The 576,341-nt window shown below is 45.5% G+C and overlaps 2 protein-coding genes across 5 annotated transcripts in view; one reads left to right on the top strand and one right to left on the bottom strand.

Annotated features, from left to right (window-relative positions):
• Window positions 1–25,828, top strand: part of NOL7 (nucleolar protein 7) — a 130,821-nt gene extending 104,993 nt beyond the window's left edge. Inside the window, exon 8 of the mRNA XM_078687995.1 lies at window positions 25,514–25,828. Within this exon, the coding sequence (XP_078544121.1) occupies window positions 25,514–25,584 (71 nt within the window). The 3' untranslated portion in view covers window positions 25,585–25,828. The remainder of the gene's footprint in view (window positions 1–25,513) is intronic.
• A 69,627-nt stretch (window positions 25,829–95,455) lies between these two features.
• Window positions 95,456–411,310, bottom strand: RANBP9 (RAN binding protein 9). 4 transcript variants are annotated; one of them, XM_078687988.1, is made up of 15 exons: window positions 409,619–411,310; window positions 393,858–393,893; window positions 392,122–392,233; window positions 299,040–299,092; window positions 279,120–279,287; window positions 224,214–224,236; window positions 173,662–173,846; window positions 171,548–171,660; window positions 166,326–166,434; window positions 162,234–162,424; window positions 145,357–145,507; window positions 140,101–140,222; window positions 119,290–119,441; window positions 97,929–98,040; window positions 95,456–96,949 (listed from the first exon to the last, which is right to left on the bottom strand). In XM_078687988.1, exons 1-15 carry the CDS (start codon window positions 409,989–409,991, stop codon window positions 96,819–96,821), a joined length of 2,031 nt encoding a protein of 676 aa, XP_078544114.1. In that variant the 5' UTR covers window positions 409,992–411,310; the 3' UTR covers window positions 95,456–96,818. The 4 variants fall into 4 exon arrangements, with proteins under 4 accessions (XP_078544114.1, XP_078544115.1, XP_078544116.1 ...); XM_078687989.1 differs by having other exon boundaries at window positions 95,794–96,949; window positions 140,101–140,219; window positions 409,619–411,110; XM_078687990.1 differs by lacking the exon at window positions 393,858–393,893 and having other exon boundaries at window positions 95,794–96,949.
• Between the last annotated feature and the right edge of the window lie 165,031 nt (window positions 411,311–576,341).

Here is a 576,341-nt window from a genome sequence, read left to right as displayed (position 1 = left end):
GAAGCCCCCCACTTTCTCATATCAGCGTAATTCATTTTGGAGGGAGGCTATTGGGGACTGGGGGGGGGGGGGTATTTTAGTGTTAAAAGCACATCATCTGCAAATAATGAAATGTTATGCTCTACGGAGCCTAAAGTGAGGCTTTTGATGGATGGTGTTGAACGTTTCATGGCCGCTAGGGGCTCAATACTGTGGGCAAATGGAGCACCCCTGCCTCTTCCCCCTCCCCAGATGAAAGCGCTTTGAGCTTACCCCACTAATCAGGACTCTAGACCACAGAGTTTTGTAACTACCTCGGATCATTGCTATGAAGGAGTCACAGAACCCAAAGCTCTTCAGTATGTGAAATAAAAAGGCCCAGTCCACCCGGTCGAATGCCTTCTCGGCGTCGAGACCTAATAAAACAAGAGGTATCTGTTTATTAGTAGCTTTTTCGTTTCGTTGAAGCACCCGCCTCACATTGTCATGCGTTTACCTACCCTTAATGAACCCAGACTGATCTTAGTGGATCTTAGTGGATCAGGTCAGGCATCATATTGTTCAATCTCAAGGCCAGAATATTTCAGTAGAGTTTGGCATCCAGATTAGGCAGAGCGATGGGCCTGTATGAGCCACTGGAACAGGGGTCCTTTCCCGACTTTGGGATGACAGATATACGTGCTTTGCTAATAGAGGGTGTAACTGTCCCGGCCTCAGCTATGTGATTTAACAGAGAAGTGAGGCACTAAGTGAGAACTGAATGTCTTATATAATTGAGCTGTAAGACCGTCTGGTCCAGGTGATTTATGAAGTTTCAGGGATGTAATTGCTTTCTAGACCTCTTCTTCATTAATGGGGTCACCTAATATCCTATTTTGGGGGAGGGGCGGGGGGTAGGCCGTGGAAGCTCCATGCCCTTGAGGTAGTCTAGTTGGGTTGGAGTGTGGACTAGGTCAGCTATCTAAAGTCTTTCGTAAAAGTTGCCGAAGATTCAGACTTTCTCTGCATTGGAGCTCTCTAGTTTGCCCAAATCTCAAAGCATATCTCCAATGTATTCTCTTTATCACTTTGCCCTATGTTGCCTTGCTGAGTGCAAACCCACCTTATTGCCCTGCTCATATGACATATGCTTGAGGCATAGGAGCTTGACTTCCACCCTATTAGTATAAATAGCATTTAATTTTCCCCATAGCACAGTGAATTTCGCTATAGGGCTAAGGTCGGGCCGCTTTGTGAGTTTGTTCCAGCTGTTGTAGTTCAATTTCAAGTGCCAGGCAATCTGCAGCCCTTTGTTAAGTATTGAGACTGGGGCAATGCATTTCCCTCTCGGAACTGCCTTTAATGTGCCCCAGTTGTTAGGGAGAGTAGTATTGCGGGGGTCATTTTCCCTAATGGTTTTCTGCAGATCATCCCTAAAAAGGCAATCCCTTGGTGGTGGATTTAGGCACTTAATATTCGATGTAAGTGTTCTGATCACCATAGTGTAGATAGTTTCCTGACTGTCTGCCAAGTGTTTCCTTAAGAAACTTCCCTTCAAATCCTCTCCAGTGTCCTGTGGTCTCTACCTCTCCATGCTCCCACTCTCCCTAAAAATTGCCATCCATGCACCCAAACTAATAAAAAAACAAAAATCCAATACCATTAACCGGTGGGACAGCAGGTCCAAAATTGCAAACATCATGTAGATGGTAATCTATCACAGTAGGCGAATAGGTCCGAAACTGCTAGTGCAGCATATTTAGTGAAGGCATTATGCAAAAATTCAAAAGACAAAACCTGAATATAACGGCTTTTGCTTCGTGCAGGTCATATGTCCATACCTCTGCAGTGTCTGTCCCTCTTCCCATGAGGGGACCATCCTCGAAAGAAGCCCAGCATCGCCCAGGTCTCATAGAGTCAGCTACCTGCCATCTGTGGTCCTGTAAAGCCACTGAGAGGAAGGCAGTCTCAAAATGCGAAGGGTGAATCACAGGCTCAACATTTTCTGTGGGAGCAGGGCTAACGTTTGGTAAGCAGGGGCCCTTATGTTGAGTCACCAGTGCTGCCTTGTAGGGTCCTGGGGTCATCCTCCGATGCTGGAGACTTCAAGGGGGGAGGTGGGGGAATATGAATGTCCAGAAGAGTCCTCGCTTCAGTTAGTTCCATGACATGGTGTGGTTTGTTGTGCAAGTCAAAGGGCAGTATGAAGAGGTAGGTCCAGCAATCTGTGTTGCCTCTTCTCAGTTTATCAGTCACAGGACGGATCTGCTGACATCAGGCCAACATTGGCGGAGTAACATCTTGAAAGAGGCAGCAAGTTGAAATGCGATTGTGTCCGTCTTCCGGGCATCTTGTAGGATTGCCTCCTTGACTTTAAAGGAGTGTAGCTTAGTGGGAACATCTCTCGTGCGCGTGGGCCCACACAATGGGCCCTTGCCCATTTAACATTCAGTGGTGCACCTCTGAGTAGCTCTGATAATAAGCCTGTTACAAAAGTTTCCAAGTCAGGGCCCTCTTCCAGTCCCCGGATTTGTATGTTTTTGCATTGCAATCTGTTTTCAAGATCTTCGCACTTCAGCAGAGACACCTGTAGTTGGGAACGTCTAGAGTGATTGAAGTCATTCATCTGGCTAGCGTGACGTTGCAGGTCCAGCGTGTTTGTAGCAAGATCCACTACCCAGATGCCCACAGAGTCTACATTCTGTTTTCGAGGGGTAAGGTTACTGTTAAGGTCAGATTTAAGAGTTTCTAGGGATGAAGCTGGTCCGCTTAAGCTCTTCTCAGAGTTCCCGTTTGAATTCTTGCAGAGAAGCAAGCAAGTCTTTTTTAATGAGAGACATGGTGTGACCATTGGTGGCACTGTTGAAGAGTCTCGTGTCTCTGCTGGCGTGAAGTAGCTGGAAACTCTGTTGGCCTGTTGCCTCTTTGGAGGCATAAAGACAAAAGGTTCAGCCAGGTGATACAGCCATGCCCCCTTGCCTTTTGAGGACGGACGGACGCTATTTCGGTTGTCGTCATTTTTATTTGTGACAGTTGATTATACATGCAATTTGAATTAAAAGGATTACAGGCCCACTTATATTTACACAATTTTTGGATTACCCGAGGCCTAACACGAAACATATTGCCTTTCCAAGTGTTTTCTTGAATATAGAGGCACTTGTGCCAAGACTATGGGCCACTAGGACCTCCTCTGATGCTGGAGGAATGAGTTTGCCAGTTTTTTATATACAAAGACTGCGCAATAGGTACGCGAACAAGAAATGTGGGCAGCTAGAACATGATCTGAACTCTGAGAACCATTTTCTCTTCTCTTTTGAATAAAAGGATACTTATGAGAACGAGAATTGAAAACGCTTGGAATACCCCTTTTTTTTATCTTTGTTCTGTAACCACAAGAGATTTCTGAGCCCTGATGACGTTCCAATGGAACGAAAAGCGTTGGTTGAGGCTTTTTAAAGATTGAAAAAGAATAAAGGACTTAATTTTAACAAAACTGGAAGCTCTATGAATTTTGTTACTTGGTGCACCCTCCTTGTCTTCAAAAAGTTTGGAATCTGTTTTTACAGTGGAGCATACGTGTGGTGACCTCCGGACGTATTGTGCACAAACCAAGGACTTATTTATTTATTTTTTTATTTTTTTTATTGTGCAAAGCAAATACGATACAAGTATGGGCCTACAACCAAAGGGGCTGGCCGCTAGATTATCTTAAGCATGTTAGAACATCAGAAAGTATCGGTCGGTGGCCCAGAGGCCTGGTTACATACAGTATGGAAGGCTGCGAAACACAGGATGAACTAAGGATATCATAATTTTGCTTTTTAGAAAAACACAAAAGAAACAAACAAACAAACAAAACTCAAGGCGGGAGCCACGGTAGATGAAGCCTGCTCCAACGGGGGGGGGACCCACAATAAGGATAAATGACCAGGAAATAGACAGAAACCGCTGGGGGGGCTGGTCAGTGGGGAAGTTGGTGAATCAGGAGAGAAATAGAGTCATCCAGGAATGCCGGATCAGGGGGACAGAGAAAGATCAAGAGTGTCATCCAGTGGGGGCGTGCAAATGTTTCCTCGATAAGCATTCCATTGACTCCAGATTCTATTCCATGCCTTAGGTTTGCCCCTAGCCAAATCCACGGTCTTTTCCCGAAACATACACCAGTCCATATTCTCCTTCCACACTGACACGGTGGGGGCCCGTCGGGAACCCCACCGCTGTGCAATGTCTCTCTTCGCAATCATGTTCCCGAGGGCTGCCCACCGGGCCTGAGCAACGCTGTAATCATTCGGCTCCCACACATTCAACAAACATCTCCGAGCCTCAGGCAGCAGAGCAACCTCGGTAACACACTCCATTACTGCATGCACACAAGTCCAATATGCAGCCACATCCCGGCACTCCCAAATGATATGAAGGAAAGTGGCACTCGAACCACACCCGCGTTTACACAACCCATCCGAGGAAAAGCCCATGGCAACCAATCGAGGACCAGTAACATAAACCCGATGAAGAATTTTAAGTTAGACGGAGACGGGCCGGAATGGCGACCTCCTTCGGGGACGACACAGCCGTCCGCCAGTCTTCGTCATCCAATTCCAGCCCGTCCCCAGTCCAGGCCACCCTGAGACGCACAAGAAGATCAGCCCGAACATTATTCAGCTTCTTATATATTAGCGATATCGTACTATCGGGCAGGTGACCATCAAGTATACGGTCCTCAAGCGGGGAGGACTCTGGGACATCAGTGCCGGCGGCAAAGACCGACGTTAGGGCATGGCGGATCTGTGCGTACCTAAAGAACTCTCTATCACTCAAATCATACTCCTTCTGAAGGACCGCAAAGGACTTAACCGCGCCCTTCACCCAGAGGTCGCCCACTCTGCTTATCCTATCATGTCCCACTTCTCAAAACCCTTCGAAGTCCAGAGGCCTCCCAGCCTTTCGGACGCATACGAAGGGGTAGCTCGTGTCAATCGATCGGACCATCCCATGGCCGCATTCGCATCCTTCCACACATGCACCGCAATCCTAGTTGGTCCAGTCAAATCACTCCCTGCCGCTCGAGAGTAGAGTGCCCTATTGTAGTCACCGCCCGGCAATTGATACCTGTCCATCTCGAAAGCAGGGTTCGGACTGGGGGCATACAATGCGAGATTGATGGCGGACAGCTGGGAGGCCCAATAATACCGCCTGATATCCGGAAGCGCTATGCCCCCGTTGTACCAGGGGAGAGTCAGTTTTACGAGGGCAATTCGCGCACGGCCGTCCCAAACGAGCCGTCTCTGCAAGCCCTCCACCTCCCGAAAGTAGCTTGCTGGAATGACGTCAAACGAATTCTGGAGAGCATACAGAAATCGAGGCAGAGACATCATTTTTAGGTCTCGCCTGTCGATGCGCATGCGCATCGAGCTTGCGAGACTATGGGGGCTTATCCACTCTTTGTCCAACTTGCAAGGAATCGTGGCGATTCCTTGCAGTGCCCGTGACTTTTAAGCTCAATGCGCATGAGCATTGAGCTTAAAAGCGCGTGCACATGCCCCCAGCCGCCTGCCTTGCCTACTCTCCCGCCCCCTCACTTCTTGATTGCACGGCCGCTAGGCCGTGCCTCCCCTACTCTCCTCCCCCCTCCTCCTCCTACTCTCCTCCCCTGTCTGCCTGCCGTGTCGCACCTCTCCCCTCTCCGCCCCCTCCCCTGCCCGCCGTGCTCTCCCCTCCTCTCCTTTCCCACGCTCGCCTCCTGAAAGTCGTCTTCGTTTTGTCTCACCGCTCTCCGTTTACTTTCCTGCCTCCCCCTCTTTCACCCCTTTCTATTTTATATCCCCAATTTTCTCCTTTTTAGTTTTTATTTATTCCACTTCCCCAGCAGCACCGCACACACGCCCCTCCCCCGCTGTCCCCTGGAGCAGCGCGCAGACACCCGCTCCCTCCCCCGGTGACATGTCTCTCGCTGCCTCTGTTTGTGTTGGTGCAGCGAGAAATGTTCTGTCACAATCCCGTCCGTCAAATCCGGCTTCGTATCCTCACTCACAATGTCACGGGCACCGCGGCCTGTGCCCTCACACCTCCGACGACCACTCGGTGCAAATACGGACTCTCTCCCTCAGTACTGCGTCATCAGTGCCTCCCACGGCGACCCCCTCTTCCAACAGACCACCCTCCCAGACCAGCAGCCCTCCTCTCCCTTTCACCCCACAGAAACCGTGCCCGCACTCATGACGTACACGCCGTCCTTTCCTACCCACACACCTGCACTCACACTGCCTCTCATCTTCTGCATCTCACAGCGACAGTCTCTCCTATCCCAGGCGTCCCACGCTGAGTCTATTTCAACTCCGGCTTCCCACAATGACCGTTTCTCCCGCCTCATTGACAGTCTCTCGTTTCCAGTGTCTCTATCTCCTGCATCCCACACTGACAGTCTCTCTCGTATCCTGCACGCCACACTGACAATCTCTCTCATTTGCTGCACCCACCCTACATGACTGTCTCCCACGCCTCGTACACCCAGCAATTACAATATCTTACGTCCCCTGCACGCCACACCGACGGTCTCTCTCGCCTCCTGCACTCCATACTGACAAGTCTCTCTCTCATCCTGCACGCCACACTGACGGTCTCTCTCGCCTCCTGCACTCCACACTGACAAGTCTCTCTCGAATCCTGCACGCCACACTGACGCTCTCTCTCATTCCTATACTCCACACTGACAGTCTCTCTCGAATACTGCATGCCACACTGACGCTCTCTCATTCCTATACTCCACACTGACAGTCTCTCTCGAATACTGCACGCCACACTGACGCTCTCTCTCATTCCTATACTCCACACTGACAGTCTCTCTCGAATCCTGCACTCCACACTGACGGTCTTTCTCGCCTCCTGGATCTTAGGCTGGCAGTCCCTCTCATCTCCAGCATTCTACAGTGACACTCCTCTTTCATCCTGCATGTCTCAGCTGCCTTTTAAATCATCTACGCTCCGCGCTCCACCAGACAAAGGCACCACGAAGCTTTGCTGAGCGGCTATAACTGTCAATGCCTAGAGCGTGGAAACAAATGTCTGGAGATCGTGTTACAAACACCCTACAGTTGTAGCTAACATGGCATAGCCTCGGGCAACTAATGGTATAATATTGTGCTCTCCATAGCTACACAGTCCTGGACGGCTGCATTGCCAATTGTTGCTCCACCGGGGCAAGAGCTGTGCCACCCTTTGAAGATCCCCGCTGGCTTTGTAAATAAGCCCCGTCTGGGTTATATATATGCCATTTGGCTATCATTAACATCGAGCAGAAGACCTTTCTGTGCCTCCCCTACTCTCCTCCCCCCTCCTCCTCCTACTCTCCTCCCCTGCCTGCCGTGTCGCACCTCTCCCCTCTCCGCCCCCTCCCCTGCCCGCCGTGCTCTCCCCTCCTCTCCTTTCCCGCGCTCGCCTCCTGAAAGTCGTCTTCGTTTTGTCTCACCGCTCTCCGTTTACTTTCCTGCCTCCCCCTCTTTCACCCCTTTCTATTTAATATCCCCAATTTTCTACTTTTTAGTTTTATTTATTCCAGTTCGTGTGTCACCTCTTTCTTCCTTTGCCCATCCAACCTCCGTTTTTGTTCTGCCTTTGTCCCTGCTCAGCAGCCCCGCATGCCTTCCCCAGCAGCACCGCACACACGCCCCTCCCCCGCTGTCCCTGGAGCAGCGCGCAGACACCCGCCCCCTCCCCCGGTGACATGTCTCTCGCTGCCTCTGTTTGTGTTGGTGCAGCGAGAAATGTTCTGTCACAATCCCGGGAAATATCACCACCTCCGGGGATTATTTATTAACAAGCGGGCTCCTGCCCCGCCTCTCTCCTCATTCGATCTCTCTCATTCGGCTTCTTCTGCTGCTCTCCCCTCCTCTCCTTTCCCACGCTCGCCTGGGAGCCCTAATGAAATGTATTGACGCGGGGCTTAAAAAGTTTGAAGACTAGGGCTCTAGGGCCTATTGGCTTAGCCTGTGGCCAATGTTAAGCTCCAAACTCCTACGAAAGGTGATGTCACCCATCAAATACAGGTAGCCCCGCCCACACTCCACAAACACCCTCTGCCTAACAGCTGAACAAAGCCACACTTGCGTCGAAGTGGAAAGTCCCCGACGATCTCTGTTCGATCTTTAGTCTGCTTTGCTTTCACTTTCTTTTAAGACAGTAAAGTTAGCATTTCCAGGAAAGGAAGGACACCCACGCGCAGTACATGTGAATGCCCTCACCCTCACTCACCCTCAACCCCTCACCCTCACTCACCCTCAACCCCTCACCCTCAAACCCTCACTCACCCTCACCCTCACTCACCCTCACCCTCACTCCCCCTCACTCACCCTCAACCCCTCACTCACCCTCACTCACCCTCACTCACCCTCACCCCTCACCCTCAACCCCTCACTCTCACTCATCCTCACTCACCCTCACCCTCACCCTCACCCTCACTCACCCTCACCCACCCTCAACCCCTCACCCTCACCCTCAACCCCTCACCCTCACTCACCCTCACCCACCCTCACCCTCAACCCCTCACCCTCAATCACCCTCAACCCCTCACCCTCACCCTCACTCACCCTCACTCACACTCACCCTCACTCACCCTCACCCTCACTCACCCTCACCCACCCTCAACACCTCATCCTCACTCACCCTCACCCTCACTCACCCTCAACCCCTCACCCTCACTCACCCTCACTCACCCTCACCCTCACTCACCCTCAACCCCTCACCCTCAATCCCTCACCCTCACTCACCCTCAACCCCTCACCCTCACTCACACTCAACCCCTCACCCTCACTCACCCTCACCCACCCTCACCCTCACTCACCCTCAACCCCTCACCCTCACTCACCCTCACTCACCCTCACTCACCCTTACTCACCTCAACCCCTCACCCACCCTCACTCACCCTCAACCCCTCACCCTCACTCACCCTCAACCCCTCACTCACACTCACCCTCACCCACCCTCACGCTCACCCTCACTCACCCTCAACACCTCACCCTCACACAGTGCAATAGCTCTCAGACCATTTCAGTTACAGCTTTTATAAATATTTATGGCTTTTTTTATTTGTAATTCTTTAGCATTGGCTACAGGAAACAAAAATGCTAAACATTTACAAAAAAAACCCATAAACAATTCTAAAAGCACTAACTCTAATGGTGCGAGACCTATTGCATTTCCAATGCTTGTTAAAAAGTGCGGCGCGGCGACAACGGCAATTTACACCACCGCGCCACGTCTAGTCTCAACCGACGGAGAGGAGGAAGGAGATTATGTTCATAGCGGGCAGCCCGATCCAGTGATATCAAAATTCCTAAGTACCTGAAACCGGAACGAGAAATCTGAATGGGGAATCTGCTTGGCAACGAGGGAAGGTCACCCGAGATGGCGTAGACACAGGATTTCAACCAATTTATTATTAATCCGGAATTCTTACCGAACGAAGAAAGGACGTCAAACAAGACGTTGAGAGACTTACAAGGAGAGGTGAGATACAGAAGAATATCGTCTGCGTACAACGAAACTCAGTCTTCAAATTCGGGGGTCCACCGGATGCCCTTGATCGACGGCTCCCATCGGAGCCAGGCCGCGAGCGGTTCTAATGCCGGAGCAAAAAGAAAGGGGGACAGCGGGCAACCAAGGACTTATTAATTGATTTTGAAACTGAGGTGCATAACCATGGTCAGCCACACGGTCTGTCTTTAACAACTATTACCAGACTATATGCTAGTAGTCATCCAGTTTCTTTACTTGGAAAACCTTTCCGCAGTTGCCGCAAGGCGACACTATACTCGCACCAATCAGGTAGAAGACGCCGTCTTTGTTATTGTTGGTTATATATATATGTCCATCCTTGGATGGAAGCAAGGTTTCCCCCAGTAGAGTTCAAAGTCCTCCAAATGTGGGGTTCCCTTTATACTGGCAAGTGCCTGACTGACCGTTTCGTTGTGTACTGCACTGTGTTGGCTCATTTTGCTCTGTGGGGTAACAGTTGGGCATTCCCATGGCAGTTGTCCACTCATATAGGTCCTACTTGCTGAATGCTAGCCAAGGGATATTCTCATTCAGGCCTTTATCAAAGGTTCTGAGACGGTAGACCCACCAGTGTTCTTTTGAAATAGAATGTGTTCTGCTTATTGCGTCTAGTGTCTCGAGGACCACTCACTCCAGTTCCTTTTTTGTGTGTTTTGTTGACAAAGAGTGGTTGCTCAAGTGTGTAGTTATTTTTTTGCTCCTTATATTGAAACAGCGCTCTCCTAAACGTGTTTTTATTTTTCTGCATGTCATTGCAATGTATCTGAGTTGGCAGGGACATGTGATCATGGGTATTGGATTGCAGTTTGTATGCCTTCTCAGTCCATCTGAGGTTGTCATTGAGGTCTAGTGTCCTGGTTGCCTTGGTTAGGTGGCACACAGCATGAGCCACGTAATAGTGACCCACTATAGGTTGGAGACCGCAGGCGGATAACACGGTATTAGAGGTTTTTTGCACTTTCTGCGGTTGAGTATGGTGATAGTCTTGGATGTTTACTCTTTTTTTGGGGGCAAATCTAGGTCAGGCCATTTTAAGGTGCCTAATGTTATGCTCCAGTGTTTATTAATTGCCTTCTTGACTTGTTTGGAGGCTGTACAGTGGTTGGTGACGCACGTAAGAACTTCGTCGTTGGCAGACTTATCTGAACGTTCCAAAAGGCTTGGAAGGCAGAAGATTGCCGAAACACTTCAACCAGACTACTAGATGTCAAGAACCAATAACTTCTCCAATCAATATCTCTATTTTTAGTCTAACCCACCTTTTTAAATAAATCATGTGCACAGGTATAGTAGGTAATTTTATGTTGTATCACACAAATCCCGTCACTGTCTTTACATAGACAGTCTCCCTCCTGGTGGAAATTTCTCTCATTTGGAGAACCGATCATACTACTTACTACATCAATCCAATGGTGTTGATATACACTGTTGGTTGCAACAAACTTGGTGTGGGTCTCCAAGGCAATTTCCTTTGAGACTCTGACATACAGACTGGCGTGGTTTACCCGCCTCTCTGATTTAAATTGGATTATACTTAGAAGCTGAGTCAACACATTTTCCTTCTCCCTCCTTGATTTAGAATACATATAATTAATATTCAGCACACCGCAAACTGTCTCATTGCGCAGAGAAAGCAATAAGTAAATTAGAAAGGGTAATCAAAGACTTTACTTTTTAGAGTATTTTCTGTCATTAGTGAGTGCAATATAAATGAACCCGGCATCACCTTTGGTGATTGTGCGCAATGAAGACGGTGAAATCCTGCTGTCTTCTTTTTTCAATTAACCTATTCATGGCCTACTGACAAGTGGGGGAAGCCAATGTGTCATTGGCCATGGTACAAGGAAGGAAATGGGCCACCTGGACACTGAACTGTGAAAGTCTGCAATATTAAGGGTTCAGTATGCCCTTCAGACCTCTGGGCTCAGTGCCACTGCACCTGCTGCACCAATGGAACTTACGCCGCCGCTACTGAAATGTTTTCTTTTCTCTTTTGTTTTAAATCGCTGCATATGTTGTAGTTCTGGCTGCGGTACATACCGATAAAAGCAACCGAGGTGTGGCAGGGTGATGTGGATGCTGGGCACACTGAGGCCTCTCTGATGTTTATTTTTTGAGCATACACACTCGCAAAAAGAGCTTTTGTCTGGTAATGCAATTGCATTTAAAGCTCTTACTATCCTTGATGAGGTTTTGAAGCACTTAATGCACACTGAAACTACTCCACTATGCTCTGCTTATCACAGAAAGGAGCTGACGAAGAAGGCTGGTGGCATAAGAAGGTCCAGTGCAGATCCAGGTCCGCTGTATGCACATTCACAGGTTGCCACAATCTCAATAGCCATCTGACTCTACCCTCAAGTAATGTGATGGTGCATAAAAGCATAAAGCCCTGAACCGGCGCACTTATGCATTAATTCGGAGTGTAGTTTGACTGACACACATAGGGTGCCCTGTGTGTGACCTATATGGAGGCTAATGCCGCTGCTTAGAGGGACTGCTGAGCTCTCTGAGCTTATAAACATCTGGTGTTCACACACCCAGGACGAGAAGATGGCAAAAAGGTCAGGACAGAAGTCACTGGCATATGTGGAGGCAAGAGTCCGGGTTGCAAGAAGTAGATACACAACAAATGGAAGGGCTAAAAAAACTATTTTTTTAAGTAAATACCTAAGGGTCAGGGGTGAGCCTCCCTTCATTTCCTTCCGTCCTGTCTCTTACCACACACTCTAGAGCGCCACGTTTTTGCACTCACCCTTGCAGCAACTCTGTGGCTGTTGGGGACCAGCATACTTACGTTGTCCTGATTCTGTAGAAAGTCAGGAACAAATTGCTATTTCTGCATCAGTGCAAGTCCTACAACGAATAGCAGCTCAGTTTTGTTCATCCTGGCGGTGGGTTCAGATTTTTTCCACCCTGTTCGGGCCTAGGGTTCAGTCTCTCAATCATAGGCTGTTACAGTTGTCCCATGCTTATGAGAATTGTTAAAGCTACCCTAATTGACTGTGAGCACCAAAGTACCTCCGCCCGATACCTTATTAGTCTTGATTTAATGTCTAGTTGTCCAATGGACACACAAGCCATTAGAACTTCTTGTCCCCCAGGAAAATCCACTTTGTTCAGGCATCGGGAGATATAAGTTTCCCTCCCCTGTAATGCACAAGGCTAGTTTACAGCATCTTCCAGAGAAGGTTGCTTTCTCCACAAAAGTTGTTTCTGGTTTTCATATTAATCAGCTCTGTCCTTGCCTCCTTTTTTTCCTAGTTCCAAAGTCTCCAGCAGGGCTATTACATAGCCTTGATCGCAAGAGGACCTGGTTATTATTTGGATAAGACTAACAAGATTCATAAGGTCAAACAGATTGTTGCAGGGATTCTGCTCATACACAGAACTGTGCACAGAGACCCAGGACCTCAGTGAATTGTGGTGGAGCAAAAAACTCACCTTAGTACCTAGAACTCCTAACCGACTAGCATCAGTGTCTCATTGGCTCTTCGTCCTCTAGCAAAGGTACCAATGATTAGACAACCCAGAGCATGCGACTTAGGTTACTCTCAGGAATGGTGGGAATCAAGAAAACTCTTTTGTTTTATTCTCATACCAGTTCACAAAGTGAGTAAATAGGGACACAGAAAAGTTTAAAATGTTTATTTTAACAACGTGCTCTAAGATGCAGTATTTTTCCTAACATAAGCAGCCATATGATAAAAAATAATACGATCAGCATTGTTAAAATTCCATAAAACACAAAGGGAGAAATCATATTATAATGATAGTGGAAACAGGTCCTATGGTGCCTTATACACCACCCTCCCTAGCTAGGAACTATGTTTTATGTAATAATAGAAGGTCTCTTATGCTTGAATGGGGAACCCCATACCTCCTAGATCAGCAGAGGTGAATCACATCAGGATCTGCAAAAGCTCTCTCTCTCTCTCTCTGGAAACGGATTTTCTCCAAGTACCCAAATCATGCATGCAGTGCAATATTGAAGGCGCCAGAATTTCAGTTAGCTGCAGCTGCATGCATGTTGTATAAGCGTGGGCCGATCAGCCCGAATAACAGCTAACATTGTTATGAAAACCTTGGAGGCTTCAGCCATCACTGATCAGACTTGTTCTCCACCTTCTCACTGACCAGGTCACCAACTCTGGGTAGCCAGCCAAATACTGGAATCTGAAGTGTAGCCTCAGTTGTGGAGGGAAAATGTTCCTTTGCAAGACTGTCACTGGTCTTTTGTAGATTCTATAACACAGCAGAATGGTCATCTACGTCAAAGGGTGCGGCAGACGCTGCCATGTCTAGACCCTCAAGGTCCAGAACAAACATTTTGATGCCAAAGAGCCTTTTGTATGGGGTCTGCCCACCCACGGATTTTCTAGGAAGATTATTAAGTGCACATTGGACGCTATAGTGATGGGCCAGCCAGTTCCTGCCAGTACCTAAAACCCTAGCTGTCAAGGATTGGTTTTAGTCACGGTTCATTAGCTCCACAATACTATTGCCCTCAGGCTGGTATGGAGACGAACATTTTTCTTGGACCCCAATGAATGCAAGGCATCCTTGTACGCCTTTGAGGCGAACGCTGGACCCTGGTCCGAATGAAGGGTGCCACATGCAAAAATTCCCACAAAGACATGCAAATCCCTTATGACAGTGCGGGCATCAGCACTCCGTTGTTGCCACGCCCAAACAAAGCGTGTGCACGAATCTACTGCAACTAAGATGTACTTATATAAAGTATCTGAGCAGACAGGACTGCAGTGATCTAAATAAACGCACCCAAGTGGTTTATTAGATATGTACAACTGTGTCTGGGGCGGGCGCACAGCAGTTGAAGGTTTATTTGCTGGCAAATGTCACAATGAAGGACATATTCACACGTTTGCTTGTACAATCCGCACCACCAGTAGCGCTGTTGTAAAAGAGATACCGTCGCAGAAACCCCGACATGAGCCGAGGCCATACCCTCGTGAGCGGCAGTTATCAAGGATGACCTGCGGTCCGCGTTGGGAATCAATCTGTCACCAACATCGTTAATTCTCACATAGGGAACTTTATCAGGACTTAAATGATAAGAGTATCCTGAAGGGAAACCTCTAGGGTAATTGCCTCCCTTTTCTGTTGCAGCAATAGCTGCCAAGATGTCATCATCAATCTTACTTTTGGAACTTGTAAATGCTGGTACTGCATATGTCGCTACTGCTATCTTTGCTGCTTCGTCAGCAAGACTGTTACCAACAGCGTGTACCCCTATGTGCTGATAACCAACAGTATGAATTATAAACACGTGTGGCAGCCCTTCTCTAAGCTCAGCCACTCGAACCCATAGCATTTTGTGTTTGATTGTGCTACATTTGAAATCACGAAATTAATTTTGAGTCCCCAAAACAAATTGTCATTGTAAGACTAAACACAGTAGTAAGAGTCACTAACAATAAGAGTAGTCACGCTAGGATCAGCATACTCCAGTGCAAGCACCAGAGCACGGAGCTCTGACAATTGGGCGGGACAGTACCCTAATGTCTGTGTAAGCACGACATCGGACTTGAAATCTCCCTCCACCATTGTACCCACCACTATTGCGAAGGCCGCTGAATAAAAAATGGAAATCCTCTAGCGGGCGCATGGTCAGAGGAGCCGGATGAACGAATTCATACTGTAAGTACTCCTGAGGTTGCAAAGAGGAATCAAAAATGAAAGTGACATCTGGAGATGTCAAAGATGTTGCCCATTGTATCCACCTAGGATGCAAAGCCTTTGAATTAGGTACACTGGCTTTCGTCACTGCCACAAGGGCAGGATATAGGGTAACAACAAACATGCGTTTGCCCTGCGACAGCGCACGCTCTTTAAGAATCGCCATCTGAACTGCAGTCAGTACTTTTCGGCTATGGAAAAACGGATTTCAGCCGAAGTGTACAAGTGTGACTTGTAAGCAGTGGGGACAGTCAGGTATGTCAGGTATGTGAAACCCACCTCCCCAGGCACAATTCTTATTACCAGGTTGGTGTGGTTGTCATGAGTCCGTAAGAACTTAGATTCAAGAAGATCAGCTTGCAAGGATTGCAAGATGGCTGAATGTTCAAGCTGCCAGCAAGATTTGGTGAAATTAGGTTGTATCAAGGCATAAAGAGGTTTGGTACGCTGGGCATAATCGGGAATGTAAATACGTCCGAAATTTAAAAAAACCAGCAATGATTGGAGCTTTTTCAGTGTTGTAGGAGCGCGCAACTGTGCGCATTTCTCCAGGAAGTGAGGTGCTAAACCCCGACCTTCATTGTTGAGCTCATAGCCCAGGAACAACACTGTGTACTCCGCAGTGTGTGATTTTGCAAAGTTAAATTTGTAACCGAAGTCCGCAAACATGCAAATGATGTGGTCAACGCGACACAGACGCGGCCATAATTCATCGTCTTTGAGATAAATGTCATCAACATACGAGCACGCATGAGGGTCGTGCCTCTCTAAAAGAGAGACTATGCGGGCGGCAATGGCGCCTGGGCTGTTTTTATAGCCCATAGCTAATCTTTTGAAATGTTTCTGTTTACTGTCACAGGTGAAAGCTGTCCATTGACTACTAATAGAGGACAGGTTATGGCCATTGGATATGTCAAGCGTGGACTTAAACCGTTCACGCAAGAGACTATCCACAAGGGCAGAACTGTGTGTACTCTGCACCGCACAGGTCCGACAATGAGAGTTCATATGCCTGTAATCCAATACCAAACGGTACTTGCCATCAGACTTGGACACAGTACAAAGAGGATTATTCATCGGCGGCACACGTTTCAATCACACCTTAATATTCCAATTGTTCAAGGATCTCGGCAACGGGAGCTTTCGCCTCACGTCGCATGGAATATTGGGGTTGTGGCTGTGGCATAGACCGCAATGGTATCTCATGTCTGGGGGAAAGTTTGTCCCATCCACACTGAGTACGGTACAACTTCGGTGCAAGCACCGTAGCCCACTCTTCTGCAAAATGCAAGGCCTGCTCCTTCGGCACTGTATGTGCGAAAGCAGGGAGGATTACCTACTCCCCCCTTGGAGCGGCGAGAACGAAGGGTGGGGGCCAATAGGCCTCCGCCAACAAAATGTCATAGATAGAGGTCAGATTTTCCCAAAATACCCCTTTTATCGTACGCTGTATGTCACCTTCCATCAAAAGAACTATTTCATAAAGTCTGTCAGGGGGAGCCACTGTAGTGTCGGCTATCTCAACAGCAACGAACGTGTCAGTTGTTGTCTCCTTCAGATATGGATGCAATGCTTCCAGCACTACTGTAATTTCTAACACGCTGTCTAGCAGCGTCAGCGGCCACGTCCGGTTCCGAAGCTGTGTTCTCACTATCCGTGGCATACCTCGCTGTTGAAGCGGCAACTTTCTTCTTCTGAAACTGGGGTCGTTGACGCAAAAAGTCATCTTGCTTGCCTTTACCTTCTGTCTTGCGGGGCTGCTCGCGGCTTTGCTGGGCACCCCGACCTCTGCCGCGTTCTCCACCGGTTGGTGAGACCAATTTATCCTGAAAAGAGCTAGGAGAATGTTGGTCAGGAACCTGAAGACGATCAGGTGACTTAATATTAGCGCGGTCACGCAAATCATATTTGCGCTCAGGAGACGCAGATATTGATGATGCAGGACGTGACCCCTGTTTCTGCTACGGTTTCCCCTGTTTTTTATTCTTATTCCAATTCTGCTTTGGAGAATTGGGGCATTCATCTTTATTAGAACTCGCCCCCTGCATTTGCCTTTGTGCTGTTGTTGTTTTAGCAAAAGTCTTCACACCCAAACTATTGCGGCCAATGGCCTTATAAGCCTCTGCAATGATTTTCGGTAACTGACTGGGTTTATCGGCATCGGGGACATTGCGTAAAGCATTAGACAACTGGAAGTTCACCGCATCTCCCTTAACAGTAGCAAGGACGAGATCGGAAACAACCTCAAACACTCCAACAAGTCTCATTTCCAATTCAACCGCCGCTTCCGCTCTGTGTTCATCTTATACACGCTTAATGACGGAGGGTAGGACAGCCATGGCCGGAGTGCCGAAGCACTTAGCATGGACTGTCACAAATATCTTACTCCAGGTCTCACAAATGGGCACCTCAGGAATTAAGTCTTTCTGCAAACTAATGGTCAGAATTCTGTGTTTCTCAACAGGAGTCGTGTTAGGAAACACTGCTTCCAGTTTGTCAAATTTCCCAGCAAGCCAAAAAGGTATATCATCCTTATCTTGGTGGCGTTTGCCGAATTCACCATGACGGGATTAATTTTCATCCTGGCCGGTCCAACTGGTTGCGCCGCAGCACCAGGTGCCCCCACCTGGACGTTGCGTGATACATATTGCACTAAAGCCCGGTGCACACCCACCAAGGAGGTGTAGAGTACACGTAACTCAGCTATAGCGACAGTTAGATAACGTGGATACGGCTTGTAACCGGCCAAAACCGGCCACGTGGCCCCAGGAATAGACAAAGGGACCCAACCGAACCGCCATTAACGATTGGGGAAGGGCGCCATCAAACCAAACTCAATGCTGCATAGCCATAATAGGAACCTCTAGTGTCCTATATGGAGTGTATACCAGAGGCACGGCTGTGTGAGTATAAATGTGAAACGTACCAGTACCCGCATTAACTGCGGGAAAGGTAACCCGTGAGTGGAAAAGCTCAAACGGGTACGCCGCTTCAGCACTCACCACAAAAACTACTGCCATGCCATCCATAGTGACGCCATACATCTGCAAGTGATTGCGGACGGCCACCCTACTATGCGGTGGGATCTCAACATCAGCCATAGGGACACAGAAGAGAAGTGCAATGCAAAATTTAAATGATCAAGCTTGAACAAACCTATGTGTATATATAGGAAGGTTAAACCGTCACCACCGTCAACTGGAAACAATAGTGAGGGTGTCGTGGACTGATATAAGCACTACTCGAGAGTCTCAAAATAAGACCACATCGTTAGGTGCGCCATGTTGCAGGGATTCTGCTCATACACCGAACTGTGCACAGAGACCCAGGACCTCAGTGAATTGTGGTGGACCAAAAAACTCACCGTAGTACCTAGAACCCCTAACCATCTAGCATCAGTGTCTCATTGGCTCTTCATCCTATAGCAAAGGTACCAATGATTAGACAACCTAGAACATGCAACTTAGGTTACTCTCAGGAATGGTGGGAATCAAGAACACTCTTTCGTTTTATTCTCATACCAGTCCACAACGTGAGTAAATAGAGACACAGAAAAGTTTAAAATGTTTATTTTAACGACGTGCTCTAAGATGCAATATTTTTGCTAACATAAGCAGGCATATTATTAAAAATTAATACGATCAGCATTGTTACAATTCCATAAAACAAAGGGAGAAATCATATTATAATGATAGTGGAAACAGGTCCTGTAGTGCGAGAGGTCCCGGGTTCATATCCCGGACGAGCCCCCGAATGATTAGGATACTTTTAAGGCTGGGGTTCGTGGTGAGACTCTTAGTTTTAGTCGAGCTAAACAGAAAAAAGAGAAGGCGAGGACAGATCAGCTAAGCACTGCCCTGCTGGATGCGGCGCAGAGGTTAGCACAAGCCACTCTAGGGAGTCGCGAGGTGGAACAGCGACAATTGGAGGTTATGGTGGCCAAAGCAGCTCCAGAGGAAAGTTTAGCAACAAAGGCGGGCAAACTCTTTACTGCCCAGAGGGAGAAATGCTATGAATACAGTGAAAGGGTGGGTCGCACGCTAGCAGTACGAACAAGACAGAGGGAAGCCTAAGGGGAAATTAAAGAAATACAAGATAGCAATGGTAATTTGATTTCAGACAGGGGGGAATTATGGAAGTCTTCAGGGAGTTTTACTGTAAGCTGTATGAGGAGGAGCAGGATAGAGATCATGAAGAAATACAGAGGTATTTACAGGATACACCAAGTAAAGTATTAGAGGAGGAAGACAGAGATTCATTGGATGCCTATCTAGGGGTAGAGGAGATTAAGGAGGCTATGCTGAGCTTACCATCAGGCAAAGCGGCCGGGCCAGATTTGATTCCGGGGGAAATTTATAAAGTCTTCTTTACATCTATCAATCTGGACCTAGTTAGAACAATCAGGGAGGCACAGACAGGGTTGTCCATCCCAGCCAGCTGGGTAGGGGCGGACATTATAATAATTCTTAAAAAAGGAAAACTCCCAACGGAGCCAGGATCATATCGCCCTATAACCCCTATAAATGCTGACTTAAAATTTTTCTCAAAACACTAGCTGCTAGATTCTCCAAGGTAATAGGGAAGTTGGTGAGTGTAAACCAACATGGTTTTATTCCGCAAACACTACATGTTAGGAAGATGATCACTTTATTTGATGCACAAGGGGTAGAGGGGAAGCCAATGGCAGCTATGCTATTGGACGCCGAAAAGGCCTTTGATCGCGTCTCGTGGGAGTTTCTGTGGGCCGTACTAAGGAGAGGGGGTTTTGGGGCAGGATTTGTGAAGGCGATCCAGACATTGTATAAAAGTCCCACCGCTTGTGTCAGGGTGAATACAGGTCGTACTGCTCCCTTTGCAATCAAGCGTGGTACACGGCAAGGGTGCCCATGTTCCCCCCTACTTTTTGCGATGTATATAGACCCACTGATTTATAAACTAGAGCAAAATAATCGAATTCGGCCATTAGACACCAAAATGGGTTTCATTAAAGTTCTCGCGTATGCCGATGACATCGCGGTCATTACACCTTCACCCTCAGAGGCTATTAGAGCAATAGAACAGGAGGCGGAGCAGTTTGGACGGGTGGCAGGATACGCATTGAAAAAAGCAAAGACGCAAATTATAAAGAATACGCATGCAGTATGTACAGATTCACGGGTGGTGGTGGAGGGGGTTTACTTGGGTGTGGTTATTACAGCGGATCTGGATAAGTTGGTGGAAATAAACATATGCCCAATTATTAAGAAAGTAAAGAAAGATCTGGATAGGGTGCACAATCTGCATATGTCAATAGTAGGTAGGGTAAACTTTGTTAAAATGAACCTATTGCCAAAATTCCTGTATCTGTTTAGAACGATTCCTCTGTTTTTTAGTTCCATATGGTTTAGCACGATAGAGCACATGATTAAACGTTTTGTTTGGTCACAGGGTAAAACAAGAAGAGCGATAAGATTTATGTCATTACCAAGAGATAGGGGGGGGGTGGTTGGGCGCTACCAGATCTGAGACTATATTACTGGGCAGCAGCGATACAGCAAATGATAGGTCCCATGGGTGGAGCCGAGATGGAAATAGAGACGCACGCAGGATCAACAGTGATATACGGATTGGTTCTAGGGGTGGAAGCAGAGAACGTATTTTTGAGATATACGGAACCAAGTTATTTCAAGAGAACCAGATTTAAAACAATAGAGGCGGCGTATCAGGTATGGAAGGCGTTTAAAACAAGCATTTGCAATGCAATAGGTCTCGCATTTACGCGAGTTTGAGCTATTGGCATTGTAAATGACAATGCCTTTTAATTCATGTTTTCGTTTTTGAAACATAAATAAAACGCATTGTCATTTACAATGCCAATAGTTTAAACTCGTGTAAATGCGAGACCTATCGCATTGCAAATGCTTGTTCTATATTGTCTTCCCAGGGTCTAGACATTGACAAAAAAATACCCACCTTCCTAGACCAGCACAAATTATTTAGGTCCAACACGTACCTTTTTTTTAATCCAACTGCTCTGTCCTTACTCGGTGCTCTCATCTGCCCCCTTAAACTGTTCAAAGTGATTGGCAAAGTGATTGGCATGGTATGGGGCGGCTGTGTTTTATCCTCTGATAAAAGGAGATGCAGTAAGTGTGGCCCATAGTCCGGGTCCCGTTTCAATGGGGAATCCGCCAGCCAAGCGGCGTCATCGTTACAAACCCGGGCTGGCCAGGCGGGAGGGAGGAGAGCGCGAGAGAGAGAGGGAGAGAGAGAGGGAGAGAGAGATCATGAGAGGGAGGGAGAGAGAGGGGGCCAAAGTGTGCGAGGAGAGAAAGTACAAAATGTAGGGCCAGGGAGAAAGGGGTGAAGTTTGAGGGATGAAAAAATACGGATATGGGATTGGTGGGTACGAGGGGTGAGAGAGTGTAGAGTGAAATTAGAATGGAGCATGTGGAGTGGGGAAGAAAGAAGACTGAAGTCATGGAAGTGGAAGAGGGTTAGGGAGGCAGTAATACTAGTGAAAGGGAAGATTGCACATGTGGAGCGACTGGTATGGGGATTAGAGGAATAGAATCGAAGAGACCACTTTCCAACCCGGGAAGGATGGCGGGCGAGTGGTCCCTGCCAGGATTCAAACTCTTGACCTGCAGATCACCACCTCGCAGAGGCCAGCGTTTGACTCACGAGCCATCCCCGTCAGTAAGTGGATTCACAGTCAATAATATGCTAATATGAAAATACATCCACACCTGTCCGCAGGAAAAACGCAAGTGCTCAAACTAATAGTTGGGTAAGTACAGGGACTAGTGCAGCGTTTGGAGAACGGCTTCAGGGAGCTGCAACGGGTAACACATGACCCCTGTAATGGCTCCTTTGGAGAGGGTCCACCGAGGCTGCTGAAACGGCGGAAGAGTGATTCTGCATTTGGTAATTACACAAGCCTACGGTCATGATACTGCAATTCGGTATTTTGTTGCAAAATAACGGTTCCGTGATTATAGAGAATGCGTCAGGCAATCACAGCCACACCAGAATGCAATCACACCTATCAAACAAACTGGAAAACCATGCCGCCTTCTTACTTTGATTCAGCTTCCACAGCACAAACCTGAAAAGCCAAGACAAAATATAAACTGTGTTTTACACGTCGAGCCAGACTTAACCAAGTGTTTTTCAAGTTAAACAGATGCGCAATGAGCACTTTTGTTTTGTAAAACCTACACCGAGAGCCCATTAAAGAGAAATGTAAGAATCTAGTATCAAGTCATGGTGGCATTGGTTTAAAGTTTGCCGTTTTGGGACAGATTCTCGGAGTCGGAACAAAAAACAAGTGAAAGCGGGATGTAAGTAGGGGGGAGGAGAAGTCTGGGCAGGCAGGATGACTCAGGGGAGGGGGCGGAGCGGGGCAGAGCGGCATGTGGGTGTGAAGAAGCCGGGCCTTTGAAGTGAAGCTAAGCTTCACTTCAAAGGTGTCGGAGGAATGCGGGCGGCTGTGCACGCGCTTTTAAGCTCAATGCACATGCGCATTGAGCTTAAAAGTCACGGGCACTGCAAGGAATCGCCACGATTCCTTGCAAGTTAGATAAAGAGTCGATGAGCCCCTATAGTCTCGCTTGCTCGATGCGCATGCGCATCGACAGGCGAGACCTAAAAAGCTTTGGCCTGGGAAGATTTAATGCTTACACTAGACTAGGTAATAATCCTACACTACCGCAAGAGATCTTTGCGGATTCGATATTTAAGGAATGGGGTCGACTTGGAGTGAAAAAAATTGTAGATTTGATTGGATCGACAGGGGTGCGCCAATTCTCGGAAATACAATGGGAATTTGGTATTAGCACAAGGAGCTTCTTCAAGTATTTGCAGACGAGAAGTTTCCTAGCTAGTAAGAAAGGAGGACCACAAGGGTTTGAGGATAATGTAATACTACGAGTTATTGAGGGGGGACGCGGGTGTACGATAAAAAGATTGTATGCCGAGCTCATAGTGAATAGAGGGGATGATTTAGGAAATTTTGAATTAAAATGGATGGTTAAACTAGGGGTACCACAGGGGGTGTTTGGTAAGTCATTACAGCTAGGGCAGGAGGTTCTTTGTTCGTCAGCTCTACAAGCTCAACACTATAAAGCCCTCTACAAGCTATATTATACGCCAGCTAGAACTGCGCAGTGGGGAGGTGCGCAGGGGATTACTTGCCCAAGGTGTGATAGCACAGAAGGAGATATAACGCACATTTTTGCTGAGTGCCCGAATCTGCTGTCCTTGATAGGAGATATCGAAGCTTTCTTTGATAGATCTCTGGACTGCAAACTAAGACTAATGCCGGATGTGATACTATTAGGACTGGGGCAGGGCATAATACAGCTGCAATTCGAATACTTCGTGTTTGTGGCTATGGCTGTGCTTCGTTTATGTATAGCCTCTGCCTGGCGGGACAGACTCCCACCTACTATCCAGCAATGGATGGCAAGGTTGTTACACATTCATAATTTGGAAAATGCGATATACGCTAGAAAGGGGAAAAAGGGAAGAACATTAGGTTTGTGTGTATGGAACCAGATAGAGTGGAAAAATAGGACTGAGAGGACATAGGTTTATTCTCCTATTTTGAGCCTTATTACCTCTGTTGCGCCTTTTGGGTTATTTTTCCGTTTGTGTAGCTCTGGATGTTCTGATAGCTCCGGTAGGTTTGTTCACACTCTTTCTTTTTGCGGTGGGGGGGCTGGGGGGGGGGCAAATAATGTTGTAAAAATTGCTGAATAAAAATATTTAAGAAAAAAAACCAAAGGAAACCGGTCCTATAGTGCCTTATACACCACCCTCCCTAGCTAGAAACTATGTTCAATGTATTAATAGAAGGACTCTTAGGCTTGAATGTGTAACCCCATACCTCCAAGATCAGCAGAGGCAAATCACATCCGGAGCTGCAAAAGCTTTCAGTCTCTCAGAACGGATTTTCTCCAAGTGCCCAAATTATGCATGGAGTGCAATATTAAAGGCGCCAGAATTTCAGTTAGCTGCAGCTGCGTGCATGTTGTGTCTAAGCATGAGCCGATCAGCCCGAATAACAGCTTACATTGTTATGATAACCTTGGAGGCTTCAGCACTCACTGTGCAGACTAAGGTCGCGATGTACCTCTAGGGATGCCATTCTCATGTAAAGAAATTCACCCAGCCTAACTTACAACAACAGTTATATACAGTGTTGTGTGCAAAAGCAGCAAAAAGGTCAAATGGTGTTTAAACATCGAATACGCCTATGCTAACATAGCAATGTGCGTCAGCAGGGCCCTGCCTTTACTACAAGATCTTTGCAGTTATATTGCTGTATGGATAGGCCTGTTATATTTAAGCAGATGGATATTTTCATTTACCTGATATATCTGGTGCCCATTTCCCAAGGGGGAATGAGGCTACTGCTCACCTGATGAGAATTGTTCCTGTTACTGACTTTAGTAAGTCTGCTCCTTGGAGATCAGGCCATACTTTTGCTGAGCATTATTGTCTGTACTCTGACTTCAAAGTTGGTGTTTTAGTGGTCAAGGCTTCTGTTTGTAACATATTCACCCTAGAGTTTGCACATTTAGGGTTGAGTTGGCTTGCTACTCTTTTCTGTCTTTCGTGATCATTGAGAGAATCGCGTGGTGAAGAACGAAAAGTTACTAGTGTGTAAATATAATTCTTCACCATGGGTATTCTCTCTGAATTCATAAAAGCCTTACCGAGCTCCTCTCTTTTGAGGCCAGTGGTTTTGAACTGGATACTGTAAGTAGATATATTCTCTTTGTCCCAAATAAGAGCGGCCTAACCTACCTCCTGCTTTGCATGATGGAATAGCTCAGTCTTCCAAGATTCTTAAAGGAGTAGAGTTTAATTCCTAAGATGTGTATTCTTTGCATTGTGGCACTGTTTTCTCCTTAGTTCTAGTCACACTGTGTCTACAGAGGTTTAATCAGCCAAGTGTACTGTTGTAACTTTTATTTTGGCTTAATGGTAAGCAACAAAGTAAATGTTGCTTTTTATATACATATTTTCTGTTTACTTGGTTACATTGAAACATTTTAAACTATACAGGATCTTGTATAAGAGCAAACGTCTTTATAAAACGTATAATTTTATGAATGCAGAGAACATACCTTCTCTAAGTTGATTGTCTGTTTTAATTTTGCATCCTACACCACTTGATCATATGCAGAAGACGCTAACGCAGAACTCCTGTGTAGGCCAGTACATGCATTCTGCAATCATGCTTTTTTGTTAAGAAAAAATCGTTTTGTACATCCAGAGGAGTCCTCTGAAAGTGATGATGTTTGTTATCTTTCAGGGGCAGAAAAGAAACGGAAAGCTAAACACTTTAAATCACGTTGGGTTCACAAGCAAGGAATACCAACTTGAGATTTGAACACTGGTTCTCAGATGGTATAAAATGCAGATTGAATAGTCCTTGTTGCTAAGACTGTACTATTTATTCGAACTGTCTCAAATGAAATATGTATGGATGTTTTATAAAAAAAACTTACGCTTTATATAACATTCCTTTTGAATACTGTTTAAAGGTATAGTTTCTACTAACACTTTTTAAGTATGGAATGTATTTTTGTTAATTTGGTTCATTAAACATATATATATCACCTTTAAAGTGTTTGCTCTTTGTTCCACTTAATTGTATTATCAATGGGGTAACAACTAACACTTAAAAATCTATTTTAAATTGCTTGTTTTATTTAAGTTTTATATAGCGCGAACTAGACCCCAGAGGGTATCAGAGCGCTTTACATTTAGGATCGTTGCATTACAGGTTACATCATTTACAAGAGCAAGGTAGGCGACAGTAAACAAAACAATGTTGCGAGAATTAGTACGAGGGAGACAGGGAGGAACTGTGTCCCAATGTCCGGCTGAGTAGGTGACGGTCAAGGGGGAATACCAGGGCCAATCTCCTCTTTAGCTGTCTAGCAGCTCTACCGGGCAGCATCAGCCAAGTTGCACAAGACTCAGCTTTCAGAAAAGAAAGTATTGAATTGATATATATAGCGCTGGCTAGACCGGGAGGTATCAAAGCGCTTTACCAGAGGATTGTTGCATTAAAGTTACATCCGTTACAATAGCATAGTAAGGTACTGTAAACTAAAACAATGTTGCGAGAATTTGTAGGGGGAGGGGAGGAAGGAGCCATAACTGGAGACGAGGAAGAACTGTGCCCAATGTCCGGCTGGATAGGTGACGGTCAAGGGGAGAACCAGGGCCAATCTCCTCTTTAGCTGTCTTGCAGCTCCACCAGGCATCAGCCATGTTGCTCAAGTCGCAGCGTTGAGGAGAAACAGTTAAGAATAGATAAATACGCCACAGTTGCACAGTCAAGAAGCGGAAGAACATGCCCCCACTAGAGGGCAGAGGTAAGAGATGGGGGGGGGGGGGGGGCGAGCCAAGGAAGGAGCTGGGGGCTGCCATTTAGGCCGCCACAGCAGATGGGGCCGCCATTATATGGTCCGGCTCGACATGACCAGGCCTCTGTAGATCCGTGTGTAGGCCATGGTAAAGTTCCGCTCTATTTCACCACGGATCAGATGTGGCGGCTTCCTGAACCCACAGCAGCTGGCGACAGGGACAGATCCCACAGGGACAGAAGGCTGCGGGGTTTAGGCAGCGGCAGGCAAGTCTGGTGGGCGTCAGCGATGGCGAGGCTGCAGCGGGCCGAGCCAGATTCGTCCCCATGTCTCAAACCCCGGATTACGGAGATACAAGCAGAGAAACCGCCCATGTTGGGCGCGTACCAGCGGCCGTCCCCGGTCAGCTAGTGGAAGACTGAGTGCCTGAGGTCGCGGGGGTGAGGCTGCTGGGGCCAAGACCAGTGGACGTCCGCGGAGACGCAGCTGCAGCTGGACGGGCCAAGTGAGGCTGGGGCCTGCATCAGTCCCAAGGAAATGTCGGCAGAAGACAAGCCGGGGCCAAGCGGGAGTCGGGTGCGCACCAGCCCTGAAAGGAGTGGTGATGCCCCGCTCCATGGTCCTTGCAGCCAATCCAGTGGATTCCGCCGAAGGCAGCCCAACATCCAGTAATCCAGCCAGGCAGTGAGCGGGGAGAGGAGGGAAGGACTCACCAGCACTGTTCTCTGATGATACGAGGAGGTCGCAGCAAGGAGCCTCAGCATCCCGGGTTCTTCGGTGGCAACCGGGGTCTCGATCCTCCCACGACAGGCAGGCCCTGGGTCGGACGATCCCACAGCGGGTAGCCGCGGTCCAGGCAGATCTAGGTGCTCTGGCGCAGAGTGCTGCAAGATGGCGCTGGTAAAACAAATGGCGTCAAAAGGCTGCGCCCACCCTAATGGCCACTGGTGAGATGTCTGTCCTCCAGGGCGGAGGGGACGGAACTCTCCAGCAGCGTGTTGGCCTCCGGACTCCACGGGTCACCGGCCACAGGCAGGCGCTCGTCGCCCTCCAAGCTGGCAAGCGGGAGTGGCCCACCGTAGGGAAAATCGCCGGCATCACAGATCCGATGGCATCGGGACACCTCCATCCTCCGGAAGCGGCCGGCACAGGATTAGAGGGCCAACAGCGGGGAGCAGCACCAAAGGCCTTCAGCAGATTATCCCTGGAGCAAGAGGTGAGCCGTGTCGCGGTCGATCCAGCAGGTAAGTTGAGAGTCAAAAACTGATTCTGGGGAATGCTTCTGAGGGGGTGTGCAGTCGGGTCCAAGGGTCGTAGTGCAGAGGGTCACTTGTATTTTTACAAAGAGATAGCAGTGCATATTATAGGGTTTGGGAATAAAATAACATCTTACAAACCGAGAGAATTTTCTTAAAATCAATATGCCTATGTAACTTCTAAAATACTTTTATAAGAATTGCATGAAGAAAGGTCAAAGAAATGTGAGACCCTAAAAATCATTCTAAGAAATTAAGCAAAGACTACAAAACATGGAGGCAGGAGCTTTAGCAGGTAGTGCAGAGATTTGAAAAGACAGTTTCTAAAAATGTGTGAGTGCAAGCAATTCACATACTAGACCGGACACTGATACCCCCACCCTAGCTTTGATGGTGAGCTCACTGCTTACATTGGTGTCCGTGCTGAGGACTTCTTGCAGGAAGGAATCTATTGCTCAAGACAGAATGGTGGCAGAAATGTATGTGTCTCTAGGAGACAATAACAACAAGCAGGACAAGGTAATGATCAGAATGAAAAATGTAGCTGAATTTTAAACTTTTGGGTGATAAAGTAAGAAGTAGTACGTCGGAGAATACTTTTGAGGTGGAAAAGATAACCTAGAAACGTGAGCATGGACTGCTTAAATGAATTTCTCCAAGACCTGAACATGCAAGCAGTTATTTAAATCAAGTATGTAACACACCCCTTGCTTTCGTAAAGGAACATATACAATTGTAATAAGGATACAGTATTTAAATCAAGAATGTAACAAATCCCTTGCTTTCGTAAAGGAACATATACAATTGTAATAAGGACAGAGATGTGAGGAGTTTGCTTTTTCTCCTTTTACTTCTAGAGCTAAACTAACACCATACTAAACAGAACCATCTATCACGCAGACTTGAGAAAAAGGAACATAAATCCTACACAATCCAACTCCCCAAAGTCTCTAAAATCCTCCGTTCTGACCTTTCTTCGGAATATTCAAGCACTGTCCATTGTCTTGAAACTGCTCAGTGTTAGTGTTCTCCTCTGGCTTAGACTGCTACTGTTCCACCCCTTTGAATGAAGTGTACCTCTGCCAAATCAAAGTCATTAAGAAACCAGTCGTCTATGTCAAATGCACTTACAATGGTCAGGCATGCTGAAGCCATACACGAATATCACATAAGCAGTAAGTGAACTCTGGGAGGGAGGGATCATTCTTACCTCTGGGTTTGTGATACAAGTGTATCATTACTTAACAAAAGCTGAGAATATTCACATTCTATCTCCATTCTCGGGCTCTTCATTATGTTTCTTCAAATCTTGCTACTAACGAGGCGGCAGTCGCTATTGGTTTAAAGTAAAACTTATTTTAGAAGTCTGCTTTATTGTTTTATGCAAACCTTAAATAAAAGGCATTCACTACAATCAATTATTCTTATTACAAGTGCTTTGCTAGACCACTCAGCAGTTGGTCTGATTAGCATCCCCAGTAAATCAATATTCCCACCAGCTCACATTCCCCCATATTTTACTATGCTTGTGAGGGCAACCCATGGCTATTTTGATGGATTTTTCTTGCTATGAACACCAGTCCACTATTGTAGGTGGCGTCGAGGACTTCCGGTTGAGTGCTACATCCCTTTTACTGTGGCTTTGCTATCCATGCTCATTCCCTCACCAATCCCCGGGTGTATCGTGATTGTTCAAATTTCACAATAGTGCTACTCAGTGTTAATTCCACCTGTTTCCCTAGTACTCAAGTCAACACGCTTATTGTTTGCCAATATTGTGTTAGCTTTGGAACACTGGTAGTTGACGTGAAAGTTGTCAGTGGACAGATCAGCACATTGGAAACATGAAGAGGCCAGGAGCCTTCCTGCATGCTATATGTGGGGTGGTCTGAAGTATGCAGTAAGTAGGTATTTCAATTATACCAGCCTCAATTGGGTTGAGATAGCAATTTCTCAGGCAGCCAATCTAGCTTCTCTCCAGTCGGTATCGTAGTGCGTGCCAATCCTTCCACCTATTTTGCTTTGAGGACTCCAAATATATCTTGGGCATTAATCAATCAGGAGCGATAACTTTGCGATATATCCCGCACCCCTTCCCCAGGGTTCCAGTAGTGCCGTGGTCTCCAGTGGACTATATTCCTGAAGATTTGTATAATGTGTCTATATAACTGGTTAGGGCTTGCCGGAGTTATAGATGCTTCTAAAAGTAAAGTACAATTTCTTAATTGCAACGTTTGCTGACTATTCAGCCTTCTTTATAATATCTTCCATTCCACTCCTCAGTTAAAAAAAATATATTTTAGAAGCCCTTTAACCTTGCAATGGGTCCACACCAAAATAAGAAACATTCACACCTGCCTTCTTCATAATCACCTAACAAGCAAACTTTGCTGAGGAACCGGAAGCAAATGTTTTTCTCAAGGAAATGAATAACTGTTTGGCCTCTGTTGGAATAAATTCTGACTGTTTGTTCACAAAGCTTCAGACACTTCACCACACTTAATAAGGGCTAAAACATGGAACTTCGATAAGAAACTTAGGTTGTTCTCAATTCCCAAAATGTTTCCCTGTTGGTGTTAAATACATTTCCTTGCAAATCTATTGCTTGTTCGTCTGAGACCCTTTTCTACAACATCAAACCTAGGGTGGGTAACTTGTTTGTGTTTAATAGCTCTGTATTGTCTTGTATAACAGTGCATAATCATGTATGACACCAGAGAATACATTTAGGACAGAAAATAGCACTCATTTCTACAACCATCAAATATGAGGGTAATTTGTGGAACAAAAACACAAAATTAACTGTAACATCAAACAAATAGTTTGCTGCTTCACCCTACCTTATTTACCTGAAATCTTGAACCTACAACTCCCCTCTCTGGAGGCTAAAAAGAATGTATTTACAGATGTGTTTCAGCCTGGGCAGGCCACATCTGAGCCCTTAGTTCCATTTAATGAAGCCCTGACAAATTAATGGGTACCTGAGCTAAGCCCTATTGTTACCTAACCCTAAACAGGCAGGTAGCCAGATGCCACTGATTGGTGCCAGGCCACCCTGATATTTTGACTCCCAATCATACTCCAGAGAGTCTGGTGGTAGAGGCTTCCACCAGCAAGGCGAACCCCATTCCTTTCATTGCAATTCTCTCGGACAGGGAATCAAAAAAGATCGAGGCATTTGTGAAATGGATGTTCTCGTAGCCCAATGTGGCCTTAAGGTTGCTTGTTCGGTCATTACATATGCCCTCTGGGACATGGTCCACAACATCTATCCACAGGGAGTTTGAGCTTCACTGGCTGAAACCAGTCACGATGCAGCTACATTTGTAATCTGTTCTGTTCTAGACACCACTGATTGCTTGGGTCTAGCTGTTGACACTAATGTGGTCCTCCTTCACGATGTATGGATCAGGTCTACGGATTTCTCTGGAGATGTCCAGGCAGCCCTTAAGGACTGCCTTTCGACAGATCTCGTTTGTTTGTTGTGAAGGCTGATTGTGCCCTGGAACGCTTCAGGGAGTGCTGGGCCACAGTGCATTCTTTGGGCCCTATGATCCCTGCGAGACAGTTCCGTCAACAATTTCGGCCCTTTCGGGCCTACTCGCTAGATTTGGTGTACAAGTTATGCCAGGGGTCCCCACAATAGTCAACCCATTGTTTCGGAGGTGTGGATCGGGCCGTCAATGTGCAGATACCCAGGGTCACAGATCTTCCTAGTTCAGGGAGAAGGAAAGGAGCTGTGATATCCCTACGAATGCTGAACACCCTCGCATGGTAACCACTGGCATCCACGAGGCCCCAGAGGTTAAAATTGAGGTTCTGTTGGGGAACTTTCTTGTGAAAGTTACAGAGGAATTGGAGAGGAGACTGAGGAATATGAATGAAGGATTGACAGCGAAAGAGGCTGCCCTGGGAAGCTGTAAGTTTTCAGTGATGTCTAACCAAGCGACCAAGATTTATCACCCAACCACCTCCACAGTGTCAATCGGCCACCCACATCATCGCAGTAAAACCCCCCACTCAGAACACCCCAAAAAACTCCCCAAACCCCATCCCCCAGAACAGGACCTAACATGTCATCAGCCCCCATCCAAACTCGTAACACAACACACAGTTCACTACTCTGTGTCGTCACTACAGAAGGCCTTAAGGGCAACGGGAGGGTGAATCAGAGCCAACCGGGGGCAGGCAGGGTCCCCGCCCCGAGCCCTTGATCCCATACGACACTGCAACACAATACCTGCTAGTGCGCAGAGCACCAGGGCATCCTGCTCCAACAGGAGTAGCTGCTACAGGCCCCGCTCAGAGTGTCATTCGTTAAATAGTCCATCCGCCGTCTGTGGGGTGACCGCCGGTCCGCCAGAGCTATCCACTTCTGAAACTTCTCCTCCAGACTTTCCTCCGTCCTCATCAGATTCCGAGCCCACCGATAGTCTGTCAGGTTGTGATCCCGTAATGGACGCCGTCGCGGCCAACGCCCCTTTCCTGTCCGCCGCCATCTGGTCGTCCTGCAGCGCCCTCTTGAGTTTATTCCGGTTGCGGATGCGTTTCGACTTTCGCATCTGGATCGGTTTCTGTCTCTCCCGTTCACCTTTACCTCTGCGATCTGTACCGGCACGATACAGCTCAAGCCATGACCATGCCTCGTCAGGGGTCTGAAAGAATTGGGTCTTGCCGTCCATAATCACTCGCAGTCTGGCCGGAAAAAGCAAGGAATATTGTATGCCCTCATCCCTCAGTTCTTTTTTCACGGATAGATAGGAGGCCCTGCTCTTCTGGACCTCTTGTGTGTAATCAGGGAACACCGTGACTGAGCTGTTGTCCACCTGAAAGGGGCCCACGGAGCGTGCCCTCTGTATCAGTAGGTCCCGGTCCTTGAAATGCAATAACCTGACCACCATAGGCCTGGGAGGGCAGCCCTGCATAGGCGGGCGGGCCGGGACCCGGTGCGCCCGCTCCAGGGAGAAGAAGGGGGACAGACCCTCCGGGGCCACGACCGTTTTAAACCAGTTCTCCATGTAGGCCACTGCGTCATCCCCCTCAACTTTTTCCGGAAGGCCCACCACCCTCACGTTATTCCGCCTATTGCGGCTTTCGGAGTCCTCCTCACGTTTCTCCAGCGCCGCCAATCGACCGTGGATATCAGACAGTTTGTGTTCCGCGGTCACCACCGCTGGTTTGAGCTCCTGGAGCAGTAACTCATTTTCTTTCACTCTGTCAGTAAGTTTAGCATGGTCCGCTCTCAAGAGACCCAGTCCTGTGGCGACCTGCGCTATATCCGTATGCAGGGACTCCTTGGTCGCGTGTATTGCCTCTAGTATCCCATCCAGCCGGGTCAGTATGGGTCCCGCCATCCGCGTCCGGTACATTCGCCTGGTTCAGTGTCACGCCACCACCTTCAGCGGCCATCTTGTGCCCCGTGAGCGCCATTACCGGTTCGCCTCTAGGGGACGGTCCAGCCCTCACCCCCTTCTGCTGAGCAAGGGTGGCCCCCGATCTTCCTGGTAGCCCAATAGGTTCAGCGGTCTCCCCAAGAAATGATCTCCAATCCCAGGTGCCAAGTCACCCGCAGCTTGTGGGCGCACTCCCGTGCCCAAAATGGCCGCTCACTCCCCATCACATCCTGCTCCGGGCAGGCAGCGTTCACACCCAACACGACTCCAGCAAGCACCTGGGGCCTCTCCCTACACAGTCTCTCGTTGCCCCCAGTGCGGTTATACCATGTCCTCAGGCAGAGTTGAGGAAGGCCCAATCCAAAGGTGCGGAGATGCCAATTGCGTGCTCCAGGACATGCAGGGAAACGGTATGCAGGGCCGGGCGCGCAGTCTGCAGGGGGTTGTTGCTCTTTAATGGCCGGCGCTCCGTGTCCCAGCGCCGTCTTCTCACCTCCCAGCCACCACCCGCGTGATCATGCTGTGCCAGCGCGCCGCTACCAATGGAGAACCTCCAACTGCCCCGGCCAATCTATTGAACCTGTCCGGGACCACTCCTCATGTAGCCCAGTGATCGCCTCCGTGGGCCGTCGCTTCGTTCAGGGAGCGACGTCTAGCCGGGGCACCCGGTCGGGGCGGCCAATCGTGCATGGGATCGGGTGCAGGATCCACCAGTTTGCAGTCCCGACCCGTCTCCGGTATGCCCCCTCTCTCCAGATCCCCACTGTGCGGCGCCGCCAGGCTCTTAGCGGCCGCAGGTCATAGGCGGGGAGCGATGCCTTCCTCACTCGGCCGCCATCTCCGGTGACGGGGGAGCGACGCCCAAACTGCAGAACGTCAATGCAGCAGCAAGGGCTCTGCACCGCCACTCCAGCCGAGAAGCCACTTGCTGCAGCAGCCGCACTCCGCCTGCTCCCCCAGGCTTCGGTCCGCACTATGCTCCAGCTGCGGCCCGTCATATCTCAGAATTCAGCCTCCGTAGTTCGGGGTCGCCGCCATCTTGCTTTGCTCTACGCGGTTCCTCCGAGCACCGAGATCGGGTCTTGGCGCACTTCTCGGCCTCCCGCTGGTCCGTAGCAATGCTCAGCCGCTACCCCGGTGCTCCGCACAAGATGCCCGCGCTACAAACAGCGCGTGTGTGGTGATTCTCAGGATAAGATGCGGGATCGGGCACAGAGCTGCAGGCTCACGCCGCCATCCCGATCGGCGCCCAAACCACGCCCCCTGATCATGGGTGATATTAAGAACCACAAGGGTTTAAACCCAAAATATGTAGAAAAATAATGAATGGCCTACATCAGTGGTTCTTAACCTTTTGGCTTCTATGGACCCCCACTTAATCATTACTGGAATCCAGAGACCCCACTGAGTCATTATTGGAAGCCGGGGACATCGGCTTAAGCAATTTAAATGATTTTAACCTCAAAACAATACACAAAAAACAAAGTATGTATCAAACAAATACACAAATAATTAAATATTTTATGTAATTCACAAATGTGTGAAATTGTAATGCCTATGTGATTTCAATTCAAGCACTGCTCAAAAGATCGCTTTAATGAATTCGGAGAAGGCAGCCCCGGATCCTCTCTGTGGTGTTAGCACCCCAAGACCCTTTGCACTGAAAGGTATACGAAGGTAAAACGCATTTCAATTAACTGGACTACACGCTCGTGTAATCAACACTTGTGTTCCTTGTCTTTTGAAAATGAATGTTTTTCTACATTGTACTGTAAAGAAATAGGTGCTTTGAATTACTAATGTGTCTTCCTTGGAGTAGTGCTGCATACATTCAGGACCGGACCGGCCGTTGAAGGCAACAGGCAATCCCCCGGTGGGCCGCATGGGCGGGGGCCGTTTTTGTTACAGGGCCAAAACGGCCCTGTAACAAAATCAGCAGAAACCCGGCCCTGGAAAAGAGCGCGGTCGCACCCCACACGCCCCCTCGGGAAGTGGGGGGGCGGCCGAGCACTTTGCCAGGGCCGGTTTTGGTTCCCAGTCCGGCCCTGCATACATTGCTATCATTTGTTTTGGGACAAAGCAATTTAGGACACTTTCTGCTAGGACCTCCTTTCCAGCAACTCTCTGAATATGCCAAGCTGAAGCTAACCCATCCTCTTCTCATTTTTTGACTTCCTATATAATTGGAATTCTACCCCCTTGCATCATGACATGTGCAGAGTGGGCCCACCAGCCCTTCAGTACCATCACTTTAGTCCATTGCTGAAAATATAGCGCGGTGTGTCTGCATCAAGCATGGTATCTTCCATGAAGCGGGAGGAGCAAAGAAAATAGTGGGAAGAGGGAATGGGTGGAATGCAGATTCCAAGCACAACAGATTGTATGCCAATGTTTGGGAGAAAATGTGTACCAGAGAGGGAATCATACATGTATATGTGAAATACACGTTCATCCAAGGGTTTGTTGGCGCTATATTACAAATGCTTTTTACCTAACTCAGTCGTACACATACTCTAGTCACTGTATTTTCCTTAGGGGTCTTATTTTTAGCTACAGCTTGGATTTACTTCTGCTTCCATTCAGCCTTCATGGTCTTGCTAACTGTCTTTTGACTGTTTGTTTTGTGATTTTTTCTCCCGAAGTGTGTGTAGTAACCACTGCTGCACGCCTGGCAGTTCCAGACAGGAACTGTAATTATTAAGAGCAATTTGGAGAAATCACATGTGTGTGTGTAAGAGGACAGGAGAGCAGCTTTCAAATGTGCGCACAGAGAAGAATGTAATATCTTAACTTGTGCGACAATGTTTGTTTATTCAATTTACCTTAAAAATGTAAGTAGGGAAATGTCCCTCCTAGAGGTGGATAACAGCATGTCTGAGATGTAGATTATTTGATGGCAGCAATTTTCAACCTGGCTCAGTATTCTTCCAGCCCTGCATTTCGCTACCTCCCTAATTAAATTAAGTTGAACATCACACTATTTACTTGGAACAGCTGGGGCTTTTGCAGTAGCAATATCTCTCAAATACAAGCATCTAAATAAAACCGCTTGTGCTTTTATTAAAAAAATTGTTGTACCCGCACAACCATGTTCCTTATTTTCACACTTGCAAAGTGTGTAAATCTTGTGTCTGCTATTGCAGTTTCAAAAACAATTTGTTTTCTTCTGAGAATGGTGATAATGGGCGAGGGAGTCGCACCTTTAACAATTCAGAGTCAGGAAGAAAAATATCAATATTACTCCACGTTCATTTGTAAGCCATCGAGAGCGCTTCTCCTGTCAGCACGAGATTCCTTTGTTTTGTGCGTTCCTTAAGGCCTCCTGCGTGGTGAAAATGCCACTGTGCGGCCGCCCAGGTGTGCAGCTTAGAGGGAACATAGCACAGGAGGCTGACACAAGGCCATCAGGAAAGACAAATAGGCCTACTATTCCAAAAGCATTAATGGGGCACAGAACCAAACCAAGGAAATCTTTACCATCTCTCAGGAACTCCCCCGAAAATGCAACTGCACGTGCTCCTCTCCAGCCCATCTACAATCTGTATTCGCTATGTTTCCACCGGTAAACATCCTTTACGACTGCGTTACAACGCATTCCAATACCCCGCATTTTTTACTCCGCAAAATCTTTTACAACGTAGGGCTTTACACCGCAAACATTGCAACGCATTCCCCATTACAACGCCCCGATGGAGTTAGAATAGTCAATTGCATGGTAATTTTATTTTTATTTATTTATTTAAGAAGTTTTATATAGCGCTAGCCTGACCGGAGGGTATCGAAGCACTTCACATCAGTTACAACAGCAGAGGAAAAGAGAGCAGAACAAAATACAATAAGGCAAGACAGTCCAGATAATAATCATCATAGTGACAGTGACGTAAGAGTTCCATTTCAAGGACATGTTAACACCGAATCTGGGATGGGGGATGTGTCAATCTCAAAGCTCCAGCTGCTCCTATCTGTTCGCTAGGGATCGGTTGAGTAAAAGGGTTTTGATCTGACTTTTGAATTTAGCGAAAGAAGTAGTAGTTCTGATGTGTGGGGGAATAGAGTTCCAGATTTTGGGCGCGGTGCCGGCGAAGGACCTGGCCGCGGTTTTCTGTTTTCGTGATTTTTGCGGGATGAGGAGTAGGGTGTTGGAGTTTCTGAGGGTCCTGTTCTGGCCTGCATTTTAATGGATTGCATTGGAAAAGATTTTGCGGAGTAAAAAGTGCTGGGTAATGGCACATGTTATAAACACTTGCGGAGTAAAGTGTCATTCGTTTCCACCCTTTGCAGCTAATGAGGTCCTCAACTTTGCCCTCCAAGCATAAAGCTTTCCATGTCCCAGCTCTCTCAAACATGCTATCACCACCCCTCTCATGGAAAATATCTGTTGACCCAACAGCACTGGCTCACTACCGGTATATTTCTAATCTCGCCTTGCTCAGCATAAATATGCAAATAGAATTGAGGAACAAGCAATTTCAAAACCACTAGGTCCGGTCTATGAGAACTATTCGCTTTGTTAATGTTTTTGTCATGTTGAACAGCCTCACGGCTGCTGTGCACCAGGGCAGAAAAAAGAGGGCCTGATGAGACGGCTGTCCCATCATTTTGTAGGCATGCCCATGCCGTCAACACACATGCACGCACCAAGGGCACTGCTTTGACTTTTTATTTACTGATCTGAGATTAACCTGTACATTTTTTTTAAAGTAACAGGAAAAGGCAGTTTTATAACTGAGCTATAACGCTTTAAAGAATAATAATAATAATGGATGAGCCGGTTACAGGAGTGGGGCAACACAGCCGGCAGGTGGGGAGAAGGAACAAGTGGGAGAGACATGGCGACGGAGAGCACTGTGGAGTGCTGAAGCACACAATGAAATAGAGTACAGTGGAGTGCATGGGGCACAACCACAAGTGTGAGAGAGCAACAAAAGTGTGGGTGGTTGGAGAGACAGCAGTAAATGACATGCACTCTCATGGAGTGCCTAAACAAGAAAAAAAAGTAGAAGACATGACGAAAGATGCTGTGTGGGGGCGCGGACAAGATGGCAACAGAGGAGTAAGTAGCACCTCTCCTCTGCGTCCTGTATTGACCTGCGGGTCACTGTTCTAGTCTTCCCTTGTACCAGCCACTCCCCGAGGGCTGGCTCACACTCACCCATCCAACACAGGCGTCACAGGACATGTGACCCTGATAATAAAAGGGGCCGGGCGCACGTGACCACATAGAGAAGACCTGCCAGAAAGCAGCAGCCAAACTGGCTGCATTATACCCACTCCTGAAGACCAAGCGATGCCCATGCAGAGCAAGGTGCGAGCAATCACCGCAATAATTCGACCAACTATGACATACGCTTCACCAGTTTGGAGTGGCTGCCGCCCGCAGCTTCGGGAAGACCTACAGAGACTACAGAGCAAGGCCTTACGGATTGCAGCAGGTGCACCTATGTTCACACGAACAGCAGACCTCCACAGAGACCTGGGCATTGAGATGTTGGACGACCATCTCCTCAAACTCAACAGGAAATTCTACAAAGGATTAGAGCAAAAGGAAAACCCACTGATCAGGAAACTCGCAGACATCTCTACAAACCCATTTGACCGATACCCGCGTCCCATTGAAGCGCTAAACTTGCGAAACTGAAACAGCAACGCAGCACCCAAAATCTCATCACTGCCTGAAGGCAAACGCCGGCAGATATGCAAAACTCACCGCTGCCTGATGGCATAATCGCCTCGGCAAGCAACCAAAACCCTTTCACTGTCTGATGGCATAATCGCCGTGGCAGGCACCCAAAACTCAACACTATCAGAAGGTACTTGATAGACAAAGACGAGACTCTCTGAGGAAACATGCGGACAATTCTGCAAACTCAATTGACCGCTACCCGCGACCCATCACTGAGCTGACCATGTGATACAACTCAACAGTGACAAAGCGTCACACATCAATAAGACAACCTAAACAGCGACTAAAAAATTCGAAATGAATGTGGAGTAATGAGGCTACTGCTTCGGTATCCAAAAACTCACCACTGTCAGAAGGAATCTGACAGACGAAAACAAGACAGAGCTTCACCTGGGGCCAGTTCCACAAACTATAACCTAGTGTCTGTGGCCTGATTTTATATGCACCGGGGCCTAGGGCCCCTCCACATTACACGTCCTGCCTTTCTTATCTACGCTTTCTTTGCCCTGCTCAATCCCCAGGTAGCAGCAGAAAGTTGACCCAGCACATAAAGGCTACAAAACACACTAGTTTCAAGGTCCTCCTGAAGCCAATCTCCAGCATGGGCCGCGTCCCCTGGACGAATGTGGTTCTTTGACTGGGGTGGAGCCGCAACACAGCAGAAACATGCGGTGCCCCTCACTGCACAAAGGCTCCTTGACCAGCCCTGGAAAGGCTGTATTTGGTTCAGTAGAGCCCCACATCAAAGTTGCCAGGCTGTAGCAAAAGCGGACAAGCTCTGCCGAACTTGTACACTGAAGCCTCAGGCGGTGTGGGATCATCTCGCAGCGAGGCACCCTTACCCTTACTAATTGATATAGTGACTCTGTTGAGGGCCTGCAGATTGACGCAGGAGAATCCTAGCTTTCGAGACACTGATGACACGGAAGTGGGTGCCTTGCCCTGCTGAGCGATAACATCCGGGAACTGGCTGCAGGCCCAGGCCAAGTGATCAGGATTTTGGCCAGCAGGCCAGGGTTCCTTTTGACGGACTCCCCTGTGGCAGACAAAGTGAGTGGAGAGCCAGGAATCCACAAATAAGCGACTATCTGGGGGCTGAACAGCACCTACCCCTCTTGGGCTGATGCTATCAGTGGGGGAGGCATGGAATGGACATTGCCGCGCACTGGGGCTCAGGGCTTTCACCATCATGAGGACACATGAATGCACAAAGGACTCTACCCTCAAAGATATGCTCACTAAGGTAGGAAAGCTGAGGCGCACCTCAAACGAAGCATGCATAGTGCGGAGGTCAGGGAGCCCTGTCTGCAGAGATCTTTTCCCTCATGAGTTGAACACCTCCCTCGCCCCCGACTCGGGCCTTGATAGAGGACCTATTTGGAAAGCCCCACCAGGACATCTCCTCACAGAGGAAGTCTCAAAAGACATGGGGGCATATTACCAAGCGGCAGCGATAATTATCGCTGTCCGCCCTCAGCGTTAAAATGTTAATTATCGCCACCTATCGCAGATAATTATCGCCATGCTAGCGCTGTATTAACAACGCTTAGCACAATGGCGATAATTATCCCAGCGATAGCAATGTTTTCCAGCGATGTTCCATGGAAAACGGCGATATTGATGATAGGGCCTGTAGTCTCAGCCACACAATCCACCCCCCATGTTAGGTATGCCTTAGTCATGAATTTAACAGACGTTAAATTCCTGCGTTAAGGCATAACTAATGCGGTTTCAAATATCGCTACCCCTCGTTGTGATATTTTCCCATGGGGTTTTGTCAGGCACGCCTCCTTTGCATCTCATTAACGATGCAATGCAAGACGTGCTGACGACAGGCGCTAAGGCAAGGAAACACGCGCTAGCGTGTCCTTGCTGATAAAGCGATATTATCATCAACGCTTTTTGCCGAAAACGGGCTCTAAAGCGGCAATAATATTATCGACGCCCCTTAATAATATGCCCCAAGGAGAACAGGTGTGGTGAGCTAAAAAAGCTAGGACAGCAAATGTTCACTTTTGAGAACAGCAGCAACATGAAAGAGGAGGAAATGGACTTGTTCAGGCGCGAACTGGTGAACCTGCAGAATCAAAACTCCACATTGCAGGCCCAGCTCCTGCAAGACTTAACAGATTTCGGAGATCAAAATTTGCATCCGGGGGGGCCGAGAGAAGGGATTTTGAGAACTATGTAAGAACATGTTTTTAACCATATCCTCGCTGACCTGCCTATTGCAGACTTACAGCTGAACAGTACACCTTCCCAAACAACATGTCGAGCCTGCACTACTTTCATCAGACGGAGGCTATAATGGACATGGCCCACCAAGTGAGCTCCCTTCAATTTGAGGGGGCCATAATATGGCTCTATCAAGACCTACCACTCGTCACCTTACAGCAACACAGTCAATCTAATCACCGCATTCTTGTAGAGCAAAGATGTGAAATTCCACTGGGTGCACCGCTTATGCCCGCTTTTCAACTGGAACGGAGACGCCCACACTCGTCACTCCCTTACGGAGGCAGCATTGATCCTAGACCTCCCGGAGATGGCATCCCAGCCAGAGCCTTCCCCCCCCCCACCCAACCTCCCCGCTTCCCCCCCCCCCCCACCCCCCACACTGCCCACCCATTGCAGCAGAAGCCTCCACGGTGATCGGGGAAGAAGCAGAAGGTGAGACCACCCAATGAAGAAATACAATGCGAAAGAAAGGTGGTCCTAGATATGCTGCACATGGATGATCTAGAGTCATGAGACTGAGCTTATATTGAGCAATCCACTTTGAGTCAGGGATCTGCTTTGCGGAGCAGACGAGACACAGCTTAGGGGTGGGCGGGCTAAAGGGAAGACTCTGGGTCAACATCGGATTGGTAAAATGGATTACGGACCCAATGGGCAGTCAATTGGCCCTGACTCTCTATTGTATACTCCAGTTGAGGGAAAGGGTAGCTCAGTTGATTGGTTCAAAGGGTAGGAATCAGGAACCACTCCTACTCACAACACTGCTTTTTCCATTCTACACCATCTCACATACTCAATCCACTGGGGAAGCTCCAACACCACTGCAGGCCCACCTGAGGCTACTTGGCAACACTAGACTTGATAACCATTAAAGGTACTTATCCTTAATACCCAACGCACCAGCAAATTGCTGCTCATTGCTTAGGATGCTCAGGGACTCTGAGTGTGACATTTACCTCTTACAAGAAACCCATCTCTAGAAGAAAGACTGAGGGTGACTAAGCTCCTGCTGGTTTACTTGGCAGCTTTTGGCATCCAGTCCAAACAAGAAGGGAGGGGTAGCTATATTGTTGGCTAATACGTTTAAGCGCAAGATCCTATCCACTTTTGCTGAAATCCCAGGCAGGAGGCTTGCGATGTGACTAGAGCAGTGAACACACATTTACACTTGGCAATTTATATACCCTTAACAACTATCAAGAAAGCTATCTGAGGGACGCAGTCTTTCAAATCATTAAGGCCCCAGACACAGAGATACTTACTGGGGAGACTTGGTGATGGACTCCAGTGTCTGCCGCTAAGTGTAGAGAGCAGGACAAACAGGGTCTTAGTTGAGAACGGGGCGTGACTGGCTTAAAGACTGAGGTCAGCCGATATAGGGCGCTCCCACCACCAGACTAAACGTTCTTTTCAGCCTCTCATCAGACATATGATTGATTAGATTATTTGGGTGCCACACAGCTCCTAATGAGGGATCCTCAGGTACATATAGGACTCATTGCAATCTCGGACCATGCCCCAGTACTACTTACACTATAAGACCCTGGCATGCCACCTTGACAGAGGCACCGGCGACTAGACGAACCCTTCTTGAAATAGGAGAAAATGATGGGGTCCATTCGTGGACGCAACACTACATTTATGAAAAAGAGCGAAGGGTCAGTTTCACAGATTGGCACATTCTGGAATGCCTTTTAATAAGTCCAAAAGGGGGGAATTTATCCATTTTGTGACTTAACTCAATGAAGGAGAATGACAGAGAGACTGGAGGACAGGGTGGGCGACCTAGAGCGACAGCACAAGATCTCACGGTCTCGGAAAAACTGGGGCCGACTCGGCAGCACGGCAACAACTTAAAGTGCTTGACTAGGATGCTGCAGAGTACCCATTACTACACACTAAACATAGATACTAAGCACTATACAAGGCTGGCAAACTGCTGTCCTGTAAACTTAGAGCAAAACAGAGGGAAAGTGCTGCTCAAATAAATCCCCACAAGGAAGAGACGGTTTACACCCTGAAGGGGATTACAGAGGCATTCTGGCACTTTTAGTCTGAGTTATATACCTCAGTACCACCCTCCATCAATGCCATACAGACTTACCTTAAGGCAATCCCACTGCTGAACTTCAACGCACAACAGTCAGCTAAAGGGACACTGGCTAAAGGGATTATGATGCAGAAAGTCATATCTAGCATTTCTAAGCTCCACATCGGTAAAGCCCCTGGCCTAGATGGGGTTGCGAGAGATGTGCACTGTCCCCTGATGGGGGAGTGTCTCCTGATCACACTCTGATTGTTAATTGAATAAATTCAATTGATACAATTTCAAACGTATCGATTGAATTTTTTGAATTAACAATCAGAGTGAGATCAGGAGATATTCCCCCATCAACAGACAGTGCACATCACTCATTAACCCATCCTCACACTCAGGATGATTTACCTAATCAGCACCAATAAAAATATTCAATTTAAGGTTCACATTATTACCTAGGATATACCGAGGAGTGCGCGGGTTAATTTTCCATTTGGAAAAACCTAGATGGGTTTACAGCAGACTTCTATAAGCCGCTGTGTCCACAGCTTGCCCTCAGGGGGTTGCTTCTTGGCCCATTTGTAGGAGAATGTAATGCAGAGCACAATCCTCTAAGAGATGGTATGTTTCTGCATGACCTTTCCTTTGTTCCTTCAAACATACCCACCGAAGAGTTGATCATCTACATGGAACTCTCTGGTACGTTCAATGTAAAATGAAAACCCTCTTTTTGGGTCCACACGGAGCGCCTCCTCTTCTTTGGAAGGATGAGGAGGAGCAAGAAAATGAAGATTATCAATGTTTACTGTCTAACATGACAATGTGCCTCCTTTTACTGTTGAGATTCCAAGTGTGATTTGCCATTTTCTCTGGAAACCAATTTCCTTTTTTCCAACCGTATATGCCACCTTATGGAGCCTGGATGAACCCTTTCAATCAAGACATGTCCCAAATACCTCACATGATAACCCTACAAATGTCAGGAACTGAGAATGCAAACCAGCAGCCTTCTTTAAGAAGGGGCCAGCAACAAAGAGGGCGCCGCAAAACCTTAACCTGGCAAGACCAACAGAGGAATATATTGATTTGCAGCATGACAACAGAAAAACCAGGGACAAGCAAGAACAGTCATTAATTGTAAATTTGACAGACTTAGTCCTTTCTGAAGATCAATCAAAAGTCTTAAATAAAGGACTAGGATTTGTGCCCACTCCAACCCTAGACACTTTCAAAGTTAAATGTGAGCTGGCTGAATTCTGTCGGATTCTGAAACTGAAAGCATACTTTTCGGGAACTGAACAGAGGACAGAGGAGGGAGATACCAACCTAAAAAGGAAATCCACCTTTAATCCTCCCAACGCTCGGATACCTGTGGAGATCCAAACCTTCGAGCAAGCCATCATGAAGGGCATAGACGAAATAAACATCGATAAGAATCAGATTTTCCAAAACCTGACAAAGAAGGAACGTCAAGCTCTTGAAGCACTACGTGGTAATGACGAAATTGTCATAAAGCCCGCAGATAAGGGTGGAGGAAAAGAAGGTTATAAACAACAATGTCTAACTCTACTGGCAGATGAAAGATTCTACACAAAAATAATCTCAGATCCAACACCGAGACTGCAGAATTCAATTGCGATGATGGTTTATAAGGCAGAGACTAATGCATGGATATCAAAAAAAGAGGCAGATTATCTGATCACAAAGGAACCCAAGATCCCTTTTTTCTATTCTTTGCCGAAAACGCACTAGAACAAATTCCCTCCACCAGGACGCCCGATAGTATCGGGGATAGGCTCGGTACTAGAGCCTTTGTCTCTATTTGCGGACCAATTCTTGAAGCCTCTAGTCCAAAGCACTCCAACGTATTTAAAAGATACGAGGGATCTTCTTAATCAAATACTGGAGATGCCATTTGACCAAACTGCCATGCTATTGGTAGGACTAGACGTTGAATCGTTATACACAAGTTTACCTCAAAGAGAGACACTACAAATGCTTGAAGACACACTATTTATGGAAGAGTGGGACCATCACACACCTCGCCACTTAGTCCTCGAATGTTGCCGGCTGGCATTAACTGAAAATTATTTCGAATTTGATGGAGACCTATACTTACAGAGACATGGAACTTCCATGGGAAGTGCGTTCGCTCCTCCGGTGGCAGGCCTGTATGTTAGTCATTTTGAAGCTAACAATGTATTTGCTGACATTAATCTCTTCGTTACCAGTATCCTTTACTGGAAACGATATATAGATGATGTCCTGATGATTTGGAAGAAAGAAACAGATCTGAGCCTCTTTATGGACTGGTTGAACACAAGAGATGGGTGTCTGAAGTTCACGTTCACATCAGATGATACCAGCATAGATTTTTTAGACCTGACAATCTTTGTTAAAGATGGACAGATCGAAACAAAAACCTTCACGAAACCCACAACAAAGAACAGCTTGCTGTCATATAAAAGTTTCCACCCAAAACCTCTCCGAGACAATCTGCCTTACAGTCAATTTTTAAGACTTAAAAGAAACTGTAGGCAAAATAATGACTATAAGAAACAAGCCCAAGAACTAGTCCTCAAACTTCAAAACCGGGATTACAAACAAGCTACGATTTCAAAATGCCGCCAAAGAGCTAATAATCAACCAAGGTTGTCCTTACTCGAAACTAACAGAAAAGAACCAGTTCCAAACTTGGTAACTTGTGTTACAACATACTGCCCAGCGACCTACATGGTCCAGAAAATAGTAAACAAGAACTGGCGAATATTGACTTCAGGGAACCTGGATTGGCCAAAATCAAGATTCGCTAATCGTCGAACGCGTAACTTAAAGGACCTACTTGTCACACACGTCCTAAAAAACAGTTACCGAGTGGACGGTTAAGGAACATTGATATGACAATCATAACAGGACACTATCCTTGTGGAACATGTCTAGCCTGTAACTTAACAACCACGACTAAAACATTACAACTAACAGAGACATTACTTTGGACCCAGAGACAACATACAAACTGTAATTCATCTCATGTGATCTACATGATTACATGTCCCTGTGGAAAACAGTACATAGGAATGACTTGCAGAAAGGTAAAGTTAAGAATTGGAGAGCACAAAAGCAACATTAGATTAAAGAAAAACAATACAAAACTCTGCACTCACTTTGTTGAATCAGGCCATGCAGTAGAAGATATGAAATGGACTGTCACTGAGATGTTGAAGGATAAGACTGGAAATGCCGAAAAAATTCTATATGAAAGAGAACAGAGGTGGGTCAATCGTCTCAAAACTCATCAAACTGGACTCAACGACATTGTCCCATGGCACCAATTTGCTTAAATGTATGTATACGTTACTTCAACATTTTCTTGGATACATACGAAAATTCTGACTATTTGAGAATTAACCTAGAGTTTTCTTTTCCAATCGAGATTTTTTGTATGTATAGTTCAAAAATGACTCCGTAATACAGAACCTAATGATTGACTATAAGCAAAACTCCATAACCAGAAGACTAGAGTTTGTTTTCCATGTCTATCCACTCAAACAAAACTACATGTAGTACACTTTCTATTACTATGACACATGAAGTAAAGAAAAACGATAAAACTGACTCCAATTTAGTTTTAAACTGACATACATGTTACCTAAATACAAAGTAAATAACATAAGATTTTGAAGCGATAATCTCGCATGTGGAGATGGTTACAATGAATAATGATAATTCCAAAGTAATACATAAGTAATAACGTCTGTTTTCCATGTCGTTTAAGAAAAGCAACATCGCGTGTGGTCCGTTTTCTATTGTCATGAGATCTGTAGAATAGAAAAACGAGAAACTGACGCGTTTCCGTGTCCGGGGGCAGCGCCAGCACCAGATGCGGAATACGCTTCATATTTCGGGGAAGAGAATCTTGAGGCCGATACGAAATCCCAATTAGTCTTCGTATTGCTGCCTAAAAATGATTTAGAATGTAACAAAGTAACAATAGATCTGTTATCATGAAAATGAAGATTATCCATGTTTACTGTCTAACAAGACAATGTGCCTCCTTTTACTGTTGAGATTCCAAGTGTAATTCGCCATTTTGTTTTCCTATCCAATGCCTACATTGTAAAGAATATGCCATGGGCAACTACTGCCCTCGATACAGTACTTACAATAGAAAAGTGTTGCAAATATTGCGGCAGAATATATACATGCCTAGGTAATCATACACAATAATATCATAAATTGATTCTGTGATTTCCATTACAGGTAAATTAAACCTTGTATTTACAAAATGGTGGGTATAATTACAACCACTCCCATACTGCACAAGAGGTGTGAGTATATTTTAATCTGTTTTGTCCTGACGAATGCTCCACAGACCCGGCTGGGCAATAAGGAGCTGAAACATGTTGACTGTATGTTTTAAGTGAAAGACAAAGATCCAGTTGCTTGATCTAACAGTATACCCAAATACCACCTTTTAATAACAAATCACACACTTTGGAATAAAATAGTAATTTGGGTGATGGTTTGTCTTTTAGAATAACTAAACCTTCTGTGTGGTGATACCTAAAGACATCTCTGGACACTGCTACGCTACTCCAGAGTGGACCTCAGGCTTGAGGCTGGCATGTAGCACAATAGATCACCCGATGACAAATGCCACGAACGTCTATGTGGGGCGGAGAATCAAGATACACCGCACTTTCAAAAAACATAGCGTTTATGAGGGTTATCTATACTATCTTGTGTAACGTAGTTACAAGTGTCCTAGTCTACTTTTGATATAAAAAAACAAACAAACATCTTTAATACCCAATGCCCCAGTGCCCCAGCAAAGTGCTGCTCAGTGCTTAGGATGTTCAGGGACTCTTCGTGTGACATTTACCTCTTACAAGAAACCCATCTCTAGAAGAAAGACTGAGGGTGACTATGCTCCTGCTGGTTTACTTGGCAGCTTTTGGCATCCAGCCCAAACAAGAAGGGAGGGGGTAGCTATATTGTTGGCTATTACATTTAAGGGCAAGATCCTATCCACTTTTGCTGAAATCCCAGGCAGGAGGCTTGCGATGTGACTAGAGCAGTGAACACACACATTTACACTTGGCAATGTATATACCCTTAACAACTATCAAAAAAGCTATCTGAGGGACGCAGTCTTTCAAACCATTAAGGCCCTAGACACAGAGATACTTACTGGGGAGACTTGGTGATGGACTCCAGTGTCTGCCGCTAAGTGCAGAGAGCAGGACAAACAGGGTCTTAGTTGAGAACGGGGCGTGACTAGCTTAAAGACTGAGGTCAGCCGATATAGGGCGCTCCCACCACCAGACTAAACGTTCTTTTCAGCCTCTCATCAGACATATGATTAATTAGATTATTTGGGTGCCACACAGCTCCTAATGAGGGATCCTCAGGTACATATAGGAGTCATTGCAATCTCGGACCATGCCCCAGTACTACTTACACTATAAGACCCTGGCATGCCACCTTGACAGAGGCACCGGCGCCTAAACTAACACTTCTTGAAATAGGAGAAAATGATGGAGTCCATTCGTGGACGCATCACTACATTTATGAAAAAGAGCGAAGGGTCAGTTTCACAGATTGGCACAATCTGGAATGCCTTTTAATAAGTCCAAAAGGGGGGAATTTATCCATTTTGTGACTTAACTCAATGAAGGAGAATGACAGAGAGACTGGAGGACAGGGTGGGCGACCTAGAGCGACAGCACAAGATCTCGCGGTCTCGGAAAAACTGGGGTCAACTCGGCAGCACGGCAACAACTTAAAGCGCTTGACTAGGATGCTGCAGAGTACCCAATACTACACACTAAACATAGATACTAAGCACTATACAAGGCTGGCAAACTGCTTTCCTGTAAACTTCGAGCAAAACAGAGGGAAAGTGCTGCTCTAATAAATCCCCACAAGGAAGAGACAGTTTACACCCTGAAGGGGATTACAGAGGCATTCTGGCACTTTTAGTCTGAGTTATATACCTCAGTACCACCCTCCATCAATGCCATACAGACTTACCTTAATGCAATCCCACTGCTGAACTTCAACGCAGAACAGTCAGCTAAAGGGACACTGGCTAAAGGGATTATGATGCAGAAAGTCATATTTAGCATTTCTAAGCTCCACATCGGTAAAGCCCCTGGCCTAGATGGGTTTGCGAGAGATGTGCACTGTCCTGTGATGGGGGAGTGTCTCCTGATCACACTCTGATTGTTAATTGAATAAATTCAATTGATACAATTTCAAACGTATCGATTGAATTTATTGAATTAACAATCAGAGTGCGTTCAGGAGACACTCCCCCATCAAGGGACAGTGCACATCACTCATTAACCCATCCTCACACTCCGGATGATTTACCTAATCAGCACCAATAAAAATATTCAATTTAAGGTTCACATTATTACCTAGGATATACCCGAGGAGTGCGCGGGTTAATTTTCCATTTGGAAAAACCTAGATGGGTTTACAGCAGACTTCTATAAGCCGCTGTGTCCACAGCTTGCCCTCAGGGGGTTGCTTATTGGCCCATTTGTAGGAGAATGTAATGCAGAGCACAATCCTCTAAGAGATGGTATGTTTCTGCATGACCTTTCCTTTGTTCCTTCAAACGTACCCACCGAAGAGTTGATCATCTACGTGGAACTCTCTGGTACGTTCAATGTAAAATGAAAACCCTCTTTTTGGGTCCACACGGAGCCTCTCCTCTTCTTTGGAAGGATGAGGAGGAGCTAGAAAAGTAGGTAAGGTGATGGTCTGGCCTACGTGAAAAGGTGTCACCACTTTTGGAAGAAAGGAGGCACTGGTCCTCAACACCAGTCCGTCTGCGGAGCATGTTCTATAAGGAGTGTGTACCGAAAGTGTTTGCAATTCACTTACCCTCCTGGGCGATGTAATGGCCACTAGAAAAGCAGTTTTAATAGTCAAGGGCGTACACATCAGGAAAGTTAGAACCAGGTTCACTTCCTGTTGCAGGGATTCTGCTCCTACACAGAACTATGCACAGAGACCCAGGACCTCAGTGAATTGTGGACCAAAAAACTCACCTCAGTACCTAGAAACCCTAACCGACTAGCATTAGTGTCACATTAGCTCTTCGTCCTATAGCAAAGAACCAATGATTAGCCAACCCAGAACATGCGACTTAAGTTATACTCAGGAATGGTGGGAAGCAAGAACACCCTTTGTTTGTTATTCTCATACCAGTCCACAACAGGAGTAAAAAAGAGACACAGGAAAGGTTAAAATATTTAATTTAACAACGTGCTCTAAGATGCAGTATCTTTGCTAACATAAGCAGACATATGATTAGAAATAATATGATCAGCATCGTTACAATTCCATAAAACACAAAAGGAGAAATCATATTACAATGATGGTGAAAACAGGTCTTATAGCGCCAAGTATATCACCCTCCCCATCTAGGAGCTATGTTTTATAAAATATAGAAGGTCTCTTAGGCTTGTGTGGGGGACCCCATACCTCTAAGATCAGCAGGAGTGTATCACATCAAGATCTGCAAAAGCTCTTTGTCTCTCTGGAAACGGAATTCTTCCAAGTGCCTGAAATGATGCCTAACGTGCAATATTAAGGGCGCCAGAATCTCTGTTGTCTCGCAGCTGCATGTATGTTGTGTCTAAAACGTGAGCTGATCAGCCCGAACAACAGCTATCTTGTTATGATAACCTTGGAGGCTTTAGCACTCACTGTGCAGACTAGGGTCGCAATGTAAGTCTAGGGATGCCGAAAACATGCCCTTCTCATGTGAAGTAATTCACGCAGCCTAACTTACAACAACAGCTATATGCAGTGCCATGTGCAAAAGCAGAAAAAGGTAAAATGGCATTTAAACTTCTAATAAGCCTATGCTAACATAGCAATGTGCGCAACAAGGCCCAGCCCTCACTACACCCTCCCTTGATCGGGGAACGCACAAGAAGTGGGGACAATATTTGGAAAGCAGAGTTCAAGTTCGAATGAGACAGAACAAGATAAAAATTTCGCCAAACTGTATAATTGCGAGTAAAATCCGAATTAGTAACCTCCAAAAATTCAAAACCCAATGTGGGGGTATAGTGTCAAACACATGTAATGCATAGAAAAAAATGAAGGAAAAAATTCATGAGTCCAGGATGGGTCTATGAAGCAGAAAAAAAATCGTCACTTCAATCCGACAGCGTATAGGCACAGTATGTTGCAACCGCCTCCAATAGGAAGTCGTTGTTATCGTCAGTGAACATTTCAGCCATCCAATTTAGTCAAGGAAAAGAACACACATGTTCCTCAACAACCGGAGCCTCTAGCACTATCAGAGGATAACTCGGGTGTTCTTCGAGATAACTGCGTGCCAGAAAGTCACGGGCTGCAGTCCATATATTCCAATTGCCAAGGACTCCATGTGCTGCTGTGCTGGCCATAATCGCGACACCAGAACAGTCTAGTTCATGAGCAACTAAGGGACTCATTAGTAGATCATAATCCGGGTTAGGAGACACCGTATTGCAGAGACACAAATCCAGAGCCCAGGGCCGTTTCTACCATTAGGCAAGCCTAGGCAGCCGCCTAGGGCGGCTAAAGGGGAGGGCGGCAAAAAACATGAATTTGGCCCTTGACTCCAGAGGGTCTGGGGTCACAGAGACATTTCTGATTTCTGCCGTGACTGCTTGTTGTGTGATCTTCCTCCAAGAGAGTGTAAAACAAAGCAGCACCTTCTTTGAATGGCCCAAATGAGGGACTTAATTGGGGGCCAGTGACGTTCGTGCCAGAATGAAACACAGCAGCAGATCCCAGTGCATGGGGTTCACGGCTGAGACGCCCCCACACTGCTCCTATGAGACAGTCAGTGATTTATCACCTGGAGGAAGAGATGGGCATGAATAGGAGCCCTGGATCAGGGGAGGGAGAATGAAGGGTGGCAGAGCAGCTTGTCACCGCATGCTTCTTCCCAGCGCCCAGAGGGGCCAAGCTGTTCCCAGAAGGGTGTGCGCTGCCCAGGCCTCTCTTACAGCCGGCACAAAGGCTGGCAAAGCGCCTCGGCCTGTGTGCCTCTGTCCAACAGCTATAAAATATTGGTGCCTGAAAGGGCCTGTGCATGAAGCCTGTGCGCAGGAGCAGGGGGAGGATGTTCATTGGCAAAAGCGGTATTCAAATCTGCCGTATTGGACCAGCTGACATTTAATAAAAGACCGCAAGGCCAGCTGCCTTTTCCTGCACTCGTAAATCCTAACATGCAGTTCAGGCACACAGTAGGCGGCAAACTTTGTCATTGTCGTGATATTGATGTAATATTTGCAGTGGATGCTTAATTTAGGCAACCGTCTCATAACTGTGCCAACCTCCCCATCCCCCTGCTCCTTCTTCACCGCTTCACTCTTTACTCCCCTCACTCTTCGCCTCTGACATTACTATTGCCATCTAAACATCAGTTCACTCACTCCTTCGCAAGTCATGACAACACGACACCACAGACTTCTTCAGCCTTCTGGTTTATTTTTCTCAGCTTCACAGCAGCTCTCAAGCCACCAAGATAGATCTCACTTACTGACTGAGCTCCTCTTCGGGCACTCATCCTAACTTGCAGTCAGTCCCATCATTCTCTCAGTGCCCCCAAGCCCCCACCCCCCACAATGAGCCAGAGTCTAATTCACATAATCAGAAACAAATTATTCTGGCTTCTCTTTAAAGTTAAAATCCTTCACCACTACTACCCCCCTCGTTAGCATAATTTATTCTCTTCTGTCGAGTCTTCAGAATCATTTCTCCCCTTTCAACTCACACAACCTTTGTCATTGTCAGTCTCCCTCGTTTCCCTACAATCTCTAATCCTCCTGAGATGCGAGCCCTACATAGCAGCCCAGCAGAGTTTCACTCAATCATCCACTTCGCCAAAGCCTTACCTTGAATCACAGATAGTCCCCACCCTACTTAAGAAAGCAAGCATTGGTAACGCCAATAGGTGTGGCTTGCATTTTGAAACCTGACTGATGTATTTTTAAAATGCCTATAGTAGTGCAAAACAAAGATAAAACGATTGCTTTTCCTATACAATGCATTTAGGAGTAAAAAAATGTAATGCAACATGATTCAGAGGTCTGAAATAGTCCCTTATGGATTGCCAAGCAAACATGACATAGGGGGGGAAAGGATAGAGCCAATAGCATGAGTTGAGAGAAAGACTTCTCTGACTGAAGCTTACTGTATGGGTAATTTAAAGAATGACTATCAATGGTTGCGGAGACAGCTGTGTCGACAAGCCAGAACTAAACACGGACCCCCTGGTAATTATTTTATTGTCACCGTCCTATTTCCCCCAAAGTTAGTGGTAGGATTTTAAAAGTCTGATCCTATCTCTCTTCAATAACATTTGTCACCCTCTAGTTGAATTTGCCATGAATGTTTGCTACAGAAGGGGTGCTCGCGCACACCTCCCGCCCCTTCACCACGGCCATCTGTGCCTATGTCCTGCCTCCTTGGCCTGTGCTCTGGGTTTCATATCTACCCCTTACCTTTCCTGAGTGTCCCTGACTGTTACCCCATCAGTTCGCCTTTTGCTTATTTACCAGTTTCTTTTTGTTTTTCTACTGCCCACATATTCCTCACACACAGTCACCCACATTGCCCTCAGCTGAACTCCCAGCTCTCATACACACATCCTTAGTTAACAGATACCACAAAACATGCTTAAAATGACATGTTTTATTAACACTCCAGACAAGAATGTTTGTTTACCTTTGTAACATTACGAAGCAGAAATGCTAACTTTGGTCGCCGAGGAAACCTTTGCACATTCTTATAGAAGGAATATTGTCCCCCTTCGTTCTTTAACTCTCTTTAGTAATAGAATTCCAGTTCTCTGCAGGTCTCCTACTACCTTAAAACCTGAGTTACCTCCAACATTGATATATGACGTTCTATAATATATAATTACATTCTTTATCATCTGTAAAACACCACCAATTCTTTCGAGTCAGTGAACTTTAACTGTAACCTTTTATGTAGGAGCTTCATGAATTTTTCAGACAAAGACAGGTTTTGCTTCCTACTGTTGTTGTTTCAGATAGGGTAGGGTTGTCAAAAAGCACAGTCCCCGTCGCATGGAGTGCGCTCTGTGTGATCTGGGCCCAGTCGGTGGGCCGAGGAGGAGGGAGGGAGTTGGGCGAGTGAAAGCATGCCAGTGGGATGTGGCTTCGGATGTTGTAGGTACACACACTCTTTGCCACCTAAGGTAACAACTGCAAAAAGAACAGAAGATGGACGGACTGCTGAGCCAATCAAACATTGCCCCAGTCAGTCACAGATCTGGGTTAAATTCATCATTTTTTTGCGTGCCACGCCATTCCAATTTAGACACAGCCACATGCAAATCAGTCTTGACCCTGTGCCTCATGGGAACAGTCCAGCCCGAACTGTCTGGCCAGGTCCTCCCTGGACCAGAAGCAAGCATCCTGGGACCTGTTTCGGGGCATCACCCCTCATTAGCCAGGATAGCTTAAATCTGGTGGCGTAGCGAGCATGCGACCCACGTCTGGGCATACCCTTCCCACTTAGGGTGACAATTGCAAAAAGAACATGATGGATTGAATGCTGGACAATGCAAACATTCACCCCAGTCACAGATCAGGATTCAAGCTAGCCTGGCTGATGAGGGGTGAAACCCCGAAACCGGTCCCAGGGTTCACGTTTCTGGTCCATAGAGGACCTGGCCTGGCAGTTCTGGCTGGACTGCTCCCAACAGGGGCAAGACAGATTTGCATATGGGTGGGTCTAAAGTGGGGTGGCACGGTGACCCAAGGAACGTCAAATTTTATCCAGATCTCTTGACTGGGTTGAATGTTTTAATTTATTCAGCATTCCGTCCATTATCTCGGCAGTAGGGCCTTGAAGGTAGGGACAGGTTCCTTGGAGAACAAGCACTCTCAAAACCATAACAGGGCTTAGGCCACACTGAGAGTTCAAATCTCAGCCCATGGGAGGCAGAGACACAGTACATTTGGAGACTCTCCTTAACACCCAGCCTGTGTTCTCAGACCTCCCATCGCCTCGTGGATCTGGCCTTCTAGGAGCTCGCTGCCTCTAGTAGCCTCTTGCACTTTGGACAATCCAGTGCCCCAGGGGAGTCTCTTGGAGCTACCACCAGCACTCTCACAGACCCCTTCCTCTAGCTGCTGCGCCCCCCAGTCCTCCCAGAGCCTATGTCTCCTTGCAGCCCGTCCTCTTAGTTTCCGTCCTCAAGCAGTCCTGGTCTTCTCTAGACCCTTATTGTCTGTACAGCTCCTGTCCTGGCCGTTAAAGGTCCCACACTCTAACAGCTCCAGTTGTATCAGAACTCCCTACCCTCTGGCAGCCCGGGCCTTCCCCGGAACCCTCGGCATTCTTAGCTCCTGTCCCAGAGCTTCCGGTCCCTCAGACCTCTCATCCACTAGCAGCCTCGGAACCTTCAACTCTCTTTCTCTAGCAGTCAGAGCCCCGTTCCCTTGCAGCCTCAGTCCTCACAGAGCTCCAGCCCTGAGCTCCCAGGCCATCATCAGCTCTGTGTTAATTCATTTTCACCCCAAAATATGCTATTTAAATATTTACTTTTATATTGAATAGCCTGGATGACAGGGGGAGAGAGTGATGGTAGTAAAAGGGAGGGGGCGACATTTTTCAATTCTCGCCTAGGGTGGCAAAACACCTAGAAACGGCCCTGCCAGAGCCCATTCAAAACTGCATCCCAGGCAGTGAAAAACTTGCTGCAAGCATGTAAAGTATGAAAACTGGAAAGATAAACCATACGCCACACTTAAAGTAGCCAGAGTCAGCGGTCCATAGTATTCAAGCATCCGGTCACAAAGTTGGAGAATTGTCCTAAAATTGTTCGCTTTTCCCCCTAGCCTTTTACCATGTGTGAGAAAATGCCTGCTGCGCAATGGCGTGCATAGATTTATTTGTGCTGTTGTGAAGAAGTGCTACTTTTTAAATGGATGCCATGGCTATGTGTTGTGCCGCCTGACTGAGGTGGGTTACCAGTCTAGTTGTTTGTTTCCCAGCAACCCCAGCTTTTGGAGGGAAGCCTGGCACCCAGGGTGCGCTACACCTCCCCCTAAACCAGTTGGGACCGGTTTCCCAGGGAACCTTCCAGAAGCTTCCATCCCTTTCTGGTAGGTGGGGTGAGGGGTGTATAAATAGCAGAGCTGGGGTTCCATGTGCTCAGACGGAGCATGGACCTGAATGAGAAGGGACACTCTGCCAGGAGGTACCGCCGCATGGGACTGTGTGCTGGCCCCTGTGCCCAACTGTACCCCTCTGCTGTCCACAGGGCCAGTTAGAGCCTTTGCTGGAGTGAAGACTGCTATGTCAGGAGGAATGCCACTTTATGGGAGATGACTGCTTCTAGGAGCTGCTGTTCTGCACTGATGAGTGCCCACTGTCTGCGGATCTTGCCCAGCCTTGCCTGCCTGCTCTGCTACCCTAGTGCCTCATGAGCGCTGTACTTTGACTGCCTATATTCCAAGGAGGTGAGGAGTGTGGGCACTACTTCCTTGTGTGGGACTTTGGATCCTCACCAGTCCCCTAGCACCCTGTGAGGCCTGCAGCTTTATTTGGTGGGACCTGCTGCGCGTGCTGTCAGAGCGCTACTTTATTCTGGGGGACCCTGGGACTGTGAGCCATCTAGCGCCTCGTGAGTACCGCCTCCAGCCCCTGCCCAGGAGAAGAAGGTGCGTGGGTCCTGCAGTGCTGTGCTGCCAGAGTGCTATATTCACATTGACTGTGCTCTGCTTGCTGTCTAGCGCCTCGTTAAGCGCTACACCTGTTTTCCAGCCCCCAGGACTCTTAGTCCTGCATTCCTGGACTTAGCGCTGCAACTTTACTCCTGCATGAGGAGAGCACTTTATCTATACTGCTCACCTGAGAGACAGCTACTTCCAGGGAGGGGTGACAATCTTTGCAACGTGTGTGCATGCATGAGGTTCACCCTTCTGACTTGAGGTCTATTGCACTTCCAGGCGCAGTGTAATCCTGCCATGATGTCCATGCTCCTATGCTAATGAGAAGTGCCCTAATGATGCCTAATGTACCTGCAAAGATTCATGCTCAAGGTGTTTATACCCCAGGATTGGTGCCTATTGTATTTGATGATGCCTAATGCTATGATGTATGCCTAACGTGTCTTTACACTAATGATATTGCATTTATGCCTCATCTGTTTTACTAAATAAGGTGGCTGCAGGTTGTTATGCGTAATGTGTTTCAAAACTTAAGGTTGAGGACTGATGTTCTTTTTCCCCCAAGGCTTATACTGTTTGTGTTCTGCCTAATGATTATGCTCCATGCTCATGACTCATGCCTGTTTCCGTTTTTGGGCCTAAGCTTGATGTCAGGTTATGATGCCTCATGATTTATGCCTAATGACTGCACTTATGCTAATGAGGTTTTTATGCACACTGTCATGCATAATGTGTTTCCCGGTCAATGTGATGCTGAGGTTATGTATAAGATGGTTTATTTTACATGCTCATGCGCCTATTGACATGCCTTGTGTGTTATGCCTAATGCATGTGTTTATAATGCTAATGGCTTCTTTTCCCCTAACGCTTACCAGGTTGGTGTTCCACATAATGTGTCATGTCCCAGGCTGCTGATGAGGTTTATGCCTATTGTTGTGCCCGAGGTGCTTTTATGCCTATTGAGATGTCACATGCATATGTTTAGGTCTAATGAGGACACATAATATGTTTTATGCCTAATGAGGTGCTGAGATATTCTAGAGTCATGCCTGATCTCATGTGGTTATGTGAATGTGCTGTGATTCATGACCTAATGTGTTATGCTAAAGGGATTTATGCAAATCCGATGTTGCTCAGTGCATGATTGTGCCGTTAGCTACTGGCCATCACACTCTTATTGCTAATGTACTTACATTTATTCTTAGTGCTTAGCGGTGGTTCTGGCAGCGGCCCGATTGGCCCTGCCCTGTAAATAGTTCCCCCTGTATATGGCTACCTGGTGCCAGTTGGCACAGTGTTACAACTGTGATTCCCTTCTGACGTGTTTATTTTACAATACGCATACTGTTTTTCACTTAACCTGGTGTGGAGTCTCCTTTTGTAGTGTGCCTTGTGTGTCGCCTGTGTGTGCTGCGTGGATGCTTTACACATTTCTTCCGGAGTTTGGCCCGCCCGCTCTGCACCACGCTACCCATTTCTAACAGGGACAGTTTCCAAACTTCGCTGAAAAACAGCATAAATCCAGCTTTTGGACCTGCCTGCTGCAGGACCTTTCACAAAGTCATTGAAATCAACATCACCAGTCAATTTAGACAAATGAAGATTAACTGACGCTAAAGTGGAGTGTTTGAGCCAGTTCTGACATAGCTTGCCTACAGAATAGGTAGTGACAGAATGGTCACTTTTAAAATGGGGATCCACCCTAACTTGTGTAAAGCCAGGGGCTAAACCCAGAAAACGATGCTGGCATGAATCTGCACTTTTTTGCCATAATAACCAGCCTTGAGGATCCAAACTGGAAATGTTAAAGGACAAATTTTGTAACAATGTCTGTAAATCACTAAGGGACCTACTGGTGTGATTATTCCTTTTAGAGTATTCTCCCAAATCAGGAATAGAAGGAGCAGTTCATTTTTTTTAGACATAGCCAATCCAAAGCTGGTGGTTTGTGAAATAGTCGCATATAAAAACAACATATGGCACGGGATGAGACATGCATGATGTAAAGTATCAGTGCCTTGCACTTGCCAATATTTACAATCCCAAACAGATTTAAGATCAATAGTATCTTTTCGCAGCGTACAGCTCCCAATAGCTAATTGGTCAATAAAGGACTTAGAATACAATATTTTGTGTGGGTGAGTCTAACTTTGGAAGAGGACTTCTCGGTCATCTTAAAATAAAATGCATCAGGATTGGATTGATTAAAATCAGTAAAGTGAGAAAACTTTTTCAAAAGAGTTTTGGAGCTGCCTTCAAAAGGAGTGGGACAATGTTCCCATCGTGTCTAATTAACCACATTCCTAAATGTGTTTGCTTTGTGCGGAAAAGGATTGCCATACTGTTGGTAACAAAACAAGTCCGCATAATTGGCAGAATCTAAATACAAATCTTCAGCATCAAAGGCAGCATAATATTTTAATTCAGAAAACAGAGCCTCTACAGCTTGGACATCCCAATCATCTGAGCGTATATTCTGTTTAACCACATCCCCCATTGAAACACGAAGTACATTAGGGATGTTTATAACCTCTGTGGGATCATGTACATGAAATTTAACAGCATCCTATACAATCCCATCTAAGACTGGCCAAGCAGTGATATTCACAAAAGTCTGGTCCCTTCTGTGTGATGAGCAGTGGGGTGCCAAAGTTCCATCAATTTGTCTAATTGTAGTTCTTTCTTTAACACAGTGTCCATTCACAAGATGGAAAAAATACACCACAAATCCAATGGACATAAATAAAATAATTGAAAAAGCACAGCCAATTGTAAGTCCAAGTGAAATTAAAAAATGTTTTTAAACCAAACAGCAAAAATTGAAACTTTTGAGGGAGACTTTGATGTGGTAGAGTCAGTGTCAAATAAAAAAGTGATCGATTAGCAACACAGGTCTCTAAATTGGGCATAGATAAGTCTGTGGGATAAGTGTACTCAGTATCATCAAGAGGATCACCAGCCGGTGGATTTAATAAAAGATTCGTAACTGTATTCATCTCAAAGGCAACATCAGGCCTGGTGGTAGGTGCCGGAGCCAAAATAGAGTTTCTCAGCATCACTGTACAAGAGACCGCAGGTGTCCTACTAAGAAGAATCGGCCACTCTGTGTAGTTTGACATTGTCAATGGGGATGTACCTGTTTTCCTTTCCACCAGGAAGTTGAGGTAAAATGACTGCTCTTGTACCCTGCACATCAAGCACAGGAACTGGAGCACGATACGAGGGGCCGAATTCCTGCTTGTTCTCGACCTTCTCTCGGACCAGTTCACCAACTCGGTGTAGCCAGCCAACTACCTGAATCTACAACTGATCATCAGATGTGGAGGGCAAGTGTTCCTTTGCAAGACTGTCACAGGTCTTTTGTAGATTCTGGAAAAAAGAACAATGTTCATGTACGTCAAAGGGAGCGGCAGATGCCGCCTGGTCTAGACCCTCATGGTCTGGAACAAACATTTTGATACCAAAGAGCATTTCGTATGGGGTCAGCCCACCCAGAGACCTTCTAGGGAGATTATTAAGTGCACGCTGAACGCTATTGAGGTGGGCTAGCCAGTTCTGGCCTATACCTAAAACCCTAGCTGTCAAGGATTGCTTTAAGTCACGGTTCATCCGCTCCACAACACTATTGCCCTCAGGCCGGTATGGAGACGAAAATTTGACTTGGACCCCCAATGAACGCATGGCATCCTTTTACGCCTTAGAGGCGAACGATGGACCATGGTCCGAGTGAAAGGTACCACATGCAAGAATTCCCACAAAGACACGCAAATCCCTTATGACAGTTTGAGAATCAGCACTCCTTTGGGGCCACACCCACACAAAGCGCGTGCAAGAATCAACTGCAACGAAGATGTACTTATACGCAGGAGAAAGGACCGCAGTGATCTAAATAAACACAACCCAGTGGTTTATTAGATATATACAACTGTGTGTGGGGCAGGCATGCAGCAGTTGAAGGTTTAATCTTCTGGAAAATGTCACAATGAAGGACATAATAACACATTTGTTTGCACAATCTGCACCACCAGTAACGCTGTTGTAAAAGTGATACAGTCGCAGAGACGCCGGCATGAGCGGATGCCATACCCTCATGAGCGGCTGTTATCAGTGTGGACCCGCGGTCCGCGTTGGGAATCAATTGTCGCCAACATCGTTAATTCTCACATAAGGAACTTTTCCAGGACTTAAGTGATAAGATTTCTTTGAAGGGAAACCTCTAGGGTAATTACTTCCCTTCTCTGTTGCGGCAATAGCTGCCAAGATATCATCATGAATCTTACTTTTGGAACGTGTAAATGCTGCAACTGCATATGTCGCTTCTGCGGTCTTTGCTGCTTCATCAGCAAGACTATTGACAACAGCGTGAACTCCGGCACGCTGGTGACCAAGAGTATGAATCACAAGCACGAGTGGCAGCCAATCTTTAAGCTCAGCCACTCGAACCGAGATCGTTTTATGTTTTATTGTGCTACCTTTGGAATCACTATAGTCATTTTGAGTCCAAAAGAACAAATTGTTATTGTAAGACTTCACACTGTAGTAAGAGTCACAATAAGAGTAGTCACACTAGGATCAGCGTACTACAATGCAAGTATTAGAGCACAAAGCTCTGCCAACTGGGAGGTACAGTCCCTTAAATGTTTGTGTATGCACATAATAGGACTTGAACTCTTCATTCACCATGGTACCAACCACTATTGCGCATGCCGAAGAATATGCATGCTTTTTACCTCGTCACAGGTTGTGCCACACCGTTAGTGTAAATGATGCAATGGAAATCCTCCAGCGGGCGCATGGTCAGAGGAGCCGGATGAACAAATTCATACTGCAAATACTCTTGAGTCTGCAAAGAGGAGTCGAAAATGAATGTGACATCTGGAGATGTCAAGGACGTAGCCCATTGTATCCACCGTGGGTGCAAAGCTTTTGAATTCGGCACATTGGATTTCGTCACTGCCTCCAGGGCAGAATACAGAGTAACAACCAAAATGCGTTTTCCCTGCGACAGTGCACATTCTTTCAGAATCCCCATTTGCATGCTGTCAAAACGTTTTCCACAGTAGAAAACCGCAGCTCAGCCGAAGTGTACAAGTGTGACTTGTAAGCGATAGGGACTGTGTCACCCTCATTAAAAGTCAGGTACGTGAAACCCACCGCCCCAGGCACGATCCTTATCACCAGGTTGGTGTGGTTATCACGAGTCGATAAGAATTTAGGGGCATATTATCAAGTAAGGGCGTTACATTATCGCCGCTTTTATCGTCAGGAAACTGCCGATAAAGCGGCGATAATGGGCTTGATAATATGCTCTATGAATTCCAATCGAAGCCAATGTGAAGAGGCGAGATGAAATGTGAGTCCTGGGTTTGAGCAGGAAGACCAGCCGTGCAGCTGCGTTCTGAACCACCTGTAAGCAGTTAAGCAGATATTCAGGAAGACCTAGGTACAAGACGTTGACATAGTCCAGTCTGGAGACAATCAGAGCTTGAACAACGGTCTTCCTATGATCAAGAGGCAGGAGGGGGAGGAATTTCCTCATCATCCGTAAGAGGCCAAAACAGGAACCAGCAATTGACTGGACCTGCTCTTTCATTGACAAGGCGTTATCTATCTTGATGCCCAGATTTTTTACCATGCTAACAGAGGAGAGGGGTGGTGACATATCTGATGGCCACCACCGTTTCCACTTATCCGTGGATGGAGAGCCGAACAAGATGACCGCAGATTTCTCAGGGTTAACATTTAAGCTGGTTCAACCTCAGCCAGGAAAAAACCTTTGAATGACATAGGTTGATCTTTTCACCTTCGAAGTCTGTTCCCTTGTCGCAGGTGAACAGAAGCTGCGTGTCATCTGCGTAAGAGATCACTTTAGCGCCGCACGCTTCTGCGAGAGCCAGGGGAGACATTTAAAGGTTGAAAAGAGTGGAACTCAGTATGGAGCCTTGAGGGACTCCCACTTTCAGGGCAGAGATGTGAGCAGCGAAAAGGGGAGTCCAAACTTCCTGGCGTCTGTCCTCCAGGTAGGGAGGAGAACCACTTCAGAACCGTGCCGCCTAGACCACCGTCCTATAACCTGTTAAGCAGTCCATCATGCAGCATGTTATCGAAAGCTGCAGAGAGGTCCAATAAAATAAGAGTTTTCCCTCAACACCTTTGGGTTCATGGCACAGCAGTCCTCACAAGTCTTGGAGTTGTGGTGTGACTCCAAGCACCAAAGTCACACCAGATAGGAGTCTGTCACAAACATCTGTCTGTGACTGGAGTCACAGGTTTAAACCCTGATGGCTTCTTGGGGGAGACCCCTAGCACACTGGGACACAAGGGTCTTGAAAAACGATTCAACATAATGTTGAAAAAAGGTCAGTTAATAAATGACTCCGGGTAGCTCTCCCTGGATTAGTGCTGATTGGCATGAAAATAACTGATGTGAGAGTGCTGGGGCGGCACCTATATAGGCACTGGGCATATCACTTACCGTGCCAATGTTGCCCAGCCGAAAAAAGCCATCTACCGGTTAGTAGAGATACTGCTCGAAAAGTTTCCGGATCCAGTCCTATGCTTGGGGAATATTCTACGGTAAGGACTCATGGGCTAGAAGTCTCTATCAGATTATATATATAATATATATACATTCACTGGGGGAAAAAAAGGTTACAGGGACATTATAGCTAGGCTCAGATTTCACTTTTGCAAAACCAGTGAAATTCAACAGTTACCTTAGCTAACTATAACTTACGCCCCCACAATGCACTGCTTAAGACCTCACATATTACAGCACTCATGACATGGTTTGTGACATCACTCATGACATCTCAGATGACATCACTGATGATATCATCCACAGAACCAGTCACAGTCCCCATACAACCTCATGTATGCCCAGTCACCCACCCGCTAAACAGACCCATACCAGTACTCACATACCCACTCACTCCGCCATAGAGGAAGTGGCAGTCCCCAGGGCCCCGCGCATAATTATAAACCACTGCCTCGGGATTTGGCCCACTTGCGGCTTCCTGAAACAAATGCGCGTGAACCAGCACGTCTCCCCCCCCCCCCCCCCATTTTTGCCACAGATCCACCTGCAAATTCGGGGCAAAATTGATTTTAAAAAAAAAGCTTTTAACCCCTGGCAGAGTTCCTTTGGGACTCCCCCACCATATCTAACAAAACATAGCGTGTATTTGTAAAGCACACGTTCACCTGAAGGCATCTTGGCGTTGAATAACAGATGTTTATTGTTTCCAAACTCAATGATACTCATTTTCTTGACCGCAGATGGATCTAAGTCCGAGTGGACCTGCTGTGATTTGAACCTGTGCCATGAGATCGAACAAAACTGAATCAGGAAAGGAAGGAGGCGCTGCTAAGCCTCAGAGACAACTTTTAAAAATTGCACTGAAATATTTTATTCGCACCATCTGTTTTTAAACTGCTGAGAGCATTTCATGATCGACGACAGCGTCGCAACGGAAACCGCTAGGAAAACGGGTTAATTGTAATTGTACACTGCATTGGGGGCATAGCATTGTGAGAAGCCAAATTGTGTTTTTGCTCGCCTGTACACTCCCGGCTACCACCGGTTAGCGGTCTAGCTTGATCGGCGCGAGGTCCCGCCCACCACACTTCAAAAGTGAGTGCGCAGAGTGGACACGCGCAGCGGCGCGCGTGCGGCGCGTCTAAGTCGCGTCAAAGTCAAGGCCTGTCCTCGCCTGTCACCGCCTGAGAACCGACGCACGACGCCTCGTTCGTCCGTCCCCCAGGTACTATAGCCAATACTATAAAATGATCACCTATACGAAGGACCAGATACTAGCTCTAAACACCAGCCCCCCAAAACCTCCCCAAATAACCACACCCCCTGCTCTAACCTGCATTTATGGCAATGTGCGTTCCCTCCCAAAGCACGCCTTACAAATCTGGGCAGTGCTCGATCAAGAAGCTCCTGATCTGTTCTTCATGACAGAGACATGGATTCAAGACCATTCCACCCCAGACATAGCCACAGCTTTACCTGAGGGCTATAAGATCATTAGACTGGATAGAAAATCTAAAAGAGGTGGTGGAACCGCCATCATATTTAAAGAGCACATAAAAATCACTACCATAGAGACTCATCTGGCGCCCTGGGGCAAATTCTTACTTTTTTCCTTACTACTCAATAACACTGAATCCTGGAAGGGTGCTCTGGTCTATAGACCTCCCACCACTAAAGCGAATTTCGCCGCCCAAATGCTAGATATTCTTACACCCCATGTCCTTGCATGTAAAAATTTCTTGCTATTGGGAGACATAAACTACCACCTAGAATGTCAAACTGATCACCATACTGCTGAGTTGAGCAACAGTATACCTGCATTAGATCTGAAAATACTAGAGACAGGCCCGACGCACATTGCGGGACACTGCCTCGATATCATCTGCTCTAACTCGCAACAAGTATCCATTAATGATCTCATTCCTGTACTATGGACCGATCACTCACTTATAAAATTCTCCATCAAGCTAAACTCACAGCACCCCAGACCCCCTAAACAATCGAGCCTGACCAGATCATGGACAAAAATACAGATAGAGACTTTCCAGAGGCATTTCATTCCTCCCCCTGCCACCCAATCGGCGGATCAGATGGCAGTGGACTTAGACAAAGCCATTGTGAAAACTCTCGACATAATAGCTCCCAAGCGCCCAACTAAACGCCCCACAAAAAGCAGTCCCTGGTTTACCCCAGAACTGAAGAGATTAAAAGTAGCTACTAGGGCTCTAGAAAGGCGCTGGAGAAAAACCAAAAACTCAGACGACAAAGCCAAATACAAAACCTCACACCATGAATATATGGCGAATATAGCAACAGCAAAAAAAACCTATCTTGCCGACAAAATAAATCAAGCAGGGAGCTGCCAAAAAACACTATATAAAATAGTGAAAGACTTCACGAACCCCTTACCTTGCCATGCAAACGCACTTGAATCCCAGGAATGGGCCAACCAGCTATCCGTATATTTTAAGGACAAAATAAATAATATATATATGACCTTCCCTAATTCCACCCCCAACACTGATGCTCCACATTCCCTGTATCCTCCACATATGGAGAATCCGATACCCACCATGCAACTACTAGAATTCAACCCCTTTACTATAGACATGGTAATAAAGAATCTAGGGAAGATTAAATCAGGATCCCCAAAAGACTCAGCATCATCACAAATTCTAGCCAAAATAGGACCAGCTATAGCGACTGAACTTACCACTCTTTTTAATACCTCTCTCGCACAAAGTACATTTCCAAGCAGCTGGAAGGAAGCAACGATCAGGCCCATTATCAAAAAAACCAATGCTGACCACACAACTCCCTCTAATTATCGCCCAATAGCCCTCCTCCCCCTGTTTGGCAAAATGATGGAGGCAACTATAAACTCCCAACTAATGAAACATCTAGAAGACAACAAGATACTGGACGCCACCCAATCAGGCTTTAGAGCCCACCACAGTATGGAAACAGCTCTACTCGAAATAGTAGATAACATCCGCCTTGCCATTGATTCAAAGAAATCAGCAATCCTGATTCTGTTGGATCTCTCCGCAGCGTTCGACACCATCTCCCACACAGTACTAATACAGAGACTGGTGGGGGTTGGTGTCGGGGGCAAGGCGCTGGGCTGGCTACAAAGCTACCTGACAGACAGGAAATCTAGAGTTAAAACCGGTCCCTTCCTGTCTGATACCACAGATAACAACATTGGCGTCCCCCAGGGCTCAATCCTGAGCCCAACGTTGTTTAACGTTTATATGTCCCCCCTAGCCAAGATAATCAGGGAACATGGCTTCCAAACAGTCTCATACGCTGACGATACACAGATCCTGGTCACCATGGGCCCCGACCCAGGCGACACCAAAATCAGATTCCGGTCCTGCATGGTGGCCATCAAAAAATGGATGACCGAGAATTTTTTGATGCTTAATGCAGAAAAATCCGAAATAATGCTGTTCGGAAAGGCACACCAAATATGGGAACAGGACTGGTGGCCCATTGAACTTGGTCAATGCCCCCCCCCTAAAAGTACAGTCCGAAACCTAGGAATTACAATGGATGACCAACTCACAATGCAACCACACGTTAACAAAGTGGTACACACCTGTATAGGCCTTATGAGAAGCCTTAGAAAAATATTCAAATGGCTTCCTTTAACTAGCAGAAGACCACTAATCCAAAGCTTAATAACCAGCCGGCTGGATTATGGCAATGCATTGTTTGCGGACATAAATGCTTCTAATTTAGCTAAATTACAGACCATTCAGAACAGCGCGGCTAGGCTAGCACTGGACCTTCCACCAAGAACCCTGTCTGCCCCCTGTCTGAATCAACTACACTGGTTACCAGTTAACAGACGCATAAAGTTCAAGGTCTGCTGCCTAGTCCACAAATCTTTAAACGGACAAGGACCGGCATATATCAGAGACAAATTGCACCGATACAGCCCAGCGAGAAATCTTCGCTCCTCCAACCAACTACTGCTAAAGACGCCTAGAGTCCGTACAGTGAAGAACGGGGACAGATGTTTCTCAAAAATTGGTCCTTCTTTCTGGAACTCACTTCCCCTAGATCTGAGAGCAGAACCCAATCTGATTATGTTCCGCAAGAACCTAAAAACTCCGCTCTTCAAACCTTAGTCATCCATCTTCCATACATACTGTTTCTGTTTTTATCCATCTGTCAGCGCTACGAGACCTAATGGGTGAGCTATGCGCGATACAAAAACAAACACAAATACAAATACAAAAAAACTGCAGTGGACGCATTAATCCACTGAGCCACCAGACCCAGGGGATCCGTTTTTTCTACCCTGCCTCCTTTACTTTCTTTTTTTTTTTTTTTATTGTGAGACTCCGCTTCAAGCCGAGTCCCAAAATAGCTGCCAACCCTTCCTGGTTGAAGTGTTGGCACCCAATCAAAGTTCAGCATGGAGACTGTGGATCTGCGAATCCACTGCAAGGATCCGCGTCCCCAGATATCTATAATGTTTAACCTTAAATAGCTCTAAAACTACTGAATGAATTTACACCAAATCACAAAAAGCACGCTTTCTGCCTAATTTGGTTTAATTCCGTTCAGCGGTTCGGGCTGTAGTTGTGTTCAAAATCCCTATGGGAAAATGCATGGGGCAAACGCATTTTGGGACCTCCCTTTTTTCTTGGCCCCCAGTTGACGGATCACCCCAAAACTTTCAACACGCAGTTGAACTCACTGAAGTAATAGTTTTGCAAAAATTTGGTGAAGATTCGTCAAGTGGTGTTAAAATTATTGGCAAAACAAAAAAATGCTCTTCCTATAGGGGAAAAACAACACCAACAAAAAAATATATTGAGAGAGATTTGTTGCTCAGCACTATTGGAAGTGTGAGTAAATAAAGGATCGTGACATTGAACTTCAGTGGCGTAGCTAGGGGGGTGCGGTGCGGGCGGTCCACCCCAGGCGGCACTATTTTGGGGGCGGACAAGGTGGTTTCTGTAGCTGGGCAGAAGGGCTGCGCCTTTTTAGATACCAGCGTTATAGAAGCACTTATAATCCATCCATTTTCCTTTAATACTGGCATACCTTGCCTTGGCTTGCCTCGTCCATCCGCTTAAACAGACGTCAGGCAGCCAAGGAATTTTAATCAGGCGCATGGTGGTGTATTTCAAGCAGCCTACGAGCTGAGGCATGTACAGTATCAGCCTCGTACTCCTGGGGCTGCTTGTGAATTACAAAGCCGCCTTTTAACACCTTCGCTGCGGCGGCTATTCCGCCGCAGCGCTAAGGGGGCGGGGCGGCCACGCGGCGGGCGCATGCTGGTGACGGAACCGCTCCGTCACCAGCCTCAGTTGAGCTGTGCTGATGACGGAGCGGTTCTGTCATGGCCCCGCCCGCTCAATACAACGCCCAGCGCAGGCGCGGAATCCGCGCCGCGCAGGCGCGGCGAGCCTGCCATGACGGACCCGCTCCGTCATCAGCACAGTGCCACCGCAGCTGATGACGGAGTGATTCAGTCATCAGCATCGAAGGAGTTAAAAACCCCTCCCTTTCCCAACTTGTCAACGTGACGAGTTGGGAAAGGGAGGGGTTACAACCTTTGTAAGAGGGCCTGACATACATCACAAAGTCATGAGACTCGACTCATGACTCGGTGAGGCTGGGTCACGTGATGTAAACAGATACACTTTGCGCATGCTTCTGCGCCTCGTGTATCTGTTTTAGCAGTGAAGCCGGCGAGCAGCTTATTTCAGAGAAGTGGCCTACTGGTGTACAGTAGCCCCTCTGCAACACCAACTGAACTGACCTGAGTACAAGAAGATAGATAGGTAAGTACCCCTGTAGCTGTACATCCTTCAAAGTTCACCCCTCGGCTCTTTCCTTAACTTGCTCTTTTCCTTCTCTTTACATCCTTTCTGTTTTCCCTTTCCCGGCGGTATTTCCCATTCTGTAGCAGTAGCAGTTGGCACGCATTTCTCAGCATTCCAATTCCGCCTACCTGACCAATGCTTCTGTAAAGTGGCAGTGTATCCAGCACGTATGTTCTGTGTCAGGAAACCAAATTGCCTAATTAGAAGGTATGCGCTAGGTAAATGGTCACTTTCAGAAACATCACACTTTTGAACCAAAACATGCAAACTTGCTTGCAAAGGTTTTACTTTCTCATACTCAGAGGTGTGCATACTGTTAATTAGTTTATTAAGTTGCTTGCTTTTTTTACATGTACACCATGACATATTAACCCAGCACATTACTAGTAATGCTGAGAGGTTCTGGAAGTGCCTCGCACAAGATGCAGTGGCTGAGTTGTAAAGTTCTGATAATGTGTGATTGCAGCTATAGCAGTCCTTCTACAAAATAATGGTGCACTCCCATTTAAGGAATGATAGCTTCCACTTTGGTAAAGGTTGAAAAGATGACAATTTTTTTTGTGGCAGTAAAGTGGCAGGTTAGATCTACAGACTGAAATTCAAATCCTGGTCACAAATGCTTGTCTGGTGTATTGTTTGCGTGTGAAGGTGCCACTCCTGTATTCCATGGTCTTACCATTTATGCAGATACTTGTTCAGTGATTTGTGACACCTAGCTGATGCTCTTCAGTAAGTGGCATGGGTGTGGGCCATGCATACCAGCATCCACTAGAGGCATGATTGACCAGGCATTCAATAACGCTAGCAGAGAATGTGTTAGGCCATAGCTGCAGAATTTGGGACTAGGGAACTAGGTGTGAGTCTTTGCATCGGCCTAGTATCCTGTGATTATGGACAAATCACTTAATCTTGCTGTGCCTAAAAACGGATTTGTGCAATGTAACTTGTTAGGCACGATCCTGTCAAACTCTCGTCTTCCGTTGGTTGGAACAATATTGCTTTGAAGCATTAGCATTTATCCAACCCTTTGCCTTTTGTGACAAATCTAAAGCTGCGTCTGTGGGGAGCCAGAAATACTAGAATAAACTTGAAGTAACAGCCTGAATTTCACACACTTTTTATGTTTGCTGCCTTGTCTCAGAATATCCCAACTGCTGGAAATAGTGGCACAAATATGGTAACATTTCAATTCTACACATTTTAATATTTTGCATTGATTACTTGAATCTCTCCAAGTTTACAATGAGGTTCAAAGCACAGACACACAGCCTTATAAACAAATAATTATATTTCACTAAGTTCAGTTCACTGTAGGAGCAACACAGGCCCATTTATGACAAAAATAGTGCGGAAAGCTGCACTGAAATGCACCAATAAAAAAAAAAAATTGGGGAGAACCCCTAAATCTCCCCTTGTAACCATCACGCTCCCTTGCTATGCTCATAAAAACTCAATTATGCTTACACCTCACCACTTTCAAATTCCACCAGTCCCCCCCACCGGTTCCAACTGCTATTCCATGTTCTCCCATGCGATAAAACAAAAGACCAAAACCATAAACCTTCACATTTTGTCTCCAATAATGCAGAGTGGGAACAAACATAGGATATGCAAATACATTACAAAAATCTGTGGGTGAACACCTTGAGATGTGTGTGCACTAAGTGAATTGCAAAATTAGAATTTGGGGTAGGGCCTGAGTGTGGCAGAAGCAGATCTGTGGACATCCCATTGTTAATAAGTTGAAAACGGATCTGCAGGTGTTGCAGACTTCCCCTTCCTGCATGAGGCCTGAACTGGCACAGGGATTTTGAAAGAGAAGCCACTGTGCAGGCAGGTAACACATATTACACGTAGCTGCGTTGTAGAACCATTTAGGCATTGGGTGTCGGTGGTCTTTTCGAACCCATTTTGAGAGGTAAATATTAAATAATTTCTATTTTTTTGCACCAGCCCCTTATAGCCATTCAGGGAGAGGAACACCAAGACCTCCTTGGGTGGCAGAGCACAATGCCTGCAGTGCTGATATGAGCAGTCTCTGATGTGTTACAGTTAGAAAACACTTTGAGGGCATGTTTCCATTGGATGTGTGTGCTTGGCTTGGGGGTAGCTTTGCAAGCAGACCAGTTAGAGCATTGGGCAACTTTTTGATATGTTTCTAATGTTTTCTTCTCATTTGTGCTTTAAAATGCTATATTTGGACCCCATGTTTTTTTAGGCAGCATATTACTCTTATCAAGTGCATAATTTGAATTGAGCCACATCCAAGTGTTTATAGCGGGCACAATTAGGTTGTAGCGGAAGGCAGTGCGGGTTTCTCTCACTGGGGTATTATGGTGTTCAGTGGGGGAGAGGGTGTGGCACTCTGGCCAGAGCTGTCGAATTTGGAACGAGGGAAACGGGTTCAGCCTTCATGAGCAGTCCACCAGACCACTCTACTGAGGGAGCATATTCCCATGCTGGGCCTTAGAAGGCCCCACTAGACCTTAGAAGGCCTGATGTCTTAGCTCATGTAGATGTACCCTAGTGGTGCCATTTGTGGGTTAACCTTGAAGGCCTGCCCACCACAATCCATACTGAAGTTCATCTCCAGTCTTGCGGGCAGGCCTACGAAGCAGCACACCCTAGAGCAACAGTGATCTAATCACTGTGACTCTGTCACTGAGGTCACATGAACCTTGAGCAGGTTAGGGCAGTGCGAACGGTGTGACCGTACTGGGTACCTATTTCGGATGGGTGCGTAGTGTTTGCAAGTATATTATGGCTTATAAAAAAACTTGCTGCCTCCTTCCTGGCCTCCAGCAATTTTCAGAAACAATAAAAATGTCATGATAACTTCGGTGATTAATGTTCTTCCTAGAGAGAGTTTGGAGTTTTGTGTAGTGGAAGGGTTGACTCCTGGGAAGGTAGCGCAGAGAGTTGATGTGCCTGCTGCATAGAACATGCACCATGCAGATCACGAAGTGCACTGCTTTAATGGGGGGACCATGATGAATGGTCATTTTAGGTCAGCTGTAGATGATGGATCCCTGAACAGTGTCATATATGTGCATGTTTGCATTGTGCTGAGGGGGTTACCAGGTAATTGTTCACGCAGCTCTCTGATGGATGTCACATGCGGCTTTTCTGAGTCCCCAGATAGATCATGCAGTCTGTGTGTTCTCTTTTGTACTGCAAGTCACCAGTGTATTCAACTGTGTAACCTTGGACCGTGTCATGTATGTGCATGTAACTTGCATGATCGAGGAAACTATTAGCCGCGATGCTACGTGTCTCTCGGACCTCTTTTAAGTGCTCGCCATCATTTTTCCCCAGCACCCCCTCCTCCCCCCAGGGGCGGCAATCTGAGGGATAGCCCCGGGCGCCACAAGCTCTAGCTACGCCCCTGCATTGAACTGATGTATACATTTATGATGGCAGAAAAAAGAGTTCAGTGGGAGAAAGCAGCCTTGGACGTATTTTGTGGTGCAACAGTGAATGTGAGAGCACGCCAATAAAGAACAGGAGCTGTAAGAACAACACAGGTGGTCATTAGAGAAAGCTCAAATTGCGGAATTCATAAAATGGTGGAGATGACATCGCTGACGAGATATATTGAATTCAAAAGGATACCACGTGGTTGCGTATTTTTGTGATGCCCACATATGAAAATATGGATGCTGATCTGTTTGAGGAATGGAAATCTAATAGGGAAGGTTGCTCCTTTAGGCTCATGGAAAGACGTTTAGCTCATGCAAGGCGTTGTATGTAAGAGCAAACAGCAATTGTAGATCTCCTCATGAAAGTAGAAGAGACCGCTAAAGAACAGGAGGGAGTTAAGACACTCCTCAAGTAAATGGAGGACCGTATTGAGAAACATGAGGAGGAGGTGTGTATGCGCAAGGCTCACAAATTCAACAGGAATAATTTGGATTACCAATTTGGGTGGATCTATGCTTTTAGAAAAAAAAAATACAAGCCTTTCAGAGCCAAAGAGAGATTAAATACAATGGGTTGGTTGCAAAACAATGAATGTCAGTGATACAGAAAAGAGCTCGAACCAGGTTCCTCTGCGGATGAAGGACCTAGAGAGAAACTGGATTTTTAGGGAGGAGATGAGGTGTCTGAGGGTGACTTCCCAGCGAGGCAGGGGGCAGAATTGAGACGAGGTAATGGAATGAATATGCTACTTACCAGTATGCATTTGTTCTTGGCATGTAGGGCTGCTGACATTCATATGTATAGCATAGATCGCCGCCTAGTGTTGGGTCCGGATGATTGCACATTGTTGTCCTGGAAGAGTCTTCGAAGTATCACGAGATAGGTGGCTCCTCCCCTGGACTACAGTGCGCATGGGCATCGACTCCATCTCCAGATTGTTTTTAGCCATTGTGGCGAAGATGGAGTGTAACAGTGTGAGCGATGACCATGCTAAGAGTAAGTGTAAATTCTGCAGCCGCTACAGGCACCGGGGGGAGGGCGGGCGATATGAATGTCAGCAGCCCTACATGCCAAGAACAGATGTATACTGGTAAGTAGCATATTCAGTTTGAAGCATGTGGGCTGCTGAATTCATATCTATAGCATAGAATAAATAGCAGTCCCTCCATTAACGGCGGCCGCCTGTGCCAGCTGCAGACGTCTGAAAAAGTGTCTCAAGAACAGCCTGCCCCACAGCTGCTTGCTGCTTGGAGTGCACATCTACACAGTAGTGTTTAGTAAATGTGTGTGGTGTAGACCATGTGGCTGCTCTACAAATATCTTCCAAAGGGATATTACCAAGGAAAGCCATGGAGGCCCCCAACTTGCGAGTGGAGTGGGCTCTGGGGACCGTTAAAGTGCACTTAGCCTTGTGATAGCAAATCTGAATACACTTAACGATCCACCTGGCTATACCCGCTTTGGAAATGGGGTTACCTTTGTGCTGGGCTGAAAAGGCAACAAAGAGTTGTGTCTTCCTAAAGTCTTTGGTCCTATCGATGTAGTACATCAAAGCTCGTTTGACATCAAGAGTGTGGAGCATTCTTTCGGCTACTGTCTCTGGGTTTGGAAAGAACGCGGGCAGTTCAATGGTCTGATTGACATGGAACTGCGAAACCACTTTAGGAAGAAATTTAGGGTTAGTGCGCAGCACCACCCTGTTGGAGTGAATTTGAATGAATGGCTCTTGTACAGTGAGCGCGTGTAGCTCACTAACACGTCGTAGAGACGTAATGGCAATGAGAAAAGCCACCTTCCAAGTTAAGAACTGAATCTCACATGAATGTAGAGGCTCAAAAGGTGGGGCCATCAACCTGGTGAGGACCACATTGAGGTTCATACAGGAGCCGGCGGGGTCCTGGGAGGGATGACCCGCTTCAGGCCTCCTAGGAAGGCATTAATGGCAGACACTCTGAAAACGGAGAGATGCTGCCTGTTTTGGAGATAAGCCGATATGGCGGATAAGTGTATCCGGATGGAAGCGTATGCTAGATTGCATTTGTAGAGATGTAACAAATAACAGATGATGTTGGGAGTGGATGCATCTAGCGGGTTGATGTCGTGTTCAGTACAGTAAATGACAAACCGCTTCCATTTCGCTGCATAGCAAGCTCTGGTAGTGGGCTTTCTTGCCTCCCGTATGATATCCATGCATTCAGGAGGCAAGGCAAGGTAGCCAAACTCTAAGACTTCAGGAGCCAGATCGCCAGGTTGAGCTGTTGCGGATCTGGATGCTGAATGTCGCCATGGCTCTGCGTCAAAAGCCTGGGCATGAGGAGGAGCCTTTGATGCGGTACCACGGAGAGTTCTAGAAACGTGGTGTACCATGGTTGGCGTGCCCACGTTGGAGCAACCAGGATGAGCGTCATCGAGTGTTGCTTTAGCTTTCGTGCCACCAGCGGTATCAGAGGTGCTGGGGGAAAAGCGTACGCAAATCTGCCTGACCAGTTCATCCATATCGCATTGCCTTGCGACTGTGGGTGAGGAAACCTGGCGGCAATGCTTTGGCATTTTGCGTTTTCCTTTGTGGCAAACAGTTCTATCTCTGGATGACCCCACTGCTGGAAGTACAGGCGGAGAACCGATGGGTGTAACTCCCACTCATGCATTTGGTGGCTGTATCTGCTGAGCAGATCCGCCATCTGATTGTCCGTGCCCGGGAGGTGTTCCGCCATGAGGAAGATGTTCCTCTGAATGGCCCACTTCCACATGCTCTGAGCCAGATGAGAAAACTGTGGGGAGTGCGTTCCTCCCTGCTTTTGAATGTAGTACATGGCCATCATGTTGTTCGTCCGGATCAACACAACTTTGTTGCACAGATGTACTTTGAAAGACTTTAATGCCATGAAGATTGCCATCAGTTCTAGGTAGTTGATGTGCATCTTCCTCTGCTGCGTAGTCCATAGTCCCTGCACCGTGTAGTGGAGTACATGAGCTCCCCATCCCTGGAGAGATGCGTCCGTCGTCAGGGTAATCTGTGTCACAGGCTCCTGAAACGGTCGGCCCTTGCAAAGGTTGTGTGGATTCCACCAATGCAGGGAGTCGTATGCCGGACCGGTCACCAACACTAGGTCGTTCAACTGTCCCTGAGCCTGAGTCCACTGATGAGCCAAGCATTCTTGGAGCGGACGCATATGTAGCCTTGCGTGCGGGACTATGAAGATGCAAGAGGCCATCATGCCTATCAACTGCATGAACACTCTCGCTGGAAGCGAGTGTTGCGGTCTGAACTTCCGGATCAGCAACATAATGCTGTCGATTCTCACAGGATTCGGCTGAGCAGTGGCTGCCAGAGTATTTATAGTGGCGCCCAGGTACTGCCGCACATGGGCTGGCTGAAGGTGCGATTTCGGGTAATTTAGTGAGAATCCCAGATCGTGAAGAAGGTGAATGGTGTGGGACATGTTGGCGGCGCACTGCTGGGCCAACTTTGCTTGGACAAGCCAGTCGTCCAGATAAGGGTAAACGTGAACGTTCTGCCTTCTGAGGTGTGCCGCCACTGTCGCCAGGCATTTCGTGAACACCCTGGGCGCAGTGGTCACTCCGAAAGGGAGGACCTTGAACTGATAATGGTGACCCTGAATGGTGAACCTGAGGTATTTTCTGTGTGATGGATGCAGTGGAATGTGGAAATAGGCATCCTTGAGATCCAAGGTTGCGAGGAAGTCCCCCTGATATGAGCAACGGGAGGACCTGCTGCAGTGTGAGCATATGAAAGTGTTCTGATAGAATGTACTAATTTAGGGGTCTGAGGTCCAGTATGGGTCTGAGGGATCCTTCCTTTTTCAGGATTAAGAAGTACAGGGAGTACACTCCTGTGCCTTCTTCCTCCACCGGCACGAGCTCGATTGCCCCTTTTTGCAGCATGACGAGTACCTCCTGCTGCAATAAGTGCAAATGCTCTATGGACATAGGACGGTGTTTCGGTGGCATGCCGGGTGGAGTGGATGTTAACTCCAGACAATAACCGAACTGGATAAGTGTTCTAACCCACCTGTCTGTGGTGATGGATTTCCAGACTGGCAGGAACCGCTGGAGCCTCCCCCCGACAGGTGTAGTATGGTCGGGGGGCAGCGACAGGGCGTCACTGTTTGTTGGTGGCGGAGGAGCGGGAGTTGTTGTTTCCTCGACCTCTGCCCTTGGCGCTGTTGCTCCGGTATCCTCCCCTATTTTGCTTGGTGTAAGAGGATTGCGCCCCACCTTTATTGAATTGCATTTGCTGGGACATTTGGCCCCTGGAAACACCTCTATTGCCTGAGCGACGAAAAGTGCTCCCTCTAAACTGGTGGGACTGGAGAGCTCCCATGGACTTAGCAGTCTCGGTATCCTTCTTTATTTTTTCCAGGGTGGTATCCATCTCAGGACCAAATAATCTGTCAGGGTTTACCGGCTGGTTGAGGATGGTAGTCTGTATCTCCGGTTTAAATCCGGAGCCATGCCTGACGTCTCAACATCACACTGGTGTTAATTGCCCTGGCCGTAGTGTCCGCAACGTCTAGTGCACACTTAATGGAAGCGTTGGAGATGAGTTTCCCTTCCTGGATAAGCATCTCCGCTGCCTCTTTATATTGATCATTGAGATGTTGCAACAGGGTCTCTAGCGTGTCGTAGTGTGCCCTGTCGTATCTAGCCAAGAGTGCCTGCGTGTTAGAGATACGCCAGATATTGGCCGCCTGAGCTGCTACTCTCTTTCCTGATGCCTCCAATACTTTGGACTCCTTGTCCGGGGGAGGAGCTTCACCAGTGGTTTGCGAAATCACCCTTTTGCGGGCATTAGAAACGACCAGAGAGTCCAATGGCAACTGGCCCTTGATGTAGGTAGGATCGCCAGGTGCCGGCCTGTATTTTTTTTCAATTCTTGGGTTGACCACCCTAGACCACGTGGGTTCCTTAAAAATGTCCGCAGCATGTTTGAGGACCCCCTTCAGCATTGGGAGAGTCTTTACAGTCTTTTCAGCTGTTGAAAAAGTGTCAAAGAGGAAGTCCACCTCCACAGGGTCAGCGTGGAGCTCCACATCGTGTTTTTTGGCCGCCCTTTCAATTAAGGCATTAAATGCCGCAGAATCCTCAGTGGGAGAGGTCTTGACATGGTACACCTGAGGGTCATGGGCGGTGTGCTGATCCCCCTGGTCTCCTGCCCCCACCCAGGAGTCCTGTTGTTCATCAGGATTCGTGTTGGCAGGAAAGGTGTATTCCTCGTTCTCATCCCCAGCATCCTCCACATCAGAATAAGTGGGTGAGGGTGAGGCAAGACGTGCAGTCCGAGGAACTAGTGGCTTGACCAACACTGGTGAATCGGAATCAGGCTTCTGCGCTTTAGAGGAATTGTGTATGCCTCCAAAAGCTGTGTCGCCGTGATCTTTCTTTTGTAAAGCGTAAGCTTCCCGGTGTCGGCATCGATGAAATGCTCCGACTGCTCCTCCACCAAGGGTGGTCGATGCTTCAAGCCCCCAGCCGGGCGAGCTGGCTTCGACCCCGCAGATCCCTGCAAGTGCGGTTCGGGCACCGATCGTGGTGGGAAGGCCTTCGGTGCCACTTTCGGCGGCAACGTGAAGAGTATTGGCGTCGAAGACTTTGGCGTTGGGACCGATTGCTTCTGGGTGGAAGGTGTCTTTGGTTCTTCCGCTGAAGCCTTGTCCCTGATGCGCTTCAGGGAGTCCAAGACCTGCTTCGTAAAGGAAAGAACTAGTTACTTACCTGTACACTATGGTTCTCCAGTATTATCTTTCATAGATTCACATGCTTGTATCTTCCCCGTCGTCATGGTGGGAGTCTCCCGGTAAATGATAACCATAGCAGTAGAAGAAAAAACTGCCTGGAAGCCATAGAGTAGTGAAACCACAAGGTAACCTCTCCTCCTCATTATGTGACCCAAACTACAGCCAATAAGCAGCCAGCACCAGCCTACACCATTCCCAGCAGAGCCACCATACCTCAGATTTCCTACCGCCCAAGAGTGAGCTATGCAGGAAACCAGAAATAAAAAGGTGGTCTACCTAATGGAAACGGGGAGGCGGGCGGGCACATGTGAATCTATGAAAGATAATACTGGAGAACCATAGTGTACAGGTAAGTAACTAGTTCTTTTTCCAGTATTCAATCTTTCATAGATTCACATGCTTGTGTCAGAGTAGATAGCAGTCCTTGTAGTTAGAGCGTTTCTAGGCTAGACCCCTTTCTTTTCTCGGGGCTGCGTGCCATAAATTCCTTTCGGAAACAAGAACTCATTACAAATTAAAAGGTACTAACAATCAAACTTTGCAATTTCAGATATTAGCATAAAGGGAAAAAACCACTTTATATAGACAAAACAGTAGAATAAAATTCATAAACATGTACCTTATTTAAATAGATGTCGCAGAACTGCCTGTCCCACTGCCGCATCTGCTTTCCATTCCGTGTCCAGACAGTAATGTTTGGTGAATGTATGAACATTCGACCAAGTCGCTGCTCTGCATATGTCTGGAAGGGGTACTCCTGCTAGCAATGCAGAAGACGTCGCCATCTTCGGTGTATCATGGGCACGGACTTTCATGTCGAGAGGCCTTCCTGCTTTCTCTTGACAAAAAACAATGGCGGATGCAATCCATCTGGCGATGGAGGAACGTTAAAAGGGCCAGACCTTTTCTGGGCCCCGAGTAGGAGACAAACAGTTGGTTTGATTTGCGAAAGCTTTTAGTCTTTTCAATGTAGAACTTTAGGCATCTGCCAATGTCTAAAGTATGTAGAGCTTTTTCAGCCGCTGTAGAAGGATTTTTAAAATATGTAGGCAGGATCACCGGTTCATTTAGATGAAAAGACGAAGGTATTTTAGGCACAAATTTCGGATTAGTCCTTAGCATCACCATATCTGGCCTGAATTGTATGAAGGGATCCTGTATAGAAAAAGCTTGGATCTCGCTGACGCTCCTGGCTGATGTGAGCGCCAGCAGTAATGCTACTTTCCATGACAGGAATTGCAGTTCAGATTTGTGGATCGGCTCGAACTGAGCTTTCATAAGTTGTGACAAGACTGTGTTAAGTTGCCATGTGGGTGGAGGACGCTTAATTGGAGGAAACCTTCTGAATAGTCCTTTTAAGAACTCCTTGATTAGTCTGTTAGACCACAGAGATGGGCATCCTGGAGATCTTCTGTATCTAGATATTGCTGCTAAATGGACTTTAATAGATGAGTGTGCAAGCCCTGATCTGGCTAAATGCAGCAAGTAAGGAAGAATTTGCTCAGGAGAAGACGTCAAAGGATGCACTGTATGAGCAAGGCACCAAATACAGAATCGTTTCCATTTAGCAGAATATGTCTTGTTGGTAGACAGCGCTGCGGAACTTTGCAAAATTTCACGACATTCCGGAGTGATATCTAATGACTGGAATTCGTGCTCAAAAGGTTCCAAGCCGACAATTTTAGAGATGTCAATTGCGGATTAAGTACTTGGCCTCTGTTCATGGAAATCAAATCCCTGGTTGTTGGGAGCTGAATTCTTGGCTCCACTAACAATTGAAGAAGCTCTGTATACCAAAACTGCCTCGGCCAGGCTGGGGCTATCAGTATTATTTGGCAAGGTTCTGATCTCATTTTCCTCAGTAATCTGGGAATTAGGGGAAAAGGAGGGAAGGCATAAGCAAACATCCCTGTCCATCGGAGGTGAAGAGCATTCCCTCTCGAACCCTGTTGGGGGAACCTGCTGGCATAATGTCTGCACTTTTTGTTGCTCTGAGTTGCAAACAGGTCCAGACTTGGCTTGCCCCACACATTGAAAATCCGATTCAGCTGGACTTGACATAGTTCCCACTCGTGGCAAATGTCGGATGACCTGCTTAACAGATCCGCTTTTGTGTTGTCTACCCCTGGAACATGTTCCACTTGCAGCGTTATGTTCTGACACAATAGCCATTTCCAGATCCTTTGTGCCTGAATCGACAGGGGTTTTGATCTCGTTCCACCCTGCTTGCGCAGGTAAAACATTGTTGTTGTGCTGTCCGTACGCACTAAGACCGATGAACCTTGGATCCTGGGAAGGAAGGCCTGAAGTCCCAGGAAGACGGCTTTCAATTCCAAGAGATTGATGTGAAGTTTTGTCTCTTGAGGAGACCAAAGGCCTTGAATCTCCAGGTCTTGTAGATGAGCCCCCCAACCTCGTAATGAAGCATCTGATGTCATGACGTAGCTTGGAGATTGAGGTTCGAATACCAGGCCCTTTGTTAGATTGCTCCTGATACCCCACCATGACAGTGCACCCATGATCTGATGGGTTATGACCAGCTTGTCGTCGAAGGAACCCAGGGCTTGGACCCATTGTTTGTCCAGGGCTTCTTGCAGCGGTCTCATCTGTAAACGGCAATTGGGAATCAATGGGATACAAGAGGACATCATTCCCAGTAATGACTTGAATATTCTGATGGAAGTGAACTTTTTTGTTGCCAGAGATGCAGTCAGATTCAGGATTTTTGTTACCCGTTCTTCTGATGGGTAAACTTTAATTTCCTGCGTTTTCAAGATTGCTCCTAGGAATTGTAGAGTACAAGTCGGAAGAAAAAATGATTTTTCTTTGTTTATCCGAAGGCCTAATCTTTGGAAGAGATCCGTGCACATCCGTAGAGATCTCTGTGTTGCCTGGAACGATGGTCCTTTTATTAACCAGTCGTCCAGGTATGGGAAAACCTGGAGACTTTGCTGCCTTAAATGCGCCGCTATTGGAGCCATGCATTTTGTGAATAATCTCAGGGCAGACTTCAGGCCGAAAGGCAAAACTCTGAACTGGTAATGGCGCCCCGCCACCATAAATCGCAGATACTTCTTGTGTTTTTTGTGTATCGGAATGTGGAAGTATGCATTCAACAGGTCTAGAGAGACTATGTAGTCTCCCTTGCGGAGCAGTAGAAGAATTTCCTGTAAGAACAGCATACGGAAAGAAATTTTCTTTATGTATGTGTTCAGATCTCTGAGGTCCAGTACCTGCCTCCATTTTGATGATTGATTTTTCCTTATAAGGAAGAAGTGTGAATAAAAACCTGTTCCTCACTGGTCTGATGGGACTTCCTCTATCGCTCCTTTCAGTATGAGTGATAAGATCTCTGCTTTGAGAGCTGCTATATGTTGATGAACTCTGCAGAGAGGTGGACGATTTGGAGGCCTTTGTGAAAATTCCAGGGTGTGACCCTGTGTAATGATGTTTAATACCCATCTGTCCGATGTTATGGACTGCCAATGCAGGAGAAACTGAGAGAGGTAGTGGAACTGGTCGATCTGAAGTGGAATTGGAGGCGCCTGAGAAATATCACTGTCTGCGACCAGAGCTTTGCTTCCCTCTGGCGGCGGACTTTCTTCTTCCTTGTTGGTGGAAGGAAGTGTTCGAAGACCGGTATTGCTGGTAGGAGGAGTACTGATGGTATCCCTGTTGGTTGTAAGGTTGGTACCGATTAGATTGGAAAGAGGAACGTTGCTTTGAGCCATCCTTGCCTCCGTAGGGTTACCGCCCTAGCCATCTGGCGGAAAGCTATAGACGCTATGTCCATTGCCACGTCTATGGACTCCGACGCTGCTCTGGCTCCATCCTGCAGGATGGTAGTCGCCTCCTCTTTCTTATCCTCCGGAAGGTGCGACAGGAATGGTGCGATGTCAGACCACACCTGTCTATTGCACCGGCTCAGAAGGTCCATCGCGTTGGTTGCTTTGATGGAAGCTGCTGCCATGACTGCAAAACGTTTACCTATGCCGTCCATCTTCTTGCCCTCCTTATCGGGGGGCGCCACACATGTAGCCATAGGGTTCTTGGAGCGCTTCTGCGCTGCTTGAGTCACAACCGAGTCCAGTCGAGGATGACCAATAAGACATGCAGGAGCCGTCTCTATAGCGCAATACTTTTTGTCCAGCTTGGGTACGGATGCTGGGACTGAGGCTGGATTCTTCATCAGTTTGAGTCCTTCATCCCAGATATGATCAATAATAGGAATGGCTCTTACCGACTTCCTGGAGGACTCCTTGAAATCGTAAAGGAAACATTCGCTTTCCTTGATTGGCATATCAAGCTTAAATCTTTTAGCCGCTTTTCCCATCAAATCGTGAAAACTGGCTATGTCCTTTGGATGAGAGCTTGATTGAGGCAAAGGTGACACCGGGGACGTTGGAGCAATATATTGGTCCCATTCATCTCCAACCCCCTCATCCTGAGGAAGTTCCCCTTCCTCCTCTTGATCGTCCTGATCGGAATCATTTAAGTCATCACGAATTGTAACATTTTGGACCTCCGTCCGAGAAGGAGGAGGCGGCGGCTGAGCCAGGGGTGTCTCCTTTGCAGGTTGAGAGACTTTCCGCAGCAGCATTATCTTCCGGTAAGCGACGATAATAGCTATCGATCATGCTTCTTAGGTCTGATATTAAAGAAGTAGGCACCGACATGGCCTCTTCCCGCACAGGCGTATCCACTTCCTCTTCATCATCATAGTGGTAGGCCTGGTGAAATGACTCGTATCTCATCTGGCCTTTGACCGGCCGATCCGTAAAAGAGAAGTGCTCCTGGGCCTCTTGTTGGTCTTCCTCATCGGAATCCTGATATTTAATATGGAGTTGCGAAGGACTGTAAGCAACACCAAAGGATCCTTCCTCCTCTGATTCCTGGCAATCCAGAATGGTAGAGGGCAGTAAAGCTGAAATCTTCGGCGTGGAAAACTCCCCTTTTTTGCTCGTCAACGCTCCAGTCGACGGAGCAATCCTCTTTATGGAAATATAGGTTGAAGTTATCTTTGTTGGAGATGGCATCATCGACGATTTTTTCATCCTTCGACGGGACCGTTGACGGGGCCGTTGACGGGACAATCATCCGCATCGTCGACGGGATACTCGTCGACGAAGATCTTGCCGTCGACGAAGGTCTGGCACTCACCGCGACGGAGTCGTCGTCGAAGCTGTCGTCGTCCAGATTGTCGTCGACGAGATGGTCGTCGTCGAGGTCGTCGACGGCCTCGTCGGCGATCTGACTGGAAGTAGAAGGTTCACCTTCCTTAGATTTTCCTGCTTTTTGTTTCTTCACATCTCCCTTTTCCTCAGAGGACCCTCTTTTTAATTTCTTAGAGGTGTGTCCCTTGGCTTCTCCCTCAGACTCACAGTCATGAGTTTTCCTTTTCTGAAGCCATAATAAGAGGCGCGCTTCTCTATCCTTCAGTGTTTTGGCAGAGAAGGTCCGGCAATACTTGCAGTCCTTAGGAATATGCTTAGGGTACAAACAGTACAAGCACTCCTTGTGAGGATCCTCAGAAAACAGCCTGGCCTTGCCACAGGACCTGCAAGCTCTGAAAAGACTCTTCTTGGAGCTTTCAGACATATTGAATGAAATGATGCTTGAAAATAAAAGAACAGTACCTGTCTTCCAACTGTGAAAGGTCAAAAGTTCAGTGACAAGAGAATAAACTGATCAGAGCTCAGGGAGACTCCTTCTCACACGAAGGCGGTTGGAAATCTGAGGTATGGTGGCTCTGCTGGGAATGGTGTAGGCTGGTGCTGGCTGCTGATTGGCTGTAGTTTGGGCCACATAATGAGGAGGAGAGGTTACCTAGTGGTTTCACTACTCTATGGCTTCCAGGCAGTTTTTTCTTCTACTGCTATGGTTATCATTTACCGGGAGACTCCCACCATGACGACGGGGAAGATACAAGCATGTGAATCTATGAAAGATTGAATACTGGAGAAGCGGATGGCTTCGTCGACCCGACAGACGATCTCGACCCACTCACATGTGAAGGCTCGAGTGTCGATGACTTGGGCTTTTCCGGCCGAGGCGCAGGAGCATCCTTCTTAGGGGCGCTACGCTCTCCTTCCGTGGCAGCAGACGTCGACGCCGGCTGTTTCGGATCGACGGCCTGGATTACTGTTTCCGGGGCCCCAGTCGTCGGCCCGACGCTTTTGCTTGACTTAGGATAGACGCCCTTTTTGGACTTCGGCTCGACGCTCTTGCTTGACTCCGGCTCGATGCCCTTCTTGGACTTCGTCTCGATGCCCTTGCCCACCTTCGGGTCGTCGCTCTTGCCCGACTTTACCGGGTCGATAGCTTTCTTTGGCTTGGGTTGACCCGACACCTCGGAAGACGAGGGTGTCGACAGAGGAGCAGACGTCTTCGGTTTCGATTGCGTCTCAACCACTTTCGGTCCTGTTGACACCGATGGTTTCACTTTCGGTTTCAACAATGGCGGCTCCGCCGAAGTGTCCGTAGCCGGGCCTAGAGGCAGGGCCGTGGATCCTGGAACAGAACTGGGCACCGAACGCAAACTACCGACGGTTCGAAAAAAGGCCTTCGGGCCTCGAAAAAGTTTGTTGATTCCGAACTGGAGATAACGAAAGTACATCCGAACCCAATGGCGGAAAAAAACAATCTGGGGATGGAGTCGAGGCCCATGCGCACTGTAGTCAGGGGAGGAGCCACCTATCTCGTGATACTTCGAAGACTCTTCCAGGACAACAATGTGCAATCATCCGGACCCAACACTAGGCGGCGATCTATGCTATAGATATGAATTCAGCAGCCCACATGCCTCGAACAACAAGGTATGGTCAAGTGAGAAGGAAAGGTGAAAGAGACGAAAGAACCACAGGATTGACGTCTCAATGGAATAGAAGGGGATGGGACTAACACTTAACATCTCAGGCATTCCCCTCACACCAGGCCAACTAAAATTCTGAATTATTATCTGAGTTTCTGCCCCTCAGTAGGACCAGATTGTGTCAATCTGAGGATAGAGGCCAACCAATTTGTCAGGAAACTAAAATTGCATAAACATTTTGTAATGAAAGGCCCAGAGAAAACGTCAACACTGGATGTCATGCATCAACCTCTGTGCGGGATGCATTCCAGATATATTAGAGATGAATAGCCTGGATATGGGAGGCTTGACCAGTGGCCCTGGGGGGTGGTGGGTGGTGTTGGGTGGTGTAGGGGGCGCGGTCATCAAATGTTGGTTATATTCCCATACTCAATCAGATGAGGTTCACAACAGATTGTACTATTGATAGTGGACTGAAACCTGGAAGTAGATTGATACCGCGACTGCCAATTGGGAATCTGGTAGATGTGTTCCATGAACTTTTAATAGATCACATCAACAAATTCCGAGTAGTAGAACGACGTAGGGACCAGATTAACTTTATGGCACAAAATTGCCAGGAGTTACATGCATTGAGGAATAATAAATCTATAATCCTCAAGTCCTCAGATAAAGGTGGCAATATTATTTTAAACACCAGCCAATACACTAGAGAGATGTACAGGCAGCTGAGGGTGAAGGAACACCATCAAGAACTGAGAAGTAACCCTAGCCATGATCATCAGAGGGAATATCATGCCTAGCTCAGTGGATGGGCTGAACAGGAGATATCACGTGAAGAACATCTATACTTAAAGATTGATCATCCCAGGACACCTGTCATCTACTGAAGGTGCACAAGGACCTTTGAAATCCTCCGGGAAGGGAGATTGTGATAATGATGGGGTCTTTATTAGAGAGCAGTTCCAGGTTCTTGGATCTATTTCTACGCCATTATGTCATCAAAATTGCATCGTACATACAGGAAACCAATGATTTTTTATGTAAAGTCAACAATATTCCCTGGCGGAGTGGGTACATAATTGTAACTATGGATGTGTGGTCTTTGTATACATCCATCTCCCATTATTATGGCATAGAGGCATGCCATTAATTTTTTAGATCTAAATTGCTGGCACTTCTACAACATACCACAAAGCTCCTCATGATGCTCTCGTTTGGTCTAACCCACAAAGTCTTTCTTTTTGATAAAAAAAAAATACTCCGTCCATCATACCCTTTTGTATTGCTTTGTTCGCCCTAGGTTGGCAGGGTATGCTCAGACGTGAGTCCCTTGCTCACTTTGCCACTGGATTCAAGCTAGCCTGGCTGATGACGGCTATAATGCCAGAAACCGGTCCCAGGATGCTTGTTTCTGGACCAGGGAAGACATGGCTTTGGCATTTCGGGCTGGACTGTTCCCATGAGGCACAGGGTCAGACTGATTTGCATATGGCCATGTCTGAACTGGGGTGGCTGAGTGAGCTAAAGAATGGTGATGGAATAAACCCAGATCAGTTGACTGGGGGGTGAGTGTTTGATTTGCCCAAACACTCCGTCCATCATCCCCTTTTGTATCCCTCCAGAAGCAAGGCACAGCAATGGGGGCAGCATTGGCCCCCACGTATGTGAACATCTATATGGGCTGGAGGAAGAAAGAAGTTACATGGATGGAGTGTACTGCGCACCACACCAGTAAGATCTCGGTGTGGGTGCGCTTCCTTGACAATCAGTTTATCCTGTGGGATGGAGATGAGGCATCGTTGATTTAATATGTTGCAACTCTAAATACTAATCCTTACAACATACAGTTGACTGTTATGGGAGCACAGGTGCAATTTATTTTCTGCATGTTAAACTACAAGTGGTAGGTGATTTCATCCTAACTAATGATTTTTGGAAAAAAGACGGCTGTAATTCCATTCTGCATGGCAACGGTGGCCATCCGCGCTCCTTGAAATTCAGTATACTCTACAGTCAGCTGCTTAGGGTACATAGGATTTGCTCTTTGGATGAATCATTTGAAACAGAAGCCAGGTTGATGATTGCATGGTTCTCCGATAGAGGTTATCCAGCCAGTGTGCCCAAAGAAGCTAAACAGAGGGTTCTGAAGAAAAATATGGAGCAATTGCTGTTCATGAACTCTCAGGTTATATCCACAACTACACCGGAGGTCACGAGTAACCAGGATCAAATGATGCGTTTTTTTTCACGGGCTACAACATGTAATATAGGTCTATTTGTTCCCTGATCAAGCGTAACTGGCACATCTTGAAACATGACGAACATTTGGAAGATGCTATAGGACAGTGCCCCAAGATTATGTATCATAAGGCACCTTCCTTGGGAGATATGTTAAAAAGATATATGTTATCAGGAACCAGAGTGGCTGACCAGGCCAACTTATGGGTTTAAGAAATGTGCCGTTTGCAAAGCCTGCCAATTTTGAACCAATTGTACAGAGTATAAGACATTTGAAGGCAGGCTATGCAAGATCAAGGAAACAATTACGTGTGATATAGAGTTTGTTTGTCTGTGTACTGGAATGTGGTTGGGGAATGTGTTATGTTGGGAGTACCATTAACAGGCTGAGATCAAGGATTTTGCCACACAATAGGGCCATCAAGCATCAGGACCAAGCATATTCCATCGATAAACACTTTTGGGCGTGCACCAAGGCAATTTAACATCTTTGCAATATTATGGTATTAGGCATATTAAGATCCACTCACAGAGGCAACAGGGAATTGGAGCTACGTCAATGCAAATCACGAATGATTATTTTCTTGGGAAGCTGAAAACCTTGGGGACATAACTTTGATGCTAAGCTGCATGTCGATTTAAGAACAAACCTATATGGGCACATTACAATCTCGGTTTATTTTTTGCAGGAGTATTTTATTGGAAGAGCATTGTTTGACCCTCTGTGATTTGGGCACATGGAGATAATGGTCTAGTATAAACCATTTTTAATTTTCACATTTCCTAGTATTGAGCGACATTTGCACATAAATAATTTGGTATGTATGTTGGGACACTTACAAGCCTGTGACCGTATCTTGCAATATAACTTCAGACATGACCAATTCAGCAACAGTGTTTAGTTGCAAGCACTGCGATATATGATTATTTTGATTCTTCTCTTACCACTAGTATGTGCAACATGGATTTTTATGCAATATTGACTTATTAATTGAGAGTAATATACTTCGAAGCATGTGCGCATGCACTTTAGTAACATCTGAATGTCTTTATGATTAAGGGTGGGTGTAGTTCGCGAAGTAGCGCTACGCGTAGCTACGCAAAGTGAACTTCGCACTACGCGAGCTACGTGTAGCACTACGCGAACTGCGTAGTAGTATGTTCGCACTGTGCAAGATGTCGTTTTCAATTATTGCACAGTGCGGACAAGCATTAGGCACTGTGCAATCACTGAAAATGGCATCTTGCACAGTGCGAGCTGTACTTTTCTGCCGCTGGAGTAGATTTTTACTCGAGCTGCAGCTTTCTCATAGCGGACTGGTAGTTTCTCATCGAAAGCAGTCGCGAGCACGCGCGACCACTCGCAATGAGAAACCTGACCTCCCCGCGTTGAAAATCTCGCCGGGAGGCTTATTTTCCATGCTCGCGATCGCCAACTTGATGTTGCTGATCGCGAACAAGGAAAAAGTCTCGCGAGGATGTCATGTTGCTTGCTCGCGGGCGCCAACTTGATGTTGAGGACCGCGAGCAAAGAAAAAATTACAGTTCACGTAGTGCGAAGTTGCGCAAACTTCGCAAACTACACGAGCTTATCGTAGTGCTTTGGCCAGGGATACGTATGATTATAAAAATGTACAGTGGTTTTGTACTTCCATTTTATATGTATATATGAGTGTGAGAAGTTTACATCTACTTGCTCATGCAATACTGATGAATTGAGAGGAACGCACTTGCATTGGCACTTTAGTAACAATTAAAGAGAAACGAAATAGTATTGGGTTTACAAATGGCATTTGCACTTAATAACTGTGGTTCAGTAGAGAGACAGGTATGAGACAGGTATGAGCATCATCTGACAAGTATATGATTATCATGGTAAGCAGGGTTTGATGCATTTGCACTTTATACACGTGATTGCACCATATTTATGTCTTAGATTGTGGGAATGTGAATATAAGAACAGTATCTGACAAGCATCAGCAGTTTATGCGTAGTACTAAGAGATATTGTGGTATATCACTCTTGGACAAGCATTTGAAATGTAGGAGGTTCAGTGCAATAATATTGTGATGTTATTATGTGGTTCAGTGCAATAATATTGTGATGTTATTATGAGAGTTGCTGGTTATCACAGAGATACGCGAAATTGGTCGTACCAGCGTTTTGAGCGCCTGTGCTGAAGACACACGTTTTACACCATCAATATTGAAATTGAGAAACAATAATTGTGATATTGATATATTGGTATGTGCAATCAAATAAGTGTGTACAAGCCTGCAGAAATAGTGATATGTCTGATCAACAAAATTGGTGCCTACAAAGATGTGCATTTGTCCAACATACTGAATATGCAGATGCAAAATTTAAATGTACATTGAAATTTGAAAATAAGTGTTTAATACATTTGAAATGGTCACGAATACCTTAGTTGAAAACAGGATTTGACTATGGAGATTTTGCCACTGCATGCAACAAGTAACATTTTCAATATGGCTGCTTATGTGAGATATTCGGTTAAGATAGGTGGTCTAGATGCTGTGGACAGGAAGTGAGTAAGGAGGATGTGACGGTCCTCTTTTCCTTTTTAAACATAATGATAGTGGGTAATGGGGATACCTGGTTGAAGGCGTAAGCCGAAACGTGTTGCCGGTCCATACTCGGTGTTGCTACTAAATGAAAATTGCAAAATAAATATTGAATGAGCACCTGAACTTCGAGTGGCACCTCTGTTGGAGTTGTAATTACGGGGGAAGTGCGGGCGAATCATCCGAAAGAGGTGGTTTCATGAAGGAATATATTTGTGTGTGTATCTATATAAAAATATTTATATATACACTAAATAACTAAAGGGTGGTAAGGTGGGTTTAGGGGTGGTTGGTGGTAAAGAGTAGTAAGGGTAATTTTAGGGTTTAGGGTGGAGAAGCGTGGCTCAGTGGTTAGAGGCGGCAGACCCGGAAGCTGAGATCAGCCGTGGACCAGGGTTCGATTCCCCGCCTCGGCGGGTCTCGGGCTCAAAAATTCCACAGACTCGACAATTCTCGCTCCGGTGCCTATTCGACTCACGTGGTCACACTCTGCGACTCTGGGCAATAGCTTGCTTAATCTCCACTACGGCCCCTCGCGGCGGGATGCCTGACTTGCACCTTGTGAATACCCTGCCGGGGTATCTCACAGGGGAATACCAGGACGGGTTCCCTAAGCAAGCGCCTTGAGACCCCTGGGTGATTAGTGCGCTATATAAATCGAAATACATTTACATTTACATTTAATAGTGGAGTGGAAAAAAGGTTGGTAAGGATAATTTAGGGTTTAGGAGTGGGTAGTCGTGAAGGGTGGTATGGGTAATTTCATGGTTATGGGGTGGGTACTGGTAAGGGTAATTTTAGGGTTTAGGGATGGGCAATGGTAAAGGCAATTTGAGGGTTTAGGGGTGGGTAGTGGAAAGACAGGTTAGTAGTAAAATGTAAGTATATTTAGGGTAAATATATTTTGCAATTTCACCCCGAGTGGGCTGGGTATGCTCAGACGTGAGTCCCAGGCTCTCCACACCACTGGAGTCCAGCTATCCAGGCTGAAGAAGGCTGATAGCCAGAAACCGGTCCTTGGATGCTTGATTCCGGTCTGGGAAAGACATGGCTTGGTAGTTCGGACTGGACTGTTCCCATGAGGCACAGGGTCAGAGCTGATTTGCATATAGCCAGTGTTTAACCCAGGGTGGTGTGGAGTGCAAACAAATGATGGATTTAGGCCCAGATCCTTGTACTGGGGTGAATGTATGACATTGTTCTACATTCTGTCCATCAACTGTGTGTTTTTTGCAATTTCACCCCGAGTGGGCTGGGGATGTTCAGACGTGAGTCCCAGGCTCTCCACACCACTGGAGTCAAGCTATCCAGGCTGAAGAAGGCTGATAGCCAGAAACCGGTCCTTGGATGCTTGATTCCGGTCTGGGAAAGACATGGCTTGGTAGTTCGGACTGGACTGTTCCCATGAGGCACAGGGTCAGAGCTGATTTGCATATAGCCAGTGTCTAACCGCGGGTGGTGTGGAGTGCAAAAAAATGATGGATTTAGGCCCAGATCCTTGTACTGGGGTGAATGTATGACATTGTTCTACATTCTGTCCATCAACTGTGTGTTTTTTGCAATTTCACCCCGAGTGGGCTGGGGATGCTCAGACGTGAGTCCCAGGCTCTCCACACCACTGGAGTCAAGCTATCCAGGCTGAAGAAGGCTGATAGCCAGAAACCGGTCCTTGGATGCTTGATTCCGGTCTGGGAAAGACATGGCTTGGTAGTTCGGACTGGACTGTTCCCATGAGGCACAGGGTCAGAGCTGATTTGCATATAGCCAGTGTCTAACCCAGGGTGGTGTGGAGTGCAAAAAAATGATGGATTTAGGCCCAGATCCTTGTACTGGGGTGAATGTATGACATTGTTCTACATTCTGTCCATCAACTGTGTGTTTTTTGCTAGTAGTAAAATGTAAACAAAAAAGAAAAGGGGGTTACGCTCAATAAAATAACTGTGTGTGTATGTGTGTATATATATATATATATATATATATATATATATTCAATTGAACAACATGGCTTAGATGCTGATTTTAAATTCAGGTAATAGAAAAATGTTTTCTAGAGTGCATTCTCTTTTAGCAATTTAATGTACATCATGAATTTTATCACCATTTTTAAGAATTGAAAGTATGCACTTTTTATCTAGCCTCTTTGCACACTAGGCAGGGTTGCCTTAGATGTTTGGTCGTTAGCACTGTAGCACTTTTTTTGCCCCCTTTGCACAATTTTGCACGCCCTTCTTGTGTCCATATAAACATACAGCAAATTGGAATCATTATTTTGCTACCATGTACAATCATTTATGTTGGTCTTTTCTTTATGATTTAATGGATTCAACCAGTTACTACAATAATATGAAATCAGAAACTGTTTCAGTCATAGGTCTCTACGAAAAGACAAAAACAGACATTATGATTTGTACTTAATGCATTTATGCAAAGTATTGTTAATATGATAAATTTCGAATTGTAGTTGTCAATGCACAATTGCTTTAAAAATTATTCAGAATTTAGTCTGTCTTTGTAATAATGGACACTTATAACCATAGTCTGTTGTTTATACAGCTTGGTCACATGACTATCATTGAAGGTGGGAGGTAGGCGGGGCACTAAATGCACTTTAAATGTCACAAAAAATCAGCTATTCCCTGCATGTGAACAAGGGCTACAAAGCCCGAAACGCGTCATGGTTGGTTGGACCACGAAAAACTGAAAATAATTCTACCTGAAAGAACTTGTGGTCTGTCTCCTGCTTCGCCGGTCCTGGGTGATCGGAGGTGGTAATGCGGAGTTCCAGTTCATATATATATCTCCAATCGTCGTTATATCAAAATAAAAGCACCGAGCCCAAATCAATAGTCCGTGGTGAAATTTATTTATTTTAGTCATCTGCAAATCCTTGCCCGACGTGTTTCGGAGCTAGGCTCCTTTGTCACGGGTCAACTCCGTTTGTTTCAATAAAGTATAAATACACATGAAAAAAGTGAATATATATATATATATATATATATATATATATATATATATATATATATATACCCTAAATATACTTACCACGAATGCTTGGTAAAGGAATATGCGTGGTAAAGTCATTTAGGCCACATTACCCACTAAACATCCATAGAGACATGAGGCAGATGTGACATTGAGATGCTGTTTATACAGGCTCTAGCGCCAACATCTACAACATGTATTATTTTCTATTGGGTTCCTAATGATCCAGTTCATGAGGGGTTTATTAAGAACATGGGTGTTTGAAAAAAACAATACATGGTCTTCCTTACAGGACAGGTCCAAAGCAAATTAGGAAAGATAGATTTTTATTTTGTTTTTCTTACAAAAAAATCACATTTAGCTTTCTGTTCCTTGTGAAAGAAGCACATATTATGAAAACAAAACAATATGCAGACCCCTATTCAAGCAGCAAATTGGCCAGGAATGTTTGTTGGCATGCTATAAAGTTAACAGCATGCTCTCGACTGGATAATTGACCTACAAATCTTAGTAGTTTTTAAAACGCAACAGCTTCTGGCATCCCAATGGAAGAAATGCTGTGGCAGCTAGTGAAGCACACCCTGAAAAGGCAACCACTAAACAAAATATACACTTTCAAGCATAAAAATGTGTCTCAAAAACAGGCAAAACCAAAATGGCTTCTAGAAAAAGTGACTGAAGAATTCACAAAACGTCTTACAGAAGCCATAGAGAGAACGGTGGGTTGGGGGAATGCCAGGAGAGACCGCTTTAAAACATGCACTCTCATTAAGTGCTTCACAACAAACGATAAAAAGTTCCCAAAAAGTGAGCAGTCATGGAAGAATAAAAGGAGCCAATCAGGGAGGTGGGTAAAAGGCTATGCTTCATGGGAGGGACTTACTCAAGCTAGACAGCCTTAAACAAATAAAGTCAGTGAGCAGAAAGCATGTAAATGTGAGTGACGAAAAGCAAAGCCAATGGTAAGCAATGGGCGGAATGCATTTCCAGGTCAGCTTTCAGCATGCCCCCAATATGTCTCTGCAACCAGACGGCTGTGCTGTCTGGTAGGCGTCAGCCTATAAAGCTATGAGAATATGTTCAACCCAACCACAATCACCAGTTTTGATTCAAACTGGCCAGAAACACCAAAACTGCACTCACCAACAAGTGAGAGAAAAGCTACTTCTCTCCTTGGATAAAGACTACAAAACAGTCATGATCCTCCTAGACTTGTCACACTGCATCAAACCACTCCACATTAGCCACAGCCAAAAAGTCAGTTGAATATTCTACTGCCCTAATCCCTTGCCTCAAAGATATATCCCTTCTCGTGGCCCACATTCATCCTTTGGCAGACCTCCTTGAGCAGCACCATGCAAACTTAAAAAAACTCCCACTTTGAAAATGGACTGTAGAATCCAAAAAATACTTTTATTTATCTGGACCCGTCTTCCACTGTTTAATGAATGGAAATCTTGAGTACAATGAGCAACTGCTTACCTGGCCAACAGTCTGCTGAACAGCCACACAACCCCACCAAAAATGAGGAACTTAGGAATTCTCTTCAATACCAACTTTGCCATTGCTATACTACATCAACGCTTTGACAAACATTGTGAACATTCAGCTCTCACTTCTCTTAAAGTGTCTCCCACTTCTCAAAACTGTACAATGAATTGAGCAGACTAGATGCCTCATCATCGAAAGTATCAACTGCTGTGAACTAATTTACTTTTATCTCCCCACAAAATGTATTGCCATGCACTACAAAATCTAGCAGCGAGTATGTATTGTATCACCTTTTCAAAAGTTATGTTAAAAGTTAGGAAAGCATCATCCGGCGATGGTTATCTGGTTTGCACATCATCTTTATATATTGGAGTTATCTTTGCTAAAGTGAAGACAACACTGCCAAATACTGTGTCCCTTTGTATCTTCGCTTTATGAAAAGTTGGCCATATGCTACACTATACTGATGTTAAACCCTTGTACGTAGATCTACTGCCATTTCCCTTTCATATACTGTAGGAATAAGAATGTATAGTTTGTACGCCTTATTTCCTTTCATCAATTGGTGGCACTGCTCTCAATACTAGAACTTCACTATCTGAAACGTTTAGATGTCAATGCCTTAAAAGAGCAAAATTGTGAATGCTGATTTATTATCTGACTTGTCATGTGATGAAGAGTCAAGCAAATGCTTCGTCTTGTTTGGCCTACGGCTTTATAGTCTAATGCTTTTTCAAAGGTGAGGGAAATAAGTTATATGTTATTTCACAAAACTATTGTTTCAGTGTCTGAAGCACCACAAACTCCTATTTTGATCTGTTGTGGATACAACATCCAGAGTTTCAGAAATTGTAAAATATTGTCTTATAGCCTTGTATAATGTGCAAACCAGACTTTATTGTTATCCCCAGGTAAACACAGAGTTGAGCTATCCAATGTAATTGCCAATCTAAGGAGAATGTCAAGGAACTACTTTAATATCGTAAAATACCCAAATGGACTAAATATCCGAAAATAAGGATTTTCACATAACTTGAAATGAGGTACTTACTCTAGAACACAAAGCTGCAACAAGAGAATAACAGAACTGTATTATGCTTGGAACCTTGACACAACCAACAACATGACACTGAGTAAACATTTATGCTTTTCATAATAACAAATATCTGTTTTAAGGACAATGGGGATAACAACAAACTTTTCATCAGGCTTCAGTGCCGCTAGAAGTAAATCTTTAATGGCTGGTTAATTATGGTATCATTACATTTTTATTGCAATATAGTACTCATTGAAGCACTTTTAAAAATGCAAGGTGTACAAAGATTAAATTAAGACACTGTAAATTGACTAAATATTTGGTTTTTATATAAATAAAGGTCATAAATCACACATTGTGTTGACATGTAATACTGTTATAATACAACAGTCAAACTGACAGGTACAACAGACGTAGTCTGCTGTTTAACAGGAAACAATAGTTGAAAAGACCATGTTAAAAACATAACTAGTGTGAATGACAGGTATGGGGATTGTAAGTAGCAATGAACGTTGTCACTCAGCTCCTGAGTAGTTCAAGTTTTACAGTACACATTTAGAAAAAAAGATTTCTTCCCAGCAACAATACATATCCAAATTGTCTGATGTTTTGTTTATACGGGTATGCAAATTACACTGACTGAACAATGTAATAATGATAGGATGGAAACTTGTCCAGCTTGAAGTTTACGTCACCCACATGCTAACAGAACACTTACACACACTTTTTATATACCACTTCCAGATCATGGAAGGGTTGTTTTGCTTGCTTTTTGTACTGTTTTTGTTTCCTGCAAGACTACAAGGTATGTTTTGGTTGTTTCAGTAATTTAGTTCACCTCTTCTACTAGGAACAATGTTCAGAGGGAAATGGTTTCAAATATTCAGATCAATAAAGGCAGTTTATTTCCATTCATATGTGCTAAATTCACAAAACAAATGCCTTCTTTTGCCCGCCATAACAATTTGCATTACTTTCTAGGTATCAAACAATTCCTCCTATCATTGGAAAGGTGGAAAATCATTTGCATCATGCTGTAAACTAGGAAGCAGTAGTAAAGTGACTGCAAAGACCTGCCAACCCCAGTACATAACAAATAATTAAAATAAAAAAAAATCCAAATTCCAATCAGCAGAGCTGGTCTACGTGTTCAATCTCTGTACTGAAAATCCAATGCCACAAGCTGAGCTTTCTGGATGCATAGCTAGTGCAGATAGTCGTCTACTGTGGCAAAAGCACAGGAACCACTGCCAGATCGGGCCATCAGTCCAAGACATTGTGTGGCTTGTCCCATTGCCAGGGCAAGAGGAGGCTGCTTTGGCAGATTGTGGGTCTCTGCAAAAAATGATACAGAAAAACACCAAAATCGGTTACACAGTGGTGTGCATAAAACTATGAAAATACGCATTTATGGGAAAACAATCACTATACTTAGCCAATTTACACGAAGTACGATAACAAACATGTTTAAAGGATTAACTGACTTAAGAACCATTTAATAGGAGTGTGGCCATCCGTTTGACAAAGCCAAGAAATATTATACAAATGGAGGAGAAAGCGTAGGCTCGAATTATAAAGTACAAGTGCTGTAAAAATGTAGAGCGCGCTTAAAGCATAGCCATAACGTGCTGTTAAAGTAGAAGATAGATTCAAAGTAGAACAATATTAGGTAGCCTATTTTGGAAACTGAATTCTAACATAAAATAATGTCAGAAAGATATGGATTGGACTACATCGTAACATGGACAGACTGCCTAATGTGAGATGTCAACTTAAAAAATAAAATTTCACTAAACTGTCCCCAGCAGAGAACAATATGTGGCAATATTTATAAATAATTATAACATTTATCAACTTGTAGCTAACGAATAGCAGTATCAAGTACTTTACTGCAATCTTTTAAAAACAAAGTTCTAGCGGTTTGAGAAAGATGCTTCATATTTGGTTTATATATTTTTTGGGGGGTGGGCGGGAGGCAAAATAACGTTGTCAAATATATTATGACATCAGCTGTACCAAAGACAAATGAAAGTAGACTGTGAAGTTTAAGACACATAGTAGAAAAACCATTAGCTGCTGCGACCAGAAGAAAGGTCTTTTGAGGGAAGGTCACTGGAATTAAAGACACACTATCCATACGGACGTTATTTGTGATTGAAGCAGTGTGTACTATTTGAAAGTGTTTAATGTTTTTCTTGTAGGTAATAACTTTACTGAGCAAATAATATTTTACCACTGGAAATGTGTGTCCTATAGATCAATCAACAGCAAGAAAATCAGCATGATGGGCAGCAAAGTACACTGGGCAACTTACCTAGTATTGCACTGTTCAGTGTTGAGCACACAGGCTCTCTCTGTATTGCATCAAGCTGGAATCCAACAGGGCTGTTCCAAGGATCAGAGTACGCAAGTAAACTGAATGCATCCTTTTTGGCAGAGATTTGAGAAAAAAGAGAAGGAGGCAAGAATGAGAAAATGTAAAATGTTAAGGATCTAAAATATTTCAGATTTGACTTAAAGTCTTTAAAATACATACATAGCATTGGGCTTAAACAAGCTTCAATTACGGTTTAGGAAACAGCATAGATCATAAATGTATGTAACTACCGTATAGTCACATGCGTAAATTGCAAGTAACACATAGAGCATACATATACCCGGGGCTTTCGTAAATTTACTAAACAATTGTAAATATCGGCAATACCTGTTCATCACAGATTAATCTATGAACTGAGCTAAAAGAAGAAAGATGGCTCAGGACCTCAGACAGCACTTAAAAAGTAGTCACTACTCAAGTTTTCAGGCTGATTTCAACGAGAAATAGATGCAATGAAGTAGACAGAGCCTGAAACGCACACCTTGACCACACTCACTAACCACTCCTCCTTTGATATACTGAAGGCCAGAAACGGTTTCTCTCTTGTCACAGCAACGTATGTAAATATAACAAGAGGTCAGTACAGCTGCCAAAGAGCATGTTAAAACTGATACATCTGTTTTCCTCAGCATGTGCTTTTAACCTCTTCGAGGCTCATGACGAGACGGCGCTCCGGTGCTCATGACGAGCTCAGCTCGTCATGAGCCGTGGAACGCTCAGGTGTGGGGAGAATTCTCCTCCTGTGCTGAGCGTTCCACGGGAGGTAATACACCTGTGACGAGCTGAGCTCGTCATGAGCACCGGAGCGCCGTAGCTCATGACGAGCTCAGCTCGTCATGAGCATGGGGGCGCTGTGCGCGCCCACCTCCCCCCCAGCACAGCAGGCGATCCCCCGCAGCGAAGGGTTAATGCACTTAGAATCCGATTTGACCCTTAAGTTTACATTTAAGAAAATGCTTGTTAATTTTGATACAGCATTAAAAGAGCGGAATGGGACACAACCCACGGCAGTGTATGGGGTCTCTTCACCAAACCATGCATTTTTGGTGAGAAAAAAAAAATGGCATGAAAGATATGGGCAGATTGTTTAGGTTGAACCTAGGCAGCGTGCATGCACAGCTCTGTGAGGCATGGTGTATTCCCTCTTGCTTGTAATTGGTTCCTTGTATTGCCCATCATAAAATCTTTCTTCTCTATGGTCCCTTTGCCCCGCCTTTTGGCTGTTTGTTTCCACCCTGGCGACTGACCCAGTTAGATGGATCAGTTCACTTTTAACCACTTACGCACGTTTTCTACACAACTTTTTATTTTGCCTCAACTCGCGTGCCTTCTCTCCGCCACCTCCAGCACGTTGCTGCCTTTCATGATTGTGTCAGCACCCAATGTCTGTGAGTGCGCATCTGTGGGACTAATGAGGGGAAAGAGTAACCAGTGCCACTTGTTTCTTTCTTTGAATTGCTCTCACCCAGTTTGCGATCCTGTACACATTCACTGCCAGCGTCCTCTAACACGGTTGTGGACGGACGTTTTGAAAGGGGCCTCCATTACGGTAAGCGGTGTGCTGTATGTGCTAGGAGCATGCGGCGCTCTGCTCCTTTATTCCACAGTTGTTTCAGTTTACACGCACATTTGTCTTTGAAACCTTGTAAGGTTATAGCAACGCGCACTAAACGTATGCAGCCCCTCTCGTCCCCTGCCCCTCAGAATCTATTTCTCTGTCTTTGTTTCTCACACACCGTCTGTCCTGCGTGGCACTTAAAGTATGTGCATAATACAATTCACAGGAACCCCTGAAGGTCCACAGTGCCAAGAACCATCGGGACATATTGCCCCAAACTAACCCCCGAGCACACAGGCCGCAGTATGGCCCGTCTTGTATTCTGCTGGCTCGGGCTGCAACACGCATGCTTTTCACCCAACCAATTTCTGGGACTTTAATTGTAGTCCAATACCGTAATGGTTGCCCCTGCCCATTTCGCTTTCCCAATGCGGTTTACATCCCCATGCCCTCCCTCGTTGCTGCTTCACTCATCCTCCCCCATGTCCATCCCTCTTCCCACCAGGCCCGGCTCCAGGAATTTTTATTTGGGTGGGCCAATGGTGTATTTGGGTGGGCCACTGAGTTAGTCGCGTCCGGCATGACTCGCGGGGGAAGGGAGAGGGGGCAGGGGGGTCACGCGGGCGGGGTTGGGGGGGTAATTTAATAATATCTTTTTTTTAAATGTAGCTTACCAGGTGCCACGGCTTCGCAGCTCCTGCCCAGGATGCAAGCAGCCAGGCTCCCTGCCCAATGGTGCATAATTCCAGTGGCCCTGGTTATATCAATACACCCCAGCAGGCAGCAGTTAATGACTGTGCTGTCTGAACAAATAACTATGGCGTAAACATGTTCAGTTTCGCTGGTTTTGATTGAAAGGGCTTTATTTTTTTTTCCAAGGAAGGAGTACATGATCAACCATTTGGTCTCTCAGAAAAACCATAACACTTTTTGTGGTGGCCCTCCTTTGACTGAGGTAACTTAAAAGTTACACTGCGGTGGCCCTAGGGCCCAGGAAACTCGCTGCCAAGGGCATCTGCTGACAAAGCCCATACATTAAATGCCACATCTCAAAGAGATAGGTATGGTGGGGGTTGGTTTCTGGTTAAATCCTGAGTTTGAGATGGGAGGTTGGTAGAGCAGTGAGCAGGGGCGGCTGGTGACATTTGAAAGTGGTGAGGCGTAAACTAATTTGCATATTGCACCGCAGCGAGCGAGCGCAGCGAGCGAGCGCAGCGAGCGAGCCCGAACCACCTTGCATCCATCCATACATCATTCATGCATCCACCCACCCACCCATCCTGCATCCACACATCATTCATGCATCCACCCATCCATCCATCATGCATCCACCCATCATGCATGCATCCATGCATCCATCCATACATCATTCATGCATCCACCCATCCATCCCCCCACCCATCCTGTATCCATATATCATTCATTCATGCATCCACCCATCCATCCACCCACCCATCCAACCTGCATCCATCATTCATGCATCCATCCACCCATCATGCATGCATCCATGCATCCATCCATACATCATTCATGCATCCATCCACCCATCCATCCACCCACCCTACATCCATACATCATTCATTCATGCATCCACCCATCCATCAGTCCATCCACCCACCCATCCAACCTGCATCCATCATTAATGCATCCATCCACCCATCTTGCATGCATCCATGTATCCATGCATCCATCATTCAGGCATCCACCCATCCATCCACCCACCCATCCTGCATCCATACATCATTCATTCATGCATCCACCATCCATCCATCCATCCATCCATCCACCCACCCACCCATCCAACCTGCATCCAACATTCATGCATCCATCCACCCATCATGCATGCATCCATGCATCCATCCATACATCATTCATGCATCCATCCACCCATCCATCCACCCACCCTACATCCATACATCATTCATTCATGCACCCACCCATCCATCCATCCATCCATCCACCCACCCATCCAACCTGCATCCATCATTCATCATTCATGCATCCATCCACCCATCATGCATGCATCCATCCATACATCATTCATGCATCCACCCATCCATCCATCCACCCACCCATCCTGCATCCATACATCATTCATTCATGCATCCACCCATCCATCCATCCATCCACCCATCCAACCTGCATCCATCATACATGCATCCATCCACCCGTCATGCATGCATCCATGCATCCATCATTCATGCATCCACCCACCCATCCTGCATCCATACATCATTCATTCATGCATCCATCCACCCATCCATCCATCCACCCACCCACCCATCCAACCTGCATCCATCATTCATGCATCCATCCACCCATCATGCATGCATCCATGCATCCATCCATCCATACATCATTCATGCATCCACCCATCCATCCACCCACCCATCCTGCATCCATACATCATTCATTCATGCATGCATCCATCCACCCACCCATCCAACCTGCATCCATCATTCATGCATCTATCCACCCATCATGCATTCATCCATGCATCCATCCATATATCATTCATGCATCCACCCATCCATCCACCCACCCATCCTGCATCCATACATCATTCATGCATCCACCCACCCACCCACCCATCCATCCATCCACCCACCCATCCAACCTGCATCCATCATTCATGCATCCATCCACCCATCATGCATGCATCCATGCATCCATCCATACATCATTCATGCATCCACTCATCCATCCACCCACCCATCCTGCATCCATACATCATTCATTCATGCATCCACCCACCCATCCATCCATCCATCCACCCACCCATCCAACCTGCATCCATCATTCATGCATCCATCCACCCATCATGCATGCATCCATGCATCCATCCATACATCATTCATGCATCCACCCATCCATCCACCCACCCATCCTGCATCCATACATCATTCATTCATGCATGCATCCATCCATCCACCCACCCATCGAACCTGCATCCATCATTCATGCATCTATCCACCCATCATGCATGCATCCATGCATCCATTCATATATCATTCATGCATCCACCCATCCATCCATCCACCCACCCATCCTGCATCCATACATCATTCATTCATGCATCCACCCACCCATTCATCCATCCATCCATACATCCATACATCCACCCACCCATCCAACCTGCATCCATCATTCATGCATCCATCCACCCATCATTCATGCATCCATGCATCCATCCATACATCATTCATGCATCCACTCATCCATCCACCCACCCATCCTGCATCCATACATCATTCATTCATGCATCCACCCACCCACCCACCCATCCATCCACCCACCCATCCAACCTGCATCCATCATTCATGCATCCATCCACCCATCATGCATGCATCCATGCATCCATCCATACATCATTCATGCATCCACCCATCCACCCACCCATCCTGCATCCATACATCATTCATTCATGCATCCACCCATCCATCCACCCACCCATCCAACCTGCATCCATCATTCATGCATCCATCCATCCATCATGCATGCATCCATCCATGCACCCACTCTCCCTGTTCAATTTCCTTTGCTGCGGCTCTTAGAAACTGGCCAATCACGTTTAAGCTGGGTCCCTCAGCTCCACCATCTAATATATTCACATTCATTTTACCCTTACTGTAAACATCCGTGGTCTCTTTGGAGGAAAACTGACCTGACAGGAGTCTGCGAGAAACTGGCTATAAGTTTTTGATTTACATCCCCACTGAACTTTTTTCACACTGTCTACGGTTGATTAATAGCCACATTGCACACATCCGTACAGGGTGCACCCTTTACTTAAGACTGCACGCTTTTCTTCTTTCAGCACTGCAGTGCTGTCGGGCATCTTAAACAAAGAAAACACGTCAAAACACTTTTTTCCTCCTTACTTGCGTGTGGTCACTCTTTTGCACAGCTCGTGTCAAAAGGCTGCCATGTCCGCACTAATTGTTTCCATATTTCAGACAATCCTGGTGGCTGCAGGGGCACAGGTTACTCTACGCCCAGCGCACGCCCATTAGGAGACCGAAGGGCTCCTAATGGGCATGCGCAAAAAAGCACGAACACAAGTGCGCATGCGTGGGCACGGGTAAAAACTTCACCCTCCGTCCCCACGCATGCGCACTCGTGTTGCTGCCTGCCTGGTGACAATCATGTCAATCAACATGACACCTCCCGACGTCATGCTGACTGGCATGCATTGTCAGTTCTCCCTCGGTGTCTCCTGCGGGCAGCTGCGGGCGGGGGGGCTACGCCCCCCACGCCCCCATGGACGCACCGCGCCTGGCAGTGAGGATGCCTTGCCTGGCCAGAATGAGTTGGAGTCGGGTCAGCCATCCACTGCGAGGAGGGAGGGAGCAAAACCCTGTTTATTGCCCTCATCACTTCCTGCTCCAAGGGGAGTGAAAACTCTGGCCCGTTGTAGCAGCATCTCCCGTGGTGAGGCCTCACTGTCATACCCTAAGGCAGTGGTCTTCAAACTTTTTTGCATGAGGCCCCAAAGCAAAATGTTTTGAAATTGGGGACCCCTGCAAAACTTTATTCCAAGGATCGTAAAACAGGAGAGGCAGGGCTGAGAGCAAAGGCAGAACTTTTGATGTCATATCATGGACACTTTTTTGTAGCTCATAATCCACAGTAAATGTGAAACATATGATAGGGAAAATCATCAAGCAATAACAGAAATTGACAAAAAAACTGTTCTCTCAATAAATTGGTTCTTGTGAGCCCCTCGCACTCCTGGGCCCCAATGAAATTTTATTTTCTGCACTAATTATAGCTGAGGCCCTAATTAGCCCCCTACCTCCTCTGCCTCTTTCACAACTTACCGACCATGGCTATCACTCCAATCTTGAAACAGGTTATCCATCACTTTTTTGGATTTACGTAAGGAAGACCCGGCCCAAGGGCATTGGGAAACTTTAATAAGCACCATTTACATTACACAAATACAAGTTCATAAAATGTATTATATATATTTGTTTATTTTAGGCACTGGACTATTAAGTGATTTGAGTTGAGCTGACAGGAGGACCTGAATTAGGTTCCAAAGTAGGAAGCTCTTGACATTAGGACACAACTCCTCTATTTTAGAAATAATGAGCTCTAATGTGCTGTCCCCACCTTTTCGCAGTGAAGGAGCTCTCATCTCTCTGTGAAACGCCCTTCGCAAAGCTTGACTGGTCACCTTTCTTTTGCTTTTTGCTATATTTGGGTATTAAACCAGCATTAATGAGGTAAAATCAATGCCCAGATAGTTTTTACCAAATGTAAAAATGACAAAGTAGATGCATGACAAAATGTTCTGCATAACCCCACATAATTTTCCTTTTCTTGCCACATAATTTAGTCAACCCTGCCACATGATTTGGTCCTCCCCTGCGGCATGATTCCAGTGACCCTGGCTTTAATAGGCCTCTCATGACTGGACCCTATGCAACTGGTTAAGCAACACACATAAAAGCAGCCGAGGAGCTAATATATTCTTTATGTGATACCATAGTGCTTTTTACCACAGGCATGGAACGTGTAGCTCTATAAATACACTAGTTACTATTTCCCACTGTGAAAACCAGGATTCAAATCTGCGACTCTCTGGTCAGACACAGAAATCTGCAGTGATTGCTTTAGATAACTGAGGTTTATAAGTAAGAGACAGTATATTTTTGCAAAATTCGTTTCATTTGCTTTGTGTTTTCATTTACTGTGTGTGCGCTTTTTTTTAAATATGCAATTATATGAAGATGAAAAAATTACATAGTTATTAGCATGTTGTGTTTTCCCTTGAGCCCAGTCTACCTACTCACTGACAGCGCCCCAGGAAAAACTCAGGATTACAGGTGCAAACTTTTTATGCTGTTTAACTTCTGCATATAAAAGAAGACAGCCTGTGAACTCACCAGATACACGTCGACGCTTGCAGGCGATCTTTATTCACAATTCCTTCCTTGCAGACGCAGTTGTGCCCCCCTGGGAATGCAATCACGGACCCCCAGGGAGGTGTGCACCACCGTTTGAAGACCTGTGCCCTAAGGCCAGGGCCGGAGCTCCAACCACATGCTGTGCCTGCTGGGTTTGGCCCATTGTTATTCTCTATGTGACAATGGGCCGCGATAATCTGTGCTTGCCTGCACAGAGGCTGCAGCAGCCTCTTGACTTTGAATCAGGAGAGCCAGCCCGAACACTTGATGGGGGAGGAACGGCTCACATCAGGCCTCAGGCCAAGGCTCCTGTTTGGGTGGGCCAGGCTCATGTTTGGGTGGGCCCGGCCCACCTGGCCCACCCTCTAGAACCGGGCCTGCTTCCCACCCCCCTATCCCCCCTTGCCCCTCAAGTCATTGCTTGTTTTGGTTACGTCTAATTTGATCCAGAACAGTTTCTGTGCATGTGTCTGTTACCTGGCTCTTGCCAGCTGGGTACTGTTCCTCCATGCAGGCGAACGGTATCTTGGCAGTCAGGAATGGAAAGTGAGGAGTTGGAATCGCCACTTGTGAATTATGAAAACAAGGAACGGCCATGTGGGATGAGCAGAATACAACGTGTCCTGGCCGATACCTGTCCAGGCCCGTTCAGCTAAGCCACTGATTCAATTAGTTAAGAGGACAGACCTGCGAATCTCTGAATAACCAATGGGGAGTGCTTTCTGAGCGCTGGCCTCTGTGTTTTACAATTGTGAGTATGTTCGTAAGACCTTAACATCGGAACAAGATAATTTAAAAGGCACACACAGATCTATGTATTTTTGTTTTGCTCAGACTCATGGGTTTCCCATATTTAATTCATAAACCGGTCTGTCCTCATTCGGATAAGATCAACTTCACAGAGAGATTATGCGCTGCCTGAGATCCAGTGTTTGGTGGGCTTGACCCTTTGACTGCTGCTTGTGGGGGATTCGCAAAGTAGTGGAGTCCCTGCAGAGGTCCTAAAGGAAATAAACATTTATCATACAATACCACATGGTATCTTTCATGATTGTAGTATGGGCCATCTTCTTCGGAGGTCGCTAGCATTATCTCTTCAGAGGAAAAAGCTGCCACAAATGGTGCTGAAGCAGACCTTACATAACTCTTCTTGCCTCATAAGCATATCATAGGTCAAAGGATTGAGTTTGCCTCCCTACTTACAACCTTCACTCCTACATCAGTTAGCCTCCTTCTGAGTTCACGAGGTGACTGACAGATCTCCATGTTGAAACGACAATTGAATACTGGGGCCACGGGTGTTACCAACCACGCGACAACTACATGATACATTTATTTCGTGTGTGTGGTTGGCTAGAAACCCTTAGTATCACACTCCATTGGTCATGTGTTCCACCCAGTATTCAATTGTCGTTTCTAAGTCCTGTGTGCCTGTGTCTGTTTTCTCTATATAAGTGATGTGCACACAGCGGTGGCACATGATGTGGCATCAAGTTGTTACTGATGTTCATACCTGTGGTTTATTATGTTTTTCTTTCCTAGGTATCGATCAGGAGCGGCATCCACCATGCAACTGTAGCCAGACTATAGGTATACAGGTTCACTGCCCGCCCTGATTGATTTAGAGGGTTTTTAGCGTTTATTTCACGTGCACTCCAATTTTATTTCTTTGTTCCTGATGAAGCGCAGACGACCTTTAAGGCAACGCAGATGCGAAACATGTAGACCCATGACTTTCTTGATACTTGGGGAAAGTATGCAGCAGGGAAAAGATATTTTTAATAGTAAATCTGCTAAGGGTATACAAATAAGACATCCGTTGCATGTCTACCCTTTTTAACTCAATCATCACTTGGCATGCACTCCTTCACCCTCATTGGACCCCGACCCCACACACCCGCATGCACCATCCAGCTTTCCTAAAAGATCTCCAATAAAGAGACCCTTCGGGGGACCTGTAGGGATTTGCAGCGCCGGCCTATGAGGAGCACACGCCCGATGATGAAGCATGACACCCCTTGGGGTGTGTGAGGGCAACATAGGACAACATTTTTCTTTTTCACTTCTTTGGTGGGTCCCTTTCCCCTAGGATACCTTTTTTTTTTAATTCTCTTTCAGTTTCTTTTTAAATATACGAGTGACTATTTGCACCCTTATGCATGGGTGACTATTTGCACCCTGCATTTAGGAACAGTGTCCTTCGTTGGTTTAGATATTGACACAAGGAGTATGGACACTGGACCTTAATTAGCTCCTGGGTCCGCCCTCGCTCTTCTTTTTGATAATTATGCACAGCGGTTCAGCCGAGGACCCTAATAGTTCCTCTTTTCTTCTTTCTTCTGCTTTCTATGCTCATACGAGACACGATTCTATTAACAGTGGATATTGTTTTTGGAGTCTGCCTCAGTAATTTGCTGTAGCGGTACTTTGTCATTTAACTCCACTTGTCTTTGACTAGATGTATGAGGAAGGAGGCATTAGGGAATGCACAGTTTGCAACCCTAGTGATAAATTATCTTAGCCCCGCTCTAACACTCTTTAGTGACTATATATAGTGTCTTTTAGTAACAGGATCAATGTACTCCTTTAAATCACGCACTAACATTATCCACATATTCTGTATAAACAATACAGGGCTTTGCCTAGGAAAAGTTTATAGTGAATTGCTTTTACGAATCCCCGTTTATGGAGCCATGTATATTGGCGCGCGAGCAAGGCTAACAATGTTGTGCCTGTTAATCTATTTTGTGGCCATCACTGATGACATAGTGGTGAACTTAAGATTTGGCCACAATGATACGAGGCCATACCATTACCCGTAGCGAAGGCCATAGGGAATAGTTTCCCTACAATTGCACATGCACATTGTAGCCCTGCTCTCGCACATGCGCTCCAACATTCCGGAAAGAGGTTATGCCCAGGCTTGTGACAAAACTATTAATACCAGTGTCCGTGTCAATTTTTACTTACTACTGGCTGACACATGGACGGGGTAGGTGAAGAGGAGGCAGCACCCCGGGGATAACGTGAGTTTCTTCAAATCCCTGAGCAGGGACTGGGATAGTGCGGAACAGATACTCCGTGCTCTGTTTTTATAGTTGTACTTTTCAGTGTTCTTCTGCCTGGTATTGTGCGGGAGTCCACTGCTCTCGCCAGATGAGATACCCCTCAGCAATGCGAGGTCAGCACTCTGGAAGACCCAATTGTCTTTTTGGCACAAATTGATTGATGATGCCCACCTTACACTACAGTATCAGCGGCGCTAGTTTTGTGGACATCTATGGAGCCACGGGTGTTACCGACCATGCAACAACTACATGATACATTCATTTCGTAGTTGTGGTTGGCTAGGAACCCTTAAGTGTCACACTCCATTGGTCATGTGTTCCACCCAGTATTAAATTGTCGTTTCTAAGTCTCGTGTGCCTGTTTCTGTTTTCTATATATAAGTGATGTGCACACAGCGGTGGCACATGATGTGGCATCAAGTTGTTACTGATGTTCATACCTGTGGTTTATTAGGTTTTTCTTTCCTAGGTATCGATCAGGAGCGGCATCCACCATGCAACTGTAGCCAGACTATAGGTATACAGGTTCACTGCCCGCCCTGATTGATTTAGAGGCTTTTCAGCGTTTATTTCATGTGCACTCCAATTGCATTTCTTTGTTCCTGATGAAGCTCAGACGACCTTCAAGGCGACGCACATGCGAAACATGTAGACCCATGACTTTCTTGATACCTGGGGAAAGTATGCCGCAGGGACAAGATATTTTTAATAGTAAATCTGCTAAGGGTATACAAATAAGACATCCGCTGCTTGTCTACCCTTTTTAAATCAATCATCACTTGGCACGCACTTCTTCACCCTCATTGGACCCCGACCCCACACACTAGCATGCACCATCCGGCTGTCCCAAAAGATCTCCGATAAAGAGATCCTTCGGGGGACCCGTAGGGAATTGCAGCGCCGGCCCTACGAGGAGCACACACCCGATGATGAAGCATGACATCCCTTGGGGTGTGTGAGGGCAAAAGAGGACAAAATGTGGCTTTTTTGCTTCTTTGGTGGGTCCCTTTCACCTAGGATTCCTTTTTGTTTTTTATTCTCTTTCTGTTTCTTTTTAAATATACGGGTGACTATTTGCACCCTTATGCATGGGTGACTGTTTGCACACTGCATTTAGGAACAGTGTCCTTTGTTGGTTTAGATATTGACACAAGGAGCATGGACACTGGACCTTAATTAGTTCCTGCCCCCCCACCCTCTTCTTTTTGAGACAAAATCACAGTCATTGTCTTTGGTCTAAAATTCAAGCAGCAGTCATGATTTTTTGTGAGTAATCACTTAAAACAAAAAATATCATTTATTTGGAAGTATAAACTCCTACAACGTAAGCAGCAAAATCCAACAAGCACAGTCAAAACCAATAGGTCTGGCAAGCATATGCACCAAAAAGTAAAATAAGTAAACATGCTGCCACTTAAATATGGCCATTGTATGCTTGCAATAAGAAAATGCATGTAAAAAAACAATAACTTGTGCAGCTGTTTTACTAATGGTGTTTTCTTTAGCAGTCCTTTCAGTTGTGCCATGCATTTTACAATTTTTTTTTTTTAAGGATACAAGAATAAATCACCACCCAAACAAGTCCTCAGTTCGCAAGCAGCTGAGCTACAGAGTTAGTGTCGCTTAAACACTTAATAACAAACTTTAAAAAGGAGTGTAGGCAAAATAAATAACCAGTACCTAAAGTGAATATAAAAAATAAATAAAATAATAGCAATGCACATTTGAACTAGCTTTGTCATTGAAAAAAAGGAATGACTTTCAACAGGGTGTGATGTGGACAGGCTTTGAGAAGTTACTGAAAGTGAAGGGAGGCACGGGGTAATGTGGGCTGACCCATGGCCAATGCTTACTACAGATTGTTTTTTGTTTTAAAAAAAATATATATAGGACGGCGTTGCAGCAAATGCGGATTTGAAGGGCAGACCTAACAAAAACAAGCGACCAAAGAAAGTGAATATTGTGACATCTACAATCGAAAATGAACTAATATTTTAATGAGCTTAACAATATTGCTATTTCTGAAGTTAGTGACAATTAAGTTGTTACCCAAACTGCTTTATGGAGTTACGGCCTATTGGTATCAATTAAAACGATTCTAAGATCAGGTACAGTGTAAATGTATTAAAACTATATTCCGTTTTAGTCAGTCAATACACTTGGAACACCTCTGGAACTGGGTTTTCCCTGAATATCCCTGTTGGCAGATAAAGCCTTTATCGTGAATAAGGCAAATAGTACCAATGGCAAATCTTTGAAGAGACTCAGTCTACGAAACAGAGCTAATGGAAAGAAGCTCCACTGGCAAACATTTGATCACTTGTTAGAGGAATGAAGCATTCGCAAACATACGGCCCAGATGTAAATATATTGGGATGATCATGTTAGTCTTGAATAGAAGTGTGCCATCTATGATGGCAAATCATTAAAATGATTCAATGCACAAACCAATAAATGAACCCCACTGGGCCAGAACAAAAGGGATGTGTTTCTGCATATCCATTTTATAGAACTATACACAAGAGATTCTAGACTTTTATGGAGAAGGTATAACTTATTCACTAATGTAGAATTCTTAGATTTTAAAAATAAAATCTTCACATCTAATGGTTAAAGATCTGCGGATTGAATGCAAAAAATGGTTAACTAATATAATTTTCTGCCCTTAAAAAAATACAGCCCTGAGTTGTGTCATATGCCCTCGATATGCAAGTTGTGTTTTGGCACCTGACATTTTGAACTGAAAGGCAACCTAGCTTGATAGGACAGTATGAGAGGGGTACGCAATGGGCAAACTAAACAAAGAAAGAAGGAATAGATCACTTTGTTAGGCTGTAATACATTCTAATAACAATAAGGATTCCTTTTGGAAGATTCGAGATAAGATACAGACTTAGTGAGCAGCAGATTTAGTTTTTTGGATCGATAGAGTCTGAGATGGCACTTAACAGATTTTTGGAATAACTGAATCACGTGATTCTTCCAAATAATTATTTTAAAATAAGTGGCTGTCTCAGTGAGGAACAGTGTTTGAGTTCTCTGCATTGACAGTTCTTGACTGTCCCTGAGAAAATGTGTGCTCTTTGTAATATAGTAACTGAGATTAGTAACTCTCAGGTTGGTGGAATTAGATTCACAAGTATATTTTAAGAATGTTTTTTTTTACATTCCATTAGTTTGTATTAACGTTTGCAAGTCAAACCTTATGAGACTACTTGGGCTATTAAATTAAAAACAAATTACTAAAATAGCTTTCTCAATGTAATGCCAAATGACAACAAGCATTTACAATGCAATGGTCTCTGCATTATTAAAAGTAGAGCTATTGGCATTGCTCATGATTTTTTTTTTTTAAATCATAAATAAATGGCATTGTCATTTATATTGCCAATAGCTTAATCGTTAAATAAATGGCAGTCATTTACATTGCCAATAGCTTAATCGTTAAATAAATGGCATTGTCATTTACAATGCCAATAGCTTAATCGCTCGCAAATGCATGACCTATTGCATTTACACCCACACAGAGCCACACGCACAAAGCCATCCACACACACACACACACATACAGAGCCACCCACACAGTCATTTACATAGACCCCCCTATACAGAGCCACCTACACAGAGCCACCATCACACAGACCGAGTCACCTACAAAAAAAGCTATCCACACAGAGCCACACACACACAGAGCCACACACAGAGCCACACACACAGCACCCACACAGAGCCACCCCCACACACAGAGCCCCCGCACACACACAGAGCCCGCACACACACAGAGCCCCCCCCACACACTGCCCCCCCACACACAGAGCCCCCCACACACAGAGCCCCCCACACACAGAGTCCCACACACACAGAGCCCCACACACAGAGCCCCCACACACAGAGCCCCCACACACAGAGCCCCCCACACACACACGGAGCCCCCCACACACACACGGAGCCCCCCCCACACACACAGAGCCCCCACACACACACAGAGCCCCCCCACACACACAGAGCCCCCCCCACACACACAGAGCCCCCCCCACACACACAGAGCCCCCCTCACACACACACAGCCCCCCTCACACACACACAGCCCCCCCACACACACACAGCCCCCCCCACACACACACAGCCCCCCCCACACACACACAGCCCCCCACACACACACAGCCCCCCACACACACACAGCCCCCCACACACACACAGCCCCCCACACACACACAGCCCCCCACACACACACAGCCCCCCCACACACACAGCCCCCCCCACACACACAGCCCCCCCACACACACACAGCCCCCCACACACACACAGCCCCCCACACACACACAGCCCCCCACACACACACAGCCCCCCACACACACACAGCCCCCCACACACACACAGCCCCCCACACACACACAGCCCCCCACACACACACAGCCCCCCACACACACACAGCCCCCCACACACACACAGCCCCTCACACACACACACACAGCCCCCCCCACACACACACAGCCCCCCCCCACACACACACACAGCGCCCCCCCCACACACACAGAGCCCCACACACACACACAGCGCCCCCCCACACACAGCGCCCCCCCACACACAGCGCCCCCCCACACACAGCGCCCCCACACACACACAGCGCCCCCCACACACACAGCGCCCCCCACACACACAGCGCCCCCCACACACACAGCGCCCCCCACACACACAGCGCCCCCCACACACACACAGTGCCCCCCACACACACACAGCGCCCCCCACACACACACAGCGCCCCCCACACACACACAGCGCCCCCCACACACACACACACAGCGCCCCTCACACACAGCGCCCCCCCACAAACACACAGCCCCACACACACACAGCCCCCCACACACACACAGAGCCCCCCCAAACACACACAGCCCCACACACACACAGCCCCCCACACACACAGAGCCCCCCCAAACACACAGAGCCCCACACACACACACAGAGCCGCCACCCACACAGAGCCACATACACAGAGCCCCACACACAGAGCCCCACACACAGAGCCCCACACACAGAGCCCCACACACAGAGCCCCACACACAGAGCCCCACACACAGAGCCCCACACACAGAGCCCCACACACAGAGCCCCACACACAGAGCCCCACACACAGAGCCCCACACACAGAGCCCCACACACAGAGCCCCACACACAGAGCCCCACACACAGAGCCCCACACACAGAGCCCCACACACAGAGCCCCACACACAGAGCCCCACACACACACACACAGAGCCCCACACACAGAGCCCCACACACAGAGCCCCACACACACACACACAGAGCCCCACATACACACAGAGCCCCCCACACACAGAGCCCCCCACACACAGAGCCCCCCACACACAGAGCCCCCCACACACACAGAGCCCCCCCCACACACAGAGCCCCCCCCACACACACAGAGCCCCACACACACAGAGCCCCACACACACACAGAGCCCCCCCCACACACACAGAGCCCCACACACACACAGAGCCCCACACACACACAGAGCCCCCACACACACACAGAGCCCCCACACACACACAGAGCCCCACACACACAGCCCCCCACACACACAGAGCCCCCCCACACACAGAGCCCCCCCACACAGAGCCCCACACACACACAGAGCTCCCCCACCACAGAACCCCCCCCCACACACAGAGCCCCCCCACACACAGAGCCCCCCCACACACAGAGCCCCCCCCACACACAGAGCCCCCCCCACACACAGAGCCCCCCCCCCACACACACACAGCTAGGCCCTCTCCTATTCTAGACTCCTCTGTTTGAGGCCCGCCTTTGGTCTAACCCGCCCTCCATTCTTGCCCTATTCCAGGCCTTTGTTGTCTGTAATGCTTCCTAAAGCTGTTGTAAGATCTTTAAGCCCCTGCACGTCCAGTTTATCACAGATCGACGCGGAGCCTTTTACCACATGGCAGGCGCCTCGGTCACATCGCCTCCTGCCTCCCTGACCCCCCCCCCATCCTCCTATCCCCTCCCCGCACACACACGTCTGATGTGCCCCAGTGCCTTCACCACCTTTAATGCTGGTTTTAAACCTTCGTCTCAAGAGAGACAAACTCAGCAGAGCTTGGGATGATAAGCCCAGGCAGCAGATGAGGCGTCTGTACTTACATACCCGAGGGGTCCCAGAGAGCTCCCGGGAGTACAGTGAATAGAAAGGCGCTGCTGCGTGGGGCACCGAGGGCCCTTGGATGTAGGAGACTGGGAGCCCCTCTCTCAGGAACCCCCAGCCCTCCAACATCAGTTCACACATCTACAGCTCCGACGGTCTGCTCCGTCCCACGTCTTGGGACCGCTCAGGTTTACTATCCCTTCCCTGCTGTGTGATCCTGGGCAGGGATTGGTGGGGCCGCTGGGCTGTTGATAGGGTGACCAACTGGCATGGGTGCAAATTCAGGACAGCAAGGGGAACAAGAGCGAAAGCAAAACGAGCTCGGAGAGGGACTTCGAAAACGTTTATTTCTTATATAGAAACACGGCTATATGTAGCGAAACATATTAAAACAAGAAAAAAATCAAAACTTACCTGGAGTGGCAGCGGGGCTGTTCCTGACAACAACAACAAAAACAAGCATTGAAAATGCAATAGGTCTCGCAATAGAAGAGTTTGACCTTTTGGTGTTGCAAATGTAAAACTTTTTTTTGGGTTTATATTTTTTCAAATGATAAAAGTATTAATTTTGTTTTTTGTAAAGTGAATAGTTATAAATCTACCAAATGTTAAATTTATAGCATTAGTAAAGTTACATGTTTATTTTTGTCCTTGTTTACATGTATTTGATGTGCAAACTTACAATTTTGTGTAAAATGTTATAAATAAAGGATAGTGACCTAATGTTGTTTCTAATTTTTAATGCTAAAACTTTTTACATGTAAAAAAGTACAAAACTAAACATGTAAATTGCCTAAAGCTATAAACTTAACATTTGGTTGAATTATAACTATTCATTTTACAAAAAACAAAAGTAAGTCAGTTAAATAAAATGCACGGCTAGGATGGGATACGATTACAATGTATGTATGAGCATAAACATCTTTGCTATGCAGCAGCACAAGTGGGCAAATATCGGTATGCAACCATACTAAGCGCGCTGAGACGTGCACCTACACTCCAACGTGCACACTGGGTAACATAGGCCTGGAATGTCAGTGTGGCATATCCTAACACCAGCACACACATTGTGAAAGAGGAGACGTATTATCTTTGCACTGGTGAAAGTACATAAAGTGCATAAAGCGCAATGAAGAAGGTGGTACGGATGTCAAAACGGGAAGATGGACAAGAGAAAACCATGGTACTGTGCATGCATCTTCTATACTTTAACTGCACGATAATGCACACACCGGGACAGGTCTCATGGAAATGTTGTTTTTTTTTTTGCGTTTTATATAGCGCAAACTTGACTCAAAGGTATAGAGTATCAGAGCGCTTTACATAGCACCAGTAATGTTACAAATGGCACATTCATTTTTATTAGGCGCGGGGAGATTAAGTGATTTGCCCAGAATCAGCGGGTGTTGCGCGTCCTTGCCGAGATGTGTTCATTCCTGCAGATGTGTATTCTGTAAACACGGCTCATTCTGTGAGGCCGAGGCTGCTGCAGAGAAGTCTGGATTTGTTGATCGCGCCAAGACACACACATGAATGAACCGATGAGCTTACGGGTTGACAGACACACCACCGGCACAAGCTAGATCCTCAAAGAGCTGAACACACACACACAGATGAAGACAGGTAATCAGCGTGAAGGTGCGACTCACGGAAACAGACACAATAAACAGACCATTCTCTAGACGTGAAAAGGAAACAGAGGCACATGGCGACACGCACAGCACATGGGCAAACAGGTAAGTGTGAGTGACAGAGAAATGACGCTGCAAACGGACCCAGCGACACAGAGATATACTTTAAGCACACAGCAGACAATATAAGTAAAAGCCAGTGCGCACTGACAGATACATTAAAACAGACACAGTGACTCACAGCGATACACACAGACACCAAGACTGGGGAAGCATGGCTACTGATGAGATTGCTTAAGGGTGGTCGTTAATTAAAGTCGCTGTCACTTGCGTTTGCTCTGCATGTGATGCACACACACCACTTGTTACACACAAGGCGCAGCTCTACCAAGAGTGGAGGGTGAGGAGAACGTAGTGTAATACAGCTGTAGCAGCGTCACATCAGCATGTACATGTGTGCTGAGAACCCCAAAGCTGCGTGTGGAGGGCTCCTAACGTGCAGCGGAAAGAGGGAAAGACCAAATTAAAAAGAAACAGCGACGGAAGGGAAACGTTGCATGCGTACTATTTGTACTTGCAACAGTTATAAATGTTTTTAGATACGCTCGCTGATGCCCCATGGCGATGTCTGTGCTGTAGGATATTAGAACCCACATCCGTCGGTAAGCAACCCAGTGGGCAACTGAGCACCGTGAATGTGATCTGAGGCGGAGTGGGTGCCCGGACCTCTTCCTGCCTAACTTGATGCACTCGGAAAAGGTGGGGGAAGGGAACCAATGCATTTGTGCTCGAAAGGTGGGAGGGTGAAAGCAACAAATAAAACAAAGGACTGCGTTTGTGCTTGAGTGTCGGAGGAGGGCTCCTAACGTAAAGCAGAAAGAGGGAAAGCCAAAATGAACAAGAAGAAAATGGAACGATAATTATTTAGAGAAGACATGTCTAAATTGAATGAAAAATATCTTAAGGCTTTTCGAAATCGCTGGATTTGCCGTGGCCACGGGCGGAGGTGGAAGGCGAGCCATGGGCAATCAGGAAAATTAACCCAGTCCGCTTATTACCTGCATAGAGCCGCCCAGTGCAACGTATGACTGCACGGCCATCACCACAAAAAAAAGTGTCAAGCAAAAAAATACTTATTTTATGGTGGAAAATGGGCTAAAAAGAAAAGGAGACACGGCCTGTCGTGAAACTGAAAGCACGGCCGGCTGGCCGTGAAATAGCCTTTGATGCAGCAGTGGGTAATTAGGGGAGGAGAATGGCTGGGCTGAGGCGGAGCGGGAAGAGCTGCTGGCGGCACCAAGCTGACAATTTGATGCTGTGCACGCGCATTTTAACTCATTGCGCTTGCGCATTGAGTTAAAAGTGCACATGCACTTCATCAAAACGCCAGTGAATCGCCAGTGTAGGTAAGCTCTGTTTAAGCCTCTATAGTCTCGCTCTGCTCAATGCGCATGCGCATTGACAGGCGAGACCTAAAAATGGCTGCCGCAAAGCTCTGAAATTTTCGGAATCGGGCGTGTTTTTTTGCTGAGTGACGGATGACGTCACAGATAGAAAGAACGCAAAAAACATGCCCCCGAATCCGAAAAAGACGGGGCTTGAACCGAGTGACGCCCCTCTCCTCCAATGGCTGACCAGCATTTACTAGGCCAGCCAATGGAGAAGAGGGGCGGGTTCCAAGCCCCCTCTAAGAAACATAAAATCTTCGGGCTCCGCCCCCACTGCTCACGCAGTGCAACGGAGTCCTCGACCTAAAAATGTCTCAAGAGTACTGCCAAACATGTAGCACCTGTTTTCTTAAAATTGACTTAATTAAGTCTCAGGTTATTATAAAAATGAGTTGATATATTTAGAGACAAGGATTTCTCTATTGAGGTAAGCGAAGCACCCCTGACAGATCATATTTACATTTTGTGAATTATAAATAACCGATTACCCAATTTTTTTTTTACAGTTTAAAAGAATACTTGTGAAAGCAGTATTTAAATTCTGCCTAGAGTGTTAGGATAACTATGAGTGAGAAAAAATATATTTTTATTTAACTATAGTGCACCATACTACAGAAGGAGAGACATGATGGAAATGTGTCTTGCTGTTTTTAAATTCACACTAACACTTTTGATTTATGGCCATCGTTTCCATCAGTCAGCCGGGTGTTCAGCATGGAGCCAAGCGGGTGGGATCTATTATAGACTTTAAGGACAAATTCAGACAACATAAATTAATCCCTCGAAGATTGTTATTATATTTGTTTTGAGTGTGGTAACTCTCAATATCTACAATGATCCAACATTGCTGGACCTATTTTGGTCACCCCTGTATTAGAACGTAAGTTTACTTTTTAGCTTTAGGCACAACAATCCATATACCAGGCAAAAACACAGCCAAGAAACAAAACATGGGCAGCACAATTTGCTTTCAAACTACTATGATGAATTCCAACAACCACTGGAGAAAGCAGAAGATCTGTGATCTTGGTCAATTTTAAGGCTATGTTTGGGAAGATAAAACACACATTTGTGACATACAACAGAAAAAATTAATACCTGGCCAAAACATGTAACCACGCTAGATTGCAACAATATAGTAGGTGTGGAAGGGTCAGTTTGGAGTTTTTTAAAATCCTTTTTGACAAGGCACTTCTCTGTCATAGCTAAATTAGTTGGGCTACGTTGCAAGAATATTATAAATATGCACATGAATAGTGAAAAAATGGGCATGTAATCATTAATTATTTGTGTTAACACAGCTCTTCTGCGGCTCTGAGGCCCTTTTCCACCTTTTCAAAAACTGCTGTAGCAGAGGTTTTTGGGCTATCCTTTGCTAAAACCAGAATACACCACTCTGAAATAAATCTGAACTTATCTTATCAATCCACAGAGGACACAGTGATCATTTTAAGGCCATTCTGGTTTACTGAATGGCATTCATCAGAAACAGTGCAAATATCTCATTAATGTATCTAGAAACATTTAAGCACCTTTAGCATTTTTTTATTGGCAGAGTTTTTGCCACACTCTTTTCTTAGCTGTTCACTCATGGCCTGTAGCTCTCTTCCATAGTGGATCATTCTTTCGATCGCCGCTTGGCTTCCTCCACAAAGCTGGCGTCTCAACTGGCTGGAGTCAACTTCTGCAAAAGTAACATTTTTTTCATCAGTAATAAAACTTTTAATAAAGAGTAAAACGGTATGATGCATTTGCAACCCATCGTCACCAACCCAATGAGCTACCCTACAGAACTTTTTGTTTAAACGTAAGTTACATAATTTCCAGAAGTCACATAACAATATAAACTAGCAATGTGTTGAGAATAAATATCACTTTATTTTCTTTTTCAAAGCAACTAACAGCTATTTGTAGGTGTGGTTTTGCCCATCTTTATACCAGTGAGTAATGGCACTCATTGCAGTATGGCAAAAAAGAAAAGAGTTCTATCCAATACTTTGGTACTCGTACTCCATCCAACAATGGTGTAAAGCTACATTTACCTTTGCTCGTGGTGCTTTGACCCACCTCCCATCTAATAATTGTGCTGATATTTCAGCTCCCAGCTGCAAGATGGCATTCTTTGCTGCCCCCTACTGGTGGTGGTGTATGTACTTACCTTATATTCCAATCAGAAACTCAGGAAAATGCTAATTTGTGGCGGGTCTGGGAATCCTGCCTTCTCCTCCTATGATTTGAGAGGCCAGAGAACACACATCGTACTTTTCCTGCCCTTCCTTAGGTCATCCCCAAATGTTCTATGTACAGATCAAATCAGATCGGAAGTAACCAAATGGCCAGAAAAAAATATGGCCCCATTTACCAGCATTGGTATAAAATGCACAAATTGGACATACATAAAAAAAACAATTGTGGATGCAGGGTCACTTGTGATTGAATAGCTAGAGATTGAAAAAAAACAAAAATGCAAGGACAGGGTACAATCAAAGCTGCAAATGGAAATCAGCAGTTGCAAAAAAAAGTAGAGTAGTGCAAAACACATGGTAAAGAAATTAAAATTTCAGGTCCGGGAGGCAGTCAATCCGCACCTTGCGGAGATGGAGGCAGTCCATAAGAAGGCAATGAAGGTAGAAAGCAATTGAAATGACAACGCTTTTCCTAAGGTAATTTACTGATATGCTGTCTTCTGAAGGATAAATGAGCAGAACGACTATTTGCGATATTTCAAACTGAACTTAAGTGAGATAAGCATGATGTAGTAACGACAGGACTCAGAGTTGGGTGTTACTACGACGTTTGTTCATGTAGAACACATGTAGAACACAAGCTCATCCCACAGACCAGCCGTTGGTTGCACCTGCTTTCCACACAGTGCCAACTGTTCAATTCCACCATTTGTAAACATGATGTAGTAACGACAGGACTCATTTGAGTTGGGTGTTACTACGACGTTTGTACATGTAGAACACAAGCTCATACCACAGTCCAGCCGTCGGTTGCACCTGCTTTCCACACAGTGCCAACTGTCCGATTCCACCATTTGTTCCCTACATGTCATGGCGCGAGCCATGACCTCAGTGCCCACACGCAACATACCCACGTGGACAAGATACTACATATCTCTTCTCCTTACAAATGACAGCACAAATGCAGAACAATGGAAATTAAATATATAAAGAAAGGAAAGAGTAAAAAGGGAACAGAATCAGGAAACAATAACACCTGAAATACCTGCAAGTGAGCAAATGAACTATATAAAATATAAAACATTCCTTAAGTTGCTAAAAGGAAAAGAAAATATGAACTACCTGAATCTAGCGAGCAGCCTTATATCATTCCACTTTTCCTGAGAGGAACGTGAGGCATGCCATCTTGTCCAGAATTGGATTGTTTGTCACTTAACACTTTTCTAATATCTGTTCTTGAACAATGTGGATAATAATTCAACTCATGGGAATCAACCTTTACAATTTTGTTCATATTCCACCGGTTGCATCCATTGAAACGTACAGCACTACCACAGATCTTGTCAATGTGCACTGGTTCGGTTAACATGGATTATCCTTTCTTAACAAAGACTGTCTTTTTGATCTTTACAAAATCACCCACAGCAATATTCTTTGAAGAAACCCTTTTTCACTTTTGTTTGGCTAGGGTAGTTTCAACCTTGTTTCTTACCACTTCATCTACTTCCTGAACAGACATACTCTGTTTGAGCCATTTAGTCATTCATGCTGGCCTGGTTTCAGTGCATGGTTTTCTGCCCTTTATCAGTTCAAACTGTGAAAAACCTGTTGTGGAGTGTGGTGTCATTCTATAGAACCATAACATGGTCATCACTGCAACAGGCATAACCTTACTGTGGCTAATAGCCCACCGTATGCAATCACCAATCATCCTGTTTAAGTGATCCACCAAACCATTGGTTTATGTGTGGTAGAGGGAACTCTTTTTTTCATTTTATTTTTTGCTGTAAACAAAGAATTCATGACAAAGAAGACTATAATACAAAGTATAGCAACCCTAACCCACCCCCTCCAGGGACTGAGAAGGTCCGGCGAGTGCCAGTTCTTTAACAAGCATTGGCATAGCCAATAGGTCTTGCTTTTGGGACCTTATAAGTATTTAGTTATGCAGCACAATATCCTTGGTGCAACAACAACTGTTGCATGGCTAAACACCTCTAAGGTCCCCCAAGGCTAGACCAATTGGCTATGCTAGGGGGATGGACAGCCTGCATTATCATGTTATGAAATTCTCCCAAAAAAAAAAAAAATAGGAGGACAGGCAATCCACAAAAGTACACACTTTAACTGTCTTTTAAGGTGTGCGCGTCACCGTGCTGTGACATGTGACTGAAACGTCCTAAAATACACGTGACACGTGAAAAACAAAGCCCAATCTGAAATGATATGAAGAAAAAAAAGAAAGTACGGTCACCCAAATGGATGCTGCCATCTGATAGTGAAAGTCACCTCAGAAAACGTTCCTAAGTCACACTGAAACTTTGCTGTGCCTCGTGGGTCACTTGAAATTCATGATGAGGAGTTATCAAATACAAGCCTTTTTATACTCATGTCAATTTTCCGAAACGCAGCTCCTCCCGCGTCGTTGCTTTCTGATGAGAAACACACTTGACGTAAAAAAATGTTAAAAAATGTTACGGGCACACCTCCTCATGCTGACGCTCGTCAATTACTTTCCAGTCGCACTGCGCTGACTCCTCTTCCTGGAGCTTAAGGAATGCACTGCAGAGCACAAAAACGACATCCACCACGAGGATAGACAACACTGCTCCGCATGGTGCTCAAAATCAAACGACTGTACCCTCAGTAGCGTTAACACTGCCAGGATATCCTCCTTAAATCATCCGGCATGGGAAAAAATACGAGGAGGTGAGCAACTCAAGGACCTGCTTACCGTGGATGCATGGGTTCTGTGTGGGATGAAGATCGTCGCCACATTTGTATGTAGTAACAACAAGACTTACTCGAGTTGGATGTTACTACGACGTTTATTCCTGTAGAATACAAGCTCATCCCACAGACCAGCCGTCCATTGCATCTGCTTTCCACACAGTGCCAACTGTCTGATTCCAATGTTCGTTACCTATATGTCACAGCACGAGCCATGACATCACAGAGGTTCCACGTGCTACACACAGGCCTGAACAAGATACTACACATGAGACTAGAATTGATGCAAACTTTGACACTACGTTGATACTATTGAACTGTTCAAATTAGAGGCTGATTAACACTGTAAAAAGAGCTAGGATTTCTAGATCCAGAAATACAATTATTTTTTATTACCAAGTAAAAAGTTCCGTACAATATGTAAATAATAAATAATTCATCAATAATATACAATGTTTTAAAACAGACATACTGTTGTTGCACTTGAAGGGAATACATGTTAAATTGTTGGAGCTCTTACGAGCATCGTTCCCTAATAGCAACTTTGTTTGTGGAAGGCCTAAGTGTACAACTTGGGAAGAAAAGACTATTAAGGCTATTGTACACTTATGCAATTTTAAAAACACAAAAGTATGTTTTTCCAGTTGATCAAGTAGGAATAGATCTATTAATATTAATGTTGACTTATTTTGAGTAAACGGAAAAATAGTTCTGACTCCCCTTCCACCTTTTCACACCCTGCATTTAAAAAAAAAAATGGTTTAACATTAATGCCAGACCCTATTCATGGGGACAAAAGGGCAGACCGGGGCTTCATGGTATCAACTATGGAGCTTAAGGTTGTTTGCCACTGGTGTCCTGTGTCTGCCCTAATATGGGCCTGCAAACTGCTGCAAGTGCAACACTTTAAACACCCGATTCTCAAGGAAGTGATCATATGGCTTTCAGAGAGATAGCATGGGTGACACGAGGACTAACGCTGCAGGTTAGCACAGCAGGCACTTATCTTCAGCAGCTGCGTCATCAAAGGCTTGATGCAGATGGGCGCTCAGCAGCGGCATTTGCAGACTCCGTATGTTATTCAGTAGGTGTGAGTCTTCTGCACTTGCGGCTTTTGGCCTAACCATAACTTCTGCGACAAGAGACTTTCCATTCCTGCATTGGGCAGTATTAATACCTGTCTCTGGGGTACACAGTGGGATGCAGGACAACATGCTGATGCTTTGGTCCAGTTCACAACAAGAACTGCTCAGGAGTTCAGTGGACTCCACAACACAAGTCACTCCTGGCTTTCCTACTTCTCTAAGTAAGCTTCTTCTGGGTGTTCCTCATTCCAGAAACACACTGGGATTCTCATCCTAGGCAGTTTCTCTTCCTGTAAGGCCATGCACCCTTTTTACCTCTCTCAGCAGACAGCCTGGCTTCAATGTGATGCACAGAATCTCAACTCCTTCAGCAAGAAGGGAAGACTTCATGTGATGCCCCCATACCTCAGGAAAACTGGTTGTCATGCAGACATCAGTCCTGTTCACACAGCAGTCCTACGAATACTCTGCAGAACACTCATTACCTTGGCCATGAATAACAAAGTGGGATGGTTTGGAACCAACTGTTATACTCATTATCCTGACAGGGAATGCAAAGTTTTTGTCTAAGATTTTAGAATGGCTTGGGTTGGATCTCTTTCAAATTAATTTTCTGGCTCTAGCTCAGATGAACAAGTTGCTTACCTTTGGTAAAACTCTTTCTGGTGGAGGATACATTATCTCACCGCAGATTCCTCACCATAGAATTCTCCCAGGGCACGAAACGTGATCCGGAAAGCTTTCGAGAGCAATGCCTCTGTTCACTGCCTCCATACCACCCCAAAAGTGACTATGCTGAGACATATATACGCGCCACCCCTACATCAGTTTCATGATTCTCCCTTACTTCACCCTTTGACACAGAAAGTGAACAAATGGTAGCAATAGTATGCAGTTTCCTAACGAGGGACCTTTTCAGATGTTAAAAAAAGAGAACAGGGAGGTAGGAAGGCAGTGAGGAATCTATGGTTACAGTATCCACCAAAAAGAGTGTAACAGAAGGAAAGTAACTCATTCTTTTGATGGATACTTCTAACCTAAGATTCCTCACCATACAATAGATACCAAAGCAGTACCTCCCGAGGTAGAAGCTCTGGAGTGGACTCCGGTCAGAAAGTCGAGCAGGATGAGTAGGTGAAATGCCCTTCCCACCAGGCACATGTTGCAGCCTGGCAGATATTAAGGACAGGCACTCCACATGCCAAAGAAGTGGTAACGGTCTTAGCACTGGTAGAATGGGTAGTCAGACCTTCCAGCAGCTGCTTCTTGGCCTGTGCATAGGAAACCTTAATGCAGATAGCAGATGTGCATAGCAGATCTTAATCCAGCTCAACAGGTTCCTCTTTTGCACAAACTTCCCTTTCTTTGCCCCCCAGAACCCAACAAAAAGCTGGTCATCCACACAGTGTTCCCTGGTATGATCAATTTAAAAAAAAGCTTAATCCCCTTTTGGGGACAGCCAACGAAGACTCCTTCTCTTTCGAGTGTTTGACAGCAATGACTGCCACTGTGAAGGTGACGTGTTTCCTGTTTGCTTACGTCTGTGATTCCTGGACAGGGAGAGAAGCAGTTCGGAATGAGGAGAAAGGCAGGGAAGCTGAGCCAGGGATATTCAGCAGCTGGCTGCGGAGGCAGAGGATGAAAGATAGATGAGAGGAGGAAAGGGCTGGCAGATGCTGGCAAGTTTGAGCGCGCCCTGATGCTAACCCTCCATCATTCCACCAGCAGCTGACCAAAGCCTGGCTCAACATTTTTCCCTTGCTCCCCTCCTGCCGCAGAAGGAAACAGAGTGTTCCGCGCTCTCATGGAGCAAGTGCGGCAGCCAGAGCCAGTCGCCGCTAAGTCAGTGCCCAGGCCCTGCAGAAGCGCCTGGCGAGACAGCCTGGTGTGCCCCGCTCACATGGTTACAATAAAGACACTTCCAAGAAAGAACCACAATCGCTCTAATCCTGTTAACCCCTCTGCAACAATCACAGACATCCCTTGTGATCAGTTCCCACTTAGTCCCTGGCAGCCGGCAGCAGGCACCAGCCATACAACTTCTGAGAAATCCTGACTAGGTGACCGGCCAAAAGTCTCGGGTGCTCTGGCAAGACCCACGTGTGTGTAAGGAACCAGGGTGTGGCCGTGGGTGGCAAACACGGGGAAGCAGCAAGCAATCACTGCGGACCGGCTAATCAAGAGCTGGTGGGACCAATCAGAGGGCACCCCTGGAGGAGTAGGCATTTGGGCGAGTCCACCCAGATCAGCAGACCCTCTGCATTCTTCTCCCTGGGTGGACACACAGCGGGACAACAGTCTATTGGTTACAGACCATAGTCAACACCCTGTTCAGACTTTCTTTTCACTGCTAGAACTTGCACAAGTTATCACACTCTTAATTGTAGCATTAACAAAAGGAAGCCAGTTACTCAGTCAAAATTAGCCACCGATGGGAGTGAAGGGAAAGGTCAACCATCCCAGGAGCCCCCCAGAACTGCCCAGAGTGACTGGAAGATAGGCCAGGCCGACTTACCTCCACCCTCAAAAGACTCCCAAAGTCCCTGAAGCAGGCTGCATCACTAACATCTCTGAGAAGCAATCCCACAAAAGTGAAGGCCAACTCACTAGTGGAGGTAGATGAAGATGTGAAAAAACAACATGGCGGACAACAGAAAGTCCGCAACTATAATGTATAACTGCGAAGGACAACAAGTCCGGAACATAGGAGCAAGGACAATTCACCCCAAGACGTCACCAGAAAGTCGTCGTAACCCCAAAAAGAGACCTATAGAATGTGGCAGAGCCAATAGATTTGAACCAATGGGTCGCAAGGGTGGTAAGAGACCCCAGGGTGACGGAGAAGGGGAGAGCGGGGGGTGGAAAAAAACATGACTAGATCCCACACCGTACCCAGGCTCAGGGTTGGAAAGGATACATGACATACAAGCAGACAAATACAGAGAATGGGCGGAGTAGAGCAATGAAAACAGAATTCAGCATTCTGTGTTGGAGTGAAGTGAAAATGTCACCCTGCAGAAGGGTCAAGCCACCCGGAGGGAGGAGAGTATAGAAAGCCCAACCTGAAAAGGTCCTCGCAGAACGGGGAGGACGGGCGGGCATTACGGAATCTGCGGCTAGACTGTGTCTCTACCAGATACATCGTTAGCGAAGGTAAGTAACTCGTTCATCTGATAGAGACATCTAGCCGCAGAGTCCTTAACTTAGACTAGCTACCAAAGCCATACCCATAGAGGAGGCGGGTCTGCGACTGACCCCCATGAAGTTCCCGAGGGAACGTAGCCGCCAAAAAGGGGACGAAACACGGTGGGGACCGCAAGCCAGAGCAGCCACACCAGACCATGAAGCTCAGAAAAGAGCGGAAAACCTTGGGAGGCAAAGGCACCACAAGCCGTCCAATAACAGCATGAAAATCCCGGAGGTAAACTGGGTGGGAGAACTAAAACATATATATCAGTGTAAAAAGGAAAGGTCATGACTTCGGAAAGAATTGGAACTGAACCTAGGGTCTGATGGATCCGCAGGATCCAGTGTGCTGACCGCAAGCAAAACCCCAAGAGAGGGCAATTGGTATGACAGAGTCAGCACATACCGGCCAGTTTGCACAACAGTGGAAGCAGCACTGTAGAAACCTGCACCATCTAAAATACGTGGGACAGCATTGGCAGGATGCCAACCCATGGCCAGAAAGTGCCGGCAGGACTAGAAAAAGAAGACACGCCAGTACATAGTCAGTCTGTGACCAGACATGTGAAAGGGCTGACGGCAACCATCAGAAGTGCCCAAAACAGGAATACAGTAAGAACGATAGTCAAGTGGAAGACCGGAACATACATACGAATACTGTGTGCGTGCTAGAACCACACAAATTATAGGAAAGACCCTCCTGTAGGGTAGCGCGAGCAGCCTAGATGCGAGAGACGGAATAGCAAGAAGGTAACCGGCAAAAAGGGGCACCAGGCAAGCTGGACATCCACATAAGAGCTCATAGTACGAGCAGACCGGGTCAAAGATCATGGACACCGCATGAAGGATGTTGCCTGCACGAGTCTGCTGTGTAAGAGCACAGAGCAGATATATAGAAAGAAGAAAAACGCTAAAAAAATCAAGTGTAACCCAATAAAAGACAAGGGCACACGAAAAATGGCAACAGTTATGTGGAAGCAGAACTGGACAGGACAACGTCCAGGCCCGTAAGCGACATCAGCCCCTCGCCTGGGAAGAGCAATGGACCCCCGCAAGACAGATGAGGAGATGTAATCACACACAATAGTGTAAACAGTCAGGACCAACCAAATGGTCCAGGGACCCTAAAAGCGAGTATCCTGAAGAGAACACTCCCCTTGAGAATGTTACAGTATGAACCCAAAGCAGAAGTGTGGGAAACACCTGTGCGGAAGCAGCAAGGAATGCAGAAAAACTCCAGTTGGGAAAGTGCCCAGAAAACGAGGGTATAAGGCAATGTACAGCAGAGATGTACATGGCAAAGCAGCGACCATGAAAGACAAGCCCAGTAAGGGCTGACCATAGAAGCAACAACGCAAACAACCTATGATAGCAAAGATACCAAGGTTCACTCCATGTTTGCGCCAACAGTAAAAAGCGTGCTGTACAGCAGCTTTTCCCTGGCTCAAAACGAGGACAGGGAGTCAGTCGTGAAAGAACTGCGCCTGAACTGAACAGAACAAGTGCCCCAAGAGACAGTGGCTGGCAAACTAAGGGCACCCATCACGGTCAAGAGGATCACTGCGGTGCTAGAAAAAGACCCATCAAGGCAGGCGAGGCAGAGGCCGCACGGTAAGGAACCCATACCGAGGCTTAGATGTACTACAGACAACTGGAACCAACTGTAACGGAAAGTGCAGTAGAGCGATGCGAACGTTAGAATCGCAGAACAGCAGAAAAAGAGGACATCCTGACCCACAGAAGGATGTCTGTGAGAAAGACTCCATTGGAGTGCACCAAAGCTAAGGCAGCTACCCAATAGCCAGCAAATACCCCACATAGGGTAAGCCTCTTGGGCAAAGCACACATTCAGAGGACTGAAAGGAAGACAGAATCAGCCATCTGGCGGTACTGAACAAATACTGAAATGGTGGACAAACCGCCTACACTATCCGGGTACTATGCAAGAACACAGGATATTTTTGAAAATTAAACCAACAAGGCAACATCGCCTATGCAGAAGAAAAAGATACAATGAATCAAAGTCGTGCCGCAAGAGTTACGGTAGTCCAGATATGAGGCGGGAGACCGCTGAATCTGCATGGCTGTCAAAAAGGTCCACGCCATTGAATGGCAGATCTCTAAGAGCATCCCAAATATTGTCTGGGAAATGACTGGCAAAGCCACCGACCCAGCAAGAGCCCTACCCACAGAGTAAGTTGCATCAAGGGAAGATCGAAGGTAAAATTGTGCCATTCCCCTGCCATCAAGAAGAAGGCGATGTAATTCTGCCCGTGACCCTTCTGGAAGAGGAGGAAGAAGGATCTTGACTAAGTCCCAAAGGGAACCACGTGCGAAAAAGCAAGACTTATTTAATGCGCGGATGCCTGCACTGGCAGAGGCAAACACCTAGACGTGTTGACGCCTAGTGGTTGTTAAATTTGGGAATACAGTTTCACATTTCCTAATAGAAATTGAACTCTATGGTTTGTTACTTATATTGTGTCCTACAAATTAACAACAGTTAATGACAAATGTGAATGTCTTGTGTTATCTCTCATTTCTCTTTTCCTATGTATTAAATCCTAGATGAACTTTTTATATTTTGTAGTTTATTGATTTTTTTGGTGTAAGATTTAATTTATTATTAAGATTTGGGATTTGAAGTGGTTTCTCAACTTTTGGCTATTTCAAGACTGGATGTATGGGAGTGTAGCGATTGAACTTGTTTGTGACAAATTGGGGTTGATTGGTGATCTCCAAGGGAAATGGAGACTTAGAAGACTAGAGCCCAGAAGAACAAGTTACTTACCTTCGGTAACGATATATCTGTAAGAAACAGTAGTTAGTATTAGATTCCTTACCTTAGAATATCCCCAGGCGTCAGTCTGGATCCGGAAACTTTTGCATAGCAGTACCCCTGCACGTCGGTAGGCGTCGTCTGCAGGCGTTCCCTGCGGCTCCGCGTCCGTCGTCGTGATGACGTCGCTGGAGTATATAGACGCCGCCTCCGCGCGCTGACGTCAGTTCTTTGCACACAGCTTTTCCGCGCCAGAACACGCAGAGCCATGTGAGAACTAATACTGGTGCCATTTGAAACTAGGGCCCTGAAAGGGATGTCCTTAACCCTAGGTATCAGTTCGCAGAACGGGGAGGATGGGTGGGGCGGTAAGGAATCTAATACTAACTACTGTTTCTTACAGATATATCGTTACCGAAGGTAAGTAACTTGTTCATCTGAAAGAAACAGGTTAGTATTAGATTCCTTACCTTAGAATAGATACCCCAGCAATACCAACCCCGGTGGTGGGTCTGCGAACCAATACAAACCTACACCAGAAAGTCCTGGAGGACCGAACGGCCAAAGAAGCCATCCCTCCGGACTTGACTGTCCAAGCAGTAGTGCCTCGCAAAGGTGTGCAGCGAGGCCCACGTAGCCGCCTGGCAAATGTCCTGCAAAGGGACTCCCCGGCCCAGGGCAGTAGTAGCCGCCGTGGCCCGAGTGGAATGGGCCCTCAGCCCAACAGGAGGCTCCTTCCGAGCCAAAGAGTAGCATGCTTTGATGCACAGGACGACCCACCGAGAGATGGTTCGTTTCTGTACCGCCCTTCCCTTCTTCTCACCCACGTAGCCAACAAACAGTTGGTCATCCACCCGGAACTGGCGTGTGCGATCCATATAAAATGAAAGCTCACGTTTTGGGTCCAGACGATGGAGCCGCTCTTCATCTTTTGAAGGATGCGGAGGCGGGAAGAAGGAGGGTAAGGTGATGGACTGCCCGATGTGAAAAGCAGAAACTACTTTGGGCAGGAAAGAAGGCCTAGTCCTAAGAACCACCTTGTCAGGATGGACGGACAAGAAAGGAGGTTTTACAGAAAGGGCCTGGAGCTCACTCACTCTCCTGGCAGAGGTGATGGCAACCAGGAAGGCCGTCTTTAAAGTGAGAAGACGGAGAGGACAGGAATGAAGCGGCTCAAAGGGAGCACACATCAAGAATGTCAGAACCAGGTTCAAGTCCCACTGAGGCATCACAAACGGAACAGGAGGATACATGTGCGTGATGCCTTTCAAGAATCTCAGTACAATAGGGGACTTGAATAAAGATGGCTGATCAGGTAGCCTTAAGAAGGCGGAAAGGGCAGAAAGGTAGCCCTTGATAGTGCCCAGAGCAGAGCCCTGCTGGGCAAGAGAAAGAAGGAAGAGGAGAACCTCGGAAAGAGGGGCAGAAAGGGGATCCACAGCCTTTGCTGTGCACCATGCCACAAATCTGTTCCACCGGCAGGCGTATACCGACTTTGTGGAGGGACGCCTGGCTGCCAGAATCACATCACAGACTTCAGGAGGCAAGTCGAATGGCCTCAACTGTCGCCGCTCAATCTCCACGCATGGAGGTGGAGGCTGGACAGGTTCGGGTGGAGGACCGTCCCCTGCTGCTGCGACAGAAGGTCCTCCTGAAGGGGCAGGCGGATCGAGGGACCGACTGACATGCTGAGTAGCTCGGGATACCAGTATCTTCGAGCCCAGTCCGGAGCCACAAGGATAACTTGGGCCCGGTCGCGCCTGATCTTCTTCAGCACTCTGGGCAGAAGTGGTATAGGCGGAAAGGGGTACAACAGACCGCAACTCCACTCGCGCCGAAAGGCGTCGCCGAGCGAGTGCCGTCTTGGAAACTCCAACGCGCAGAACTGATGACATTGCGCGTTCTCTTCTGTGGCGAATAGATCTAACCAAGGCTCTCCCCATTGCTGAAAGAGGCCGTTCGCCACGTCCGAGTTCAGACGCCATTCGTGATCCACCGAGCACCGACGGCTGAGTTCGTCCGCCCTGGCGTTCAGAGAACCTGCCAGGTGTTGAACCGTCAGAGTCACGCCCTGACGTTCCAGCCATTGCCAGAGGCGCAGAGCCTCCTGGCAAAGGGTCCACGACCCCACACCGCCCTGTTTGTTGCAGTACCACATGGCGGTGGTGTTGTCCGTGAACACCTGCACTACACTCCCGTTGACAAAGGGGAGGAATGCCTTCAGTGCTAGGCGAATCGCCCGCAGCTCCAACAGGTTGATATGGAGCCGGGACTCCGCCGGAGACCAGATGCCTCTGATCTCCGCCTCTCCCAAGTGGCCACCCCAGCCCTGGAGGGACGCGTCCGTCACAACGACGTGCTCCGGTTGGGGAAGGGAGAGGGATCTGCCTCTGACCCAATCGCGGTCCGTAAGCCACCACTGCAACTGTCTCGCAGTGCCCTCCGAGATCAGGACATGGTCGGATAGGTTGCCCTGATGCTGGGCCCACTGAAACTTCAGGTCCCACTGCAGAGCCCGCATCCGCCACCTGGCGTGATGCACCAGTAGGATGCAGGAGGCCATCAGCCCCAGAAGCCGTAGCGTCAACCTGACCGAAACCCGGGATAACGGCTGAAAGATGGGAATCAGAGCCTGAATATCCCGGACCCGCCGTTCCGGAGGATAAACCCGAAACTGCGCCGAGTCGAGAACCGCTCCGATGAAAAGGAGCTTTTGAGAGGGACACAGGTGTGATTTCGGCACATTGATGGAAAACCCCAGCTCGTGCAGGAGGTCTGCCGTCATCTCAAGGTGGTGGACGACTGTTTGGGGCGAGCCCGCCTTCAACAACCAGTCGTCGAGGTAGGGGAAGACTGAAACCCCTAACCGGCGCAGATGAGCTGCGACCACCGCCATCACTTTCGTGAACACCCGTGGGGCGCTGGTAAGGCCGAATGGGAGCACGATAAACTGAAAGTGCTCCTGGCCTACCGTGAACCGCAGGTAACGCCGGTGGGCCGGCAGGACGGGGATGTGAAAATACGCATCCTGCAAGTCCAACGCTACCATCCAGTCTTGTGGGTCTAGAGCAGCCAAGACCTGAGCCAAAGTCAACATCTTGAACTTCTCCTTCCGGAGGAAGCCGTTGACGTTCCTTAGGTCCAAGATAGGACGGAGGCCTCCTTTGTCCTTCTTGGGCACCAGAAAGTAGTGGGAGTAGCAACCACACCCTACTTCTGGCCCAGGAACGTGCTCGATGGCCCCCTTGGCCAAGAGGGCCGTAACTTCCTCCTGCAGAAGTGTCAAGTGGTCCCCCCGACACACGGTGGTTCTGCGGTGGCATGGCTGGAGGAGTGGACTCTAAGGGGAGGGAGTAGCCCCTTCGGACGAGCTGCAGCACCCACCTGTCCGATGTAATCGCGCGCCAGCGGGAGTGGTGATGGCGAACCCTGCCACCCACTGGCGTCACGTGAGCCCGAAAGCTCGGACTAGGAAGATTTGGAGGCTGCTGCGGGGGGAGGTGTGGACTGACCTCGCCGCTGCCCTCTACCGCCACCACGGCGGAATCCACGGCCGCCACCGCGCTGGGGAGCGTTCTGCGGCGCGTGGCTGGCAGCACGTGTGGGACCGCCCCTTCCTTGGCCACGAAAGGGGCGAAACGAACCCGTTTGCTGGCGCTGGGTCGAAAGACCCAAGGACTTGGCCGTGACCCTGGAGTCCTTGAAGCGCTCAAGCGCGTTGTCCGCCTTGTCACCGAACAGGCGACTGCCATCAAATGGCATGTCCATGAGGGCAGTTTGGACGTCCGGCGAGAAGTTGGCGGATCTCAGCCAAGCATGGCGACGAATCGCCACCGTCGTGGACATAGCCCGTCCCAGCGAGTCGGTCGTGTCAAGACCACACCTGATCGAATACCTCGCCGCGTCCCGGCCTTCAACCAAGGCCTGGTTGAGCTTGTCCCGCACCTCCTGCGGGCATTGCGGCAAACACTCCGCGACCGTATCCCACAGGGAGTGGGTGTAGCGGCCCAAGAGGCACGCGGTATTGCAAGACCGCAGTCCAGCGCTCAAAGACGAAAATACCTTTTTGCCAAATTGGTCATATCGCTTCGATTCCCGATCGGGCGGGGCCGACGGGAATGCGGACTGTGAAGTGGAGGCCTGGATCACCAGACTCTCCAGGGAGGGATGGGTGGAGAGGAAGGCAGGGTCGTCCGAACACGGACGGTGACGCCTGGCAACGTTCCGGTCAACCGGTGCACCGGAAGCGGGCCTGGAGCAGGTGCCCAAAAGGACATCCGTCAGGGCCTCATTAAACGGCAGCAGAGGCTCCTGAGGGCATGACTGCGGTTTAAACACTTCGGTGAGAATGTTAGGTTTGACCTTAGCGACGGGGAGCTCAAGGCGCAAGGCCTTGGCAGCCCTCATCAGGACCACCGAATAGGCAGCCCCCGCCTCCAACGCCACAGGGGAAGGCGAGACAAACCCAGGGTTGGGCGACTCGTCCAGACCACTGGCATCACCTAAGTCACCTACCCAGTCCACATCATACTGGCAGGCTCGTGATAAAGGGTCCTCAGACCCCTCCCAACCCTCTCCATACTCGTCCTCATCGCCGTAGTCCGGGTCGACGATATAGACCGGCTCCTCGGAGCCAATGGGGCCCAACGGCGCCGGACTCGGCGTCGGACGATGCCGGTCCGACTCCGCGTCAGGAGTCAGAGAGGGAATGGGGGTGGCGCCGCGCGGCGCCGGGGACCCGACGCCGGCCGGAACCGACGGCGGAGCCACGGCGTCGCGCGGAGGCGGCACCACGGGTTGGCCCAATGGAATCGGCGCCGGAGAGGCCGGTGGACCAGCCGGCGACGACCCTGAGGGGCCCAGCGGCGCCGGGACCGGAGCCGCCGGCGGCGTCGGGGCAGGAGCACCCGAACCGCTCGGGCCCCCAGACGGGACCGATGGGCCCGCAGGCGCCGTAGGCCCCGCCGGAGGAGACATCGCCCTCATAGCCATGAGGAACTCCTCAATCTCCTCGCACGACGCGCCTTCCCCAGGGACCGACGGGTATGGGGCAGACGGTGTCGGCGACCCACGCGGGGCCGCGGGGGTGGGGCCACCCGAACCCCCGGCCGCATCACGCGGGCGTCGGGTGGAGTCAGGGGTACGATGACGATGCCCCGACTTCTTGTGACGCTTACCTGACGAACCGGAGGAATGGCGGCGACTCCCGGAGCGCTCATGGCGGCTCCGCGATCGCTCCCTCGACCGCTCCCTCGACCTCCGACCGGACTGGGACCGCTCTCGACGCGGGGCCGACACTCGGAGCTCGAGCAGCTTGCGGGACCGCTCCCGTCTAGCTTTACTAGTCAAGGCCCGGCAGTCGACGCAGGACTCCACGTCGTGGTCCGCGCCCAGACACCGGAGGCAGAGTCGATGGTGGTCGGTGACCGACATCAGGCGGTCGCACCCGTCGCAACTCTTGAAACCGGGCATCCTACCGGCACCGTAGAAAGATTTAGAATTATCAAAAAACTTGGTCAAAAGACCGGAGTCCGGCTCTTCGGATCTGTGCGAACTGGCACGGAAAAAAGAAGAACTGACGTCAGCGCGCGAAGGCGGCGTCTATATACTCCAGCGACGTCATCACGGCGCCGACGACGGACGCGGAGCCGCAGGGGACGCCTGCAGACGACGCCTACCGACGCGCAGGGGTACTGCTACGCAAACGTTTCCGGATCCAGACTGACGCCTGGGGATATTCTAAGGTAAGGAATCTAATACTAACCTGTTTCTTTCAGATCTACAGAACTGTTTAAGGGAAAAAATCCTTTTCATCGTCAATTTTATGCATTTCTAAGAACATATTTTTGTATCATTTATTTAACCACTCCTTTAAGTTATATACAATTAATGATTTTAAGTAAATCGAACATAAATAAACTTATGCCTCATTGAAAAGGGGCAAGGGCTCAGCCCAGACTGTAAGATTTCTGTAAGGACACTTGGCTTAACCTCAACAGATTTAAGTTGTAGGTCCAAGACGACAGCTGCTCATCAGATTACCATTGAAAATTATGCATTCTTTTCCACTGGAAGATCAAATGGCCAGTTCAACTGTTTTAAAAGGGAAGTACCAACCCCTTTGATCTTTTGTAAGTCCATGTATGCATTTTCCTCCAATGAGTTGTTAAATTGTTAGGGCGGCTCCTCCCAAATGGTGGAGGAGCGTCACCCCACTGCCAGCAGATGATAAATAAAACGAGAATAAAACATTGTTATTATCATTTTATTTATCTCTGTCCGAGCTGCTTACGTCGACCGCAGATGGAGTGTGAGGGGCCTGGCCATGGTAGGGAGGAGAACTGTGCACTTATAAGTGTTCATGTTAGTATGGCCGGCCAAACAGACATTTGTGCTTATGTTTTTCCAACCCAGCTGTGTTCCATAGCCAGTTTGGAGAAACGACCCAGGCCGCCAGGCACTGCCTCAGTGGCAAACCAGGCCACTCAGACCAATCCTTGCGCTGCTCTCATGCTAGAGAGCAGCATCTGGATTGGGTTGGGAGCCTAAGCCTTCAGGCCCATCCACTTCCAGGGCGAGAGAAGCAGGAGCAACAAGGCGGTCGGCAGTGGGAGCAGAGTGGCAGGTAAGTGCTAATTAATTTTGTTTTTATTCCCCCGCCACCCTACCAGTTTCGATTGGTGGCAGCCGCCACTGTAAATTATCTCCATCATCACCTCTAGGTGGTAGCAAGCTTTGGTCAGAATCGAAGCCAAGAAGACAACTGAGCCTTTGATCTTGCATTCACTCTGGTAAAGACAAAGGGTTAGATTTAGGCTGAATGGCGACCAGTTACGCTTTTGTCATTTTGTAGCGTAACATCAGTCAGGAGTGGGCGGACGTTGGTTTGGGGTGAAACTCAACACATACACAAAATATTATTGCTAATGTCCGAGATCACATAAAATCAGAAGAGAATCAAAACTGCCCATGGTCTCCTTTGACATAGGAATAAAGGCTGAATTATGGAGAGTAGGTCAATGTCCTTCATGAGTGCATGCTTGGTGCGCCTCTCTAAATCACAGACAAGGTGCTAGCTCTCGTATTACCTTGCAGAGGCCAGACGTCTGCACACGTGACTTATTAGCAGGATACTAGTTTGACATGCTTTCAGGCTCTCAGGCAGGGGGTACAAGCATGTTTACAAAACTCCTTTTCAGATCAGTTAAATGAACAAATAGTATATTTTTTATGCTTAAGGCCAGATGTGAAATCCATCACTGCCAAATTGGTACCCGTTATACAAGGAATCGCACCTTTAACCACATTACCTACAGAAAAGGGTAATTTATGCTATTTGGAAAAACCAGGTACACAACATTTAAAAATACCAATAATGAAAGACATAGAAAATGTAAAAGGATTGTACATTAAACGTGGTCATGAAATAAATGCTGGTTGTGTTGTTGAAGTAGTACCAGTTATGACCTCTCTAGGGACTCAGTTTAAACATAAACTTCATTTGGAGCAGGAAGGATATTTTACACATAAGACATATTTGAAGACCTGCACCCGAGAAAAACTGTGGATGGATATTGACAGATTGTGTGGTAATATTGTTAATGAGTGGCTGCTTTAGCGTGCCGGGAAATACTTCAAACCATCCTTGGCTACTTACAAACTTAGCTTCCTGCTAGTAGCAAAATGTATGGAGGAGATTCACTCACTGCTCAATAAGAAAGCACACTATTCGTGGAATTTGCAGAGGCAATGCAGGGCTGCAAGCCTGGATGATGTGCTGGAATAATATATAGCATGGCCTACGTTTGCACTTTCGTTAAACGAGCCAGGAAAATGCATTTCCGCACATGTGTCCTTTAAATGAATTGGGATTAGAAAAACATCTATAAAAATTCTGCTACATTTTCTTTGAGGTCTTTAGCTAGGCATGGGAAAGGATTATATTTTCCAAATGCGAATTCTATGATACAATGTGGCAACATTTTTTAAAATAATGTGGGAATAGTCAAATAAAATGCATGCTTCGCAATTAATTAGTTACTGGCACTTATTTTGTTATACATTGAGCACTGAATTTAAGAAAAGGTTAACCACACATTTGGTGAATTAATAATTACACGAATGGCGACCTGCTTTGGGAGCAGATAATTATTGATCTGCACTTTAAATTTGGTGACATGTAATAAAATAATGAGAGAATGTAATAACGTTCTATTGTGATGTTATTTGTTTCAAAAGTAAATTGGAGGGACTCTCTGTGGCTTGGCTTTGGAATGTTATGGCTTCTGTGTTCTTAAAGGAGTAATATCACTAAAAGATAGCGATATTACCCTGAAAAACATAAATGACAAGATAGAATGACAGTAAAATCACCTGTAAATCGTGATTAAAAAGGTCATGAAAATTGTGCTTGAAATTCTAGTCAGAACTTTGACTGTGCATGAGAACTGAGTGGACCTGGAAAAAGGAGCCGAAATAAACACATTTGACTAAGCTGATAAGTTTCACTTTGTACAGTTGGTACTCGAAGAAAAGTACACCTCAAAACGTACTTTGGATTGAGTGTAAAGGTCTGGGAGTTATCTATCCAGAGAACACAATGCATGCATAAGTAGCCGTGCGAATTTTAGGCCCCAATTATTCTCCCAGGTATGCAATCCCTTTTGCCAAGTTTTTAAGGTATGAATGTCAGCAGCCCTCCATGCCAAGAACAGATGCATACTGGTAAGTAGCATTTTCCGTTCGAGGCATGTGGGCTGCTGAATTCATATCTTAGTATAGACTGTATAGCAGTTTCTCCTCTAGCAGTGGTTATCTGTACCAGCTGCAATGGTTTGAAAAAGAGTTTAAAGGACAGCTTGGCCTACAGCAGCTTGTTGCTTAGCTTGCACGTCAACACAGTAGTGTTTAGTGAAAGTGTGTATGGTAGACCATGTAGCTGCCCTACATATGTCTTCTAAGGGAATATTTCCTAGGAAAGCCATGGATGCCCCCATTTTGGGCATGGAGTGTGCTCTTGGGGGAACTGTTAAAGTGTGCTTTGCTTTTTGATAGCATATTTGAATGCATTTAACGATCCATCTGGCTATTCCCGTCTTGTAAATGGGATTACCCTTATGTTGTGGTGAAAAGGCAACAAATAGTTGCTTTGTCTTTCTGCGGAGTAGATCGGCTGCCGGGGACGGCCCTCACCAGGTCAGAGCACCAGAGGTAAGGACACCAGATTTGAACCCTCAGCAAGTTTCATCTACGTGCCGCTGTATGAGGCAGACAGCAGCTCATGGGCAGCAAACTGTGCAGCTGCTGCCTGGTGCCTACCAAAATTGCAAAGAAGAGGTGCAGCGGGGGACCGCTGCCCACTCCAGCAGGCAGTTACTGCCAGGGTGCAGAATGTAGGTCACCAGGGGGATGCAGTGTGTAGGTTAACCTCCAGCAGTCAAGGATGCAGGGATCCCCTCTCACCGCTGACAGGTAACCCCCGTGTCAGTTTCACACATGGCACTCCACACAAAGCGGCTATGTCCCATAACATGAAGGACATCAATGACATAAAAACATGTCATTTGTTGTGCTGTTTCTTGCATTTTGCAAGCCATGCCCCTTTGCTGGAGTAAGGCACAGAGCATAATCCATACCAAAACACCCTTAAAATATACTGCCTCCTAGTATCTGTGACATGTGACTCCAACACCTTGTAATCCTCATTGTTGTATTCATTTAACATTTCCTAGACTGCTTTACACATGTATGATTCACTGTCTCTATGCAATGCGTCTGTGACATTAAGTGCTCTGACACGGTGTACTAGTAGGAGCAGCACTATAAAATACATGAATATTTGTGACAGAGAATGGAGAGATGAGGGGCACTGTTGTTCAGTGGTTCTGAAGGAAGCCGTGGAGAACGAGGTCATGGGGCACAAAAAAAAATGTTGCACTGGGTGCTATCTGCTGGTCCAGAGAAAGTGAGTAAGTAATGTCTCTCACTGTGTTTTTTGAGATTGATAGTTTGTCCAGTTGGGAAGGTGTTATTGGTCTTGACTGAATGTAGGTATGATCTTTAGCAGCACAATGCTTATTTTATAATGCAAGTCACAATCTGTAATATTATTTTAAGTAGGAGTTAAATCATGCTAATTATGTGGGCGGAGCTTTGGGGTAGTGGGTGTGGTAAATTTTTAAGTAAGTAAGTGATAGCTGTGATGCAACGTGTCCCTGGACATTAATTTCAAAAGTTGGCAACTTTGATGCTACCCAACATAATAACCTTAATCTGTAGGTACTCCCCACATTTTTATGCACTTTGATGTAAGAAATATGCAACATATTTGCTTTAAAACAAATTAGGAAAAAATATAAAATAGTTAACAGTACAGACCCATTTCTGTGTCACATTCTTCCATTTCGTGGTCGTGCTTGGAGCTCCCGTTCAAGAATCCATGGGAGGTGGGCTCAGCCACACCATTGGAGTAATGATCGGTTTCCATATCTACGTCACTGCTGAGAAAGAAAGCATTGTAATGTTACTTAGGAGGTCAGTTTCCCGTTCATCCGCACACCAGCGAACGTTCCCATTAAACCTCATCCTCATTTGAATAGCCGCTCCCACTCCCGATACAATATGAAACAGGATGATGGTAGCTTCAAAGTTTGGGTAAAGGTTCTGTACACAAATTTAAATATATACTTTGGATAAAAAGGCATAAATACCCAACTGAAAGAGTAAAGTACTAGCATTTGAGATTTCTGCACTTCACAAATTACAATTCCAGCAAGGCCAAACCAGCCTTTTAGCCTTCAGCAGGTGGTAAACGGGTTAGTAGTGACTAGGGTAACATTAACACCTTTTTTCTTAAAGCACTTAGGAATGGCAAAAACTGTGGTACTAAGTGCCATTTCAAAACAAACTAATATTTTGATAGTGCTTGCAGGTAAAGAAACATTTTCCTTCCTGCAGTAGTGTCTTTATGAAAGTGGGAGGAGAACCTCTACAAACAAAAAAGCAGAGGGTGGTGGGACCAATGTGCGAAAAGTCCAATATCTTCCTAACCTGGTTTAAACTTTATTTACAATCCTATTACATCAGGCACAGCATATATTGCTAAGTGTATCAAACCCGAAGCATGTGTAGAGTTGCTGGAGAAGTTTAACCTGGTATCAGGACTAGTAGTTAACAGTCAAAGTCCCCTTTCCTCCAACACAATACTGATGCAATGGCTATATTTCCTATTAGGGTTGCTATTTACTACTTCCAAAGCTTAATGTATCACGGTCAAAACAATACTATTGCTACTATGTTTTTCACGTCATGTTGATGAGCATTTCCAAATCTTTATCCACACCAAAGGATTTCCTTCTTAGACTCTTTGACTGGCATGGATGCACTCTCAAGGCTTCAGCATAGAAATTGAAATTATCATACGAGGAAGGCAGAGTGGAGGTGCCATTCCATGACTAGTTATGAGGTAGACAGTCTTTCACTGACTGATGAGGTCTCAGGTAGGTCCACTGACACAAGTTGTCTAGAAGATCAGAACTGCCATTGGCAGTAGAACCTTCTGACTGTGATAACTGTAGTCAGTACGAGAGGTCTTCCTGCTCCAATATTAAATATACATGTACTTTGAAGAAAACTAACCATTACATGGGCTGATAAGCTATATCAGTGGTTCCCAAACTGGAAGGTGGGGACCCCCCCAGCAATTTGTACGATTAAAATTTAAAACATTAAAAGAGTAATGCGAAAAAAAGAAACCCATGCACACAAAACAAATACTCGAATTACTAAGGATTTTAGTATTTTACATTGAAAGAGTATGCCAAAAACGGAAAGTTTTAATGGGAAGGTTGGTGCTGCATCTGAGATTACCTTTTAAATGGTTACTTTTATTTTGCAGTACAAGGCTTCTGCTCCTGTCAGGGCCAGACCAGAGTGGAAACCCAAAGCAGCCCTGGCAAATGTTTTCCGACCAGTTCCCATACAGTGCACACCAAGTGCAGTGAGTGAGGGTGACCACTACAAAGCGGGCTTTGGGAGGCTCTCCCCCAAAAACATTTAGGATACAATAGTGCATTCTACAGCACATTTATCATTATATATTGAATTGCATTAGCTTTTTAGAGAATAGTAAATGATGACCTTACTATGCACCAGGATACAACAATCTTTGTTGGGGTTCTTCAATGATTCCCTTATTATCACCCTACAACAGTGCTTCTCATCTCTCCTTAGACCCTCTGTCACATGTATTTCATTTGTTTTATTGCATCTCTAATACCATTGTAGATGTCAGAGCACTTTATATCACATACATAAAGAGACAATGAATCATACTTGTAAATCAGTGTAGAGAAAATGTTACATAAGGCAAAGGGGACTACAAGGTGTAGGATTCACATGTTATTCATACTGGTAGGCATTTTTAAAGAGTGCTTGGTCTGGAAAAGCACAAACTCAGGATTCAGAACCTAACACAGTAGTTAGCATTGACTTTAACAATAAAAATGTATTTCCACCCAAATAAACCCCTTAGCAGCATCAGGATAATGAAAGACTGGGAAAAAAATATGTTACTAATTTGTACCAGGCAATGTGTAAGAAGCTCTTTGATGACAGTTTGTAGGTCACCGTGCTAGATTAGGATTGTCTCTTATGAGCTGAAGAGTAACAAAAGAATCTCGGTCACAAAAGAAGTAATGCACGGACCTATGCACATAAAATATTGGTTTTTCAAATGCACGGTACGCGTTCTTTGCAGCAGGCATATTAACCCTCTGTGCTACATTAGATAAGTCAAACCTGCCACTGGACAAAACTCTCATCTCTCTCCAGCAGGTACACTAATCACTGGTGTTATCTTGACACTTATTGTTGCTCGAAAACTGCTAATTCTATGAGGAATTTTGGAGTGCTTTTAAAACTGCAGCCTGAGGACCCCTTGGGAATGTGTCGCGGACCCCAGTTTGGGAAACACTGAGTTATACTACACACCTTAATTGCCTGGGTTACACCTCAACATTTTTCTACGGGAAAGTAGGGTTGGTTTACCAAGTCTTAGAGGTCCAGCAGGTTCTGTCAGGGTGGGTAAAGTGCGTATTGACTGGAAATTCAAACCCTATAGATCTTTTCTGAAACAGTTTGGCTATAATAGCTATTACTTTCTGAGATCTGCAGTTCAGCAGGTAACGCTCAGGAGGCCTACAGGGACTTCTACGTTTCTCTGAAGTTCCATGAAGCGAACTAGATACTTAATGCCCTAACACTAGAAGCAAGCCTGCTTCGACTGCATGCTGAGATATAGCCTGGCTCTGCTATCCTTAAAGCTGGAAGCAGTGGGAAGAGAACATAGGAAGGTGTATCTAAGATGGTGAGTGGAATGAGGCATAAACGTACCCAAGACTACCTGCACATAATATCCATTGCATTATAAATGTCTGATGATAGACCACCTGTTAGCTGTACACTGTAGACTTCCCAATAAATCAGCACAATGTCGTAGATGTGTCTTTAACGCACAGGATTCTTGGCATTTGTGGAGGGAGTGCAGTGTTCTGTTTTTATTTTGAAGGGAAATCCCAGAGTGGGCAGTATTTTAAACTACCTCCTTCGAGCATTTAATAAATGGAGTTTAGGAACAATCCTGCCTGTTATAACAAAAGCTACGTTTCAGTGACGCTTACTGGAGGATGCCTCTTAGCTTCTTTTTAGCCCAATTACTGGTACAACGATATGACAATCTTCTGTTAAAGACTGTAGGTGAAACCTGCACAAAATACTGATCATTCAAAAGTAGGCAGCTCTAGGGGATGTTTATGAATTGCAGGAAAATGTAGGGATGACAGATCATAAATTGATAATGACAGGCACCTTCTAGTAAGAGGCTTAACCCTGGGTATCTGAATAAACATCCTTACCTTACTCAATGCCATTATCAGGATGGTATTCACACTACTGACAACAGAAAGGCACAGTATGTGCAGTCTTATGACTTGTGATTCTCACCTAAACAGGTGAGGCAAAAGGTATAAAATGACTAATAATTAATTCCTCCAAACAAATTCTCAAATTGCTCAAATGTGCTATTAGGTGAGTTTTGTAACAAACCAGACCAGAGGCAACTATAAGATGAATTTCAAATTCATAACAAAATAAACAGAAAGGAGACACAAAACAAAAATAAAGAGGAGAAATAGGAGGCAGCTAACGTAAAAAAAATAAATAAAAAAAAACACAATTAAAAAAATAATAAAAATAATTTCATTAGCCGCTTTGCTGCGGCCGGAATTCCCCCGCTGTGCTAAGGAATTAGACGCGTGCGCGGTTCGGATGGCAACTGCCCATCCTCCTCACACGTCCACTGTGACGTCAGACGGTCGGGGGCCGTCTGACGCACGGAAGAGGTTAATGCAAGTTTGGTTAGCAAAATAAAGCAAATGAAAATATTTAAAAAAAGAATAACGACCGACTGGTGGGACAATGAACATGTGGTGGTGATCAGGAAGATCAACAGCATTAATTATTAGTTAATGAAGAGATGTGGGTCATTTAGCCTGATAACGAAATTCATGATTACGAATTGGTGAATTTTGAATCTTTAAAAAAATTGGTAAATAAAAGGATTGAAAAAGCATTTGATGCTCTTAAAAGTGGTATACAACCTTTACATTTTAAATTTGTTTAAATACATAAATCGCCGAGTTTTGGAAGGATTAATGTGATGCTGGAATTAAAAGAGCGCATAAGCAGCTTTTTGTAGGATATTATTGTGGTATTAGCTCGTGAGGATATTCGATTAAGCCATGAAGAAGCATCAGTTCACTTTAAGCTGCGAAAAGTGTTGGCGTCACAACATCAAAGAAATCAATTATTGCACTTGATATGAATGGAAAGAGACTCAAATGAAATACGGGTTGTTTTTCCAAGGTTTTGTCAACCAAGTGGGTTGAGTCCAGAGGGCCATTATTATTAAAAAAAAAAAAAAACATTTTACTAGTTAAAAGAATAACAATTACAAATACAATTTAGCGCGCATATATAAGGCAAAAATAGCCTCAGGGTACCACTCTGATATCAAAAAGCTAAATAGCCACTAGTGATCATGTGGGCGCATTCTGAGCAGGTGCAAAAGATTATCAAACATGAGGACATGTCCTAGAAAAGACTTTTTACAGATATCTGGATTTTTCTAGAATAAGAAACCCTGGAGTAGAAAATAAAATGAAGATTAAAATTAATGCATCTTTTATTTAACCAATTTACCATCTGTTTATCTTCTACAAGTACAAGTTACTCTTAAGAATTTACAATTAGAATGTACGAAAGACTCCTCACTGTTGACCTTTTAACTTCATATCACAAACATCAAAGGTATGCTGCGGTCCAACATTTTGGCTTCCGTCATGAAGTAATAAAAAAAAAGACAACAGGGATTCTGTTGTAATTATACAATTTCTTTAAGTAATTTATTGGCAGGAGAAACACAGGACGATCCCTACCAGACGCAGCTGATTTAAACAGTAACAGTCTACAGTATGATGACCTCACATGTGGAATGTGAGTACATCATAAATACGATGACACAGCTAGAATAAAGCAAGCTGGTACATTATAACAGATTCATTGCACACTACCCACCTGGTGAAGCTGTTGGTGGCTTGCTGAGATCGTGTTACGTTTATGCTGTTGAGCTCCGGCACATTTAGAATGGTAGATTGGTGTTTAATATGACAGTAAGACTGGTGTGCTTTGTTTGATAGCACACCATTACTGCAAGTGCTTTCAAAACCTGGGGAGAGAGAAAGTGAGGCAGTCTCTTAGATACTGAAGTGGATGTATTAAAGAGCAATTCAATATTTCTTTCCAACTGTGCAAAACATTTTTTTAAATGGGGGTAAATAATACAAAAAAAAAACCAAAGATGCTTTTAAGTTGCAGGATATTTATCAAAATGTTTCAATTCATGCCTGTGTACTTGTTTCATCATGCCAGAAATTTTAATTTTGTTTTCAAAGTTTCCTATATATCATTGGTGTTGTACTCTTTAAACTGACGGCAGCAAAGGCTGAAATGTGGCTAGCAGTCGTGGGGGACTAAAGGTCTTAAGCCGTTTCATAAATGTTCAAGATATTTTAGAATATAAAAAAATTCCACCATCGTAAGTAGTTACTTTAACCAGGAAGTATTACAGACACGAAAAAAAACTACGTTTGCAGTCATAGTTCTTATTAGATGCAATCATAAAGATAGTGTGATTTATGCAATATGCCTTTCTTATTAGGGCATTATGGTTAGGGAATTTACACAGGATTACCACATTTGACCACATAGCACATTTCCCAGCATGTTTATATTTCAGAAAGCTATTGTTGGTGTCCAACAGTTTAAGCTTCCCAAAGATGATTTTGAAAGGTATACAGCAACGGATGCAGCACAAGCCATACTTATCCCAGCCACATGTCAATCCACATCTGGGATACCGTATACCACAAATTGATGGTGAGAATATAGATAGATTTGACCCTAGCTCTTTACAGTGTACGTTTTCAGATACATGTGAGGAAACAGCTTGTTTTATGCTAAGCATTCTACAGCCTGAGGCATAATAGGCAGAAAAAGAACATATTTGAGGGGCCAATAAAAATGAACTAAGGAAATCAGGGATAACTCTTGATAAGTTTAGGGTTCTAACAAGGGACAAACAGAACCTCTGATACTAATTTAAAGTGTGTGCTTAAAAATAAACATAACTTTGTGCACTAATATACAAGTTACCATGTCAACTTCAGTAAAACCATAGGTGTAGTTTAGTTGTATCCAGGAGGATGTTGAGATTGTAACAAAGGCAGCACATCCCCTCTGATGTGCGTTATTTTTGGATGCTTTAGATGTTTTGAAATTGTGAGAATCTGCAAATCCACAAACCTTCATTAGGGTTTCAAAGAATTGCTGGTACTTGTGTAATTAGAATAAGTGTAAGAGACCAATTCCTAAACAATTGTCCAGCCATCTATATTTCCAGAAATATGCTACAATCTTTAAGGTTTGCTACTGTCTTTAAGGCAAAATAGCTATTGCTTTCCTTATGCCAAGGGAATAATGGGACAGAAGCAATAAAAAGTTAGTCACTAGGTACAGAACTCAGGTGTACCTTCAATTGGGGTAGCAGGAGAATATATACATTCTGTACTATTATTTTGAGCCTCAATGATGTTGCCTGTTGTTTACTACAGTTGTAGCATGACTAGCAGTTTTATTTTATCACCATTATTATTTTTAGAAAATGGGTATTTTGATTTTCAAGTGAATGAACAATAACATCGCTTTCGGAACAAATATACACGTGTAACATATAGGGATTCAGAGTAGTGTTTAGGTTTTGGAAAGGCACAGCGTAGGTTTATCTAAGTGCTCATGATTATTATTTATACCCGTTTAATATCAGGGGTGAACAAGGACAAGTTACAAAAGAACTTCTGTTGGTGAAAGAGGGCAAATGTTTTTTTGAGAAACCTCAATCATTTCAGAAATGTAAATATGTTGGTAGTGCCATTTACAGATACAAATTCCTCATTGGCCCCTTTCATTGAAATGTCTTAAAAGAAAAAATCACATCTTGCATCAGATTTAAAAAAACTAAGTTAATGAGAAACCCCCACACCATTTATTTTTAAAATTACAATGGCATGAAGAAAAAGAACATGCATGTATCTGTAACTTGGCACAGATTATAGTCTATAGATTAACATATTTTTATTGTCCCATAGGGGTTGAACCCTCCTGAGACTACTAGAGACTCTGAGATCTTTTCAGATTCAAATCCTTTGTAATATTTTGTCTGGTTTGAAATTGGAGACAATTGCCAGCCGTACTTTAGCAGCACCTCCAATTGTGTTTGCTGCCAATTCACATCCATCATTTTTGCTGTGGCACCCTTTCACTGCGTGAACTTCATATCCAACAATACTTCTGTTTCATCAACATAATAGTCATAATTGACCCATGACTTCTTATAAGGATACTTATCGGTACAGAAGACCGAGCTGGTGCAGAGGAGAGGGCTGCATTTACAAATGGTTGGACAAGAAAAGCATCACAATGATCTCATGTTCTCTGTTGGTCACATAAAATATTGGGAACAGATCTATTTTTGAGAAGCAACATTGTGCTTGTAATCTCTACAATAAGATGGGTGTGAGTACTTTTATAAAGAGACAGATTCAATAAGACCAATACTAGTAATTTGTTGTACCACCATCACTACAAAACATGGTATTTTACGAGGCAGCTGTTAACTGGATTGTCTACAGCAAAAACACACAGTGCAGCATACCCACCAGTGTTCTCTGCATAAAGCTGGCTCTGGTCAGAGCCAAAAAGCTTATGTAATGTCTGTGCGTGACTGCACAGCAGTGGAATTGTGTCCAAGTCAGACGGGGTCAGCAAGGGATTCAGTACATCAAGATCTGGGGATTTACTCCAGCACCAGTGTTGATGTTTCAGGAGCCGGCACAGCTTTTCAGCAACAGTCCAACATGCAACCCGAAAAAGGACTGAAGCAATTCAGATGGCAGGACGGTGAACCAATCAGAGGTAACTGAAGTGGAGATACTTGGGGCAAGAAGTTGAATCTGAGGGAGGCAGAAGTGTTCCAAAGGAGTGTAGCATGGCTTCACGGAAGGCCTACACCTGCTACAACATCGCCAATGAACCTGAAAACTCTAGGTGCATAGGGACCAGAGATTTAATCGACTTCCTGGTGGAATGGGAGTGAGAACTGGATGCACAGAGAAACCCTCACACCTTCTCTGAAGATCAAGTGTCCCATTTGGTCTTCTTGTATTTTTTCTTTGACCAACCTGAAGACTTCAACCACGAGGAAGATTTGCCTCAGGAACGATTTTAGATATGGGTGCTCGCTTTTAGCCTGGAGCAACACTGGTGCAGAGATTTCTGGTGTTTCACAATGCTGAACTTTGCTTCATGCTCACAGATGGCCTTAGGGTTCACCTGAGCACAGTCACAGGCCATGGGGTGGAGTGAAGAACCTAAACATCAGAGTAACCGCTCATCGGAATTGGTCACAGATATGTTTGAGACAGTCCCAAAAAGTTTTAATTCTGCAGTTTTAGGGGGTCCCTTGCAAAATTCTCTTTGACGAGATCTGCGTTTGAAGGCACGGAAAGAAGGGAACTGTGTTCAGCTTGCATAGCTGGCACTTATATGCAGCTCGGTTTGTCACTTCTGGAGTCTCACAGCACCATAAACCAGCACGCAGGAGCCCTAATTTTGAGCTTTCCAGATCCAGTCTGGCGCCTGGGGTAAATTCACAAGGCAAGGAATCTACGGTTAGAAGTATCCATTAGAATACAACACTGTGGAATTTTTACAAGTGTTTGAGGCCTTGCAATGGGTGTGGGAAGTGCTAATTACCAATACAATACAGCATCAAGAGAAGTGAATGTATCTAGAGTTAAGGGCCTAAGATGCCTGGGCCGAAAGCCCCAAGATCTGTACGGAGCGAGTTACATGGGAGATGACAGCTGTATATCATTAAAAAAAAAACACTAAAAAACGTAGACTTAAAGTGAAGTTATGGATAAAATAAACACATTAAAAAAAAAACTCTCAAATTAACCAGCCACAGCTGCCTGGATGCTGCCTGTGCCCTAATTAGCACGTGCTCTAGATGCCGAATGTGACCTGTCCATGAACTGCCGAAAACAGTATCATCATCCAAGTAAGCCACACAGAACGTGTCCAGACTTTTATACATGTAGTTGACAAGGCTTTGAGAGGTGTCAGTATTCTTCAAATAGAACGGCACCGGTAGAGGCCTTCTGGGGTCCAGAATCCCACCATTCTTAGAACATGTTGTCATGTTGTTTCCTACTGCCCCTACACTGTCTTTGTGAAGCGCTCTGATATCTGTAAGGATCCTGTTCGCGCTATATAAAACTTTGAATAAATAAATAAGGCAATTTGGCTGTAGCCACTGGTGAGACTGAAATTACTGGCGTACTTAGCTGTGCAAGTCTTGAACACTAGCTGACTCACTTTGGGCGGTAAGAGGAGGTGGATGGCAGTGAGATGGGGCAAATGGGCATCAGTCATGGTATTACAGCCTGGTAGTCCACAAGGAAGTGGGGACCTCCAACTCTTTGACAGAGGTGGGAAAAAGAGATGTGGGTGTCCCTGCGTGTGGTCTGAGAATGTGCCTTGATGCTACTCTGCAAAGCGGCAACAGGGCGAGGTTTCATCTAATCCAATATAAAATTCTGCACAGAGTGTACTTGGACACTGCCAAGTTATTCGAAATGGGTAAAGTCCAAACTCCTATGTGTCTGTGACCTATTGATACAGAAGGCTCCTTCTATCACAAAATGTGGGAATCCCCCAAAATTCAAACATTTTAGTCCAGGAGTGTACAAGTGCGGAGTGAAGTCTTAGAAAAGGTAATCCTACATAATTCCCAGTTTGTGCTGCTGGGTGTTCCTGGGGACATAGCCCTCCCCAGGAAGAAGTTGCTATTTGGTTTGCTAGGCCTAGTGGCTGCCAAAGGGATACTTCATATCTATGGGGGCCACACGTGTTGCCTACGAAGAAAAACTGGAGATGGATGCATAAATGGGAGCTGAGAAAGTGATATTTAAGAACAGAGGCTGTCCTCAAATTTCAGAAACTATGAAGATAAATAATGTTATGACCTGGACACGAGGATGCCCCTGGGCATCATGAGTCAGACAATGAACAGAGATGGACAAAAGGTCCAGACCCAACTGAGAGCTGAAGGGATCGATGGAGTATCCAGATCATCTCAGGCATGTGTTATATGGTTGAAGGGGGTGTGTGCACGTGTGTTCGCTCAACAGGGGCACCCAAAGAATAGCCGGACAAGCACCACTATTTAGTATATTCGCTATGTTGCATGCAGATTATATGCCAGATGAATATGTATGCATCTCGTCAACCATTTATTGTATAAATGTAAAATTACATAAAAACAGATGTAAAAATAAAAGAAAGGACAATGAAAGGACCAGAAGCGTAACCTGTTGTGATGAACGTGGCCATGTGTGAATGTAACTAAGTATGCTAGTGATGGCTCTAAAATCTACTCAGGTGGTTTGTGCATGCCGGCCATGACATGACATGACATGACATGACAGAAAATCTGTCAGAGTCCACATGGGAATGAGTCAGAAGATGTGGATGAAATCTTTGCGCCTTTCATGTGTCAAGTGAAGGAAGAAACTGGGTTGGAAAAAGAGCATACATTAATACAGAGCTGACCCTTGCTCCAATAGCGCCTGGGCGGACAGAAATGTGCTACTCTTGCTAGTGCTGTTAAATAAAAGGAGATGGCAGCCCTTTTCACAGGTTAGCCCCTAGTTGGCTACATCAAGGCTTTGACTTGCCTCTGAACTAGCAGTCGAAGTGCATTTAAAAAAGTATGAGAAATGTGATCCTAATTCCAATGGGGTGTGGCCATTGAATGTGGGGGTGGGAACAAAGGCATGGCTAAAAAGAACAAAATGTTCTTGAACTATTTTGTTGGCCTTTCACCTTCAAGTGAATGCATGAGAAATAACATACACCTTAAATGAAAGACAAATGCAAGTTAAACTATTCAGTTAGATAGCAGATATTTTATGTTGTGAAACCTCTATTGGTTAATGCGATCACTGCAGATATCTGTGCGTGTAAACAGAGAGCCGCATAATGGAATTGTGTTTGGTACAGTGGGGAATAGTGATGTGTGTTTTTACCAGCACTGTGAATATGCACATCATTTTATTAAACTTGTATTACATAGAGTATAAGATAGGCTTCCACATAGTGCACAAAAAGATTTAGGTTTAAGGCAAAAAAAGTGCTTCCAAAATATGGATCTGAGTAACACGCAGACCTAGTGCAAACGTTTCTTATGACTGTCCATACAAAGCATGCCCTCCACAGTTCATCAGTTCACCTTTGAATACCTCTCAAAGAATACTCTTCAAGTGACTTAATCAATTAAAGCCAATGCCGGCTTCCAAGCAGCCTTAACACTTACAGATTAACCAAATACGCACATTTACATTTTTTAAGGCTGCAGACACCCTGACGTAAAGGCTTGCTTCTTGTTCAGCCGTCTGTCCTTTCCTCAGTTCCGCAGCACTGGAAACTCTCAACCCTTCCAATTCAGCTGAGGCATCTCAAATGTCTGAATTTGGTTGCCTTTTAACATACAGTAGTGGGAACTGTTTTTGTCAAATTAAAAAAGTATGGTCAAGTTGTGACCCTCAGATAGGGTGACCAGAATTTTAAAGCAAGAAACCGGGACATTTCCCAAATATAGAAGGACTACAATTTTACTTCAACACAGTGGACAGAATGGCAGTGATCCTTAGCAGAAAATTACAGAAAAGGCAGTAGGAAAATACATAAAATGTCATTTTTAAAGCCAGTTGCATGCCTGTTAATTAAATTGCGTTCCTATACAAGCTGCTAACTATCCCTGCTTTGCGAAACATAAAAAAATACCTCCCACTCTTTTCAGCCGACCCTCTCAAACAAGCATTTGCAATGCAATAGGTCTCGCATTAGGAAAGTGTGAGCTATTGGTATTGTAAATGACACATTTTTTTAATATGTGTTGGCTTTTAAAATATATAAATGAATAGCATCGTTATTCACAAAGCCAATAGCTTACACTTTCCTAATGGGAGTCTTATTGGCTATGGCAATGCTTGTTGGTAGCAAGCAAGGACAGTGCTGACTGATGATGTGGTTGGGCTGAGTGATGTGGTGGTGTTCCCCGAGTGATGTGGTGGTGTTCCCCAGTGATGTGATGGTGTTCCCCCGAGTGATGTGGTGGTGTTCCCCGAGTGATGTGGTGGTGTTCCCCGAGTGATGTGGTGGTGTCCCCCGAGTGATGTGGTGGTGTCCCCCGAGTGATGTGGTGGTGTCCCCCGAGTGATGTGGTGGTGTCCCCCGAGTGATGTGGTGGTGTCCCCCGAGTGACGTGGTGGTGTCCCCCGAGTGATGTGGTGGTGTCCCCCGAGTGACGTGGTGGTGTCCCCCGAGTGACGTGGTGGTGTCCCCCGAGTGATGTGGTGGTGTCCCCGAGTGACGTGGTGGTGTCCCCGAGTGTTGGAGGGTGGAGTTGAAGTTGGAGGGTGGAGTTGGAAGCTGAAGTTGGAGGGTGGAGTTGGAAGCTGAAGTTGGAGGGTGGAGTTGGAAGTTGGAGGGTGGAGTTGGAAGTTGGAGTTGGAGAGTGGAGGGTGGAGTTGGAAGTTGGAAGTTGGAGGGTGGAGTTGGAAGTTGGAGGGTGGAGTTGGAAGTTGGAGGGTGGAGTTTGAGGTTGGAGGGTGGAGTTGGAGGTTGGAGGGTAGAGTTGGAGGTTTTACTTTAAAGTGTCTTATGTATACAAACTTTCTGAAAAGCAAGCCACAAAAAAGACGGGGTATCGGCGAGATTTGTGTAAGTAAATGGAATGGGAGGGAGAGAGTTGGAAGCGAGAGTGAAAGAGGCAGAAACATGGAGAGGAAAAGAAAGAGCGAGCGTGCAAAAGGAGACTGGGTCGAGAAAAGGATAGGAAAGAGGGGGTGTCAAGTAAGAGCAGAAAAGAGGCGAGACAAGAGGAAAGAAGAAGAAAGGAGGGCATCTAAAAGGAAACAAATATGGAGGAAATGGCTGGAAAAGAAGATAAGGGATAGGAGCTAAAATTAAGGAAAAGCGGGTGGGGAGAAAAGCGTATGAGAGAAAAGAGATAGAGACCAAGGGAAAGAAAGGGAAGCAATTGAGTTTGTCAAAGAAAAAAGTGGAAAAGTGAGGTGTTAAAAGCCTGTTAATGAGGGGAAAGAGAAGGATGTAAGCGCTAGTGTTACATCGCGTTTTTTACGTATATAAAAAAAAAAAAAATCCACGATGAATATGTTTACAATGTTGGAGGTGACAGTTGGGGAAAATGTTCTACAATGTTTTTAAGACAAACTTAAAGAGAGGGCTAAGCGTCCCAGCAGACAGCGCCCTAATTTAAGCTCTGACACTGTTATAGAAGCAGCCGAGGGTAAGAGACTGCCCGCTGGTAAAAATAAAAAAAAAAGCCTGTTAATGAGGGGAAAGAGAAGGATTTAAGCGCGAGCCTTTGAAGTCTGATGTAAGGCAAATGGTGTTTTGTGACGTGGCTGGTGTGGTGGGGGAGCGGGAGGCATTCCTTTTAAGTGTGATGCCGAGGCTCGGGGAGCAAATGGCAAGCAAAAAGCGTATGAAAGAAAAGAGCTAGAGACCAACGGAAAGAAAGGAAAGCAACAGAGTTTGTCAAAGAAAAAAGTGGAAAAGTGAGGTGTTAAAAGCCTGTTAATGAGGGGAAAGAAGGATGTAAGCGCGAGTGTTACATCCGTTTTTTACATATAAAAAAAAGAGAATAATCCATGATGAAAATGTTTACAATGTTGGAGGTGACAGTTGGAGAAAATGTTCTACAATGTTTTTAAGACAAACTTAAAGAGAGGGCTAAGCGTCCCGGCAGACAGCGCCCTAATTTAAGCTCAGACACTGTTATAGAAGCAGCCGAGGGCAAGAGACTGCCCGCTGGTAAAAAAAAAAAAAAAGCCTGTTAATGAGGGGAAAGAGAAGGATGTAAGCGCGAACCTTTGAAGTCTGAAGCGAGGCAAATGGTGGTTTGTGACGTGGCTGGTGTGGCGGGGGGCAGGAGGCATTCCTTTGAAGTGTGATGCCGAGGCTCGGGGAGCAAATGGAAAGCGTGCGCACGTCGCACATGCACTGTCGATAATCCGCATTCAAAAGCCCCTTGGTAGGATTTGCTGGTGGCCCTCTATATGTCTCGCCAGCAATGCGCATTGACACGTCAAGATATAAAAACCCGGACATGAGCTTAATTTCCTGAAATCTGCCGGGACAGCTGCGGAAAAACCGGGACTGTCCGGGCAAATCCGGGACGCCTGGTCACCCTACCCTCAGATCCCTCCCACTTCTACCTATGCTCTAAACACACATCTCAGCACTTCCCCAGGTCACCTGAGTCAGCCACAACTTCGCTCCGCCAGAATGGTTCCAAGTTGTTTGTTGGGGAGGGGGTGCTGATGTGTGGTGGAAGGAAACGAGAGGTAGATGGAAGGTCAAGATAAGGGGGCTAATGGGGTACTAAAAAAACCCAACTACTGCATGTTAAGCTCTAAAAGCACTTTAAAAGGAATTGCTGGAGCAGAGGTAGGTGGTGTTGCGGTTTGCAGGACCTGTATGCAGACCATGCTTTTCACCCCTCTGAAGATTGGCGCCCTGAGCCTGGGCCCAGCTCACCCATGCCAAAAGCTGGCCCGGCATTAATGGATAATAGGAAATTTGGGAGTACCCGACTGCAATGTAGGAAGCCGTAAATACCACCACAACTACTACAGGTGCAACCTGACCCAGGAAAAATGCATGCTGCACCCCATATTTGCAACTTTGATGAGGGAGGAGCCTGCATCCAGCACAATGGTGGTCCTATTCGTGCATATTCAAATATGGAACTGAGGATATAATGGCTAAGACAAATAACACTGAGTAGAATGAAATATTTACGGTCCTACTAAAACTTGGAAATAAACTGAGGTGCGATTATTTTCTAACCTTCTTCAAAGCAGGGGCGGACTGGAGACCAACATCAGTCCTGGAAAAAAGTTGGAAACTGCTCTGCACAAGATGAGGCTGCCAGTAAAATATGGCCATAGGGGCATGGATGTCTAGGAAATGACATCTCATCCTACTCTGAAAGCAGCCCGAGCCCGCAGCCCACCAGGAAAATGCCAGAATGAGCCCCGTTTCAAAAGATTCCAGGAATCTGTCAGAGGAGAACAGTAGTTTAAAACATGTGAATCGAGGTATAGTCGCACATGATAAATAAATAATTTGTGTACCTGAAACAAGATTAGGAGCAAAATAATACCTCAATATTTCTCTTTGCCTTTGCCACCTTTCGAAAAAAAGGCACTCTTTTGTGATAGAAACATATTTCTCCATCACCTTAACATTGCAAATTGAATATGCTACTTACCAGTATGCATCTGTTCTTGGCATGTAGGGCTGCTAACATTCATATCTTAGCATTAGATCGCCGCCTAGTGTTGGGCTCGGATGATTGCACATTGTTGTCCTGGAAGAGTCTTCGAAGTATCCTGAGATAGGTGGCTCCTCCCCTGGACTACAGTGCGCATGGGCATCGGCTCCATCCCCAGATTGTTTTTCGCCATTGTGGCAGAAGATGGAGTGAAAAGTGTAAAGGATGTCCATGCTAATGAATAAATACAATAGTATATCTGCAGCTGCGACAGGCACCGGGGAGGAGGGCGGGCGATATGAATGTTAGCAGCCCTACATGCCAAGAACAGATGCATACTGGTAAGTAGCATATTCAGTTCGAGGCATGTGGGCTGCTAAATTCATATCTTAGCATAGAATACATAGCAGTCCCTCCATCAGCTGCAGCTGCAGAAACCTGAAAAAGTGTCTTCAGAACAGCCTGTCCTACAGCAGCTTGCTGCTTGGAATGCACATCAACACAGTAGTGTTTAGTAAAGGTGTGTGGTGTAACCCACGTGGCTGCTCTGCAAATATCCTCTAAAGGAATGTTCCCTAGGAAAGCCATGGATGCCCCCAGTTTGCGTGTGGAGTGCGCTCTGGGGGGTATTGTTAAAGTGCGCTTGGCTTTTTGATAACATATCTGGATGCATTTAACAATCCATCTGGCTATCCCTGCTTTGGAAATCGGGTTGCCTTTGTGTTGTGGTGCGAAGGCACCAAAGAGTTGTTTTGTTTTTCTAAAGGGTTGTGTTCTGTCTATGTAGTACATCAACGCCCTCCGTACATCTAAGGTATGGAGCATTCTTTCCGCCACCGTTTGCGGGTTTTGAAAGAATGCTGGTAAGTCAATAGTTTGGTTTAGGTGAAACTGTGACACCACCTTCGGAAGGAATTTGGGGTTAGTGCGTAGCACTACCCTATTTGGATGGATTTGAATGAATGGCTCTTGGATTGTGAGCGCCTGCAGCTCACTGACACGCCTCAGAGACGTAATAGCAACAAGGAAAGCTACTTTCCACGTAAGGAACTGGAGTTCACACGAGTGCAGTGGCTCAAATGGCGGTCCCATCAGTCTGGTGAGAACGACATTGAGGTTCCACACCGGAGCTGGCGGTGTTCTTGGGGGAATGACTCGTTTCAGACCTTCAAGGAAGGCTTTAATGGCAGGCACTCTGAAGACAGAGAGGTGCTGCCTGTTCTGGAGATAAGCCGCTACGGCGGATAGATGTATCCGAATGGAAGTGTACGCTAGATTGCACTTGTAAAGATGCAACAGATAGCAGATGATGTTGGGGATAGATGCATCTAGCGGGTTGATGTCATTGGCTGTACAGTAAACGACAAAACGCTTCCACTTTGCAGCATAGCATGCTCTAGTAGTTGGTTTCCTCGCCTCCTTGATGATGTGCATGCACTCCGGAGGTAGGTTAAGGTATCCAAACTCTAGGACTTCAGGAGCCAGATCGCCAGGTTGAGCTGTTGTGGATCTGGATGCTGAATGTCTCAATGGTTCTGCGTCAAAAGACTTGGCGTGAGGCGCAGTCTTTGATGCGGCACCACTGAGAGTTCGAGGAACGTGGTGTACCAAGCCTGGCGCGCCCACGTTGGAGCAACCAGGATGAGAGTCATCTCGTGCTGCTTTAGCTTTCTTGCGACCAGCGGTATTAGAGGGGCTGGCGGAAAAGCGTACGCAAATTTGCCTGACCAGTTCATCCATATCGCATTCCCCTGCGACTGTGGGTGAGGGAACCTGGCGGCAAAGAGTTGGCATTTTGCGTTCTCCTTTGTGGCAAACAGGTCTATCTCCGGATGACCCCACTGCTGGAAGTACGGGTGGAGAACAGATGGGTGTATCTCCCACTCGTGCATTTGATGGCTGTATCTGCTGAGCAGATCCGCCATCTGATTGTCCTTTCCTGGGAGGTGTTCTGCCATGAGGAAAATGTTCCTCTGAATGGCCCACTTCCACATGCTCTGAGCCAGATGAGACAGCTGTGCCGAGTGGGTGCCTCCCTGCTTTTGAATGTAGTACATCGCGGTCATGTTGTCCGTCCGGACTAGCACGACTTTGTTGCACAGATGTACAATGAAGGACTTGAGCGCCATGAAGATTGCCATCAGTTCCAGATAGTTGATGTGCATCTTTTGTTGCTGCGTCGTCCATAGTCCCTGCACTGTGTAAGTGAGCACATGAGCTCCCCATCCCTGGAGAGATGCGTCCGTTGTCAGGACAATCTGCGGCACGGGCTCTTGGAACAGTCGGCCCTTGCAAAGGTTGTGTGGAGTCCACCAATGCAGAGAGTCGTATGCCCGACTGGTAACCAACACTAGGTCTGTCAATTGCCCACGAGCCTGTGTCCACTGATTCGCTAAGCACTCCTGGAGCGGGCGCATATGTAGCCGTGCGTGAGGGACTATGAAGATGCAGGAGGCCATCATGCCTATCAACTGCATGAACACTCTCGCTGGAAGCGAGTGTTGTGGCCTGAACTTTTGGATCAGAGCCTGCATGCTGTCTATCCTGACTTGGTTTGGCTGAGCCATGGCAGTCAGGGTGTTGATCGTTGCACCTAGGAACTGCCGGACATGCGCCGGCTGAAGATGCGATTTTGGGTAGTTCAGGGAGAAACCCAGATCGTGAAGAAGGTGAATTGTAGTCGACATGTCTGCGGCGCACTGTTGCTCCGACTTGGCTTGCACGGGCCAGTCGTCTAGGTAGGGGTAGACATGGATGTTCTGCCTCCTGAGGTGCGCCGCTACTGTCGCTAGACACTTGGTGAACACCCTCGGGGCTGTTGTGACTCCGAAGGGTAGGACTTTGAACTGGTAGTGCCTGCCTTGAATAGTGAACCTGAGGTATTTCCTGTGTGACGGGTGTAGTGGAATGTGGAAATAAGCATCCTTGAGATCTAAGGTTGCTAAGAAGTCTCCCTGGTTTAGCAAGGGAAGAATCTGCTGCAGTGTAAGCATGTGGAAATGTTCTGATAGTATGTACAGGTTGAGGGGACGTAGATCTAGAATGGGCCTGAGAGATCCGTCCTTCTTTGGAATAAGGAAGTACAGGGAATATACCCCTGTGCCTTCCTCCCCCACCGGCACGAGCTCGATGGCTCCCTTTTGCAGCATCACCACTACTTCCTGCTGCAATAAGAGCAAGTGCTCTGCGGACATAGGCCGTTGCCTTGGCGGGATGTTGGGTGGAGTGGACTTCAACTCTAGGCAATAACCATACTGGACTAGTTGTCGCACCCACCTGTCTGTGGTGATGTTTCTCCAGACGGGCAGGAACTGCTGCAGTCTCCCCCCGACAGGTGTTAGGTGGTCGGGGGGCAGTGACAGAGAGTCACTGTTTGCTTGGAGTAGAGGTGCGGGAGCTGTTGTTTCCTCTGCCGCGACCTCTGTTGCTGTTATTCCTGTAACCTCCCTTGTTCTGTTTAGTGAACGAGGATTGTGCCCCACCTTTTGAGAACTGGGATTGTTGACCCATTTGTCCTCTGGTGACTCCACGTGCACCTGAGCGACGAAAATTGCTGCCACGAAACTGTTGTGACTGTAGGGCCCCCATAGACTTAGCAGTTTCTGTGTCTTTCTTTATTTTCTCTAGGGTGGTGTCAACATCCGGACCAAACAGACTTTCAGGATTGACTGGCTGATTAAGAATTGTTGTCTGAATATCCGGTTTAAACCCTGAGATGCGGAGCCACGCTTGTCGTCTCAGCATAACGCTAGTGTTGATAGCTCTAGCAGCTGTGTCCGCAGCGTCAAGTGCACACTTGATGGCTGCGTTTGAGATTAGCTTTCCCTCCTCAATAAGCAGTTTGGTGCCCTCTTGGAACTGTGGAGGCAGGTGTTGTACAATCTGTTCTAGGGTGTCGTAGTGCGCCCTATCGTAACGCGCCAAGAGTGCCTGTGTATTGGCGATGCGCCAAAAGTTTGATGCCTGTGCAGCTACTCTTTTGCCCCCTGCCTCTAGCACTTTGGATTCCTTATCCGGGGGAGGAGCTTCACCCGTAGTCTGGGAGTTGGCACGTTTCCTGGCATTGGCGACCACAAGAGAGTCCAGTGGCAATTGTCCCCGAATGTATGCGGGGTCTCCAGGAGCAGGTCTGTACTTTTTTTCAATGCGAGGGTTGACCACTCTCGCTCTCGTGGGCTCCTTAAATATGTCCCCAGCATGCTTGAGGACTCCTTTAAGCATAGGCAGTGTCTTTACTGTCCTTTCAGAGACTGAAAAAGTGTCGAAAAGGAAGTCTTCTTCAACAGGGTCGGCATGCATGTCCACATCGTGATTGGCTGCCGCCCTTTCGAGTAGTGCATGAAAGCCTGCTGAATCCTCAGTCGGGGATGCCCGTGCATTAAAAGGCTGCGGGTCCTGCCCCGCACCTTGGGTGTTCTGGTCACCAGTGTCATCATATGAATCCGGTTGCACATCAGGTTCATTGATTGGGAAATTGTACTGCTCGTCCTCATCATACCCCTCACCCGCAGAGTGTTCTGGGGAGGGAGTAGGGCTCCGTCTCGGAGGAGGCTGGATTGGTTCCGTGAGGCCTGAGGCGTCAAGGGGCACCCTCTTCTTCTTTAGTGGGATGACATAGGGGTCCACTGGCTCTGAAGTGATTTTCCTCTTATAGAGGGTCAGTTTGCCTGTGTCAGCGTCGATGAAATGCTCCGAATCGTCCTCGGATTCGAGTACCTGACGTGGAAGTGGGCCAGTCGGTGAAGAAATCACCTGTTTCGGTGCCGATTTGGTTGAAAATGCTTTTGGCGCCTCCTTCGGCGGCAAAATAAAGAGAAGTTTCCCAGACGGCTTCTCTGGAGTGTCTTTTCGCGGCTGCGTTGACGGCATCGGAGCCGACGGGGCAAAGGCCTTCTCCCTGATTCTTTTCAGTGATTCGGCTATGGGGGACGGCACACTCACAGTTTGTGTCGGCGCTGACGAGGATGGTCTGATTTTCCCCTCGGATCCGACGTCCTTGTGGGCCTTGTGCGCTTTGGGCGCGGATCCTGTCTTTACCGCCTCCGATTCCTGCGTTCGGGGCACAGACTTCTTTCCGTGTGCCTGCGTAGCCTCCTTGGAGCCGACTTTGGCGGGTTTTGACGGCGTCGTAGCCGCTGACCCGTGCCGACCATCTTTCTTGGAGGACCCCTCCTCTGGCGTCGGTTTCGATTTCGCAGCATCGGAATCGACGGACTTCTTCGACTTCTGCGGACCGGAGGTCGACGGAGTCAATGGGGTAGCGGGCACGGTCGCTTTCACCGGCACGGTAGCCATCTTAGGGACACTCGAGTCCTTAACTTTCGGTTTCGTTTTCGGGTCGGCCATTGTAGGTGTTGTCGATCCCGATGGTTTCGGTTTCGGTTTCGAAACAGTCTGCCCAGCAAGTAAGTCCGTGGCCGGGCCCGAAGGCGGGGCTGTGGCTTGCGGCAACGGGTCCTGGGTAAGGCCGACAGGCGATCCCGTGTCCCGGTCGGTATCCTCGTAACCTTCGGGGCAGAGCTCGTCCCCTGAGCTGTCTGCCGCGGCCCCATAAATCTCATCGTCGTCTCCTACCTCGTCGACGTATTCAAGGCCTTGACCCGCGACTCAGTCGTCGTCTCCCGGATCCGCCTCGACCTCCGTCTCGGGTGGGGAGATTTGGAGATGATGACCCTGGTCCTCTTCGTCTTGGTCGCCGAAGATGTTCTCCGGATCCGGGGCCGCTTGTTTAGCTTCCATGCGCATCGCGCGCCGAAGCTTGAGAGTCTTCTTTGAGCGGAATTGTGCACACAACTTGCACTTGCCGTCGTCGTGGTCAGGCGAAAGGCATTTGTTACACACGGGGTGTAGATCGATGTGTGGGTACTTGGACCCACAGAGCGGGCAGTACTTAAACGGGCTCCGCTCCATGGCCGAAAAGGCTTGCAGTCGTGTCGCGATGAGAAGGCCTCAAAGTTCCGAGAGCGAAGAAAACTCCGCTTATTCCGGCTCCAAGAGACGGAAGACTCGAGACCGTGCGCAGACAATACCGACGCAAGAAAATCGAGGCCTTTTGGCCGCTAAAAGTTAGTTTTTCTTGGTTCCGACAGTAAGACGTCGAGACCACATCCGAACCCAATGGCGGAAAAAAACAATCTGGGGATGGAGCCGATGCCCATGCGCACTGTAGTCCAGGGGAGGAGCCACCTATCTCAGGATACTTCGAAGACTCTTCCAGGACAACAATGTGCAATCATCCGAGCCCAACACTAGGCGGCGATCTAATGCTAAGATATGAATTTAGCAGCCCACATGCCTCGAACATAACATTTTAATTGGCTGTGTATAAACTTTGCAGCATTTTTCTACTACGCAGTATATTTTAAGACATACTCCTCTCCCATGGTTATTCATATATCTATCCAACCTCTCTATCAAAAGAAGAAGAAAAAAAGATTACAACATGCAGACTCTTTTAGTGAGATCATACCAGGAAAGTGAGTGTTGCTTCCTTTGCTGGTTGCTAGACAGTGGATGTTTATGCCGTGGCTTGGGCTCATACTGGGACTATTGAAGGGCCGCGGACTGCCCGGGTAACTATCTTGAGATTTAGGACTGCGGCCTCCTAGACATCTTACTTCGCTGTCAGTGCCATTCACCATTTCTATGAACTGTCGAACTCTAGAAGGAGTGAAAAGGTAGAATTACAGACAAACAGTTCATTCACATGGACCATAAGTACGTACATGATACATATTTTGTTCTCAATTAACAAGAATAAGCCTTTTTCTCATTGTAAAGTCAGACAAGGTAGTGTTCAGAATGGAAAATCTTGGCTACTAAACAGTGGGATTCTACAGTATTAATCTTAGCATGAATGTTCCTCAGAGCTTCGCAAAACAGTGGACAAACTACACAAACATGCCCACCCACCTCAAAGGAGTGCTAGCAATTCTGCAAATAAAAAATGAAAGGATCTTAACCACCATCTGCATATCCATTGCCCTGATTTTGCCACAGAGCATGATTGGCAGTAAATGAACTAGCATCAAGAGTAAGTAACCGTGCATTCACAATCATGCTTCTTCCTTAAATTATGATAGAACTGCACATTTATTCACAGCACATACTAACTGGAAAGCCAGGAGAACTGGGAACACAATAGTGAGTCAAAAAAGGTGATTAGATACCAAGTGAAGAGGCTCTACATCAATGGCTGATCCACTTCTGTGTCTGTTGCTTATTGAGTGCAACAAATCACCCTGACAGAGTTTCCCTCTAGACCCAAGACTCCTAGTGGGGGCATACCATTTGAGTTTTTCTATAGATGTTGTGGTACATTCCCATTGAAGGAGTTGTGGTCCAAACAAAGAAGTTTAAAATGTGATTGCTTTTTTATGGGCAGCCAGTGGAGGCCTCCGAGGATGGGTTCATAGGAAGACTGATGTGGAAGGTGACAGACTAACAGTGCCACTGCATTGTGGACCACCTAAAGTTTTGCGAACAGTCCTTCATTCATAGAAGCCATTAGCGCATTCCCATAGTCCAGGTGAATAATTATAAGGGCCTGGACTAGGGATTTTCTCGATTAGAGCGATAGACACTGAAATATTTTTCTAAAAGGGCGCATAATTCTAAAACAAGAGCCAGTGATGTATTTTGCATGTTCCTTCATGGAAAGGTTCTCTTTCACCCACCATGATTTCCAGGTTTCTCACCACTACCTTTGGAGTTAGGCCTACACCTAAGCTATGAGGCCACTAGTCCTCAGACCATATCGAGTGCAGCCAGACTGGAAACAATAGTCACTGGTAAATGTGCTGAAGCAACTCCATGTGACCTCTCTGCAAATTTGATCAACTGGGACATTTGAAAGAGAGCAGCAGTAGCTACTTTAGTTTGTGTGGAATGGGCTCAAGGAGTTTAACTATTGCCAAAACTATTTTTTATAGCACTATAGCTGTCCTCATCTTTTCACGTGGTAATCTTTCTGTTGGAATGGGTTTGGAAGAAAAGATGGGACAATGATTTGGTTTGAATAGAAATCTGACAATCTTTGCGAAGAGAGGGAAAGCTGTATTGGTAAGCAGGAGTGGAAGACTGGATTGGTTGTGGTCATTTATTTATGACACGTAAAAGAATACGTTGTAAGTGGATGACAAATTATGAAGATTGTTGATAAGAATCTACTGAAGTACTTTGGAAGTGAAGGGCGCATTAAGTTCTGAAGACGAGTTGCTAATGAAAGGCAGTTTTGTAGTACCACACTGAGTTCAGAAAAAAAGTTTTAGGTTGGGTTAGTAAAAACCAAAAGGATATTCAAGGATTAGCATTGGAAGTCGGAAGTAAAAAAGGGGTGTGAAGAAGGTGCTAGGAGATTGTGTAATTTGGGAAAACTCAGATAAATCACACCTGACATTCAGACCTCGGCTTGGTCTCATCAATAGCCCAAATATGTCTTAAGAGAAAGTAGAAATAGATATTATAGGTCTTGTTTTGTATGAAGCAAAATGAACACGCACATCTCTACTATGGTTGATTATTTTAAATATCCAGGGGTTGAAATTGCAGAACGGGTTGATGAAAGGGTGGCTGCAAAGATCATGGACAGATTCTCCCTTAGGGAAGGTTTGCCCAAAAATAAATGAGGAGCCGTAATAAGCAACAATTTATTTCAGAAATTGTACAAAGGAATGGCATTACACATAAGACCATCTTGGTTTATTATCCCAAAAACTGGGAGTGCGGAGAGGAGAGGGGTTGGAAAAGAGAAACAATTTATAGTGGAAATGCGAGGTGTTCAAGATGCTTTGGACTTTTAGTTTTTAGCTAAATTGTGTCACAGGGTTCAGTCCTTTTGTGCTCATGAAAGACATATTGCATTTTCCGGAGGGTAATTTAGGTTGGGTGCCAAGGATGAGGTAAGGGAAGTGGTCATACCTGAAAGGGGAGTATATTGCGAGTTCTTGAGAGGTTTATAAAAAGGGATATGATACTGAACATGATGCGAAAGAAGTTGACCTCAATGTATGAAAATGGGTTAGGGTCAAAATGAGTAATATGATGAAAAGAAAGCCTAGGTTTTTAGAACCCTTGAGGGTAGAAAAATGAAACACTGCAATTCCGCATTGTTGAGTGATAGTAAAACGTGGCACTTGGGATGGTTGTTTAGGTGTAGTAAATTATAGTTACCATACATCCAGGCATGAGTCTGTACAATTGGCTGGATGAGGAGGACAAATGTGAAAAAGGAAAACAAGTGTCCATGTAAAGGTTGAAATTCCAAGTACAGGAAAAGGAGAGAAAAAAATCAACTTTGTCATGTGATCAATCAGCCAAAGATCTGCCGAATTATATTTGTGATTGAAGATACACCTTACGTGTATAATCCTTACTGCTTTTTTATTTTATTTTTTATTTTATTAAATATGTACTCCACTGACAGTCTTAATATTTCTCCAGAATAGATTTTTTTTTTGATTGGCCAGGCAATTATTCGATTCTTGTTTTTTTTGTTTATTATAAGAAAGGAAAATACGTGTAGAGTTGGGTTAGGTATGGCTAACGACACTTCCAATATAATAATTTTCTATGTTCTAAGCAGTGGCTCGGGGAAGTCAGTCGAAGCCATTGTTTGGTGACGGCAACATCACGATCCATCAGTGCTGCAATACAGCTTTTAAGAGCAACTATATTTGAAGTGTATTGGCTATCACTACACTGATGAAGGAATGAATTATTCCAAAACTCGTGGAACACTGGGTATTGGAAAAACACTTTCAAGTACATTTCTGTAACATATTGGTGAAAATTCACAATTAAATTGGATTTGAAAATAATGCTCATGGGTGTGTGCCCTTTTATTATGACAGGGAAGTACAGACATAGGGATCTATTACGATGTCAGGAGGATGCAACCGTATCGGTATGGTAACTGCCCGACCATTGTTCGGCAGTTCCGCATATTTAGTTATAATTTGAGCAGCTCCTATTTCCCTGTGGGAGCTTGTGCGGCGGCGTAAACCGGCCGTAGCACAAGCTCCCATTGAGAAATGGGAGTTTGTGTGAATCCCTGAACCATGTGGCAGAGGCACCATGACACGGTGCACGGATTCACAGGGGGGCACCATGGGTGCCCCCTCGGCCCCCAACCAGAGGCCGAAGGGATGAAGGGGCCCCAAAGTCACTTTCTGACAGGCTTTCCATGCTGGAAAGCACAGCATGGAAAGCCTGTGGGAAACTGATATCGTAATCCAACTGCAGAAAATCCCTCCATAGGGATTTCGTGCAGGTCTCAGACTGGCCGACGGGCTCCTTGAAACCGTTGGAATCCAGCCAGAATGATTGGCTGGTTTCACTTTTTACCGCCACAATCCTAATACAGCAGTCGAAAGTGAAAATGACGATGAGACTTGGAAAGCCTCCAACCTGACGTCAGAGGCTTTCCGAGTCTCACCGTAATCGGGCTCATAATATTGAATACAAAGGTTGATAAAAATGGATTAGTTGCTTAGGGGTAAAAAAGAACGAAATACAAATATCCTTTTTACAAATAGGTGCAGTTGACAAGCCCATTACTTACTTTAGTGTGAAGAAAAGATTAGGGTTTCTTTCTAGTAAGGTTGGGTACAACTGCTGTGTCGTTTCAATGGCTTCTCCCATTCTTCCTGCTAACACCAGTTTCTGAATTCCTGTTGGTCAGCACATTAGAAAATAAGCTTAATGATCAAATCAAAAGGGCACCACTTGCATAAAAAACACCCTATTAATGTTAACCTTACCTGACATATACAGCACATAAACCTTACACACTGTATCAAAAAAGTTGAAATCAAACAAACTGTACTTGAAACTTGACCTTCAAAATGATTTTTAGCAAAGTTTGGGTGAACGTTTTCTCTTCAAGACAAGCTTATTAAAATCAGATTTTTGGAAAGCTTTTTTGTAATATAGATGTGGGTTAAAATATAATGTGAAAAGATAAAACAGAAAAAGGGGCAATTTCACAAGACTGAACTAATGAAAAGCAAGTTTCAATATTTATTTTGAGAAAATCTAATTTTGGAGTACATTTTCTGTGACCAAAGTTCCAGGCAAACATACTTACTACAGTTAGTATACGTACATTTAGTATACCTATAGGGACTGTAAATGTATGTACATTAAAAATATATTATGAATTAAATATCAATAGCGTTATAATCCACATACATGTATATGGCTGGCTTGGAAGTTGTGCAGCTGCTAGAAATGTCGAGGAAGATTCTTTTATGCTCCAAACTATTGTATTCCAAACCATCTTTTTGCTTTCTACCTTTTCACAGCAACTATGTAATACCAGGCTTGTCATTCTGGAACTTTAGTCTTAAACAACTGTCTTTGTAACTATGATCATGCTCAACTGGATAGATTTCAATGATTTGCAAAATAGCTTCCTCATTCCTATCGACATGAGTAAGGCAGACAACAAGGGGAGGGTCTTCTTTATCCACCACAAGAGTTTAATCAGGCACCATTCATTCTAAATTGTATGTTGCATTTCCATTTGATTCCCTTTTTATGGCTCTAAGATGGAGACAAGACTAATGGAAGGCAGACAACTGAAACATGGATAAATACATGCTCTTTACAGTGATACATCCTTCCTCTATGTTGTCAAAATAAGATTTTGGCGCAACCATACTAGCAGTCTGTAGAGAAATGACATATTTTAATTATCATAACAACTAAATATGCTTCCCTTTATCTATTGAAAAAAAAATGGAAAAATACAAACACTATACATCTTTTGGGTTTTTCCATGCTGTTAATCATGACCACCTGGGCACTAGCTGTGCAGATTCTGAGCATGAGAATTGCAGTTAATATGTGATACGTTTGCCTAATGAAGATCAAATAGCTGTTTAGGCTACAATGCAATTCCTTTCTGGTGAGCGTATTGTTTTAATGTCTAAGAGTCCTTAGGCAGACTAAACTCTTCAAGATATCCAAGTGTGAGTGCATATTCATCAGTGTAATGAATTTCCAAAAATTATGATTTGGAACTTCTTTTCCTTAGCACACTAAAATCCTAAAAATATGAAACTGAGAGTATACATTCATCAGTTAATAATTGTGAAATAATGAAAGTTGCTACATACATTTCCTAATCAAAGAAAAATTAACACTGATACATATCTATAAGATGTGAAAAACGAACTATGGGAAAATAAACACAGAATGTAAAAAATAAATCATTAAACAACAAGCCCTATTCGTAATCAATGTTTATGCATGTTATGTCCTTAGAACTAACACCAAATATGTGTGAGTGTAAATGTACAGGAAACTTCCACATCTTCAGATGTAAACGTGAAAGGATGAGGAGTTACGAACTGGGGAACCACGTTTGTTTCTCAGCATCGACTCAACATCCTGTGATTTAGGGCACATCACAATCTAATTTTACCTAACAAAATGTGGATTTGACCTTTTGTAATGTAACTGGTGCTTATGTAATGTGCACCAATACCTTAGGATCCACGATACATAAAACTGCAATTCAATTGCCCTCTCTATAGCACCTAGACAGGTGACATATTCAAGGGAAACACATTTCTATATTCAAGTTTAACCAGGAACATTTATATAAAGGCAACATTAAAACAGGACATGCTCATCACAAAGTCATCCAAAAAGAACAGGTTCCCCTTTTCCTTCACCCTCCTCAATGAGCTCACAACTGAAAGAAGAGTACTCTTTCATTGTAATTCAGCAAAATAATTTTAATATCTTAATCAACTTGAAACAATAAGTTTCAAAGTTTAGCCTTATAGCTCTTACTTACCCAAGGCTCATACAAAGTACAAATATGAAATGATTAACACACAGAAAATAAACAGTATTGCCTGCACCTCAGTCACTAAGTTTTCTGTAGGAATCTGCACAACTTATATTTTAGTTGTTGACAAAGATGATTACTAAAATGTAACCCGAAAATTAGGATCTAGTGTCCCCACTCAAGGAGAAATTCCATTGCAAGGGCACTCCTGTCGGTCAACCGAATTAATATCTAGAGGAAAGAAATAAAACATTTTGTGTAGCATTCCGAGGATCAGAAAGCAAGTGACGCTGAATAGACTGACTTGGTTCTCCACACAGAGTTCTTGGTCTAAAAAGACTTCTAGGTTTCTTGCATATTTGGCGGGTATTGGCATAATAATAATCCACATTTGTAAAGCGCACAATCGCCCATAAGGGTCTCTAGGCGTTGGGGGCCGTCGGGAAGATTAAGCATTGCCCAGAGTCACATGGTGCTGGGCTAATCTGGTGCCGGGGATCGAACCGTGATCCCCAGATTCCGGAGTCAGTCACCCTAGCCGCGGCGCCAGACAGCTCACCTGAGGCCCAGATCAGCTCAATACCACAAGAGAGGACCAGGTGGAAGACAACCTCCTAAACAGGAGGACTTCAGGTTTTTTGCAGTTTAGTTTCAAATAGTGAGATTACATTCAGGTGGAACTAGACAGTATACAGGAACGAAATTTTACTTGGGTTTCAGCATTGTTATTGGAGATAGAAATTATGATTTGGGAAAATACCAGTCTATTAAAACCAACGGATTTGATCAACGTGGCAAAAAGAGCAACTTAAATGGTAAAAAGTATCAGACTTGGGGAGCACCCATGAGGGATAACGTAAGAGGTGCAGACAGATGAAGGTCAATATCCCACAAAAATTCATAATGCTCAAGGTTCGCTCGGAATGGGAGGCAGATCTAGGACACCCTATAACAGAAGATCAGTGGGGTAAATTCTGCGCAGTAACAAAGGACGTCTCTCTCAACAGCAGGCACACACTGATGTATTTTAAGTTCTTACGCAGAATCTATATTACCTCTGCTAGAACTCACAGACTAGATCCGACCAGACCACATACTTGTCGCAAGTGCGCTGCCTCACATGCCGATTTTGCACAGCTCACATGGACCTGTCCAAAACTCCGAACATATTGGGAAGATGTACACAGCACACTAGGGGCCATGATTAAGCCGACCCTTCCCCCATACCAGAAGTGGTGCTATTCGGATACACAGTGAACTATCCCAAAACAATTAGATGTTTTACATCCCTCTGTGTGCTCCTTGACAAAATATAAATTGGTCTATTGCGGGGCCGCAAATCAGCTCTTACCCCTCAGGGCTCGCTGCGCAGCCTGGCGTACTGTAATACCAACTGCGAGGTGTATGCCCGTATTCTGCCAAGCTCTTACCGACCTAAAGACATTTGGGGTCCCTACAGATCATATGTTTAAACCACTCAGCAAGCTTCTATTTCTCAATTAGAGCAGGGTATAGTCCCAGAGGGTGTGGGATGAGGGGCTCCTCTCCCTATAATGCCTGTACTTCACATTCTTCGTACTCTTGCAAGGTGTGGTTTTAGCCAACAGTTGCTGTTGCCACGATATACAGATGGGGGTGGACCTGTGGGACTTTGTATTCTTTACACCGCGTTTCTACATCATCGATCTCATGCAACTTATGTCATGTTTGTTTTGTAATGATAATATTGTGTACCTTCTCAGTAGTCTTTCTGATGTAAAATCACTGACAGTGAATTTGCACTCCTGAACTGCCTTGCTCCCTGCCGAAACTATAAATAAAGTTTAAAAAATGTTTTTTCATAATGCTGGAAAAACTACAACCCAAACATCAAACTCCTCTATTAAATAAAGTCACTGGTGCTCTTGAAAGTCCGGTATTGAAGCCAATAACCAAGAGTGACACAAATGCCTGATTAGGGGAAGACATAGCCATGGTTTGAATTTCTTTCAATGGTACAGATGTAACTGAGCCAGAACTCACTTTGGAGACCATATGTATCTAAAACTTCAGGACTTTGGTCCCTGGGTTTACCAGCCACTTCCAAGATATACTAGTAGCTGGGGGAATCCATTGCACACACTGGCATCAGCAATTCCTGCTAGAACTTGACAGTCAAATTCAGTGTCAACAGACTGTAGACCAAGAAAGATCATTAACATGTTTCTGGTGATCTTCCTTAGTCAACGGAAGTGAACCATTGTCAGGGTTGTGAAAGTAAACCTTCCCTTGGCCCTTCTAGTGCTAGAGTTAAGGGATCTCCAGTCAACTTTCCTTATCTGTATATTCCTTGTACCAGGTAGACTTCTCCTGCCAAATTCAGAGCAGCACCTTTTTATTCAAGCAAAAACATTCTCTTAATCTTGGAGCCGGGCATCTTCCCATTGTAGCCCAGATTGTGATTTGCAAACTGAGACTTCGAAAGAAATTCATGTTTCTCTATATTATTTGTATTGCTCTTCTATTTATAGTTGGTTTGTAATGCATTCAATATATTGAAATAAAACCCATTAAAAAAAAACAATTAAAATGAAATCGTGATTTCCAACTAGGTAATACCATAGCATCAAGATGACGATAAGATGTGTACTTCAGAAGTAAGCAAGCAAAAGTTAGACATGCAAAGAACCTTTATCTTGCCTTATAAACTCAAATACATGGGTTCTCATGCAAATGCTTGACTATTATCAAAGTAAAAAGAAAAAAGGGTGTAAAAAAACTATTGGACGAGATCCAGTTTTTGGAAGTATCTGCAACCTCAAACATTACCTTATCACTTATACAGCAACCGCTAGTTAAAGTTTTCCACTTTACTCAGATGAAGAACAGATATAAAGGAAATGGCTTGTGTCTCGAACATCGGATAGAGGCTCAATATCCCAAAAAATCAACATATTAATAAAACTCACATCACTTGGAAATTTGAACATTGACTCCAGACTTACTTTGTCTATTTTTTATGGAAGCTAATTCTTCTTGCACAGTCTGGTCTGTAGATCTGGCAAAGGCTTCTGCTGTTGCACAGTATCCATGATGAACTAAATATGACGAAACCATCCTAAAAAACACAAAATTGCTTATTAAGTGGCAACATATACACAATAGAAATATAAAAATGTTATCACAGCAAAAAAAAAAAAAAGGAAAAAAAAGTGCAATTTAGAAGGCATATGAAGACTGGCTTCCAGAGACTTATATGGGCAGGGCTGGAGGCTCCGATAATGCGACATTCCCCTGACGTCTTTGTCAGATTAGACCACGGTGATTTGCAGAGTGCGTGCCGATTTTCTCAGCATTCATGCTTATGCCTTTGGTTAAAAAAGTGCAATTCTTTTCTCATTTGTATCTCTGTGTTTTTATTTGACTTTCAGGGCATTTTCCTTACTTTTAAATATGACTTGCGTGTGTGACTGAATTTCATTTGCTTTTTAGACTACTTTTGCATTGCTTCAAGGTGTACTGACGTGGCTTGGAAGTCGTCTGGTTTGTCTTCGGAGAGACAGCAGAGCCTCGTTTGGGGAATTGCAGCAGCCAGAGACGCCTAGAAATAGATACTATGCTCAACAATTCGTTTGTAGCAGAGCACTGCCAGCTGGCCGGCTTACATTCGGACTGAGGCTGCAGCAACCAGAGCAACTACAGTCTCACGTACCAGCTTAAGGCTGCAGTTGGTTACTTTCCCACACATGGTCCTTGATGTGATAAAAGAAGAATCGAGTGAGAGACAGCTTGTCTTTCGAAAAAACTGTAAACGGTCAGTATTTTAGGGGAATTTCCATGCCACCATTCTTCTTTCATTTATTCGAATCCCATCCTTCTTGGAAATGGTCCCGCTATTTTTAAAGTGAGGGCAGATGAAACCACTACAGTTGACAAGGGCATGCTCAACATTGATTGAGTCAACAAGGATAATAACTCCAGTATTCCAACTACTTCACATATAGATGGGGGATGTAAGGAAAGACTGACGTCAGCAGGGTAGCTGTAGAGACCACCAGGTAAGCTCTGATGGTTTATTTGCTGTGCTGCAATTTCACATATATGCTGGCAGTTAGGTACTATAACATGACAGCCCACCATAATCTAACCATCTCTGGTGGGGACAGAGGGGGACAAAAGAAAAATATAAAAAAGAAAAAACATTTTCTGTTAATAAAATGCTACATTATGAGGCAGAAGCACACAGCATGCATGGAAAGGAGCTTCCTTCAATAGAGTGCACCAAGGAATACAGAGAACAGAAAGAAATCACTGAAAGAAATTCCTTAATTTCTCACTAAGATCAGAAATAAAGATCTACAAATGTTCTTAGGTAATAAAATATCACCAGGTAGTAGCCAATGGTGTCAAAATATGCACAAATGGTGGCAATATCTAGATACTAGACAATGGCACTTGTGCTGGAAACTGCTACGGTATGGATACCACCGGAACCTCTGATTTGAATGCCTTTTTTAACAGGGTGAATTCTTGGGTGATAACACTGGAGAGCTGCGTAGAGAAATTAAAACTCCTTAAAGAAAATAATTTCATGGTGATTTTTTCTTAAGGCTGTGTTTAAATCAATCACAACTTCTAGCCACTCGTACGTAATATAAGCAGAGATAGTGGTACACCTCTAAAACACATTTAGGAGAAGAGTTTAAAAAAAAAGTTGTTAAAAAAGAATCGTGAAACTTTCATTAGATTTCCCTTAATTTTGGTTACTCTAAATGATCGAGAAGAGGAACAGGCAGGTTTAATGAAATTACATACAAGGTGTCTCAGTACAGACTCTGTATGAAGTCATTACTTCTAGTACAAACGTCTGGAATGTTTGGCAGGTAGTCCCTGAATACCCTGGGGCAAGCAGTTCCTCTTAAAGCTCACATTCCAACAAAGAAGATAGTGAAAATTGTTGCAAATATTTATCTGACAGCTAATTTATACACAAGTACCCTCAAAGTAACATTAAAATAACCCCGATGTTCGTGCATTTTGAAAAGATATTTTGTTTAACTAAAACCCACTTTCCCTGTCACACTTTAGCCATCCATCCACCTAAAAACAAGAGTCTCACTTTTGTATCATTGTCTGCCATTCGCCTTCACGATCCCCGAGAGGAAATCTGTCAATCTGGGCCTGGATTTTGGTTCTCCATTCTCGCATGTAGTCTTCAATGTCAAATACAAATGGATGTTGACCAAAGTTTGCATCTACCACTTCACCTGGAGTCTGAAGCCCCACGGTGGGATACAGATTTGGCTGCAAGAAAGATTGGATGTTGGTTACTAGCGGTCCGCAAAGGATTACACAACTGCAGTAAAGAATTATAGAAAAAGGACTGCCAGGCCAGATACTGCGAGATCACAAACTAAAGTCAGCATATATTTGAAGCAAGCGAATAACGGTAAAAGATGAGCATTTTACACACCTCTGTACTGAGTAATGAAAAACCATGGACAAGAAACACGCTTGTCTTTTGTACACCGATGTATTTGCTCACTTTTGGAGTAACAGAAGCTGGCACCTCCTTCGTATTTATTATCTATGGAGCTTCTCTAGGGAATGTAAAATAAATCTCAAGCAGAAGCTTAAACTGTACAAGTGTAAACCCTGCATTCAAAAACAAGGTACTTACCGTTGGTAACACTCTTCCTGGTGGATAATCAATCTAATTGTAGATTCCTAATCTTTTGAATATCTCCCAAATGTCAAATTAGTGGCAGAGATTTTTTTTGCCGTGCTTCCTTGAGCCGCTTTATGCAGCTCCACACTGGCTCCATACCAGGCCTGGAAATGGCGGAGAAGCCCTGCGTATAAGCACCACCCCAGCGTCTTTATTTTGTCTTCTTCCTTTCTGCACCCTTAGACAGCAGTGTAAAACAATTACTCGTGACAGTGTGCTGATCTCTAACTTGGAAACTTTTTAGATGCTGAAGAAGCCGTTCCACAGAACAAGGAGGCTTGAGGGCAGTAAGGAATCTGTGGTTACATAGAGTATCCACCAGAAACAGTGTTACCGAAGAGAACTAACTAGTTCTTATGATCTCAGATTCCTCACTTTTTGAACAGCTAGCAAAGGTGCACTGTCCACAGAGTGGACTCAGACCCAAAAGTTCTGCAGATACAAGCACGGATATCCATGTCATACCTTGGCTGAGGACAAGGCAGGCACCCATTGGACCAAAGGAATCGCAACAGCCTTGGAAGAATGGGTTATTAGACCCTCAGAGTACTGTTCCTGGGCCACTGCACAGGAGATCTTTATGCAGGACTATCCACCTCAACAGAACATCTTCCGCACAGTCTTCTCGGTCGTCACTCCAGAAAACCCACACAAAGAGTTGATTGTTGACTCGATTGGCCTCGCTACGATCAATATAAAAAACCAAAGACCTCTTGGGGTCCAGCCAAAGGAGCCTCCCCTCCACTTTCAGGTGGGTGTGGGAGTGAAAAAAGCTGGTAGAGGAATCGATTGCCCATTATGGAAAAGAGTCACAACCTTTAATAAGAAGGTAAACATCACACTGAAGAGATATGTTGACTATTAGGAGAGTTGGTTCCATATGTAAAGTAATTGTTACATGCACTCTGTGTGACAATAAATAGTGTTTTCCTGATGTTACTTTTGCTGTACTGGGGTAAGAAACTCGAATTTGACCTTCACACTCTAGTAAAACATGTGCGAATACGCCTTTATCAGTTGTTGGAACCCCTTTCAGAGGGCCATAGGGCACTCAGGGGCCCAATCGTAGGGGTTGAAGACTTTTACTCCTGATGACCCAGGTCCCACTCCGGGCCTACTGTGGATCTTGTATATACTTAATAAGGACAACCCTATATGCCCATGGGATTGGTGTCATCATATTTTATCCAAACAGAAGGGAAAACACCTGGTCTGTACGTTAGAGGAATACACAATCGAAATAACATGATTTCATTTCAACTTAATTTTATGGCAAGACCGGAGGCTCCTATTATGCTTTTTTTTTTTTTTTTTTTTTTTTTTTTTTTAAAACCTTTATTGAACAAGGAAAGCTCACAAATACTGGCCTACAACCCCACGGGCTGGCCAGAACAGAATGGTCAAATAACCAGCATACAAAAAGAAGATCTGCACAGGATATAACATCAGGAGCACTGGTGAAGCAATAAAAACCATCGAGCGTTCAGCAAGAGCAGGATAATAAAGGTTAATTTTCTAGCACGGGGAGGGGACCAAAGGAATAACGGGCCGTATATGAGAGTACAAGGGAGGGACCGTGGCAAGCCGCCATTTTATAGACACAACGTAAGAAAATGAAACCATATAATCAAATCTAGCAAAGGACAGAAACAGAATCAGACCATCAAATAGCGACAGTGGCAACAGTCAATCGAGCTCACTCACCTCCGCCCCTACCCGAACAAAGAAGACGTGGTCAAAAAGCCCCATCACAAAGACTACGCAATACGCACCCCAACGGAAAAAGGGAACCTCCATAAAGGAGGAAGGGAAAGAGGGAGAAAAAGACAACAAAAGGAACACCCGCCAGACCATGCACCCCCAGGGGGAAAAACAGGACAATAAGACCGGCATGCGATGTAACAGAAACACGATACCAGAATAGGCAGCGAACCACAATCAGCCACACACCGGAAGAAGGACAGAAAACCCCCGGGGGAGATACAAGGTGACAGAGTCCCGAAAAAGTGAATACACAAGAGCCATAGAACAAAAAAAGGGGAAAATAAGGGGGGAAAAAGACCCCCCCGACACAAACAGACCCCCCCCACCCACCCTTAAGCCCACCCTGCACCCCTGCAGAAGGCTACGGCCTACCCCCCCCGCAGCGTGCCTGTCGCCCTAAGTAGAACCCGAAATATAGTGGAGCAAGAAAAGTCGGAATTAAAAGACAAAAAAAGGGGGGGGGGGAAGGAAGGGAAGGAAAGAAGGGAGTAAAGACATACAAACATACACACGGGGGAGGGCCAAAGACAGGAGTAAACGCACCCATCCACCCGCCCGGGTTAAAGGTCCAAGTCCTCGGGAAGCCAAAGAGTATCAGGCCAAAGTCCAGGAGCACTAACCAGTTACACAGAACCATATCAGGACACAGAGATCATCCAAGCCGTTCATGAGCTACCGCATATAAGAGTCAGTTTACATCAGCCCTGACCCGTTTTATCCAAAGCAATAAGGGTCCGATCCAACGAGGACCCTGCCAGAAAGAACAGAAGGCAGGCAGCAGGAGAGTCCAACGGCAGTCCAAAAAAGTCACAGGAAGAAAAGCACGGAAGATCCAGGAAAATCACAGAATGTAGCAAACGATGCAGGCACAGTTCCAAGGATATATCCATAAAAACCGACCCATCCGGGCCGGCACAGGAGACGTCATCGGGCAGTGGTGATTGAGAGGGACCAGGAGAATCATGAAAGTCCGGCAAAACAAAATCCAGCTCCCGGGCCAAGGGCAGAGGAGGCAGTACAGGAGGAGAAGGCGCTATCAGGTTACGCACCTCCGGGGCGGCAGCCGGGACCGAGTCCGCCAGGAGAGTACCAGCCACACCCCGCGATATCAATGCCTCATCCGGTCGTGGGGGCCCGGGAGGCCCGCAGTGAGGAACCGTATCCAGAGCCAGGAGTGGCGCGGCCACCGAGAGCCGCCAGGATAGCAGGATGTGGAAGATCCCCTTAAGTGCAGGAAAACCTTCACAGTATCCGACACCCGGGCCTTGCGGCGGGCCCCCAGTGCTCGTCCGGGCCCGGCCAAAACAAATGGGGTTGGTCGCCATCTTGAGAGCCCGAACAGGCCGCGCGGCCAACAACCTCCGCCGGGGCGGCAGTCAAGCAGATGAAGTCCCGCCGACAGGCAGAAGAACACCCCGGACAGGAAGGGGGGCCACCAGAAGAAGGGGATTCGCCGGCCCCCCAATGTCGCCAGTCCCGATCTCCGGGTCCGGGCGGCAAAGAACAAAATGGCCGGACCGGAGAACAAAGGGGGAGGAAGCTGAACACACGAGGAACCCCAATACTGAGGGGCAGCGTCACCATCCAAGGCTGCCGCCAACCAGGAGTCTCTCAGCCAGGAACCTCCGGCTCACACGAACAGCGGCCCTCCAATCACCTCCAGTGCGCCCCGAAGGGCAAGCCCGCAGGCTGCATCCGGCCCAGGAGCCGGGACGAAGAACCAGGCCAGTCCGCTCTCGAGTCCCGGGAATGGTCGGGGGCACTGCACCGGACCCACAGCAGCCAGGACAACCGGAACAAGTGGTAAGTGCCTGCAGTGCGTCGTAGTAGTACCACACAGCAAGGAGGGCTTCCCGGGGCAGGATAAATGCAGGATAAATGTGAAAAACACAGGCGGGCGAACGGAGCCGAGCTAAAGCGCGGCCATCTCGGTCGCGAGCTAGGCTCCTCCTCCCTATTATGCTTTCTTATCTTGCATTTATTCCTATAGCAGCCAAGATAAGTGCAAGAACTACAGTTCCCAGAGGGCCAGACAACCACTGGGCCATGGGAACGAGAAAAAACGAGAGTATAGTAACCAATCAGCAGTCACAACATAGATAAGAGTACACACTGACTGCGCAGCTTCCTCTTTTCTTGCTGCTCGCAGTCAGATAAGTGTTCTTTTATCTATGCTCACTGTATTTCTTCATAATCTTGCTTGTTCATTGTTATTGCTTGTACATTATTTTCAGGTTTCATTCCTCTTTCATTCACGCGCTTTTGCGCCGCTTTGACTGGCGCTTTGCGCGCTTCAGGACTTTCTCGGCTTTCTCGGGTGTCTCCGCTCGTTCCCCCCCCCCCCCCCGCCCCTTGCAGTGGTTTCCTCCGCTCCGCGGTCCTCGCGCTTGTTCGCGAACCTTCTTACCGCGTTTGGAGCTGTTTCTGCCTCACCGGAGCCGGAGCCTGTTTTCGACTTTCTCCAGGCTCTCAACCCGATTGTGCCCTGCATTCCGCTTCCCACTTCCAGCGTGTAGTGCATGGTTCTCGGAGCCGGCTGCCTGTCTGCCTCTAGCCCGGTCTCCTCGCTCTGTTTCAGAGTCGGCCCGCCCTTCCTCACTCCCCGGTTCACACCCCTTCCTTTTCTCTCACATTAACCCTTACCTGCCTTGCTTGGCTGACATGGAGATAGAGAGCTCTTCTGAGGAAAATTCCTCTACTATGGATAATGGGTCACTCAAACAGGACCTGCACAGATTTATTAACAATTCTGTTGAACAGGCAATGGAAGTTTCTATGCAGAGACTGTCAAAAAATATGGAGAATTTAATGGTCAGCATGTTGTCCAAGGTTTTGGCCCATTCTGCGGGGGATAGCAGAAAAAGAAAGGTGGAACACTCTGCTTCTGTGCAAAAGCCTAAAAAGTTGTCAGCAATGGTCAGCGAGTCTCACTCGCCTATGGACGAGGACGTAGTGCCTCCCAGGCCTCCTGCTAAGGAGGGGTTTGTAGGTTCAGAGGGCAAAAAGAAGCAAAAATCCAAACACGCAGAGTCTCCTAATAAGAAATTAGTGATTTCCACCATCTTGGACACGGATGACGATATGCCTGATGCTGACGATTTGTTCGATATCTTTGACGTCACAGACCCCCCTCCCCCCAAACTTCCCAAAAATGATTCCTTTAACTTTGATCCAGTGTATGACTCGGAGGGTCTCCCAATGTTTGACCCGTCCTCCATCCGTCATCCCAACTCGACTGAATGGGTACCCTCGCACCACGTTGGTGAATACATTTCTGCCCGCCTTCGTCCCCCTCTTGAGGCAGCTGTGCGTTCCAGGTTGAAGTCCGAGTGTCCCAAACCTGCCCTCCCTGATAAAATCACCCTCGTCCCTTCCATCGACCAACCTCTTCTTACCTTCTTTTCAAAATTTGGAAAAGACCCTCGGCGCTGGGTTGACAAGGTATGGTCCACATGCCAAGACAAATTGTTGGACATTGTGGGTCCCTTAGCGCGTATCTTCGACATGGCAGAGTCTGCCCGTCTTGAAGGTTCTGATCTTTCAGCCGATGACATTTCCATGTGGGTCCAGCGTGCCTTTTGCCTCCTGGGCAATGCCAATGCAGCCATTACCCACGAAAGACGTAAGGGTCTTTTGATCAAATTGGACCCCAAGTTAGCCAACCTTGCTCCTATGGACCCCGGCTCAAAGGCAAATGGCCTCCTCTTTGGAGAGAATTTGGTTCGCGACATCAGCCGCTTTGTCTCTACCTTCGCCTCTCTTGACAAGGCTCAACAATCTATAAAAAAGACTTTCGCCCCTCGGGTTTTTGGCCGGGCCGGACGAGGCAGGGGTCGCTCTTCCGGCCGTCCCTACAATCAAGGCTCCAAAGGTTCTTACGACAACACCCAAGAATACAAGCCGCGGTTCTATCCACAGCGAGGCCGTGGTTTCCGCGGCCGAGGGCGTCAAGGTTATCGCAACTCCAACTCCAATCAACAAGGTAAGCCTTTCTTCTTTCCCTCCTGTAGGGGGTCGATTAAAACAGTTTCTACCAAAATGGCATTCCATAAGTGCAGACCCGTGGGTCCTCAACACGGTTCAAGGCTATCTTATAGAGTTTTACTCTCCTCCTGTCCAGACCTCTTTCCCTCCTCCTCTCGTGTTCTCTCTGCACATGGCAAATCTCATATCAACCGAGATAAAGTCCTTATTACAAAAACAAGCCATTCAAATTTTTCCTTACGACTCTACAGGCTTTTTAAGCTCCATTTTTCTGGTCCAAAAGAAGAACAAGAAATTACGCACAGTCATAAACCTGAAATGGTTCAACCACTTTGTGGTGTATCGTCATTTCAAAATGGAGACGATCCTTCATCTGAGGGATACCCTTCGGCCAAACGATTGGATGGTTCGCTTGGATCTCCAAGATGCCTATCTTACAGTTCCTATCCACCAGTCTCACTGGAAGTTCCTCCAATTCCAGTGGTCAGGAGTGACCTACTGTTTCACCTCTCTTCCCTTTGGTCTCTCCTCTGCACCATGGTGCTTCACAAAACTTCTCAAGCCAGTGGTCGCTTTTCTTCGCTCTCTTGGTATCAGACTCATAATCTACTTAGACGATATTCTAATCCTGAATTCAGACAAACAGGGTCTCCTTGCAGATCTTCAGACCACTCAGTGTCTTCTTCTGGACTTGGGTTTCCTTGTAAACCTCGAGAAATCTTCTCTGGTCCCTTCTCAGAGCATGGAATTTCTGGGCTTCCTTGTTGACTCGGTAGCGGCGTCTTTACGCCTTCCCCTTTCAAAGATTTCCAAAATCAAAGCGGAGATTGCCTCTGTGCTCCATCTTTCTGTCATCTGCCTCAGATCTCAGGCCAGGATTGTCGGTCTTCTTTCCTCTTCAATTCAGGCAATATTTCCGGGCCCCCTGCACTACCGGGCCCTTCAACGCCTGAAGATCAGACACCTTCGCCAAGGTCTAGCTTATGCAGACGTCGTCGCGCTGGACCAAGAGTCTCGCACAGAACTGCAATGGTGGATAGACCATTTAGATGCGTGGAACGGGCGCACTATCTTCGCCACATCCCCAGATCTTGTTTTAGAATCCGATGCCAGTCTATCGGGTTGGGGCGCCCGCTGTGGTCCAATCTCAACTGGAGGAGCATGGTCGAGAGAGGAGTCCAGACTGCACATAAATTGTTTAGAGATGCTTGCTGGCTCCTTTGCGATCAAAAGTCTTTCCAAAGACAGGATCCGCTGTTCCATACTCTTACGCATGGACAATGTTTCTGCGGTTCGCTACATAAATCATCTCGGTGGAACCAAGTCCAAACCTCTAGCAGACTTAGCGAAAAGTCTGTGGGAATATTGCCTAGCCCATCATCTCTCCTTGACAGCGGAGTATCTTCCAGGCGACCTCAATTTGGTAGCGGATTGGCACTCGAGGTTCCTGCGCGACTCCAGCGACTGGAGGCTTTGTCCCTCCGTCTTCCTTTCTCTTTCACATTTGTGGGGTCCCTTTTCTATCGACCTCTTTGCTTCTCGCCTCAATTCCCAATTGCCCAAGTTTTTCAGCTGGCGACCAGACCCCTTAGCTCTTGCCACGGATGCCTTCCTCCAGGATTGGTATTGTCAACTCAATTATGCCTTTCCTCCTTTCCTTATGATCAACAGAGTGCTGGCGCAAGTCCGCCGTCAGGAAACCTCTCTAGTACTGATAGTTCCTTTCTGGCAAGCTCAAATCTGGTTCCCTGTTCTTCTAGAAATGGCGATGGATTTTCCTGTACTTCTGCCGTCCTTCGACGATCTTCTTCTCAACCCTCAAGGCGATCGTCACAGTCTGATCCTGGACCGCTCCCTCACTCTGTCGGCCTGGAAAGTTTCCGGCCTTCCCCTCCTAACATCTTCATTTCACAAGAGGCTGCTCACTTTATCAGCCAGGCCTGGGCCCCAGGCACTTCCAAAGCCTACAACTCCGTCTTTGGGCAAGCTGGTGTCTGGAAAGGTCTCTCGATCCCTTTTCAGCCTCTCTAAGTTCTGTTATCAATTTCTTAGCTTCTCAGGCCAGCGCTGGGAAGGCCTATCGAACTGTCAACCTTTACCGCTCTGCCATTTCCCTCAAACACACCCACATTGATGGTAAGCCTGTTGGGGCTCATCCTCTGATTTGTCGCCTCCTCAAGGGTGTTCGATGCTCTAAACCACCGTTGGCTAAGTATACCTTTTGTGGGATGTTTCTGTTGTACTTAAATTGTTCTTGAATTGGCCCTCTAGTTCTGCTTTGTCTCTTAAAATGTTATCGGCCAAACTTACTATGTTGCTTTGCTTGGTGTCTATCAAAAGGGTTTCTGATGTTAAAGCCTTGGATGTTTCTTCTCGTCAATTTTCCCCTACAGGTGTGCTGTTCCAGATTCGCAGACGCACGAAGACTAACTTAGACTCTGTTTTTTATCCCTATTTTCCCGATCCGCCCCAGCTTTGTGTGGGACAGTGTTTGAAAATGTATGAACAAAAGACCGGTGATCTCAGAACGCCCTCTTGTTCTCAACTCCTCATTTCCTTTCGTAAACCCCACCTTCCTGTTTCCTCCCCTACCCTTGCCAGGTGGGTTTGCTGGGTTATGTCCCTTGCCGGTATTGATGTCTCTGTTTTCGGAGCACATTCGGCTAGAGGAGCCATGGCTTCTAAGGCCTTTTGGGCTGGCTCCCGCTTAGAGGACATACTGAGATCAGCAGATTGGTCCAATGACAGTATTTTCCGCATGTTTTATTGTAAGCCTATTCATTCTGTTGCTTCTGATGTTGTTGATTTGCTTTAAACAAGCATAATAGGAGCCTCCGGTCTTGCCATAAAATGTAGATTTTCCTAGTTATTATGACGGAAAGTCTTAATTTTATTAAAGACACGGAGGCGAGTATTATCCCGCCGCTACACTATTAACATGTGTTCTCCCTCCCAACAGCGAATCCAGCCTTACCGCCTGCCTCATCATAGAAGATCTTCCCTCCAGCGGCTCCGTTCATCTCCTGCTTGGATTTCCCCTCCGGTCCTTCCTGCTCCTCCTACAGACACTATCGTTGGACTTTGGTTCTGGATTCCAGTTCTTAAGGATTTATGCTCCTGGATTTTGGCGTTCCTTCTGGTTATGACTATTTTTCCTTTATTTTCAAATGTTATCTGACTGGCTCTCAGCGAAAAGAGGAAGCTGCGCAGTCAGTGTGTACTCTTATCTATGTTGTGACTGCTGATTGGTTACTATACTCTTTTTTCTCGTTCCCATGGCCCAGTGGTTGTCTGGCCCTCTGGGAACTGTAGTTCTTGCAGTTTTCTTGGCTGCTATAGGAATAAATGCAAGATAAGAAAGCATAATACTCGCCTCCGTGTCTTTAATAAAATTAAGACTTTCCGTCATAATAACTAGGAAAATCTACATTACACAGAAGAAACATTCTCAGAACAGCAATTGACAAAGTTAGTTTCTGCCACAAAGGTATTAAGTCAATACATATACAGTACAATAAAATACAATATAACACAATGTCATATAGGTGAGTATGATGCAGACGAAGCAGTGCTCATATAGTGACTGTATTTACAAAAAAACACTCGAACACCCACTTAAGGGGTAGCAAGAGCTATATAAATTCAAACCTTTCTTCCCTTCTCTATCCCTTCACTATCCTTCTCAATCCAAATAATCTGACTAACATATCCACCACTCAAATTGCTTTCATATTTTTAATATACTAATTCACCACTAATCCTTTATGGGTTCCGAAATATCGTTTCACTCACCGAAAAAGCGCTTTAACACCACATCAGGGGTTGCAAGCGCTATATAAATACAAATCTGTTCCCCTTCTTTATCCCTCCACTATCCTTCTCAATCCAAATAACTGACTAACATATGCACCACTCAAATTACTTTCATATTTTCACTATACTAATTCACCACTATAAGTAGAGTGTTACTCGCCGAAAAAGCGCTTCAACGCCCCATCAAGGGTAGCAAGTGTATATAAATGCAAACCATTTTCCCTTCTCTATCCCTCCACTATCCTTCTCAATCCAAATAATCTGACTAACATATCCACTGTAGGAGAGTAGGATCTACTTACTATGGTTACCCCCACGTTTTGCTGGTGTTTCACTGTTTTTCGACTTTAGTCTGGCTGGGGCCCTGCTATTCAGGAACCCATCCTAGCTGCTTCCTCTCTAAAATTATTGCATGTACTTTAGATTGGTTACTGGGTTACCCTTGTGAGTCCCTAGTATATGGTACCTTAGGTACTAAGGGCATAGGTACCCCAGAGGCCTACCAGGGGCTAAAGCATATATTATGCCACCCCTGGAAAGCCTTTCAAAATGGCACCACAGGTCTGCTACTGCAGCCTGGGGAAGGTGGTGCATGCACCCTTTACTAAGATATAGGCTACCAATATCTACCTTTAATCACTGCCATATAAACCTTTAAGTCACTCCTATGGCAGGCCTTATCAATCCTGAAGGCAGAGTGCTTGGTTTTGTGTGAGAGAGCCCCTCTGCAGCTTCCAGAGCCTATTCTCTAAGGCTGCTCTGTGATGCAGCCAGACCAAATACTCTTAAGTGCATTATAACCTCGCGGTAAATGGTAACTGTGGAATGGCTGGATGGAAACATGTCATTGTTTGGTGTCAAACACTTTGAAATCCTACCCCCCCCCCCCCCCCCCGCCAGTTCTGGCGGTGGGGGTAGAACTTCACCCTTCTAGAGGGAGAGACATGTACACACTGGTCTAACCGGTAATAGTTTAAAAGAGCCCTGGCATCACAAAACGGATGCCACAAACATGGGTTTGACCTCCTGCTGCTGGACGAAATTCCGGCAGGGGAGGCCTGGACAATAGGTTTCCTGACACAAGGAAGTGTAACCACCTCCCAGACAGGCTTTAGTGTATTGGGGCTGGGTGGGTGCATTCATAGAATGCTTTTCAGACAGTGCAGGGGGGGCACACTTGGTGTCCCCAGTTCAAACCGTTTGCAGGGGCACTCAGCCCCTGCTCTGGCATGAAACTGGACAAAGACACAGACCCTCCCATAGGTGGGTCCCCAGAGTATGTCCAACCCCCTAAATTAGTATAAGTATGGGACCCCAGTCCTTAGGACTTCAGATTACACCTGGATGAAACTCTGCAACATATATCCTGGAACTTCGACATTCTACATGACTAGAAGACGGAAGAATCTCCCTTGGGGTCAAGGAGTGATTCCCCTGTTCAAACAGGCACTAAAGCAGCATCTTGCCGGTCTGCATTTCCAAAGCTCCTGCCGGACTCCAAAGTATTTGCGACTCAGGACACAGACTTCCAGATTCCTCAGAAGCAGACACGAGATTCCAGCAAAGCTGAGGCCCGCAGCCCTCAAGAGTGACGTGGAACCGGAACTCCTGGACACCGTGCACATTTGCAAGTGCATCGACTTCTGGGCTTTCCCGAAGTTGTGCATTGGGCTACTTGTAGTCCAAGCCCCGAGCACCATCTGCACCGAAGATAGTGGGCCTACACTCCATAAGTGTTCCGTAAGCCTGCTTCTAGCATTTCCGCTCGAGGCCCATTCGCGACCCCTGGTCAGTCGACTGGTGGGTCACCACAAAGTTAACTCTTCTTTCCTTTGGGCTTCCCTGGTTGCTCCAAACGTGCCCTGACTCCCCACCGAGTGGTGAGTCCCTCAGACCTTGCTGGTCTGCACCGAAGTCAATCTTTACTTTCTGCGTGGGTTGCTGTTGCCCAGGCTGCTTGGGTACAATCCGGATATCGACACCGCAGCACTCGACATCCTTCGTGGAACAGCTCGAATCCAGCTCCTGGTCGTCGTCGACAACTCCTGGTCCTCGTGGCTGAAGGGTCAAGCTTCACCTTCTTCATCTGAAAGCACCCGACATCGGTGGGCATCCGCTTATCTCCTCACTGGTCACTGGCAAGTGACCCAGACTGTCCCCTCTGCTTTCAGGTTCTTCAGATCTCCGATCCACCCTTGGATCCACCCGGACACTTTCGACTTGGTCGCCAGCAGCACTTTGCAGCAGATCGCCATTGAAATCGACGAAACCCGACACGAAAAGACACGTATGCACCCGGCTTCCCTGGGTGAGGTAACTAGCGTAATCTGCTGCTCCTGTGGATATTAACTCTAGAACAGCCTAGTTCTAAAGGGGTTTGCTCCAAGTCCTCTGCTAAGTGTCCTTAATCTTTAAAAATTCCAACCGCGACTTTCCCCATAGAAGTTAATGGTGATTCGCAGCGGTGTTTAGACACTGCACACGTTCCCCGTGGGTCCCCTGTGTCACTACATTGGGGGTTCCTGGTGGCCCCAGCGGTTCTAAAGAATCTAGGCCATGTCTCTCTGTCAGTCGTGGTTCTTATACCACTTTCTAAATATATGGTTTAGTACGCCGCTAGGGCTGAACGTATATTGTGCTAATTTACTGTGTGCAGAATAAGTTTACTGAATGTACTTTTGCTTCTAGCCACATAAAGAGACTAAAGGGATGCGTTTAGAATAAATACATATATATATATATATATATATATATATATATATATATATATATATATATATATATATATATATATATATATATATATATAACTGGTGTGGTTCTCCTTTCATTTGGTCATTCATGAGATTATAGACTGGTAAAACAAGCTGTTTTACATACCTTCAAGACTTAGCCTGAAGGCTGCTCTCCACAGCTACTACTAGGATAGCTTTCTATATAGGTGGTCTTTAAACCTAAGGGTCGTTTGGACTGGTGCAAGGTGCCCACTAGAATAGTGGACAGCATTTGCCAGGCCAACTTGTCACATACACCACTCAAATTACTTTCATATTTTCACTATACTAATTCACCACTAATCGATTATGGGATCAAGAGTAGCGTGCTACTTGCAGACAAAGCGCTCCGATGCCTCGCCAGGGGTAGTAAGTGCTATATAAATGCAATTGCAATACAATATAAAATACGTAAGACACTGTACAATTCCCAATGGTTGATTAAATTAATCAAAGCTAAAGAAGTAAGGATAGTTCAAGCGAATTAACATTCCCTTCCTCTTACTCGACAGTCAACAAAATGGGAGAGTTTGTCGATGTTTTGACCCCAAATCATTTGTAGGATCCTCTCAGAACGTAGTCATCCGACTAACACACCTGCACATGTAAGAGACCGAAACCAGAGAAATCCTAAGTCTCAGTGCTGTACCATATTATGCTAAAAGATGATTTACCACAGCTATTAAATTACTCATCACCTCAGTGTGAAATTTAGATTACATAATTTGTATGTCTCCAACTAACCTGTGACCAAATCAAACCATCGCGATTAGTCCTAGTAACTGATATACACTGCCACCACCTATATTCAGCATGTATACAGTGCCCAAATCTCTCGCCATGCTGTCCCAGAAGTCACAAAAAAAAAAGTCACAATATGTAAACCATGAAACATTCCAATTATGTTCCTGCTGCTATGGTAAGGAATTCCACGGTGTGTGAACATCCAAAACATAATGTCCCCCCATATCGTGAGCAATCAACATGCTGGTGATCAACTACCAGACACACTGACGTTCATTATTGTGTGAACCAGTGACAAGGAGAACAGTGCATCTGGAAACTTTGCTTATGGCTCTATTAATCCTTTAGATGCTCAATGTTTCATCTCAGGCGCCCTCAATGACACAGCCTAAAGTGTAATTTTGGCTCATAAGGTTTCCTAAATTCTGATACTTTTCTATATAAAAGGAAGAACAAGCTTCAAAACATGAGTCAATCACAGAACCAGACTTGTAACAAAGCTGCTGTGTGCTATTAGTTCCACTTATTACAAGGTGGAGAATGCTCCCCTCGCAGTCTGTGCGCTCAGAAGGAAGACCTTTCTGTAAAGTGGTACACTATACCCCTAACCTCGGGTCCGCCATCTTAGGGGGGTAGAAGTATTCACTGAATATACTGCCCAATATGCTGTAAGTGGGTGACTGGCAAAACCACGGTCATCATAGCGCTTGTCAACAGTTAATCATTTAGTTATAGCTCATACATTTTGCTGCTATACAACTAGCCACACTGACCCAAAACATTCTTGTTCATAATAAATAGCTATTACTGCAACAAAAATAGGCATAACGCTACAAATACCAGCGCACGCCGCCTGTGGACCACTGGATTACAATTAAGCACTAATGCTGCAACCCAACTGGCTGCAATGCTGTAGATGGACACCACTCCTACTGCCACAGAGAGCATGTCATCACAGTATTGCTCCTTTCATGGCCACCCTCATTGTGAATCCAAACAAATATTAGGATGTGCACAGGGGCAGCCTCGCTCTTCCTCTCCTAGAATGCCCCACCCAGCTCACAGGAATGCAGCAATACTCAATCTGTGTAAGGTGATTCCTCTACCTGTTGGCCCCATTTCTTGTGCCACCACAGACACAAATACCATTCGCACACACATTCACTCTGCAATCACTACTCAGTATTGTAGCCATTCAGTGCTGCCACTTGCAGGCACACACATGCAGCTAGCACACATTCACCATATGCACTGCACAACATTACACCCTTTATGCACTGTACTCCTCGCAGGTACACATACTCACCATGCATGCACTGCACAGCACTGTTCTATCTTGTATTGTACCCTTCCCAGGCATACATACAACAAGTGCAGAGTCAGCACCACTGCAAAGTATAGCACTTCACATCTAACTGATGAAGGCCAAGGGCAAGTTTAACACACAGCAGCGGAACTATAAAAAGGGAGTGAGCTTGTAGGCCTCACAAGATTAACAGGTTAAAAAGGGCCTGTTCACTCCTACTGATCACTACACAGACAACACATTAACCCCTTTATGTAGGGGCTCTAGTGTTTCATTGGCAAGTCCCTGTCCCACCCATTCCTTGCAATGTGATTGGGGTTATTCCCTAATTTAATGAAATCCACATCCAGGGAATGCTCACTAGCAGGCCTTTAACTCAAGAGTCAAATCTGACACTCTGACTCTTCGATTACAGTCAAAAGTGTCTTAGCTCTGCATCACTCCTAGACAGTCACCCGAGGCTCAGTAGGTCCCTCACAAGTCTTACCGACTCTTGGCAGGGAGGAAGCGTGCAGCGTCTTAAAGGGTGCCCAGTCTGCATGCACTATCAACAGCTCCGGTCCTGTTCAGGTGAGTCTGATGCACGCAATACGTGGCAGCTGTCCTCTAAAACTACGTGGTTGTGGTCCCGCAACGATCAGAGGTGTTTCCGCGTTCCTCCTGCAGGGTAAATGTCAACGCCCGCAAGGGGCGGGGTGGGTGTGTGGGTAAGTGAGTCTGATGCTCTGGATCTCAATCCCGTTGAGGCAGTGATACCTCCTCAGCTTCACCGCTTGATCCACGGGGCCAGGTTGGATGCCGTACTAGTTGCTTCTGGTGACCTCCGGATCACCACAGCTCTCACACAGTTTGAGGGCTCTGGTCCACATGACACCCCTGGCAGCCATTCCTGGCTTTTGGGGTTTCCTACCACCACGGCACAAGTTTCGGTTTTACGGCACAGCAGACCTTCCTGGCATACAGGATTACGGCTACAGCATTACAGAGGCTTCAGCCACTCTCCGCAAGTCAGTCTTTTCCACGGCGGCCGCTCCTGGCATATGGGGTCGCCGCAACGGTGCCGCACAGGCTTTCTGCCCTTACCGCACTGCAATCTTTACCATGGTTATCTTCACAGTGTCCCTCTTCTGCCACACAGAGGTTGCTGACTCATGTCTGCACACAGGCAATAATACAATCAATGCAGCAGCCAACAATTCATACAGAGTCCACTTGACAGGGCTCCCAACTGGCAACTGGACCTCACTCCGTTCAACGCTCTCCTCTTCCTCACAGGGAAGACTGATCTTGGCAAGCTGGTAGGCTGGTGCTCCAGGCTCCTTGGCAGGTGTGCTTGGTTTCCCTGGATGATGTCCCCTCACCCAACAGGTAGACTAGCAGGCCTTGAAGGCCCCCCCACCCCCTCCCCCCCTAGCCCCAAAGTACTAGTCACAGGCAGGCATCTCGCTGAGCTTCCTCTACTCACACAGCCAGTCCGTTTGCTTAGCAGAAGACAATTATTGGGGTTTCAACCTCCCATTCTTTTAGTCCGTTTCTGGACACCAAATGTGATTTAGGGACTGGGTCTTTGAAGTTTTATGTTGGGGTTCTGCTTCTTTTGAAGTACATACTTCTCTCCCTCTTCCTCTTGAAAAGCTTTTTTTCATAGCAGGAGAGACTTCGAAGCCGACAGTCCCATAGCACAGGTCATGTGAGTGACTAGACGTCACACCTGGATGTTAGCCACAGTTATATGTAAATCTAAAGATTAATCTCAGGTTCCCAGCACCACGCCACTCTTTAGGATTCCCTTATCAGCTCCATCTCCTTTCTGAGATGTGACAAGGCCTCCTCCTTGTGACCTCTCAATGAATCAAAGAACACCGTCTAAGGTGTACAGGGGGAGCATCGCTGTCCCCCCTACAGCGTGTCCCACCCAGCTCACATGAATGCAGCAATACACAAATTTGACTGGGGGCATTTCTCTACTTCCTCATGTGTTCACCGACAGGTCTGGGCTTCTCAAAATAGAACCCAGGGTCCTGCATGTAGTGTACCATTAAAGGCACACTTGCACTCAAGTGTATGGACACAGCCACCACACTATCCAGCACTGTTACCTCCATATATTGTGCCACCACATACACATATACAATCAGCACACACATTCACTCTACAGACACTTATCAGCACTGTAACCTTTCTGTGCTCCCACTTGTAGGCACACATGCAGCTAGCACATACATTCACCATCCACACACTGAACACTACACCCTTCATGTACTGTACTCCTTGCTAGTGTACATAAATCCAGTACATGCACTCACTGCCTAGCGCTACATCTCATGTACATTACTCCTCAAAAGGCACACATACACCCACTACATGCGCTCACCAATGCACAAAAGGTACAGCACTGCTTTATCCTTGTATTGTACCCTTCCTGGGCACACATAAGACTAGAGCACAGTCACCACTCGTGCACTGTGCAGTACTTCACATCTACCAGATGTAGGCCAAGGATGGGATAAGCACACAGCAACAAAACTTTAAAAAGTGAGTGAGCTGATAGGCCTTGCTCCAGTGACAAAAAGGGCCTGTTCACTCCTACTGATCACTACACACTATGCTTCCACCACTGCGCTCGTGCTGCTTAGGGCCCGGTGAAGGCGGTAGCCATCCACCACAATGAGGGTAGTGCTTTGGGAGACCAACCCGGTAATGTAACGTTAGGTGGATTTGTAGAGTGCTGCTCCCTTTAAAAAGCAGCCTTTTTTATTCCATTCAATACAGAATGACATACAGATAAACCTGACAACTTTGGTTGTGGGTCAGGTCAACAAGAATCGAGAACTAAGAAGTTAGTAGGGGGGGGGGGGGCGCTAGAGAGCCCGGAGCAAGATGGTCGCACTTTAGTTCTACTTCGCTGGCCGAGATTTCAATCCGCCTATCATCCTTATCAACTGGCGTCATCCGGAGCCCTCCTGCGCAGATTCCTCACCCTCATCATTTAAGGCTGCATTTGATACCTCTTAGCTGAGGATTGGTGGCTAGCAACAGCGCTCTTACCTTCTGCGAGGTTTTGTCGCGAAATGGCGGCTCCGCAAGGTAATCACTGACAGCCTGTCTCCGGTCCTGTTACTGCCCCAGGACCGTGTGTAGAGAATCTGTGGCTATAAGGCGAGGTGCACCCAGAGTCGCTGGGGCGTTGCGACCTGGCCGCTTTGGTTGCTGCAGACTCCCGTGTTGCTGGCGGATCACTCCTGACTGCAGCCTGGAGAAGTGAAGGTGGGCTGCCCGCCCCGCGGCTTTGTGCCCACTCGGCTGCGGAGATAGAACATTGTCCCCGGCCGAGGACTGAGTGGCTGAGCTGGGGTCTGGAAGGCCCCGCCTGTTTCGTGCTGTGACTGATTTGCGGCATCGGCCGCTGTCTCTCTCCCCCTCCGGCCACGGCTGCAGCTCCCATTCCCTGGCCCGCCGCTGCTTGCTGATCAGTGAATGTCCCCCGGTGCTGCGGGCGCTAGTTTTCATTAGTAATATACCCGCTGCTGCCTAGGATTTCTGCGGGCCTCTGGGACTGTCATCTGCGGAGCCGGCGCCTACAAAGCATTCACAGTGGATTGGCCCGCAATATATTACTGGGTTTGGAACCTGCGAGTCGGCCGCCCGCCGCGGCCCTTCGTGCGCATCTAGAGCATCAAACAAACTACTTTTTTTATTTTATTTATTTATTTAAAGTTTTATATAGCGCTGGCTAGACCCGGAGGTATCAGAGCGCTTTACATGAGCATCAGATCATAGTTACAGGTGACATTGTTACAAAGGTTAGACAGTTCTTAGAGCATGGTAACATAGTTACATGTAAGGTCAAGATAAACAATAAGCACAAATACGAAAGGGGAAAAGCAGGCAAGGTGAGAGATTCAGGGGAGGGGGGGGTTGGAGCACGGGAAGTAGACAGATAATGAGGGCAGGGGAGGGTGAGAGACACAGCATGGGAAGAGGAGGGGAAGGGTGATGGGGACACAAACCTGTAGACGAGTCAAGGCAACATCCAAAGTCCAGTAAGCTGTGATCCCAGGGCAGACAAGGGGAGAGATTCAGGGGAGAGAGGATAGGAGCTAGGGAAGAGACAATAAGGAGAGACGAAAAGAACTCTGCCTAAAGACCGACTGGGTAGGTGACGACCAAAGAGGGAATCCACGGCCCATCTACCCTATAGCTAAACCAAGTAGCTCCATCGGGCGTCAGACAAAATAGTTCAGTCTCAATACATTGAGAGGAGAGAAGGAGAGACATAAATAGAGGGAGGATGTGGTAGGAGACGACAGGAGAGACGAAAGGAAGTGTAACAATGTGGATCAACAATATACCAGAAAAGATCAACAGGTAAACATGATGTCAAACAATCAGCAATACAATTAGGGGAGGAGAGAAAGGAGAGAGAAAGTAGTGGGGGGTAGAGGAGGATGGAAAGGGAGGATAAGGGAAGAGACAACCGCAGAGACGAGAGGAAGTCTGTCTAAAGACCGACTGGGTAGGTGACGACCAAGAAGGGAATCCACGGCCCATCTCCCCTATAGCTAAACCAGGTAGCTCCATCGGGCATCAAACAAAATAGTTCGGTCTCAATACATTGAGAGAGGAGGGAAGGAGAGACATAAATAGAGGGAGGATGCGGGAGGAGACGACAGGAGAGACGAAAGGAAGTGCAACAATGTGGTTCGACAATATACCAGAAAAAGAACAACAAGTAAACATTAAATAGAACAGTCAGCAATACATTAGGGGAGGAGAGAAAGGATAGATAAAGTAGTGGGGGGTAGGGGAGGAGAGAGAGTGAGGATAAGGGAAGAGACAACCGTACAGACGAAAGGAGGTCTGTCTAAAAACCGACTGGGTAGGTGACGACCAAGGAGGGAATCCATGGCCCATCTCCCCTATAGCTAAAACCAGGTAGCTCCATCGGGCATCATACAAAATAGTTCAGTCTCAAGTGGCGAGGGAAGAGGTTCACAGAAAAACAGGGTGGGGACAAAGGGCAGGGGCATGCGAGGGCAGAGGACAGAAGCTGGACAGAGTAGGAGAGGAGGGGGGGGAGGGTTGGGGAAGTGGGAGCGGGAAAGTAAGGTCAGGAGAGACGCGGGTGCGTTAGTCCGAAGTCCGGCTGGGTAGGTGATAGTCAAAGGAGGGAGCCCAAAGTCAATCTCCCCCATAGCTAACGAGGTAGCTCAACCGGGCATCATACAAAAGTATGCAGGTGGCACCTCAATTTGTATGCCCCAAGTCCTGCAGTAGAGCTCCAGTCGCGGTGTCATACCATGGATCATACATATGGGTAGTGGCGCGTGCTATAAAGTCTGGACACAGCCTCCAAAGCACCATGCAGCGCGATCATCAGTGCCGTCAGATCCAACAGCAGTGATTTTGGAAAGGAGTATAAAAATAGAACTCTTCACTAGCAGGCAAGGTTTCCACAAATTCCAGTGTGGTTATATCAATTGGCTGGGCATATTAAGGGCGATCATCATCCCCGGCACTGGCATGCATGACCCACGATGGAACCATCTCATGTCCCCCATTTGCGCCGGAGCCGCCATTTTGATGAAGGGAACCATTATCCTGCTGCTCACAATGAACTCCACACCACTTTCCCCATGCCTTAAGCAGCAAAAGCTCTTTCAGATGCCGCAAAATGTCACACTTATAGGTGGGGGCGGACACATTAATCAACAGTCTACACGCCATATATACGTGCGCGGATGTGCCTCTGCCATAGTGTTTACCCAGGGCCAGCCCACATTAGCATCAATGTTTTCTTCCACAGCGCGGTCGCAGCCTCCAGGAAGTCCGAGCCGCTACTTACAGCATCCAAATCCCCGCTGGGTTCAACATCGCAGTCCGCTGCCGTCTGCCCCAGCGCGCCCCGACTCTACTCTCTCCTATTGCGCCGCCATTTTCGGCACGTCTCGCCGGCCGTACCTCCAGTGCAGTCCGCACACTCTGATATCGTCCCCTCCGGCAACACCGCCTCTCCGCACCCGCACCAACAAGTGTGCGATATACTTGAGCGCCCGAGCAGCCAGGTCTGAAGGTTTAAGGCAGCACCGGAGCGCAACAGGATACCGCGATTCCGACCGCCGCCATCTTACAGCACTGTGGGCTCTGGATGCCGGACCGGTCTCCGCTATTTCTCCGATCCAGGGAGTCCTGCAGTGTTTTACCGTCCCGCAACTGAAAGGCCAGACATTCCGATGTGCATATCTGCAATGGTTGATCGGATCCCCGTCTAGAAACCCGATCGTAAGCTAAGAATTGTTCCTGTCCCGCGGAGCTGTCTCGAGGCAGCCATCTTCTCCTTGACTCAACCTAAAAAAAAGTCTACGTTCCTCTCCTTCACCCTGTTGGAGGCACTAACCCTAGGGCCTGACCTGTGTGGATATTGGAGTTGGCGCTGGGCATGCACAGTCTATTCCTATGATAAATTGCTGTGCAGGGCACGTCCTTGATGGTGGTGGGGATGGGATCCTCCATGTGTTGTAGGCCTCACGGACGGTGTGTTTCTTGTAGGCTGCCTATAATTCACCGTCAGTCATTCCAAGGTGTGCAAATCCCTGTCGCCTATATTGCGCTGCACTCGCGGGGCTGCCCGTACGCCATTGCAGCTCTGGGAGGGTCCAATCTTGTGCACCTGGGAGTACTGGGCCTGACACTGCTGCGGTGAAGAGAGGACAGGTTGACGGCCAGCCGTTTAAGCCTCTTTCACCTGAAATACTATTCTGCTATCGCTGGGTCCTGGTCAGGAGAGCTGCCATCTCTATAGTCACTCTCAACTGCTGTTTGGTGGCACCCGACGTCGCAGTCTGCACTCGCTAGTCTTTCCACCTAATTATGGGGCGCACAGACAAAGTCAAGGCAAATTGAACTTTGAATCAAAATACCCCAAACGCATCTGACACTGAAATGGATCCTGAATCTGGTTCTGGCGCGAAGCTGGCGCGTTTGATGATGAAAATGCAACAGAGCCTACAAACCATTGACGCAAAAATTGATCATCTGAACTTGCGCATGGACACAATGGCATCGAAGCTGGATAAACATGGCGCACAACTTGCAGAGGCTGAGCAACGCATTTCCACAGCAGCGGACCGAGTTGAAGCAGTCAGCACCTCCCACGCAAGTATGGAAAAGCTCTTGGAAATCATCAAAGCCAAAAACGAGGACATTGAAGCCCGGTCCCGAAGGAACAATCTACGAATAACGGGCATTTCGGAGACAACCAACTCCGGGCCTATGGAGCTCTATGTGGAGACGCTTCTTACCTCTCTTTTGGGGGCGGAACACTTTTCGAAAGTACTCATTGTGGATAGAGCTCACTGCTCCTTAGCGGCCAGGCCCGTTCCAGGTGCGCCGCCCCGACCCATTATAGCCAGACTGCTAAACTATCGTGATCGGGACACTGCACTACGTCTGGCTAGAGAGAAGAGCAACCTGAACGATCAGGGAATGAAAGTGGAGGTGTTTCCCGATTTTACAATGGCGGTGCAGCAGGCACGCTGGGAATTTCATGTTGTGAAGAAAAAATTGCAAGCTTTGCACATCCAATATGCAATGCTCTACCCTGCTCGCCTGCGAATCCAACATGATGGGAAGGCTCATGTCTTCTCAATACCCAAGGAGGCACTGCAGTATTATCAGTCAACTGGAGCGGCGCTCGCCGAGACGAGATAAAGTTGGAGACTGACTCCGATGGGCGATTATGTGGACCCGAGATTCTTTTGTGTCATATATTGTTGTTTGTTCCGCAACTGATGGCGGCCAGGTTGCCCTGTGTGACACTCTGTAGGCCTTGTTTGATTTGATGTGTATCTCATGTATACTAATGTGCCCTATTGCTGATGCCTTGCTCTTTACACCAAAATGCTCTTGTAGACTCTGATCTGGAAAGTGCTGGGCTCGTAGCCGTTATATGAGGGCGATTACTACGTTTTTTGATTTTGGAGCCGCTTTATTAATTGTGAGATTGTGTTTGTCTAGCCTATCAATCTGAATCTCGCCCCGCCCCGTTCTTCGTGGGGCGCCATCGGCTGCTAGCGCTTCACTGTATGGGAAATCCCCACAAAGTTGTTTCTACTGTTAGGGCACACTTTTGTGTTCAGGTTGCAGATACTCTCTGCTTGCTTCATCAGCTATGCAACATGTTATGGGGTTGTTTCTTTTCTGTTGTACAAGGGATTATCACAGCAGGTATCCACTACTGGTGTGGGTGGGGGGGGTTGTTGGGGGACAATACGTTGTGGATTGTACATTGGCAGAATCATGTGGTTATGGTACGGCAGTTACAGGGACACTGTACGGGTGCTATCATGGGCACCTTTGCTACAGGGATAAATCATGACTAACTCCAATGGTAAGACGCTATCCTGGCTTAGTTGGAATGTAAGGGGACTTAACAATCCGAAAAAAGTACGTCAGGTACTATACTATCTCGATTGTCACCAGATTCAGGTGGCCCTACTGCAGGAGACACATCTCAATAAGCAGGTGGTGTCTACTATTGAAACCAGATGGGCGGGGGTAAAGTTAGCCGCATCTTATTCGTCTTATGCACGGGGGTAATGAGTCCGTTTAATAAAGGGACCCCCTTTGTACCAATATCTGTAGAGGAAGATGATGGTGGAAGATATATAATAGTCCAGGGGACACTGCACGGTACGTTAATGGTAATAGTAAATGTATATGGACCTAATATTGATAACCCCGCTTTTTATGACACTATGGGGGAAACTTTTTAAGTTGCCCCTTCCCATTGTTGTGTGTGGGGGTGATTTCAATGTGACTCTAGACCCCACTATGGACAGAATGCCATGACAGATCCAACTCCCAAGAAGGCAGCTGCAACACTACATGACGGTATGTTGACATTAGGTCTTATAGACATCTGGCGATTAAGGCATCCTTGTCAGAAAGAGGGTTCATGCCACTCCTATGCCCGTCACGCCTGGTCCCGCATTGACTTTTGGTTAGTCACGCAAGACACTAATAATTGGGTAGTGCAGATCGAACACCTACCTAGAACCTTGTCGGATTACTCCCCTGTGCTTCTTCGTATGGCCTTACTGGCTCATACTCCCCCCCCCCTCCTTTCCAATGGCGGTTGCAGCCCTCCTCCCTACTAGACCTGGTGTTTTGTGAGGGTGTTCGGGAGGCCATTACTGACTATTGTTCTCACAATACCGGGTCAGTTGACTCTGTGGTGACTCTATGGGAGGCTTTTAAGGTGACCATACATGGAGCTTGTATCGGCCTCCAGGCTGGGGTTCTTAAGTCTCTCCGGGGCACCATGGCTACACTGGAACGCGACTTGAAAGGGCTGGAACACAGGTACGAAAACACACCCAAGCCCTCAGTGCTTGCACTCATAAAAGAAAAAGTTGCAGAGTACAACGAGGTGGCTGACCAGGAAATAAGACACATGTACCGTAGAAGTAGGGCCAGATACTACGGTGAGGGTGGTAGGCCTGGTAGGGCACTTGCTGCCCGTATTATAGAGCCTCAGGGCAGGGTGTATACGGTTAGCTGTACACTGTTGATGACATCACTCATTATGACACTCGCAGCATATTACAGGCTTTTGCCAACTACTACACAGACATGTACGCTCATCGCCCGGCTGCAGAGGAAGCAGAGTTGCAACAATATTTGGATGATATAGCGCTAGTGTGGCTCTCTAGAGGACAGCAGGAGTTTTTAATGCATCCTATCACCTTGGGTGAGATACGGGACGCCATTGCAGCCCTCCCCAATGGTAAATCTGCTGGTACCGATGGCCTGCCAGCGGAATTTTACAAAACCTATATTGACGTCCTTGCTCCTTGTCTACACCAGGTATACGAGGAAGCGTACAAGACCCAATGCCTACCTCAAACGCTGTGTGAAGCACTGGTGGTCACACTCCTCAAGCCTGACAAGCCGCCGGACAGGTGTGACGCCTACCGCCCATTATCTCTAATTAATACAGATGTCAAAATATTAGCTAAAGTTCTGGTGACCAAATTGCAGCTGCTCCTTCCGGTTATGGTATTACCGGATCAATCTTGTTTTATTCCCACCCGCTCCACCTCCCATAACTTGCGGGCGCTTTTCGCAGTTATGCACGTCCTAAAACCCACGTTGCTAGTGGTGGCAGTATTCCTTGACGCCGCCAAGGCTTTTGATTCTGTTTCCTGGTCTTACATGTTTGCAATTCTGCATCGTATGGGGGTACCCTTCATTTTTACAAATTGGATAAAACTGCTCTACACACGCCCTACTGCGTGGGTGAGGGTGAACGGTAGCTTATCCGAGATTGTCCATATTCATTGGGGCACACGTCAGGGTTGCCCGCTCTACCCATTGCTTTTTACACTTCCAATTGAACCACTGGCGTGCATCCTACGGCAGGGCCATGCCCAGGCAGCTCTCCGGTTCTTTCAATGCCCCTTGGAGGTGTGCATGTACGCAGAGGACATGGTGCTGTACGTGCGTGAACCTGCCCTTTACCTGGCACCCCACCTCAGAGAATATGTCCGCTTTGAGTGGTTCTCGGGCCTTGGAATAAATTGGTCCAAATCAATGATCCTATCCCTCACTGATTGCACAGCCCCTCTAGACCTAGACTTTCCCTTGGTATGGAGTACTGACAGTAAAATATTTGGGTGTATGGCTCCATCGAGACCCAAAAGTCGTGGTTCGAGCTAATTACGGCACGGCTATTACGCGACTTGAAGAGGAAATAACCCGCTGGATTAAGCTGCCACTGTCCGTTGAGGACCGCCTAGCATTAATGAAAATGGTAATACTCCCTCGATTCCTGTATCTATTTTTAAGCATTCCTGTTCCCCTGACGCGCCATTTTTTTTACTCACTCCGCTCCCTTCTGATTACGCTAGCATGGGGGGGTAGGAAGCCTCGTCTGAAGTGGGAAACACTTACACTCCCTTATGAGCAGGGTGGTTTTACAGTGCCAGACTTTCATCTATATTACTTGTGTGCGCTGGCCCACTTAGCAAATTTTTGGCAGCAGGACCCAGCCTACATCCCCCATGTTGCGGTCGAGGCAGGCACCGTTCATCCCATACCCCTCAAGGCCATGATAGTGAACACTCACACCGTTTTTGAAAAGGGGGAGTTTGATACAGTCCAAACCACAGTTAGGGCATGTCAGGACCTGGGTAGGCAAGCGCAGGCACTGCCACTTTATGCGCCCAGTATGCCTCTCTTGCACCACACAAGCCTCTCGGTTACTACTGAGGTGGGTGCCCTGAGAGCCCTGAAGGACATGAATATGGTGAAAATGGGGGATGTGTTCCCTGGAGGCCAATTCATTACCTCGGCTTTACTGGCTGTGGGCAGCGATATCAATACTATGCATCTTTTCATTTACACTAGACTGCGTTCAGCCATGCGCGCGTTGTACCCACAATTCTCTGCTGAGCCATCTACACTAGATGCACTGCAACTCTTATATACTACTACCTCTAGAGAGAGGCTGGTCGCTAGATCGTATCAAACATCGCAGAGGGAGGTAGCCACCTCGGGAGTAGCTGCATTGCATAAATGGAATGCAGTATTGCCATATCCCCTGTCTGATGATGAATTGGCGGATTACTGCCGTCTGACAGGGCACCTAACAGCTAATGGTAACTTAAGGATGGTCCACTTTAAATATCTACATCAGCTGTACTATAAGCCTGCCCAATTGTACAGATATGGTCTGCGGGCTCAGATGCATGTAGGCGCTGTGGTATGCTCGGAGCAGGTTTTTATCACTTGGCATGGGCCTGTCCTAATGTTTTCTCCTATTGGTAATCTGTTGTAACGATTATACACTTGATGGTTGAACTTCCTCTGGCCTGTACCCCTCAACTGTGTCTCTTGGGCCTGGTTGCTTGTGTTAAATCATCCCACAGAAGGTTTGTAGCCATTGCATTATTGATGGCCAAACGGAGGGTATCCATGAGCTGGGAGAGTAGACAGGCCCCCCACTACCAAATTATGGCTACAAGATTTGAGCCACTGTCGTGCCCAGTTTGTCTGCTATGCTGAAGAACTGCCTACCTCATCGCAGCCGCATGACATTTGGTCACCCCTCACAACTTATCTACTGTCTGTATCCACTGTCTGAGTTCCCACTATCCATTGGAGAAGTGTGGCTCAAATGGTTAGAGCGGCAGACCCTGATGCAGAGGTCTGGCCCGGGACCAGGGTTCAATACCCGCCTTGGTGGGTCTTGGGCTCAATTTCCTCGGACCTGATAATTCTCGCCTCGGTGCCTATTCTAACCATGGGTCCCACTCTGTGACTCTGGGCAATAGCCTGCTTAATCTCCACAACGACCCCAAAAGCGCTGGGATGCCTGGTTTCACCCTGGGGGTGCCCAGGAGTGGACACTCACAGGGAAAACCAGGAACGGTTCCTAAGCGGTATACGGACAGCGCCGGGACACTACCTCAGGGAAGTAGCTGTGCGCTCTATAAATACCGGTACATGGTAAGATGACCGATATGATTTATGTATGACTGTATTGCGATGTACTCTTGTCCCTTTCTTACTTTTTCCTTAACAAATGATTTGCCCCTCTTGTGAATGTGTATGTGGCCCTGACTTGTCCCAATCGGAAACATCAACGTATTATAATGTACTGTAGCTGACATGCCTGCCTTGTACTGTACCCCTTTATATTATTTGTTGTACTGGTTGAAAAATGACCAATACTTAAAATTAATTAAAAAAAATAAAAAAACAACTATAAAACTAAGAAGTTAGTAAACATGATCTCACTAATTGCAAAATTCAAATTCTCAGAAATGCGAACGTGTCCTAACTCACTTTACTACTTACAATGTGTTAAGCATGGAAAGGTGCGGTCTGGTAAATTGAATACATTTCTTTAAGAACAAATTCTCAAAAAAAACAAAATGAATAGATGATAAAAGTCGATGGAATACAGTTTGAGGGAGAAAGCTCCAAAAGCAACGTGGTCCTGTTAGAAACCTTATTACTAGAATGCTGTAAGAAACTGGATTATTATTTGGGGTGACTACCGACCTCGAGGAATAATAACAGCCACTGTCAGGGTGAACACTCAAGTCACTAAATAAACTTGAGCTCAACCCCCTGCTAGCTATGGCACAGAGCAGACAGGCTCAATTTAGGCCAACGTTTAAAGTATGAATGCAGTACGAAAACAGTAATAAAGTCAAAATGCAGGACAATAAAAATCTCAAACTGAATTAGAAAAATAGAGTAAAATTTGATAAACAAAATAACACCAAAGAGACAAAAATCCAATTAGGGAGTACCAATCGGTATATATATTTTTTGTTTTAAATAGAAATAGCACTAAAAACCACAAAGTGGCTGTGATAGTCAATGGTTCTGTTAGACCTAGGGGCAATTTGAGGTTAATCATAATGGAGTGTGGGTCTGATACACCAACCAGGTTTATCCTGGTCAAGGATGTTACCTTCTGATTTTATCCTTTAAGTCCCAATCCACCACAATAGTACACTTATAAAGCACCGCAGGTCCTCAGGAGGGCAGTCTAGTCCATGCCTAGGTGCCACTGGTCAGCTGAGCTATTGCAGGAAAGATCTCTGGTAGCTTACTGTATTCCTGTAGCTTTAGCAGGAGGTCAGCCTTTCGACCCTTGGAGTCCAAGTCTTTGTTGTGGGTACACATGAGAGCAGTTCCAGTCCATCAGGGCTCCTCTCTGGTCACAGAGAGCAGGTCCAATCCTCTTCTGTTCATCCTCAGGTCCAAGAGTGTTCTGAAGTGGATGCCTAGAAAACCACATTTATGCCTGGCACGAGCAAGTGGTTGGGGTACTTCATGGAGAGCTTAAGCAAAAAGTAAAACGTAGTTCCCTAAAGTGTGAGCTCTGGAAGACTATCAGAGGAATGGCGAAGAGGCTATGTCCTAGAGAAGGGACAAACACAAGCTAGGACAAAGATCCAGCCATCAAAAAATAAGCAAGCAGATGGGAGTGGAAATGAAGCCAACCTATAGCGAGCAGCAATAGGTGGGCTAGAAACCCCTGTCTGTCTTGGTAAGCCCATAATAGGTATTTTGCAACCAAACAGCTCTGCTGACTGGTACACTCGACTTAACAAGAGGTTACTCTGTAGTGATGGCCAAGAACTTAAATACTACAGACAATACATTTCTTGTCATTCCAATATACACATTGAAGCCTAGCTCACTAGTCACCACTTCTCAAAGAGTTCTGGCAGGGCGCTGCCTCCTCTAAAGCTCGCTGCCACCATCCTATCAACATTAGCAGACTGAAACACCACCTTTTGGGGCGCCATTCTGAAAGATTTTAAAACGTAATTTCGATTTTTTTATGAGTGCAATAGGCAGCATTTTAATTTTAACCACACCTTAAATGTCTCGATCAAGCTAGTGAGCTGTAGAGCGGAAGTCTATCTCTTTAGAAGTACCAATACACTGAGTAACTTTTGAAACAGATAATTCTTCGGAATAGATTGTTGGCAAATCCCAAAACATAAATTTTACCGCATTCACAGCCTTATTTGGGACACCCCAGTTGTGCATATATGCCTCTACACTACAAGGTATGCAATTACTGTGCAGTCAATTTTTGACTTGACAAACTTAATAGAACATCCTGGAAAAATGACGACTTCAGTAAGTATTGTATTTCTCTGAAAACACCCAACTTGGTAATCAGCCTTCTGGCACCACTCCCCAGACTAACTGACTGCCAAGCAGTTGCACTTACAAATATTACACAGAACCTTTGTCATCAGAAAGACAGGGCGAACCATCTAACATTTGCAAGGTGAATATTTGTTTTGTGAACCTTTTTCATTCTCCTTTCCTGGCCGTTTTTGGTTGGATTATGCAACACGGTGCATTTGTGTCCAAATAATCTCTCTTCAATAACTCACTCATTGATATTCCACAGAATTGCAGCCCATTATCCATAACAATTTCCACAGGGAAACCTTCTTGCTACAAATAACCTCCAATAAATTAATGTTCTTGGTTCCAACAGCATCACCCAGACTCAATCTCCACACACTTCGAATAATAATCTAGAAGGACTAACACAAACAGACGTTTTCCAATAATGTTCATTTTAATCACGGATACTCACCCACCATTGACACACACACATTTTGTATAGGTTCCAGAATAGTTATCTCTAACTTCTGGTACAGTTAATCTAGTAAGCTCATCACTGACTGAAGTGCCACAATATATTTCTGCTGTTTCTTACCCACTTCTATACCACCCATCAGGCTTTGACCAGCATCTCAACTTCAAAATACATCTTTGGACAGTCCCACAAACTAGGTTGGTCACGCTATTACCCAAGTTGCCAATGTGAGGCAAACTTATTCATTTGCCCTAACAGCAGAAACAGTTGACCTCATCCCTTCACCTCCATGACAACAGCACCATCACTAGGTCAACCCTGTAACACAAAATGTATGACTGTTTTCAATTCCAAACTCATTGGAACCTTTTTCTACTACTGCTCAGTGACAATACTTAACAGTCCCTATGCTGTACTGCAGCAAGTCAGACCCCTCCCACAAGTCTTTCAAATAATCTTTCCCATTAATGTTCTACCAGCCAAGACAAATCAAAATACCTAAGCAGAACAGTTTAAGTGGCACTATTATTATTCCCAGCTTCACCATACAAATACACTTTGAGAATGGCCTATTTGTGTCCTGTCAATTCAGTTATTAATTCATTGCTTTTTTCGCAATTTGAGTACTTGTCTCCCAACTTCACACAAGGCTGGTTCATGATTTAATAAAAAAGTCTCAATGTGTTAAAGAAGCGGCCCATTTTTGCCACTAATAGTGAAATAGTTACAAAGAACCACTAGTCTCTCCCTTGCAGTCCCGTTGAGGTTTCACAAAGCGTGCACTGTGAGGAATACTTATCTGCGCTCTCTGGAGCTCTAATTACCTGTCCTATAGGCCAGCGGTGATAGCAGATTTGTTTTCAATCCCCTTTACTCCATGAAAAGCACCCCATGCAACCGTTACTAGTCTGATGCTTTTTTGTCGTCTTAATAAGGAACCAATCACGTCCATTCAGATAGGTATTTCTAACAGGTCATAAGAGACTAATGGAAAGTTATTTCACAAACATAAAAATACGTTTTGGCTGGCACCCTTAGCTTTCTTCAGAGAAAGTCGTGACCAGGAATCTTTCTAGTACGCTTCAAACCCGGATTTGCTTTTCTTAGCCTCACGCTTTCATTATTTGCAGACTGCTACTTTTGGCAGGATTAGGCACTGGTGAACGAACCCCTCTGCTAATTTGTTTTCTCGCTCTTTATCTGCAGCTGTCTTGTTTCTTTGGTTTTTGGCGATAGGAAACAAAATACTTTAAGGGAAACCTATCTCTACAAACCTTGCTGTGAAATAACTGTGCAATGGAAATGTCAACTAGCTTATGTCAGCGTATTCTGGAAAAGAATGTGAATAACAAATTAACACAAGCGGTGTCACTTATATAATTTCAGTGCAGGAAATATGGCACTGAATAAATATTTAAGTAATTAAAGGGGAACACACAGAAAAGAAAAAAAATGTTATTGCTGCAATGCGCTTGCAGAGTGGCTGACAGATTACTGCACTAGAGGCGTATGGGGTCATAGATGGGAGGTTTTACTTTCCAACTCGGCGGCAAAGAGCACATGCTTGTTGCAGTGCCTAACAGTAAAAGAATGGAGTGTCTATCTAGCTTGATGAAAGCTAATTGTGGCTCCTTGTAATGGGTGTATTAGCAGTGGCGGATCCTCCGCTAACGCGGTGGAGCACTGCCCCACTGCTCTGGGAGCAGTGTAAAAGGAAAAATAAAATGATTTTATTTTTAGTATCAGCCAGGTTAGGAGCAGGCGGGACTGGGCCCCCATGACGTCGAGGGAGGAGTGGTTGATGCTCCTCAAGTGCGCATGAAGGTTTGTCCAGCCGCCTTGGTACGGCCAAACAGTCATGCACACTTAGCATATTCTCCACCGGGCTGTCGAGCACAGCCTGGGTGGAAAACATACACAGGCTGTTATGTTAGTCTCCGACTGAGGGCTGAACCACAGCGCTCAGACCAATTACAAGGCTGCTGTTGTGGTGACAGCAGCATCGTGATTGGCTTAGGGGAGCCTGTGTGCTTCCTGGAAGGGGAGCGGAGGAGAGAAGACGTGGGAGACAGCGTGCGGAGGTATGTGACTTTCTCTCTTTTTTACGCCTCTTCAGACAGTTTTAGGCACTTCCTTAAGCACCGTCACTTTCCTTAGTGGTGTAGCCAATGTTCACTTCCCCTGCCAGCCCACAGCTTTGTTAGTATTTTCCCATGCTTTCAGTGCGGCCTGCATTGGCACCGGTAAGCGTTTTCAGTCTTTGTTATGTATGTAAATGTTGGGTTCTATGAGCGCTCTTTTCCAGTCTTTTTGCTGGCTTAGTGTGTGGGCTGAACCCCACTCTTTAATGACGTGAAGTTGTCAGGGCCAGTAGCATGCCCTTACATCTGGGAGACTAATCCCCCCTCTTTGTAACATGATCGCTAGTGAGTCCACAGGGCTATAAGAGTCTAATTACTATGGTTAGTGAGAGAACATATACGTTAGTTTTCCAAATTGTGGGTAACCGTGGACTAAGCAGTGGCCTTAGAGCATTATGGACATCCAAATATAATTGAATTTTTAATTTAAAAAAAACAAAAAAAACGGATTCTGCTTTTGAGTACTACAGGCTGTTTTAAATGGTGTGTAACATAGGGTCCACACGGGGTAGTATAATTTAAGATGCTTTTTTCCGGTTAGAACGCCAAATATGACACAAGCAATAAAGGCTGCATCCTGTCTTGATCCATCAAGGAACTCCTCTCAAAGTTCCACGACCCGCATGGATCTAGAACAGCAAGAGGTGCCTGCCCTCTAACATCACGCCCTGGACTTTATCCTGAACTCTGGTCGTCGAGACAGTAAGCTGTTACCTGTCTGACTATTAATCCTTTTGTCATATGTCTATCACAGTTTCGGGACTCATTATTTAATTTAATGAAATTGATCACATTTGATTAATTCTCAAACTGATATTGATCTGAGGTTCCGGGATGTCTACATGTGCACCGAATTCCTTACCCTCTACTGTAGGGGTTTCTATACTTGGACCCCTAAATAAGTATTTTGCCAGGGCCAGGGCTACTCGAGAAATAGATAGAGATATCGCACTGGCTGAGAGACGTGCTGAGCGTCGTTTTCCCTTCGAACTTCTCAAACACAAGTCCTCATCCCTGGCCCAGAAGGACGTAGCCACTTCACAACCAAATAACAACACGTCAGTAAATGCAGACGCAGAGCTATTTAGCACTGAAAGTATCCCCCTAATTTTCCAAGATAGATCACCACCAATACCTATCATTGAGATAAATAATGATACTACTACCAATGAGCCACCTCCTATACCCAACTCCTTAATAGACTTAAACTCCCCAATGGAGTTAGACGAAGCTTCACAGTCTAATATAAATGCCTCACTTCTTTTATCTAATTCACTAGTAGAGTCGGTAGTAGTCTCGGAGATGCATTCTCCGATAGCAGTTAGTGTACCAAAAGAAAAGACACAAACCAAGAGGCACCAGGGAGCTCAACGTTCACCACCCAAAAAAAGAAGGAAGAAGGGAGGGGACAGAAAAGGGGGTAAATGCTCAAATATACCTTTACCATCTGTGGATTTAACGAATAAGGTAGCTAAGGACTTAGTGAAGGACGCACCAACAGGGCTTATACCAACAACAAGTTCGCTTCCAGAAGCCTTGTCCTTAAAAGGGATAATGGAGGCTATGGAACGCCTTCTAAAATCTCTTTTGTTGCCGCTTACAGAGAGAGTCAAAAGGCTTGGTGAAAAAATAGATTGTATATTGGCAGCTTCCAATTCAAATGAAGCCCCAAAACAAACCAAACCTCAGGTAAACGGGCCAATAATTAAACACCCATTACAGAGAACAATTAGGCCCCAAGTGGACAACCCCATACCTAAACCAGCGACTCCTCACACCATCCCTCCCAGACCGGTGGCGCCTCAAGATCTATACAGAGAGAAGGCTAAATTAGGTCCCCCGAAACTCCCTACCACTAAAAATGTTCCTTTAACCAAGGCACCCAAAACGAATACAGCAAAATCTAATAGCAGAAATGACGTAGATTTACCTCCAGAAGCATCTAACTACGTCATTATTCTGACTGGAGTTCCGGCTGTGCCAGAAGGAATCACAGAATCCTATATTAGCCTTAAAAATAAAGTCATTTATTGGCTATGTAATAACAGACCTTTACCACCACACTTAAATGGAGATATAATATCTGTTAGACGGTGTAACTGGGTGGGTCCTCGACCTAAAGATATTGAGGGGGATGTGGTGATAGTTAACTTTAGGGATCACAGAGTTATAACGCACATCAGTGATTGGTTTCCAGGGAGAAGTGAGGGAAGTGTCTCATCTCGTAACCTGAGCTATTTTTACCCTGAAGCTCTGATGACGCCTCTCAATTATCCACCAACCCTGGGTCGTTATAATCCTCCACAATTTCCCTATCGTAACTCTCACTCTACTGTCTCAAGAAATCAAACAAACAGTTTTCCCCCTTTTTTCCCACCCCAACGTCCAAATAGGTTCTTCCTACCTCCTGGTAACAGTTATCACCCCATAAATCCAAATGAGTATTGGAATATTCCATTACATAATCTATTTGATCCCCTCTCTGGTTTAGATGAAAATGAATGATTCATTTCATCCGCTCTCCAATTAGGATGCACTCATGAGTACTCGAGCAATTGTAAAACATCAAATAAACTCTTTATTGTTACTCCTATTCCCACTAGTAGACCACCTGAGCCCCTACAAGTCACGACAGGGGATTATTGTCCTTCACAATCAGATCTGAATGTAAGCTTAGGGGTTGGCCCTGAGCTCTCGACTTCTACTAAAATGGGAAATACAGTGTTAAATACATCTCACTATGAAGAGAAAAATGATTGCTCTGCAGGGTGTAACTTATCACATAATAGTTCTGCTAGCTCGACTACAACTGGTGAGCTTATTTCTGGAAAATTTTCTACCCCGTCTGCTAAGCAATTAGAAACTAACTTAGTGGGGGATGCTGGGAACTATGATACTGTATTATCTCCTAAACCATGTTCTACTATCCATGGGAAAAAAGGGGTTGTGTCCATGCATCCCATACACATACCGGTTTCTTCCCCCAACTTGGTTCTTAATTGGAATGTGGCAGGCCTTGAAACTAAAATTGGCTTCCAATCATGGTTGGATTTAGTGAATAGCTATACCATCCTATGTTTCCAGGAAACATGGGCATTAAACCCTGTCCACCTTCTTGGGTTTCAGACCTTCCATTCACCAGCTCTAGTAAGTAACCAGGGAAGAAACAGGGGCGGTTTATGTGTCTATGTTAGTATCTCTAGTGGACTTACTGTGTTGAAACACATTCCTACGGAATTTTACCAGGTTGTTGTGATTAGATGGGGTAACTCACTTAATCTGATCCTAATGAATTTTTATAATAATGTGGCCTCAGAAAATTTGTCACGTATTTTAAATGAACTAAGTCACACAATTGTCATACTAAAAGAATCTATAGGCAGGGAGTGTGTCCTCGCTTGGCTGGGTGATTTCAACTGTAATATCTGCCAGTATGGCCCGAAGGGAATCTGTGGTCTTGGGTGCCCTCTGGATGACACTCCGAACCATTTTACCCATTCCAAAACAGGGGATATCTTAAATAATTTTTTCTTCTATTTTAATTTGTCTTACATCGACGATTTATGCTCACCGCCCATAATTCACCCAACTTTTCATGGGAGAGGTTTTAATACCGTGATAGATTTCACGCTTTTTTCTAAAACACATGCTCATTTACTCATCATGGAAAACGTTGGATGATATTTATGACGACCATTATGCAATTGTAAAAACAACAAGTGATGGACTGAATGTGGATCAATGTCTCACACTCCCCCAGTCAAAAGATCTGGGCCTAAATCCATCGTTTTTTTGCACTCCACACCACCCTGGGTTAGACAATGGCGATATGCAAATCAGCTCTGACCCTGTTGCCCCATGGGAACAGTCCAGTCCGAACTACAAAAGCCATGTCCTTCCCAGAACGGAATCAAGCATCCGAGGACCGGACCGGTTTCGAGGTAACACCTCTCTTCAGCCCGGCTAGCTTGATTCCAGTGGTGTGGAGTGCCTGGGACTCACGTCTGAGCATCCCCAGTACACTTAGGGCGGCAATTGCAAAAACAACAAGTGATGGACTGAATGTGGATCAATGTCACACACTCCCCCAGTCAAAAGATCTGGGCCCAAATCCATCGTTTTTTTGCACTCCACACCACCCTGGGTTAGACAATGGCGATATGCAAATCAGCTCTGACCCTGTTGCCCCATGGGAACAGTCCAGTCCGAACTACAAAAGCCATGTCCTTCCCAGAACGGAATCAAGCATCCGAGGACCGGACCGGTTTCGAGGTAACACCTCTCTTCAGCCCGGCTAGCTTGACTCCAAGTGGTGTGGAGTGCCTGGGACCCACGTCTGGGCATCCCCAGCGCACTTAGGGCGGGGTGAATGTGTGACATTGATCCACATTCTGTCCATCATTGTTGTGTTTGCGGTTACCGCTCTAAGTGTACTGGGGATGCTCAGACGTGAGTCCCAGGCACTCCACACCACTGGAATCAAGCTAGCCGGGCTGAAGAGAGGTGTTACCTCGAAACCGGGCCGGTCCTCGGATGCTTGTTTCCGTTCTGGGAAGGACATGGCTTTTGTAGTTCGGACTGGACTGTTCCCATGGGGCACAGGGTCAGCGCTGATTTGCATATCGCCATTGTCTAACCCAGGGTGGTGTGGAGTGGAAAAACGATGGATTTGGGCCCAGATCTTTGGACTGGGGTGAATGTGTGACATTGATCCACATTCTGTCCATCATTGTTGTGTTTGCAGTGACCATTATGCAATAGCATTTAATATTAACAAGTCCTCACATAAGCAGGCACTTAGGGAAAATTCTACCATCTATCAACAACCTATTTCCGTTGGGCGTACCATGACAATTTATTTACTGTAAGAAAGGAAGAGATTGACACTTGTTTATCTCCCTCAGAACACCCTTTAAAAATCTTGGATTCTTTTTCAAAGATACAAGAGTCGCTAAAACTTCTACTCTCCCGCCAGTTCAAAACAGGACCTTATAAACCCAAAGGGTGGTTTGATAAGAACTGTACATCTGCACTAAAATCCCTAAAAAAGGCCTTACATGCTACGCCTAGATGCCCAGGTGAGATCCGCCAGGCCAGACACCAGTATCGCTGTGCGATTAAGTTTAGGGAGAAAACCCTGAAACACGAGGCTTGGCAAGCTTTAATTTTTTCTTCTGAAAACAGAGATCCAACTGCCTTTAGGAAGGCTGTAAATGCCCCCTTTGTTCGGGGAAAAAAACCCGAGATGATAGATAAAGCAATAAATGGGGATACCTGGGTGGCCCATTTTCAAAATCTGTATGGTAACTCATTCCCCTCCCATCTATCTCTCCCGGCTCTTACTTCATCCTCCGATAATATTGGATCCTGTCTGGGAACCCTCCCGTTGGATATTGTTTTCACTTGCGAGGAGGTCACTCTGGCCATAAGAGAAAGTCCATCAGGCAAGGCACCGAGCCCGGATGCGATACCAATTGATGTTTTTAAAGCTGAAATCGATCTTTGGGCCCCTTTATTAACCATCGTGATGAATTGTGCTAACACCCATGGACTTATTGCAACGTGGTCAGAAGCGATAGTAGTCCCTATATTTAAAAAGGGGGACAGACATGATCCATCCTGCTATCGCCCAATCTCCCTCCTCGACGCCTTAATGAAGGTAGCTGGCCGTATCATCTTAAAGCGTGTGCAACAATGGATTGAGGATGCCAACATTCTATTGATTTTTCAGTATGGCTTTCGCCCTGGCATGGGAACGGCTGAGCAGAGCCTAAATTTATATTTTTTAATTTCTAAGTACACCGAAGCTAAGAAAGGGAACCTTTTTATTACTTTTATTGATTTGAGTTCAGCTTTCGATTGTGTTGATCACAATCAGTTATGGTCCACACTAGAGGACCTGGGTTTGGGCCTCTCAATCCTTAATTTCATCAAGGAAATATACAGGGATGCTGGGGCAAGGGTTGCGCTTTGGACAACGAGTGGAGTGTTCGTCAAGATTCTCCATCAAGGGGGTGGTGAGACAGGGGTGCATTTTAGCCCCCCTTCTCTTCTCCCTCTACATAAACGCGATTGGCGACCACCTTAAGAGTTTCCAAAATGATTACCCCTTAGCCCAGGGCCACCCCGTCCCCATCCTCTTGTATGCGGACGACGCCGCAATTATGTCTCAAACCAGGCTGGGCCTACAAAGGGCTGTCTCAAAGTTTACACTTTTTATGAGGGAAAAGGGACTTAAGGTTAATATATCAAAAACCTTTTCCATGTCTTGTCTACAAGGAACAAAGAAAACACCTTGTCCCATTTTTATAGAGGGTAGAAAGATTGAGACTATAGATCAATTTCTCTATCTTGGGATCTCTTTTTACAGGAAGTATTCTTGGCATACAGCAATTAAAGCCAGAAGGTTAGCGTTTTCTAGGGCGATCAGAGCTTTGCAGAATTTTGCGTCTAAAATTGGGGGTAGACCGTTAAGGAGTTGATTGTAATATATAAGGCGAAATGTGTAGCTACGGCCACCTACGGTTCTGGTATCTGGGGGATTGATACTTCAATTTCAATTCAACAAACCGAAAACTGCTTTCTCAGATACCTCCTTGGGGTCCCCAAATCGACAGCTAGTTATTTTGCAGACAAAAAACTGGGTCTCCCCTATATCTCCGATATAATAATGACTGAGCCCATCTTGTCATGGCATAAGTTGTGGCTAACCCCAGAGACAGTCTTTAAACGTAATATAATATCCGATTGCCTACACCTTGATGGTGTAAAGCAAATTAAATGGCTGTCTTTTGTGGAAAAGATGTTGACAGAGATTGGCCACCCTGAGTTTTTTAAGAACCCATCTAGTATGGAAATAATGCCAAGGAAAGTGCTACGTAAATTGGCTATGGACCACCTAGCGAATAAAAGATGGTCCACTGAAAAACTTAAAAAATCAGTGTTAGCCTACCAACAAATTACAAAGGAACAGGGCCTACAATTGTACCTTGCAAGTGACACTAACTGCTATACTAGAATGCTTTTTGCAAGGTTTAGACTGGGATCTTTTTATCGTTTAATTACTTTCCCAGCCTGTAATGACTGGTCGAGAGAAATGTCGCCCTGCCCCTGTGATGATCTTGCCCCTTAATCTAATTTGCATTGTATTTTATTTTGTAAGTTTTATCAGGTTCCAAGAAAGATCCTACTTAAACCAATTCTCAAGGAGTGGGGCTTCCGGTCTTGTAGAAATGCTTTTCTTAAGACTACAACGGCTGGAAAATATGGAAAGTGGTCCACACTCTAGCCAAATTTTTGAAACTTTTGGTAAAGTTTAGGAACTCGAAGTAATATGTTAAATGTATATATGTATTTTAGACATTTTTTAAATGTATAATATTTTAAAGACCATATGATTCTTAAATCTAACCTTGTTTTTATAAAAACGCACTTGTCACTTTTTGATAATACCCCTGTTCTTTTTAAAATGTTTGTTCCTTCTAAAATGGAAATGCACCGGCATCTTGTGACTTATATCGGTTTTTAGCGAAATATGCTTTTTAAAAAATGTATGCTTTTATGATACTACAGTGTATATCGAAATAAAGCTTTTTTGAATTGGAATTTGAGACCATTATAGAAATTTTGAATGCGATAATCTTGTCTGTTAACAAGCGTTTAGACTTTACTGAAAAAAATATTTGTAATATAAGATCTGAAAGGGTTAATAATGGACCAACGTTTCCCGATAATTCCCAGTTAGTTTGTGCTTCTGCGACCCTTTTAGCTCCAAACTCTGCGGTAGGTTGTAGTACCACTTTGTCTCCAATATTGTGATACCTTCTACTTCTGTCCCTGAATTTTCTTCTATGACATCTATGCACATAGGAGGGCAACCACGGACCCAAATATTGGCTCCAGTAACAAAGGTGAAACCGACTTACTGCGACCCTGTAACAATTAATCTACCCCCAGCCTGCTGCCCTTATGTAGCAGTAGTGGTTAACGTAGCATTGTTGAAGGCAGGGGAGCATGAACCTTCTGAATCCCTAAAGAATAAAGTCGTGAATTGGCTCGATAAGAATCATGTTTTACCAGGAAAGTGGGGTGGGTAGGGCCTTTATGGAAGACCTTTCAAGATGATTGTATTATCATTAGCTTACAACACCCAGACCTCGCAGGAGAAGCCTAATTCCCACTTCTCCAGGAATATTGAACTACTTCCATTGGGTTTCTTCTATCGCCATTCACGTCATCTAGCAACAGGGCCTAATGACAATGAATAGCTAACAGGTGGACAGAGAGGTTTACCAGATTCATCCCCCACTAGCCACATCGAACAGGTTCCAAGCAGTGGCTTCACTACATGACAACGACTGACTCAAATAAGGTATGGTTTAACAAGATCGAGACTGTGGCCGGGCTGCTGGAACCCAATGCAATCTGTCTAAATGACTTGGAGGATATTACTGGGGTAAAGTACCTATGTACCAGTCCAGCCACAGATGTTGAACCCTGTAGTTCCAATGTCCCATCTTACCTCGAAGGTCCAATGGTTAGCACTAATAAGGGATCTGAGGATTGCTATTTATTTGCTAATTCGAATATATGTGGGCTGCAGAACACGGTGGACAAGTTAGAAAGGTCTACTTTTACAAGTGGGCAGACTAATATACGACACCAAGAAACATAGGTTTGTGACTCCATTACATGTCGAGGGGTCTCGTCCCATTTTTTGGGTTCTATTGCTTCCTCTATGGGAAGGGCAAAAGGAGGTTTACAATTCTCAATAACTTCCCTGTAATGGTTAAATGATTTTCATCAGCTGGACCGCATACCCAGATGCTCTGGTTAACTACTAAAAGGGGACCTGATGTGGGATTGGTCAATTTTTAAAGCAACATTGCGGGCTCTACCCGTAGCTCTTTGGTCCGTACTTTAGATGCTGCCCTGGAATCTTTTATACTTCCAGTGTTGCTCTTTACCTGCATCACGTTTGTGGATATTCAAACTGGAATGGAGATAATTTGTTGCATTTCTGTCAATGATTATGACAATACGTTTAACGTACTAATTTTTAAACATGATTTCCTTCTGCTTGAGAGCAAAAGTGGTTGGAATGGGGTACGGATCCCCTGGTAGCAGTCTATGGCCGCTAGAAACAAATTTGGTTCCCCCTTGTGTTATTACATCTATACTTAGCAACCATAACCCAATTGTAATACCTCTCTCGTTCTGGGGCCATAAAGGAGTAGATCCAATAACAGCTACTTACATCATTCCAGTTAGGTCAACTGGGACCAGAATTAAATAGGCGGGAGTTACCCTAACAGGTTTTTAGAGGAAATTATAAGGAGAGACCCAACAGAGATTAGTTATTGCCTGGGGGAGGTGATAATCCAGGGACATATGCTAAATAGTTTTAAAAGCACTCTCGGTTGTGCGAATATACTCCTGACAAGAAACCCTAGACATGCACCGGCTAAACGTGGGGGATGGTTTGTACTCAGACCACTCAACAACTGCGAGAGGCTTAACACTGCTCTCCTAGAGATACTGTGTTTATTAAGACTTTCCGCAATAATTATAAGCAGGTACCTGCTTAGAGGAAAAGGTTTTTACAATAAGAGGCATGGTCCAACTTGAGACGAGGTGCAGAGACAAGGGATAGTAAGTACGCTGTTTTGGGATACGATTAACTCACCATTTGTTGAATCTGATAAGATTCCAGAGCTTGACTCTTTTGCAGCCTGTGATGCATGGGCGGGACATTTTTCAAAAAATTATAATGATAATTTAAACGTGGGCAGAGAAATGGGGACTGAATGAACTTGTACCTGGCATTCAATCCCACTTAACATTTCTATAGACAAAGTCATTTGCACTATAAATTCTAGTGCTAGTGGAAGGGCCCCTGGACCCGATGGGTCCTAGATGTTTTTAAGGCATCCAAAGAACTATGGGGGCCTATTTTAATTAGGGTATACAATGCAGCTGCCAAAAGTTCCCCAGTCAGGGTCAGTGTCAATAATCATCCCCATTTTTTTAAATGGATCCCAAATGCTACAGCTCGATTTCCCTTCAGGACTCATCTCCAAAATTGATGAGTAGGTTTTTGTTACAGAGGCTGGAGGAATGGGCCCGGGAGAATTCTATTCTTTCCCTAGCAAAATATGGGTTTAGGAGGGGCCTCGGGACAACGGAACAATGTGTTAATTTAGGTCTGGTAATAGGGAAATATACCGGGGCTAAGCCAGGGTCTTTATATCTCTGCTTTGTAGATATTAGCATAGCATTCGACCTAGTCAATAATTCTATTCTGTGGTCAACCCTGACTAGACAATGTGCTCCCAATGTGATTGATTATTTCATGCCACGCTTTTTTGAGAATCTATTGAGCAAAGTCTGTTATCGTCCACTGGGTGAATGTTCACTTGATTTTAGTGTAGGAAAGGGTATTTAACCGGTATCCGTACTATTGCAATTACTGTTTTCCCTTTTTATCAATGGAGTCGACAAAGCCTTGCAGGTGCTTCAGGCAGATGTTCTCCTCATTTCGGTGCGCCCTATTTCGGTGGTGTTATACGCCGATGATGCCATATTAATATCTAGGACCCCCAATGGATTGTAGAAATTGATAGAAGTCTTCTGGGGTTTAGGGAATCTAAAAATATGCTATTCAATAAATCAAAGACTTTCACAATGATATGTGGGAAACAACCAAATAAATGTAGGCACTTTTATATCGAAGGCTCCTTAATAAACTGAGTGAACACATTTTGTTATCTGGGGATTCAGTTCCCAAGAAAATGGGTGCAACAGACTGCAAATGCTACAACTTAAAATGAGCAGGGATTGTGAGGGGATTTTTTATTTTTTTAATCTAAACTGGGTCAGCGCCCTATTAAAGAAATTATTGAGATATATAAGGCTAAAGTATTACCTGCTCCCATATTTGGGGCTGGACTGTTGGGGTACACTTATAGCAATTCCCTTCAAGTCGAAAACAATACCTTTTTAAAACGGCTGCTCTGTCTGCCCGTTTCAGCCCCATCCTTGGTTGTGCATAAAGAGGTGGGGCTGTTTTATTTGGAGGATTTTGTTTTAATGAAACCATTGTCGCATTGGCTCTCCATCTGGATGCAAGAAGAAACTTGTTTCCCCAAATGGATTATCCTTGATTTTTTTAATTGGAATATGCTTTTCGCATTCTCTGGCTGGCCTATTCAGTTTACACGTTTAAGTCGATAATTTGGCAGTGGGGGAGAAGTCATCCCAGGTATTATCATTAACCAAGAATCACATTAAGGCTGCTTTTTTTCTGCATAGGTCTGAAGCTAGACTTCGTGTAGAGACAAAGAAAATGATGGTTGCTATGTATATGTACTTGGAGAAAAGGGATGGATGTCAGGAGTATTTGATGTGTGTTAAAAACAATCAACATCGGTATGTCCTAACTAGACTTCGATGTGGTATGGTGCATCATTTGGCTGCATTTCTGAAGATGAATACTTATATCTCTGACAAAACCCCATTGTCCCTGTGATGGAATGAGTAAGCAGAGCACACAGCACTTTATTTTATTCTGTACATTTTATAAGGAGTTGCAATGTCAATATTTGAAACATCTTTATATTATGCAGAATATAAGAAACTATAAAGATGCACTGAGTTTTCTGCTGGCACAAAATGATCAATTTGCGTGATTTAGTGTTGCCCTTTTTATTTTAAAAGCTATTTATTTAAGGATATTAATGTTCTAGATTCTGTCCAGGACTTATGATTGTATATGTTATGTGAGGATTTTACTGTTTTATGAATTATACTGCTTGAATGGTTTTCTAATTGTATTTACCTTAATGGTAGTTTCTACTCGCCAAATAAAGTTCTTGAAATGAAATGGATAGGTTCTATTATATCACCATTTACTATATTTTGCAACTCTTTTTCTACCTACACCCTGAGTAATATTGGAATGTTTCTCACCTTATGCACCTTGGGACAGGCAACAGTTCTTAAAACAATGCAATGTTCAAAATCCATTACCTTGCCAATTTTCCTACTGAAAACCCTGTGGAACCTTCTTAACAATTGAGTCCCCATAGATTCACTCTCATACACTATCATAACAGGGTTACTGGGATTCAAAATAAAACGTAAATCACCCTGATTCTGCCACCCTCACACCGAGGCACCTTTTTCGCATTGTGTACTTTCCCCACACGGTTTCCTGTTCTTAAACCTTAAAACCAAAGGTCTGTAGCATATCTATTTTTCCCCTGAAATATCGGATTCTAATAACTTGTCCCCCAGCCTCTTAGCAAACTTAGTATTCTATACTTCCTCATTCACAATAGTATACGGAGATCCCGAATCAGAGTACATCTGTACAGTTATGCCCCTGATGGTCATTAAATGTAAGGGTTTCCTTTAGTTGCTTCCTAGTCTTTCATTAATATTTAAAATGAATGACTACTTCGACCAAAAACATTGTTCAACATCATTGTTAATTTCTTTATTCAAATACTTTCTTGACTTTGCCCTCTTCATCGCTAAATCTTCCTTCATCTACATATTTTACTTTTCTTTTTCTTGCACACTTTGGCGAAGTGACAAATTACCTCACATGCCAAACATTTCTGTCTGGCAACAGGGCAAAATTTACTTGAGGCTAAATGTGCTCCACTATCACAATGATAACACCTTAGGCCCTCCTTAGTAATAGACTCATGCCTAATTTAATACTCTCTTTAGTTTACTGAATACCTTGGCCTTACTTATAACCTCCTCTTGGGAATATTTTAACTGTGCTTTCAAAAACTAAGCACTGCGGCTGGATAATTCCGCTTTCCTTACCATCGCTATTTTTTCCTTAAGGTCAAAAGGTCATCATCTCCAATGATTCACAACCTGCCCTGAATGGCTGGATCACGAGTGTGCATAGCTAGCTGATCTCTGAAGTCATTCTTGCAAATGTTCAAACTTGCAATCCCCAGTTAGTTTCTTCAGTGCGGCATCATATTCATCAATTGTCTCACTCCCTTCCGGTTATATACATATCTTACAATCCCAATAAAAACATTTGGTGCAAAGTAGCTCTCAAAATATTTCAAAGCTTCATCAAAAACATTTACATCCCCAACCCAACACTTTGGTCACCTGTTCATAAACTGTTAACCCTTCCGGTCCAACTGAATGTAAGAAAATACTTTTTTTGCATTCCGGAAGCATTTTACCCTCTTCTTCAATTGTTTCTAGTACATTGACAAAATAAGCTTTCCATTCATCCCGTTTCATGCACGGGTGTCCTCCTGAAGGCCAAAATGCTTGTGAGGGTTGGAGCGAATAATTTTGTGTTCAAATGTTGTTAACATTTGAATGCAACTGCCACTACACCCACAGGATACACAGTGTCCCCTCTTCACCCCTGGTAATGGGACTAGTTCAATAAATCCTGACATAATTGCCCCTACAATAACAGGATGCAGTGTCCATTCTTGACCCCTGGCAGTGGGATTAGTTCACTGATCCCCATTTTGCAATTTCCCACAAAAAACAGCAATAAACGATGAAAGTGGCATCATACTGTTACTAGTTACTTGAGGTACTGCCCAAAACTGCCTGTCTCGAAGTACTAACCATAAATGCCAACGATGTAAATCACATAGCTTAAATCGTCAGTCATACTTCCTGAGGAAAATACCCGACAAGATTAATTCAAAATGGCGGCACACTAATCACGTAGCATGACCTTGCCCCTTGACCTTTTTCTGAAACATGTAGTTCGCACTGCGTTCAAATGCTGTGTTACAAAGCGTGATGTGGCTGCCTCCTTATAGCCCTAACGTAGATCCAGATTGTTTGCAGCGCATAAAAGAGTTTGTGCAGTGTAGAACATCTGAAGAATGCAGATTCGGAAAATGCACTCAACCGCGACCAACTGCCATGAAGAATTGACAGCGGTAAGGCAATGTATATTTGATTAAGCATACACTTCCTCACAAGTGAGTTTACCAGATACCGGCCACTGGTTCCATAGCTGCCAAGTGCCATTATGTACAATTACAGTTTGTATGCAAAATCCACAGGAAAGAAAATTTTCGTCCTTTCTCTCGTAACAGTAGAATCATTTTTTTTTACGTGGGTTTTCTAGTGTTCCAGCAAACTCGTCACCAAATTATAACACGTTGAAGTATAATTTAAGATGCTTTATTCCGGTTGGAACACCAAATATAACAGAAGCAGTAAAGTCTGCATCCTGCCTTGATCCTCCCTTCAAGCAATGCCTCCCTAAAGTTCCACGACGCACAATGATTTAAAGCATCATGAGGAGCGCGCTCCAAGGAATGTCCCATACTGATATAATATAAACAAAAACAATAAAATGCAAAAGAAAACATAAGCAAATTCATTTCAGAAACATAACATGATGACATCCCCAAAAAATACTCTCTATAGTAATTTAGTTGCTCGAGCATTAAAAAGATATCCTGTAAGAAACATTTTAGTAAGTACGTTATTCTCTTGGCAATCACATTCTAGTGACTAAAACCTTTCTGTATTCAGCGATTTCATTTAGTCCAACAGCTGGGAGGCCACTCCTTTTCCGTGCCAGCTGCTTTGCTGTGGACATTTTACTCATTGCCCTCCAGCGGAGTGAGAATATCTGTCAGCAAAGCCAAAAAACCTGCCCATTTCTTCAATTATCTTACTGAGAGGTCAGTCCGGGGTTGGGCCCTTCCCCCATTTTGCCGCCATGAAAATTAATGTTCGATAACAGTAGTATAACATAACATAATTTGCATCAAGCCATAATGTCAGAATCAAAATAGACTTCTAGCCTGTGACTATAGAGACACATTACAAACAACTGTATAAAATTAACCCAAAATAACTACCAGTGGAAACAGATTAATCTAAGCATTTCCTTCAATCTAAAATAAAATATAGCATCCTTGCTGAGAAGTGTGGTCACTGAGTAAGTAAAACTACAACAGTCATGTATAAAACTGCTGGCAATATCCCTCTAAAAGCACAGGATCTTACTGAAAAGTGGCGGTGCTGGTACATAACATGTAGAGCAAACCAGTTTACAAGCAGGCCTTGTCAAAACTAAAATTACACAGGAGGAATTAGTGTAATTTTTGTAATTTCATGTTATGCTGGTTAAGAAATTCCCCAAATTATGCCATTCTGCCACTTTACGTAATTATGCACCGTTCTCTATAAACTTTTATTTCTAAATATGGCATTTGTGGTAACAATTTATCACAAACGCACAGAGCAGCCGTTTGTGGTGCTTTCGGTTTTTTTTACACTATTTTTTTGCGCTAAGTGTATTCTTGTGTCAAAAATTGACTCGAGGATCAGTTTTGAGCTAAAATATAGAGCGAAATGACAGATTTGCAGCTGGCATGTAAATATGACAAAAAAACTAATTACGCAAATTTGACGTACCCCTGCTTACAAAAACTTTTTACTTATCAAACAATCCACCAGTAAAAGGAAAGGTTCTAAACCTCAAGTCATTCTATCAAGGATATTCTACGCATATGTACCTATAAAACTATATAGACAACACATGTTCATTGTCAAATGCACAAAAGCATTTTCTACTTAAAAAGAAAAAAAGAAAAACTATTGGCTTCATCAATGCGTATTTTAAACGCTCGAGTCACCAAGGAGAACTCTACCTCTGAAATACCCTACGAACAGCCCACACGGTTCCAGCAGCTCTGTTTTACTGGTAGGCCTCCATTAAGCCAGAGTAAAGTCAGCACTGTTGAGGTACGCTCCCCAGTGATATCATAACAGGATAGGGATAAATGTACACCTAAATGCGGCCAGACATTCAGTTGCCATGCAGACTGTATTCTTTTCATGGGCTGGCGATGATCCTGCATTAATTGAGGGACTCCTACCACAAGCTACAAAAAAGTGGTTTGGAAAAACACAAAATATTTTCAAAACACTGAAGCAGTGCAGATGGCAACATCATATCGCCTCCAGCACACGGTTGGCATAGCTCATACTTGGAGAATTTTAAGGGAAGACTACAAACTTTCCAGTCAAGGCAAGTAACAATGGGGTAAACAGAAATTGCAAGGTCTTAGGCCGCTGTGGGAAGACCATTTAAATAACTGGTTGTTGGAATGTTGTATTTCAAGTGCACATAAAGACATGCTGTGATTTTGGCCTGACGGTCTGGCAGCAACGTCTTAAACAAAGCGCTAACTATACCCAATAAGTTGGTAGGGCGAAAACATATTTATTGATGCCATCTGCTGGCAAAGAAATTACCACTATAAGTGTTTTCATTTATTAAATGTTTATTATTACCCTTCACTTCGACGCTCATAGCAATAAATACACAACATAGATTTCTAAGGGAACAATTAGTAAATAACAAACCTGACATGTCAAAATAAAAGAAAGGCTCATCAAAAATATACTCTAAATACCTAAAAGTAGCATCTATGCAAGCCACACAAGAAACGTGTGGAACAAATTGTAAACAACAAACCGTAAGCGGACTAAGAATACTGGGAAAAAACATAAGGTCATGCGTAAATTGATCAAATAACAGGTTATTTTGGAGTTGTTTTGAGTTTTCCATTGTGAGACCATAGGAGTTGAGACCCAAACCTTTGGACTACATCAAAGACCTATGTACACACACACATAAATAAAAACTCAAGACTATATTAAAAAGTTATATATATATATATATATATATATATATATATATATCTTTAAGAATGATGGTCACGGGTGCTCCAAAAACATGGGTAACTAGCGGGCGCAGTGCCCAACTGATAGTTCTATGTAAAAAATAATAAAGTAACAAGGGAACATGATAATAACAACAACCATCCAATGGCTTCTACATCTTAATGAGCAGTGGTAAGTAGGGAATTGCCCTAAACCAATGGACTCCTTAACGTTTAGGTTGCAGGTCGAATTGGTTTTATAGGTCGACGTTTCAACACCAGTAGGATATTTAAGGTGTCATCATCAGGACGAGAACATGCTAGCAACCTTGTTGAGACAAGAATGTGAACCCTAAATGGAAGTGGGTGGTTGTTTTGAGGACTGCTAAAATCAGCAGATGCATACCTTAAAGAAATGAGGAACTCTAGATCGGAAAACTTGATTTAAGTAATCTTCCGATCATGTGAAGTAAACTCTGTGGCATCTAAAATATTCAGTATAAAGGCTGTGTAAGATCGTGCGAGAAACCAAAATGCCTAATAATGCATCTTACTAAGAATTAAATAACAGTAGTAGTTTGAAGTGCGTGAGTAAGCTAGCAGGCTGGAAAAATGTCTTTCTGAAGAAATACATTGCATCTGGAAAGCAACTCTGGTTCTGCAAGGAATACCTTCAAGATAGAGGTCTAATAATCTTTCATTAATGATTGGTAAGAACCGTATGCTTAATACTCGGGGACAAAGAGGTTGTACATCCCTGGTGGAGTATATGTACACACCATGGCACAAGTCTGTTTTCCATAACTCTGTTTATGAATTTGTGTTTACGTTGCAGAAATTCTGAATGCATATAGTTTAGGAAATAATCAAGGTGAGTTTTTTTCCTACATTCATGGGGTAAGAATTGAATGAAACATCAGTATTTCAAATGACCCTCTACTCCAAATCCTGAACAGCTGCATATAATGGTACATTATCCCATATTTTCGGCGCCAGTCATGCTAGACTTATTCAAGAGTTAGATAAGTGTAGAAAATACACTGCAAATGTCCAGAAATATCCACAAATCAATTACTGATAGTGTTCACGCATTTGAGATTTATTTCTCTAACCACTAAAATATCATCTTCAAGAAAGAAAACTAGGTATTGCACTAAGGTCACAGAGACAAAGAAGCCATTCATTTTACATTAAAACGGGCAAAAAACTAGAAAGGTAGATAACAAATTCCAGCGAAAATCTAAGGACAAAGCAAACAGCTAACTTTCGGTTAAACTGAATGACCCTATTTCTCTTAACAATCACTTGTAACAGAAAGCTTCACATGAAGGCAAAATATATGGGTCTTCTCAGCTGAAATCATCTGCTTCGGGCACCATCAAACACCACCTTATGTAATACATGGTTGGACATCGGTCACACATCAAATATGGCAATAATGTGCTTAATACCACTCTAGATCAACGCATTTGTTTGCCACAAACCAGCATTCATCAGAACGGAAGGGGAAAGCTTGAACGGTGTGAAGACATAACCATTAAAAACACAGTTCACAATTTAGAAAAAATAAACAGTTCTTACCGGTAGGTCAGTGAAAGCGATTCCTGCAATGAAGGGAAAAAAGTGTTAATGTGCAGATCCGTTTTTCACTAAGTAGAGAAACATTACAGTAAGCAGCCTTCACGGACTTCTGTACCCTAATTGGATTTATATAAAGACTACGAGCTTTAGCATTCCAACATCTTTATTTACAAAGGACACAGCAGGAAGTGCAAATAACATTGAAAAGTAGAAAGTAAATCCCAATGAGGACATGCAAATAAATATCCGCGTGGACTGTTTTTCTCAGCATGCCAATCATAGTTTCTTTGCTGCTGGCTGCAGCTGTGAGTTAAGCACGAATCAATGTTATCATTTAAAACAGTTTCTACGTTTATTTGTTGGATTGGTCTAGTACTTTATCTTAAGTTATTAGTTCCTTCTAGCTCATCTAACTATATGTTTATGCCACACAAACGCCCACCAGACAAGGACACGATGTTTACGGTTTTAGAAATCTGATGTACAACTGCGTTTTCTACAAAGGAGATACACTTCTTCCTTTCTAAAAACAAGCATTTGCAATGCAATAGGTCTTGCATTTACGAAAGTCTTGTAAATGCGAGACCTATTGCATTGCAAATGATTGGTTGCAAAAGCGCCCATGCGGCGGCGCTTTACATTTAATGTCAGACGCGCACCTTGCCTTAGATGAGCCGCGTCTAAAGAAAGGGGTGCGGCCGGCATTAAAGTGAAAAAGCGGTAGGAGGTGATTTTACAAAACAAAAGCCTTTGTCAAGTTGTCAAACAAATGTTTCTTTTTTGTATGTTGCGGTTTCACTTTAATGGCGGCCACGCCCCTTTCCTTAGACGCGGCTCATCTAAGGAATGTTTGTGACCGCCATTAAAATAAAAGTGCAGCTTGGGCAGTTTAAAATTTTTTTTTGTAATAAGTAAAAAAAAAAAAAATACATGCGGCCGCATTCGGTGTTGCAAATAAACCAAAGGCACAGCCGCCACTGTATGAGCATGGCGTGCCGTGCTATGGAGAAAAAAAAATTTAAGCGTTGCGGGAGAGCATTTCCTGCCTGCAATAGCAGAAAATCATTTAAGCAAATAGTGCTCGGAGGCTGTAATTAAAGCCTAAAAGTAACAACACATGTAACAGGGTGTGTCCTCATGGGAGATTACAAAATGAGACAAGGCGGTACTAAGGAGGGACTACTAAGCCTATTGACCAATGAAAAGCCACAGTTTACAAAGGGCAATGACACAAGCAAATTAAAAATATGGGTGGAGAGGGGGAAGAGCTGCAAGTCCATACCTGAATACAGCATGCCTCGCAGAGCACCGCATGCGCTACCCAGGCTCGACCTAATAATTAGCTTAACTCTGTTGTCTTATTTTTAGATAGCATTTTTGGCCAAGACTAAAACTCCAAAATGTTACGTCCTGAAGCAAATGAGGAAACAAGTGATTGCCTCAGAGCATCCTCCACCTCTACAAAAACTCCAAAATTGAATGTCATTGCACGTCATATAGCAGATGAGGAAACAACTGTGCGACTTAGCATCATTCACATCCGAAAACCTGATTTCAAATCCAATACATCATTCCTCCATTTCTTCTCCCACCTTTGTGAGATTGATTAGGTAGGTGGCGCAATGGGCAGAATAGCTCTGCTTTTGGAGCCCTCTCAGTAAAAAAAGCTGAAGTCTCTCGATCAAAAGACTTGAAGAAATTCTCAGATTTGCTAAGTGGAAATTGGAAAAAAAGCTGCAACAAATCCTTAAAACACATGAAACAAGAATAGCAGAACTTGAAGTTCAGACAAGCTCTTGATTTTCCAACCTTTTTCAAAGTAAATTGTGCCGCAAACAAACATTTCTTTACCATCAGTACCACTCTGGGCCTCATTATTATTGCATATATTTTAAAGCGGTCATAATATGACTCGCTTGAGCAAGTGTTCCCCATAATTGTTTTGTATTAGGAGAAACCGTGACAGCTTAAAACTAGATGTATTAAATCAGCAGCCTAAGCTATACCAGATATTGAAAAATATCACCCACTGCCAAATAAATCAATGCTATAGACGCAGGTAAATGAAAAATGGTTTAATCTAGACAAACAGTTCTACGAATCCTGTCTAGAGAAAAATAACAATGTTTCCTGCTAAACAGTGATCTAAGCATCTGTTCAAGTATTTTTTTAAATTAATCACCATGAAAAGGTGGGATGAAGATAACTGGGGATGTTGGTTGACATTTACCTCTCTCCTAATCAAAAATATTCAACCAATATTTCAGCCAAATTATACAGTTTGAGAAGGAGAAAGAGAAATCTCTATTCAGATGCATCATTTTTAGAAAGAGGAGATGGCCAGAGCATAAAACATCCTTCCTTCTAGGAGTTTGGGAAAGAGAGAGATTGCCAGGCAAGAGACTAGGCCAAACCAAGAACGTGCCTTTAGTAAAATGAAGGCTTCTAGTTAATTTTTGATTTTGACTCTACAAGAAATCTGACTTTGAATTTATGTTGATGTATTTTCTAGGACAGTGATGAGTAACGTCTTGTTTATGAATTCTTGTGAAGAGTTGCGTTAAGAAATCTGGGCCCCAACTTGCTTGGATAGAGATTTGGTTTAGAGTGTCTAAAGCATTAAAAAAGCTTTCATTTTCTCTTTATTAAAGAATGCAATCGTGTAATATAATGCTCAAAAGCACTTGTTAAACAGATTGAGAATATTCATATTTTATGGGGGTTGGTTTAAAAAAAATAAAAAAACGAACATAGAAGAAAAGAAAAATTTGTCAACCATCACATTAAATGCATTATTACATGATAACAAGAACTAAGCATGATACGCATGACACATACACACACACAATCCTTTTGTAATGGGTCAGAAGGTAAACAAATGGCAAAAAAGCTATGTCAATAAATGTCCATTCAGAACCTTCTTAAAAGCATAGCTTCCATTTTATGCAATGTCACATGCAAATAATAGTTTTATGACAAAACAGAGAAGGATAAGGAGGAGTCAGAGCAGGCATGAACAAGGTGTATGGGAATGACTTTTTTAGAACACAACCAATCATCTGGGACTTGAAAGAGAAGAAAGAGTATCGATGAATGTATCTGGCTAAAGCAGAATATTCAATTTAGAGGACGATTTTCCTCACTCACCGAAGGTGGCATGCTTCAACATCGGGAACCTCCTCGCACTGTGATGCCTAGTCAGGGTGGGGTCTACAACCAACTCACTAGAGGGAGGAGCACAGGGATGTTTTCAGAGGTAATAAATACCTTTCTAAGGAGCAATGAATGATGAGGGAAGTAGAACATATATGGAAAATGTGATAATTAAAACTGGCTACAGGGTATGCAAAACCCCTTTATTCAAGCAACCCTGGGTCAGGATTAAAACAAGCAAGGTCAGCTAGGTATAAGGTTACCATCAACGTAGGTCAACATGTTTCTGCCTATGATGCGAGGTGTCACGGCATTCTTCACGACCTATAAAAGTGGTGCTTCTTCTCAAGGAAGTGCTCAAAATAATGTGTGGTAAGTGTGCAATAGAAAACCATCCAGTGGTCTAATCTGAATATAAGGAGGGGATCCACTGGCGGTCACCCACTAACGTCGGAGTAGTTCGTAGTGCCCCAGCTGAGGCCCTGGAATGGGGCTCAGGGAATACTCTCCCCTGCAAGTCTTCCAGATATAGCCGCTTCCATCGCATTGATGAAAGGGAGACCATAACTTAATTAATTCAATGGATCCTGTTGGATGATTTCCAATAATCTAATTCAAACACCAGAAGGTTTCAGGCTGGGTGGTGGTGGCACTTTGATTGATTATTCCTTTGATTTTGCTAAGGTGTTTTCTGCTTCGCAAAAGCCTTCTAAGTTGCGACCTTTTTTACTCATTATTCACTGCTTTCTAATGAACAGGCCTAAATACTTCAGAAATAATGGAACCAAAAGAAATCTAGCCTCCAAAGAACCCCATATTTCAGAACATACAAAAGTGGTAAATGCTGATGTAAGCATTATTCCATGGTAGAAACTAACTGTAACTATGACATTCTTCAAAAGCTGGCGACCTGCAGCATAAGGTCGAGGCCTCGGACCTACATGAGGAAGCCAGTTGCCCGAGAACCACAGACCAAAAACCAAAGTGACAAAGTACTGTTCACCAACTCGGAAATAACAAATGTCGCCTGACTACTATAATGCAATGGTAGTGGAGACTGCAAAAGTCATTAATCAAGGTTGTGGCAGGGGTTTTAGGAAGGATGCGAGGGCAGGGTCGGTTGGGCAGACCGGGGGAGCTTGTGCACAGATTGGGGGCACACATATTGAGCATGGCTTGTAAATTAATTTACAAGTTGGTCACGAAAATGGTTAATTCTGTGACTGATATGAATGTGCCCACATTAGGAAGACCGATTGCTGCTTGTTTTAATGAGAGGATGATATCCATTAGTCATATTTGGATGCATTTAACAATCCATCGTGTAATGCCTGCTTGTGAAATGGCCTTTCTTTGTGAGGTTTTCAGAAAGCAACAAATAGTCGCTGTCTTCCTAAATGATTTAGCACTGTCAATGTAGTACATGAGAGCTCGTTTTATGTCTAACATGTACAAAGCCCTTTCTGCAACGGAGTCAGGTTGTGGAAAAAAGACAGGAAGTTCAATAAATGAATCAAGGTGGAATTGTGATACCACCTTTGGAAGAAATCTGGGGTTGGTGTGAAGTGCAACCGTGTCCCTATGTATTTAGAAGAAGCTTTTCTTCTAAATGTAGTGCTAAAAGCTCACGGACGCATCTAAGCAAAGTGATAGTGACCAGGAATGTTACCTTCCAGGATAAAAATTTGAATTGAGGGGGCAGGAGTGGAGGGGCTCAAATGGAGGGCCCATTAATCTTGTTAATACCTCAGATGCAGCGATGAGCTGGGTGAATGAGAATATGAAAGCAGGCATCCTTGAGGTCGAGTGCGCTCATGAAGTCGCCTTTTTGTAATACCGGGATAACATATTGAGGACCAACCATGTGAAAGAGCTCTGAGAGAATGTACTCGTTTAGGGGCCTGAGATCCAATATTGGTCTTAGGGACCCATCCTTCTTGGGACTAAGGAAGCATAGTGAATAGATCCCAGTACCCTGTTGGTAGAGAGGAACAGTTTCTGTTGCTCCTGAGGAGTGCTGTACTTCTTCCTTGAGCAAGTTTTGATGTTGTGGGGAAAGTCTGTGGTTGGGATGTGGAAGTGGGTTCCAGATAATAACCATGTTAGATAATATCCAACAACCCTTGTAGACTACCCTAAACAGGTGTTGTGTAATCGGTGGTAAGTCAGGGTTTGGTGGTTGTGGCGGATGGTTAGATAAATCAGTCCAAGCCTCTGCCTTTGAAGTTGTTGCCCCTGTATGAGCCTTGGTAGTATCATCTAGGCGAGGTGGTTTGGGTTTGTGGTCGCTAGTATGAGGTGGAGGTCTCAAAAGAGGCAGTTTTGGACCCTCCATGGTATGATGAGTGGCAAAAGGACCACAATGAGAGGGTGTCTGCAGCGCTCCCGTGGCTTTGACTATTTCAGTGTCTTTTTTGATTTTTTTCTAAAAAAATGTATCTGCTTGAGGGCCAAACAACTGTTCCCCATCAAATGGGTGTACCGACAGATTTTGCCGTACCTCTGGTTTGAATCCTGAAGCCAAGCAGATCTGCATAGTAAAACACCAGAGTTTATTCCCCAAGCTGCAGTATCCGCAGCTTCAATGGCACAACGTTTAGTGGAAATTAATTTTCCCTCGGAGGCTATGTGATAGGCTCATTTTTTGTGTTCTTCTGGGAGGTATCGGAGGCGTTCCTCCATTTTGTCCTGATGGGCTCTATCATACCCAAAGAAAAGGGCAATGGAATTTGTACTACGCAAATTGTGCGCCTACCCTTTTTACAGCGGAACCTATTTTTTGCTCTCCTTATCTGGTGGAGGGGCTTTGCCAGTTGTTAGCTCTTTTGCGAGAGTGTGGCAGAGAGTCTGGCAGAAGTTAACCTCATATGTATAGCTGGTCATCAGGGGACACTTTATATTTTTTTGTCTACCCTTAGTGTTATCACTCTAACTCTAAAAGTGTCTTTGAATATGTCAGGTGTATGACGGAAGCTCACACCCTGACAGCTTTGGTAGGTGTTGTGCGAAATGCTGTCTAGGGTGGGTCTCAAAAAGGAAGTCTTCCTCTAGGGGCTTATTGTGTAGGCACGCCTTATGGAAGGTAGCAGCAATACCAGTCAAGTTGTGATATGTAATAGTGTCATCTGGGGGGATGGTTTTGCAGTCTACGTACCAGTATTTGTATCAGCTGTGGGTAAGTGTCATAAGTATCCCATGGGTCAACTTCTGGTGGGATTTCAAAAGTGTCCCTATTTGCTTCTTCCCCTTATGAAAGAATGAGTTGACCCTTCTGCTGAATATGGTGCAGGGGCAACAGGTGAAGCAGGTGGTGAGGGTGAATGGTGTGCAACGGGTATAGGTCCTGGGCTAATGTGTAGAAGACTTATGGCCTTGTCTGTCTTTTTTCTCTGTTTGGGTGGAGTTTGAAAGGCAAAACCCTATTCAAAAGAAAGCTGCCTTTTGTAGGGTTGAGCACCAGTTTGTGGAGATCGAGTAATCATCCAGCCTGTATGTGGATGGATCATAATATGCATTTCTCCTGATTGTCTATTTCTTCCTGCAGTCTTTGAAGCAGGGGTTCCACGGACCCAGATTCACGGACAGTTTTGCTGGACACCTACGTTCTCGGCTCCGAAGCAGATATTTTCGGCTTTGAAGATCTTGGCTACGATGGGGTAGGTTTCGGTACCAACAGTGGCAGTGTTTTGATGGCAAATGTTTCAGTTCTGAAGCTCAACTCGACTCTGAAGTGGAGTGGTCTGCTTTGAACCAGGTAGCGTCAGTGGTTTCTTCGGAGCTGAAGTACAGCTGGGCATGTCCAAAGATGATGGTTGGTGTTGACCATGGCCCACAGGCATGGGTGACCTGGCAAAATGTTTAGATCGGTCTTGAATGTGAGGTCGACCCTTTGTGGTGGTGTGCTAGGGTCAATGTTGAGGTAATGGGGGCACAAAACTCACCGCTGGGTGAGCAGGAGGTAGGCATTGCGTCTCAATCTCGGAGCCAGAGATGGCGTCTGGGGAGAAGAAGCCTTCGTCCGCAGCCGATGAGTGAACAATGTTCTTTTTGGATGTCTTCGGGGCTGACAAGGTCTGGTGTATCGTCTGTGCGCCTTTGAGAACTCCTACACCTGAAGAAGCAGCAGGCCTCGCAGCTAGCCTTGTCGTGTTTCGGGGAGAACGGTGATGGATTAAACCCAGATCTTTTGACTGGGTGTGAGTGTTTGATTGGTTCAGATGCTCGGTCCATCACCACCCCCTTTTGTACCGCTTTGGCCGCCGTAAGTGTGGCAGGGTATGCTCAGACGTGAGTCCCTTGCTCACTTTGCCACTGGATTCAAGCAAGCCGGGCTGAAGAAGGCTGCAATGCCAGAAACCGGTCCTCGGAAGCTTGTTTCCCGTCCAGGGAAGGCATGGCTTGGCAGTTCGGGCTGGACTGTTCCCATGAGGCACAGGGTCAGACTGATTTGCATATAGCCATGTCTGAACTGGGGTGGCAGAGTGGGCTAAAGAACAGTGATGGATTAAACCCAGATCTTTTGATTGGGTGCGAGTGTTTGATGGGTTCAGTTGCTCTGTCCATCACCACCCCCTTTTGTACCGCTTTGGCCGCCGTAAGTGTGGCAGGGTATGCTCAGACGTGAGTCCCTTGCTCACTTTGCCACTGGATTCAAGCAAGCCGGGCTGAAGAAGGCTGTAATGCCAGAAACCGGTCATCGGAAGCTTGTTTCCGGTCCAGGGAAGGCATGGCTTGGCAGTTCGGGCTGGACTGTTCCCATGAGGCACAGGGTCAGACTGATTTGCATATAGCCATGTCTGAACTGGGGTGGCAGAGTGGGCTTAAGAACGGTGATGGATTAAACCCAGATCTTTTGACTGGGTGTGAGTGTTTGATTGGTTCAGATGCTCCGTCCATCACCACCCCCTTTTGTACCGTGTTTAGGGGAGAGGCGTAGATTACATGCCTGGTGGAGATCTGTGCGAGGATACTTAGTGTGACAAAGAGGACAGAAACAAAAGAGTGTTGGTTCCATCTTCGAGTGGAGATGGTGTAGGGGAAACGGCCAAGGATGGGAATAACTTTGTGAAGGGCAAATGCCCACGTGGGACCACAGTCTATGAGTTGCCCCGACTAAATTGAAGTTGTCAAACCGAAGAGAGCGAGAGTAGACCATGATAGATAATAATGACAGAAAGCAGGTATGACCCGAGAAAAGTGCTGCAGGACTGTGTCGAACCAGAGCAAAAGAGCATATGTCCGAACGAGATGGTGGAAGAAAACAATTTAACAATCGAATTGATGACTATGCGCATTACCAGCAAGAGGAGGAATCACACTATTTCGTGACTCAATCAAATAAAAAGATTTGTTCGAGCCCGGACAACGATCCGAATTTTGATAGTAGTTGGCCCATTTCTTTTTGCCCCTCCCGGAGATCCTGTAGGTATAGAATCATATCATCTGCGTACAATGTAATGGAGTGTATCATGTAGTGCAGCCTCCTGGTGGATCCGCTGTGCTATTGGTTCAATTGCCAGTATAAATAGGAATAGGAATAGGGAGAGGAGGCAGCCTGACGTGTGTCGCGGCATACCTGGTGGGAATCCGAGATAACGGGTCTTGTCCGGGCTCTGGCCGTAGGTCCTGTGTACAGCAGTTTCACCCATCAGATATAGTCAGGGGTATCCCATAACGAGCCAATGCTGCAACATAAAATCACATCCTAGGGTTTCAAAAGCCTGGTGAACATCCAAGGAAATGCAATCTTCATACAGGAACTGGTGTCTGGCTGCGTCAACTATTCTGAACAATCTACTTATGTCTAAAGAGGTGTTGCGTAATGGCACAAAACCGTACTGCTCCTTTTGTACCAGTTGTGGAAGTAATCAGAGAAGCCCGGCGGGTCAGAACTTTGTTGAGTATTTTATATTCTGTTTTTAGTAACAATAACGGCAATGTTAACTCGGTGGGTGATTTACCAGAGAAGTCACCAGTGCTTCCCTAGTTGAGAGGGGTGGTGAGCCCTCATCACAGGAAGTATTATATTGTTTCTTGATCTGTGGGGTCAATTTTGCCGCATGTATGGAGTAGAATTCCACCAGCATTCAGTCAGAACACTACGTTTTATTGCAGGCCAGCTCCTTAATGGTACCCCGAATCTCATTCAGCTTGATGGGGGAGGCAAGCGCACCCGGGCCCCGGCCTGAAGCCAGATTGCAGCTCCTCTTGAGAATGCAGAATAGGAGGTATGGAAGAGTTGACCTCTCCATCTTCTACGCAATTTCTAAACTTCGGAAGCAACTTGGTGGGTTTCCTGTAAGAACGTGATCTGGGCATGTAGTCGAAGTAGTTGGGCCAGTATTCTATATCTCTTGTGTACAGATCCCATACCCTGCACATTCCATGTGATTATGTTGTAATCTCTAGCCACTGCCGATATTTATAGCATAAGAAACATACAGCTGTAAATACAGGACCCAACACCATATTGATATCCTGCACAAGTACATAATGTGGCACAGGCTAAAAGAAGAACATTTCCGCAATACTCGGTCCAGCAATATTCTGTTGCTGGACCAAACCTTATAACAAACAAAAACATTTGAAACACTATTAACCAAGTGCCATCGCTATTGTGGCATGTGGTAACATCCCCGCAAGGAGGACCGCTTTTGCGCGGTGCATACATGTTAGTTATTGTGAGCTATTCGGACCCCAGGACTCCAGCTTAGTGTGCATCAAATCAGAGGGTTCAGGCTGCAACCATGGGGACATTATAAGGAAGCATACATTAACACAGATTTATTTTTTAGTGTGGGGCGCACCCTTTATGGTGGGTTTAAGTGGGTTCGCCTGTGTCTCGTATCCATCTTGTGGGTGCATACCATCTATTTATTTATTTTGACAGTTTTATAGAGCGCGAACAAGACCCTTGCGGGTAACAGAGCGCTTTACATTAAGTAAGGTTCTTTATAAATCAATTAAAATAAAGTTAAACACGTATACATAATGTCATATAACAGTAAAGCAGTAAAGTACAACAATGAAGCAATCCAGTTGAGTCCGGTGAAGGGTAGATATAATGATTAATAACTTTAAATGGGCCATTGTCATAATAAGGAATAGTAGCGCGGGTACGTTTGGTCTCAAAATGAAGACATGTGTCCTCGGACAATACTGATGACCGTCACCCCAGTAAGTCATTGGCCGAGTGGTGATCTTTGGGAACAGGGTCATGCTAAAATTCGAGGCTGAGTCCAATGCACTGCCCTGTGATGAGCAGCAACTGATGGTTGGCTTACTGGTACTCAGGGTAGACGCCTACTGAATCGCTGCTAGTTGTGGGGAAGGCGTTCTTCCTGCCCCATTGGGGTCTCCAGCCCCTCGCCGCTGCTGTCGAAGTACACACCGCGCCTATGGTGGGGCAGGTCTATCAGGCCAGTGTCTGAAGTATTTCTCCTGCCATTCCCAAGCTCTGTCGGGAATTTCAAATAAATGGATACTGTGATCGTGAAGGACTACGTTTGGCTAGGAATTAAAGTGCATATGTGAGGACAGCTGTACGCAAATGTCTTTTCACTTTCTGTAAAGATGCACGTTTCCATTGTACAGCGACTTTATAGTCTGGGAAGAGGAATATTCTCAAGTTGCCCCTAACAATGGGCACTTTATCATGAGCCACTTGCATGAGGGTGTCACGGTTTTTATAATGGACTATCCAGGCCACTATGGGCCTACCTCCCGGGAAGGGTATGCATGTGGAAACCCAATGTGCTCTTTCAACCGTAAATATCTCTGACAAGCTGGTGGGGGCCAACTCCCTACAGAGCCAATCTTCCACAAATTGTGTGACGTGTGGGCCTTCAGATCCCCCCTAGTATCCCAACAATACACACATTATTCCTGCAGGCCCTCCCTTCTGCGCTTTCGGCCCGCTCCTGAAGTTGGTGTACCTGCCTTTGTACTTGTGCTAGTTGTGTGTTATGGTCTTCAAAGCCCAGGGACATAGTGGAGACCATATATATATATATATATATATTTTTTTTTTAACACGGCCGCTAGCTTCAGGTGGTCGTCTTTTAGAAGGCTGATATCTGTGGTGATCGCTCCTAGCCGCAGTTCAATGACCACCCTAGAATTTCTAATTTCCTGTAGGATAATATTCAACTTGTCTTTGGGAGGTGATACTGAGGTGATGTGGTCGCTCAGCGTTTGGACAGGCGAGTCATTCGAAGTGCATGGAGCATGGCCGCACGAGGGCCGCAGGGCTGCCCCCTTTGGCCTTGGTGCGCCCCATGGTTGCCCCTTCATGTTGTCAGCTTTCTCACCCTGTGGGGTTATAGGGATCAGATCGCTGCACCAGTAGCCAAAGCACTCGCTGTGCAATTCCGGGTGGGGGTAGGGGGTTGGTCGTATGGCTTGATGGTTATCCGTGCCACCCACCCAGCACACTGCAGCCCGGGTTGAGATTGTAGACGCTACCCTTTGGCCTGCAGTATGGTGGTAAGCTTGCCGCATCGGAGTCTGCAATCAATCCCATCCATCACTTGCTCTGCACGGGGATCGCTGGCAGATCACCTCGGTCCCCAGCTAGTTTGCATGGCTCACGCGTCAGGGTGCCGGCCAGGCCACCTCAGCAAATTCTCTCCCGGCCGCGTTGAGGCCCAGGAACCCGCTCGCACCCTTACCCCCAGTAGCCTCAGTAAAGTCTCAGAAGGGGAGGTTCACCGGTGCAGGGTCGCGTTTCACTGTGCCCTTTCTCACCTGTGAGTATAATGCGGATTGAAGGTCAGGGCAGACCAGTGTCCCGGTCCTCAGCAGTCCGGTGGCCCAGTCGGGCCCCCACCAAGGTGCCCAGCGCCGCTCCGGGAGTCGGCCACATAGGGCTCAAATTAGTCTTCGGTCTCGCTGTTTGCCCTTGCATGTTAATTCCATCTTTTAAAAACATTTTTTTAAACTACTCTCACAGGTAAGCAATCATTCTGTTTTGCAGTGTCAATCTTTTTTGCGTTCATGTGCTGTGCACTGATGTTTTTGCAGTAATCCCGCTCTGGTGCTCACCTCTTCCTGGTAGGTTGGGAACAGACGTTTTAGTACCCTTTGTCCCACTTTTGCTTCCTTATTTGCTTGAATGTGTGGACCGATGCCCATATGTCAGCCATACAGAAGTCATTTATGGATAAGCTGCAGTGAAGTGACAGCAACTAAAAAGTCTGATTTAAGGGATAACTATTTTAGTCCTGCTTTATACATGTGCACAAATGGTGATTCAGTTAACTGTGCCAACACTTGCTTTAGATTCCACTTGTGTGTGGGTGCTGATCTTTAGTGGTGGTAGCCTTTTTGCACCTTCTAAAAATCTTCTGACAATTGGTGTCTGAAAGAAGCTTTGCTCTGTAGTTCTTGTGTATGCAAAAACGGAAGACACATACTTTTAGTGATATGTTCAAAAGTCCTACATCTAGAACGTTAAGTACCCAATAACTGTAGTCTCTCGTTTGGTAGTGCTCCATTGTATATGAAAATGCAGTAAAGTTTGTGTTAAAAAAAAAACTGTAGTCTCTTGTGGTAAACGATCAGTTAGCTGTTCCCTCTTGCACCAAAGGACAAATCTGTCCCACTTGGCAATGCAACACTTGAATGTTGTTGGTCTTCTGACTTCCACTAGTATCTCCATGCATCTTTGTGGAAGTCGTAGATGTTCGAATTCTAAGTCCTCCAGAGCCATACTACTAAGCTCAGAGTGCCTGGTTCTAGGTGGCATAGTTGCCCACCCTGTATTATCAGTAGGTCATTGTGGTCAGCCTACATTTGCTTAAGACTGACTGTAGAACTGGGTTTAGGGAAAAGGCATACAAAAATGTCCTTGAACAGTCTATTGATAAGGCATTCTCTTGAAAATGGTGGCAAGGATATCTGGATGTGTAGCTTTGGTCTAGTTCTGGTTTGCCTCGCTCTTAGAAAAGCCTTTCCAACATTCCCTGTTTTAACCAGAGTGAGGTACCGGCATCCCTGCTTAAATTGGATGAATGTCTGGCAGGTGGATGGGTATTAGGGATGTACCCTCTATATTGCCTAATTCCATATGTCTTGCACTAACTTTGGATAGCATGTGAGACCTTGTTCCTTCCTCGTTTGTTGAGGCAAAAGATGGTTGTGGCATTGTGAGCCTGAATATGTAATGCTTTTCCTTTGATGTGCATGTTAAAAAGTCTTTAGCACTGTCTTTAGTTCAAACACATTGATCTGTTTGACTGCTTCTAGGGATCTCCATTGATTGTTTTTTTGTCAAAATAGTTTTTAATAATTCTCAGGTAGATGGTAATACATCCAACAAAAGTCAACAATGGTCTCAACCCCACATTGCAATCAACATATTCTTGAGGAAACACAGTTTGTAACACAGTGAGGATATCTGTGTTGAGCCTAAATTTGTATTTGACCATACATACATTGCAAAAAAATAAATAAAGCAATAACCAGTAAAATAACAAAATCCAGTGGGGTCTAGTGTGTTTGAATGTTTGATTGTGGAGCCGTGTACGCAGGCCAGAAGCTAGGATAGCCAGTGTAGCCATAGGGTGAGTGCCAGAGGTGGTGAAAGAGTCAAGGGAGGCAAAAGGACAAGGTCCACCCTGGGACTAGAATTTAAAAAAATGGACTAGGCGTGAGAGCTGAAGTGAATGCTCAATTGTAGTGTAGTGGTGTGTAAGGTGAGGGAAATGTAGTCCACCTTGGTGTTTAATCACCTTGTTCCATATTTTTAACCGTGTTCTGGTTGTTGTGCCAAGATGAACGCTGGGGGGCAGGTTCGTTTTAGACTTCCAGAGAAAACACAAAACCACACTTCTCACTGTTGATGTGGAGCCAGAGTTTATTTGATTCACGGAGGGACCATTTGGGGAAAACACGTACTTGTGCAGCCTTGTAGTACAGAGAGTGAAATCTGGGAGGGCAAGGCCGTCAGACTCCTTTGCTCATTCTGACTTAAATAGGGATTATGACGCCTTGGGAAAATCCACATTAATATGCTCCCTAGCTGGTATGGTCAGCGGTGCTGCACGGTAAAAAGAGCCTCCTATCTCCCTAAAGTGTGGCCTAGTCCAACAAAGCAGCACAAACACAGTCCAAAGCACACACCCAAAACACACTTGTGGAGTTCTTCAGTACACAGTTGACAATAAATCAATTTTGAAGCGTTCCTCTTTTCTTTATTCTTTTTCCTCTTGAGCGTTGTATTAGATTCTTAACGAGCTAACATGTGTTTCGTCACCATGTGGGAAAATGTCCCGCAAGTGCAAAGTGGGTGCCTTGTATGAGCTTTCGGGTCCGGTGACGAAATCAGGCCCCGGCTCACCACTCAGGGGCCAGGCTAGCCGTCCTCAAAGTTGTGGCAGCTGCAATTGGATCCGCCGCCATCAGCACTCAAAAACCACACCGGGCGCAGCAGGAGTGTTCCTTCAGTCAGTCATCACAGGTGATGCAGGGAAAGGGGCTCGGCTATCTTGGCAGGCCACACCGCCTCAGATTTTTAATGCCTAACTTCCCTATATGTGCTCCCCATGCCGTCGTGGTAAGCATCCTTAGTAATGGTCATGTAGGGGTTTGGATGTTGGAACGGCTTGCCTATGTTGTTATTTTCTGTGATCCACCATTCCAATACCTCTTGAATTTTTCCCATTACAACCACTACATGCTCCCAGCTCACCAGACAATTGACTCTGGAGCCATTCCTGCATTAGTCTCATGATGATTTTGGAATAAGGAATTTGAAGTATACAAGACACCATCAAACCCATTAGTTTCAACACAGTCCTCGCTGTCAGAGACTGCTCTCTCTGCTATAGGAGAGCCAGCTGTGCTAATGTGAAAAAAATGGTTCTCTATTGGAAACACCTTGGCCTTCCTTCAATCTAGTTTTGCTCCCGGAAAGACCTCTTCCCTCTCTGGGGTAGGGAGGGTTTTTTAAAGGTCGCTAAGAACTTCAGTCTGTGTAGCATATGGATGTTCTTTTCGCATTGAGTCAGTGAGCTCGCCTTTACAAGACAGCAGACCATCTAGAGGTACACATTTAGTCCCCGTCTCCCCAAGTGAGCTGCTACAACTGCAAAAATGTTATAACATGAGGAACAGACTTATTCCCAAAAGGAAGCACTTCAAACTGATAATCAAAATGGTCTACCACAAAACTGAGATACTTCTTGCCTGCTCTACACTGGGACTGATGTATGTGAACCTAACCAAACACAAAAACTGAAAAAGAAGTAAGGATGGGAGGCTTTAAGGGTTTTTATAACATTCAGGGATTGGGGGGGGGGGGAGGTGGTTTAGCGATGTGAGGGGTTTTAAGGGTTCAAGGATGTTAAGAGTTTCGGTGTAGAAAGGGTTTTTAGGGTGCAAGAAGGGGAAGAGTTTACGGGTAGCAAGGGCTTTTAGGATTCAAAGATGGAAGAGTTTAGGGAACAGAAAGGGATTTTGGGGTTCAGGGATGGGTGGAGCTTAGGGGTTAGGGTTTTTGTGCGGTAGGGGTTTTTAAAAATCCAGGATTCGTTCGGTTTATGGGTCAGAGATGGGTGTAATTTAGGCACCGTGATGGGTTTTCAGAGGCCAGAGATGAAGCTGTGAGGGGGTCAAACAGATTGGATTATTTGAGGGGTCTGGTGTAAGCCCATTAAAAACATCCCAAGGAATTCATAGACAATGTAGAAGATATAGATCCTAAATAGTGTGCCTCCAAAAATTGTTTTCTGAAAGTAAGACCTGCAACCATGGTGTTTACACCTTTGGAAAAAAAACTAAGGATGAAAAAAACATTTTTGAGTAAGACATTATATGAATTTGTTTCTATGAAATTGTAAATATCATTCAGGCCTCAAATTTCCATTAAACAGTTTAGATGAAATGGTTTTGCAGTAGTGGTATTTCGTGAAATCATTTTCCTATGAAATCACATACAACTCATTAATTCGTGTAGGTAGGCATCCTTCAGGTCTATAACTGCTAAGCAGACCCGTTTTTAGGAGTGGAATGACGCCTTAACGTGTAGCCATCTTCAATTTCTGACTCTTGATGAACTTGGTTAGGAACCGGATGTGTAGGATAGGCCTCAGTGTTGGATACTGCTTTGGAATTAGAAAGCATACTCCCAGACTGTGTACCTTCTGTGGTTACTTTTTCAATTGTTTGTTTTTTAAGTTGCCCCTGAACTCCTGCTTCACGCGAATTAGTGCCATCCCTGTTATTTCTCCCCTCTTCTGCTTTATATTTGGTGGTTTGTCTATGAGTTCTACGTGACAATCCTGTTATATGATGCTGAGACCCAATCTGCCGGAGGTGATGTTCCTCCACTCTTGGAGGGAACTGCAAATTCTGCTGCCGCTGGTGTTCTGTATTGGGGGCATTTACTTGAGAGCTATTTAGAAGCTGAGGTTTGTCCTCTTCCTCTCCTTTTACCACCAAAAGGCTGCCATGGCATACTGGTATGTTGCCCCGAAGCAGTATGTGTGTGTGGGCTAGATTGAACTGCAGTGTCAACGTGGCCTGCAGTGTACTGATTGGAAACAACCTCTTCCTGTATTCCTTATGATAGAAGTGGCTCCTCTTTTGAAATTGCAACGCTTCCAATGCTTTTGCTGTATCGCTGTCCTTCTTAAGTGCTGAAGGGACTCATCCACTGTTGCTCCAAATAAAGTCTCTCCGGTAAAAAGCATGCCGAGGACTGAAAGCTGTACTCCCTACTTGAACCCAAAACTCAACCAGCCTAGTCTCCTCAGAATGGTACCTGTGCACATCTGCCTGTTTGCAGTGTCGGTTGCGTCTGCTGATGACTGAGCCAGTACTGGTTATGGTCTTTCCCTTCTAAATCACAGTTTAATACCTCTTTTTGTAATTTTTGGCAAGTGTTCCATGAACTTTTTGATCTCCTTATAATGCTGGCATCCATAGGTAGGGGATTTGGATGTGTCTGTCAATGTTGGGACTGCTCTTTCCATTTTACACCCCACCATCTCTATCCTCTTGCTTTTTTTGTTCGGTGGTGGGCCAGTAGAAGCCAGGGCATTTGCCCTTTGCCGGATGTGCACACTACTAGGTAATACACCAAAATATTGTTCCTAGTTAAACTGGGTCTTTGGAAGGATGTTTGTATTTCTTCTCCACTCAGAGTCAGTGCTTTGGAAGAAATTGTTGCTCAAAAGGCCTTCATCCCTTGGTCTAGGATTCTGGGCAGCGTGGGCTGGTATTGCTTTCTTTCTTTGTAAAGGGAGAAGGGTTTCCAGTAAGAAACTGGACTATGCTAGTTCTTATTTCAGCTGCACCACATATCTGTCCGTTTTTCTTTTATTAGCCTTTTGTAGGGGGCGATGTCACCTCGAGAGAAAGCCTTGAGGGTACAAGTTCAAACCCTCCTCTGTATGGAGATACTGCCAATCTTCTGCGGATTGCCCTTTGTCATATTGTTCTTGCTTCTCAGGGAAGAGTTTCAGCTCTTCCTCTAGGAGGTTCAGGTATTGTAGGCGATTCCAGTTCTATCTCAACATTCTCAAGCTCTCTGTTGTCCTTTGTCCTCAATGGAATTCAGATTCTCTTGAGAGATTTGTCAAATTATCTTTTTTCTCGAGGAGTGCTGCCATTTCAGCATGAAGCTTATGGGAGAACTAAGCTAAATCTAACCCGATACCGTGACAAAATAATTTTGTGGTCAGGGTTTAATGACACAAATCTTACTTAGAAAACAAAGACTGCTGGATTTTTGCAAATTCAGTGGCAGGCTTCAAAAGGCCAAAATCTCCTGTGATTTTTCTTCCACCTTTGGAATGGGTTTCTGACTTTTTAGGGGTTTATTAAGAATCTGATAAGCACTGCTGAAAAACTGTCTATTTCTAGGACTGCTCCTAACGCTAACATTTTATTTGTACAGAATGTTAAATATCATGAAGATATGTGTATTAAAACCTTTGACTTTATTTCTCTTTTCCTGAGGGGACATCGCTTTCTCTGAACGAATATTAAATGAAAATAAAATGATTTTTTTATTTATAACGCGCACGAATACCTTAAGGTGTCAGGGAGCAAATGCTCGGATTGACCGAAACAAAAGAAGACAAAACTATAGAAAATACGGACTGCAGGATTTAGGAGACCTTACTTTTTAAACAGCCAAGTTTTTAGAAGTTTGTGAAAGGAAAGAAGGTTAGATTTCTTCTTCAGTGCCAGTGGCAAAGAGTTCCAAAGTCTGGTTGTGCCGGTCACAAATCTTCTAGCCACCCAAGAAACAGTTTTGGCCCTTGGAATTACAAGATTAAAAGAGGATGAAGATCGAAGCTGCCTTTCGGGACCGTACCACACAAATCTGTGTTTAAAATAGGCAGGTCCGGGGTGTGGCCGAGATGGCGACCTAGGAGAAAGCAAAACCTTGAGGCTCCCCGCTCCGAGTCCCACACCATGGCCGTTTTTTCAGCATAATTTCCCCGGTTGTGCGTGGTACTTGGCGGGGAGCTGCGGAGAGATGGGAGCCGCGATGACACGGGGAGCCACACTGGTGTGCAGTTTGGGGCAGCGAGAGGCACCAGTAGGATCACCACAGCGGTCTGCGCCACGCAGCCGCGAAATGGCAGCCGGGCGGCACAGGCACTGAGGAGGATACGACTGGGCCCAGCGGGAGGCTCCTAGGGCAGTGGACGCTCCCCGCTGTATGTCAATCTTCAGCCCAGGTGTTCTGATTGAGAGCAGCAGCAGCGTCAAAGCGAGAGGAAGTGGGCAGAACGAGGCCCGGTGGCTGGGGCTGGCAAAGTGCCCCGCTGCGGAAGGTGCGAAAATCGAGGCTGGGGCGGCAAGAACGAATCCGGCTGCCACCTCTACTGGGTCTGACGAGAGACACACCGGTGCCCGGCCCTGGTGAGCGCCCCCAGGCACAGAGGTGATGAGCTGATAGTGGTCACTGCCTGGGGGGGGGGCAAGTGCAGGAACCGCATCGGCAGCGGAAGTGGGCGAGAGCTCAAAGAGGCCGCGGGACGGCGGGTAGCGGCCTGGAGAGCAACACAGCGCCGGCGGAGGGATAGCGCGGGAGCGAAGATCCAAGACAGAGGCCCCTGCGTGATTGTCGGCCCGGGTCCGGCGCCCCAAGCGAGCCCACATCATTCCGGGCGCAGAGTCTCTTTTACAAGCGCCAAGAGCCTCAGGAGGTAGGGGCCCAAACTCAGGGGTCATTAGAAGGCCCACCAGCAAACCCCATACTCTTACCCACTTTCCACGCAAGGCACCCACACAGAAGTGGGAGTGTGCCCCCACTCACACCGTGTGCAGAGACAGGGGCTAATCAGCGGACAGCGCAGGGGCACCAGAAGGATCAGTCAGCTGGCCTCTTTCACAGGCACCAGGAGTTCTAGAGGCGGATGCCTCCATCCTCAGGGAGTTGATAACAGGCCCAACAGCAAACCCTACACCTATGGCCGCTTCCCACGCTTGGCACCCGTACAGCGCAGGGCGTGCGCCCCCTGCTTACTTAGTGCGCAGGGACAGGGGCTCACCTGCGTACAAAGTTAAGGCATCAGCAGGATCAGGTCAACGAGCTCTGCGGTCAGAGGGAGAGCGGTGCTGGTTAACGGAAGGACGGCACTGACCGTGCGCAGGTCGGGGCTTGGACGAAGGCTCAGCGAGTGCCCAGCTGCACGAAAGTACAACAGAAACTGTCGGATGGCGCTCCTGAAGTGAGACAATCAGACAAGAGACTCTTGCGCCAAAGTGTATTAGCCGCTCATTAGGGCCTCGGTGGGACAATAAAATGGCTGGCATGAGGAAGAAAGGGGAGAGAACTCTCAAGGAATTGCTCACCAAATCCCCAACAACAGTGGACAAAGGGGGCCCGTCCCAACAGGCTTCTCAGTCCCATCCGGACAGGTCATCTAAAGACACGCCCATCACCGGGGAGTTTCTGGAAACGCTGTTAATACACTCCGCAAGGATTTCCAGACACTAAAGCAGGAGGTGGCAGGTGAAGTTAGAGAAATCCGCTGAGATGTGGATGAACTGGGGGAGAGGTTTGCAGCTATTGAGGATGGCGAGCACTCCAAAAGCGAGGAAATTGAGCCCCTGCAACAAGAAATCATCCGCTAAAGGACCAACAAGTGGACCTTCAAGCGCACGCGGAGGACCTGGAGAATAGATCTAGACACAACAACATCCGCGTCAGAGGGGTTCTGCTGCGGGAAGAGGGGTCGGATGTGGCAGGCTACCTCCAGGGCCTCTTCAGAGACATCGTTGTGTAGTGTTTTATCTAGGAACCTGAATCGATATTCCTATTTTATGCCCTTGTCCGGTTATAATCAATAATGTCCATACAATGGCATAATAATCATATCCATAATTCAGTCGTAGCACATGCTGTCACATTAAGCAATGCTACTTCTCCGGCCCCCTAGTAAGCACACCGAGTTCTCTAAACTAAACCAAGCCTCCAGCAACCTGGGAAATCCCCTTGCTTTTGTTTTGATTTCGTCCTAGAACTCCTGTAAAGCACTCTAAGAACGGACAGTTCTTAGTGACCTCTTTATTGACGTCTTTTGTCCAACCTTACGTCAAACCCAGGCACCTTTCAGGTATACATATACCAACGTTGCCTTAAGCAAACACACGGTGGTGATTCTGGAGCAGAGCAGCTATCTACTTGCCCGAGAGCCCAGCTGATGCGAGAGCCCACGGACGCTGCCCCTCCTTTTTGACGCACTGAGAGAGACGCTGTCTTTTCTCCTGCCGAGAAATCCAGCTCCGGTGTTTCCAGATACCTTCGCGGGTTACTAGGATATCGAGTCCTGAGAAAGAGATACAAGACCTACTGCTTTCTATTACCCAGGTACGGAACTGACTAAACCCTTACAGAGAATTCTTGAGTCAGATTCTTGGCAAAACAAACTTAACTTAAACTGCTACTTACTTACTCCTTCCCACGTATTAGGCTTAGGTCAGGTACACCGGGGTAGGCGTATTTAGAAGCACCAGTTGAGTACGATTAGTCAATGTATATATGTATGTATATATTTTATCTATTTTAAAGTACCATATGGCTAAGAAACCATATCAATGCTTTTACAGTATTATTTTATAATCCTCCTTTTACTGTACGCACTTTACTTTACCATGAGTTTTACAATCGTGGCAATTTATTTCTCTTGTATGAGGAAGAAGACTGCTCAATAAATAATACCTTTTATTGAAAACGCCCGTCTCTTTTCTCTACATTCTGGTGAAACGAAGTACGCACATTTGACTGAGTGAAATAGCGGTCTATTATTTTCACACGACTCTAGAGATACATTCTTATTCAGGGAGAGCAAAGTTGTCATGTTTTATGGTTGTCAGAAGCTAATCCCTTCTTGTCTATCCAGGGAGGTTAAACTCCTCCTCGTTTATTCGAGAAAGTTTCTAGTGACCTCTGAGCTAGCTGGCAAACCGTAAGTCTAATATAGTCAGTAGAGACCTAGATAATCTCAGTCCTACGTCTACACTGCTGAATATATTATTCCAATGCGCAGAGCCTATTGGGAATATAGGAACTACACTACATGGCGCCCAACGTTTGGTAAGGCGATAAATCTAACGCAAGACGTTAGAGTAACTCAGTCGTGCTTTTTCACACAGACCCTTTTTCCCGTAAATACTCCAAAAGACGTCTGGAGTGGGTAAAAGGTTAAAATCCGCCGGAACTTAGTAGGAAGAGATTTCTATGTATAGTTTTTGGTTTAGTCAACGTTGAAGGATACAGTGTTCCAAAAATATTGTGCACCTAATCTTGGTTTCCTTGAAACTTGATCTGCAACAAAAACCTTTCTGTCAGTAAAAATGTCAGAAAATGAAGAAGAGAGGGAGGCAGCTAGAATAGCAGCTCAACTCCTAGAGGATGACACAAGTCTCCTACAGAATGACCCGAATGCAATACTCATTCCGGTCAACATAAGAAAAACTATAACTCTCAAACTTATAGAAAATGGACTAACATCGAGAGGTGGTACAGTCATATTCGTAATTGAGGCACATGAATATCGGCAGACAGAGGTATTCTATTCATGGATAAACTTTCCAGCAGCAAACGCTGTGTCACACACGAATTCCACTATTACAAAATAGAGGAACCTCCGGATGAATACACTCCTTTCGAGGATGTGGAAATCCCATTAAAATACCAAGAGCACCTGCTCTGGTTTAAAGGCGCCCTAAAACATAATGATCACATCACCAGGCTCGGTCCACCAGGTAGACCAGGAGCAACGTGGCCGGTTCTAGCCAGCTACACACCACATCCCGACATTGAAAAAATGTCAAGTGAAGAACTCTTAGTTAAAATAAAAGAATTAACAAAGGCATATAGAGAGTTGGTTCAATTGGCAACGGAGGATAGAACATTCCTCCAGAAATTGAAGGAGACAGATATAACAGAACAACCTTTTGAACTTGCCAGAATCATAGAAAAATCCTATGAAGTACTAGGAAGAGATAGTTTGGGTGGGAAACCAGTAAAACCCCAACTAACTGAAAATCCTGAAAAAATATTCATTAAAAATAATCTAAACACTCCAAAAAAGAGCTGGGATGGAAATAAACAATCCACTCCGTAAGAAAAAAGATTCCAGTCCAGAGGAAGGTCTCCTCGGCGGAGAGAAAGATCTCCGGACAAAGGACACAAGTCTACCCAGAGGGAGCCCTCTGAGAAAAGATACAACCTTAGAAATAGGGATAATCTAAAGAAACCTGAGATATCAAGATATTGATACACGTCCCTCTCGATCTTTTCAGACTTCCTCGCAGAAATCGTAAAGAAGAGGACGGTCAGAACAAAGGGAAGAGCACGTCAAGTCCAAAGACAAAGAACCTGCTCATCAAAGTAAAAAAATGACAATTTCCAAGAAAGAAGGTAGCCAGCATTAAAATAATCAAACATGCCGAGGATACTGAGGACACAGCTGAAAAACGGAGAGTGGGCCCAGACAGTGCTAGACAGCGCAGCAGAAGTGACCATAGCTCGCAAGATCCTGATGAATCATCTGGAGACAGTGGACACGAATGAATACATTCAAGTGGAAACTGCAGACAGCAGAGTTAGCAAACCTCATAAAATATACGGGATAACATTACGTATAGAGGGAGATAAGACTAGGAAAGTAAGGGGTCTATTTTGGGATAACCTTTCCAAAGGCTATGACATCCTTTTAGCTGAAAAGGACTGGCCACCAAAGTTTGTCAGGGAGTGCCTTCATGGCGAAGAAATGATTATGCCTACCTTCTCAAATCACATTCCAATTCACAAAAAATATACACTTGCAAGAAAGTGGGCAGTAGCCCAAGCTCCTGCATTATATAAAAATCATGTAGGATGGGATGAGGACTCTCCTCCTCACAAAATTCAATTAAAATGTCAACCAACTGCACAAAGGCAGTACTCAATTAAGCAAGAAGCTAAAAAACAGGTCAGGGAGATCTTAGATCAACTTGAATACCAGGGGGTGATTGAAACATGCACCTCACAAACGAACAATCCTTTGTTTCCTGTCTCCAAGCCAGACGATTCATATCGCCTAGTTTTGGACTACAGACACCTTAACTCATGTTGCAAGACATTTGCAGTACAAAATTCACAGTGCAGCACTAATGAACAACATCGTGCGCAAAAAATACAAAACAACATTAGACATCTCTAATGGATTCTTTTGTCAAAACATTGCACCTGAAAGCAGGTATTTGACCGCTTTTTCAATAATGGGCTTGAGAAATATTTCTGTCGCCTCCCACAGTGGTTCAAGAATAGCCCAGGATTATTCTCAGCAAGGGTAACAGAGTTACTACAAATGTATGATGATGAGGCATTATCTTATGTCGATGACATCTATCTGACAGATGATGACTTGGATACTCACTTGAAAAGAGTGAACACCATAATACTTGGGTTCGCAGCAGAGGGTTACAAATTCAACTTTAAAAAGTCACGAATTGCCCATCTGACTGTCCTGTTTTTAGGATATGAATTATCAAGTGAAGGCAAAAGCCTAGCAGACAATTTCTTAGAGAAGTGTGCTGTACTCCAAGCACCAAAAACGCTGAGGAACTTACAATCAATACTAGGTTTCCTGAATTTCGGAAGAACATACATTCTAAATTATGCAGAGAGGGTTAAACCTCTCTATGAATTAATAAAACCTGATTTTAAACCAATCAATCGGACTCAAAAACACACAGAAATTTTGAGATCATTGCAAACAGACATGTTAGCGAAAACAAAATTGCAAATTCGCGATAATACACGCAACCTTGTAATCCGAGTCATCCCAGGAAGATGCGGATTCACGTACCTGACCTCTAATGAGGGAGAAAAGGTACCAATAGCATACAAATCACACTTGTACTCACAAGCAGAAAAAACATTCAGTCTTGCGGAAAATGTTGTAAATGCGGTTCAAACAGCTGTAGCAAAAGAAAGAGCCCAGGCCCTAGGCAGACAGATTACTGTTTTAACAGCAGAATCAGCCTTCGAGGCATTAACAAGCCCACGAAATTTACCTACCGTGGCATTAGATCCAAAATGGATACAATGGGAGAATTCTCTTGCTACAGAAAAAGTGAAATACTATTTTGACCCGGAAATGAAAAAATTGAAATATCTAACATATGAAAGAGAATATCCTCTGCCAATCGAAATTCTGCCCATACAACTTTACGCCTGTGTAATATATACAGACGGATATGCACAACCCTCATTTTGGGGAAAACAAGCTTATAACGCTACGTGCGAGGTTGTCAAATACCGGTGGAACGGAGGTAAATTGAGACCACTGGTAATGTCACAATCTGTAAAAGACAATTCATCTCACCAAACTGAATTAATAGCTTTAAAAATGGCGCTCGACATTGCCGATCGCGAATTCCCGACACTAATAGTGTGCGATTCGCATTCCTGCGTCAAATCATACAATAATGACTTGCAAAATGGGTTCAAAACGGTTACAAAGATGACACAGGTGCCACAATAAAGCATAAAAAGCTTTGGGAATAGATAGTTCTTTTACAGGAAGAACTACAAAAGACTCACGTGATACATACACTGAGTCATCAGCGTGATGGCGTTCGCGCTCCAGGGAATTCATTGGCTGAAACAGCTACAGCGGAAGCAACTAAACCGGCTTCCGTAGCCACAAAAAAGCATTCAGAAAAATACATAGACGGGGAAACCATGCTGGCGGTAAACACATCTTCAAAAGGCGACTGTGCAGCATTACCCGTGAACTATCCACTCAATTATACATACATAATCGATGCAAACTCCGTTCCTTTTGCTCGAATCCCTGGAGTGGGGGATAGAGTAATTCCAAACACGAACAGGAGAATCTTCTTAATACAAGAAGCACATATGGGATTAGGTCTAAGGCATCAGATGATCCAAGAATCTCTGACAGAATTACAATCAGAATACTGGTGGCCGGGAATGAGCTTGGATAATCACAAATTTGCAAAAAATTGTGAAAACTGCAACAGAGATAGCAGTGGCGAACCGGCCGATGTAGTGCCAGAACACCTAATAGAAAGCATAAGGCAATCTATACGCATGATTAAACAGGAAACATGCGTCCCAATGTGTATTATTTAAGACTAGATTCACTTAAAATGTAGACCCCAGCGCTCGGCTGACGCCAATCAATCAATCAATCAATCAAGCCATTTGTATAGCGCACTACTCACCCGGGAGGGTCTCAAGGCGCTTGGGGGGAGGGGTATGCTACTGCTCGAACAGCCAGGTCTTGAGTTGTTTCCTGAAGGCGAGATGGTCCTGGGTCAGCCGAAGGTGGATGGGGAGGGAGTTCCAAGTCTTGGCAGCCAGGTAAGAGAAGGATCTTCCTCCGGCGGTGGCTCTTCGGATGCGTGGTACGGCTGCGAGGGCGAGGCTGGTGGACCGTAGCTGGCGGGTGGGCGTGTAGAAGGTCAGGCGGTCGTTGAGGTACTTGGGGCCCAGGTCGTGGAGAGACGTGTGTGCGTGGGTGAGGAGCCGGAACGTGATCCTCTTGTCGACGGGGAGCCAGTGCAGGTTCCTCAGGTGGCTGGAGATGTGGCTACGTCGGGGGACATCCAGGATGCGTCGGGCGGAGGCATTCTGGATGCGCTGGAGTCTTTTCTGTAGCTTGGCTGTGGTTCCGGCGTAGAGGGCGTTTCCGTAGTCCAGTCGGCTGGTGACGAGTGCCTGAGTGACAGTCTTCCTGGTCTCGGTCGGGATCCAGCGGAAGATCTTGCGAAGCATACGCAGGGTGTTGAAGCACGATGAGGAGACGGCGTTGACTTGTCTGGTCATCGAGAGGGAGGGGTCCAGGATGAAGCCCAGGTTGCGTGCGTGGTCGGTTGGCTTGGGTGCGGTGCCCAGGGCTGGGGGCCACCAGGAGTCGTCCCAGGCGGAGGGCGAAGATCCCAGGATGAGGACTTCCGTCTTGTCCGAGTTCAGTTTCAGGCGGCTGTCCTTCATCCACTCGGCGACGTCTTTCATCCCTTCGTGTAGGCAGGTTCTGGCGGTGTCGGGGTCTCTAGTGAGGGAGAGGATCAGCTGGGTGTCGTCGGCGTAAGAGATGATGTTGAGGTTGTGCTGGCGTGCGATGGCTGCGAGAGGTTTCATGTAGATGTTGAAGAGGGTGGGGCTGAGTGAAGAACCTTGCGGGACGCCGCAGATGACTTCGGTGGCCTCGGAGCGAAACGGGGGGAGGCAGACTCTTTGTGTTCTTCCGGCGAGGAACGAGATGATCCACTCCAGTGCCTTCTCTTGGATACCGATGTTGCTGAGGCGCTGGACTAGGGTGCGGTGGCAGACCGTGTCGAAGGCAGCGGAGAGGTCCAGGAGGATGAGGGCCACTGTTTCCCCCTTGTCGAGCAGGGTCCGGATGTCGTCGGTGGCTGCGATGAGGGCGGTCTCGGTGCTGTGGTTGGCTCTGAAGCCGGACTGCGAGGGGTCGAGGGATCCGTTCGTCTCGAGGAAGGCGGTCAGCTGTCTGTTGACGATCTTCTCGATGAACTGTTATAAAAGATTTGCGAGTCTATATCGGCACATACGCAATTGGCATGCTACATTCTGACCAGGGTCCTGCTTTTAGCTCTGGAGCTTATAAGGAGGCCATGACCAGCATGGGCATTGCATTGCGGTACTCTTGTCCCTTCCATCCTGAGGGAAACGGGATTGTGGAAAGAAAAAACCGAGACATAAAGCAATCTATAACGGCGAGGGTATTAGGTATAGGTACTGGGTGGGTCCAACATTTAACAAGTGTCCAACGTAGTCTTAACAATCTGCCAAGAAATTCTCTATAAGGTTTCAGTCCGTATGAACTATTGTTCGGGACTAGAATGCACATTCAGGACCTCGATAGTCAGACTTCAGTGGTAGAAGAACAATGCTTTGATATCAAAGATCGTTTGGCTATTTTACAGGACTTAAATGAAACAAGAAGAGACCTGAGCAACGTAAAGCAAAAACAGCAGCCAACAGCCACTGAAGAGAAACCACCTGTCCCAGGAAGGCCTGTCTGGATTCCAAAGATTGGGGATCTGGTCAGAGAGAAGATCGCAGTGAAGAAGGAATTTGGGCCTTCTTACAGAAAAGCAGTACCTGTCTTAGCGGTCAACGGAACAAGATCAGTTGTACTACCGCCCCTTGCTGGTAAAAAGGAGAACCGAGTTGTATCCATCGACCTGGTAAAACCACAATCATGTGGCCGATAATAAGTAGTAGGCCCAGTGGACTCCCAAAAAATAGCAGAACACCAAAGTTTGCTACAATACAAGAGGTTCAAGCTGAGAGACTAATCACATTTGATAAACCTGCAGTGATTAAAAAAAGGACTACGCAGTAATGCCATGGAACTTGTGCCTCTTGAAACCCAAATTGCAACAGTTCATCAAGAAACACCTGTCTACAACGATGTAGCCACAGACTATGCTAATGAAACAAAGAAAATTGCAAAAGCAAATAAAAATCCGGAAGCGATTCCAACAATTGACAGAACTGCATCTGGCTACTTCATCAATTTCGATGACTTTTCTGAGGATCCAAGCGAGCCTGAGGAACAGCCAACAACTAAATCTTTTAAAAACAAAGTAACAGAACTCTTTCATCAACTCAAAGAAACCGATCTGATTTCTCCATGGATTGAATTTTGGATTGTGTTAGGTGTACTTTTTCTCCTGCTTTGGCTCATCATGGTTCTTTGTTTGGGAAAATTCATTGAGGGAAAATGTAGTACAATGGACACAGCAAGTCAGAACATCAACTTGGTCCTAAAGCCACACAAGTCATCTCACATCGAGAAAAGAGAACTATCACCCGTGAATGTCACAGCCAATCCAATACCCGGTGGGGTAGCTTGGGACAAAACAGATTACGAAATCTATGGCCCGGTCGAGCTCTTGAAGTATCCACACCAGTTTAAGATTTCATTGAGCGACTTTGTAAAACCGAGCACATTCTCTGATGATTGGGACTTTGAAAGTATTAATGAAATGATGTCAGATTTAGTAATGTCAGCAAAATTTAAGGAACATGATTACTTACAGGGTTCATCTAATTATGAAGAATTGTACTGCTACAACCACTTTGCACATCACTATTTGCATAAATCTGCTCAACCTAGAAATGTTTTAAATTATAATCAATGGGAACATTGTGCAACTCCACCAAAAGGCAGTTCTAAAACATTTTATGAGAAATTCCCATACTTCTCAGGGTTTAACACAAGTGAAGCAGAAGCCTTTTATTTCAAAATGTTAAATAAGACAGGAATGAAAACAATGCTGACAAACACTAAATTAATCTATTCAGAAACATTTTATGAACAAATGACTACATTTGGTTTTGATTTTTAGAAAAACAATATTGAAACAAAAACCATCTGGGGTACCAAAGATTGGCAGGTCCAATGTATAGAATCATTATTTAGAGCCTGCATGATCCCAGAACAAATTATATTCTTGAATGATACCATTCAACAGACAACCTGTCTTGGCCTAGCCAAGATTAAAGACTTAAACAAACAGTCTATTCCAAAGCCAACACCTGACAGTAATAGCACTACAGATGTTGAGATAGACGTATCCCATATTCTTAACCAAAACAGAACACATCCTGATTGGAAAAAATGGTTGATCTGGCCCACAGACACAAATAACTGTCAAGACAGATTCCTGAACAAAATACAGGGGTTCAAATTGACCAGGCCAAACCCTAGATACTCCCAGAGACAACATCCAGGGATAGTTACAACATACAGTGTAGGAAAACTCTGCCTCGAATGGCTACAGAAATCCACACTGGCAGAAATTAAGCAACACTTGACTTTACTTAAAGACGGTGCTGACTTGCGTGATTTCATAATGTGACCACGCAAACAGCGTCCAAAACGTTTCATAGCGGCCGGTATATATGCAGCTTACAACGAAGCTTGGAAAGAAACGCAAATTGAAACAGCAGAAAAAATACGGGAAATTGACCGTATTAATTTGGAAAAATCACTTTCTGTTGTGGACAATGGGTTAATGACTGTCTTCCAGAATATATTCACTGGACAGTATTGTATCATCTGCTATAGATATAATAGAGCAGGACTTGCTAATGTTACAACACGGTCAGTCCCAATTACGTTCTATTGTACAGCTTGGCTGGACGTTACAAAATCTGCATTCAGGCTACGTGCCTTGGCGTTTAATCACCACAACGTCATTATTCTCTATCTTTAACTTACTGATACACAAATCAGCTTGGCACAGAAAGGAGTAGAATATACAATTCTGAGCATTGAAAAAGTTGAGAGATTACCATTGACAATGTCAGAACGACCTGTCATTGAATGGATAATACACGGAATATTAACTATTCCGATAACAGCTTTCCAATTTAAATTCTGTCAACAGTATATACCAGCAGGCCAGTATGAAAAGGTTGGGTAAAGGGTACATTAAGTCATCATGGAAATTACCTTACACACACACACATGTTATAGTGAAAAGGAACAAAATGTATTTCTTAGTGGTAATAATTGTAAAAGGTCACTAAGTGGTATACTTCTGTGTCAAGGTATTAACCTGCATGGGGCCTGTGAGGGGACTTCAAATAACCTTTCATGTCACCAGCATGGCACACCTGCAACTCGGATAGAGCCATTCTTTAGACGGCTTTCTAACGGGAGCTTAATTCTAATAGTGGACCACAGATGTAGTGGCATGGTGCCAGGAAAAGCTTATCTCGTGAGCGTTAGTTCCATGGTCACTTGCTGTATGCAAGTATTGTTTCCAAACAGCACTCCAGACAGGGAGGCAAAAATGTGGCCATTTTTGAATATCTCTTCTATTCTTTCGGGACTGTTAACACCCTTCACAACAGTTCTGGGCATTTTTCCTAATTTTGTCCATTCTGTCTTTGGCGGCCTACCACTCCTGTTGGGACTCGTAGCAGGCATTTTATTTTGATACTTCTGCTTCGTTATGGCAAGCCAAAACGCAGACAAGCCTCCAGCCACGATGGAAGAAACGATCCTAGCTATACGCTATCGGGACCGCATAACTAAAGTCCTTGGATTAGCCCGGCTAAGAGATCTAAATATGACCTGGTTTCTTTCACTCAGACCCATCTGGCAGAATTGTATCTTACCTGTGCTTCGATGTATGCTATGCGGAGAAGAATGCGTGTTGGACGTCTGTCTTACACTACAATCAGCAGTACCATTGGATACAGATACTTTGCCAAGTCCTGTAACGGCTCATGCATCGTGTTGTCCCCAGCGGTTACCAATCCGGATGACAGCATTCGTTGAGACTTCACCACTGCGATTAAAGGGTAGTGAAGTACGAGATGAGAGCAACATCACCCAGGTACGACCTTCTGTGAGCATTTCTGATCCTGACATCGATGATAGCAATCATTCTCACGACTGCACAGTTGCGGCATTTTCCAACTTGGTTGAACTTTCACCTGAAGCGGTAAACCACTTTTTTGAAAGTCTGTCTGAAATGATGTTTTCCCCCGAACAGAAAGAATAACTTTTAAGCAAACTAGTACACAGCGTTCCCTGAACTCTGAATTCGGCCTTCGGCTTTGATAAACAAAAGCTACTGATCATATTTGGAACTATATTTTTTCTCTCTCCCCTGAAAACGAAATTCTTTTTTTTTCACGATTCCAAAATATTTACCTTTTTTCTGGCACATGTACTCTGCTTGAAGTAGAACTATTCTTAGAGAACAGAGCTTCTATTTTAGGAACTCTAAAGACAATATATCACGTCAGCCTCTAGCACATTTACAGCAACTGTATTTATATGTGATGGAATGGTCTCGACCCTTTTTTCTGTATTAAGAGCCATTTCATGTGTAAATTTCGCAAATCATTCATGCCGATATATATATATGCATCCTTTTTAATGAATGATTACACTGCTTGAAAAGCGTACAGTACCTATAATCATTTTCATGTATTTCGCATACACCATTTCAAATGCAAAAATATATTTTGGGGTGGGTTGGTATACACATGCACCTTTTATGTTTACTATTGCTTAAGTTTTAGTAATGATGGACATTAATTCGTGGAGTGGGTGTAGTGTTTTATCTAGGAACCTGAATCGATATTCCTATTTTATGCCCTTGTTCGGTTATAATCAATAATGTCCATACAATGGCTTAATAATCATATCCATAATTCAGCCGTAGCACATGCTGTCACATTAAGCAAGGCTACTTCTCCGGCCCCCTAGTAAGCACACCGAGTTCTCTAAACAAAACCAAGCCTCCAGCAACCTGGGAAATCCCCCTTGCTTTTGTTTTGATTTCGTCCTAGAACTCCTGCAAAGCACTGTAAGAACGGCAAGTTCTTAGTGACATCTTTATTGACGTCTTATGTCCAACCTTACGTCAAACTCAGGCACCTTTCAGGTATAAATATACCAACGTTGCCTTAAGCAAACACACGGTGGTGATTCTGGAGCACAGCAGCTATCTACTTGCCCGAGAGCCCAGCTGATGCGAGAGCCCACGGACGCTGCCCCTCCTTTTTGACGCACTGAGAGAGACGCTGTCTTTTCTCCTGCCGAAAAATCCAGCTCCGGTGTTTCCAGATACCTTCGCGGGTTACTGGGATATCGAGTCCTGAGAAAGAGATACAAGACCTCCTGCTTTCTATTACCCAGGTACGGAACTGACTAAACCCTTACAGAGAATTCTTGAGTCAGATTCTTGGCAAAACAAACTTAACTTAAACTGCTACTTACTTACTCCTTCCCACGTATTAGGCTTAGGTCAGATACACCGGGGTAGACGTATTTAGAAGCACCAGTTGAGTACGATTAGTCAATGTATATATGTATGTATATATTTTATCTATTTTAAAGTATCATATGGCTAAGAAACCATATCAATGCTTTTACAGTATTATTTTATAATCCTCCTTTTACTGAACGCACTTTACTTTACCATGAGTATTACAATCGTGGCAATTCATTTCTCTTGTATGAGGAAGAAGACTGCTCAATAAATAAGACCTTTTATTGAAAACGCCCGTCTCTCTTTTCTCTGCATTCTGGTGAAACTAAGTACGCACATTTGACTGAGTGAAATAGCTGTCTATTGTTTTCACACAACTCTCATTCAGGGAGAGCAAAGTTGTCATGTTTTATGGTTGTCAGAAGCTAATCCCTTCTTGTCTATCCAGGGAGGTTAAACTCCTCCTCATTTATTCGAGAAAGTTTCTAGTGACCTCTGAGCTAGCTGGCAAACCTTAAGTCTAATATAGTCAGTAGAGACCTAGATAACCTCAGTCCTACGTCTGCACTGCTGAATATATTATTCCAATGCGCAGAGCCTATTGGGAATATAGGAACTACACTACAGTTGGTGAGACCTCTGATTTTGAGATCCGCATAGACCGTGCGCATCGGGTGGGGTTGGGGAGGCGGGCACCGGGTCCACCACCGGACATTCCAGCCTTCCTGCCGGACTTTGTGCTGAAAGAACGTATCCTCCGGGAGACCCGGAAGAAACAACCTATCAAGTACCAAGGTCATTCCCGTAGCTCTGTACCAAGATCTAGCCTCCATAACACTGCAAAAGAGAAAAGCATTTAAGGAAGTGACATCCTATTTAAAAGATAAAGGGGTGCCGTACTCATGGGGCCATCACTTCCGCTTAATTTTCAAATGGAATGGCAAGCTACAACAGATGAGATCACTCCAAGAAACTTGTTAACTTTTGGGCTTAGCGACTCGCAGCCAGGAGTCCTCCCCTACTCCATCGCAACAGCCATCGGGAAATGGCTGGCAGACAGTGGGACGCAGACGTTCTCCCAAACCCGACATGAAGCCGGACCCAGCGGCGTTATCCCAGGAGAGAGCATCAGTCCTGGAAGAAGTGAAGCGAGATACTTCAACTCCTGAGTGAATGTGCAGACTCAAACGGGGATTTCACAGCACGGCAACATGGCTTCCCCGGGGCGGGGGTGAAGGGGGGGGGGAGCCGGGGTCAACCAGGCTACACGTGGACCCTTCACTCTTCTTCCCAAGTGCCGGCACTTTTGGACTGCAGGCGCTGGACAATTATGGTTTGTTGGGTCTGTTCTGTTGGGGTTAGGGAGGGGGGTTGGAAGGGCTCAGGAGGGGGGCGAGTGGGAGGGGGTGTGGAGGGGGGACGGTTGAGGCAGGGATGGGGGGAAGGGGGGAATGGGAGGGGAGGAACCGGTTTGTCACCAAGGTGGGGCGGGGCAACAGGGCATCTCTTGGCGGTAGAGAACCCAGGGAAAAGCGGTTCCACCCCATCCTGACACTATGTCGAGACTTAACTTGAAGGTTGTTAACCCCATCAAGCGTAGAGCCATCCTGTCCTACCTTGAGAACTCGGGGGCCTCCATATGTCTTATACAGGAAACACATTTGCGGTCTAGAGACTGGCACAGGATGCGATCCCATGCTTTTCCTCATCAATACTATTCTTCCACTACGGATAAGAGGGCAGGGTCGCCATACTGATTGCTAAACACTGTCAGGGTACAGTGGCAGATTAGGTGGCGGAGATTAATGGCAGACTACTGGCGCATACTGTGAAGGTGGGCGTCATAAACCTGGTTGTAGGGTCTCTCCATGTTCCTAATAAGGGTCAGGAACCCTTTCTCAAGAGTGCACTGTCTGAAGTCTTACAAACTCGGGATAAATATGTTCTCATTGGCGGGGATCTCAACCTTGTTATGAACTCAGAAATGGCCAGATCGGGCCACCGCTATGGCTCGACAGGGGCGATCTCACCCGAGGGGAGGAACTCGCTAAGTCAGAGGGCTTTTGGATGTCTGGGAAGAGGCCCATTCCAAGAGCACACACTACTCATTTTACACACACGTACATCATACATATGCCAGGTTAGATCATTTTATTAGTTCCTCAGAACTTTACACACAGGTAGACGAGGTGGACATAGTCCCTGCTGCACTCTCCGACCATGATGCTGTGTCAATCTCTCGCATAGTCCCCGCACCCACACATCTAAAGGAAAGTGGAGGCTATGGGTATCCCTACTACATAGGAAAGGGGTGATTCAGCAGCTCAACAAATGTATTACCGACTATCTCTTGACTAATGATCAGCCAGACACACCCCTCCCTGCGATATGGGGGGCTCTTAAAGCGGTCGTGAGAGGGGAACTGATAGCGCTCTCAGCAGTGGAAACTAGGGAGCAGAAAGAAAAAAGAGAAATGCTCACGGCCAAAGTCACGGAACTTGAAAGAGTACATGTCCGCACTGGAGCCCCCAGGATATGGCGGCAACTGAAGGCGGCCAGGGCACAACTTGCAGGCCTAGATCTGGACCGAGCGGAGTATGCAGCCCTGCAGCTCAAGCACACCTATTATGTAGGAGGAAAGAAAAGAGGGCGCCTCCTCGCGAGCAAACTTAGAGCTTGCATCCAGCAAACCCAAGTCACTGCCATCAGCGATGCCCGGGGCGAGACAGTGGTGACCGACGACCAGATAGCAAAAACATTTAGGGATTTCTACACCTCTCTCTATAGCAGAGACCCAACCATTGTCACGGCTGGCGAGGCCTACCTTAGTCAGGCGGCGACCATGGCCCTCAACACCTCTGGGGCAGTAGCTCTAGAAGCCCCCATTAGGATCGAGGAGGTGATCGGAGTGATCTCCCGGCTCAAACCCTTGAAATTCCCGGGGCCAGACGGCTTCTACAAATCATTCTACCCGCTCTTAGCGCTGATTTTAACCAGACTCTTCAATTCCAGGGGCCGGGCTCAATACCACCGGATATGTTGGAGGCAGACATAATTGTGCTGCCTAAACCGGGGAAAGATGTTACTCATTGCTCCGCGTACAGACCTATCTCCCTACTCAACTTAGACCTAAAGCTTTTTACGGGGGTCCTCGCTTCCAGACTGGGTCCGTGGCTGCCTGGCATCATAGAGCCTGATCAATCCGGCTTTATCCCGAACCGCCAACACCAAACGCCTCATGCATCTAATCGACAAGGCACACTACAACCAGATGGACGCCATGCTACTGTCGATCGATGCTGAAAAGGCGTTCGACAGGGTAGATTGGGGGTTCCTAGACAAGCCGCTGGCACACTTTGGCATAGGGGAACGCTTCAGGGCCTGGGTCGCGAGCTGCTATGGCAAGCCAGGGGCATCGATGCGAGTGAACGGTACAAACTCACGTCCATTCGACATCCGGCGGGGCACGAGGCAGGGGTGCCCACTGTCGCCCCTCCTCTTCGCGCTATACGTAGAAACCCTTGCCGTGATAATCTGGGATAACCCCGACATCATGGGGGTTCCCTTTGGAGGGGGGCACCACACCATCAGTCTGTACGCGGATGACATACTGGCCGCGCTAGACCCACCTAAACGGTCAGTGCCAGCTTTCCTGCGCGAGTTAGAAGCCTTCGGTGCAGTGTCGGGCTTTAAAATTAATACTGGGAAATCCATGCTTCTTCCCCTGGGGAGCAATGACCCCATGCCAGCAATTTTACTTCCAGAATATGGGGATCTTAGAGTGTACACTTCGATCGCATACTTGGGAATTCCTTTAACTCCGTCCACAGACCAGACGGTTTCCTTGAATTACGCAAAACTCACTTCTCAAATCCAGGGAGATCTGAGACGATGGCAACATCACCCGTTGTCACTTCGGGGTCGCATTGCGGCAATAAATATTTCCATATTACCTAAAATTCTATATGTCTTCCAAAGCATTCCCGTTGGACCACCCCTAGGAACACTCCTAAGGTTACAAGACTCCATCCAACAATTCATATGGGCAGGGAAGAGGACGCAGATGCGTAGGAATTTGTCTCATCGGCCTCCTGATGAGGGGGGCCTAGGGTTTCCTAACCTCCTACAATACTATCAGGCAGCCCAATTCCAGTACTTAGTGGAAAGGAGCCGGCCTGAATCAGAGAAGAGATGGCTCTTTTAAGACCGAGCAATGGCACAGACCGCTCTCTGAAGGATACCATTCCGGAGGCGAACAGATAGGCCGAAATATCTCAATAGATCCCCTATAACCCTCACGACTGGGTTTGGGACGCAGTAGCGTGTAAGAGGGGGCTCACCTCGTTCCCCTCCCCGCTGAAACCTTTATCTCGACAATCCGGAATTTGAACCCGGGATGGACAGACTAGCATTCTCACAATGGCGCGACTCGGTGTGCAAATCCGCAGGCCACTTATTCGACCTCAACGGTTTTCTTCAACTCTCAGACCGCACGCAGTTCTTTGATCTCCCCAACCTGAACAGATACCAATATTTCCAACTCAGACATTGGCTGATGCACCCAGAGTTATGCCAACTCGTAGGTAGGAAAATGGTGGCTTAGAAAAAATGGCTAGTTACTAAAGAAACAGACCGGAAGCTGATCTCGGAGCTCTACCAGATGATCTGTCCGCCGACCCCTAAACTGCACTCTGCCCAGTTCCACGCCCAGCGTTTCTGACTGGCTGAGTTCTTTCTGATCAGGAATGGCTGGCCATATACTACAGGGCAAACCACACCACTAGGAATACAGCGAGTAGGGAAGCAGCGGTTAAAGTAGCAACCTATTGGTACTTAACACCGGTCCGCCTGAATAGGGGTAATCCTGACCGTAGCCCTACCTGCTGGAGGGGATGCGACGAAGAGGGAACACTGACTCACCTGCTATGTAGTTGCTGGGAGGTGGAGGGGTACTGGACGGAGGTTCTCAACGAAATCGACAAACACTCCGACACGGAAATCCCTAGATTCCCAGCATACACACTCTTGGGACTACCCAATAAACGTAATTTCCCTCTGAAGTCAGTTTGGGGGCGGCAGTGCAACATATTCTGTCTCTATGGGGTACACGGACATGTCCGACTCACACAGGGTGGATCCACAGATTGTGGTATATAGCGGGCATGGAGAGCATCCAGGCTTCCCTCACCCAATCCCTGTCCTCTTTTGCTACTACTTGGCAGCCGTTGCTTGCAATATTGGCGACAGAATTCAATGAAGTCACATGCCTGAAATATCTCTGCATCCTGAGACTTACAGACTCTTCACCTTCAGAACCAATCCATATTGAGCTCTGCCCACACTTGGAATATCTTAGACACACTGGTTCCGGGAGGAGGTGGGGTGGGAGGGCAGGGGGTTGTTGGGTCTCTGATTCTTTAGTCAAAATGAGTTTATGTTTGGAGTACCTGACAGGGGCCTTTGCCCAGTCTGGTAATCTTGGACAGTTGCTGCACAGGTGAACTTTACCATAGCTTTACGAAGCTACTCGGTGGGCGGGCAGGGGTGTCTGGTCGGCCCCCACACCTATACAGAATTAGAAGAAGCTTGTACTGTGTTTTCTTTATTGTCTAAAACTCAATAAAACAAAGTTAACACAAAAAATAGGCAGGTCCAAGCCCATGCAAACTTTAAAAGCAATGCAGAGGGACTTGAATTCAATTTGCCTTCATCACTGGCAGCTAATGTAGTGGTAGAGCGTGGGATATACATTGATATTTTAGGACGGCAAGCAGTAGGCGTGCCGCAACATTTTGGAGAACCTGTAGTTTGTTTAAATATCTAGATTGCATATTGACAGAGTGCACTACAATAGTCAATCTTAGCTAAAATATAGCTGAAATTACAGATTTCTGCAGATCAGAAGGAATGAAAGGTAGAACTTTCCTAAGGGTTTTGATCATGGAAAAACAGGAGGTGGTGATGGTGTTTACTTGGCCTTCTAAAGAAAGGTCACTGTAAAAGTAGACTTCTAAGTTTTTTATCTTAGTGACTGGGTCACCGGAAGAACCCAGAGAGTCCGCCTCCCCCCCGTTCAGATCCGAGGCCACCGAAGTCATCTGCGGCGTACCACAAGGATCATCACTCACCCCCACCCTCTTCAACATCTACATGAGCCCCCTCGCGGCCATCGCACGCCAACACAACCTCAACATCATCTCCTACGCCGACGACACCCAGCTGATCCTCTCCCTCACCAACGACCCCGCCACCGCCAGAACTAACATACACGAAGGGATGAAAGACGTAGCCGAGTGGATGATGAACAGCAGCCTGAAACTGAATTCAGACAAGACGGAAGTCCTCATCCTTGGATCATCACCCTTTGCCTGGGACAACTCCTGGTGGCCCCCTGCCCTGGGCAGCGCGCCCAAACCAACGGACAACGCACGCAACTTGGGCTTCATCCTGGACTCCTCCCTCTCGATGACCAGACAAGTCAACGCCGTCTCATCGTCATGTTTCAACATCCTACGCACGCTCCGAAAGATCTTCCGATGGATCCCCACCGAAACCAGGAAGACGGTCACCCAGGCACTCGTCACCAGCCGACTGGACTACGGAAACACCCTCTATGCTGGAACCACAGCCAAACTACAGAAAAGACTCCAACGCATCCAGAACGCCTCCGCACAACTCATCCTGGACATCCCCCGACACAGCCACATCTCCGGACACCTGATAGACCTGCACTGGCTCCCCGTCAGCAAGAGAATCACGTTCAGACTCCTCACCCACGCACACAAGGCCCTCCACGACCTGGGCCCCAGGTACCTCAACAACCGCCTGACCTTCTACACTCCCACCCGCCAGCTACGATCAACCAGCCACGTCCTCGCCGCCGTTCCACGCATCCGAAGAGCCACCAAGGGAGGAAGATCCTTCTCCTACCTGGCAGCCAAGACTTGGAACTCCCTCCCCATCCACCTCCGTCTGACCCAAGACCACCTCTCCTTCAGGAAGTAACTCAAGACCTGGCTGTTCGAGCAGTAGCGGACCCCCCCTCCCCCAAGCACCTTATGACCCTCGGGTGAGTAGCGGGCTATACAAATATCTTGATTGATTGATTGATTGGTCAGGAATATATTCCATTTCCTGCGGCCACCAGTTAGGCGTCACCACTGTAAAGCCAAATTACTTTATTAGAGTGGCCAGATGGGTGACGTAAAGATTAAACAATGTCGGACTTAACAATGAACCCTGCGGAATCCCACAGGGGAAAGAAAAAGAGGTGATTCTGAACCCATAAAGCTCCACCAGTTGCTCCCGGGCACAAAGAAAAGATTGATGAAGTTTAAGTGCTCTACCCCTGGTACCCAAGGCAGAAAGTCGATCGATTAGAAGACCGTGCTTGACAGTGTCAACAGCCGCGGAGAGGTCCAATAGGGTCAAAGCAGTCTTCCTACCTTTTTTTTTTGTTTAAATTTGTTTATTGGGTTTTAGGTTGCATTACATAAACAATAACACTAATCATATTGATAGACGAACATTGCAATGTAGGACCATAGAGACGCAGTTTCAGAGATAGTCACTGTGCGGCTTCTCTTAGTTTGGGGTTTTTTGTCTGTCGGCCGCCATTATCTATGTAACCAGTAGCGTGTACCACGTGGCCTCCCATCAGATCGCGTGTACTTTCCTGGGGGGAGCCGTGCCGTGCCGTCCACGTGAAACTGTCAGTCGGTGTCAGTGATGGGGTGAACTCGTGGTATGTCAGCTACTGTGAGGGTGTCGCAGGAGGCGCTGACTGTGTGTGTATGGTATGGGGGAAATTAGGGGATAGTGGGAGGGGGGGGTTTGGGTCTCCTTACCGGAGCATATTAACGGTGCTCCCGGGTCGCCTGGCGCACGTATGTGGTGGGAGTAGTTGGTATGCGTCTGGGTGCTAAAGGGTCGCTGGGTATGGCCACTTATGTCATTTATGGAGTACTTATGGCAATGTCATGAAGGTGTGGGGGTTGGTGCGGCGGTCGTGTTTGGGATTGCGAGGCGGTGGGCGACGCTTGGGGACGTGTCGCCTGTGTGAATTTATATAGTAGTTGAGCCCACTCCAGGGATATGGGGTGTTTGCGATGTCCACGTACTTCCTCTTCCCGGAGTAGCTCCTCCTCCGCCTTGCCCCATTTATGTACCGCGCCTATCCACGCCGCTTCCGGTGGTCCTGTGGGGGCCCTCCAGTGCATGGTGATTCCGCGTTTTGCCAGGAGAATGGCTAGTGAAAGAAAGCGGTATTGTGTTTTCTCGGCTTTCCGTCTACGGAAAATTCCAAGCACGCATGTCTCCCATGTGTTCATGGTTGTTATGGCCGTGACCTCCTCAAGGGTCCGGTGGACCGTGTCCCAGAATCGTCGGAGGGTGGGGCAATCCCAGAACATATGCCTGAAATCCGCTCCCGGAGATCGACAGCGGGGACATTCGAAGTGGGTGTCTGGAAAGAACCTCTGTAGCCGACCCGGTGTGAGATAGGCCCTATGGAGGACGTTGAATTGTATATTTCGGAATCTGGCGTTTCTGGAGACTTTTTTAGGAAATTCCAAGGCTGTGCTCCATTCTTTATCGTGGACCACTCTGCCGAAGTCTGTCTCCCACTTCTGGCGTAGAGATTGAAGAGATGGAAGGAGTAACGAGCGCACCGCCCTGTAGAGCCACGTTACCAAGTGTCTCCCCACACCCATGTGCATAATCGTGTGGATCACTGGGTGTGTCGTGGGCTCACCGGCATCCGGGTTCCAGTGTTTGCGGCTATTGTCTATTAATTGCCTATGGAGCAAGAACTGCCCGGGGGGTAGGCCATATTGGTCCATCATCTGCGCGAAGGTTTTTAACCGTCCGTCTTCAAAAAATTATTCGATCTCCGTGACTGACAGTTCTGTCCAGACCCGAAGTGCACCCGGGGGGTAATATGAGTCTCTGCGTGGGAAGCCCACCAGTGGCAGTAGGGGTGAATATGGTGGCTGCGCATTGGACATGCGGTGGATGCGCATCATGCAAGTGCGGGCGATGGACACTTGCAAGGGCCGAGTCCATATGGGTTTAGTACCCGGCAGTAGTAGTCGGACGATCGCGGCTTGCGACAGAGGACCATTGGCCGTGATGGTTTCCCCCGTGTGCCGTCCCGCTGTCCAGTAAGACAGCCACTGGAGTTGGGCCGCTAGAAAGTATGCTTCAAAGGCCGGTGCACCCAGTCCCCCCTCCGTGGTAGGTAGGTAAAGTGTGGATACCGCCACCCGTCGCCGGCCTCCTCCCCACACTAGCTCTGTCAGGAGAGTGTTTAGTTCCTTGAAGAACGATCGTGGTGGGATCACTGGGAGGTTCACGAAGTGGTACAGTAGTCGGGGGACCATAATCATTTTTGCCAAGGCCTCTCGGCCTATGGGTGCCAGCGGGAGTGTTTTCCAGAAGCTAACCGCTGACCGTAGTCCGGCTAAGGTTCTGCGATGATTCCCTTCGTATAAGTCCTCCAGGGTGCGGGTGTGGTACAACCGTACTCCCAGGTATCGAGGGGCCTCAGCACTCCATGCAAGTGATTGGGCGCCCACCTGGGCTTCGAAGGGGGCCATATGGGGGCTCAGTGGGTATATGGAGGATTTCCCCCAACGTACCTTGAGAACCGACACGTCCGCAAACTCTTCCAGCGTTTTCCAGATGCATGTCCGGTCGCTCGTGGCGTCTCTAACATAGATTAGAAGGTCATCTGCGTATAGGGATACACAGTGCCATGTGTGCGCTAGAGGAATTCCCCAGTCTTCGCCCTCTCGCCGTAGGCGTATTGCTAGAGGTTCAACCGCCAGGGCGAACAAGAGGGGCGACAATGGACATCCTTGTCTTGTCCCTCTCTCCACACTGAATTCCGGCGAAATGTAAGTACCCATTCGGACTCTGGACGTGAGTTGCGAGTAAGCGGATAGGCGTGGGCCAAAATTGTTTTTCGCGAGGACCTCGAACAGGAATGGCCATAGGAGAGTATCGAACGCCTTTTCGAGGTCTAAGATTAGGCAAGCTGCGTTCGGGAACCGTTCGCGCGTCACGTCCTGAATGTGGAATAGTCTACGGAGGTTGTGAGACGTGTTGCGGTTTGGCACAAACCCGTTTTGGTTGGGATGGACTAGTTGGGGTATGACCTGGGCATATCGCATTGCTAACATTTTACCTAAGATTTTACAGTCTGAGTTGAGTAGAGCGATCGGTCTGTAAGACGATGGGAGCCGGGGGGTCCCTGTGTGGTTTCAAGAATGAGACTATTAGTGATTCCCTGAGGGAACGTGGGAGGACCCCCATCCTGAGCGCGTCCTCGAACATGGTTGCCAATTGTGGGGCAAGGAGAGTTGAGAATGCATGGTAATATTCGAGGGGGAAGCCGTCCATGCCTGGGGCCTTATTCCTAGCTAGTGTTCCTATCGCTGCCTTAATCTCGGTTCGTGTTATTTTCTGGTCTAGGTCCTTCTGGGCCGCTGGCGAAACTTGGGGGATGGGTAACGTGAGGAAGAAGCTGGCTATCGCGTGGGGGTCACCCTGACGTGGAGCCTGATATATGTACGAATAATATGTGTAAAAACTTGCATGATTGCGAGTTGGGAGGTCTGGAGTCGACCGGACTGGTCTGTAATTTCCGTGATGGGTTTCAAGTCGGGATCCTGTCTGGCTAACCAGGCTAAGAGTGTGCCTCCCCTGTTGCCCTCCCGGTGTACCCTGGTGGCGTATTTCCTGAAGTTATATTTACGCAAGTCCCTCAATGTTTCAGCGTATTTTGTCTTGGCTTCTGCTACGCGCAGCTGGGTCGCTTCTCCGCGGTCGTCCGCCTGCAGTAGGGTTGCTAGCGCGCGTTCTGCGTCATGTAATGCGCGTTCAAGGACCATGCGTACCCCTACCACCTGTTGTATGCAGTGGCCCCTCGCTGTCACTTTGTGTGCATCCCACTCTATGAGGCTGGAGGACGCTGACCCCGTGTTTAGCCTGAAGTGTTCCTGCAAGTGTTCTCCATGTTCGTGTGTGAATACCTGGTCTGTGAGGCATTCCCGAGGGAGTTTCCATGTCGGCACTGGCAGGTGGGGCGGTTTCCATCTAAGGGTCAGGGTATGAGCGTCGTGATCTGAGAGTACTCTACCAAGGTAGTCCGTGTGTCGAGCTTTGGTATGTATGGCAGGCGAGCATAGGAATCTATCTAGACGCACTCGAAGGTCGTGCGGTATGGAGTGGAATGAGTACAGTTTCATTGTGGGGTTTAGTGCCCTCCATGTGTCAGTCAATGTCCAGTGTTGGACCCATGTGTTGAAAAATTCCGTCTGTTTGTGAAGTGGTGAGCGCGGCGGTGGGGGGCGGGAACGGTCAAGGGTCGTGTCTAAGACACAGTTGTAATCCCCTCCCAGTAGCCAGGGGACATGGGTGTGGTGTGCCAACGTGTTCGTGAGGCGAGCCCAAAAAACTTTCTGTTCTACGTTGGGGGCGTATATGCTGCCTATCAGGATAGACTGTCCATCTAGTTGTCCTTCTAATAGTACATAGCATCACTCCCTGTCCACCACTCTGGCCTGCTCTCTAAAGGGGACTCCCAGTCTGACCCAAATCAATGTACCGCTGGCGAATGCGGAGTACCCCGTGGCACATACTATGCCCCTCCACTTTTTCTGTAATCTGCCAGCTTCCGTCGTCGTTAGGTGAGTCTCTTGTAAGAGAGCTATGTGGGCCTGCTGTCTTTTCAGATAAGCATAGACCGCTTAGCGTTTACTCGCCGTGTGCAGTCCTCTGACATTGAGTGTGATAAAGGTAACATCCGTATTAGGGGTTCTTGTCATGTGAGACTGTCAGTTGTGTCGGTCGGTTTTCCCACAACCGGTTGTCCGTAATCAGAGCCACATCCGCCTGTACAACCTCCCTCCGTACATGCCTCCATAGTGACCAAATGTCCTCTCCCATGTGGGTATCAGGGTAAAATGGGAAGGGGGGGTAACTTAAAAACAACATCTGGGAAACAGTACCAACTGAAGGGGCCTATTGCTTGGCACAATAAGTCCAAACCGTACATCTCGTACTGTCTCTAGTTCGTTTGGTGTGAGGGGGTGGAGCGGCGGTGTCGCCATGGGCTCACGGTTAGGCCGCCCGCCGCACCGCAGCTCTGCAAGTGCATTCGCTTCCACCATTACCTTATGTGTGGCTTCCTGGTGTCCCCCGTCGATGAGCATGTTCGGGTATCTCAGTCTTACCGCGGTCTATGCCAGCAGTCTTCAGATGAGCGTGTCCGCCGTCTGTGGGGTCACCATTGGCGGAGAAGCTGAACCGCCCCTGGAGGAGCGGGCATCGCTCTGACCTTCGTCCTCAGATGTGAAGATGTGGGGGCCTCGATCCTCCTCCCGTTCGACGTCTGTCTGTCGGACCTCCGACGCTGCTTGTATGGCCCTCCGCCGATCCGCTACGATTTGTTCCAAATCCGGGGCGCGCTTGGTGTTGGGAGTCGGCGGGCGACTCATGTGTGTGAGAGTGACCTTCTTGGATCGTAGCCGCCGCCGCTTGCTGGATGAGGAGCTCGATGGTGTATCCTCACGTTCTGACAGGGCCTGATTGCGATGATCTAACCAGCGTCTCGCCTCCGTTGGATCTGTGAAGAAGTGTGTTGAGCCTTCGTGGATGATTTTGAGGCGGGCCGGGAAAAGTAGGGCGTACTGTATCTTGCGCTGGCGTAGGGCTTGCTTCATCGCCTGGAATGTGGCGCGTTGGCGTTGTACTGCTTGGGAATAGTCCGGGAATACCATCACGTTTTGGTCTTCCACTCTGAGGACTTTCGCTTGCCTGGCCGCCCGCAGGATCGTGTCCCTGTCTTGATAATGTAGAAGCTTTAGCAGGAATGGTCTGGGTGGGGAACCAGCCGGAGGGCGTCCGGTCGGGAACCTGTGCGCTCTCTCCACGGAGAAGAATGGCGTGAGGTCTTGGGGCTGGGTGAACGTTTTTATCCATGTCTTAATGTATTGAACCGGGTCCGTCCCCTCCACTCCTTCCGGCAGGTTGATCAAGCGGATATTACTCCAGCGGGAGCGCCCTTCCAAATCGTTCGTCTCACGTTCCAGGAAATTGACTTTATCCTGTAGTTCTTTGATGGCCGTTTGGTTGAGCTGGACCTGCGGTTTCAGTTCATGTAGCGTTTGACCTTCCTGTTTCACCTTGTCCGCCAATTTCCTATGGTCGTCACGTAGCAGGGTAATGTCTGAGGCCAATTCCCCAAATTTGGTCTCCATGGACATCCGGGAGTGCTCGATGGCCGCTAGTACCTTGTCAAGCTTTGTTGACATGTCCGTCTCCTGCGGCGGCCCTCCGGTCTTCGGGTTGCGCGAGGGACCCGGGGAGGGTGAGCGTCTCCGGGTTGGCCCCGGCGCCATGGTCATCGTTCTCTGTGGTCTTCCCATTGGTGGCGTGGGTGTCCCGCTGGCCTGTTGTGATCCACCAGAGACGTCGCGATTTGTCACCTTCACACGTGCTGGTCGCGTCTTTTGTGGCGATGTCGTCTGGTGGAGGCTCCCGAGTCCCTCACTGTCCAACTCCCCCCTCGTTGGATGGGCCGGGCGTCGCCGGGGGAGCTCTTCGTCGCGCACTCACGTGGGCCCCTGTCAATGGGGCGCAAGGTCCTGGTAAGTGCCCCCCCGTGTTGTCGGGCTGGCCGGTGGGCTAGGGAGGCTTCCGGCGTGTTTTCTCGCTGCCACGCCCCCCCCCCACCGGTCCGCCGCGTTGTTGGGTTGGTCGGGGCCTGGGAGGCCTCCGGCGTGCTCTCTCGCTGTCGCACTCCCTCTGCTGTTCCGCCGCTTCTCAGGAGGGCGGGTGCGTTGGTTCGCGAGGTCCCGATCGGGCCGCCGGAGGGCCCGGTCCTGGCGATGGGTTATGGGGCCGACCAGGCGACTCACTAGCCGCGAAGCGCGTGGGCACTTGCACTAGCGTACCTGCTGTAGCCGTGAGTCTCTCCGAGGGCGTTGCGCTGTGGGTGATCTGAAGTGCAGGTCTCAGGGGCCTCGGCAGGTTTCAAGGGCCTCACTGTCCGGCTCCCCCGGGGGACTATTTGGGCGGCACCGTTTCACGGGGAATCTACGCTGTCATCCCCTCATCATCGCTCAGGTCCTCAGCAACGGATCTTGGGGGCAGCGGGGGCACATGCGGGGACTCACTCTGCGGCGCTCTCAGGGGCCGCTCACGCGGGGGCCAGGCTGCCTGATCGCGTTGGATTCGCGTGCCGTTTGGGTCCGCCGGATCTCCTAGACAGGTCGGGGAGCGGCTGGTCACGCCGTTGCCGAAAGACTTCCCCTCGTGGCACTGTAATTTCTGTTGCCTTGGCGGCAGTGTCCTCCGGGCGCGCCGGATGTCCTCTAGGGTGCAGGAGGGGTTCCGTAGTCGAGGGGCCCGTCCCGATCACTCGGGATCTTCGGCGTCAGTCCCTGGGCGCCGCCATTTTAGGTGGGACCCAGCGGCGATTGACTCGGGTCGTTCCAGGTGCATCTCAACCACACCGCCGTTGTCAAAGGCTCCCGGGGTGGTCGCTGGGGTCTCTCATGCGAGCGGGGTGTCGCACATGTGTGGTGGCGGTAATAGACATCGGTGTGGCGGGCAGCCGACCGGAGCTCTAGGGAAGCTTGTCCGCCATCTTGGCTGGCTTAGCCACGCCCTCCCGCAGTCTTCCTACCTTTGTCCAGAATATCCCTGATCTCCTACGAGACCTTAATCAGTGCCAGTTCAGTGCTTTGTTGGTTTCAAATACCATATTGTGTGCCCTAAAGGAGATTGTTGTCTTTAATGAACTGTTAAAGTTTGATGTTCATGGCTTTCTCTGCAAGCTTAGCAGGAAAAGGCAGCCGAGTAATCGGCCTATAATGGTTAGGGTCCCTGCCATCCAAATTGGTTTTCTTCAACAAGGGAAGAATGGGAGCTCTTTTCCACTCTAGGAAAATAACCTTCTGAGAACATCTTATTGAAGTTGCCTTTGAGGTAATTGGCCGTAACGTATGGGGCTAAGTGAATAAACTTTGGGGGACAGAGGTCCCCAGGAGAACCAGATCTTGTCTGACAGAAGAGTCTGAATAAATGAGTCAGTAATGGGATTAAAAGTCTCAAGAATAGGAGTATTGTCTGCTAAAGTTTCCGTGAAATTCATCCCCTCTAAAATAGTGGAGGTAATCCCCTCTGTGGACGTCCCCTCTACCAAAAGAGAGGAGGATAATGTGTCGTAGACTGCTTTAACTTTGGCCTGAAAAAACCTGCTAATAGATCACAGAATTATTGGTCTACTTCGGTGTTTTTAGGTTCAGGAAGCTTACTCAGCTTTTTTACGGTTGCAAAAAGTTCTTTAGGGATATTACGAGCGGCCTTGATTTTGGCCATAAAGTAGCAAGTTTTGGCAATAGAGACCTTTGTTTTATCGTCCTGAATTGTCTTTTTTAAAGGAATTTTGTCATTGTGGTCATATTGAGTACGCCATTTCCTCTCAAGCCTACAGCAGACTTGTTTCTAAGTTCCAAGACGGTCATCTAACCAAGACTCAGACGAAGCACTCCTTTTATTATTCATAGTTTTTGAAGGCGCTAAAATATTCAGAATAGCAGTAACCCATTAATGATAAGTATTGGTAGCCTCATCCAGATCAGCTAGTATTTCAGGTTTGGAGAAAGTTAAATGTGCCATGAAAGTCTCCGGGGTGATTTTATGCCAAGGGTGGTATAGCGTTTTAATCGGAATGGAATGCATGATACCAGATTCAGTTTCCAGAGAAATATGAAACATAACGGCTGAATGGTCTGACCAAGCCAAAGGAAGAATGGATCACATTTTAAGATCGGGATTGTCCGAGAAGAGGCCATCCAAGGAGTGGCCGGAGATGTGCATAGGACATTTGACTATCTGTGAAAGGCCTGCACTTTCCAAAAGCTCAATGAAGATGGAGGTTGCTCTATCTAAGGTGTCTTCAAGGTGTAGGTTAAAATCCCCTGAAAGGGTAAAATCAGAGAAGTGAACTTTAATGTCCAGCAGTTGTCAGCTATTATTTAAAAAATCTGCTCTAGAGCCGGGGGGTCTATAGAATAAACCCCATTAAAAGAATAATGGCTGGTTATAACAATTTTGAAAGCTAATGCCTCGTAATTCGATACGGCCCATAGAGGCTCAAAGAACGTTTTCAGATGATCCTGCTAAATAATCGCTAGCCCCCACCCCTATTTTTTTGGGGGGGGACAATCCAATCTAAAGATGGCAAACCCAGGAGAAGCCATGATGAGGTCAGGGTCCGACCCATCATCTGCCCATATCTTTGTGATAAACGCCGTGTCCAGTGCATGATAATCAAGAAAATCAGCAAAGGCCGAGGCATTTTTCACCAAATGATCTAGCGTTTATGAGCGTCGCTTTAAAAGTCTTTTGCTCTGTATTCGAAATGGTAGTGTCGGACGTTGCAGGTGTTAAATCTTTCATTTTTGTGTTGGTCAAGGTAAGCTGACATTGTGAGGAGGTTCTGAGGTTTAGTGAATCTGATGGAGCCAGCATGGGTCCTGGACACTGCTTAAAGTAATCCCTAAAAGTGAGCAATTGTATGCATGTATAAATTGTTTTGTAGCGCGCTCCGTTACTGGGGAGTATCCTGGCGCGATGGAGAAAGCGGGGGGAGAACAGCAGGGATCGACTTATGTCACACTTCTGAACAGATGGGTTTTAAGATTTTTCTTGAACTGGGTAATACCTAGACTGGAGCGCAGATGCAAAGGGAGAGCGTTCCAGGCTCGGGCCGCCACTACAGCAATGGACTGGCCACCCAGCCTGGCTCGCCTAAACCGAGGAAGGGTCATTTTGAACAGCGAGGATGACCAAAGGGTTCTTGTAGGGACATAGAGAGTAAATCTCTTCTTCAGATAGACCGGACCTTGGTCATGAGTGGCTCTAAAAGCAAGCACTAGGGTTTTGAAAAGAATGCGTTGCGGTACTGGGCGCCAGTGGAGGCTAGACATATGAGACCGGACGCTCTTCCATCTTGGGACATTAAACAGAAGGCGGACAGCGGCATTCTGGATGACTAGCAGCCGTTTAACTAAGTAGGCAGGAATGCCGCTAAACAGGGCATTCGCATAGTCCAGCCTTGCTAAAATAAGTGCTCGGGCAACAGTCTCCTTAGCCTCTCTAGAGAGCAATGGAAAGAATTTTCTGAGCATTCTTAGAGTAGCAAAACATGTCCCAGAGACTTTCTTTATATGGTCCTCAAATTTCAGATCCTCTCCAAACCAAATCCCAAGATTTTTCGCAGGGCCCCCCATCACCTTGGGGCAGGGGATATTTGGGGGCCATAGCGAACTCCTGAAACTGAGAGGGAAGGAGCCATAGAAGAGGACCTCTGATTTATCCTCATTACAATTTAGCTGGGCCATCGTTAACCAACGAAAAACTGAAGATAGGCAGAGCTGAACCGTTGCCGTATCTAGGTGATCATCTGGCCAAGTAAAGAGTAGCTGCGTATCATCAGCATACCCTATAATCTTAGCCCCGTACTGTTCAGCCCAAAAAAACAAGGGGGTGATGTATATGTAACAGCAGGGGGCTAAGAGTGGATCCCTGTGGTACCCCAGTAAGCAGTGGTTTGGGCTCAGATGAGAAAGGTGGCATCCAGACCTGTTGTGTCCTACCAGAAAGAAATGAGGACAACCAGGCCAGGACACTGCCGCCAATGCCAATTGCGGCTAGCCTGGCAATGAGGAGAGCATGGGGAACAGTGTCGAAGGCGGCAGAGAGATCCAATAAAATCAGGACCGCTCTGCCGCCCCCATCCAGACACTCCCGAATAGACTCCGTCATCTCTACCAGCGCCGTCTCCGTGCTGTAGGCCGCCCTAAAGCCAGACTGGGCTGGGTGCAGAGCATTCGAAGTCTCCACAAACCTTTCCAATTGGCGAAAGACTGCTTTCTCACATATTTTCGCCAATGCGGGCAACAGAGAAATGGGGCGATAGTTACCTGGGACAGTAGCATCAAGGCCAGGTTTTTTCAGAAGTGGCAGGAGCATAGCCTGCTTCCATTTCCCAGGGACTTCCGCCAAAGAAAGGGATCGGTTCACTATCTGGGTAACATCCCCACAGACAATGCTGGCCACATCCGCAAGAACACGAGCAGGACAGGGGTCGGAGGGAGAACCCAATTTAAGGGATTGAAGAAGGAGCAAAATATCACACTCTGCGACCGGCGAAAAGTTAATAAGCTGCTGAGTTTCATCATGGCATGGCCTGATAAAGGGTCCATTCCCAGAGCTTTCGGTCGGAAGGGCAGAGAGCAAATCCTGCTGAATCTTTGCTATTTTGTCTATAAAGAAATTAGACAGATCTTCGCACCATTCTGCCGAGGATGGGAGTGTGGTAGCTTCTGCTACCGGGGATACAAAACTTTTAACAATTGAGAAAATTTCTCTACTGTTGTTTTCCGCTTTGGCAATTCTCCCAGCATAGTAGGACCCTTTAGCAATTTTGATAGCGGCATAGTAGCTTTTTTGGGCTGCACGTAGGGTAGCCTTTGCGTCGAAACAGTATCCCGCCTCCAAATTCGCTCCAACTTCTTACAGCCCAATTTTAGCTCCCTCAACTCGGGTGAAAACCAGGGTTGAGAGGGGCTGAGCCGTACCCTAGATACAGTGGTGTGTTTAGTGGACGCATTCGCCGCTTGTAGCACCCTTTCATTAAAGATATCAACCGCCTTTTCTAGCTCCGGGGAATGCTTCATACCAGTTTTTTGTAGCTCCTGGCCGAACATATCCAGGTTAATCCTTTGGGGGTGGCCAGCAGGTATTGCCAAGACGGGTCTGCCTACATTATCCACCTCCCAAGAGAATCTAACGAGCCCATGATCCGACCAGGTGACCTCTTCAACGCCTAATACCTTAATAGGAAAATTAGAACACACTAAATCCAGAAGATGGCCTCCGGCGTGAGTCGAAGAAGTCACCCATTGCTTAAGCTGTGCCACATCGAAAACTTCCCCCAGTCGGCACGTTTCCACGGTTTCGGTATCATCTACGTGGATGTTGAAATCACCGACCAGAAGGAATTTAGGAAAACTCGGGGCCCGTGGCACCATACATTCCTCCAAGGTTTCTATAAAATGGCTGGAATGGCCTGGAGGTCTATAAATCAGGGATCCTCCTAGAGTAAAATGGGGACTGATAATAAGAGAAAAGTGGAGAGCTTCACCAGCCACCCCTACCGCTAATTTCTCAATGGAAAAGCAGCATTCTTCCTTAAAAATCACTGCTACACCTCCCCCTCTCCCTAAAGGTCTGTCAGCTCTTACAACTTTGAAACCTCTGGGGACAGCAAGTTCACCTTCACGCACGCTGCGCAGACGCACTCCCTGTCCATTTAAATATCCCTCCAATCCTAGCGTGACAAAATGAGAGGGCGTGGCCAAATTCCGACACTAATAGCGTGTGGCTGGAAAAAAGGTGAACAGAAGAGAACAAACCGGTGTCCAGCACCCCCCTTACCTTAACCAGGCTCACTGGTTAAGGTAAGTTACATGTAATTTAAAATAAAACTAAATAAACAGTGAGAAAAGCGAACTCATACAACAATAAAAAGGGTCTTAACCCACTAAAAGATGGCGCCCAGGTCCTACAGGAGCCAAGCACCTCCTGAAACGGCACAAGGGTGCCTACAAGGAAAGGAAATATGGACAGTGTAGAGTACAGAGAAGGCAGTAATACCTCTCAAACGGATATATATATATTTTCTTTTTCCCCCCCAGAGTTTTATATAGCGCAAACTAGACCCGAACCGAATCAGGTATCAGAGCGCTTTACATAGCACCAGTTACGTTACATTTTAGGAAAAGCAAGTGCTTTTCCCTTACCTGGAAAAGCACTTACACAAGAACAGAACACATGAATTTCAGACTAGGAAACCCTCTGCACAATATTTGAGGATAACCACAAATGTATCAGTCTCAGTTAACTGGGTTTTGTAACCAAGAAGGTTGGAAATGCACCAAACATACAGATTGTCCGTCTTTGCAAGTGTTTTCTGCAGATCAAAAATTCTACTAATCATAAACCAGTGAATGAGATTGTGGAATGTTAACGCGCAAAAGGTACGCCAATACCTAAGACACCTTTACATGTTGAAAAACCTTAGTGAGTCAGGTACAGACTATCTAGTCTGAGAATATTTTTACTGGAATAAGTAAAAAACATGTACATATTGTAGAAGGCATTTGCTTTCTGATTCAACCAGGCACCATTTCAGATGGCAGTGATGTTATGTTCTGAGGATACACAGCTACCTTCTTTTTTTTCTTACACAGAAACACACAAATATTTGTTGAAAAATGGACCGTGGGATCAAAAACGGACAACTGCATTGCTGTTTTAAGGGATTCAGAACACTGCAGCACACGCCAGGCCTTGCCTCTGGCCATTTCAAAACTAGGTGTAGCTATGAATTTTATTTAAGGCATAGGTGAGACCATTTTAAATTAGCTACCTATGATTGAATATTGCTATGACCCCCTCTACCGCCAATGCAATCTTTACTAATTTGCTCCAATTTATGTTTGATTGACCAGGCACTCTGTCACAATGTTCTGACATGATCTTAGCGAGGCTGGACTCACGGGTTTGAGATACTATGATTAATGTGCTGTTTCGTATAATTGATCCAGTAGCAGCCTAGCTCCCCACATTTGATGTAAATGAGTTTCTCAACTGTGTTATCAAAATAAAACTTCCACAATGGTAAGATATTAACCTCTGAAGGTGCGCGCTTCAAAAAAGTCTCCAGAAGCAACAGGGGCTTTTAAATCAAGGGGTGCAATACTGGCTTTGAAGATCTTTGTACTGCTCAACTTAGTAAAACACAATGTGTCAATCATAATTTTAACACAGCGTCAATATATCAGATTTCTAGGGCTGTTAAAAAAAGATGTTGGTTCCACGGAACATCTTTTTACGCCTGGTCTGACAGCTTGTGCTGTTGCTTGAGAAATATGTTGTTAATTTAAGGGGGGTGGAGGAGGGGGTTAACCCGGACCATTGCTGAGGATTGGCTGGTTTCATTGTCACTTTTATTTCCATGCTTATCACATGGCTATTTTAATTCCTCTTTGTGCGTTTGTCCCTCCCGTGGTGCAAAGCCAAAGTACAGCTTTCATTCCCGCTGGGTCCTTCTGCTGCTCACATTTTGACGGCTGCCCTAGTTTATTGTTCTGTACACTCTATAACGCTGCATTAGTTTGCAGGTCATCTATTTCCTTTTTGCTCCCTCTCCTGTTTCAAACCCACTTAAAAGTGGCAGAGACAGTAGCTACAAAACATTGACAAAGTCAATAGAGCTCACATGAGCGAGACCGGTTGGCTTTGACAAATGCCTGTTTATACAGGTTTGGTTTTAAGATTTTATGTACGTGATCGGTTGTCGTGGCTAAACTACATTAATTCTTATTCATATAGATTTTCTTGTGTCGCTCTAATATATTGCTATACAGTGTTTCTTTACATTGAGATTTACATGTACACGTTATGAGTATATTATGTAATTTATATTTGTTTTCTCAATCAACTATACTAATTCCAATTATTTTTTTCAATTTGCACATCTCCCTTTCTGTACTATGAGGATTCATTTTTCTCGAAACGGCCCTCAATATGGACATTATGAAGTGCCCACTGCTGACGAGCAACAATTTTAGATGACAGTAAAAATATTATAGATTATTTTTTTACCTTTTCTTTTTTAGTCCCTTGTTTTCATTTTTGTACTCAGCCTTGATTTTCCTTTGTCTTCAGATTCATAATTATTAACATCTTTACCATGTTATTGTCACTGAACTTGCGGTATGCGTTAGGCTACAAAACGCTCTTAATTCTACTGTTATTATTAGCTCTCATACATTTTCATATGCTTAATTAATAACGCAGGTTCTCGTGAAGTGCAGCATAATTGGACAGCATCAGAGTAATGTACACAGAATCGGACTATTTAGTAAAAGCATAGAGAGTCTACAGCCTAATAACTGTACGGACAAAAAAACAGCAGATAACATTAAGTATTAGTCCAAGTCATTCAACGTCTTCAGGATCCGAATAGATAACAATGTAGCTCTTTGAAGCATAGTTGATGTTATTAAGAATGCTCCAGGGTTATTTTTTTCCCTCTACTGATGATGTTTGGGTGAATATATGATTATTAGGCGAATATTGAAGTGGTACTAGGAATTTCGCAACCAAATATATACAAATGAAGGTGCTTGGTCACCTGTAGGTCACCAATGGATACAGTTTAAAAACACAAACAACATCTTAAGGATATACAGATAAATTATACATATACTCGTAAGAAAGGCCTTTAGTCGAGGCAGATCTCAACACACATAACAATGAACGCCACTCACGTTGCTTTAAAACATGCCACTCTTTCAAGGCCTACGCTGGATTTAACAATACACATACATATCCCCCACAATGGTTCCCACAGAACCCCTGCCGTACCTAAACTGTGTCCATTCTTTGTGTAGAAGCAGGTGTTGTTGATGAGGTTAACGCAACACCCGATGACGTCGCCAGTTGTAAACGTGGGGCCGTATGGCTGGCCCGTTCCAGAGGAACAGAATGAATGTCCATCATCTCCATGGTAGCCATATGAATGCTTATCCCAACCTAAAAGAGAGAGGAAGGCAAACTTAGTGCAAGACACAAGATATATTTTCTGCAAGTACACAAGATGTATTTTCTGCAAGTACACAAGATGTATTTTCTGCAAGTGCAGCGAATTACTAAATGTCAGTCAATTGAATTCAGTAGCACGTGGCAGAATTAGTTACAAATCCGATTTTGTGTGCGCCCTCTTCTATTAAGGCACATTAAAACAATCTCCCCCGCATAAAAAAGAATCCTACAACTTTCTGCAGCTGTAAATTAGTGCCCGGTTTCGCCGCGCTTCAGGTTCACTTCGGCGCCCACACATCACCTTCAAGCATGCACACAAAAGCTGCTTAGCTTAATGCTTCTGCCGGTTTTAATCTATTTACTTCATATTCTATTTGCAGACATAGAGGAAAATGAAGCAAACTCCAAGAAAGGCAACAATTCAAAAGACAACAATCTATGAGCAGACCAAGAGATGTTATTTACTTAAATAAAATGCTCTCCCATCCTAAATCGGTGTCGTCATAAACAGGTTCTTGCCAGGGGTGTAGCCGGCAGTACAAGAGCTCCCAAACATAGCCTGTTAATCTCTAAAATCATCCAGCATAAGGAGCACCGATCGAGAGCTAAGCGGCACAGACTGCTGAGGGAAGCAACTTAACCCTTTCAGAGCTTCTAGTGAAACCACTGAGCAGATGCCTTCCAGGAGGCTCTGCTCTCCTTGCAGTTCAAAATGGAGAACAAGGCCCCCATTGAGAGCAAAGGCACGCGACTCCAGGCTCTACAGAGCAGAACCAAGTGGACGAGGGCCTCTGGAGAGGCGAGCAGTGATCAGCGCAGTGGACAGGACCGAGCAGGGGTCCCACCTTCACGAGACATGACTGAAGAAGATGGCACCCAGTGGGCGAACCACTGCTGCCTGCACCGAGCTGACGTGTGTTGGCTACGCCACAAGAACCATGAGGTGACTGGGCAGTCACAGATGGAGGAGAATAGCTGTGCTGAAGGAGGATTGGCATGGATGCTCACTGCCTACCTACATTTTTCCATACTGTCATATCAAAAGAGGACAGTCTGAAGTGCTGATGAGGATGCAGGATGACGCAATATGAAAGCATGATTGAAGTGTTAGCCCGCATTCAAATAAAGCACTGGTACATATATTGTCAGCATCCTGAACTGTGCTGCGACTTTACAATTATATGGTTAAAGTATCTGAGATACTCTACCTGATATAGGCAGGGAGAAAAGAGGTGGATTACACACCAAAAGGCCTTGTGGTAGTCTCACAGATACACCTGAAGTATTACAGAAATAATTCTATAGCCAATTTTGCATCAGGGCATCTTCAGGGAGGCCCTATTTGAGATGACTGCAGGACCCCTTTTACAGTATAACTGGGTTCAAATCAAAGGAGGAGATAACACACCAGGAGACAAAAGAGACTGTCAAAAAATCTATACATACGGAGACAGGATTTCAGCACACCATGTGATGAAAGGAATGGGGAGTATGAACAGGTTGATTAGATATCGGAGCCGAAGGGTGGTGAAATGACTAATAAAACTATCAAGTAGCTTCGTGGGGGGCGGGGGGCTGAGCAACAAAGAGGATAAGAGGAACCTATGAGATCGGCGTTGACGGGGACTTGCATAAGTTAACCATTTTTCGTATTCTACTGAGTGGAAAAGGTGTGGTCTTACAAGGTTGTGTCATTGCTTTTGTTAGGCAGATGTAATAGTATTGTTTCTCTGCTGTTTATTTGGCTATGACTCGCATTCGGTCTCAGCTGATTGGCAAATACCTGGCTTTCGTCCTTGGTCCATTTATGAAGCTCCCTGATCCACTGCTCCTCTGTGCTTGGTTCTTAGCCTACCGTTTCTGCCCCACAAGCCTTTTGACACTATAAGTGTAAGTCTACAAACCTGTTTCTTCGGAAGAGGAAGTATGGCTAGAAGGTATGTCTTTGGGAGATTTCCATTTGGATATTAGTTAATTTCTGTATGACCTGTGTGATAGGAGTACAAAAGGACTGGAGTCCAGGGCATGTCCATAACATATGTAGGTGTCCAGTATTCTTGGCTTTACACCGTGAGCAGCTGTCTGGAACCACCTGAACTATCCTATGCAGCTAATTAGAAGTTAAGTAGGTAGGATAAAATTAAGCTTTTTTTTAATTAGTTAAACACATGCATTAACGTCCATTCTTGGTCGGAGTTGTCTGCGTTTAAGTGAGTCTCCCAGGCCTCTCTTAGTATAATGAAGTGAGCTAATTTGAGTTAGTAGAGAATATAGTCAATGGCTTTTTTCCCTTAGCACTGCCAACCTCGAAGAGAGTTTCCAAAACCACATGAGTCAGGAGAGGGTCAGTGTGGCAGGACCGCGAGTCATACCATTTTTATGGCGCATCTACTGCACAGGCCTGCCAGCATTGGGTATTTATGCTGCAGCGTCTGGAATATATGTAGCTCTGTTTCACTTTACAAATCGTCCATGGTGGCAATTCCTGCCTCCACCCAACTACGCATGTCAGTGCTCAGTTCTATCATCCTAAACTCTGATATAATCCACAGTGGCACTGCTGGAGCATACACTACCTTTATTTTTACTTCGTGCAAAACTCTGCGCCAACATCAGTTGGCCGCTTCCGGTGATGTAGAACAAGTTAATTAACTGTGGTAATGCTCTTTTTGGTGAAAACTCTATCTGATCTCAGAGTCCTCACCTTGCAAACATCACCAGGCGCCACACTGGAAACAAAAGATTTTAACTTCAATGCCCCTGCACGATGCTAATTGGTGCTTGCAGTGTGGCCTTATTCTGGCTCGGAAATGACGATGGAACCGCACAGTGCCACTCCTATGTGCCGATGTCAGTTTCTTTCTCTAATCTGTCTGAGCCCCCGGACATGTGGCTGAACAACAATCCGAGATACCACTGTGCAGAAGACCACTACACAGAACGGGGAAGTGGGAGGGCCGTGAGGAATCTGCAGTGGGAAACATCCTTTACCACGCGGATTTTACTCCGCAAGGCTTTAACAACGCGTCCATTACAACGCAAGTCGTAACCACAACTAGCGCTGGAGGGCGCTAGAGGATTAAGAATAGTATATTTACTATTCCAACACCTTCCCTAGTGTCCACGGGGACTGGTGTTAGAATAGTAAATTATACTATTCTCAATCCGCGCCCCCAACGCAAGTCGTGGTAACGACTTGCGTTGTAAGGGACGCGTTGTTAAAGCACGCGTTGTGACGGTACGCGTCGTACCGTCATACATCCTCTGCAGTTATAGTGCCGACCAAAATTAATGCTACTGCAGATAAGTAACTTGTTCTTTCGAAAGGATACTTCTAACATCAGATTCCTCACCTTTGGAATATAACACATCAAAGCAGTACCTCCCAAAGTGGAAGGTTTGTGGAATGGCTCAGATTAATAAATCCTGCAAGACCAAAGGGGCAAAATCTCCATCCTGTCTGACCTGGCTGACAACATTTACTGGAGCTATCTGTATAAATTACAAAAAAAACTACATGGACTTACAACCATGGGTAGGGCATGATTGTCCATAAATGTGATTCTTAAGGACTACCTCCATGTGGATTGCACATGAAGTATTTGGTGCAAACACGCTTTGTCGTCATACAAGGAAGAAAAAAGAAATGTTGTGCAGCATTTAGTTTTTGATTTCATGTTTAGGTGAAATGGTGACAGATTGGATATTATTTTAAAGGTACTCTAAGTATTTGTTAGGTGAAGTGGAAAATACTATATGGACAATAATACAAAAACTATTAAATAAAATGTTGGATTTGATTGATGCTGATTTTCAAGAGTTAAATTATTTCAATGTGACAAAAAGTAAATTTTGCAATTGAACCCCACAGGTTACCATGTTATTGTCTTGATTGACTTGGCTGTCAAGGCAGTAGTGCTTTGCGAACGTGTGTACAGATGCCTAAATCACAGCCTTACAGATGCCACGGACAGGTACTCCACGTGACAGCAAAGTTGTAGCAGCCTTGGCCCTGGTGGAATGGGTCTGCAATCCCTCCTGGAGCTGCTTCTTGGCCTGTGAACAGCAGAACTTAATGCAGAGAATTACCCACCTCGACACAGGCATGTTCTGCACTGCCTTGCCCGTCTTTACCCCAGAGAACTACACAAACAGTCGATCAGCCACCAGATGTTCTCTGTTGCAATTAATGTAAGCTTAAAGCTCTGTCGGGGTCCAACCACTAGAGTCTTTCCTCCTCTTTAAAGGGGTAAAGCAGAGCAAATATTGTGGGAAGCATGATGGATTACCCAAAGCGAAAAGCAGTCAGGAAGTTTGGAAAAAAGGCCACTCTGGTCCTCAACACCACTTTACCTGTGGAAAAAGGTGGTGTAAGGCCACTGCAGTGAGAGAGCTGGGAGTTCACTTATACGGTGAGCCAAACTCACCACAGAGCAAACAGTCTACAGAGTCAGGAGATGTAATGGACAGTTATGCACGGGTTCGAATGGCATGCACGAGTAAAGTGAGGACCAAATTAAGATACCATACTATCATCACAAAAGGTGCTGGAGGAAATAAATGAATCACACCTTTTCAAATCTTATTACAGGTGATATGAACAAGGACAGTTAGTACGGTCCGGTAAATGTAAAAGGGCCAACAAATAACCATTAACGAAGCCCAATTCAAGTGCTTGCTGAGACAGAAATAAAATCGAACAGAAGGACATCCACCATTTGGCATGCAAAGGATCGGTATTGCGGCTGCCACACTAAGCTACAAAGTTGTCCCAGCACCAGGTGTAGAGAGACTGAGTAGAAGGATACCTGGCAGGTACAATGACATCGACAAGTGAACGCAGTTAACTGCTGATGATGATCAATATCAACGCATGGGAGGTGCAGATTGTCAGGTTCTGGTGTAGCACCATTGCCCTGCTGCTGCGACCGATTATCCTCCTGAAGCAGTAGCCTGATCAGAGGACATATGCACATGCCCAGAACATCCAGGTACCACACTTTCCTAGCCCAATCTGGAGCCACTAGGATGACTTGGGCCCGGTCGTTCCGGATCTTCTTCAAAACTCGAGACACCATAGCGAAAAGGCTTACGGGAGTCCTGTGCTTCACCCTACCTGGAATGAGTCTCTGAGAGAGCATCTTTTGGAAAACTCCAGCGCTCAGAAGTTTTGATATTGCACGTTCGACTGTGGTGAAATGATCTAGCTAGGGCTTTCCTCATTGCTGGAAGATGCTCTGTAGCCCCTTGGGATTTAACTACCATACCTGATTCGCCCAGCGCCACCCGCAAAGTTCACCCACTTTACCGTCAATGATCCCGCAAGTTGGTTCACGACCAGGGAGATGCCCTAGCCCTCCAGCAAGCTCCAGTGTTGAACGGCCTCCTGACACAGGACCCAGAACCCCACCCCGCTCTTCTTGTTTTAGTACCACATGGTGGTGGTGTTGTCCATGAGAACTTGATTCAGCCTCCCTATGATGGTAGTAAGACTTTCAGCACCAGAAAGATGGGCAGCAACTTGAACAGACTGATGTGGATACGGAGACCACAGTCCACTGACTTCCACCTCTCTCAGATGACCTCTTCATCCCATCAATGACATCGGTCACCAACGTCAAGTGTGGGTGAGGCAAGGAGGAGTTCAATTGTGGTTGAGCCACCACTGCAGGTGTTCTGCAGTCTACTCTGAAACCCGATGAAAATAGGCAGGATCCCCTTGTGCTGGGCCCACTAAGACTTCAGGTTCCACTGCACAGTCTACATTGTCAACTAGGCCAGATGGTAAATCAGGATGCCTAGAGTCCCAGAACCCAGAGCCACTCTCACAGAGACCCATGCCTGAAACAAAAGGATCATAGTCTGAATGTCCTGGACTTCTTGTGGGTAGGTGGGAGATGGGGTTACCATATCCAGAATGGCTCCAATGAAAGGGAGCCACAGCAAAGGAGTTTGTGTGACTTTGACATATTGATAGTGATCCCATTGACATTAAGAGGTCTGCGTCGTCTATAGATGGTCTATGACTGACTGTTGTAGCCCGCCATTAACAGTCAATTGCCGAGATAGGCGAAAACTGGAATCCCCAACCTCGCATGGCGTGCTGCGACTACCACCATTACTTTAGTAAACACACAAGTGGCACTGGTGAGGCCGAAGGGGAACACAGTAAATTTAAAATGCACCGGGAACACAGTGACCCATAAGCAGCATTAGTGGGACTGCAGTATTTGAAAGTAGAACCCTGCTGGTCCAAAGCCACCATTCAGTTGCCGAGATCCAGGCCAGACAGAACCTGGGCCAGTGAGAGCATCTTGAATTTGTCCTTCCGCAAGAAGGCGTTTAAAGGGCGGAGGTCTAAAAGATGACGAAGGTCTCTGTCCTTCTCCAGCAAGAGGAAAGTAGCGGGAGTTTGAGGAAATTTATTTTATTTTATGGTTGTGCAATCTCACCATGTAATAACGACACAAACTAGTATCAGGACCAGTCAGGTTCATTTGTAAAATCTAAGCTCAGTCCTGGGTATGTGCAGCTTAGAGCAATCAGGCTTTATTAAAGGAAGAAGTGCAAAGTATTGCGAAGCACCAAAACATTAAATAAGACGAAAACACAAAACAATAAAAATTTAACACCAATTTATAGGAAAGAGGTTGTAATTATATCTTTTACCGTTAAATAGACACCAACAACAAAAATCCAACAGGGCTCCAGAGATTTGAATTTTCAAAGCAATGCTAAATCACTGCTCGTTATTAAATGCAATAAATCTTTGTAATCCACTGCGATTGCAGTTTAGGGTTAGCCACAACAAGCAAGTTGGAAACGGCTATTTGGACCCTCTTGAAGATATAACTCTGATAGGAAGCCAGCCAAAGGGATCCTTCAGGTACAGGTGGACAGTTGCATGTTGGTTTAAGTAGTCTTCAGTCCAGTTCTGAATCCTATCTTCATACTGCAATTGAAATCCATTTAGTGGTCCTAATGCAAGGGATGAAGGAGGCTGAAGACTCTGAGCAGGTGTCGGGGGTGTCTTTCAGTGGCCACCCCATGGTCCTTGCAATTGGAGGCCTGGGTGGCTTTGGCTTCAGGGTCAATCTCCCTCTGAGTTCGGGTAGAGTCCAGCACAAGACTAGCTGCCACTGGTCTCTGGCTACAGCAGAACCAGTGGTGTCTTTTACTTGGCGATTACTTCTTTGCTGGGCGACTAGATGGCACTCTGACAACTCTCCCTGGCTCAGCAGACTCTGGTTCAACTTTTGAGGAACAGAACTCTGTGTCCAGTGGTGGTTAGGCGTCTTGGCACTGTGCTCTCAAGTATGCAAAGGCTTCTCAGCTTTTATAGCCTTGTGGCTGTAAAAGGGAGTCAACCAATTGACTCTTGGAGTAACTTTCTCTGTCTGGACTCATGGGCAACTCTTCCACTAATGGGCCACCACAGGCACAGGGTCCAGGGAACAACGGGCAGTCCTCCTTTGGTTCTCTCTCCAGTACAGACATGATCTGAGGTCGGGATGCCACTTTTATGCCCGCAACGAGCCTAGGGGGATGTGGAGACTATCTAACCAATAGACTTCTGGCTCTTTCCTGCCGGACGACGACTTCCTGTGAAGTGTGGCAGCTAGCTAGCCCAGAATGCATTATTCTGCCCATTCCCAACGTGACAGAACCCTTCTCTCGGTGTTTGGAGTTCCCTAGCCCAGCAGTGTGGCTACCTGGATGCTACACTCCACTAGAAAAAAACTGTTTGTCAACAGCTTTTGCTTCTCTGCCCGAGATGCCATCCGTCTGCTGAAATAGAATCACAGCCCCGATGATTGACTACTATTAGCCCTTTCAAAGGCAGCCTCCAGTCTGAGTGGCTTTGTGGGCTCACACCAACTCTGGCCATCCTGCCAGGTCATCTTCACACTGGCAAGTCCTTGTTCCTCTTCCTGACAGTTGCCCTCACCTCCCCCCAGTAGGTCAGGAGGCTGCCTCAAGGACAACAGCTGTGTGTAACCGAAAACAACTACTTGACAACTTGGAGCAACAAAGTGCCGGCTTTATAAAGTTGCAGAATAGTTACTTTCAGTTCGACTAGAGAAACAATGTCAAGTTTAATGCAACGATTTGTTTGATACCTTTAAGTACCAAATCTAGTAGTCCCATTTTCTGAGTTGTCAGCGTTTAACTCCATAATCATCATTGAGCCTAGTTTCCTGCCCATAGCAAAAATGACAGTGCAGGATCTTTACTGTGAGGAAATATAAAAACAAAGTCCTTTCTTTTTACTAAAATGCACCCTGCCTTTAGGGCTTGATAGGCCTGCCTTAGAGGTGACTGAATTATTAAAAAGAAAAGTTTGAACTTTGCAATTGGTTTAAATGGCAAAGTCAAGAGAGCACTCTAAAAACACTCTACTAGTCTGCTGTGACAGACTTGGAGTGATGCTTTGCTTTGTCTTGGTGGCTAAGTGCTTCAGTTCACAATGGACACAACTTGCAGGCCTTAGGTACACCTGGTACCATATACTAGGGACTTTAAAGTAGGTTAACTTATGCCAACTGGGTGTAAACCAAATAAACAGACTTTTGAGGGTTAGAGCACTGCACTGAGGCCTGAACAGCAGGCCTTTCATTCATTAGATTAGTACCTAACAGCCAAAAAGCGGGGTTAAACATGCCAAAAAGCCACTGTTTTACAGGAAGTAACAGCAAGTCCTTATTTTCGGGGATGGGACCCTCAATTCATCATTCTTGGCCAAAAGCACTTTTTTTTTTAACTGTTTTTATTTTAAACATCAGCCAAACCATCAGTAGGTGAGCCTTGTACACAGTAGATTTAACATTATTACATTCCGTAGTTACATTCAGGGACACAAAAATTGCACTTAGGGAGTTTATTCTCAAATACCATTCTCCCTTCCCCCTCCCCCCTCCTTGGATTAAGCATGGCCCTCCCCATAAATATATGTTTAAAAAGTGAAGAAATCCACCAACTACTAGCTAACCCTGCGTGCTGGGGTGTGTGTTGTCAATCCCAGCTCCCTCGACTTCTAGGTTATAATATCTCAGCCAAAGCTGCTATATTTTAGTAAACTTTTTAGGGCATCCCTGACCGTGTACATTGTCTTCTCGGCCCACATATATAGGTCCATACTGCCTCGCCATTCCACCATTGTGGGCAGGCCCTCAGCTACCCAGTGTCGGTCAATGTCTCTTTTCGCAACTATTATCCCTAAGTTGCTCAATAAGAGTTTGTACCTAGAGAGATCCACATCTGTAGGGATGCCAAGAATAACGTATTTGGGGTACATGGGTATCTGTACTTCTAATATATCATTGAGTTTCTTTACTATTCGTAACCAGTAGCCTAGTACTTGCTGACATTCCCATAACGTGTGTATGTAGGTGCCTCAGTCTGTTTTACAGCGTAGACAGTTGGGTGTTTCTGTCCTGCCCATAGAGTGCAGTCGAGCCCTGTCATAGTATACCCTGTGGAGGACTTTAAATTGTATCAGCCTTAAGCGGAGCTTAATCCCTACCTCCCTTGGGTGCATCAAGGCCCCTTCCCAGTCGATGTCATCTAGTGGACCAGTGGTTTCCTCCCGTTTAGACCTGAGGGATATCAGCCTATCAAGGATATTGTTAGAGTTTCATCTGTCCAGGAAACCGCCTTTGAGGGTATTTCCTCTTGAAGTAGTCTACCTTCCAATGGAGCATATTCAAGGACGTTTATTGTGTTCATTTTTTGTAACCTTCAGGCATGTTGCAGTTGCAGATATTTGTTTTTTTGAGTTTGTGTCAACTTGTATTCGGTTTGAAGAACCGCAAAGGTGAATATGTCCCAGTCTTGAGTACTATTGTAGTGATCCCAACCATGTCCCAGATGTCGCAAACAATGACATCAAAAAAGTTCCCGGGTCCGAGTCCCCATTCCCTCCGAAAATACAATAAAGCGCAGGTTGTTTCTGCGTGGCCTGGTAGACTTTAGGTCTGTTTTTAGATAGTGTGTTGTGTCTTCCATCTCCGAGATACGATTTTCAGTTTGGGTTACCCATTCGGAGATATTACGCATACCCTGACATAGGAGGGACACCTCCGACCTTATTTCTGCCATTTTCCCCTCAATGGCCTCTCTGGAGGCATCACCTGAGGGATGGTCGCGTTGTCTGGTGGTCCTGAGGTTTCTCCCTCCATCTCTAGTGGGGGAGGGAGCAACTTTGTGTATTTGCCCTTTTTCCCTGTTTCTGGGTTTTGGATTCTTCTCTTGCCATCGTCTGGCTGTTGGGGTTGGACCTCTTAGTAGACTTCAGTTTTCTTTTTTGCACTCTGTGGTAGTCTCTATAGGAAGGTGTTTTGCGGCTGGCCCAAGGAGTGTGTAGGCGGCTGATCCTTGGTGCCTGGAGGGATTCACGAATCCAGTAGCAAGTCAGCGGTCTCAGGCGGTTTGAGCTCTCCTCTTTTTTCCGTGTCCATCTGATACGGCCGCTCCCTCCGTCCCCCTCAGCCACCACTGTATTCTTTCCCACGTCCGGTGTAGTCTGGCGTGTCTGCTCTCACCTGGCATTGGTTGCCACTCTTTGACCCAGGGGGATTCTTGCGTTTGGCATAGGCTGGAGTTCTGTATCTCCTTAAGGGCCCAGTATCTCTCTAGTTGGACGGGCGGCCTGTTTCAATGTCCTCCGTGACCACGTCTCTTCCTCCCTCGTGTCGCTGGGCTCCAGGTTTGGTGCGTCCTTTGTCGGGGCGTGGGGGGGGGGGAAAGAGAGATAGAGGCCACTCTTCTCACCTCCTCCTCACCTCGATGTGCGATTCAAGGCATTCCTCTCCACATCTCCGGGTGTACCAGGATCGCTGAGGCCGTTTTGGCCCACTGCTCAGTCTGCACCTTGAGTATCTCCAGTCTTCGGGTCCTTCGTCTATGGACGGCCGGGCCGCAGCCTGCTGGTCAGAGAATCGTGGAAGGCACGTCTTGCAACATACTTCCCCGGGGGCCTCAGTCAACTCCTGCCTCTATTCCTGTGCCGGGGTTGATATATACTCTCCAATGCAAGGCACCCAAGGGGGTGGTGGTGGGTAGGAGATTCCAGAACTGTTTGTGCAGGAGTGCACGATTCCAAGGAGGAACGCATTACTAGGGTCAAACTACGACCAAATAAACTAGATGCCATACTCCATGCCTTTAAAGACTTCAGGGAGGCTCTTGAGAACAAAATCGACACTGTGGCCATGGATTTATTCTGTGGAGACCAACCAACCAAAATTAGCTAACCAAATTGGGTATAATGACTGTGATAGATACCAGGAAAACTTGCACAAGGCTTACATCTTTAAAATGAATCAGTGACTGAAACCCATATGAGATCAGACATGCCCACGCAGGCAAAATACCATCCAGCAATGAAAACTCCAAGAGGCCATGAAACAAATGAAGAATGCGATATGATCAACACAAATTGGCTGACCGAACTGGAGACAGAAGGTAGCTAGATCCTAGAAAGACTTACAGAAGGCCTAGCTAAAGCGGGAATATGCATGCAGATATTCCAAATGCCTAATGTGTCCAGAGGAGCCACACTATCCCAGGAGAACCAAGAACCAGAACTCCAACATCTCAGCTGTGGAACTACATTATCTATGACAAGCAGGTACACCTGCACTGTCCCGGACCGATCTCTTGCTCGTAGTGCCCACGTTCCAATCCGAAAAGGACCAGGAGGTAGTAGGTCTTCACACCCCTGGTGTGGGTGTTCCTGGCTAGAGAAGGTTTTCCTAAATCCAGAACTGCTGAAATATTTTCCCAGCCTGTCCAGTACCAGACATATTGATATTTCCATGTGTTGCTGGAATATTTATACTTCACCACAGTTCCTAGCACTAACTGGTAAACAGAGGAAGGACCCCATGTCACTGAAACAGTAGACTGCACCGCTAAACTTTTAGGGTGGACTTCTGGATGTATGGGTGGTGGGCTTTTAATTTTCGGGATTTTTGAAAACTCTTTTTGGTGCTGGAAATAGAGCAGGTGTGTTGTTAGGCCTGAGACTCAAGAGTAGAAAACTACAAGGACTTGGTAAAAAACACTACAAGGACTTGGTTCCAAAGCACCACATCTGCATTTCACACTAACCTTGCACCTCCAGCTTTGGCAAGCTAAATACATGAACGTAGGGAAATAATGTAATGTACCACAGGTGCAGTCAGAAGGCTCATTATGATAACATATCTGAGAGGTAGATTTTCCAAACCAGAAAAGGAGAAACACTACAAAATAGTTCTACCATTTTATATGCCTGAGCGGATTGTTTTAATGCCTCATATTGCCAGGGATAGCAGTACGCTTGTAAAGCCCACAACAGCCTGAATGCCAGTTTGGATGTCTTAGCATAAATAAATATGGCACAGATAAAGTACTGATTACTGAGGAAATGCTTAAGAGTTTAAACTTCCTGTGATGTTGTGACTGTGGCTTTATACAATCAGGAGAGGCTTGGGAATGATTGCGGATACGAGTACCTTGTTGAAAAATCAAGGCTCGTTCACCCCAGGATACTTTACAGCATGACCTTCGACCAGGCACATAAAGGAAACCACCTGACTCAATAATGGTTAAGGTATTATGGTTTTAAGAGTCTTAAGTTAACTGGACCTCAGGACTCTAGCCTCCCTATTATCTGTAGTTGCAAACAGGAGTGGCTGTAACTCTTCCTCCAACATAATGTGGGCCTATCCTTTTCTAGCTTATCAGCCAGAAACCACAGACTTTAAGTTGAATCTTTCGTATACCTGCCAATATTCAGTACAAACCTACACAATGCATCTGTTTGCATGTTCTTGATGCATGGAAGAAAAGGTAGCTACAATTAATTTTGTCTACATGAGCCCCCTCGCTCGCCAACACAACCTCAACATCATCTCCTACGCCGACGACACCCAGCTGATCCTCTCCCTCACAAACGACCCCGCCACCGCCAGAACCAACCTACACGAAGGGATGAAAGACGTCGCCGAATGGATGAAGAACAGCCGCCTGAAACTGAACTCAGACAAGACGGAAGTCCTCATCCTGAGAGCATCGCCCTCCGCCTGGGACAACTCCTGGTGGCCCCCTGCCCTGGGCACCACTCCCAAGCCAATGGACCACGCTCGTAACCTGGGCTTCATCCTGGACTCCTCCCTCTCGATGACCAGACAAGTCAACGCCGTCTCGGCGTCATGCTTCAACACCCTGCGTATGCTCCGAAAGATCTTCCGGTGGATCCCCACCGAAACCAGGAAGACGGTCACCCAGGCACTCGTCACCATCCGACTGGACTACAGGAACACCCTCTATGCCGGAACCACAGCCAAACTTCAGAAAAGACTCCAACGCATCCAGAATGCCTCTGCACTACTCATCCTGGACATCCCCGACACAGCCACATCTCCAGACACCTGAGGGACCTGCACTGGCTCCCCGTCAGCAAGAGGATCACGTTCAGACTCCTCACCCACGCACACAAGGCTCTCCACGACCTGGGACCCAGGTACCTCAACAACCGCCTGACCTTCTACACTCCCACCCGCCAGCTACGTTCCGCCAGCCTCGCCCTCGCCGCCGTTCCACGTATCCGCAGAGCCACCACCGGAGGCAGCCAAGACATGGAACTCCTTCCCCATACACCTCCGACTGACCCAGGACCACCTTTCCTTCAGGAAGCAACTCAAGACCTAGCTCTTCGAGCAATAGCAGACCCCCCCCCCCACCCCTCCCCTGCCCCCCCCAAGCGCCTTGAGACCCTCCGGGCGAGTAGCGCGCTATACAAATGCTATGATTGATTGATTGATTGTTTAGCTTTGCCTTGGCAATAGGCATGAAAATCTATGGATACTACAGGTTAGTGAAAACCTGACTTTTGGTGTAAGAGATCATAAGTGGAGAGGTTATCCTGAAAGAGTTAGAATACTGAAGGCTACATTATAAAAGAATCTCTTTGTGCCTTGAATATAGGCTAGTGCCTCTAATTTTTCCAACCCCACTGAGAAGTTAAAACTAAGCTATGCTTGAAAAGTAAAGAAAAGAAAAACTGGAATTACAAAGAATTTCGAGATACCGTGACAAGATGTTATACTTGTATATAAGATATATTCACAAATATTGATATATATCCAACTTCCTCAACCATCACTAGTACCAAATCCCACTGTTTGTTAAGAATGGATCATCCTACAGCTTCTGCTATAATCATTTTGGCACTGCAGGACATTTGACAGACAACTCTAATAAGGGTTCAAAATAAGAATGCAGTAATGTTCCAGACGACAGGTGCTCTTACACTGGGTAGACACTGCAAACTTCACACTCGCAAAACAAAAACCTCTTCCAGGCTTCTGTAAAAGGAGCATGATGTAAATGATAGACCCAAATAACAGTCAATCTTACTTTCGGAGCCAGATTTGAGTTGTTAAGGGGAGAACTTTCACGAAACACTTGCCAACGGAAACGCTTTGAAAATCGAGGACTGATACATTGGTGAAAAGGGCAGTAAAATTGGTAGGGAATGCATTAGCTAGTATTCATATCCTGGTTCCCATATTGTTATGAGGCCTGCCAAAAATATGGTTTTATTAATACCAAGAATAATATTAATCATTTATTTGCCTGTCACAACACCATCTGATGCTAGTAGTTATGATGGAGCCTTGTGATGATTTGACACGTTTGCCTTTCTTGGGGTTTGTTTTACAGGACTCAATCCATATCCTCCTTTAGGTCCCTACAAACTCTTAACTTGACCATTTCCTATAAGGCTGAAAGTACTTATTTTATTATAGCCTTATCTAGGGGAGGCCAGCATCCTGGAAGCATACTGTTTTATGACACCACCTTGTATTATAGCCCTGTAGGAGGTTACCCTTCTGGCCTCATAAATCTGAGGTGGTAGCCACAGTTGTAAGAGAGAGTATGCGCATCATATGTTGCACTTCAAGATCTACTGCAATGCAGAATTTCCAAGAATCAGACGAGTAAACATGATTTTACTCTTTAGGGGTTTGAGCAACAATATCATGGGCCAATCGAAATGGAGAACCACAGAGAATTGTTGAAAGCTTTTGAGGGATCTTGAAGAGTATCAACGTAGAGGTCAGAAGAGTTTATGTAGAAGCACAGCTCTTCCATGGTGCCTTTACAGTGTTAGTCCTTAAATATGATGTGGGACTAGTCACGGACTGTAGTATTTAATCCCCTATGGTAGTTACCATTTCTCCCTTTGTGTCCATACACCCGTGAAGAATAACAAGTTTTAGAACATACAAACAAATCTAGAAAAAAAGTGGAAAAAGAAGACAAAACTCCCACACATCTCCACTGTACCCACATTAATGTCATTTGGGGAGAAGAGCTCAAAGTGTTTGCCTTCTGAGGCAACTGTCCAGGTGACAATATGGTAGAGAGAGTGCCCACTGAATGAGCATATGTGAGCCTTGAAGTTTAAACACTGACTACTGATGACTCACAGCCCGTCCACAGGGAAGAATTCAATCATGTGACTTTATGAAAGTTCCACATCTGGAGAAGCAGTGTCTCCACTTTTTCATATTAAAGGATGGAAAACTGAGTGGCATCACACACCTACAAAGAAGAAAAATGGCCCCGATATACAGTAAAAAGCATAAAACATCTGAAATGACAAAATGTATTTACAAAGGAAGATTCAGTGAAAACCTAGATAAATACAGAGCCCTGTGTTATGGGATCTTTCTGAAAAACAGCCAAAAAATGGAAGTAGAACCATCTGTCACTGTACTAGTCAATGGAGGTTCACTGGTTTTCTGAAGCAACACTAGAATTATTTCCTCTTTGTGAGGCATAGTTCAATTTGATTTTTTGATCTTTTGAAAGGGAGAAAATAAAATTGAGTTTGAAATGCAAAGGTGCGCTATATATTTTTAAACCCATTGTAAAATGCTTGCAAGTTGTTTCAGATATACATACTTTTTATTAATGGCAACAAAAAAATAGCAAGAAATGGCCAAATATGTTTTTATGTTTGGGGATTTGATTGTATTATGCTAAAACAAAAAGGTGCTTTGGTATCTGATTAAAAGTTTATGAATGTTAATGAGAACCCGCAAAGTAAAACACAGCTGTCCCGTCCCCCCCTCCCTCACAGCCACCTCCAATTTACAGAGAGCTAATTTAATGTTCAATGTGGTTAAACATATTTGAAATAAATCCTTAGCCATGGAGGAGATTATATCTTTGGCTTTCGCCCAAGGTTAAATTATCAGAATGGGCTTCATCTATGCCTCATGATGGAATACCTGAACTAGATGGCTTGTGATACTGCCAATAGGCCTTTCTTGTGGCTTAAACGTAAAGTCAATCGACTGCATAAAATATATATGAACAGAGTCGGTCTTTTGATACTTTATTAATGGCATTTGTCAGCAGCTCTTGCCTATTCGGAAATGTACATTTGTTGAGCTTTTGAATGGAAAAGGGTAGTAAAATAGTGAGGTATTAGTCCTCTAGTTCTGGTAAGCATAAATCCCTCTGGGGGGGGCTCTCATTGAGTCTAGACCAGAGTTATTCAAACTGTGGGGGGCGCAACGCCATTTCAGGGGGGGGGGGGCGTGCACTCCACCATAAAATTTCACCGTTCATTGTTTCCCACGGCGGAGAGGCAGAGTGGAGATGCAGGGGCCCTAAGAAGGGGTGAAGACCATCAACGCCTCATTAGCAAGCAAAAGGTCTTCAAAAGACCTGTGAAGTACTCAGTGCGGCTGTGTGTGAGCCTGCGAAGTGGTCTCATCCCGGGCTGACACCCACAGACGCAGGAGGGGAGGGTGGGGAGGGGAGGGGAGCCCTTTAAGTCCAATGGTCGTTGCGCACCTGTTCTTCACCCATTTCAAATGGGGCTTTTGGAATAGAGAACAGCAGCCGATTAGCACATAGGAATGTCACCACTGAAGTGGCACCAATGAAGTGGACAGCACCATAGATGGCAGGAAGTGCCGCGAAATTTGCGTGCACAAAGCTGCTGCATACTACTACCTTTTGGTAGTGTGGCACTTCTTCACTCCTGCTGTTTGCCCTGCGTGCTGCCTCGCTGTAAAGGGTTATGGCTCTGAGCATTTTAAATCACCAACAGGTAAGTCAGATCTGAAGAGAAAGCGAACAGACAGTCCTTCATAGGGCATCTGCTTGCCTGAAAGTAGTATGTTCACTTTCGGTTTCACAGCATAGTGAACATCGCATACTCCCTGTATCCTATTTTTTACTGTCTCACTTAATGTCTGCCTCTTTCTTTAGTTCTATTGTTTATTTATTTGGGAGTTTTATAACCCCCTGCCATTAAACGTTCGGCTACTTCACTGGGCAGTTTTGATTTAAGCCTGGCACCCTCAGGCATAAAACACCCTAATTAAAGCCCCCTACAACATCCATTGCACGATAGGCAGAGGCTTTGCATCTTTAGGTTTAGCACCCTACTCTAACCTCAGCATCCTAGTCCCTCACCTAGATATGGTGCAGCCTTCAGCCTCAAAGTCTATCCCAGGGATGAACGTGTACCATTCACTACCCCAGAGGAGCGACCTGCTTCACCAGATCCCAGAAATCCTGGCCACTACCATTGTCCCAAAGAAGACACCTGCCTCACTCCCAGGTCCAGGGAACAGGGACATCTTAAGGATTTGGGGGGGGGGGGGGCATATTCAGAACAGCTTTGAATTTATGATCCAGTTTCAGCTCTTTCATGCCCTCTTTGGTCTGGTCACTGACTGTGCACTGGCACACTGGTCCAAATTATAAATGTGTTGACATTTCATATTCAGGGATAGTGACGTGTGTATTCAATATTGTAACACAGCGGCAGCTCACTAATATTACTGCAAATAATCTCTGTGACACCCTCCCATTTCTTGTGTGTGCAGTGCTGTTTTGTTCTAAAAGAAACTTTTTTTTATGGGTGTTGCATGAAACTTAAACACATTTGTCTGCAAAAATGTCTTTAGTAGACTCTCACACATCACCACAGTAAAAATAAAAGGAAAATGCCATTTAAAACAATCTGTTTAAGAATGATTCAAGATAGTCAGGGTAAGACTCTCTCCAGAACAGATCTGGCTCTATCAGGGGTCCCCCCTTAAAGGCTGGGGCCCTGGGCCAGAGCCTACGTTGCCTATGTCTTAAAACGTCTCCGCCAGGGAAGACACCTGCTACAACCTGTGTATCAAATAAACTGCCTACCTTAATGCCTGGCAGAGGGAGTTTTCACGGAAAGAGAAGCTGTGATAGGATGGGCAGTGCAGGAAGGGGGAGTTTTTTCCAATAACGAATGTGTGTGGGTCCACGGATTCCAGTAATTACTCCGTATGGGTCCACAGCAGTCAAAAGGAGACGAACCGCTAGATTAAGACACAGCGTTGCCGCCAATACAACCTGCTAGATGCCTGTAGAGGATCAGATGGGCTATCATTATACCACTACTGATGGTCTGGTTTAAGAATACTGAATCGTCTCCGGTGAGGACTTTCCAGAGATACATTTAGTACCATATAATTCTAAAAGCTCACACAAATAAACTGCACCAAAACTCCAATGGGACATACAAAATAAGTATGAGAAAACATGAAGGAAGTACATGATCATGAAATAACTAATTTTCCTATGCCAAGGGGTGTATATTATTTTCTTTATTAATGAAAAAGCGACTTTTCTTTTTATTCTAATATTCATTTTTAATCAACTGTCTTCTCAGTAATACTCTGCACATTTTAGGGTGAAAAGTTTCAACCTACTTCTAAGATGCAAAGTGTTTGTTGCAAAGCTTCTTCCAATAATTACTACATACCCACGGTCAAGGCTCTGAAATGCGATAATGTTTGTTTACCTCATTATGCATTACTGCTGCTTACATTGGCAGTCAACCTGGCTCCTGGTCCAGTGCAGAGGCCTGATTTCTGAGCCCAGGTTTTAAAAGCATTTTGATGACCGAATGTTCCACTGTGCTCCATATTTACACATTCCCTTGGGTGTGAGGAGTCAAAGATGAGCATGGGCATGGGCAAGTGCAATCGGTTCTCTTAACTCTCTACCCTGCACCCTTCCCCTCGCCGCTAACGTCAAGTAATTTAAACCATCTGTGACGACTGGTCACGTGCTCCAACTGATGAGGATTATTTACAGAAAAGGGGCTTTGTTACAGCACAAGAACATGATGCCAACAAGGAAGCTCAGGAAAGCATTGTAAGGCTCCAAGTGAAAAGTTGCAATAGTTCATCGGACGACAGCGCAGCGGCATCTGCTACAAAGGAGTAGCGATTTACGAGGTCTCATCGAACAAAGACAAGTTTGAAATAAAAAAATAGAAAAATAGGAAGGGTGTTGGCAAGTTGACACTCGTCGTTCTCAATCCGAATTGAACGCCTGCCTTTATTCCGAGGAATCTTATCAAATACGTTCTAGGCAACGAAACCATGTGTTTAAGAAGCCACAGTAATTATCAGCTCTTCCTTAATAACATTTTCACAAGATTAAGGTTTCGCTGGATGTTACTGGTTCTGTGTCGCAGAGCTGGCGGTGCGGGGGGTCGGCTTTCAGAAAAAGTGCACTGAGCTTCAGACGAGTAGAGGACGAGTGCCAGAAAAAGAAAACAAAAAAACACCATACACACTTTACAAAGCCTAGTCTCAAATAACAAGGGCGCCAGTTGCATGCAGTCAAACACAGCAGCATACAGGAATGCACTAAAAGAAATAAAGAACTTAAAGTTACCTGGAAGTCTATTCATGTTGACGCCTTGTGCAGAAAGCCCAATTCCCATGTAACTGCAAAAATAAATATCACAAAAGTTAATCGACTTTTACTAAATACAAAAAAATAAACCTCCTTACAAAATTACTTTAAAGAACTATTAAAAGTACATTTCACGACATTTAATTAAATATGAATTTCTTTCACCTTTGCCTCATTTAATCCTACATCAGGCAAACTACAACACAAGGATGGGAATCGGCCTTTACTACACAGGTTGAGCCACGTATGCCGTTTCAAAGCAAGCGGAACAATGCTTGCCTGAACCACGAGGGGTGTGTTTTTAAGGCTGGTTTTAGGGCTCAGACAGGGATCGGGTAGTTTTTAAGGCAGGGGTCCAGATTTTAGGGCTCATGGGGGGGGGTGGGGTAGATAAGGGCAGTTTTAGGGCTCAAGGTGGGGGTGGGCTGTGATCAGGGTAGTTTTTTGGTAGGGATTTAGGGCTCAGTTCGAAGGTGGGGGTCGACCAGTTTTTAGGGCTGGGGCCGTGCTTTAGGGTTCAAGGCGGGGGTAGGGCAGGAAGAGGTGTGGCCCAGCGGCCAGGGTGCCTGATTCCGGCCCATAGGGTTCACGGTTCGATCCCCGGTGCCGGAGTCAGGTTAGCCCAGCACCATGTGACTATGGGCAATAGCTTGCTTAATCTTCCCTACGGCCCCCAGTGCCGGGTTACCTTTCCAGAGGTAGCTGTGCTCTTTACAAATGCTGGTATTTCTTTATTTTTGAGGGATGGGGTCAATTTTAGGGCTCAAGGTGAGGGGGCTGGGGTCGGGGTAGTTTTCTGGGCAGGGTATGGCTTTTAGGGCTCATGGTGGGGAGTCTGGTAGTTTTAAGAGCTGGGGCGGATTGCAGGGCTGGAGTTTCAGGTGTTGGGGTGCAGGGCTGAGGGGCCGGGTGAGCACTTTCCACACATATCCCTTTCGCAATCATGCCTGTCCAATGAAATTCGTTGTAAAGGCATGCATGGTAAAAGCATGGGTGGTAAAGACGCAGTGGTTCAGAACGCATTGTTTAGGTATGCTTGATTTCAGTGGCTGCTCCTCCGCTAAGGCAGCGGAGCATCGCCCACTGCTTTTTAGCAGTGAAATTAGGAGAAAATAAAATGATAACGTGAGTTATCATTTTATTTCCTCCTACTTATGCAGCTTTGCATGAGGGGTCTGGGGCAGGGGAGGAATGGTAGCACCTTCCTAAGTGTGCAATGACCTTGGCCGGCCCTCTCGGCCCGCCCAAAAAAGTCTTACACATTTTGCATGTTCTCCATGCAGGCTGCCTTACAGCCTGCATTCAGAACATGCCAGTCAGTGTCTGAGCGCTGAGCAGCGTTAGGATTGGCTGACAGGAAGCCTGGGTGTGCTTCCTGTTGTTCAGGTCAGCAAGGGAGGACTACAGAGGAGAGACGGAGCAAGGAAGCGGCAAGCAGGTACGTTTATTTTTTATTGTCCGCTTCACCTGCGCCCTCCGCCCCCCCTGCCCCGCCCCCTACCTTCGATCCATGCTGGCTGATGCTTTTCGGCTTATGCATGCGTGGTTGCATTATACAACCCACAAGGATACAAAGTCACTATGCAATGCCAAACCAGCCGAAGCTACAGTGATTAGGACGTATTTGTAGTGCTTCCATAGCACCCACATGCTGTGGTTATTAAAAACAAGAGCCAGGAGGGTAAGGTATATCTGTCAAAGACCGGCATGAAACAGTGAAAGTTAATATACACTGTGTAGTCTAGACAACTACCAAAGGTTTCAGAAAAGCAAGGTAATTAAGAATTGCCAAAAAGCATCAACAGCAGCGTGTGGTGTGTATGGATTTGAAAAGGGTATGTTACTAACTTGGGGTAACAGCAATGGGTCCCCCTCTAAAAGGCAAGTGATTGGTTTCTGTGGCCAAACCTCTAGTCAGTAGGCACTTATTAATCACGTTTTAATGTGTTCTAAGGAGGGTAGGATGACTGTCCAAAAGTAACTGAGAAGTATTTGACGTTCACCAAAAAATTATATTTGCTCCATTAGGCATCAGGGATGGAGATCTAAAAGAAGCATTTGTGTGCTTTGTCAGCCCAAGCGGAGCACAACGACTTTGAACTGACTCAACAAATTCAAATGCAACCTCCGATTCACTACCAAAAAACTAGGACATATTTTTTAATGGTCTCCCGGAAAAATTCTAGGTGACTAACACAGTTTATTTACTTTCATGAATACCATTTTGACTACTACAGGCAGGCTCATGATTGGGCTCTAATTGTAAAATCCTCAACTGGTTAACCATTAAAATAAACACACTGTTATTTTTGTACCAATCAGAGCCTTGCAACACTGACTTCCTCCTTGGTATCTAATGCAATTCTATCATACCTAATGCAATTCTATTACCTAATGCAATTCTATCATATAGCTCTTAAAGAACCATAGGTTTTTCCGAAAACCTGCTTCAGAGATTTCAGTTCGACAGGTGATAATCTCTTGTTAGTGACCTACTCTAGGCTTTGGAATTTGTCCCCATACATTTTGATACCTCCTTTTCATTATTGTTTTTTTATAAAGGCTCAGAAAAGGTCCTTTTGCCAGTAATGTCTACTTCCCTCTTCCTTCAATTCTCTCTCCTTGGGATACACCTTGAGATTATTCAGTTTGCAGAACGCAGAAGCTTTTCACACAGTGACAGCACAGTACGAATGCGGAGTCCATTTAACCGCCAGCTGTTGTACTACTTAAAGATTCACTTCTGAAACATCAGTAATTCATTAATGTGTTTCGTAAGAAATTCCAGCTCGAATTTATGAAATTAAGGAACTGATTAAAACAGAAGCGCTTACACTGATGGGAGGAGTTTGCAAAGACTCAAAGCTAAATCCTAACCGAACCAGTTTGCATTAAGGCATTGAAATTCTTGGTTTTTGGAACAAATTATTTTGATGATTTCAGGAAAAAAAATAAACAATGTCATTCTTGGGCAACCAGTTTAAGTAATGCATCGATGCAGACAATAACCAGCACTGAAAAACAAGACATCTAAACTTGTCAAGCTGGGGAAATGGTTATTATTTCCCCCTAGTTTTGCTACAAGCTTATTCCAGAAAACAAATAAATAGAAAACACGTCACCAGCGTGTGGTGACCATATGCTTACAATAAAAAATGTAAATGATAAAAAATAACTATGGCTTGTAAATACAACAGAGCAGTAGGAGTGCTTCTTAGCACGCATGTGTATTTATAACAGATATACACACCCCACAATTTCAGAACACAACATAGAAAATATAATTCTTTACTGCTGCAAGAAAAGGCAGTATTGGCTTTGAATTACTGCAACCTTAAGACAGAGTCTGGTTCACGAAAGCATTTGGGAGTTAGGGAAGCAGTACCATAGAACCGTCCTTTAACATGCTTTTGTGAATCGGCACCAAAACATTAAACTCCTTTAGTAGAAGTGCAAAGAAGGCAAAATCCTTTCTATATGGACTATGTGTGTGTTCATATTACCTGAAAATTCCCATTAAATTCCCATTTTAGGTGACCTCTAGCCAATTCACAAAGGCATCTACGTGTATAAAAGAGCACTCAGGGAGAACTACTTTACATAGTCTAAAATACAATTGAAAATAGGCTGTATCGTTTAAAACACACGCACGACTAAAAGAAATAAAAATAGGGTAAAGAATTAAAAGAAAAAATACAACGACCAAGTAAATTATTGTCCCGCCAGCCCTTCCACCCAAGTGCACTTGTTTTTAGGTACATGGTTAGGTAATCAAGTAAGATGTAATCGTTTTCAGCGCATTCACAGCCCTATGTTGTATCCTTTGGTGGGTGGAAGCAAAACGTAAACATCAAATGAACAGACAATGGATTTAATGGGCTGCCCCAAAGCACTTTAAAGTATGTACACATTTATAATTTTTTTTTTTAAATATGATAGTTTTGTTACGTGCATTGGCAACACAATATCAAGCCGTCTCTAAGCCAGCCCTAAAAAGTGGATGAATGCCTTGATATCCGGGAGAGTCTATAATTGGATACGAGGTAGCCCTGAAAACATTAACAAACACAAATCCAATCTCTTGCCACCCATGACCTACATTTGAGACGAAGAATCATTCATTTGCAAAGTCCGGACAGTAAAGTGTTATTTACTAGGGCCCAATCTTTGGTTCAGACGTTGTTTAAAAACTTCATTATTTTAGACAGAAGTTTAGTTTGTGTCAGAACGCAATGGCATGGTTATGTGCCCTCTGTTATTGTTGCATAGACAATCTCTACTTGAGAAAATTCTTAACACAAAATTGTAAAGCTTAATACAATTTGAAGGAGACAATATAAATGATCAGATACCTTCTTTTACACAATTTTGCCGGCCGAACAAGTACGATGCATTTGAATGCATTCAGATACGATTCAGTCAGGCTCCCATTGGCTTCAATGGGAGCCTGTGTTCCGAACGTGAACACAAGCTCGCATTGACATAACGGGTGGTTGGTGATAATAGTGCACCCTGTGGCGGGCACCTCTTGGTGTCTGCCACATTGTGCTTGGTCTGAAAGGCGGGACCCCCTGTGTATCATCAAGGGCACGATTCGGAGGGCCCAGAGTGAAGGGAGCGCTGCTACGGACTCTCAAAGACCGATTCCGGCAGCCTTTTTGATCCTGGCAAACAGAATCGGAAAGGCTGTCCGAATTGTTCATCGTGCTTGCTCACTCAGAAACAGAGTTCATAGAGCTGTATGAATCTGCTTCAGAAAGGCTCTATCTCTCCGAATCACTTTCAGAACCGATTCGGTCAGCGCTAAGGGTTTCCAGGCGTCGTACTTGGTTGTTCGTAATAGGGAATAAGTCGGTCGGAAACAAGGGCTCCGGATAGGTTTAGATAAAGCCAAATCCGATTCGGAGGCCTTCCGACCGAGATCGGAACCGACCCCTTAGTCTTATTTAATACAATGCAAGTGAAAATATGGCAGGGACGCTTCAATGACTTTTTACGTTTTAATTTTTTGGGATAAAATATTTGACAACTATTGGCAACATTAGGAATACACAACACAAAATATTCAAAGTATAGTCAACTTCATCTTCCTTAACATGAAACTCCCTCCTTCTTGAATATTCTGAAACCTCAAGCAAGGCTAGGAAATCATGTGCCTCAAACACGTCTTGAAACAGGTGTACTGAAAAGGTGAATCATGAAGAAGCTGTAGAGACAGAATTAGAACTTTAGCATTCTAATAATCTAGGGCTGTGTCTAACGCAACTATAATGGACAACTACAAATCTCGATGGTACAAAGACCACAACCAAAGACTAAACACTAAGGTTGGTGGGCCTTTCCTACCTCAAGCTATGCTTATAGAACATGAATGCCTTAACTTCCAATTGCACCTATAGCCTAGCTGAGTACCACAGGGGAGCATCTAACCCTACAGACAAATTATTTCTTACCAATCTGCAGATTCTGTCACTTCACTAGTGATGTGGGTCAGGTCTGGAAATAAATGTAAGCGTTTACAGGGAAAAATTTACCTCTCTTTTTTGCCGCAGCCATGGTCTCAAACTATGGGAGTCCAACTGCACAAGCAGTGTATCAATTCCATTACCTGCTGCCAGAAGGGCCTTTGTTGGGATGCCATAAGCTCTCACTATCTGCACTGGTATATTAGCAGCCCTTTAATCTGTTAAAATAAATCAGTGCACCTCGTTGTGAAGCATCTCTACTAATTATGAATCTTCAAATCTTTTGCGTCATTTTCCAGACGTTCTACCTTCAAGGTGGGCAATTGAGGTTTAAGCACAGTCGGCAAAGTTCCCGGAACTCTGGAACCTAAAGTCATTGTCCAGCGTATCGTCTCTTCTGATAACAATCTTCTATTCAAGATCACCATATCCATTTCAATATCTTTCATCCCGCCTTTAAATTCCTTCAGTGCCCCCTTCATGGCGAATACCTAATTCTCAATTCACTGCAGGCATTCTGCAACTCTTTTACTACATCTGGGGCGAATATCTCCCTATGGTAAAGTGTAAGTACATTTTGAAAAGTTTATTAAGCTTGAAAAAAATAGTAAAACTATTTTTTAAACACATTAATTGTATATATTTATTATAATGTAGCACAAAATAAAAATGTTACAGCATTACTAGCTTTAAGGTAAAATATAATTTGGAATATATTAAATGGAATTTAAAATAATTCTGAAAACAAGTCTAAAAATAAATTCCCATTTGAGGACAAAAAATATACATTATGCCTAAATATTAAAACTGTATAAAATCAACTAAAAGTAACTTATTTTAATAAAAATGTTTAATTTTGTTAAAATCCAAAAAGGGTTATTAAAATGTTCAAATGCATGCAAACATGTTCTCTTTTAAATAATTGTTTTTAACATTAAATTACCTTTATTTATATATTTACTATTTTAAATATTTTAATTTAACATGCTTTCCTATGGGGTTCCAATTCAAGTTCCTACTACTATTATTTTCAATGAAGGGTGTTGCAGTACCTGTGGTAGACCATGTGTGATGCCAGACTTACTCCAGCTTTGAGCTGGAGTACATTTACAGCAGTTTGGGATCCTTCTAAGCAGTAGTAACTTTAGAGGCATAGTTTGTGGATTGGAATGAGGTTACTCTTTTGTGGGTGGGTGCATGTCCCTCGTTAACTCTCCTCTTAAAACCTCAGACTTTTCGCAAAAAGAGAACGAGGCACAGAGCTTTCTCTGGCTCTGCCCCAAAGATCTGGAACTCTCTCCCACCGGAAGTTCACAGAATCTCCTCCAGGGCTGCCTTAAAAATGAAGTAAAAATAATCCTAATAAACAAAAATGTGAAGCGCTCGGATATCCTTCGAAGTCATGTTCGCGCTTTACAAAACTTTATAAATAAATAAATGCAGTTCCTACCCTAGCTACGTGTATCTAGTGTGTATCACAGACACCCCCTCCCAACCATGTCCTCCTCCTCCTCCTCTCGTTCATCTGACACTATAGACCACTTTTCCTTCTAGCTCATACAGTGCATTCCCTACACTGCTCTTCTATCACTACTTAGTGAACCCTAAAAACATTTATCCTGGCTTTCTGTAATCAGCACATGCTGCGGTTTCCTCGTCTGTCACTGCTATGTGGGCACTATTGAGAGTTTATCCTAGATGCCTGTAAATGGTGATGCCAGGGTAATCGCACATGCTGGGATTCGCTCCTCTGTTCCTCTTATATTGAGCAGCACTACAGAAAATCTATCCTGGATTTTGTATCCGGTACAGTAGGATACCTTCTATGTCCTATTTGTTTGCGAGGATACCATACAAGTACAGGTGCACTGAACATAAGAAATTGTGTGACCATCATTGTGCTTGAGATGCTTAGGCAGGAGACCCAAGAACTGTACTTCGCCGAACTGTTTACTCAAATTTTGTTCCCTGAAAAACAAGGGAATTGAGACTCCATTCAGCCAAGAAATAACTGCTTGCCTACTGGTATGGATATGTAGTTGCAGAAAGAGTGGTGTAAGTAACATCCTTCTTAGTTCCAAAACTGCTAGACATGTGCAAAAGATGTGGGTAACCATCTCTTGCTTATACCCACATAGGCAACTGCTAGGATTTGACAGACGGCTCTTCCACGACGGACTGAGATCTTTCGTTTTGAATTGACTAAAGCAAAACAGTATAAACTGGCGTTTTAGTGAGGATGAGAAAAGAGTTTAAGTATGCTTGGGGCTTTAGATGCTTGTTGTTTTGATGACTAGCCAAGCGTGATGTTTTCATGCAAATTAGTTCTTGTCTTGCAGTTGTGACAGGACTTTTGCTGCTATATTGGTTAGACAAAAGCAAGATGCTCTTACGATTAGGATAGTCCATGCTTCTTTGATACCTAGAGCTTCTATAGCCAACCACAGATAAGCTCCCAAGACATTTTTGCCTTTTTTTCTCATCTGAGCCCCAATTTCATACCAGCACAAATTGTTCAAAGACCCACTTTGTCAAGTTATGCTTGTCTCTTCATGCATCTCAAAGGCATTCATACTTTGCAGCTCGTGATTCACCAAACCAAATTCCAGCTGAACTTGAGCAGGAAAGGGCGACAGGGGCAAACAAAAGAAAGATTTAAAAACGTTCATTTGTAGTGAATTCTACATGGGCACCTCATTTCCATGCATGGTTTCCAGGCCATATGCTACTGTCGGAAGGAGCTGATCAGCCTTGACTGTTAGCAGTGGTGGTATGTTGGACAACCAAGTTTCATTTGCAACTGCTTAAATGAGGAGGTTAGAGTGTGTGCTTTGGCCTGTAACGTGTCAAGATGTTGGTTAAAGGTCGTTTTATTTGGAGATCCAGGTAGTTGTAGGAGGATACAACTTCTACGTCTTTTGCTCTTGACAAACCAGTTAGGTGACTTGTTCTTTGGGTCAACTAAGTGAACCGCCTTTGTTTTACTTAGGTTCAGCTTGGGACCTTGTTGCTCTATGTATCCTGTCAGTGTGTTTATTGACCTTTGTAGCCCGAAGGGTGTTTGACTCAGTACGACTATATCATCAGCATATTGCAGGTGCTCAATTTTCTTTGCTGGCAGTCTTTGGGAATGCCCTCAACTTGTGACCAGTGACAGTGGAGGTCTGCCAGATAGAGGGTGATATATACCCATTTCAGTCCATTTTTAGTTTAAATCTTGGACATTACCCTGCTGCCGTTTCCAACCTTAACCTGGACCCATATATCACTATATAGTGAAATGATTGAATGTAACAATTTTTCAGGTATGCCCCTTTCTGCCAGTTTAGTCCAGAGACCGCAACGGGGAACTTGTGGAAAGCCGATGTAAGATTATCGAAACGTGAATAAACGGCTCATTTGCAGTAATGCCTTTACTGCTAGAATGGGGAGAGCTGACAGGTTAGTAATTGTCCCCATACCTGTCCAGAATCTTGTTTGTGCTTTCAATATAAATTGCTTCTCATTAGCACATGACTGAAGATCTTCGAGTACGCAGGAAGCATATAGTATGGCTTCGATATCCATTAGAGCTATTAGCCTACACTTTAAAGGAGATGATTGACTGCCACTCTTATATAATGGATTGAGTATACTTCCTTTCCATGAGGGCATGTGATACTGGAACTGTAGCTATTAAAAAGAGGTGTTAAGTAAGTGTCTCAGAAATTATTATACTTGAAGACAGCATTTGGAAGACCGTTAGGGCTGGTAGGCCCTCTGACTTAAACTTCTTTAGCATCCTCTCCAGATACTTAACAACTGTTAAGGGTTCTTCACGGTCAGTGTGGGGTGAATTAGCGGTTGAAACTTCTATGTGTCGGCTGTGGATATGATGATCTACTGAGTTCTGACTTCTTGTGGTCCCCTGGCAGCCTCTGATAATGACTTCACCAGGTTTAATTTAGTTGGGCTGTTCTCACTGGTCATCGGGCTGACTGGAGAGGAGTTCATTGCACGGATTGGGACACTCTGATCTTCATGGTAATTCTTGCATTTTGGTGACCAACCTGACCAGTCTCTTTATCTCACCCCAAAAAATCCTTTGCTGTTCGGTAGCATATTAATTAAGAGCATGTTTCATAGGTCTTCCTGAAGAGTTTTTTTTTGCTTTCCAGCATTCTTTGTTGTAAACGGTCCTCATCTGTTGGAGGTATGTTTTATTGAGTACTTTTCCCATGTTTACTTGCAATATGCGTCTTCTAACTTCTCTCGCAAATTTGCTTTTTAGTTTGCACAGCTCTTTGTGTACCAACTATGTCTTTGTTGATGGGCGACTGGGCTTCCTTGCATGTTGAAGTGGGGTGTTGGGTGAGTTGAAAATATAATGTGCCCAATTATGCATCTTGTGTGACCTCTTACAGAGTTATTTCTAAGTGCGAGGACCAAAGCCATTATTTGTTCTGTGTCTGAACCAAGCCATCTTTTTGTATTGCAACCATTAGGAAGTGAACATAGCCTGTTTGTTGTGGGCAGATTAAAAGGTGCAAAATTCGATTTTAAATGTTTGAGGGAAGTGGTCACTCTCGGGCTAAAGAACGATCTGGAATAACTTGACCAGAAACAAATGATTAGTCATTTATTAGCATCTAGTTGATAATTGAACGAGTCCTGCCACTGAGGAAGATTATGGTTGCAGACTTATCCTCCTTAAAATTGCCATCTAGAATTTTTAAACCGTGGGTTTCCAGTTTTTGACATAGGTAAGAGGCTGAGTCATGGCATATTAAGTTCTTTTTTTTCTCGGAGGGCGCAAGTTCAGGGTAAGCAGGTTTTGTAATAGTCCTATGTTGAAAACCCCTGTGAATAAAATGGGAGTTCTGATGTAAGTTTTACAAAGACTTTATTGGTTCTACGAAGGTTGTAGACCTCTCTATCTACTTGCATGGGTGGATATATATGTTTAAAAATTAAAAGTGCCTTTGGAAGTTTCTTGGGACTTGTATTACTACTTTAGTTGCCAGGCGCCGCTAGATTCCTTGGTCCATGTTTTCTTGTGACATTTGTATTTTGTTGAAATATATGTGGAAAGGCTCCCCGAGGATGCCCATAGCATGAGGTCCTCACTGCAGGTATGTCATGTTTCGTATACCCCATTACTGGGATAGGTTTTAAGCTCCATGTTTACTTTAATATTAGTATGACAAAATTGCGGAGGTAGATCATTGTGTGCCTGTCATAGGGCATTTTACCAAATCCATGTACATTCGAAGAGCAGATTTTGATGCGATTGTGCTCGGACGGAGCTGATGTTCATCAGGTACCAACTGCGATCTAAAGCTTGAGGGAGCCAAGACCATTCATGAGATTTCTCAACCATGGGAATGATTAGGCATACCTTGGGCGCTCTTTCTCTGTAGGTTTCATTATCCTAAGCTTTGGCAGGTTTGTCATCTACCCTCCTTGACACGATCCCCTTGTTGAAATAGGTCCTGATGGTGGAATACTTGGTTTACCATGTCGCTTGTTGCTTGAGAGTAAGAGGAAAAAGAACGGAAATCAATGAGAAGGCAAGTGGTAAACCATGGAAGTTGAGAGGGATAACCTGGCCCGAAGGACAGCATTAGGGTCAGAGCCGCAAAATCAGGCAGCAGATTCTTTCAGGTATGGTCAAATTGCTGCCCCTGCCAATATTCCGTAGCCGGAGAAGTAGAAATTTGTTAGGGACAACCTCCACCATTCAGAAAGAATGGGGCAGTGTTCACCTGGTTTTGAGGCGCACTGTCAGCATTTCCTCAATGTTAAAGTCTACAGTAAGGCCAAAGGCACTAGGACAACTGATTTCCACAGCACCTTCTCCCTAAGTGACTGCTTTTTCTTTTTAAAATAGATCAGACGCAATTTCACACGAGTTGAGAGTTGGATTTGACAAAAGGACTTTCACTGTACCAGGTGCTACTGCGGAGGTCTTCTGCTTAGGGAAGGAGAGATGAGGATTGAATATCATTGGGTATTGTTGGCCAGCTCCTCACCAGGAACTCCTTCAGCCTGAAAAAACGTGTCAATCGTATACATCAAGGCAGGGCTGCCAGTGTCTGCTGCTCTTTGTCAACATTTATCGACAACACCTACCACCCTTCGATCACCGTCTTTTCGGTTCACCTTGGGTCTAAGCTTCACAATACTTCACTCATCATAAAGATAAATATGCTATTGCCACTTAAGCATACTCATACCAACTTGGGTCACCTAACTCTCTTGGTGCCCATCGCCACAAGACTGAGAGACAAACAATGGCCCTTATTACCATGTGGTTGCAGAAGTAGCCACATTCATCTTATATTTTAATAGTCTTTAAATGGGAACATGTTTTTATTGACTCCTGGAAGTGACTGAGAAGATTCTTCTACAAAAAAGTTCTATATGAAGCATCAGCTCCTTGAGTGGACATAAATCTTAAAAGTAGTCAGAATGAAGATAGACCATTAGGACGCCTTTCTGTGTCTTTCTTTCTGCATTATGGTATAATGTTGGTCCACAATGACAAGATACGTTTTCAAGATAACTATGACCTTAAATCACATTTAGATTTATTGTATGCAACTGTAGCTCAATAGGCGATCCAAAACGCCTGGCATGGTGCTTCTGTCCTTTGTGGATCAATGCTGAGCACCACTGAAATACAGTTAAAAAAAAAAGTCCAAGGAGTCGAAGTTCCATAAAAATATGCAGCTTCAGAAAATAACAAATCAGCACCAGATCATTACTACGTGGTTTCTTCACACCTCGTATCTACGTTAATTGGGTAACTTAAAGATCATATGATTACATTTACCCTTTGTATGCCCACTGATTCTATTAACAGAAATAGATAAATAGGAATCGTCACACAAAAAAAGTGCCCTCGCCACCGTCCCCCGCATCCGAAGAGTGACCGCCGGTGGCAGATCACTCTCCCACCTCGCCGCCAAGATGTGGAACACCCTCCCTACCCGCCTACGGCAGACCGAAGACCTCCTAACCTTTAGGAGATTCCTCAAGACCTGGCTCTTCGAACAGTAGCAGCATTCCCCCCCTCTTAGTGCCTTGAGACCCTCACGGGTATGTAGCGCGCTTTACAAATGCTATGATTAATTGATTGATTGTGTTGCTGGGGGAGTTCTAGATACTACTTATCAGTAGAGTATCAGGCAACAGCAGGTAAAGTGACTACCTACATTCACGCACTCAGTGCACTGCGGGATGAGCAGAGGAGTACATTTGCAACCTCCTGAGCCACTCTGAAGACCACACTTCTGTCCTAGCTGGAGGTATCACAGAAGTGAAATAAGTCAGCTAGGTTTAAAACAAAAAAAGGTTGGCTGAAAACAGCCAGGCTTTCGTGCTAATCATTCCTATTGGACTCAAATGCTCCTTTTTCTCTTGAAGAGATGTCTTTATCTCACGCGATAACTAGTTGATGTGGGACGGTGTTCATTTTGAACAATAGCATTAACAATACAGATACTGTCTGGAGACAAATGCCATTTTGAAAACAGCTAAAACTTAAACTTGTCTGCATTCGTTGTGATCTGCATTAAGACACTACATTCTGTTTTACAGGAAAATAATCTATTGTTAGAAGAACAAGAAACAACATGAATCCTTTTCCTCTTCCAATGGTGTTTGGCACAGCAGGGATTTTCAGATTTTTGCAATTGGATTTCTGGAAGCGAAACCGGCTTCACGACAACAATGAATAACAAGACAGAACACACATCAATTTAGTCAGCAAAACCAGAGCAGTCACTAAAGCAAACAGCTCATCCTCAGCTCAATTGCAACTTAAATGGAAACAAGCATTTACAATGCAATGGTCTCGGCATTATTAAAGGTAGAGCTATTGGCATTGCTCATGACTTTTTTTTTTTTAAATCATAAATAAATGGCATTGTCATTTACAATGCCAATAGCTTAATCGTTAAATAGATGGCATTGTCATTTACAATGCCAATAGCTTAATCGCTCGCAAATGCAGGACCTATTGCATTTCCACCCACACAGAGCCACACACACAAAGCCACCCACACACACATACAGAGCCACCCACACAGAGCCACCCCCATAGAGCCACCCTCACACAGACAGAGCCACCCACACAGAGCCACCTACAAAAAAAGCTATCCAAATAGAGCCACACACACCCAGCCACACACACACACCAGGGGCAGGAGAGCAAGCACAGCTAGGGGGCAGGAGAGCAAGCACAGCTAGGGGGCAGGAGAGCAAGCACAGCCAGGGGGCAGGAGAGCAAGCACAGCCAGGGGGCAGGAGAGCAAGCACAGCCAGGGGGCAGGAGAGCAAGCACAGCCAGGGGGCAGGGGAGCAAGCACAGCCAGGGACAGGAGAGCAAGCACAGCCGGGGGCAGGGGAGCAAGCACAGCCAGAGGGCAGGGGAGCAAGCACAGCCAGAGGGCAGGGGAGCAAGCACAGCCAGGGGGCAGGGGAGCAAGCACAGCCAGGGGGCAGGGGAGCAAGCACAGCCAGGGGGCAGGGGAGCAAGCACAGCCAGGGGGCAGGGGAGCAAGCACAGCCAGGGGGCAGGAGAGCAAGCACAGCCAGGGGGCAGGAGAGCAAGCACAGCCAGGGGGCAGGAGAGCAAGCACAGCCAGGGGGCAGGAGAGCAAGCACAGCCAGGGGGACAGCCTCCCAGATATTGAGGCATACTATATGTTGCATGTCACCGTTATTCATTGATATATAATCTCATCTCACCTCCACACATTGATATGTATCGCAGCTCACCTTCATTCACTGATAGGTAATACCAATTCACCTCCACACATTGATATACAGCATAGTTCACCTTCATTTATTGAAATGTAATCCCAGTTCATCTCTGTACATTGATACGTAGGACAGCTCATCTTCATTTATTGAAATGTGATCCCAGTTCATCTCTGTACATGGATACGTAGGACATCTGACGCAGCCAGTGGCTGCAGAATGCTTTTTTTTACAATCCCATTTCCTCCCACCTCGTGTTCGTATTGCCTGTTCCCTCCCACCCATTGTCCGTGTTGCCCACCCACCTTGAGAAAAAAATCTCCCGTGCTGACCTCCTCGTCGCGTTTTTTTGGGGTTTTTTTAGCTTTTAGCCATGCTGCACAAATGGCGAAAAGGCATTGGCAAAGCCGGTAATGTTTGCTTAGGCGACACTTATTGGCTTTGCAAATTCTTGTTCCTCTAACTTTATCCCCTCCAATGAGCGCATGTCCCCCTGCTTTTGCTCTTCCCAGCTAATCAAGCCTCTGAAGTTCTCTTCATTGCCAGCTGGTGTTCCCAATTTCTTCCCCCTTTTTGCAGCTGCCTGTATCATCCCCATTAGTGCGCTTCTCAGCCTCCTGTGTCCGTGTAGCTGGTTTTGTACCGGTCGCTTTTCTTGTGTCCAGCTACATGCGTCACCCACTGTCCTTGTTACTCCACCTTCATCTCAGTGGTGTGGGCCATGCCCGTGTTTCATTCCCCTATGTGCTGGGGACGCTTTCACTGCTGCCACCTATATTATGATGGGTGTCTGAGGTGCATTGCACTGCTGTCTGTGCTGTAACAATTCAGTGTGAAGTAAGCCTGCACCTCTACTACTTGTGCTGTACCTAGGGCAGTTCGACATGTTTATTACGTCCAGAAAATATGGACATTTAGTAATTGATGACTGGTGACGCAGTAAGTGTCTCACAGGAGACATTTTCTCCTCCAGTCAGTTCCCCTGTAGGTATCTTGACTAACTTTTGAACGGACCGTAAACATAGAATTACATTTTCAAGCAAGATATCTGAAAGTGGATTTTACATAATTTTCGCGCAATGTAAACATATTTCCCACAAATAAATTGCAATTTCATACACCACCTAGCTGTAACTGATCTATGTAGGAAGTTTACTGGGCGTCTGCATGCGCTGCAACTATTCAGTGTGAAGGAAGAGTGCACTGCTGCTCTTGTCCTGGAGGTGTTTTGTGTAAGCGCACTTCTGCTGCTTGTGCTGCCCTTCATCAGTATCAAATATTCAATTCTGGAGAAAGCGGCCTCCTCAGAGGTCTGTGATGAGAGGCAGGAAAATCAAGGTTTAAGAGCTTAAGGGGTAGCCGATTGACGGACAAGTGAGTAGGATAGGCAAGAGTGGATAAAGGATTTCTTTTTTTTTTACTTTAGTGTGAGTGGGATAGGCAAGAGTGAATAAAGGGTTTCTTGTTTTGACTTTAGTGTGCATGCGCGTTTCATGTTAACGTTCTAGTCTTATCGTTCTACATAAACTAGGAGATATTCACGAGAAGGAGGGAGTGAGGCTGCACGGGCCAGTTTGGTCACAGATTGCCAATTTTGAATTCCTTATCAGTTTAGTGTCAATCGATTGTGATCACAGCCAGCGCGAGCCCCCGCCAGACTGCTTAGTCATGTGAGTGCGGATTGTGTTGAAAAGTAGGTGTTGTTTTTGCCGCTTTCAGCAGTTCTTACTTTCACTGCAGCTTTTCTTCAATTACATATTGGAGCATGTTTAATAGCCCTCTGCAGCGTAGCCCCTCGCTGTAACGAGGGCTGTAAAATAGAAGGGCGTCTCAGGCATGAAGCTCTCCTCCGACTACTCTGGTAGTTAATAATGTCTCAGGAGGGACTGATCGCGTGAAATGGGGTCAAAGGGCACGCGCATCCCGCAGGCGGAAAAAATGACAACAGTAAAACACCCACCCACACAATAGCTTTAAAATTGTTTTCTGCTTTACAATAACATTAGTGGAGAGAGGGGAACGAGAACAGCAGCGGACGACCTAATTAGCGGGAGGGGGGCGGGAAAAAGACACGGCGGGGAAAGAGATACGGAATTCCATCTTCTGTTCCCCCGCCACGGGCTGTCGCACCCCACTTCTGGCTAGTGCCTGCTGCTCCCGGGAGCCCCCCTCGCCCCAGAGGAGGCGCGCGTCGGCTGAGGCCTTCAGTGCACACTGCACACATGGCCTGCGCGGCAGCGGGCAGCCCCCTTCACAGCAGCAGCGCCGAGCCGGGCCTGGCCGCGAGATCAAGAGGAAGAACGGGGGAAGCGAGGAACCTGCCGTAGCCTCCCTGTGCTGTGACGCCCACCTGAGATGAGTGCTGGGTGCCGTGGAGCAGGGGTCTGACGCTGGTGGAGCTGGGCTGCACTGCGGAGGTTGCTGGGCATTGCAGGGACTGCTGGCTGGTGAAATGTGTGCCTTGTGCATGTCTGTTGCGTCAGGCGGTCGGGGAGCAATGGCGGCCGCAAAGCTCCACAAATTTCGGATTCGGGGGCATGCTTTTGGCGATCTGAGTGACGGATGACGTCACAGGCGAAAGAACGCAATAAAACACGCCCCCGAATCCGAAAGAGACGGGGCTTTGTTGGAGTGACTCCCTTCTCCTCCAATGGCTGGCCTCCGTTGAGGAAGCCAGCCAATGGAGGAGAATGGAGAGAGGTGGGTTCAAAGCCCCCTAACTCCAAAACATTAATTCTTCGGGAATCCGCCCTCACTGCTTCGCTGTGAGAGCTAGGTCCCTCGACCTAAAAAGCCATTCCAAATAGGGAGAGTGAGGCGATAAATGAAATTAAGGAATGCTAGATAAACCACCTTTGAAAATCTAAAGCCTAGATTCTGAATAATGGCATTGTGGTATGAAGCTATTGAACTGCGTCTGAGGCTAAGCTGGGATAAACCCGATGCTGCTCAGTGCTCCATAACCCCCAGCAACCTGCTGATCAGCAAAACTGAGCAATACGTTATCAAGGTGCATGTCTACATTGTGACACCAGATAAAATATGTTTTCAGTGGCGGGTGCAATGTGAACCTTTTTGGAAATGATTGATCATACAGGTAAAGAGAATTTTTATTTAGGAAGTATAAGCATCTTTAAAAATTCATTTGGGCCTAGTTTTTAAACATGATAAATTTGATGACCTTGTTTTCAAAGATGAAGGAATTAGAAGTATTATTTTACGCTAAGGATCCTTTTTGTGTTTAGTGGTATTTCTTCAATAGCTGTGTACCCGAGTCCCTCTCAAATCAAAGTCAAAGTTACAAGTAAGGTATAACAGCTTGGGAACATGGTCTTCTAAATGTGTATGCTCCTAATTCAGATGCCCACAATTTCTTTTACTCAGTATTGACGGCAGCGACCCCTTTTTTGGGTGGGGACATTGTCCTATTGGGAGATGTTAATTGTGTAATGGATGGGATGCTGGACCGCAAACCTGCTCGGGCGAACACTAAGCCTGGCATGACTGGGGCCTTGATGGACGTGATGAGGGAAATGGGACTTCGGTTCGCAAGGCGGATTAGACACCCAGACACTAGGACATTCTCCTGCGACCAACACATTTAGCAGGTTAGATCAGTTCCTATTATCGGCATCTCTGATGCCCAGAGTTGAGGAGATAGTGTACCTTCCGAGGCATATCTCGGACCATTCCCCAATGCTCATGACCTTGGGCATTGCTAGGTCCAGGGCGGCAATCCCTCACGTGGCGACTTCCGACTGAGCTGCTCACTGACCCACCTTTTGCCGGGAAACCGAAAGAAGAGATCTATAATTACTTTGAGACGAACTGGGGCTTGGCATCCTCAAGAGGTGTGGAGTGGGAGGCAATGAAAGTGGTAGTCTGGGGTTTTCTTCTCGGGGCGACCCACGGGGTCCGACAGCAGCTCGAGAGGGACATTAGAGTTCTAGAGAGGAGGTTAGCCTAGCTGGAAGTGGGGTTACCTACGGCTCCCAACCGATTGAATGAGTGGCGGAACGCACAAGAGGACCTGCTGGCGGCCCTATGCAGAATTAAGAATTTCATTATACTGCGTACTGACAGTGATTGCATGCGGAGGGCGACCAATCTGGGACACTACTTGACAGACTGATTCGTAATGAGACACCGGTGTCCCCATCGTGCAGATGAAGACAGTGGAGGGCTGCAAGGTGTATAGCCAGCAAAGAATTTTTGATACTCTGGCAAATCATATGGCTGAAATGTATACAGGACGCCCTACGCCAGATCCGGGCGATTTGACGGGGCTCCTTTACCGCGCTGAATTTACCACGCTTAGATAGTGGGTATTAAGTCCATGAGATCTGTGAAGAGCCCAGTAAGTGATGGCATACTGGCTGAACTTTACACCTATCCTAGCGGACTGCCTCCTTGAGGTATACAACGAGACATTTCAAACCTGTGCGCTCCCACCATCCATGAAGGATGCCACAGTGGTTATGATCCCCAAGGCGGGTAGGGACACCCAACTCCCGGCATCATACAGGCCCATTTCCTTATTAGATATCGATATGAATGTTCTTAGGGGCATTATGACTACTAGATTGCAACCGCATAAGCAACATCTAATTCATCCCGATCAAGCGGGATTCATTCCCAAACGCAGCACAGCCCACAATCTGAGGCGGCTTGCCCATGTGCGGCACTCACCCGTGCCAATTCAGGAAGACTGTGCCCTGGCGCAGTTAGATATCGAACAAGCGTTCGACTCAGTTGGATGGATGCATTTATGGGAGGTCCTCCAGAAGATGGGCATTTGGACACAATTCTTGAAGTGGGTGCAGCTATTATACTCGGAGCCCAGTGCTAGGATTAGAACAGGGACGTTGGTGTCGCTGGCCTGTCGGCTACAGCATGGCACAAGACTAGGATGCCCACTGTCATTGTGCTTTTTTGTTAGGTTAATGTAACCCCTAGTGGCAGGTTTACGGAAAGAGATGGAAACCTTTGGGATTCCGCTTGGAGAGACTAATCATGTGGTGTTCATGTATGCAGACGACATCTTGGTATATATCCGAAATCCTGCCCGTCGTTGAACGCCTTGGAGAGATTCGGACACGTGTTTGGGCTGCGAATTAACTCAGGGAAATCTAAACTAATCCCAATGGGGGGGGGGGGGGGGGGAACTAGCTGAGCTCCCAGACATGGGATTGCCAGAAGTGGGGCTCCCATGCGTAAGGACCGCCCCGCGGTATCTCGGGGTCCGACTGGCGGGCAAGGCAGAGGAATATTTGGAGCTTAACATCTGGAAAGTAATTGAGGGTTTGCGGGGTCAGTCCGCTTTTGGCGAGAGCTAAAACTGTCCCTCTTGGGGAGGATTGCGCACTTCTTTATAGCATTGGATAGGATACTTACAGATTTATTATGGGGACCCAAACGCAAACGGGTCGGGCTGGTCTCTCTGCAGAGAACCTGGCAGAACGGAGGGTTGGTGGCTCACGTCTGGAGCTGTATTATGCTACTTCACAGCTGCAACATGCGGTACATTGACTAGACGGTGACGAAAATTGGGAGAAGGCCCTACTGGCGGGTACCTGAGGAGACGGGGTGCTCCCCGAATTATTGATGTTGGGAGCACGGGTATCCTTGACGAGCCCCTATATTATCCGGCATGTGGCGGAAATATGGGAAATGGTGGTCCAGAGAGTGCTAAAAAGAGACCTTACGCACCTGATATGCCCTGGTGGGTGGTTTGACCCTTTAGCCAGATTTCTACATCTATGTCTGTCTGCATATGGTTGGGGGGGGGGGTGGGGGGGGGGAGAGGGGGCCTGACCATGGGCGTCTAATATGAGAACAAACAGTACGTCACGCGAGAGCAGGCGATGGAAACCTTTGTGCTGGGCCCTGGAAAGTTCCTACAACATACCAAAATAGACCAGGTGGCTAGAGAGCTATGGCCCATGTTCACGGAAGAACCCTCCATCTCTAATGTGTTACAGACTCTGATCACAATAGCCAAGGGTCGCAGATTAATTTCACACCTGTACCGGGCGTTGCGGATGACAGGGCAGTCATGGTCCTACCAATCCAGGCAAACTGGGAGATGCCGACGGATGACCCCATCACAGAGAGGGACTGGACTAGAATTCATAAAGGGGTAAAGCAGGTAAGCACGAATGCAAGATTTAAGTTGATCCAGTTTAATTACGGAAATCAGACATGCCTGACCCCCAAAAGGCTACACCGGATGTATCTGGAGCATTCAGAGCAGTGCCCTAGGTGCGGAGGAACGGAGGCTACATTAATCCACATGGTCTGGCTCTGTCCAGAACTTTATACATACTGGACTAACGTCTTGAACGAGTTACGAGGAGTGACGAGGTGGGAGATACAACGGGAAATCCGGGTGGTGTTGCTGGGGCTATTGCCTCGACCTAAGAATAAAGAATGGAGTAGGAAATGTATCCTTCTGGGACAGGTACTGGCGAAATGCCGGATAGCCATCTCGTGGCTCAGCCGCAGACCGCCCAAAATGATGCAAGGGGGCCGAGACGTGAAAGAATAGGCGACAGCCGAAGTGATTCGTATGCAACAACCTAGACATGACGAGAAGATAGAGAACGACATTCAGGCCTGGAGAGCGATGCTGGGAGGGTTGACAAATGAGGGGGCAGGCAGTGGAACGCCAGAGGAGGTCGCGGGGAACGCAAGGAATGGTAGCGGTCCATATGATAACTAAGAGAAGGGTAAGACCATTAATCATGATACTGTAGATAGTGCTATGACGTGGACCACCCAGGAGGGGGGATAGAATCACAGTGTAGAGACATACACCAGACATGGCGGGGAGGGTAGTTTTAGTTGTGGGCATGGGATGGGTTGCTGGGACTTTCAATAGTGGTTTGTTTTCAAAGTCTCGGAGGTATGGACCAAGATATAAAACCCCCAAGGGGGATGAAGTGCAGTAAGAGAAGACTACAGAATAGGGGTTAAAGTCTGTAGTAATGGCTTAAAGCTTGTGCATGAATGTACCTCATCCACTTAATCCTCTGTACACCAAACTTTGATGATTCTAAATGTATGACTATGAGGCTATGTATAGTGTTTTTGTACTGTCTATCTCAAATACCTACAAGATATATTAAAAAACAAAAAAAGCTGCTTGAGAACATGTGATATTTTCTTATGTGTTTAACCTTGGTCAAAATTGCTAATGAGAGTGGTGTCCTATTCAACTTTGGCATCAACCAGATGGTGTGCAAATTTTCAAACTGATGTCTTCGTAGGCAAACTTTTATAACTTCGGTATTTAAGCATAAAAATGAAAACATGGAAACACATCCCCCAAAATATGCTTATTGAGAGATAAACTGGAGATAGATAGTAGCTTATCAAAGACAAGACCAGAAGGTAACATAGTTGTTCCTTTAACACAAGCAAAGACAACCAGAGGTTCAGCAAACAGTCTGAAAGAGCATCACCCTTTCCTAGAAGAGATTAATCTTTAACCAGATGTGCCCTCTTCCAGTTCAATGTCCACCATTATTGTCTGATCACCATAATAAGGGAGACTGGATTCTTTTGCACAACTCTTCCTGTATGGTTGTAGCGGATTTCAAACCGAAGCACCGTTTTAATAAGGACCCACCATAATACTTTCAAATATCAATCATATCACTTCAATGATGTCTGTAAATTCAGCCAACAGGGTACATTTTAGAAAATATGGCCCCAACATATCAAACAAAGTATGACATTAATTGAAGGAGCATCACATGTAGTATGGGAGCATGTCAGTGTATGCTTACAGCCATTCCCCTAAAGATCAACATAGAAGCGGGCCACGCTGGGCATCTAACTCTCCTTACAATCAAGCTGTTGACAAATGACAGGAAATAGACTTTGAAAGTACTGCTAATGTGCCTATAGCCATCAGACAATACAAGGCAATAAATACTTTTTCAAAATTAGAATGAAAGAAAAGGTTACTCAGTAAAGAAACATTCCCTAATCTATTGTATCTAATGACAAAGGTCGTGATTGAATGAGGTGGTCCAGTGCTCAGCTTTTCCCAAGGCTGAACTGAAGGACAGGCTTTTGGTGTGACCAGCGCTTCTGCATTATTTAACAACAGCGAAAGTAGGGCCAAGATCCTACACCAGAAATAGGCACTTCCCTATCAACAGCTCCTTCAAGGGCTGTGTCCGGACTTCTGACAGTCAACAGTTAAGCAACTGAACTTTTTTACAAAGTCTTTTAGAACAAAGACGTTGTTTAAAGGGGAAGTATGTCAATGGAAAACAAATATGTCGATTAATTTACGCGCCATTCAAAGCATATTTCTGTTCCTGAGGATGTGCAAAAATCAGGAACATGTGACCCTTCGCAATTAGACGTAGTGGTGAGTCATACCCGATGAACCTGCTGCACGCCAAACAGGTTAAACCAAATATTCACATCCAGTACGAGACGCCATTAAGGTGAGGCCATTTATGCAAACATTGTAATTTGAAGGATTTGCATTAGGCCTTACTGACATATGCAAAAAAAGGCAACCTTTATGCCGGTCAGGTTTAGAATTAAATTGATTATGTTATCTGATGGTTATGAATTATGTCTGTGTGCAACATGTATTGTAATTGATATATTTGTAGTTGTTGTATTATCGCGTTTGGATTTAATTTGGAATGTTAGACTTTGAATATGTCTTTTATGGGTTTTAAAGTGAACTGAATACATTTAATTGACATGTTCGAAATGTTTGTTAGCAATGTGCCTTGAAACATTGCTTTGTGATTCAACACAGAAAAACAAACGCCAACATGATCAGTTTGCCTGTGTCCTAAGGGTACAGTGCAGCTCAAAATGCAGGCCGCTTTCCTAATTAGAAGGCAAAGCAACCCAGTATGTTTCTGCTTCAGAAATCCTGTTTAGAGATGCAGACAAGTGCACCGCACTATCCAAGTTCAATAGAAACAAGCATTGACCAAGCCAAATTATTTTGGCGACTGCTCAGTGAAAAGTGTTCAATTGTACCACTAACCACCCAAAGAGGTAAAGCTTAGCCACCAAGCAGTTTAAGCTCTCCAACACACACGAAGAACACGTGCAGCGCAGCCAGTGCCAGCAACAGGTGCAATACTCCCTAAGCCACGTGGTCACAGCTATATTTCAATTTGTGCACCAAGTGCAGTGGCACCGGAGTCCAGAGGATTGAGGGGCCCACTGAACTCAGATTATTGCTGTATAATAAAAGGGATTCTGTAATCCCTGTGTTAGTCATTCTCTAATTTCTTTATAATCGGCGAGTTGTAAAGCATCGAACATGAAACATTGCTTTCCGTTCTTCTGCTCTGTGGAATGGGTCTAACAAACCTGTACTAACATTATCTTGCAACCCGCCTACTGGTATTACACGATTGGTACAACGGGGGACGGGGGGGGGGTATGACCCTGCTTACAGGACCGAACTTAAAGACTTAGGCCTCTCACAAATTCAGGCTATGATGTATGGATCGCCCATTCCCCGGGATCTTCCACGGTGATCCGAGCAGTCCTGTTAGCCTGGAATGCCTCCCTACGACACACCCACTGGAAAGACAAACTGACTCCGCAAACACCCCTATGGTAGGGCACATGACTGCGGGAGGTGGGGGGCCTGGACGGTTTTAGAGACTGGGATCTCATCGGTATTTCACAGCTTGGAGACGTGTGGGCCAGCCACCATATCCGCTCCTTTGCGGATCTGCAAAACAGAAATTTGCTTCACCCATCCCAGTTTTATAGATAATTGCAACTCCACCATGCCCTGGAAACGCATATAAAATCTGACACATCACTAGCAGAACACAGCCCCTTTGAAGCTCAGATCATAATGGGTAACCTCGGGAGGGCGGTGCGGGGGCGGGAGTTTCACGTATATACTGCTCTCTAACAGTCCTACTTCCCTTGACCCATTGAGAGCTAAATGGGAGGCATGGTTGGCCCTCTGGAGGAGGACTGGAGAGACACCCTGATGGCTTCCAGGACTATCACGGTCTCAGCTAGGCTTCGCCTAGTTCAGCTTTACTACCTACACGCCTCTTACCCCACCCCGCCCTGCCTACACAGAGCAGGCCTACTCCCATACCCAGCATGCACAAGATGCAGAGTCGAACCTGCAGATTTCTTTCACATGGTATGGTCCTGCTCACTTATAAAATTTTACTGGGCTTCCCTGGAAACAGAACTCACAGGGGTATTAGGATGGGAGGTCCCACACAACCCCCTAAATAAATTACTGGGTGCCACAGATGGGTTAGACAGATCAAGAGGCGACAAAACATTTCTTGCGACCGCCCTTGTAGTGGCCAAACACGACATAGCAATGGGATGGAAGAATCCCACTCCGCCCACTAGATCTAAATGGCGTAGAGGAATGGACTGGTGCGCTGTGCAAGAACTTCCACTGTATACGGTAAACGGTTGGGAATGTTAGACTAGTTAGCCTCCTTATCTTCCCAGGTCTCATTCTAGAGGCCCCGCTGAGGATAGTGAATCAATAATGTATAATGTCACAAGACTGTTTTGTTTGCAGAATGTCACATGTTGTGGTGCTGCTGAACATGCTGTACTGCATGTACTTATGTTTTTTTTTTTACTATGTGCAAAATCAATAAAATTGACTATCAAAAAAAGAATTACACACCTCCTTTTTAAGTGGTATGTGGGAAAGGTGATGTTGTAACCATGTGTTATATGGGATAAAGTACCCCCTTGCATACATGATAAAGGATACAGCAAATCATCTCAGAGTTCCATAACCTTGTAAAGAAACTGTCTACTGACTCCTTCCTCTGTATGGTTATGAAACTCCTCGGTTACTTGCAATATCCTTATAATGTACGGCAGGGGGTACTTTATCCCTTATATAATTCGAACAGCAGCCAGACGGGCCTTTTTTATTTCCTACACTAGGTCCATGACACACTGACTTCACTACTGCATGTGGTGTAGCCAGAGTATGTTTCGAGAGGATTTTTACCCAAAGGACAATTTAAGGCTATTGACAAATAACAGATACTTATTGTTACCCATCTTACTGTACTCACTCAGACTGGCTGACTGGACCTGCTGTGTTTTGAACATGTAACCAAAGGGTCAAACACAGATACCTTCAGGGGATGAAATGAAAATAAATTTTATAAAGAGCTCGAATGCCCCAGGGCGTCTTGGCGCTTGTAGCGCAGCAGAAGATGTTTAGGCCATAAAAGCAGGGGCTATAGATTAAAAAGCCAGGTCTTAAGGTTCCTCCTAAAGATAAACAGGGAAGTGCTGGTCTTTAAGTTGAGGGGTAGAGCATTCCATTGTTTGGTTGTACCATAAATGAAGCTTCTACCCCCCACCGCAATCTTCTGACCTTAGGCACTATAGGTTGATTGTGGAGGACGATCATAGTGTTCTAGCAGTAATTCTCTACTTTGTTTATCTTTAAAATAATCATGGCCATATAGGCGATGCACAGCGCCTTAAGTCTATCCTCTTATTGATTGGCAGCCAGTGAAGCTCCACAAGAGCCTTGGCAACGGAGCTATGTCTAGGTATTTCTAGTAATAAACAAGCTGCCAAAATCTGTAAGATTTGTAATTTGCTAAGAAGTCGGTTCTGTAAATTGATGTATTTTGGATAGAGGGACGGTAGCTACCAAAAGTTCAGCTCCAAAGGATTAGATGGCAAAAGGTTTTTACAGTAAAAAAGGCGCTCGAGGTAATGGCATTCACCGGTTTGTGAAACAACAGATGGTTGTCAAAAATCACCCCCAGATTTTTCACCTTAGTCAACGGGATTGGGATAAAGCCTAGCTTCTCCGGCCACCTGTCTGGGGACCAACACAAAGTATTATTTCCCAGCAACAACACCTCAGTTTTAGACAGTTGCATGACATCCAGTTGTTAACTTGTTGCATGCAATTTCTGAAGGTGGCCGCTGACTGTAGTTGACAACAACAGTGACAATAATGTGTGTGTCATCAGCTCAGTATAATAAACAAAAAGTGGTTCTGTCGGGTTATCTGTTACTTCTGTCAGCGCACTAAGTGTCGCATATGTTATTTTTTCCAATTATAACATTCGTATCGCAAGTGCCTAGACATAAAACATTTTCACAAACATTAAGGCACATGACTCAAATTGCTGTCTACTTGCATATGTTTCATCAAAATTATATCATCCTGAAGTTTGAAGATAACCAGGGTTGTGACTATGATAATCTACTGTTATTACCGGGCTTTTTAAGTGGGGCAAACAGGTCGAAGGCTGAAGTAAGCCATTCTTTATCATTGCCTGTATCATGTTCTAGATTACCATTCAGTTTTGGGTGGGAGGGGGGATTTGTAACATACTGTCTAGCTCAGCGGGGTCAATTTTATGCAAGGGACGATAGTATGGAGGTAACCTGGGATTCCGATGATTGACATCCTTAGCAACAGTGGAAAAATGAAAAAATACTGCTATATGATCATACCAGGTCAACGGTACAGATTTTTAAAAGGGTTATCCGTAAAAATTCCCTCCAGAGTATTACCAGCTGAATGGAAAGCAATGGTTTTAACTTTGACCTAGGACCAAGCTATTCATCATATCTATCAGTTTGCAGGTATCCCTAATCTTCGGAGTTTTCCAAATGAAAATGAAATCACCAAGTACTGTTAAAATAATCATCAAAATTAACCTTAGTTTCCAACATCTGTCCGATAGTTTCTGAAAAATTTGCTCTCCCCTGGGGGACGGTATATTAGCAGTCCACTGAATGAACCGTGGTCATTGTAACGACACTTGAACAGCATAGCCTCCAGATCAGTGGACGCCCCATCCTTTAGAGAGGTACACTTAAGGTTTTTTTGGTTTTTTTTTAAACAAGGGCTAAGCCCCGCCTTTTCCCAGTTCTGTCTATCCTCAGACAAGACATCTGGGATGGCGTGCACTAAACCTGGTCCAGAGCCATCATCAGCCCAAGTCTCAGTGACAAAATCAACTCTAACTTGTGTGACTGTACAAATTCAAAAATGTCCAATTTATTATTAGGTCTCGCTAACGCAGCACGCATGCGCTGTCTAGGAGGGAACCTTTTGGAATCGATCAGCTTTTGGGGCAAATACTTGCATGTTTTGCATTGCTTTGTATTGCAACGTGTGCACGTTTGGCGTTTCCCTTGCATGAGCGAGCGGCGGCGCCATGTGTTAGCAATTATCGCACTCGCTCCCGCAAGGTAAATGCTGCATGTCCCTGCTCTAGGCCACACTCCCCCAACCCTCCCACTTGTTTTCATTGAATGTTCTCGTGCCGTTTTTTGCTTGCCAGCAGATACTCTCAGCTTCAGCTTTGCTGGTCACTTTTTTTTTCTTCCTGCGCTTTATCTTTAACAAAGGCGGAAGCATGCCTTTCTACTGTTCTGCTCACAAAACTCAACTTTTAAAAATTCTGTTTTTATTTTTTTGCAGTGCGCCGCGTTTTAACTTCAAGTATACTGGCTGCAACTTTCTAATGCCTCTGCTTAAAAAGACACATACACTTTTCTGTTCCCGGCAACTAATAGTCATGAGTGAAGCAGACTTGCTCTGAAACACTCCACCCATGTCGCTTTCTAAATCCTGCCCCCCTCAGCTAATAACCGTTGGTGGAGCTGACTCTCTCTTCAGCACTCCACCCATGTCGCTTTTTAAATCCTGCCTCCCCCTGTTGTTCCCGGCAACTAATTATCATGTGTGGAGCTGACTCACTCTGCAGCACTCCACCGTGTCGCTTTGTATATCCTGTCCCCCGTCCCTCACCTGCCTCGAACTCCAGCACTCACCTCAGCGCCACAATCGCCTGCGTCGGCTCAGTCGGCATAATAAAGATGTGAACTGAGGGTTTGGGGGGAAACAAAAACGTAAGTGCTGGGGCGGGGATATGCTGTTTACCACAATGCGTTATTTGTGCAATTAAATGATGTATTTCTTTGCCTACTGCAGGTTGGTTTTACGTTTCTCGAAGGAAAACCAATCAAAGCAGTGAACAATAGCAGTTACAGCTATAGACAAAAGTGTAGATTCAGAGACCCTTTAGGCATGCATGAGCCGTAAACCATTATTTCTGGTCTGCCCGGAGCTGGATTTTCATTTCCTCATCTCATCCCAAATCTGAGCTTTCATTTAGTTGCCCTGCTGGTACCCAGCCCTCCTTTTAACGGGGCATAACAATTTCTGCAGCCACACTTAACGCATTGTTTTACCACACGTACTATAGCATCGCTCCAGCACGTCTTGTACGCTTTTGCACCTAATACCGAAGGGGAGAAGGGTGATGTTTATCCATATTTGATGTTTAAAATGTGCAGAATATTCATTACTAAGTGCAGTTTTGATTTTAGAAGACTGTAACGCCTAACACTTAACAGCCACCCCAACCCATTCCATAAATTCCAATCCTTTCCCCAGAAGCCTAAAAACACAGCATAGTATAATCAGTTCATTTTGGAAATGGTGTTACTTAAAGCCTCGCGCCCTCATTGGTCCCTGCATTGCCACATGACCAGTATTATCATCTGCACGCCACACACAGTGGTGCTGAGCCTCAGCTCTAGCTCCCTCACCAGCTTGTTTTTGTTTGTAATTGTTCTTCGCCAATTGCGCTCAGCTCCGTCAACTGCTGGTTGCGAGATTTCCCTCAAGACACATTTGAGCTTCATAGATCACAGAGCAGGGCTTGCCACACTCCGATTGGCAGGTAGGGGAATACCAGGGAATATATCAGGTGTTATCATTTGTATTAAACTACTCTTAAAGCACGTTTAGTGTCCTGGAGTGCTCAATACACCTTGGCACAACACTAGAGCGTAATTGGCTCTGGTTCCTCTAAGTGTGGGAGCAGTAATTTCTTCATTCGTACCCCGACTGACAGATGCAACAAGCACAAATTTCACATCCTGGCTGGCTTAATCACTACATTAAGGGTTTGTGGCAGAGCCGGGGTCTTATTACCGAAGTTAAACCTTCTGCTCAGTACTCTCCACTGCTTCTGAAGCTGAAGAGACAGATCTGTTAAATACAATCTTGCAACTCCAGTAGTGTTCTTTGTTTGAAAGAATGACTGATGCACTCTACAACATTTAAAACCACTCTACAGAAAACAATATGAGCCTGAATCTGTATTATGATTTACTACTGCAAAAAAAGCGAGTTTCTCTGCATTTATCCAAAAAAAACTTTTTTTGTATTTATCTTGCTTATAGGGTGGGAAGGTAAGAACATACCGGTTTACCTTAGTAGTTTGTTCTATGACCACTGCACAAAACCGCACCAGTAAATTTGCGGTTCATTAGGAGCACATTCATCTTAATGGAGAGCCAAAGATGAGAATGGGAATGTTTCCTCTCATCCAGCAGCTGAGCGAGCATACATTGTACATGCATAAAAGACTGAAAAGCACCTATACATTGATGTTTCAAAAGCCTAATATCTGTTTTACCTTTTCACAAAAATAAAAAAGGATACAACTTTTTTTCTTAAATATTAACTGCAGTTGTAAATCATACTGTATCACCCAGTTCATAGCCAATAGGTCCAGCCTTTGGGACCTTATAACTGTTTAGTCATGCAACAGTTGATGTTGTTGCGCCAAGGTTATTGTGTTGGATAACTAAACACTTATAAGGTCCTAAAGGCAAGACCTATTGGCTATGCCAATGCTTGTTTTAGTAGAGTTCTAGCATTAATAAGAGCACAGTGCAGACAGTTTAGTGCTTTTCTTCATATCACCTAGTCTTCAAGCTTTCTCAGTTATTTCCGCCAATTGCAGTTTAATAGAGAAGTCACAGCAGTTGCAAGACCATTCATGCTCCAAGTCCAACAGGACTTTTACCGCATTACATTGAACCTTACCCACCTGACTCCAGGCCACGATTGCTTCTCCTGGGCAGGGCTCGAGCTGAGCGCAGTCTGGGTACAAACAGGCTTGCCTTTGCCGCGCCACAGAGCAACAGGAATTCTAGCAAGTACATATAATGCTGTGTAATTGCAGAGACACTGCAGTGATATCAAAATAATAAATAGTTGCCAAGTTCAACAAGGCAACCCTTCACCATTCCAAGCCGCCCACCCTTTTCAACTAGATACAGATTTTGTTTGAGTACTGGATGTTTTTCATGCACAGTTCACTCACACCACCTCGGGGGTAGAGGCTAGAGCAAACTCAACACGGAAATTGAAGGTATACATGGGGAGTGCTTAATTTGAGCCTGTGGATGCAGGTGAGACCCACTAGTACTCTTTTTGTGGACCGGCACTTATTTTATTCATCTTTAGAGTTGGACCCAGAACAAGAGCGAGAAAGTCAGGAAAGGGGGGGGGGGGAGGAAAGTGGTAGCAAATAATGGAAAAACAGTGACAGAGGAGGAAAGCAAGGATGAAAAAGAAGCTGCAAGAGTGCGATAGGGAGGCAGGGACCAGGAAGTTTAGGATGGGGATGAAAGAGGCATGAGATGGAATCAAGACTATGGAACATGGTATTCAGCAACTTCAACATTTCGGCCTCAGGAAAGAATTTTGACACCGGCACTTATTATTTTACAAATGAATCACTAAAAGTGAGTCAGGGGTTGTGGGAGATCACCTTTCGCTTGTGCTATGCTTGGTCTCCATTGCAAGACAGCAACTCAGCCATTTTCATAAATAGAATGTATGTGTGAGACAGATTTTGAGTATATCCCCATAAAATAAATGCACATATATTGAATCGAAATGGTTTACAAAACTTTACATACTGGGTGGTGTAGTGAAGACGCTACACTTGAGTGATTATAAAGTCTATATTAGCGACGAGGCACAAAGTAGGACCATCACAGCACAACCGCTAACAGACCGTTCATAGCTGCGCAAACCTAATTTCCTAGGAAACCATCATTGTGGAGTAATCATGCTAACATTCTACACATAGTCATCTAACAGCCTCACACTACACACCTCCCCCTTATATTATTTTTTTTAAATATAATTACCAACCAAACACAATGAAATAATGACACTACAATAAACAGAGACATTTAGACAATGTATAACCACAAGGAAAAATATGGGAGAAAAAAACCATAACTAAACAACTAATCACAAATATAGCCCGCCATCCAAAGCAGTAGGAGGTTTGGTGTCTATTCTCGATCTACCAATAACACTCCTATTATCCATCTTTTTCTCAATACGTTCATAATTCCCTGCAACCATCAACTAATTATGTTTCTCAGTGAATCCACCAGAATTATTGTCTGAGATTACATCAAGTGCACCCTTCATTATAACAATTCTGAATCCTTGGTTCGTTGGCTGTTCTAACCCAAATTCTGCCTTCAACCCTTTGTTGTTTCAATTTCCTACAATATTTTGTCCACATAGTGCCACTCTTTTTGGTTCCAGCATTTTCCATATTCTAACCTTAGAGTTTTTCCTCAACTTGAGAATGCTTTGTGGCTCATAAACGTACTTCGTTTTTTGGAACAAATCCAGTTTTTTTTTAGTCCTTACCCATTGTCCTAGCTTGAGATTAGCTTGTTTAGTATTGTACTTAGCATTATAATATTCTTTACATTTGTTATGACTGAGTAAAAGATTGTTTTTAACCTCTAAAGAAGACAAATTCACATTTTACACTTTTTACCCAACCAGGATTCCATTGAGATCTGAGCTTTCTCCATCTCATGAGTTAGAACTGAGAAAATGTAGTAGCATCAACTTCTGTAACTCTGTATGACCATATAGTTTTAAAAACTTGAATTTCCCAAGGATTGTCATTCCTGCAAGCCAAATCAATAGCCCCCTTCAAAACTCTGTTATAACTCGGTTATAACGTTCCACCATTCCATTTCCACTGGGATTATATAATGAGGTTGTTCTATGTTTAATTCCACATTTTTTCAAATATTGCACCATCACATCTGAAGTGCATTACTCCCCATTGTCACTGATAATAGTAGCCGGGGTACCTTCACTTAAAAATAAATTGTCAAAAAACTTTATTACAATATCAGTATCCAATTTCTTAATGATTTTCACAATAGGCCATTTGGAAAAAACATCAATTTTTTTATTGTTATTGTTGAGAGTTCATTACTTGTAAACAAAAATAAAGTGCTTATAATATTCAATGTTATCATCAAACAGTCAATCGATAAAATGCATTTCAGATATAGCACTGAGGGTATTGCTTAAAACACATATTGTACATTTCCCCTTGGTAGCTTAAATTATCCCTTGGCTAACTTCCAATGGACTCCTAGGGCTTCTCAAACTTTTTATATGAACCTGATCTTAAAGCATAACATCTCTCCAGTTCTCTAACTTTATACAGTTTAATCTTCCAGCTATAAAAAGTAGTTATGTTCCAGCTTTGCCAATTCTGAAGAATAAGTGATCTCGCCACTAAGGCCAGGATATATAGACCTTCCTCTTGTGCGTTGCCCACAGTTCTATTTGGGGAACACCCAAGGGTAGCAATGTATCTATCGATGACTATTCATGTGTCCTAGTTTATATCTAGAGTATTTCTCTATTTCTTCCCAAAATTGCTTAATCTTTGGGCAATCCCAAACAATGCGAGTCCGTGTACCGCCCTCTTCTGCAGAACACCGAAAAAAATCTATCCTCTATCTGGGTATATACACTATACAGAGAGGTAGGTGTCCTATATAATAGCCATTTGGTATAAATTTGCACTCTCATAAAATTGGCGCCTCTTAATAGTGTAGTGTTAAATTAATGTCAACAGCGACACAATCCCAAGGAGAATCTGGACCCAATAAAACACTCATAGGATAGTCCTAGCTTTTCAGAGTTTTATCAGCAGAAAAGCATAAACTGCACTCCCTTACCATTCTTTCAACTTCAATGTCCTTACCAGGCCACTAATGAACACTTTTCACATTTCATTTGATCTTAACAATCCACAAATGTCCTTCATGACACAAATTATTTTCCCTCTTAAGGTTTTGGGTGAGACTAATCTTTCTCCTCTCACAACGTTACCATCATTACACATCAACCCATCTCTGACCTCCAAAAAGGACTGGAGTTCTTTCAACTCAACCTTTCTGGCCAACCTTTATTTCTGAACTCAGCTACTTTCATCAAATTCACATCCTTGTTATATTCCACATTCCATTCTTCTTTGGTGAAAGCTTCCAACTCATGGTTCCATACACAAGCAACTTGGACCTCATCCATTAAAACATCTTGGGTTTTCCACAATCTGAATAGGTAACCGCGAAACAAAATCTACTACAGCTTTTTGCTTTCCAGGTAAATATTCTATTTTGCAAATATAATCTAGTAACCTCATAGAAATTCTAGTCAACCTTGATGAAACATTGTTCATACCCACCTTAGTCAATACCTTAACTAAAGGTTTGTGATCACATTTAATTGTTACTTCTTTACCCTAAACAAATGAACGGAAATGTTCAAGTGCCTAGGCACACATCAACGCCTCGCTTTCAATCACTGCAGATTTTCCTTCAGCAGAAGATAACTATATTAACGCATAAGCAATGATTCTTTCATTATCACTTTTATCAAACTGAGATAAAACTGCATAAATACCAATACTACTGGCATTCGTGATGATTGGTTTCTCTCCTAAAGGATCAGATCCTTGCAATGCAGGCGCTGATGCAATAGCATTCTTGACGTCCAAAAACTCATTTTCGCATTCCACAAACCACTCAATTGTTGCCCTTGTTTTAATTAACTGTCTAATGTGTAAAGTTTTTGTAGAAAATTCCTGACAAATTTGGAAAAGAATTCAACAAGCCCCAGAAAGGATTTAACTTCCTCTTTGCTTTTAGGACTTGGGGCATCTGTAAGAGATTCCGCTAGCTTAGTCTTGGGCTGAATACCTGCCGCACTGATCTCACGACCTAAATATATCGCCTTCATCGCAGAAAAGGTGTACTTTGCATGTTCAACCGTTAACCCATCCATGTTCAACAATGACAGAACGTGTTTGAGTTTATCATTATGGTCAATGCTATCCTTACCCATTACAAGGATATCATCTTGAAAAATCAACACAGGGTCCAATTTCCCAAAGATATTGTACATTAAATACTGAAAAATAGCAGCCGCAGAGGCCAACCCAAACGGCATTCCTGTGAATTGGAAACATCACACATGAGAGATGTAAGATGAGAATTTATTTCTATCCTCACACAAAGTAATTTGGTGGTACGCTTGGGTTAAATCAATGGTAGAAAAAAACGTCATGCCTCTGGTTATGGTCACCATCTCGCTGATCTTGCATAGTGGAAATTGGTCAACCAAGATGTTACCATTAAAGTGGTGAAGATCAACACACAATCTGATCTTTCCATTGGCTTTCCTGGAAACAACCAAAGGGGATATCCACTCAGATGATTCCAGTTTCCACAACACCATCCTTAACCAACCTTCCCAATTATTTTTTCACTTCATCTCTTATAGACATAGGTACACTTCTAAGTTTATAAATCTTGGGAGAAGCATTTTGTTTCAACATAATTCTATGTTTGAATCCTCCCAGCCATCCAACTTTACCAGTAAAAACTTTCAGAAATTCATCATTCATTCTTTTGCCTACAAGTTAACCTTCATCAACTACTTACACCTGTTCTATACCATTCGGATCTAAAATAATGTTGAACTTTCTCTGATCCCTTGATCCCAAAACTGAGGGACCTTCCTTTGAAACATACATTTTAACCAAAGCCTTCCTGTTCTTGAATCTGAAAATTAAATTCCTAAACCCCAATAGCTTTATGGGTTCCTCAGTGTAACTTTCAGGAGCAATGTCTACATCACAAAGATTTGAACCTAACTTCTCTACAAATTTGTTTATCCATATTGACTCATTGACTATGGTATTAGGTGAACCTAAATCCACAGCAATACGAAGTGTTACTCCCCCATTGACATAGAAGACATCGATTTACCAGGGTTGTCACCACTAGTAATATTTAGGACTACCTTCTCTCATGTTCATAACACCAACATCCTCATCATCATCTTCACCAGAACCATCTGTTGCACCTTCCTCTATGCATTTAACTTGATCATTTCTTACAATTTTTGTGTTGCACACACAACTGAAATGTCTGACTTTTTCATAGTTGCTGCACTTTCAATTAATAGTTGGACAATTCCCATCATTGGCCAAATTATATCTACTGTCGCACCTAAAACATTTGAACTCTTATTTTTAACAGCATCCTTTTTTTGTAAACCTTAACTTGACCTAAACATCTTGGATTTGTTGGTCAATACTCTAGCAACAGTCTCCTGCTGTTCAACCATCTGATTATCCTTCTTAAGTGCTCTCCTACCACACATTTTGGCTTTTCTTGCAACTTCTAGTACGTCTTTCAAAGGACTTTCCCCATTAATTCACAATCTTTCTTGTATCGAAGCGTCACAAGCATGCATGACCACTTGGTCTCTCACTAAATCTTCCTGTATGACACCAACATGACTAGTTTTTCAGATCAGTTACATATTCATCTATGGATTCATTTATTCCTTGGTTCCTTTGAAAAAATTTGTAACGAGTATTTCCAAAGCACATATTTGGAGAGAAATAATTATCCAGCTGCCTGATGACCTCATTAAAACATCTTCATCTCTAGAGATAACTTCTGTATTTAACGGATTGTAAATTCTCAAACCTTCAGGACCTAACGAGTGAGGCAACAAGCTCTTTTTCCTTTCAGCAGATAGTTTGTTAGCATGGTCAATTGTAGAAATGGAATACAAAAAAATATTAATTCCACTGTAGTTACGGAACTGGAGGATTTCCAGACGCATAAGAATTCTTTGGGTGGATTCACTCATTTTTAGTGTAGAAGTTGCCATTTTAAAAGACCTAAACAATTAGATATATAGCCTTGTAAGAACTACTCTTACTATCACCATAAACTAAGGTGCTGCAAGCAAGTTAGAGGAAGAAAAACAAAAATACTAATACTCTTATGATGTCCAAATGATGTGTGAATCAGCAAAATACAGATTCTGAATCACACATCAGTTGTGCGAATCAACGCTCACAAAATCTGTGGCAGCTGTGTGAGACAATAATTTTGTAGGGTGCAGAGTGAATCACACAACTGCTATGCGAATCAGCGTGAAGAAAAATGCACTTTGGCTATGCAAGTCAGCAAGCAAGATAACATGGGTTCGCACTGGAAAACTTTAGCTGTGCAATGGTGAGTGAAGCCAATTGCTGTGCGAATCAGCGTGCAATGGTGAGTGAAGACAATTGCTGTGCGAATCAGTGTGAAGAACAATACACTTTAGCTGTGCCAGTCAGCGGGCAGTATAATACGGGATCGAACTGGAGAAAACTGGACTCATTTGAGAATAATGCGCAGGCCGTACGGTTGCTTGAAAACGCTCCTAGACATGTCTAAGCACGTGCAGTTGTTACTTAGCAACCCAGCAAGTAAACCAGTGCATGTACAGTTGAATGGCAACTCCGGTCAAGCCAGTGCAGAAGAGAGGGTGGCAACAGTGTAGCCCACAGCTTTCCAAACTGTGTGGCGCGACACATTACTGTGTCGCGCCCCAAGCGTAGGTGTGTCGTGCGATGCGATGATGTCAGCGCGGCCGATATCGGGGAATGTGACTCCAGCCTCGCTCAGTGTTTACATCGTGCAGGCGGAGTAGCAGCGGAGCCTCGTGGTCAGGAGCTCCAGTCAGCCTAACCGAGGCCACCTATCCTACCAACCACCCACACACTTCGCTGCTTTACAACTCAGCAAACAAAGGCTTCTTAGCAAAAATTGTCCCAGACAAGGGCCCCCAGCCGTGACGTAAATGTAATAATCCTGTTTCAGCGATAACATTATCACTCTAGCGCAATGCACATCCAAATCCTCCTCGAAATGGGGGAAGTTCTCCCCTGCATTGGTATTAAGTGCAGAACTTCAGCCATTGAGGGATTCTCACCTGCAGGGGCATTAACCACCGGGCATTATTCACCAGGCTTCAGCCAGTCGAGGCTTTGGCCAGTAAGCGCTTGCAGGCCAAACTACTAGTGTCGGTGCTTGTTTCTGAAGGCCGGTCCGGGAGGACAGCCCTACTGCGCACAAACAAGCACTAATAAAGGCTCACCATCGAGACTGCAATGTAATGAGGATTACAGGAATACCGACCGTTTATCCATACATAGATCGACATTTGAAAAATTCACAGAGTCCAGCCTATCACTTTTTATCGGTTTTATGAGAGGATACACGACTGTTCTAACTGCGGCTCAAATTAGCTTAAGGGCAGTGTTTGCGTTAGAGGGCAAGTTACACATATGGGTTATCGAGGTTTTTTTCTTGCCACACACTTACATTGTAGTGTATATTTTTTTAAATGTGTCTTTTTTTTTTTTTTACTTTCAATCTACTTTTCTGTAGACCAGCTTGCCCACATTTCCAACCGATAGATACAGTTATTGACGATACAAGGCACAATAATGGAGCAAGCCCTGGCAACAGATGTAGCAAACTTGGGAGCAAGAGTCAGAGTTAAAGGGTTTTCTTGTTTGTGTGTCACGAAGGGCATTATTACTCATGTTCCCGGGTCACAAGGGGCAGAGTTACTGCTCTCTCGCTCCCAAGAGGGTTGTCATTTCTCCTCCTTGTGCGTAAAGGTGGACGATACCTCTCTTGTGCATATGCGCATAATTGAAGCCCACGATAGAATGGCCTTGCTTCTACAAGTGTAGTGCTTTCGGATTAAGCATTTGTCCAGGCTTTTCCCTGTAATGGCCTATATGTCCCATTCGGAAGCATCCTTCCCGACACGGTTTGTGGAGGTACATTTACCTTGCAAAGGGTCTCTAAAAAGCACAATTTGGCCTTCATTACTAAATGGCATAGTTTCCCCCAGTACATTAATGGTGAGCTACAACATTCCTGCTGCCTCATTTGTTAGTCAAGGTTACCATGCTAAAATATTTGCGCCTGGTGTGATTTCTTGTGATTTCTCAGTTCTCTCTGTGCAGTTTATGAGATAAACACATTTTCCAACGTAGTAATGTTTTATATGTGCAATATATATCCGTAGATGCGCCGATGCCATGACTGGGTGGAAATGGTTGCCCTTTAGAACAAGGTTCAGGAAGAGGGGGTGAGTAGGTGCCCCGGAGAGCGAGGCAGGAGGCAAGCGCATTGGGACACATGCTAAGAGTACGTGCCCTACGGATGGAGGGTAGGGGCACATGCACCTAGTCGCTCACTCTGCGCTATGGTCAAGGCAGCTTAGCATAAGGTGGTGCTGGGGCCCAAAGAAGACTAAGCAAACATGTCTTTGGGGCTGAGGCTGGGTAGGATGGATTGGCATGGGGATCACATCCAGGGGTAACGACCACGAGGATAGAACAGGGTAGTGACACATTGTGCCCTGCCTCTATCTTCGTAGCACATCAAGTCTGGGAACTAGACAGGTTAGGAGGGCAATCCTTGGGACCCAGGCAGGAAAGGGTTGTGAGGCAGGGAAGGAAAGACTGCCATGGTGACAGAACATGTGGTCAGAGTTGGTAACCTATGGACAGAGGCAGACAGGGTACAGTAGGACTGGTGCCCTGGGGCCGAGGGTAGTCCTGTGAACTCTGGGGCTACAGACAGGGTAGAGGTGCTCACCTTAGAAACCAAGGGTAGGCATGTGAGTCCTGGGCATATGTACATTATCTGGGGATGGGTGTGTGGGGGGTGGGGGGGGGGGGGTGTGTGGTGTTGTGTGTGGGGGTGGGTGTGTGGGGGTGGGTGTGTGGGGTTGTGTGTGGGGGTGGGTGTGTGGGGTTGTGTGTGGGGTTGTGTGTGGGGTTGTGTGTGGGGTTGTGTGTGGGGGGTTGTGTGTGGGGGGTTGTGTGTGGGGGGTTGTGTGTGGGGGGTTGTGTGTGGGGGGTTGTGTGTGGGGGGTTGTGTGTGGGGGGTTGTGGGGGGGGGGTTGTGGGGGGGGGGGGTTGTGTGTGTGGGGGGTTGTGTGTGTGGGGGGTTGTGTGTGTGGGGGGTTGTGTGTGTGGGGGGTTGTGTGTGTGGGGGGTTGTGTGTGGGGGGGGTTGTGTGTGGGGGGGGTTGTGTGTGTGGGGGGTTGTGTGTGTGGGGGGTTGTGTGTGTGGGGGGTTGTGTGTGGGGGGTTGTGTGTGGGGGGGTTGTGTGTGGGGGGGTTGTGTGTGGGGGGGGTTGTGTGTGTGTGTGTGTGTGGGTGTGGGTGTGGGTGTGGGTGTGGGTGTGGGTATGTGTGGGTGTGTGGGTATGTGTGTGGGTATGTGTGTGGGGGGGTGGGGGTATGTGTGTGGGTATGTGTGTGGGGGGGTGGGGGTGTGTGTGTGGGGGGGTAGTTGGGGGGTGGGGGTGTGTGTGGGGGGGTAGTTGGGGGGTGGGGGTATGTGTGTGGGGGGGTGGGGGGTGGGTGTGGGTGGGTGTGGGGGGGTGGGTGTGGGGGTGGGGGGGGGTGTGGGGGTGTGTGGGGGGGGTGGGGGGGGGGGTGTGGGGGGGTGGGGGGGTGTGTGGGGGGGTGGGGGGGTGGGTGGGGGCTCGGGGGGTGGGGGGGTGGGGGTTGGTGGGGGGGTGGGGGGTGGGGGGTGGGTGGGGGGGTGGGGGGGGTGGGGGTGTGGGGGTTGGGGGTGGGTGGTTGGGGTGGGGGTGGGTAGTTGGGGGTGGGGGGGTAGTTGGGGGGTGGTTGGGGGGTGGAGGGTGGGTAGTTGGGGGGTGGGGGTGGGTGGGGGGTAGTTGGGGGGGTGGGTGGGGGGGGTAGTTGGGGGGTGGGGGGTGGGGGGGGTAGTTGGGGGGTGGGGGGTGGGTAGGTGGGGGGTGGGTGGGGGGTGGTTGGGTAGCTGGGGGGTGGGTGGGGGGGTAGTTGGGGGTGGGTGGGGGGTAGTTGGGGGGTGGGGGGGTTGTGTGTGGGGGGGGGATGTGTGTGTGGGTGGGGTGTGTGGGGTTGAGTGTGTGGGGGGGTGTGGGGTTGTGTGTTGGGGTGTGTGTGGGGGTGTGTGTGGGTGTGTGTGTGGGTGTGTGTGTGGGGGTGTGTGTGGGGGTGTGTGTGTGTGGGGGTGTGTGTGGGGGTGTGTGTGGGGGTGTGTGTGGGGGGGTTGTGTGTGGGGGGGTTGTGTGTGGGGGGGTTGTGTGTGGGGGGGTTGTGTGTGGGGGGATGTGTGGGGGGGGTTGTGTGTGTGTGGGGTGTGTGTGTGTGTGGGGTGTGTGTGTGTGTGGGGTGTGTGTGTGTGTGGGGTGGGTGTGTGTGGGGTGTGTGTGTGTGGGGGGGGTGGGGGGGGTGTGTGTGTGGGGGTGGGGGGTGGGGGAGTGGGGGATATGTGGGGGTGTGTGGGTTGTGTGTGGGGTTGTGGGTGGTTCGGGCTAGCTCGCTGTGCTCGCTCGCGTTACCGTGTCGCAGAAAAAAAATTCACAAAAAGGTGTGTCACCAACATGAAAAGTTTGGAAAGCTGTGGTGTAGCCTGTGAGGATGACGCAATGATGATCAGTTGCGTGGAAACCCAACTCAGCAAAACACAGCCAAAGCACTTGCGGAGATAATTTAAGACGGTGAAATCACTTCCCTCACGTGATCATGATGCGTTCTCCAATGGAGGATGCTCAGACGTCGCGGTTACCGCAACTGAAGAACAGGAGCGGACGGGCCCACTTCAAAATAACTGCATCCGAAGATGCTGAACCCAACCAGGATGAAGGCTGCAGAAATTCGTGGAGATCGCTGCCTAGTCGCTAGATCGTCTCTATAAACTGTAGTGTAGACCCTAGACTTGAGTGAGTGTAAAGTCTTTATTAGCGAACAGGCACAAAGTAGGACAGTCAGCTGAACAGCACTACATCCAACTGACCGCTCCGAGCTGTGCAAACCTAATCTCATAGGAGACTATCATTGTGGAGTCATCGTGCTAACATTCTTTACATCAGCATCTAAAAGCCTCACACTACAGGTGATCATCCTAAAAATGTGGCCTGCCTGAATTTATGTTGGGTGCCCCGGGAAAAGATACTTTACTGATCAGGAAAAGAAATCAGGAAATTCTGATGAAAGCCACTTCAAAGAGGAGACTGCCTAGGTGTAAATCAACACATCACTAGATGGTCAGATGGAGAGGCGTTGCTTTGCATTCATGTAACGGAATAAGAATCACTCTATGACCGAAAGCCTGGAGGTGACGAGAAAGGATATATTACTTCTGTAAACTTCATCGTAATTAACTTCTACCACCTTTATACACCACCATCATATGTCTCTGCTCACCAATGGCTGTTTCACCATACACCACAACATAAAAATTCCAGTATTGCTGCACAATGTGTAGAATAACAGGGATACATTTTATAAGTTTAGGGCAAAAGTCGGGCTGAACAAGAGTGGAGGAAGCCTTCACACTATTTTGAGAGAGCGGACACCTCCCTCCTAGCCTGAGGACTACGGAGCATTGGCACCATATGCTAACACTGTATCTTGCTGCATACATTTGCAGAGTGGCCTTGCAGCTTTCAGTGTCCTCTTTACATCTGAAACAGATACATATGGGGCTGCAGAGAGATCTACCCACCACTTCACAATTAGCGCTGTTCATTGTGGGAATTACTTCGATCAGCTGAGGGCAGCGAAACTGTACTTCGATTAAAAATACACGAGCATGAATCAAATGGATTAAATCCCGCCCACCCATCCTCTGGACCGCTATCGACACATTGGCACCGCGCTCCCCTCCTTGGACACATAGCTATCTCCACCCCCATTCCACCTATCTTTACCTTGTATTTCCCGAGTTACTGTTTTGTAGTTTGTTGATCTACTGGTCATACCTCCTTTTGGACCAAGCCCTTGAAAGCAGTCTATTGCACTCACTACACCATGAGGCCTTCGGAAATAGCAGCCATGGCCAAGGTGTTCTCACCTGAATGCCAATACTGATATCAGCCACTCACCTCAGAGCAGATACGCTACATAGTTACACACCCACCGACGCACTTGAGATGCTGAGCAGCCTCATCTTTCAATAATGCCACACCGCGCCCGCTTGAAAGACTAATTCAACCGACACTCTTCCTTCCGATTTACTACCTCACCTGCAGACGTTGATGAGTGTTAGCATAGCTCTGGGACTCTGAGCTCGCCTACAAAATGAGCAAAGCCCCACAGACCCACACTTCTACAGTACCGAATGCTTGTATGATTGTACAGCGATGTAGCAGATTAATATACGCCGCCGAACCCCAGGGTTGTCGGCCGAACGGCTGTGTTCCTTTGCTACGCTTGATGTAATACTCATTACTCACGGCTGGCCCAGCTGGGTTGTAAGCTGAATGCTGTGTAACATACAAGTTTCAATACTGACAGTCTTAAAAAAAAAGTTACAAAAAAATGAATCAAATGGATTAAAGCCAGAAGCAAAGTAGGTTGAAAAAAAAAAAAAAACATCAAGCAGGGTTTTGCTGATAAGTAAAAACATAGGTTATACATGTATATACCAAGTGCAACCCGTTTATTTTTAAGAATGGTCTTCTGACTCATTTTTAAGCCCAATTAACCTGTGCATTTACAAAATATAAATGTGATTTACAAATAAAATCCAATGTAAATATAAAAGGTCCTTTTAACATTTGTTTTTATAATTATTTTATCTCCGGTTTACTGTCTTGCCCTCGTGAGCCCTGGAATCCATTTCAGGGGGCTAATCAAGATGCATTTATATTTCACATTATATTGTTAATTAGGATTTGCCCATTCCTATTAACGTGAAGTGTAGTAAGAGAGAGTGCCGTCACTTCCTGTGATATCACTTCAGCCGAAGTCCCCTGCAGGTAATGTAGGCTAATTAGCCGGTTCACAACTTAATAATAGGGACGTGTGACCTGCTCTAGGCACAACCTTTGTAAATGGAAATTCTCAACAGGGCCACCAATTTAGGTTTAAGAGACTCCAAGCACACATTCGAATAATATCAGCCGAAGGTAGTGTTATTTATTTTTCACATTCAACCACATACCATTATGTTCTGCTGCATGTTTTAACCCGCTTTGCCGTTTATGCTATTTTGTATTACCCATGTTCCACTTCTAACCTGTGATCCTTGGGAAAAGGAACAGATATAGACAGTTGCTTAACATCCCACAGTAAAGATTCAGTGATTAAAAAATGGCATATGGTCAATTGACAAAGGTAACATGTAAAAGAGTTTTGAGAGGTGCACCCACAACAAATTTTAGAGCAGGGTTCTCCAAATCTTTTTGTAATAAGAGCAACTTGCGCTTAGTGAAAAATCATACCAAGCCGCTATTATTAGTGTGGTAATAGTGATACAACAGACCTACATGATTACATTATTGGCCACGCCATGCAGATTACCAGCAGTGATTACCTCAGTTCACCAGGCAAGGTTGCCAGCAGTAATGTGAAGATGACAATTTTAAATGCGTGTTCAGGTTTAACAAAGGACAGCAATAACTGCAATGTCCTTAGCATCAATGTAATAATGTTAGTAATTTTTCCACAACACCTCAAGATTTATCACCCAAACAGCAGCTTTAAATCTATTTTGAAATAAGCTATTTGTCTACAAACATCATCCAAAAGTTCTGAAAATATATATATTGAAGTCTCGAATACATGTTTTTCAATTCTGAATTCTGGGATACATATGTTAATTCAACCAACCAAAAGCTTCTACAAAAATGGGCTGGTCTGCACACAAATAAGCAACTTACAGGTAGCTGGAAATCTACCAGTAGCTCACGGAGTACTAGTTGGAGAAGCCCTTTATAGTGTGTCACCTTAAAAGCACCAGTGACCAGTATAAAATAAGAAAATGCTTCATTCCTGAAAAGTTTTCGTTCCTGGGCCCTGTATTGGCCTTCAAATACCTGAACCAGAATTGAGAACACGAACATGCTATTAAACATGTCGCAATGGGTGCTGTAGTGTAGCGTTATTACCACTTTCATGACCAAATATAGATAAGGGTTTCAATTTAGCGAAAAGGTCAGCTTGCTTGCTAATAACATTCCAGACGTTTCAACAGTTTGGGACAAAATTAAAGATAAATGAAGCAAAGAATGAATAATTCAGGTAGGAACGTGCTGGTGAAAAATACCTAAAAGCCAGTACAGGCCGCAAGCATTCACATCTGCATTCCCAAAGTGTAGAGTGAACTCAAATAACAGGGTGAAGATTCCTGCGTGGACTTCGGACGAAAACACCAAATTCAAGGTGAAATCACAACTCTAGAGCTAAATATCCACTGATGGCTCCATCTTTTAAAGGCTTACCACAAGAATAACACAAATCATTTAACACAAAACAAGCCAAACCGGCCAATGAAAAAAAATAAACATCTTTTAAGCAATGAGCTATTTGGACAGGTCACGCTAAGAACCAACTTCTCTCTCCAGCATGGCGCCAAGGCAATGCACTTCGACTCATAAATTCCTGCTGACAAAGGATGTTTAAAGAGCTACAACTATAGACATGGGGCGGGGCCGAACTACGGACCATGATAGCCGCGCAGCTTGGAGCTCCGCCGACCGCCCTGGAGATTTGGCCGCCCTGGAGGCATTGAAACGGGAGGATTAGCAGCGGAACCACAGAGACGCAGCGGAACCGCAGAGACGCAGCGGAAGCGCAGACGCAGCAGACGCAGCGGACGCGCAGGGGGATGAAGCGAGCGGTACCGGTAGAAGTGAAGGGAATGTGCCTACATCAAAGCGTGGAGAGCAGTATCGGGCCCAGATCAGGGCTGAAGCCGGGGACTCTAGTTGGAAGCATTCGAGTGTCGTGCAGCCCTACACGGACCTTGCCCTTTTCTTCTGGGAGTGCGACGTCAGACTACATAAAGTGCGCGGAGATCAGCGTCTTCCCAAGCGCACCTTCTGTCTGCACGCACGCTAATTACACGGCGGGAGGCCGCATCGGCAAGAAACAGTACCAGCTCCCCGTGACTCGGTAAGCCTGCAGCTAGAGCGAAACACGATGAGATTGATGGACAGCCCAACTGGTTGGGAAATTTTCCAATAAATTCCACTCTGCTGCACCCAAAACAGAGCACATGAAAGCCCACGAGACACCCCTGCTGCAACCTGCCCAGACTGCATATGGGACTGGTTATTGAAGAGCCGGGCCCGAGAGGATTCTTGGCTAGTACAGACGTCTGGTGGCAGTACCCTGGCAACTAGGTCAGGGATACAGATATAAGCTGGGAGCACGGCTGAAGGAGACCCGGCAATGTGGATGAAGGGTGGCAAATGAAGACCAAGGCCACCCTCAGATGAAAAGTAGCCTGTATTAAACTCCTTAAGAACCTGGCAGAATTACGAGTTGTGAGTGGGGGAAGGGCTGAGCATTGAACACTACTAGTTGTTGGCGCATACACATTATATTGAATTAACGGACGTCCCCCTCCTGGTTGCCATGGGCCAGGGCGACCCTAAACAATGCAAACTACCATTTGAGAAAGTCGGTGGGGGCGTTGAATCGACCAACGCCAACATGGCGGAGGGTGAGAAGTCAATGCACCCCCACAGAACCAGCCACAAAGCTGTGAGGAGTTCATGGTGGAACTCGGAGCAGAGTTCAAGGCATTGACTCTTGTGGTGGTCTTATTATATCGCCCACCTCAAACTATGGCCACGTTTCCTGCTACTTTTGCGGAGCAACTGGCTACGTTGGTTACAAATAATTCCAAACTACTTCTGATTGGGGATCTGAACCTTTGGTTTGATAATATAGCACTAGACCCCCAGGCAGCTGAGACGAAGGACCTTCTGAATGACATGAACTTAATACAACATATAGACACTAAAACTCATCAAAAGGGCCATAGTCTTGACCAACTCTGGTCTTTGAACTTACCCATAGATTCTATAGATATTAAACCCTGTAGTTGGTCTGATCATTTTAGCATTAGTTTCTCATTTTGTGTTGATAAAACTCCTCAATTTAAGCTGCAAGCTACCAATTCGTCTCGGAAATGGTCCTCTATGGACATGTCAGCTTTTTAAAATTTCTTAAAGTCTACTTTGCCAGTACAGAGTTTTCATGTGGAGACAGCCGATTGTAGGCTTAAAGAATGGCTAATCTCGGCTATTAACATCCACGCCCCCCTCACTCGCTTTTGTAACTCACATGGCGCGGACGCACACAAGTGGTTCACGCCGGAGTTGAGGAAATTAAAACTAGAAGTGAGGCAGCAAGAGAGAATCTGGCGAATTAATTATTGCCCCCAAGCAAGGATTGTATATTGTGCAATCCGGAAAGCCTATAAAAAACACTGCACACCCACAAGACCGCTTATTTCTCTACTAAAATATTAAATGCGACTAATAAGTCGAAAGAAATTTTCAGGATTGTGACTGAGTTGTGTAATGATGTAACTCGCTGAATGATTTTTTTAATGATAAGATATTATTGATCAAGGATACTCTATCCAAACTTCCAGTTTGTGCCCCGATAGATGATCTCTTTTTTAATCCCCTAACATTGCACTCTTTTCCCTTAATCGATGATCAAACCTTTTTAGATTTACTCAGAGTTAAATCAGGATCTCCTGAGGATGTTTGCCCCCCCAAGTAATGAGAGAAATTGGTCGGGCAATCCCAGATAGCATGATCCCTTTGCTCAATAGCTCCCTTACGTCAGGGATAGTTCCCAACAGCTTCAAACAGGCCTTACTGATTCCCTTAAAAAAGAAACCTGGCATCGACTCCTCAGACCTCTCTAATTATCGGCCAATATCACTCTTGCCTTATTTGTCTAAGATCTTGGAGGCTCATGTCACCAACAGCTTCTCAAACTTTGTGGAAGTCTCCGGTTACCTACAACCTAACCAGGCAGGCTTTCGGCCTGGTCATTCCACCGAGGCAGTCATATTGGCCGTTCAGAACACCTTAAGGTCTAATGCCGATGAGGACTTGCACCAGGCCTTGGTGCTACTGGATCTGTCTGCTGCATTCGACACGGTTGACTATACCATCTTGGTCAACCGTGTCGAACAGGCCGGTCTTCGAGACTCGGCCTTGGCCTGGCTCAAGTCTTTCATCTCAGAACGCACCCAGTCTGTTCGGCTGGGTTCCTTCACAGCCCCAAAAAACACTTCCCTCTGCGGGGTTCCCCAAGGATCTTCCTTGTCCCCCTTATTATTTCATTTATATATGCGGCCTCTTTTGTTCTCCTTAAGAGAGCACAAGGTTACTGTATATAATTATGCAGACGACCTGCAGTTGGTTTTTGTGCTAAATTCACTAAATGCGGCCGAGGACTTTCAAGCAACCATGTCTCTTATTCAAAGGTGGATGTCTTTAAATCACCTTAAACTTAACCCGGGGAAAACCGAACTCATCCTGCCTGGGAAGAGTGAGATCAGCTGGAGTCCACGTTTCTGGCCGTCGGACATGGGTTCTCCTCCAAAAAAATCCCAAACAGTAAAAAGCCTGGGAGTGACTCTTAATGAGGATCTTACCTTGAAAACTCAAATTGGAACGGTGGTTTCCTCTGGTTTTTTTCAATTGAGGAAGATCAAGAAAATCGCACACCTCCTCACTGATTTGGCTTTAATTCAGGCAGTCAGTGCTCTAGTCCTATCTCATATTGATTTCTCAAACGGCCTTTATCTGGGTGCGCCTATTGGCCAACTTAGAAGATTGCAATACCTGCAGAATCAAGCTGCTAGACTAATCTGCAAGGTACCTAAGTGGGAATCAATCAGATACGGACTAGAGACCTTGCACTGGCTGCCTGTGGAACAGAGAGCCACATTCAAGGTAGGTTGCATTGTGTTTAAGGCCTTGGAGGGTAAGGGCCCAATGTTTCTTAGACAACTGCTAAGGAGATATAGACCCCTACGTAGCTTGAGATCAGCTCACAAAGATCTACTTGAGGTCCCTCGTTTCAAAAAGAAACGACAGGGAGGTAGCAGCTTTCAATTTTTAGCTGCTTCCTTGTGGAATTCCCTCCCTTTGACTCTGCGACATAGCAGGGATCTTCTCGCCTTTAGAAAGGCATTTAAAACTTTTCTTTTTACTCGGGCCTATTTGAAATAGTGTTTTTTTTTTTTTTATGCATTGTTATGTTTTGATTCTCTCCTCAGCGCCAAGAAGCCCTCGGGCGTATGCGCGCTTTACAAGTAATAAATAACATAAAATAACATAACATTGGATACGCGCTTCAATGCGCTGGACAGGAGACTGGACAAAATGGGGGCAAGACTAGGTCAGCATGAGGGGAGGCTGAAAACTGGGGAGGGTCAGATGTCGGATCTCGAAGATGGTTCCACGCAGGCCACTAAGCACCTTGAATGGATACTTAAAACTGTCACCATGAAGAATGAGGTCTTAGAAGCCAGGGGGCGACGCAACAACCTACGCATCACGGGTGTCCCGGAAACAACCAACACTGGTTGATTGGATGGCTTTGTGGAGGGCCTTCTGATCGATCTGTTTGGACGGAACTCCTTTACCACCACGTTCGTTGTGGAGCGGGCACACCAAACCTTGGGCCCCAGGCATAATTCTGGATTCCCACCTCGCCCAATACTGGCACGGCTCTTCAACTTTAAAGATCGCAATACTGCATTGTGCATGGCCCGGGAAAAGGGAACATTGGAATGGCAGGGCTCCTCCATTGCAGTATACCCGGACTTCACTGCCATGGTGCAGGAAGCCTGCAGGAAGTTTGCATCGGTTAAAAATGCTTTGCTCAAGGAAGGAATCACATACAGGATGTTATATCCTGCAAGATTGAAAGTGGATGTATATGGTAAATCCTGGATATTTGATTCACCCGCGGAAGTGCAAGACTTCCTCAAATCATGCGGTGTGGCGCAACACGCTGGAACATCCTTTCCCCCAGACAGATCACCTTGTGTACCAGACTCTGGCACCAGTGTTTAACTATTCTCTGCTAGCTGAAGAGCAAAACACAATAACGAACGCCAATAAGTATTGCATGTGCTAATTGTTAAAAAGTTTTAAAATGACTAGACTGCCTTCATGGTTGAGGCAGACAAAACACTTTTTTTCTTGAAATACTTGCATTAACCAGGGTGACGGCGTAGCGTTGCCTCCCCCTTGTGCTTAGGCACCTTACTTTATTGGTAGTATGTTTATGGGATGGGTTTTCCCTTGTGACAGTAATAAGGGGATGGAAGCAAGTTGGGGTTTTGGGGCTTTTATTCTCATGTTACAATAGTAGATTTATCCTAGGATTGTATAATTGTTTTATAGGTCCACAGTGTAATTTAGATTTTTAGGACAGTTGTGGCGGGTAGAGTAAATTGGATAGGGAATATTAAATTAATGTCTTGGAATGTAAGAAGGCTTAATGATACCCGTAAAGGTAAACAGGTATTGCATTCTTTGCAGCGCCAGCAGATAGCAATAGCATTTCTTCAGAAAATGCATTTACCACCTCAGCGGCCAACTAGGTTCGGAGCTAGCTGGGGGTCAACCCGATACTTTGCAGGATATAGTTCTTATGCAAGAGGAGTGGCGATTTTAATCCACAAGCGATTACCATTTAAAGCAGTAGAGACATACATTGATCAGGCAGGTAGATACCCGTTAGTGAAAGGATGGTTAAAAGGGAATACTCTAGTTCCGGCCAATGTGTACGCTCCTAACATTGACGATCCAGAATTCTTTGCTGAATTTCACTCACAAATAGACAGGATGGGAGCGGAACAAGTTTGTTTAGGTGGTGACTAACATTCTAATAGATGCGCGCCTTGACAGCACAGCCATAACTGCAGACTTGAAACTCAAGGCTAGCCACACGTTGACGAATCTGAGGGAGGCTTACCAATTAACATACACATGGTGCCAGTTGCAACAAAAAGAAAGTAGCGTACACGCATTATTCAGCCCCACACAATACATGGACCCCGCCTGGACTACTGGCTTTTAACTCCCAGAGTGGTCACAAGGCTACATGAGATAACACATTTACCACACAGTCTGTTAGATCACGCCCCAGTGGTGATTGACCTAAAGGTACCTGAAGTTGGAGAGAAGGCGAGACAATGGCGATTCCCAGAGATGGCGCTTCGAGATCAGGTGTTTGAGGCGGAATTAACAGTGGCGATCGAGGAGTATTTTGAACTTAATACAGATTTGGTGAAAATAAAGGCAACTCTATGGGAAGGCTTTAAAGCATATATATGGGGTTTGTATTTCCAAAGGAGCAGGGATACTTAAAGATCTGAGATGAACACTAGAGCGGATTGAATCCCAACTGGCGGCACTTGACGCTGAATTGGTGAAGTCCAAAACTGCGCAGGGACTGAGACGCCGAGCGGCATTACTAACCGAGTTTCAGGTGGCAGCAGACCGAGAAGTTTATTTCCTTGGGAAATATGCGACAGCAAGGAGATATGGGGAGGGTGAGTGCCCAGGGCGCACACTAGCACTCAAATGATGAAGCGTACCTCGATAAGTTGAGGGTGAGAAGACTTCTCAAAAATCTTTTGATGACCCACATCGAAGTGTAGCCAGAAAACCAAATAGGATATAGCGGACATAATATCCTCAAGTAGAATTCCTGTGTTGTATTTTCTGGTCCTAACCATTTGGTGCCTGCAGCCTGTTTCCTGGGTCACATGACCAAGTGTAGTTGGCAGTTTGCCTTTGTGTATTCCTCCCAGACAGTATGACATTAAACGGTTTGGGTTTTGGCAGGATGGACCATCCTGATTGGAGTGTGGTAGGGTGTTGAAGTTGACACCTACCACATTTGCACTTCAAAGGCACTGACCACGCACACTCACAAAGTACTACACAGTAGCCTATTGGGCTCCCACTCAGACTGGGACATGGGCAGGAAATCCCAGACACCTCTGTATGAGAGAAAACTCCAGAATTTCCTCCCACTTCAAAGGGGGCACCAGGTATAAAAATCAGACCCTCAGATCCACTCTTCAGTACACTCTTTGACATGTGGATTCTATATAAGAAGGACTAATCTGCTGCTCAAGGCCAACTCTGCTGTTTGAGAAGGGTGTCTGAGCCTGCACCCTTCATCCCAGCCTGAAGTGTCTCGGAGAGTCAATTGATCTCCTTTTCTGAACTACAGGGACACAACAAGGTCCAGCGGCCTCTCTCTACAACTGCCCAGCTGACCTGCTACAACTGGATATGCAACTGGATCTGCCTAAGCCTAGCTGGCTCTGCTGGAGTGAGTTCCTGATCCACAAGAGGTGCATCCCAGACTGTGGATCCTTGGTGTTGCATCAGCTGAGCTCCTCCTTGAAACAAAGAAGAATACTTGAAGTTTTGGGTTCTATGTGGCTGCGAAAAGTTCCGTTAATGCCAATATTTTGTTGTATGCGCCGCCAGCCAACACTAAGCCCTGGTGAACTTGACACTTCGTGCTACAGAGTACGCCAGCGATGACTGGGAAAACGAGATCTGCCCTTCACGCTACAACATCCCCAGCTTGAGGTGACATCCAATGTGAATTTCCAGCAATGGCATCTGCAACGCCCGACGGCATATTCACGCTACATCGACGACCAACCAGGACACCTAGCCTGCTCTTCTTGCTTCAGAGATGTCCATCCATGACACACTCCCTGTTCCTTATGGCCTTCTCCACCATGGACAGAACTCTTCACACTAGACTTTAGAAGGTTAACTTGTTCAATGGGAAAAACCTAGTTCTAGTATCGGCCCGATCTTCATCGCTGTCTGCCTGAATTTGTGACTTTCATCCGGTCTCGCATGTCCAGATATTCGAAAGTGGCGCTTTGAACCTTTAGGCCCTATACTTACCTAAAATCGTTCAATTGCATATCACCGATTCTACTGATTGGATTTTTGTCGTTTTTATGAGAAATAATTTATTACATTTTCCTAAATTGGCATGGGATTTTTCTTGTGTTGTGTCTTCACTTTATTATTATTTATGTGCTGCATAAATACTTTACACATTGCCTCAAAGTTAAGACTAACTGTTTTTGTGCCAAACTCCCAGAGGGTTAAACTCAGGTTAATTTAGTGACTTTTTGTGTTTCACACTGACAACGATCATGGCTGTTGCTCGAGTAGGGTTTCACCGTCCCTCAACCAACAACCTAAATTCTCACACGCACTGGGATTTGGATGGGTCAAGGAATCTATAATTTAACTATGTATATTTATGATATAATATTAACGATGGCACAGTCAGAAACCTATATCCCTGCCTTGATGGAAGAAGAACCGTGGTTTAGAGTTTCATGTTTTGAGTCGCAGGTTTTGAGTATATGGTTATAACAAAGCTTAAAAATGGAGTTCCGTTCCAGTGATCTGCTCAATCTGACCCATTCTTAGGTATGCACATAGCACCAACACTGAAGCAAACCATCCAAATAAATTACAACCTCCTGATTGAAACAATTCAATTGGAAATGCAGCAATGGCACATGGGGGAGGAGCTATCCCGGTTGGGGAGCATAGCCCAGATTTTGTCATTTCCCTGCATATATTATATGCATTTATGACACTTCCACTCCCAGTTAAGGTCTCCACCATACAAAAACTGTAGAACTTTAGAAAGTACTTTGTTTGGGCAGAGAAGAAAAATAGAATAGCAGCTATCACACTTCAACAGCCCGCTACAGATGGAGCAGTGGGACTTCCAAAAATGAACAAAATACTATCAAAAACTCACAACTGAGATATATGGTCAAGTGAGGACGACCAGAATCAAAAAACCACTGGTGTTTCACAGGTCAGACAATAGCTGGTGTATACACTTGGCAAGTGCCCAGTATGCCCTAAAAAGACAGAGCATGGGAACTGTATTCTTCCCCCGTCACAAGCAGGGGTGTAGTTTGGTCAATAAGATTGTGGGGTTGTGAGATTCAGATTTTCCGACAATAGGGCTGGCATATAATGTTTAACTACATTATAGGACAAGCAGAGTGCATGAGAGTGGCCTACGGTACAGTGGAATGGGAGAGAAGTGTGGATTGGTAGGGTACTAAGAGAGAAAACACTATTTGTATAATAACAAATATACTGAGGACTTCCAAAACAAGCACTTGCAATGCAATAGGTCTTGCATTTACGCGAGTTTGACCTATTGGCATTGTAAATGACAATGGCTTTTATTTATGTTTCAAAAACCAAAACATAAATAAAAGGCAAGGAGCGAGACTGCGCATGTGTGGTCGACAATCGCGATATGTGGATTTGAATGAAAGGCGATGGATTTAAATCCATCTTCCTTCTTTGCGTTGGAAAATGAACAAGCGAAATTCGGAAAGGCAGCTCAAAAGAAAGAAATATTTGTTACGCCAGCTCAGCGGGTTAGTGGGGCTGTAAAACAAACCTGTGTCTAATGTGAAGGGCACGAGGACAGAGTGCAAGGAGGGCGGCTCAGCATTTCACCTTTCTGTGGTTGATTAAAAGAGCGCTGTGTTGGTCGGCGTTGTGTAAAATAAAACACCTTGTATTCGGAGCCCGTGTCTTACACCACATCTGCGGAGGCAGAACAGGGACCCCTGGGCCGGCCGAACCCCGGGGCGGATTTAGCGACTGCCCAAGTTACGGTCTCATCCTCGGCGTCATTTGTACTGAAAATATCCCTGTATGCTCTGTCGGCATATTATTATCGGGGGATGGATCTACAAACACCTCGAGGGGCGTACACCCTTTTGTTTTCATGTCGAACCATTTTGCAGTTCATATTATGAAGCCAGCTTCCGGGAGGTAGATGTCTACTTTTTATATAACGCGCCATTACTGCATATTATAGCCGTTCAGTACATAAAGAAACTAGGACCCAGACTTCAAAGCGACCTCCCCGGGATCACACGTGTTCGCGCGGAGGAGCCGTGACTCGATGTCTGGCGCCTTTGCTGACACTAGCTCGATCAGTTATCTACTGGCGACTTCCGGACAAAATAGACAGACATGTACCAGCGATGGAAAAATCTCCCCAGCGGGGGTTCTTTATATGGAAAACATCATCCGCCAGAGACAAGCACAAGGAGATAATGATAAAATCAGGAGCAATGGTAGGACAGATGCAAACCTCACAATGCAAGTGATAAAATGCAGAAGTGCGCGCCTGAGCGGGGCAGATTGTGCCCCCACACCGTCCTTCACGTGGCACACTGGGCACACATTTTGGGTACATTGGGATGGTAGCACATGTCTGCGGGGCTGCAGGTCGCAAGCGTTTCACAAAGCGCATTTTTTTGGAGAAGCTGCAGCTATTCAGTGCTACGCACCCGCCTACAGTAAAGCACTATGAGATGCAGGTTTGATGGGGGTATGGCGTATGAGACGAAGCGGCCAACTCACTGCAGAGGACACGACAAGGACATTCCCGACCATTCCTCTGTTCAAAAAGAACATCTGGCTGCAAAGGGAACGAACAGCTGGGCAGCCGGGTGCAAAGCCCCGCACCCCCACCCCGTGTCAATGCATCTCAGACACACTCCAGTAATAATACTTACACCAATATTACTATTATTAATAATATATTCCCTATATCTAGCCGTAGCGCCTTCACAACAGACTGTAGCGCCACTCATTTTAACGGTTAAACATTTCCTATCTTGTAATTGATCCATTTCTCCCACAAGCGCTTGGAATGGTAATATAAAACATTCAACACAAAATGTCGCTTTGGGGACTCATTTTCTTTTTTTCTGCCGTCCCACTTGGAAGGCCTCGGTCTGCTTTCCTTCTGGCGTAAAAGGTTTTTATTATCATTATGGGGCCATGTGGTTGGCCCCATAAAGATAAGAAAAGTTTTACGCCAGAAGAAAGTCAGGCCAGGCCGTCCAAGTGGGACGGCCGAAAAAGAGAAAACTGTACATCAACACCTCTTTCCCAATGGCGGGCCACCGTTTAGCATAAACGGTGACGCCGGCCAATGGGAAAGAGGGCCGGGGTTTTAAGCCCGCTAGTGAAAGTTTCTCAAGATCATTAAATCGCGCCAGCGAGACTGAATGCGCAGCCTATGCAGGCTCGACCTAAAAAGAGAGAGGGGAGTGAGTGTACAGTTTTGTCTGTGTGTATGTAAACACCCGACAAAGCACCTGTACCGAACTATTTTTCAGAAAATACATTTATGGGGGAGGGGGGTATAACAACCCCCCTGAAGCTACGCCCCGGTCACATGGGCAATGCTGGAAATATGGGACAGAGTGGCAAAGTAATGGAAGCTCACACATTTCCCATCTCCACCGACAACCATTCTAGGTAATCCCAAATTTGACACAGCAAGAGACAATTTAAACTCTGGAGGAAGCAGGGGTACAGCTACATCAAAATTATACCGTTTTTTTATTTTTTTATTCTATGCTTCGACCAATTGCTTGCCAAATATTAGCTAGCAGTGGTGGATTTTAATGGAAAACAATCAAAAGTTTAATTCTGGCATATACATATAAAAAGTAAAGGGGAAAAAAATGAAAGCCTCATATCAGAAGAGATGGCAATATAAAAGAGATACACCAGAACTCATACTTCTGCTAGAACGGCTAGTGTGCAAGAAATAATTTTTAAAGTAACAACCTACTGATATCATATCCCACAAAAAAAATGCTAATGGGATAAACGTAACTCAAAAGAATGTTATAGACGATGAGATTATGATTGTATCATATTCATTTGCTGTAGCAAATCTCCAAAGCTTCAAACATACTGGAAAGAAGTCCTAAATGCCGTGAATGACATTTCAAACCCACGTCCCTACATTCCCAGCATATATAATCCTGGACTTGAACACCCCGCAAGTAGAACAGTTACACTCAAAATGGGGAAAGATGATATCACTAGCATTATTTGCAGTTAAGCAGTCAATCACAGCACCGAGGGAGAGCGAAAGGTCCCTGGACACAAGGGACTGGCTGTACAAGCTTTAGAACATTCTGGGAATAGAACTGATAGCAGCCACATTTGGATGGCTAAAAACTATGAAACACAATGAGCCACATTCCAGAAGTATGTTTCTAAGAAAATGAGGGAGCTCACTTGTCCTGAAACTTAGGAGAGAAGCAAGAGCTTCAGTGGCAAATTAGCGAAGTAGAGCAGGAATGGACTGATAAGATGCCTAAAGTAATGTTAGCCTCTGAACGGCAACTCTACACATAGGGTGCCAGGTAGAAGTTGGTGGGTGGTTATAAGGATATTTAGCGTACAAGTTTTTGTAAGGGGGTGGAAAAAGTTCCATGTCCGCCATAGGATTTAGGCAAGCCCATATGTAGCTTTGCAGTGACAGACTAAACATGTTCATCTGTCTTCAAGGGGGTGGTTGAGCTATTGCGAAATCCAGGTCTCTCATATACCTAGGAACACTGTGCTTCAGACGGACACCATCTAAAAATTTTGATTAATGTGAAGTAATGATCACACAACAAAAACAGAAATCATAAAAAGAAACAATCAAATTAGGCGATACAACACTAATTAAGCGCAAGGCTTTGAACTTCAGGGTCCATGACAGAAACGTGACGAGTATTCTTGTAACATCAGGCTAAGAGCCAACAAATAAACCAAGTGGGTTAACCCAGGTAATTATACTGGTAAATAAAAAAAATACAGAAACCGTTGATGCAGCCACACATCATTTTGTAGGTTGCCGCACCATGAGCCCGCCTACTAAGTAACGCGGTTGCCTTTCTTTTTATGGTCTCTTATCGATCAGAGTTGGCTCTGTAACTAAAAAGAAAAACACACACTTAAACGTTTTTTTCTAAGCGGTTGGAGCGGAAGCAACACTGGGGAAGATGGGGAGCAACTGTGAAATAACATAGGAAAGGATGGGTATGAACGATGACGTCTGACAGGGGAGTATGTGGGGAACACAGAAGCAACATGGGAGGGCATGATAATGCAAAGGGGCAGTTGGAAGGAGCACGAAAGCAAGAGGGGGTTGGGGTGGGGGTGGGGGTGAAAGCAGCGCAGGGGGTGGGGAATGCAATAAAGGAGTTGGGAGAAAGCAACACTGAGGGCGCATGCCAGGGAAGCAATGGGGAACAGCTTACAGGCAGTAGGGAGGGGGTGGGGAACAACACTCGGGCAACAGTGATAACACTGAGTGCAGGGGGAAAAATACACGAGGGAGACAGCTTGAAAACACATGGACTCTAATGGAGTGCTTCACACAAAAGAAAAAGTAGTAAATAGTGGAGGCAGCAATGCCAGTCAGTCAAAGAGCTTGTACAGAGGCAACACTCTCAAAGAGTGACAAACACAAAATTGACAAGCTGGGACACTAAAAGAAGTAAGCACACGAGTGACAAGGAAGGCCAACCAATGGTAAGAAATGGGCAGGCTCTGAGCCCCTCAAGGTTCTTAGTAAGTCACAATAAATCTTGCAACAGATGGAGCATGCACTGAAGGTGTGGCCAAGCAAGATCGTCAATTAGACTTTTCTGCTGGAGGTTCCGCTGGCAATAGTGGAATCTTTTTTTTTTTTTCCCTCAAGACCTTTAATGCACATTTCAAATTGACAGCATAGAGCCTACAACCCCGAGGGCCGGCTGCGGTACATATAGGTACTTCGCAAGAGTCTCAGAATAACACAGCCATATAGCCGACATCCCAGGGTTCGGCGGCGTGGTAGCAAGGAGTGCATAGAATAGCCAAAGCTTAGTATCGGATAATCTATAGGTCTAAGGTATTTCCATTTTAAAACAAACACAACTAATAGAAGCAGAGGAAACATTTATGTGAACAATTGCAGTCAGCATTCTTCGCCACAGAGCACGCACGGCACGACAGCAGTCGTATCTACACTCACTGAGGGATGGCCTGCCTGGTCATAGCCATATCTGCTGTTGGGGAAGTACACAATTCACCCCTATAGGCATTCCATCGACCCCACTTCTTATCCCAGACCCCGGGACAACCCCTAGTTTTGTAAACTGATTTTTCCGACAGCATGCACACATCCATTGCAGCCACCCATCTAATCAGGAGCGGTTTGTGTGGCGAACCCCATTGCATAGCTATCTCACGCTTTATGAGGAGGAAGCTCAGGTCCGCCCAGCGCTGTTCTATCGCGGTGAGGTCTGTGGGGTCCCATATATTAAGAAGCGCGCATTTATTTATTTATTTATTTCCAAGGTTTTATATAGCGCTGCTGGACCCAAGAGTATCAGAGCGCTTTACATGGAGGTGAGAATCAACAAATGTTTGTGCGAGAAATAGAGAAACAAAAAGCAAAATATACGTAATGGAAGAAACAAAAAGCAAAATATACGTAATGGAAGCAATATACATAATATAGCAAATTACATAATGAAAGTGAAATCAGTAGAGCTTGCGTTATTTACCCCAGTATTTGTTGAGAAGAAGTACTTTGAGTTCTTTTTTGAAGAGAGAGTAAGAGGGGTTGCAGCGAAGATCTTTGGGGAGAGAGTTCCAAATTGTAGGAGCATTGCCAGAGAAAGCACGGGATTGGGTCTTTTGACATTTGAGTCTAGGAGGGATAAGGACAAGGGAGTTTGTGCTTCTCAGGGACCTGGAGCATCCTGCTTTGTGTAGTTTGTTTGAAAGGTAAGAAGGTGTGTTTTGGTGGAGAGCCTTGTGTGTGATGCAAGCGATCTTATAGGTGGATCTTCCTTCAATTGGGAGCCAATTGAGGATCTTGAGGGTAGGGGAGATGTGGTCAAATTTTTTACAGTCGGAGAGGAGTCTTGCAGCTAGATTTAGGACAGATTTGATCGGCGCAAGATGGATTTTAGGTGTGCCGGCCAGAGTTGCGTTACCATAGTCTATCCTAGAAAGGACAAGCGATTGGACAACAAGCTTGAAGTCGGCTGCTGGTATAAATGGTTTAATTTTCTTGAGTTGTAGAAGGGTGAAAAGGGCACTTTTTGCTGCATTTTTAATGTGGGGTATGAGATTGAGGTTCTGGTCAATACTGATGCCTAGGGATTTAACGGAATTAGAAGTGGAAAGTGAACAGTTAAGAGCTTTGATGTCATTGATCCAGAGTTGGATGGGAAGGGAATTGTTTTTGGGGGAGAACAGTATGATTTCAGTTTTTTTCGGGTTAAGTATGAGATGGTTTTGATGGAACCAGGTTTGAACTTTAGTCAAGTTGTCATTGAGGTGAAGTATGTCTTTGTGGGATTTGATCTTGTAGTATAGTTGGGTGTCATCGGCATAGAGGTGGTAACTGATATTGGCTTGTTTGAGGATGAGAGTGAGTGGTTCCATGAACAGATTGAATAGGGTTGGGGAGAGGATGGATCCTTGAGGGACGCCGAGTGAGACGGGTTGGGGTTTAGAGAGGAAGTGGTTGAGCTTGATTTGTTGTGATCTGTTATGAAGGAATGAGGAGAACCAATTTAAAACATTACCTGTAAGGCCAAATCGAGCTTTAAGAATGTTGAGAAGGGTGCGGTGGTGTACAGTATCAAAAGCAGAAGAGAGGTCAAGGAGGATTAGTATTGAGGATTCCCCACAATCTAGTGAGCGATGGATGTCGTCAGTAATGTTTAGCATAGCAGTTTCGGTACTACATCCTTTTCTGAAGCCAGATGGAAAACATCAAGTAGATTGTAGGTGATGATGTGTTTATCTAATTGTAGTAGGACACATTTCTCTAGGGCTTTAGAGAGGAATGGAAGGTTAGTGATAGGGCGAAGGTTGCTGAGGTCATTAGGATCGGTCGTGGGATTTTTTAGAATAGGTGTGATTTGACCAAGTTGAAGAGAGGCGGGAACGCAGCCAGTGGAAAGAGAGGAGTTGATGATTTTGGTCCATATAGGTGCGATGATGGAATTAAGTTCTTTAACCAGGTGTGCGGGAAGAGGATCTTTGGAGTGGGAGGAAGGTTTGAGTTTGGTAATGATATTAGTGATCGTAGATTCAGATACTGGACTAAAGTCACTCCACAAGGCATTGTTTTTAGCTGGGGTGATGAGTTCCAGAACGGGGCCAGGTTGGGAGAGAGCCGGGAGGGCTTGAGAGGGATTGAGAGGAGTTGATATAGAGAACAAAGGCGAGTTAGAGGATGGGGCGAGGGTGTGTTGGGTGGAGGGAGGTTGGAGTGAGAGCGGGAGGGAGGAGAAGGATAGTTCGATCAAGTTGATTTTGTCAGTAAAGAATCTAGCGATTTCTTCACATCTGTCGGTAGAGGCTAAAATTTTGGGAGGGCCAGTGGAAGTTTGTTTTTTTACAATGTTAAAGAGTTCTCTCGGGCGGTTTCTCGCCTGATCAAGCGGAGTCCGGAGAAAGGAGGCTTTTTCATTGAAGATATGTTTTTTGTATTGGGCTCTAGCGGCTCTGAGTAGAGCCAGATTTTCAACGGTCGGATGCTTCCTCCAGACCCTTTCAGAATGTCTAAGGGATCGTCTTTGATTATTTAGATCGGTATTGAACCAAGACTTAGGAGGGATATTTTTTTGTTGTTTGAATTTGATTGGAGCAATTTGGTCGAGGGCTTCACGAATAGAGTTATTATAGTGGTTAGTTAGATCGTTGGTGCTATCAGAGAGTGGAGGAAGAAGTAAGTGGTTCTTAATTGTCGATTTCAATTGTCCAGGGGGAATGAGGTGAAGGTTGCGTGTGGGTTTTTTAGGTAAAGTGATGCTGGGGGTGCTGCGAGAAACAGGTCTATTCATGGTAAAAAGGATTAGGTAGTGGTCAGACCAGTCAACCGGAAGTATGTTAGATAGGGAGGCCAGATCACTGCTGGTCATGATAGCATCAAGGGTGGCACCTTTGTTATGGGTAGGAGAATGGCAGATTTGGGTCAAATTGGTGACATCCAAGGTGTCATTGAATATGATGACCGCAGGGTCATCCTTTTTGTTCCAATGGATGTTGTAGTCACCGAGAAAGAGATTGTTAGAGTGTGAGAGTGACGCTTGGATAATAAGATCAGTCATCTCTTCCGTAAAGGGGATGTTATTACCCGGGGGGTGGTAGATCGAGTGCAGCCGGATGGTGGGGGAGTCAGGTATCGTGAGATCGGCGCAGAGGTATTCAAAGGATGAAGGATCTTGAAGGGGGACAAGTGAGATGTTAAGTTCAGTTTTGAAAATTAGGGCAAGTCCACCACCTGTTTGTTCAATTCTATCTTTCCTAATGATAGAATAGCCAGGGGGAATAAGTAAGTCAAGGATGGGGGTAGAGTGGGCGGTGAGCCAGGTTTCAGTTAAGAAAGCGATGTCAATGTCTTCGCTGAGAATGGTTTCAGCAATCTCAGTGGCATGGCATGAGGCGGAGCGGCAGTTGATCAGCATGCAACATAGGGGAGTTGGTTCGGGTGATTGTGAGGGAGGACAGGGGGGGATAGGTTTAAGTTGTTGGGGAGGTCAAAGGAGGGGGGAATCTGCTAGTTCCTAAGAGTACTGGGATATTAGATTGATGAATCAGTGGAGAGGTGGGCAAGGGTGGGGAGAGCGAGATGAGAGCGTTAGTAGATAAGTTACTTTCTACGGATGGTGGGTGAGTACCAGGATGCTGTGGTGAGGGCCTTATGTCCAAGTCGGGCGGGATAATTTGGGAAGGATGGGTGTGAATGGGACTGGTTGTGTCAATATTGGAGTGGGGGGGCGTGTTGCTGTAGGTAAGCGTGTTAAGAGGACAGAAAGTGGAAGTGTTGTAGAGAGTGTCAATGTGTGAGGAGATGGTTTTGGTAAGGAGGGAGATCTCGTTTCTGAGGGTGGAGAGTTCTAAAACTAGGGATGTGATGACCAGTTCAATATTGGGGGATGCCGATGTGAGGTTAGATATGAGAGGTGGGTCTGTATTTATTGGGAGGATGACAATGCTGGGGTTGGGTGGTGGAGGGGGACGGTGAGGAGGATGGGGGGAAAACCTGGAGGGGGGAGGGGGTGGTATTAAAATGTGGGGGGATAGCATTTGGGAGTCAGAGGGACCGGTTTCCCTAGGGCATCAGTCATTTTCAGGACAACGCGGTTCCAAAGGTCTTGGACTACTGGGCATTCCCACAGGATATGATAGAAAGTGCCCATTGAGCCACAGTGACGGAGGCAAAGGTCAGATGGGCGTCGGCCGATTTTAGCTAAGAGGGGGCCTGACATGTATGTCCTGTGTAATATTTTTAACTGAATCAACCGAAACCTATGATTAATGGCTGATTCTCGCGGGTACATCAATGCTGACTGCCATTCTGCATCCTCCATATTACCAACGTCAGTCTGCCATTTATCCCGCAGGAGATGGAAAGAATTTGGCATGTTGTTGCACAATTTGCGGTATGTGTAAGAGATCGCTTTAGCTTGGAGGGGTTTCGGACAAGAGTGTCCTCGAGGGGCGAGGACTGTGGGAGGGAGGCGAGATCTGGGATGTTAGTGAGTATTGCGTGTTTAATTTGAAGGTATCGGAAGGTCTCGGAATTTGCCAGATTGTATGTGTTTTGGAGCTCAGTGAATGTCAGTAGCTTGCCCTTGTGGAGTAAGTCGCCAATAGTGGATATGCCTATTGTGTCCTATTTATCGAAGCCACTACAATGACAGAGTGTGCCTAGCCTGTACGAGGTCCAAAGTGGGGTGGACAATGTGAGGGTGTTGGCCCACCCGAGTCTCTTGTTTGCGCAGCGCCATATTGACAGTGTGTGGGAAGGCAATAGTGAAATCTTGACCTAATCCGACATTATCTGTCAACATCTCCCCACCCCAGGTGCACTCCTCCAGCAAACAACAGTGTTGAAGAGCTGAGAGGAGACCCCCGTGGCCCCCAGGAACTGTTGAGTGGCGAGGACAAGCAAGCCGCAGGCTAGGCCGAGTTGGGCCGCCCTGAATCTGGACCTGGGAGCAGGGTAGGAGCCTGGCGACGCACCTGGGGGTGACGCTGCTTTCCCTAGTGGAGCCCCCTTGAGCTGGTGAGTCCCCGACAGGACGGGAGCCATCTGGTGGTGTCAGAGGGCAGTGGGGAGCCCATCGATAGCAGCGTTGGGCTGCCCGTGAGAGGAGGCGGCGCTCGACTTAACGGGCCCGGACAACGCTGTGGGCCTGCATCCCACCAAAGCAGGACCCAATTCCCAGAGCAAGTGGTCGCCCTGCACTGCAAGCAGCTTCTGATGTGTGGCCAAGAAGAGGTACTGACTGAGAGGAACCAAAACGCAACTGCCTGCCGTGGCTTCACATTGGGCTGGCTCTGAGCCGGTCTCAAAGGAGTTCTTTTGCACAGAGGCGGATGGGGACTGAACTGTAAACCCAGGACCATGGGTGGAGGACTGGCATGCACATTGGGAAAGCAGACCATCTGGAGGTATGGCCCTGTTCCGCCTCGTCGCTCAGAGGTGTTGCCAAGATCTGGCTATTTTGGACCCTGGGGGGCTTCGCCGGAGTTATGTGCCTACTGGACTCGCCTTTTTGAGAGATCGCCTTCTTGGTGCTGTAGTCAGAATTGGGGACATCAGGCTGTGCATATTTAGAGGGGGTCCCTAGGACCGTATGACAGCGGGGGCGAAGGTGCCTGGTTAGTGTGCAGACTGGGGGAAAGAATTCATGAAGAATCCAGTCGGTGGGGCTCCAGACAGAGTTGATGCGACTGGCCCTGGTGGCCTGCACCTGGGTTCGGCGCGTTGCTGAGCTTGAGGCAGTGGACGGATCCGGTGAACCCTGCCAGATGCCGTGGAGGTGATAAGATCATCCTGCGGTTTGGCAGCTGCTGATGCCTACCGAGACTGCAAGACTTCTGGGCCTGCTCTACAGTATCCCTGCATAATACTTCCCACAGGGGCGCGGAGGAGAGGGATGGGGGGGGGGTGGAGTGACCCAGCCACCCTCTAGGAGATCGAATAGAGGGGAAAGAGATGCCACACCTGGAAGTCAGATACGAACATGTAGACAGGCGGTAAGGCTTGATTCGAGGGAGGCAACCTTTGGTTGGCCTGCAGCTTAGTCCGCTTTAAGATCGCAGTAAAAACAAAACTAAACCCAAGCAGTACTATAACAAATTGGTAATCAATCTAGGCCCACCATCTTCTTAGTTATTCATGACAATCCTTCTTAAAAGAGATCCATTCTAGTAATTAGGTCTACAACTATTGTTCCTTTGTGATTATAAGCAGCCTTTTTTGGTTTGTGGGTCAGTAACAGTGACATAAAATCTCCAAATCTATTGTTTTATCTCAGGCTTAGCAAAGTGGGCCTAGGTACTAGCCTATCATTAGCATGGGAATTACTTGGCAAGGGTTGTAAGGAACTGGGCGCGCAAATGACCCGACGAGCCGCCGATTGCAACTGTCAATAATGTACTTTTGGATGCCCACTTACAGACTTCCATGCTACTTTGATCAAGACCCTCAACACTAACTCCCAGCAGGTACCAGGCCCTTGCGGCATGCACGAGGATCCCCAAGAGTGAAGTCAAATACGACCAGTCTCTGAGCCCTTATGCCTGCAGTGGGGACTCCACCAACCATGGTGAAAGACAGGGGTACCAAGACAGCACAATCAAACAAAATTGTCAACTATGCGCACACGCTGCAACCAGACACTGCCCAGTCAGGGATAACGTGTTGATGGGCCCAGAGGAAAGCTGGAGAGGTATGGAGCTTGGCCAAGCATTACTGGTGGCAATCCTACGATTTGTGGGCTTCCCAGAGAGGGCAGGGGGCAATCCACCAAACTATTCCTGGATGAATGGATTACTACGGCCCTTTTTCATAAAAAGCGGTCTAAATTCTTCACAATCGAAAGGGCACACGGGTACTGGCTCCCCTACCAAAACCTGGAACCCCAATGAAACATAGATCTGCCCCACGTTTAACTTTAGAGATCAAGAATCCATCCTTCAATGTGTCCACATACAAGGCTCTCCCATGTCTATATTCCCCAACTATACACAAAGAGTGCAGGAACAATGAAAAACTTTCATCACTGTTAAATAGCACATGAGACACTTGAATATGAAATACAGCCTAATTTTCCCAGCCAACCTGCTCGTAGAGTATGAAGGGAAGGTAATGTTCTTTTTTAGTTTGGGGGAATCCAGTGACTAATTGGAAACCTAGGTGCAGACCACTACTTCGGGCACAGGACGGCATGGCAGAAAGTACGACGGAGGGGATTAGACGATAACAGACTGGAGAAAATTGTGGTCTGTCTAGATGGTATGCTCCAGGCAACAGACATGGTGCTGGACTAGAGAGATGCGTTCCTGAGGCGTCGCAGTGACCCTGGCACAGCTAGTGACAGCACTGGCTTTGAATGATCCCTACAATCTGCCTGTTTCACTGTGAGCATTGCGATTCCCTGTGGGGCCGCCCGGAGGAGAGACTTCTACGCCTCCAGGGACTGAGGATGATGGAACTGATGCAGCCTGAACTGTAAACTGCTCAAAGTTGGGGGCTGTGGCTGAACTGTTAACAGAGAGAGGGGCTGGAGGATAACAATAGATCAAGATAAACTACTCTGCACTTCTAGCATACGGATGGAAGAGAACTATGAGAGTCAAGTAGACATGGAGAGGGGGCTTAAACACTTAGCCTTGCATCTTCACCTAAGACCTTACCTCTAGCAGAGCATAAAGTTTAAATGCTTTGATTTCAACTGGATTTAAGTTTTAGAGAATGAGGCAGCCACAGTTGGATCCTGACTGGCCAGTTGTAGGGTGGGAGGTTTTAGTTTATTGAGAGGGGGAGTTGGGTAAGAGTTCTGTTTCTAAAGGTCCGAATAACTGGGGAAGTAAATGATGCTCTTTTACACTATGGTCCCAGCTGCTTATCCCAGCTTGCTCTCTTGGGAGGCATGCTAGTGAATAGAATGATCAGTGGGGCTACTAATACCTACAGATGGCAAGCCACGCAACTGAGCTTATGTCCTGAAATGTCTAGGGTATTGCCCAATTGAGAAGTATAGGAGAGTACATGCCTATCTGAAATGTTATAATGTGTCTATTGCATCTTTACAAAAAAACATGTATGGGGAATTGCATTCCTTGCCTCCGGAAACGATGGCGGGGACAAATGTATCCCACCTCATACACTGGTTATGCTTGGGTTGTGCCGATATGGGTGGCCACAGGTGTACAATTTTACCACTAAGGGCATGTTCTAGACCCAGAGTGTTGTGCGTAATACTGCATGGAGCACTAAACGGCCAGGAAGTCTGTCTGGTGAACATTTATGCACCAAATAACGGCTGCCCTGACTTTTATGGCAGGATTGCAGCAGCTGCCTCAACTCATCTCGCTATTGACATTATTATGATGGGAGACTGCAACTATGTCCTAAATGGTATCATGGACCGAGACCCGCCCAGACTTCATACTAAACCCCATCTGACCACAGCATTGTGTGGCATGATGCAAGAAGTTTTCCTGCTCGACATATGGAGGGACAGACATCTGTTAGAAAAGGTGTTCTCCTGTTATACTCCTGCAGTGGGGACTCATAGCCAGTTGGACTATTGACTGGTCTCCAGTGATATGGCAATACTGGTGTCAGAGATCTTGTACCTTGCCCACTATCTGTCAGAACACTCACCTGTTCTTCTGAATTTTGGGAGGGAGCACACACACCGTGCGATACTGCTTTAGCGCCGGAGAATGAAAGTGCTGACCAACTCTCCGTTTGAGGCAACTGTCAGCGACACATCAACACACTACTTCTCCGAGAACTGGGGTACTTCGGGAAGCAGGACCATGGACGAACTGGCGTGAGACCTGTAAAATTTTAATGGATGACTGGCGTAGACTTGAGAAACATACATATACTGCGTATCGCCAACGCCTGCATGGAGAGAAGGATAAAACTGGAGTGATTCTGGCCCGATAGGTCAGGCAGAACAGTCCCAGAACTCTGGCCCGGACAGCGATCACACAGGACACCTAGTTTGTACGCAGTGGTGAATCAATGGGGTATTTAAATCCCATTTAAGTAAAACCCACGCTAGGCAAAAGGCAGGTCGTGTTGAGGACTGCTTGGCAGAAATCCTACTCTCACACCTCAACTTAGATGGGCCTATCACAAGCGAGAAGATTCTAGGCGATACAAGGGTTAAAAATGGCAAAACGCGAGCAAGTGATGGTCTTCCGGCAGAGTTTTAATGCAGGTACAGAACTCCATAAACCCCTGGAGGTCTACGAAGAAGCTTTCCAGAAAGGTAACCTATCATCCACAATGCGCAAAGCCCTGATAGTGATGGTACAAAAGCCAGGCAAGGACCCGACAGTAGCCTCTGCATATAGACCTATTTCCCCCTTAAATGTTGATGTTAAGCTCCTCCGTAGAAAACTTGTGGCACGTCGCCTCCCCTTTCTCCAATCCCTCATCCACACTGAGAAGTACTCAGCATTATCTGGGATGGCTTTCTCATGTATATCATTCCCCAAATCTGCTTAACGATGCCTATGCTTTAGCATTGTTAGACATCGAACACGCGTTCGACTCCCTGGACTGGAACTATCTCTAGCACATATTGAGAATAGGTTCTAAATACATAAAATTGGTTCAGCTGCTTTACACTGCCCTGTGTTCTAGAGTGAACTCAAGAGGAGAAGTTTCCGACCTATTCAGCCTGCATAGAGAGACCAGGCAGGGATGCCTTCTGTCACAGCTCTTGTTCTCCCTCATGATGGAGCCGATGGCTGAGAGACTATGCAGGACAATGGGCCCTTGTGGGATAATAATAGGTGAGACCACTCATGTGGTCTCTCTACGCTGACGATGCCCTGATATATCTAACTCAGCCAATGTATTATGTGCCCATACTTCTGAATGTGATGCAGGAGCTTGGGGTTTCGGAAGGATCTCCCTCTGTCTCTCATGGGCAGAATCTCTATAGTAAAAATGATAATGCTCCCTAGATGTCTATACCCACTCCAAGGCACTCTATACATTATCCATATGCACTATTTTAAATCTATTGATAACCTCATAGTAGATCTGCTATGGACCAATAAATGGAAACACGTAGGGTTATCCACCTTGAAAAGAATCTGAGGTCATGGAGGTCTGGAGGTTCCCAACCGGGAACTCTATCACATGGCAGCACATTTGCAATATGCAGTTCACTGGCTTGACCCGGAGGACTCGTGGGAGAAGACCCTTCAGCTGGACTCTCATGCTGAGAATGCATTCCCTGAGTTGTTAATGAATGGGTCTCCGGTTCCACCGTACACGCCTAACTTATACGCCAGGTGTCTCAGATGTGGGATGGGGAGCGATCATAAGGATGCTTCGAGGTGCACCTCATACCCCGAACCTGCCACTGTGGGCTCTACAGTTGTTCCTGTAATAGCAGAATCCATGTCACTGCAGAGATGGAAAGATGGAGGCTGGAACACTTAATGCGACCTGTATCCTTGGGGCGATTCGCGACCTGTATCCTTGGGGCGATTCGTCACAAGGGTCGAGGCAATGGAATCCTTTGCTCAGGGAGTGGGACAATAATTTACAATATGCTAAGATCTCTGCTATAGGGCATGAGCTCTGACCAACATTCCTCAGTGCCCCTTTGTGCTCCAACACCCTTGCAACACTGTTGTAAATGGCGGGCCATAGGTTTATTTCTCATATTTATAGGGCAATGCGCAATGACCACCCAGACACGACCCTTCCCATTCAGACCAAAGGGGATAAAATACTAGACAAACCAGTGTCAGATAAAGACTGGGTAACGGACGGTTAGCTTCAATGCCAGAATTAAATTGATCTTTCCCCAATAACATGCAAGCTATATACAACACCCGGTCAGATACTTGCCCCCGCTGTGGTAGCGTAACAGCAGATTTTATACATATTTTATACATATGGTGCGGTCTTGTGTGGTTCTATCCTTCGATTGGCAGACGGATTTATACAACCTGAATAGGGATAACGTTTGGCACATACAACTGGAGTTACGACTGTTGTTATTGGGACTGATGCCCTCCCCCTCCAATAAGAAACTGAGCAGGAAGTGTGCCCTACTTGGCTTATTAATACAATACCAGAAGGCTATAAAATGGCTGGGTGTGGAGCCCCCAAGTTATGTGAATTAGCTCAGGGATGCCTTCGAGTGGGCAACTGAAATTGTCTCCTGACAAAATATCTGACAAGCCATGATAACCTCTTCTTTTAACAGGCATTGGCAAAGCCAACATATCTGGCTCATGGATGAAAGCGCCTTTTATGTCACTGACTGGTTTAGGCACTCAATAAGTCAACTTCCATGTACTCGGTCACTCATTTTTGCATGCATGCCTTCACGGATTCATTCTTGCATTCACCCTCTGACACAACTGCAATAAAACACACACAAACTCAACAACATATGTAAGATAAATACAAAGAATACAAGTAGAAAAACATGCTGTGGTTTTAAAGCATTGGGCATATGTTTGCAATAACAAAACTAAACATAGCAGCAAGTGTTCATCTTTCAGATGTATGGAAAAGAGTCTCATTGTTTTGAAGGTCCAGCATGGCCGCCACAGTCAGAAAACAATGTATTTGCATCTTGCAGTGGTAAAACAATGACACATTATGGACAACATATCAAAAAGAATAACCGCTGGATATTGCACAAATTTATCAGAGATGAAATCATCGTACTTATCTATTCTGAAAATTAAAGTCCAAAGAGAACAACTAAATACAAAATGTTTTTATTTTATATACAGAAAGAAAAACTTACATATAATAAGCCCTTCATATGCTCCCGGAGAGATTCACAATAACCTCATCACACATCCCTTATTAAAAGATACGTACATAGACTACAAATCACTTAATTAGGGCATAGAGGTCGGCAACTGGAGGGAAACACACACTCCCTGTAATAATGACCCCCCTTCTATTATGATAACCATAAAAAGCCATGCCAAGCCTCTAAAATGCTGATGACATTTTGTTACTATTCAAATCAGTTCAAGGGACGATTGTCAGGTCTTGATGAGGGTTAAACAATTAATAGGGTACTGAAACAAAACGCGATTACGTCTTCAAAGGCCTTTGAAGTGGCCACAGAAGTGGTCCAAATTTCATTGTGCTTACAACATCAAATGGACCAACACTCACGGTTATGGCTGCCTCAATCATGAATGGTATTGCTGGAGTTGAAAGGAACTCAACTTTTATTCAGTGGAAACTAGTCTAATTCCCAGGTCTTCATCCCAGTGGTTCCATCATTAGTACTTTCTCACAGCCTCATCGTTAACGTTTCACTCAGTGAAAAACACTATAGGCAACAGCACTCCATAATGATCTCCTGGTTTAGAGGAAGTGACCACGTGGGATGCGCCACACTGCAGATTAAATGGCCAGCATGCAACCAGTTAGCACTGCCTGGAGAGCTGTAGTATCCTCTTGAAAATTAAAATGGTTGAGGCACACGTGATTAGAAAATGCGGTCTTTCACAGGTTAAGAAAGCCAATGACTGATGTGGACAGAACCATTGACATATGCAGTACAAGGCCATGAATGGAGGCGACGCAAAGGCAACCAACACACACAAACACACACACACACAAAAACACAAACACACACACACAAAAACACACACACACACACACCCACACACAAAAACACACACACACCCACACACAAAAACACACACACACACACACACACAAAAACACACACAAAAACACACACAAAAACACACACACACACACACAAAATTTAATCTCTTTAAGATCATTTATTCCCTTTCGGCCCGCAGAAGGTGGAGTCCTTGGTGGAATCACAGGAGCTCTGCAATAAGATCTCTACCTTTTTTCACACAAAAATTGATGACATCTACAGCTCCCTTCTCAACCGGGAATTAGACTTTTCTTCCTTTCCCTCATCGGCCTCTTCAGCGCCCGTTCCTTCTGAACTTATACCTTGCTTGCTCACTTTTCCTCTGCTCACTCTCGATGAGTCTAACCGCCTCTTGGACAACATTAAATCGGGCTCCCCTTGGACCCTTGTCCGTTGAAGGTTCTGAAGAATTGCAGGGAGGTGATTTTGCCCCCTCTGCTAGAGGTGCTTAACCTTGCCATCACGGAAGGGGTTTTTCCCCTTTCCTGGAAATTGGCAGTGGTTAAGCCTCTTTTGAAGAAAACATCTTTGGACCCTGCGGTCCTTAAACATTTTCGGCCTATCTCCTTGCTTCCCGCCCCGGCCAAAATATGAGAAATCCATCTTAACCATCATCTTCCCACCTTTCTTGAGGACTCGAACCTACTAGATATCTCAAAGCACGGCTTTCGAAGAGCCCACAGCACGGAATCTGCCTTGACTGTGGTGGTTGACAACATTCGTTCGAGGGTTGATAGGGGCCAGATTACTCTGTTGGTTCTACTCGACCTGACGGCGGCCTTCGACACTCTGTCACCCTCCATCCTGGTCTCCAGGCTGGGGGAGATAGGTGTGGGCAGTCCTGCCCTCAGGCTCCTGGCTTCCTTTCTCCATCAAAGGGAACAGAGAGTGAATCCTGATATACCGCTGGACCAGTATCTCCACCCAGACGGATCGATAGGGGAAGGGGTCGTGCTTCTACTGATAGCAATTTGGGAACAAGACTTCTGGTACCGTCCGTCTGAAAGTTGGCCGGTGCGGAGGACGGAGCAGCCCAAGATGGCGACCTTGGCACAGAAACGAAACAGAGCGCTGTGGTCCGGCTGCCCGGCTGAGCCCGGTGGAGAGCCTAGGGCGGAGGCGGCTCGAGTGGTGCTGGTGTCTGAACACCCAGAGAGTGATTACTGAGGACTAGTCGAGAAGCACCGAGTACCCCGGAACAACAGAGCCTAATCATGGTCAAGCCAAAGGGGAAGAAGGGGGGAACTCCACTGATGGCGGAAGGAGATGGGTCGGGTCGGGAAGAGCGTGACAACCCCGAGCAGAGTGGAGATCCCCATCTACAGCGCCAACTGGACAGAATCCTGGCTGCGATAGCGGACTCTCGAGTGGCGCTACAGCAGGACATAGCGCAGGTGGCGACGGGGCAGGGCCTCTTACGTGCCGATCATGAAAAGTTGGCGGACACGGTCAAGTCGGTGGAAGGAGTGCTCCATGATATTGAGCCTCAGCAGAATGACCTTAAGGCCACAATGGCGAATGTGTTGGACAGAGTGGGCGCTCTGGAAAAGCAGACCGAGGATGCAGAAGGGCGTAATCGTCGAAACAACATCCGTGTGGTGGGCCTACCGGAAAAAGCGGAAGGGACTGACATGCTGCAGTACCTTGAGACTTGGCTTAAGGCGGTGGTGGCACCCGAGGGCCTCTCTAATTTCTATACTCTGGAACGGGCACATCGGGTCCCGGCCCGACCGCCCCAACAGGGCCGATCCCCGAGACCGGTGGTGGCACGGCTGCTACATTTCCAGGATAGGGACTTATTGCTACAGAAAGCATGGGTCGACGGTCATTATGTGGGGAACAGTAAGGTCAACCTATTACCAGACTACACGTATAAAACGCAACGCCGGCGGGCCTCCTTCCTGGCCATTAAGAGGGAATTGCGGACTGAGGGTCTACAATACTCCTTATTGTTCCCAGCTAGTTTGAGGGTAATTATGGACGGTAAAACGTACTTTTATGACTCTCCGGATGAGGCCTATGCCTGGCTGGAGTTGTACAGAGCCGGGAAGGATGGCGGCGACCAGGCCCTGCAGCAACGGGAGAAACGATTGCCTCAGAGGAAATCGAGGAGGCTTCGCAGTCGACAGAGGGGCCTGAGGAGGCCCTCGCCGAAGCAGATGGAAGCGGAACGTCGAGGAGTGTTGGAGGTGGCCTCAAACCTTTTGGGGGCGCAAGGGACAGGGACTCCGGTGGGCTCAGATTCGGATGAAAGATGGCGACCGCACCGATACTGAACATTCTGAGGTAGACAGTGAGTGCCTGCCGACTGTTTCCCCATCAACAGCAGATGGCATGCTGGATGAGAGCTGAAGTGGCTACCGGACTATGATGGCGATTAGGCCGCAGAACACTTCCAGTAGTGGGTCCTGCTCGGAGACTTTTGGGGGGGAGGTGGGATCGTTCAGCTTTTCATTTATCTGGGGCTCGTATTGAGGCGAGAGTTGTGTAGAAGACTGGGCGGCGGCCCGTTGGCACCCGGTCCCCCTCAATGCCCTTATGGCGTGCTCACAGCGGCTGCTGGAGGGCTTAGGAGTGTGTTGAAGTGAGTATTGGTTTGGATGGGAACTAGAGGCGCGTTACTCGGTCCTGTTCTGGGGGGGAGGGGAGGAAGGGTTTGTGGGGACTGTTGTGGGGGGGGGGGGTTGTTGTCCGGTGTGGAAACGGGGAAGTGCTTTGGGATGAGATTACTACTGAGGGGGAATGGAAGATACCGCTGATTTACGCTGTATTACCTGGAATGTGAGGGGCCTACACACCATGACACAACGCCACAAGATTCATGCGTATTTGGTCCGCAGGGGGGGGGTTCACATAGCAATGCTCCAGGAGACCCACTTAACTAAAGAGGAGGGTATAGCACTGCAGAGGAGGTGGCAGGGGCAGGTATATAACACCACATACTCAGCGTTTGCGAGAGGGACTTAGATATGGGTACGAGCTGGGGTCCCTTTCCAGCTTACTCGGCAGACGATTGACCCTGTGGGTAGGTTCGTGGCTATAGAGGGTCGACTTAGGGGCAAGGAGGTGGTATTCTGCAGTCTATATTCACCCAATGTAGCACAGATACGTTTTCTGACACATCTGTCTGGTGCGCTGGGGTCCTACCTTGCGAGCACCTTGAAAATTGGTGGAGATTTCAACTCCATAACAGACGTGGCGCTCGACAGGTCGCACCCGCCATTGGCTGACTCCCCTATACATAGATTGATTAAAGGCACCAGCCACGATAGATAGGTACTTGACTGATTTCTAAACTAGTTTCTTGAGTACACTGGAGCTGGTGGGAGTTTCCCACAGTTGGTTCAGTCCCTATCTGGCAAAGTGAAATGATCTCTCTCCTAAGAAAGACGAACAAGGATTATAGTAGTACCAGGTTTTCTATTCCCACGGCTTGTTTTGAGTGGATCACCAACAATAATCTGGGAACTTCAATGTAACAAATTACCTGTCTCCAGGATATAGCACAGTGTAATAACAATCCATCCTAACAAGCCTATTGTCTTTAATCCATGCTTTTCACAATACATAGGCCGGACCTACTGGCTTGGTTATAACGTTTCAAGATAAACAGATCAAATCTATTAAATCTACCAGGACTTTTCCCAATGAACCCTTTAACATGCTTTACACTTTATCAAACACCAGTCTATTTAAGTGCACATAAACTGGTAACCATCAGTTATAAATTTAAAAATGTATAGAAAAACACAGGTTGCAAAACAATATGCAAACCCTCTCAACTGATGCCTAACAATAATAAACATAGTAGGGAAAACCCTTAAACTGGTGTAATTCAACTATGTTCACAGAACATAGTTAGCGCTCGCACGTTTGCAAGTCATGCACCCTGAGACACTCCTGGTATATCCACGATGCAGTCAGGGAGAGGCAGCGTTTGGTCATAAGGACTGGTCGTTTGGCAATCTTGGGCGATGGTAGGAGGAGGTCACTGAGTGGACAAGGGAAAAAGGGCTTGCCTACTGTTTGTTTGGTAGGGATCATGTCTAGAACTAAAATCAACAGACCCATTACCTAATTTAGAGACCTGGCCCTAGACTACGCCAAAAGACATATAGCCAAGAACTGCTGATCGCTGGCTGCCCCGGATCGAAGGATGTGGAAAACCGACCTGCATAAATTTGCCAATGCTGAACTGGATGCAAACTACTGCCCATATAGAGATATGTTCAAGTCAAAACAGATGTTTGACCGGGAACCGTTCCTCTGGGCTATAAAGCCCAGATCTGATGTTAGACCACCCTAGAGGACGTACTCCACTCAATAGACTCCTATGTTGATAATAAGACAAGCGTAAAACATGTGCAATGCAAAGGACTTCCTATATATGTCTGGCACAACAGTAATATGTGGTCATGAATCATGCTTTCTACTGAAAAGGTTTTATAATTGAATCATAACATACCGACTTTGATGGCCTGATGCTATTGGGGAGTTGTGACCCGGATGGGAGGATAGTTGGCAAGTTGTTTATGTTACTGCATTTTTAGTACAAGTTGTATCCGCTCTTTGGCGCCCTGAGGGCTGGATTAGTGCCAGTTTTTGATAAAATGCTTATCTGCTTTCGATATTGCATATTGGACTAAGTAAATGGCAAAGAGAAGAAAAAAACAAGGATTCTTGCAAAGAAAACTTTCTACACCCGGTTTGTCACATAGGATAACCAACACCAAAGCCACTGCCAACCGCGATAATATGTGAGATTCCACGTAACAAAATACCTTTATGCAGGCTTTAACATAAAGTAATAACAATCCACACTTAAATGCCTATTGACTTAAAATATACCTTTCTGAATACGTCAGGCCTGGTGCCTTAAGCATAACATTTCACACCAGATCAGGCCTCTAGCCTATATCACTGGCTTGTCATTATAACCAACTCAGTTCTGCTGTATCAAGAATAAACTGTGCCACAAGCTAAAAAGTGAAATGCTAGCAGCCTTTTTTGTGGAAGTAAACAAATTCAGCCCAATCAAATTCTGTACTGTGGACAACCAAAATGTCGTGGGAGCTTAAGCCCCTCTTTTAGTAGGACTCCAAACGCTCTTTTTTGTTGATCACATACTGGTCAGGTGACAATTGCACTATCAAGCCAGACCTAGAAATCCATGTAGATTAGTATTGCCCTGGGCATCCCAAACTGCCCTCAAACTGACCTCTGAAGTCTAAAGTTAATGATAGAAGGGGAGGGTGCTGGAACTGAAATACATGCCACATGACTTCTCTCCTCCCATCTGTGCTGCTGTCACCACCATAAATGACCACGTTCTCTAAGCTTTTAACAGCATTATAACGTAATTTGTGTGCTAATGCAAGTTCAGATTCAGGCAGCATACTGTTGCAGGTTCAAGCAGATGGATAAATAAACAAAATAATAATAGTTGCGAAGAGGGAAGCACTTTTTCCCCCGGTGGAAGCACACAACGTCTGCCCAATCAAAACATGTCCTGGCTATCTACTTGTGAGAGGAGCCAAAGCACCTCTCTGTAGTACTCCTAAAAGCTTTTTTACGTTGTTCACATAATGTCTGAAAACAGCTGCTGTGTCAAGTCAAACCTAAAAGGACGTTAATTAGAACTTTTTAAAAGACCTTTCATAATCTGTATGGGTCTATCGTTTCTGGTACCTCTGAGCTTATACTAAAATAAATACAACTTTCTCCTTTTCTACAACCTGCCTTCGTTTGTGCCTTGTTATTTTATGTCATTGTCAAATCCACTCTGCTTACCTTGGGTCCTTGAGCTATTGCGGTCTTGATGCACAAAGGCTGTGCGAACCCATTTTCTGCTTCTCCTGGGCAGGGTTATATCACATAAGGGGCTATAGATACTTGTGTGAACCCTGGAGCACATGTGGCGCCAGCGCTATCTTAAGAAGGTGTTCCCTGCTTTGCATGGGTCTAGGCCATATTATGGGCGTGGGTTCAGAGGCAAAGTGCCCGTCAGGAGGGACACTGATCGTTCACCACAAAGAGGTGGCACGCAGTCAGTCTGCCCCCCTCCCCCCCGACCCAGAGATCAGCCTATCGAGAGAGGAAGGTGGTCTCATAGACACCCTCAGACATCCCACTGCAGGCTGGTGTAGTTGCACATTGCCTCCACCAGCAGGGATAACTCTGCCCCTCCCCTCTGTAGTGTAGTCTGGTGCCACCTGCACAGTGAATGAAGGAGCGACTGTTTCAACTGCTCGGTCTTTCAATAATACACTGCCTCTAGAGAATCCACAAGTTCATATCTCCACTGGGGGCAGTTCATTATCAATGACAGGGTGCACTGTGTCTGTCTGAGCCCAGCGCACCACTTTTAAGGTGCTCTGCAGCGCAAACCGGGATAGTAAATCCAATTTGTAATTTGGCCCCTGGTACCTTAAGTGCAGGCAGCGCTTAATTTGTAAAAGAGTAAGAACTAGGGTCTAAAGTTAGGCTTAGAAGACCACGACAGATGCTACAGAATGTCACAGATGCCAAATACCAAGGCAGTCTAATCTTTATGCCTTGCTTCTCTTATTCAGCACCATGCACTTCCAGCCCTCTTATTGGACTCCTTCAGGTTCTTTTTATCCCTGTTTTCTCCCTTTGCCATTGTTTTTCCATCAATATCTTCCTCCTCCTTTCTCACTATTGACTTTTCTTTCTATTGTTCTGGATCAAAGTAAAAATGATGACAAATAAGGACTGGGCCCAAAATATTTGTGCTGGTAGGCCCCAAAATAAGCATAGAGTGAATGTCTCATGGGTCAAGTTTACCGCACCAATCGTGGGTTCACATTACCTTTTCCCGCTCTGTCTAGCGAGTCTTAGGTCAGGGAGGTGGTGCCTTGTAAAGTCTCAGAGGAAATGTATATCACAACCTTAGTCGTGCAGCTTAAGAAGACAAAGGAAACAAGTCACTGCTTATTAGAAGGCAATCAAGCTGCTCTTGTGTCATTTTCATTGTGACAGCTTCAGCTCTACTTGCATTCTCTGTGGGCCCCTGCAACCAGACGTATGTGTAATGGAAGCAAGGAAGCTCTAGTCACAGATTCAGGGGGGACTGGCCACATATGTTGCATGTGGAATCAATCTATCTGTCCGTGATCTAGGTTCTCCTTTATCTGCAGCTCTGCCTGTAAACTTATATTCCTCAGACTCAACACGAGCAACGGATCTCAACATCACAATAATCAACGTTTATATCCAACCAAAGCGAAAAGGCAAATTAATTAAAGAAACGTGCAAGTTGGCAGAAACGTATATCACAGAAGGACCATCAGCGGAGCTCATTTTTACAGGTGATCTAAACCTAAATTTAATGGGGTCCTCCGAGGATGCCGAAATGTCTATACAAGACACAATCTGGAATATTCCAACGCAAGGGGAGCCACTCTCAAGCAAGCCAACAAAGGTGGGGCAGTCGGCCCTGGAAGATTTGGAACACTTAAACTTAAGAGCACTAAATGGTAGATCAAGAGGAGATAATCCCCCTGTAGCAACATATTGCTCATCCAGAATAAACACTATACTAGACTACACTTTTGTCTCCCTTGAGCTGTTTCATCAAATTACCCTATTTCGTTTAGGGGACAAAGAGGACAGTGATCACCGGCCACAGGAAATCGAGCTCAGAATAACAGTCCATATGTTCGAGCATTACCGGACCGCCCACGGAGCAGATTATACTATCAATCTCAAGAGAATTAAATTAGGGCCCGCCACATACAGCAGAATGGTGGGAATTGCTAAAGATCACTTTGAACTTAGAGCCGGATCAGACCAGGTTAAAAAGTCAGAAAGCTTCACTGATACCATGGCAGCTTACACAACAGACATCAAGCCAAAAATCCAACAAAGAATCGGTAGTGCGAAATCGATATCGCAACTTGCGCTGAAAGAAATCAAGAGCACCAAGAGAGCTATCTATCGTACATTGAGACAGCTCTACGGTGGAACCCTCAAGATACGACATTACAAAATTCACTGCGAAAGCAAAAGGCTCTGTTGAAAAAACAAAAAAAGGACGCAAAAAGGGAGAAAGAGAACTCCATGTGGGCTAAACTAAACGCTGATATTAAGCAAAATAACAGCGCAAGCTTCTGGAGAACCATTAATACATTTGTTCATCCCAATAACGAGGGAACTACCTCCAACATTTCGGAAGCAGCCTGGACAAAATATCTTGAGTCTCAGTTCCACGAAGGCACGGAGTTTAGAACAAAGGGGGAAAACTCCTCGGGCGCTTCCGAAGGTTATAACATCAGTACTGTACACGCAGGAATCAATCAGACCACACAATGTAAAACCGAAAATGACACCTTATCTGTTGACTCACCAACTAATCGAACCAAGATCATAAAAAGATAAATAGGCAAGGGAAGGAGGGAAAGGGCCCCCGGCCCAAACGGTATACCGCCCGCGCTCTACAAGGAAGAGTCAACATTCTGGGCTGAAGCATTAGAACCACTGTTTAGGGAAATCAGATGGACAAATATTCTGCCAGAGTCATGGAGGGGATCCATCATTGCACCAATTCATAAGTCATGGGACAGGTCAGAGCCTCAGAACTATCGGCTAGTTGCACTACTGGACAATGAGGCAAAATTCTTCGCGGGAATGCTCCTGGAAGAGCTCTGGACAGAAGCAAAATCCATTATCCCCCTGAACTAGACCGGTTTTGCAAAGAATGTGGGGACAACCACAAATATAATAACAATGGCAATACTCTTTGACAAGGTGGAAACGACTAGGAGCTCCCTGCATTTGTCCTTTATTGATTATAAAGCAGCTTCGATCACGTAAAATGAAACCGACTGTGGTCCAAACTCCAAAGCTGGGGGCTCCCTCAATCCCTCCTAAACCTCCTGATAAACCTGCACACTAACACTTGGGTCCAGATTAAGCTGGGCGACGGATCACACTTGTCGAGACGTATTGCAACGGACAAAGGGCTCAAACAAGGGTGCGTTCTGGCCCCCACTCTTTTTAACCTGTTTGTAGCTGATCTTATACCGATATTAAACGCCTGCAACTCGCACGCTCCAAAACGGGAGACATCTTAGTGCCATGTCTCTTATACGCAGACAACATAGTATTGATCAGCAAAACGAGAGTAGGTCTTCAACACCTTATAAACGCCACACGATTATTCAAAAGAAAACGGTCTAACGATAAACCTTGATAAAACTAAAACCATCACCGTGAGCAAAAAAAGGGAAAAACCCTCAGTATGGTTCTGGGGTAACACCCGAATAGAGAGTACCACGGAATACAAATACCTGGGTGTAAAGATCGATAAAGAAGGTCAATTCAATGCACAGAGGAACAGCATCAGGCACAAAGGAATCACCCTGGCAATCTCCCTAAAATCTTTGAACTCCAAACTAACTGGCCCGTCGATTCTGCCCATAGTTGAGGTGATACGTGCAAAGTTACTGCCAACAATAACTTACGGAAGTGAAGCCCAGAAAGGAAGAGACGCAAAATTACTGGACTCCACAGTTACAAGCACGTTTAGGATTATATTTGGCCTGCCCAAATACACCTCCCCCTCGCAAATAAGGCTCGAGTTTGGCATCAAGAAGCAATCTCTTGCGAGACATGAGGCATACATCATATCGTGGGATAAAATACGAAAAGCCGCTTCAGGGTCTCTAAATGCACAGTTATGGAAAGAGTTAAGCGGACACACTACCTCACCCGCAGCGAGATACCTCAAAGAAGGGCTACACAAATTGGGACTGAACCAACTGTGGGAAACTCCCACCAGCTCCAGTGTACTCAAGAAACTAGTTTAGAAATCAGTCAAGTACCTATCGTGGCTGGAGGACAAAGCCTCTCACTGAAAGGTCTCATGGTTGTATGTCTCTGAATACTTACAGTGAGCAAGCAGCCCAGAAGTACTTCAACACGGGTTATGCCAAGCACACAAAAATTAGCATCATGAAGTTAAGACTTGGCCTGATACCCGGCACTCAGCTATCTCCACCCTGGCTTACGGAGAAGGTGGACCCGAGGTGCCGCCTATGCGGGTCAGCACCGGAAGACCTGCTGCATCTATTATGCTCCTGCAAACAACTCTCACAAGAACGGCTACAAATATTAAAAGTAAAATTCAACCAGCGCGGAATTCGAACTAGGAGGCAGGCTGTCCTGGCTTGCTTTGCTCTAAGTGATCCCCAACTACACTGCGCTTTGGTAAAATTCTTGACAGCATACCAAAAGAAGTTGCCGGAAATTAAAACATCGGCTGAAATCTAACTTTTAAATTTACCTGTGCATTTACAAACAAAGGAATATATCCAAGAATCACTGTGGTGCAAACAAACGGGACAAGCATTTCTGGTTATAGCGTGCCTAAATAAGTGACTTCTAACAGCTGAATTTTTATTGTACAGTCTTTTTAATAGAATTTTTATCCTTTTACAATTAAGGAGATTTTATATACATAAACTTGTCTGTAATGAAATATTTTTGTTGCAATGGTTTTAACAAACTATGCAAATAAAATAAACTTGAACTTGAACTCTAGTCACAGACTTGTGTTCAGGTGGCTAGCCACAAGTTTCAACCATAAACAGATATTTAACAGATACGGGTGCCTACAGTTGTTACCTCCAGGGGACCCGGTGTGGGTGCCAATACCTTTCAGCACCAGCACCTACCTACAGTTGGAGCAATGAACTTTACATAATTTAATGCACGTAACCTGATCTTTCCTGAACTATGGTCACCCCCATCAGACTCGTTGTCGACCAATTAACAGGACATTGCAGTAGAACATTTACTACTATGGGACTTCAGGTCTGGATTCTTTCCACTAGGATTGGGGCTTTCATCTGAGACTGAGGAAACAGGAGGGGGTAATCCGGCTCGAGCAGAGGATCCATCCCTATGTATTACTGACCAAGGGCCTCTCACAGAAGAATATGTGAACTGCAGCAATGTTCTCTGCTCCCTCAGCATTCCCTTTTCTTCGTGAACTTGTTGCTGGGGACCTCACCTAAGACTGCTTGATCTGCAGCAGCTAAAACCCTATTGCTTCCTTTGGTAATCCTTGGCTCGCGCACCATTGAAGACAGATGAAAGATCCCATCTGCGACACCTCCACAAGCAGCTTGTCGTTTTCCTCCTAGGGGACATTTACTTGAAGTGCTCAGTTAACCTTTCAATTCCAGCCAGTCGCATTTAAAATGGATGTCCCAACATGTCCTGGTCAAGCATTTATTCTGATCAGACAGCCAGAGTGTCTTATAACAAGCACAGGGAAGGTTACTCTGGAGCGGAAAATAAGTTAGAGTTTTCTATTTATGACCTCCGTTTAACCCACAGCTGATGCCAATCCGTATTTCTTTTACAACAGTCACAAATCCACACAAACGTTTTTAATGTAATCATATTTTTGCTACCCTTCCTCCCCCCCCCCCCCAAAAAAAATTAACTTGTGCTCATCTATAAGGTACATACTCTGACCAGAACCACTTCCTGGTGCATCCCAGTTTTGGCAGAGCAAGGCTTCTGAAGACCAGGTTTGAAGTGCTTAACACCACACATGCATTAAGGTCAAGTAAGGAAGATGAGGTCAGAACTTCAATCTTCTGTGACTAGACCATACTAAATACTGAGAAGATCTCCCTTTTTGTCGCGTTCATGTATTTGCTTCCGGCAGATGCAAGCACAGCTTTGTCAAAAGAAGCATTCTACTGAGAATACGAGAATCCTCATTCCAAATAGCCCTCAAGAGTTCATTCTGGCATAAGCGGGTTTCTAAGCCTGGTTTAACATTACCAGCTGTGCTCAAATTTTGCACTGAACTTGCAGTTTTTCCCTTGCACAATACTTTGCAAAATGAGTGCAAGTAAAATATAGCAAATTTGGTGGTGTACAGTGCGAGGAAAAAACCTGCAGTATTACCGTATTACTCACATTCTGAGATGCTGTAGTCGGAATGGATAAGGAACAGAAACACGCATTGCTGCATTTCCACAAGCAGTTTTACCACGACCAACTAACACTGCTCTTTCAGTGTGGGTCTGAGGTCTCCATGAGGAGCAGCCCGGTTAACTGCAATATGTAGGGTAGCTTCTGTTATTGCACACATGGCAATAACGAGGATTGTGATAGATCTCAAACATGACATGATTGATCGGAGGGAAATGCCTGGTGCTTACTGAACATGTGGCGTTTTGCAGCAAGCAAAAACCTGCATGCTATTCCGAAAAAACTCGCTACACCCTACTCTGAGGAGTCAGATTTCATCAGATGAATGAACGTCACACCAATTACTGGGGCACTGGAAATGCATACTTCTCTCAATATATCTTCTAGCCCAACCTTCTGACTCATCTCAAACTTCTTTCTACTACTCTTTCCAATGCACTACCCTATCTCTCATCCTATACATTTATCGATATATCCTCTACATCCGCTCTCTCATTTATCCCAAAACCCCATACCAGTACTGTGATCCCCAAAATAACCCTTTCCAGAGTCTCTCCTACTCTACCCCTCCTTGCATCATCTGACACCTCTTTTACTATACCGATCCCCTAAAACAAACCTTTCTAAACTCTTCCCTGTGACTCCTCTCCTCCAAAACTCCTTTTTACACATCCAAAAGCCTCCTCCTACTGCGAAGACCTTAAAAAAAAAAAAAATCTTTCACTCTTTTATCCCTCCACTATCCTATTCAATAAAAATTAACAGACTAACATGTTCACTTCTCAAATTCCATATTCAACTATACTAATTCACCACTAATCCTTTATGGGTTCCAGAGTAGCGTGCTACTCGCCAATAAAGCGTCTCAATACCCAATCAGGGTTACAAGCGCTATATAAATGCAAACCTTTTACCTATTCTACCCCTCCCCAACCCTTCTCAATCCAAATAACTGACTAACAATATCCACCACTAAAATTACTTTCATATTTCACCATACTAATTCAACACTAATACTTATGGGTTCCAGAGTAGCGTGCTACTTGCACTTCAAAACCCCATCAGGGGTAGCATGCGCTATATAAAATACAAACCTCTTTCCCTCTTCTATCCCGCCACCTACCCTTCTCTACCCAAAAAACTGAATAACATATCCACTACTCAAATGACTTCATATTTTACTATACTAATTTTCAACACTAATCCTTTATGGGTTCCGGAGTGGCGTGCTACTCGCCAGAAAAGCGCTCCAACACCCATCAGGGGTAACAAGTGCTATATGAATGCAAACCTTTCTTCCCCTTTTATCCCTCCGCTTTTCTGCTCACTCCAAATAATGGACTAATATCCACCACTGAAATTACTTTCATATTTCACCATATTAATTGATTCACCACTAATCCTTTATGGGCTTCCGGGGTAGCGTGCTTCAATACCCCATCAGGGGTAACAAGCGCTATAGAAATACAAACCTTTTTTCCTCCTCTATCCTTCTGCTATCGTTCCAAATCCAAATAACTGACTAACCTATCCACCACTTAAAATTGACTTGCATGTTTCACTATACCAATTCAATACTAATCCTCTATGGGTCCCGGAGTAGCGTGCTGCTTGCCGAAAAAGCGCTTAGATGCCTCGTCAGGGGTAGTAATCACTATAAAAAAGCAAATACAATACAATACTCCTGCCACTCCCTGAAAGCTCATGCTACAATAACTAAATCAAGTATCAACATAAAGGCGGGAGCACATTAATTAATGAAAAAAACGTTATATTCTTTGGTACTAGGGTCTCGTAACTAAATAATGCAATGCAAAACCTAGAGGTACAGTTCTATTTTTGGGGTTTCCATTAACCGAACGCAATTCAGGAAAATCACGCTCACCCATCTATATTCACTTCCACATAGGTTACACAACAGGGATAAATAATGTATTAAAAACTGTATATTTTTATATGCAGGTTGCGCTACACAAGGTTCCATACAAATCTTACATACAAAATAAAAAAAAAGTGCCACCTCATCAAGTCAAAACGGACATCAAGGCTACCCCTTGTGCAAAAACTGTAACCTGAGAAAGCGGGATTTGAGTGGGGCCTCTGCACTACTTCTCCCACAGCTGATTAAACCGCAAAATTGAAGCCAGATGGCAAATGTCACAGGATGCAGAGAAAAACAGCAACAGCACTGTTTATGACGGGGGGGGGGGGGGGGTAGGTGGAGAGCAGGCGGATGGGTTGCTAGGATTTGGAGAAGCAGGTGTGAAAGCGGCCACACTTTCCAAACACCTATGAGCCCCCCCAGAAACCAGCAGTAGCAAAGCTAAAAGGTCTAGCCTTTGGGACCTATTGGATTTGCCAATGGTTTTTAGCAAGCCTGCTCAGCATGACTAATGAGTTAAGCACAAAAAGGTGCTTTGACGTGGCACGTAATGTTGGCGTACCTACAAAGTGACAACCACTTTTTTGCTGTTTACTTACAGACCCAAGTTTGATTGGTAAATATAATTTAAAAAAACAAAAAGTAGAGCAAAAGTTTTTTTTAGACTCATGTGATGGAAGCAGCACAGAACAGTGGGGGTGGAAGGGTAGCAACAAGGAGGGCAATGGTGACAATAGGGGAAGGGGTAAAGCAACCCTGCAACAAAAGGGAACAGTGGAAGGTCACAAGTAATGGGTCCATGCTCCGGGGAAGGGAAACGGTTTTACACACCACCAATATTGCTTCATCCAAAGGTAACAACAATGGCATTGACTCCCTCAACAAACTCATGCTGCAAATCTTGCTTACTTCTATCTCCACATGTCTAAAGAGTGACCTTGTATCACACGACATGACCTAAATCAATTATGGCCAAACATCTCATCACTTTCAACATCAAATCCTTTGTCTCATTAGCTGAGCTTTCCCGTATTAGTTCTCAATAATCCCTCTAGTGATTCTCTTATAGTGAAATGTCTATCAAGCACCTCTAAAATTCTCTCATGTCAGCTGGGCTCCTACAGGGCCACACTAGCACTTTTTAAGGACTGGTCTTTGAGACAGCTTTACTGTCTCACACAATTACTATTTTTGCCAACATAAAGAGCATACCTAATATAAATACATAAAGGGGCTTTTGAGAGCCAGCATCATTTATTTGCCTGTTAAATTGCAAATTGTTAAGTTTACATTTTGCCCTCAGGCACGATGCCCCCGCCTTCATCCCCCTTGGAAGACCGGTTACTTGACGGTCACCTCCCTGAGCACTCCATCTCCCTCACATACAAAAAGATTGTTAATAACTCCCCTGAACTCCTGCAAAACCTCAAAGGGAAGTGGGAGGCTGACGGGCTCGAAATAGACGAAGAGGAATGGAGGTCAGCACTAGCCTCCCCTAGAGAGGTCACAATAGCGGCACGATTCCGCCTCATCCAGCTGAAAATCCTACACAGAGTTTATATCTCAGGAACGAGGTTGCAACTGATGGGCCGCAGCCTGGACGGGCTCTGTAGGAGAGGGTGTGGTAACAGTGGAACCTTCTTTCATATGTTGTGGGAGTGTCCGGTTCTCCAGGTGTATTGGCGTCGTATCCATCAATGTATGCGGGAGGTATGGGGTGTTGAACATCTGGGAGCTCACCGACTTGTCGCCCCGAGGGAAGCTCTGGGCCACGCTGGGCTTTGCAGTCGCAAAGAGGAACATTGCGAGGCTCTGGGGGGCAGTGGAACACCCTAAACTGGCCGTGTGGCAGACAGACATGGACTGGTGTATGCTCCAGGAGAAGACTGTGTATATAGCCAGAGGGTGTCCACGAAAGTGGGGAGAAGTGTGGTCCAGGTGGAACGAATATAGGGGGTACATATGCGAGCCTCCCCAGGTTACGCCGATTGATGAACCGCTCGAACCGATTGTTCAAGATTGCACGTAATGAACTGCACTGCACAAGTCTAAACACTGAACGCTATGTAAGCCCAGCCCTATTGGTACGATTGTACGCATTTTACTGGCTGTATGTGATGACCACTGTTGTCTGAAATGTTGATAAAAAGTTTTTTTTTTTTAAAGTTTACATTTTGCTTCAGACTACAGCAAGGAGCTATAGGTCAACCAACTTTATCATTGCGCCCATCAGTGTGAGCGATGGAACAAAGTCTCAGGCACTGTTCATATTTGCGTAAAAATTATTCCTTTCTCTTAAACTGCAAAGTAGATTAAAATTGCACTTTTTAAATTATATTTTTTTAATTAACTTGAAGCACAGGCCATTTATATTGTATGCACTTCTTTTTATAGTTTATAGTATAAAGTGTTTAATTTGCTTTGTAAAATGTAGCTGCCTGAGTACTTAGGTAGTGATCTTTTAGTGCCTCGATCACAAATAGTAATAAAAAACATGTCACAAGTGAAAGGCTTACTGTTTAAAAAATATCGCTTGCAATAAAACAGCCGCTTCGATTAAGGATTTTTTCATTTAACATTTTTATTGGGCAGAGAAGGTGGCCACATTTAGGTGATGGCATCTTTTCTTTTTTCAATTTTTATGGCATAAGCTCACAATTAAATTAATATAACCACCGCAACAGCTTGCCAAGGCCAGACGTACTTGACTTGTCAATGCTGGATTCATACAGCTTTTCAGTAAACTCTAAAACTGTGATCCCACCGTTTATACACTGGTACACTCTCAAGCTTCAAGTGTAGCACAGAACAAAGCCCAGTTGATCATGGAAGTTGACCATTTCTGTAACATCCGCCTTCTATCCATCACTTTTAATTTCAGTTCCATGGTACATTAGCACTTATTATTAAGCCACTTCCCCTCCACTTTAAAGCCTTCTTTCATTACAGCCATCGAGTATCAATTACAGGGGGAAAAACAAAATACACAACTTAAAGCTCCTTCAATAGATACATACTAATGAAAAACAATGGCGGCCAAATCTCATCTAACTTCAGGGTCTACTGCACAATCCCATATGGCCTGTGCAGCACTGATGAGAATCTTCATGGAACAGACAACAATGTACATAATACCACAGAGCAGTTAATACAAAGGGAAACACTAAAACCTGAACAGCAATGTATTAAAAACAAGATTAGACCAAGAGTATCACAGACAGACATTGGCAGCTGGACAGAACCACAAGGAGTACTGTGGCCACAAATTAGGATGGAGATGAGCGAAGTCGAAATCTGAAGGGTGAAATCAACCTTGCGTATACCATCCTCTCCGAGGAAACGTTTTGTCAGACCCCACACATTTCAAAAGATAACAGATCTAGCCTACTCAACTTCTTAAATATTTGAATGCCTTGCTTCCAGACTGCATACCAATCAAAATCGCCCACAACCTACTCGCATCAACCAATAAGTTACGCAATAAGCGAATAGAAATTCTAGGGCTCAGTACAAGATGTACGGTTGTGTTTAGAAGACCAGATATCTAGGGGAATACACCCGAAGTACCGGAACAATGTGGCAAGTTCACAGGGTAGAGTAAGATGTTTTTTTGAGAGGTTTAAAGAACAGTAAAATTAGGTTCTCTTTAAATTATACACATTAATAAGTCCTGATCTGGAATATTTTCTACAATTATCAAGGCCCCATCACCAAAGTGTTAAACATTTGTAATTGGAAAGAAACAAACAAAACAGTGGCCATCAAGATATGTGTATCAAAACTAGGTAGGGAAGGGCAGACTAGATAGGCCTAGGTGGCCCGATCATACTAAACGCTCTTATATGTATTTCTGCTTGAGAAGCAAAACAATGTACTAGTATTTACTTCAGCTAATCGTTACTTCGAACGTGGACATCACAATCACCTTACATAGCTCTAATGATCAAATTACTAGGATTGGAACTTTTACAGAACATGTCAGACTATGAAAGAACAGGTCGAAGTAACAGTCACAGGCTCTGTAAAGGCCAGGGTTGAAGTAATGATCACTAGTAGTAAAGGTGGGTGAGGTGATAGCAAATGTGGCAGAACAAGAATGACAAACAATGCCTCAAATGTTTACAATTGGCCAGGTTGATGGAAAGATGCTACTCAAAGCTAATGCGAGACTACAATGTGGGGTAGGCTTACACCGATTCAGCATCTAATATGGTGAGCGTTCTTTGTCAGGACTGGGCATAGCTTTAGTGCGATCCGTTATGCAAATCGCTCAAGAACCTGCAGGCACAGGTCATAGGCTTTTTAAAAGGCTAGCAAATTCACTGGCCTTGAAGTGGGAAGACCAAAAGCAATTATTACTACCAGAGACAAACAAGCAGTGGCAAAGTCGATAGGGATGACCTTTGCAAGAGCTACTGCTTTAGTAGTGTTTTAGCCATGTTGTACACTAGTGTGGCTGCTGTTCAGCATGGCTAAAAGTACGTGGGGTGGGGTAGATTGGAGTGGTGTAGATTGGGGTAGAGTGGAATAGGGTAGATTGGAGTGGGGTAGGTTCCGGTAGAGTGGAATGGGGTAGACTGGCGTAGTGTGGTGTTGGGTAGATATGGGTATAGTGGAATGGGATAGATTGCAGTGGTGTAGATAGGGTACAGTAAAGTAGACTGGAGTGGGACAGATTGGAGTCAGGTGGAGTAGGGTGAAGTGGGGTAGACATGGTAGAGTTCGGTAGATTAGAGCTGAGTGTGGTAGAGCTGAGTGGGGTAGAGTAGAGCCGAGTGGGATAAATTGGGAGTTGAACGGGGTAGAGTGGAACAGATTGGGGTCCAGGGTACATCAGAGTGGGGTAGATTGGAGTGGGTTAGACTGGAGTGGGGTAGATTGGAATGGATTAGACTGGAGTGGGGTAGATTGGAGTAGAGTGAGGTAGACTGTGGTAGATCAGAGTGGGTTAGATTGAGGTGGAGTGGGGAAGATTTGAGCGGAATTGGGTACATTGGAAAGGAGTAGACTGGAGTGGGGGAGAGTTGGGTAGACTGGAATGGAGTGGGGTAGACTGGAATGGAGTGGGGTAGACTGGAATGGAGTGGGGTAGACTGGAATGGAGTGGGGTAGACTGGAATGGAGTGGGGTAGACTGGAATGGAGTGGGGTTGAGTGAAACAGGATAGATGGGATGGGGTACTTTGTAGTGGAGTAGTGCATATTCAAGTGGAGTGAGGTAGGAAGAGTGCAGTACATTGGAGTGGAATGGGGTAGGCTGAGTGGAGTAGATTAAGTAGATTTTAGTGACATAAAGTGAGGCAGATTGGAGTGCAGTAGATTTGGGTAGATTGGAGTGGGTAAGTAGATGGGGTGTGAAGTGGAGGGTGTGGAGTGGAGTAATGTGTCAGAGTGTCTTAGCATGGAGGGGCGTAGAGTGGAGTGGCATGTCAGAGTGAAGTTTCATAGAATGGAGTGGCATGGCGTAGAGTGGAGCAGAGTGGAGTGGTGTAGAGTGTAGAGTTGTAGAGTGGAGTAATGTTCAGTGGAGTGGCGTAGGGTGGAGTATGCATGGTGTGGTAGCGCTGTGCTATCATGGACAACTCATTTCCAATTGAAATGAGCATTCCATTTGCACAGATCTACAGTTTTTCTGCACACAAATAATAATGTGTGGAAATGTCATCATCTAGTGTAATGATATGCCTTGATCGTAGAAAAAAATACATCCGTTTCCACCACACTTCAGAATTACAAATAATGTTGCTTAATTTCTACTTTCCTAATTCTGGAATAACAGCACAGTTCATTTTTGTTGCATGCTAGAAAAAAGAACATCCTACAGCCTTTCGTCTCACATGGATACTCGGCAGGATGGCTCATCACATAACTTCTCTCAATTTGAAGTTAGGAAAAGAAAAGTAAACACCGAGCTCCCTCAGAAGACAGAGCCTGACATTTGACCTCGGTCTCTGAATGCACAGCAAATGAGACCAGGTAAAAACATAATGTAAAGGACTGTTTGCAGAAAGTGAGTGCTGGGAAGGATACAGTAAGCAAAGAATGCTCACAGGAGGGACTAACTCAAGCTGGACAGCCTAAACCAAATGAAGCCAGCAAATAGAAAGAAAGCAAACATGAGTTTAAAACCACAAAGCCAACAGTAGGCAATGGGTGAAATGCATTCCGAGGGAAGCTTTCAGAATGCCCATGGGAAGTTGTAAGCAAACCAAAATGAGCCATAATGAAAAGAGCAGCATGTTGGCAATCAAAGCATTTTACAAAGCAACCAGCAAAAAACGAGATACCCAACAATCAAAAAGAGCACTGATGTAAACCGATACAACACAAACTGAACGCCAGAGTATAAGCAAATGGAACCATTTACTGACCCCTTTTTTGAGAAGGGGTAGGTAAATCAATAACATAGTACATGTATGGGACATCAGGCACAGGCTTGCATGACATGTTACTTTTTTTTTTTTTTAGACTGCACACGTCCGCCATGAACATGGCATTCTAATGCTACAACACTATGTCAACTCATTGTTACTTTTTGGTGTTCTCCTTCAAGGATTTGAAGTTGTAAATTGCAGGATGTACAACACACATTATTCAGAGGCAAGTCGAATTTTCTGAAATTATAAAAGTAGTCCCTCCGCCCCATAAAGACAGTGGTGTAAGGTGACGTTCCATGGGACTAAAAGACAATTTGTTTCAATACTAAGTTGCTTATTTCTCCACGCACTCTGGTATGCTTCGAGGGAGATTTAAAGTTTAAAGTTACTTGTAATTATTTGATTATATATGGGATCTTTTCATTTTTTTTAGATTTATGACAACCCTGAGTATGCTTTCCTATAAGCTGACAGGTTAAGATTTACTTATGACATAGTATTCACCCAAGTATTATTGTTCCTTTGCAAATTCATAAGTTATGATGAGACAACTGATCTTGTTTATATGTGACAGTGGTACTCGATTGTTATTTCTTTTCTCCTTTGTTATTTTGCTTATCTTCATATGTATCATTAGTTCTTTAAGTATGAATGATAGTATCTAAATGTAATTCATAGCATACTCTCTAAAAACAAAAAAAACAAAGAATTGAAATTAAAATAAAATGAACCATTTAGAATACAAACTTCAAATTCTCTCTTGAAAAAAATGAAAAGACGTTCTTTCGTTTTCAATCAGCCATACATTATGGCAAACTATTTTTCATCCTTTTTACTTCATATGATATTTTAGGACATCCATTGGTAAGCTGCTCTGTGTCACACAAGTCCCCAGGTTGGAAACTATTCTAATAGTAGTCCAGTTGGGATTTCCATGTGGTTCTAAAGACCACCCCCTCAAATCTCCAAATCCCTAAGAGGGAAGAGTCTGAGACAAACCATCAGGGCAGCCAAGACAAAAGGAAATAACTACCGACCAGCTGGTGCCCTCTAGGATTTCAAAATCTACGCTTAACATGCTTTTAATAGTCAGGGGAATGGTTATAAAGGAAGTTACTACGAAAACATGGTCTTGTCTGAAAAAGCCCTAGAAAGCATGTCCTGCGATGTAACTTCTGGAAAGAGTGCACTTGTTTCTACAGGACCTACCACTAACCAAAGTTTTTGATATTTGAAACAATTGTTTCCGATTTCTCTTTTGACTCTGGATGGGTTTACCTGCAGGGAGCTGCATCTTTAACATAGGTAGCTTGGCATGTCCTCTGTAAAACTACTTGCCATTTCACTACAAAACAACTCACTGAGGTGAGCACCTGCCTGTAACTAGCAGGTCACAGGTTCAGATGTCAGCACAGCAAACTAAGCCTTCAATCCTAAAAAGGTAACGAAAAGGAGTATTGTTGAACTACAGTTATACTTGTCTTTCAAGCACCAAAAGACAACATGTTTATGCTATGCATATAATGAACAGTCAAGTATAGATGCAAGTGATGACCTACATCAGCCTGACCACCTAAGGAAAAGTCCTATTTGCAATTTTTTTTAATCTTTTGGGTTGAACTATCAATTCTCAAAATGCTACTTGTGTTCATGAAATAGCAGACTGCTGGTGAGCCACGCTGTACCAGCTGACTTCCAACGCTTCATCGTGCTTCCTCAAGATTTCCAAAGAGCTTTACAACATCCAGGCTCGGCCAACCTTACTACGCAATACAAAGAAATGCAAGATGGCTGGATTACAGACTGTCATTGCCAGACCATGGACCCATGTATAGTATTAAATGTACCACCTGGGAAGAAAGCTCCATTCTGAATAGAAATGAAGCCTTGATAGGTCTCGAGCATTTTACACCCTAGAATTCTGCAGAGTTGCAGCTGAGCCTGCGACACACAAAGCTTCCGTTCCCCAAAACCCGTAGCCCTGCATTGCTGGACTTGCAGAATTGTACATCGCACAATAAGACACCGAACAAAGCATGCACGTTTTTGTTGAGTCAGTGCTTTTGGTTACAAAAGGTCACCGTGTTATGGAATAAAATAAAATAAAAAGATGAACGCTTGGGGAGTGGAATGGATTCACAGGTATTAATGCAACAGTGATAGGTGCAAATCACTGCACCGCTGCCACACTTACCCATCTCTTCCTTTGCTGACAATTTTGACCTCAAAGTAGTAGATCCCACAGGCAGCGGGGATTGGATGTGTAGCCCGCACTGATGCGGCATCCTTTGGAGTCTTTCCATGACCTGAAAAACAAAAAATAAAATAAAAGTGTGAAAAACAAATATCAAGCACACTGGATCGCTCAAGTGTAATATAATCAACCCGCTTATATATAGAACTTGCTTTGTTGCTATTTTCATTTGAATAGTGAAAGAAAGGTTAAAAGGCTCTTTTTTTTAACGACACTGGGGTACGTCACTAATAGGTATGGCTATTTGACTGATTCATAAAAAGCCTTCTCACGTCACTGCTGCACATTCAGCCTCGCCTCTAAGCAGATATGACAAAGGCATAGATTAATGCCGTCTGGTCTGTCTGGGTATTATACTGGAATCAAACGGAGGGGCCCCTCTGCACTACTGAATTCAGCTCCACACAATGTTCAGAGCTGGAGAAGAGCGCACTAAACTGTAGAATGAATAAAGGAAAACGAACCTAGGCGTGCACGGGCTCTCCCCAATCACTGCCAACCGCTTAACGAGAGATCAAATATGCAGAAATAGCTTCTCGGGTCCGCAATGATTTCCTAGGCGCCCCCTGGCACGACATCCGTAAACTCAGTAAATCTCTCTTCCCATTAATGGCAGTAAAGAAGTCCCTGCTGAGGGCAGTGTGCACCTGGTCCCACACATTTTAAAATTCGTGTTTAAATATTGTAGTCCGACTCCCCAGCAAGGGGCACGCGAGCACAACGAGCGCACATTAACAGTATAAAACTGGAGGAACACCGAGAGGGCTGGTAAACATTTGAAACATTACACATGCATGCTCACCCTCTCCTGATATGTGCGCAGACAGGCCTACCCAACCCTTTGCATCAAGCCGCACTAATCTGACAACAACTGCTGTGAAGGTTGCAAAGCCGTGCCCTTCTCCAGTAACATGCCATTTTCAGTCCAGTTCTGAGAATTAGTTGTGTTAGCCCTCCAGAAGTAGTAAGCCTTTAGCGGAAGGTGGGGACAGTGATCCCTCAGAACAGGAACGTGCCCTGCCATCCTCCAATAGTAGCCAATATACAAAATGTCTCCCACTCTCCATGTTCCTCCTCATCTGAAATGAAAATGTACACGTGTCTCTGAGCACCTACACACAAACAACATCATGGTTCACTTGCTAAGAAGATTACAATTCAATACATCAAAAATGCACAATACCATATGAATTTTACACAGACTTGACAAATCAGAAGTGATCTAACTATCCGAGTGTTTCGTGACAGTTACTTGTGCAACACCCCCTCCCCTGCTCCCTCTCCATTTTTCACAGCTCCGCCCCTTCTCCCGCCAAAAATGCAACATTGCATCACAAAGTCCTTCTTGGTTTAGCACACCCTGCTCTTTGATTTATCATGCACCGTACATCAGATTGGTTTAGCTACTGTCTGCAATCAGTAGGAGCCATGTATAGCTAACTATAAAACACTGGCACACCATTCCGAATCAGCGACAAAGAAAGACAAGTAGGAAACGACAATGCTGTGCCGGAAATACTGCACGGCCAATAAGTTACCAACTCAAGTCCTCAAAAGTCTACTCTCCTAGCAAATATTTTCATCAAAATCACCCAGTTCTGCTGCCAACACATCCATCTTCCGTCTACTGTTCCACCCTCCAATGATCAGTTTAGAAGTTGTTTTATTAGCTTTACCCTTTCCCATGATTTTTCCGCTCCTAATTTCTGAACCTAAAAAAAAAACAAAGCATGTATAAAACTCTTGACAAAAAATAAAAACATTCAGCACAGAAAGGTTGGGGGGAGGCTTCAATAAATATATTTGTTAAGGGTATGGGTTCCTCTTTGAGCACGTATCTATTTCTCCCTGTTAAACTACAGTTACATTCTTATAAATATAAACAGATGTGAAATATTTTCAGATTTGGACAGGGAATCTCCTCAGTGTTTTCAGAGGTCACGTCCTTTGCAAAGAACCTCTGCAAGAGCTCAAGATACAAAATGGAGCATCATTAGGTTATACAGGCAGTGTTTGCCCAAGTAAAAAAGATTCACAGCCAAAGCATGTTCTTTATTCAAATGCATAGATTTCTGCTTTATTCCTCAAAACGCGGAGAGAAATTTACTATACAAAAATTCGATCCTGAGCAGAAAATAAATTATGACTAGGTTTGTAAAGCTCTTACTCAACACATCTTTAGCCGTGCCATCATTCATCCCCCACGCTGCATGCCCGTGCACAATCACCGTTTATATACCCTGGCAGCCTCACTAATGCAGGTAAGTCTGCATTACATGGAACCTCAGCTGGTTCAACAAAAGAATAGTTTTCCAGTTTTGTGTACACATAAAAAAGCACAACAAATTGTTCGCTGTGTGAATGCCGGCTTACATAGCTTCACTCTTTACCACACAGCAGTAGGGGACTGGACACCGCTTCCTATCCACTTTTTAAGACTGAATTACTGTAGAAAAGGTAGGTGTTATTATGATGTCGTGGTTCACTATAGAAAAAGGGCATTTTTCTGCAATATATTTTAGGCACTGGCAGAATTGCTGATGAGCCCCTTATGATCCCCACACTGCTTGCTCTAGGTGGGCATACTGGATTTCCCCCCACTTCCTTTATGCAGCTCAGCACTTCACGTGAGCTAACTTGGGCACACATGAAACACAGAAATGAATTGTTATTGTAAGAGAGTGTGAGTGTGTGTTTTTTGTAAAGACTATGTCCCCACCTGGATAAACCTATGCTGGACAGACCATCCAATCAGTGGTTATCTGTGCCAGATGTGTATTGCAGGACAAAGGCTTCTTCAAGCTGTGCAGTTTCCCCTGGACTACTAACACACAAAGCTATCTGCGGAGTCTGGTAGAACCAGTACTTTTGTAGAACAGTTGCTCGCATGTACTGAAAGGGAGAGTACCTGCACTTCTCAGCAGGGATGCATTATTTTTAATATGCGAGTACCAGTGCTTCTCAGTAGCAAACAGGTACTCTGGGACAGTGAGCACCTACACTTTTAGTTTTCCATTTCAAGCCCATGGTAGAACCAGAGCGGACAATAAATACAATACACTAACTGGCAAGTTGTGCTAGTCCAAGTCGGACCTCAGCATAGATGTTTGCACAATTTGAGGCACCCACCCCATTTATACTCTTCCTTGTTGGCACCCCCTTCTTGCCACACACTCATGGCCCCTTTCATCTATCTGACTAGCCAACTTCATCTTTTTACCAAGGGTTCTGATGGAACCTCATCCAGCTTCCTATTAAAAGGACCGTTCTTAGCTGTAGTCCAGAAGTTCATTAAAGTGAACAGATGTTCCTCTGTGCACAGCAATCAAAAACAATTATTTGGTGTAATGGAGTACCTGCTCCAATCACTCATTTAGCTGCAATTGCAAATGTAGGATTCATAGAGCGTGTTAAACCAAAAGGCATCAAAGCACTGAACTGGAGGAGACTGTGTAAAGGTGAGGACCCAACGCAGAGAAAACCTCTCCCATTCCACAACTAAAAGGGAGGACTAGTTAGAGAATAACCATGTTTTCATCTGCCTACGAAAGCTCAGGTACGAGTTTTGATGCGTTTCAGGAGGGAGTTCCACAACCTGGCAGCTGCCACTGTGAAAGCCCGTTCCCCCGCCTGGCTTTCCTACACCTGGGTACTACCACCTTGCTTCGTCCTGCTGATCTGAAAGGCCTCCTTGGAGCATACCAACAAGGCCGTCCTAAGGTAAGTTCACCTCTATGAATGGCAAGACTTGTGAGCCAAGCAGAGGGTTTTAAAGGACACGAGCTTCTGCACTGTCAGCCAATGTAGGGATCTCAATCCCACCATGACTGAATTTTTTTTTAGCAATCCCAGGACCAAACATGCTGCCGCATTTTGGATGATTTGGAGCTTATTTAGAAAGTACTAGTTGGCATTTAGATAAATGGCACTGCAGTAGTCCAGGCGAGATGTAATGAGCACAATGACTACTGACACCTTCAGCTCTTTCGGGAGAAGAGGCAGGATTTTCTTCAAGATCTTAATGATCCAGGAGCAGAAGCTCACTGTTTTAATAACCTGGGCATCGAAAACCTGGGCATCGAAAGTCAAGTTTTTATCAAACAGTTGGTCAAAATCGAGCTATCCATTCTAAAGACAACACTCTCGGTTTTCTCCCCGTTCATTTTCAGCCACTTATCTCTCTTCCACTTGCTGATCTCCGTCATGCAAGCCCTAAACCTGTCAGCCACCTTTTCTCAGTATTCGTAGATGGTAATGATCTGGGTGTCATCTGGATAGGACACATGGACACCGAAGGCCAGAGGGGTGACATACAAATTAAATAGGTTTGGGCTTAGGGAGGACCCTCGAGGAATCCCACAAGGGAGTCGGAATGGTTTAGCTTTGAACCCTCCACGGCTGACTGCAAGCATCCTAAACCAGAAAGAAGGATTCCAACAAATTAAGTGCCCTATCCTCCAGTAGGGCCTGATGCAGCCTTTGCACCAACAGAGATAGAAATACGGTGTCAAAGGTTGCAGGGAGGTCTAGCAATACCAGAAAAGCCTCCCTCCCCTCCCTGGTCAACTTGCCTGCGGATGGCATCAGCAGTCTGTATAAGCACCGATTCTATGTTTTGATAACTCCTGAACCCGTTTTGAGAAAGTTCCAGGAGTTCTTGATGCAGGAGATTCTGGGCCAATTCCTGGCTAATATGCTTCTCCAGGATTTTCGCTGGAGCAGGCAGCAGGGAGATCGGGGGAAAATGTTTTAAAATCGATAGGATCCCACAAAGGCTTCTTCATCAGAGGGATAACAACTGCCTCCTTCCAGCCCTGCGGGTACACAACGGACTCCAAAACCAGGGATTAAACCTTCTCCAAGGCCTCCGCAATGAGGTCAGGGACCAACTGCAGGAACCTGAGCAGAGATGGGTGTTCTGGTGAGCGTGCGGTGGTTCCTCCTAACAGTCTTAATTTTAGTCATAGACAACGGGAAGAACCTGTCTAAACCCCTGGTGTTAGGCAGTTTAGGAGAAGTGCCTCCCCCACCAGAAGTAAAAGCCCCCTCCTTCCCTTCTGCTATTCCAAAATCACTGGAACTATCCGTATGTACAGGGAAGCCTGCAAAGTTCTTCATGATGTTGTCTCTAAAGAACTCTGCCGCCATATTATAGAAGGCTAGTGAGTTTTCTTCCGCCTGATGTATGGAAGGAACCAGGAGGGTGCGCACCATGTTAAAAAGATCTTTAGGGGTGGTAATAGCTGATTAATCCTCTGCAAAAAATACACAGATTCTGCCACAATAATAGCCAATTTCTATTTAAAAGAATAATAGCTCATTTACATTTGAGAATAACCTCCTTGTGTTTGATTTTATCTTCCAACTCATGAGCCAACCTCCGGCTCTGTTCCTGCCTTCTACACTGCCTTTGCAGATACACAAGCTCCTCTGAAAACCACTGGGCAGATTGGTTAAGACTATCCCTAAGGGTAGAAAAACCTGAGGGGCAATCTCCTCAATTAATTATTTATTTGTACAGTTTTAAATAGCACGAACATGATCGCTGCGGATCTCAGAGCGCTTTACAATGTTCAAGGAGATCGGTACACTTGACAACATCATCAAGGAGGGCACAGGGTATGACAATCTCCAAGACAGACCACCTCAGGGTCCAAGAAGTAGAGTTTGTGAGTTCTAAAGCAGAAATGTGTTCATCAGTATCACTTTAACTCCTTTTCTTGAATGAAGCAGTTGAGGGGATCATTCTGATTTTAGCAGCTTGGGCATTCCAGTTTCTCAGGGCAATACCTGAAAAGGCTCAGTTATACGTTTTCTTTAAAAGAATTTCGGTGGTTTCAGCAGTAGGGTGCTAGTTCCTCTAGATGCTCTTCAGCCACCAGTTTGCTCAAGTTTTTGTACAAGGCATCTCAGGGTGTTGTAGTGTAGGGCTCCTATGCCTTTCCTAAACTTCCGATACTCCTTCTCCAACCCCTTATCCTGGACGATACTGCAGTTGTTATGCAAGCATAGTAAATGTATTAGAACATGTTACAAATTTCCATTAGACCACCACCTCAATTTTGACAATTTGACAATTTTATCCAAACATGAAAATCAGTCTGTCAAATTGAGACCTTGGAACCGCTACCTAAACTCTTATTATAGAAAACTGTTTCAGAGCAGATCAGATAAACCTTTATTCGTTATACAGAAAGTATAACCATAAAAGATACAATATATGTACAATCAAATTAAAACAGTATAAAAAAGCAAGACAGGTTTGTTATTGTAGTATAACACAGAAAACTAGTTTATTGTAACTTGTTCAGTGACATCTTCAAGTCCAATGATGAAACATCAAATGTTTCAAAATGCTGAGTTAAACCTCATCACCAATGCAGCCTCTGAGATCACTTTTGACCAGATCTTAAGTTTCTGAACTTGTTGTCAATTATAGAAGATGCAAGAAGCGGTATTAATCCACACAGCCACAAAGGCGGTCCCAAGTATATGTCTGACCTCAGCAATTCACATAAAACTCGTACTGATCAACTCCAAATTGCATGAACCTGACTGACTAATCTTCTTTTAGACAATTCATCAGAAGCACAAGATTCGTAATGCGAGTAGTTTCCAAACATCATAAATCATTTAAAATAACACACAAGAGACAACTATCACTTTATAGTCTAAAACAACAACTGAACAATTTGCTCTTTGTTACAGTCTTAGACTAATTGATTCCCTTGCGCCTTCTTAATCCAGCCTGCTGGTTAGGCACATTAGAGCTAACATGATATGATGTGCCAAACACACAACCAAGTAATTATATGGATACAACGGACTCAGGAAATCCTTAGAAATTATATTAGGGATTCACAGCATCATTCTACCCAACAGGAACATTTGACTGGAGAATTAAGTAAGGCTGACAAACTGTCATTCTTATCAGCCTCGCAAACTTAGTCGACATACCTTTTCCTCACCAGACACCAGCGTGAACAGGCAATTAATATTTCATCTGAATCTTAGACATTATTGATAATGTTGCATATCTTAAAGAGAAAGGTAATTCTAAATAGGCAGTGCCAGTCAACTAGTTAGAACTAGTCAAGTTAAAACTAACTATCAAAGTAGATCAAATTTGGCACACAAATGATGACTGGTCTCCTTAGTTAGCAGTCTCTAGATGAATTCAGTCCGGGGAGTTTTATGTTGCTCATCTTCCTCCTGTGAACTCACAGCACTGATACTCTTCCCACTTTTTTCTTTAAGTGCGTGGTACGGTGGTGGGCATCACTACTGCCCCAGCAGGACAACTGACCCAAACATCCAGGACATGAAATTACTCACCTTATTTATTTTCCTGGGCCCTTACCAGCTACATCCATCACTGCACATAATTGTCTACCAATGGGTAATGGCTATTTTTCTGCTGATGCTTTCTGTCTGTGACAGCTGTTTCAATTCTTTCAGGTTTTCTTGAGGGTGCTTCTGTTTGATTTTAAGGCTGATTTTCTTGTAGGTCATTTTGGCCTGCATCCCTACCTACGGTAATGGTATTTGAAGCCAGTGGGCTGTTTTGTGCAAAGTCAACAGAGGAAACCCTACATGGACCTCACCAGCAGAAAATCTTCAGCCCAGACATTTTAACATACAAAGATAGAATATATCCTCTAGGCTCTCAAAACACAGCCCTTAAAAACAGAAAAATAATAACATTGGACCCTTGAGATCCAGTCAATTATAGTCCTACTTTCTGCATGATGTAAAGTAGTGGTAATAATTGTTACCAAACTCCTTTGTAAATTTTTGAGAGTAAGGTATCTCGGCCATTTCTAGGCATATCACCTGCTAAAGGATCCAGAATTCAACTGGTAGCAGTAATTGTAGTTCTTAGACAGAAAAAGAATAAGAAGTGTGTAACTGCTTTGATATCATTTATTGATGGCATCTGACGCAAACTCCTATGAAACCCGGAAAGGACACTCAAAAGAAGAAAAATGTGATAAGCACAGCCTTGACTTGGATCTGCTCTTTTATTTAAGATTCTTCCCTAGTGGTGGCCCCTCTTCCTCTTTAGAATCACATGTTATCAATTGTGTAGTTTCAAGAATTCCTCATCATCTTCCATGCATTTTAGTGCTAAGGTTCAGCCTCCGACTGTTCTGATCCATGAACATGGACTCAGTTTTCACATGAATGCAGAGGACAATCCGTTGCTATTCAAATTTGGGGCAAACTGGCTAAAATGTGAGACAATAGCAAGCAAACATATTAGACATGCACACTTGAAAAGAACTGACTGAAGAACACTCAGAAGAAAGAAGACTACAGTGGTCAGTGTGGGAACAAGGACCTGTCAATCTTATCCTGATGTACTAAGGAATTGAGCCTTAGTTCATGTCTGGTGGTGACAAAATAAAAACTAGATTTTGAACTGGATGCTGCATGGCGTTTGTCTATCAAGATGCAAACAACATAAGAGCCATGCCCCATGACTCAGTATCATATATAAACCACCTCTTTGTCATAGCAGCAAATGTACAAAAGACACAGGAAGAAGAGAGCCTGGCAGGTAGGATTTCTGATTATTCGCCAACAGTCTTGGTCCTTGGGCCCCCCAACAGCAGGGAGGAGAGGAATCTAGCACTTAAATGTCAGTTGGCTAACACATGGAGACTTCTCAGCCTTCCTTCAGTAGGAGACATGGTACTACTTCAACACAAACAATGGGTCACTTCAATCATACTCTCCTCGAGGCATACAAAATCATAGTATTGGGGAGTGGAAAATTCTTTCTTGAAGCCTGCGAAAAAACCTAGTAAGCAGAGAGGGTAGAACTGGAGAGCAGGATTATGCAGCTTGATGGGTCACAACTAAAGAGGCACAGACTCTGAGAAAATTGGAAATGGTTACCAACAATTACATAATAGGGCCATAGATGTTGTGCAAAATGCAAGCTGATGAAACAGGTTACTGTTCTGGCTTACCAGGAAAGACAATGACATGAAATGTGATGCACATATTAAAGATCAGAGGCATATCATAACAGATTCCCTCGGGCTAGCCAGATAATTTGCAGAGTACTACATTCAAATATATACTGAACCACAAGTCCGGAAGCGCTAGTTAGCTCACCCTGTTGCCAGCCATCTGTCAGTAGTACCCTTGACTTCCTTGCAGAGAGAGAGGTGCTTCATCAGCCCTAGAGAAGGAACTGAGCAAGGCAAAAGGGAGGAATGGGGGGCAGGAGGAGTGAGGGGAGCCGGGAGACTGCGAAAAGCCCAGGCCCCAATTGCCTGCCACTGGATTGCCACCCAGATCAAAACAGTTTGATACAGGAACAAAGCACAAGACATAGCATAAGATGGCCAAAAGGCACTGCCACGACCGCAAGAAATCTGGCATCAATGCACCCTAATGCTAATTTATTTCAATAAGGAATTTTACTTCTTGCAATGGGACTTCTTCTGCAGATCCTTCACAGAATTAATTTTGGTTCAATCTTTATGAAACTTACCTGCATGCTCTATTCATCCCCATGGGACCAAGCATGGATCAATAACATTATGTCCAACCCATTCTCTGTTGGGAGAGGCACGTGCAAGGGTTATCCACTGTCGCCTCTCCTTTTCGCCATCACAACGGAGCCCATAGCAAGATGGCTAATAGGAAGGATGCAGGCTGGTCCAGGGCTTACAATCGGGTGGTGACCTGGAAGACAGTGTCTCTCTAGGCAGACGCAATGTTATGTTCCTGTGAGTCCCTCACTGTACACAAGAGAAACACATGAGCATACTTCATCTTTACCGCCAAGCCTCAGGCCTAGGAGTAACCTGGGCCTAATCAATGCTTATACCATTTAAAGGCGGCAATGTTCCCTTCTACCTAGACCTTAAAATAAAATACTAATGATGTCTTTTAAATATTTAGGGATAACTCAAAATTCCAAAGAGTGTTTTAAGCACAATCTAGAATTCAAAAATTGGAAGGCACTAACCCCTTTCTACAATTAAGTCAAACTGCCCAACACAAAATGATGGTACTCCCAAAGTTGCTCTATAAGTCGCAGAACTTCCTCTTTGACATTCCAAATCATGACTTTTCAGTAATTAAAGCTGAGGCATAGGCATCTGGTCTGAGTGGGAATGCCTCAAGAATCATCTAGGACAAATACACCAAATCAACTTACGATGGAGACCTGGCAACGGCTGATATGCAGCTATGCTACTGGGAGGCAAAACTCCTGGTACTTAGTGGCTGCTTAATGATCAAGAAGATCCAGCAATAAACTGGAACTATAACTACTTAAAGAGTTGACTCTTCTAGAGAGTACATATACAGTTCCCAGACCCACAAAGTAGTTTTGGATGCATTACAGAGGGGGGGGGGGGAGCATATGATGCAAAACTATTCAGTTCCAAGCATGGTATCTCAAGGGCATCAAACTTAAAAGACATCTGGGAGGACAATCAAATTAAACCATATGACATCATACCGGGGGGGGGGGGGGGGGGGGGGGGGAGGAAATCGGCCTCCGTAAAACCCAATTCTATAGTATTTACAAATCAGACATGCTCTTCTTGCCTGTTAACAGCCTAGGTTCAGGGAATCCCTGCCACTCCCCAGGTCAACACTCTTGAAGCAAAGATAACACTTGAATTCCTGGGCAAACGTGCCTCTTAGCATCGTACCAAACAATCATGAACACACCAGACTCCCTTAGACTACTGAAACAGCGAATGGGGTGGGGGTGTTTGGAGGAGGTTGGGGTGCTTCAGGACAAAGAGTGGACAGAAGCTAAAATGGACTCGCGAGAAATGGCAATCTCGGCACACCTTTGGCTGCCCCAATGGGCCACACAGATATTATTTTATACCCCGTTGTCTACAAAAGATGGGTAAAAAGTCCTTTCCACATCTGTCCTAAATAAGGAGACATGATCAGCATCTTTTTACATCAGATTTGGTCATGCCACGAAATATCCAGATACTGAGGAAATTGGAAATATGCGGTAAATGGTGCCGCCAGGGCTAATGGAGCAGACCCCAAAGAGTGCTATTCTGAGCATAATGGAGGAATGGGAAAGCGCCAGACATGCAGGTTTCGAATGGGATGTCGTATTGCAAAGGATGACATTCCAAAATACTGGTTCTATACACAGAAACACTCATTGGCAGTGTGGTGTCGGGGCATGGACAGACGTGCAGTCATGGAAAAAAATATGCATCTAGCACAGAGTTGACCCAATAAACACAAGAAAATAGGAGGAGCTTGGCTAGAACATTTTGAACGTGAAGATGAGTGATAAGGTTAGCAACTCAATCCGTAATGTATTAAGGTGTGAACTATGATAACCTTAATTGTCGGATTAGAAACGATGTAGCGGAATTGAAAGAGGACATTTTACGGTCAATGCTGCATAAAACAAAGTATTTATGATTACATTTTTGAAAAAGGGTTTTTTTTAATCCCTCAGTATCATCCTTTTATTTGGTCAGAATCCTGCTGCAAAACGTATCTTGCTCGCCCTAAGAACGGCCACATTGCTACAACAAGCACCCTGACCAGATCCAAGTTGGATGCTGGCAGTTCCCTGTACGAGGGATTACCGCATGATCATTTTTCGTTCATCTGCTCTGCAGCTGCCCTAGTCATAATCAAGGCACAAACACATGATCAAATCCATCATCTGAACGTCTGCACTGGTTTACAATTATGCAGCTTTAAAGACAATATACTTGATATAAAGAAAAGTCTACTGCTCTGACAACACAAACTTTGTGATCTGCGTGTAAGTGCTTTTTACGGATTCCTTGCTTCTGCAATCAACAGAAGGGAGGATGTTCCGTCTCGATCTTGCTCTGCCAATATATATAGTAGTGTTCATCTAGTCTTTGTGCCAAATCAAATATTCTTCAATTCTGAAAATGATAAAAGAAAGGCTAATTTGCTGTTCAGTTTAGTTTGTTACAGTGTTATTTTTGTAGATACCTGCTCTGGTATTTCCTGGGTCAGCACGATTTATAAATGCCCCAGATTGATAAATAGGTTGGAATTGTTATAGACTAGCGCAAACTATGTGACGCATGTCCTCATGTCGCTCCTCTGGCTCCCAGTGGGGAAACAAGATCTTTATTCAAGACTCTCTGCATAATCCATAAAACCCTTGACACTCACCCCCAGATAGATCTATCAAGTCTTCCAGCTGTATCAACCATCAGAGCACTAGAACAGGCCTCCATTAACCTGTATGCAATTAGCTGGCTTACTTGCAAGCTATTTAGTAACATATCCTTCCACAAAGGAATTTCTACTCTATTGCCTGCAGGATTGTGATGGGACGTTTTATTTACAACATTTGCATCGTGTATCAAAATATGTGGCAGATGTTTTGATTTTATCCAAAAACATTTCAGGGGTGGACTCAGAATAAGGCTTCTGAACTACTGTGGGCAAGCTTTCAATTTCTCCCAATATTCTAGAACTAACATTAGGAAAGTGAATTCCTTTTGCTTCGAGGCTTAAGGAGAACTTGGTAAAGTTCTGAAATAATGTGAAAACATAAAAATTATCCAAAAAGTGTCTTTGTTCACCATCTTACTCTAGTCATCGGATGTCAAAAAATGAATCCAAACTTTTAAGGCTTCAGAGCCAATGACTGTCCATTATATTCCCAGTTAGAAAGGCCCAATCGAAATTCCAAATCGGCACACCGACACCTGTCGCTTGTAAGAATTGCAGCTGTATCCAGACTCTGCAATGTAAGATGCAATCATCATTCTACCGCTTCTACAAAGTGCTCTGAGCAGCATAAAAGTGGCATGCACTGCTTTACAAAACAAAAACAAAAAATTAATTGACCTGCAACTTAACTTCTACTGAAAATATTCTAAATTTCTATGTCATGTTTTCAATGTCTTTTACAAAGCTTTGGATGAAAGAAGGAAATGCTCCGAATTTCTCATAAAATATACTGGGACACACTCCAACTGGTGTAATAAACAGAGTAATGGTGGGCCCTTCCCAATAGCTGGAATATAGATCAAAAAGTGTTAACATTAATGAAGATAATCAAAGGGAAGACTGGTTAGGTTTGTTTGGCGTCTTTGGTCAACATGTTATGTGATGTGATGACACATATCCACTGAAACCATTGACCTTCCAATAGGACCTTTAGCTATCTCAAATTACTTTTTATGACGCAATACAGTCGAATATCAAGAAGAAAAGTTACTTTTGTAAAAAGGAGTCCAATGATAACATGAAGGCTATGAATGTCAACGTAGATCACAACAGCCATCAGAAAAGGTATGACATTGAACACGCTAGAGGTAAACAAAACAGAATCAGGCCTAAGGCTCTCACCTGTCTCTGTCTTCCGTTCCTGGGAATTTCCCATGAGACCAAAAAAGGTTTGGAGATGTTGAGGGTGTATCGTGGACATAGCTCCCTATAGGGAAACCTCACATGATCTACATGGTCCTTATCAAAAGGCAGTCTTGTGAGTTATGGTGGTCCATTCGTATCTTGCTTTTAGAGCAAGGTGGGGAAAATGGAATGACTAAGGCACCAGACCTGAAATGGCTCTAAGCAGGGGCCGAAACATGTTGGCAAAAACACGGTAGGCTTAGTTGAACAATTGCTTTCAACAAAACCCTCCAAATACCTTTTTAATCATCTTACAGGTACCCTGTGAAAATAAAAAAATTGAGGGGTATACCTGTAGATATTTTTAGTCTTATACTTTAACCTGGATCCCTGCTTATCTAGTTTTGATTTATCTAAGAACTCCCATTCCATCTTTAGTTGAGTTTGCCCTGGTGGTACCATCCTACCAGGGTGTAGATAGGTGCAGATGATGAAGCATGTCACAATTAAGTGAGTGAGGAGTCTAATCAAATATCTTTGGATAACCAAGAGGTTCAATGAAAGGATCGATTCACTCATTATAGATATTACAGTTGCTTTCTGTGTGTGGCTGATGACTCTGGGAGAGTGCAACTGGTCCTATAATTTCTGGCTCCCTAACTGTGTGAGAACAGTTATGAAGCACTATCTACATGTGACAATACAATACACTCTGCTAAAATGATGTCATCCTGCAGTGGGTTAAAACATAACCTGTAGAAATCTACCTTAACCTGAAGGTCATAAGACTGAATTCTCATTGAGTGACTTGGTCTTGTTATCTTTTCAAAATACATTGGTGAAGATCCGGTAAATTTTTTAAAAGGTATGTGGCTAGGCCGCATGAAAGGGGAGGCCTTCAGGTAGAATAGGAGCAGGTGACCTTTTGTCCAGTTATCTTTAACCTGTTTTCTGTAAACTTTCGAACAATTTAGTGATTAACTTTTCGGAGTAAACCCACTCAAAGCTACTCGTGCTTGAAAGTGCCCAACCTGGAAAGGGCAATCGAGTCACTAGAGTCGGAGCTGCCTTAGAGGCAGATTACCACCTACAAGAAACCTACATGGTGACGACAGAAAACCGCTACCAGGTCCGTCGAGCACTTGAAACCCTACCAGTCAATGGATGTTTCTCCAGTGGTCACTGCCATTTGTTACTCGCAGGATTTCTAAAATTAAACAGGGCCTGTTTTTATAGTAATTTCGCAGGTACTAGGGTTCCCTACCTGTGTGGGCGTTTTTAATTCAAAGTGTGACAATTAACACTTCGGCAAAAAAGTAAGAAAATCTTAAAAGGAATGTTCTCCCTCAAACCTATCCAATCAAACATAAGCCCAACTTAAAGGAAAGGAACTTTCCACAGTGCATCATCTATAAAAGCCACATGTGAAGAAGGGTAATCTATTTACGTATTGTTTGGACACATGAAAGTAGCAGCTTGGCATCACCTCTCTGACTGAGGCGTTCCCCAGAACAGCTGCTTATGGAAAACCAGATGAAAACACTCAAATTTGCCCCCCAGATGCCTCCCTCGCTGCTCAGCTTGCGAAATGTTCCCTAGAACTCTGCCAGTCCTCTTGTGGATGCATGTGACCATTCTTACCGGGTTACACATTACAAGAGTGGCTGGTTTTTAATGCGCACGATCAAAAATAACGTTAAGAGGAGGCGCCTACAGCACCGAGGTACCTTCCAATTACGAGATAGAGGAGAAAGGAAGGGTCTGTTAAAGCTCACTTCTAAACTATTTACTTTAATCCAAATTAATGTTCACCCCTTCCGTTACAGCAGTATATTGTGAAGCATAACACGTTTATTTTTTGTTATGTGTCTGCTACAAGGATACCCAACCAACCACGTATACATTTTCTTGCATCAACGCAATTAAAACAACTTTGGCAGTTACCAGAAGCAAATGTTTTCAAGAACCTGGTAAACCGATTGCTTAATGGGCGAATGCACTTACTTCCGAGTTTTGCGAGTAGCCTACATGTCACAAAATATATTCCATCAACTGTTTATCATCTTGTAAACTGTAAAAATAGTACTCGCGTTGGTTAGAAAAGTAAACGTGTTATTTATAGCGCTGCGAAGCCACAAAATCGTGGCAGAAGGTGTTTTATGGACGAGTCATCACTACATCAACAACTCGACTCAATGTAATACCTTTTTATGCAACAGGTTATTAGGATAATTTGCAGGCCATGTTTGTTTTGTCTCTGAACTGGATGGACTTCGCCACCTCCCCACTCCAGGAGTGTCTAACAGCTCTGAAACTAAATTGTTGATTTTGCTCTCCACCCAAAATTGGCTGAGCAGGTCCACTTCCGCATTGAGAGTCAGCTCTCCAGCCTGCTATGTCGTGCCACGGCTCGAATTATCTGCAAGATGCCGCCCATGGACGGCCCCTAGTCGTTTCAGCACAGGCACCTTGCAAATACTGTAGCTCTATTCAACTTGGTATAAAAGTCTTCTATGTGCCACCTCAGCGTGAAACTACACATTTACAGACGACACGATTTTTTTTTTTTTAACCCAAGCCTGGCCTACCTATTAATATCACAGCCTCTAAATTGTGGATACTCTTTTCAATGTGACCCAGTTACATGAATGCACAACATAATTCAGATTAACACCGCCCGGGTTTTTCCTCCCACCCCTTACTTGTAACCCCAACTTTCCCGGGATCAGAACAAAAAATTACTTCATCACCTTCACCCATCCGTGTTGAGTCAACATACAGGAACCTGATGGTCTACTTCGACAATAACATGGTCTGTGAAACGCCCTTCCACAAAATAAGCACAGTTCCCTTTAAAGCAAGCACGAATCACAGAGGGTTTTTACAAAGATAAAATTATGATAAGGATTTTAAAGTGGAATAACAATGAAACCCAACGCCCCCCTCACCCGCCCAAACACCATGCTAGTTCCTCTATAATGATCCTGAATAAGAAAGGAGATTGATTGTAGGGTGCTGTGGCAGGACCCATCCTTGTGAATCCTTATAAAGTGTCAGGTGATCTTAGAGTGCTTTGAAGCAGATTATTGTGTGGTTTCTGAATAAAGTGATTTAATTTAGGATGCAAGCGCATGGTCCCTCCTGTATATCTTGATTAAGGACATCATTTTAAGTTGCTTTAGTAAGGCCTCACCAGTGGTTAAGAAGTCAAAAATTCAATTATTTTCGGGTGTTGTGGCAGAGCCACTCCTTGCAATGGTACTAAAGGAAAAGTCATTTAAAAGTGATTTAACAATGCCTACCTAGAGAATACTGCACAGGAGGAAAGGGTGTTTTAACAGGACTTATAATTTAGCTTGTATATAGGGTGTGCCTGGCACCCCTCTGAGAATCTTTATCAAATTCATACTTTTGATCGATTTGGCATGCCCTCTACAGTACATCCGGTATCAGGGCTGGTTTTAGGTTGTTGCCTTGCCAGGCCCACCTATGGCTCTTGTGGAAAAAGTGGGACATTTTAATAAATTGCTGAAGGGCCCTTCTTGTTTGTAGCTGTATTATGAATAAGTGAGTGATAGTGTATCAGGACTTCTTATGTATAATAAAAAGGTGTGTGATATCGAGAGTTTGGGGGCAAAACCATTATGTGAATCACGCTGTAGAAGCAGGGGCATCTTAGAGTGTTGTCAGGTAATTGGATGATTAATATATTTTTATCATGGTTTCTGAGTGGGTCACCAAAGCTTGAATGGTGTATGCTGGGGCAGCGTCTACTGGGGAGGCTGAGCTTGATTTTAGGGTGTTTTGGCAAGGCCTCTCCTTGAGTCTTATGCTAGGAAGATTATGATTTTAGGGTGTTTTGACTGGACCTCTTTCGTGGACCTGCATGTGAAATATGTGCTATTCTGGGGCCCTCTGCTAGGCCACAGGGTGGAGAGTGGGCCTGTGCTAGTCGTAGGAAGGGCTGCTTGGGGCTGTTGTTTCTGTCCGGGGCCCAGTGTGACAGTGGGGTGTATGCGGCCTGTGCCCAGTGGGGAAGGGGTGAGGAGTATAGGGATGTCCCCCCCCCCCTTCTCTGTACCTCTATAGTGCACCCGTAGGTTGTTCTGCGAGAGGCCGATGTAGCTGAACTTGTCCTTGGGGCTCCAGGCTCGGGGCAGCGGCGTCTCCTGTTCATCCACGGCCGGGTAGAGGCGCCGGAGCCTGCGCTGCAGCTCCTTCTCCTGCTGGTTCAGGGCCGAGTCTCCGTGCGGGTGTGTGGGCAGCGGGGGCCCGGGGGCTGTCGGGGCGGGGGGCTCTGGGCCCAGGGCCGGGGGAGGCGGCGGAGGCGGGGGTGGAGGGGGGTGCAGCAGCAGCGGGGCGGCCGAGCTGGGGGACGAGAGCAGCGACGAGGAAGAGGACGACGAGGAGACGGTGCCCGCTGCCGGCGGCTGCGGGGGCTGAGACCCGGACATGCTGCGCTGGGCCCGGGCAGGGGTTTCACGCGAGCGCCGCGGCTGCGTGAGGAGAGCAGGGCCCTGGCTGGCTGTTGTGCCGAGAGGAGGCGGACGCTGATCCCGGCTCAGGCGCCGCGAGTGTGCTGCACTGCGGCCTCTACCGCCTCTGCCGGCCTCGCACAGCGCAGACCCGCCGGCCCCTCAGCGGCGCAGGCAGGCGGCGGCGCAGGTAGCAGCAGCCTCTCCAGCACAGGCACAAACAACTACTGCCTCTGGCAGAGTGACTCCAGCGCGCAGGCTGCTCCCCCACTTCCCGTACCAGAGTCACCACGCAGGCAGCCGTGTCTGTTAGCTATCACAACATACAATGAGTGATGTCTTCACAGCAGACAGTCACCCAAAACAGGCACCGGTGTGCGGCACAGCTGCAACCCAGGGAGCAGGCACTATATTTAGCACACAGTCCTAGCAAACAGGCAGCAACGCTCCAGGCACACAGGTAGTGTCTCCGACATACAGTCAGCTGGCACAGCAGTATTTCGAAATCATTCAGGTCAGACAATGGCAGTGTTTAACAGCACACACCCGTGGCAAACTGGCACAAACGCCTCAGGCACACAGTTAGTAGTGTCCCCCCCAACGTACAATCACGTATTTCTAGATCAATCATGTCAAGCAAAAGGTAGTGTATGGAGCACAGGCAGACAGCAGTGTATTTAGCACAATATAATAGGCATCGATATTTCTGGGTCATAAACACGCTACACAAAGCAGGACCATCTCACTCAACCCACACAACAGAATCATTTAACAGAACACGTACATCACACAAAAACAGCAGTATCCCCAACTAACGCAAAGTGCCCCAGCACCCAGTCACTAATGCCCCGGCTAGCACAGCCTGTATCACGGTGCCCCCTGCCTGTCCTGGCCCCAGCCTCTGGCTCGGCCTCCCTCCGAGCCTGACAGTGTCTGAGTCCGACGGCCTTTTTAGCCCTGGTCCCCTGGGTCTGTGACTGGGTCCCCCAAATCTCCCTCTGATACGGACGGCGGCTGTCCCTGTCAGTGGCTGCCCTGTGACGGGCAGCTGAGAAAGGCGAACCCGAGGCTGCTCAGCTGCTCCCTGGGCCCGGCTCTTGTTTTTCCTCCTCTGAGTCTCTCTATTTCTCCTCCTCCTGGCTGGATCCGGTGTTGTTGTTGTACAATCTCCCTCCCCACACTGCCTATGCTCTGTTTTTACCCCCACCCTTCACATCATTTCCTCATGATTCGCCATCCCCCAACTGGGCTCAACTGAAACGCATTTGTATGCTTTCCACCAAGCTAGTTTTTCATCTACTTTACTTTCTTTGTATGTTTTTTTTCATGCCATTACAGTACCTCCCCTTTCTAAAAACGACCAACCACACGGCAGACCAGTCAGACCAATCCAGATTCATATCCTTATTGTCAGGGCAGCACAGGGTCACCATGGAAAAGCATACTTTACTACTAAAAATAAGCTTAGATCTCTGTTAAATGTTACCTGTTTAATTTTTTTTCGATGCTGACGTTGGGTGGAATATTTAAACACCATTTGACCACTCGAGCTGCAAGCTCATTAAATCGTATTTCGTGTTTTTCAAACTAGTCATTTTGGCAGCAATATTTAATAAAAAAAGAAAAACAATTCCAAACATAATAGGAAGTGAACTCCTAAAACTACAAGTTACACCTTCGGACATTCGCTACATGCTCCTCCCCGTTCAGTCCATAAAAGGAGCCCGAAGCCGACTGTCTTGTTTTTTTGCAGCTGTTGCCTCGAGTATTTTATTCATTTTTGGCAATTTTTAAGGCGTATGTAATACAAAGGTCTCTGAGCGAATTGAAAAACAACAACACCTGACAAGTAAACTGCATAAATGCAGTTTAAAAAAAACTTTTTTTTGCTAGAAAGAAAACAAGTCTGGTTTTTTTCTTAGGGTGTTATTTAAACCTTGGCGCAAAGTGTGGCACAGACGAGTTTAGGAGATTGTTTCACCTCTTATGATAGTTTGCAAGTTATTGTAAATAAGGTTCGCTTTAGTTTTGTAATTTACTACCTGCTTTGAGTGGGTTGAAAAAAATGCTAAACTGTTTTTTAAATATTTTTTTTTATTTCATGCGATTTTATATAGCGCTAACTTTACCCGAAGGTGTCAAATCGCTTTACATAAGAACCAGTGGCAAAACATAAGGACTAAGGATTACATGCGTTACATAAAAGATACAAACAGAAAACATTGCAAATGTACAAGATGTAAAGTCACACAAGGAAGAGATACAAACAAAGAAAAATTGCAAATATACAAATAGTAAAGTCACTCAAGGAAGCAATACAAATGGATATACTCTAAGAGTCACATAGGAATGGAAGAGAGTACAAAGGTCTACTGCATATACTAGTGATTACAGTTATCTCTATATACATAGGGAAGGGATACGAATTGATATACTCTAAGAGTCACATGGGAATGGTAGAGAGTACAAAGGTCTACTGCATATACTAGTGATTAGAGTTATCTCTATATACAGAAAAGCAGAGTTCCATTAAGTGGGGTCGGAGGGAGGATGCAGTCACAGCACCAAGGGAGGGTGGGAGGGATACACGGGTATGGAGAAAAGGCAAATCAGAAAAGGGAAGAAACATTTGAGGATCGTCAAGGAGGAAACGAGGGAAAAGGGTTAAAGGACGAGGGAATGGGCAAGATGGCGGGTCAGGGTCCAGAGAAAAGCGTCCGAAAGCAGCAGCAAAATGGCTGCCAGGACAAAAGAAAAAGTAAAGAAGTCCAGGAGAGTCCATGGCGTAGTTTCTTTCATTCGAATGTGACTGCAGGGCTGCTGCCTGCATCTGGTGTTTTCACGGCCCGCTGCCTTGTTTTGCGGAGGGGTGTGTGTGCCCCGAGGGCCGCTCTGCGTGGGCCCTCTCTGCTGGCAGAGAATTGCAGGGGCTGCTGCAGACGTGGGGCGGCTGGGGAGCGCGGCCAGGGCTCACCTTTCTCGGCGGGGGCTGCATGGTGATCCTGCAGGTCCGGGAGAACCATAAATCCCTGGTGTGGAGAGGAGCCTCCGGCGCTGCTCTGGCCCCCAGGGGCATGGGGAGCCCGGGCTCCGCTTCAGAGCGGGCCGGGACAGCCGCTGTTGTTGGGTGGCGGGTTGAACGCCAGGATTACGGGCTTCCCGCTCCCCACATGCCCCTGGTCGATGAATAGTTGGTTCCTTCTTAAAAGTGTAGATGGGAGAAAAACCATTTGCCAATCTTATACCACAATTTCAATGAACTATTACTCTGAAGAATCACCGACTCCCGATTGAAAGTTTAGTTAGTTTATTACAAAGCCAAGAACAACTGGACATACAGGCTCCTAAAGACGAGGGTGTAAAAATACATTGGAACTAATATAAATCCAAATCTACGGGTAAAGTTGAGTCTGTGAAGCATACAAAGGACGACCAGTTGTAGAATCAGGATGCAGAATATAACTGCGCCTACATCGAGAGTCTTCTTCATTGGTGGTTCATAAGTAAAACGCATTTGTCCCTACACTACCCCCAACGTGACATCCCTACATAGCATTACCCAGGCAAGTTCAGGAAAAAGGTGTCAACGCGTAACAACTTTCTAAGAAGTACACTCATGTTGAATGGGTCAGGTAGCACAAGGCTACAGAGCTTGTTCTAAGAAGCTCCTTCCTCTCTGCAGATCTCCCCAGACGTTCCAGGACACTGTCCTTAACCCCAACACTAACTCATAGGACACACCCATCATCACATCACGTGATCGTCCCATCCAGCTAGACACCTCCTCGTAGGTAACTGGCGGTTGAAATGTTCCCAGCACTGGCTAAATGACCTTGATTCCCAGGCCTTCTCCAGTGAGAAAGAACACATTCAACATTATCAGCATCGCTTGTTCAAATGTATCCTCTCCTCCCTACGTCTAACTCTTAAAACAAAAGCGTTATTCTATTTAACAAAGACAAATTCTTTCACCTGCAACAGAAACGTGAGTCTAGAGAGCCAGGGAAAATGCACATGAGGCCTACAAATTCGGCTAACATAAGAATCAACATGCAACTTAATTAATCACACGTATACATGAGCATTATTGCTGTGAACATTTAAATCAATGCATTACATAACAATGAACCTGTTTCTCATTAGTTACTTGTAAAATCACAACATTAAAGCTTCATCATGTAAGTCAAGATTACAATGTTAATTTCTCCATGTTGTATAGAAATATCTCTATTACTTCACTTTACACGTTATTACATTACATGTTCTAATCAAATGTTAACATGACAATGGATTATATGTGTAGGTGCAAACTACTCTTAATTGTAATGCACACCTACAAATTAAAGAGCACCATCATGCTGTATCAGTACCCCCTCTGATGACTAGTGTCATTATCATCAATTGCATCTCCCTGTAGAAATAACCGACCTAAACAGAAGTTGTAGCCAGTCTTTCCTGTCGAAACTTTTCTAAGTTCTTGAGATTCCCAAAGTGACTGTCCTGCAGTCTCTTCCTTTTTCTCTCACATTGCCTAAGAGGATTCTCAACCTGCCTTGATTTATGTCACTTATAAGCTCTTATCGCTCCAATCACCAAGATCACACAGATTACGAACATTATCACTAGCTTCAAGATGTGACCGAGAAATCCTTTCCCAATGCTTGCGAATCAACTTCAAATCTTTTCAAATCATTTACCGACTTTATCCGAAACTCCTTCTGTTGTCAGATCATGTACCCCATGGTGTATCTCAGTAATGTTTCTTATCTAGATCCTCAGATCCTTGCAATGATCTGTGATATAAGTGCAACACATTCGAACCCTCAGCATTTTACAGACTCCACCTTCTTTTGCTAACAACACATCTAAACCAAGAAGATTTAGCATCACCATAGCTCTTATCGACACCATATCCCCATCTATAAGCAACAAAGACTGAGCTGTTTTCGCTGACAACGTATCCACAATAGTTGATAACCTTCTAATCTTTATGTCATTCAGAACCACTCCCAAACTGTGTATCATTGCTCCAAATACATCTCCAACAATATCTCCTGTACTTATACCACGCTTCTCTCTATGGGGTGACATCCTATCCAAAGGTCCCAAATTTTCAACTTGGTATATCTTGGGAAACACAACAGCCACATAACATGACCCGTACCAATTCAGTGACAATCGTACATACACATTTTTCCCACACACAAAATACACATTTGGCACTACTTGTACTGCTTTCTGCAGGAACTTCTTGGCAGTGGCTTCAATTGTGAAGATGTGATCACACCCACTCTGTCCCACAAAGATCTTATCGTAAGAGGGCTGTACCTGTCTTGAAGAACTGGGCCTTTGGGTATGGCGGCGCAGGGCACGCCTGAAATCTTCGAGTTCACCTGCCTTGTTGCACAGAGACACGGAATACTCTGTTGGTGTAGAAAACCAAGTTTATTAGCTGCAGCTAAGCACAGTTGTTCAAGAAGTACACCAAGTAGGTTCCTCAGGAGACTGCCACTTTACTCCGTGGCTCACAAGCTTTTATAGCCAAAATACATCTGTACAAACACACACCCAATGCACAAAGTTTTAGCCAATCAGAAGAGTTTGAAAACAAGGTGTTGTGCAACCAGAATGCTCTCTGCTTACATGTTGTGTGTTATCCAGCCCCCAAAGGTAATCAATACTGGTACCCATGGTTCAGTGTTGCAATGGCAGGACATGTCTGTATGCTTCAAAAGAAAGGTTGTGAAATAGGAAAACACAGGGAGAGAATAGCGAAGGCCAAAAGATAAGATATGGCGAGAGAAGAATACTAAAGGCTAACAGATAGTTGATACAGGGATTAGGTAGTCCAGACAAGGATTAGTTAGGCCGGCTGGTGTCTGAGATTGGTTTCAAAACAAGGACGGAGGGGTTTTTTCAACACGCTGCAGTCCAAAGGGCAGAGACACTTCGTTCATCGAGCAGCCTGTGTAAAGGCAACACAAAATGGCGGCGAATGTAAGATGGAGTCGAAATTAAAGAACCTCAGACCCTCCTTTTGCCATTACGCAGGCAATACACAAAGAATCACGCTAATCTGAATCAATGTCGATGGTCATGAGGTCGTCAAGCTGTTGCTGCAACATCATCTTCATGTTCTCCATTTTCTGTGACATGGGTCTTGGGACACACATAGTAGCACAAAGACCACAGATTGCGGGGCCACATTGCAAACAAAGGCAACACGAAAAGATGATGGCCAAAACTACTCCAACAAAAGTCAACACCTTCCATCCCAATGTGGACAGTAGTCCCCAAAACCATCCCATCAGAGACCAATTTCCTTCGTCCTGGTGGATGGACTCAGCAATGTGGTGTAATTTAGAGATGGCCTGGTATACTGTAAGGGCGTTGTCAGGTATGTAAATGCAACAACTGGATCTGATAAATTTACAGACTCCACCACGATCTGCAAGAATCATGTCTAACACCATTCTGTTTTGTAATGTCATAAGGCGATCCGCCGGAAGCTCAGCAGTGATATTACCCAGTGCTCCGACAGTTTCATTTATTGTTGCTTCAACTACTCGAATGAGATGCCTGATATTTCTACTATTGGCCATAGGGCCCCAAAATGGGAGGAATCCTTTAAGGAAGTAGCCTCTTTCTTGTCCTACTGTGTCTTCCAAAGCAATAACCCCTCTACCGTACCTTGTCTTGTGATGTCCCGAAGGAGCTGTATATGTTGGAGGGAGGAGAAAAGCCATATAACAAGTTCCTGAGAAATCGGCTGGTAGCCATGTATAGGCTCTGTCATGGCAAACAAAATATGTTCCTTGAGACGCTACCAGTGGTGGAGACGTTCGGGATGTATAGATATATGTAATGTTACAAGTGCTCTTTCCCAATTGAGCCTTAGGACTTTGACCATTTGCTTGGAGACATAGGTGACCTTGGTGGGGTACACTATATATAGGTGGGGATCTCTTCCTTTTGGCTCTGTCTGTAAGACTAGTGACGTAATGTGTCACATTCCAGTCAATGTATGCTTTTCGTTCGTCAGTGGGGAATTCATTAAATTTCTTATAATGTTTTGACATAGCCACTATTCCTTTTATTAGTGCGTCATGACTAACGTCAATTCCATCCCTATACGGACCAACAGGATGTCGAGGTTGGTTCTCATAGGCATTGGCAAACATAGAGGTGTAAGCCCAAGCAGATACTTTTAGGGAGAAGGGTAGAACTAAATATGGCATTCCTTTATCTGTATTATGGGGTAAAAGTCCACATACCCAGCAATCGGTGGTATTGATCACCAATTGATGCTGGTGTAACAATTGAATGAAGGAATTGTTGAAATACTCCATTCTCCTAATTTGCTCATGCTCTGGTAGCGTATGAAATTGGTGTGGGGAAGCAGTAGTGCGAAAAGGTATGGGCTGGGAGGTAGATACAGGTACAGATGTTGGCTGTAAAGTGTGAATAACCCAACCCACCAGCTAATAAAACACATAGCAAAGTTAAAACACATAGTACTACACCACATATATTAAATAATAATTTACAATATTTCTTCTTCATTTTGGTTCTTTTATCAATTTCTGATTCACCGGAAGTCATCCCCTAAAGTGTTGCTCGTGGCAATCTTCCTATCTCACTCAGTTGTGGTTATTAGCCGTCCTATGACACTGCAAGTCCTGCAGACCTATTGCCACTACTCAGGTCACAACCCAAGTCTCCTACCACGACCCTGCAACCTAAAATAGGATGAGTCCAGTATCACATATATAATTCAGATTTTTCAAATGCAATTTAAAAAAAAGAAAATGTTTCAAATGTCTTTTGCCACTCTAAGCCTCAAATTATATCTGTCCTTATCTGGCACAGTTTGGTCTCGAAAAAGTGTCTCTGGATCAGTTGTATCTATTCTGAGATGCGATGGTACAGCTTTTTGCAAAATGTCATCGTCCTCTTTCTCAGACTGAGTCCATTCTAGGTGTGAATCACCAAAAGGTACAAACCGGGGAACCCTCTCTCCTTCACAATCACCTATACCTTCGCGGACCCACTGATCGAAAGGCAAAGGCAAAGGCACGTTTTTGCAGTGCACACCATGGATCCAGTTCTTTTTCCTAACAACTTTCACGGCTGTACGTGTCGTTAGCAGGACCTGTCTCGGCTCCCGCCAGCGAGGCTCCAAATTCCTCTTCCTTTGGAAGTTTTTCAGACACACCCAGTCGCCAGGTTGGCGGGTGTGCCCAGGATCCGAGGAAGCCTGCGGCAAGGTGTCTTGTACCTGCTGATGGAGAACACGCAATTTAGTGGTGAGGTCATGCAAATAGTCAATTAACATTGGGTATTCTATGTCAGAGTACTTCTTGGGTCTTGGGACACCCCAGACATTAGCCGGGCCTCCGAACACGATCTCATATGGGCTAAGTCCCACACGAGAATGAACAGTTGTTCTAGTTGACAAGAGGGCTACAGGTAAAGCATCGGGCCAGGTAAGACCTGTGCTGGCTTGTATCTTCCTAAGTTTAAGCTTGAGAGTGCCATTATAGCACTCTACCAAACCTGCTGACTGAGGGTGGTTTGCCGCATGGAATTTCTGCTTAATACCAAGCCCTGCACATACTTTCTGCATGATTTGACCCATGAATCCACTTCCATTGTCACTCCAGACAATTCGAGGTAAACCAAACCTCGGGAAGTATTCTTTTAGAAGGACCTTGGCTGTAGACAAGGCAGTATTATCCTTTAGGTGGTAGGCCTCTATCCATCTAGAAAAAGCACACACCACCACAAGGACATACTTTAGGTTATTGCATCTCTCCATATGAATGTAGTCTATCTGCAATACCTCAAAAGGATACGTTGGGGGAGCAAAATGGCCTGCTGGGGTTGGTGTCCCTCTTCCTGGGTTGTGCATCAAACAAACAATGCAATGTTTAACAAGATTGTCTGCACATTTAGGGATCCCTGCATTCTGCCAAACCGGAGCCAAAAGCTTGCATATTCCTTTCGCACTGATGTGGGCTGGACCATGCGCCATACTTACTACTGGAAGTACATAGGCGTCTGGTAACAGCCAACGTTGGTGTTCCGACAATTCTATCCAACACCCGTCGCATCCAACATTCCCGTACCATCTCTCCACTTACTCAATTCTTTTTCTGTAGCCTCTTCCTGAATCATTTTCACACTTTCTATTGTGTCCTCACACATTCCTCCTTGACTGACCCATCTAGCAGGTCCAGCAACATACATATGACTCATCACATCTCTCGCTGTCTCTTTCGCTATCTGATCCGCAAAAGCGTTTCCTTCACTCACATCATCAGTGATCCTCTTATGCGCATTACACTTCACAATTGCTATCTGAGTGGGTAAAGCAAGTGATTCCAAAAGGTCATTCACTAACTGACCATGCTGTATTTTAGTATCATGTGAGGTAAAGAATCCTCTTTCCCTCCAAAGGCGGCCAAAACTGTGGGCCACCCCAAATGCATATTGGCTGTCGGTGAACACATTCACTCGCTTCCCTTTAGCCAATACACAAGCTCTAGTCAGAGCTATAAATTCAGCTGCTTGGGCTGAATTCTGCCTAATGCGTGCTGTCTCCACAATTGTATACAAAGTGGTAACTGCAGTCGTTTCACCATTGGGGAGCTTAAAACACGAACCATCCAGCCATAGGATCCCATCCGGGTCCAGGAGCAGCGTATCTTTTAAATCAATCCTACCTTTTGTCTCCTCCTCTGTACGGAGAAAACAATCGCGTTGCTCTTGAATGTCTTTCTCTACTGGGATCGGTAACAATGTAGCTGGATTTAGGTTATTACATCGCTTGATGAGCACGTGACTAGCCAAGAGTGTCAGCTCATACCCCGATAAACGGGCGCTCGTAAGATGCTGAGTTTTTGTCCTGTTTAGAAGTGTATCCACTGCATGTGGCACCATGACAATAAGCGTATTGTCTAGCACCAATCCAGCAGATTGGCGAATAGAAACTGCTGCTGCTGCTGTAGCTTTCAGACAACTAGGTAATGCTTTAGCTACAGGGTCTTACGTAGCCGAAAAATAAGCACATTGGGCGTTGCTTGTCACCAAATTGTTGTGTCAAAACTGACAACGCGCAATCTTCTCTCTCGTGCACATAAAGTGTGAAAGGTTTGCTGTAATCCGGAGTACCCAACACAGGAGCAGAACACAAGGAAATACGCAAATCAGTAAAACTTTTCTGGCATTCCTCTGTCCAAGGGAGAGGTTGAGGTGTATCTTTAAGGGTAAGTGCCAACAAAGGTTCCGCTAACAAAGAAAAATTCGGAATCCATTGTCTACAGTAAGAGGTAATGCCCAAAAAAAGGCACGCACCTCTCTCTGTGTGCATGGTACAGACATTTGTGCAATTGCTTGGATTCTTTCTGGGGTCAATCGCCGTCCCTCCTTCGACAAGAGATGACCTAAGTAGGTAACCTCTTGGCGACAATATGGTAATTTAGAGGGCGAAACCTTATGATGAAGGTCAGACAAATGATGCAACAGTGAAACAGTAACTTGTTTACAAATGTCTTCAGAATCAGCAGCAACCAACAGATCATCTACGTACTGAATAAGGGTGGTACCTGGAGGCAAAGTGAAAGCATTGAGCTGAGTTTTCAAAGCCTGACTATAAATGGAGGGACTTTTACAATAGCCTTGAGGTGCACGCTTGAATCGGAAACTGCGGTCTCCCAAAGAGAAACCAAAAGTATCCCTACTTTCCTCAGCAATGGGAATGCTAAACAAATCATTCTTATGGTCAATGACCGAAAACCAGGCAGCCGAAGCAGGTATCATTGTCAATAAAGCAGTGATATCTGGGACAACAGGAAACTGGGTGTAACGGGGGAGGCATGACACAGGTTTCCCCGACGAACGCTGCCACCTCGTGTGGGTATTCACCTTGTGACCCCCCCTCCTGTCTTTACAGCCTTCCCCACCACAGGTCTGGACAGTGCCCGAAGAACGATACAGCTAGGATGCCGAAGAGGACGATGACTGGCCCTTTAACTGGAAGCGGACTAGTGAAGAGGAGGAGCCACGACACGCCTTAAATCAGTCAGGTGAATGCAGTCAGGTGTGCTTGTACACTGGAGGAGAGGACAGCGAGTGGAGAGGAGCGGCGTGGAGCGAGAGGAACGAAGCAAGAGAGGCGAGCAGAGAACCCGGTATTCCATCTACGGAGGAGGAGGAAGAGGAGGCGCGGAGAGACCCGTCGGCGGCGCGGGAGCCTGGAGGCCAACGGCAACACGAGCCGCCCAGCCGCACGCCAGGAGGTGTGTGGCTCTCCGAGGTACGTAATCGTATCACGGGCTGGGTTAGGAGAAGAGGCGGGTCAGTAGAGTAAACTGATTCCCTTCGTTCCCCGGAGTACCCTTCCTGTACTTCCCCACTCCCTCACTTGCTGTAAATAGTCACCGTTGGTGCCCGCTCACCCCCTTCCCCTTCTGACTGTGTTGGGAGATAAACGTTGAACTGATACGCCCTCTCTTGTGTCTTCTACCGAGGCGGAGTGGACCACCAACACGGAGACGGACCAGGAAGAGACACGACGGAGCCCCATCCGGAGGAAGGAGGAGGGAACCCGGATAAGACGCAGAGCGAAGCCGATCCCCGAGAAGGGCTCCTGTCAGGAAAACTTGTACTGATTTCTTGTATCAGCAAATAAAACCCGCAAGAACTAAAACTCGCCTCCTGCCCCTTTCTACCCTCCCCGCTACACTGGAGTACAACGATCTTGTTGACCTCCCGGAGATCGATCACAAAACGATAAATAGGTGGCTGGGAAGAGTCAGTAAGTTTAAGGACAGGCAAAACAGGACTATTGCACACATGCCCTATAGTCTCTTCAACCACACCTTTCTCAACCAAATCGTAAATGATAGCCATCAGTGCTCTCTCACCATCACTCGAAATTCTGTACTGAGGAATGCGAGGTAACCTAACATTAGACTTGAGGGTGACAACATAGGGTGGAATCTGCAAGAGACCAACATCATTGGGGCCTACAGCCGAAAGAGTAGCAGGCAGGGAATGTAATTCAGAAGGGAGTTGGTCTCCAGACAAATATGTCGGGGAGGTCAATCTCTTACCTAAAGTAAGATGTACACCAGAAGGAGAACAATGCAGGGTCGCATTCAGTTTTTTTAACAAATCCAAACCCAACAAATTCTCACCACAACCAGTTGTTAACCCCTTCGATGCTTGTGACGGAACGGTTCCGTCACCAGTCACGGCTGAGCTGTGCTGATGACGGAACGGTTCCGTCACGACGCACCCTGTTCTGGAATGTCCAGCACAGGGGCGGAATCGGCGCCGCACGGAAGCGGTTAAAATAAGCAGAGCCTCCAAATCATAAGGACCAATGGAGATAGGCAAAGGACAAGAAACTGGGTTAAGAACTGGGGCGCCAGAAAATCCTACAGAAACATTTGTTAAGCCAGACAAAGGTGCCCAGGGAGTTTAGAGTGGATGATAGAACTCTTCGTTGCACCAGTATCTAAGAGAAATGGCTCTGATACACCAAGCGCAACAACATCAACATCAGGCCCATTTTGGTCCACTGGAACTGAAATGACTCCCTCACTTTGTCTACGGCTGTCCTAGCTAGAGTTAAAATCCTGATTCTCATCCTCCATATAATAATCGTCATTATAATAATGGGCAGACTGAGTATTTTGCTGATCAAAATAATTCATGGAATTTTGAGGCGGAAAGGAACGTTGATCCTGGGACATTGTACTTCGCCCCCTCCCCCTAGGTGTTGACTGGAAGCCACCTCGGCCTCGCGGCCCAGGCGTACCACCAGCATGCTGCAATAAAATCGGGCAATTATTCTTGAAGTGACCTTCTTCCTTACAATAGGCACATTGATTAGGACCCAGTGGAGGTCGTGGAACAAAGGGCTCAGGTTTCTGAAACACCTTCTGAAACTGGGGAGTCGGCTGAAACTGGCGCTGAGCAGGACGAGGAGGATAAGCCTGTTGCAAAAGAACCTTCGTCTTTAAATCTTTAGTCTTTTTATCCAATTTGTCCTTCTCCTCCTTATCCCTATTTTCGTAATATTGGGCAGTAGCCAATATCTGATCTGAAGAAGAAACAGCACATGAACTTTCGGAATCCTTTAATTTATTCGAGAGTTCGGGAAGCAAATTAAATACAATTTTATCTACGAACAATCGCTATCCCCCCTCTGTGCTCATATCCTGACCACTGTGATCAAGAAACGTTTCCTCAAAACGAGTAAAGAAGTCGGAGACACTCTCATCCTTCTTCTGCTTACAGGCAGCTAACTTATCCCAATTAACTCGCAGAGCGGGCATCATAGTTTTCATTAAGGTGATTATTCTACCAGGAAGTTCTGCAACTAAATTATCGGGTTTAGCACCACCCACTTGGAGTCTATCAGCAGCCAGTATAGCATTCCAATCACCTCCTAATTCTTGGGTGTGGTCCTCTTTCCGAATCCTAGCCCACAATGGTTGTGGGACAACATTTCCCATCAACATATCTATGTCAGCCAAATTCATAATACAAGCATCAACAGTCTGAGATAATTCTTTGTAGTAACCAGCAGGGTTTTTACGGGGGTCAGGTAAGGACTGTTTAAGGGCCAGCACCTCAGATCTCTTCCAAGGTACATGTACCCATATACGTTGGAAGTGAGCTGGTATAGGCTGATTACCATCCTGGGCTGCAACTGCTTCTCTCCACAGTGGGGGAACCTCTCGCATAGGGTAGTGTTTCAGTTTGCGCCTAACAGAAGGATCAGGTTCAGACAAAGACCGGGAAAAGAACATTGATCTAAAAGTGATAAGTGTCCATACAGCATTCTCAACCTCAGGACCCAAAATAATTCCTTTATCAAAATCAGTCCTAATATCCAGCAAACCCTTGGGAGCTAAACCCAATCCCGTAGCCTCCCATTCCTGACCTAAAATGCCACACATGGTGTCAAAAACAAATCTCTGTGTAGGGGCATCCCACTGCTCAAACGTTTCCATGATATCTTGCACGGTATACTCGGGACCCTGCATGATCGATCTGAGAGCGAGGAGATCTAACGCATCTCGTTCTTGGGAATCAGGAAGTAAACTACGGGTCTGCCTACGGGGAAGAACAGGAGTCAGACTTACTGACCCAAAGAGAGGAGAAAAGAGACCAGAAACAGTCTCAACCATCCGCTGACGGACAGAAGGGGAAGTTGGCAGAAAAACAGGAGATAAGGTATGAGACGGAGCAGGAGAAGAGGCAACAGGTAGAACGGAGGTCGAGGGCAAAGGAGACTGAGGCAAAGAAGTCGGAGGCAGAGGAGCTGGAAGCAAGGGAGCTGGAGGCAAAGGAAATGGCGGGAGTGGTAGTGCCACAAAGGGCTGTGGTGGAGGTGCAGGAGCTGGAGCTGGTGGGAGAATAACAGGTTGCTGGACGGGTAACAAAAGCGGGGGTGCATTAGCACCTTGTACATAGGGCGGGGGCGATCTTAACAAGTGAGACATTAAAGGATCCTTCTCAAGATCAGCATCGGGATTTGGGGAAGAAGTTGGCAGCACCGGGTAACATTTATCAATCGCCATGCGATGTTGCCTATCTGAGATCTCTATCGCATGATCTATTTCATTATCTTTAAACTGTTGGGCAGCCTGTATAACAGTCATGCCTCTTTCTTTCCTATCTCTTTTTGCCTGTTTAATTTCTTTCTGTTTGGCTTCCTTGCGCCAAAGGCGAAAAGAGTCAAACATAGCCGTCCGGGCTTTTCTTTTAAACAAAGTAGCTTCTAAATTGTCTAAAATATCAGGCTCCAAACTACCATTATGTGGCCACTGTAAAATACCATCTTTCTTCGTATAGCGGACCCACACTTCATTAAAGGTGATGGGGCCTACACCATGTTTAGAGTAAAGCACATAAGTAGGAGTTCTAGCCGGAGGAATTGGACAAGAGTCCTCCAGTCGGGATTCCATATCGCAACAAAAACAACACCATTTTTAGGTCGAGCTGACGTTAGCATTCATGCGAAGCATGAATGCTGTCAGCTCGACAACTAATGTGATCCGTTTTTAGGAGAGTGGACACCAAAGTGTTACGAGCGTTTTCAGTGCCGGATTTCACCTCGGGAGCGCGCAGCATTGTCTGCAGTGGCAGTGTCAGTTTCGCTTTTTTATTACTTTCGTTTTTCCCGAGGCTGGCTGAGGCTGGCTTGGAATGAACAGGCTTGCCCCCGCGCATGCGCAGAGTAACTCACAGCCCTTGCTTTTACAGACGCAGGCAGCCCCCACCCCTCTGCATGCACGCACACACAGGCGAGCGCATGCACACGCAGGCACACACATACAGGCACACAGACACTCGCTCACACACACACACCCCCCTCCCCCACAGTCACACGCACGCACACATACATACAAAGCCCGCCCGCCCGCACATGCTTTCCCCGCGGCCCCCGCCTCCCCCGCGCCCCCCGCCTCCCCCTTCCCCGCTCCCCCCGCCTCCCCCTTCCCCGCTCCCCCCGCCTCCCCCTTCCCCGCTCAGCAACGCACTCACCGGCTTCTTTCGTGCGGCGGCTCTCCTCAGCTGCAGGGCCCGGCAGCAGGACTCTTCTTACCTCCTTCTGCACCGGGGCGCAGGGTAGGCTCCTGCCTGCTCCGGTGCTCCAAACACGGCGGCTCCGTCCAATCGCGGCTCTTCCGTGGGAGGCGGGGTAGGCTCCCGCCCTCCTACTTCCTGTTTCCTGTTGTCGCGCCGGCCTGCCTGACTTCCTGGTCGCAGGCCGGCAGAGTGACGGCAGTGATTTGCGGTATGTATTTAGTTAGTTATTTATGCATTTTTATACTTATCCTGGCATGCTGTGCCTTACACCCCTGGTAGTACTTCAGCACCTATATATGTTGTTGTTTGGTATGCTTTACTTTTGGTTTGGGCTAAGATATCGAGGTTTTTATTGTACTTGCATGTTCTACAATGCTAACATGGCAGTATGCCAGGATTTCTACATAACGTTTTATACCATGACCGTATATTTGTGGAAATATCCTTGTATGTTCTGCCTTACGTGCATGGTACACACATCTTGTACGGCATACTTAACTTCTGTGACAGTATGTCAATGTTTATACATGTCTTTTTCACGTAGTGGCTTACATTTCTGGCATAATCTCAGTTTATGTATGTATTTTCATGTTCTGTCTCACATACGTGTCAGTATCTCAGCGTTTACCCATATTTTTGCATGTTGTGCCTCACGGTATTAGTTGTGTCTGAATTTTAGACATGTACTTTCATTTTGTGGTTTATATTTTTGACCATTTTCAGTGTTTGTGCAAGTCTTTGTATGTTTTGCTACACATGCGTGGTGTAGCCGTATCTCAGTGCGCACATGTCCTTGCTTGTTAGGCCCTACATTCTTAGCAATAACTCAGTGTTTATACATGTCCTTGCTTTTTGCGACTTACATTTGTGGTACTCTTTCAGTATCTCTGTGCCATACGTGCTCGACAGAATCCCAATCTTCATACATGTCATTTCATGAGGTGCCTTACAGGTGTGATCCTGGGAAACCACTGTATAAACCCCACCCCCCCGCCTCCGTTTCTCCTATATGCCAACATTTCGGTGTTGTGGAGGGAATTATCATAATGTAAACACGTTCTTGAACTTGTCCCTTTTAGGTTTCCCTGGCAGCGCCTTGGGGTATAAAATAACCCTCTTCCTGAGCTCCATATGCACGTCTGTGTTGTGGCTATTCATACTTTTTCAGAGAGATGCAAGAGAAGCGTTTCCAGGCGGAAGTGCCCCCTGTGACCTTGAATTTGTAAAGTGTGGGGGCGGGGTGCTCTGTCTAAGGATACTTTAGAATGTGCACGTCCTGCCTCTCCCCATGGGTGCGGTGGGATTGTTGACACAGGTGGGACCTGTAAATGTGTGGCCTGGAGCGCTATACGTGGGCGTTTCTCAACACTGAGCCAGCGCTTCGAGGGGCCTACTCAGCACGCTGCTTCTTTTCTATAATTTATTGAAGGCGGCCAGATGCGTCAGTGGGATATATATACCTGTTGAAAGAATCTATAGGTTAATGGTTTAACTTCTGGGATCGCCAACGCAAATTTCTATACTTTCATGATAAATAAAACATAACTCTTTTAGGTTGGGTAATAGGACCATTTCAAGTACTATGCGGGCCGTGAGAGCACGTGGTATATAATGCAATTCACATGTAAAAAATAAACAAATAACAAACCCTACTTGCAAATGAAACACGATTTTCAGTAAAGTGCAGGCGGTGGCAAAAAGTGGTGAATGTACGTGCAGTCTGTGTGCAAAAACATCCAGGGCCAAATGTGTGTGCACTGCTTGCGAAATACTGGCAGTAATTTGTGACCAGTAAATATTTTTATGAACCGATCTATGTACCATTAGGTCGGATTGTAAAAAGAAAAAATTGGATTGCCTCCTAATTTGACCTACTTAATATTCATTAATTATAATTAAGTAATATTCAAATTGCAGCTCAGTTCAATTGACCACAAGCACACGGATAGTGGCCTCCAAGAATCAGCATGCCACCATGTCTGTCATTTATTTTCAATAAACTTATTTTTTTTAATGCAGCTCTTTTGTTTTAGAGGAAACTGGCATGCATTTAAATAAAAAGTTTGTTCAAGAGGTGGGTGTGGTCCCCTGGACCACTACCTACTCGCTAACAAACTTAATTTTTTACATTCACAAAGTAGGTGTCCCTGCGGAATCCTTGCCCTTTGTGAATCAGTTACCACCTCCTTTCAGGAGTCTTTAGCCTAGCAAGGTTTTGCGACTGAATTTGTGGTCGCAAACCATTGCAGTTTGGAAGGGATGTTCTAATCTAAACACACCCCTTCCGAATTATTTGGTACTTCTAAAACCTTTTTTGCGATTCGCTGTGCACATATTTACTTAGTTATTTGCAGTTTTATATAGCCCAAACTGGACTTAAATGTATTGTAGTACTTTTCATGAGCACCAGTTACATTACAGAAAGGCACATTCATTTTTTGTTTTGTTTTTTGGCACGGGGTGATTAAGTGACTTGCCCAGAATAACAGGAAGTTGAGCTGATGCCAAGACTCAAACCTGGTTCCCCAGTTCAACAGTCGAGAGCTCTGTAATAGCAGAATGGAGTTAATATATACTAAAAAGGCATTTAATGGTTGATAATCCGGTGATTAAAGAATCGCAGCATTGCGGCCATTATAAATGTATTTGTAGATCTGGCCCCTGGATTCCTCACCCCTACTACAGTTAAGGTGTGTTTTGATACACACTGTGCCTCCAGTCAGGATTCATTGCAACAACAACAACCAGGTGAAGGGTGGAATGCTTGAATTAATCTCAGCACACTGGCACAGGGCCTCGACCACAGTCAATTATTTTTCTCCACTATGCCACCTCAGTTTGGACCCAGCAAATCAGTCTTGAGCCTGCTCTAATGAAAACAGTCCAACCCAAACTGCCAGGCAAGGTCCTCACTGAACAAGAAAGCAAGCAACCTAGGACCAGTTTTTCCCTGATCAGGGTTTATCAACCAGGTATAGCTTGATTCCAGGTGCACAGTGAGCACGGGACCCATGTCTAAGCATACCCGACACACACAGGTTGTCACCTACAAAAACAACAAGATAATGGGTGGAATGCATGAATTAATCCAGGTCACTGTCAATCATTCGGGCCGCATCCCAGTCAATCATTTTTCGGCCACTGTGCCACCTCGGTTTGGACCCAGCCATATGCAAATCTGTCTTGAACCTGCTCCAATGGGAACAGTCCAGCCCGACTGCCAGGCCAGGACCTCCATGAAACAGAACACAAGGAACCTAGAACCTGTTTTGTCCTTTTTAGGTCGAGCGACCTATCAGCGGGAGCGAGATATATATAGGGGCTTATCGAGAGTTTACCTAACTGGCGATTTGATACTGTGCCCGTGCGCTTTTAGGTCAATGCGCAAGCGCATTGACCTAAAATGCGCGTGCACAGCATCAAATCGTCAGCCATCTGTTGCCCAGCTTGGTGTCGCTCCACCCCCTGCGGCATCAAAGGCTTTCACGGCCGGCCGGCCGTGCTTTCAGTTTGCCGCTCCACCCCCTGCGGCATCAAAGGCTTTCACGGCCGGCCTCTGGCCGTGACTCGCATTTCTCCTTCCTTCGTGCCCAGCCCCCTCACCCACTTCTATTTTCATCATTTCATAGTTGGCATTCAAAACAAATAAACATTGACCGAATTATCTATATAGCTTACAGTATGTGCAGCTGGAAAATGTGTGTGATCTTGACAATGAACAGTTTATCCCATAATATTTAGAGCCAGTAACTTGCTGCCCAGTTACCTTGCAGCCTCTGTACTTCCAGGGCCGGGGGACTTAAAGCATCGCCACCAACTGACAGGGCATCAGACTTCTATACCTTCAACAACTTTCAGAAACACACCCCCGTCTCATACTTTCTGGATTCCAGGCGCTGCATCTTGTTTTGTGTGTGCAATGTTTACAATTTTTGCATCCTTGCTTAAAAATGCGAGTATTTCAATGTTTTAGTTATGCGAAGTCTCTTCTTTCTCCGTGATTTAAAAGGAATAAAAACATTCTTAACACACGTTAACGTCCGGCGCCACTTCAGTCGCAACTAACTGGATTTTATTAAATGTTGACTATTGTTGTGCTCTCTTAACTTGCGCAGCCAGGTATTGAAAGGTTGGTATGTGGTTGCTGCTGCCCCACCACATCCACCACATGCACCACCACTACATCCACCACCCCATCCACCACGACATCCACAACCACCACCGCATCCACAACCACCACCGCATCCACCATCCCCCACATCCACCACCACCACATCCACCACCACATCCAACACATCCACCACCACTTCCACCACCACTGCATCCACATCCACCACCACATCCACCATCACCTCCACATCCACCATGACATCCACCGCCACATCCACCACCACCACATCCACCACATGCACCACCACCGCATCCACCACCACATCCACCACACCCACCACCACACCCACCACCACCACATCCACCACATCCACCACATCCACCACCACATCCACCACCACATCCACATCAACCACCACTTCCACCACCACTTCCACCACATCCACCGCATCCACCACCACCACATCCACCATCACATCCACCATCACCTCCACATCCACCTCCACATCCACCTCCACATCCACCTCCACATCCACCTCCACATCCACCTCCACATCCACCGCCACATCCACCGCCACATCCACCACCACCACCACATGCACCACCACCGCATCCACCACCACATCCACCACCACCACATCCACCACCACCACATCCACCACCACCACATCCACCGCCACATCCACCACCACCACATCCACCGCATCCACCACCACCACATCCACCGCATCCACCACCACCACATCCACCACATCCACCACCACATTCACCACATCCACCACCACATTCACCACATCCACCACCGCATCCACCACCACCACATCCACCACCACATCCACCGCCACATCCACCATCACATCCACCGCCACATCCACCGCCACATCCACCACACCCACCACCACCACATCCACCACCCCCACCACCACTACATCCACCACCCCATCCACCACCACCGCATCCACCACCACCGCATCCACCACCACCACCGCATCCACCGCATCCACCACATCCACCACATCCACCACCACATCCAACACATCCACCACCGCGTCCACCACCACCACATCCCCCGCATCCACCACCACCACATGCACCACCACCACATGCACCACCATCACATGCACCACCACCACATGCACCATCACCACATGCACCACCACCACATGCACCACCACCACATGCACCACCACCACATCCACCACATGCACCACCACCGCATCCACCACACCCACCACCACCACATCCACCACCACATCCAACACATCCACCACCACTTCCACCACCACCGCATGCACCACCACCACCGCATCCACCACCACCACATCCACCACCACCACCGCATCCACCACCACCATATCCACCACCTCATCCACCACCACATCCACCACATCCACCACACCCACCACCACCACATCCACCACCTCCACCACATCCACCACCACCTCCACCACATCCACCACCACCTCCACCACCACCACATCCACCACCACCACCACATCCACCACCACATCCACCACCATCACCACCACATCCACCATCACCACCATCACCACCACCACCACATCCACCACCACCATATCCCCCAGATCCACCACCACATCTATATGTGTGTGTGTGTGTGTGTGTGTGTGTGTGTGTGTGGCTCTGTGTGTGTGTAGGTGCAAATGCAATGTTCTTGGATTTTCGTCACAATAAAATACACTGAACATAATCTTCACAAAATGTATTTACAAACGTTTAAGCTATTGCCATAATAAATTACAATACATTTTATTTAAGTATTAATTATTTACAAAATTAAAAGCCATTGTTATTTGTAATGTCAATACATGTAAGTCACGTAAATACAACACACATTACATTACAAATGCTATAGGTGTCACATTTGCGAAAGTTAAAACTATTGACATTGTAACTGACAAAGCTATTAATTTTGCTATTTTCAAAACCAACACATAAATAAAAAAAGTGTCATTTACAATACCAATCGCTCAAACTTTCCTAATGCGAGACCTATTGCATTTCCAATGCTTGTTTAAACTTACTGAAACCAGGCATCGTGACTTCACTGGCTTCCTACAAACAACAAGGGGCTAATCAAAACAGCACAAACTTACTCACCCCTTGGCTTCGAAAATTGCAATTGTCGAATCTAAGAACCCAAAAACAAAGAAGTGGGAGCTACCCACCAGTACTTAACCAAATGTCTTCTCACGCCAACAGAGGTCCATCTAACGTCTCGCAATACCAGTCATCACCAAAAAGGGACCAAGGCAGGGCGGCAGTCAGGGCAGCAGTCACCAGCAGCCGTTGGAAAGGAGAAGCCACACTTCAAAAGACCATCAGTCCACTTTTCGACATACAGGGGTCGCTGGTGTGGGGGCGCCTCCTCTGGAATTTTCCTGCGGGGCTCCTCACGATCCTTGGGCTCAACTGCTACCTCTGAAGCCACTCCACATTGGGCTGCCAATTGAAGAACCGGGCCTTCGGGCCTGGCGGCGCAGGGCACGCCTGAAATCTTCGAGTTCACCTGCCTTGTTGCACAGAGACACGGAATACTCTGTTGGTGTAGAAAACCAAGTTTATTGGCTGCAGCTAGGCACAGTTGTCCAAGAAGTACACCAAGTAGGTTCTCAGGAGACTGCCACTTTACTCCGTGGCTCACAAGCTTTTATAGCCAAAATACATCTGTACAAACATACACCCAATGCACAAAGTTTTAGCCAATCAGAAGAGTTTGAAAAAAAAAGAGTTTTTCACTTGTTGATGACCACCAGCCAATCCCAGCGTGGTATTACACCAACTGACCTATCGCAGCGTGGCATACCTCGACGTCACTGTTTCTCCTCACAGCGGTTCACCCACCTTCACAAACTCACTTTACGCATTCACACTCTCAATCATAGAAAGAAGTAACCTTGGGGCATATTATCAAGAAGGGCGTTAAAATTATCGCCGCTTTAGCAGCAGGAAACTGCCGCTAAAGAGGCGATAATGGGCTTGATAATAAGACCTTGTGAATTCCCATAGAAGCCCATGTTCACACCAGAACATGGGCTTCAATGGAAATTCACAAGGGCATATTATCAAGCCCATTATCGCCGCTTTAGCGGCAGTTTCCTGCCGCTAAAGCGGCGATAATTTTAACGCCCTTCTTGATAATATGCCCCTGTCTGCCTTCCAAATGACCGGACAGTTACATAAACAAGTAATTGTCTGCCTTTCTTCAAGATCGATAGGATTCGGTCACTCAGGAACATCCATACACCGTGACCTACGACCTGCGCTTGCCACTCGAATCACTGTAGTCCACCTCTGTGCATGAGGCTTTCCACTCGATTCTAACAAATCAAATCACATAAAGTTCCCTGTCTCAGATGGGTCTTCGATAGCGCTTCACGACTTCCCAACAAACCAATGGTCAGACAATTACAACAAATCGATGTTTTCTACACCACAAATCTATCCCAGGATCTTAGGCTAGTCTTGAGCCTGACATCAAAACAAAAACAAAACGCATGGACCGCGCGCATTCGGGCCAAAACCACATTAACTCAACTCTCATTCCAACTCCGCAAGACATCACACAATCAAAACGTTCCCAAAATCTAACACACAACATTCCTATTCATACTCACTCCACCGTTCACCGCTGTTCTCGCCGCACCGTCATTCTCCATTGGTCTCCGCAAAAGTCCGCCGTTCTCTGTTCGCGATCATTTAGGGTCTCTTTCTTCGGGGCTCTGAGGGGATTTTTTTTAGATTTTCACCTCACTTCAAGAGGAAACCACCCTACACTGCTACCAACTGATGGGGCCGGGTTCCACATTCTAGATTTACTCTGGAACCCCTGGTCGATGACTCATTGGTTCCTGCTTAAAAGTGTAGAGGGGAGAAAAACCATTTGCCAATCTTATACCACAATTTCAATGAACTATGGCTCTGAAGAATCACCGACTCCCGATTCAAAGTTTAGTTAGTTTAATACAAAGCCAAGAACAACTGGACATACAGGCACCTCAAGATGAGGGTGTAAAAATACATTGGAACTAATCCAAATCCAAGTCTACGGGTAAAGTTGAGTCTGTGAAGCCTACAAAGGACGACCCGTTGTAGAATCAGGATGCAGAATATCACTGCGCCTACATCTAGAGTCTTCTTCATTGGAGGTTCGTAAGTAAAAAGCATTTGTCTCTCCCTACAGTATCATTAATATTACATCCTTATATAGAATTACCCAGTCAAGTTCAGGAAACAGGTGTCAGTGTGTGACAACTTCCAAAGAAGTACACTCACGTTGAATGGGTCAAGTCCTCAATCCCCCTTGCCCACTCTCCAACTCTTCACAAGCCCTCTGCGACTCCCTTGCTAACTTTTTCGCTGACAAGGTCACCACCATTTATTCTGCTTTCGCCTCTCACACCCATCCCATCCGCACCAATTCTAACCACCACCACACCATCGATCACCCTACCTTCTCAAACTTCCAGCAGGTCCCCCCTAAACAGGTCTCTCAACTAATCTCCTCCATCAGATCAGGATCCCCTCTGGACCCTTGCCCACCATCAATCCTCAAACTCATTCCTGACGCTATAACCCCCCCCCCTCACTAACATCTGTAACACCATGTTCCTCACAGGCTCCTACCCCTCCGTCTGGAAAAATGCAGTTATCAAACCCCTCCTGAAAAAACCCACCCTTGACCCCTCCGCCTCATCTAGCTACAGACCTATTGCCTGTCTCCCATTTCCATCCAAAATCTTTGAAAAACTAATGAACAGACAATTATCAGAATTCATTAACATTAATCATCTTCTGGACGACACTCAATTCGGATTCAGACAGGGTCATGGAACTGAAACTGCCCTCATAAAGGCAGCCGACGAGATCAGGATGACCCTAGAAAAAGGCGGCGCAGCAGTCCTGATACTCCTCGACCTGTCCGCTGCCTTCGACACTGTCGATCACGCCACCCTGATCGACCGTGTCTCAGCTCTGGGCATCAATCACACAGCCAGTGACCTCCTAGCCTCTTTTCTCACCAATCGGACCCAATCAGTAAAGCTAGGCTCCTTCTATTCACCTGTCTTTTCCCTCCCATGCGGAGTGCCTCAGGGGTCCTCGCTGAGTCCTACCTTATTTAACATTTATGTCTCGGCGAGGGTGATCAAATCACATGGCCTAAGTTTAACTTCCTACGCTGACCACACTCAGCTGGTACTATCAGTACACAAGGACGGGGAAGCAGTTGCTGCCAGATTCCAGGAGGGAAAGCTAGCCATCAGCTCCTGGATGACGAGCAACTGTTTAAAACTAAACTCCGATAAGACGGAGGTAATGACCTTCGGAACCTCTCTCCAGGATGGTCCCCTACCTGGTGGCCCAACGAGATGAGCCCTCCTCCACAACCCGTCACCAAGGTCAGAAACCTTGGGGTCCTGTTCGACGACAAACTCCTCTTCAATCACCACGCAAATGCGGTCGTCTCCACCTCGTTCTTTACCCTAAGAAAAATTAAGAAGCTACTTCCATATCTCCTAGCCTCTGCCGGCAAAACTCGTATCACCACCCTAATCTTTTCCAGAACTGACTATTGCAACGCCCTCCTCCTCAATGCCCAAGAAAAGATCCTAAACAAACTCCAGTTGGTGCAGAACACCGCAGCAAGAATCTTACTCTGTATCCCCAAGTTCAAATCCATCACCCCGTTCATCCGCCAGCTTCACTGGCTGCCCATCAGAAGCCGGACTAAATTCAAAGCCTTATGCATTGCCTACAAAGCCATCAATAACTCTGGACCTCAGTTTTTAAAAAAGGCCTTCTGCCTATACGCACCCACCAGATCTCTACGTTCCTCCTCAGCACACCTACTTCACGTCCAACGAACCAAGAAAGCCACCTGGGGAGACAGGTGCTTCGTAGTCTCCTCGGCCAGACTCTGGAACTCCCTCCCTCTCATCATTAAAACCAGTCCCACCCTTATCACCTTCAGGAAACAACTGAAAACCTGGCTGTTCAACCAATAACCCCGAAGCGTCTCCTTGTCTGATTCTATAATCCTTAAGCGCCGAGACACCCCAGGGTATTTGCGCGCTATACAAATCGCTCAAACATAAACATAAGTAGCACAAGGCTACAGAGCTCGTTCTAAGATGCTTCTTCTTTTCTGCAGATCTCCCCAGAAGTTCCCGGACACTGTCCCTTACCCCAACACCAACTCATAGGACACACTCATCAATTCATCACGCAATCGTTGAGTCCAGCTAGACACCTCAGCGTAGGTAACTTTCCAGGCAGTTGCGATGTTCCTGGTGCTGGCTGGATGACCTTGATTCCCAGGCCTTCTCCAGTGAGAAAGAACACCGTCCCAGATTTTCAGCATCGCTTGTTCAAATGTATCCTGTCCTTGCTAGGCCTAACTCCTAAAACAAAAGGGTTATTCAAACTAACAAAGACAAATTTCTTCACTGCAACAGAAACGTGACAAAGAAAAGATTCTGCATACACCTGAACTTTACGAACAACCAGTCTAGAGAGCCAGGGAAAATACACGAGGCCTACAAATTCGGCTAACATAAGAATCAACATGGAACTTCATTAATCACACGAACACATGAGCATTATTGCTGTGCACGTATATATCAATGCATTACATAACAATGAACTAGTTTCTCATTAGTCACTTGTAAAATCACAACATTAAAGCTTCATCCTATAAGTCACAATTACAATGTTAATTTCTTCACGTTGTATAGAAATATCTCTATCACTTCACTTTACACGTTATTACATTACATGTTCTAATAATCAAATGTTAACACAACAATGTATTTTATTTGTAGGTGCAAACTACTCGTGATTATAATGCACCCCTACAAATTAAAGAGCACAATTGCGCTCTATCAGTGCAAACGATTGCAGAGAATTGCTTCTTGGACCCCAAATCTAGAGCCATCCTCAGAGGAGCATTTATAGGCCTAGAATTACACCAGGTTCATGTGGGAAGAACAAAAAGACTGTTTTGCTTAGGTGATGGCACCAGCAGTGGAAGTGAATAAAGAAACGTGTGGAAACTGTGATCCTGAGTACATTGTGGGCATGGTCAGTGAGTGGGGTATGGCTGGGGCAGAGATTTAGCTAAAAAGGACAACATATTCTCTAGTTTGTTGACATTTCACCTACAGATAACGACATATAAAATATAATGCATACACCTTAAATGAAAGTTAAATGCAAGGTACATTTTTTTCTGGGAAATTAATTTTTCTGGTAAGAAAACTTGTTTGGTTAATGCGATCACTTAGGATGTCTGTTAGTGTAACCAGACAATCACTGATTTGAATCCGCTCGGTGCACTGAGACAATGATTGAGCAACCCAGTCTATCCTTGTGGGTTGGGTAATAGAAATGATCGAGTAAGGATGCCCACAAGGGATTTTGTTTAACAAACATTTTATTAATTACATCATTACTAGTGAATTCCCTAATAGTAGCTTCAAAAGTGTACATTTTCAACATAAATTCAAAAGTCTAAAGTGAATAAATCTAAACAAAATTGTGTGTATTCCATTTATATATATTTATTATCAGAAGTACAAATTTAAAGGGACAAACTGTCTCATATAAAGAGGTGACAGAAAACCACAATCTTATGAAATAATTTGTACTTATGCCAGTCTCAGATAGACAGTCATATTGCTCCTGAGGGTGTGGGTTGACAAGCCATGTTATTGTGAAGGGATTCCTCTTGGTTTTTTTTGTTTTTTTTATTCTTCCGAAGTTTGTATCAATGGAGGGATCTTCTCGTAGAGGTATGATGGACACGATGTTACACACAGGTTCTATTGCAATTGTGGTCATTCATGGTCCCTTTTCTTTATGTTTGTTTGCTTCATATTACATGTACTTTGTTTGCTTTTTTTCTGAATACATTGGTCCTGCACGCCCCTCCTATGGTTAATTTCATGGAACGTCATTTATATGATACATATGTTATGTATTATTTTTGTATCGGATGAGCACACTCTTTCTCTTAGATGTTTGTAATTTGCTATGTCAAGTAACCAAAGATACATCATTGTGTGTTTATTTGGAAGATGATAAATAAAGTAAAAAAAAATAAAAAAATGTAATCAGTACTTGGTCCATACTCCATTGAAGGGACAAACTCCCGAAGAGGAAGTGAACCCGCTAGCCAACGAGGAGCAGGAAGGAGAGGGCCTAAGCCCCTAAGCCCTTTCAAGTTAAAAAAAATAAATGTAGACTTTTAGTGACGGCGCATAAGTAAGCACTTAGCCATTTGACTTAGAATTGCAGGGAACAGTGATTGTCCGAATATGCTTCTTACGATGCTCCTTGTGTTATACACGGTTGTACGCTAACTTTCCCCTACTGACCATTATTTTAAAAAGTTTATAACTTACCTTTCTGTCAGTGCTAGTGTTCTTCCTTCTGGCTTTGTTCACTGTAACCTTTAAGTGATTATTTTTTTCAACAAATATATGACCCCCTGCCATTATCAAGGTTCAGAAGCACTTTCTTCATGTGGATGCCCTTTTCATATGGTTCTAGTATTTCCATTGATTTATTGTCTGGTTGTGTGTATACAGTTGGTAAAGATTTTAAATATTTCATTTATGGGTTCTGTTGGTAAAGGTAAAAATAAAATGAGTTTGATACTGTTAAAAACCTTTGTAGCATACCATGTGTATAGATGGGTTTGCTGGAAACTTTGCTATTTTTCTGTTGATCTTGGTGACCTGTTGCCAATTGGTAGCCAGGTATTTGAGATGTGCGCTTGATGTTACATTTTTATCATTACTTAAGTATATGGCTAAAACAATTGGCATACCTTTGGTAATGGATCTGTCACCTTCATCCTTACCAGGCATTGGGTGGAATTAGAGAGTTGTCAGCTGACCCTCAAAGATGTGCTAAACAGCCAAATTGGAAATGTTTTCCAGCTGGTTGGCAAATCGTCCATCAAGGGCTTCATTTCTTGCTGATTCTTAGCACCCTTCCACATTCTACATTGCATATTGACATCTCTTTTGGTTGTCAACTAGTAATAATATTAGAGTGATTTCCTAGTGCTAATTGTGTAAAAGATCCTTTGTCTTCCGATCACTGCAAGATACCTTTAATTCTTTTACATTGCAGAAGTGACAAGAAAATAAAAAATAGGTCACTGAAAAAAATAATAATAATAATAATAATTTGTCCTTGTCACCGATGTACTATAACCCATTTCAAATAATGACCTCAAAGGAAAATAGCCTATATACAGGACATGGATTCCCTATATACAAAATTTCTTCTGCAAAATGGAAAATGGGTTGATGCATTGACGTTTGGGTCATTTATGATGTCCATCTATAAGACCAATCAAAATACTTGTTGATTTTGATGTATAGAGATATTTGGGCTGAATATCTTCATATGTTGTCACCTTTAGAGCGCCATATCTGCAATCGTCTAGTTGTACTGATTCTCTCAGTACCACAATGTGTCACATGTCTTTCATTGCTCTGTGTATCACCGTCGAAGATCAGAGCATCTGTATGGCATCTTGTCCACGCTGGGGAAATAGTGGCAGGAAATTATAGTTCTAAGAGGTCTAACCAACCCTGTGACAGAAAGCACTGCGATTGTCTTCTCAGATTAAAAAATATATCACACACAGTGTAAGGTTGCGCTGAGAGTAAAAGTATGCCTAAATGTGTACAGTTCTTTCAAAAGTTATATTTTTACCTATACGATGCCCGTTCCTTGTGTAAACTTAGTTATAGGTTTCCTGAAAAAGGGACAATTTCCAGATTCAATTATAGCCTATACTGCCTCCCAAGCAGTCTTTAGAATTACTGATTAACCAATTGCACACATATACATTTCTTTCAGGGAGCAGGTACTTTGGAGTGAAGGTTGACTTGTTTGTTCTTCACCTGCCTCACTGTTCTCTCACTTCACAGTAGAGGAGATGCCTTTTCTCCCTTTTCAACCCACGGGAACTCAAACATTCAAGAACAGATATTTTTTTTTTTTTGGGAGGTAAAAACTTTTATTGCATCATTTACAATACACTGCGGAGTGCCTACAACCCAAAGGCCGGCCGCTATATCGTATTTGAGCTGTCAATCCAACACCACATATATTTCAACGGCGTACTCAACATTGCAACATGCAATACAGGTGTCTCAAGGGCAGGGTGTGGCAATTAATGCAGTTAACCCGAAATAAGTGGTTTTTGATTTCCCATTTTTACAACCATTAAAACAAACAAATTAACTGTGTGGAACACAAGTGTGGTCATTCCTATTCGAATATTGATCATCTATGCGTAATTCCCCTAGGTTTCCCATGGTAGATCCTAACGTGGGCACCTCAATCTCCATAAGGGTCTAATCTATAACTAGTCTGGTATGCCTTGAACTTATAATCCCGCAAGTTTGCGGCCCAGTACTCTAGCAAGGCCGCTCAGTGAGGATCTCCTTTTCTAAATCCCATTCCTCTTGCTCTCCCACACCATGTCACGACCCGTCACTCCTCCCCTTCATCTTCTGATTCGTCCGGTTCAGCCTCCGGCAGGGGGTCACATATCTCGCCTCTATACACATTCCATTTAGACCAGATCTTATTCCATTTCCCCGGGCAGGCCCGGTTTAAATATACCGCCCTTTCTGTCACCATCACCTTATCCATATTTGAGCACCAGTGCGACTTGGTTGGTACTTCTGGCACCCCCCAGCGCTGCGCAATATCCCTCTTCGCCACCATCAGCCCCACCGCAACCCAAATCCGTCCGAATCTGGAGAGATCCGTAGGTTCCCATACATTTAGAAGGCACATCTTCGGGTCAGGCAACAGTGTAGTTCCCAGTGTCTGTGAGATCGTGCGAAGTATCTGTTTCCAGTATTCTTGGATTCGGGGGCAGTCCCATATGGTATGGAAGAATGTACCCTCTTCCCCACACCCACGAAGGCAGTAAGGGTGGTCTACCCTGTGTATGCGGTGTAACATCGTTCTAGTGTAGTACACCCTATGTATTATTTTCAATTGTACCAGTCGTAGTCTCGCAGAGATGCCTACCTCCCTAGGCGATGCCAGTGCCTCATTCCACTCGTGTTCATCCATCTCGCTAGTATCCTCCTCCCACTTTATCTGTAATGTCAGTGTAGGGTCTGGGAAATTGTTCATCAGTTTACGATAAGTAAGGGATGTTGCGCGTTCAATCATGAATTCCGTAAGAAGGCGGTCCTCCAGTGGGGATGACTCAGGCAGGTCAGTGTCTACGGGCAAAACCGCCAGTAATGCATGCCTTATCTGGACGTATCTATACAATTCCCTCTCATTGAGATCATACAATTCTTTCAGTTTATTGAAGGGTAGTACCCCTCCCTTTTCCCAAAGATCTCCCACCGTGGAGATCCCTATAGTGTCCCAGTGCGAAAATCCTTTGCTGTTTCTTAGGTGTCCGAGGACTCGAGAGTCCCACAGTGGGGTTAGCTTGGTGATTTTCCCTTTCCAGCCCAGAGCAGCTGTCGCTGTGTGCCAGATTGTGACCGTTAACCTGGTGGGTCCCACTAAAGTGCGGATTTTACGGCGGTCATATAGCGGAGTTAACATGCTGACCGTGCCCAGTTGACCCCTGTCAGCCTGAAAGGCAGGCTCGTCGTGTGAAGCGTGGATCCAGTGATTGATGGGCTTAAGGTGCGCTGCCCAATAGTAAAGTTTTAAATTGGGCAGGGCAATGCCGCCATCAAACCAACCTCTGTGTAGTTTTGATTGGGCGATACGAGCAGGGGGTGACCCCCATAGGAGGTTGGATACCAACGCTGCGACTGTCTGAAAGAATTTAGGTGCTATCGGGTAAGGCGTGTTCTCAAGGACATATAAAAATCTGGGCAGGGCCATCATTTTGTAAAGTGCAGCCCGTCCCAGGAGCATTAGTGGAAGTTCCGACCAGAATTTGACATCTCGCCTGAGCCTATCTAAGTGGGGTTTCAGATTTTTGTCAATGAATTCTACGGGGTCTCTAGTGATGTGAATGCCTAAATATTTGAACGATGAGCCTGCCATCCGTAGAGGACAATTTAGGTCGAGGGCCGGAGACTGCCCCCTCAGAACATATAGTTCCGATTTATTCCAATTCAATGTGTATCCCGAGATTTGGCCATGAGCGTCGCAGAGCCGTAAGAGGGCTGGCACGCCATCGTCGGGATTAGTTAGATAGATCAGCATGTCGTCAGCGTACAGCGACAGCCGGTCCTCCCAGCCCTCCCTCCAGCAAATGCCCTTAAGCAGAGGCGAGGTTCTAATGAGCGTGGCGAGTGGTTCCAGCGAAATTGCAAATTGCAAGGGGGAGAGGGGACATCCCTGTCTCGTGCCTCTCCTCAGCGAGAACATCCGTGAAGTATGACCATTGGTTACCACTCTTGCCACCGGGTCGGTATACAACAGTCTGACCCACGCAATGAATCGGGGTCCAAATCCCAGGCGGGACAGCGCCTCAAACAAGTACGGCCATTCCACCAGGTCAAATGCCATCTTGGCATCAAGGGCTAATATCACTGCCTGGGACGGTATCGAGTCTGCTCTGGCTAGTACCCCGTGTAGGCGTCGCAAATTCAACGCAGTGTTTCTGTGTGGCATAAACCCGGACTGATCCGGGTGGATCAGAGACGACAAATGGGGCAAGAGTCTCATCGCCAGGAGTTTAGCGAGTATTTTTGCTTCTGCATTGAGCAGTGAAATGGGGCGGTAAGAAGAACAGTCTTCCGGCGGTTTGTCCGGTTTGGGGATAGTCACTATAGTCGCTACTCTTTGGTCTGGCGGGAGCGTGCCTTTTCTCTGACATTCTTTAAACATTCCCAGTAGATATGGACTGAGAGTCTCAGGTATTGCTTGATACCATTCTACCGGTATCCCGTTAGGCCCCATAGCCTTACCCGGGTTCAAGGCACGAATAGCTAACTGTATTTCTTCCGCGGTGATATCGGCCTCCAGGTCACCGGACACCTCCGAGGATAATGTTCGGACCTCGATCGGCGCCAGCACGTCTCTGGCCATTTCTGGGGTGATCACATGGTCAGGGGTATATACCCGCTCAAAGTGGTCCGCAAGCAGATCCACAATTCGTTCTGGGTCGGTATGCAGTGTTCCATATTCGTCCCTTACACATGGGATTCCCCTAGAATTCCCTTCCCGCTTGTCGAGCCACGCCAGAAGTTTCCCGGCTTTATCACCCACTTCATAGACCCTGTTCTGGGTGTCAGTCAGACGACCTTTGACATGCATACGTAGGTGGTCGTTGTAAAGCTGTTGCTGCAGTGTCAGTGCGTGGAGAGTGGAAGGAGTAGGGCCTTGTTCGTGTATCTTCGTCAATTCCTGCAAAGTCAGATCTATACCATCTAGTTCCCGAGAACGTTCGCGCCGGTAACCTGTGATTGCGTGTATGGCTTCCCCCCGTAGGACCGTCTTATATGCCTCCCACAGTATCTCGGTGGAGCTTACTGAATTTACATTTTCAGTGAAGTACTGTGATGTTGCCTTTTTGAGAGCTTTACGGACTTGGGGAATTTTGAGGTAAGTAGCCTGTATGGGGTACATGCGCCTGCGCGTTCGTGTCTGTGAGGAGAGTGTGAGTGTAAGTGGAGAGTGATCTGAGATCCCTCGCGGGTGAATTGTCATTGTATCTACATGTTGGAGACCGTCACCCAGAGTCAAAAAGTGGTCAATTCTCGACAAGCTCCCATGGACTGTGGAATGAAAGGTGTACCGTTTAGCGCTGGGGTAGAGGTGCCTCCAAATATCTGTCAGGCCTATGGCTGTTAAGAATCGTTGGAGGCGGGGGATTCCTCCCATGGGGGCCGGTATGGGGAACCTGTCGAGTTGGGTGTCTAGAATCGCGTTAAAATCCCCACCCAGGATAACTTCCCCTTCAGGGAGAGCCAGAATAAAATCGCCCAATTTAGGGAGTTGTACTGAGTGCAATGCTGGCGGAATATATACTGAAACCAGGTTAAGAAGCTTTCCCTCCCACCGTCCCTGAAGGGCTGCGAAACAGCCTTGGTCATCAGTTTTCGTGAGTAGGGGGATGAAGCGTGTGTTTTTCTGTATCAGGATACCGGTCCCCCTGGATCCTGACATGAATTCTGAATGGACTATCATCTTGTATCCTCGTCTATCTAAGGCTTTAACCGTACCCCCTGTTAAATGCGTTTCTTGCAGCAATGCTATCGTTGGTTTCTGTCTCCTAATCGCAGTAAGGACCAACCCCCGTTTAACCTTGTCCCCCAACCCTCTCACGTTCCAGCACATGATACTCAATGCAGAGCAGCGTGATTCTTCACCTACCTCACTCCTCTCAGGAAGTAAAACATCCGCCATTGGATAGTCTGGGGCTAATAGTGTAGTGATGGGGAAGTGTGGTTCGGGTGCCGGGCGTATAATTGCCCACGAGGGATTCAGAAGACCAAACGAAAGAGCCCTTTACCCGTCCTCCCTTCCCCCCTTGGGTTGCTCCATTGTCCAATGTTCTGCTGGGAGCCGTACCCTCTTGCTCACTGCTTCTGCCTAGTCTAGATCCACATGGAAGTCTAGGTACCTTCCCTGACCGTGAAAGTGTGTTCCTAACTGTAACAAAACCATCCCCCCCCCAACTCCCCCTCCCTGCATCCCTGCCTAACGGACTTTCAACTGCCCGCCTCCCCAACTGAGCAGAGCGCTTTACCCATCCCGCAACCAGAGTACTTGCGTGTAAGGGGGAGAGTGTCTCCCCGAGCAGGCGGCATCCCTGCGTGCTTCCGGGATAGTGTCGCCAGAGTCCAACTGCAGCTGTAGAGTGATGCGTCGACGATCAGCAATCTTCACCAAAGCCTTTGTCCGAGTAGGGGTCATTCCTCACCGCCAGCTCCTGCAAATCCATGCGAGGGCGATCCCTCCGCTCCACCTCGACTGGATGACTGTGAGCCTGTCCCGTTGGTCCCTCCGCGTTCGTGATGTTGTCTGGGTGGTTTCCGCTGTCGGTCCACAGTATGCCATCCCTCCAACCAATCCCAGGCAGCGTCGGGGGTATCGAAAAACCACACTTTTTTGTCTGCCACCACTCGCAATCGTGCCGGAAATTGCATCGAATACTGTAATTCCTTTTCCCGCAATGTTTTTTTTACCTCCAAAAACGTCTTCCTCCTCCTAGCGACCTCTGCCGTGTAGTCCGGGAAGAATGCTATTTTTGAGTTTTGGACCTGAATTGCCGGTGCCACTCTTGCGGCCTGGAGGATGGCGTCGCGGTCTCTGAAATTGAATAGCCTTGCCAATATCGGCCGAGGTGGCCCTCCAGTCTTAGGCTTCCCTCCCGGCACCCTGTGGGCCCGTTCCACTGAGAAGAAATGTGAGAGCCCCTTAGGTTGGAGCCTGGTTTTAATCAGTTCCTCCACATAAAGGTCCATTGCCCCCGTGTCCTCCGATTCCGGTACCCCCAAAATTCGGACATTGTTGCGCCGGGAGCGCCCTTCCTGGTCATCCAACTTGTCACGAAGCAGTTTGTTGTCCGTCTGCAGACGCTCCATTGCCGTCTGCAGTTCGGACACATCCTCGACTAAGGATTTGGTAACAACTTCCACCTGTTTGACCCTTTCGGATATTTTGTGGAGGTCCGCCCGGATCAGGGTGACCTCGGTAGCCGTAGCCCCCACTGTCGCTTGTACCTGCGCCAGAGCCGCCAAGACGTCTTCGATAGTGGCCTTCTTGGCCCCCTCCGTCTCCGTCATTTTCCCGGCCGTCTTGCGTTGTTCCTGGGGTGGAGAGTGCCTGTCGTAGGCGAATTTGTCCAGCTTGGCCTGGGTGGCGCTTTGTCGGGGGCCTCTATGTGACATCCTGTGGAGCGCGCCCTGGGCCGGGCCGCCCGATTATGCCTCGAATGGTATGGCCTGTCCTGAGGATATGCGGCAATGCCGTTCGTGTCCGTGATTGCTGGCCCTGTCTACCGCCGTCAACCCGGGCAATGCAGGGCGCTACTTCCACAACAGCAAGTGGCGCGATTTCTCTCCTCACCTTTGATCAGGGCCCGTTGATCACAGCTCCCGCGGTCAGCGGGGCTCAGTGGATCCAAGCAGGTTCTGGTGTGTGATCTCGAGTGCCTCTTATATGAGGCGTACCCTCTGGCTTGGGTATCGTCGATGGACTCAGTGCCCTGGATAGAGTCTTAGTAGGAGGGGAGGGGGGGGAGAATGTTCGTCCCCCGCCATTCGCGGCCGTCGTTGGTCGTCCGCCGTCAGGGGTGCGATATTTGTTGGGGCGGAGCCTCCTGCAACCACCCGGGACCCCGGCCCGACCACCGCCAAGCCGGGGCTGCTGCCGCAGGGCCGCAACGCACGTCTGATGCTGAAAGATGGCGGCACTGATTTATCTGGCCCGTGACGTAGGTGGAGGCCCCGGGCCCGCCACTACGGCCCCCTCGGTCGGTGCCGGGAACGCGGGGCTCCGCCCGTGTCACTGGTCTCCCGGGGAGAAGGCCGCGTATGTCTCGGCAACTCTCTCGATGATCCGGCACTTCCGGCCAGACGCGGCCGGTGAGGTTCGATTTTCGGTCGGACCGGACTGGATGGCACTTGCAGCTTCTGGGACACACTCATCATGTACAGACATAGTGATTGATTACGTTAGTCTTATTAGGGCATGCATGCATACAATAGACTTGATTCAGGTTGGAGGCTTCCAATTTTTTAAGCCAATTACAGCTTTATTTTAGGTGCCTCCCAAATAAAATGTACTGTGCTTCAATATAAGCCAATGGAGAAAATACTTTCTCCCGATTTTCTTCCTCAAAATCTCTCAATGCCCAGTGTGAAAATGTTGGCATGGATGAGCATGGTGTTTTGGCACCATCGACCATACTATTCAGTCAAAACCACGAGAGAAACATGGTTTAGTCCAAACTGTTGGCATCACTCCATTGGGCAAAAAAAAACCTTGCTTAACTAGATAGTAACACAGTTATACACCAATTGGCAAAACCAGCATAACTGACTACATTTCTATAACAAATTGAGGGCTTTTCACAAAGGTTAACTTACATTTGAGTAAAACTACACATATACTTTTACACTTTAGACTGTTCACCATTTACAAGCGTCAAGGTACTCAGAAGTGTGGATTTGCATGTCCCCACCCCCTGAATTCAGGACGAGGAGATTTATTTATGAGTATAAAGTTATTACTTGTAACTTTCCACATGTAGGTGGAGGTCTCCACTACAGGGAAGGAGCTCTCCCACTGGGAAATTATAGGGAACAGTTAAAAAAAAGGTTATTAAAGTTAATAAAATGAACAAAATATTTCAATGTTAAATGGTAATGTAAATTAGTTTTAAGTATTTATTTAAAACAAAATAAAAATGCTGCAGCATTATTAACTTCATTTTAAAATAAATATTTAAAGATTTTGAATATTTTAAATTAAACTTAGTTTTCATAAAATTTAAATAAATAAACATTCCCACCTAATGTATAGAATTAATTTCAATTAATTTAAATAGTTTTAAAATAAAAATACATTAATGAATACATGAAAAAGTATATTAACTTGTTTTATAATTAACTATTGATTTTTTATTTATATATTTTTTAGAAATGAAATGACATTTATTTACATTTTTAAAAAGATAAAGTAAGTTGCTTTAATTTAACATTAATTTTTATGGGGGGGCGTGGCCAACATGGCTGACTAGCAGCATTTGTGGGAGCTTCAACAGCCCGGTCGCCTTCTGACACTAGAAAGCAAGGCTACACATTCCTCCAATTAGCCTGGCACGGGGGAAATCACCAGGAAGTACTCCCGAACTCAAAGAGGCACTGGCTACAACCTGAAGAGGAGACGGAGCAAGGCTTCCCAAGGAGGAAGAGGCGGAGGAAGAGGCCTAGTCCGCTCGACGCGAACAGTGGACAAAGAAGGCCTGCGCAAGAGAAGGGCGTTCATCCCTGGCCCCTATGCTAAGAGGGAAACACAAAGGGAACCCACGGAGGAAGCGGCCCCGGGCACTTTGAGGTACGAAAGAAATCATTAAGAGGCACACCCAGACCCAAAAATGCCGCCCACGATAGCGGAGGTGATGGGCTAAATGGTCTGAAACAAACAGCAGACATGACTGGCTCTTGTGAGCGAGGGGCACTCACCCCTGTTCCCTAAAAGCAGAATAAGACTTACTGAGGCAGCAGACCTTGATGCTGAAAATTGCGGCGAACATCGAGAAACACACAACGAAAATTCCCCAAAACACACGCAGGTGAGGGGGACTGTGTGTGTACGGCACTGTCTGCCACAGTAGCCTCCCAGCCCTCCCCCAAAGCAAACACTGAAACTCGGGAGAGGGGAGACAGGTACCCGAGAAGCGGTGATGGACCAGTAAGAAGAGGAAGTGACTATACGGATGGCAGAGAGAAACTCCTACCAACATGAGCCAAAAGTAAACATGGCGGTGGGAGGCCCTAGCAGGTGGCCAGCCACGGATTGTAATTTAGAGACGCCGGAATGTTGACCCCATCCTGAAGAGGCTTGACGCCTTGCCAGACCGGGAGAATCCTGAGACAATAGAGGCAAGATCAGCCCTAAACAAGTGAGTGGGGCGGCAGGAGCATGGGCGGCCCGTGTGCTCTCCCAAAGGGGTGATAGGGTCCAGAGAAAACTACACACTGCAAAGCGCTCTGGGAAGCCCTAGTGAACCAACACTGCACAGGGGAAAGCACCCGCAGCACCCAGATACCTGGGAGAAACACAGAAAGGCGCTGGACTCATTAGAAGTAGACCCACCTCACCACACCTGACACACCGGGCCCAGGACCATATCAGTAGGAGACCGCCGACTGAGGGGGGAATGAGATGTGAGGGTTTTCGGAGTCACCACCCCAATCGCAGGAAACAATGAGAGAGCAGTGTGGGACAGTTGAGACACTTGCAGAACCACCTGAGAAAATACAGAAGAGGTGACCCCTGGAAGAGGTGCCATCCCCCATTCCCGCAGCCTGTGAGCCACCTCTGGCGTTTTGGACTGGACACAAACTGAGCCTCTCCCTGCCCCCACACACTAGCCGCATAGGGCACGAGGGAGAAGGAGAAGTACCAAAACAGAGAGGAGGACTAGCGGTGGGGGTGAGCTTTACAGTTCCTGAGCATACGGACAAGGCTAACAGTCACTTAAGCCCCCGCCACACCTCAGGCCATGTCACTGTAATAGAGAGGAGAGACAGATTCCAGGTAAAGCAGCACCCCAAGTGGATATACCTTCAAACACCCATAATGACGAGAGACAAAGAACCCAAATCGACCAAGCAGGGCAAGATGGATAAATATACAAAAATACTGCCCCCACCGCCTGTGACATAGGGGGGACCTCAACTTTGCCTTATAATGCAACCCTCCTACAAGCAATACACGTCTCCAGTGAGGCAATTGAGGGGAAAATGGTGGAAATACGCTCAGAGGTGACCTTCTTGCAACATGACATACGGAACGTTTCAGAAAGAGTCACTCAAACAGATAATCAGATTTCAGAGGTGGAAGACACAACTCACAACTTGAAAAGGGAGGTCTCCGACCTCAGAGCGGCCCTGGACAGTTATGACCTGAAAGGTGGACGATGCCAAAAACAGGGCATGCCGAAACAACCTATGCTTGATTGGATTCCCAGAAGGGACGGAGGGATCAGACCCTGGATCCTTCGTGACCACGTGGCTTAGAAACTCTCTCCAGGCTGCCCAATTCTCCCCCTGCTTCATATTGAATAAACGTTTGGGTGCCCAATGTGCGACCGCCACCTGCCCCCCCCGGTCTCTTATCACTTGATTTCTAAACTTCCTAGACCGCGACCTAATCCTTCGGGGGATGAGGTGAATCTGAGAAATTATGCATGCTAACACAAAAAAAATGATATTCCCCGACTAATCGCGAGAAGTGCAAAAGATGCAAAGAACATTTGACTCAGTTAATGTGAAATTGAGAGCTCTCTGGAACCAATGTATGCTGCTCTTCCTGGCAAAACTCAAAGTTCTTTATCAAGGTAATTCCCACTTCTTTCAAACTCCAGAGGAGGCCTGGACTTAGATCGAGGAGCGACCTCCTCCGAGATGAATGCTAGAGTTCACGGGGTCAACACACAGGGACACTCAGAAAAGAACTGACCCAGGCGGCAAAAGGAGAAGAGGAGACGCATACCCACTGGAACTCGTAGGCCATAAATGGGTACACCTTTCAGGAAGTTGCCCCACACAGAGAAAAGAACACTGCTCTCAGACTCCGAAGAAGACTCAGCACAAAGCAAAACCAGAAAGAGACAACCCAGCCGGCAAGACTCACCACTAACCCGTTGGACAAGGAATACTCGGCAGATGCAGATAGCGACCATCCATTTCTCCACAATATAAACCAGATGGCAATATCAGACTCTGATACCCCCAACCAAGAGACCACACAACGGCGACCTCATGGGGTTGGCGAAGAAGGCTGATATGCAGGACCAACCGGAGACAGAGAAATAGTACAACGGCCAGGAGAACCTCCCTACATTAACACTCCAAGCTCTAATGAGCAAATAAACTAGTTCAGAGTTCATATCCTTTTTTCTCATTGACTATAACAAGTTGATCAAGGCGTGGGAATACAGACCTTTCAGGCTATACCTACACCCCTGTTTTCAAGTTGACTTTAATGCCTTCCCATAGTGGACACTGAAACATGTAGGAACATGGTTTTCTTGTTTTTAGCCTGTCTAAGGAGCACCAAGGCTATAGGCAGAGACAGGGGAAATGGAGATCGACGTGAGACCTCCGTGCAATGGCAGGGAAGAGTTAGACATACATAATGGGTGAGAGAGGATACACCATGCTGACATGGAACATAAACGGATTGAGGAACAAAGATAATAGGGAATTGGTCACCAGATACTTCAAGAGACTCAACCCCGACATCATTCTTTTACAGAAAACCCACTCGAGAGGATACACCATGCTGACATGGAACATAAACGGATTGGGGAACAAAGATAATAGGGAATTGGTCACCAGATACTTCAAGAGACTCAACCCCGACATCATTCTTTTACAGAAAACCCACTCGATAGGTGCAACTGCGCTTTCCTTGGAAGATGGGTTTACACCACACTAGCGCAAGCAAGATTCTCCCCAGGAGCTAGGGGAGTCGCCATATTATTAAAAAGACTCCTCCTTTCCACATAACCAAGACCTGGACAGACCTGGACAGACCCAAATGGTACGTTTGTCGCAGTCCAGGGGATTTGGGGCTGGAAAGAATTTACCTTGATCAGTGTCTATGGTCCGCCGCGGCTACAAAGCCGAACATTAGATGCGGTTGCTGCAGTACTTCTGGAGTCTGGCCCCTCCATACACATAATTGGCAGCGATTTCAATGATGTGATAAACCCACAAATTGACTCAATACACACAAATACAGGGACACGCATACCCACTCCATTGAACTACTTCATGAACGCCCTGGGCCTGTCGGATCTTTGGTGCCGACATCATCCAACCAACCGCACCTACTCATAATTCTCAGGGACCCAGAGGGTCTTCTCTAGACTTGACTATCTCTTTGCCCCAGCTGGATTGGTACGGACAGTGGAGAAGGTGGAAACCTGGCGTATATGACCACTCACCCCTATGGTTGACGGTGGAAGAGGAGAGTGTAGACAACAGCAGGACTGGAGACTGAATGCTTGGGACTTACAGGATAACATGATTGCTAGAGAGATCCGAATGGATACAGAACTATACTTCTGAGAAAACGAGGGCTCTGTGTCCTCAGCAGCCATCCTTTGGGAGGCATATAAGACAGTACTGCGGGACAGAGTGCAAAACATAATAGCTCGTAAGAGACAAGAAGAGACCCACCAAGTTGAGGGATTGGAGCGAATACTGGAATTGGAAAAAGAGTTAAGACTAGGGGCTGGCACACATCTACTGCACCACGTAAGGAATTCCGAGCCCTGGTAGAACGGGAAGTACAAACCCAACTCCAGGCCTCACAACACCAACCTTACGAAGCAGGTGATAGAGTCGGGAAACTTCTGGCCTGGCTGGGTAGGAAAGAGAGGGAAACGAGGGGCGTGGCCATGGTACAGGAAAAAGAGGAAAAGCATGTAACAGCACCAGCTATTGCGGGGGCATTCGCCTGCTATTAAACATAGCTCTACAAAGCCAAGCCACTAGCAGATGACTCCCAAATACCAAATTATCTCAGCTCTGTAGCTCCTCCCACCTTGCCCAGGAAGAACGACCAATTCTTGAAAAAGACCTTACCCTGACGGAAGTTCGAAAAGCAATCAATAGATAAAAATCAGGAAAAACCCCAGGCCCAAACGAGATCTCAGCAGAATTCTTTCAACGTAAAGCGGCACGGGACGAAGGGACACTCTCACCAGACCTATGCAATGCCACAGTGGCAGTGATTCATAAGCCAGGCAAGCCCCCCCATAGAGTGCGATTCATATCACCCAATTTATTTACTCAATATCGAAACTAAAATCTTGGCTTCTATCCTAGCCACTCGCCTGTTGTCAGTGATCCCATCTATATTCACCAAGATCAATCAGGCTTCATGCCTAAATGAGCTACACGCTTTAATCTTAGGCATCTGGCCAACTGGTTAGATACTGTGAAAAATAGGTCAACCCCACATGTGCTTCTTTCTCTGGACGCAAGAAAACCTTTGATGCTGTTCATTGGCCATTCCTGTGACAAGTCCTACGAAGGTACTAGATAGGGCTGCCCCCTGTCCCCCTTATTTTTCGCCCTGATACTGGAGCCCTTAGCATGCTTGTTTAGAACGCATCGTGAGCTGAGGGGCTTCAGGGACTAAACAGGACTCCTTAGAGATGAACAGATCTCGCTATATGTGGACGAAATCCTATTGTACGTGACTAACCCTGACAAGACACTTCCAGTAATACTGCAATTGTTCAAGGAATATGGCAGCCATGTGGGATACAACATAAATTGGGACAAATCAAGCCTTTAATCAGCGGGGGGAACCGTAGATACACATGAAAGTCCAGGATGGGTTCCGCTACCTAGGGCTCTACATCTCCACCAATAAAGTGGCATGCCTAAAGTGCAACATCAAGAGGGTCCTTGCGGACCTCCGCGAGGATGTGGGACGGTGGAGGCAGCTTCCTCTGATACTGTTGGGCAGAGCTGCCATGTATAAAATGATTACACTACCCAAACTACTTTACATATTGCAAAGCACATACTGCAAGATCCCAGAGGTGATTTTCAAAACTATAAATGAGGACCTACGCTCAGTCTTATGGAATGGAGGTCACCCAAGAGAAGCGCTACAGATGTTACAACGTAATCAATATAATGGGGGGATTGCATTGCCTAATATACAGTCTGGTAAGCATCAACAAATGGGGTCATGCACCAGGATACCACCCTGTTTATGCCCTTGAGAGGTTCCAATTTCAGAAACATACATATCTCCACTACATCTATGGTGGAAGGTGAACCCGAAATCTGCTGCCCGCCACACAGATTGAAGCCTGGAAGAGGGCAGAAAGACAACTGAAATGGGACAAAAGACTGATGAGGGAAACTCCACTATGGGAAGGCATGAGACTGGCAGAAATAAATGGGCTTCAGGGTTTCCGTCACTAGGATATGGTTGGGATCTCCAGACTGGGAAATACTCTAAGAGAAGGCAACAAGATCTCTTTTACCGTGCTTTAAACCAAATATCGACTTAACAACACCCAAAATCACAAATATCTACAATTAGAACACACCTGGAGGGCCGAGAAAATAGCCACCTCCAACATCCCGAGTATGCACCACTAGAAGGTAGAATATTGCAAGAAGAGATAGCCAATAAAGCGGTCTCATGGACATACAAAACCCTAACCAATAATATTCCAGATAAACTGGAATCCCTTAGGGAAAAACGGGAAGACACCAACTGGGAAGTGGCCTTGATACACCTAAGATAGGTGGCAATTAAGCTGAGACTACGCCTGATACAGTTTAAAATCCTTCACAGAGTATATGTTTTTTTTTTTTTATTATTTTTATTGAGAGTTCATAAAAACAAGATCAACATTACAGAATACATTTGTAAAAAGATTTAGTACAGTACATGGCATGTAAAAATAAATAAATACTCGGCGTTCAGGTATCCACAGCATGATTATAAAGTGCAAATTATAATTATAAAGTGCAAAGTGCATATAAAAGCATGAGAGCAGACTAGTAGTTATGAAGATATTACAATTCAAACACACTCCAAAACTTTTCATATTTCTTGAGCGTCCCTGATCTAAGCGCGTATTTTCTTTCCCTGCCCTGGATTCGTAATAATTTAGCCTTCCAAGCCTGAAAGGTCGGTACTTGGTTGTTTTTCCAGGACTGTAGCACCAGCGATTTAGCTATTAGGGAAGCTATAAAAAGAAATTCATCATATTGAGTGTTGGTCGCTGAGCAGCCTAGAGCAGGGACTAAATCGTCGAATATTATGGAAACTTTAAGCTCATGAGAAAGGTATTTTTCAATTTCCTTCCAGAGTGGCTGAATTTTAGGGCATTCTCAGACAATATGTTTCCAATTCCCTTTTTCCTCGCATCGGAAACATTTGTCAGTGACTGAGGGGAAGATATTGTGGAGATATGAGGGAGTTCTGTAAATCAGCCATTTATTATAAAATTGCATTCGTTTGAAGTTAGCGCCACGAAAGATTGTTTTGTTGAATTTATTTATTTTATCCCATACTTGTTGATTGATTTCAATATCCTCCCTCTTTTTTCACCTCTCAATAATCTTACTAGAGGATTCCTGCTCCTTGCTCTCTTTTAGCATTTTAATCCAATTACTCATCTTTTTTTGAGTTTTATTATTCAACGCTGTAGAGATAGATTCCTTGAAATAGAGATTTCCTATATCCAGCTCCCTGAGTATTGGATTCAGCATAAGAAAAGACCAGTTCAGGATGGAATGGGAGTGGTGCACCTGTCTAGCTATTTGGTCCCATGTCTTCCAACTATTACCGACCAGGAAATCCTCAATTTTTCTCAAAACCATTACCTTTCCAGAGGTTTATTATTTAACTGTCCACACATCCCTCTTCCCCTAGGTTAAAATTGTTCAAGTCCGTTGTAATACATATTCTAGGGATGGAGTAGAATTTCAAAAACTGGATTTTCTGTCTGAAAATCCACTGAAGGGATTTGTAGCGAATTTTCTTTGGATCTTTTGTAATTCTAATCGGTTCAGTTATTTTTACCTTTGGCAGCATCTTCTTCATAAAAAAATTGCCTGCCTCATTAGTGTCTAAAAAGAAAAACCTAAAGCTGTGGTGTGCAAAAGATGCAAAATAATATTCTCTAATATTTGGGAGGGACAGCCCTCCTTGTGCAGATGAGAGACATAAAGTGCTAAGTGCAAGTCTCGGGGTCTTTTTGGCCCAGAGAAATGAGGAAATCAGGGCGTCTATTTTTTTAAAAACGGAGGCCTGAATAACGCAAGGTGCTGCATTAAATAGAAAGTTAAAAAGGGGTAAAATCGACATTCGTATCAGTGCTGCTCAGCCCATTACAGACAGGGGTAATAAATTCCAACGTTCTAAAAGGGACTCGACCTTTTTCAGCAGTGGAGGATAATTAAGTGAGAACAAGTCGTCTATATGGTCCGATATAAATATTCCCAGATATCTCTTCGGCATTGGGTTGTAAATTTGCCTAAATTCTGGTATTAAAGTGTCTACAGTGCAGTTTAATAAAATAATTTCCGCCTTGTTAATATTAATTTTATAACCCCCTAGTTTTTGAAAGTCAGAAAATATTTTTTTAATTTTCGCTTGACTTAAGGGGTTAGAGTCTAGAAAAAGGGCAATATCATCGGCATGCAATTTAATATTAGTCATGCCAGCTACCGGGACTGTATTGGTTAGTATATTCCTAATCGCAATTGCCAAAGGTTCAATAAATAATGCAAATAATATTGGCGACAGGGGGCAGCCTTGTCGAGTACCTCTAGTGACCTGGCATGTCCCAATATTAGAATGGTTGATGATGATCTGTGCCCTAGAATTCATATATAGTTCTTTTAAAAGAGAGATAAAAACATTCGGGAAACTAAAACTGTGCAAGATAGTAAAAAGGCAGTTCCAAGACACTAGGTCGAAGGCTTTCTCCGCGTCTAGAAACCAGATTTGGGCCTTCACTTTATTGGTTTTAAAAAAATCTAGTGCCTCCAATACGAACTTTGTATTTGTATGGAGGTGCCTGCCTGCAATAAAACCGCACTGATCATTAGCTACCAGACCTCCCACTATTTTATTCAGTCGATTTGCTAAGAGCTTTGTAAAATTTTTATAGTCTGTGTTTAGTAGACTTATGGGTCGGTACGAATTTATGTTCTCCCTATCCTTTCCATTTTTTAGAATACTAACCTCCACAGCTGAGTGAAAAGAGTCTGGTGGTGATCCTCCTTGAAGTAGATCATTTACTAAGGTTAAAAGTTCTTTGCGTAGAGTTCCCCAAATTTTTTTAAAGAATTCAATCGGAAGGCCGTCGTCGCCGTTGGCCTTACCATTAGGGAGGGAACCGATCACCTCGTCTAGTTCAGACTCTGAGAAAGTCTCAGTGAGGCATTTCTTGTCCTCATCCTCTAATTTGGGAATTGTAAGTTGAGCTAAAAACTCCCCTATTAGATCAGATGAGGCCTCTTCTGTTGTTTGGTAGATTCCCTCATAATGTTTCAAAAACCACTCACCAATTGAGGCTGTGGTCTTAGCGTGTACTTTAGTGATCGGGTCGGTTAATTGATCTATTCTATTGCGAGCCTGTTTTTCTTTGGCTTGCCAGGCCAGCAGCTTCCCTGTATACTCGCTCTCCTCATACATCCTCTGAGCGTAGAAATTACTATTAATTTCGCCCAGGGAGTAATAAAAATCCCTCATCCTACACTTAGCCTCGGCGAGTTTTTGCCTAGAATGTGTTGATCTAACCCTATGGTATTCTTGGGTTGCCGCTGTTAGATCAGTTTGTAGTCTACTTTTCTCCTCCTTTTTTGCCTTATGTTTTGGTATGTCTTTAGAGGAAATTAACCCCCGTAGAGTGGCCTTAAATGCATCCCAAGTCGTGTTTAATGGGGCTGTACCTCTATTTCGTGCAAAGAACTCCTCAATGAATTCTTCAATTTCTGCACACCATTGAGGATCAAGGAGGTTAGCTTTATTAAAAAACCATCGTTTTATAGGGCTTATGTCTTGTGGTCCCAGTTTTACCTCCATATAGACTGCTGCAAGATCCGAAAAGGCATTAGCAAGATGGACATAGTTATGTAGCTTTAACTCATGGGAGGTTAAAAAGAAATCTAATCTTGAAGCAGAGTTGTACTTTGCCGAGAAACATGAATATTCTCGTTTGAGAGGATTGTTGACTCGCCAGTGATCCATGATGTCAAGATCTAGTTTACAACTTTGAATCGCTAAAGCAGATTGGGGTTTATTCTGTCGACAATCTTTTTTAGACGAGTCTAATACAGTATTTTGCAAAAAATTTAAATCACCCCCCCATACTATTAACCCGGGGAGGCCTGTTATAGCGTTCTTTAACTGTAGAATTGGCTGTAGCAAAAATTATATTTACGTTATTTAATTTACCATGAGCAACTGTCCATCTACCTCTGGGGTCTGCGGCTGTATTTGCCAGAGTGAAGCCTAGATGTGTACCTATCAATATACATACTCCTCTCTGTGTCAGTCCAGCTGAAGAGGATATCGTATGGCCAACCCAGCTCTTAAAAATTTTATCTGCGGCAATCTGGTCTCTATAGTGGGTCTCTTGTAAATAGATAATGTCAGGGTTTACATTTTTTAGCCAACATTCAATAGCGTTTTTTTTACGAACGTTGTTCAGACCATTTGCATTAAAAGAGATAAACTTCAGCATGCTATTTATTTTCTATGAAGACAATAGTTAAAGAACATACTTAAAAATAACTATAATAAATACGTATGCTAAAAGGGTTTTTAAAACTCAACCTATACCCGTGGGCATTAAGCACAGTATTTATGTAATAATTAATTTGTATAAAAGCAGCAGAATCGCACTTTGTGCAAATTATGCAAGTGCGAAGCGAAAAAAAACCTCTCTCTGTGTAAGTGAGCAAATGGGCTATGCAATTGTATAAGATACCAAACCCTTTCCTTATACAAGATAAATCAGTATATACTACAGTTATATAACAATACAGAGAGTAAACATTAGATTTGCGTAATTGCAACAAACCCTTTCCTTGTGGAAAAAAGCTCTCTTTGTGCAAATAGGCGAGTGAATAGTAGAGTAATACAATAAATATCAAAGACCACTCTTTGTGCAAATAGGCAAATAGGCAAAGACTCTTTGTACGTCGATAGGCAAATACTCAGTGCAAATGTAAACAGCAGCAAATATAGGTAGCAGCAGACTCTTTGTGCAAAATAGGCAAATGAGCAGTGCAAATATTAATAGCAGCAATCCCTTTCTTTGTGCAAAATAGGCATTCAAGCAGTGCACATGTTAATAGCAGCAGTCTAAATCCTTCCATGTGCAAAAACGCAAAAACGTGAAATCTTGTCTATGCCAAGTCTGTGCTGATCTTAATGGTAGTGCAAACAATTCTTCAATATATGAACTCTCTTTTTTCCCCCTGCAACACCTCCCTTTACCGCCCCAACCCCCCCCTCTGCCCCCCTAGAGTGGACGGAACCCCTCCGTGTTCCACTTCCGTCCTTCTCTTGTATTTCTTCTTTTTGGATGCCATTGCATGGCATCCTTGTATGCTTCCGGTCGGTACCTCAGCCCCGCCTTACAAAGCAGGATAAAGATCAGCTATAAGCTATACTCCTCAACCTACTAGAAAATACAAAGCTGTAAGCTATGCTCCTAAACCTTCTAGGAAAGTCTGGGCTTCATGAACAATTGTAAAGATAAAAAACTTCCCTTTGGCCAGTACTTTGAGTTTTGACTGCTGGACAATCATAGCTTGGGCTCCCTTGCTTTTAAAAGAATCGATCAATTTGACAAAGTCCATGCGTCTGTGGGCAGAGGCCGCCGACATATCTGAAAAAATTCGAAAATTGTTTACACCTTCCGCGTTGAATGATTTCTTAGAGTATGCGGTGTTTAAAATTCTCTCCTTCACCCTAAAATCAGAAAAATTAAGCAAAATTGTACGCGGGTATTTCAAGTTGTTAGGTTTGTATGCCGGGACTCTGTGTGCCCTTGTAATTGTTAAATCCCCTTGGAGCTCGGGTATGGCTTCTTTCAACAGGGACTCTGACCACTTGACTACATCTTTATCTTCAAGTCCCTCTGGAATGCCTACCAGCCGTAGATTCGACCTCCTGTTATAATTTTCAAGGTCCTGCATTTTTTCTACTAACTGGGCTTTTTCTCTATTGGCCACCAGCAGGTCTTTCTGTATTGCTGATAGTGAATCCTCCAGGGATGAAATCCGGGTTTCAGCTTCGGTGACCTTTAAAGGAAGATTCCCAAAACATTCTTCCATTTTCGTGAGCCTACTGTGCAACTGTGAGACCTCTTGAGCCTGGGAATGTTTAAAATCTCTTAACTCCTGAAGGATGGTTCCAAGCAGTATTTCAATGGAGTTTGTTTTTGTAGTATTCGGAAGCGAAAATAACCCGTCCTCTTGGGATACCTGAGATGCCTGTAGGCTTAACTCTTGACTAGGAGTTTTCGTGATACGCTTGTGGCTTAATCTGTCATCTGGAGCTGATGTTATAGGTGCTATAGGTGCTGCAGAGATTATTTCTTCAAAGTCGGCCACAGTCAATAGTGCTATCTCCGGTAGCTCAGGTGTTAAAGAGCTAGTTGACACCCCTCCAGCACTCAAATCCTCTTGCACCAGCATACCGCTTTTCCCCTCCTGATTCGTCCCCCGCATGGGGGTGCTCGAAAGTTGCCCTTGTTGCCCTTGTTGGAGGAGGGATTTTGAGAAAAGAGGGTACTGCTTTAGTTGGTTCCCAGTCCCATATGCTGAAGGTGTTTTATTGACCACTGTGTCCTTCTGGCCCGCCTTAGCTCCTTTGTTGCCTCCCTCCATATCCGCCTCGCCTTTCTCGCCTTTCCTAACATCTTTCTCAGCTGGCGGGCTCGATTCTGTTGCGCGCTCAGGTAGGGGTTCATTTTCAACATCTTCGTCTCCCTCACCCTCCTCCTCCTGGTCATCTTTGTTGTCCTCTCCATTTTCTTCATCTTGATTTCTTAGAACATTGTATTTATTTCTGCCTGGCTGCATCTCTGCGGCCTTCTGTCTCAGGGCGTTCTTCTGCTGGGTTTTTCGTTTATTTTTTCTTTCCCCTTTGATTGCGGGCGGGGTTTTATTAATCGACTTTAGCAATTCCTTTACCTGTTCCTGCTTGGCCTGCTCCTGCTTGGCCTGCTTGCCCCTTGCTCTTGCCGACATAGCTGAGTAGCAACTGCGTAGCAATTACTATTTACTATTTACTATTTTATTTAATTTTATTTTATTGGACGCCTATCTCGCACCGGAATCGCAAATATTGCCTGCAACGTGTCTAGAAGTGCCTTATAGACGCCCAGAGGGGAAAGCGGATGGACGGGTGTAAAGTCCCAAAGCCCTCTGGACACTGTGATCCCCCCGCTCGGCGGCTGCCTGGTGACTGTGTAGGCGGCGGCGGGGGGGGACCAATTCAGCACCGGGGGTACACTGTGTAACTGTGTAACTGAAGGGCAGTCCCGTAATATAAAACACCAGATAATGTCCCGATTGATAATAATAATTTGGAGTAGCAGGCAAACAGGCAAACACAGAGTATATGTTGATAGGGCACGACTACATGCCATGGGGAGAGTGGAGACACCAACATATCTACACTGCAAAACAGAATGTGGTACATATGTACACAAACTTTGGGAATGCCTACATTTTAAAAGCTACTGGTTCTGGATATCAAGAGAACTGAACGAGATACTAGGAGCACAACTCTCCATGGGTCCCAAATACATACTACTATGCATCCCCACGGAAATAGATCTACCACATCATAAACTCATACTATGCAACCTAGGATTAATAGTCACCAAAATGGACATAGCCAAATACTGGGGAGCCCCCACCCTACCCACACTAGCAGAATGGAGAGCGAGCATGGACATATATCTGAATGCAGAAACGGTGACATATAAGGCAAGAGGATGCCCCAAAAAGTATGCTAGGATCTGGAATCCCTGGTTGAACTACTACAGCCTTGATGTAGAAGAGGCGGTGATAGATGAAACCCACCCCCATACACAGGTTTAGGAGGCAAGAGGTTGCAAAGATCACTGACACTCCCTTTCTTCCACGTAAACAATGACTGGGGGTGGGGTCTGGCGCTGAATGCTAATGAGTAAGGGAGGTTGGGATTGCAATGTATCTTCACATTACTGCTTCACTGTTAAACTGTCATTGGATTTCACAATGTAAATCATTATAAGTTCAAGGCCAATCTGCTACTGTATTGGCTGGTTTTATGATAATAAAAACAGTAAAAAAAAGAAACATTAGCTCCTATGGGATTTTATTTTAAGTCTCCATCTCCATAATTTTCTGTGGGAGTATGATGTAGCACCAGTGGTTGGCCATGTGTGATGCTGGACTTACTCCAGATCTGAACTTGAGTACATTTATGACGATTTTTGACCCTTTTGGCTGTAGTAACTATAGAAGTGTAGTTTGTGAATTTCAATGAGCTACTGATTTGTTAATGGGTGCATTTCCCTCCCTAAACCCATACCCTAGCTCTCCCTTAACCACTCCTTTAGCTTCCCGGAACCCCTTCCGTAATTTACTCCTGTAACATATACCCACGTATGCAGAGTCAGTCATGGCTCAGATCTCCGCACATTAAGATAGGAGAGGCAGAAGCACTGACCACTGCATGTATATCAGTGAATAGCATTATATAGTACTCTATCAATACTGCTATAATACTGGTAAACATACTACACATGCATTTTGGGATTGGGCCCCAAAGTCTTAAAGTCATGTATTGGGTTTAGGTTGATTGCAGAGTATATCTGGAGTGAGAGCCAGACCTCTGGACGGGGCAGACAATGCTTGACTTTCGTTAGCATCCATTGTGGCAGTTGGCATACCTTCCTTAGCCCTTCCCTGGACTCAGGGATCCAAGATCCGGCCCACTGTTCATCATCAGGCTGTCCAACACACCACTCCTCATTATCAGGGTCTGAGACCCTGCGGGTTCAGATATGTCCATGGAAATATTGAGGCATATCACCCCCATCCCTATTGAACTTCATTGGCTCCCATTGCCGGCCTGCATCATCTTTAAAACCAGCTGCATCATTTACAAAGCCATCACGACAAGTGACCTTGCTTATTTTGCAGACAAGCTCACCATCCCTTGTGGTTCTTGGCACACCGATACCCAGGACACCACCAGACGGTACACTAAGGCCCTGACTGTGAGTTAGGCATACTGGTAAATATCGCATTCCAGGTTAAATAGCCAATGACTTTAATGAATCATCTGATCATGAGTTAAAAAACTTGATATTTAGCACGTGTTAAATACCACACCTGTAGTCTACGTACACTATTTAATGCATATGCTATTTACCACATGTGATATTTACCACATGCAAAAAATAAAGTGGTAAATAATAACCAGATAGAAGTACGAGAGGTCATTAAATAACAGTGGAAAATACCACCCAAAAATACCTGCAGTTAAAACAGGTAGTAAACATTCCTGAAACTACAGGGAATTAAAGAAAAGGTGTAAAACAATACAAGAAAACAAAGACCGACACAATATAATGCAAAACAAAAGCACGGTGTATGCACTTTTTGCACTGAAATAAACAAAATGTCATACACACATGCACCCAGGGACAGACCTACATACACAGCCATGGGCAAGTGAAGTTGTCACAGGTTGATTGCAACAGCTCACACTTCCATTTTGCAGTACACCACCATGAATGCAGCACTGCTAAGCCACTATATCGAGCTATGACAGATCCTTGTCCTGCTACAACTAACTATGCAGCATGAGGATGGAAACTAGGCCACAAATCAATGACCTCAAATGGCACTGCAATGCAGGACTCCTGTGAGTCAGCTTAAGATCCAGAGGATACACTGCCTTGTTACAGATACTGTACAAACCTGATTTTCTTCATTACGAATACCCTAGAGCTCAACATAGGAATCTACTGCCATCCCCATTCCTGGAAATGACAGTAGCGCTAGAATTCTTTGCAACAGGCACCATACTGCAGACAGTAGGATTGGTGCATGGCATTTTTCAGTCAACCATTAGCAAAACACTCTGTTAAGTGATAGGTGATTTGTAAAGAGCGAGTAAGCAGCATATACAGTGCCCTCAGCAAAGAAAACATCTATGCTACCGCAGGATTTCCTGACATCCTAGGGTCAGTTGACTCCTGTGAGGATTTTTGTGCGGCCTTATCGTGGAATACACTTGGGGTCTAGTCAGGTTTGTTTGTATCACCTTTGCTGAACCCTGAGTAACTGTGGCTTCAAGCAGCAAAGTTTGTCAAAGTAACTTAGGGTAAAGTATTTAACAGCACCAAAAAACAAAATAAGAAAATCACACAATAAGAAAGAGACACATCAACAATCTATAAAAGTAGTCTATTTTTATGAAGCTTTTGAGACCTTGATGATCAAAATCTACCAGAGGGTTCAGAAGATACACATTTTTTAAGATATAAGTACTTGTACATTTAAAAAAATATTTTTCAAAAACTCTTTTTATTGGGTACATGACTTGTAAAATTATTGCATACAATGATTAGCCTGTGTACATAAAATTAATATTTACCAGTTTACTGTTCTAGCCACAGTCATGCATTTCCGTTACATAAATATATTTGTCGAGTTATTCCGCATGCTTCACCTCGGTAAGAAATACGTTCTTTTAAATACAACCACAAATAAGCATTGTTCAATAAAAAGTTTGTAAACTTCTGAAAAGTTTAAGAAAGTTAGTTCCACAACTCCAGCCCAGCTTGGGTGACCAAATCCAACAGTATGGAGGTCTAGTGGGCCAGAGAGGATACTTTGGACAGTTACCTGACTACCAGAGAGTTTTTAAAGAAAGTTCCAAACTTTACAGGATTTTTTTTTAAACAGATGTTATTATCTTTTCACAATATACATTCACTTTTATACATATTATTACTCCCATCGTTATCATATTCCATATTCTGCTTTATATACCATAGTTTCCACTCCTTCAACATACTGTTTTATTTGGTTTTATGAACAATCCCAACCAGAACTCCACCCTCCCGTTTCCCTACTACAGGTTACAATAAATATACAATTATGCGGGGTACAGTTTTGCTACCAAACTTTATAGGATTACCACTGTGGACTACAGTGGAGTGGTCTTGATTCTGAGGATGCAGGTGATAAGATGCTCAGAGGATGCCCCAGTTAAGATGCGTTTGATAGGGGTGCCTGTGTGGTGAATCCTCGGTCCACGGGTGGTGTGGGGTGACTTTGGCCACAGCAGTTGGGGTCTCTTGAAGACCTCTACGTTACAGTAGCTGACCAGCTGATGCTGGTTTACTGATTGGGTCAAAATCCTTTGGTGGGGGCTGGTGTCCCTCTTGGTTCACAAATCCAGAATTTGACAGCACTCCCTGGTCCAGCAGACTAGGGGGCAACCTGTGCCCATCAGGTATTGGTCCCTTTGTACATCCGGGGGCAGGTAGTGGCATAAAATCTGTGGCAGCTACTAACTTGTTGGTTTGGGCTTCTTCAGCTCTTGTGCGCCTGGAGCTGATTCCAGGGGATCAGCTGATTGATCCTTGGATTTGCTGCTTTGATCTGGAGCCGGTAATCAAGTTTTCCTCGGTCAGAAACAGCAGGCACAATCCAAACTTTACTAGCACCAAGTGCAGAAGGTGCAGTCCTTCTAATGGTGCAGCCTCTCTCCTTGCATTTTCAAGGGAAGCAGGGGAGTCCTTCTTCGGTCCTTTCTTGAAATCCAATGAGATCTGGCGAGCAGGGTACCATATTTATCCAAGGAAATGGCCCTGAGGGGACAACACGGTCCCCACCCTTCTGGTGAATTGTTTCCTGCAATGTGTGACATCTGGCTGTCCCAGAGTGCACTATTCTAGCCCACTCTCAAAATGTCGGTACCCTTCCTCTGTCATCAAGAGGTTGGTAGCCCTCCCTAGGGGGTTTGCTACCTGTGTGCTACTTGTCCAAGTGAAGACCAGTTTGGGGATGAATTGTTTTCTTCCCTGTCCCTGTCTCCCCCTTGTCTGCAGGAACAAAAGGCAGCCTTCTCTGGTGTGTTGTCACAGGCGGCCCTTCAACGGCAGCTTCCCTTTTGAAGCTCGCCTTTTGGGCTAACACCCTGAGTGGCCTTCCTGGTAGAGGACATCACACCACACTCTACAGCAACTGTCTTTGTTCGTTAAGCCTGGGAGTTGTTTACACGTCTCCCCATGCAGGAAGTAATCTGTCTGTGTGCCAAGGCCTTTTTGAGGCCACTGGACTAGCTGGGCATAGAGTGGCAACTTTCTAAAAGTTGAAGAACTTTAATTATGATTGTAAACCCGACCTGGGCATCAGATCTGGTTCACTGTAACAATTAATGTGAAACCTTAATAATTAATTTGATACCTTTTAGTACCCAGTTAGGTAGTCTTATTCAGAAGTTAGCCAGGCTGGGGTGCCAGCTCGTAACCCTATGCTAGCTAATGGGGCTACTAACGTTTCCCCAGCAAAATGACAATTTCAAAGTGTTGTTGTTGAGACATATGCAAAATATATGTCTCACTTAACAATATATTGCTCCCTGCTCCCTGCCATAGGACTCCATAAGCCTTCCTGAGGGGACACTTACATATAGGGGTAAGGTAGTGGTGGCTTTGCCATTGGTTTGTACATACAGCTTTTCCAGTCTGCAGTGGCAGGCTGGAAGCCATTTTGTCCTTTGTCACACTCAGGATGGCACAAACAGTGCTCCACCCCTGTGCGGACACTCTGTCTCACATGCCCTGAGTACCATATACTAGGGACTTATAAGTAAGTCAGCACTTGCCCATTAGGTGTAGCCGATTCGACATACACTGGCACTGAGGTCTGGTTAGCAGGTCTCAGTGTGCTCTCAGAGTTGAGAAACCAGCAGCATAAGTCCAAAAATATGGGAGTGAACATACATGTCCTTACAACTCCACTCTTGTACACCTGGTAGGCTCAAGTAGACAGGAACAAGAGTGCTGAAACCATGAAACGCACATTATTTATGTCCAAATGGAATGTGGATCTGGTGAGAAACTGAGTGGTTGATTGACCCCTGTTTAAGCAACAGTCAAAATCCCTATCACAGTGAACCACAAAAGTCTCTAAATTAAACTGTACCTAACCCTTGGTAGCTTGGCACAAAAAGTAGTATTGACCGATCTTGCATAATCCACGGTTTATTTATTGACTGTGTCAACCGACTGAACATTGTCTCAATTGAATGACACTTCCTGCACGTTAATGTCTGCAAGCATTAGTACCTGCCGACCGTTGCGGTCATTGGTTTTCTTCCAATTCAATTTATGATCACATTGATTTATCTCTTCGACTCTGCCATCCTGCAAATTCTATGGTCTTTGTATTGTATTGCTAAGCATTACCGACCTCAATACATACTGTGGCTTCCTCTTACTTCTCTTTAATTAATACACACATTCCGGCATTGATTGGTTGCAAGTACTTATGTTGTAGGAATGCACACAATCTGGTATCGATTGTTGTAAGTAAACTCGCGTGCTCAACATCTGGTGTACTCGACCACTTCCACCCCCTCTGTTTTTATCCCTCCACTGAAATTCCAGCACGCAGCTCATTCAGAGTTGCATGATCGGCGGCGTATAGGTGGCCTTGACTACTTCAAGGCCATGCCCCCCCTTCTATTGTACTCTCCTGGACACCATAATCTTTGAAGCGCATTTGCTCCAAGCCTCGTTATCTTCCACCATCATTGTCAAAAGGAAAAACACTGCAGCGTCTTCAAGCTGACCCTGACGAATCTGCGAGGCTTGACACATGCAGCCCGTCTTCCGCTGCCATTTGAGGATTACATTTCAAGCCGCCGCCCCAACGGGCTCCGTGAGACCGTTGTAAGCGGAGCAGAATTCCCCAACGGGTTTCCCTCCGACAAGCCAGTATTGTAGTAAGATGGTCAGATGGAAACCTCTGATATAGAACGAAAAGCCTCCGACGAGGAGTCGGATGGCTTTCCACCAGAGATCATTATGAGGCCCTTTGTTCGAAGGTCAATGATATATCTTGATTCCTACCTTCTCAAATGTGATTCCCTGTCACCTGTCTCTATATCTCTTGGTATCCCGTTAGTGCAGAATAATTTTATTGCAGCTGGATTTATAGGCAATGCACTGGTTGCATTTATAAAAATGTTTCACCATGAGGTATTCATTTGGACAGCCTTCGCTGAACATTCTAGTTTTCTAAGATACTAATTTCTTCTATAGGTTACCAATGGACAGGCCCTGAGCCCACATTCAATCACATTATCACACCTAAAACATTACAGTGTTTACTTAAGAGACGTTTCACTTTCTTGGAATCAACATTAAAAGTGGTCTTAAATCTCCTACACCCTATTTCATTTCTTTGTTTGCTATCCTTGTTAAGCAGAAGGCCATCTCTATCTTAACACTACTCAAGTAGCCGCTGTCTTGAGTAGCCACTCAATGTACTTTCTGTCTCAAAATCTTTTTTTGTAATAAAACCTCTATTTGGTAAGTATTGTTTACAATAATTTGTTACAGATACATTTACAATGTCACATATCAAGGGAGGGTCAAAGTGTTTCTCTTGAAGCAACTGTAGAGTGATGTAAATGGCGTAGGGTACTTTTTATGTAGATCCAAGTAAGACATAGATCCTCTTTCTTAACTTTTGCATTACATCTTGGTAGTCTTCTTGCTGAGAATTATCTCATAGTATTCTTCTGAATGATTTCTATGGTCCTCAAACGTTCTCCCATTTTTGGTACATTCCCAGCTTTTATAAATATATATTTCTGTCATCATACCGAGCCATTTTTCTTTTCCATTCTACTTCAGTTTGCTGGAAGAAAGCTACGATTAGGCCAATCTTGAAAAAACTCACCTTAGACCCCTCGGAGCCCAAGAACTACCGCCCGATAGCTGGTCTGCCTACAGCAGCTAAAATCTTGGAGAAGTCGGTTAATAAGGCACTGACTGAGTACTTGGACACCAACAATCTGCAGGACTCGACTCGGCATGGTTTTCGATCATACCACTCTACAGAATCTGCTTTGATTGTAGCAGCTGAGGAGATCTGAGGAATAGTGGTTAGAGGGGGTAAAGCAGTCCTCGTACTATTCGACCTGTCGGCAGCTTTCGACACCGTGAACCACACAGTGTTAGTGCAGCGGCTGCAGGAGGTAGGGTTCGAGGGCTCAGCTTTGACCCTCCTCTCATTGTTTTTGGAGGGGAGGGAGCAGAGCCTGTACTGAGAGGGCATGCAGTCAGATAGTTTCCATATGCCCTGTGGGGTTCCACAGGGATCAGCCTCATCACCAACGATGTTTAACATCTATGTTATTCCCTTGGCAAGACTTATCAGGAAGCATGGTTTCGCCCTGGTGTCATACGCAGATGATTCCCAATTTATAATCTCGATAGCTAAACAGCCTGAAGACACAGCTGTCAGGTTTCATGCGTGCCTTTCTGAGATTATGACCTGGATGAACCATTGCTTCCTAAAAATCAAGACTGACAAGACGGAGGTCATTGAGTTTGGTCAGGGGCGATCCCTGTGGAATGACTCCTGGTGGCCAGTGAGAGCAGGAGAATGCCCCAGCCCTGTACCCAAGGTCAGAAACCTCTGAGTCATTTTTGATTGCCAGCTAAACTTCTCCACTCAGGTGAATAGTCTTACCTCTTCCTGCTGCTTCCTAATAAAAACTTTGAGAGAGATTTTTCCTTTCATTGTGCAGGAATTACAAAGGACAGTGGTGGTGGCTCGCCTACTATCTAAGCTTGATTATTGCAATGGCTTCCTGTTGGGGATTAACAAAACCCAGATGTGTAGGCTGCAGTCACTGCAGAATGCTGACGCAAGGCTGCTTCTAAATATACCTAGAGGCCAACTAACCTCTGCCGGAATTAGAGCACTTCACTGGCTTCCCGTACAGCAACGTGTGGAATTCAAGGCGCTGTGCCTGGTCCATAAAGCATTTTAAGGGGGAGGAGCTAAAGACATCCAGAAAAATTTCAGGCACTATACCCCAGCTCGTGCCCTAAGAACCAGTAAATTGGGCCTTCTCCACATTGATAGGATTAGGAGAGTGAGATGGGGTGGAAGAACTTTCTCTAATTGTGCAGCAAAGTTGTGGAATAAAATGCCAACAGCCATGCGATTTCAGTCTAACAGACAATCTTTTAGGAAAGATCTGAAGACCTGGCTGTTTGCCTCAATATAGCTCCTGTAATGTAGGCTGCACCATTTCCACATACACCAGCTCCAAGACGCCACGGCTTTATAAACACATATCCTATCCTACTCACTCAGAGGTTTGGGGGAAGTTACTACACAAAGCGTAGCCATCCTCCGTCCTGCTACATTCAGGCTAAGGTTGAAAAATAATTTAAGGCCTGGTCCCAACTTCACTCTCCCTGCATGGCAAATCAGCGATTTTTAAAATGGTCTTGCTCCCACATGTGCTTTATCAACTCCAGAATCACCCACACATTATCTCGATCTCTTGGTTCAAACAGATTAGTTCAGTGTTGCATCAGTTTCTGTGGGGTGGCAGCGCCACACACATAGCCCTTCACACATGTTTTCAATCTGCTTCTTGTGGAGGTATCGTGCCTGCCGACATGAAGTCTTACTATGAAGCTCACATATTGTAATCATTAATGATTGGTGGTACCGCACCCAGGCAGCCCAGCTTTTGCTACGGAGAGATGGGCAATGGGCAACACCCCACTTCTGGATATTTTGTACAGTGGGGCAGGACTTGGCTTCCTCCCCCCTGTGACACGGGTGGTGACATAATTGTGCCGGCATTCCCTCCGACGAATGGGGTGGTGTGGGAAATTGACACAGTAGACTCCCTTGTGGCATGACATCTTACTTCAGTAAACGTAGAGTGGGAAGGGTCACCTCTCACAAGGATGTGCGCACAAGTACAGTTGAAACCTGATGGTTTCTTAACAGTTCATACTCATTTTTCTCCAATAGTAACGAATCTTATTCCAGTGATTTCATTAAAATTTTATTTCAACGATCATGACTTTCATAATGATAATCTTATGATGCTTTAATCATTCGTTCCAATCCTTCAAAATACCCAATGCATTTCGGGTCAATGATAGAGACCCTTCGTCAGGGGTCTGTAAGAGAGTGATACAGGACCAAATTAGATACTCTCTCAGCAATACAGGCACATAGTCTACACATGTATAGGCAAGAATTCCAGTGTAACAAAGACCAGCGTGGTCAAGTATTTAAAGAGAAACTCTCCAGGTCAAATTAAAACTGTGTACATATACCCCCGCGGTTACCATAAATCGACATCCCGAACAGTGACAACACTTTGTTCACCCAAATGTGAAACGCGATAGAAACGGGTCATTTTTACGTGCCTACAAGATATAAGAATCAAATTGTGAAAGGTTTAAGCGAAAAAATAAAAAATAAAAGAATAACAGCCAAACAACTTACATCCGGACGGACAACACTCTTCTCCGTATAAGCGTTCAAAGTGCTAGAGAACCGTTAACGATATTAAACCAATCAGCAACGTGGCTTTCGCGTGTGACACGTGTCACGTGATAAGAGTGCAACGGCTTCACGGAAATGTGAACGAAGGAGCGGGTAAATAATAGAATAAAGTTACAGAGTGCATAGAGTGAAAGAAAAGTGAATCTTACCAAGATACCCCTCGATAAAGGAACGAACATCAGTTAAATAAAGCACTATAACATGCGAGAAATTGGGAAACGTAATAGCTCAAAACAAACCCAAAATGAACCTGTCTTAAACTAATACAAAAGTTGAAATACACGCAACTGTGATCTAAATCACGGAGTTCAAATGTAAATTAGACGATACATTTCTAAACTAGCCCCTCGCTACTAGCACAAACTAACAAACAAAATGAACCATCATGATAAACAAAAATCAGTAGCATTTCGGGATGTTCGTTCCTTTATCGAGGGGTATCTTGGTAAGATTCACTTTTCTTTCACTCTATGCACTCTGTAACTTTATTCTATTATTTACCCGCTCCTTCGTTCACATTTCCGTGAAGCCGTTGCAGTACTAAAGGGATTACTCTTAAAGTCCTTTCAGGAATTGCAGTTTGAGTTCCAGCTTCACCGTAGCCTGTACTATAAGTATCCCCAGCTCCGCAACACTATATCCCTGTGCCTACAATACCTTCAAGAGCTGCCGGAATTCAGCCCTCTTGAGGAAAGATTATTAATGGATGACCTAGGCATGCATAGATTCACACAAATTTATCAATCACTGATCACACACAGTGCCATGACCTTGGAGAAGCGTGGCTCAGTGGTTAGAGGCGGCAGACCCGGAAGCTGAGATCGGCCGTGGACCAGGGTTCGTTTCCTCGCCTCGGCGGGTCCCGGGCTCAAAAATTCCACGGACTCGACAATTCTCGCTCCGGTGCCTACTCAACTCACGGGGTCACACTCTGCGGCTCTGTGCAATAGCTTGCTTAATCTCCACTACGGCATCTCGCGGCGGGATGCTTGGCTTTCACCTTGTTGATACCCTGCCGGGGTATCTCACAGGGAAATACCAGGACGGGTTCCCTAAGCAAGCGCTTAGATACCGGGTCGGTGATTTGCGCTATATAAATACACGTACATTTACATTTACATTGCCCGGTCTTCAGGCGTCACGGCAGGGAGACATTGATGGGATAGACAATGACGACTGAACGGAAGCCCGCGAAGCAGCTATCTCCTTGCGCTTTTGCCTGATTTCTCTCAACTTTCTCCACAGAGCCTATTACACCCGACAACGCTTGTCTCGTATGGGCCTGATTGAATCCCCTCCTTGTCTTAGGTGTGGGATAAACAAGGATAGCTTCATACACACAGTTTCGGATTGTTCGTCTCTGCAGGGCTTCAAGCGATGGATAGCATCTTGCCTTGCTGAGGTTCTTTCTTGGGAGATCCCTCTAGATCCCAAACTAATGCTCCTCCATCGTAGAAAAAAATAATGTAAAATATTTATGTGAGGTCTCTTTATTCCTTTTCCCCTGCAGGAATAGATTCACACTCTTTTCTATGGGAACCTCTGAGATCTGCTTAAAGTATTGCCTTATTACCTCCCATTAGAATGAGAGGGGGTAGGGGGCAAGACCAAATTATGAGAATAAAGGTACGGTTTCAGTGCCAAGGCAAGATTTGTATCCAGATTGGTGCTTACTAAGTACCCCATTTTCCTCATTGTAATCAGCTTGTGGTGTATTTACCCAATTCTCCAAGATTTTTGGCAAAAGAGAAATAAGTTGATAATTAAAGGAAATGCTAGGGTCTAGAGTCTCCGTTTTTTAAGAGTGGAGTAACTAATGCTAATTCACAAAAACCGGGTACCACACCTCTCTCTAAGAGGCTATTAATCATAATAGTAATCAAAGGAAAGAAAAAGGGGGCTAGCTCTTTAAAAATCCTAATAGAACAAGGGTCGAGAGGAGAGCCTGACTTGATTATATGCATTTTAGATATCGCCTCCATCTCTGTAATACGTTTAAAATCTAACCAAGAATTAAAATAGCGAGCACCTTGATCCAGTCTATATTCAGATTCCAATGTTGGGGTGAATGATGATAAAATTAAAGACATTTTATTTTTATAGAAATCCACCAGTTCTGAGCAAAGCGTTTGCGTTGGCGGAGCCTTAGGTAGATGCTGCGTTCTTTTTACCAGAAAGTAGAAGACCACAAAAAATTCTTTAGTAGGATTGTTTGTGGAAATAATTTTGTTATAATAGCTACACCTAGAGGTTTTTACAAGCCCTTTATATATTCTATGTTCTATTTTATAAGCTTCTTTCCCTGCCTCAGAATAATCTTGTCTCCAAGTCATCTCTAGCCTTTTACATTTCCTTTTTGACTGAGTCAATTCTTGAGAATATCTAGGAGCTGATGGCGTTTTGTGATGTATAATCCCGGTTTTAAGAGGCAACACCTCATCTAGGGTCCCTACATTCCATAAATTAACTGATTAATAGCATTCTCAGCATTAGTGTTTGACTGATATCCAGTTTGGAACTTTCTAAACGATCCCTTAACCTTGTGTAGTCCAATATTGCCCAGGCACGATAGAAAGCTTTTGTGGGTAGTTGCGAGGGATGTGTGCCTCCTGCTGTATGCAGGCAGAAATAGATTTCCTTAGGCTCCAACCATAACACCTCCTCAACTGCTTCTACAGTGATCAATCCTGCTCTAGCATTGATGTGATCCAATATTTGCCTGGTCTGGTGGACTGGCTGTTGGACAAGCTGTTGCAGCTCCAACACCCAGCAGATATTGGCTAGAGGTGCTAGTGTCCAGAATAGAACCATAACAAATGTTTAAATCTCCCAATACTACCAGAGACTAAGTGCCTATTTATGACTATCGGCATTACAAGTTTAAAGTGGTCTGGCATGCCGGGTGGCATGGCACTCCCACGGCGGTGCCTTAGAAAACAGGCACCACAATGGGACCACACAACAAAGTTCCTGCACAGCATGGACTCGAAAGTCTGTGCCGTGCAGGAACTGGGGTGCATGCACACAGGGGGGCCACAGCATGTGCCCCCCTGCATGCATCCCCATGCGGAGGAGCACAGGGGGCTCCAGAGGGCCCACTTTGTTTCCTCTCCACCATGGTATTCATGGAGTAGGAACCTCCATGACACCGCCGGCAGAGAGGAAACTCGTAATATGCTTAGTGGGACCGCAGCAGTCCTGCCAATCATATTGGGGCCTCAGGACCTCTGCAACACCACTAAGGGAACATGGTTCCCTGGCGGTTGTGGTGGGGCCATGGTGGTCCGACCACCAGAGTCGTAATATGGCAGTCGGACTGCCAGTGCAGCGGTGTCAGGACAGCCACTGCCGTGCCACCACGAGTCTGGCAGTCCTTGGAGCAGCAGACTCATAATCAGCCCCATAGCCTCTAGAAATGTGGTAGATACTTCCAGGTGGTTTATAAATTATTATGAACTTCACTGAGCATTTTTGATTTATTGGTAATTATATAGCAAATGATTCTGCATCTTGCACATGTGGTACAAGCCAAGGGGAGCATGCAAATTTCTCTTTGCAGATCAAGGCTACTCCTCCTCCACCTTATCTGTCCGGTTCACATTGTGCATAACAGAACCAGCTGGTACTGTAAAAGCTACATCAGGGCCAGAATCATACCTGATCCAGGTGTCTGTTATAAAAACAGGCAATCTAACTTGTTTTATTCTAGCAGCATGCGAACATCAGCTGTGAGCATTTCTGCTGACATGCACTAATTAGCGCACATTTAATATCGTACAAAGACTTGGTCATGATTTGTTCCAAGGAGTCACAGGAGACTGCCCTGCTCTTTGCATGTTGTTTCGTTGTATCAGTGACGGACCCGATTTTAGGTTTACTTACACCTCTACCTACCACCATAGCACATAGTATTCTAGTGTGGGCATCCTCACTTTCATTTGTCAAACCTGTCAAATGATGGATATTAGCATCAGAGGCAATAAAGTTCTCCAAAAGCGTAGATGTTGTGTTAACAGTACTAACATGTTTAAGCAGTTTCAAACCCCATCCTCCTCTGTTGGCCCCGCATGAACCATGACATCAACTGTTACGATTTTTTTCAGCTCCCCAATACAAACCTCATTATTAAGATCCTGCATATTAGTAATCATCTGTTGTGTTTGTGATCTCTGGAATTAAGCTTTCTTTACAAAGTTAAGACAGACTGATTCTTTTTATCCCACCATTCCACAAAGAGACAGGGAGGCAACCTTGTGTATGTTCATATCAGTGAGGTGCCGAGTCTGGGGGCTTAGTGGACTAAAATGTCACTATAGGGGCCTATGTTTGACTGCATGGTCACAGGTTCAAATCCTGGCGGGTCCTTTCAACCTTTCACCCTTGTGAGCTCGAAAAAATGAGTACCATTGAGTTGGTGTTGTAATGAGAAGCGAACAACGATGTATGTTGTAACGAAGTTTAATTAAGCACAAATCTAAAGGCTCACGGGAAGCTTTATCAATGGGCAGTCCGGTCAGATCAAAGGCATCAGTAATTCTAATGGATGCCGTATGTGACGTCACATAAATACCTTTCCAACATTCTAAGGTGGAATCACTGACGTATGACTATGGACATAGAAAACATACTTGTTGTTACAGCGAGAAATAAACCTGACATTAACAATTCTCAACATCTCCCTTTCCACACAGGAAAACATAAAACAAAGTTACTCTTGTACGTAATCCTCAAAATGCTTAGGCATTCTAATTTCTCTTCCACATCTTGTTTGATTTCTCTCCTTATTGAGTCTTTTGCTTGAAGCGCTAACAGTGCGCATTTCCTCACTACCGTTACATTCCTCCGTTATCTTGTTTTCTTCTTCTCCTTCATTTTGGGACATGTTGAAGCTTTCATCTACACCTCTGGAGCATCGATTATCTGATATTTCATCCCACTCCAGTATACTATCATCAGGGCTAACATCATTTGCCATCTTTCCTCTCATTATGATTTTCTCTTGCCCTTTCTTCAACTTGACCACGTCATCCTTGCTTCGCCAACCCTTCCCTTCTATGTAGACTGCACCTCTGCATGTCTCTTGTACATGGGCAGGATCACTGAAGCTTGACTCTCCTTTCGCTACCATGAACGTTTTTTTAACAATCACCCAATCACCCCGTTCTATGTCTTTCATCTTTACTTTGTTGGTCATATCAGAATATCTTTTAGTCTTCTCCTGTTTACTAACTATATGCTCTTTGACCTGAGTGCACTTTCATTTATTTCCTCTGTAATCACTTCATCTTTATACCACTTGTCAAATTTGGGGGTAAGCTCGTTATTGCATTTTCTTCCTCTCATCAAGTAAAATGGTGTATGTTTAGTTGTTTCATTAGGTGTGTTATTGTATGTGTTTATTTTCTCACGAATACTCTCTTTCACATTTAATTTGGATGCTAGTGCTAGCTGGATTCCTTCTTTTATGAACATTTTCACTCGCTCCAACTGACCATTACTTTTTGGGCTATATAGTGGTGTCTTTTCTTGCTTGATACCTATATTTTCAAAAAATTCAGTCATTTGTTTAGACACCAATTGAGTACCGTTGTCGGAGACAATGATTTTTGGTTGTCCTTCTATTGCAAATATTTTCTTGAGGAATAGTATCACTTGATCTGTTGTAATTGTGCGTACAAATTTGAAGTGCACCCATTTGGAGTAATAATCAGTTAGCACAAATATATATTTGCAGTCTTCTTGTAACCCATTAAACGGCCCAGCAAAATCTATTGCTACTTTTAACCAAGGTCCATTTGGTATTTTCACCATCTGTAACTTTCCTTTGCTTATTATCCAATGTTTGTCTGCTTTTAGACATTGCTCACAGTTGTCAATGTAATCGTTTACATCATTATTCATTCTTGGCCACCAGTAGTGCATTTTTAGAATGTTCCTAGTAGCATTGCTACCTGGGTGCCCCTTGTGAGCCAATTTTATTAGTTTCTCTCTTAATCCAGCAGGTGGAATAAATAGGTCACATCTTTTCAAAAATCCACTTTCTATTGTTAGTTCATCACTTACTTGTTGGCAGCCTTTCAACTCATTTTGCAGATTTCTGATGGGGGGCCATTTTGTTTTCACGAGGTTCATCACTTTTTCCATTGCTTTGTCATTTTCTAGACATTTTATCCATTCCATTTCTGTTATGGATCCATTAGACATTGCAGTGGCATCTATCCAAGCTACTACACATTCCACGTCATCTAGTGAGTTTCCATCTTATTTGCCCACAGGCAGGAGTGATAAACAGTCAGCTCTGTAAAGTAAAGTAAAGTAAAGTCCACATTTGTAAAGCACACAATCACCCGTAAGGGTCTCTAGGCGCTGGGGGCCGTCGGGAAGATTAAGCGAGCTATTGCCCAGAGTCACATGGTGCTGGGCTAACCTGCCGCCGGAGCCGGGGATAGAACCGTGGTCCCCAGATTCCAGCGTCAGTCGCCCTGGCCGCGGCGCCACTCCTCTCCCTAATCTCTCTCCCTCCCTCCCCCTAATCTCTCCCTAGTCTGTAATTCAGACCACCTTTGATGTGCCTTAAACTAAATGTGTATTCTTGGAGTTTGGATAACAGCCTTATCAACCTGGAGCTTGCTCTTCCATTTCCACGCCCTTCTCCATCCAACATATACACCAGTGGCTTGTGGTCTGTTACTATTTCCAAACTCTTGCCCCATAAGTAGTTTTTTAGCTTCTGCACCGCCCAAACGCATGCGAGCGCCTCGCGTTCTATAGTGCTGTAGTGTTTTTCAGTGTCCTTTAACCTTCTGGATATGAATGCAATAGTATTCTCTTTATTTCCTTTAAGTTGGCAGAACACTGCACCTATGCCTTTGGCACTAGCATCCACTGTGATAACATTTTCCAGTTCGGGGTCGTAAGGTTTCAAAGCTGGTGCTTCAGAAATGTCTTTTTTTATGGTGTTGAAAGCATGTCCTTGCTCTTCAGTCCATTTATAACTCATATTCTACCGTAGCAGTTTCCTTAATGGTTCGACCTTTCCTGCATATTCTTTTATAGACTTAGAATAGTATTCACTTAGTCCTAGGATGGACTTGAATGACTCTTTGTCTTTTGGTTCAGGTGCTTCTCTTATAGCTTCTACTAGGTCCTCCTTTGGTGTTATCCCTTCAGAGGTCAGGACATGTCCTAGATATTCTATTTTACTTTTCATGAACTTGCATTTTTCCTTAGAGACTGTCATTCCTCTGCTTCCTAAAATCTCTAACACTCTACTAAGGACTTCAAGATGTTTTTGCTCAGTTTTAGTGTGTATTAGGATGTCGTCCTGAAATGCCTCGACTCCTTCGATCTCCCCAAATAGAATATCCATTAATTTTTTTAATACAGATGAGGGGCCAGGCCAAATGGTAGTCTTATGTACCTGTACGCACCTAATGGTGTTATGAATGTTGTCAGTTTTTTGGACTCTTCAGACAAACACACTTGGTGGTAAGCTGCTTTCAAGTCTATTAAAGTGAAGTACTTCGATCCTGCTACAGATTGTAGAATCTCTTGTATCATTGGGAGAGGGTGGCAATTTATTAGGATGTTTTTGTTTAAAGATCTGAGGTCCACACACAGTCTTATTTCTCCTGTTTTCTTCTTTTTAGAGACCACAATCGCAGACACCCATTCAGACGCGTCTGTTTCCTCAATCACTCCTTCCTGGCTTAACTTTGCTAGGACTTCCTTTAATTCACCTTTAATTGACAGTGGAATTGTTCTTACTTTGTGTTTTATTGGTTCCGCACCTTCTCTTAATTTTATATCGTGCGTGAATCCTTTTACACACCCTATTTCATCTTTGAAAACTTCTTCGTACCTTTCTAATATATTTTCCGCACTTTCTTGTTTTTCTTCTAAACATATATTGTTTATGAAGTCTTCTTTAAGAATTATAGGATCTTTTGCTCCAGGTTGTAAAATAACACCTAATTTTGCCAGGTCCTTCCAACCCACCAAAATTCTACCTTTTTCTGCAACATAAATCTTTGTGTTAATTTCTCTTCCTTTAAATGTCAGTGTGTCACAAAAATATCCAACCATATCTATGTCTTGTTCCCCAAAAGCCTTTGGGTTTATATCAGTGTCATGCAACTCTACATTTTGCCATTTTTCCTTGAACAGTTTGTCAGGAATTATTGTTATAGGAGACCCTGAGTCAGCTGTGAATTGTAATTCAACATTTCCTTTCTTTACTTCCCCAATAGGTCCGTTTATCTTTCCATCCACCATTTCAACATATAATACAATTTTAGCACACATTTCATCATCATAATCATCCACAGCATTTATCTTTACATTTTCAGTAGTTTTCTTTGTTTTACACAAAGAAGTGTAGTGACCGTATTTTTTACATTTCATGCACTTTTTTCCAATGGCTGGGCATGCCTTACAATCTGCTAAATGCTCTTGTGAACCACACCTGAAACAATTTAAATTTCTTCCTCCTACCTTTCTGTCACCCCAACTTTTCTCATAACCTTTCTGTTCACCTTTTCTTTTGTCCTGTAAATAAAATACGTTAGCATTACTATTATTGCAAGACAATTCTTTTGTTGACACCAATGACCTTTCTATAGCTTTAGCAATACCTGTTACTTCTTGCAGTGTGGGATTTCTACATGTTAACAACCTCTCCTGCACTTTCTTAGAGTAACAATAGAATACTACTTGGTCTCTTATATAAATGTCAGTCATTTCATTGAATTCGCAATCTTTTGCTAAAACTCGTAAACAAGCTATGTATTCCTCTACAGTTTCTCCTTCCTCTTGTTTTCTCAGTACAAATTGGTGCCTTCCTACCATTATATTGCTTTCCTCATCATATTGTTTCTCAAGTCTCTTAATGGCCTCTTGATACTCGTTGAGTGGTATGAATACCCCTGGTGGACTTTCATACTCAGGCAGGCTGTCAAATACCTCTTGACCTGCTTTACCTAAGAGACCAAATAAAAGCGCTTTTTTTCTTTCTGCATCGTATACTTTGCCATCAATTGATACTAAGTAGTTTTCAAAGGCTCTCAGCCAGCTTTTCCATTTCATTATTGGTTTCCCTGGTTCCTCAAGGAAAAGTGGTGGAACACATATGTTATTACTTTGTGCCATCTTTGTCTTATTCCTGATGTTATTCTTGTTTTATTCCTCCTTAGAGTTTGGTTATAGATATATGACTTTCTTTATTTTATATTTCTTTCACTTCCTTATTCTTTTACACTGGTCTTTATTTTCCTCCAAATGACGAATATTTTTCACATATACTATTTTCTTCACTGGTTATCTCCATGCATTACTTTTCACTTAGTACACTTCGTAACACATTCATTTACGCACTGCTCTTATTTGCCACTGTTAGCTTCTATGCTCAGGATTTAGCGCATGTATACCATTCCTTTGTATAAAGCGTGCGCTTCAGTTTTTAGTCCTTACGCTGCAAATACCTTTATTTTCGCGCGTTACTTCTGTCAGGCATCATTTTCTTAAATCAATATGGCCGCACGTTCAGCACGTTATTATGACGTTGCCGGCTCTCACCAATAGGCATTAAGCGTAGGTGCCTACGTCGATCCCAGCATGCTTCACGTGTATCCTGACTGAATTTGATTTGGAAGCGCGTTTACACTGGCTATAGACAGCGGCAGCAGTAGGTAATTAGATGCCACTTACTTTGCTTGAAAACTTTTCCTGAGCATTACCGTCATCTACGCTGATTCCGATGTTGAACTGCACACGGAGCTTTACTTTCACAGTTTGACGGTGTCCGTGAGCCTCTCTCACTTTTGACCCTCGTCGCCAATTGTGTAATGAGAAGCGAACAACGATGTATGATGTAACGAAGTTTAATTAAGCACAAATCTAAAGGCTCACGGGAAGATTATCAATGGGCAGTCCGGTCAGATCAAAGGCATCAGTAATTCTAATGGACGCCGTATGTGACGTCACATAAATACCTTTCCAACATTCTAAGGTGGAATCACTGACGTATGAATATGGACATAGAAAACATACTTGTTGTTACAGCAAGAAATAAACCTAACATTAACAATTCTCAACAGTTGGGTAACAATAAACATCTGTTATTCAGCGCCAAGATACCCTTCTGGGTGAACATGCGCTTTACAAATACACACTATGTAGTATAAAGATGAATGTATTTGGAGGTAATGTCAAGAAACAGACGTAAGTTACTGAATCCTCAGAGAACTGTATCCAAAATCAAATCCAAGAGGTTGGCCCGACTCATCATTTCCGACCTATGGCAACAGAAGGCCCACTTTGGCCTAGGCTATGGATAGGCATTTCCACACAAAACCAGTGAAGTGAGCAAGGTAGTGTGACAGTGGTTCGCATAATGGGATTGATGGCCATATTGTCTTCCTTATAAACCATGAGTAGGGCTCAAACCAGTACAGGGGCTATGGGTGATTGAGTCTGTTAGCCCAATCACCTTAGCTTTCCCTGGTGTGATAGAACATTGCATAAAAAATATTGTGATGAAAAAGTATTGTTGCAAACATATTGTGATGTCAAATATATTGTTGACATAAATATCAGAGTTAAGTATATTGTTTTAGTGTTGTTTTTAATATTGTTGTAAAATAATTGTATTTGTTAAAATATCGTTGTATGTAATGTCATGTTCTACGATTCAGGAAAAGGCATGGGACAGTAAAGGTGTTAGATTTACTATTCCCACTCCAATATAAACTATTTTGAGGAAGGTGTTGGGCAGTAAAGGGGTTAGATTTGCTATTCTCATGTAGTTCTGAAAATTCTGGACTCGAGAATTAAACTTCGTCATAGCATGACGATTTTTATATCAAAAGACCGAGAATGGCTAGTACACTATGTACAAGCATTTTCGTCATATTCGAGTGACGATTTCACCTCAAAATCGTCAATTGCGTTCTGAACCCTTGGCTTCCATTTTGTGTACGGCAGCCATTTTGTGAGTTGCCCTCACATAGGCAGGCGAATTAAGCCAAATTCGATTCCAAAGGACACGTACACCTTAATTGACTTTCCTGTGACCTGGGCAAGCTGGAACCATTGCCCCAGGCCAAACCTGTTTGGTCAGTTCCTCTCCCAGTGGCCGAACGAGATAGCATCAAGGCACAACAGGCATAAACCCTTTTCATCGCACACACACCCTGCCGAATCTTGCTCACACCTGTCCCTGCTCTTTTCTCTCTCACTTGCTTTATGATGGGGAGGTGCGTGTTTTTTGGGGGTCCACCGATATCTGATGGAAATGTTGGGCCTTGCCGGGTAATTTGTTGTGGGCTGAACGAACTGAAATGTGAGCTTGTCATCATGACTCTGCTTTTCCTTTGTAGTGAAAATATTTGAATGGTATACTGTAAATCCAAGAATGTTTACCTAAAGCACAATATTTCATATAAAAAGAGAAGCCTGACTTTGTAAGATTGAGTAGTCTCCTGAGAATATACATCCCGTGCTGTTGTACTTCTAGGACGCCTGTTACCTTGGTTGCAGCCAATAAAATCGATCCTTGACTTCACCTAGAAGACTCTGAGTTTCTGTGGTCTGAATCAGGAAAGTACTCGAGGTCTTTGGGTGTACCCTGACACCACTGGGTTACCGGTTCGGTACCGGTTCTGAAAAACCCAGTACCTCAGTTGGCGCCCAACGTGGGGCGATACCAGCGGTACCGGTCCAGCCAGAGGTTCGTGAGGAGCTTCGTGTGAAAATTCTGGAGGAAGGCCAACCACTTCAACGACCCCTGCATGTCGACGTGGTCCGAAAGTCTTTGCTGCGAGGTTCCCCGCTTCCCGACGGCTACAAAGGACTGCTGCCCTGGCTATCGCCCTGATTTGAACCCTTGAAGTTTGGTAGAGCGAAACGCTAAGACGAGTCTTCTGGTGACGTCATCGATATCTCAGTTAAGTATAAGTGGAGCGCCTCCCAGTCCTTAGTTGGTTCTTAGTTTTGGGTATCCTTTGGGATCGCTTTATTTGGAACTTGCAAGTGCCAAAGCCGAAGGACTCGTGTATTCACGAGAAATATCGTAATCGATAATCCTTTGAAGTTTGGAGCTAGACTAGAGAGCGAAAATGCCTGGTCTTAGCAGACTTGGAAATTTGTTTTGTCTTGGTTGTAGTAATAGGGATTCCCGATTGGAGGACTTGTGTCCAGTTCCTCCGATTGGAACTCCAACTTATGAATTGTATGTGAAACATGGAGTAGGCCCCATCACATACAATGAAGTGTGGATCAAATACACCAGAAAAGATGGTGTTTTAAAATGGCCCCAATACGGTAGCTTTGACACGGAAATCTTAGATAATCTTGAAGTTAAACTTTTTAAGAAGAAAGCCCGGCCGGCAATGTTTGACTCTTTCCGCCTATGGCGTAAGGAGGCCAAACAGAAAGAAATTAAATTAGAGAAGAAAAATAAGAGAGAAAGGGGTATTTCGATAATGCAAGCTGCTATGCAGTATAAAGACAATGAAGAAGAACAGATGAGTGAGCAGTTGCACAGGCAACGTAAAATGGTAATAGATAAATGTTATCCAGTTTTGCCGCCTCTTCAGCAAGATGCAGCAAAAGAGCTTGAAAAAGATCCGTTAATGGCGCATTTGTTAAGTTCGCCACCCCCCTATGCGCAGAATGCTACAGCACCTCCGCAACCTTTAGCTGCGCAACCCGTGGTTGCATTGCCTCCTGCTCCTCCACAGCACCCACCAGCTACTCTTCAGCTGGCTCCTGCTCCTCCGGTGCAGCCTCCTCAAGGGCCACCGACTTTTACACCTGCTCTTCCTACAACTTTGACTACTATATCAACTACCACTCCTGGTACTTCTCCCGACACTACCTCTGCATCTGCCTCGTCTCACTCTGCTTTCCCTCTTGTCTTTTCATCGACTTCTCCTTCTGTTCGTCAGAGAGTGGCTAGCACTGTTAATAGTATTCTGTATCCTTTCTTTGGTGCAACGAGTGTAACTCCTGTCTCTGAGCATAAACAGTTGCGTAGCCAACAGCCTGATTCTAGGGAGAAAGAAACGTTAAATCATTTGGCACATAGATGGATGACTGATCCGACACTATATGATCTAGAATCTGTTATGAATGTCTTCCATCAGTGGGAAGCATCAAAGCAGAGATACGTTTTTGAGAAAATGTGTGCTTTTCTGTGTGAAGATTTAGAGGAAAATGATTTAGACTCTAATCCTCCTGAGTTGAGCCATGTACGGTTTGAGTTTTCAAAAGGCGCAATTGTGGGTTCAGATGTTAGGAAAGCAGTTGCGACGTTGTTGTCACTTAGGACTGAAGGTGTTTCCAAGTCATTGTTTAAGTCTGATTCTTCTGTTAAGAAGAAGGGAAGACAGTATCCCATGAGAGAAGTTCCCCCACAATGGAGGGAAGGGAACGCGAATGCTGTCCCACCTATTCTGCCACACTTTCAGCGTGTGTGGGTACATGTCCCATGGAAGCGAGCTGAAGTTTTGGCCCTTAAACAGACATTGCCTGATCCCCGTAAAAATCCCGCAGGGTATTACAAAGAGTTGTCACAGACTGCTGGGTCATGCATCATGAATTCAGCGGATATAGATATGTTGTTTGGGAATGTTGTTCCACAGCCTTTGTGGGGAAAGATTCGTCATGCAGATCATGATCAGGAATTAGGTGACACATGGGCTAATATTGCTGCTGCAGATGCCCTACAAATTGGTGGTGCTAAACCTGAGCCTTTAGTAGCAGAACTCCCTTGTAGGATCATTGATTATATGAAAACGATAATGCCTGCGATGCGTGTAAATTGGGATAAGTTGTCTGCCTGTAAGCAGAAGAAAGATGAAACGGTGTCGGATTTCTTCACCAGGTTTGAAGAAACGTTTGTCGACCACAGTGGTCAAGATATGAGCACAGATGGTGGTCAGCGATTGTTCGTCGATAAGTTCGTGCACAATCTGCTTCCCGAGTTGTGTAAAAAATTGAAGGATTCAGAGAGTTCTTGGGCAGTTTCCTCTTCAGCACAAATATTGGCTACTGCACAATATTATGAAAATAGAGACAAAGACGAGAAAGATAGAGCAGAAAAGAAAACTAAAGAGTTGAAAATGAAGGTTTTGTTACAGCAAGCGTATCCGCCACGTGGTGGTGGTGGCCAGAATAATGGTGGTCAGAATAACTATCAGAGTAATTATCAGCAGCCTCAACAGTATCAGAGGAACTCGCAAAGAGTCGAGTATACTCAACCACGTGTCTCTGTAGGCCCCAATCAGTGTTCATATTGCAAGGAAGAAGGTCATTTTAAGTATAGTTGCCCTATTCTGTTACAGCGTGTAAATGGTGTGCCAAACACAAGAGGTAGAGGTGTTCAACAAGCACCTAGAGGTAGAGGACGTGGAAATTTCCCCCAGAACGCTCGTTCCCTTCCACCTCAAAATTCTATGAATAGGTTCGATCAGCAGAATAACGCATCTGGTAGGACAGCTCAGTACTATGCTGATGATTACTATACAGAAGATGAGCATTGGGAAGGTAATGATTGCTAGGACAGCCATAGACAAAGAGAGGGAGTTGTTTCAGTTCCAGTAGATCAGAGTGGACCATACGTTGAGGTGATTACATCAGGTGTGTCAGAGCCTTTTCTGTTGGATACTGGTGCTACAAAGAGTTCTATTATGCACTCCAAACTCCCTGGCGCACCTTTGTCTGGCAAAATGAATGTTTCTGTAGGTTTTTCTGGCGCCCCGGTTAGAAATCCGATTTCTGACCCTTTGTCTCTTTCTGTTGGTCCTTGTGAATTAGAAGCACCCCTTATTCTGACAACAGGTTGTGGTGAAAACTTGTTGGGATTAGATCTGTTAAAAAGATTGTATGCGACTTTGTACTGTTCTCCTTCAGGAGTACAACTTACTTTAGGTAAGAAAGTGGTTTCTCCAATGTATTTGTCGAGGGATAAACTTCCAACAGAATTGTCGTTTCTGCCTGATATTCTTTGGGCTACTGGTCCTAATGATGTAGGTCTTTTGGAAATACCACCCTATGTTGTAACATTGAAAGCCAATGTTAAAATGCCACGAATTCCCCAATACAAAATCTCTAGTGAAGGTGAAAAAGCTTTGCTAGCGATCGTTTACGATCTGATTGAAAAAGATGTGATTGAAGAAACAAGAGGCAACGTTTGCAATAGTCCCGTTCTGCCTGTTTTGAAACGAACTGACCCTTCCCAGCCACCTGTGTACAGATTTGTGATTGATCTTAGAGAGGTGAATAAAATAGTTGTGCCACAATTTCCAGTTGTTCCTGACATTACTGCCCTATTGACTATGATTCCAGCTTCTGCAACCTGGTTTTCGGTGATTGACTTGAAGAATGCTTCCTTCAGCATCCCGATTGCTGAGGAGAGCAGGGATATTTTCGGCTTCAGTTTAGGAGGACGAAGCTTCCGCTTTAAACGCGCTCCCCAGGGCTACTGTGAAAGTCCATCAATATATAGTCAAGCTTTAAAGACTCAGCTTGATACGATTGTTTTAAATGTAAATGTAAATGTACAGGAATTTATATAGCGCAAATCACCGAGCGGTTTCTAAGCGCTTGCTTAGGGAACCCGTCCTGGTATTCCCCTGTGAGATAACCCCGGCAGGGTATCCGCAAGGTGAAAGCCAGGCATCCCACCGCGAGGGGCCGTTGTGGAGATTAAGCAAGCTATTGCCCAGAGTCGCAGAGTGTGAACCCGTGAATCGAGTAGGCACCGGAGCGAGAATTGTCGAGTCCATGGACATTTTAGGACTCAAGACCCCGCCGAGCCGGGAATTGAACCCTGGTCCCGGGCTGACCTCTGCTTCCAGGTCTGCCTCCTCTAACCAGTGAGCCACACTTCTCCACCCACCTTTTACCTGAAGGTGCTACTCTTGTACAGTACGTTGATGATTTGCTTGTTGCTGCAGATACTGAGGAAATATGTAAGAAAGCCACGTTGTCATTGTTGCGTCATTTGTGTGATTTGCATCACAAGGTGTCACTTTCCAAATTGCAATATTGTCGACAAGAAGTGACCTACTTAGGTCACCTCTTATCGAAGGAGGGAAGGAAACTGACCCCAGAAAGAATTCAGGCAATTGAAAAATTGAGCGTGCCAAGAACACAGAGAGAAGTGCGTGCTTTCTTGGGCATTACATCGTACTGTAGACAGTGGATTCCAAATTTTTCGTTATTAGCCAAACCTTTGGTGGCATTAACGTGTAAAGATACACCCAATCCCGTTCCTTGGTCTGAAGAGTGTCAGAAAAGTTTTTCTGAATTGCGCACAGCATTATGTTCGGCTCCTGTGTTAGGTACCCCCAACTACAGTAAGCCCTTTACATTGTATGTCCATGAGAAAGATGGTTGTGCATTGTCCGTGTTGACACAGTTATTTGGAGACAAGCAGCGTCCATGTGCATATTTTTCGTCGACTTTGGATCCGGTAGCTAAAGCATTGCCGAGTTGTTTAAGAGCAACAGCGGCAGCAGCTGTTTCTATTCGACAGTCTGCTGGTCTAGTGATGAATAATATGTTAGTCGTTATGGTTCCACATGCAGTGGACACGTTGTTGAACAGAACCAAGACACAGCACTTAACTAGTGCTCGATTGTCAGGTTACGAATTAACCTTGTTAGCGAGTCATGTGCACATAAAAAGATGCAACACACTCAACCCAGCTACGTTGTTGCCAATTGTAGAGGAATTAGATGCTTCAGAACAGCATGATTGTTTTCTTAGAACGGAAGAAGAAACGAAAGGGAGAATAGATCTCCAGGACACTCCTCTTGCTGAATGTGATGGTACCTTATGGGTGGATGGTTCATGCTTCAAGCTTCCGAATGGTGACACGACTGCAGCATATGCTGTCACGACTTTGCATACAATTGTTGAAGCTGCACGTATCCCACATAATTCAGCTCAAGCAGCAGAGTTAATTGCACTTACAAGAGCATGTGTGTTGTCAAAAGGAATGAAAGTGACTGTCTATACCGACAGCCAGTATGCATTTGGTGTGGCTCACAGTTTTGGACGATTGTGGAAAGAACGTGGGTTCCTGACTTCGCATGGAGCTAAGATTCAGCATGGTCAGTTGGTGAATGAGCTTCTTGAATCACTGACCTTGCCTCTGCAAGTGGCGATTGTGAAATGTAGTTCTCACAAGAAGGTGACTGATGATGTTGGTCGTGGAAATGCATTTGCTGACGAAATCGCGAAAGAAACTGCAAGGAATGTGATGAGCCGAATGTATGTTGCAGGCCCTGCAAGATGGGTTGGTGATGTTGGAATGTGTGAGGACACGATAGAGAGTGTGAAATTGATTCAAGCTGAGGCTACAGAGAAAGAGTTGAACATGTGGAGAGAAAGTACGGGTAGAATGGATGCAAATGGTTGTTGGGTTGAATTGTCAGAGCATCAGAGATGGTTGTTACCCGATGCGTACGTGCTTGCAGTGGTTACAATGGCTCATGGAATGGCTCACATCAGCGTGAAAGGGATTTGCAAGTTGTTGGCTCCGGTATGGCAAAATGCAGGAATTCCCAAGTGTGCAGAGAATGTCGTCAAGAATTGCATGGTGTGTCTGAAACACAATCCTGGTAGGGGAACCCCAACTCCAGCTGGTCATTTTGCACCTCCTACGTATCCGTTCGAGGTTTTGCAGCTAGATTTCATCCACATGGAGAGGTGCAACAACTTAAAATACGTACTCGTTGTTGTTTGTGCCTTTTCAAGATGGGTGGAAGCCTACCCCCTAAAAGACAACACTGCCTTATCAACAGCTAAAGCCCTTGTGAAAGAGTTCTTCCCCAGATTCGGAATGCCTAGAATGGTCTGGAGTGACAATGGGAATGAATTTGTGGGTCGTGTGATGAAGAAAGTATGTGAAGGGCTAGGCATTCAGCAGAAGTTCCACGCTGCAAATCACCCCCAATCAGCTGGACTAGCATAGCTGCCAAGGTTTCAAATTGCTGTGTGTGACATTTTCATAATTTCAGTGCCATTATGAGTGACATTTCAACGACTATGAGTGACACTTTGTCACAAGCAAAATCAAGCAATGAAGACCAGGGAAACACTTAAATATTAGACATTACACCCATTTGAGCAACAAGAAACACTAAGAAGGTCTTAGACCTTCAGCAAAACACCAGAAATCGAAGGACAGGAGAGGTACACTCACAGCCTAGGGGTCACAGCCCAGCCCCAGGCTGTAATTTCTTTTTTTAAAAAGACACACACTGAGTAACTGAATTGTGTATTAAAAGAGTAAGTTGCACAGTCTACTAGCCTTATCAGCAATTAACACATAATTTGTGGCACAAATAATGTTTACTTAGTTTAATTAGGATAAATATGCTTTACCTGCGCTCACTCTCTGGCACTTGTCATGCCGCCTGCAGACTCCTCCTCACAGCAGCTGCTGAGGCGGCGCCGCAGCCCAGTGGGCTGGGGACAGGTTAAGTTGGCTTCCTCCTGCTCTAATGTGCAGCTCTCACTGGGCAATAACCTGGTACCAGACACAATATCATTGAGGGAAATAATGGAGCATCAGGACCAGAAATAACGTGGTCTAATAAACTACAGCCCAAGGTGAAGAACAGGGCAACTCTCGTCTGACATGGGGCAAGCATCTGTGTAATAGAGGCCTCCTGAGCGCCGGACAGAAGTTCCACGAGGATCGCAACTGCTGTGTTCTCCTGCTAGTGGAATCGGATACACGGGATACACGCAGGTGATACCCACCTTGGAGGGGAGGTTGCAGAGCTTCTCTCTGCTGTCTGTCAGATCACCTGATGGACGTGGCTGCTTGATACCTGTATAATCACTGACAGATTCACAAAAATGCCTAGGGCTGAAGAATGATGTCACACACCCATTGACCCAGATGACGTCGAAGGGTTGATCCAAACGCTGAGGGGCCCAAGAGAGATTTTCAAGGCGAAGATGAAATGTGGCTGAGGGGGGGGCCAGGAGCCAGGACTCCCTGGCACCGTGGAAGACGCGGGGCTCTGTGATATGCATGCCCTGCCTTTGTACCCACAGCCTATGTTCTGCTGAGAGGTACTGGAAGGGTGAGAAACGGAAACCACAACATCCAAAAAAGAACTTACAGCCAGTCATTCCTGTTTACTGCCTCTTCCTTGTGAAGTCTTCGTGACACAGTACCAGCGTTAGCAAGGCATGTATGTCAGGTGTAGAAACATGGCAGGTTGGCATGAGTCTGTGTAACTCGCAGAAAGTAGGAGCTGGCATCTCGTTATCTGGGGAAAAATCTGTGTCTATCATACTTTTACCAATGTTTTTGTGCTATCTGCAGGTCCAACATCCTGCTATTCTTTTTCTAATTAAGTGCGCTTTAATTGCCCTCGGCCCCGACCTGCACAGGCTCTGGCTGGTACGTACTTAGCCCGTCCGCAGATGATTATGAAACTTTTCTACGGAGCTCCGTGCACGCATTTGTGCCTGGTTTACAGAAACCTAGTAGTGGGCGGCACACCGGCTAAATAGGCAGATGTCTCGGTCTCCTAAGTCTCTCCTTACTTTTCAATGTGCCCGCCTCCTGTACAGGCGGTAGATGGTGTTCCTGTTGTTGAAGGCGCCACAGAGTCTCAGTCACCAACACTGCCTCTCAAAACGAGACACTGGCAATCTCCTGCCTGCATACATGCCCAGGGAGATTGACCTTACTACAGCAAGGCCGCGAGCTGTAGCGATGGGTTAATTACCGCGGGGCGGGCTGGCCGGCCCGGTCGCCTGCCTCCTCAGATTCCAGCCCTGAAATATGTCACTCCCTCTGCAATTCACGGCGCTGGGGCCGCAGTTTCTGAGACTGAGAGGAGAGCGGGGATGATGGTTGCAGCGTGTGCATTATCGCGTGGCTGAAATAAGTCCAGAAAAAGTTTATTAGGATTGCAAAGGTGACAATCAACATGAATAAAATGTTTGATTTATTGCAGCCACGCGATGGTGCACAAGCTGCAACCATCATCCCCGCTCTCACAAACTTGAGCAATCTTCGTGGTCTGCACTGCACAGAACGGAACGAGGGCCTATACTACATAACCCCGGCCGCCCGCACCATGATGCATCCAATTTCAACCCCCACCCTCTGACACGGACTTCTTGTTCCTGGCTCGGAGGCGTCATAGACTCACCTGCGGGCGGCAGAAGACAGGGGAAGACTGCAAGGCGAGCCAGGGGCTAGAACTAATTAATTATGTCCGGCGGCAGCCCGGTCCCTATCAGTGATCTCCGGCCTCTGTGATACCTCTCCTCACCAGTCATGCGCGCACTTTTAATTGCGCGATGCGCATGACTATGTAAGGTGCGCTGCAGACCCTGCAGCTGTGTTTTAGCGGGGGGGGGGCTGCACAGGGGGCCGCGGCGGGTGGGCATGCTTGAGACAGAGTCAGGACTGCATGCGCGCCGCAACCTGCCTGCACTCTCTCTAATCACCCGCCGCTTCTGAACTTCCTGCTTCCTCCGGACGTGACGGCCCATCCCAGGCCGGCACATCCGGATTTAATCCTGGCGCCCTGTTGCGCCACCCTGATTGACAGCTCTGAGGCTGTATCGACTCTGAGCGGGCAGGCCGGGCGCCGGCCGGCCCCCGAGTGCAGACTGCACAAATCGCTGCATTCTAGTTTCCAGGGCAATGGAACACTAAGTCGACGTCGGACTCTAGCAGGCAGAGAGATACATTGTAGCGCGGCGGCGCCGCTCACGAGCTCAGAGAGCTCAGCTGCTGCAGTGTCTGTCTGGTTTCTGTTTAGGCACACAGTGGGCAAAGCAGCATAACTCTCACTGTAGAGAGCCCGGGCCCACAGGAGCTGCTGCCGGCGCGCTGGCACAGGTGGCAAAATGCGTGACAAATGCATTCAGTGCGGTGATGCGGATCACCGCACTGAAATGCGTGAGTGTCACACCTGTTGCGTGACGCTTGGCAGGACTGGACTAGTAGAATGTTACAATGGCACGCTTAAGTTAAAATTGGCCAAAATTCAAGCGAGCACAGGTCTTAAATGGCCTGACGCTCTACCCTTAGCACTCCTATTTACCAGAATGACTGTGCATTCACGAGTGAAACTTAGTCCCTATGAAATAGTTTTCGGCCGCCCGGCCAACATATGGGGAGTACCAAGGCCCACTAAGTTCAGCAAAATCGAACACCCTGTTTTGCTTAATTATCTGTACGAATTGATGGCTAAATTGCGTGTTTTACACCAACAGGTGCATGATACACTGCCTCAAGTCTCTGAAGCTCCAGGACATCAGATCGACCCTGGATCCTGGGTGCTGGTCAAGAACTTCCAGCGAACCAAGAACGACCAGCCCAGGTGGACCGGACCGCACCTCGTCCTTCTTTCCACAAGATCAGCTGTTCGAGTGGAGGGGAAGAAAAACTGGATCGACTGCAAGCGGATCCCTCTGCCTCTGCCTTACGACCAGTGGGTCCAGAAGGGTGTCGCTGACTCAGAGACTGAAACCGTGCCACGTTTTTTGCCTTTCAGTGATGCACGTGTGAAAGGAACACTTACTGAACAAGAGAGTGATAAAATTTTGCAACCAGCTGTATCACCGTCAGTTCCATTGGACACTACAGAGCCTGAACTCCTTTTCTGGGATCACACCATACCTGGAAAGCAAAGATACAATTTGAGGCTGAGAAATACAAACTAATAAAAGTGTTTTTTTTCCTCCAAGTACTATTTTTTGAAAGTGCAGCTCTCCCATCAGAGAAACTTGCTTATTTTTGTTTTTCGAACCGCCATCCGGGTTCCGCTGCTAGGGCCGCGATTGCCCAAAGTCTTTGGGGTGCAGCTGACGACGTTAGGTCGGTAGTTCTGGTTGGTCCAAGGGAGTTGCCCTAGACTGACAGAAGCATTCCTTAGCAGAATCAACCTCCCATCGCGGGCAGCACTTTAGAGAGGATGGAGTTTTTCGAGATGGAGAGACCTGCCAAGGAAACGAACTTTAGGAACAGAATATGTGAAATAATGACAAAGAAAAGCTTTTTGATATTGTGCATTTTCATGTTATTCAGTGTGATGATATTTTTAATCGGATATGTTTTATTCTCTTTTCGAGTAACCTTTGCACCCACTACATCGCCCATACCTCCTCCTACTGTTTCCTCTCATTCTTTTCAACCCCTTCCTGAACACGAATCCGCTAGGAGATTAGAGTTTATTAATAACTCCTTTGTTCAGCTCTTGCACCAACACCAACTTGTAATGAACACAACTAACAGTTGGGTGTGTGGCCTAATGCCTCACACAACGGATAAAGGTATCCCTTATCTGGTCCTGCCTTTCAGCCATAATGGTTCTGTGTGGGCATACAGAACAATGTTCATCTATGCTCATGAAGTCCACCCCCTACGTTCTGTAAAAGACAATCCTAAGAATAGTGCCCTGGTTAAGAGTATAGTCGACATGATTAAGGAAGATATTTCTTATGAAACTACCCCCGAAGATGAGACACTTGCATATATAGGATGGAACGTGACCGGAAATGGAACTACTCTGAGTGAGAAACAGCAAGCTAAGAGATCTTCCCCGATTTGGATTGTACCCCATCAGGGTCACCTGTGTCTGCAAGGTACTGGCAAGAATCCCAGAGCTCAGTTAGGGAAAAGCGTCTGTACTGAAACGTATGTTTTTGGGTCTCAGACTTCCCCAGCGTTTTTAGCAGCTAAGGGTACCTATTTCATCTGCCATGATAGAGCCTATACATGGTTGCCCCCTGACTTTTCGGGCTCATGTTTTGTTTCGTTCCTGTTGCCTCCCACCTACACAGCAGCGGCAGATTACCACAAGACAAGGGTAGTTAGGGGTGTCTTGAGTAAAGAAGACACTGCAGGTCAAGAATTTGGGGACTTCGCAAAGGGTTTTCTGCCGTTCTGGGGACCCATGGTTAACAGCAGGAACATAAGGCAACTGACAAGAGTGGTTGAATCCACTGTAGTTGAAACTGCTGGTGCCCTTAGTAACTTGACTGCTGAGCTCCAGTCGGATCGTCTTATGACCCTTCAGAACAGGGTCGCTTTAGATGTCATACTTGCAGACCGAGGTGGGGTATGTAAATTGATCCAATCGAGTTGCTGTGTTTTCATTCCAGATAACGCTCCAACAGTGTACCAGGCCATCTCCAAACTGCATAAGATTTCCGAATCTATTCATGTGGATAAAGGAGATTGGTCGTTAATGGGATGGTTCTGGGAACTGATATCCGGCTGGGGATGGAAAATTCTAATGGTCATTGGGATGGTCTTAGCCATTCTTTTCCTGTTCTGTCTGTGCGTGCAGTGTGCTCCTGCAATATGTGGCCTTTGTGCTACATCATGTGTAAAGAAACCTGTATCAAGAGACGAACTAAGTACTAGAATGATGTTACAGCAACATCTCAATGACTTTAGGAATATAGACCTGGACTCAGATTAGCATGAGATTAGGTTAAATTGCCTATGTAAGGGCAAAAGGAGGGTTTGTAGTTCTGAAAATTCTGGACTCGAGAATTAAACTTCGTCATAGCATGACGATTTTTATATCAAAAGACCGAGAATGGCTAGTACACTATGTACAAGCATTTTCGTCATATTCGAGTGACGATTTCACCTCGAAATCGTCATTTGCGTTCTGAACCCTTGGCTTCCATTTTGTGTACGGCAGCCATTTTGTAAGTTGCCCTCACATAGGCAGGCGAATTAAGCCAAATTCGATTCCAAAGGACACGTACACCTTAATTGACTTTCCTGTGACCTGGGCAAGCTGGAACCATTGCCCCAGGCCAAACCTGTTTGGTCAGTTCCTCTCCCAGTGGCCGAACGAGATAGCATCAAGGCACAACAGGCCATAAACCCTTTTCATCGCACACACACCCTGCCGAATCTTGCTCACACCTGCCCCTGCTCTTTTCTCTCTCACTTGCTTTATGATGGGGAGGTGCCCGTTTTTATTGGGGGTCCACCGATATCTGATGGAAATGTTGGGCCTTGCCGGGTAATTTGTTGTGGGCTGAACGAACTGAAATGTGAGCTTGTCATCATGACTCTGCTTTTCCTTTGTAGTGAAAATATTTGAATGGTATACTGTAAATCCAAGAATGTTTGCCTAAAGCACAATATTTCGTATAAAAAGAGAAGCCTGACTTTGTAAGATTGAGCAGTCTCCTGAGAATATACATCCCGTGCTGTTGTACTTCTAGGACGCCTGTTACCTTGGTTGCAGCCAATAAAATCGATCCTTGACTTCACCTAGAAGACTCTGAGTTTCTGTGGTCTGAATCAGGAAAGTACTTGAGGTCTTTGGGTGTACCCTGACACCACTGGGTTACCGGTTCGGTACCGGTTCTGAAAAACCCAGTACCTCACTCACTCCAATCTAAATAACTTCGTGGAAGATGTTGGACACTAAAGGGGTAAGATTAACTATTCCCTCTCCAGTGTAAACCATTTTGAGGAAGGTGTTGAACAATAAAGGGGTCAGATTTACTGTTCTCACTCCAATCTAAACCATTTTGGAGAAGATGTTGAGCAGTAAAAGGGGTAGGTTCACTATCCTAAGGTAGTTTACTGGTAGGTTTTGTTGATTTGTTATGTACTGTAATGTCATAGACCTGATTGTATTTTTGGGTCGAAATATATTATTGTACCTATAGCTATGTTTGTTGAGTTGTAATGTTCTGTTTGTATTGAATTTGAGATGTATATATTGTGAGGGATTTTTATGTTTCGAAGTTGGAGTGGATCATTTGGAGTTTCCTTTTAGTGCGTTTTATTTTTAAAGGAAATTAGTATGATTTAATTTAATCCAGCATACATTTTTAATTTCCTTTGATTTTGCTACTTTTATGTAGCAGTTTTTTTTCCATTTTTGTTTTTTTATGGTATCTAATGACTTTGGATTACTTCGGTGGATTTCGTTTGGACATTTTATTTAATTTTTGCTTTTTTGAGGGGGGTTACTTTGTATTTGTTTTTCACTTTTTTGTGGATTTGATTTTTGGGGCATCAAGGTGGATCAAGCACTTCAGCTACGCAACTATAAGTAAAATAATATTTATTTATGTATGGGAAATATTGTAATATGTACATATATTTTGTTTTTTACGACAATGGAAAAGTTATATTTAGTATGTGTGTGTTTTAATTTGTATGACACGTGTGTTTTAATTCTTGATCTGCTTGATTCATTTTTACTGTTGTATCCTTGTTTTGTCTATGAATATTTTTAATTAGGTATTACAATTAATAAATTTTATTTACCAGTCTTATTTTGCACTTTAATATTATATTTTTGGTGCATGGATTTTTAAAGCATTTATTTATTAATTGTTGAAAATGTTTATGTTGTAGTTATGTTACTTTTAATTTTACTTTACTTGTGAATAGAACTTTAGGTAGGTGGTTTATAATAGTGTTTAGCTATAATTTCTAGGTACTCTACTCCTTTGTTATCTACAAATAGTTTGACTTTAAACAGTAGCATTTCGTACATTTCTTAGTTTGGTTTGGTGTCCCGATTGTTCTATCATTAGTTGAGGATAGCTTTGTTCTGTTGGAGAGATTCATTGAATCTGTAGTGCGTTGGTTGGGTTCTCCCTAGAGTGGCTTGGAAGGCAGTGCCATCCTTCCACTTCCTCCATTAGTTTTGGCTTGTTGAGCCATGGTGCTGTCATAGACATTCCACCATGGTATTTGGAATTTGGGTTGGCATCTGTGTACAGAGTAGCGCAGTCTGCCTACCTAAGTGTCTTTGAAGTAGTTCATTTGTAGACTTAGTTTTTGTTAATTTCTTTGGTGAAATGGGGATTATATTAGCATGTAGTGTAAGTTACCTTTGTGAATCATGCCACATTTGTTTAGCACAGATTTGGTTTCACAAGTGTAAGTTGGTAAAATTATGATTTTAACTCTTGCACAAGTCATATGGAGCGATACAGTAATTCTTGGAGTGTGTGCCTGTGTGAGTGATCGTGTGAGAGCATAAAAATGCATATGAAAAACAGATGAGGCAAAAATAATGGGCATGAAAGGGAGAAATCAGGGTTTGAAGGTGGTTAAAACGCTGGGGTGACAAGGGTGTATGAGAAGGTGTTGAAGGAAAGATGGATTTGCGAGAAGGCTAGGTGTGTGTGCCAGTGAAAGGTTTTAGTGAGAGGTAGATGTCAGAAAGTAGGTATGAGATTGGGTCAAGATAGCAGTTTGATATGAGCAGTATGTGGAAGATAGGAGGGTCTAGGAGAGAATGATGTATTAAGAAGGTAATAATTGAAGCTAGAAAAGGAAGTTTTAAGACATTTATGAGGACAGTGACAGAAAGTGAAAATAAGAGTGGTGTGTGTGTGCAGTGGGTGAGAGAAAAGTATGTTGGAGGGAGAGATCAGAGTATCAGAAGACGGAGAGAGCAGAGGTGGGTGTTAAACGCTTTAGCTGCAAGGGTGAGAGGAGGTATGTGAGATAGAGAAAGAGGATGAGAAAGATGAAAAAGGAGAGGCTATAGGGGGACTGTGTATCTGCGGAAGGAGGATAAGTGAGTGTGAGTTAAAAAACATGACATGTATAACTTGCAGTTTGAGACAAAAGAGAGGGTAGGGGAAGTTTTTTGCAGAGTAAATAATAGCTGGATACCTAGGGGCCATTCAGCAGTGGATGTCATGTAATCAATGCAATCAGCAAATGCAGCATTATTACTAGAGGGAAGGGCCCATAAGAGTGTACATTCAACTGATCTGAAAATTTCAATAAAACCTGAAGCCTGTGACTTCCCATCAGGGGACATTGGTCTTATAAAAGGTGTAGAGCCAGTGCAAGTAACAGTCAAACCAAATGCAGAGTATTCCAGAATGTCCCAGCACAATCTCTCACCAGAAACGGCGGCTGTAATTGCCTCTGTGATTGAATACATAATACAACAAGCACTGGCGTTGCCAATAGGTCTCGCAGTAGGAAAGTTGGAGCTATTGGTTTTGTAAATGACAAAGCCCTTTATGTTTTTAAAATGAAAACAAAAATAAAAGGCATTGTTATTTGCAATTGTAATAGCTCCAACTTTCCTACTGGGAGACCTATTGGCAACGCCAGTGCTTGTTTTTAAACCGATGTCATAGAATTAATTCTCAAACTATTGTTGAATGAGGTATTTTTTCCTTACAGGAGAGTAAACTCTTTAAAGTGAGTTGGAATGTTTCTTTGAATGATTACACTGCAAAGTAACAGGTAAATGGCATGTATACACCTCCATAAATAGTGCAGGGAAGCGTCATGAACAGCATGGGTGGAATCCCAGTGCAGTCAGGAGCTCTGCAGGTCTCTGCGTTGCATTCAAAGAGTCGAGTGCTTCGTAAAGAAGAGAAAACTTTCAAAGTCCTGCTCAACAGACTCAAGTCTCACAGCCCCTTAAAAGCACAGAGTCGTTTTGAGGTGGGGCGGGTAGTGGGAGAGGGGACATGAGCCAGAGGTGACTAAGTGATCTGCTCCACTGGGCCATTTGACAGGGGAGTACCAGGCGGTGTCACCCCGCCGGGGAGGGCGCACGCCCCCTGTGAAGAAGTGAAATCAGCCAGAGATTACAGAACGGATTAACAGAGGTGGAGCGGAGGGTCAGTGCTGGGGATGGAGCGAGGAGGGCGATGGCTCACCCGAAACAAGTACACCCGAAACACAGTAACATGTTCGTATTTTTTGTAGACACAGGGAGATTAATTGGCATCTCTGTTAAACACATTAAGTAATGCTGTGAGCTGCCGATTAATCTTCCTGTGTCTACAAAAAATATCAAACTGCAAATTGTATAATGTTACTGGTGCTCGTAGAAAGCGCTTCTATTGTGAAACAAAAAGCCTGAGAGTGAGCTCATGCTAATGCGAGCACAGCCTGCAGCGGAGAGGAAGTGGCTTAACAGCGGGATCTGCAGCCTTCGGCACTCGAGCCCCAATTTCTCGTGCCTAAACACAACGTTTAGGCACAAGCGGACACCGTGCTTCCAATCAAAGTAGAAATAAGTAAATCAAGACGCCAGAGAATGCTGGGGGGAAACTCTGCGAGGCACGGCCTGCGGCCGTGCTTCCAATCAAAGTAGAAATAAGTAGTGAGCTCATGCTAATGCGAGCACAGTCTGCAGCGGAGAGGAAGTGGCTTAACAGCGGGATCTGCAGCCTTCGGCACTCGAGCCTCAGCGTGGGTTGAACGTCTTGGGAATGATTGTGGGAAATGTTCGCTCTAATATACACTGTAAAATAGAAACCATTCATCGATATTGGAGGAGCGGTGGGGGCCCACACAATCACTATTGTAAGAGGGGTGGGTTGGAGATCGCCATAGGTGAAGATACTGTTGGGCATGCCTGCGCAAGAAAAAACAGTGGCAGCTCCGCTTAACAAGAGCCCGAGTGAAAGCGGAATGGTGCAGAGAGAGCCCGGGCAGTGTTGGAAAATCACTTAATTCCTCGTGCCACAACGTTTAGGCACAAGCGGACACCGTGCTTCCAATCAAAGTAGAAATAAGTAAATGAAGACGCCAGAGAATGCTGGGGGGAAACTCTGCGAGGCACGGCCTGTGGCCGTGAATAAGTGACGGCGGGTGGGGAGCAGAGCCTTTGAAGAGGTAGAGTCACGGCCTGCGGCCGTGAATAGAATAAGGGGAGGAGAACTGGCTGATAGCCATGATTAATTAGGGGAGGAGAAGCCTTAGGGGAGGAGAAGCCGCAGAGCGCACGCTGGGCGAAGCCCTTTGATGTGCTGTGCGGGCCGTGAATGCGCGTGCTTGTTTGCACACGTGATTCACATGAACTTCAAGGAAACTGCAGGAACGAAGCCCATGGTTTCACGAGGATTTTGGCTACTTGAATTCTCGCTCCGCTCGATGCGCTTGTGCGCATCGATAGGTCGCGAGACCTAAAAAGGGACTCTAAAAGACATCTTCGTGAGTCTATGTAATTTCCTGATCATGGGCCTTCAGAAGTGTAATGATGCTGTGACCTCCCAATTAAGACAGGAAGCGCTGTGAGGGGATACGCTGTTTATTTAATTAATACATCACAGAGAGCGCCGAGCCGGTGACCTTCCGAGCTCCGACACTTGCGCCTTCTCAATGGGGATGCACGCGCATCCGCAAGATGGCCGAAGGCACGTCGCGTCGCCACGCGACGTGCGTACACTAGAGTGCTAACTCTACATATCTCCCTTTTTTCCCAACAATGGAACAACATAAAACTTACAGTTCGCTACTCATATCAAAGTCTTGGAATCTGGCTGGTCTCACCACTGCTCTCCCTCTGCGGGTCTGTCTTACCGGGGTAGTCGTGGCTTCTCTCTCGTGAGTCTCTGCGCCACCTCCCCTATTGTTCAGTGCGGTTGGGCTCTCCGTTAATCTCCTTGTGTTCATCTCCTTCTCCGTCCCGGGGCTACCTCTGTTGCTTTGCTCCCCGTCGACTTCTCCTCTTCCCATGTCCATCTCCAAATCGAATTGTTCATTTCCTGCATCGGGCTCCCCCGCACCTTCCTGTTTCTGCTCACCTTGGCTCCACTGTAGCACTTTATTGCATCTCGCCATGCGGTCCTGAGACCATACGTTGCCATCACTCAACAAGGCAGCTCTGTCATACACCTCCTTGACTTGCAGGGGTTTACTGTATTTGCTGTCCCCCTTCCTTTGCATCACCACCAACTTAACTCGCACCCATTCACCTTCTTCTAATCCCGTGTCTTTCACATTCCGGCGCATGTTGTAGTATTTAGCATAGACGGCCTGTGCTTTCTCCAAGTTCGCCTGAACCACTGCGGGGGACCATTTGCTTGTTATTGTTTTCTCCTTCCACGCTCGGTTGTCCTTCGTGAAGGGGTCACGACCCCTCAAGATTTGGAAGGGACTATATCCTGTTCCTGTGGGGGGGATTCTGTACGCCCATATCATGTGCCATATTTCTTTCTCCCAGTCCTTGTTATTTGTTATCGCAGCTTGCACGGACCCCATCACCACCCGGTTAAAGCGTTCTACTAGTCCATTTCCTGCCGGGTGATAAATTGAGGTGTGTTTGGAGAGGATGCCATTTCTCTCCATGAATTTGGTCCATTTGTCTGAGGTAAACTGGGGGCCATTGTCACTCAGGATGGATTTGGGTATGCCCTATCTCACAAACGTGTCGCTCAAGAACTTTAGGATTGTCTCTGTGTCCATTATTTCTTCCACTTTCGCTTCAGGCCATTTCGAGTACCTGTCGATGAGGACGCACACATACTTTTGGGTTCCTTGTCCGTCTAAGATCGGGCCCAAGATGTCAATGGATAATTCTTCCCAAGGGTTCTTTGGGGGGTCAAATCTTCCCAGCGCCGGTCGAAGGGGCTTGAGTGTTTTGTCCGCTCCTTGGCACTGTATACATTCCCTGACATACCGTTCAGCTTGCAGGTCCATGCCTGGCCACCAGTATCCTTGCTTAGTCCGCAATTTCGTCTTTCCTATCCCCAAATGACCTTCATGGAGTATTGCCAATAGTTTTGGAACTATGCCCGCTGGGGGAATTACCTTGTCCCCCCTGTAAACGAACACTCCTTGGTCGTCCATTGACAACTCATCTCTGACCTCGTAGTACTTCCTTAGGTTTTCACTGAGGTGTTTCTTTTCTGGCCAGCCCTTTACTATGCATCCCTTCACCTCCTGCATGGCCTGATCTTCTCTGTAGGCTTCAGTCCACTCCTGGTTGCTGATGACCTTCTCTTGGTCATCCGTCAGGGCCACCATCTCTTCCCTGCCTGCTTGGTCCTCTTCTCCGGGTTCCATGGCTGATGCCCTACTTAAATAGTCTGCCACTTTGTTCCGACTGCCTGGAATATATTCAACATCATATCTAAATTCCAGCAGCTTCAACGTCATTTTCGAAATCCTGGGGGTGGCACTGGCGTGCCCACTGGAGGTTAGTACCTTCACCAATGGTTTATGATCCCTCTTCCACTGGAACCGTGTGCCCCACAGAAATTGTCGGAACCTTGTCATTGCCCACACTACGGCCAACATCTCTTTTTCAATGACGCTGAACTTTCTTTCCGTGTCGCTCAGTGCGCGAGATGCAAAACTCAGTGTCTCCACCACTCCTTGTCCTCGGTCCTGCATTAACACGGCGCCCAATCCTTTATCGCTGGCGTCCGTCCTAAGCACGGTCTTTCCTTGGGGATCGTATCCTTGCAGGGGTATGCTCCCACGACGTCTTTCTTTATGCTTTCCCCTTGTGCTTCCTCCGTCCAGCAGAACACTGACTTCTCTCTTGTTAGTTGTCTCATGTGGTGTGTCTTTGTTGCAAAATGCTGCACGAATTTGCTATAATATTCTGCCATTCCTAAAAAGGACCTGACATCTTCTTTGCTGGCGGGTGGTGGTGCATCACAAATCGTCTTTACGTTCTCGGTCTTGGGTGTAATTCCTCGCACTCCAATTTCATGCCCCAGGTAGGTCACTGATTCCATACCCAGGTGGCACTTCTCCCACTCTGCCGTTAAGCCTTTTCCTTCCAGCACTCTCAGTACTTTGGTCAATTTTGCATCATGATCCAATCTGTCTCGTCCCATCACTGGGATGTCATCCTGGAAGTACTGGATGCCGTCCATATTCTTGAACAGTTGGTGCATCAATTTTTGAAACACCGCTGCCGCCGATGCCAGTCCGAACGGCATGCGACGGAACTGATAGCACCCGAAGGGGGTAATGAATGACGTCAACCTCCTGCTCTCCGGGTGCAGTGCGATCTGATGATATCCTGAGGTTAAATCAATGGTAGAGTACCACTTAATTCCTCTTGTTTTGACCAACATCTCGTCGAGCCTCGGTAAGGGGAACTTCTCCACCACCATGTTTTTATTCAGTTCGTCAAGGTCCACGCATAGCCTGACCTTGCCGCTGGGTTTCATGACCACTACCAATGGTGCCAACCATTCAGCGCACGTGATCGCTTCGATGATTCCTCTTCTCTCCAACTCTTGCAGTTCTTCCTGCACCGCTTCTCTCACTGCTAGGGGTACATTTCTCGCTTTGTGAGACACTGGTACTGCTCCTGCCTTGAGTACGATTTTGTGTGCAAACTTCTCGAGTCTTCCCACCGTGCCTCCAAATACCTTGGGGTACTCTCTCTTCCACTTGTCCAGGTCTGGCCAACCATCTGGTTCAGTGAGTAGTATCTGGACTTTACCTCCCCGGTCTAGTTTGATGCCCAGGTCGCCCTGGTCCAACCATCCCAGCACCGATGGTCCTTTTTCAGATATGTACAATTTACAGTTGGCACTTCGTCCTCTGAATTCGAACTTTAATGGCCTGAACCCTACCATGGGTATGCGATCTTTGTTGTACGTGACTGGCCTTATGTCCAGTCGCTCAAGTTCTGGGCCCAAATGTGGTTTAAAGGTTTCATTCCACACCGCCCTCTGGACTATAGTATAGGGCGATCCTGTGTCTGCCACTATACTTATTGGCACTCCGCCAATCGTCATGTCCAACACCGGCTTGATCGATCTTTTATTATCGATGCTTAACACTTGGTCGTAGATGCAGAGTATGGTGTCATCCTCTTCTTGGTTATTCTCCTCCGGGTCCTCTTGTCCTTGGTCAATGAATTTAACCATACTCCTGGCTGACTTCCTGCGGCACACTTTCTTGTAGTGCCCTACGATCCCACAGTACATGCATTTGGCGCGAAACGCCAGACACTTCCTGTCGTAGGCTTCGTGTGCCCAACTTCCGCATCGATAGCAGGCCTTCTTGTTGTTCCCCGTCTGTTTTCCCGGTGGTCCTGGATTCCCTTGCCACCTGTTCGATCCTTTCGGTGTGGGCCCTTTGCTTCTACTGTCCTTTCGGGGCTCATCTTCTTCTATCCTGTTCACCATCGGACTTGCCAATGTCTCTCTCTTTGCCGCTTCCGCGCATCGTTGCGCCAATTCCGCTTTCTTGACTATTACCATTACTTCCTTCACCGTGGTGTCCCCGCTGGCCCACAGCTTGTCTTGCACAGCTGTACTCGTGGTGTGCATTACGATTTGGTTCTTAATGAATTCATCTTGGAATGTGTCGTATCTGCATGTGGACGCCAACTTCCTTAATGCCGCCACGTACTCTTCCACTGACTCCCCCGGTTGCTGCTTCCTTTGTTGGAAGTTGTATCCATCAATCGAGACACAAACCGCGGGTCTGTAGTGTTCATTCAATTCTTCGATTGCGTGGGCATACACGTCGTCATCCGTACTCCCTCGTTGTTTGGGCACTAGGTTTCTGAAAATCCTGAGCCCCTCCGGGCCTAGATTATGTAGCAGTATCCGCTTCTTCCTCTTACTGGTAAATTTTTCCTCAGTTTCATCCTCAAGTACTTCAATGAAGTTGTCGATGTAGTCTCTCCAGTCTTCCCACCTCATGAGGGGTTCCCCTGGCTTGGGTAGGAACTGTACGGGGGCCGTCGCGGACGATGCCTGTGCGCACATATTTTCGCGCCTTCCCGGGGGTGGGGTCCCACTGTGGCTTCTGGGGCTGCCTGGAGCGCCGTTTTCCTCTTGTTTCTCGGTTTGCAGCTGGGGGCCTTCTGTCTCTGCCCCTTCGCTCTTCCCTGAGGTCGCCAGTGCTCCTGCCCGTGGTTGCGCTGTGCTGTGGGATGCCTTTAGCAGTCTACCCCTCTGGGTGTCCTTTCACTTCCTCCCCAGTGCTCAGTGTGGCTCCTCCATGGGGCTATGGGCTCTGCCGCGCTCTCTGATGTCCCTCTGCCTCTGTGTAGTTGTATCCTACTTACAGGCTGTTGCGTTGGTTATTTGTAGCTCCTGCCTGGGTTCGAGGCTTCCAGCTTGTTCCCCAAACTTTTTTCGTTTTTTTTTTCTTTTGTTAGGTCGTTTGCCTTCATCCCGACCTCGTCGCCATTGTAATGATGCTGTGGCCTCCCAATTAAGACAGGAAGCGCTGTGAGGGAATATGCTGTTTATTTAATTAATACATCACAGAGAGCGCCGAGCCGGTGACCTTCCGAGCTCCGACACTCGCGCCATCTCAATGGGGATGCGCGCGCATCTGCAAGATGGCCGAAGGCACGTTGCGTCGTCACGCGACGTGCGTTCACTAGAGTGCTAACTCTACAAGAAGTCTAGTGGAAAGTATCAAGCCATCCAGGACCCGCAAAAGATTAATAATAGAGATGCCCCAAATCCTGTCGTAATTCTGTTTAAAGCCGAGCATTTCACAGTGATTGATCTATATCAGGTATTATTTCCTATTCTCTTTGCGTTCTGGTTCCAAAATAGAATTTTGACGTGGTGCCAACTTCCATAAGCATATACAGAGAATGGCTCAATCTTCAACCAGAATTGGAAAAATAATCTGGAGACTCTGACGCTACAGTGCAATTTGTCTCTTGATCAGTACATCAATGACCTGTATGTGGCATCTATATTAGAAGAAGCATGCAAAAAAGACACCATTACCTTACTGAATGATTTGGCTCAAAATGCACATAAAGCATCCCCAAGCAAACTGCAATACTGGCAGAAGGAAGTCCTATATCTAGGGCATCATATTGTAAAAGGAGCCAGGAAGGTGTTGTGGGAGAGAATATCTGCTGTTCTGAAAATAAATCCTCTCTCTATGCAGAGAGATGTAAGGATGTTTTTTGGAATGGTGGGCTACTGTTAATAATAGATACCCAACTTTTCCCAGTGGCCAAGCCCCTACAGAGGATGATATGCAAGAAAGAGTATTTGCCACACCCTGGCTCTAGGAATACCAGATTACAGTAAAGAGCTCATATTATATTGCAGAGCGAGAGAAAGGTGCACTCTCTCAGTGCTTCCCCAAACGCATGATGACCCCAAAAAGCTGTCATCTATTTTTCCGCCACTCTTGACCCACCAGCCACAGGGTTGCAGAGTTGCCTAAAGGCTATGGCAGAAGTAGGTGTCATCATTCAGCAGAGAGAGGGCATAGTTATGGTCACCCTCTCAGAGGGATGGTTCCACACTCAGTCGAAGTGCTCCTTATGCACACAAAGACCCAGCACCAAACCAGCAGTCACCTTACTAGTTATGAGCAAATCATAATGGCAGCGGACAATATTACATTAAAATGGTGTTCTTGCTTAAATGCTGCTATATTGTTGCAGTTACCTGAAATTAAAATGGATGGGAGGGGGTTGTTGAGCATGATTGCCTCTATGTGACTGAATTGTGCACCAAACCAAGAGCTGATATCAAAGAAGAACCCCTTGCAGATCCTGATTACATATTGTTTGTGGATGGGTCGTGCTTGAGACACGATGGGGAAATCTGTGAGCTGTTTATGCCGTCTGCACCATTGAAGGTGCAGTCAAAGCCTCCTGGTTGAATGTTGTAACCTCTGCTCAATTGGCGGAATTGGTCGCTTTTACTAGAGTAATACTGTGTGTCAGACCACTTGGAAGTTATAATTTACACTGATAGTCAATATGGCTTTGGTATCATTCATGACTTTGGGCAGTTGTGGCCGCAGAGGGTATTTATGACATCTTCTGGATCTACCATCAGGAATGGGAGATATGTGAGGAAGCTCATTCAGACCCCTTGAGGTAGCAGCTGTGAAGTGCACATCGCACAGGAGCAGAATGATTACATCCCTCTGGAATGTGCTGATGAAATTGCCTGATACTGCACTAATGGGTCCTGTGCCTTCATTGAGAATATTCAAATGAATCTGAAAGAGAGACTTCCTTGAACCTACTGTTAACCATTGCTGAAACGTGGGAGAAGGTCAAGAGACTGCAAGTAGAAGCATCAGTGAGTGAGCAGCAAGGATGGGTCAGAGCAGGTTGTTTGAAAAATGAGGATGATATTTGGGTTTCTGTCATTTGAAGATCTTTTTTGCCAGACAGTCTATTGTCACCTATGGTCAGACATTTTCAGGGTCCTGCATACAGAGGGAGGGATGCCATGGTGCGGTTGTTCAAGCACAATTGGTTTAATCCCCATTTTAGGGTGATGACTGAGAACATATGTCACTGGTGTGTGACGTGTCAGCAGTTTACCACATGCAGCTAGACTTGCCTATGTGCTACGGACTGCAATAATTAAGTAGCTCCTTCAATACACTTCCAGTCGATAACTAAAGGTCCATATAACCAGTGTCGAACCTGATTGCTGATTACACTAGAGTGTACAGGTATAGAAAGGTGGCCCGGATCAATAGCAAGAGAGGGTGTGTAATGTGGTCCATGATTATGAAGCAGACAAGGCCGTCTGAATTATGTAAGTGAAAACTGATGATATTCTTGAAAGGAATGCTCCTGTTGGTGCCGGCACACATATTAATGGTAGTATACTTTAGATGTATCCATAAGGGTACATTACAACTGTTTTTTGGGATCTTGAATAGATAGATAGATAGATAGATAGATAGATAGATAGATAGATAGATAGATAGATAGATAATTTTATTGCACAATTAATTAAAACCATTGCAATGAGATCACATATAAATATACAGTATAGAATTTGTGTTACCTTATTGTACAAGGTAAAAAGACAGGTTGTTTCAATCAGTTATGCAAAAGTTAAGAAAACAGGAAACCTGTGTTGGTTACTATAAATATAAAACCTAAAAGAGTACATACCATGGCCCAGCTTTGAAGGTTAAAGTTCTATACGATTGGGGAGTCCAGAAAAGCCCTTATTGCCATCAAATATTACAGGAACCGGGCCGCCAGCTGCGCTGAGTCACCTTTTATGCACTCCACTCGAATGGCCTGTACTGTTTGTATATTTAAAAATGCCAATTTTGACCTAGCCAGTATATTCTCAGTGGATGCAGTTTCACGCAAATGCACAATATGTGAATTAGTGATGACTTTGCTGCTCCGCAAGCTCGGCACTTGATAACTCTTTATACCCTTGTTTGGGATCAGACCGAACCGCAACCTCATTACTTGTCGCTTCAGCATTGGTTTTAAAGGAGAGGACAGGTAATATGATAAGGACACGCTGTCATGGAGGGTTGATGCCCAGCTTCCATGCTTTAAGTTTTTTAAAGTTTGCATATCACTGTCGGCAGACAGTAGCTTCGCCTGTTTTGTTGGAACCCTGTTTGCGTGTAGGGGATCAGTTTGCACTTTTAAACCCAAGCCGTCAGCTCTTGGAGCAGAATGCTAGCATAGCACTTCCCGTCCACATCTAGGAGTGCAATCATTCCATAGTTTTCTGGGGTGGATCTTGAACCTTTTTTATGTATCGGAACAAGCAGAGATCCCCTCCGTGACTCCGGGATACTTCTTCCCAACCTAAACTTCTGGAATAGAGACGCCATCATTTTTGCCCACTTATCCGCCATCCCTTTGAAAACTGTGGACGGGATTCCATTGGGGCCTGGAGCCCTTCCAGAGCAAATTATTTTAATAAGGTGCAGGACTTCACCCAATGTAATTTCTTTTTGGCCGTCAGATTGAGCCTGCGACTCAGAACTTAAATATTTGTTGTTAATATACATCATGGGGGGGCTATGCCATAATGACTGGATGTCTCCACATAGAGTACTACGCTATGATTTTCCCAAGTTGTGGGTGAAATATTTGTAGTTGTAGGGCAGCAGGTGGGCCTACAGCACTTATTCATCCAGTTCCAGAAGCGCTTCTGATCTCGTGATTTTACAATCTCATGAGCTTTACTCCAGTGGTTTTCTTCCATCATTCTGGTGTAAGAAAATCTCGCTTTTCTATATTCACTGCAGATATCTTTACACTTGGCATTAAGGGATGTGTGTCCCAACACCTCCTTTGTAGTTTTACGCAGAAGATTATTTAACTTTAGTTTTAATGATTACATTAGCAGCTTTTATTTCGCGAGACAATCATTTGTTCTAGGGGATTGGGTGGATCTTGAGTTTGACAGTGTTTTTAGTTTATCCCTTGTGTCTTCCAAAAGGAGTTCCCATGAATTGCTTGAGAACGATTTGCTGTTATCCTGGGTTGCTTTATTCAACAAAGATTCCACTTCTATGTTGATTTTTTTCTTGGTGCTCTGTTATCCACCCAATTTTATTTATCAGTTCACATTTTTCCTCATTGCCGATGAGTTTGATTCTAGGTCAGCGACATTGCGGGGCTATAATGCCACAGGAAATTATCACGTGGTCACCTGCCACGGTAAGTGTTACCAACAAATCCTGAATTACATGGAAATGGGCGATCGAACGTAGCCAATCTATGGTTTGAAAGATGAGTGTAAGCTGCAGGGGAGTCAGCAGCAGCTCGGCCATTTAGGATACGGAGATCCAAATGATTATGGACTTCCACTTCCGGTCAGCGGTCCTCTGCTGGTGCTGCAGTCTTTGAATCCCCCAGCGCGCCGTCTTCCATCCTCCTGCAGACTCACTGATGCCAGGGCCCTCCTCTGCATCCCCAGGGTCGGTTGCTCCCCCTCCTCTCTCCCTGCCCCAGCTGCCGCTGCTGAGGAAGTTCGAGGCCCTCCACCACCCGCAGGCTACCACCTGCGCTTCATCCCTGGTGGCCAGTGGTAGGCCGTAGGCAGGTTTGTTCATCCTCCGCTTTATTGTTTTTATTGTATTGCCTGTATTTTCATTGTTGTGTCTGTGACTGCTGTTGTCTGTCTTTCCCCGCTGCCTGTACGTGGTCCGTGCCCCTTTTTCTTCCCTCTGTTCCCCTCGCTGTCCCCGTGCTCTCTCTGCCCGGTCTTTCCTTCTGTACCCCTCGCTGCCCCCATGTCTCTGCACGGTTTTCCCTTCTGTTCCCTTAGCTGCCCCCGTGTCTCTGCCCAGTTTTCCCTTCTGTTCCCCTCGCTGCCCCCGTGCCTCTTTGCCCGTTCTGCCTTCTGTTCTTTGCTGCCCCTGTATTTCTGTGTTCTGTATTTTGCCTCTGTGCCACTCGTTTTTTCCGGTATTTCTGTGCCCTTTTGCCTTCTGTGCCACTCGTTTTTCCCTCGTTTTTGTGCCCCTTTTGCCTTCTGTTCCACTCGTTTTTTGTGACCGTCTGCCTTCTGTGCCACTCTTTTTTCCCCTCATTTTTGTTCCCCTTTTGCCTTCTGTTCCACTTGTTTTTTGTGCCCTTCTGACCTCTGTTCCACTCGTTTTTTGTGCCCTTCTGCCCTCTGTGCCACTTGTTTTTCCCTCGTTTTTGTGCCCCTTTTGCCTTCTGTTCCCCTCATTTTTTGTGCCCTTCTGCCTTCTGTGCCACTTGTTTTAACCTTGTTTTTGTGCCCCTTTTGCCTTCTTTTCCACTCATTATTTGTGCCCTTCTGCCCTCTGTTCCGCTTGTTTTTTTTTTTCAAAGGTGTTTTTATTTATATTTTGAAGAACAGAAAGGAAAAAAAAAAAGAAAGGAAAAAAAATGCGACAATCCCGCACAACTTTCCACGCAGGGGGTATATGTAAACGTAAAGTCAGGCGGTAGAGATGGTATGGACCAAAGGAGCATGTACAACAAAGCTCGGAAGGCCACGATTCCAGGAAAGAACAGGAAGCCTAGCTCATCATGGATGGAGAAGGACAAAGTTGGGGCTATCAGCTGGAGTAGGTGCTATTGCATAGTCAAGACAATGAAAGAGGCCAGCGTGTCCCTCCGCGCTGACCATCCCACCGCCTCAGCCGTATGTCGGGGCATTGCCAAAACCCGAACGAAAATACCCCTCCCCCCCCTTCCCTCCCCCCTACCCAGTGGTGGTAGCCATATTCATTCATACACAGTCACTTGGGTGGACAACACTTACACCTGGAATAAATGAAGGGCTCGCACCGTAGGCGGGCAAACCGCAGACGGCAAGCCTTTAGAGAGAAAGCGAACCAGGGGGCCCCAGCGAAACGTGAAGTTTCGAAAGTTACCCCGGAAGACATCAGCCATGCGTTCCATGCTTAACACCTTCCATAACCTCGCGCCGGCGCTTCCTTCTTCTTCCAAGCCGCCGCTAGGGTCAGTTTGGCCGCGCCAATACAAAGCCGAAGTATCTGTTTATCAGCCCTGGTTTGGTGTTCAAGATTCGGATCCCGAAGACCCAGCAAAACATGGGCCATAGAGTCCGCAATCGGGTAGCCCAGAATCTCCTTAATATGGGATAGGATCTCCTCCCAAAAGGGACGTATGACAGGGCAGTCCCACCAGATGTGCCTAAAGTCTCCCAACAGGCCACAGCCCCTCCAACACCTGTCCGAGGAGCCCGGAAAAATCCGGCTCAACTTAGCCGGATAGAGGTACCAGTCCATCATTGTTTTAAGATGGGCCTCCCTAAGCTCCACTGAGTGGTTGTGTTTAGCTATATCATGCCACAGGTGGGACCACTCCTCATCTGAGATAATACATCCGAGGAGTTCTTCCCAAAGGGACATGTATCGCGGTCTGGGGGAGATGGACATAGAGAGCAGGAGGCCGTAGAGGAAGGAAATGACCCCCCGCATGGTGGATGTCTTAGAAAGGAAGGCTTCGAAGGGGGTAGGCGGCCTGGTGGCCGCATCTCTGACCGAGGGGGACAACGCCCAATGGAGTAGTTGGACATGGTGGAACCGCTCCGACTGATGGACCTCGTAATCCCGTCTACAGTTGTCAAAAGTGAGCGGGGCATAGCCATGGAACAAATGCGTGAGAGCTAGGCAGCCCCCCTCCCTCCAGGCATCAAAGGGACCCTCGCGTGTAGCAGGTGGAAAGGCCGGATTAAAGTGTATAGGTGTAAAGGGGTAAGGGAATGACGTCCAACGTTCATCACCAGAGACCGAGTCCCATACTTTCAAAGTAGTGCTGGTGGGAGCACTAATGTAAGCATTCAGGGGCCTATCACTTTTAGGTTTCCATACCAAATCCCATATAGTTCTCCCCGCTACACTCCTGTCCATGTGCAACCAATGTTTCTCCGAGGTATGCTGGGACCATTCCACCAATACCCGCAATTGCGCCGCCTTGTAGTATAATTGCATATCGGGAAGGCCTACCCCTCCCTCCTTCCGCGGGCGTCTAAGAATGTTAAACGAAAAACGTGCGCGACCCCCCTGCCAGATAAAGCGGAGCATCAATGTTTTGACACGGCGGAAGAAGTCCCTCTCAAGAACAATAGGTAGCGCCTGGAAGAGGTATAAGAGCTTAGGAAGAAGTGTCATTTTAAGCGCATGGATCCGCCCCAGCCAAGAGATGTACAGTGGCCGCCAGCGGGCCAGGTCTCTCTGCAACCTCTCCAATAGGGGAGGAAAGTTGGCAGAGTAGTTTCCCAATCGTGGGAGTCAGATGGATCCCCAGGTACAATATGGAGGAGAGTGTCCAAGGCAGAGGCGTAAGTGGCCGAAGACGGTCCACCTCCGCCGAAGAGAGCGTGAGGTTAAGGATATAGGATTTATCGTGGTTAACCTTAAAGGCCGCCACTTCCTCAAAGCACGATAAGGCGTCCTGAAGGTGGGGAAGGGAATGAGCGGGGTCCGAAAGGGAAAGCAGGACGTCATCGGCGAACAGGGAGATCTTGTGTTGTTCCCCAGTGACCCCGAATGTCCGGGTTCCCCCTCACAGCGAGTGCCAGGGGTTCGATGCTCAAAGAGAAAAGCAGGGGGGAAAGGGTGCAGCCCTGCCTAGTACCACGCGAATGAGGAAAGAATGCCGACAGATGGCCGTTAACCGTCACCCTAGACAGGGGGCTGCTGTAGTTCGCTTTGAGAATCGCTAAGAATTTAGCCGAGAAGCCAAACGCCGTCAGAGTGGGGAATAAGAAGCCCCAATCTACACGGTCAAAGGCCTTCTTGGCGTTAAGGCCTATTAGGACCGCCGGAATTTTGAATCTGTTGGCCTTCTCTATCAGATGAATACCTCTCCTGGTGTTATCATGAGTTTGGCGCCCTTTAATGAACCCCGATTGGTCGTTTGGCGCCCTTTAATGAACCCCGATTGGTCTGGGTGGATAAGCGCCGGCATCAAATCCTGGAGTCTGTTAGCGATGATGGAAGAATATAACTTGGCATCTACATTAAGGAGAGCTATTGGTCTATATGAGGAACATTTAGACGGGTCTTTCCCTGGTTTGGGGATGATCGAAATTATAGCCTCCGCCATGGAACCCGAAGTCGTGCCTGTCTCTGCCATGGTATTAAAAAGTCGCACCAAAAAGTCAGCCAATTCAGAGGCATAGGTTTGATAGAAGAGAGCCGTAAACCCATCCGGTCCCGGGGCTTTTTGGGGCTTCAGTGCTTTAATGACATTCAAGACCTCCTCCATGGTAAGGGGAGCAGTGAGAAGCTCGTTCCACTCCGCGGATACCCGGGGGAGCGGGAGGGCGTCTAGGTAATCTCTTTGTCTGCCGGGGTCAAGGGCGTCCCCTGAGTATAGCGCTGCGTAAGAATCCCCGAAGAGGCCGGCCTTGGCTTCATCACTATGAGTTAAGGTCCCTGCCGCATCTCGGACCCCCCCACATATTTCCTCTCCCTCTTGTCCCTGAGTTGGCGGGCCAGGTGTTTCCCCACTTTGTTCCCCTGTAAATAGGAGAGGCGCCGCAGCTTCAGTAAGGTAAATTCCGCTCTGTTATTGTAATGAGCCCTGAGTTTGCCCCTGACAGCTGTCAGTGGTCTCAGCCTCTGTCTGGAGGGGTTTTGTTTATGCGTCCGCTCAAGAACGGAGAGTTTCCTCTCCCGCTCCTCTCGTTCCGTACGTCTCAGCTTGTTAAGGGCGGCATTAAGTGACAAACAGCTGCCCCGTATCGAAGCCTTGAAGGCGTCCCACCTAATGAAAATCGAAGTATCGTACTCGTGATCGAGTTCCAAAAATTTGCGAATAGCCTTCCGCACCTCTTTACAGTATGTGTCATCCCGGGCGAGGGAGGCCGGAAAGTACCACTTGCGGTGAACATTGCCTCCCGCTGCCCAGTTTAAGCAAACCGTAAGTAAACTATGATCAGAGACGGACAGGGGGAATATATGGGCTCCGCGCAGGTTCCCCCGAAGGGATTGGCTCAGAAAAATGTGGTCTAAGCGAGAATAAGAGTGATGAACATGGGAGAAGAAAGTAAAGTCTCTAGACTGGGGGTGGAGAAAGCGCCAACTATCGATAAGACCCATGTCCCCTATCCTCCTCTGAGTCTCTGTGGAGAAAAGGCCGGCGTCGGATCTCTGGTGATGAGAGCTGTCCATATCTTTATGCCATACCAGGTTAAAATCCCCCATCACTAGCAAGGCACCCTCAACAAAGTCTTCCACAATCCGCAGCAGGCCCTGTACAAACCAATTCTGATCTACATTGGGAGCATACAAGACCAAAAAAGTGCTCAACTTACCGAGGAGCATACCCTTAACCATGAGCCAGTGTCCCTCCTTGTCGCCACGCACTCCCATAGGTTGGAAGTGTAAGGTCGAGCGGAAAAAAGGGCCACTCCCCTATGCTTCGTGGGGGCTGAGGACCTATAAACAATGGGAAATTGCTTATGCTTAAGGCGGGTTTCATCCTTCCGAGCCAGATGAGTTTCCTGAAGGCCCACCACGTCTAACTAATGATCAAGGATATACTTCCAGACCTTCTGGCGTTTCTGGGGGGAGTTCAAACCTTTCACATTCCAAGTACCTAATGTGAGAGGCATCACAAAGTTAGATCCCCACCCCGCTCTACAATCAGTAGCATTCTGGCAGACCCCCCCCCCCTCCCCAGCCAGGACCAGAGCCCCTCAACCCCCCCCACCATAGATGTAGGCAGGGCACAACAGTTTATGCCCAAAAACACACCATGGCATGCCAGGAACAACCCACAACCCCTGCCCCCCCTCCAGGCCCCCCAACATAGCACATCTGATGCGTTCCAACCACCACAAGTCCCGCACACAAGCCCTTTCGCTACCACCACTACCCTCCCAACCCTTCACTCCCCTCCCTCCCTCTCCCCCCCCCCAAACTTTTAGAAAAAACAGGACCGAGAAAGCAGTGCAAGATAGAACAACAAAAGGCACCACAAAGGGCCCCTCTAACAAAGACCGTTGAGGTCGGGGGTGGCATGACCAGGCAGTGTCCACCTCACACACAGGTCCGGGGTGACGCACCAGAGAGTCATAGGTCATTCACGGTACCTGATAGGAATGTGTCCCTCCGGCTCCCACGCGGTTCTGTCCTGGGGCATCATACCGCTGAGGAGCTGTCAGTGCGTGCCTCCGTCACCAGCGCAACCGAGGCCACCGCCGTGTCCCTCTCATGCAGGCGAGCCGATAGGTCCGGCCCCCCCGCTGCCGCAGATCGCCCCACTCTCCGCCAGGCCGGGAAGCGAGACCGACGCCCCGATGGGGAGCCCCTCTCACCTGTAGACGTGGTGGCGTCATCCATGCCAAGGAGCTCCCTGGCAGCTGATAAGGATCTGATCTGGACAAGCCTGTTTTGCCAACGAAAGATGAGGCGAAAAGGGTGGCCCCAGGAGTAGGCCACATTCCGATCTCTGAGGAACGTGGTCACAGGGCGGAAGTCCCTCCGTTTCTGCAGCGTCGATGCAGCCAGGTCTTGAAAGAGCTGAGGGTGGTGGTCACGAAACTGCAGGGGGTTAATTCCTCGGGCCTTCCGGAGGATGCGCTCCTTCAGTTGAAAGTCATGGACACAGACCAATATATCAGGGGGTGGTGCTCTCTGGCCCCGCGGCAAGTCCACCCGGTGGACTCTGTCCATACGAATTTCTTTGAGGTCGTCTTCCACCAGGATTTGTAGGAAGAGGGCTTCTACATAGCCTCGCAGGTCCCCTCCTCCTCCTTCCCAGGGCACCGCTCGGATCCTGATATTATTTCGGCGGGACCTGTTCTCTAAGTCCTCGGCATGGGCCTGGAGGTCCAGATTTTGCTCCGTCAGACGAAGCACTTCCTGCTGGAGCTGATGCACATCTCCCGCCAGCCCCAGGTCGTGCTCTTCCAAGGTCGCCACCCGCTCACCTATGCCGTCCACATCCCTCCTCACCTCACCTAGGTCCGAAGCTAGCTGGGAGCGGGGCTCCGAGATGTCATACTTGATGGCCGTAAAGAGCTCCACCATAAAGGCCTTGGTGGCAGGCGCGTCACCTTCTCCGCGCGGGGGCGATGTGCTAGTCCCCGGGGACGGTGCAGGTGGCGGACCCTTCGGCACTCCATCCTTGCCCGGCTTGTCCTTACGGGGTCGGGTCGTCATATCGCCAATCCAAAGGCCTACCCGAGTACAGGAGGGCTAGCTCGGCCACACACAACGCTGCACACAGCCGGAGATCAATTCAGGCGTCACCAACCAAGTCTGTGCGACACCACCCGCACCCCCCCAGACCGGCAGCCTGGACCTCCTGGCAGGCACTCACTCAGTCATCCGTAACACTGGAGATCAGTATCTACGGGCACCGTTGGATACCGCCACTGATAGGCTCCACAAGGCGTAGGTCCGCCGCGCTGCGGAACCCGGTCTTCACTGATCGCCACCTCCAGTCTCACCGCTAGGCATGGGTAGCAATACCGGGCAAGGGGCCTACAGCGCGACCACAGGGGGACGTCCCCGGCCGCAGCCGCCGCTCCTCCCAACGGCCAGGCAGCGGAATGATCAGGGCCCCCCAGAAACAGTCCAGGCCTCAGCGCCAAGGCCGCACCACGCTAGGCGGAGGATGCCCTGCTCCAGTCCTCCAATGACTGAACCACCGCCGGTCAGGCTTGAACCCGTGGGCCCACCACCAGTTCACAGTCCACCGCTGCTCCACCAACGGCCGGCCCCGGCATCACGCGGAGTCGCGGCCACAACGGCGCCAGAGCCTCCCGTTTCAAATGGGGGTCTCACGTAGCCCTCCACGCACCTCCAGTCACTGGGCCTCCGCACCGCCGATTCCGCCGCCCCCCGCACCGGTCCAGAGACGCGGGGGGCCGAGAAGCACAGAAGGGCGCCCAGCCCGGATAGGCCCAAAGCACCGGCCTCAATTAGCGGGCGCCTGCCCCAGGGAGCGTCCCGATCTCCGGTCGCGGCACCACACTAGGGTTCACGGAACCCGGCTCCGGCCGAAGCGCGAGGTCGCATCACCGCAGGGGGCTCCAAGTTGTCTGTGCGCAGTCTCCGGTAGCCCAGTCAAGTTGCCCCGGCCAAGCCGGGCGCAGGAGCCAGCCGCAGTCCGATCCGGCAGTAGCAGCAGAGGCCGCAGAGCCAGGCCTCAATTCGCACTTCCGTGGATCGCCGGTCTACCCGCTCCGGGAGGCAGGAAAGTGGCACCACTCGCTCCCCTCAGGTAACGGGCAACGGCAGGCACAGGTTCGAAGGTGAAATCAGCCCCAGGAGGCAGCTACTCAATGCTGGGCAATTCGAGGCGCCGGAGGGACACAAAAGCACATCTCACTCCGTCGCCATCTTGGCCACGCCCCTCCGCTTGTTTTTTGTGCCTTTCTGCCCTCCGTGCCACTCGATTTTCCCTTGTTTTTGTGCCCCTTTTGCCTTCTGTTCCACTCGTTTTTTGTGCCCTTCTGCCCTCTGTTCCACTAATTTTTTTGTGCCCTTCTGCCCTCTGTCAACTCGTTTTTCCCTCGTTTCTGTGCCCCTTTTGCCTTCTGTCCCACTTGTTTTTATGCCCTTTTGCCTTCTGTGCCACTCGGTTTTCCCTCAATTTTGTGCCCCTTTTTCCTTCTATTACCTTTGTTGTCCCTCACTGCCCTCGCCCCTGCGTCCCCTGCGGCCCGGCCCCCCTGATGGCCCACTGCCTATTCGCTGCCCCTGCCTCCCACCTCCCAGCTGCTCCTCCCTTCCACCTCCCCATATATGCCGGCCGCTGTGCAGCCGCACCGCTGGCGCGCCTAAGGCAAGCCTGTTTGCACCCGTCCGCGCCTGGACCGCGCCCAGGGCCAGATCCCCTGGCGCCCGCACCCGCCACGACGACCGCCGCCACTACGACGCCAGCACTCTGCACGCTCTCAACTCCGAACGGAGCCACACCTGCTTCAAGGCCGCCCCGAAACGCACACACGGCCCCTTCACCTGCCAGAACTGCAGCTACACCAGCCTCAGAGCCGACGAACCACCCGCCAAGAACGACCCCAACTGCCACCGATGCATACTACTGAACACCCGCTCCGCACACAAGCATGCGTCGAGCTCTGGACCTGCTCGACACAACATCCCCGGACGTCGCCTTCCTGACAGAGACCTGGTTTAACGACTCTTCCGCAACCGACATCGCCATAGCCATCCCAGATGGCTACAAGATCACCCTCAGAGACTGCACCAACGGAGTCGGAGGAGGAATCGCCATAGTCCACAAGAACAGCATCAGGGTCTCGACTAGCACCGACGACGCGCTCAGCACTGCCGAACACATGCATTTCCAGATCCACACAGACCCTAACTCCACCCTCAGAGGCACCCTCGTCTACCGACCCCCCGGACCCCGCCCACAGTTCAGCGACTCCATCGCCGACTTGATCAGCACGCACGCCCTGACCTCCACCAACTACATCCTGCTCGGTGACCCGAATTTCACCTTGAGAACAACAATGACAACAACTCCACAACCCCGATCGATAACCTCGCCAACCTCGGACTGAAGCAACTCGTCACAACGCCCATCCACTACCCCGGCCACACTCTCGACCCCGTCTTCTCCTCAAGCCAGCAGGTCTCCGTAAGCCACACCACCGAACTCCTCTGGACCGACCACCGCTGCATCCACCTCGCCTTCCAGAAGCCCACCACACACCACCGCACCCAACACATCCCCCGCCTCTGCTGGAGCAAAAACACCGACGACCAACTACACGCAAACCTCGCTCTCAGCCCACCCACCGAACCCTCCACCGACGCTGCCCACAGCCTCAGACGCTGGATCGAGGACTGCACCAACACCCTCGCCCCACTGAAGAAACCCCCCACAGAGACACCAGCAAGAGGGCCAGCTGGTTCACCCCAGAACTCCTAGCCTCCAAGCAAGTCTGCCGAAAACTAGAGAAGAAATGGCACAGTGAACAAACTCCGGACAGCCATGCAGCACACAAGGACGCCATCCGCAACCACCACCACCTCATCAGGGCGGCCAAGAGGACCTCCTTCAAAGACCGCCTCGACAACAACGCACACAATAGCAAGGAGCTCTTCAACATCGTAAAGGAACTCTCCAACCCCAGCTCCAACACCAACGACATCCCGCTGTCGCAAGCCCTGTGCGATTCCCTCGTCGCCTTCTTCCACCGCAAGATAGCAGACATTCACGACAGCTTCAACACCCAGACAGCCCCAACAGACAGCCACACAACAGACCCTCCGCACACCATCGACCATGACCCTCTGCTAGCCTGGGCCAGCGTGAGCATCGATGACAACATCAAAAGCATGAGCACAATCCACTCCAACTCTCCAACAGACCCATTCCCGCACCACGTCTTCAACAGAGTAAGCAGCTCCATCACACCCTGCCTGTGCAACATCATCAATTTCTCCCTCGAGACCGCGACCTTCCCAGAGATCTGGAAACACGCCGAGATCAACGCCCTACTCAAAAAACCTAAGGTAGACCCAAGAGACCTCAAGAACTTCCGGCCCATCTCTCTGCTCCCCTTCCCGGCCAAGGTCATCAAGAAAACCATCAACAGACAGCTAACCCGATACCTCGAAGAAAACAGAATCCTGGACCCTTCCCAGTCAGGGTTCCGCAGCAACCACAGCACCGAGACTGCCCTCATCGCCGCCACCGATGACATCAGGACCCTGCTGGACAACGGCGAGACCGCAGCACTCATCCTCCTAGACCTCTCTGCCGCCTTCAACACCGTCTACCACAGCACACTACGCGCACGCCTCCATGCCGCACTGATCCGAGACAAGGCTCTGGATTGTACCACCTCCTTCCTCTCCGGCAGAACCGAGAGTGCCCGCCTCCCCCATTCCGTTCGAAAGCCTCCAAGATCATCTGCGGCGTACACCAGGGATCCTCCCTCAGCCCGAAGCTGTTCAACATTTACATTGCCCCGCTCATTCACGCAGCCTGACAGCACGACCTCAACATAATCTCCTATGCCGACGACACTTAGCTGATCCTCTCCCTCACCAAGGACCCCATCACCGCCAAAGGCAACCTCCACAAAGGAATGAAGGCCATCGCTGACTGGATGAAGACCAGCCATCTGAAGCTGAACTCGGACAAGACGGAGGTCTTCATCCTCGGCTCCAACCCTTCAGCCTGGGACGACTCCTGGTGGCCGACGGCACTGAGGGCAGCCCCGACACCCACCAACCAGGCACGCAACCTGGGAATCATCCTCGACTCATTGCTCTCAATGACCAAGCATGTCAACGCCGTCTCCTCCTCCTGCTTCTACACCCTCCGCATGCTCCGCAAGATCTACAGATGGATCCCGATGGACACAAGAAAGACAGTCACCCAGGCCCTCATCAGCAGCAGACTCGACTATGGAAACGCCCTCTACGCGGGAGCCCCGACCAAGCTCATCAAATGACTACAACGCATCCAAAACGCCCTGGCACGACTGATCCTCGACGTACCACACCACGCCCCACATCACCCCTCACCCGAGAAACCTGCACTGGCTCCCCATCAACAAGAGGATATCCTTCAAGCTTCTCACCCACGCACACAAGGCACTCCACAAGACCGGCCCAGCCTACCTCAACAGACAGCTCTCCTACACTCCGCCGACCTCTCACTCGCCACCGTCCCGCGCATCCGAAGAACATCCACCGGTGGGAGATCCTTCTCCCACCTCGCCGCCAAGACATGGAACACCCTCCCACTGAGCCTACGACTGACCCAAGACCTGCTGACCTTCAGGAGGATACTCAAGACCTGGCTGTTCGATCAGTAGCGCCCCCCCCACAGCGCCCTGAGACCCTCACGGGTATGTAGTGCGCTTTGCAAATGATTGATTGATTGATTGATTGAAGGGAGGCTGAGAGTTTAAGGCCACGATTGTCTTTCTGTTGGAACTGGCCAATTATATCTGGGATACCCCAGGCGGAGTCATCCAGGGCTGCTAGGGAAGAATTTAGCTCCGAGGCCATTAAGTTAGCATTAAAGTCTCCCATTAACAACAATAAACCATCTGGCCACTGGGAGTGAAGCTCACTTATTGTTGGTAACATTCTGCTTAGTGATTCTTCTCGTTTGCACTTAGAAGGGTGGAGGTAAATACAGCCAAGAATCATGGTGTGATCAGTCTGAGCTGGCTGGACTATTTGTTGCCACTTTGCTTTAATGAAGATGTAGTCTCCTTTTCCCTCACTTATCAATGTTACCTGTACAGCCAGATTGTTTTTAACGTAGATTGTTACTCCACCCGAGGCATGCCCACCTACTTGTGATGCTATGCCATGTGATTCATAAACTGTGTAATCTAGCCAGGGAGATGAGGACAAAGCCCAGGTTTCCTGGACAACGATGATGTCATATCTCTGAAGACGTTGTATTGCGTCCCTTTTGTCTTTGTCATTCGTGAGGCCCCTGATATTCCAAGAGCAGATTTTCAATTTGAGGGCTGAATTTAGCTTATTAGAGGAAGACATCCGATAGGTACTGGGGTTTAGGGCACGTGGCAGCCAGGACCAATCTTTGCTGTTATTCCCCTTAGTCAAACAGAGCTGTTTGCCCCCTTCTGCGCATGTTGTGATTTGAATTGATCTATCACTACTCAGATTTATTCTTGGACCACCTTTGATGCCATGCAGGATAGACCCTGTTGCTGGGCGAGTTAAATCCTTTCTGTTAATTCTTTCCTGGTCATTTAGTTCTTGAATACCCTGCCATACAATCGGCACTCTGCTTTTCAGGATCACTGGATATTTTGTGATGGATGGGGGTCTTGATTTTTATGCCCCAATTATCCAATTGCTTTTTATTTCCCCTTAGGGCATAGGCCATGGTTGAATTAGTGAAAGTTATCTCTGTTGTCTCATTTATCTCGTTTGCGCATGAGGAGATTCATCAATTTCAAAATTCTCATTAAAGTAAATTTTCAGTAGAGAAGGCAGTAGTTTTTTCAGGGAAACTCTACAATTTTGGCCCTCAATACTTTATGGTAAATTGAAAATACGTAAATTGATTTGCTGATTCCTGTTTTCCAAATTCAATAGCATCTTCTTGCGGTGTAAACTGATCAAAAGCTGTTTTATTATCTCCTGTTTTGATCTCATTGTCAGACACTATCATTGTTGGACCTGCTATATCTCTTTGAATATGATTGATGTCAGACAAAATAGCAGTAGTGTTATTATGAATTATGAATTTCTTCCAAAATGTTTGTCATTGAAGCTTCATGTGATTTTACCATTGTAGATTTACGAGGGGGTGATGAAGTAGTCTGTTTCCGTTTATCAGAAGATTTAATTTCTAATTTAGAGCTTGACATCTTCTGAAACTGCTCAAGAAGTGAGAAGAAATAATGTTGCTGAAATACATTTTGCCAGGTCAAATATTGAGCAGACTTTCCTGTATTATAAGTTGAGCAAAGGCTAAGACTGTTGAGACAAATGTAAAAACTGCCTGGAAGTGTTGCCAATAATAGAAAAAGATGTGTAGCACCTTCAAGAGCAAGTCACTTAAAGGCAATCCCTTCATGAACATATAAGTAAATTGCAAGGGCCCACCTCCTCTCTTTAACCTTGCCCTTCCCAAAATACAGAGTCAGCTGACATGAGATGAGGTTAATCAGAAACACAGTTTACAGAAAGAGTTCACATATAAAAATAGTAGAAATCAGCTCCATAACACGGCAACTAGCTAAATACAGGCTCAGGGAGGATGAAATTACCACAATTCCGTGGGTAAAACCGTCGCTAAATGCAGGTTAAGTCAGAGCTACAGCGTGCCTGCCATCTTGAATCGCGCATGTCTGGGGCTCCACTGACAGAAATATGTTGCCAGTAGGTATCACACATGACTTGGAGCCAAGAGGTTGCAATACAAAAAGTAAAGAAAAAATGAATTTGTTATTTGATGCCTTTTTTCTCCTCCTGCCCACCTATAGCTTGTACATTTGCATGGAAGACACATTTGGCTAACTACCCTCACCCCCTAGACCTGGGGCCCCAATTATTTCTTCTTTTCAAATTTTGCTGCAAATTCACAGAGGATCCACAAATCTGCAGCAGATTTTTTTTTAAAGCACATTTCCAAATCCCTCCTCCCACCCCCCCCAGGGTGGGCTAGGGCTCGGTGCAGATATTAGTTTAGGGGAGGGGCGAATGGCCCCACCTCTCAGAGCCTGATAAGACCCCCTGGGCCCCACCTCTCAGAGCCTGATAAGACCCCCTGGGCCGCCATTTTAATGAAGGGGAGAGGTGGGTGTCCAGCCACCCTCCCCAAGTCTAATGAGGCCCCTGGGACCCTATTCCTTTAGCTGAAATAGTTTAAAAAGGGGAGGGAGGCTACACAGCCCCCTTCCCCAAGCCTTAAAAAGACCACCGATTACCCCCTCCCCAGAGACTGTGATTTAAATTGAAAGGGAGGGGGCTTCCCTTCAAACGCTCTGGGGTTCCCATCTCTCAGGGCCGGCTCACTTACTGTGTCCTGGGGAGCCATATGTTTGCTCCGGTCTAGTCGGAGCATTTTTAACTCTCAAACCAAATGGGATCAAACAATCAGGCCCATAGTTATCACATTGTTGCATCGCCCTTGATTCGATGCAACACTAAAATCAAATTTATCAAGCCACGCAAGGCCATCTTGCGTGCTCCTACATGGCCTGATAATTCTGGAGTAACGCAAGGCAGCGCAAATCGCTGCTTTGCTTTACACTGCTCTAAGAAGGCAGTTCATGGGTGGAGTGTGGGTGCTCCCACCCATCCACCCATGGATTCTGGCACATTCCCAGATTGACCATTAGTGGAAGACCTGGGAATCGGTCAAAATGTCAGGCCTCCCCAGGGGAGGTGTAACGAGGAGAAATATCTTTATTTCTCCTCATTATTTCCTCTTTCTATGTGTGCTGCATTCTGCAGGAAGATGCCTCTCAGGATTGTTTTTATGCAGGAAGGTGTACCTTCCTCCCCAAAAACAATCCTGCTAACAACGCACGCACCCTTGCACCATGGTTCAAGGGTGGCTGTGTTGGCGCTAGGCAGCCAAAAGTGTGCCAGAGCAGGGAAAGGACTGGAATGTGCTGTATGATGTTAAGTACGGCAAATTCCTACCCCTTCCCTTTCACACAGCACACCAAGGTGGCTTGTTGCGTTGCCCTGTATGAAAGTATGATAAATGTGCCCCTAATTCTGCTCCCAACCGGCAAGAGATTTAAAAATGCTTGCACCAGCCGGGAGCAGACTTATGCTCTGTTTCCCTTCCCGCAGTAATGCAGACAGGGATACAGAACACATGTTGCTCCTGCCTGGAGAAACTATAATTCGTTGGGACCATAATAGACTCGGGAGGGGACTGCGTGGCACCCTCCCCCCTAAAAATTATAACTCGGGCCCGAAGGTAACTATATCTAGCGCCCTTGCAACGCACTGCTAATTACCATACATATTACATCACTGATTACATCTTCTATGACATCATTATTAATAGCACTGCAACATTTGCAATTAAATTATTGATGAGAAAACTGTGCATACCGGGGGAGCGAGTTATAGTTACCTTAGGGCACGAGTTATAGTTACTTGTGATAACTATAACTGATGAATTTCTGTGATTTTTTTATTTAAAACGTCACTTTGGTACTGAACATTTTACCTAACTATAACGTTACTTTAAATTTTGCTTTTTTCAGTGGAAAAAAACTTAAGGTTGCTTTACTAAATTGTTGTTATGCCACGGGAATCTGCGGCGTTCACTTAACAGAAAAAGAAAAATGTGGAAATAAAGAAAAATGTAATCCCACGAAGAAACTTGAATGCCGCCTGTTCATTGTGTCGCTGCGTGGGCGGTCCGTGAAGGAGAAGCGCTTTTGGTGAATATATATGGTCCAGTTGAAGGCACAGCGCCGAAATGCGTAGACCGTCCATGTTTTCTGCACAAATGGTGGTTGAATGAATATTTGAAAAAGGAAGAAACTACCTGCTCAGACTCTTTTTCATGGTGCCGTGAAGTCCCTGCTGCATGGAGGCTTGGAGAACATGAAAATATCTACATATATATACATGTATATATATATGACCGAGACCCCGCGTGTGGTCAAACCGCGTCTTGTTTTGTTGCTGACAATAAAACAGAGAAATCAGGAAAAGATTGTTGCGATATATATATATATTTATATACACGCACACACGCACACACACACACACACACACACACTGTAGTAGAGCAGCAGTCTGTATGGTGGTCATGAAGCCTTTCCCCCAGTACTCACATGAAAGAAATTTTCCCCCATGTAGCCAAAGAGCCTTCCATAAGAAACCTCGGCGTCCTCCAATAATACCATGTTCTATACCGAGCAAAGCAGAAGGGCGGAGCCTTTCTTTAAAGGGGGCAGGGTGTGGTGTCAGCAGAGAAGCCAACTTTAGTCTTTCAGAATGAGCTCCAGATCACTTCTGCAGATGAGTAGGCAAAGGTTAACTGATACAAAGCCAGGATGGCATTCTAAAGACATTCCTTTTTATCTTGAGCGGCAAGTGCAGATGTCAAGAAAAGGGTCAGAGGGGTGTTGGTTATTCCCGGGGAATAGAAGGCTTATGAGAAATGTAGGCAGTTAGGGGTTAATGCGATTCCATGGTGGAATTCTGAAGTCGTCCCTTTTCATTGTTCTAAAGAGACCAGGTCTCCAATCTGGCCAGCAACAAAAGTAAACTAAATAAAAGGGAAGAATTGGAGAATGTCCAGAAACTGTAAAAAAAACTAGAAGGACACTGATCCTGGAATTAAAATGTGATGTATTAATCGGAGATAAAAATATATACATTTATTAGAAAATAAAAGATGGAACTACAACAACATTATGCTGGACTATCTTGAGGTGAGGCATAATTAGTCACAATATGTTAGATGCAATTTAAGATGTTTGTTTTTTGCTTTAATGTAAAAGCATTTATTTAGTAGTGTTGAACGTGCTTCTTTCGCAGAGCAGTATTCTCTCTTCTCGAGCAGCTGTGCAGGAGCTGTGATTGCTTGGCATTTCTTCTATTTATACCACTCAATAATTAATACATGTTAAGTTTCCTACCTTTGAATGTTAGTGGTTTTAGAAGCTGGTCGTCCATTCCCTTTTTCGGTAACCTAGTCAGTCCTGTTTTTTGTTGCACGAGTTAATCATTACAAATGGAATTCTTCTAGCAGATTGCAAAACAAGTTGGGTTAGCTGCTCACGCGTGACTTGCAACTTCTATGTGTCATAGCTAAATTTAAATGTTAAGCTCACTACCACACCAGTTCTGGAAGTGGCCCCTGCTGGTGGTGTATGTGGGCAGAGATTTTCTAGGAATAATTTTGGGCAACAGCACTTATTTTCTTTTCAAATTAAGATCTACCTTCTTCTGAGGGGTAGTGCAACTTGCCACTAGCTCTACAAAATTCTACACCTCAAAACTTCACCCTTCACAAAACTTCACATACATAATTTGCTAACCATGAGAAAAGCCTGCTAAGCCAAAAGAGGGACACACATCACAAATGAGACCCTCTCTCCTCTGTGTTCTTGTCAGCAGCAGAACATATCTCAGCGGGGCTTCTTAAGGTTGTTGCCAGTTAGGCCCCACTTACAGCTGGCCCAACTAATTCCAAAACATTGGTAACATCTGATATCAGTTACAAGTTGTGCACTAAAAATCACACCACCAGATTTTCCCTTGATAAAGTTTGGCAGGTCAAATATACCGAAATTTACTAGAGGAAAAATGTCCAAAACAATAGCGGTACATGTGATGCAGCAATACCAAAATCTGCATATCTTGCCTAATATTTTCAGGCAATAACCATAACTGGATGCTCTTTATCGCAGCAGATATATCACAATCCCTGCAGTGTAGGAATATACAAGGTTCAGTAAATAGCGCAGCCTTTACTGGGCCAACCGTAATCGGGGCCTTAGAGGACTCCATCTTCCCTCTGGCTCAGCAACTTGCTGGAGGTCAACTGTGGATATAAATCGTAAGGATTTGCAAAGTCTTTATGTTATGACTGTGCAAACTGTATGCATACTTTGACAGACAACTTATGTACCATGTGACTCTCGAAGGGCCTCCCCTGATGTCCTGGGGTCATTAGAAGTGTACTCCTGTGGTTAGTGGGATTTAAAAGACTAAGAGCTTGATTTAAATGTTGGCGGAGAGGGAACTCCATCATAACGGTGACAGAGTTTCATCCTGCCAACATTATGATCCGTCTGTCCGATTTAGAATCGGTTGGACCATAGATTTGACGATAGCAGAGACAATGCCGTCTCTGCAGTGGTCAAATCCCTCCAATGGCCCCATGGAGTAAAGGTCGTTGGAGGTTTGGCTGTATGTCCGCCCACCTAATCTAGATTGGTGGACATACAGCCGAATTTCAATGTCCATCACCACCAGGAAAAACCTGGTCGTAAGGGGCATTGAAAATTGCTCAATGCACCCCTTGTAATGGCAAGCAATGTTTTTTTTTAATGTTCAAAAAGAAAATCCTGATTTGAAAACAAAATTGTAAATTTGCTATATGACCCTCTCATGTTGACAGAGCTGTCCGTCAAATTTACATGACTGCGGTTCCTGCCAATGCTAGAACTGTCTTCTGTGCCAACGGACATTTCTAAATTTGGCAGGCTAGGTTAATAATAATTTATTTAATTTTACATTAAAATATGTTTTCATTAAAAATAAAATCGACAGTTTATCCCTTATTATTAGTTTATTATTTTTCTGTATGCTCTCCAATGGTGCTTATCCCTGCTTATGACTGAAAACTTACTAGCAGTAACTTTACACTCATGAATTCAGTCTTCGATGTCTCCACCCCACGGTTTCAGGAGGTGGAAACTTGTGTAAGTCTACGCTTAGGTGTAAACCTACATTTTGAAATGGTGAGTTGCAAAAAGGTGTATATTTATGCTTAGATGCAACAGTAACGTGACACGTGAGTAAATCTACATATGTGACTCTCCCTTTGTGAATATTGTCCGCAATGTTTGATAACATCAAGGACTGTCCTCTGTCCATGAGACACTTTGCCCCTAATGATTAAAATGTCTTAATAGGAGGGATGCAAATCCTCAGACTATAGCAAACAGTTAATAACCAGTGCCATTAAGTTCAGGGGGCTTGAGTTGTGTTGAGGGCTTCCATCTTGTAAGTATCATGTTGCAGGATTCTCCTTTCTGAAATTTAAATCTTTCGAGGGAGGGGGGTTGTGGCAATCACACTGCCTTGTTTTAGGCTTATGTTTGTTGTTGTGTGATATCTCTGAATGCAATTACAGAAAACTTGCAGCGTGGCACCCAAATACTGCTCAGGTGACTCAATGTGTGGAGCATAGTATACCAGTTTAATATCAGTTAACATGTTTAAGGCATGCTTTTGGCTATATAAGCCAAGCCTCTCAGAAAGTATTCCTAGATATGTTTCTGTGGCCACGCCCCCTTCTGAAACCCCCAGCTTTTCCATCCCACTGAAAGCACCACTGACGTCTGAGTGGGTCAGGCTTACTGCAAGAGTAGAATTGCCTGTTGAAATATAAAAATGTTGAAAACAATCGGAAAAATAGTTAAATATATGAAAAGGTAAAAACCAGCCTTAAAGTAATCCTGTTCAATAGGGGCTTGCTAATTGGCATCTAGTTTTTGGCACAATAGAAGATGCTGTGCTCCCTTCTGAAATGCATATTTTGCCTGCTATGCAAAGTTTTGCAATTATTGTTAATTATGCAGGGATGGAGTTACAGACACAGACCAGTGTATGTCAGCAGGCCAAACACATATCATACAACATGAAGCTATCCTAACAAGGATGTCTGATTCCTAAGGGTGGTAAAACACACTTTGCCTGTACCCTATGAGCTGTTGGGCATCTCAAAAAGATGTATGGACTGTCCTCACACACCACCTGGTGTCATGCTTCATCATCGGCAGTCCTCAGTCTATATAAACCACATTTGATAAAGAGCGGGCCTACACCTTGAGACAGGGAGGCACTTCTAAAACTAACGGATGGGGGAGGCTTGTTGCAGCCTGTGGTATCCTTCACTGTAATCCTTCACCCTTGTATTGCTGTTTCAGTATGTTCTAATGTAGAATGGGGACACTTGGAATGTTAGGTTCAGTGACAAGCTATTTGTCAGCTGGACTTTGGTGGATGAGGTCTCTAGTTACTGACCTACAATAAAGCTTCCATAGCTTTCACTTCTGGTAGCCTGCTCTTCATTTGGACGGCGATACTACATTTTGGCGACGATTGGACCTACTGCACCTCTAGAGACCTCAACTCAACTCATCGCAATTCTACCTTTCTTGGATGGATTGTCTGTATCAAGCTCTTTGACAGCTGCTTCAAGTCACAGCTTCTTTATAGGTAAGAACTATTTTTTCAGACTATTTTCCCATAGAAATTTTAAACCTTCTGCCACCTTTCTATCATTTTGGGGAATTTTTAAAGGAACTGTGTGGCGGCTACATCGATTTTCCTTCTTAAAGTTTGGAGACTTATAACTTTATTGTAGCCTGGATCGTATTGGTGATTTTGTGTTATCATTGAGCTGTTCCTTTTGGATTTCCATAGGAAAAGACTATTGGTTTGCCTCGCCTTATAACGGCACCTGCGCGCAGTATTGCCATTTAAAACAGCGCCTAGCAACCATCTTTACCTCGTAACTCGCGGAGAGGATGACAGCTGAGTTCCATCTTCTAGTCCACCGAATGTGACTCCCTCGTCACAACGCTGGATCCAGGCGTCATCACGTGTCTTCCTCACGCACCGTGTTGACATCACCACGTCTACCACGTCTTCCGCCATCCTGGAAAAGGAAGAAGTCTTTGAATAAAGGTGAAATCGTTTCTAATCTCAGCCGCAACTGAAACCTCTTCACGGAACTCCTTAATCGTGAGGCTTGTCACTCTTCTACATGTAATTGTCGCCTCAAGTAAGCTGACTAACTTGGTTTTCTTGCCGATCCTACACTCGCTGATTGGCACAGCGTATCAAACTCTCTATTATTCGACCTGTTACTCGTCACAGCTGTTCTTGTGTACTGTACCTCATACATCACGCTGGTCGGCTCAGCTTATGCCGGTTATCCATTTACACTGTAGATCTTATATTCTACATTACCTTTGTTTCTATCTTTAATGAGCACTTTTATTGTTATTTTCAAGTGTCTGTCTGCTTTATGCTAAATTTGCTGGGACATCCATTTTTTTTTTTTTAAACAAGGGAAAGGAACAATGTTTTACTAATGTGCTTTTTCGCTAATCTATAGTGATATTTTGCCATTTGGGGTTAAAAGATTATATTTAACCTGTTTCATTTCATATAGACATTCTGAGTACAACTGTTTTCCTTCCAACATGCAAAATGTCATTGCTCCACCTTTCTTTCTGTCTGAGCCTGGCGATCCTCCCATCCCTTGGCTTAAATGGAAAAAGGTTTTTGCACACTATGCAAGAGTTTGTGGCACCTCACTCAGTGCAGAGAGGAAATCTTCTCTTTTCATGCACTGTTTAGGCTCTGAGGGGCAAGATGTTTTCAAAAATCTCCCGGAGTTGGATGGTTCTTCCTCTCTTAATGAATATGAAATTTGTATTAAGAAGATGGATCTCCACTATCTTCCATAACTCAGTATGGTGTTGGAACGTTTTCATTTTGGTAAAAGGATGCAGAGACAAGATGAAACTGTTGAGCAATATGTGACTGCTCTTCGTAAACTTGCTTCCACTTGTTCTTTTGCTGGCTCTCTTGATGAGCGCCTCAGAGACCAATTGATGCTTGGTTCTGCTCTTGAGAAAGCAAAGGATAGCTTATGGCAAAAAGACAACCCTACTCTTCAAGAAGTAATAACGGCACTTAAGTTACATGAACATTCTAATACTTGTTCGGAGGTGATTCGTAAGAATAGTTCTGAAGAAAAGAAAGCAACCACCGAGGTCAAAGAAGTGAAATCTTCCCAAAGTGTCTCTCAAAAATCTTCATCTCTTGAGTCTAGTAATTCTAATGAAAACAAGAACTCAAGTTCAAGTTTTAAATTGTCAAATGTAAAGTGTTATCGGTGTGGCAACATGGGACATCTTGCCAATGCCAAAGATTGCCCAGGTTGGAAGATGACTTGTTCCGTGTGTAAGAGAAAGGGTCACTCTGCTAAATGCTGTAGGTCAACCAAGGGTCAAAAGAAAGTAAGGGAGATAGATATCTTTGATCAAACACAAAGTGACATTGTTGTGTCTCAGGTCAATGCTGTTGATATGGATGGTCCCATAGAGAAGGTGCTAATTGACAACTGTTCAGTTGATATGTTGTTTGATTCTGGAGCCAGAATCACCTTGATACCCAAGATCTTCTTCGAAAATTGCCTCGTTGGTAAAGTCAAGTTACTCAAGCCGGACATAATTCCTAAGGGTTATGGTGGTCAAGTTATAAATCATTTGGGGTACTTCATGGGTACAATTGATTTCAAGGGAAGAATTACAGCTGGTAAGATTTATGTTTCCATGAAAGGAGATTCCCTCATTAGTTGGGCACACCAAAGGGACCTAGGAGTTTATCTTGACCCCAACCAAACTCCTTCTGTGTGTTTGAGAGATATACCTCCTTGTGTGGATATTGTTTCAGATGACTGTCACTGGGCAAAGAGGTATCCTGTTGTTTTCAGTAAGGATCTTGGTTGTCTAAAGAAATATCTTCATTTGATTAAGTTAAAAAGGGATTCGGTTCCCAAAGTAGCCAAGGTTAGGAACGTCCCTCTTCTAGTACGTGACAAAATGAGAGCTGAGTTGGATAAACTAATAAGTAATGGTGTGATAGAGGAGGTGGAGGGTACGGAGTGGGTTTCTCCGGTGGTTATGGCTCAGAAGGCCAATGGGGAGGCAAGATTGTGCATTGATATGAGAGAGTTGAATAAAGCTGTCATTGTCGACCACTATCCGTTACCCAACATAACAGAAATTATGTCTTCCTTAGGTGGTGCTGCGTATTTCTCAACATTAGATCTCTCCTCCGCTTACCACCAGGTCAGATTACACCCCTCTTGTCAGGATTTTACCACTTTTATCACTCCTTTCGGCACTTATAAATTTCTCAGGATGACATTTGGTCTGATATCAGCCGCTTCAGTATTTCAAAGAGTGATGGAAGGGGTTTTGCTCGGGATTAAAGGTATAAAAGTCTATCAAGAGGACATTTTGGTTCATGGTCTGGATCGTGTTGAACACGATGAAAGGGTTTCTCTTGTCTTGGATAGGTTGAGGGATGCAGAGCTCACACTTAGGCTTGACAAGTGTAAGCTTGGTGTGGAAACTATTGAATACCTTGGCCATTTGGTTTCTAGCTCTGGTATCAAGCCTAAACCTTCCTTAGTAGAAGCAATTTCAAATCTTAAATATCCTAGCTGTAAGGATGAATTGGTTAAATTTGTTGGGATGTCGGAATTTTATAACAAATTTGTCCCAGGGTTTGCCCAAAAGACTGAAAAAATTAGGAACTTACTGAAGAAAGGGCAAGAATTTCTGTGGGACAAGGGATGTTGTGACGAATTTAATCACATAAAGAGTTGTCTTAGTAATGCGCAGTATTTGGGTAGTTTTGATCCTGAAAAGGACTCGTTTATTATGACTGATGCGAGCTGCAAAGGCATTGGTGCTGTTCTACTGCAAAAAGGTGAGAAGATGGACAACACTATTCTATTCATTTCGAGACCATTAAGGGGTGCTGAGAGTAATTACTCAGTAGTTGAAAAAGAAGCCTTGGCTGTATATTGGGCTGTTCATAAGCTTAAGAAGTTTCTGTGGGGTAAGAGCTTCACGGTTGTTTCAAATCATAAGCCACTTAAAGAGGTCTTTGGAAAGAAGGGTTTGGATTGTATTTCACACAGAATAAGGAAATGGGTAGTGTCATTGCAGGATTTTGAATTTAATGTTTCTTATTTACCAGGCACTAACAATGTGCTTGCGGACTGTTTGTCCAGACCTACAGGTGATGAGGTACATGATGACCCGGAGGATTCTTCTCTTGGTTTTGATGATCCCTTGGAGAGCTTTAACGTTTGTGTGGTCACACAGGGTGTTATCACTGAGAATGAATGGTTCTCTGAATTTGATTCTGACCCAAATCTTCAACGAGTGGTTGGGTTTGTGCGTGATGGTTGGTGCCAAAAGAAAGACTGTTGTGAGGACATTAAAGGGTTTTGGTCTGTAAAAGATGAACTTGCTTTACTCGATGGTTTGTTAGTCAGTGAAGTAGGCTCATACCTCCTGTAAGTTTAAGGTCCAAGATTGTTAATTTTGCACACTCTATCCACATGGGTATTGCAAAAACTAAAGCGAGAGTTAGAGATGTGTATTGGTGGCCCGCCATGGACACTGAAATTGAAAGATTGGTGCGTGATTGTGTGGAGTGTTCAGCGAGCGACAAAATGTTGAAATGTATAACACAGCCTATGGTTATTAGAAAACAATCTGAAGGACTGTGGGTAGATATCTCATTAGACATTTTGGGTCCTGTGAAAGTAAATAGTCAAGACAAATATGTTTTGGTGTGTGTGGATATGTTCTCCAGGTGGCCTTTCATTAAGGTAGTCTCTTGTGTGAATTCTTCTTCTGCCATCTCTTTTCTAGATGAACTGTTTGCTAGTGAGGGTTTACCGGGTTCTGTTCTTACTGATAACGGGGTGCAATTCACTTCGGATCTTGTTGAGAGGTTTTTCAATGAGAGGAGTATTGTTCATAAGCGTGCTGCTGTGTATCATCCAAAAAGCAACGGTGTCGTTGAGAGATTTATTAAGGTTCTTAAGGAAGCTATGCAGTTAGCTATAGTTTCTAAGAGTAATTGGGAAGAGGCTCTGAAAAAGAAAGTTTGTGAATACAGATTCACTACACATACTTCCACTGGAGTCACACCCTTCATTTTGTTCAAAGGTAGATCTGCTTGTACCCCGCTTAAACCTGCTTGGGTCTCTAGGAAAATTGGTCTGTCTGCAGGTTCTCCCGACAACACGCGTGACACCACCATTTGGAAAGAGAAAGAGTTAGAAAAGATGCATGAAAGAAAGTGATGAGACAAATGCTGTTAAAAAGACTGTGGTGTGTGTTGGTGATGTGGTGAGAATCAAGTTGCCAGAGAGGAAGTTTGGTGTTTCCAAATTCAGCAAACCCATAAAAGTTATCAAACTTTTAGGCAACGCCGTCAGGACAGAAGATCATAAGGTTTGGAATCTCAGTAAGATTGTTGTTTGTCGCTCAAATTGTGTCATTCCTGATACTACTTCTTCTTCTCCTTCTTCCTCACTGTCATCTACTGGTGAAGTCAGAAGATCCACGAGACAGAGAATTACTTCTTCTAGGTTGAGCGATTTTGTCACTTCTTAAAAATCTTGTTTTGTTTTAACTTTAGTTTCTTTTATTACTGTTGGTGATGGGAGGGAGGTGCTGTGGTATCCTTCACTGTAATCCTTCACCCTTGTATTACTGTTTCAGTATGTTCTAATGTAGAATGGGGACACTTGGAATGTTAGGTTCAGTGACAAGCCATTTGTCAGCTGGACTTTGGTGGATGAGGTCTCTAGTTACTGACCTACAATAAAGCTTCCATAACTTTCACTTCTGGTAGCCTGCTCTTCATTTGGACGGCGATACTACACAGCTTCTGCTCAGCTAGTCGCTGGGAGGGGAAGACTTATCCCACCAAATATACCAACTAAAGAAAGAGGAAAAAAAATGCAACCTACTCGGGACTGAGGCTGCCTTAGCTCATACAGTTGGATGTAGCAGGACCACCCCAGCTATGTTCAGGGCCTCGCTGGGAGTGACACCGTCATCAACAGAAAAATTAAGTCAAGGATGCAAGAAACTGCACGAAAACGGAGCTAATCAAACTGCCCTATCTGAGGAAGAAACACAAGCCCTTTTAAAAGATTCTTCTGATATTTACTCCAAGGAATGGGAGAACATGCTGGCTACATACGGTAACAAAGCTCCGACAAACTCTAGCCCCATCATAACTGGCAACAAGGAACCCAAGGGGCATTGGACAACAGTGCTGGGAATCTTGAACAGCTCCGTGGACGCAATAGGTTTCCAGGCTAATAAAATGGACATACAGATCAGCCTCCTTAATACACATTAGCAATGTATGTAGCAGGATTGATGAAAAGATTGCCAACCTAAACAACTTGATTTAAAGAGCATAGGTGGATGCACAGGGTCCAGGCCAGGGATGTAACTGCTCACTGTACCTTGACAAGTTATCTACACTTCTGGAGATGATGTCAAAGCTGCTGGATGACCTGAAGGATGTGATCAATGGGAGCCCCCAAAAGGACATAGGATAACCACAAGATGAAAGTGAAGCTGAACTCGGAAACCAGCCAAGGCATAGAGATGTCATAAATGAGGCAACTAAGGTCGTGGCCGGGGTACGGCCCCATTGAAGGCAAGGGTCGAGTGCGACAACTAATGGAACTGGCCCGGGGAGACACTAGACTCAAGCACTTGAGAATCTGATAGGGAATTTTCATCAATGGATGGGGATCCCAAACATAAAAGAGCAAAAAAAAATGAAGGGTCGCAACAAAACATACTTCAGGCTCACATATTGGCAGCCTACCCAATGTTTTACTCAAGAAAAATTCTGCTCTCTTTTTCAGGACCAAGAGCAAGAACCTATCAGAGCCTTGGAGGAGGCCCCTGCAGAAATGGGCCTTTCTCCGGAGATTATCCATGGGACCCAAGTACCCAATAAAGCTGACCCCACCCATGTAACTTCCTCAATGGACACTTTGAAGTAAGTCACAATAGGCAAAACAGATCTCCACACAACCCTCTCTTGGATGACAGCCCAGGGTAGATCGACCTCAAGTTTAAATATCTGCACTGGGGGCCTTAGCCCACTCCTAGCATTGAAAACAGTAACAAGACACGCTGTAGTTGGAGTGTGCTGGTTCAGCTGTTTGAGCGCAGTGGGTTCGGGGCTCCTGACTTGCGGCTATACTACTTATGCGCACAGGCGCAGTACGCACACTTTTGGTACTTTCCACAGAAATTTCAGCCACATACGGCTATTGAGGCGGATTTGGTGCTTCCATTGCCTCTGGCTGCTGCAGCCTTGGCGGGTGGAGTGGGAAGTTCACTGGGGGAAATCAGCCCAAGGCATTGTATGGCCTGGGCATGGAAAACTTTGGCTAAAAGGGCGAATCTGGAGTATTTACATGCCCCAACGCTTCTCCTCGCTGCTCATCCACGTATATCGGCGGCGCAAGAGGCTGCAGCCCTGAAGGCACTAAGTGAAGGGGGGATTAGACTTTTGGGAGACTTATATAGCCAGGGTAATTTTCGCTCACTGCCGGACCACCAGGGCGGGCGTGAGGCCGGAATGATGCTGCGTTTCACATATGTGCGTGTGCGACAGGCGATTCGTGCGGTATACCCAGCATACCCAACAGAGCCGCGCACACTGCTGGCAATGCGGGCGGTGCTGGCGAGTGCAGAACGTGGCGGTCTTATTAACAAATTATACAATGCATCTCTAAGAGAAACCGATCTTAACGATTCCCCTTCCTTCTATAAATGGAATACAATCTTGGGCGACGCTTTCTCATTAGACTCCTGGAAGTTTTGTTGTACATTAACTGGGCGCTTGACGGCGAACTGTAATCTTCGCATAAATAATTTCAAATACATACACCAGCTTTATTATACACTGTTACAGTTGCGAAGGTTTGGGTTGCGGGACAATGCATGCTGTGTGTGTTGTGGACAGGTGGATGCGGATTTTATGCATCTTGCCTGGAGCTGCATGGGTATATACAACTTCTGGGTGAAGGTCATGCTCATATTTATGGCTGTAGTTCTGGAAACTGTTGTGTGTGTACCAGAAGTGTGACTGTTGTGATGGGTGCAGAAGCTCAAGCCCTGTAATAGACGGCTAGTTGCCATCTCTACCCTGTTTGCCAAACGGGCCGTGGCACAATGTTGGGGAGCAAAAACTGTTCCGACTGTACAGAGGTGGATTCGCGATTTGTTATACTGCAGGTATCAATTAGGTATATATACTGAAGAGCTGCCTGAGGCTGCACGTCCAAAGGAATTTTTGCCCCCTGACAGGGTATCTCCTTGGGAATCCAGACTTGCAGTGAGTCATTATACATTCTGAGCTATTTATTTATTTATAAAGTTTTATATAGCGCGAACATGATCCTTGCGGATATCAGAGCTCTTTACAATGTTGATGGAGACCGGTAGACTAGACAACATCATCAAGGAGGGCACAGGGTATGACATAATCCCCAAGAGAGACCACCTCAGGGTCCAATAAGTAGAGTTTGTGAGGTTCTAAAGCAGAAATGTGTTCATAAGTATAACTTTAACTTCTTTCTTGAATGAAGATGTGATAGGAATATTAGACTAGTTGGGGAGAACTATCATATTAACAATGCACTGTCAGAAGATGTAATAATTCTATGGAACCATGCCGATGATTCGGGGGGGGGGGTAGTGGGTGGAGGGTTGTTTGGTGGGGCTCTAAGTTTTCTTTAATTTGTAACACCAAGAAAAAGTCAGCTTGTATTAAGCTATTGTATTCAGTGCCTTGTTTCCCCTACGCTCGGGGTGATGTATGATCTCTATGTGTAAGCTGTTTAATAAACAAATAAAAAAAATAAAAAAGAAAACAGTAACAAGAACAAAGTGTCTGTCATATGCCTTGACATCAAGGGGGAACCATCCAACTTGCAAGCGCCACTCCCTCTCGTCACAAGACAATTGGCAGAAGTTTCCTCTCAGGACCAAAGAGTTGCATGCTGGCCCTCAGGAGGATCTGCAACTCTCAACAGCAGCAGCCTGTATGCTTCTCTACCCGGAATATACCTCCAGGGGTCCGTTTAACATTTTAAACAGGGGGAATAATCTCAAGCCTGTTTAATCTTTGGGCATGCTAAGAGAAGTCTTATCGAAAGACATTCTTTCAATAGAATTTATCAAGCCAAGGTCAGAGCAATGAAATGACCAAGGTAATCTGAGGACCCTCTGAGTTGGCCCAGAAGGTCTTTAAAAATGGCAAGACATTTTTAGCATTAGGGGATCACAGTCACACCTCCAAGGAACCCTGATACCCCTGTATCCTGAAGTGCTTGAGCAAAAAAGGCACTACACCAACCCAACTTAGGCTAGTTTATTCAGTCTCAAGAAATGCCCTAAGCAAATATCCAGGTTCTCTGACTCAACAAACTAGTAGGCTTCCAGGTAAGCCCACCTTTTGACCTGAAGTTACTGCTAAATTGGGCTGGCTGCTGGAAGCTTTGAACTCAACTAGACTTCTACGATGACAAAGCATTCCTGAAATCGACTACACAGATCAGGAGCTGAAGGTATGCTCCTGGAACATTAACGGCCTGGCTAACAAGTTGGAAGACCCTGCAATTCTTCAATTTCTCTGCTCATTCCATATATTGTTCCTACAAGAGACATGGTCACTCAGGGATACACAAATCACTTTATACCAGCAACCAAACAAAACAAGTATGGGCATACCAAGGGGGGTCTTACCATTTACATATCGTTCACAAGCGCAATTGAATGTCGGGAACAGGATAGCAATGAAAGCAGGGCTGTAGGTAGGGTAGTAGAAACAAAGGTCAAAACGTCCAACAACCAATCCAAGAAAAACACCTTGTTAAATGGGTACATCCATCCAAACGCAAGATCAAAGACTGAGCTCTCTGACAAGCTGATTGACATCACAATAGGCCTAAAGTCTGAGAGGTCCAGTAATGACTTTATCATATCGGGGGATTTCAACACGTGGCTAATGAGTGCACTACTGGCTATGAGGTCACAGAGGCGCAAAATAGCCACTGGATGATACCATCTCAAGATACTCCTAGATGGTACAAAAAGGACAAGAGAGGATGGACCTTACAAGGCAATCTTAAACATCTTGGCCTCAGAGCTCTGAATGGAGGCATACCCCCCGACAAACCGGCAGGCCTCTCATATTTAACATCCTCTAGGGCATCTCTAACGTTTGTGAGCCTCCCCCTACTGGACACTATTAGTATTTCCTCCTTTGGCTTTGGGGAGAAATTGGAAAGCGATCATCGACCACAAGAGATAGCCCTTGACATAGGCTTGAACGACTTTGCACGCGGGCAGACCAAGGGATCAAAGAGCATACAATCAACCTCAAACACTTCAGACTACTGAGTCTTTCCTAGTAGTGGCATTTGAAACTAAACAATTAATAGCACACACACTAACGCTGGGGAAATACCCTCTGACTGGCTGGGAAAGGTTCACAACAAAATTCTCCAACCAGTACGCCAAGCCAGTTCGGGCCAAGAAAAAGACTTAAGCACACCACATGTCCTCCCTCCAGGGTGGGGACAAAATTACACTATAAGAAGGGCTAAACAAAGTGTAAACTACCTGTGGAGAGCACTCAAAAGGTCACCAAGGGACCTTACAATACTGCACAACCTACAGGAGGCAATAGAAATGCTAAAAAGGGTGAAAAAGAATAGTTAAAGAGAGTGATGGAACTCCTTTTGGGAAAAACTGCTACATGACATTAAGCCAAACAACTCTGTGAACTTCTGGCAGACCATAAATGGAGTTGACAGACACCGTACAAATGTGGCCTCCTCTAAAATCTCAGTGTCAATCTGGCATCAATTCCTGCTTTATCATTTCAACCCAGCATCACAGTTGGACCAACCTAGCGCTCAGGCAGATGACTCGGAGCCCTCAAAAATCCTGCCAAAATACCCTATGGGAAATGACCACAAATTAACTTGGTGCACCTTCCCCACACGAATTGTTCTGAAACAAATTGCAAAGGGTTACAGAGAGGGGCACCTGGCCCGAGCAGAATTACACCTGCCATGTACAAGGATGATCAAACATTTTGGGCTGCACAACTGACACTGCTCTTCTCCACCGTCTTGCAGCTTAATTGTACCTCCCTCATGGAAAGGCTCGATTCTGGAAAAAACCTTCAAGAGGGGGGTAAGGGGGTCCCTGAGACCTATCGCAATGCAGCTCTAATTGACAACTATGCCAAATATTTCACAGGTGTGCTACTGGAGGAGCTGCAGCTGTGAGCTGAGGTTAATGCCATCATTCCGACAAACCAAACTGGATTCACCAAGAATACAGGGGGCTCAATTAACATCAGGACACTCTCCCTATTAACCGAATGGGCAAAGACCCACAGCCAGCCAGTCCATCTGGGCTTTTTCTACTACAAGTCCGCATTTGACCGGGTTGACCGGAGGAAGCTGTGGTAGAAACTGGCCAACCTAAACATCTCGAATGGCCTATTAAGGGCCCGCGAACTTGTGCACACAAATACATGGGTCATAATCAAAAGTGGAGATGGCTCTCAAATACCCAGGGCAATTAAAACTATGGGCTGCATCCTTGCGTGTACATTATTCAACTTGTTCCTAGCAGATATTACTCCAACTCTTAATGCAGTTCATTCTCATCCACCTAAACTCGGGGCTTTCAATTTTTAAATCTGATACAGATGACCTTGTCCTGATTAGCAGAACCAAGGTCGACTTGCTGCGCCTTCTTGATGCAACCTTGGCCGACTCCTCAAGGAACCGACTGACAATCAAGAGAAAGAAAACACTAATCTTATTAGTCCAAGGCTCTAGAACTCAAAAGCCCACGTGGCTCCTGGAGCAGAAAAATTAGGGTTGGCAAAAAGCTTCTAGTACCTCAAAGTGTACTTCAATGAGAATGGGAGGTACACTGATGAACAGCTTGAAGAAATTAGGAAGAAGGGTAACGCTCTGGCTTTCGGCCTTAGGTCACTCTATAGAAAATTGAAAGGCCCATCGCTCACTCCGATTCTACAGGTGGCCCAAGGAAGAGTGCTTCCAACTCTGACCTATGGAAGTGAGCCTCTTAGTGGGCGGGATAGGCCAAAACCTGACAAAATCCTACTCAAGGTGTACAGGTCAATCTTCTAGCTACCCTCATTCATCACCTAGCCAGCACAGGCTGGAGTTTAGCATTGTTAAACAGTCACTTGCAAGGAAGGCGGCCGCAAAGTTAAGTTGGCAAAGGAGTGTTCCATGGACTTTGGTCCAAATTAGAAGCAAGACATAGTTCCCCAGCAAGGACTTATCTGCTACAGGCCTTGAGTACTCTTGGCTTAACCAGCACTTGGGACCTAACCATTAGTCATGTGGAATTAAAAAAGCTGGTTAAATCAAGTGCACAGTTGTCGTCATTGTTTGATGACAAGGATTGCCTGTATCGACATAAACATGGCTGGATGATGCTCCACACTTACATCAGGTTCTACCTAAGCGAACCCTATAGCGAGTGGATCAAGATATACTTCCTAAAACATAGGCTGGGGATACAACTGATCTTAAGTCACTATCCAGTATGGATAAGAAGGGCACTGCAGTGCAAGATAACTGCCGGTTATGTGATCAATGTCAGGAAGATATCATTCACATTCTCTGCTTCTGCACCACCTTAATGGAGGACCGGCGCGAGCTCCTACGAAGAACATGGAACGCGCATGGAATAAGAACATGCAGGGAGGCAGTGATGGCCTCCCCTGAACCATCGGACACTAGGCTGAACTGTGCAATGGTGCAATTCCTCCAGAGAGTTAGGAAAAAGATTGAGGCCAGGGCCCCAGCTGTTGCAAGGTAGGGAGGTGACTAGTTTAAAACGCCCTTTAGATCATTACCTGCAGGAAGGCACTTGTGACCAGAGAAAGCACTTAATTCATTGAAGCTGCTGCACCCGCACTTTCTACTGACAATGTCCACTGCACTTTATTTATCCCGTCTTTTGACGTAGCACCTAACTTCCGTCGCCTTATTTATTACCTAAATACTTTTTTTTGCAGTATTTGCACATTACAGCTGCAATGCCACTGCACCTTATTTTTCTGCTTCTGCACTTTCCGGTTACGTAGACCACAACAACGGACTCCTAAAGTAATTTTGTAGCCCTGGGGAAGCGCGGGCAAACTGGGAAATAGGCCTTATGTTGGGGCACACGTTTTCAACACTTTCCTGCTGCCAATTCACTTGGCTTAAAGCCTAGGGGCCAGTTTTATTTTATTTGAAGCTGTAGGGCAGGAAGTAAGCCTCCTTCGTAATTACCCCAAACTCCTTGATCTAAGTGGGCTCTCTGCTTTTTAGCGAGGTTGATAATGCTTTTAATGTTAATGATTATTTGTGCACTTTTTATGTATTTTATTAATATTTTTTATTGTGTAATGTATTGCAATGATTTAAAAATCAAGCAATAAAGATTTATTATTATGATAATTATGAAGCGAAAATATTTGTAGGGGACATATGTTCATGGGGACGCACTCTTCTCGTCTATTCAAATACCAATGTGGTTTAAACATGGTTTTGTGTGACATCTATGTGAAATACACGGCTTCCGTAGTAGAAATTCAGCATTTATCATCATGTCAGTGCCAAATGTCATTGGCTGAGCCCTTAATCTCATACAGTGTTTACAGCGCTTATCCATTTCAGAAATTGTTGGCATGTTTCTGTGCCCTGCTTTGCAAGAGACAGTAGGAGGAGTGTGCAATCAAAGAGGTAGTGTTCATGGCTATATCCATTTCTACACCAGGTGAACATTCAAAGCGCTGGCACTTAAAAGGCTGTGCCCAAAACGGGACAACTGGTGGACTTTGAGAGCAGTGATACGTAAACTCCCTAGCCAAAGTGCACCAATGGAGTGAAGCAAGCGAGCCCTAGTTTGCCCACAGAAATATTGTAAAAATAGGACCAAAATACATTTCAAAGCCCAATTTTAAATATACAAAAAAAGGCCACAGATGGTAAACGAGCGGTCATTAAATATTCCAATACTCTCATGTTGTGGCAAGCAAGCCTGACCTCCCGGGAGACAAAGGGGGTTTAACCCTCCCCAAGAAATCATTGAAATAATAGAGGCAAAATGCGATTCTTGCCAGCAAGGCAGTGGTATGATAGGCAGAAAAAACTCTGGGCAGGCAATGTATGATGTCATATGGTCTATAAGTTTTAAAAATTTGCATAGTACCTTCAATAAATTCCACTTGCTTTTTCCCCCATCACATCCAGGTGGATTCGCGATCATAAGGTTAGCCTTCGATCACGACATGAAATCTCTTGGGAGAGGCAGGGTGGAAGCATTAAAAGGTACACACATCTCTCAATCTCAGGTGGCAAACAACAGAGCTGGACAGATTCTGAAGGCTCTGACAGGAGATCTACTGCTTAGATTGCAGGGACCTGAAAGGCTCGAACAGCAGTCAGGCGTCAGGCAGCCATACTGAAAGTGAGATGAAAATAGATTTATCAATATAAAGGAAAACCTTTTCAGCATGAGACATGCAATAACAGCAATAGCAGCAAGTTCCCTCTGGCACCATGGAAATATCAGCAATAAGTCTCGAGTTCAGAATGACTAATCACTGAAATAGAAGTGAACCTTCAGCAAACAGCGACTGGTCAGTTTGTGAAAATATACATGTTTTGCTCCCCAAAAAATAGGAGGTATCCTTTTGGATAAATACATTCAGTTCCCTCTTAGAAAAGCTTGTCGTTTTCATAGGGGACATTTTCCCATCAAATAACAGCTTTAAATTTTTAGTAAATACATGTGTAGTCCCTAAACATGAGCATCAATACTCACATATTCTGTTGTCACACATGGACACATTCTGCCATACATGTCCTGGTAGCATTGTCACATGTCACATGCCAGTGATGCCCAGCATATTCCAAGGATATACACCATAATGCCAGCTTGCCCAGTATGACTAACATCACAACAAGGCCATCTATATGCCAGGGATGAACTCATAATGCCAGAGATGCTCACAATACTCCATGGATGGCCAGTATTATGGCAGGGGTTGGCCCCATCAGCCAATGATGAACTCAAGATTGCTAACATTGTCACAGGGGTGGGCACCAGCATACCAGATATGCATAGGGTGACCTGATGGTAGAGGCCAGGTCTAACCTATACAACACAGTTTGCATTCAGCTCTTTGATGACAGTTTATAGGTCACTGTGCTGTATTAGGACTGTTGTTTATAAACGTCAAGTAACAAAAGTATCTCTGTGGCAAAAGCAGTAATCCTCTGTGCTAGCCACATAAAATACAGTTCTGTGATCTGCATGGGACATGTTCTTTGCAGCAGGCAAACTAGCCCCCTGCGCAGCTTAATTAGAAGTCAAAATCCACCACTGTACAAACGTCTATCCCTCTCCAGCAGCTACATTAATCACCAGTTATCTTGGCATTTTTATTGTTACCTCAAAACTGCTGGACACACAAGGAACTCTGCAGCAGGCGCTTTTAGTCCCATGATTTATTTCTAAATACAGAGTCCCCCCCCCCCAAGCTCAGCGCCAGGTGTGGCTGCACCGGTCACATCACCTTACAGCCGGCCCTGGACAGACATGAGCACATATACACTCACACAGGTGCACCCTGGAGCCAGAGTGAGAGCGGTGTAGATTTACTCACTGCCCTTCGCTGCTCGCCCTGGCTCCCAGTCCCACACACCTTGTCTGCAACATGATCCTCATCAAGAGAGAATTCTGTAGGTTCAGTTACACACACAGTCTGACTGCAAGGGACCTGAAAAATAGCCAATCCCTAAGAAGTGGGGGCATGAAGAATGGCTGTGTTGCAGAGCCAGCACTGTCAATCAGACAGAGTGAGTGTGGCGACATGCCACTGGCAGCTCATGTTCAGTGGCCTGCATGTGCCAGCACACGGCAAGACATGCTCAACCGCAGTTGTACCCCGCCAGATGGTTACCTACCTTAAAGAAACTATCTTTGTGACTGATGTTCGGTCAAACAACTGTGACCTGGTCAGAGTCCCGCACTCAACTGGACGCCAGAGAAAGGGATGCACCAGGGAAAAAAATAAAGCCATGGGGGCATCCACATCTGTGCCCCCTTCAGCTTCACCACTGACAGGTGATAGTTTTATATATTTTACTCTTGTTCCATTTTGGCATAGTAGCACTTTTTGAGCAAAATATACTTTAACAATATTGACCAGGTGTCCCTGCAAATAGCAGGGTGACGCCCTTAATCGCTGCATGGGCAGGAGCCAAAGCAAGGAGTCCCTCGTCTGTTTCACCAAGATGAGGTTTGCCAGTCCATTGGCGTCATTAGGGGCCGCCTGAGCGGCAACATATAAGGTATTGCAAGGAGAGGGATTGGCCTCTTTTTCTCTACACCGCGCACCAGCCAACCTACTACATCAAGCACCCACCCACCGACTCTTGGAGGAAGGAGGAATTAGCGTAATTTCTTGCAGAAGAAAACGCGGACAACCCACAATTTTGACTGATCTACTGAACTTAAATCTTGGAGGGGTGTTGTTTTGTGAGGGCATTGGACAGGCAGGAGGGGGCACTGACCTGCTAGTGGTGCTGGGCCTTCCTGCCCCTATCCCGCAATGCCTAAAGTTCAACATTTGGAGGGGTTATGCCCCAGATCCCCTTGGTTGAGGGCATGGACGATGAATAAGGAAAAGGGGCCGGCTGGCACTTTTGTATTCCGAAGTGTCGCCAACTGTTTTATTGCTTGCACAATCTTTGAGCTGTTTTGCTGATCTTATGTCCTATATTCTCATAACAATAATGTGTTTGGCCGATCTTATGTCCTGTATCTCATAACAATAATGTATGCTTAACTATGGTTATGATTCCTTATTGATGCAATGCGACTCTATTAATAAAAGGCTACGCCCTTGGATATATAAGCGCGAGATGCTAAGGTATTTTACTGAAGTACCTCTTTCTGCCGTTACCAAGATAAAATGAGTGAACACAGCAATGTAACACTGTGCAGTGCAACATGGGGTAAACCCGGCATGCTTTTATGTAAATTGTTGCATGTCCCTGTTCCACGGGAGGCGCCGGACCAGGCTAGCAAGAGACGGCAGGCAGTTCCATCCTGTGTGGCCCCACACCTGTGCCCCCTCTAAACTTGAACCCCACCCGCTACTACGCACCCTCATCCTTCCATGTCACATGACATGTCTCCAACACTGTCATGAATTGTTCATGTTGCTTTCTTCCCTCTCCCCCAGTTTCTTTTGTGTGAGTTGCTTTGCAGACTGTGTATCTTATGTTGCTCACCTTCTGGCTTTACTGCTCTTGTCTTCCTGTTGTTGGGTTGGTGAAGGTGCCATGAAGGACCTGGGGATGCCTCTTCTTCCTTTTTTGCTTCGGCTTCTGCCTTTTTAGGTCTTGCCGACATAGAGCTTTAACTGTCTTACCTGCGTCATGTTTTCCTACAAAAATCGTAGCAAAAATACATACATATTTATATACATGGACAGATTTTGGTCAACCCTCGTCATCCATTGGTCTGTTCAAGTGGCCTTCACACTGTGCTTCCACCCGCCACAGCCTACAGTAAGTTGCAGTGGCACACCCCACTTCAGCCACTGGCACTATTCAATGTGAATAATGGCATTTTACTATTCCTCAAATGCAAGTCTGTGTAAAAAGATTTTCTCCAGTTTGCAATTCTCTGGATTCTACATGGTGACTGAACATTTCAGATTCCATGCCCATTCATTTTCTTCTTTGGAATGATTAGCTTTACGTAACAATTCAGTGCTCTTGTAATGTAAATTCTGACCTCGGCCTCTTTGCTATATTAATACATAATACATTCAGTACCTATAACTTTCCAGTACTAATATATGGTACACTAAAGGTTATCAGATTGCTCCATGTACATCAAACTACGTGCATCCAGTCTAAGACGTGCCCTTTAGAAATAAATGTTATGGTATGCATTGGTTAGATGAAGCAAACAAATGCCCAACTCCCAGAATGCACTGATATATTAGGTGAAAACCCACTGAGAAAAAACAACGCACTGGCGTAGATAGTGCAAGAAAGAATAACTAAACATATTTTTATACTCCTGCTTTCATTCAAATTGAGTTCATCGCGGCATTTCAAACAAAACATAACACGTTCATTTTTGTCATAGCTCTCAATTTACAAGCTCCTTGTCACGATTCCCCCGACCGCTGGTAAACACTGCCTGCTCTTTGCTATGAACGGGATAGAAAACTACAAATCCCATGATCCTTTGCCAGGCGCGCTGCTATGACGCTGCGCGACCATGGAATAAACATGGCGTCTGACGGTGGACGCGCTGCCGATTATTCCTGTTTGCTGATTCTTAGCGTGTGACCTGTTTTCTGGCTGGAGGTGCTTTGGAGATCGGTGGCGGTAGCGTGGGTCCATTTGGCTTGGATCAGGGCTGCCGAGGCGGGGCTTAGGAAGCGCCCATTACGAGCGTTGTTGTTTAGCGCTAGTGACTTGTGGTTTGGATTAATCTGGTGGGGCTTAGGAAGCGCCTGCATCTGATCGGTCCTCCGGATTCCTGGCACCTGTCTTTCTGGATTTACCTGGTGGGGCTTAGGAAACGCCCATATCGTGAACTGCTCGCCAAGCCTCAGGTTTTTCCTTTGTTGGAGTGTGGTGTTTAAAGAGTGCGATCACTTCTTTTTTGGAACCTGGTGTTCGTGTATCAGATACACTATTATCTTCAGGGAGCGTCTTGCTCCGGTTTGTGCAGGACACCTGGGCTTAGGTGCCGCAGAACCCATTCATGGTACAAAACTGACTTTGTAGCGCTTACAGAGCAGGATCTGTATAGACGCTTTGTTTATTTTTCTTTTGCTGGGCTTATGATCTACTACCTGTTGCTCATTTGATCCAAAACTTATTCAGGGAATGTATGCCATTGCTTGGGGTTAACACTCTCTCTACAATCCCCAGAATCGTTCATTGCTTATATTTCCTTGGAGGAGGAACATTTAATTGTGATCTACTATCAAGGAGAATCCTTGTTTTTTCCCTTTTTGTTTTGGGCAGAGTTGGGCTATCTTCATCTTACGTCTGGGTAGGTGTCCGTTCAGTTTCAATAACTGTAAGGTCCAGCTCAAAGGAAGGGAGGGAACAAGGGGGGTTTTCTAATGGTCTCTTTATTATATCTTCTAGCAGCAGAACCAGGGGATTTAGAAGCCGCCCTTTAGATGTTCCTTTGTTACCCAGACCTGTAGGAAACAGGTGAGATAGCATGTGGTATATTGATTAGACTGTTGTCTAGCGCAGAGGTATAGGTGCACTCATCCCTTGCTTCTGTAATTACAGGTCGCGGTTCCAGTCGCCCAGCTGTTCCCCTCCGGACCTATCTTTTTCCCCCGCCTGATCTCCTTAACAGTCTGTAACATTGTATTGTTAGACTTGGGATGATCTGGAGGTGGGCCCCCTTATAGCATCAATCCAATCCTGAGGAGCACCCACGACAGACCTGACAGAATAATCGGCCTACGAATATTTGCTCCTCCCGGTTGGGTTGATACAAGGGATGGCTACGTTAGATGAAGTGATGACCGCATTGGGCTTAGTTCAGGCAGAATTAGCAGCCTCCCGCCAGGAAACGGCTGCGTTGCAAGCACGGTTGGATGCTATGCAGCGGAACCCGTTTGATGCAGGGAACCCTGCCCCTCAGGCTAACTCAGTGGTGGTAGAAATGCCATCCCCTGTTCCCTTGGCACCTCCGGAAAGGTTTATGGGAGATAGAAAAAAGGTGCAGGTTTTCATGACACAGGTGATGATGCATTTCACCTGTAAGCCCAAATGTTTCCTTACCAATCAATCAAAGGTGTCCTTTCTCATTTCCTATTTAGGGGGAGAAGCAGCGCAGTGGGCGGTCCCTATTGTCAGGAATAATGATGGGCTCCTGTATGATTGGGACTTGTTTCGTGCTGAATTCGAAGCAACGTTTGACAGGAGAGCTGAAACCTTCTCCGCTGATAAGGAGCTGCTTGTTCTTAAGCAAGGCAATTCCGATTTAGTGACCTATCTGAACCAATTTAGGAGATTAATCGCTGAAACTGATTGGCCTGAAGCCAAACAGATGGTACTGTTCTACCAAGGGCTCACAGACAATTTAAAAGACGTCATAGCACAAGTTGAACCCCAGCCTACCACATGTGCAGCCTTCATTAATTTGGCCTTACGCTTGGATCACAGGTTGAGAGAACGAAAAGGGGAGACAGGAAGAAAAGACAGACCTCTGGTGTGTGGGGAGAAAACAACTAGTGGGGATAAAGCCGAAGGTAAAGCAGAACCCATGGACATTGGAGTGGTGAGAGCTTCCCTCACAACAAGCGAAAGAGAACATCGCCGTAAGTTTGGACTATGTCTGTACTGCGGAAAAAAAGGCCATTTCCTACGAGAATGTCCTGTGAAACCGAAAGGAGGACGCTATCGTACAGGACAAGGAGCAGTATCCACAGTCGACAAGGGGTCGGAAAACTCCGAAGCTTGAGTCCAAAGGAAGGGAAGGGCTCAAGTGCACATTTCATCCCTTCAATAACAGAAGAGGACCGAGGGGGAAACCAGCTGTTCTTTGTGGACATCGAATTATGGATCGATCAAAACCTTAAGCAAGTTCGTGCCATGGTAGACTCCGGAGCAACAGGTTGCTTCATGGATTTGACAAAAGCCCGGAAGTTGGGTGTGGCTCCATTGGATAAAACAGTCTTCGAAGACGTGTTTGCAGTGGACGGTCATGTGCTAGAATCTGGTCCTATCACACAACACACCCCGGAGTACGAGATGTGGTATGGGGGTTATCACATGGAGTTACTTTCCTTCAACCTCATCCAGGCCCCTACCTACGGAATAATATTAGGACTCCCTTGGCTGAAGAAACATGAACCCACTATATCATGGACAGAACAGACCTTGGACTTCAACTCCTCGTATTGCCAAGACCACTGCATCAAGGTTAATCCCAGGCCCTCCAGGGTACTAGCGATGACACACACGGTCTCTACAGCAGCCGAAAAAGAGGTGGAGCTTCCTCAATGCTACCAGGAGTTTGAGGAGGTGTTCAGCCAGGCAAAAGCGGAAGTCCTACCCCCGCATAGAGAATACGACTGCTGCATTGATTTAACACCAGGATCAGTAGTTCCGTGTGGCAGAATCTATGCGTTGTCACAACCAGAAACAAAACATCTTCGGGAATATTTGGACAATCTACTTGCTTTGGGGTTTATCAGACCATCAAGATCCCCAGCAGCTTCCCCGCTTTTCTTCATCCCAAAGGCCAATGGGGAATTACGCTGCTGTATTGACTACAGGGCGTTAAACGCCATAACAATCAAGAACCAGTACCCACTCCCGTTGATACCCGTGTTACTGGAGCAAGTGAGATCAGCTAAAATCTACACGAAATTGGACCTGAGGGGAGCCTACCATTTAGTACGCATTCGATCTGGCGACGAATGGAAAACAGCGTTTAAAACAAGATATGGGCTCTTTGAGTACTTGGTGATGCCCTTTGGGCTATGCAACGCCCCTGCCTCCTTCCAGTTTTTCCTCAATGAGGTATTACGAGACTACTTAGATATATTCGTAGTAGTCTACATTGATGACATTTTAATATATTCGGATGATGACCTAGAACATGAAAGACATGTGAGTCAAGTGCTTGATGCCTTACGGAAAAATCACCTGTACTGCAAACTAACGAAATGCGAGTTCCATGTCGATACGGTGGAATTCCTGGGAGTCATGCTCTCTCCATCAGGGCAAATAATGGCGGAGAGGAAGGTACGGGCCATAGTGGAGTGGCCACAACCCAACACGGTGAAGGATATCCAGAAACTCCTTGGTTTTGCGAACTTCTATCGGAGGTTCATCTCACACTTCTCTGATTTGGTAGCTCCTCTCACAAGGTTGACCCGGAAGAACACCCCTTTTGTATGGGGAGTTGAAGAACAAACTGCATTTGATCGGTTGAAAACCGCATTCACGTCGGCCCCAATATTGGTCCATGCCAACCCAAGCCTCCCCTTCGTGGTAGAAGCTGATGCGTCAGACCTTGCGGTGGGAGCAGTTCTTTCACAAAGGAGTGAGGACACCGGTCATCTACATCCCATCGCCTACATGTCTCGCAAGTTAAATCCTGCAGAACGCAACTACACTATTGCGGAGAAGGAATTGCTAGCAATTAAAGACGCCTTCACAGAGTGGAGGCATTGGCTGATGGGCGCATCGCACCAAATCACTGTTTATACTGACCACCGCAATTTGCAGTTTTTGCGTGCCGCACGCCATCTCACCCCCAGACAGTTGAGATGGATGCTCTTCTTTTCAGAATTTCGGTTCATGGTTACTTTTCGTCCGGGATGTGACAACCGTAAAGCTGATGCGCTCTCCCGTCCAGAAAGCCACACAGCCCTGACAGAGTCCCCCGAAACCAGCATCATCGAACCCCAACAGGTGGTAGGGGTGATCCACACGGAAAGCTTTCTCCACAAGGTCAAAAGAGGTATTCAGACTTTTGCGTGGAAAACCTGGATCCGTTTACACCCTGAATGGAGAATCCGTCAAGGGTTGCCGAGAAAGGGGTCTCAGTTGCTTCTCCCTACACCTGCATTGAGACAACAAGCATTTAAGTGGTGTCATACTCTACCGTGTGCAGGACATACAGGAGGAAAGAAAACCTTGGAAAAAATGTTACGCAACTATTGGTGGCCCTCCATCAGGCAGGATGTGTTTGCTTGGGTTCAACAATGTGAAGTATGTTCGCAGGCTAAAAGCGATCATCGACCAGCACAAGGGCTGTTACAAACGATGCCCACGCCTGTGAGTCCTTGGGAGAGTTTTTCGGTTGATTTCGTGGTGGGACTCCCTAAAGATCAAGGGATGACTGCGATAGTGGTAGTTGTGGACTTCTTGACCAAGATGGGCCACTTCATTGCCTGTAAAGGGGTTCCCACAGCTAGTCAGTTAGCCCATTTACTGCTCATACATGTCGTTCGGTTGCATGGTTTGCCCAAAGTTGTCGTTTCCGATAGAGGGGCACAATTCACCGCAAACTTTTGGAGGGTCTGGTGTGATCGATTGGGTATTGCCTCTTCTTTGTCCACCAGCTTTCATCCGCAGACGGATGGGCAGACCGAGAGGTTAAACCAGACCCTCAAGCAATACCTGAGGTGTTTTGTGGATACCACTACGGAGGCATGGGTGGATTGGTTGTGGTCTGCGGAGGTGGCGTATAATGATGCTGTTCATTCTTCTACATTGTATACCCCGTTTTTCTGTACGTATGGGTTTCACCCCAGATTCGCCCCCCTGAGCGTGCCGGTCACTGACACTCCAATTCCACAGTTACGGTCCAGTTTAGTGCAGTTGCGCAAGACAGTGTTGCAGGCTAGAAGGAACCTTGAAAGGGCAAAACAAAGGTACAAAAAACAGGCTGATAAGCATCGTAGGCACTGTCCTGAGTACAGGAAAGGGGATTGGGTGTGGTTGTCCACTCGGAACATCCGTTTTAAACGGTACAGTGTTTTCAACCCTCGGTTCATCGGTCCTTACCAGGTGATGCGCCATGTCAACCCTGTGGCGGTGAAATTGAATCTCCCCTCTCATTTTCGGATACACCCTGTGTTCCATGTTTCGCTGCTCAAGCCAGCTCGGGGTCCTGGTGCTAAGGCCCCTGCTCCTGTATGGATTGAGCAGGACTGTGAATACGAGGTGCGACGCATTCTGGACGCTCGTAGGGTGAGAGGGAGGCTCCAGTACTTGGTATCCTGGAAAGGATATGGTCCGGAGGAAGACTCTTGGGAACCTGTTGGTGCGATTCATGCTCCTAGACTGTTGCGGAGATTCCATGCTTCTCATCCTGGTAAACCTGGTGGCAGTCAGTGAATGTTGTGAGTGGGGGTGTACTGTCACGATTCCCCCGACCGCTGGTAAACACTGCCTGCTCTTTGCTATGAACGGGATAGAAAACTACAAATCCCATGATCCTTTGCCAGGCGCGCTGCTATGACGCTGCGCGACCATGGAATAAACATGGCGTCTGACGGTGGACGCGCTGCCGATTATTCCTGTTTGCTGATTCTTAGCGTGTGACCTGTTTTCTGGCTGGAGGTGCTTTGGAGATCGGTGGCGGTAGCGTGGGTCCATTTGGCTTGGATCAGGGCTGCCGAGGCGGGGCTTAGGAAGCGCCCATTACGAGCGTTGTTGTTTAGCGCTAGTGACTTGTGGTTTGGATTAATCTGGTGGGGCTTAGGAAGCGCCTGCATCTGATCGGTCCTCCGGATTCCTGGCACCTGTCTTTCTGGATTTACCTGGTGGGGCTTAGGAAACGCCCATATCGTGAACTGCTCGCCAAGCCTCAGGTTTTTCCTTTGTTGGAGTGTGGTGTTTAAAGAGTGCGATCACTTCTTTTTTGGAACCTGGTGTTCGTGTATCAGATACACTATTATCTTCAGGGAGCGTCTTGCTCCGGTTTGTGCAGGACACCTGGGCTTAGGTGCCGCAGAACCCATTCATGGTACAAAACTGACTTTGTAGCGCTTACAGAGCAGGATCTGTATAGACGCTTTGTTTATTTTTCTTTTGCTGGGCTTATGATCTACTACCTGTTGCTCATTTGATCCAAAACTTATTCAGGGAATGTATGCCATTGCTTGGGGTTAACACTCTCTCTACAATCCCCAGAATCGTTCATTGCTTATATTTCCTTGGAGGAGGAACATTTAATTGTGATCTACTATCAAGGAGAATCCTTGTTTTTTCCCTTTTTGTTTTGGGCAGAGTTGGGCTATCTTCATCTTACGTCTGGGTAGGTGTCCGTTCAGTTTCAATAACTGTAAGGTCCAGCTCAAAGGAAGGGAGGGAACAAGGGGGGTTTTCTAATGGTCTCTTTATTATATCTTCTAGCAGCAGAACCAGGGGATTTAGAAGCCGCCCTTTAGATGTTCCTTTGTTACCCAGACCTGTAGGAAACAGGTGAGATAGCATGTGGTATATTGATTAGACTGTTGTCTAGCGCAGAGGTATAGGTGCACTCATCCCTTGCTTCTGTAATTACAGGTCGCGGTTCCAGTCACCCAGCTGTTCCCCTCCGGACCTATCTTTTTCCCCCGCCTGATCTCCTTAACAGTCTGTAACATTGTATTGTTAGACTTGGGATGATCTGGAGGTGGGCCCCCTTATAGCATCAATCCAATCCTGAGGAGCACCCACGACAGACCTGACACTCCTCTTGTGAGAGCTGAACTCAAGCAAGCTGTAACAAATGCAGGGGTTCATTGCTGTGATTCTAAAAGGTGCAACACGTGTGAATACCTTTTACAAACATCATCAGTAACAAGTTCTGTCACAAGATGAACCAATTGCACTAAACAGCATCTTACATGGCGATCAATATGCATTATCTATGTGATTCAGTGCCAACGCCAAAGCTTGAAAAAACAATACATAGGCCAAACAGCAAATGACATCTGTACATGATACAAGAATGAATCACAAATCAGCAATACATAATAAGAAACTTGACCAGCCATTAGCCAATCAGTTTAACCTTGTGGACCATTTGAAATCAGATTTGAAGATTCTCCTTGTAAAACACGTCATAAAGGAAGAACTACTGGACTCCAGAGAACACTTCTGGATGTACCGTTTATAATCATTGCAATTTAGATGTACTGAACATCACTGACAACACCACCTGAATAATGTAAATCTGAAGAGATTTCAGACTGTATTGATTTCACCATCCAAATTGAATCTTCACTCATGATGCTTTTTGAAAATCCAGCAATGTTCAACAGTTCAACTGTGCAGCCTCGCAGCAAACATATATTGTTGTTCTTTGGTGAGTTCATCTGTATTGAGTTACTTTTAATATATATATATATATATATATATATATATATATATATATATATATATTACCTACTGGCAGTCGCCAGTAGGTAGTTATAGTTCGGACCTAGTTTCCGTAGGAAATCCGCAACATTATATTGGGAATAACTTTGGCGTTGATGGACGGAATTGGCTGAATTTCTCCAAGAAAATGGGCAGCTCCGCTCAGTCCCTGAAAATTTGGGGGGGGATTCGTGAAGCGGGGGCCGAGATAAAAGGGGGGTCCCAAAACGTGTTTTACCCATGTTAATTTCCATAGGACGGTTGGACTCACTTTGAGCCCGAACGGCTGTATGGATTTCCTCCAAACTTGGCAAAATTGTAGGGACTGGTAGCCCGATGTGCCTTTGCTATGTCTCAAGATATGTGCTCCAGTGGATTTTGAGTAATTTAGGTTGAAAAAATATATATATCTATAAGTGCGCCCCGGGCGCGTACCAGCGCGCTACGCGAGTTCGGGAGCGGAAAGCTGATTGGCTCTCGGGTGTCTGTCAACATTCCAAACAGTCCGGCGCGGCCGCCATCTTGTGTCTCGGTAGGATCGAGACACAAGAGGTGGCAAAAACAAAGGGAGAAATGGCCAAAAGGGGGCAGGGTAGACCCCCCCTGGCCCCCTAGGTTTGATGTGGTGGCGATTTTCGCGGGGGGAGCGCCCGGTACGCGCACCGGGGAGCGTACCATGGGGAAAACCAAGTGAAACAGTAAAATAATAATTTAAAGTGCTTAGAGGTAGGGTAGCTCTGAATAGAGTTGTTGTGTTCTGTGGGTGATTTAAGTACCAACATGTAGGTACCAATGCAGAGTCTTAAATTCAATGTACACCGTCTCCTCTGTAGATATCTTGCATGTTGTTACAGAAGTTATTGTGGTATATGGAATCCATATCATAGTCTGTCAGGAAAGCAGAAACAGATCCTTTAAGCACTCCCTGAGAAGGCCTAGGGGATCATGGGTAGTCTACCCTGCTCCCTTATGATGTTTTCAAATATTACATTTTACTCTCTTCTGAATCTACACAAAATTGGCGGTGATATGGTGCATTAGAGATAGACAGTGAGAGAAAGGAGGCAGGAGATGAAAAAGAGATGTCAAATACACATTGGAGATAATATAGTGGGAGAAAGGAAGTAACTATGAGCAAACTTACTATGTAACACAAAAAAGTTGCACAGTATACTGTAAGTCTCACTTTATATTATAATCATTTTGGTACTACTTCATGAATTACATATAAAAATGAATAATGTCTCAAACAATTTCTAATTATTAAATATAAATTTATTGTTCTGAATTTTCATAATTTAATAACACTTCCAACATTTCATTATCCGGAATCTCCTCAAAATTTGTATTGCATGATTCAATATTTTCTAAACAGTCAATTAATTCTTGGTCCAGAGACTCATCCAGGAAGTCAAGAAAATCTTCTTGAAGAATCTCCTCATCGGTAATTTCAAAAGAAATATTGATGGTCTGTTGTGTACCTTCCATTTTCTTGTTGTAAATTGCATAAAAAATAACTATATCAGTAGAGTTATGGCACTGTTGGGTTTAAGTTCAGAGAGGTACTTCTGAGTTTTTACCAGTCAAGTTATCTTTGGGCAGTGTATGATATCAGGCAGGAAGTAGAAATAATAAAAAAGTGCATGTGATGAAGTCTAAGTAAATTCATAATTATACCAGAGAAGCCTAACTCAATCCATACCTATAACAGAGAAACCTATCTCAATCTATAACTATAATAGAGGGACAGTAAATAACTAACAGAAAACGTTTTTCAAAATTAACTTAAAGTGCACAACATAGTTCCCCTTACAAATTAACAACTTACCTTTCAGAAAGCAGTTGAAGTTTTCAGAGAAAATCCTTTATAAATGTACCTCAGGTAGTAGTAGTCAAAATGGCCGTGTTTCCCTCTCATTTTTCATATATATTCATGTACATAACCAATCAAATGTCACCACATAAAAATACAAAACGAAAGTAACATTTTAATTGGTTGTAAATTCTAACACTTTCATATGTGTTTTTGTCATGTAATTTACCTCAGGATATTTAGACAGGGCTACAGCCCAAATGGCTCAATGGAATTCCACCAAATTTGGGAAAATGGTAGGGACTGGTATGTAGTAGGGCCTATTCTATATTTGGTGAAAGTCTCTCCAGTGGTTTTTATGTAAATTAACTTCCAAATTTTTTGTGGAGCGCTTACCGGTGCGCGCCCCGGTACGCGTACCGGCAGCGCAACGGGAGTCCTCCATCTTGTGTTTCGGTACAATTGAGACACAAGATGGAGGACAAATAACATTGGGAATGGGTAAAAGGGGGCACGGTAGAGACCCCCTAGGTTTTCTGAGGGGGGCTTAGGAGGCCCATATAGGCCCCAAAGAAAAAAAATTAAAAAAAATTCGCGGGGGGAGCGCACGGTACGCGCACCGGGGAGCGTAACGGGGAACGTACTTTGGTGAAAATTAGTGAAAAAAGTTAGAGTAAAATAATCATTTTGAGTGAGCAGAGGTAGGGTAGCCCTGAAAAGAGCTTTTGGGTTCTGTGGCTGATTTAGGTACCTACAAGTAGGTTCCAATGCACAGTCTTAAATTCAGGAGGAATATTCTATTCCCCTCATCTGAGAAGTGCACACCATCTCCTCTGTTGATATCTTGCATGTTGTAACGCAAGTTATTGTTGTATATTGAACCCATTCCATAGTCTCTCATGTAAGCAGAAACAGATTTATTCACATGTTTCCGTGCTTTCTCAAATTGTGGACAAAATTGGTTGGACCACTTCCATTTCTGTCTTTGGCATATATTGGAATATACCAAGGCAGTTTGTGGAAAAAGTGCCATCAATTGCTTACAAGTGTCCTTTAAAAGCATTTCCAGACCTACCCCAGTCAAAGTGCCTAAGTCATTTCCACCAGAGTGCAGAATTATGAGGTGAGGGTGTGGCAGATGCAAAAAGGTTTTCACCAATGGTATCAATTGGTGACATCTCAATCCTCGCTGGCCAATCCACTTGATGTCCACATTTGGTAAATCAAGGTTGTGAAAATTTCTGAGAGCTGCGTACCTTTGAGCCCAGTGGATGTAGCTATGTCCAATAATCCAGACAGAGTACATGGTGAGAGTAGGTTCTGGTGCAGTCAGATGAAGTGTGGAAATGAAATGGCAGTTGGAACAGTAGGAGTTTGCAAAAAAAAAACTGTGGAGTTTCAGTGCTCTTGAATCACAAGCAATGATTGGTGGATTCAGATAATTGAAAACTGAAAGTTAGGGTGCATGGTTCTGTTCTGTGAAAGAAGTAATTTGAATGGTTAAAAAAAGTCATTTAAAGAAACATTGCACTGGATAAGCTGGTGTATTGAAAGGTCCAACATCCTTGCTGAGTTCATTTGCAACATTGTAGAATAAACTTTTAAACCTGAGAGGTCAGTGAGGAGGGAGTTGCTATGGTAACAGGCAAAAAGGGCTGGGGGGGGGGGAGGGTGTTGGTTTTGAAATAGTGAGGGAAGAGTTTTAATTGGTTAACATGAGGAATATGTGTGTAGAATTAGAGGTTTTCTGTGCCATTCATGGTTGCAGTGTCTGGAGTGCATACCTTTTGCTCTGCTAAAGAAATATTGGTGTGTGTGTCTGACACTGTTCTCAATCTCCCAAAGCATTTGTAAAGGTGAGTAATGATTCATGTAATATAGATAAATACTTGTATGCTCCATGGAGAAGATTTGGAAGCACATTGTGGTTTTTTAATGTTGCTTTGTGTCATGTTTTTTGATAATGCTTGGTAAAAAGATTTTGCTGCATAGAGAAATTGTATTTTGTAAAATTGTGAAGTTTCAGTGGTGACATGGAATGCTTGTACATAGGACCTGTGCTGTGTTTCTTAAATGTGATGTGAAAAACGATTTTGGGGAAAATGAATGGCTTTCACATTTTTGAGAAGGAATAAATAGTGTCTGCATGATTAAAGAAATACATTTGAACCTTTCACAATGATGTCACCTGCATTAACTCAGATTAGGAAGCAGATGGAGCGTCTTTCTTGTTGGTTTGTGTCATGTTTTTTGATAATGCTTGGTATTAACATTTACAAGATAGAGGAATAGTATTTTGTGAAATAGTGAGGTTTCAGTAGTGAAATTGAATGCTTGTACATAGGACCTGCGCTCTGTTTCTAAAATGTTATTTAAAAAACGATTTTGAGACAAATGAATGAATTTTACATTTTTGAGAAGGAATAAATAGTGTCTGCATGATTAAATAAATATATTTGAACTTTTCACAATGATGTCAACAACTTCGAACAGCGGAATAGGAGCGGACGGCTGACATCGGACTTGGGGGCACTTACCTGCTCGTTGCCTCGCCGCCTCTGGGGTGCTCACGCTGCAGCTCTCTCCCGCCGCAGTGGTCCAATAAAGCCTGTGGACGCCGCGGGGAGACTACAGCTCCCAGAGTGCTCGGCAAGCACTCCCGCCCACTTCCGACTGCCAGCGCGCCCGGAGGCGCTTCAAAGGGCGTAAGCTCCATCCAGGAGCGGGGAACAACTTCGAACAGCGGAATAGGAGCGGACGGCTGACATCGGACTTGGGGGCACTTACCTGCTCGTTGCCTCGCCGCCTCTGGGGTGCTCACGCTGCAGCTCTCTCCCGCCGCAGTGGTCCAGTAAAGCCTGTGGACGCCGCGGGGAGACTACAGCTCCCAGAGTGCTCGGCAAGCACTCCCGCCCACTTCCGACTGCCAGCGCGCCCGGAGGCGCTTCAAAGGGCGTAGGCTTCGTCCGCGTCGCGGGACGCGCGCGGGCGTGCGCCGGGCTAAGCCCGGGCAAAGGGCGGGCCCTCTGAGGCCCTCATAGGTCAACAGTGGTCGGGCGGGTCACCCATCTAACATCTAACCTCCATTGGAAGGTGAGCCTTATTGTCTATCATGGGGGAAAGTATTAACATCTCCACCAGTACAATCAATATAGACTCTCAGGCTACTGAGGTCCCTGCATCTTTACAACTCTCGTTTGAGAGTCTCTTGGATAATGCCTTTAATGAGATTGCAGAGACTGAAAGGAGGTTGTCTTTGGCTTCCCAAAGCAACGGCCAACCGACCATTATTATTAGTCCTAACCACACTACACCCCTACTGCCAGAGGTAATTGTAGTAAAATCTACCTCTGCGGTGAGTTCGTCTGTTGTATCACAAGAAGGAAATACCCTTGTCATAGCTACTGACGCTGCTAGTGATCTTGAATTGCTATCAGCGCTTCCATCTGCAAACACTAAGATCACAGGAGCGAAACGTAAAAGGGGCCCGGCAAAGGCTGTAATAAACAAGAGGAAGCAGCCTCCCAGGAGTGTTAATCAGCCAACTCCACAGAGCATGTGGTCTAGGGGGAAGAAGTGTCAAGTAGAGGTCCCAACAGTTTGCTCTGACATTGGGGATCACTGTGATACTGTGATAATAAATGATGGCACTAATTCAATCTGCACACAGACGGATTTCCCTATTGAAAATGTTCATCAACTCAAACCACAGGGAAACCTTATAGAGACTATTGCAGATACAATTTTTAAACAACTTGAAGGTCAAATGATCAAACAATTTAATATTAATTTTAAGAGGTTTGACATACTGGAGACTCTTGTGAAAAATGATGAAGCTAAGAGGAAAGGTATGGTTTGCCTAGATCAAATTAGAGGTGATCGCCTGTTAAAAGACTTAGAGTCTATCACCAGCACTCTATCCAGCGGAGAGCCTAATAAAAATTGTAATTTAGCTACATCTAAAAGGGCCACAGGGGCATTAAATGTCAATATTGCCCCCTTGAGTGGAGAAGTGTGGCTCAATGGTTAGAGCGGCAGACCCTGATGCAGAGGTCTGGCCCGGGACCAGGGTTCAATTCCTGCCTTGGTTGGTCTCGGTAGATCTTGGGCTCATAATTCCTCGGACCTGATTTCTCGCCTCGGTGCCTACTCTAAGCATGGGTCCCACACTGCAACTCTGGGCAATAGCTTGCTTAGTCTCCACAACGGCCCCCTACAGCGCTTGGGATGCCTGGTTGCACCCTGGGGATGCCCAGGAGTGGACATTTCACGGGGAAAAACCAGGAAGGGTTCCCTAGCGGTATGAGTACAGCGCCAGGACACTCAGGAGTATCAGTGCGCTTTACAAGTACGGCTACATTTACATCTACATTTACATTTGACACAACCATCAGTGGAAGCTAATACAAGACAAAATGACTCTCCAATAACTCCGCCTCCCATTCCTACACCATCTTCCGGTCTGCCTAATACCACAAATATTACCAAAAAGAGCAACCCCTCCAGTGGTATAGTTAAGCAGAAAGTATCTACCAGACCAGGCCAGCACAGAGGTCAACCGGAGGATAACAGACCGATAAAACACCAAGGTCCTGCTCTACACCTTCCTCCTGAGTCGTGCCCATATGTTTTGGTTTTGGCCGGTATACCACCACTTAGGGAGGGTCAAGGCGAATCTTGGGTACAGTTACACAACAAATGTATTGACTGGTTAACCAAACACAAGGGGGTCGGCTACGACATAACAAATGAAATTCTCTCTGTTCGCCGGGTGACCTGGGTCGGACCCCTGTCTAAAAACATCAACGGGGACTGTATCACAATCAACTTTAGGAACCCGGGCATAGTAAAATGCTTACTAAACAGGAAGAATATTCAGAATGGTCCATCTACCGTGGTGACCCCCTTACCTCTGAGTTACTTTTACAGACCCCCTAACAGATTGTTGCAACCACCACCTATGTTCCCGTTACATAACAGATTTTCAGCACTATCAGACCAGGGCACTTTGGACTGACTGCCAGCAATTCGGGAAGATTCTGTCGTAGCGGTGCCCATTGCTGACGATCTTTTAAAGACTGTAGATTCCGAGGTGGTTTTGACATTACCCCACCCTTCTCCGCCATTAAACTCTCAATGTGATCAACTGGCTAATTTGACAACCATTGCTATTTATGATGTTTGTCCACGTATTAACAAGAATTTGTCTATTATAAGTTGGAACATTGCAGGGCTAAAGGCAAAATTAGAAATTAAAGCCTGGAAGGATTGGGTAAATTGTTACGATATTTTGATGTTCCAGGAAACATGGAGTACAAGTAATCTGTTATTAGAAGGGTATAGCTGTCACAATAGTATTGTGCCGTCTCCACCCTTAGATCGTCCAAGTGGGGGTTTATCAATTTGGATAAAGATAACAGCAGAGGTAAAAACTGAAGTAATACAAACTAATAACCCAAGTTTTATGGCACTGGTATATGCAAGAGATGTAAAATTATGTCTGATTAATTTTTATAATAATGATTTTTTATCCTATCCTAATTGTAATTTTTTAGACTTGTTTAATTTCTTTGACGATATTGTGGAGGGATGTAAATACGGGAAGTTTGATGGGATCTGCTTAGGAGGGGACTTCAATGCTCACATCCATTTAAGGAATCCCCCTTGCAGGAGAGGTGTAGAACTATCTGATCTCCTTGCAACTAGAGAACTTATAAACTCTATGGAGTTTGCTGGCAATGACACAAGCTCCAAACCGGCTCCTACCTACATCGGTCACGGAAGTGCAACAACTATTGATTATATATTTGTTTCACCTTCCCTCGCCGATGTTTTATTAAAAGCAGAGGTAGTGTGTAATGTATATAGCAACCACTACCCAATTGTGATGTATCTAAAATTGTTAGGGGAGAAAAAATCACATAGGGAAATAGGGGCAGCCAATTTGGATGCCACAACGGATGGATTAAGGGTTGTTTGGAGGGGGGTGGATAATAGGGGTGTCTTGGGTACCGTGATTAAAAAACATCCTGCATTGATCTCGGATTGTCTAGATATTGACAACTGCGGGGGTAACTTGATTAAATCATTTGGTGAACTTCGCAATAAAAAGCGAGATTTCCAAACCAACATCAAGGAAAACTGAGGAAGCCCCAAAATGGTTTGATGCCTCTTGCTCGAAGGCAAATCGGGATCTAAGGGCTGCTCTCACGGCCAAACCACGGGATATTTCCCAGGTAAGGCTCTTGAGAGCAAGGTATAAATCCACCCTGCGTATCAGATCAAATGAACTAGTTAAAGATCATTGGGAATCCCTTGTATGTACAGCTTCCCTAAAAGACACTCCAGGGTTCTGGAGGGAGGTAAAGAACTTAAGATCACTTGGCTCAAATATAACATCAATTAACTGTAACATCTTGGGACCTGTGTGGGTGGAGCACTTCTCAAAGATTTATGCTGTATCTGATCACCCTGTAGTAAACCTTCCTCCCCCAACTCCTTTAAACATCACATTGCTTGAGGTAGAGGATGCTATTGCCGAATCTGCCAGTAATAAAGCACCTGGCCCAGATGGTCTTTCCATCGACCAATTAAAATGTGAAATTAATTTCTGGGCACCGATATTATGCTGAGGCATGTCCAGGGGTGCAGAGGAGGTGAGGCCTGTATCCAAGAGTGCAGTGGAGAGGACTCTCCTCCTCTGACCCTTGGACAAGCCTCACCTCCTCCGTGCCCCCTGGACAGGCCTCAATGTATTGGGTATAATTGATGGTAACAGGGTGCAGATGAGGTAAGGCCTGTCCAGGGGTGTAGATGAGGTGAGGCCTGTCCAGGGGTGCAGATGAGGTGAGGCCTGTTCAGGCTTGCAGATGAGGTGAGGCTTGTCCACGGGTGCAGAGGAGATGAGGCCTGTGTTTAAGAGTGTAGTGGGAGAGAGGCCTGTCCAGGGGTGCAAAGGAGGTGAGGCCTGTGTCTAAGAGTGCAGTGGGGGAGAGGCTTCATGAAGTCTAGTCCACTGCCCTCTTAGACACAGGCCTCAACACCTCTGCTCCCCAGGACAGGCCTGACCTCATCTGCACTCCTGGTCAGGTCTCACCTCATCTGCATCCTGTTACCATCTATTATACCCAATAGATTGAGGCCTGTCCAGGGGGCACAGAGGAGGTGAGGCTTGTCTAGGGGTCAGAGGAGGTGAGTCCTGTCCACAGCACTCTTGGACACAGGACTTACCTCCTCTGCACCCCTGGAAAGGCCTCACCTCATCTGCACAATCTGCTTACTAATCGAATGCTTGTATATAGGACGAGCGCTCTGTTTCTTAAATCTTATTTAAAAAACGATTTTGGGGCAAATGAATAGCTTTTACATTTTTGAGAAGGAATAAATAGTGTCTGCAAGAATAAATAGATATATTTGAACCTTTCACAATCATTTCACCTGTGTTTCCTCAGATTAGGAAGTAGATTGTGCAGATGATGTGAGGCATGTCCAGGGGTGCAGAGGAGGTGAGGCCTGTATCCAAGAGTGCAGTGGAGAGGACTCACCTCCTCTGACCCTTGGACAAGCCTCACCACCTCCGTGCCCCCTGGACAGGCCTCAATGTATTGGGTATAATTGATGGTAACAGGGTGCAGATGAGGTGAGGCCTGTCCAGGGGTGTCGATGAGGTGAGGCCTGTCCAGGGGTGCAGATGAGGTGAGGCCTGTTCAGGGTTGCAGATGAGGTGAGGCTTGTCCACGGGTGCAGAGGAGATGAGGCCTGTGTTCAAGAGTGTAGTGGGAGAGAGGCCTGTCCAGGGGTGCAAAGGAGGTGAGGCCTGTGTCTAAGAGTGCAGTGGGGGAGAGGCTTCATGAAGTCCAGTCCACTGCCCTCTTAGACACAGGCCTCAACACCTCTACTCCCCAGGACAGGCCTGACCTCATTTTCACTCCTGGTCAGGTCTCACCTCATCTGCATCCTGTTACCATCTATTATACCCAATAGATTGAGGCCTGTCCAGGAGGCACGGAGGAGGTGAGGCTTGTCTAGGGGTCAGAGGAGGTGAGTCCTGTCCACAGCACTCTTGGACACAGGACTTACCTCCTCTGCACCCCTGGACAGGCCTCACCTCATCTGCACAATCTGTTTACTAATCTGAGGAAACACAGGTGACATGATTGTGAAATGTGCTAATATATTTTTTTAATCATGCAGATACTATCTAATCCTTGTCAATAATGTAAAACCAATTCATGTGGCCGAAATCTTTTTTTAAATAACATTTACAAAACAGAGCACAGGTCATATGTATAAGCATTTCATTACACTACTGAAACCTCACTCATTTACAAAATACAATTCCTTTATGCACCAACATTTCTTTACCAAGCATTATCAAGAATGTATTAGTCTCTATTATATTCTCTTCCTGACTTACTCTATTTTTCTACCTGTCCCCTTCTAATACCCTCTCTCTCACTTATTCCTTTTTACATCCTGACTCTGTGTTACACTCTCTTACACTCTCTTTGACTTACTTTCTTTTACACCCTGTCTCTAATTTATTCCCTCTCTCTCTTTTTTACAGCAATTTGTAAGTCATACTCTCTTACATCCTCTTCCTGATTTACTCCATCTTACAACCTTTCTCTTTGTAACATTCTCTCCCAGACTTACTCCCTATTACACCTTTTGTCTGTTTTACATCCTCTCTCCCTCTTTCTGACTTTTTTATTCTCTTCCTCTCTTCCTGTTACACCCTCTGTCTGACTTGCTCTTCGTTACATCCTCTCTCTGATTTACTTACTCTTACACCCTCTCTCAAACTTACTCTCTCTCTCCCTTTTACAGCCTCTCTCTGTTTTAGTCTCTTTTACATTCTCTCCCCTTCTAACACCCTCTCTCTGTCTTACATCCTCTTACACCCTCTCCCTGTCTTCCACCCTGTTACACCCTTTTTCTGACTTACTCCCTTTCTCCCTTTCTTTGACTTACTCCCTCTCCCTATTACATCCTTTCTCTGTCTTACAACATATTATACACTCTCTCTGTCTTACTCCTTCTCTATGTTTTACTCCCTCTACCTGTTTCTTTGTCTGACTCTCTCTGTCTCTTTGTGTTACTCCCTCTAGCTCTTTTTCTCTGTCTTACTACTAGTTACATAGTTGCTGTGGTATAAACTTAGATATGTTGTAAACTAGTGTTTATATCGTTTGCTTTTTGTCATTGCTTTGTTGTTTGGTAATAGTGGTCTATAATGTGTTATTTTTTCTTTACCACAGATTGAAATCAAGATTTCAATAGTAAGGAAATATGCCCTCAAGGCAGAGGAGAAGGAAAGATGCCAAGTGGAAAAAATCAAAAACAGCAACGGAATTAAAGCACTCCCCTACAACAAATACTTCAAAAAACACCAAAAAAGCTCCTGGTAAGACAACTAAGTCTTTTTTTCGGAACATATGTAGATAAAAAAAAAATGTTAATGGAAATGTGAATGTACAGAAGGAGAGAGCAAATTTGAAAAAGAAGGAGAGGCCCCCCCAAAATGTTAATACTGGAGCAGGAGAGAACAGTATGTATAGGAATAGAAGGCAAAACCAATTTAAGGACATTCGTAGACGAATGTTTCGCAATAGGGTAGTTTTAAATTTGTTAAAAAATATTAAGAAAGGTAAACAGAGAGTTGATTTTTACAAGAAAAAGAAAAGTGTAGAGAAGATTGTTGATCAGGCTTTTGAAGTTAAGAAAAAATTATTTATTTTAGTAATCAATAGAATTAGGATACTTAACAAGGCAATTGATGTTTTCAAATCAAACAGTAGATGCAAAAGAATAATTAATCGGACTCATTTTTGTGAAGTTTTTTCTGGAGAATGGATGCATAGTTCAAGTTGTGAGCCATTTTTTAATGAGGAGAGTTACTTCCAGGAGAATGTTTTGGCGCTTGCAGTTGACACCAGTGGTCGAGCATATGAGGTGAAAGACGGTTGTCCGATTGAAAAAGAGAAACTTGTGTCTAGAGATGCAGAGGAGGTGTTAGCTGATGAAGTTTTAGGGAGACGTACTAAGGGTCCTGTGTACACTTGGAAGTGTAGTAGTATTTGTAGTGTGCGACAGGATTCAATCGATTTGCTTCGTAATTTCTTACGGACATATAGTAAGAAAAGTCTAAAACAGAAAATGAAGATGTTGCAAGACTTAGATCCTTGCAGAGTGAGAGAAAACACAGGTTTGCATGGGCATTCACTGGCTTGTCTTTCTAGAAAAGTATGTCAGAGTGTTTTTCATCATTTTAGGATGTTAGCAGTGCATCATACTAAAATGCGGAAATTAGTGAGAATGTTGTATTATGCAAAAAGTCCAGCACTTAAGCTTAAACAGTTAAACAGTTCTCTTTTGCATGGAACTGAATTAGATGTGAAGAACATTTGTGAAGAAATTGAGTTAAGTTACTTTGGTGAAAAAGAGGACAGTGTAGAAATTGACATAGTAATAGAAGGTAATGTAGAAGACAATGTACAGATTTCAAGTACAGAAAAGTTTGACCAGGAAATTTCCAAGTTTAAGGTGAAATCAAGTGAAAGGCCAAATTTTAGTTGTGTGTGTTGTCGACGAACTCATTATAAGCATCAGACTAGATTAGTTGATTTATATGTAAAAAGCGAAAAGGTAAATAATAATGAGTGGAAGGAATTTGCAACTTATTTGTTGGTAGAAAATTGTTTTGATTTGGGTTCCGATCAACGTATTTGTAAATATTGTTATAATAAATTAAATGAAAACAGAATGCCTGCTAGAGCTGTTCGTAATAATCTGGAGTTGGTAGACATTCCTTCTGAATTGATGGATTTAAATACCTATGAGTCTATTCTGATTCAATGTGTGCATCCTTTTCAGGCTATTGTTCGCATGGAGCCTAAGATAGGAAAATTGACTCCTTCAGATTTACAGAGAGGATTAAAGGCAAGAGTTGTTTATTTGCCTCTAGATTTCAAGAAAAATATTGATACAATTGGTGTAGAAAAAGTGGAAGAGGAACCTCTGGTTATTCTACTTAATGGGGTTCCGACAAAGAGTAAGAAAATCTGGCAAGATTTAGTGGATGTTAGGAAAGTCAAAAAGGCAACGTTGTATTTGGTCAAAAACAATGAGTACTACAAACATGTATGTGTTGGTGCAGAGGAAACAGTTGCAGAAGAAGACAGTGATTGTTCAGCCGGCCAAATTGAAAAAGTTGATGTGTCTAGAAGTGAAGAAATATATGAACATTATACTGTTCATCCTTTGCATTCCAAAGAAGTAATGGGGAATGCAATTGACTTGTTTCAAATGAAAGCAGCAAAAGGAAGTCCCATTAGTGTATGGGAAGAAAGTTTGGAAGCTCGTTGTTTTCCACAGTTATTTCCAACAGGTCAAGGTGGACGATATGACGATCGACCACTTCAAATTCCTGCATCTGAATACCGGACTTTAAGATTATATGCTGAAGATCCAAGGTTTCGTCAATGCATTCCGTATTTGTTTCATCTACTGTATGAAAGTGACTTTTCTGGGCTTTCTTATGCAGTGAACCATATACTGAAAAGTGGACCACATCTGCAAAATGTTTCGGCGAGGGACTGTATGGAGAAAGTCAATCTGCAAGACAGTACTTTGGAATCTCAGCTAATCAATCTCATGGCATGTCAGCGTGGTACAAACGAGTATTGGTTCCGTCGTCATGGGGAATTGAAATGTATGCTAAGAAACTTAGGAACTCCTACATGGTTCCTCACTCTTAGCTGTGCTGAGTATGCATGGGACGACTTACTTCAATTTCTACAAGAGGCAAACGCAAACATACAAAATATAGAATTCAAAACACCTGGAGAACTGTGTTCTTTGGATCCAGTGAATGTATGCAGATATTTCAATCATAGATTTGAAGCTATGATGTCTTTTATTACCAACAAAAAAAATCCTCCCCTTGGAGAGGTTTTGGATTTCTTTTGGAGAAAGGAGTATCAAGTGAGAGGTGCTCCTCACATACATATGTTGTTATGGATTAAAGATGCACCCAAATTTGGAACAGATTCGGATGACACAGTGATGAGCTTCATCGAAGAGTATTCAACATGTGCTGTTCGGAAAACTACAGAAGAAAACAGTTTAGGGCAACAAGTTTTACGCTTTCAATCTCATTGTTGTGGAAAGTACTGCCGTTGAAAATTCAGAAACAAGGACAAGTTCTACACAAAATGTCGTTTCGGGTTTTCACGACCAGTGATTTCTAAAGGAAGAGTAAATAATTTGATGTCTTCTCTGCGACATACTGTGACGAGGAAATCACCAAAAAATACATACAATTTAAAAAGAAACGAAGAGTCCAAGTACATCAACGACTACAACCCAGTGATTTTGTCCATGTGGAATGCTAACATGGATATTAGTTTGTTGCTGACAACTCTATTGCTGTGGCTCGATATGTGACGTCTTACATCACAAAAAAAGAAAAGACAGAACTGAAGGAAATGTGGGAGGACATTTCACATGAAAAGAGTATAAGTAAAAAATTATACAGTTTCAGTCTGAAGATGTTGTCGCATCGAGAAATTGGAGCATATGAATGTTCTGATCGGTTATCATCAGCAAGTCTCTATGCCAAATCTCGAACAATCATTTGGGCGAGTCTAGGTCTTGCTGCAACATGAAACCGAGTTTTGAAATCTGTACAAGAAATTGAGTATTTGGTGGAGAAAGAACCAGACAGTACAGATATTTTGAAGACAAACATGTTGGATAGATACTATCCAAATAGAAGTAGTCATCTTGAGAACAGTTGTTTGTATGAAGTTCTGCAAAACTATAGTTATAAGAGGAACATCACAGAAGATATCAATAATGGAATATATGCTGTCATTGGGTGTGAAGGATGTCTAGTGAAGCAGAGAAAAGGCCATTAAATTAATCATCGAAAATTGAGTTGCGAATCTCCAGACAAAAGGGAATTTTACTATTTAGCTCTTTTGCAACTCTTTAAGCCATGGCGTACAGAAGAGGAACTACTTGGAGATTTTCTCTGTTACGAAGATTCTTTTAATGCAACCAAGGATACCATAGAATGTCCTGTTTTTCCAAATTATCTACAAATGTTGAACGAAGAAATAGAGCAAGAAGCCACAATTGCTGTAGAGATTGCTAGAGACAGTTCTCAAGACAGTCAGAGTTCTACTTCATTGAGTCAGGATCCACTAGGAGGACCAATTATCCAAAATGAAGCTGCCACTGCCATGGAAGAGGTGGAAAGAGCTATGGAACAAGCTCAAGAGGATGTAGTTAACTTAGAAGATTTGGTGAAACAACTAAACGTTGAGCAGAAACAGATATATGACGAAGTCACAGAACAGGTTGAACATGGATTCAGTCATGAGAAAAAAGAGTGCTCATGTACATCATTTAAGCCTGTCCGACTGTACGTGAGTGGAGAAGCGGGAACTGGAAAGTTTTCTGATTAAAGCAATTGCAACTTATCTGCGGAAAAGGACTGAATCACCGCTGTCTTGTGTTGTTACCGCTCCAACTGGGCTGGCAGCACATAACATTAAAGGGATTACTTTACATCGTTTACTGATGCTACCAGTTGAGCATGATAATAAATTGCAATACCACAAGCTATCTGGAGATGCGTGTTCTGAAGTTTCCAGAGTCCTGAAGAAAATGAAACTTCTTATCATTGATGAAGTAAGCATGGTCTCAAATCTAATGTTTGCTTTTGTGCATTTGAGAATGCAAGAAATCCTTAGAACAGAGTATGATGTGTTATTTGGAGGGAAACACATTATTGTTTTTGGAGATCTACTGCAGTTGACTCCAGTGAAAGGACAACCAGTGTTTAAAATGCTCACGCATGAAGATACCAGGAAGTGCCTAGGAAGCATTGGAAACGTTAATAAATGGTTAAATTCCAAATATGCAGAACTACTTCAAAATATGCGACAGGCAAAGGATGAAGACTATAAAAATATTTTACAAGATGTAAGAATCGGAAAAGTAAGTGAGCATGGGAAAGAAGCATTACATGCACGATTAATTTCAAATTTGTATCCAAATGAAAACATTCTTCCAGAGAATATTTTTAAGAAAATTACTGAGAACAAATCTGGGATATGTTTGATGCCAACTCTGCAAGAATGTTCCATCTTCAACAACAAAATGTTAAAGTTAGAAAATGAAGAGATTGTGAAACTGGAAGCTATAGATAAAATAGAGCATATGGGAGCAACAATTATTTTGTCAGAAAATTTGAAATCAAAATTGGATTCATTAGAGAAGAGTATATCTAAAACTGCTGGTTTTGAAAAGACTCTGAATGTGTGTTTAAATTGTCGTATCATTTTGAGAAGGAATTTAAATGTTGATAGAGGTTTGGTAAATGGATCAATGGGTCATGTTGCTAATTTCTGAATTACAGAAATAGAGATGGAATTGAATTTTTAAAAATTAAATTTGATGGCATTGAGGAAGTACAACAAATCAGTCGTTGTTCTGCTCGATTTTTGCTTGTAAAAGACTTATAAGTTCGCCGAAAACAGTTTCCTGTTTGTTTGGCATATGCGGTGACAATTCATAAATCTCAAGGTTTAAGTGTAGATAGTGCTTTGGAGAACATTGGAAGTTCTGTGTTTAAAGAGGGTATGGCATATGTGGCATTATCACGAGTCAGAACTTTATCAGGATTGTACTTGGTTGAGTGTGATGAGACAAAGATTTGTGCAGATCTAGATTGTGTTAAAGAATACAATAGGTTAAGAAGAGAGTATGCTCCATATTTGCCTCAATATCCTCTGTTTGAAAAACGTGTGGTAGGCCGAAAAAGAAGAAATGAGAATAATTGCAGTGAGGTAGTAGCAAAAAGACAAAAAGTAGATGAAACTGTAATTGTAAGCAGAAAGAAAAAGGATTCTGTTGAAGATGTTGTTGGATTTCAGTTTGAAAACAGTTCTGGTGTCAACTGCTATGCTAATGTAGTGGTTAATGTTGTTTTTTTTCTTCAAAATTTACAAGAACAGATTGTTGAAAATCGGGATCAAACATTCTGCTGTTTATTGAAATCTGTGTTTGAGAAATGTAGCAGTGATAGAGCAAAAATAGAAAGTGTTTCAGAAATTCGAAATCTTTTAGACATATGTTCTGGTCAAAATCAACTTTCACAGAATATTCAGCAGGATTGTCAGGAATTTTTAATGTATATGTTTGGTGTATTGGAAGATGAAGGTGTAGATGTAGAAAATCTTTTTGGCCTTTCTTATCAATGGCAGCATGACTGTGACAATTGTAGTTTATCAAGTAGTACTAGAATAGACACTGAAAGATTTTACCAGACTGCAAATCAGTGTCTTTTAATAATCTAGTTAAAGCAGCTGATCACAATATGGTGTGTACCCAATGTAAGTGTGCAATGCTGTCCACATTATTTATACAAACTTATGGTCAGTATGTCATTTTAATGTTCCAACGATGTAGACCTGATGGAACCAAATTGACAACTTCTATTAAAAATTTCGTGGCTTCTCAGTTATCAATTTCAGGAAGAACCTTTGCAACTGTAGCTAATATTTATCATGACGGTCCTTCGACAACATCAGGCCATTACACATGCTATTTAAAATGTCAAAAAGGGTGGAAGCAGTGTAATGATACTCATTTGACTTTCAAACAACGTTTGCCTTTTGACTTAAAAAATTCATACCTAGTGTTTTTAGAACCAAAATTTAAGTAAAGGTAATTGGCCTATGAAGACGGGAGCAGTTAATAAAAGTTAGTTTGCTGTTTAACATTATATTGTGAGTAAAAGTATGAATATTTAAACATTGTGAAAATGTTGTATGAGCTTTTCTTTCAGAATGTCGGGAAAACGGTAATTTCAGAGTTTGTTTTGAGTAATTTGAAAACATACTGATACATCTGACACTATTTGGCCTTAAGGAAAAGTGAAGGAATGAGCAAAGAGTCATGACTGAACACAAGGAGGAAATGAAACCATTGAAAAATATATCAGATGTTCTTGGAGCTTTTCTTATAGAAAGTCGATGCAATGGAAGTTTTAGAGAACAGCAGAGTATTTTCCAACAAAAAGGATCTTCATGATATACTATTTGGCTTAAAAGAAGAGTAAGTGAATCAAAGATTAGTGTACATATGTGATTTTTAAGTTTATATGTTTTTTTTAAACACAATCTTTTAGATTGTGTTTTTTTTTCCCGCTGTCATATGATGAGTAGTTTGAACTCACAGTTTTTAGTGAAATTCAATATATTCTGAGAACAGCAAAAATAAACTATCTAACATGTTGTACAAGTTATTCTATAGTTTGTATTGTGTAATTTAAATTGTATTCCCATTGTCTCACACTCACTTTCTTTTTTCCACCCTCTTTCAGCTCTCTTTACTCACTCACACTGCCTTTCTCTCACTCTGTTTCACCCCCGTTCCTTTACTCCACTTCTTTCACAACCCCTCATTCCCATTTCAACTGTCTGCATCCCCTCTCTCCCTTGCACCACTTTTCAGCTTTCAGTCTCTCTGCTTTACTTCCCTTTTCCGTCTTTTCCTCCTTTGCTCTTTTAGTATTTCCTCTTTACTCACTCACCTCTTTTGTTGCACTCTGTCACTATAAGTCACCCACTCTCCCTCACTTACCTTTCTTTGCTCCTTTCTTTTGTCCTCTTCTCTCTGTTTTTCGTTCACTACCTCTATGTCCTCAGTCCCTCACTCTCCTTGTGTTATGCTCACTTGTGTTTATCTACCTTCTATCATTTCTCTTACAACAACTTCACTGCTCCTCTCTCATCGTTCTTCATCCCATTTCTTTTACTCTGGTTCCATTACTACCCCTCATTTCCTATTTTTCAGTGTCCTTCTCTTTACTTTCATCACCGAATCACATTCTCTCTGTTCCACTGCTTTAGTCCTCTTCCCCTCTCTTTCCTTCTTTTGCTCCCTTATTCATTTTCCTTTCCTCACTCATTGTAATCCACTTCACTCAGTCCTTCCCTTAGTCCCTCTGTCTACTAACTTCCTCACTCCTTTTCCCTCAATCTTTCTATAATATCCTCACTCCCTTCATCCCTTCACTCTGTGACTCCCCCTCACTCACTCTCAGTCATCTTCCATTCCTCATTCTTGTAAATGAATCCTCAATCAGACTCCTTTCCCTCTCAGGCATTCCCTTTTTACTTACTCCTCTTTCCTGATTTAGTTTTGCTAACTCACATTCTTTTAGTATCTTTTTTACCTTCAGTTCATTTCTCTCTTCTCTTCCTCTCTGTCACTGAATGTATCTGCCTTACTCTTAGTAATTTGCTCTCCTTCTATTTCTTTTTCCCTCTTTTTGTCCTTCTACATTAGTTTATTTCCCTTTCTGTGTCCTTCACTCTTACTTTATTTCTTAGTACACTTTTATGATTTTTAACCTCTTGACCTGTCTCTTCTATTTTAAAATATATATATTACTAATTATAACTTATTTTTTCTTCTCTCTTTCACAGATACAAAGTGTAGTAAAAACATGTAATTAAATTTACATTAATTATATGGTAAGTGTGACTAAAAAAATGTAGTTTGTCATCACCCTTTGCTTTAACCTCACTACTATTCTCTCACCCTACCTCACTCCTGTTTCGTTACTCTGCTTCCCTCACTTATTCTTATCCTACATGTTTACTCCTCTTTCCCTCACTCTCCTACCACATTCAACTTCTTTCAGTCCCCCTGCTTTACTTCCCTTACCCTCTGTTCCCTTCCTTCGCTCCCTCACTCATTCCGTTTCCCTTACTCACTTACTCCACTCCTCTCACCCCTTCTCTCAGTCCGTCTGTCCTCACAGTTCCTCACTCCTGTTCCCTCACTCTGTCTCTCTTACCCTCACTGTCTCTGTCCCCTCACTCTGTCACTACTGTTTCGTCATGCTCACTCCCTATAACTCACCCACACTCCCTCACTTACCTTTCTTTGCTGCTTCACTCAGTCCCTTTCAGTCACTCCTTCCTTTACTCTCTCTCTCCTTTCTCTGTCACTCCCCGTGTCTTACCCTTATTCACTTTTATCCACCCTCTTTCACCCCTCTTTACTTACACTCACTTCTCTTTTCTCACCCTCCCTCACCGCTGTTCCTTTACTCCGGTTCCGTCACTACCCCTCATTCCCCATCCTTTAATGTCCTTCCCTTTACTTTCAACACCCACTCACATTCTCCCAGTACCTCTGCTTTAGTCTTCTTCCTCTCTCTTCCCTTCTTTCGCTCCCTTATTCATTTTCCTTTTCTCACTTACACCCTATTACACCTTCTCTCTGTCTTACTATCTAATACACAGTCCCTCTGTGTTGCTCCCTCTAACTCTCTTTCTCTTTAACATCACTCTCTCTGTCCCCTTCCCTCATGCTCACTCCTTCATTATTTTTTTTTCTTGTTTTTTGGGTGCGCGCCCCGGCGCGCGTACCGGTACGCGTACCCTGGAGAAAAAAGAATTACAGTTTTTTAAAAATGTAGCATTTTTTTATAAATTGGAGGTAGTTCTAAAAAGAACTGTTTTTTAATTCTTTTTGTTGTTTTATTTTTTTTTATTTTTTTGGGAACATTTTTTACTTTTTTTGGCTTTTATGAACAATTTTATATTTTTTTGTATTTTTTATGGGGACAAACAAAAAACAGGGAATTGTAAACGGCTCAACTGGAGCAAAAGAAATCAGGAAAAAATTAAGGTTTCTTTCTGCAGTTGTGGTTGTCTCCAGCACGGTTGATGAGTTTGATGCTCTGCTCCCCATAAGAAATTGTAGTCCCGCAAAATATACAAACAATCTTGTAATCTCCAAACTGGCGTTGGATGTTTGGGACCATCTCCCTTGTCTCTGGACCCGATGGAGTGGGTTGTTTAGAGGTGCTCGGAGAAGATTGGGGAGGGTTTCTGGTCAGTTCTCTGACCTCTGCCGCAGCATAGTTGTTGGGGTGCTTGCGTTGCATGTGGCGAAGCATTGTATGGTTCCCAAATGAATATTTTTTTGCAGGGTTCCCCCTGGAAAGTACAGCTCCACAGATGAGATATGTCACCTTTGCAGCATTTACTTTCTTTGCACCCCTTGGGATTTTAAAAAACTCCCACACAAAGTGCTCCTTAGGTTTATAGATGGGATTATCTTCAGGCAGGAACTGCTCCTCTCCTCTCCTCCTCCTCCTCCTCTTCTTCCTCTTCTTCTTCACCACCAATGTGGTGTTGTAGTGGTCCTTGTGGTGGTGGTGGTGGTGGTGGTGGTGGTGGTGGTGGTGGTGCAGATGCTCCTGCTGCTGCTGCTACTGTAGCCATTTCTCATGAATAGAAGCAGGTCTTCCTCACTGAAAGAACAAAGTGGGAATGAGGAAAAAAGGTGGGGGCTTTTATCATTTGGAAAACAAAACTGTTCTGAACCAATGAAAAGGGTTATTTTCAGGTCACATGATCCGGGCTTTCATCATTTGGAAAACAAAACTGTTCTGAACCAATGAAAAGTGTTATTTTCAGGTCACATGACCCGACGCGCTTATGCTACGCGCCCCGGGGCGCGTAGCGTAAGCGCGTCGCGTCCGGGGGCACTTACGTTGCGCGATAGTATGCGCTCGGGCGCTTCCGGGTGCGCTTTCGGCGTGCGTCATAAGACGCATCACGCGGCTACGCAATACGTCACGATGATGTTTTCGTTCGCGGCAAAAGCGCTAACAGGACGCTCACCGGTACGCGCTCCGGGGGGCGCCGCTACTGCGCTTACCGGTGCGCTCACCGGTACGCGCACCGGGAGCGCTCCAGGGCAAAAAAATAAAATAAACATGAACAACATACATAAAAAAAAATAGCATTACATAAATATACAATATAGGATTCATTATAAAAAATATTATATTTCATAGCTATTGAGATTTGCTATTAAAAAACATTTGAAATTCGCATTTAAAAAAACCTATTAAATTCACTGAAAAAACCATAGGTTTGACACCAGTTATAGTTAGCTGGAAATTTTACTGACATAAAACCATTGAAATTCCCACGTTATAGTTAGTTGGACTCACTATAACTTGCGCGCCTGCAATGCACTGCTGATGACGTCACATATTACATCACTCATGACATGGTCAGTGACATCACTCATGACGAAGCCTGTTGGCGAAACGCGTCTGTTGTGGGGGTAGGGGCTTGAATTAAACCAACTT

The sequence above is a fragment of the Lissotriton helveticus genome, chromosome 4_1 (genome assembly GCF_964261635.1).
Source record: "Lissotriton helveticus chromosome 4_1, aLisHel1.1, whole genome shotgun sequence".
In the NCBI taxonomy this organism is placed as follows: Eukaryota; Metazoa; Chordata; class Amphibia; order Caudata; family Salamandridae; genus Lissotriton; species Lissotriton helveticus.
This window is presented reverse-complemented; position numbering and strand designations above follow the sequence as displayed.

Excerpts from the sequence above, each read along its gene's own strand:
- RANBP9 (XM_078687988.1), bottom strand. The coding sequence starts at position 409,991 with ATGTCCGGGTCTCAGCCCCCGCAGCCGCCGGCAGCGGGCACCGTCTCC. Across the intron at positions 392,234-393,857 it reads CGGAAAAATCATGGGAAAGG|GTCATGGAAAGACTCCAAAG; the intron begins GTAAAGCTAATA and ends TTTGTTTTTCAG. Across the intron at positions 119,442-140,100 it reads AGAATGTGACACAGAAATGG|AAGTTGACTCCAGCCAGTTG; the intron begins GTCTGTACTGTT and ends TTACTTTTGCAG.